Source organism: Phyllobates terribilis, unplaced genomic scaffold (assembly GCF_046119375.1).
Source record: "Phyllobates terribilis strain yellow unplaced genomic scaffold, ASM4611937v1 Scaffold_2__4_contigs__length_985480577, whole genome shotgun sequence".
Taxonomy (NCBI): Eukaryota; Metazoa; Chordata; class Amphibia; order Anura; family Dendrobatidae; genus Phyllobates; species Phyllobates terribilis.
The window spans coordinates 818,659,188-819,235,903 of NW_027362762.1; the positions used below are offsets into that span (position 1 = coordinate 818,659,188).

General features: G+C 45.1%; 4 protein-coding genes and 1 long non-coding RNA gene across 9 annotated transcripts; 2 read left to right on the forward strand and 3 right to left on the reverse strand.

Moving 5' to 3' along the window:
* The first annotated feature begins 112,231 nt into the window (after positions 1–112,231).
* TSR1 (TSR1 ribosome maturation factor) lies at positions 112,232–131,743 on the forward strand. The gene is made up of 15 exons (XM_073667670.1): positions 112,232–112,437; positions 122,123–122,226; positions 122,880–123,093; positions 123,177–123,311; positions 124,287–124,711; positions 125,722–125,878; positions 126,885–127,057; positions 127,383–127,582; positions 127,662–127,824; positions 128,102–128,212; positions 128,300–128,432; positions 128,753–128,869; positions 129,118–129,258; positions 129,369–129,443; positions 131,079–131,743. Exons 1-15 carry the CDS (start codon positions 112,323–112,325, stop codon positions 131,255–131,257), a joined length of 2,442 nt encoding a protein of 813 aa, XP_073523771.1. The 5' UTR covers positions 112,232–112,322; the 3' UTR covers positions 131,258–131,743.
* On the reverse strand, positions 130,883–149,433 carry SRR (serine racemase). 2 transcript variants are annotated; one of them, XM_073667672.1, is made up of 8 exons: positions 149,287–149,433; positions 147,312–147,483; positions 139,396–139,510; positions 138,632–138,735; positions 137,901–138,020; positions 137,731–137,805; positions 132,313–132,522; positions 130,883–131,594 (listed from the first exon to the last, which is right to left on the reverse strand). In XM_073667672.1, the coding sequence occupies exons 2-8, from the start codon at positions 147,477–147,479 to the stop codon at positions 131,397–131,399; spliced, it is 990 nt and encodes a 329-aa protein (XP_073523773.1). In that variant the 5' UTR covers positions 147,480–147,483; positions 149,287–149,433; the 3' UTR covers positions 130,883–131,396. The 2 variants fall into 2 exon arrangements, with proteins under 2 accessions (XP_073523773.1, XP_073523774.1); XM_073667673.1 differs by lacking the exons at positions 130,883–131,594; positions 132,313–132,522 and adding an exon at positions 135,413–136,323.
* Positions 149,416–438,912, forward strand: SMG6 (SMG6 nonsense mediated mRNA decay factor). Its single transcript, XM_073667669.1, has 19 exons — positions 149,416–149,610; positions 156,270–157,953; positions 158,429–158,618; positions 160,641–160,751; positions 160,825–160,931; positions 161,025–161,103; positions 170,194–170,304; positions 179,203–179,370; positions 186,538–186,599; positions 188,147–188,292; positions 237,075–237,215; positions 237,294–237,438; positions 298,623–298,824; positions 407,283–407,459; positions 418,014–418,157; positions 429,639–429,786; positions 435,775–435,986; positions 436,300–436,381; positions 436,849–438,912. The coding sequence occupies exons 1-19, from the start codon at positions 149,526–149,528 to the stop codon at positions 436,977–436,979; spliced, it is 4,125 nt and encodes a 1,374-aa protein (XP_073523770.1). The 5' UTR covers positions 149,416–149,525; the 3' UTR covers positions 436,980–438,912.
* Positions 218,275–347,171, reverse strand: LOC141231153 (uncharacterized). Its single transcript, XR_012297567.1, has 6 exons — positions 346,881–347,171; positions 308,760–308,827; positions 265,164–265,306; positions 264,478–264,645; positions 257,233–257,579; positions 218,275–219,135 (listed from the first exon to the last, which is right to left on the reverse strand). It is a non-coding gene; the product is annotated as an uncharacterized lncRNA (long non-coding RNA).
* Positions 438,913–475,070: 36,158 nt separating the features above from the next.
* HIC1 (HIC ZBTB transcriptional repressor 1) lies at positions 475,071–483,009 on the reverse strand. Of its 4 annotated transcripts, none has more exons than XM_073667676.1 (2): positions 482,750–483,009; positions 475,071–477,888 (listed from the first exon to the last, which is right to left on the reverse strand). In XM_073667676.1, the coding sequence occupies exons 1-2, from the start codon at positions 482,772–482,774 to the stop codon at positions 475,961–475,963; spliced, it is 1,953 nt and encodes a 650-aa protein (XP_073523777.1). In that variant the 5' UTR covers positions 482,775–483,009; the 3' UTR covers positions 475,071–475,960. The 4 variants fall into 4 exon arrangements, with proteins under 4 accessions (XP_073523777.1, XP_073523776.1, XP_073523778.1 ...); XM_073667675.1 differs by lacking the exon at positions 482,750–483,009 and adding an exon at positions 481,529–481,737; XM_073667677.1 differs by lacking the exon at positions 482,750–483,009 and adding an exon at positions 479,022–479,146.
* Positions 483,010–576,716: the final 93,707 nt, after the last annotated feature.

The window sequence follows — 576,716 nt, forward strand, 5'->3', positions numbered from 1 at the left end:
CAATGGACACTAGTATGCTTATATATAGGGAGAGACCTGTCACTCCAGGGGCGGGGATGGGGAGAAGTTGCTGGGGACCCACCAGTTTACCATGTGGCTCTGTCCCCGGTGGCTTTTAAAGTATGTTTGTCTCTGAAACGCTGCACCTTTTCAGAGTCAAACACGCCTAGCTACGATCATACAGCTACTGTCTGATACATGCTGCCCAAAGTATTGGTTGCACGAATCTGCTGTCGACAGGTAAAAGATTTTTGAGCAGCACATTATCTGGAGAACTCATCCTAGCAGTCGGGCTGTGATGGAGATGAAGTGGGGCAGCACGGTGACTCGGTAGTAAGAGGTGTAGCCTTACAGAGCTGGGATCTTCTGTTCAAATCCCACCAAGGAAAGCGTGCAAGGAATTTGTACAAGTGCTTCTCACAAAACTTAGAATATCATCAAAAAGTTAATATATTTCAGTTCTTCAGTACAAAAACTGAAACTCATATATTATATAGTCATTACAAACAGTGATCTTTTTCAAGTGTTTATTTCTGTTAATGTTGATGATTTTGACTTACAGCCAATGAAAACACAAGTCATTATCTCAGTAAATTAGAATACTTTATAACAGCTTGAATGATTTTAAAATCCAAAATGTTTGCCTACTGAAATGTATGTTCAGTAAATGCACTCAATACTTGGTCGGGGCTCCTTTTGCATCAATGCGGCGTGGCATGGAGGCGATCAGCCTGTGGCACTGCTGAGGTGTTATGGAAGCCCAGGTTGCTTTGATAGCAGCCTTCAGCTCGTCTGCATTGTTGGGTCTGGTGTCTCTCATCTTCCTCTTGACAATACCCCATAGATTCTCTATGGGGTTAAGGTCAGGTGAGTTTGCTGGCCAATCAAGCACAGTGATATTGTTGTTTTTAAACCAGGTATTGGTACTTTTGGCAGTGTGGACAGGTGCCAAGTCCTGCCGGTGTATGAAATTTCCATCTCCAAAAAGCTTGTTGGCAGAGGGAAGCATGAAATGCTCTAAAATTTCCCAGTAGACAGTTGCGCTGACTTTTGGTCTTGATAAAACACAGTGGACCTACACCAGCAGATGACATGGCTCCCCAAACCATCACTGATTGTGGAAACTTCACACTAGACCTCAAGCAGCTTCGATTGTTTGCCTCACCACTCTTCCTACAGACTCTGGGACCTTGATTTCCAAATGAAATGCGAAGCTTACTTTCAGCTGAAAACAACACCTTGGACCACTGAGGAACAGTCCAGGTCTTTTTCTCCTTGGCCCAGGTAAGACGCTTCTGGCGTTGTCTATTGGTCATGAGAGGCTTGACACAAGGAATGTGACACTTGTTGCCCATGTCCTGGATACGTCTGTGTGGTGGTTCTTGAAGCAATGACCCCAGCAGCAATCCACTCCTTGTGAGTCTCTCCCAAATTTTTTGAATGGCCTTTTCTTAATCTTTTCAAGGTCCATTAATATGCTTGGATACAGCACTCTGTGGACAGCCAGCTTCTTTAGCAATGACCTTTTGTAGCTTATCCTCCTTGTGGAGTATGTCAATTACTGCCTTCTGGACATCTGTCAAGTCAGCAGTCTTCCCCATGATTGTGGAGCCTACTGAAACAGACTAAGGGACCTTTTTAAACGTTTAGGAAGTCTTTGCAGGTGTTTTTTGTCAATTATTCTAATTTACTGAGATGATGACTTTTGTGTTTTCATTGGCTGTAATCCGTAATCATAAACATTAACAGAAATAAACACTTGAAATCACTCTTTGTAATGACTATATAATGAGTTTCACTTTTTGTATTGAAGAACTGAAATTAACTTTTTGATATTCTAATTTTGTGAGAAGCACCTTTATGTTGTCCCTGTGTTTGTGTGTGTGTTTTACTCCCACACTCCAAAGACCTGCTTGATGGGGAATGAAGAGTGTAAGTCTCAATGAGGACGATGGTGAGGTCTGTAAAGCCCGGTGGAATTGATGGTGCAATATAAAATAGTCACGTATGTACCCACACATGGTTGTAGCATAACCTATCTGAGATGGAAATACTGTTTCAATAGGTGCATATTACCTTTTCTTTATTTTTTTTGTATAGCGTGCTGATGCTGAACCTTACAAAGTGTATCTCATGCCTAAAAGAAACGTGCATATGAAATCTCTAACCTGCTCCTATTTTTTTATTTTTATTTTTTCTAGGCTGTTTAAGAGTCTCCATAATAAGGCGCCTGCTTTGTGTCAAGGACAATTTAATGGGCTCTGTAGCGAAGTGAATTGCCAGTGGTGAAAGGGTTAATACTTGGGCCCTGCATCAGTAATAGGCCTTTGTAGTAACAATGACAACTGTTATGAAGTCATACACATGTCAAAAAGAAGGGCACGCTGCCACGATCAGCGCCATTACTGATGCGCCTGAGGACCTTGACCATCCCACGTAATGTGCCGACCTTGGTGTAATTTGGAGGTTCTTGCAGGGAAAGGGGTTGTCTGCTTTAGATACGCCAAGGTATATGAAGGTAATAGAGGGGGATCCTCATCACAGGATCCCCTTCTGTTACTCAGAACGAAGAGACTTTCTACAAAGAGCAGCTCTCCTTTGGGAGTTCATGGACTGATCTCTGACTTTCATGGGTGCTGTGTTGGGAGAGGGGGTATTTATCCTATTAGGGGTTATCCATAACGAACAACCACTGTAACAGACTTTCCAGCTTCTTGGAACGGAGACCTGGATCTTTTAAGGAGAAATGGTACATCTACCTGAGCAATCAGATCAGCCAAATTCATTTGACTACAATGTGGTGACAGATATCGCAGTCAGATCTCTCCCACATCCAGTTTATCACATTTATAGTCTATTTGTTATGTTGTTCTCTATAAATCTGGTAAAATGTACAAAATCTAAAACTCTGCAGTTACATCTGTTATACATCGGCACTAACTCTCTAAGTCCAAGGGAAGGGCAGTCCTCCAGCCATGGTTCCCTAGAGGTTTCCTCCACAGGGGGTTTTCCTCTTCTGAGTGCTGTAGGGTGACTCTTTGAGTCGGGTGTTGTGCTATTTTCGGTGTTATGTAGATTTAAATAAAGTTGAGAATGTTTCACACCTAATTGCATTGCTTCATGTATTTATTTAGCATGTCTGTTTGATTCATTTTGTTTGGGAATCTGGGTCCATCACATATCACAAAGTCATATGAGTAAACGTTTGCCCGCCGCACAAGACCCTCATTTTGCCCCAGAGGTTGTCCCTGCTCTGGTGAATAGGATGGAGAAGAGGAAACCAGCATTATATTACAACTGTGCACTCATCCTTGGAATAAGGATGTATGTTAAAGTGCTATTGAAAGCAGCTTCCATGCCTTTTTATATAGAACCTTACACAGTAGATATTTTGGTCAGTATTTTACATTTGTACTGGTAAGCTAAAACCTGGAATAGAAGAAATGGAGAAAAAAAGCATAACTGAAACACTTTCACCTCCTTTGTATTGGACCCACTCCTGGTGCCTGTTCTGAATTACTAATGCAAAATATTGCCTTGAAAAAAGTGGCCTAATCCTTTCTAACTGCAGTAGAGGGGACGGTGCACAAGCAAGTTTATGGACATAACATCTACACAAAATCACCAAATATGGGTCACATGACTCCAGCTCTTCTGCCTATATGCTGTCCTTCTCTTCATGCTGTCCTCATTCAGTGTCTCCCACCACTAACCGTTCCTCTTCATACTGTGCTCTTTTTACACTCCTCAGGATCCCCTTAATTATGTGCTTCCTCCTCTTCATACTTTGCTTTCTCCTCACACTGCTTCCACAGCTGTCCCCCTCCATGATGCGCCCTCACACTATCCCTCCCTCTATATAGTGTAAACACACCCCCACCTGCCCCTATAGTAAAAGTCCCTTGAATGATCAGCTCCACTATGGAGCGCTTACCTTCTTAGTCATCTACCTCTGCGTTGATGTCAGCAGAGCGATGCAAATACAGTTGACTCGATCAGCATCCTACATTCTACTGGTTTGCCAATCAGGTGGTTAATTTAACAAGTGGTTTGGATAAATTAGTAAGAAACGTAATGTTGAGTCCTTACAGTTAATGACAGCTAGGGCACAGGCAGACGGCGGAGAGGCATCAGAGCCAATTCTAGCTTTTTTTTGCGAAAGTTAAAATGGCCCCCTCCCATCCAAAAAAAAAAAAAAAAGCATCCAATAATAAATAAACCATCCACACAAATATATTGGCAAGAAGAAACTCTGTATATATACATTAAGTATATAAAAGTATGCAACAGTGTATAAATTGTTAGCAAAAATATAAAAACAGCAACCAAAGAAACTGTATAAATAAGTACATACTAGCGTTCAAGAAATGAATAAACTGCACACACAATTACAACGTGTATAATGGCAATGAGGAAACCACGTGTAAGTATTTACAAGCATCTGGCAATTAAAAAAAAACATGCACATAAATATATATCAGAAGCAAAGAAACCATATAAGTAAATACTAGCATCAAGCAATGAAAAAAATGCAGACAGAAATATACAGTATATTAGCAGGTAATTATTGCAGTATTTCTCCATTTCCCCACCCTGGTTTATTAGGCTAGTAACAATAATTTGCAGTTATTATCCATTATACACCATTCACTAATACAATAATTGTGGCCCTAATACAGTAATATCCCCCATTTTGTTTCCCATATAGTAATAATGTTCCTAATTGTTCCAGTCAATACAGTCCAAATATACCCCATTGTGCCCCAATATGGTGATAATGTCCTACATTCTGGCCCCTATACAGTATGGCCCCAGTCTGAGACATAGCGAATGTCTTCTTCCCGCTGCCCAGTGTTACAGCTTCTCAGTCTGAGAGGGCAATAGCAACATTTTTCAAATTGTGCCCATCCCCTCATGAGGTGCCTCTACCTAACTTTCGGGCCTAGCCCTGAGTAGACCCATCTATTGTATAACTAGGATTCATAAAGCCTTGGCTGGGCCACACTTGGATGATACAACAAGGGATGTCGCTTTCAAGCTCCACTACGAGGAATCCCCGAGACCTGATCTTCACTGCAGCAACAGAGCACCCTTTACTATCAGTCTCCAGGTACTGTTCACCTTTATGCCAATATTTGTCCTGCGACACTTGCTACAAGGAGATAGTTGAAATCGATCACTGCAGCTGCTACATACAGCGGGTACGGAAAGTATTCAGACCCCCTTTAAATTTTTCACTCTTTGTTTCATTGCAGCCATTTGGTAAATTCTATAAAGTTCTTTTTTTTTCTCATTAAAAAAACGTTAACCACCAACCTGACGGAACTGGAGAGGATCTGCAAGTAAGAATGTCAGAGGATCCCCAAATCCAGGTGTGAAAAACTTGTTGCATCATTCCCAAGAAGACTCATGGCTGTACTAGCTCAAAAGAGTGTTCCTACTCAATACTGAGCAAAGGGTCTGAATTCTTATGACCATGTGATTTTTCTTTTTTAATAAATTGGCAAAAATTTCTACATTTCTGTTTTTTTTCAGTCAAGATGGGGTGCAGAGTGTACTTTAATGAGAAAAAAAAACTTTTTAGAATTTACTAAATGGCTGCAATGAAATAAAAGAGTGAAAATTTTTAAGGGGTCTGAATACTTTCCGTACCCACTGTATATAAGAGTAAAATATAGTATGGACTTCCACTTCTTGCTAATCTTCACCCACAATAATGCCAGTTATTTGGTGAGGTCAATAGGGGAAAGAAGGCTCTCGAAATAACATGGATCCCCTTGTTGAGCAATCTTCTCTTGCCTCTGAGATATAAAAGGTTGAATAGAGAATGACAAGGCTGAAAATCTATCCATAATCTACAAGGAATTAATGAATTTTAATTATACCAAGTTTTGCTAGTAAACACACAGTCAATAAACAATCCCTTACTAAGGTAATCACTCCATTGCCGTGGAATGGGGACACATGATTTCAACCTCCATTTGGCAAAGAACGCACCTATTCTATTCTTGTTCTGCCTTCAATATTGATATTTAAACAAGAGAGCTATTTTGCACAATTTTGATTGCTACATCATTTTGGAATAGAGACTACAGTATTCAGGTGCAATTAAAATTATTCAACCCTCGCTGTAAATTAGGTTTAATAGCAAAATTTGCAAACTTTCTGGTGTTTGCAATAAACCAATCCAACAGAAATCCTTTAAGTAGTTGAACACAAAAAATATAACAAAAAGTTTCTCCAAATCCAATGAAAAATGACACTTTTAATGACTACGGCAGTCTTACAGTTTTTCAACCCTTTATGCCCTTCTTTAGTAACTAGTATAACACCCTTTGGCTGTTATGACCTGTTGCAAATGTACAACAGCTTCTGCTAACATTCCTGAGGAACGTAGCCCATTTCACATTGACAATGTTTTCCAGATCACTAATATTCTTGAGTTTGCATACTGCAACCTTCATCTTCAAATCCCACCAAAGATTTTTTATGGGTTCAAGTCAGGCGACTGTGACGGCCAATCCAAAATCTTCAAGGACTTCTTCTGAAACTGACCCTTTGATAAAGTTCAAGCGAATCCAAAAACCAAGGGTCAACACACCTGTTAGTATAAGGGTAATGTGTAGGTGCACATACATACACCCTTGAGAAAGCTGACAATGTCTCCGCTTGGTGGGTAACTTACTTTGTTTCTTTGTACTATCTAATGCTCTACACTTGCACGTTACTTCTCTGCATACTAAACCTAAGATTGATCATTTTGTTTCTAATACCCCACTGTAAATAAGTAAAAAGTAACAGTATATATAAATATCATAGGCTACTTAGTAAAGACTGTTTTTGATCAAAAAAAAGAGTAAAAGCCATCCCACCACGGCAAGGTATACCCAAATTGGGACGATCCTATACTGTCTCTAGTATTAAAACCTTACCACGTGTCAAAAACTACCTCAATATGAATAAGGGCACAACAGGATTGTTTGGATACTATTGTGAATCGCTTCACTGCTATCTACTCATTATAATTACACATTACTTGTATCATTTTGTTGCACATTAAATTGATCTCGTATTGTATTGATCAATTTTCCCTATAATTTTGTACAATTTTTTTCTGTGACCACCGATCCTGTTTTGGCAATATTCCTTTTGGGCTTATGTTCTTCTGAAACAAGCCTTGGTTAACTTTGAGGTATGTTTGGGAATTGGGATCATTGCTATGTTAGAAGGTTCAAAGCTTCAGCTTCTTCACAGAAGTCATAACATTTTCTACTAGGATTTCCTGACATTTGATTGAATCTCATGCAGCTTTCCAGTGCCAGAAGAAACAAATCAGCCCCAGAGCATCACCGAGCCACCACCATGCTTCACTGTTGGCAGGGCTTTCTTTTCAGAGAATGCTTTATTATTTCTCCTTGCTGCAAGTCTTTTACAGTCACTGGATTGTAGCCAGTGTTCCTTTAACTTTGAACTTGCAAACTTAGCTTCCTACTGTATCTCTAGGAACATACAATGCTTTTGCAACCTTTTTGTATCCTTTTCCTTGTTCGTGCAAGGAAATTATCTTTTCTCTTACATTTTTGGACGACTTTCAAGACAGAACAAAAATATTAGTGAACTAAAGGCCATTAGCTATGAGGAGAAGGATAAGATTCCTCAGGAATGCTAACAGAAGCAGATGTCATGCTATGTATCATGTAGTAGGTCATAACAACTAAAGTCCTCTAATAAGTAGTAAAGGCGCTTGTCATGAATGGGGTAAATAATATTAAGACTGCGATAGTCAATTAAAAGTGAAATTTTTTGTTGAATTTGGAGAATCCACTTGTTATATTAGTTGTGTTGATCTATTTAAATTGTTCTTGTTTCAATGGATTATTGCAAACAGCAAAAAGTTTTTTTGCTAATAAACCTAATTTACAATGGGGGTTGAATAATTTTGATTGCAACTCTATGGCCACCATTCATCATTTGTGATTTATTGAAGTCACATTTTTATCTTGTGGTGTTTGCTGTTGCTTTTGCCCCAAATTCTTGAAAATGGCGGTTTATGAAATAGGTGTGAAATCAAAATTGCTCTTTATTTTCGTCTTTGTTTTTTTGCGACTTTTCAGCACCAAAAGTTACAAATCTTTTGAAAGGTCACACGTTTGTCTAAAAATGCGACAAAATTAAAACTTTTCCAAAACGTTAAAGTCCAAGCAAGGACTGGATAGATATGCGCTACAAAAAAGCAACATTTGGTAAGAGTCGCATTTCATGAATTTGTATAAAACATCTGGATAAGCAAAGTTGTCGCTCAATTGCTAGTGTTTTTCTGCCACATGTGTATTCTAAACAGAAACTGAACAGAAACTCTAGAAATGCTCCTTTAAATCTCAAAATTCCTCAAATACTTGGAGGTTCTGCTCAGTTTCTTCTCCAAAAACGTTGTAAAAAGACTCTGTATGCACAGGGCTGGTTTCAGGCAAAGTGTGGCCCTGGGCAAAAAGTGGGTCCCCAGATGCTAACATATTTGTACCGTCACACAGAAACATTTAGGGTGTGAGCTGATTTCATACCATTAAACAAGCGTTATTGATTTTATTTAAGTCATTCTGCACTTGTTTACCGCTGACAAAGAATGATGCGAGTAGATCGATCACTAATACTGTAGATTGCAAAGGCCTCATACATATCATGTTATCAGCAGCACATCTCCTGTTTACATGGTGCTGTCGAGAACAATGATTATTATTCCAACATAAATTATATACAAAACCCAAGATTATATTACTGCCATATGGTGGTCGTATACTGGTAGGTTAAGATTACAGTGCAGATTTAGATAGTGATTTACAGATATTGTTCATTCTAATGGAGATATTCACATTCCCTTCTTTTTTTATCTGGCTTAGACCAACATAACATTTCCAGCAACACCTCCTCTGCAGAGCTTACAATGAAGACGTCTCACATTTCCAGCATCGCCCCCATTTATTCTCAGCTTTCACAGACTCCCCCATCATGCTAATACCCCCATGCTGAGCCACTGGTGCAGTATTTGTCCTGTGGTAGATCGGCTCACTTAGCTGCTCAAAGAGGTATTCACAGGAACACTTTCCATTTAAGTTTTCAACTGGTTTATTAAAAAGTAATGCATAAACCAGTGCAAAGTTAAGTGAATAAACACGGCACTTCTGGCATAATGGGAAAAACAAAATAGCATACAGTGCAGTTTGTGTGGCCTCGGGGATCCACCCACTCAGGGAAAAAAAAAAACACATGGTTCTGAAGGGGTGCACAGGCCCGTTTGCTGTGGGCCGGAATGGAGTTCTCTTCACCCTGAAACCCCTCTTCTAAATAGGAATGAGAGTGGCGTGTACTGTGTGGTGGGATTAGTTTCTTACACACTGTTACTTCGGGAGCCCTCCTTACCTTCCCGTCTTTAAGACCGGAACCAACTGCAAACAAGACAGGAGTCCTTGGGTGCGGGTTAACAGGTTTGTCTTTACTGTGCAATTATTTTACACACAGCTTCAGCGTACAGATTAAGACAGAGTCTTTTTGTGGTGATGGTGTTCCCTGTGTTTTGTGTCCTAGCAGTCTTTGTCCACATCTTGACCTTAGATCCACTTTCCCTCCCGCTGCGACCCAGCTGGGCTGACATCTTCTTCATCAGGGGGGCAGAGGTCCTCTTCTCAGACCCTCTTCCGGGCTTCAAGCTCAAGACTGTCCTGGCGTCCAGATGCAGTGTTAAACGTGTCCCCATTCTATTCCGAAAACACACCGACAGAACACTTTCTTTTCCTGCTGTAGCTGCTTCTAGAAACCTGCTTTCCTGGCACCTCAGCCTTGCTTCTCCCACTCCACTCTCTTTACAGATCCTACAATGATCCTGTGACTACTAGACTACTTGTGTGAGTCAGAGATTCTAACTAACTGCAAACTGGGAAAAGCTTTTCTATAAACTGTCCTAACCCCTCCCATACTATGAGCTAATCTCAACTATCTAGTGTACTATGTGTGTAACTATGTCCCTATCTGCTTTATGGTTACTCTAGTGGACAGATCTCCTACATGCCCAGGGATGGCCTTAAGGCAAAGCCTATAGGAGAACCGACATACAACACCGGCCATAGGGATAAAATTCAACACACTTTATCGCACAACATAAATTACAACATAACATGTCATATCACACTTTATAAGATATAACTTGCAACAACACAATTAACCCCTTCCTTGCCATGACGTCTTCTTCAGCCCACCCTCCTTCAGTTCAGTTCTTTTTAACACAAGCACAGCTCTGGAGCGCTTGTCTCCAGACACACCGAATACTGAATGAATCCAAAGGCTCCACATTTAACTTCTGGACCACACCCTGGGGTGGAGATATGGTGAACAGCCTCCCACCCACTCTTCAGCTGTTCACAAAAACCCAGCCCTTAACATGGCCAATTAACCCCTCTCAGCACTTAGTATGCTGGAGCATTTTTGCAGGTTCATATCACTGAGGCTAACATCCTGCTATGGGGCATGGTAACAGCTCTCCTCTTACTGCCTCACATAGTAATGACCAACACTTTGCTCCCTTTGTGCTCTCTAGATGACAAAATTGCCCTCTTGAAAAATAAAAGCCCTCTGTGAGTGCCCCAGAAAATAATTCTGTTCACATTTTGTACCTAGAAAGTAATAATGCCTCCTACAATATGTGCCACTTTGACAGTTATAATACCCTGAGTGCCCCTATAAAACAATGATGCCTCTTAAATGCCCACTTAACATTGAATATTCTCCTGAGTACCCATAAAAAGTAATTATATCCACTAATGCCTCAACAGTACTCCTTTACCTAGTATCCTCCTTCACAGCCCCCCTGTATTCAGTAAGATGACCCCCACAGCTGCCCTATATGCACTGATTTCTCCCACATCTCCCTAGATACAGTATGATGCCCCCACAGCTCCATATTTACTGTATTGGGCCCCCAAAGCCCCCTATATAAGTACCACAACACTCAGCTAAAGTGTAAAGACTGAGCCACGAAGCGATCCATCAAATAAAATCAATACATTTTTATTGTCCATATAATTAAAAATAACATGATTAAAAAATCAGAATGCTGTATAAGGGGATGCTAGACCCTATATACATATAAATATCAATGGATTCACATAATATGATATTATATTTCTACTCAATACAGAATATAAATATCCAATTTACATAGCTGATGCAATAAAACCAATCCTCACAAGATGGTGCAGTATAATTATGTATAGAATAAGTATATGGCAATAATGTTATAAGGTGCACTTATACTCCAACTAAATAAATTCCTTAAGTTGCAGGTAGTATAATGGAATGACCTATGAGTATAATAAGCCTTGTGTACCATGCCATACCAAGCTGAAATACATTTTGTGTGACCGTAATTATGGTCCTGTGTTTAGACTGGTATCATAAGTCAAACACATCAGAAAAAACAAACACCTACTGGTGGAGGAATCCAACAATAAAGTAGTAGTCCTGAGGTCCGCGTCCCATCGCCCCGACGCGTGTTTTGCCATCAGCTTCTTCCGGGGGCTTCTTCGACGCCCAATTATATGTCGTCCCCTTATACGGTATTCTGCTTTTTTAAGCATGTTATTTTAAATTATATGGGCAATAAAAATGTATTGATTTTATTTGATGGATTGCTTCATGGCTCAGTCTTTACACTTTAGCTGAGTGTTCTGGTGATTGTGATTAGAAGTGCCTCTGGTATTTTGAGGACATTTTGTGGTTAATAAAAGCTCCTTATGTAAGGTATGATGGCCCCACAGCTACTTATGTACAGTATATTGCCCCCATAGCTCTGTATACACAGTATGAGCCCCCAAAAACTCACTATACACAGTATGATGTCCCCAGTGCTCCATATACACAGTATTGTGCCAACACAGCCAACTATATACAGTATGGTGTCACCCGCAGCTCCCTATATACAGTATTGGGCCCCTAAAGACCCCATATGCAGTATATTGCCCCACAGCTCCGCAATATAGGAACATCACAGCCCACTATATACAGTATGATTCCCCCCATAGCTCCCTATATGTAGTATGGGCCCGCTACAGCTCCCTATATTTAAAAAATGGCCCTCACAGCCCCCTATACACAGTATAATGGCCCCCACAGTTGCCTATATAGCTTATTTATGAATAATATATATATATATATATACAGTACAGACCAAAAGTTTGGACACACCTTCTCATTTAAATATTGTTCTGTATTTTCATGACTGTGAAAATTGTACATTCACACTGAAGGCATCAATACTATGAATTAACACATGTGGAATTATATAGTTAACAAAAAAGTGTGAAACAGCTGAAAATATGTCTTATATTCTAGGTTCTTCAAAGTAGCCACCTTTTGCTTTGATGACTGCTTTGCACACTCTTGCCATTCTCTTGATGAGCTTCAAGAGGTAGTCACCGGAAATGGGTTTCACTTCACAGGTGTGCCCTGTCAGGTTTAATAAGTGGGATTTCTTGCCTTATAAATGGGTTTGGGACCATCAGTTGTGTTGTGCAGAAGTCTGGTGGATACACAGCTGATGGTCCCAATGAATAGACTGTTAGAATTTGTATTATGGCAAGAAAAAAGCAGCTAAGTAAAGAAAAACGAGTGGCCATCATTACTTTAAGAAATGAAGGTCAGTCAGTCCGAAAAATTGGGCAAACTTTGAAAGTGTCCCCAAGTGCAGTTGCAAAAACCATCAAGCGCTACAAAGAAACTGGCTCACATGAGGACCGCCTCAGGAAAGGAAGACCAAGAGTCACCTCTGCTTCTGAGGATAAGTTTATCCGAGTCACCAGCCTCAGAAATCGCAGGTTAACAGCAGCTCAGATTAGAGACCAGGTCAATGCAGGCCTTCATGGTAAAATAGCTGCTAGGAAACCACAGCTAAGGACAGGCAACAAGCAGAAGAGACTTGTTTGGGCTAAAGAACACAAGGAATGGACATTAAACCAGTGGAAATCTGTGCTTTGGTCTGATGAGTCCAAATTTGAGATCTTTGGTTCCAACCACCGTGTCTTTGTGCGACGCAGAAAAGGTGAACGGATGGACTCTACATGCCTGGTTCCCACCGTGAAGCATGGAGGAGGAGGTGTGATGGTGTGGGGGTGCTTTGCTGGTGACACTGTTGGGGATTTATTCAAAATTGAAGGCATACTGAACCAGCATGGCTACCACAGCATCTTGCAGCGGCATGCTATTCCATCCGGTGTGCGTTTAGTTGGACCATCATTTATTTTTCAACAGGACAATGGCCCCAAACACACCTCCAGGCTGTGTAAGGGCTATTTGACCAAGAAGGAGAGTGATGGGGTGCTATGCCAGATGACCTGGCCTCCACAGTCACCAGACCTGAACCCAATTGAGATGGTTTGGGGTGAGCTGGACCACAGAGTGAAGGCAAATGGGCCAACAAGTGCTAAGCATCTCTGGGAACTCCTTCAAGATTGTTGGAAGACCATTTCCGGTGACTACCTCTTGAAGCTCATCAAGAGAATGCCAAGAGTGTGCAAAGCAGTCATCAAAGCAAAAGGTGGCTACTTTAAAGAACCTAGAATATAAGACATATTTTCAGTTGCTTCACACTTTTTTTGTTAAGTATATAATTCCACATGTGTTAATTCATAGTTTTGATGCCTTCAGTGTGAATGTACAATTTTCATAGTCATGAAAATACAGAAAAATCTTTAAATGAGAAGGTGTGTCCAAACTTTTGGTTTGTACTGTATATATTCATATTATTTGGGTGTCGGGGTCCATCACATGTCATGAAGTCATATGGCTGGACATCTGCCAGCCGCACAGGACCCTCACCTATTCATCAGCAAGGATGGAGAAGAGGAAACAAGCATTACAGTACAACTGTTCACTAATACTCAGAATAAGTACTTATATTACAATGGTATTACACAGGGGCTGACACTGACAGCTCAGGGTCCCTGAGCAAGAAGTGTGTTAGGGCTCCGCTACTTTTATCGGTCGACAAAGCCACAGATTATATATACTGTACTAGATGGTGGCCCGATTCTAACACATCGGGTATTCTAGAATAGGTATGCGGCCGACCGGGCGCAATCAGCAGAGCGGTGTTTAAATTTGGCGCCAAAATCGCTGATTGGTCGAGGCCGGCAACCGCGACCAATTAGCAAAGCGGTGTTGAAATTTGGCGCCTATATTGCAGATTGGTCACGGCCGGCGATCGCGACTAATCAGCAGAGCGGGGTTTAAATTTTGCGCCAATACTGCTGATTGTTCGCGGCCGGCGACCGCGACCAATCAGCAGAGCGTTGTTTAAATTTGGCACCAAAATCGCTGATTGGTCGCGGCCGACGGTCGCGACCAATCAGCAGAGCGGGGTTTAAATTTGCCGCCCATATCGCTGATTTGTCGCGGCTGGTAGCCGCGACCAATCTGCAGAGCGTTGTTTAAATTTGGCGCCAATCTCGCTGATTGGTCGCGTCTGCCGTCCGCGACCAATCAGCAGAGCGTTGTTTAAATTTGGTGCCAATCTCGCTGATTGGTCATGTCTGGCGTCCTTGACCAATCAGCAGAGCGTTGTTTAAATTTGGCGCCAATCTCGCTGATTGGTCACGGCTGGCATCCGCGACCAATCAGCAGAGCGTTGTTTAAATTTTGAGCCAAAATCGCTGATTGGTCGGGGCCGGCCACCGCGACCAATCAGCAGAGTGGGGTTTAAATTTTCCGCCTATATCGATGATTGGCCCGCGACCAATCATCGATCTGGGCGCCACATTTAAACACTGCTGTGCTGATTGGTCGCGGACGCTGCCCACGACCAATCACCGATCTTGGCGCCACATTTAAACACTGCTGTGCTGATTGGTCGCGGACGCTGCCCGCAACCAATCACCGATTTTGGCGCCACATTTAAATCGCATCCGCGACCAATCAGCACAGCGGTGTTTAAATGTGGCGCCAAGATCGGTGATTGGTCATGGGCGCTATTTAAATGTGGCGCCCAAATCGGTGATTGGTCGCGGGCAGCGTCCGCGACCAATCAGCACAGTGGTGTTTAACTGTTGCGGCAAGATTGGTGATTGGTCGCGGCCGAAGACCGCGACCAATCATCGAATCATATTGGTGAGGACCGGGGAGCGCCGCTGCCTGTGCGAGAACCTGGGACATGAGCGGGCGCTCGCAGCAGAAGTATCCCGACCTGCAGCGCCGCTCCCCGGTCCTCCCTTGACACCCTAGCCGCATGGATGTCAGCGGCGCTGCCTGTACGGCTACTTCCACTGTGAGAACCCGGGACATGAGCGGGCGCTCGCAGCAGAAGTATCCCGACCCGCAGCGCCTCTCCCCGGTCCTCCCTTCCGCATGGAGGTCAGCGGCGCCGGCGGTCGAGGTCCTTCTGCTGCTGCCTCGCGCTGGTCATCTCCCGGCTGCATCTCCGTCCCACAGATGAGCCGCTAACGGCCGCCATCTTTTTTCAGAAATCCCGTGGCGTTGAGTGGCCGCTGCCGGACCAATGAGCGACGCGGGATTTCCAGGACAGACAGACAGACAGACAGACAGACAGACGGGATAAGACGATTATATATATATAGATATGTACATGCTGTATATATATATATATACATACATACATACATACACACACACACACACACACACACACACACACACACACACACACACACACACACATACACACCGTGCTCAGCATAAATGTGTACATTTATATTGAGCATATGTACTGCTCTATATTGAAAGCTATAATTCTACTATCACTTCTATGAGGAATTCTGAAGAAATAAGTTGAGCATCACTCTCCATCCAGCATCCAGGATCTAAAAGAGGTCGTTCTTGAATGGAAAAATATGTTGTAATATGTCGCCCACCTGTTCATTCCATGCCTAAAAGACTTGGTGCTGTCCTTAAAAATCATGGAGGTCATACAAAATACTAGATATAGTAGTTTATGATGCGGGTGGTATTCATTTTTGCATCAAGTAATTTGAGAAAAACTGAAGATTTTGTAATGAAAGTTATATTACTAACCATATTTTCATGTTATGGGTTAGAAAAATGTTCTATCAAACTCAATCTTGTTAAACTTTCGGAAATTATTCTTGTCTAGTGAGATATCGATTAACATTTTACTTTTCAAAGGGGTGTACTTATTGATGCTGAGCACTGCATACAATATACAGTGCCTTAAAAAAGTATTTACTGTATACTCTGTGAAGTTTTCCCCATTCTTTCACGTTACACCCACAAACTTAAATGTATTTTATTGGGATTTTATGTGATATAACAACACAAAGTAACAAATATTTGTGAAGTGTAAAGGAAATGATACATGGTTTTCTTAATATTTAAAAAATATAAATCTCATAATGGTGATGTTTGCAGTTGTAAAGTGAAACAATTCTTGGGCTATGAATACATTTTCAAGGCAATGTATACATAGTTTCCTCACTTACTATGTATAGCACCGTGCCTCACCCTGATTGAGGGTGCCAGCGATCGCCGGCACACAAAGGGAAACCACTCCTGCTCAATGTGGTGAAGAACAATTTTAAAAAATAGGGGTTATCCAGATGTTGCAGGTGTATTTACCACCACAGATAAGAAAACTAATGCAGTTGATAAAGGTGGAGGCAACACAGATGCAAAATGCTGATCAAACAACCACTCACACACCTACCATTCATGAAGGGGGTGGTCGCCTAGTATTAGAATTGCACATGGATAAGGCTTGTATAGGGCACCAGTCACACAGATGTAATGCACAGTATCTAGCTTAGAGCTTATTAGGCTATGTTCACACGTTGCATTTTTTTCATGCTTTTTTAATGCAAATTTTCAGCTGTAAAGTACCAGCAAAACCTATGAGATTTCAGAAATCTCATGCACACACCTTGTTTTTAGAATCCTGACTGTTTTGTCAAAGAGCTGCGTTTTTGCAAAATGCAGCATGTCACTTCTTTCAACGTTTTTTCAGCATTTTTCACCCAATGGTTAGGGCAAAAATGCATCAAAAACGCAACTTGTGAACATAGCCTTAGTGATACCCATATTAGTAGGGCAAGGCCATTAATGGGGGTGTCTGTCGCGGTGGGGTGCACTTATTTAGTGCTGGCCAGCCCCAAAAATCTAATAGTATGGGCGTTTTTGGATTAAAAAATGTGCTAAGACTTTATTTGAATTCAAACAAAATGAAACGTTCCCGGTACTTCCAATATGAGGTTTTTCCTATGGGTTTCAGTCTACCACCTGGTCCTTACTCATGGATAACACAAACAGAATGAATCATTCATTTAAAACGACAAACAAAACACCTATTAGGGAAGGGGAAGTTTCTAATTAGCCACCACTAAACAGGTGAGATAAAATTAACCCTGAAATTTTCACATGGTAAAAATATATTAGAGAAAAACATAACTGAAAAAAGAAAAAAACACAAAAAAACAAACAAGTGTATACAGGCATGTGTAAGTAGAAAATGATTAAACAGGAACTGAACGTATTAATAGTGACAAATTATATCTCTTTTAGATTCATACCAGGAGGCACTCTGGTTTGAAGATTCAAAATCCAATAAGCTTCTCTCGTAAATAAGAGATGTTGTAAATCTTCTAGTGTTGCACAATTTCTCTATGCCAAAAAGTAACAGATTCCTTGTGCTGCCTGCATGGTGAGTAATAAAATGTTTAGCAGTATTCGAAGCTCGACGATCTGATGTGTAGCCCACGTCACTTTAAGCACCACTGCAGCAGGGGGGGGGTTCTTTAGCGCTGGAGTGACGCTTTAAACGTAAGCCCCCTGCCCCCGGTCATATACTCACCTTTTTTCGGCACCACTCCGGTCTCGCGATGCCATCTTGTGAGCGCAGCTTTTGATTGGCTGTAACTCAGAAGTTACATCATAAGCTCTCAATGCAAGTCTATGAGAGCCAGAACGAGGCCAGAACGAGGCTCTCATAGACTGACATTGATTAGTGACCTCCGGCTCTCTCCATAAAACACTGGAGCAGCCGGAAGGTCACAAACTGCAGGAGATGGACTGGTGAAAATAGATGAAAACGCCAGAAGGTTATCAGAAAGGGGTCAGGGGACTTGAATTTTAAGCACGACTCCAGCGGTGAAATAAAAAAAAAAACGCTGCAGTGGTGCTTTAAGAGCTTCAGAATGCGTTTTTATTAAAGGTCTTGTGGTACATCCCACATATATAATGCTGCACGCCAAACAGTCAACTACATGATCTGTGTTACAATTTATATAATCAACCCCTTTACCCCCGAAGGATGTTTGCACGTTAATGACCAGGCCAATTTTTACAATTATGACCACTGTCACTTTATGTGGTATTAACTCTGGAACGCTTCAATGGATCCCACTGATTCTGAGAATGTTTTTTTGTGACATTGTACTTCATCATAGTGGTAAAACTTATTTGATATGACTGGCGTTTGTTTGTGAAAAAATTGGAAATTTGGCAAAAATTTGAATTTTCATGCCCTTAAAACTGAGAGATATGTCACACAAAATAGTTAATAAATAACATTTCCCGCATGACTACTTTACATCAGCACAATTTTGGAACCAAAGTTTTTTTTGTTACGAAGTCCTAAGGGTTAAAAGTTGACCAGCGATTTATAATTTTTCCAAAAAATTTAACCAAGCCATTTTTTGGCGGACCACATCACATTTCAAGTGACTTTAAGGGGTCTATATGACAGAAAATACCCAAAAGTGACACCATTCTAAAAACTGCACCCCTCAAGGTGCTCTAAACCACATTCAAGAAGTTTATTAAACCTTCAGGTGCTTCACAGGAATTTTTGGAATGTGGAAGAAAACAATGAGCATTTAACTTTATTTCACAAAAATTTTACTTTAGACCCAAATATTTTTATTTTTGCAAGGGTAACAGGAAAAAATGGACCCCAAAATGTGTTGTGCAATTTCTCCTGAGCACGCCCATACCTCATATGTAGGGGAAAACCACTGTTTGGGCGCACGGCATTGCTCGGAAGGGAAGGTGCGCCATTTGACTTTTTGAATGTAAAATTTGCTTGAATAATTAGTGGACGCCATGTCGCATTTGGAGAGCCCCTGATGTGCCTAAACAGTGGAAACCTCGCCACTAGTGACACCATTTTGGAAACTAGACCCCTCAGGGAACTTATCTAGATGTGTGGTGATCACTTTTATCAGTGTATAACAGAGCGGTGAACATAAAAAAAAAACACTTCTTCCCACACAAATGATCCTTTAGCCTCAATTTTTTTATTTTCACAAGGGTAACAGGAGAAAATGGACCCCAAAAGTTGTTTTGCAATCCCTCCTGAGTATGATGATACCCCCCATATGTGGGAGGAAAACAGTTTTTTGGCGCATGGCAGGGCTCAGAACAGAAGGAGCACCGTTTGATTTTTACAACGCAAAACTCGCTGGAATTGAGAGCGGACGCCATGTCGTGTTTGGAGAGCCCCTGATGTGCCTAAACAGTGGAAACCCCTAACAAGAGACCCCATTTTGGAAACCAGACCCCTTAAGGAACTTATCTAGATGCGTGGTGAGCACTTTGAGCCCCCAAGTGTTTCACAAAAGTTTATAACATAGAGCCGTGAAAATAAAAAAAAAATCACTTTTTTTTCCACAAAAATGTTATTTTAACCAAAAAAAAATATTTTCACAAGGGTAACAGGAGAAAATGGACCCCATAATTTGTTGTGCAATTTCTTCTGAGTACGCAGACACCCCATAAGTGGGGGAAAACTATTGTTTGAGCTCACGGCAGGGCTCAGAAAGGAAGGAGTGACATTTTGGAACGCAGACTTTGATGGAATGATCTGCGGGTGTCATATCGCGTTTGGAGAGCCCCTGATGTGCCTAAACAGTGGCAACCCCCCACAAGGGACCCAATTTTGGAAACTACACCCCTAAAGGAATTTATTTAGATGTGTGGTGAGCACCTTGAACCCACAGGTGCTTCACAGAATTTTACAACGTGGATCTGTAAAAATGAAAAAATATATATTTTTCCCACAAAAATGTTGTTTTAGCCCCTAATATTTTCATTTTCACAAGGGTAACAGGAGAAAATTGACCCCAAAATTTGTTGTGCAATTTCCCCTGAGTACGCAGATACCCCATATGTGGGCGAAAACTACTTTTGAGACACAGTGCAAAGCTCAGAAGGGAAGAAGCGCCATATTGGAGTTCATATTTTGCTGGGCTGGTTTGACAGTGCCATGTCACATTGGCAGAGCCCCTAAGGTGCCAGAACAGCAGAACCCCCATAAGAGACCCCATTTTACAAACTATACCTCTCAATGAATACACCTAGTTGTGCAGTGAGCATGTGACACCACATGTGCTCCACAGAATTTTACATCATTTGGCGAAACTTTTGTTTTAGCCCCAGATTTTACATTTTCACACTGGGAAATGGGTAAGAATGGCACCAAAATTTGTCACACTATTTTTGCTGAATGTAGAAATACCCCATATGTGTCTGTACAGTACTGCTTAGCCACACAGCGAGACTCGGGAGGGACTGAGCGCTATTTCCCTCCTGGAGCGCAAATTTTCCTGGAATAGTATACAGACTCCATATACACAGCTCCTAAGTACTAGAAGAGCAGAATCCCCATCAAGTGACCCCATTTTGGAAATTATACCCCTTTGGGAATTTATCTACAGGTGTGGTGAAGATTTTAACTACATGGGTGTTTTCCAGAAACAAGCAGCAGTGGATGGTGCTGAGTGAAAATTGCAAACTGCCATTGTAGTGACCAGTACGTTATGCCCAGCTCGTGCTTCTGGAGACATGCACCCGTAAATTAGGCGGGCTCTCATCGCTTCAGAAATGCCAAACATGTGGATGCTAACTATGGTTTAGGAACATTGTTAAGCTCAAAAGGAAGGTGGGCATTTGTATTTGGGAGCACAGAATTTGCTGAATTTCTTTTGAGGGGCAAGGGCCATTTCGCTTTTCCAGTGCCTTTGTGCTGCTAGTAACGTGGAAGCCCCCTGTATTTCTGTTAACAGATGACGGACCTGAGTGGGGACTTGCTTTTTTTGTGGATTCAGTTGAAGCTTTTATTGTGATCCAAAATGTTATGTAAAATATTCCCATTTATCCTGTGCTCTACACTGAACACTGATATCGGGGTTTCCATTTAAGTCTCCGAGTGACTTAATTCAGATGAAACTCCCGAAAGATCCATTCACTATAATGAGGCAGCAGAGTTACTCTGGACTCCGTCTGGCCTCTGTTTCGTGGTGTCCTTTTTTCCCAGAGGTGCACAAAACTGTGGCCGATGGCACTTTTATGCACGACTAATAAAAAGACGGACACCGTGGGATTACAGGCCAGACGGCGTCCTCATTACAGGGAATCTTCCGCCAGGGGTTCCGTCTGAATCATGTATTTCAGAGATTTACACGGAAACCCCGGCGTCAGCGCTTAGCGCAGGATAAATGTGAGCCGAGACATACTGCAATCTTTAGGAGGTTGAATGAACAAATCAGCAGCAGGTGAAGAATAGGTTTTATTTACTTTTTACGCCGTTCCTCATGCGGTATAAGTGATTAGACAACTTTATTCTTCGGGTCGGTGCAGTTACAGCGATGCCAGATTCATATGGGGTTTTTATGATTGACAGCTGTCACACATGTAACAAAATCATGTAAGGGCTTGTTTTTTGTGGGACAAGTTGATGTTTTTGTTGGTACCACTTTCGGGCATCTAACATTTTTTGATCGCTTTCTATTCCGATTTGACCAAGAAGGAGAGTGATGGGGTGCTACGCCAGATGACCTGGCCTCCACAGTCACCAGACTTGAACCCAATCGAGATGGTTTGGGGTGAGCTGGACCGCAGAGTGAAGGCAAAAGGGCCAACAAGTGCTAAGCATCTCTGGGAACTCCTTCAAGATTGTTGGAAGACCATTTCCGGTGACTACCTCTTGAAGCTCATCAAGAGAATGCCAAGAGTGTGCAAAGCAGTCATCAAAGCAAAAGGTGGCTACTTTGAAGAACCTAGAATATAAGACATATTTTCAGTTGTTTCACACTTTTTTATAATTCCTCATAGTTTTGATGCCTTCAGTGTGAATGTACAATTTTCATAGTCATGAAAATACAGAAAAATCTTTAAATGAGGTGTGTCCAAACTTTTGGTCTGTACTGTACATACATACATACACACACACACACACACACACACAACGTGCTCAGCATAAATGTGTACATTTATATTGAGCATATGTACTGCTCTATATTGAAAGCTATAATTCTACTATCACTTCTATGAGGAATTCTGAAGAAATAAGTTGAGCATCACTCTCCATCCAGCATCCAGGATCTAAAAGAGGTCGTTCTTGAATGGAAAAATATGTTGTAATATGTCGCCCACCTGCTCATTCCATGCCTAAAAGACTTGGTGCTGTCCTTAAAAATCATGGAGGTCATACAAAATACTAGATATAGTAGTTTATGATGCGGGTGGTATTCATTTTTGCATCAAGTAATTTGAGAAAAACTGAAGATTTTGTAATGAAAGTTATATTACTAACCATATTTTCATTTTATGGGTTAGAAAAATGTTCTATCAAACTCAATCTTGTCAAACTTTTGGAAATTATTCTTGTCCATTGATGCTGAGCACTGCATACAATATACAGTGCCTTAAAAAAGTACTGTATACTCTGTGAAGTTTTCCCCATTCTTTCACGTTACACCCACAAACTTAAATGTATTTTATTGAGATTTTATGTGATATAACAACACAAAGTAACAAATATTTGTGAAGTGTAAAGGAAATGATACATGGTTTTCTTAATATTTAAAAAATATAAATCTCATAATGGTGATGTTTGCAGTTGTAAAGTGAAACAATTCTTGGGCTATGAATACATTTTCAAGGCAATGTATACATAGTTTCCTCACTTACTATGTATAGCACCGTGCCTCACCCTGATTGAGGGTGCCAGCGATCGCCGGCACACAAAGGGAAACCACTCCTGCTCAATGTGGTGAAGAACAAATTTAAAAAATAGGGGTTATCCAGATGTTGCAGGTGTATTTACCACCACAGATAAGAAAACTAATGCAGTTGATAAAGGTGGAGGCGACACAGATGCAAAATGCTGATCAAACAACCACTCACACACCTACCATTCATGAAGGGGGTGGTCGCCTAGTATTAGAATTGCACATGGATAAGGCTTGTATAGGGCACCAGTCACACAGATGTAATGCACAGTATCTGGCTTAGAGCCTATTAGGCTATGTTCACACGTTGCATTTTTTTCATGCTTTTTTAATGGAAATTTTCAGCTGTAAAGTACCAGCAAAACCTATGAGATTTCAGAAATCTCATGCACACACCTTGTTTTTAGAATCCTGACTGTTTTGTCAAAGAGCTGCGTTTTTGCAAAATGCAGCATGTCACTTCTTTCAACGTTTTTTTCAGCATTTTTCACCCAATGGTTAGGGCAAAAATGCATCAAAAACGCAACTTGTGAACATAGCCTTAGTGATACCCATATTAGTAGGGCAAGACCATTAATGGGGGTGTCTGTCCCGGTGGGGTGCACTTATTTTGTGCTGGCCAGCCCCAAAAATCTAATAGTATGGGCATTTTTGGATTAAAAATGTGCTAAGACTTTATTTGAATTCAAACAAAATGAAACGTTCCCGGTACTTCCAATATGAGGTTTTTCCTATGGGTTTCAGTCTACCACCTGGTCCTTACTCATGGATAACACAAACAGAATGAATCATTCATTTAAAACGACAAACAAAACACCTATTAGGGAAGGGGAAGTTTCTAATTAGCCACCACTAAACAGGTGAGATAAAATTAACCCTGAAATTTTCACATGGTAAAAATATATTAGAGAAAAACATAACTGAAAAAAGAAAAAAACACAAAAAAACAAACAAGTGTATACAGGCATGTGTAAGTAGAAAATGATTAAACAGGAACTCAGTGGCGTACCGCCAATGGGGCAGACAGGGGCGTACATAGGAATCATGGGGCCCCATAGCAGAAGCTCTAATTGGGCCCCCCCCCCCCCCAAAAAAAAAAATTAAAATAATTGTCTGGGTCACCAAAGATCAGATCTCACAACTTTTCATCCTTTACATAGTAATTTTCCTCCTGCTGACGTCCTAGATCTCTCTTTCATTGCCCCATAAAGTGTGATGCCAATAAAAGGGCCCCCCAAACACAGTATGAAACCCCCATGGTGAATTCCCCCACATGCACAGTATAATGACCCTACTGTACCCCACCTCAACTCCCAGGGTAAAGTATGCTGACCCCAACACAGTATGATCCCCCAACTGTGAGCCGCTAGAGAGGATGGTACATAATAAGGGAGGGTGTTATACATAATAAAAGAGGAAACTATATAACTAAGGATGGCGCTATACATAATAAGTGAGTACACTATATACTAAGGGACTGTGCTATACATAATAAGGCTACATTCCTGCATCTGTGTGCAGTGTCGGTGTGCTGCCCTGTTTTACTGACGCATTGAGCATGTCCTATTCTAATCCTCAAAATTGGATCAGAACAGGACATTCTCTGACCCTCTTAGATCTCATTCTCAGATACGTGATTTTCATGGATGTGTGAATGGATTTATAAAACTGTACGAGTCTGTGGACCATCCGATAAAAAAATCTGGCAGCACATGGACATTTCACACAAATGTGAGAATGTGGCCTAAGGGATTTTACAGATAACATTATCACTCCAAGTCACACAGTGCAGATACAGAATAATATTTACATCCAGGCACTTACCGCTGACGTCTCATCTGATCAGAGTCGGTTTCTGCTGCTTCTTCTCCATCTGGTCAGACCTTCATGTCGACATCTCCCAGCCACGACTCGTCTTGTCACGATGATCTCCAGCCTAGAAAAGAACAAGGTCACATATTGTATGTATACATGTGTCTCCCCCGCTCTACGTCCTCGAATACAGATATGTAAACACCCCCCCCCCCCCATTAATATACTATTGGCCACTTAGTAATCAAAATATAAAGTGATAAGCAGCATTGTGCCCCCCATTAACTATAATCTGCACCGGCCAATAATATAAATTATTCAGTCTCTGTGACTCTCCCCAATTAACTGTAAGGCTATGTGCACACGGAAAACATACAAGGCTTCACAGTACAAGCAAAGTGAAACCCCCATAATTGCTCTCTCCCAGCACCCCCATCATTGCTCTCTCTCAGCACCCTCTTCATTGCTCTCTCCCAGCACCCCGTCATTGCTCTCTCCCACCACCTCCATCATTGCTCTCTCTCAGCACCCTCATCGTTCCTCTCCCAGCACCCCCATCATTGCTCTCTCCCAGCAACCCCATCATTGCTCTCTTTCAGAACCCGCATCATTGCTCTGTCCCACCACCCCCATCATTGCTCTCTCCCAGCCCCCATCATTGCTCTGTCCCAGTACCCCCATCATTGCTCTGTCCCAGTACCTCCATCATTGCTTCTCCCAGCACTCAGATCATTGCTCTCTCCCAGCACCCCCATCATTGCGCTCTCCCAGCACCCCCATCATTTCCTCTCAGCACCCCCATCATTACTCTGTCCCAGCACCTCCATCATTGCTCTCTCCCAGCCCCACATCATTGCTCTCTCCCAGCCCATTATTCCTCTCCCCAGCCCCATCAGCCCTCTCTCCAGTCCCAATATTTCTCTCTCCAGCCCCAATATTTCTCTCCCCAGTCCCATCAGCCCCATTATTGCTCTTCCCAGCCCCATCATTCCTCTCCCCAGCCACACCATCCCACCATTTCTCTCTCCCCACCTCCCCTCCCCAGCATTTCAGTAAAAGCAAAACAAAAAAAAACCAACAACTTACCTCAGCTCGCTCTCCTGCTGCAGCATCCTCCTGGTTGCCAGCAGCTTTCTTCATGACCCAGGCGCGCGCTGCATGATGACGTCATCAAGCTGCGCGCGCCTGGGTCAGGGAGGAAGCAGAGAACGAACCCTCCAGCTCCGCTGCTATTCTCCTCCTGAGAGCAGCGGAGCTGCAGGGATCGCTCACTGACCGCCGCGTGCAGGGAGCAGCTGCACCTTGCGGGCCCCTTTGTGCAGCTGCATGGTGGGGACCCGGCGCAGCTGCACCGGCGGCGGTATGTCCACCCCTGGACTGCTATGGGGCCCACCCATCTCACGGGCCCCATAGCAGTCGCGTGGTCTGAACGTATTAATAGTAACAAATTATATCTCTTTTAGATTCATACCAGGAGGCACTCTGGTTTGAAGATTCAAAATCCAATAAGCTTCTCTCGTAAATAAAAGATGTTGTAAATCGCCTCCTCTTCTAGGCTCTAGGGGGTGGGGTTCTTCAGCGCTGGAGTGGTGCTTTAAACGTAAGCCCCCTGCCCTTGGTCATATACTCACCCTCCTGCATCTTCACCGTTTTTCGGCACCGCTCGGGTCCTGCAGCGCCATCTTATGAGCGCAGCTTCTAACTCACTGTAACTTAGAAGTTACATCATAAGCTCTCAATGCAAGTCTATGAGAGCCAGAGTGAGGCCAGAACGAGGCTCTCATAGACTGACATTGATTAGTGACCTCCGGCTCTTTCCATAAAACACTGGAGCAGCCGGAAAGTCACAAACTGCAGGAGATGGACTGGTGAAAATAGATGAAAACACCAGAAGGTTACCAGGGGTCAGAGGACTTGAATTTTAAGCACTACTCCAGCGGTGAAATAAAAAAAATGCTGGAGTGGTGCTTTAAGTGCTTCAGAATGCGTTTTTTTTAAAGATCTAGTGGTACATCCCACATATATAATGCTGCACGCCGAACAGTTAACTACATGATCTGTGTTACAATTTATATAATTAACCCCTCTACCACCGAAGGATGTTTGCACGTTAATGACCAGGCCAATTTTTACAATTCTGACCAGTTCCACTTTATGTGGTATTAACTCTGGAAAGCTTCAACGGATCCCACTGATTCTGAGACTGTTTTTTCGTGACATATTGTACTTCATGATAGTGTTAAAACTTATTTGATATGACTGGCTTTTATTTGTGAAAAAATCTGAAATTTGACAAAAAAATAAAAATTTCGCAATTTTCAAACTTTGAATTTTCATGCCCTTAAATCTGAGATATATGTCACACAAAATAGTTAATAAATAACATTTCCCACATGTCTACTTTACATCAGCACAATTTTGGAACCAAAACTTAGGAAGTCCTAAGGTTTAAAGGTTGACCAGCGATTTCTAATTTTTCCCAAAAAATTTACCAGACCATTTTTTTAGGGACCACATCACATTTCAAGTGACTTTACGACAGAAAAAAATCAAAAGTGACACAATTCTAAAAACTGCACCCCTCAAGGTGCTCAAAAAGTTTATTAACCCTTCAGGTGCTTCACAGGAATTTTTGGAATGTGGAAGAAAACAATGAACATTTAACTTTTTTTCACAACAATTTTATTTTAGACCCAATTTTTTTTATTTTTGCAAAGGTAACAGGAAAAAATGGACCCCAAAATGTGTTGTGCAATTTCTCCTGAGCACACTGATACCACCTATGGGGGGGGAACCACTGTTTGGGCGCACGGCATTGCTCGGAAGGGAAGGAGCGCTATTTGACTTTTTCAATGTAAAATTTGCTTGAATAATTAGTGGACCCCATGTCGCATTTAGGGAGCCCCTGATGTGCCTAAACAGTGGAACCCCCCACAAGTGACACCATTTTGGAAACTAGACCCCTTAAGGAACTTATCTAAAAGTGTATAACGTAGAGCCATGAACATAAAAAAAATCACTTTTTTCCCACACAAATGATCTTTTAGCCTCATTCTTTTTATTTTCACAAGGGTAACAGAAGAAAATGGACTCCAAAAGTTGTTTTGCAATTCATCCCGAGTATGAGGATACTCACCCCCCCCTCCATATGTGGGGGAAAACCATTTTTTGGGCGCACTACAGGGCTTGGAAGGGAAGGAGCACCGTTTGATTTTTTCAACGCAAAACTCACTGGAATTGAGAGTGGACGCCATGTCGCATTGAAGAGCCCCTGATGTGCCTAAACAGTAGAAACCTCTCACAAGTGACCCCATTTTGGAAACTAAACCTCTTAAGGAACTTATCTAGATGTGTGGTGAACCCCGAAGTGTTTCACAAAAGTTTATAACGCAGAGCCGTGAAAATAAAAAAGTAACTTTTTCCACAAAAAAATTATATTTTAGCCCCCATTTTTTTATTTTCATGAGGGTAACAGGAAAAGTTGGACACCAAAAGTTGTTGTGCAATTTCTCCTGAGTATGCTGATACCCTATATGTGTGAGAAAACTACTGTTTGCGTGCACGTCAGGGTTCGGAAGGGAAGGAGTGACGTTTTGGAATGCAAACTTTGATAGAATGGTCTGTGGGAGTCATGTTGCGTTTGAAGAGCCCCTGATGTGCCTACACAGTGGAAATGCCCAGCAAGTACCCCCTATTTGGAAACTAGACCCTCTCAATCAATTTATCTAGATGTGTGGTGAGCACGTTGAACCCCACGGTGCTTCACAGAAAATGATAATGTTGACTTGTGAAAATAAAAAAATTAAAAAAATCACATTTTTTTTCCACAAAAATGTCATTTTAGCCCCCAAAAAATATTTTCACAAGGGTAACAGGAGAAAATGGACCCCAGGATTTGTTCTGCAAATTTCTCCTGAGCACGCAGATACCCCATATGGGGGGAAAACTATTCTCACAGCAGGGCTCATAAACAGAAAGGAAGGAGTGACATTTTGGAATGCAAACTTTGATGGAATGGTCTGCGGGTGTCATATCATGTTTGGAGATCCCCTGATGTGCCTAAACAGTACCCCCCACAAGTGACCCCATTTCTGAAAACTAAACCTCTCAAGGAATTTATTTAGCTGTGTGGTGAGCACCTTGAAGCCATAGGTGTTTCACAGAATTTTACAAAGTGGATCTGTAATAATGAAAAAATATATTTTTTCCACAAAAATGTTGTTTTAGCCCCCAATATTTTCATTTTCACAAGGGTAACAGGAGAAAATGGACCCCAAAATTTGTTTTGCAATTTCTCCTGAGTACGCTGATACCCCATATGTCGGCGAAAACTACTTTTGAGACTTAGTGCAAATCTCAGAAGGGAAGAAGCGCCATATTGAAGTTCATATTTTGCTGGGCTGGCTTGACGGTGCCATGTCACATTGGCAGAGCCCCTAAGGTGCCAGAACAGCAGAACTCCCCATAAGAGACCCCATTTTACAAACTACTCCTCTCAATGAATTCATCTAGGAGTGCAGTGAGCATGTTGATGAGGTGACCAGGGGATGGGGATGCCTCGGTACCCGGGCCTTTGCCTTGGGGATGTCGCCGTGGTCGGCTCCCGGGCCCGTACCCTGGGGTCCCTCTTTAAAAGGGTGAATATTTGTTAATTTTAAGAAAGAGTTTGTGACGCCACCTGTGGCTTCTGGTGAGAATCACCAGTGCTGCGCGGTCCACTGAGGCCGATGATAAGGCAGCTCGATGGTATAGCTCCCCACAGGTGGAGCTAGGCCTCAGGGCAGTGTATGTCGGGGAATGCAGGACAGACGAGACCCAGCCGGGTCAGAGCAAGAACAGGGACAGACACGATAGTCATTTCAGTACATTTTACTGATGGAAATTCAGGCACGTCCCGGAGCACTGTAGGGTGAAGGGTGCATGTCAGGATCATCCCCAATGAGCGGGTTTTGGGCCTCCTGTTTCTTGCTTCTGCGTACTAAGTTTCTGACCTGCCTGGAGCTAGGCCTAACTTTGTCTCTGTCCTGCGCTGGCTGACCTTGTGGTAGGGCCTTTTCTTGGAGTACACGCTCATCTGCTTGCGGGGCTTATGTGTCTCCTGGCTCTGATACGTATCAGCACTTTAGCGATCCTGGGACTTGTAGTTCCCCAGGAATTCCGGTTATGCCTTACTGGGTTGTGGAGATCCCGGTAAGCTTCGGACCCGGTGTCCGGTAACTGCTTCGGGGTGAGCAAGTTACGCTCCTCTGCCCCCTATGAACTAACTCTCCACTCGCCTTCGGCCTACTCGGGCCCTCACTAGGCTACTCACACTAACGGCAGCTTGCCACGCTTCACCGATCTTATGGTGCCGGCAGGCCTAAAGATCACTACTCTGAGCTACACTGAGTCTTGGTCTGGATGAGCTCCACTGCAGGACAGCAATTGCAGGAGCGGGAACAGGCTTTTGTCCTCAGAGGTAACTCCTCTCATGCTGTACTGGACTCACTGCTAAACCAGACTGAACTAGACTCTGACTGACGCTGCCTGGCTCCACCTTCCCTATTTATCTATCCCTAACAGGCTCCCTCTGCTGGTCTGAGGTGGAAGGTGGAGATGTGTGAATGGTTATGGGGGCCTCTTGTGGAGGAATCCATCAATGCACTCTTCCAGGATCTGTGATACCAAGCGCAGCTGGGCGTCACATTCCCCCCTAGTTAAACTCAGCACTCCCGGGCTGAAGTACATTTTATAACATTAATAACATGAACAATGTAATAAAAATCTTCCCTTCATGGGAGGCACCAAGCTTAAATGTTACATAACAATAACAAATGCAGAGTGTCTTCAGAATTCAAGTCTCTTGTGGTGAGGTTCCCAGCAAGGGTGTCCATCTCACAGGGTAGAGTACTTGGTGGTTTGAGGGACCTGTCCTAAACCCTCAACGTAGGCCCTGGGGTGGCTGTAGGACACGAAGATCCTGAGTTGGACATCCAATAGAGCCACTCCAGACAGGTTTTCCTTTTGAGGTCACCTAAAAGAGGCACTCCAGGGAGCACAATTATATACAGACGCAGTTTTTGGGCTGCACACAGTCCTCAGCCACGAAGTTCTTAGGTAAATAGCAAAGAAATTAATAAGGTATAGCACAAATTAATACAGACAATACATATGCATTGAAAATACACAATTATACAATACATTTCAATTTAATACACAATACCCCAGGGGTAACTATCTACACTTGTCAGAAGTTTAACTATTTTATTCAGTGTACCTGACAGGGGTTTTACCTCTCGTGCTACGTGCTGATCTGCGTAGTACTGGTATGCGTGAAGTATTTGTAAGTGCACTACTTCCCAATGTGTCAGCACTAGGTGTGGAGGGGAAACATGACTGTATTGACCTCACTGCTGGACTAGCAAGCATACCATTGGCTGGGCCTTCTTGCTCTGTTCCTACCGGGGATCCTTCTTCCGGGGATTCTGCTCGAGCAGGCACTTCTGCAGCACTTATAGGTTCTTCTTGGTGTGGGTAGAAGGTAATTACAGGGTTGACTACTGCTCCTCCTAGTTGGGGCCAATCTGCCGGGAAATCTCCTAAATCAGTGTGGATCACTTCTTCTTTAGGCTCCTCCGGGATTGTGAGAGGCTCTTCTTCTTGGGGTTTCAGTAAGTCTGGACACAACTTTAGGTGGTCCCTGGACACGGTAGCAGACGTTTTTCTTCCATGTCGACTGATTATGCATGTCTTCTTATTGTCAAATCTTGACAGTAAAACAGTGTAGGGTTCTCTTTCCCACTGGTCATCAAGTTTGTGGTTACATCTTTTCCTTTTCAATACTGTTTCACCAGGTGTGAAAGGTTCTGCGGGAGCGTTTTTGTTGTAGTGCGCTTCCTGCTTTTCCCTCACCCGAGTAAGACTGTCCTTGACACAAGCTTGTACTCTTCTGTACTGCTCTTGTCTGGTCGTGTCCCAGTCCTCAGTGGTCATATCAGCTTCAGGTTCAACAACACCAAGCTCCAGGTCCATGGGCAGCTTTCCTGGCCTTGCCCGCATGAGGTATGCCGTAGTGCAATTGGTGGAACTTACTGGTATATGATTGTACAGATCTACTAGATCAGGCAGTAGGTCTGGCCACTGGTTTCTCTCCTCAAGTGGTATGGTCTTTAGCAGGTCGATGATGATGTTGTTCATCTTTTCGCAGAGACCGTTGGTTTGTGGGTGGTATTGAGTAGTTCTGATCTTTTTACAACCGTACAAATGGCAGAACTCCTTGAACAACTCAGCCTCAAAGGCCGGGCCTTGGTCCGTCAGCACCTGCTCAGGATAACCATGGGGTCTACAGAAATACGCTTGAAACGTCTTTGCTGCTGTCTCTGCCGTCAGGTCTTTGACAGGGGCGACCACCAGGAAACGTGAGTAGTGATCCACCATGGTCAAAGCATACGAGTATCCTGACCTGCTGGGGACAACTTGACATGGTCCAGGGCCACGATCTCCAGGGGTCGAGTCGTCTTGATGGGTTGCAGGGGTGCCTTTTGGCTGCTGAAGTCTTTTCTTCTTAGGCCACAGGGTCCACAGTCCCGGCACCACCTCTCAATGGAGCTGCGCATTCCTACCCAGTAGAATCGACACTTCAGCAGGGTCTCTAGCTTTTTCCAGCCAAAGTACCCTGCCTGATCGTGGTAAGCTTCTAATACCATCTGGATGTCTGTCTTAGGGACCACTATCTGCCATACCATCTCATGGGTTTTTGAATTGACGTACCTCCGGCACAGCTTCTCACGGTAGATAAACAGCCGGCTTCTCTCGTTCCACAGCTGTTTTGCTTGCAGAGACGCTTCCTTCTCCAGGGAGGCACCTTCTTGGGTTATCAGCTGTTTGATGCGGCTGACAACCGGGTCGCTGTCCTGGGTCTCCTTCCAGCTGTGGTGAGGCAGGGGGTTTAACGTCTTTCCACGCTGCCTCCTGGAGGCTCGTTGCTCGTGGATCATCCCATTCCAGTGAAAGGCAAGTAGCTCAATCTCTTCCAGGTCATCCACTTCTTCTTCTGTGTCTGACTGGTGAGGCATCCTAGACAGGGCATCGGCGTTGGTGTTCTTGCGGCCCGCCCAGTCTTTAACTGTAAATTGGTAGTTTGACAGCCGGGCTATCCATCGTTGTTCCAGTACCCCCAACTTAGCTGTTTCAAGATGGGTCAAGGGGTTGTTATCAGTAAAGGCAGTGAACTTACTGGAGGCCAGATAGTGCTTGAACCTTTCAGTGATGGCCCAGATCAATGACAATGTACCCCAGGTACTGTACCTTTCTCTTGAGCAGGTGGCACTTTGAGGGCTTCAACTTCATCCCGTACCGGGACAGTGATTCAAATACCTCCGCCAGGTGTTTCAAGTGGTCCTCGTACATCCTGGAGTACACTATTACATCGTCCAGGTAAAGTAACACAGTCTCGAAGTTGCGGTGTCTCAGGCAGCACTCCATCAATCTCTGGAACGTTCCAGGGGCATTGCAGAGTCCAAACGGCATACTGTTGAACTCGCAGAGTCCCATCGGGGTAGTAAAGGCCGTCTTCTCCCGATCCTCCTCAGCCACAGCTACTTGCCAGTAACCACTAGTGAGGTCAAGGGTGGAAAAGTAATTTGCAGACTTTAAGGCAGCTAGTGACTCCTCTATGCATGGTAAAGGGTATGCATCTTTATGTGTAATGCGATTTACTTGACGATAATCTACACACATTCTCATGCTCCCGTCCGTTTTCCTAACTAGCACTAGGGGAGCTGCCCAGGGACTACAATTATCCCTTATTACCCCCGCCTTTCTCATGTCATGCAGCATTTCCTTAGCCTTCTGGTAGTGAGCTGGTGGTATAGGCCTGTAACGTTCTTTGATTTGGGAATGGTCACCTGTGGGGATATGGTGTTGAACCCCCTTAACCCTCCCGAAGTCAAGTGGATGTTTACTGAACACCTGCGAGTATTCTTGAACCACCCGGTGTACACCCTGTTTTTGATGGGCAGGAGTGGTGTCTGTCCCAACATGGAGCTGTTGACACCAATCCTCCACCTGGGTTGCAGGGTCATTATCCTCTACTTCATCTGGTGAGGTTAAGGACTCCGCCTCATGGATACAGTTGTTATTGACAGCATGTAATTTGGCAACAGTGGCATAACGTGGCAGTCTGACCTCATCTTCCCCTAAGTTGAGAAGACGGACGGGCACCCTCCCATTACGTACATCCAGGGCCGGCATCAGCACCCGGTGCACCCGGGCAAATGCCGGGGCCCTGAGCAGGCAGAGGGGCCCACTGGCGGTCGCGCACCCCGCTGGGCTATGGGCGGAGGAGAGCGGTGTCAGCGCCCGCCCTTCTCCGCTGCTTGCTCAGGGCCCCGGCAGCTGGATAGTTACCTCTCCCCGTGCCTCCGCAGATCAGCTGTCTTCCTGCTCTGCGCTCCCTGTGACGTCTCAGGTCAGAGGGCGCGGTGACGTCTTTACACCGCGCCCTCCCCTGAGCCGTCACAGGGAGCGCTGAGCGGGAAGACGCCGACAACGCTGGAGTTCGGACCCGAGCAGCGGGCAGCGGGCAGCAGGTAGCAGGTGAGGAGAAGGGAGGTGAGTATTTGATTTTTTTTCTTTTAATGTATGGAGGCATGGGGCAGTATAAAGAGAAGGGCGGGGGGCATCCTGCATGGGGCATTATAAAGAGAGGGAGGGACATCCTGCATAGGGCATTATAAAGAGAGGGGGGGACATCCTGCATGGGGCATTATAAAGAGGAGGGGTGACAGCATGCATGGGGCATTATAAGGTGGGGAACAGCCTGCATGGGGCATTATAAAGAGGGGGGGGGCATCCTGCATGGGGCATTATAAAGAGGAGGGGTGACAGCCTGCATGGGGCATTATAAGGTGGGGAACAGCCTGCATGGGGCATTATAAAGAGGGGGGGGGACATCCTGCATGGGGCATTATAAAGAGGAGGGGTGACAGCATGCATGGGGCATTATAAGGTGGGGAACAGCCTGCATGGGGCATTATAAAGAGGAGGGGTGACAGCCTGCATGGAGCATTATAAGGTGGGGAACAGCCTGCATGGGGCATTATAAAGAGGGGGGGACATCCTGCATGGGGCATTATAAAGAGGAGGGGTGACAGCCTGCATGGGGCATTATAAGGTGGGGAACAGCCTGCATGGGGCATTATAAAGGGGGGGGCAGCCTGTATGGGGTATTATGTGGGGGGTAACAGCCTGCATGGAGCATTATAAGGGGGGGACAGCCTGTATGGGGCATTATGTGGGGGGTAACTGCCTGCATGCAGCATTATATGGGGGCCAGTATCCTGTATGGAGCGTTATAAGGAGACCGGTATCCTGTATGGAGCGTTATATGGGGGCCAGTATCCTGTATGGAGTTTTATAAGGGGACCAGTATCCTGTATGGAGCGTTATATGGGGGCCAGTATTCCGTATGGAGCCTTATATGGGGGCCAGTATTCCGTATGGAGCCTTATATGGGGGCCAGTATTCCGTATGGAGCCTTATATGGGGGCCAGTATTCCGCATGGAGCCTTATATGGGGGCCAGTATTCCGCATGGAGCCTTATATGGGGGCCAGTATTCCGTATGGGGCCTTATATGGGGGCCAGTATTCCTTATGGGGCCTTATATGGGGGCCAGTATTCCGTATGGAGCCTTATATGGGGGCCAGTATTCTGTATGGAGCCTTATATGGGGGCCACTATTCTGTGTGGAGCGATTCACCGGTTTCTGAGCTATTGTGGAATTTACAATAGATATCACTCATGTAATGTAAGAAGTGAAATCTTTGCATTGTACTATATATATATATATTTCTCCGCCGTATCTCTGCATCATGAATCGTGGTATGTGTTAAAGGGGCCCACTGAGACTCTTTCGCCCGGGGCCCAGAAAAACCTGGAGCCGGCCCTGCGTACATCTACCACTCCCCTGGTGGTTAAGAGCGTGGGTCTATGCTAGGAGCAAAGGGGTTCTACTACCGCCTGGTAGCTCTGTCCTCTAAGACAGATGAGCATTTCACTCATTGGGGGGATGACAATGGGTATGGGGTCTGTTACCCGCACGTTACCGATTTCACCATCTGTTAACCTTACATGCTGTTGATACATCAGGACTCAGATCTCCCTCTGCAGTGCCCTCCTCTGTCTCGGCCTGGCAGTGTCGGCGTTCTGTTGGAGCAAGAACACACCTTCTCACAAACAGCTACCAACAATGTTAGTGCCAAGTACCATATACGGATTGGTGTCCTCAGGATTAGTCTCTACTACAATTAGCCCCTGGTCCTTTAGCTCCACTCTCCCCACCTTTACAGTCACATTCTTAACCCCGAGTAGGTTAAGGGGGAGTCCATTTGAGGCATATACAGTCAAATTTGGAGCTGGCGGACGTAGGTCGTCCATGGACCAGAACCTCTTGTAGAGGACGTCAGGCATTATGGTTACCTAAGATCCTGTGTCCAGCAGGGCATGCGTCGGGATCCCGTCCAGTACAATGGACAGGAAAGGTCTTCCCCTGACGAACCTGTTGTACCAGTCTGATGGGCCTGGTGAGTTTACTCCTGGGTGTCGGCCCTCGGACCCAGGGTTTTCTCGTTTAAAGGACAATTCTGGGCGATGTGTCCGGACTTGCGGCAGCGGTAGCAGGTAGGGTCCTTCTGTGGACGGCGCTGGTCACTGGTCCTCGGTGAGGGTGGTGTTGGCCTCCTCCTCCTTCTCATCCAGGGGACATCCTCAGGGCTATCGGCTAACAGAATCTTCCCTCCTTCCACGGGCTCCGTCCGCAGCTGCAGAGCACTCAGCACTAGTTATTAATAGTGTTGAGTGAGCACTAAAATGCTCGGGTGCTCAAAGCTCGGGCCGAGCTCACCATGATACTCGGGTGCTCGACCCGAGCAACGAGCCCAATGTTAGTCTATGGGAGACCCGAGCATTTTTGCAGCGGCACCCCTGGCAGTCTGTAGAAAGCCTAAATAGTGCCCAAAACGTTAGTGACAGTGCTCAAATGACATGGGGAAAGCATGGGGATCGCCCCAGGAAGCATTTCTGACCCCCAGGTCACTGCTGTCAACAACGTGGTCAGAGGTATTAAGCCACTTTTACGGGCTCACAATAAAACGTTCAAAAACGAAACTAAAACTGTTTTCCTGTGAAATATGTTAAGGAACTTCGTTTCCAGGGTAAAGACTTGTGTATAAGGTAAAATAAATAACCAAAAACAAAAATACTCCTCCACACCTTGGGCTATGTTCACAAGTAGCATTTTTTATGCGTTTTTGCACTTTTGTATTGCTTTCAACCGTGACAAATGCATTCACCGGGAAATGTCATTTTAACATTTTACAACCTTATCTGGACATGAGAACAGCATGGGGAAGACCCCTGGAAGCATCTCTGACACCCAGGTCACTGCCTAAAAGTGTGCCCATCAGAAGTGATCCTTGCCGCATCAGAAGATGAGGACTTGCAACTATCCCAGTGCAAGTCCTTGTCTATCTGGGATGGATATTAGTCCTCAGAAGGACTGTTTGTTTGATTTTGCAGACTTTAGAGACCCTACACTACCTATTTTGCAGTATAAATCTCTCCCTAGCTCAGCAGCACTCTCCCTACACTGTCTGATCCGGAGCGACTGTGAACAAGATGGCAGCGCCCGGTTTTAAATACTCAAGGTGATACTGTGCGGCCAGCCAATCACTGTAATGCCCACAACCAACATGGCTGCGGCATTACAGTGACTGGCTGGCAATCCCTGCATTTTCATAGGCTCTGTGAAGAGAGCCAAACATGCAGGGCGGAGACCCGAGCTCCCACCCGAGTAACCCGAAAATGCTCGGTGCTCGCCGAACATCCCGAGTAGCGTGATGCTCGGGCGAGTACCGAGCAGTGTCGAGCATGCTCACTCAACACTAGTTATTAAATAAAGTTTATACCTTTTAGTAAATCTAAGTATAGTATGTGCACAGTAGATGTGCAGGAGCCGCCTGTGATTTACAGTCGATGCTCCACTATAACAGATATAACGGCTAACAGATATTAGCATATTGTTGTAGGTGGGCCCCTAGAGTCAATTCCCCCTGTGGGCCCCATACACCCCAGTCCGACCCTGACGGTAAGTAACTAGAGAAGATAAAGAGTTACTCAAGCAACAGTGGCAAATGAATCTGATGAAATGAATCTGAGAAGGCTATGGTATAAGTCCTCATTAAATACATAAGGAAACTTACTAACCCGGGTTCATGCTGGGGATGCTGCTGCCGCCGCCCCTCACTCGCTCAGCTTCCTCAGGGAGTGAACAACCCCCCATATACAGCCTGCACCCAAAGTACCCCTCATACAGCCTGCACCCCCTATATACAGCCTGCACACCATGTACCCCTCTTACAAACTGCACCCCCCCATATACAACCTATTAACATTTTATACCTCCATTAAGAAATAAAACTATATAGAACCATATAGTATCATTTGAATTATATTGCAAAATTTTATTATATCAAAAAGGTACACACACAACAAAATCCCCACATAAAAACACTTAAGATTAAGGCAGTGTGGCCTCTCTTAGATTATATATGACAACTGAGCATATAGTTATATTAGTTAATAGTCAAAGAATATAATTCAACTATTATCACATGATCAAGAGGAATCACTAAAAATATATCAATTTATCCCAATAATTCATATGTATAAAGACATAAATGGTCATATACCTGTACTGTTATAAACATGATTAGAGGTAGAAAAAAAAAGTCATTATTGTGATTCTAGTCATGTTACATGATTAAAGTTTCACAGCCCCAAAAGTGCCACAGTAAGGTTATAGTAAGGTTATAGAGATGCACAGAGTCCTTCAGTATACAGGGTGGGCCATTTATATGGATACACCTAAATTAAATGGGAATGATTAGTGATATCAACTTCCAGTTTGTGACACATTAGTATATGGGAGGGGGAAAACTTTTCTAGATGGGTGGTGACCATGGCGGCCATTTTGAAGTCAGTCATTTTGGATCCAACTTAATTTTTTTCAATGGGAAGAGGGTCATGTGACACATCAAACTTATTGAGAATTTCATAAGAAAAACAATGGTGTGCTTGGTTTTAATGTAACTTTATTCTTTCATGAGTTATTTACAAGTTTATGACCACTTATAAAATGTGTTCAAAGTGCTGCCCATTGTGTTGGATTGTCAATGCAACCCTCTTCTCCCACTCTTGACACACTGATAGCAACACGGCAGAAGAAATGCTAGCACAGGCTTCCAGTATCCGTTGCAGGAAGTTGATATCACCAACCATTCCCATTTAATTTAGGTGTATCCATATAAATGGCTCACCCTGTAGTGTCAATACTTCCATATATATGCTGAAATCCAAATCACCAATAGCTGATAGATACAACCATTACCAACCATGTGCCATCTCCAGAGACCACACTGCCTTGTACCCCTACGCATGTTTCGTGTTCTTGCTTCTTCGGGGGGTACTGAGGCAGTGCTATATCTGGGTATGAATATTGTTAAGTCACCTGTGATGATTCCGTGTAATTGGATGCATGTATTCCGCCCATCACGCATCGCTCCCCTCGGCCAGAGTCTTGGAAGTGCGACCGCGCATGTCTGTGCAGCCGGAATCCCGAATGGACGCCGGGAGGAGAGGCTGTGATGACACGGCACACACGCGCACCACATAAATAATCACAAGGCGGCATGTTTAGCTGGGGAAAATTTGCCCTTTTAGATATATATATTTTATATATATATATTTTTTACACACACTGCTCAAAAAAATAAAGGGAACACTTAAACAACAGAATATAACTCCAAGTAAGTCAAACTTCTGTGGAATCAAACTGTCTACTTAGGAAGCAACACTGATTGACAATTAATTTCACATGCTGTGCAAATGGAATAGACAATAGATGGAAATTATTGGCAATTATCAAGACACACTCAATAAAGGAGTGGTTCTGCATGTGGGGACCACAGACCACATCTCAGTACCAATGCTTTCTGGCTGATGTTTTGGTCACTTTTGAATGTTGGTTGTGCCAACCCACAGAAGTTGCTCAGGTAGTGCAACTCATCCAGGATGGCACATCAATGTAAGCTGTGGCAAGAAGGTTTGCTGTGTCTGTCAGCGTAGTGTCCAGAGGCTGGAGGTGCTACCAGGAGACAGGCCAGTACACCAGGAGACGTGGAGGGGGCCGTAGGAGGGCAACAACGCAGCAGCAGAACCGCTACCTCCGCCTTTGTGCAAGGAGGAACAGGAAGAGCACTGCCAGAGCCCTGCAAAATGACATCCAGCAGGCCACAAATGTGCATGTGTCTGCACAAACGGTTAGAAACCGACTCCATGAGGGTGGTATGAGGAGCCGACGTCCACAGATGGGGGTTGTGCTCACAGCCCAACACTGTGCAGGAGGCTTGGCATTTGCCACAGAACACCAGGATTGGCAAAGTCGCCACTGGTACCCTGTGCTCTTCACAGATGAAAGCAGGTTCACACTGAGCACATGTGACAGACGTGACAGAGTCTGGAGACGCTGTGGAGAGCGATCTGCTGCCTGCAACATCCTTCAGCATGACCGGTTTGGCAGTGGGTCAGTAATGGTGTGGTGTGGCATTTCTTTGGAGGGCCGTACAGCCCTCCATGTGCTCGCCAAAGGTAGCCTGACTGCCATTAGGTACCGAGATGATATCCTCAGACCCCTTGTGAGACCATATGCTGGTGCGGTTGGCCCTGGGTTCCTCCTAATACAGGACAATGCCAGACCTCATGTAGCTAGAGTGTGTCAGCAGTTCCTACAAGATGAAGGCATTGAAGCTATGGACTGGCCCGCCCGTTCCCCAGACCTGAATCCGATTGAGCACATCTGGGACATCATGTCTCGCTCCATCCACCACAGACTGTCCAGGAGTTGGCGGATGCTTTAGTCCAGGTCTGGGAGGAGATCCCACAGGAGACCATCCGCAAACTCATAAGGAGCATGCCCAGGTGTTGTAGGGAGGTCATACAGGCACGTGGAGGCCACACACAATATTGAGCCTCATTTTGACTTGTTTTAAGGACATTACATCAAAGTTGGATAAGCCTGTAGTGTGATTTTCCACTCTAATTTTGTGGGTGACTCCAAATCCAGGCCTCCATTGGTTAATAAATTTGATTTCCATTGATGATTTTTGTGTGATTTTGTTGTCAGCACATTCAACTTTGTACAGAACGTATTCAATGAGAAAATGTATTCATTCAGATCTAGGATGTGTTATTTGAGTGTTCCCTTTATTTTTTTGAGCAATATATATATATATATATATATATATATATATATACTAGATGGTGGCCCGATTCTAACGCATCGGGTATTCTAGCATATGTCTCCCGACCCTCCTTTATAATGCCCCATGCAGGAAGTCACATCCCCCGTATATAATACCCCATGCATAAAATACCCCATGCAGGATGTCACATCCCCCGTATATAATACCCCATGCAGGATGTCACATCCCCCCTATATAATGCCCATGCAGGAAGTCACATTCCACTATAGTGCCCCATGCAGGATGTCACATCCCCCCTATATAATACCCCATGCAGGATGTCACCTCTCCCCCATATAATGCCCCATGTAGGATGTCACCTCTCTCCCCATATAATGGCCCATGCAGGATGTCACCTCTCCCCCCATATAATGCCCCATACAGGCTGTCACATCCCCCCTATATAATACCCCATGCAGGATGTCCCATCCCCCCATAGTGCCCCATGCAGGTCCCCTATGGCCCCATACAAAAAAAAATAAAATCCAATACTCACGTCACTGCTTCTCTGGACTCCAGCGTAGCCGGCATCTTCATGCTGTGCGCTGTGACCGGTCAGGAGAGAGCGCGGTGTAAAGACGTCACCGCGCCCTCTGACCTGAAACGTCACAGAGCTGCAGCGGAAGAGACAGGAGCTGCTGCGGAGGCACGGGGAGGGGTAAGTATGATGCCAGGTGCCGGGGTCCTGATCGAGCGGGGGGAGGGACGGGAGGAGAGAAGAGGGGAGGGGAGGGGTAAGTATGACGCCGGGTGCCGGGGTCCTGATCGAGCGGGGGGAGGGACGGGAGGAGAGGGGAGGGGAGAGGAGAGGAGGGGAAAGGAGGGGAGAGGAGGGGAGAGGAGGGGAGAGGAGGGGAGAGGAGGGGAGGGGAGGGGCGTCACACTTGTCCTCGGGAGATAAGCGGCCGTAGCCGCTGATCTTCCGACGATAGCCGCATGTAGGTCAGCGGCGCCTGCGGTTGGGGGATTTATGCTGCGAGCAGCCGGCTGCATCTCCCTGCTGCATCGCCCCTGACCTCCGTGCCGCACATGAGCCGCTAATTGCCGCCATGTTTTTCTGAAATGCCGCGTCGCTGATTGGCCGCGGCCGGACCAATCAGCGACCCAAGATTTCCAGGACAGACAGACAGACAGAAAGACAGACAGACAAAAAAGGAATGTAGCTCTTATAATTTTACAAATATGACCCAATCAATATATATTTCTATGATCTCCATATCTATCATTGTTCTAAGCAAGTCTCAGTTTTCTTCTTGAATTACAGTTATTTACATATCCTGATCATAGTATTGGCATTAATAATAAAATAATATGGACATCTTCCCTTTTTCCCACAGCAGTGTCAGAGCTACATTAAAAATGGAGCAAAGCTCACAGTTTCATTCAAGCCCTTTGGTTTTACAGTATCAAGGACCGTAATCCATTTTGCCTCCCTCTGATGTAATAGCTTTTCAGCATTACCACCTCTCGCACCTAGGTGGACCTGATCTATTCCACGAAACCGCAAAAGGTGCCAATTACAGCCATGACAATCTTGAAAATGTTTAGGAATATTTTTCATTTTAGCTATTTTTTCCGGATCCGTAGTTTTAGCAGCATTTTTAATATCACGTACAGTACAGACCAAAAGTTTGGACGCACCTTCTCATTTAAAGATTTTTCTGTATTTTCATGACTATGAAAATTGTACATTCACACTGAAGGCATCAAAACTATGAATTAACACATGTGGAATTATATACTTAACAAAAAAAGTGTGAAACAACTGAAAATATGTCTTATATTTTAGGTTCTTCAAAGTAGCCACCTTTTGCTTTGATGACTGCTTTGCATACTCTTGGCATTCTCTTGATGAGCTTCAAGAGGTATTCACCGGAAATGGTCTTCCAACAATCTTGAAGGAGTTCCCAGAGATGCTTAGCACTTGTTGGCCCTTTTGCCTTCACTCTGCGGTCCAGCTCACCCCAAACCATCTCGATTGGGTTCAGGTCTAGTGACTGTGGAGGCCAGGTCATCTCAAATAACCCTTACACAGCCTGGAGGTGTGTTTGGAGTCATTGTCCTGTTGAAAAATAAATGATGGTCCAACTAAACGCAAACCGGATGGAATAGCATGCCGCTGCAAGATGCTGTGGTAGCCATGCTGGTTCAGTATGCCTTCAACTTTGAATAAATCCCCAACAGTGTCACCAGCAAAGCACCCCCACACCATCACACCTCCTCCTCCATGCTTCACGGTGGGAACTAGGCATGTAGAGTCCATCCGTTTACATTTTCTGCGTCACACAAAGACACGGTGGTTGGATCCAAAGATCTCAAATTTGGACTCATCAGACCAAAGCACAGATTTCCACTGGTCTAATGTCCATTCCTTGTGTTCTTTAGCCCAAACAAGTCTCTTCCGCTTGTTGCCTGTCCTTAGCAGTGGTTTCCTAGCAGCTATATTACCATGAAGGCCTGCTGCACAAAGTCTCCTCTTAACAGTTGTTGTAGAGAGGTATCTGCTGCTAGAACTCGGTGTGGCATTGACCTGGTCTCTAATCTAAGCTGCTGTTAACCTGCGATTTCTGAGGCTGGTGACTCGGATAAACGTATCCTCAGAAGCAGAGGTGACTCTTGGTCTTCCTTTCCTGGGGCGGTCCTCATGTGAGCCAGTTTCTTTGTAGCGCTTGATGGTTTTTGCAACTGCACATGGGGACACATTCAAAGTTTGCCCAATTTTTTTGGACTGACTGACCTTCATTTCTTAAAGTAATGATGGCCACTCGTTTTTCTTTACTTAGCTGCTTTTTTCTTGCCATAATACAAATTCTAACAGTCTATTCAGTAGGACTATCAGCTGTGTATCCACCTGACTTCTGCACAACACAACTGATGGTCTCAACCCCATTTATAAGGCAAGAAATCCCACTTATTAATCCTGACAGGGCACACCTATGAAGTGAAAACCATTTCCGGTGACTACCTCTTGAAGCTCATCAAGAGAATGCCAATAGTGTGCAAAGCAGTCATCAAAGCAAAAGGTGGCTACTTTGAAGAGCTTAGAATATAAGACATATTTTCAGTTGTTTCACACTTTTTTAAGTATATAATTCCACATGTGTTAATTCATAGTTTTGATGCCTTCAGTGTGAATGTACAATTTTCAAAGTCATGAAAATACAGAAAAATCTTTAAATGAGAAGGTGTGTCCAAACTTTTGGTCTGTACTGTACATGTTCCATTATTCTCACACGGAATTCTCTAGTGGTGAGGCCTATGTAGATTAATTTACATGGGCAAATTGCCCAATAGACCACGTCGGTTGACCGACAGCTTATTAGATGCAGGATTTTAAATGTTCGAGTATTTGAGGAATCAGAAAAATCAAATGCCCTGTCCACCTGAGGACACGTCCCACATGAGCCACACGAATAGCAGCCCCATTTTTGAGCCAAAGAACCCATAAATTATGCTTGTGAGGTAGGTGGTACATAATGGCTCCTCACAAGCATATCAATCAGAGTTGGGGATATTTTAGGGGTTATTAGAGGTCCTGGGGGTATCACCTTGCTTAAAATGGGATCTGAAAGTAATACTGGCCAGTATCTCTTTACAACATCAGACACTTCATTCCAATATGCATAGTAAGGGGCTATTAACAAAAGAAAAGGGATGATCAGGTGAAGTTTAGTTTTCAGAAGCTGATCCCTCGTAGTTTCCATCGCTCTATTATAGCCCAGTTGAATGATATTGTTATAATTCCGGGCTTTAAATCGTTTCTTAAGTTCACTTGCTTGGTTCTCAAATATAACATTAGAGGAACATATACGTCGAGCCCTAAGGAACTGACCCGTTGGAATTGATCTAAACTTGTGGAGGATGGGCAGATTTTTCACTCAAAGAATTTACTGCTGTCTTTTTTCTAAAGATATCAGTTGAGATTTGACCATCAATCTCTTTCTTAATCTTAAGATCTAAAAATTCAATTTCCACAGGGCTCGACGTATATGTCAGCCGAATGTTCCGCTGATTATCATTCAATACATCAAAGAAGTGATTCAGTCGGTGTGTTTCCCCCTGCCAAACTACAAAAAGATCATCAATGAAGCGGACCCACATGTGGACTACTCCATTCTCCCCATCTGGAAATTTTATCTCATGTTCCCAATACCCCAGGAAGAGGCACGCATATGAGGGCACACAAGACGCCTGCCGTGCCTCTCTCCTGGAGGTATAGCCTGTCTTTAAATAAGGAAAAATTATGCATAAGTATATATCGTAATAGATGAAGGAGTAATTTAATTAACTGCCGATCCATGCTAGTCTGACCCAGGAAAAATCTCACTGCTATTATCCCGTCCTCATGATTGATTGACGTATATAAGGACTCAACGTCCGCGGTAGCCATCATCACGTCATGTTCAAAGGTTATATCCTGGAGTCTCACTAGCAGGTCAGTTGAATCTCTAATGTATGATAGGAAGCCTTGCACTAAAGGTTTTAAATAGTGATCAAGGAATCTACATGTGGGCTCACATAGTCCGTTGATGCCGGACACGATGGGTCGTCCTGGGGGTTCAATGATGTTTTTATGTACTTTAAGTAAAAAGTATAACCTGGGCGTAGTGGGATTGTTCACAATTAGTCCCTCAAAGATATATTTTGGGATAATATTTTTCTCCATTGCTGTTCTCAAAATACTAATCAATTCTTCATTAAATTTTCTAGTAGGATTATTATCGAGTTTACGGTAGCATTGTGGATCTGACAATTGCCTTAAAGCTTCTTTTTCGTATTTCACTACGGGCCATACGACGACATTACCGCCTTTGTCCGCCCTTTTAAATACAACATCCCTCATTGATTTGAATTCCTTTAATGCAGTTCTTTGTTTAAAATTTCAATTATCATGAGATCTCTGACTAGGGAGTGGTCTTAGATCTTGTATTACCAATTTGTTGAATAATTCAATTGACGGGCAGGCGGACAAAGAAGGGAAGGTAGTCAAATGTTTTTTAAAGTACGAGGGAAAATTTGATTAAGATGGTTCATCCTGTTCCTCTAAAAGTGATTCAGGTATGGATAATGCTTCTCTCTCCTCAGATGTAGCTCCCTGAAGGAACTCATCCTCCGATCAAGAGAAATATCACTTTAGGAGTAATTTCCGACTGAATAATTGGACATCTTTGATTGCCGTGAAGCAGTCAAAGTTGGCCACAGGGGAGAATGTCAACCCCCTACCGAGTACCTCCAGTTGTTCTCTAGTTAATTTTTTATCAGAAAGATTTGTTACATTTAATTCATCTTGATCAACCGATCTTTGGAGGTCGAACCGGTCTTTTTTCTGATATTGTTGGAGGTAGTGTGGCGGGTTTCCATTCTTCACCATTGTTTTGGGCCTGGATCCTCCTCTGAAGTTTGGCGCTCGTCTAAAAAACGAACCGCAGAGAGGCTATCGCTTGAAGAAAATTAGTTTTTTCTTGACTGTGAATGAGGTCTCTGATGATATTGTTGGTTGTAATACCAATTATAAACTCGACCATTTTGGTAGTCGGAGATATCCGTTGATACTTTTTCAGTTTATATTGTTTGATCTCTGATTCCCATTTGTCTAGATTTTTCATGAGCTCCCTGTCTAGATTTTCAAGGGCCTCTTTAGACATAGATTTTTTAAGCTCTTTTTGTATTTAATCAATTTCTGCTTCTTGTGTTTCAAGTTGTTTTTTATCGAGGCCAATCAAGAGTTCAAGCATTACGCGAGAATAGTTTTTGTTTGCCTCCTCCCATCGCTGTTTAAAATTGGCGTCTTCTACTGGAAATGATGGGAAGACTGGAACACGAAGTCTCCTTGGGATAATGTCCTTACTCAGATACTGTTCTAGAGAGACCCTGTTCCACAAGGTTCGAGTTCGTCTATGCAAAAGTTTTTTAAGATTATTTTTAAGTTCATGACACTGCTTCGGCAGGGATTCAGATCCATCTCTAGTCTCATTGCAAAATAATTCTGTAAGTTGTGTAGTCCAGTTAGCATCTCGACTACGGAAGTCCATGGCTGAGCCTATATCCACCAAAAATATAACAATTAATATACAGAAAAGGATATTTAGATTCATTAAAGTCATTTTATATATATTTCATGGGGGTATCCAAGAAGATTCAATCTATTAACATTTTATACCTCCATTAAGAAATAAAACTACCGGATATTTCGGACTATAAGACGCACTTTTTTCCTCCAAAATTTTGGAGGAAAATGGGAGGGCGTCTTATAGTCCAAATGTTGGGGGGAGGAGAGGTATATATATATATATATATATATATATATATATATATATATATAATAATGTGTGGGTTGTGGGGGTAGTGGTGGAGGAGTGGAGCACAGGAGGCAGCAGCCGCTTGCTGCAGCCTACACTGTCCCCGCTGCTAAAGAAAATTAATATTCACTACTCCCCACGACCGTGGGACGTGGGGAGCACTAAATGTTCATGCTTCTTAATAGCGGCACACAGTGTAGCCGCAGCGCGGCTCCTGCTGCTGCCAGAGTCGCCTGTGCCCGCTGTTAAAGGGCATGAATATTCAACCTCTCTCCACGCGGTTAATATTCATGCTCTTTAATAGCCGGCAGCAGCAGAAGCCACGCTACGGCTACTGTGTGCCGCTATTAAAGAGCATGAAGTCACTGCTCCCCGCGCACAGAGTCCCGGCGTGGGGAGCAGTGACTTCCAGCAGCTGATCTCTCCTTGTGAGCCCCGCATGGTAGTGACGCCAGGTGCGGCTCACATGGCGAGATCAGTGCGGGCAGACAGGACACAGCGCTGGAGGAAAGAAGAAAGGTGAGTAGGAGTGTATATATTTTTTTATGTGCAGCATGATAGGGATTAGGGGGACCATGCATACCAGGACAGGGATGAGGGGTGCCATGCATACCAGGACTGGGATGAGTGGTGCCATGCATATCAGGACTGGGATGAGGGGTGTCATGCATACCAGGATAAGGATGAGGGGTTCCATGCATACCAGGATGGAGGGATGCGGGCCACGTATAAAAGGAAGGGGGGGGGGGCATATATACCAGGATGGGGGATATTGTCAGAAATGGGGGACATTACCCCTATACCAGTGTCAGCAGAAGACCTCCTCCTCCTTAAAAGTGCATCGTGAACACATTTTTTGCTTACATTTTTTTTCTATTTTCCTCCTCTAAAACAGAGGTACGTCTTATGGTCCGGTGCGTTTTATAGTCCGAAAAATACGGTATCTCCTCTCCTGAAATTAACCCTACACTTCTACAAAATACCAGTAATTGTCTTTCCGCTGTCTGTAACATTATGCCCTCCCTCTTTCTAAAATTGAATCCGTCAAAAACTGAACTCCTCCTGTTTCCTCCCTCCACTAACCTATCTAGGCCCGAAATTGCCATTTCCGTGTGTATCTCCAACACTAATCCCCAGCAACATGCCTGCTGTCATCTTTGATTCAGATCTTTCCTTCACTCCTCACATCCGATCACTCGCTCGCCGCTCATATCATCTACACCTCAAAAACATCTCTAGAATTAAACCTTTTCTTACTTTTGACTCTGCAAAAACTCTTACTTTAGCGCTTATTCAGTCTTATCTGGACTATTGCAACTCTTTACTAATCAGTCTCCCTCTTACTAAACTCTCTCCTCTCCAATCCGTCCTGAATGCAGCAGCCAGGATCATATTCCTCGCCAACCGATGTGTAGCGCCCCGATGGCTCGGCCGCTACAGGGGTATTGCACCTCTGCCAGAGGTGTGGTATTCCACTCCCGGGTAAGGATGGAGTATGGACCAGGGCTCAATTAGCTGCGTACAGCACACACACCCCATTTCCGAGGGACAGCTCAACGGTGCCCCCACTAGACAGAAGTGCAGGCACGACCGACTATGTCCCTGTCTGGAGTGGGGAGGGGGGTGGAACACCCAGTGCTGTAGGGGCAGATAGGGGTTGGTTCCTGAGCGTAGGAAGGAGCCCATTGGTTGCTGGTCACCTGGGCTCATGTTTCTAGAGGGAGGTATAAAAGGTGGGCACCATCTTAGTTCTAGTCAGTTCAAGCAGAAGGAGGAGAGAGAGGAGTTCGGCCAGAGAGGGCTGACAGGGAGCTGTGGTTCAGTCTGGGCCCAGCTCCATGAGACAGGCCTGAGGAGAGGGCCAGGAACAGAAAGGAACAAGAACAGAAAGGAACAGAAACAGAAAGGAACAGCAAAGAAAGGGAGGAAGAAACAGAAGGGCTCAGAAACAAGAAGGTGGAAGGGACCCTAAGAACCCACGAGAATCCAGGGTGAAGGGTCAGGCAGATTAAGGGTACCGGATCCCAAGTTGGTGGAGGAGAAACAACCCTCAGCTAAGGACCGGAGGCTGTGACCATTTATTAGTGCAGCACCTCATCAAACCTGCTAGGAAGGCACCATATAGGACAGCGGAGGACGGAGCCCACGTTTAACTGCACAAGTTCGCGGCAGCTGGACAAAAGTGGGTCACTGGTGAGGCAGGCCAGAGAAAGGACAAAAGGGGGTCTTGAGCCATACTCCTGAGCTGTCTGGGAGTTGACCGAGCCCCTCACCTGGTGGACGCAGCACGGCTCAGGCAGTCATTCCCTGCAGAAGTGACTTGGATATTAACCGTGAGTAAAGACCCTGGACTGTAGTACGTTGTCTGTGTGCTTTTTCGCTCCTCCGGCATTACCGGTACTGGGACTCTCACCACCATCACTCCCACCATCCACTACACTGCCCTGGGGCCGCACTCTTCCCGTGGGGAGTCACACCATCCCAGCTGCACACGTCATCAGCCCCAGCGGACTGCCTTGCAGCGGCGGTTCCTAATAACCGCAATCCACGGGTGGTGTAGTCGGACATTATCTAAAACATCTAAAAGACTGCCACTGGTCTGACCACCCTGAGCCATGGGACCGGGTCGCCACTACTACCCCCATCGTCTCCCTATCGCCCGGTTCCGAGTGCAACACGGCCCAGGGGGCGAGTCAGATGCACCAATGCCTCTTCCCTGTGCCAGTCATTACACTGGTTGCCAAGCCAATACAGAGTTCAATATAAACTTTTCACTCTCACCCACAAAGCGCTCCATGGTTCAGCACCGCCCTACATCTCCTCCCTCGTCTCAGTCTACCACCCTACTCGTGCCCTCTGTTCTGCTAATGATTTAAATCTAAAATCCTCCATAATCTCAACCTCCAATTCCAGTCTCCAAGACTTCTCGCAAGCTGCACCAATTCTTTGGAATGCACTACTCAGGACAATTTGATTAATTCCCAATATCCACAGTTTAGGGGTAGACTAAAATGGCATTTCCATAGACTGGCCTACCGCCTCAACATACAAATCTAACTGTCTCTGTTTGGCCCATACAACATTTTTTTCAAATTCATGTTCATACCCTCCATGCACTTAATAGCCTCTGTGTCTGTACACATACAGTCTGGCGACACGTTCATGCAGTGTTATGTGCATACCTTATTTAGTATATTATAGCTGTATTGTACAATATAAGCACATTTTACCATTTACCTTTTGTGTCTCCTCTATTTCCTCATAGATTGTAAGCTTCCGAGCAGGGCCCTCACTCCTTTTGATATCTGAGTTATGGTTATTCTGTAACGTCTTTATTGTCTGTACAAGTGCGCCCTAAAATTGTAAAGTGCTACACAATATGGTGGCGCTATAAAAATCATCATTATTATTAAGTGCAAGTGCACAGGAATATTTACTTAAGCACAAATATCACTTAAGTATAAAGAGGCCATAGTATAGACCTACGGTAAGTAACTAGAGAAGATAAAGAGTTACTCAAGCAACAGTGGCAAATGAATCTGAAGAGGCTATGGTATAAGTCCTCATTAAATCAATAGGGAAACTTACTAACCTGGAATCATGCTGTGGATGCTGCTGCCGCCGCCCCTCACTCACTCAGGGAATGATCAACCCCCCATATACAGCCTGCACCCCAAGTACCCCTCATACAGCCTGCACACCATATACAGCCTAGACCCCTCCATATACGGCCTGCACACCCTGATATGCAGCCTGCACACCATCCACCCCTATATACAGCCACCACACCCCCATATACAGCCTGCACCCCAAGTACCCCCCATATGCAGCCTGCATACCATGTACCCCATATACAACCTGCACACCATGTACCCCCATATACAGCCTGCATACCATGTACCCCATATACAGCCTATACCCCTCCATATACGGCCTGCACACCCCAATATGCAGCCTGCACACCATGCACCCCTATATACAGCCACCACACCCCCATATACAGCCTGCACCCCATGTACCCCCATATACAGCCTGCACCCCCATATACAGCCTGCACACCATGTACCCCATCTACAGCCTAGACCCCTCCATATACAGCCTGCACACCCTGATATGCAGCCTGCACACCATGCACCCTATACACCACACCCACATATACAGACTGCAACCCATGTACCCCCCCATAAACAGCCTGCACCCCATGTACCCCCCATATACAGCCTGCGTCACCATGCATGTACAGCCTGAACTCCGTGTGCCTCCAATATACAGCTAGCACCATATCTTCCTCCCCTATACAGCCTGCACCCCTATATAATGCCAGCACACTCCGATATGCAGCCTGCAAACCATGTATCCCTCATATTCAGCCAGCACTCCATGTACCCCTTATACAGCCTGCACCCCCACATATACAGCCAGGACTCCACGTGTCTCCAATATACAGGACTCCATGTACCTCCAATATACAACCTGCACCATGTGTGCCTCCCTAATAATCCTACTAGAAAATTTAATGAAGAATTGATTAGTATTTTGAGAACAGCAATGGAGAAAAATATTATCCCAAAATATATCTTTGAGGGACTAATTGTGAACAATCCCACTACGCCCAGGTTATACTTTTTACTTAAAGTACATAAAAACATCATTGAACCCCCAGGACGACCCATCGTGTCCGGCATCAACGGACTATGTGAGCCCACATGTAGATTCCTTGATCACTATTTAAAACCTTTAGTGCAAGGCTTCCTATCATACATTAGAGATTCAACTGACCTGCTAGTGAGACTCCAGGATATAACCTTTGAACATGACGTGATGATGGCTACCGCGGACGTTGAGTCCTTATATACGTCAATCAATCATGAGGACGGGATAATAGCAGTGAGATTTTTCCTGGGTCAGACTAGCATGGATCGGCAGTTAATTAAATTACTCCTTCATCTATTACGATATATACTTATGCATAATTTTTCCTTATTTAAAGACAGGCTATACCTCCAGGAGAGAGGCACGGCAGGCGTCTTGTGTGCCCTCATATGCGTGCCTCTTCCTGGGGTATTGGGAACATGAGATAAAATTTCCAGATGGGGAGAATGGAGTAGTCCACATGTGGGTCCGCTTCATTGATGATCTTTTTGTAGTTTGGCAGGGGGAAACACACCGACTGAATCACTTCTTTGATGTATTGAATGATAATCAGCGGAACATTCGGCTGACATATACGTCGAGCCCTGTGGAAATTGAATTTTTAGATCTTAAGATTAAGAAAGAGATTGATGGTCAAATCTCAACTGATATCTTTAGAAAAAAGACAGCAGTAAATTCTTTGAGTGAAAAATCTGCCCATCCTCCACAAGTTTAGATCAATTCCAACGGGTCAGTTCCTTAGGGCTCGACGTATATGTTCCTCTAATGTTATATTTGAGAACCAAGCAAGTGAACTTAAGAAACGATTTAAAGCCCGGAATTATAACAATATCATTCAACTGGGCTATAATAGAGCGATGGAAACTACGAGGGATCAGCTTCTGAAAACTAAACTTCACCTGATCGTCCCTTTTCTTTTGTTAATAGCCCCTTACTATGCATATTGGAATGAAGTGTCTGATGTTGTAAAGAGATACTGGCCAGTATTACTTTCAGATCCCATTTTAAGCAAGGTGATACCCCCAGGACCTCTAATAACCCCTAAAATATCCCCAACTCTGATTGATATGCTTGTGAGGAGCCATTATGTACCACCTACCTCACAAGCATAATTTATGGGTTCTTTGGCTCAAAAATGGGGCTGCTATTCGTGTGGCTCATGTGGGACGTGTCCTCAGGTGGACAGGGCATTTGATTTTTCTGATTCCTCAAATACTCGAACATTTAAAATCCTGCATCTAATAAGCTGTCGGTCAACCGACGTGGTCTATTGGGCAATTTGCCCATGTAAATTAATCTACATAGGCCTCACCACTAGAGAATTCCGTGTGAGAATAATGGAACATGTACAGTACAGACCAAAAGTTTGGACACACCTTCTCATTTAAAGATTTTTCTGTATTTTCATGACTTTGAAAATTGTACATTCACACTGAAGGCATCAAAACTATGAATTAACACATGTGGAATTATATACTTAACAAAAAAGTGTGAAACAACTGAAAATATGTCTTATATTCTAGGTTCTTCAAAGTAGCCACTGTAGCGTCGGCGTCCCTGCCTCCTGCTAGGCAGGGACGCTGTTCCCCTCACCTCTCCGCTCTGTGCCCAGCGTCTTCCTCCCGCTCTGCTGGCAGCGCGCGCTGCTTCCCGGCCACGGTGCTTAGGGCGCGCGCGCTCCCCCTCTCTTAAAGGGGCCGCGCGCGCCGTCCTAAGGAGTCCCCGGCCAATGGCCGGAGGACTTCACCATATATAAGGCACGTCCTCCAAAATGGAGGTGCTCGAGCAATGTTGTTGCAAAGCCTTCACTCTGCTTCAGCCCTCAGGTCCCGTTTCCAGTTACCTGCCAGTCACCTGCCAGATTCCTGCCTGTTACCTGCCAGTCACCTGCCAGATTCCTGCCTGTTACCTGCCAGTCACCTGCCAGTTTCCTGCTTGATACCTGCCAGATATCCGTTTACCTGCTTGCAAGCCTGCGGTCCGACGGTCTGCCTTCCGACACCTGTCAGTCTGTCTATGGACCAGCCTGCCCGCTCACCTGGGAGCGCTCGTCTGCTACCTGCCTGCTAGCCTACCTGGAGGCTCCGCCATCACTTGCCGTGACCACCTGCCTGTCCAGAGACTCTTGTCTGTTCACCTGGGAGCGCTCATCTGCTACCTGCCTGCTAGCCTACCTGGAGGCTCCGCCATCACTTGCCGTGACCACCTGCCTGTCCAGAGACTCTCGCCTGCTCACCTAGGAGCGCTCACCTGCTACCTGCCTGCTAGCCTACCTGGAGGCTCTGCCGACACTAGCCGTGACCACCTGCCTGTCCAGAGACTGTCCCTGTCACTTGCCGTGAGTACCCGTCCTTCTACCCAGAGACTGTCCCTGTCACTTGCCGTGACTACCTGCCCTTCTACCCAGAGACTGTCCCTGTCACTTGCCGTGACTACCTGCCCTTCTACTCAGAGACTGTCCCTATAACTTGCCGTGATTACCTGCCAGTCTTCCCTGGGAGCCACCCGCTTCCTTACAAGGACCGCCCCCTTGTATAGTTGCTCAGAGGTTCCGCCTCCCAGACCCGTTACAGTTTGCTCGGGCCATGGAATCCGGTGGCACCCAAGCTCCCTCGCTCTCGGACCTATGTCATGAACTGTCCCGTCAGAGGTCCCAACAGGAGTCCATCCTGAGTCACCTGCGGAGTGTCAACTCTCGCCTGGACACTCTGTCTGCTCCACCTGCAACCACCGCTAGTGTCATGACTCGCAACCTGGCAGCGCCGCTGCCCACCAATACCATGGTATCCTGTCCCGGACCCCGGTTTTCTGCACCTCCTCGTTTCGGAGGTGACTCCGCTCAAGCTCGGGGCTTCATAAAACAGTGCACCCTGCACTTTGAACTCTTGTCCCACCAGTTTATCTCCGACCGGTCCAAAGTAGCCTTTATCATGTCCCACCTCACGGGGGAGGCTCTGGCTTGGCTAAATCCTCTGTGGGAGAGAGGAGATCCCCTGGTGTCCGACCTGCCAGCCTTTCTCACGGCTTTCCGGAAAGTCTTCGACGAACCTGGACGGAAGACATCATCCGCATCGTCTCTGCTACGCCTCCGTCAAGGAGATCTCACCGTGGGCCAATATGCCATACGGTTCCGTACCCTTGCTTCGGAGCTGGCCTGGGATAACGACGCTCTGGTGTCTGTCTTCTGGGAGGGTCTGTCCGGCCGTATTAAAGATAAACTCGCCGGTCGGGACATTCCTACCACTCTCGACGACTTAATAACACTTGCCACCCGGATTGACATCCGATTCCAGGAGCGCGCCAAAGAGGTCACCCGTGAGAGGAGGTTTCCACGTCTAGCCCCCACCTTCCAGAAACCCGTCACTCCCTCCGTTTCTCCCCAGGCACACTCACCTGAGCCTATGCAGGTCGACCAGACCAAGATGGTCAAAACCCGTCAAGACTTACACCGTGCCGAGGGGAGCTGCTTCTACTGTGGCAGTAAGGAGCACCGGATCCGCTCCTGCCCAGAGAGGTCGGGAAACGCCTGTGTCTAGGATCGCTCAGAGAGGTCGCCCTAGACAAAAGTAAACCCTCTCCATCTCTGATGCTGTCAGTCTCTATCACCTGTGGAGAGAACCGCTATTTCGAACTGGCTCAACTTGACTCAGGAGCTGCTGGAAATCTCATTTCTCAGTCTCTGGTAGAGAAATACCGCATTCCCACCAAACCTCTGGCCGTACCTTTATCTGTCGCCGCCGTGGATGGGGGCCTCTTACCACATCCCATCCAACTCATCACCGAATCCATAAATCTGCAGGTGGGAATGCTGCATTCTGAGAGCATCTCCTTTCATGTTCTGCCTGGACTCTCTCACGCACTCTTGTTAGGCCTACCTTGGCTCCAGAAACATGCACCCGTGCTTGACTGGCAGACCGGAGAAGTCCTTCGCTGGGGACAGGACTGCCATAGGACTTGTCTAGTTCCCGTTCATCCTGCTCGTCCTTCTCCTACCCCAGTCAGTCTACCCGGTCTACCGGTTCCCTATTGGTCTTATGCGGATGTCTTCAATAAAAAAGAAGCAGAGACATTACCCCCTCATAGACCATACGATTGTCCAATCGACCTGATACCCGGCTCTACTCCTCCCCGTGGGCGTATCTACCCTTTGTCCGCAGCGGAGACCCGGTCCATGTCAGAATATATTGAGGAGAATCTGGCCCGGGGATTTATCCGGAAATCTACCTCCCCGGCGGGAGCAGGCTTCTTCTTCGTCAAAAAGAAGGACGGCTCACTCCGTCCAAGTATAGATTATAGAGGCCTTAACCAGATTACAGTGAAGAATAAATACCCCCTCCCGCTCATTCCTGAATTATTTGACCGCCTGAGGGGGGCTAGAATCTTCACCAAACTGGATCTCCGTGGGGCGTATAACCTGGTCCGTATCCGTCAGGGGGATGAGTGGAAGACGGCATTCAACACCCGGGACGGCCACTATGAGTACCTTGTAATGCCCTTCGGTCTCTGTAACGCTCCTGCCGTCTTTCAAGAGTTGGTCAATGACATCTTCCGTGACCTTCTCTACTCCTGCGTGGTGGTGTACCTGGACGACATCTTGGTCTTCTCTCCGGTCCTTCCTACTCACCGGAGGGATGTTCGTCAGGTCCTGCTCAGGCTCAGGCAGAACCACCTCTTCGCTAAATATGAGAAGTGCATCTTTGAGCAGACCTCTCTTCCATTTCTGGGCTACATAATCTCTCAGACCGGCCTACAAATGGATCCTGAGAAACTGTCTGCCATCCAGAAGTGGCCCCGACCAGAGGGGTTGAAGGCTATTCAGCGGTTCCTGGGCTTCGCCAACTATTACCGCCTCTTCATACCGCACTTCTCTTCCCGGACTGACCCTATCTCTGCGCTCACCCGTAAGGGTACTAATCCCAGAAGATGGTCGCCCGAAGCTGAGGAGGCCTTTCTTTCCTTAAAACAGGCCTTCTCCTCCGCCCCGGTGCTGCATCGTCCGGACGGCAACAAACAATTCTTCCTAGAAGTTGACGCTTCCTCCTCCGGAGCCGGGGCGGTACTTACCCAAAAGTCATCTTCCGGGAGAATGGTAACCTGCGGTTTTTTCTCCAAACTCTTCTCCTCTTCTGAGCGCAACTATTCTATTGGAGACCGTGAATTGTTAGCCATTAAGCTGGCACTGGAGGAGTGGCGTTACCTGCTCGAGGGGGCTCTTCACCCGGTAATAATTTACACGGACCACAAGAACTTGGCTTACCTTCAGAGCGCCCAGAGACTTAACCCGCGCCAAGCCCGGTGGTCCTTGTTTTCTGCCCGCTTTGATTTTGTTCTTCATTTTCGCCCGGCAGATAAAAACATCAAAGCTGATGCCTTGTCCCGGTCCTTCCTGGTGTCTGATCTAGAGGAGGAACCTAAGCACATCATTGATCCCGCCAGAGTAATGCAAGTGGCTCCCGTGAATCTAAATCGTCTCCCTCCCGGTAAGACGTTTGTAACTGTACCTGATCGGAAGAAGGTCCTACACTGGGGTCATTCGTCTAAGCTAGCTGTCCACGCCGGTCAGAAAAAGACCCTCCAGCTCATTACCCGGCATTACTGGTGGCCTACCCTGCACAAGGATGTAATAGACTTTGTTTCTGCCTGTGTGTCCTGCGCCCGCAACAAAGTTCCGAGACACCTGCCAGCCGGTCGCCTTCTTCCTCTTCCAGTACCTGCTGCCCCGTGGCAGCATATTGCTATGGACTTTATAACGGATGTTCCTGTCTCTGCCGGTTGTACGGTCATTTGGGTGGTCGCTGATCGCTTCTCCAAGATGGCGCACTTCATTCCCCTGCCGGGTCTCCCGTCTGCACCCGAACTGGCTAAAGACTTTATCCGCCACATCTTCCGTCTCCATGGCCTGCCCCTCCACATCGTGTCAGATCGTGGGGTTCAGTTCACCTCACGCTTCTGGAGAGCCACATGTAAGTTGCTTGACGTCACTCTGGACTTCTCCTCCGCTTACCATCCACAGTCCAATGGTCAAGTGGAGCGGATCAATCAGAACCTGACCAGTTACCTCCGGCACTTCGTTAATGCCCACCATTCGGACTGGGTGGATCTCCTACCATGGGCCAAGTTCTCTTACAATAATCACGAGAGCGAATCTTCCTCCAAATCCCCGTTTTTTGTAGTCTTCGGTCAGCATCCTCGGATCCCATTTCCCGTCTCCACCTCGGTGGACAATCCAGCTGCGGAATCTCTCGTTCGCGAATTCTCCTCCATTTGGGAGAGTACCCGATCCTTACTCCTTCAGTCGTCCGAACGGATGAAAAAACACGCTGACAAGAAACGCCTGGATCCTCCACAATTCCGTCCTGGAGATAAAGTCTGGCTCTCGTCCAAATATGTCCGGCTCAAGATTCCCTCCTACAAGTTAGGTGTAACATACCTGGCGGCGTCCTTGCATGGTGGTCCATCTCCCACTGTGCAAGAGGGCGCACTTGATCTCCTGTCCAGAATGTCTCTCTGGCTTCCCTCCATGCTGTCTGTTTGTGTCTGTTTCTGCTGCTTAAGGGCGGCGCCCGATCACTTCCTGCCTTTTGTACCTGCTGTGGGTCACACCCCTTGTGCGTCCTCAGCCTATTGCTGTCTGTCACTTGGTATATAGCTCAGCAGCTCCCTTCTATCCCTGCCTGAGCATAGTGTTTTCCTTCAGTGTGTGCTTGCACTCTGAAGGTGCCAGGTCCCGTCTTTGTTTCCTTGTCTGCCTTTCCTGGAGGCTGTATTTCCAGGCCTGTCTGAACTAAGTCCTGTATGTCTCCTGCTTTTCGGTATTAGTTCCCGTGTCTGAACTGAGTCCTGTATGTCTCCTGCTTTTTGTATCAGTTCCCGTGTCTGAACTGAGTCCTGTATGTCTCCTGCTTTTTGTATCAGTTCCCGTGTCTGAACTGAGTCCTGTATGTCTCCTGCTTTGCGGTATCAGCTCCCGTGTCTGAACTGTGTCCTGTATGTCTCCTGCTTTGCGGTATTAGTTCCCGTGTCTGAACTAAGTCCTGTATGTCTCCTGCTTTGCGGTATTAGTTCCCGTGTCTGAACTGAGTCCTTTCTGTGTTCTCTTGTCTGTCCTGTCTGAACACGCTCCTTGCCTGTTCGTTCCGCCTTCTAGTGGCCGATTTCCTAGACCCGCTCCTGCGTCTGGTCTGTCCTGTCTGAACACGCTCCTTGCCTGTTCGTTCCGCCTCTCTGGGGGCCGTATTCCCAGACCCGCTCCTGTATCCCTCTGCAGTGTCGGTCTCCTCCGTACACTCAGTTCCAGTCTGAACTCTCTCCTGTCCTTTACCTGTTTTGCCTCTATGTCCGTTCCCTTCCTTTTTCTGCAGAGTCTGAACTCGTACCTAACTCCTGCTTGTTGTCTCTGCAAGTACTGTGTGAGTATCTGGCTCTGTCTTTCCCTTCCTGTCTGTTCCGTGTGAACAGAGCCCTGTCCTCCCTGCTCAGCCTTGTCTGCACTCTAGCTGTGCTTGCCTGTAACCCTCTGCCTGTATTGTTCCTGAGTCCCGGTGTGTACTGGGTCCTATCCCGCCTGTGTTCCTACCTGCTAGTGCCTCCCTGTCTGCACTCTAGCTGTGCTTGCCTTTACCCCCCTGCCTGCATACCCGCCTGCCTGCATACCAGTCGTGCCTGCCTATACCCTCCAGTCTGTGTGCCAGCCTACCAGCCTGTTCCTGTATTCCCCTGTGTGGGTCAACAGCCGTGTCCGGGGTCTGTCCTGGAGTAGCACCTGGTCCCTCTGCTCGGTTCCTCCTTGGTGCACTGGCGTCGTATGCCGTCGTGCGACCCTGGTCGGATCGGGTGAATACTTAGTCACGCCCCTCCAGGCATTCACTCTCCGGCACGGTCCAGTGGAATTGTAGCACCCTGAGGATTCGGCTGCTACAGGAGTATTGCACCTCAACCCAGAGGTGTGATATTCCACTCCCGGGTAAGGAAGGAGTGTGGAACTGAGCTCAGATAGACTGCATGCACTACATACATCCCATTCCAGAGGAGCAGGCCGACGGCACTCCCACTTAGAAATGTGCAGGTGCGACCGAGCCTGTTCCTGGCTGGAGTGGGAGGGGGGAGGAACATCCCAAGTAGTGTAGGGGCAGATAGGGGGAGCAGTCTGGGTAGTGGTAGGAGCTCATTGGGTGCTGGTCACCTGAGCTCACACATAGAGGGCTATATAAGGTGGGCACCATCAAAGATCAGGGTCAGACGCAGAGAGTAAGTCTGCTGCAGAGGAAGTCAGCCTGCAGCAAGGGAGCAGAACAGACCTGAGCCTGAAGAGTGAGAGAGTGGAGTACAGAAAGACCCAGAGGGGGACAAAGAAGGGACCCAAGAACCCAAATAAGAACACCGGGTGAGGAGTCAGCAGAAGGGTACCGGAACCCAAGCTGGTGGGGGTAAAGACATTCCCCAGCCAGAGACCGGAGACCGTGGGCAGTGTCTGTCACGGTCACCCACTACATTCACCCTGAAGGCACACCACAGGAAGGGTCAGGGAACCTAAGGCCAAAGGTTGCCCAACAGAAGGCCCGAGGGAGCTGGACTTAGGTGAATCACTGGTGGGGACGGCTGAAGAAAGGACAGAGGGAGAGCTCAGGGCCACGCTCCGGACTTGTTTGGGGGTTGACCGGATCCAGGACCTGGTGGACGCAGCACGGCTCGGGAGGTCACTTGGAGCTAGAGTGACCAGGAACATCTGCAGTAAGTAAAGACCCTTAACTGCACAACCCGAGTCTGTCATCATTACCGGCTGCACCGCACCACCACAACCCCCATCCTCTGCGCCTGTCCCCTCTGAGGCCATACCTCTCCCGTTGGGGGTTATCCCACCAAGCTGCGCATCCACCATCAGCCTCAGCGGACCCTGCTGCAGCGGCGGCCACAGTGACCGCATCACAACGGGTGGCGTAGTCGACACAACGAACTTTAATAACATCAGTAAAGACTGCCACATAACCCTGAGCTTGACGCCCTGGGCACGGGACCGGGTCACAGCCGCTCGGAGACTACAACCCCCCATCTGATCCGGTGCCGGGTATTCCCCTCAAAAAGGAATATGTCCCAGGGGGCGCGTCAGAATCACTACCAATCACACGCACACGCCGCTTAGCCCGGGCGTGTGCATAACAGCATGCTCAGGCCATGGTTCCCGTTGAGCCCCACGGCCTTCGCTCTTTGAGAAGTTTTTCCAGCGAATACATGCATTAAAATAAAATAAATAAATTTTTTTTCCCCCTTTAGCTGAGTTCCAGGCGAATTACGCACCCGTCCAGATGGATCTATCAGCCCTCGTTCCTGCGGATCCGCCACGTTACTATGGGGATCCAAGACAGTGTCGTGCATTTGTGGAGCAATGCATGCTACACTTTAAGGCCTACCCTCTCTATTTTCCTTCCGATTGGGCTAAAGTGGCCTTTATGATTGACTACCTAGCGGGTGATGCCTTGAAATGGGTCACCCCCCTATGGGAAGCATGGGATCCTGTCATCCTTGACCTGCAGGCCTTCCTGGTGGCCTTTCGTATGGTCTTCGAGGACCCTAACTCTGAAGCCCCTGCTGAAGCTTCACTTCCCAATATCCCGGAGCAGCCCCGACGGGTAATGTGTGTGGGTAGCGCAATAGTCCTCCAGCCCAATGAGACTACTGCCCACCCAGAATCCTCACAGGGTGACTACGCTTTCCGGAATACTTCTCTCAATCTCAAGAGGCAGTCCAGACGTGCTAGACTTAGAGGCAAGCCGTCACGCCAGGGTCTGTCCTCCCTGAGACCTCCTGACCCCAACCTTGAAGTCCCTACTGAAGCTTCATCTCCCTGTATCCCGGAGAAACCCCAATGGGTAATGTGCGTGGGTAGTGCACCAGTTCTCCTGGCCGAAGAGACTTCTGCCCATCCAGACTCCACACAGGAGAACTTCCTGCACCCGGCATCAGATGCTTCTTTCTCTTTAACCGGTGTGCATGTCCAAGGATGCTCCAAAGCTGTGGTTACCTCAGAGTCTGTGCACCTCTACTACCTGGCGGAGGATCCCCTGTTGCCTCCTGAACCCTCCGGGATACCACTCGATGACAAATGGAGAGAGACTTCTCTACACCCGGTACTCAATACTTTGTCCGCTTCGTCCTGTGAGCCTGACAATGGGTACCCCAAAGTGGTAGTTACCTCCGAGTCTCTACACCCCTCCGACCAGGCGGAGGATCTCCAGTTGTCTCCTGAACCCTTCGGGGTCCTACCTGGTAGCGAAAGGACAGAGACTCTCCTATACTCTGTACCTGATACCTCGCTCGCTTCGTCCAGTGAGTCCAACTTAGTGTACTCCGAAGCAGAGGTTACTCCTGAGTCTCTACACCCCTCCGACCAGGCGGAGGACCTCCAGTTGTGTTCAGAATCCTTCGGGGTGCCACCTGGTGGTGAATGGACAGAGACTTTCCTATATCCTGGATCTGATACCTCGCTTGCTTCGTCCAGTGAGTCCGACCTAGTGTACTCTGAAGCAGAGGTTACCCGTGAGTCTCTACACCCCTCTGACCAGGCGGAGGACCGCCAGCTGTCTCCAGAACCCTTCGGGGTGCCACCTGGTGGTGAATGGACAGAGACTTTCCTATACTCGGTACCCGATACCTCGCCTGCTTCCTCCAGTGAGTCCGACCTAGTGTACTCTGAAGCAGTTGTTTTCTCTGAGCCTCTGCACTCTTCTGACCCGGCGGAGGACCTCCAGTTGTTTCCTGAATCCTCCGGGATACCACCAGATAACAAAGAGACAGTGACTTTTCCTCATTATGTACCTGATAACCCGTCTATTTCTTCCTGTGAGCTTGACAAGATGTACCTCGAAGCAGAGATTACCCTTAAGTCTCTGTCCCCCTCCAACCCAGTGAACGACTGGTCCTCGAATTCCCTGCGGAAGATTCTGGCAGGCCTGAAGAAGAGGGGGCGTAAGGGGGGAGGTACTGTAACATACCTGGCGGCGTCCTTGCATGGTGGTCCATCTCCCACTGTGCAAGAGGGCGCACTTGATCTCCTGTCCAGAATGTCTCTCTGGCTTCCCTCCATGCTGTCTGTTTGTGTCTGTTTCTGCTGCTTAAGGGCGGCGCCCGATCACTTCCTGCCTTTTGTACCTGCTGTGGGTCACACCCCTTGTGCGTCCTCAGCCTATTGCTGTCTGTCACCTGGTATATAGCTCAGCAGCTCCCTTCTATCCCTGCCTGAGCATAGTGTTTTCCTTCAGTGTGTGCTTGCACTCTGAAGGTGCCAGGTCCCGTCTTTGTTTCCTTGTCTGCCTTTCCTGGAGGCTGTATTTCCAGGCCTGTCTGAACTAAGTCCTGTATGTCTCCTGCTTTTCGGTATTAGTTCCCGTGTCTGAACTGAGTCCTGTATGTCTCCTGCTTTTTGTATCAGTTCCCGTGTCTGAACTGAGTCCTGTATGTCTCCTGCTTTTTGTATCAGTTCCCGTGTCTGAACTGAGTCCTGTATGTCTCCTGCTTTGCGGTATCAGCTCCCGTGTCTGAACTGTGTCCTGTATGTCTCCTGCTTTGCGGTATTAGTTCCCGTGTCTGAACTAAGTCCTGTATGTCTCCTGCTTTGCGGTATTAGTTCCCGTGTCTGAACTGAGTCCTTTCTGTGTTCTCTTGTCTGTCCTGTCTGAACACGCTCCTTGCCTGTTCGTTCCGCCTTCTAGTGGCCGATTTCCTAGACCCGCTCCTGCGTCTGGTCTGTCCTGTCTGAACACGCTCCTTGCCTGTTCGTTCCGCCTCTCTGGGGGCCGTATTCCCAGACCCGCTCCTGTATCCCTCTGCAGTGTCGGTCTCCTCCGTACACTCAGTTCCAGTCTGAACTCTCTCCTGTCCTTTACCTGTTTTGCCTCTATGTCCGTTCCCTTCCTTTTTCTGCAGAGTCTGAACTCGTACCTAACTCCTGCTTGTTGTCTCTGCAAGTACTGTGTGAGTATCTGGCTCTGTCTTTCCCTTCCTGTCTGTTCCGTGTGAACAGAGCCCTGTCCTCCCTGCTCAGCCTTGTCTGCACTCTAGCTGTGCTTGCCTGTAACCCTCTGCCTGTATTGTTCCTGAGTCCCGGTGTGTACTGGGTCCTATCCCGCCTGTGTTCCTACCTGCTAGTGCCTCCCTGTCTGCACTCTAGCTGTGCTTGCCTTTACCCCCCTGCCTGCATACCCGCCTGCCTGCATACCAGTCGTGCCTGCCTATACCCTCCAGTCTGTGTGCCAGCCTACCAGCCTGTTCCTGTATTCCCCTGTGTGGGTCAACAGCCGTGTCCGGGGTCTGTCCTGGAGTAGCACCTGGTCCCTCTGCTCGGTTCCTCCTTGGTGCACTGGCGTCGTATGCCGTCGTGCGACCCTGGTCGGATCGGGTGAATACTTAGTCACGCCCCTCCAGGCATTCACTCTCCGGCACGGTCCAGTGGAATCACTACCAATCACACGCACACGCCGCTTAGCCCGGGCGTGTGCATAACATTAGGGCCTCGGTTCATCGGCCCACTGGAAGTTATCAAACAGATCAACCCGGTAGCCTATAAATTAAAACTCCCGGCCAACTTACGGATCCCTAACTCCTTCCATGTATCTCTCCTCAAACCCGTGGTACTTAACTCTTTTTCCAAGTCTACAGGTACGCCTCCTGCTCCGGTTTCCGCTGAGAACGAGTTTGAGGTAGAGAACATTCTGGCCACCAAAAGGGTAAGAGGAAAAACCTTTTTTCTGGTAGATTGGAAGGGGTTTGGTCCTGAGGAGAGAACGTGGGAGCCCCGGGAGAACATCCATTCCCCTCTCATCCTTGATAAATTTCTCTCTGGCCTAAAAAAGGGGGGGCCTAAAGGGGGGGGTACTGTAGCGTCGGCGTCCCTGCCTCCTGCTAGGCAGGGACGCTGTTCCCCTCACCTCTCCGCTCTGTGCCCGGCGTCTTCCTCCCGCTCTGCTGGCAGCGCGCGCTGCTTCCCGGCCACGGTGCTTAGGGCGCGCGCGCTCCCCCTCTCTTAGAGGGGCCGTGCGCGCCGTCCTAAGGAGTCCCCGGCCAATGGCCAGAGGACTTCAACATATATAAGGCACCTCCTCCAAAATGGAGGTGCTCGAGCAATGTTGTTGCAAAGCCTTCACTCTGCTTCAGCCCTCAGGTCCCGTTTCCAGTTACCTGCCAGTCACCTGCCAGATTCCTGTCTGTTACCTGCCAGTCACCTGCCAGATTCCTGCCTGTTACCTGCCAGTCACCTGCCAGATTTCTGCTTGATACCTGCCAGATATCCGTTTACCTGCTTGCAAGCCTGCGGTCCGACGGTCTGCCTTCCGACACCTGTCAGTCTGTCTATGGACCAGCCTGCCCGCTCACCTGGGAGCGCTCGTCTGCTACCTGCCTGCTAGCCTACCTGGAGGCTCCGCCGTCACTTGCCGTGACCACCTGCCTGTCCAGAGACTCTTGTCTGCTCACCTGGGAGCGCTCATCTGCTACCTGCCTGCTAGCCTACCTGGAGGCTCCGCCGTCACTTTCCGTGACCACCTGCCTGTCCAGAGACTCTTGTCTGCTCACCTGGGAGCGCTCATCTGCTACCTGCCTGCTAGCCTACCTGGAGGCTCCGCCGTCACTTGCCGTGACCACCTGCCTGTCCAGAGACTCTCGCCTGCTCACCTAGGAGCGCTCACCTGCTACCTGCCTGCTAGCCTACCTGGAGGCTCTGCCGTCACTAGCCGTGACCACCTGCCTGTCCAGAGACTGTCCCTGTCACTTGCCGTGAGTACCCGTCCTTCTACCCAGAGACTGTCCCTGTCACTTGCCGTGACTACCTGCCCTTCTACCCAGAGACTGTCCCTGTCACTTGCCGTGACTACCTGCCCTTCTACCCAGAGACTGTCCCTGTCACTTGCCGTGATTACCTGCCCGTCTTCCCTGGGAGCCACCCGCTTCCTTACAAGGACCGCCCCCTTGTATAGTTGCTCAGAGGTTCCGCCTCCCAGACCCGTTACAGCCACCTTTTGCTTTGATGACTGCTTTGCACACTATTGGCATTCTCTTGATGAGCTTCAAGAGGTAGTCACCGGAAATGGTTTTCACTTCACAGGTGTGCCCTGTCAGGATTAATAAGTGGGATTTCTTGCCTTATAAATGGGGTTGAGACCATCAGTTGTGTTGTGCAGAAGTCAGGTGGATACACAGCTGATAGTCCTACTGAATAGACTGTTAGAAATGCTTCCTGGGTCGATCCCCATGCTTTCCCCATGTCATTTGAGCACTGTCACTATCGTTTTGGGCACTTTTTAGGCTTTCTACAGACTGCCGGGGGTGCCGCCGCAAAAATGCTCGGGTCTCCCATAGACTAACATTGAGCTCGTTGCTTCTATATATGCCTTTAAGAAACTATCAAAACATAAAAGAGGTACAAGCAAATTTAGTTATATAAAAAAATTCCCATTCTCCTTCATTGCCTACTTTTATCAATTGTCAATTAAGGATTAAGGACATGCATGACGGAACAAATTTCTTTCCACTTAAGGACTTAAAAAATAAATTCAACTTAACTACAATAAACTTTTTCCATTATATGATTGTAAAAGATCATGTTCACAGTTTTCTTTCAAGTAAACCTTTAATATCAGAAGTAGAGATGAGCGTTGTTCTACTCGAACTGTTCGCCAATCTCAAATTCGAGCTGTTTTGGGCGGTGTTCGAGCCGTTCGGCGAACACGAACAATTTGAGAAAAATTCGGCTGTTCGAGGTTATGTTCGATAACTGTTCGTGCACCAAAATCATAACTGGATTTTTTCTCAGTAATGATGAAAATTAATGTTAATACGCAGTTTGAGTGTACAGCGGGGTGGGGGGAGGGGCAGGGGATGGATCTCTGCAGGAACAATGAAGATCTCCATTTTTTTTTTCTCTTTCCCGCATTTACAGTGGGGAGGTGCAATCTGTCAGCCTATCAGCAGCGCACACACGGAGCGAAGTGCTTTTTTTCACACAAGCAAGGGCATGTGTCATTGGCAGTGTATGTCACATGTCTTTGCCCTATAAGACCAAGCCATTTTCCCCGTCGCCACCATTTTCTCACTGCTGCAGCTGCGTGTTAGACGGCACCGCTGTTGCTGTGTGCGCTATACCTTGTTAATTTCAAGCCAATTTTCGCACAAATCTACAGATAGCTTGGGAGTAGGGAATAGTTGTGATTGCAGTCCTTTTAAGGACTAGGTTACAGCATTTCCTACGACTTTTATCAGGCAGGTCTGTGCTCTTAAATAGATAGATTGTGGGAGTAAAGACTAATTGTAATTGGAGTCCTTTTCAGGACTAGGTTACATCAGTTCCTATCAGTTTTTGCCAGGCAGGTCTGTGCCAGTGCTGTGCAAGTTTTTTTCACAGCATTTGGCTGAATGTAGCAAAGCTAATCCTTTTTGGCCTATTGCAGAGTGTGTTAGTCAGTGGAGTAGCCTATCTGTGTTGCAAGATATACCACCTGTGTATAGAATACCAATTTTTTTACTGCACCTAGTGAAGTAAAATCTTTTGGGCATAGCATCATTCTATTAGTCCATCTATACTGACCTATATCAGGTTGCAAATTGAATATAATTTTTTTCTGCATCTAGCTCTGAAAAAATATTGGGCTTCTAGCTGCGTGTGGGACTTGTTGTATTAGTCCATCTATACTGACCTCCATCAGGTTGCAAACTGCATATATTTTTTTCTTCATCTACCTCTGAACAAATATTGGGCTTCTAGCTGTGTGTGGGACTTGTTCTATTAATCCATCTATACAGACCTCCATCAGGTTGCAAACTGAATATATTTTTTTCTGCATCTACCTCTGAAAAAATATTGGGCTTCTAGCTGTGTGTGGGACTTGTTGTATTAGTCCATCTATACTGACCTCCATCAGGTTGCAAACTGAATATATTTTTTTCTGCATCTACCTCTGAAAAAATATTGGGCTTCTAGCTGTGTGTGGGACTTGTTCTATTAATCCATCTATACAGACCTCCATCAGGTTGCAAACTGAATATATTTTTTTCGGCATCTACCTCTGAAAAAATATTGGGCTTCTAGCTGTGTGTGGGACTTGTTGTATTAGTCCATCTATACTGACCTCCATCAGGTTGCAAACTGAATATATTTTTTTCTGCATCTACCTCTGAAAAAATATTGGGCTTCTAGCTGTGTGTGGGACTTGTTCTATTAATCCATCTATACAGACCTCCATCAGGTTGCAAAGTGAATATATTTTTTTCTGCATCTAGCTCTGAAAAAATATTTGGCCTTCTAGCAGTGTGTGGGACTTTCTCTATTAGTCCATCTATACTGACCTCCATCAGGTTGCAAATTGAATATAATTTTTTTCTGCATCTAACCCAGCCAATAGTTTTGGCCTAATACCATAGTTTGGCCACTCATCTCTGCTCGGTTCCCATCCATTGTTTTTTTGTGCAAACAACTCCAGAGTTGTTAATTAGTTAACCACCAAAATGAGTGGAAAAAGGCATGCTGCTGGTGGAAAGGGGAATAGGCGTGTTGGGAAGGGGAAAAAAGGTTGTGTCCGTGGGGTAGGTGTTAAAGCAACAGTAACATCTGCAGAAGAAAGACCATCTTCCAGCCAAACTAAAATGTCTACTTCTTTTAGCGGACAATGTGATAAGATCCCTTTCTTACGGCCACGCCAATCGCTACAAATTCCAGATGAGGCACAAAAACAGCAGGTGCTTCAACGGATATCAAGTGCTCCTTTAAGTGGGCTCTCCTCCACATCAACTTCAACATCACAAATACTCCAGTCCTCAAAGGTGTCACCCCAATCGCACTTGCTTCCTCACAGCTCCCAAATCTCCAGCTGCCCGTCTGAGTATGAGGTAGAACAGATGGTTGAGTCTGCAGAGCTGTTTACTCATACTATAGCCTGGGAATCAGAGGTCGACTCCAGCGCTTCTGTGAATCCAGACGAGGAAATGATCTGCACTGATGCCCAGAATCTTTATGAGTCGGATCCAGGACCAGACGCAGAAGGTTCTGACCATAATGTAGACCCTCATTCCCAAACTGTAGCTCCTGTTGGTGGAGACAATGAGGAAGACGATGATAAGACTCAAATACCTGATTGGAGGGACAACTTTAGTTTTTTGTCAGGGCAGGAACAGGTTGGCTCTGAGGACGACGGGTGTGATAACGCACAGGGTGATGATGATGAGGTTGGAGATCCCACTTACTGTCAACCCACAGTCAGCCAAGAGATGAGGTCAGCAGAGGAGGTGGAGGAAGATGCTAGTGACGACGAGGTCAGGTTGCGCCTTCCTGGACAGAGACGTAGTACTGGAAGCACGTCAACAACTGCATCCTCAAACACAACTCTGCCTCTCACCACAAGTCGTGGTGGCTCTTCAGGTCGCATGAGTGCTAAGCCTTGCATAGCCTGGGCATTTTTTCAGATCGATAAAGATGACCCAACTCGTGTTATCTGTAACATTTGTCAGCAAAAGCTAAGTAGAGGCCAAAAAATACATAGTTTGAGTACTTCATGCATGAACCGGCACATGGACATGAAGCATAAGTTGCAGTGGGAAGCTCAGTGTGCTACAATGCGGCCTAGCGGGCCGGGCCAACCACCGTCTGCCATATCTTGTGCATCCGCGGCCTCTTCATCCTCTGTGACTGGGGGGACAGCAGTCACACCTGTTTTGGGGCGCAGACCTGCCACCTCTTTACCCGCAACAGCCAGCGTGATTGGCAGGTCATCATTTTCTTTGGAGGTGGTAACACCAGCTGGTGTTGAGCGCTGTCCGACATCGATAGCACCACCTTTGGATCAAGGCAACCTAACATGTCCGCCTGCATCTTCCTCACAGACCGGCAGTTTGCCGGGGACACCCTTATCAACCCCGTCTAAGCACAATAGCCAGCCCTCGGTCCCTCAGATGTGGACAAGTAAAAGACCATTTCCTCCTAGCCATGAGAAAGCTAAGAGGTTGAATTTCACCATCTGCAAGTTCTTGGCTACAGAAATGCTGCCTTTCCGCCTGGTGGACACAGAGGATTTTCGAGACCTTATGTCCGTCGCAGTGCCCCAGTACCAGATGCCCAGTCGGCACTACTTCTCAAAGAAAGGTGTGCCTGCGCTCCACCAGCATGTCACACACAACATCACCGCTTCTTTGAGAAACTCTGTGTGTGACAGGGTGCATTTCACCACAGACACTTGGACGAGTAGGCATGGACAGGGGCGTTACATGTCGCTGACTGGGCACTGGGTAACTATGGTGACAGCAGGACAAGGGGCTGCTGTCCAAGTCTTGCCGTCCCCACGAGTTGTGCGTCAATCCTCTTTATGTCAAAGTTCCTCCACTGCTTCTGCCTCCTCAACCTCCTCTCAAAGCCTGTCTGGTCATGCCACAAGCTTTCTAACTGCGCAGAAGGGATCCTGCACACCTCCTTACTATGCTGGCAGTAGGGCTCAACGTCATCAGGCGGTTTTTACATTGAAATGTCTGGGAAATGTGAGTCACACAGCTGAGGAGTTGTGGTCAGCTCTGGAGAACCAATTTCATGAATGGTTGTCTCCACTGGACCTGAAACCAGGGAAGGCCGTGTGCGACAATGCTGCAAACCTGGGTGCGGCCCTTCGCTGGGGCAATGTCACACACGTGCCTTGTATGGCTCACGTGTTGAACCTGGTTGTCCAGCAGTTTTTAGCCCACTATCCCAGACTAGATGGCCTTCTGCAGAGGGCACGGTCGCTGTGTGCTCACTTTCGCCGTTCGCATCCCGCAGCTCAGCGACTTACATCTCTACAGAAGTCGTTGGGCCTGCCACTTCACCGGCTAAAATGCGATGTGCCTACCCGGTGGAATTCAACTCTGCACATGTTGCAGCGACTGTGGCAGCACCGACAAGCCCTGGTGCAATACGTTCTGACGTATAGCCTGGGCCAACGAGATCCAGAGGTGGGGCAAATCACGCTGGAGGAGTGGTCTCAGATCAGGGACCTATGCACCCTTCTGCACAGTTTTGAAATGGCGACGAAGATGTTTAGTGCTGACGATGCCATTATCAGCATGACTATTCCGGTGATTTACATGCTGGAGCACATGTTAAACAGAATTCGGAGTCAGGTGGTGGCACAAGAGGAGGTGGAGGAAGTAGAGGAGGAGGAGTTGTATGCGGAAGGGCTAACATCTGCAACGTCCAGACGGTCGGCAGCACCAAGGCGGCAGGCATGTGAGGGTGGGGGAGATGGTTTTACCAGGGCGCATGGTAGCAGCCAAACTAGTGAGGAAGGTGCAGGAGCCCAGGAAGAAGTGGAGGACGAACTGATGAAAGACTCATCAGATGAGGGAGACCTTGATCACATTTCTGTTGTGCGAGGTTGGGGGGAGAGGACAGAGGAAGGAAGCATGATTGTTACCTCGCCACCAACACAACAGGGACTTGGTGCTCCTGGATGCGCAACACACATGAGTGCCTTCTTGCTGCACTACCTGCAACATGACCCTCGAATTGTGAGAATTAGAAATAATCCTGACTACTGGGTTGCCACACTGTTAGATCCCCGGTACAAAAGTAAATTTGCAGAAATTATTCCTGCCATAGAAAGGGATGCACGCATGCAGGAGTATCAGCAGAGACTGTTGCAGAATCTTACATGTGCTTTTCCACAAAATACCAGTGGTGCACGTAGTGAATCTCACAGTTCCAACTTGCCAACCGTGGGACCGTCAAGTGTTCAGCACTCAAACCGTAACAGAACCACAGTATCTGCTGGTAACATCAATTTTGCGGAATCATTTCACCACTTTTTTAGCCCATCCTTTGCAAGGCCACAGGAGACAAGAAGTCTGACACATAGTCAACGCCTAGAGACGATGGTACAGGAGTATCTCCAAGTAAACATTGAAGCCACGACTGTGTCACTGGACCCTTGCTCTTTTTGGGCTTCCAATCTGGATAAATGGCCGGAGCTAGCCACTTACGCCTTGGAGATCTTGTCATGCCCCGCAGCCAGCGTTCTGTCTGAACGTGTGTTCAGCGCTGCTGGTGGTGTGCTGACAGATAAGCGCACGCGGCTCTCCACTGATAATGTAGACAGACTCACGTTCATAAAGATGAACAAATCATGGATCCGAAAGGACTTTTCTACCCCTGTGTCATCCTGGGGAGAGTAAAAGCTTGATGATTGGTTAAAATCACCCTACCAACCGTTTTAAGCTTTCAAATTACTAATCATGTTTATCTGTATCTTGGCTGGAAAATAATTTGGGCTTTGTAGCAGTGTGCAGCACTGATTCTATTAGGCCATCTATAATAAGCTCCACCAGATTTAAAATTACTAATCATGTTTATCTGTATCTTGACTGGAAAATAATTTGGGCTTTGTAGCAGTGTGCAGCACTGATCCTATTAGGCCATCTATACTAAAGCTTCACCAGATTTAAAATTAATAATAATTTTTAGCTGCATCTAGCCCGGAAAATAATTTTGGGGCTCCGAGATGCGCAAGACACATAAGTGCCTTCTTGCTGCACTACCTGCAGCATGACCCTCATATTGTCAGAATTCGAAGTAATCATGACTACTGGGTTGCCACACTCTTAGATCCCCCAAACTTTTCGATCAACCTTTTCATTTTAATAAAGACCAAACAAATGGTCATTTTTGAAATTATAAGCATTAGCAGGTTGTTAGAAACTGAAATCAAACAGTTTTCAACTCAAAACTTTATTCTAGGTGATGTTACATTTTCACATAGGACCCCTTGTTCGAAAGGAGCTTCTGAACTCTCTCGTCCATTGAATTTGTCAGGTTTTGGATGGTTTCTGCTTCAATTGTTTTGCATGAGGACAGAATACCCTCCCAGAGCTGTTGCTTAGATGTGAACTGCCTCCCGCCATCATAGACACTCCTTTTAATGATGCTCCAAAGGTTCTGAATGGGGTAGAGGTCAGGGGAGCATGGGGGTCACACCATAAGTTTGTCCCCTTTTATGCCCATATCAGCCAGAGATGCAGATGTTTTATGTGCAGCATGAGATGGTGCATTTGTGACACCCCAGGGGTCTGGTTGCCACAGTGATAGAGATATTACGTCTGAGAGCAGGTGGGAGGTCCTTTGGTCAGGGATCCTGTGCATGCCACACCTCCTGCCCAGTCTTGGGAGGGGAAGAACTTCCCCTATATAAAAACCCGGGGCTGAAGCAGGGTGAGGAGTCAAGGAGAGTAGAGACAAGAAACAGTCATAGGAAGAAACAGCAGGAGCTCAGTGGGAGCAATACTACTACGAGTCAGGGGCTGGCAGCTGCAGAGCTCGCCCTGACTGAGAAGCTTTCTTACCGGACCCGGCGTCCGAGGCTGTGGGGACTAACTCTTACCCAGCAGCGGAAGCCGACCGGCAGGGGATTTCAGGTCCTCAGGCCCAGAAACCCGAAGGCACGGTCACACGTGTGGGACCAGCGCCGCCGTCGTGGAGCGGAGGCCGGTAGAGGGCCCCGAGTCGCCGGCCGTGCGGGTGAGCACCGCGCGGTGCACTCAGGGACGTGGGCTACTTATATCCGCTTCTAGCAAGGTAGCCAGAAGAGTACAGTCAGTTTGGGAGGCCTACAACTCCGCCTGGCCAGGGGAGATCCCATCTGCTCAAGGACTGACCAGGCCCCGTTCGCTAGCAAGTACTCCGGGAGGGTCTATCGTTGTTACCAGTAAAGACCCTGAATTACACCGCACCGTCTCTGAGTGGTTCCTGCTACCCCCATCTTCCACGTCGGCTGCCCTGAGGCCATACCCCTCCCGTTGGGGGTCATACTATCACGCTGCACAATTCTACACCGGCCTCAGCGGTCTGCCCTGCAGCGGCAGCTCCATAGCTGCAAATCAACGGGTGGCGTAGTCGACACTCAAATAACATCTATCAAGACTGCCACACACTGAGTCTGACTCCCTGGGCACGGACCGGGTCCCCGCCACTCGGAGACTACAACCCTCATCTGATCCGGTTCCGGGTAAGCCCCCGTGCGCGAGACGCTGCGCGACACAGCAGGCCCAGGGGCGCGTCAACTTTGGGGTAGTCGGCAGGATTTCGTGCCCGCAACCACCGGGTACTGCGTGCCTGAAAAGCAAAGACTGTTCAAACTTACCAGTGGTGAGGTTTCCCGCCATCCGGCGCCATCTTCTGCCTTCTTCCCGCCATCCGCGAAGTTTTCCCGCCATCCGGCGCCATCTTCGGCCTTCTTCCCGCCATCCGTGGAGTTTTCCCGCCATTGGACGCCATCTTGAGGACGCCGCGCGGGAAGAAGAGGTGCGTGGACTTCGAAAGCGCGCGAGAACTGAAGCCCCGCCTCACGTCCGGACGTTGCGTAAGGTCCTGGAAGGAGCCCAGCAGACGCCGACGTCACCGGAGCGCGACGGAAGGTCCTCAACCCTGACGATCTACTGCGGAGCCGCGGCCTACGGAACAGGATCATCGCAAGGTAGGCCACGGTCCACTAGGGGGGAGGAAGATGTCGGATACGGAGGAGAGCTTCACTGCCTCAACCCCCGCCCGCGCCACCGCTGCTGCAGTTATGCCCTTCACCATGCCCTATATCCCGGGAGCAGCTTGGCTACCCCAGTACTCAGGAGAGTCACATACCCTGCATGACTTTAGAGAAAAGCTGGATAGCCTCTTCCAGGTGTACCCCCTCACAGAAGAGCAAAAAGTGAGCATCCTGGTGGCCCAACTAACCGGGGCAGCTAAAAGGGAAGTAAAATCCTGGCCACCTGGGAGGAAGACTGTCGCAGGGATACTAACCCGGCTGAAGGATACCTTTGATACCCGCACCTCAGCCGAGATTAAGCTTAGATTCTACGGGTGCAAGCAGCGAGCGCATGAGAGTATAAGGGACTATGCACTAAACCTACAAGAGGCCCTGAGGGCCATTAAGCAGACCGACCCTGATGGAGTGGGAAACGAGGACAGGCTGTTGACTGAACAATTTATAGAGGGACTGTATTGTAATGCCCACCGAACCCAGTTGCGGGCGATGGCCTTACAGGATCCCCATCTGGGCTTTGCACAGTTCAAGGACAGAGCCATCCGGGTGCTCCGAGAACCGGCACCGGGTGGCGTTATGACCCACAGGCGCCCAGCTATTACTTACCACCAGGAGGCGGCGCCCTTGTCGGCAGGGCCTGTGGGAGCTGATGCGCAGGCTTTGGACAATGACCCGGCTCCAGACCTACACCATCAGGTCCAAGAGCTAGCTAAGAGCGTTGCTGCGCTAACCCGAACTGTGCAGTCTTTACAGGTTTCCACCCCAGGGAAGATCCAGCTGGCATCCGGACCGGAGGACATCCCGTGGCGTCGACCAAGGAGGACCCCACCGGCCAGAGGAAGACCCAGTGACCGATACAGCGAGGACGGACGACCCATCTGCCGCCGCTGCAATCAACCCGGACATATGGCAAGGTACTGTTCTTTAAACGGGCACAACCTGGGGTAGAGGGCCAACCCCCAGGAAAAAGATCACCAGGCCCATCGAACTGGCGCGACAGATATGTGGGAGGACGTCCAGTCTTGCCTGTGGTACTGGATGGCATTCCCATGAGTGCCCTACTGGACACCGGTTCACAGGTCACCACCATCCCGTACGTGCTCTTTAAGCAGTACTGGAATGACTCGGATATTACCCGCTACCCTGACGACGACTTGAGTATCATCGCCAGCAATGGTCAACCCGTGCCACAGATCGGATTCAAAGAGATGACCATTAAAGTCGGTAGAGTCGAACTGGCAGCACAGGGACTGATCATTGTAGACATTGACAAGCGCGAGAGTCACCCAAAGATAACTCTAGGAACTAATGTGATTGAAAATTGTCTTGCAGAGGTGATTTTCATTTTACAGCAGGTTGCCAAGAACGCCAGCTCCGGCCAACAGCGAGTGCTCCAAAAAGAGATCCGGGCACTGATCCGGGCACCCGTGCCACAGATCGGATTTAAAGAGGTGACCATCAAAATCGGTAGAGTCGAACTGGCAGCACAGGGACTGATCATTGTAGATATTGACAAACATGAGAGTCACCCAAAAATAACTCTAGGAACTAATGTAATTGAAAATTGTCTTGCAGAGGTGATTTTCCTTTTACAGCAGGTTGCCAAGAACGCCAGCTCCGGCGAGCAGCGGGTGCTCCAGAAAGAGATCCGGGCACTGATGCGACGGCAACAGGTGGAACTCTCCGGCGGTGAGATTGGTAGCGTAAGAATGTGTGACCCTTTTCCTATTGCCATGCCCCCAAAAAGTGAAATGATGATTTGGTGCCGGGCAGCTATTGGTCTGAGAGGTAGGGATTACCAGGCAATGGTAGAACCAGTTTACTCAGACAGTAGGCCCACCATTTTGACAGCACGGGGGGTGGTTGATGTACGCCATGGGAGGGTGCCCGTTCGCATAATAAATATCGGGGAGAGGGAAGTGTACCTGCCCCGGTATGCCACGCTAGCCAAATTATATACCATTAACCAAAATTCTATACAATCTGTGGAACCCTTGCCTCCATCTCACCCGGAGGAAGGTAACGGCTCTAAGAAAAACATGGAGGACTGGTGTCAGCAACTACATCTGGGTACTGACTCCACTCCCTCACACCAGAAACAAGGAGTCTATCGGGTGGTTCAGGAGTACGAGAGAGTGTTCAGTAAACACCCGTTAGACTTCGGGCGAGTCAAGGGGGTAGAACACCACATCCCCACGGGAGACCATCCTCCTATAAAAGAGAGGTATCGACCCGTACCCCCTGCCCACTACCAACACGCCAAGGGGATGCTTAGAGACATGAAGGAGGCTGGGGTGATCAGGGATAGCTGTAGCCCCTGGGCAGCTCCACTAGTCTTAGTCAGAAAAAAAGACAACACCATGAGGATGTGTGTAGATTACCGGAAAATCAACCGTATCACACACAAGGATGCGTACCCCTTACCAAGGATAGAGGAGTCATTGGCTGCTTTAAGATCTGCTAACTTCTTCTCTACCTTGGATCTCACTAGCGGGTACTGGCAGGTTCCTGTAGCAGAGGCGGACCGGGAGAAGACCGCATTCACCACCCCGATGGGACTTAGCGAGTTCACCTGCATGCCGTTCGGACTCTGCAACGCACCAGGAACCTTCCAACGACTAATGGAGTGTTGTCTGGGCCACAGAAACTTCGAGACGGTCTTGTTGTACCTGGACGATGTCATCGTATATTCCAAGACGTATGAGGACCACCTGAAACACCTGGCGGAAGTGTTCGAAGCTCTGGCGAGTTACGGCCTAAAGGTGAAACCCTCCAAGTGTCACCTCCTGAAACCGAAGGTGCAGTACCTGGGACACGTGGTGAGCGCTGACGGAGTGGCTCCCGACCCTGATAAGATCACCGCAATTAAGGAATGGCCAAGCCCCTCCAGCGTAAAAGAAGTGCGGCAGTTCCTCGGGTTGGTTGGCTACTACCGAAGGTATATTCCCGGTTTCACCAAAAAGGCAGCACCTATGCAGGACCTCCTGATAGGCCAGTCCCGGAAGGCCAAGAACCAGAAGCCGCCCTTCAAATGGGAGGAGCTGGAAGAAGAGTCCTTCCGCCAGCTGAAGATGGCCCTCACGGGGGACGAAATCCTGGCGTACCCGGATTATAGCCAGCCCTTTATCCTCTACACCGACGCCAGTAACATCGGGCTAGGAGCCGTACTGTCCCAGATCCAGCAGGGGAAGGAACGAGTAATCGCCTACGCCAGCCGAAAACTGCGACCCACCGAAAGGAACCCCGAGAATTACAGCTCATTTAAGCTAGAGTTCCTGGCCGTAGTATGGGCAGTCACCGAGCGCTTTAAGCATTACCTCGCTTCTTCCCGGTTCACCGTGTACACGGATAACAACCCGTTGACACACCTGGACACGGCAAGACTCGGTGCCCTGGAGCAGAGGTGGATGGCCCATCTGTCCGTCCAACTACGAGTTCACAATCAAATACCGGGCCGGACGCTCCAATACCAACGCGGATGCCCTGTCCAGGATGCCCAACCTGCCGGACGAAGGAGAAGATCCGGAGGGACTGGAAGAAGTTGTACTCCCTGCGTTCCACCGTCATGGGACTATCCAGTATTCCCACCGGGTAAGGAGTAAGCAGGCTGCTACGTTGAACCCCTTACCTCACTACAACTGGGCGGAAACGCAAGACAGCGACCCTGCCGTCCGACTGGTGAAGGAGATGCTGACTCGCCCGGAGGCTTGCCTTGAACCAGACGCTCCGGAGGAAGCCAAACAACTATGGGCAGAGAAGAGTCGACTGTTCCTTTACAAGGGGAAGTTGTGCCGCAGAATGGTTAACTCCCGGACGCATGAACTACTCTGGCAAGTAGTAGTGCCACGAAGAGACGCAGCCATGGTGATGGAGGCATACCACGACGGAGCTGGACACTTCGGGTGGAAGAAGCTGGAGTTCCTGCTGCGCGAGCGATTCCACTGGGTAGGCATGAGGGGAACCATTGAGAAGTGGTGCAGAGACTGTGGCCCGTGCAACCTGAGAAGGAAGGACCGTGCCAGCCAGAAGACTCCCCTGCAGTCCATCGTCACCCGGCAACCGTTGGAACTGGTAGCCTTGGATCATGTAAAACTGACCCCAAGCAGAAGTGGCTACGTCTACGCGTTAACCATCGTGGATCATTACTCCCGGTTCTTGGTTGTCGTCCCCGTCAAGGACTTAACGGCTCAAACAGCAGCTAGAGCCTTCCAGCAGCACTTTTGCCGTCCACACGGGTACCCGGACCAAGTGCTGACGGACCAGGGACCTGCCTTTGAAGCGGAGGTCTTCCAGGAATTCTGCAATCTGTATGGCTGCCGGAAGATAAGGACGACACCCTACCATCCGCAAACTAATGGACTTTGTGAGAAAATGAACCAGGTGGTAATGGATCTTTTAAAAACGTTGCCCCTGGAAGAACGCAGTCTGTGGCCTGAGAAGTTGCCCGATCTGGTGGACCTATACAACCACATCCCGGTAGGTTCCACCAACTGTACCCCGGCTTACCTAATGAGGGCAAGACCTGGTAAGTTACCTGTTGACCTGGAAATGGGAGTCCTGACACCCGAGGACACTTCACCAGAAACAGACTGGGACACAGAGAGGCAGCAGCAGTACCGGAGAATACAGGAGAGCGTGGAGCGAAGTCTCTGTCAGGCTAGGGAAAGACAAGAGAAAACTTACAACCAGTATGCTCCCACTGTTCCCCTGGTACCCGGAGAGCAGGTCTTGAAGAGGAAGAGACGGCTCCACAAGTTGGACGACCAGTGGGAAAAGGACCCGTACACCGTACTGCCCTCAAGCCACGAGAACCCGAAGGTTTGTACCATCAGTAAAGACGGACGGGAAACCACAGCTATTGTATCCCGGGACCACCTGAAGAAGTGTCCCGAACAACTGAGGAACCCTGAAGAGGAACAAGAAGACCATCGACCCGTAGAGGAAAGGGAAGATATGGTTAGTACTGTGCTCGGGGACTTCCCTCGGTCTTGGACTCAAGTCAATGGTGCAGTTGTGGTACCCGTACTCACCTTCCTCCAACCAGCATCCCAAGCACCTACGGAGCAACAGGTAGAGCTGGAAGAACAGCCGGTCCAGGAGGCAGAAGACCCCACACCCGCAGACCAGGAGGATCAACCCTCTGCTTGCAGTGAGCCTGCCATATCCCTAGTGAGCCAAAGAGCCGGTAGACAGCTGCCCAGTTTACCCTTGACAGCTCCTACACCCTGTAGTTCAGGGCTAGGCAGTCAGCTCCGTAGGTCCACTAGGGCCACTAGAGGCCAGTTACCCGCACGGTGGAGGATTTGAAGTGTATAAATTGTTGTATTTATGTTTACCTGTGTATTGTTGCTTGTTTATAATTTTGTGTTTCTAGTTATTTGTAGGAGTCCTTGGTGGATTTACCGGGAATCCTGTGTACATAGTTGGAGCGTAACCCAGGACGGACTAAAGACTGTTAAGGACTCGGGGTAGGACAGACCCCCTACCTGGTTACGTCTCCCTGTTTTGGTGAAATGGACACCTTGCTTTTCTTCAAAGACTGCACCCGGTTGCGGACACGCCGTAACCATCTTATGTGTTTTTCTTATTGTATTGTTATTGTTATACCTTGTTATGTTTTTCTAAAAATATGTTTAGTCCCGGAGTACTAAATTTCACTAGGGGGGAATGTGACACCCCAGGGGTCTGGTTGCCACAGTGATAGAGATATTACGTCTGAGAGCAGGTGGGAGGTCCTTTGGTCAGGGATCCTGTGCATGCCACACCTCCTGCCCAGTCTTGGGAGGAGAAGAACTTCCCCTATATAAAAACCCGGGGCTGAAGCAGGGTGAGGAGTCAAGGAGAGTAGAGACAAGAAACAGTCATAGGAAGAAACAGCAGGAGCTCAGTGGGAGCAATACTACTACGAGTCAGGGGCTGGCAGCTGCAGAGCTCGCCCTGACTGAGAAGCTTTCTTACCGGACCCGGCGTCCGAGGCTGTGGGGACTAACTCTTACCCAGCAGCGGAAGCCGACCGGCAGGGGATTTCAGGTCCTCAGGCCCAGAAACCCGAAGGCATGGTCACACGTGTGGGACCAGCGCCGCCGTCGTGGAGCGGAGGCCGGTAGAGGGCCCCGAGTCGCCGGCCGTGCGGGTGAGCACCGCGCGGTGCACTCAGGGACGTGGGCTACTTATATCCGCTTCTAGCAAGGTAGCCAGAAGAGTACAGTCAGTTTGGGAGGCCTACAACTCCGCCTGGCCAGGGGAGATCCCATCTGCTCAAGGACTGACCAGGCCCCGTTCGCTAGCAAGTACTCCGGGAGGGTCTATCGTTGTTACCAGTAAAGACCCTGAATTACACCGCACCGTCTCTGAGTGGTTCCTGCTACCCCCATCTTCCACGTCGGCTGCCCTGAGGCCATACCCCTCCCGTTGGGGGTCATACTATCACGCTGCACAATTCTACACCGGCCTCAGCGGTCTGCCCTGCAGCGGCAGCTCCATAGCTGCAAATCAACGGGTGGCGTAGTCGACACTCAAATAACATCTATCAAGACTGCCACACACTGAGTCTGACTCCCTGGGCACGGACCGGGTCCCCGCCACTCGGAGACTACAACCCTCATCTGATCCGGTTCTGGGTAAGCCCCCGTGCGCGAGACGCTGCGCGACACAGCAGGCCCAGGGGCGCGTCAACTTATCATGCAGAAAAATGATCTTGCTGTGAAATACACGGTTCTTCTTCTTGAACCATGGCAGGAAGTGCTGTTTGAGAAAATCCACATACATTATGGAGTTCATCTTTAGCGCCTTCAGGGATCCTAAAGGGGCCGACAATCTCTCTCCCCATGATTCCAGCCCAAAACATTACTCCACCTCCTCCTTGTTGGCGCTGTAGCCGTGTTTGCGTGGGGTGTCCATCAACCAGCCATCCTCCACTCCATCCATCTGGACCATCGAGCGCTGCACGGCACTCATCCGTGAACAAAACAGTTTTGAAATCAGTCTTCATGTAATGTTTGGCCCACTGGAGCCGTTTCTGCTTGTGTGAAGTGGATAGAGGAGGTCGACAGGATGGCGTATGCACAGCTGCAAACCTCTGAAGGACCCTGCATCTTGTTGTTCGGGGGACGTTGGAGGCACAAGCAGCTTCAAAAACTTGTCTGCTGCTATGACAAGGCTTTTTTGCCGCTGCTCTTTCAACCTGACGTAATTGCCTGTAGGAAAGAGTCCTCAATTTGCCCTTATCAGCACGCACACGTGTGTACTGTGAATCAGCTACATACTTCTTGATTGCCAAGACACTTCATCCTGATCATCGCACAATGTTGATTGTAGTCATGCCTTGACCTAAACACTCCACAATTTGTTGCTTCTCAGCAGCCGACACATCCTTTTTCTTTCCCATTTTGGCAGAAAATGTAGGCTGCTTAATAATGTGAGACAGCCTTCTTAAGTAGTCTAGCCTTTCATTGGACACACCTGCCAAACTAATTAGCACAGGTGTCTGCAATTGCTTACAGTGATATAAAGAGCCCTGACACACATCACCATCAATGAGTTTAACTGACAAACAAACAAATTCTTCCCTTATCACTCCTAAACACTTTTTGCATAATAATTTGGAACACAGTGTACATGTGCTTTTCCACAAAACACCAGTGGTTCACGTAGTGAATCTTACAGTTCTAACTTGCCAACCGTGGTCTGTATGGAGTTGTTCAATAAAGGGCCCAAAATTAAGATAACATAGATGGGAGAGGTCTCTATGAATAGGAATTCCTAAGTATTTGATACCCTGTGAGGGCCAGGCAAAGGGAAAGTTGGACTGGATGGAATCCTATATGGATTTGGGGAGGGAGACATCGAGGGCCTCAGACTTCACTGCATTGATTTTAAAATTTGACCATGTAACAAAGTGATCTATTTCAGCCATAACAGCATGGATGGATATATGTGATTGAGTGATATATACTAGGACATCATCAGCAAATAGAGAGCACTTGTACTCGGTGCCTCCCACCTCAATCCACCTAATATTGGGGTTATGGCGAATTGATGAGAGCAGGTGCTCCGTCACTAGGATGTATAAGAGAGGGGACAGAGAACATCCCTGCCTTGTCCCATTGGTGATTGTGAAAGGTGATGAAAATGTTCTGACGCGCCCCCTGGGCCTTGGGACACCCGGAGCCGGACCCTTTTTGGTGGATGCTGGTGGTTGTAGTCTCCGTGGCGGCAACCCGGTTCCGTGGCTCAGGGCGGTCAAACCAGTGGCGGAACTATTTATGTGGTTTTGATGTTTAAATGTCCGACTACGCCACCCGTGGATTGCGGTCAGAGTGAACCGCCGCTCCAGGGCAGACCGCTGAGGCTGGTGTTGTGGGTGCAGCAGAGCGTAGCATAACTCCCCACGGGAGGAGTATAGCCTCAGGGCAGTGTATGCGGAGGATGGGGGTGATGGTGCAGGGCAGCAGCAGTAATGACACGGAGTCAGTGATGCAGTCCAGGGCCTTTACTCACAGTTCTTATTATCCAGACCACGTCTGCAGGTAACGGCTGCCCACGTCGTACTGTGCTCACCAGGTGAGGGGCTCAGACAACTCCCAGATAACTTTGGAGTGATTCACAAGACCCCCTTTGTGTGTCCTTTGTCTGGCCTTTCTTACCAACCCTTCTGTCCGGCTGCCTCGGGCCTCCTCTTGGTAAACTTGGCGCCAGTTTCCCTGACCCTATGTGGTGCCTTCCTAGCGGGTGTAGCGAGGGGCTGCGCCACATAAAATGTCACAGCCTCCTGTTTCTAGCTGAGGGTCGTTTCCTGCCTCCACTAGTTTCGGGGACCGGTCTCCCCCTTTGGCCTGACCCCTCCAAGCAGGTGGATTCGGGCGTGCGGTGGCGACTCGCCCGTCCGCACCCCTGAGATCCCTTCGTTCCTCGTTCCTGGAGCCTTCTCCGCTCCTCTTCCTTCCTTCTCCCTCTTCCAGGCCTGGGCCTCTGTTACTAGGCCCACCTCCGGAGCAGAGCTCATGCAGAGCCCCTGCTCCCTGCCACTTCTGCTCAGACTTCTCTGCACTGAACTAAGATGGTGCCCACCTTTTATACTCCCTTCTCAATGCACCCAGGAACTGCTTCCTCCCTGCTCCTGCACTACAGGGTTCCCCTTCCTCAGTGTTCCCTCCCCCCACTCCAGCCAGGGACAGGGACTGTCGTGCCCATCTCAGGGGCATATTGGTCGCCCTGCCCCACGGCAATGTGGTGTAATGCATGCAGGTGTCGGGTCCTGATCCACACTACATCCTTACCTGAGAGTGAGATATCACACCTCTGGGTGAGGTGCAATACCTCTGTAGCAACCGAGCCCTCAGGGTGCTACAGTTCCATTTATCTTCAGCCTAGGTGACGTATTGCGATACAGGGCCGTGATTTTGGCTATAAAAGGGTCCCCTAGACCCCTACCCCAAGCTTTTTAAGAGAATCATATATGGAGTGCCAGGAGACTCTATGGAATGCTTTCTCAGCATCCAACGAGAGTATCTAATTACAAATTTTTAACTGCATCTAGCCCAGGAAATACTTTGTGCCTAGTAGCAGTGTCTGCTAGTCAGCGGATTATCCCGGCTGTTAAGCAAGCTACACCACCTGTAGTTTGGACACTTCATTTTTTCAAAGGAAATGCTTCGGGACCACGGGATACTCAGTGAAGAGCATCAGGAGGCACCCCAAGGCATAGGGGCTCGGACTGGCAGTAGGATGCCTTGCGGTGGACAGCCGAACTCGATCCTTATAAAAGCTTTTTAACTGCAGCAGCTTTAGTGGACGCTACTGGAGCTGGAATTACGCGGCTGCTGGCATGAGACTTGCCCTCCAATAGATCCTTGTAAATGGATTTAAAGTGTATTTATTCAAATTAGAGAGACAATTTAAATTAAAAAGCTTAGAGCTGCCTCCACCACAGGGGGGCTCGCTCGACCCACCAGCGGACAGGCACCAGTATTGGGAGAGGGGGGCTGGCCGTCAGGGTTCACCGCGGCTCTGGCACAAACCCGGCGACACGGAGGTGGCACGGGCAGGAGCGGACTGAACGTGTCGGCTTCTCACTTTTTGGATTTTAGAAGGGCATGACATGCCTATATCTGTGTCTCCCCCTCCTTTTACTCCTCCACCTCTTTTCTTTTCGCATGACTATATGTACTTGTCACTTTTCCATGTGTTAGTTGTGTCTTCTGAGCAGTTTGTCAGCTTTTGGACACCTTTGAAGGTGTTTTCTATGTGTTTCTATGTGTTTTTGTTTGCCTGCCATTGGTTTTAACGGTGTTCGAAGGTGTTCGACGAACAGTTCGACGAACAGTTCGGCGAACACACGGGTGTTCGACGAACCGAACCAAACTCGAACACTACGGGGGTGGCTCAACACTAATCAGAAGCAACAACAAACTTTATTTGAAATATTAATCATAAAGTGTTCTGGAGCTTTAAAAGTATATACAATTGGTTTAACAATGATTGTATGATGACAAAAAAATGCTTACATGTCTAGATGGGAAGTGGACTTAAAAACTTCTTTTCAACCAGAACTTTGGGAAAATGCCTTATCATATTCATACGCATCCAATATTTCCATGTCTCTCCACGAATCGTTTCATAAATTACTGTCCAGGTGGTTCTACACACCCACAAGACTCTCCCACATAAATCCAAATAACTCCCCACGGTGCTCGAGGAATTGCGACCTTCATGGAAATCTTCTCCATATTTTCTGGAGCTGCCCGAAAATTCAACATCTATGGGCCCAAACTTTTAATCTTACAAAAAAGCTAACCCGCAGTACAATTGTAATCACTCCACAGATGTCCCTACTTTCAATCGGAATGGAAGACTTAAGGCCATCAGAGAGACTAATGGTTATCCATATCTTCTTAGTCGTAAAAAATGCAATAGCATTTCATTGGAAAAAGTCAGATACACCTAAATTTTCAGACATACTGGAGAGCATTACCCTTCATAAGGCATATGAACAAAGGTTAGTCATCATAAATGACTGCTTTACCAAATTCTCTAAAAAATTGGACTGTTGGTCTGTTAAATTTCCTGAAAATTTCCTGAACTTTAATTATTCAATACTGGTTATGCTTTTTAACGTTTTACTCTAATCTTTAATGGGTAAATTTAATAATGGGAATCAGTTTATCCTTATTGTATCTCATTATATTTTATTATTTCTTGTTGTTGTATATTTCTTTCATTGTGTTACCATACAATGAAACATCTATACTCATCGTAGAGTTCTCCTTCCCTTCCCCCCTCTTCCCTTATTCCCTCCCATTTATTGTACCTTATCCCTGCTTCCTTATTTACCCCTCCTCTCCACCTCATAATTATAGAAAATGTTTTAATAAAAACCATTGTAAAAAGAACAAGTTATCACCGATCAATGGGTTCCACAGGATAGGTGATCACTTATTGATCGTTTGGGTCCGACCATTGGAAAACGCACCGATTGGAAGAATGGGGAAGTTTTATCCCTGACAGGATACTTTTATCCCCGTTTTAAAATGGAGCTGCAGGTGTGACGTCTGACCGCAGCTCCATTCATTCTCTTGGGGGCTTCCAAAAAAGAGCAGCGCTCACAGCCACTGAGGTAATGAATGGATCAGTGGTCGAGTCACACATGAGCTCCAGTCTAATGACGACACAAGCTCCACATTCTGCCGATTGGGTCCCAGCAGTCAGATCCCCACCATAAGTTATCATTGATCCTGTGGAGAGGTGATTACTTTATTTTCACCAGAGACCCTTGTAAGTGCATCTCTGCCGCTCTGGTCCAAGTATTTAATTTCTAAGGCCAGAGCCCCACTCTCAGTATTTTTCTCAGGAGTGGGAGCCAAAACCAGGTGAGGAACAATCAGAGAAAATGGTGAAATAGAAACAAGTCACCAGTTCTGCATTTATCACCCACTCCTGGCTTTGGCTCCCACTCCTGAGAAAAGATACTGATAGTGGGGCTGTGTCTTAATGGAAAAAAATATTTTCCTAGTTAATATCAGCGAGAACAAATGACCGCCATATACAATACAATCCACTATACCAACCCCAATAATACCACATACAAAAGGGACAAATATCACCACACCATGACCAGATCACATATTACCACCACATAGTGACCGAATAATACCAAATACAAGGAACAAATACATCCACACTATGACCAGACCACATATTACCACCACATAGTGACCAAATACTACAATACTGATCATGAATGCAAACCACAATACTAACAACACTGTTATTACCACCAGCGACATTATACACAGGAGCTCTGTATATAGTGTCAGTGTACAGGTAATACAGTGATTACCGGTGGCATTATAAACATTAGCTCTGTATATAGTGTCAGTGTACAGGTAATACAGTGATCACCAGTGACATTATACACAGGAGCTCTGTATATTGTGTACAGGTAATACAGTAATCACCAGTGGCATTATACACAGGAGCTGTGTATATAATATATAGTGTAAGTGTACATGTAATACACTAACTCACCAGTGACGTCTCTAGGTGAAGTCCTTCATCTTCGCTCTTCTTCTTCTTCATCTGACACAGACCGCCATCACTTCTTCCAGCCAGGACTCATGTCTGCAGAAAATAACACACAGTTATCAATAAGTGATCTCTTCGAGAGCACATTCCCCACTTTTCCCCCGACTTCTACACTACACTAGTTGAAAAACAAATCGACCTAGTGCTGTCCTGCACAGTAACAGGACCCCCCTTTTGTCTCCTCCCATTGAAAGCAGTTTCCTAAAAAGTAAATTATATTACAGAAGTTATAATGTCCCTAATTGGACTCTAAAGTAATAATGTTCCCCATTCGCCACCATAAACTAATAAGGAATGTTGCTCAATCTGACCCCCAAACAGTAATTAAGTCCCTTGTACAGCCTGGCCCTCCATATATCCATCCTGCCACCCACCCCCCATATATCCCTTCTGGCCCCCATATGTCCAGCCTGGCCCCTCCATATATTTCTCCTGGCCCACGTGATTCCAGCCTGCCCCCCCATATATCCATCCTGGCCCCCATGTGTCCAGCCCACCCCCTCCTTCATATATCCATCCTGTCCCCCCCCATATATATCCATCCCGGCCCCCATGTGTCCAGTCTGCCCTCCATATTTCCTTACTGGCCCCATGTGTACAGCCTGCCCCTTCCATGTGTCCAGCCAGGTCCCCCCTTCCATGTGTCCAGCCAGGTCCCCCCTTCCATGTGTCCAGCCAGGTCCCCCCTTCCATGTGTCCAGCCAGGTCCCCCCTTCCATGTGTCCAACCAGGTCCCCCCTTCCATGTGTCCAGCCTGCCCTCCCCATATATGCATACAGCCCCCATGTGTCCAGCCTGACCCCCTATATATCCATCCAGACCCCCATGTGTCCAGCCTGCCCCCCCATATTTCCTTACTGGCCCCATGTGTCCAGCCTGGCCTCCCATATACCCATTCCGTCCCCTCTTCCATGTGTCTAGCCATTCCTCCCCTTCCATGTGTCCATCCATTCCCCCCGTTGCATGTGTCCATCCACTCCCCCCCTTGCCTGTGTCCAGCCACTCCCCCCCTTGCATGTGTCCAGCCAGTCCCCCCTTGCATGTGTCCAGCCAGTCCCCCACTTGCATGTGTCCAGCCAGTCCCCCCTTGCATATGTTCATCCAGTCCCCCCTTGCGTGTGTCCAGCCAGTCCCCCCCTTGCGTGTGTCCAGCCAGTCCCCCCTTGCATATGTCCAGCCAGTCCCCCCATGCATGTGTCCAGTCAGTCCCCCCCTTGCATGTGTCCAGCCAGTCCCCCCTTGCATGTGTCCAGCCAGTCCCCCCCCTTGCATGTGTCCAGCCAGTCCCCCTTGCATATGTCCATCCAGTCCCCCCCTTGCATGTGTCCATCCAGCCCCCCCCTTGCATGTGTCCATCCAGACCCCCCCTTGCATGTGTCCAGCCAGCCCCCCCCTTGCATGTGTCCATCCAGATCCCCCCTTGCATTAGTCCAGCCAGCCCCCCCCTTGCATGTGTCCATCCAGCCCCCCCCTTGCATGTGTCCATCCAGATCCCCCCTTGCATGTGTCCAGCCAGTCCCCCCTTGCATGGGTCCAGCCAGTCCCCACCTTGCATGTGTCCGGCCAGTCCTCCCCTTGCATGTGTCCAGCCACCCCCCCCTTGCATGGGTCGAGCCATTCCCCCCCTTGCATGTGTCCAGCCATTCCCCCCGTTGCATGTGTCCAGCCACTCCCCCCCTTGCCTGTGTCTAGCCAGTCCCCCCCTTGCATGTGTCCAGCCAGTCCACCCTTGCATGTGTCCAGCCAGTCCCCCCTTGCATGTGTCCAGCCAGTCCCCCCCTTGCATGTGTCCAGCCATTCCCCCCCTTGCATGTGTCCAGCCTTTCCCCCTGTTGTATGTGTCCAGCCACTCCCCCCCTTGCCTGTGTCTAGCCAGTCCCCCCCTTGCATGTGTCCAGCCAGTCTACCCTTGCATGTGTCCAGCCAGTCCCCCCCTTGCCTGTGTCTAGCCAGTCCCCCCCTTGCATGTGTCCAGCCAGTCTACCCTTGCATGTGTCCAGCCAGTCCCCCCCTTGCATGTGTCCAGCCAGTCCCCCCCTTGCATGTGTCCAGCCAGTCCCCCCCTTGCATGTGTCCAGCCAGTCCCCCCTTGCATATGTCCAGCCATTCCCCCCCACATGCATATGTCCAGCCATTCCCCCCCACATGCATATGTCCAGCCATTCCCCCCCACTTGCATGTGTCCAGCCATTCCCCCCTCCTTGCATGTATCCAGCCACCCCCCCCACTTGCATGTGTACACAGCCAATTTTTAAAATGAACTTTTGTTTGTGAGAAAACCCCTTCAAGTGTTATTTGTGCTTAAGTAAATCTTACTGTGCATTTGCACTTAATAATAATGATAATTTTTATTTTATAGCACCAACATATTCTGCAGCACTTTACAATTTTAGGGGGCACTTGTACAGACAATAAAGACGTTACAGAATAAGCACAACTCAGATATCAAAAGGCGTGAGGGCCCTGCTCGCAAGCTTAAAATCTATGAGGAAATAGCAAAAGGTAAATGGTAAAATGTGCTTATATTGTACAGTACAGCCATAATATACAAAATAGGGTGTGCCCATAACACTGCATGAACGTGTCGCCACAGACACAGAGGCTATTAAGTGCATGGAGGGTATGAACATAATTTAAAAAAAATGTTGTATGGACCAAACAGTGACAGTTAGATTTGTATGTTGAGGCAATAGGCCAGTCTAAACAAATGCGTTTTTAGGCTGCGCCTAAACTGTGGGTATTGGGAATTAATCATCATTGTTCTGGGTAGTGCATTCCAAAGAATTGGCGCAGCTTGCTAGAAGTCTTGGTGACAGGAATGGGAGGTTCAGATTATGGAGGATTTTAGTTTTAAATCATTAGCAGAACGAAGGGCACGAGTAGGGTGGTAGACGGAGACGAGGGAGGAGATGTAGGGCGGTGCTGAAACATGCAGCGTTTTGTGAGTGAGAGTGATAAGTTTATATTGAACTCTGTATTGGCTGGGCAACCAGTGCAATGACTGGCACAGGGAAGAGGCATCGGTGTAGCGGTTGGCGAGGAATATGACCCTGGCTGCTGCATACAGGACGGATTGGAGAGGGGAGAGTTTAGTAAGAGGGAGACTGATTCGTAAAGAGTTGCAATAGTCCAGACAAGACTGAATAAGCGCTAAAGTAAGAGTTTTTGCAGAGTCAAAAGTAAGAAAAGGTTTAATTCTAGAGATGTTTTTGAGGTGAAGATGACATGAGCGGCGAGCGAGTGATCGGAAGTGAGGAATGAAGGAAAGATCTGAATCAAAGATGACCGCAAGACAGCAGGCATGTTGCTGGGGATTAATGTTGGAGGTACACATGGAAATGGCAATATCGGGCCTAGATAGGTTAGTGGAGGGAGGAGCAAACAGGAGGAGTTCGGTTTTTGACGGATTCAATTTTAGATAGAGGGAGGGCATAATGTTACAGACAGCGGAAAGACAATCACTGGTATTTTGTAGATATGCAGGGTTAATTTCAGGAGAAGAGGTACCGTATTTTTCGGACTATAAGACGTACCGGACCATAAGACGCACCCTAAATTTTTTTTTTATAGAAAAAAAAATATTTTTATAAGACGGGGGTCCGTCTTATAGTCTTAATAGGTACAGTATTTTACCTGGTGGGCGGTGGAGCGAGGGTCACAGGAGGCAGGATCCTTCAGGAATCCGGTGCTCCAGCAGCGGGAAGTTGCGGTGGCGGAGGATCGCAAGGCCCTCCGTTCCCTCCCTCAGCAACCTGGCGGCTGCAGCAGAAGAGATGGCTGAGGGCCTGGGGCCTGGCTGAGGCCCAGTGCATGGCTGGGGCCTGGCTTAGGCCCAGTGCATGGCTGGGGCCAGTGTTGGTCAGTGTTCTTCTCCTGCACGACATGCCCCCATTGAACTGTATTGGTGTCAGTTGACGCCGACATAGTTCAATGCAGCAGTCGCAGGAGATCCGGGGCTCTAAGCAAAACGTTCGTGCTGGAGCCCCGTATCTTAGACGCAAGCGATGCCCCTGATCAGCAGTCTGATAGGGGACATGGAAGATCCTCATCTACCTCCGCAATCATCTGTTAGGGGCCCCCATAAATATTAGGCTAAGTTAATATTATAATTGTACGGCTAATATTTTATTTGTGTTTTTTACCCATAGACTTGAATGAGATGAGGAAAATCTGCAGATAGTAAACACTTTTTTTTGTATTTTTATTGCATTTCTGCAGCTAAAACGTAATAAATGCGCATGTAACCTGCACATGACTGTATCAGTGAGGTCCAAGTAAAAGCAAACCTAAAAATACAGTGTGGATGTAGGAAAAAGTGTGTGCAGCGGAGAGACCACTTCGTGTCACGGGTTCCAGTTATGTATCACCACATATGAGAACTCTCAGGTAAGGTCGCTGCCTTGTAAATCATGTAATCGTATGGGCACATGGCAAGTACCTGGATCATGAGGTACGGTAATCCCCAAACAGATACCAGCGTCACTCCCGTGCTCTCCAAGCAAATGCCTGGATGACTACCTCAATCTCAGCTCTGCACACAATTATACAGGAAAACTTCAGCTCTATTTATGGGCCTGTAATGGAGAATTTTTTACCTTATGAAGACAAAAAAAAAAATAAAACTCGAAAGTAACCTGCTGACAAAATGACCTGCCCCTGCTGACAAATTGACCTGTCCCTGCTGACAAATTGACACGCCCCTGCTGAATATTTAGGAGAAATTAATTGAAAATTAATTGGCTGGTTGTTTCTTTTTGACACCAGCTCATTTGCATATATCGATGAGCGAGCGCTCTGATTGGCTGTAGAATGCTGTATCTGCAGCCAGTAGGCTTTGGAGGGCGGGTGCACTGAGTAGCTCCCTGCCCCAGCAGGAGACAATGAATCCTAGAGGACCGGTACAGTACCTGTGATGATGTCATGCCCATGTGACTCGTATGGGAGGAGCCATTCTCCTACACAAGTTTGCAGGAAGTGAAGTGTTTTCCTGGGCAAGAAGCAGCAGCAGCTAGAGAAGATGGGGCACTGGTGACAGGTAATCAGGTACAGGGGTACATGGGGTACAGGCTGTATATGTGGGGGTGCAGGTTGTATATGAGGGGTAAAGGTGGTAAATGGGGTGCAGCCTGTATATTGGAGGTACATGGGGTCCTGTCTGTATCTGGGGGGGGTGCAGGCTGTATATCGGGTACATGGTGTGCAGACTGTATATAGGGGTAAAGGCTGTATAGGGGAGGCACACATGGTGCAGGTTGTATATTGGAGGTACATGGAGTCCTGTATATTGGAGACACGTGGAGTCCTGGCTGTATATGTGGGGGTGCAGGCTGTATATGAGGGATACATGGTTTGCAGGCTGCATATTGGAGTGTGCTGGCATTATATAGGGGTGCAGGCTGTATAGGGGAGGCACATATGGTTCTAGCTGTATATTGGAGGTACATGATGTGCAGGCTGTATATGGGTGTAGCACCCTGAGGATTCGGCTGCTACAGGAGTATTGCACCTCAACCCAGAGGTGTGATATTCCACTCCCGGGTAAGGAAGGAGTGTGGAACTGAGCTCAGATAGACTGCATGCACTACATACATCCCATTCCAGAGGAGCAGGCCGACGGCACTCCCACTTAGAAATGTGCAGGTGCGACCGAGCCTGTTCCTGGCTGGAGTGGGAGGGGGGAGGAACATCCCATGTAGTGTAGGGGCAGATAGGGGGAGCAGTCTGGGTAGTGATAGGAGCTCATTGGGTGCTGGTCACCTGAGCTCACACATAGAGGGATATATAAGGAGGGCACCAACTAGGATCAGGGTCAGACGCAGAGAGTAAGTCAGATGCAGAGGACAAGCCTGCAGAAAGAAACAACAGCCCTGGAGAGAGAGTGGAGTGAAGAAAGACCCAGAGGGGGACAAAGAAGGGACCCAAGAACCCAAATAAGAACACCGGGTGAGGAGTCAGCAGAAGGGTACCGGAACCCAAGCTGGTGGGGGTAAAGACATTCCCCAGCCAGAGACCGGAGACCGTGGGCAGAGTCTGTCACGGTCACCCACTACATTCACCCTGAAGGCACACCACATGGAGGGTCAGGGAACCTGAGGCCAAAGGTTGCCCAACAGAAGGCCCGAGGGAGCTGGATTTAGGTGAATCACTGGTGGGGACGGCTGAAGGAAGGACAGAGGGAGAGCTCAGGGCCACGCTCCGGACTTGTTTGGGGGTTGGCCGGATCCAGGACCTGGTGGACGCAGCACGGCTCGGGAGGTCACTTGGAGCTAGAGTGACCAGGAACATCTGCAGTAAGTAAAGACCCTTAACTGCACTACCCGAGTCTGTCATCATTACCGGCTGCACCGCACCATCACAACCCCCATCCTCTGCGCCTGTCCCCTCTGAGGCTATACCCCTCCCGTTGGGGGTTATCCCACCAAGCTGCGCATCCACCATCAGCCTCAGCGGACCCTGCTGCAGCGGCGGGCACAGTGACCGCATCACAACGGGTGGCGTAGTCGACACAACGAACTTTAATAACATCAGTAAAGACTGCCACATAACCCTGAGCTTGACGCCCTGGGCACGGGACCGGGTCACAGCCGCTCGGAGACTACAACCCCCCCCATCTGATCCGGTGCCGGGTATTCCCCTCAAAAAGGAATATGTCCCAGGGGGCGCGTCAACTTTGGCGTAGTCGGCAGGATTACGTGCCCGCAACACCCGGGTACTGCGTGCCTGAAGAAAAGTGCAAGTTTACCTCAGAAAGAAGACTCCTGCCGGTTCCGGAGGGTCCACGCCATCGGACTCCATCACCAGTCGTTTCCCGCCGATTGTCCGCCATTTCCAGCTTGTTCCCGCCATCTGCAGAGTTTCCCGCCACTGGGAAGCGATTCCCGCCAAAACCGCAGATTTCCCGCCTTGGAAGAGCAGCGGACGCCATTATGGGCGTGCCAAAGGAGGGCAAGAGGCCACCTCCCATCGTGGGCCAGGACAGAAAATGGCGCCAAAAGTGGAAACCGCCCCCACCAACAGAGACTGTGATGCTGGAGGTGTCTGTCAGCGTGAAAGAACTACCCCTGGAGCTGACAGTCACCGAGTTGCCCCGGGACCGCCCTCGAAGTGGGAGGAGACGAAAGAGAAGAGAAAAGATGGGTGTCGCTTGGAGCAGTCTAGAACGAGCGCACCCGGAGGCGAGGTGTCCAGAGCAAGAGCACCCGGAGTCGAGGAGAGAAAGAGTAGACCCGGGAATGGAGCGGCAGCAGAGCAGCACCGGCCCGCTGGCCAGGAGCCTGCAGAAGGAAGAAGGAGGAGAGCAGAGCAGCACCGGCCCGCTGGCCAGGAGCCTGCCGGAAGCAGAGCAGAGCAGCACCGACCCGATGGTCAGGAGCCTGCTGGAGTCAACAACCCCGCTAGGCTTAGCGGAGATTCTGGCGCAGCTTCCCCGAGATCGGGAGTGCGCGCGGAGTGCCCTGGAGGGCCTCGCGGGAAGGATGGCCCGAGTGCAGAGGGAGATCCTGGCGGAGTGGGGCCGGGAGATGGCCCAGCAAGCTGGAATCCGCCCACGGAACCCGCTCCCTTGGAAGAAGACGTCGACTACCTCTGCGGATGACGCGGGAGGACCCAAGGCCGGAGACGGCGCAGAAGAGGGAGCGAGACGCATGGCAGCAGGTAAGGGGGATGCCTATACCCCATACCGGAAGACCACCCACCTGCCCCAGCTCCCCGTCGCAGAGCCCGAAAGTCCCCCTGCCGTACCCGAGACCGCCATGACACCGCCACCGACTAGGCCCCGACCGGAAGCCGCCGTCGCGACCCCAGTGACGTCACGCGTCGTGACCCGGAGCGTGGCGCAGGAAGAAGAGCCTCCGGCCTGGTCACAGGGCCTAGCGTTTCCGGGCGCCGCATCCAAAGCAGAGCCATCTACCTCCGCGGAGCCTCCGGCCTGGTCGCAAGGCCAGGTAACCCAGGGCGCCGCCGTCCTTACGGTGCCCTTCACCTTCCAGGTGCCCCAGGCCTGGCCGCAAGGCCTGGGCAACCCGGGCGCCATCACCACCGCGCCCGCGCCCGTAATACCAAGGGTGCCACACCTGGGGGAGGACCTCTTCGGCCAGCTCACATGGCCGGACGGGCGGCCCTTCATCTGGCCCGAAGGGTACCCTGAGCTAGAGCGGCAGCAAAGACTAGGGCCCTTGTGTGAGCCCCTGATCCCGGCTCCAAAGCCCGTGACTCGGGTCTCGCCTCCACTCGAGGAAGCCCAGTTCGTGTGGGACCCCACGGGAGAAGATTTGATGGGGTTCACCGGAGAGACTCGGGCAGCTGCAGCAGAGCGTACCGAGTGTTGCCGTCAACAGCTGGCAGAGTTCAAGAGAGAGCGGGAGGAGAGGCGGGCCAGAGAGCAATGGGCCCGGACCCGCAGCGCGGAGCAAAAGAGTCGGACCAGAAGGGACCCCCGTGCAGCAGATCGTCCCCGTACCATCGGGACGGTAATAAAGTTTAATGCGCAGCATGGGTGGGGCTTCATAAAGGACCAGAACACCATGGGTGACGTCTTCGTTACCCGACGGGATGTCGAGTCTCACCTGCCAGAGGGTCACAAAGGCCGTGACCTCTACGTCGGTGACGAGGTAACGTTCACCCGGCACAAGTGTGCCAAGGGACCTTACGCCCTCCACGTGCATCGCCTGACAGAGGAGGAGTTGCGGTGTAGGGAGGAAGAGCCAGAAGACCCGGACGGGTTCAAGGCTAGGAGGTACTACGATTAAGAACAGTAGTAAAGAAAAACTGTATATAGTTACCCGTCGGGGTACACAAGAAACCGTGGCTGCTTTAACGTTTAGTCCCCGTTGGGACCAGTGAACAGTTTAACCCGTGTGTCCCTTACCCAAACCAGGCTGAGGACTGTGAGCAGCCATCCCTTTCCCTTACCTGGCCGGGGACTGAGAACGGCCAAAACTTCCCTGTAAATAGTTGCGCTTCCTAAGGCGCCCCCTACTGGTTTTATAAGGAACTGCTTTTCAAAAGACTGTCGCACTTTACCTGGTCACGAGTTGCACGGTGACCAGAGGAGGAAGAAAGAAAGAGACGACGAGAATGTTATGATGATGTTTATATGAACAAGTTTATATATATATAATATTTTATATGTTTTATATGTTTATAAAAATTTGTATGTTTGGTGTTTTTGTCTTTGCAGCCCGAGGACGTGCTGTGATTTACCAGGGGGGAATGTAGCACCCTGAGGATTCGGCTGCTACAGGAGTATTGCACCTCAACCCAGAGGTGTGATATTCCACTCCCGGGTAAGGAAGGAGTGTGGAACTGAGCTCAGATAGACTGCATGCACTACATACATCCCATTCCAGAGGAGCAGGCCGACGGCACTCCCACTTAGAAATGTGCAGGTGCGACCGAGCCTGTTCCTGGCTGGAGTGGGAGGGGGGAGGAACATCCCATGTAGTGTAGGGGCAGATAGGGGGAGCAGTCTGGGTAGTGATAGGAGCTCATTGGGTGCTGGTCACCTGAGCTCACACATAGAGGGATATATAAGGAGGGCACCAACTAGGATCAGGGTCAGACGCAGAGAGTAAGTCAGATGCAGAGGACAAGCCTGCAGAAAGAAACAACAGCCCTGGAGAGAGAGTGGAGTGAAGAAAGACCCAGAGGGGGACAAAGAAGGGACCCAAGAACCCAAATAAGAACACCGGGTGAGGAGTCAGCAGAAGGGTACCGGAACCCAAGCTGGTGGGGGTAAAGACATTCCCCAGCCAGAGACCGGAGACCGTGGGCAGAGTCTGTCACGGTCACCCACTACATTCACCCTGAAGGCACACCACATGGAGGGTCAGGGAACCTGAGGCCAAAGGTTGCCCAACAGAAGGCCCGAGGGAGCTGGATTTAGGTGAATCACTGGTGGGGACGGCTGAAGGAAGGACAGAGGGAGAGCTCAGGGCCACGCTCCGGACTTGTTTGGGGGTTGGCCGGATCCAGGACCTGGTGGACGCAGCACGGCTCGGGAGGTCACTTGGAGCTAGAGTGACCAGGAACATCTGCAGTAAGTAAAGACCCTTAACTGCACTACCCGAGTCTGTCATCATTACCGGCTGCACCGCACCATCACAACCCCCATCCTCTGCGCCTGTCCCCTCTGAGGCTATACCCCTCCCGTTGGGGGTTATCCCACCAAGCTGCGCATCCACCATCAGCCTCAGCGGACCCTGCTGCAGCGGCGGGCACAGTGACCGCATCACAACGGGTGGCGTAGTCGACACAACGAACTTTAATAACATCAGTAAAGACTGCCACATAACCCTGAGCTTGACGCCCTGGGCACGGGACCGGGTCACAGCCGCTCGGAGACTACAACTTCCCCCCATCTGATCCGGTGCCGGGTATTCCCCTCAAAAAGGAATATGTCCCAGGGGGCGCGTCATGGGGGTGCAGGCTGTATATGGGGGGGTAGGCTCTATATGGTGTATATAGTGTGCAGGCTGTATATGGGGGGGGTTAGGCTCTATATTGTGTAGAAGGTGTGCAGGCTGTATATGGGGGGGGGTTAGGCTCTATATGGTGTACATGGTGTGCAGGCTGTATATGGGGGTTGTGCAGGCTGTGTATGGGGATACATGGAGTGCTGGTTGTATATGGGGGGTGCAGGCTGTATATAGGGGGACTAGACTGTATATGAGGGTACATGGTGTGCAGGCTGTATGAGGGGTACTTGGGGTGCCGGCTGTATATGGGGGATTGATCACTCCCTGAGGAAGCTGAGTAAGTGAGTGAGGGGCTGCGGCAGTAGCATCCACAGCATGAACCCAGGCTGTATATGGGGGTACATGGTGTACAGGCTGTATATGGGGGTGTGCAGGCTGTATATGGGGATACACGGAGTGCTGGCTGTATATGGGGGTGCAGGCTGTATATGGGGATACATGGTGTACAGGCTGTATATGGGGGTGTGCAGGCTGTATATGGGGATACACGGAGTGCTGGCTGTATATGGGGGTGCAGGCTGTATGTGGGGGTGCATGGTGTACAGGCTGTATATGGGGGTACAGTCTGTATATGGGGATACATGGTGTACAGGCTGAGTATGGGGGTGTGCAGGCTGTATATGGGGATACATGGAGTGCTGGCTGTATATGGGGGTGCAGGCTGTATGTGGGGGTGCATGGTGTACAGGCTGTATATGGGGGTGTTCAGGCTGTGTATGGGGATACATGGAGTGCTGGTTGTATATGGGGGGTGCAGGCTGTATATAGGGGGACTAGACTGTATATGAGGGTACATGGTGTGCAGGCTGTATGAGGGGTACTTGGGGTGCCGGCTGTATATGGGGGGTTGATCACTCCCTGAGGAAGCTGAGTAAGTGAGTGAGGGGCTGCGGCAGTAGCATCCACAGCATGAACCCAGGTTAGTAAGTTTCCCTATTTATTTAATGAGGACTTAGACTGCGGGGACCCCCCAACCAAACCCTGGCACATGCTTAGCCCTCCTACGGCACCCCTTCCCTTGCCAATAATGTATCAATTACAACTGGATGGGTGAGGATAGGTCACAGCTTTATTAACTATTTCCATTCATTTCATTAGAAAGGCATTTCATTTTTCCACAATCAGCTCGTTGCCCCATGCCCTGTGTCTCCACACAGGCAAGTCGGCCAACAATCAGAACTCTCCAACATGTCCTTTCTTTATTTCCAGGCCACTTTGACTTGTAAAGTCTCAAATTGTCCTTTTTGCCATGTTCTCACAAGGGAGGGAGGGTAGGACATCTTCTTTCACTTTATTGGTCCCTTTGGTGACTTCCTATTTTTTTCTGGTCAGTAACAATAAGGGGCAGCGAAGAGGGGACCACCAATCGCCACGGCCCGTGGAGGGACCACCACAGTCAGAGGCTCCCTCCTTAATCAGTGCAGCACCTGCCATACCATAGCCTCTTCAGATTCATTTGCCACTGTTGCTTGAGTAACTCTTTATCTTCTCTAGTTACTTACCGTAGGTCTATACTATGGCCTCTTTGTACATAAGTGATATTTGTGCTTAAGTAAATATTCCTGTGCACTTGCACTTAATAATAATGCTAATTTTATAGCGCCAACATATTGTGTAGCACTTTACAATTTTAGGGTGCACTTGTACAGACAATAAAGACGTTACAGAATAAGCATAACTCAGATATCAAAAGGAGTGAGGGCCCTGCTCGCAAGCTTACAATCTATGAGGAAATAGAGGAGACACAAAAGGTAAATGGTAAAATGTGCTTATATTGTACAATACAGCTATAATATACTAAATAAGGTATGCACATAACACTGCATGAACGTGTCGCCAGACTGTATGTGTACAGACACAGAGGCTATTAAGTGCATGGAGGGTATGAACATGAATTTGAAAAAATGTTGTATGGGCCAAACAGGGACAGTTAGATTTGTATGTTGAGGCGGTAGGCCAGTCTAGAGAAATGCGTTTTTAGGCTACACCTAAACTGTGGGTATTGGGAATTAATCAAATTGTCTTGAGTAGTGCATTCCAAAGAATTGGCGCAGCTTGCGAGAAGTCTTGGAGACGGGAATTGGAGGTTGAGATTATGGAGGATTTTAGCTTTAAATCATTAGCAGAACGGAGGGCACGAGTAGGGTGGTAGACTGAGACGAGGGAAGAGATGTAGGGCGGTGCTGAACCATGGAGCGCTTTGTGGGTGAGAGTGATAAGTTTATATTGAACTCTGTATTGGCTGGGCAACCAGTGCAATGACTGGCACAGGGAAGAGTCATCGGTGTAGCGATTGGCGAGGAATATGATCCTGGATGCTGCATTCAGGACGGATTGGAGAGTAGAGAGTTTAGTAAGAGGGAGAATGATTAGTAAAGAGTTGCAATAGTCCAGATAAGACTGAATAAGAGCTAAAGTAAGAGTCTTTGCCGAGTCAAAAGTAAGAAAAGGTTTAATTCTAGAGATGTTTTTGAGGTGTAGGTTACTTGAGCGGCGAGCGAGTGATCGGATGTGAGGAGTGAAGGAAAGATCTGAATCAAAGATGACCGCAAGACAGCAGGCATGTTGCTGGGGATTAATGTTGGAGGTACACACGGAAATGTCAATATCGAGCCTAGATAGGTTAGTGGAGGGAGGAAACAGGAGGAGTTCAGTTTTTGACAGATTCAATTTTAGATAGAGGGAGGGCATAATGTTACAGACAGCGGAAAGACAATCACTGGTATTTTGTAGATATGCAGGGTTAATTTCAGGAGAGGAGGTACCGTATTTTTCGGACTATAAGACGCACCGGACCATAAGACGCACCTTAAATTTTGGGGTGGAATATAGAAAAAATATTTTTATAAGATGGGGTCTGTCTTATAGTCTTAATAGGTACAGTATCTTACCTTGTGGACGGTGGAGCGAGGGTCACAGGAGGCAGGGTCCTTCAGGAATCCGGTGCTCCAGCAGTGTGGAGTTGCGGTGGAGGAGGATCGCAAGGCCCTCCGTTCCCTCCCTCAGGAACCTGCCGGCTGCAGCAGAAGAGATGGCTGGGGCCTGGCTTAGGCCCAGTGCATGGCTGGAGCCCTGGGGCCAGTGTTGGTAAGTGTTCTTCTCCTGCACGACATGCCCCCTTTGAACTGTATTGGTGTCAGTTGACGCCGACATTGTTCAATGCAGCAGTCGCAGGAGATCCGGGGCTCTAAGCAAAACGTTCATGCTAGAGGCCCGGATCTTAGACGCTAGTGTGGCGCCCCTGAGGGTTCGACCGCCACAGGGATGCTGCACTTCTTTAATGGAGTGTGGTGTTCCTCCTCTGAGGTAAGGCCAGTGTGATAGTCGTGACCCAACCTTTGCATCCATCACCACATTTCTCCACCAGAGGGAGCTAGTATGCACTAGGTGCTGCTCCCCTGGTTACAGGGAGACTGGGGAACCAAGAGTTAGGGGAACCAGTTAGTGGGTGAGGGTGGAGGACTTACAAGCTAGTTACACTTTAGATTTCATATTTAATAGAAAGCCATCTTTGTTCTTGGTCTTTGGCTAGTCTTTAGTCTGTCACGCGGTCTTTGTGCTGTCAAGTACCGTGTGTACTGTGATCTCCCACCCTGATAGTGGATCCTGTGTGGACCTGCAGGGGAGGGAGACACGGCCCTCGTACCTTAGCCTTGGGGTAGGTGGGCAGGTTGCAGATAAAGGATGTCTCAACCCGGTCAAGGACCATAATCAAGAAGGCCCGGAGCTTAAGAGTGTGGCTCCATAGCAAATGTATCCCAGGCAGGATGCAGACAGAGCGGGGTAAGCCACCTGTCCTCGCCAACCTGATATATTCAGAGGGACTCCGGCTGCAAGAGGGGTACCGGCCCCCGACACCCGACCTTGCTACTCTACGTCCTGGACGGGAAAGCCCGGTAGGCCCAGAGGATCCCACCGGGCATCGGACGGAGCGGAGCTGCCACCCGTGCCCTTGTACTGAGAGGAGCTCAGAGGGAGACCCGGCCTATTTGCACACACACGGACAGGAAAGGAATCGGTCTGTAGTTCAGGAACACTCTGCTGTAGGGTCCCGACTGAACGCTGGACTTACTTGGAGGTTGTCGGACCCCCATCTCTGGTGAGCGCAGGACTCCGCGGGTAGCAGGGAGTCGCCTTCCTTTGCCAGCTACGTGAGTAAATCCTTGGAAGTTCACCCCTATGGCCTCCGGACTGTTATTTCTGCACCACACCCCGGGACGCGGCATCCTTTCCCCTCTACTACTACCCCTATCCTCCTGTCCCTCTGCCCTGAGGCCTTGCTCCGCCTGTGGGGAGTAGTAAGAACTCTGGCTGCGATAACACCGTGCCTCAGCGGACTGCAGCGGCGCTGGTGACCCTTAACCAGGCACCACAGGTGGCGTAGTCGTTAATAAAGCCACTCAACCCGGATAAGCCCACACCATCTCCTTTTTTTTAATGTGACGGCCCTGAGCACGGGTCGGGTCCGGGCCACGGCTGCATCCCATCTCTCCATCACAGGGCCCGACACCGAGTCCCCCAACACCCAGGGTGAATTAACTAAAAGGGCTTACAACGGACGTACTGAGGCATCACAACCTGGCGTAGTCGGCAGGATCTTGTGCCCGCAGCAACGGAGAAGAGTGCCCATTGCTATCGGGTACTGCGCACCTTTCTAAACAGACTGTCGTTTTCCACTTAAAATGGCGCCCGCCCAAGAAGAACGGACGCCATAATGTGAAAGAAGGACAGCGTCTCAGCGCCTCCCATTGTGGGCCTGGCTCCCCAATGGCGCCAAAAGAGCAGACCGCGCCTTCCATTAGAGACTGTCCGCGGGATAGTGTCCATCACCCCGGAGGGGACGTCCGAGGGAGTGCCAGTCGGCCTGCAGCCCTGGAGCCGCCCCAAAAAGGAGGTGGAGACGAAGAGGTGCAGCCATTTTCTCGAGTTCCAGCATCGTCACCACGAGCAGCGACGATGGATGCCGGTGGAGACGGAGCCAGATCCCATCCCCACCTGGGAGCCCCTGCGGTCCCCAGCTACGGACCGGGCAACCTGGCCCGGAAGTTCATGGAGGCGGCTGCGTGGCAGCGAGAAGAGCAGCAGCGGAGGAGTGAGGCCCTTACACAAGGACCGGTGGCTCAGGAAGAAGAGTCCCTGGAGGGCGCCTGCGGCCTAGGACCGGGTGAGTCTAAAGCCCTTCCCCCAGCTGCGGAGCAGGCTGAACCCCTCCTGGACCTGTGGTCCGAGTGCCCGTTCCCAGGTGCGGTATCCTGGGAGGAAGTCTTCTCCGAAGAGCTCCAAACCGCCGCCATCTCCGGAGACCTCCGTGGTCTCTCACCTCCCATTCCAGAGGAACCCGGATCTGCATGGGGGTCCACGGGCCCCAACCCGGAATGGTCCGCGTACTCGGGCCTGCTACAGCAACCCCTAACCCCGCTTCTGGCCCCCACAGTTACCTGCCCGACGGCAGAAGAGTGGGCCTGGGATAACCAGGGGGACAACCTAATGGGCTTCCTCAGGGAGACCCGAGCTGAAGCTCAGAGGAGGGGCGAGTACTGCCTCCAACAAATTCAGCAGCTGAGTCGGGAGCAGCAGGAACGGGAGCTTCGCTGTGAGCAGCTTCAGGAGCGGGCCAAAGCTGCCAAGTCCAGGGCCCACCAGAGGGAGGCGTCCAACCCAAGCCCCCGTGAAGAAGGGCAGGTGGTCCGCTTCCACCGTGAGGCAGGATGGGGCTTCATAAGGAGTCCCGGTTTGGAGCGGGACGTCTTCTTTAATCGACGTGACGTTGAGCCCCTGCTCAAAAAGGGACACCCTGACTGGAGCCTCGCTGTGGGCGATATGGTCACGTATACCCGCCACAATGGAGTGCGAGGCTGGTACGCCCTGGATATCCATAAAGTGTCCAGGAGCGAGGCCCTCGCGCACTCATCTGTGGAGGACCGGCTAGCCAATGTCGGGAGGAATGAGCCCTTTCCCCGGCGGGAACACATGGACTGAGCAGCCCCCGGCTGCTGTTACAGTTGAGTTCAGTTGATTGTTTTACTACATTATGTTTACTTTGATTTTCTAGAGACATGTGTCCCTGCGGACTGGCAGCAGACAGACTCCTTCCATTGTAAATAGTTTGCATCTTTTTAGGTGCTCCATATTGGTTTTATGTGAAACCGTGCCTTTCTTCTACCTCAACACATCAGGAGAAAAACCTCTCAGGGTGGCTCTCTAGGAGGTCCAACTCGGGATCTTCATGCCCTGCAGCCACCCCAGGGCCCACGTGGGGGGTTTAGGACAGGTTCCTTGCACTTCTGAACTGACTCTGCGTCTTTGCACTTTAATCTGTCTGTTTGCACAAATGTCTCTGGAAAAATGCTAGCACTTTTATAATTTTATACTTTTGTACTTTTATACTGTATACCCAGTTATGCAAAGTTTAAGAAATGTGCCTCCCATAAAGGGAAGATAGTTCATGTTATTATTAAAAAGAAAATTTCCTGGGTGTTACTTCTTTTGCAGCCCGCGGACGTGCTGTGTTTTACCAGGGGGGAATGTGGCGCCCCTGAGGGTTCGACCGCCACAGGGATGCTGCACTTCTTTAATGGAGTGTGGTGTTCCTCCTCTCAGGTAAGGCCAGTGTGATAGTCGTGACCCAACCTTTGCATCCAACACCACATTTCTCCACCAGAGGGAGCTAGTATGCACTAGGTGCTGCTCCCCTGGTTACAGGGAGACTGGGGAACCAAGAGTTAGGGGAACCAGTTAGTGGGTGAGGGTGGAGGACTTTCAAGCTAGTTACACTTTAGATTTCATATTTAATAGAAAGCCATCTTTGGTCTTGGTCTTTGGCTAGTCTTTAGTCTGTCACGCGGTCTTTGTGCTGTCAAGTACCGTGTGTACTGTGATCTCCCACCCTGATAGTGGATCCTGTGTGGACCTGCAGGGGAGGGAGACACGGCCCTCGTACCTTAGCCTTGGGGTCGATGGGCAGGTTGCAGATAAAGGATGTCTCAACCCGGTCAAGGACCATAATCAAGAAGGCCCGGAGCTTAAGAGTGTGGCTCCATAGCAAATGGATCCCAAGCAGGATGCAGACGGAGCGGGGTACGCCACCTGTCCTCGGCAACCTGATATATTCAGAGGGACTCCGGCTGCAAGAGGGGTACCGGCCCCTGACCTTGCTACTCTACGTCCTGGACGGGAATGCCCGGTAGGCCCAGAGGATCCCACCGGGCATCGGACGGAGCGGAGCTGCCACCCGTGCCTTTGTACTGAGAGGAGCTCAGAGGGAGACCCGGCCTATTTGCACACACACAGACAGAAAAGGAATCGGTCTGTAGTTCAGGAACACTCTGCTGTAGGGTCCCGACTGAACGCTGGACTTACTCGGAGGTTGTCGGGCCCCCGCCTCAGGTGAGCGCAGGACTCCACGGGGAGCAGGGAGTCGCCTTCCTTTGCCCGCTACATGAGTAAAGCCTTGGAGGTTCACCCCTATGGCCTCCGGACTGTTATTTCTGCGCCACACCGCTGGACGCGGCATCCTTTCCCCTCTACTACTACCCCTATCCTCCTGTCCCTCTGCCCTGAGGCCTTGCTCCGCCTATGGGGAGTAAGAACTCTGGCCGCCATAACACCGTGCCTCAGCGAACTTCAGCGGCGCTGGTGACCCTTTACCAGGCACCACAGGTGGCGTAGTCGTTAATAAAGCCACTCAACCCGGATAAGCCCACACCATCTCCTTTTTTTTAATGTGACGGCCCTGAGCATGGGTCGGGTGCGGGCCACGGCTGCATCCCATCTCTCCATCACAGGGCCCGACACCGAGTCCCCCAACACCCAGGGTGAATTAACTAAAAGGGCTTACAACGGACGTACTTAGGCGTCACACTAGCGACGCCCCTGATCAGCAGTCTGATAGGGGACATGGAAGATCCTCATCTTCCTCCGCAATCATCTGTTAGGGGCCCCCATAAATATTAGGCTAAGTTAATATTATAATTGTACGGCTAATATTTTATTTGTGTTTTTTACCCATAGACTTGAATGAGATGAGGAAAATCTGCAGATAGCAAACACTTTTTTTTGTATTTTTATTGCATTTCTGCAGCTAAAATGTAATAAATGCGCATGTAACCTGCACATGACTGTATCAGTGAGGTCCAAGTAAAAGCAAACCTAAAAATACAGTGTGGATGTAGGAAAAAGTGTGTGCAGCGGAGAGACCACTTCGTGTCACGAGTTCCAGTTATGTATCACCACATATGAGAACTCTCAGGTAAGGTTGCTGCCTTGTAAATCATGTAATCGTATGGGCACATGGCAAGTACCTGGATCATGAAGTACGGTAATCCCCAAACAGATACCTGCGTCACTCCCGTGCTCTCCAAGCAAATGCCTGGATGACTACCTCAATCTCAGCTCTGCACACAATTATACAGGAAAACTTCAGCTCTATTTATGGGCCTGTAATGGAGAATTTTTTACCTTATGGAGACAAAAAAAATCAAACTCGAAAGTAACCTGCTGACAAATTGACCCGCCCCTGCTGACAAATTGACCCGCCCCTGCTGACAAATTGGCACGCCCCTGCTGAATATTTTGGATAAATTGATTGAAAATTAATTGGTTGGTTGTTTCTTTTTGACACCAGCTCATTTGCATATATCGATGAGCGAGCGCTCTGATTGGCTGTAGAATGCTGTATCTGCAGCCACTAGGCTTTGGAGGGCGGGTGCACTGAGTAGCTCCCTGCCCCAGCAGGAGACAATGAATCCTAGAGGACCAGTGCAGGACCTGTGATGATGTCATGCCCATGTGACTCGTATGGGAGGAGCCATTCTCCTACACAAGTTTGCAGGAAGTGAAGTGTTTTCCTGGGCAAGAAGCAGCAGCAGCTAGAGAAGATGGGGCACTGGTGACAGGTAATCAGGTACAGGGGTACATGGGGTGCAGGCTGTATATGTGGGGGTGCAGGTTGTATATGAGGGGTAAATGGGGTGCAGCCTGTATATTGGAGGTACATGGGGTCCTGTCTGTATCTGGGGGGGGGGGTGCAGGCTGTATATGGGGGTACATGGTGTGCAGACTGTATATAGGGGTGAAGGCTGTATAGGGGAGGCACACATGGTGCAGGTTGTATATTGGAGGTACATGGAGTCATGTATATTGGAGACACGTGGAGTCCTGGCTGTATATGTGGGGGTGCAGGCTGTATAAGGGGTACATGGAGTGCTGGCTGCATATCGGAGTGTGCTGGCATTATATAGGGGTGCAGGCTGTATAGGGGAGGCACATATGGTTCTAGCTGTATATTGGAGGTACATGATGTGCAGGCTGTATATGGGGGGTAGGCTCTATATGGTGTACATAGTGTGCAGGCTGTATATGGGGGTTGTGCAGGCTGTGTATGGGGATACATGGAGTGCTGGCGGTATATGGGGGTGCTGGCTGTATATGGGGGTACATGGTGTACAGGCTGTATATGGGGGTGTGTAGGCTGTATATGGGGATACACGGAGTGCTGGCTGTATATGGGGGTGCAAGCTGTATATGGGGATACACGGAGTGCTGGTTGTATATGGGGGTGCAGGCTGTATATGGGGGGTTAGGCTGTATATGGTGTACTTGGTGTGCAGGCTGTATATGGGGGTTGTGCAGGCTGTGTATGGGGATACATGGAGTGCTGGCGGTATATGGAGGTACATGGTGTACAGGCTGTATATGGGGGTGTTTAGGCTGTACATGGGGATACACGGAGTGCTGGCTGTATATGGGGGTGCAGGCTGTATATGGGGATACATGGTGTACAGGCTGTATATGGGGGTGTGCAGGCTGTATATGGGGATACATGGAGTGCTGGCTGTATATGGGGGTGCAGGCTGTATGTGGGGGTGCATGGTGTGTACAGGCTGTATATGGGGGTGTTCAGGCTGTGTATGGGGATACATGGAGTGCTGGTTGTATATGGGGGGTGCAGGCTGTATATAGGGGGTCTAGACTGTATATGAGGGTACATGGTGTGCAGGCTGTATGAGGGGTACTTGGCGTGCAGGCTGTATATGGGGGGTTGGTCACTCCCTGAGGAAGCTGAGTGAGTGAGGGGCTGCGGCAGTAGCATCCACAGCATGAACCCAGGTTAGTAAGTTTCCGTATTTATTTAATGAGGATTTAGACTGCGGGGACCCCCCAACCAAACCCCGACGCATGCGTAGCCCTCCTATGGCACCCCTTCCCTTGCCAATGTATCAATTACAACTGGATGGGTGAGGATAGGTCACAGCTTTATTAACTATTTCCATTCATTTCATTAGAAAGGCATTTCATTTTTCCACAATCAGCTCGTTGCCCCATGCCCTGTGTCTCCACACAGGCAAGTCGGCCAACAATCAGAACTCTCCAACATGTCCTTTCTTTATTTCCAGGCCACTTTGACTTGTAAAGTCTCAAATTGTCCTTTTTGCCATGTTCTCACAAGGAAGGGAGGGTAGGACATCTTCTTGTTTATATATCCGTGGGACGGCTGCCAGCCGTCCCTTTCACTTTATTGGTCCCTTCGGGGACTTCCTATTTTTTTCTGGTCAGTAACAATAAGGGGCAGCGAAGAGGGGACCACCAATCGCCACAGCCCGTGGAGGGACCACCACAGTCAGAGGCTCCCTCCTTAATCAGTGCAGCACCTGCCATACCATAGCCTCTTCAGATTCATTTGCCACTGTTGCTTGAGTAACTCTTTATCTTCTCTAGTTACTTACCGTAGGTCTATACTATGGCCTCTTTGTACATAAGTGTTATTTGTGCTTAAGTAAATATTCCTGTGCACTTGCACTTAATAATAATGATAATTTTTATAGCGCCAACATATTGTGTAGCACTTTACAATTTTAGGGTGCACTTGTACAGACAATAAAGACGTTACAGAATAAGCATAACTCAGATATCGAAAGGAGTGAGGGCCCTGCTCGCAAGCTTACAATCTATGAGGAAATAGGGGAGACACAAAAGGTAAATGGTAAAATGTGCTTATATTGTACAATACAGCTATAATATACTAAATAAGGTATGCACATAACACTGCATGAACGTGTCGCCAGACTGTATGTGTACAGACACAGAGGCTATTAAGTGCATGGAGGGTATGAACATGAATTTGAAAAAAATGTTGTATGGGCCAAACAGTGACAGTTAGATTTGTATGTTGAGGCGGTAGGCCAGTCTAAAGAAATGCGTTTTTAGGCTACACCTAAACTGTGGATATTGGGAATTAATCAAATTGTCCTGAGTAGTGCATTCCAAAGAATTGGCGCAGCTGGCGAGAAGTCTTGGAGACGGGAATTGGAGGTTGAGATTATGGAGGATTTTAGCTTTAGATCATTAGCAGAACGGAGGGCACGAGTAGGGTGGTAGACTGAGACGAGGGAGGAGATGTAGGGCGGTGCTGAACCATGGAGCGCTTTGTGGGTGAGAGTGATAAGTTTATATTGAACTCTGTATTGGCTTGGCAACCAGTGTAATGACTGGCACAGGGAAGAGGCATCGGTGTAGCGATTGGCGAGGAATATGATCCTGGATGCTGCATTCAGGACGGATTGGAGAGTAGAGAGTTTAGTAAGAGGGAGAATGATTAGTAAAGAGTTGCAATAGTCCAGATAAGACTGAATAAGAGCTAAAGTAAGAGTCTTTGCAGAGTCAAAAGTAAGAAAAGGTTTAATTCTAGAGATGTTTTTGAGGTGTAGGTGACATGAGCGGCGAGCGAGTGATCGGAAGTGAGGAGTGAAGGAAAGATCTGAATCAAAGATGACCGCAAGACAGCAGGCATGTTGCTGGGGATTAATGTTGGAGGTACACACGGAAATGGCAATATCGGGCCTAGATAGGTTAGTGGAGGGAGGAAACAGGAGGAGTTCAGTATTTGACGGATTCAATTTTAGATAGAGGGAGGGCATAATGTTACAGACAGCGGAAAGACAATTACTGGTATTTTGTAGATACGCAGGGTTAATTTCAGGAGAGGAGGTACGGTAACAAAAAAGTGTGAAACAGCTGAAAATATGTCTTATATTCTAGATTCTTCAAAGTAGCCGCCTTTTGCTTTGATGACTGCTTTGCACACTCTTGGCATTCTCTTGATGAGCTTCAAGAGGTAGTCACCGGAAATGGTCTTCCAACAATCTTGAAGGAGTTCCCAGAGATGCTTAGCACTTGTTGGCTCTTTTGCCTTCACTCTGCGGTCCAGCTCACCCCAAACCATCTCGATTGGGTTCAGGTCTGGTGACTGTGGAGGCCAGGTCATCTGGCGTAGCACCCCATCACTCTCCTTCTTGGTCAAACAGCCCTTACACAGCCTGGAGGTGTGTTTGGGGTCATTGTCCTGTTGAAAAATAAATGATGGTCCAACTAAACGCAAACCGGATGGAATAGCATGTCGCTGCAAGATGCTGGTTCAGTATGCCTTCAATTTTGAATAAATCCCCAACAGTGTCACCAGCAAAGTATCCCCACACCATCACACCTCCTCCTCCATGCTTCACGGTGGGAACCAGGCATTTAGGGTCCATCCGTTCACCTATTCTGCATCGCACAAAGACAAGGTGCTTGGAACCAAAGATATCAAATTTGGACTCATCAGACCAAAGCACAGATTTCCACTGGTCTAATGTCCATTCCTTGTGTTCTTTAGCCTAAACAAGTCTCTTCTGCTTGTTGCCTGTCCTTAGCAGTGGTTTCCTAGCAGCGATTTTACCATGAAGGCCTGCTGCACAAAGTCTCCTCTTAACAGTTGTTGTAGAGATGTGTCTGCTGCTAGAACTCTGTGTGGCATTGACCTGGTCTCTAATCTGAGCTGCTGGTGACTCGGATAAACTTATCCTCAGAAGCAGAGGTGACTTTTGGTCTTCCTTTCCTGGGACGGTCCTCATGTGAGCCAGTTTTTTTGGAGCGATTGATGGTTTTTGCTACTGCACTTGGGGACACTTTCAAAGTTTGCCCAATTTTTCAGACTGACTGACCTTCATTTCTTAAAGTAATGATGGCCACTCGTTTTTCTTTACTTAGCTGCTTTTTTCTTGCCATAATACAAATTCTGTCTATTCAGTAGGACTATCAGCTGTGTATCCACCTGACTTCTGCACAACACAACTGATGGCCCCAACCCCATTTATAAGGCAAGAAATCCCACTTATTAAACCTGACAGGGCACACCTGTGAAGTGAAAACCATTTCCGGTGACTACCTCTTGAAGCTCAGCAAGAGAATGCCAAGAGTGTGCAAAGCAGTCATCAAAGCAAAAGGTGGCTACTTTGAAGAACCTAGAATATAAGACATATTTTCAGTTGTTTCACACTTTTTTGTTAAGTATATAATTCCACATGTGTTAATTCATAGTTTTGATGCCTTCAGTGTGAATGTACAATTTTCAAAGTCATGAAAATACAGAAAAATCTTTAAATGAGAAGGTGTGTCCAAACTTTTGGTCTGTACTGTATATATTTTACCTTGACAGTATTATAGCACATTACATCAGCGGTAGTATGTCACATTACCTCTGCAGTAGTATGTCACATAACCTCTGCGGTAGTATGGCACATCATCTCTGCGGTAGTATGGCACATCACCTCTGCGGTAGTATGGCACATCACCTCTGCGGTAGTATGGCACATCACCTCAGCGGTAGTATGGCACATCACCTCTGCGGTAGTATGGCACATCACCTCTGCGGTAGTATGGCACATTATCTCTGCGGTAGTATGGCACATTATCTCTGCGGTAGTATGGCACATTATCTCTGCGGTAGTATGGCACATCACCTCAGCGGTAGTATGGCACATCACCTCAGCGGTAGTATGGCACATCACCTCAGCGGTAGTATGGCACTTCACCTCTGCGGTAGTATGGCACATCACCTCAGCGGTAGTATGGCACATCACCTCAGCGGTAGTATGGCACATCACCTCAGCGGTAGTATGGCACATCACCTCAGCGGTAGTATGGCACATCACCTCAGCGGTAGTATGGCACATCACCTCAGCGGTAGTATGGCACATCACCTCAGCGGTAGTATGGCACATCACCTCAGCGGTAGTATGGCACATCACCTCAGCGGTAGTATGGCACATCACCTCAGCGGTAGTATGGCACATCACCTCAGCGGTAGTATGGCACATCACCTCAGCGGTAGTATGGCACATCACCTCTGCGGTAGTATGGCACATCACCTCAGCGGTAGTATGGCACATCACCTCTGCGGTAGTATGGCACATTACCTCAGCGGTAGTATGGCACATTACCTCTGCGGTAGTATGGCACATTACCTCTGCGGTAGTATGGCACATTACCTCTGCGGTAGTATGGCACATTACCTCTGCGGTAGTATGGCACATCACCTCAGCGGTAGTATGGCACATTACCTCTGCGGTAGCATGGCAATGTCTTACAGGAAGCACGGGTGTACTTTCTTACTAATACATGTTATTAGTTGCTTCATGCAAAACTACTTCAGTCAAATATCTGTGAAGAGCTGAAGGCAGGAAACGACCTCAGACAAGCCGCGCATGCGTACACTGGAGCCGGCCACCTTCCGCTCGCAGTGGGGCGGGTTCTCCCATGCAGGGGTGTACCAGAGGGTAAGGCTGAGATCTGCGGTAATCATGGCGGCGGGCGAGCAGCAGGCTGCACACCGGCCCGGGGCTTTCAAGCAGCAGAATAAGTCGCACAAGACTGGACGGCACCGAGGCAGAGGAGCACTGGACCGGGAGAACAAGGGTGAGAGGAGCGTGCGGTGCTGCTGCCGGCCCGGCGCCTCCATGTGGTCTCCACGTGTGCTGCGTGTAGTCACTGCCCCATCCACAGCGCTGCCTATGCTGTACAGCGCCCATCATCCGGGTCTTCGCCACATTAAAGAGCTTCCTCTTTAATAAAAAAAAATAATTATAGATGTCAGTCAGCGTAAGACTCAGTGTACAAGTGCAAAGTCAGCTCTATTATACGTCATTGGTACCGGGTGTCACTGCCATCACTAATGTTCATAGATACTAGTATAAGGAGGGCAGTAGTGCCCAGCTAAGACAGCCCCTCATATAATAAGATGGGCCCCCCCGCACAACTGGGTGTTGTTCACCCCCCCCCCTGCCGCGCGCAACTGGGTGTTGTTCACCCCCCCTCCTGCCGCGCGCAACTGGGTGTTGTTCACCCCCCCCCCCTGCCGCGCGCAACTGGGTGTTGTTCACCCCCCCCCCCCTGCCGCGCGCAACTGGGTGTTGTTCACCCCCCCCCCTGCCGCGCGCAACTGGGTGTTGTTCACCCCCCCCCTGCCGCGCGCAACTGGGTGTTGTTCACCCCCCCCCCCTGCCGCGCGCAACTGGGTGTTGTTCACCCCCCCCCTGCCGCGCGCAACTGGGTGTTGTTCACCCCCCCCCCTGCCGCGCGCAACTGGGTGTTGTTCACCCCCCCCCCCCCCTGCCGCGCGCAACTGGGTGTTGTTCACCCCCCCCCCCTGCCGCGCGCAACTGGGTGTTGTTCACCCCCCCCCCTGCCGCGCGCAACTGGGTGTTGTTCACCCCCCCCCCTGCCGCGCGCAACTGGGTGTTGTTCACCCCCCCCTGCCGCGCGCAACTGGGTGTTGTTCACCCCCCCCCTGCCGCGCGCAACTGGGTGTTGTTCACCCCCCCCCTGCCGCGCGCAACTGGGTGTTGTTCACCCCCCCCCCTGCCGCGCGCAACAGGGTGTTGTTCACCCCCCCCCCCTGCCGCGCGCAACTGGGTGTTGTTCACCCCCCCCCCTGCCGTGCGCAACTGGGTGTTGTTCACCCCCCCCCCTGCCGCGCGCAACTGGGTGTCGTTCCCCCCTGCCGCGCGCAACTGGGTGTCGTTCCCCCCTGCCGCGCGCAGCTGGGTGTCGTTCCCCCCTGCCGCGCGCAGCTGGGTGTCGTTCCCCCCTGCCGCGCGCAGCTGGGTGTCGTTCCCCCCTGCCGCGCGCAGCTGGGTGTCGTTCCCCCCTGCCGCGCGCAGCTGGGTGTCGTTCCCCCCTGCCGCGCGCAGCTGGGTGTCGTTCCCCCCTGCCGCGCGCAGCTGGGTGTCGTTCCCCCCTGCCGCGCGCAACTGGGTGTCGTTCCCCCCTGCCGCGCGCAGCTGGGTGTCGTTCCCCCCTGCCGCGCGCAGCTGGGTGTCGTTCCCCCCTGCCGCGCGCAGCTGGGTGTCGTTCCCCCCTGCCGCGCGCAGCTGGGTGTCGTTCCCCCCTGCCGCGCGCAGCTGGGTGTCGTTCCCCCCTGCCGCGCGCAGCTGGGTGTCGTTCCCCCCTGCCGCGCGCAGCTGGGTGTCGTTCCCCCTGCCGCGCGCAGCTGGGTGTCGTTCCCCCCTGCCGCGCGCAGCTGGGTGTCGTTCCCCCCTGCCGCGCGCAGCTGGGTGTCGTTCCCCCCTGCCGCGCGCAGCTGGGTGTCGTTCCCCCCTGCCGCGCGCAGCTGGGTGTCGTTCCCCCCTGCCGCGCGCAGCTGGGTGTCGTTCCCCCCTGCCGCGCGCAGCTGGGTGTCGTTCCCCCCTGCCGCGCGCAGCTGGGTGTCGTTCCCCCCTGCCGCGCGCAGCTGGGTGTCGTTCCCCCCTGCCGCGCGCAGCTGGGTGTCGTTCCCCCCTGCCGCGCGCAGCTGGGTGTCGTTCCCCCCTGCCGCGCGCAGCTGGGTGTCGTTCCCCCCTGCCGCGCGCAGCTGGGTGTCGTTCCCCCCTGCCGCGCGCAGCTGGGTGTCGTTCCCCCCTGCCGCGCGCAGCTGGGTGTCGTTCCCCCCTGCCGCGCGCAGCTGGGTGTCGTTCCCCCCTGCCGCGCGCAGCTGGGTGTCGTTCCCCCCTGCCGCGCGCAGCTGGGTGTCGTTCCCCCCTGCCGCGCGCAGCTGGGTGTCGTTCCCCCCTGCCGCGCGCAGCTGGGTGTCGTTCCCCCCTGCCGCGCGCAGCTGGGTGTCGTTCCCCCCTGCCGCGCGCAGCTGGGTGTCGTTCCCCCCTGCCGCGCGCAGCTGGGTGTCGTTCCCCCCTGCCGCGCGCAGCTGGGTGTCGTTCCCCCCTGCCGCGCGCAGCTGGGTGTCGTTCCCCCCTGCCGCGCGCAGCTGGGTGTCGTTCCCCCCTGCCGCGCGCAGCTGGGTGTCGTTCCCCCCTGCCGCGCGCAGCTGGGTGTCGTTCCCCCCTGCCGCGCGCAGCTGGGTGTCGTTCCCCCCTGCCGCGCGCAGCTGGGTGTCGTTCCCCCCTGCCGCGCGCAGCTGGGTGTCGTTCCCCCCTGCCGCGCGCAGCTGGGTGTCGTTCCCCCCTGCCGCGCGCAGCTGGGTGTCGTTCCCCCCTGCCGCGCGCAGCTGGGTGTCGTTCCCCCCTGCCGCGCGCAGCTGGGTGTCGTTCCCCCCTGCCGCGCGCAGCTGGGTGTCGTTCCCCCCTGCCGCGCGCAGCTGGGTGTCGTTCCCCCCTGCCGCGCGCAGCTGGGTGTCGTTCCCCCCTGCCGCGCGCAGCTGGGTGTCGTTCCCCCCTGCCGCGCGCAGCTGGGTGTCGTTCCCCCCTGCCGCGCGCAGCTGGGTGTCGTTCCCCCCTGCCGCGCGCAGCTGGGTGTCGTTCCCCCCTGCCGCGCGCAGCTGGGTGTCGTTCCCCCCTGCCGCGCGCAGCTGGGTGTCGTTCCCCCCTGCCGCGCGCAGCTGGGTGTCGTTCCCCCCTGCCGCGCGCAGCTGGGTGTCGTTCCCCCCTGCCGCGCGCAGCTGGGTGTCGTTCCCCCCTGCCGCGCGCAGCTGGGTGTCGTTCCCCCCTGCCGCGCGCAGCTGGGTGTCGTTCCCCCCTGCCGCGCGCAGCTGGGTGTCGTTCCCCCCTGCCGCGCGCAGCTGGGTGTCGTTCCCCCCTGCCGCGCGCAGCTGGGTGTCGTTCCCCCCTGCCGCGCGCAGCTGGGTGTCGTTCCCCCCTGCCGCGCGCAGCTGGGTGTCGTTCCCCCCTGCCGCGCGCAGCTGGGTGTCGTTCCCCCCTGCCGCGCGCAGCTGGGTGTCGTTCCCCCCTGCCGCGCGCAGCTGGGTGTCGTTCCCCCCTGCCGCGCGCAGCTGGGTGTCGTTCCCCCCTGCCGCGCGCAGCTGGGTGTCGTTCCCCCCTGCCGCGCGCAGCTGGGTGTCGTTCCCCCCTGCCGCGCGCAGCTGGGTGTCGTTCCCCCCTGCCGCGCGCAGCTGGGTGTCGTTCCCCCCTGCCGCGCGCAGCTGGGTGTCGTTCCCCCCTGCCGCGCGCAGCTGGGTGTCGTTCCCCCCTGCCGCGCGCAGCTGGGTGTCGTTCCCCCCTGCCGCGCGCAGCTGGGTGTCGTTCCCCCCTGCCGCGCGCAGCTGGGTGTCGTTCCCCCCTGCCGCGCGCAGCTGGGTGTCGTTCCCCCCTGCCGCGCGCAGCTGGGTGTCGTTCCCCCCTGCCGCGCGCAGCTGGGTGTCGTTCCCCCCTGCCGCGCGCAGCTGGGTGTCGTTCCCCCCTGCCGCGCGCAGCTGGGTGTCGTTCCCCCCTGCCGCGCGCAGCTGGGTGTCGTTCCCCCCTGCCGCGCGCAGCTGGGTGTCGTTCCCCCCTGCCGCGCGCAGCTGGGTGTCGTTCCCCCCTGCCGCGCGCAGCTGGGTGTCGTTCCCCCCTGCCGCGCGCAGCTGGGTGTCGTTCCCCCCTGCCGCGCGCAGCTGGGTGTCGTTCCCCCCTGCCGCGCGCAGCTGGGTGTCGTTCCCCCCTGCCGCGCGCAGCTGGGTGTCGTTCCCCCCTGCCGCGCGCAGCTGGGTGTCGTTCCCCCCTGCCGCGCGCAGCTGGGTGTCGTTCCCCCCTGCCGCGCGCAGCTGGGTGTCGTTCCCCCCTGCCGCGCGCAGCTGGGTGTCGTTCCCCCCTGCCGCGCGCAGCTGGGTGTCGTTCCCCCCTGCCGCGCGCAGCTGGGTGTCGTTCCCCCCTGCCGCGCGCAGCTGGGTGTCGTTCCCCCCTGCCGCGCGCAGCTGGGTGTCGTTCCCCCCTGCCGCGCGCAGCTGGGTGTCGTTCCCCCCTGCCGCGCGCAGCTGGGTGTCGTTCCCCCCTGCCGCGCGCAGCTGGGTGTCGTTCCCCCCTGCCGCGCGCAGCTGGGTGTCGTTCCCCCCTGCCGCGCGCAGCTGGGTGTCGTTCCCCCCTGCCGCGCGCAGCTGGGTGTCGTTCCCCCCTGCCGCGCGCAGCTGGGTGTCGTCGTCCCGTCCCCCCCCCCCCTCCGGCGCGCGCAGCTGGGTGTCGTCCCCCCCCCCCCCCCCTCCGGCGCGCCCAGCTGGGTGTCGTCGTCCCCCCTCCGGCGCGCCCAGCTGGGTGTCGTCGTCCCCCCTCCGGCGCGCCCAGCTGGGTGTCGTCGTCCCCCCTCCGGCGCGCCCAGCTGGGTGTCGTCGTCCCCCCTCCGGCGCGCCCAGCTGGGTGTCGTCGTCCCCCCCCCTCCGGCGCGCCCAGCTGGGTGTCTTCCCCCCCCCCCCTCCGGCGCGCCCAGCTGGGTGTCTTCCCCCCCCCCCCTCCGGCGCGCCCAGCTGGGTGTCTTCCCCCCCCCCCCTCCGGCGCGCCCAGCTGGGTGTCTGTCCCCCCCCCCCCCCCCTCCGGCGCGCCCAGCTGGGTGTCTTTTCCCCCCTCCGGCGCGCCCAGCTGGGTGTCTTTTCCCCCCCCCCCCTCCGGCGCGCCCAGCTGGGTGTCTGTCCCCCCCCCCCCCTCCGGCGCGCCCAGCTGGGTGTCTTTTCCCCCCTCCGGCGCGCCCAGCTGGGTGTCTTTCCCCCCCCCCCCCTCCGGCGCGCCCAGCTGGGTGTCTTCCCCCCCCCCCCTCCGGCGCGCCCAGCTGGGTGTCTTCCCCCCCCCCCCTCCGGCGCGCCCAGCTGGGTGTCTTCCCCCCCCCCCCTCCGGCGCGCCCAGCTGGGTGTCTGTCCCCCCCCCCCCCCCCTCCGGCGCGCCCAGCTGGGTGTCTTTTCCCCCCTCCGGCGCGCCCAGCTGGGTGTCTTTTCCCCCCCCCCCCTCCGGCGCGCCCAGCTGGGTGTCTGTCCCCCCCCCCCCCCTCCGGCGCGCCCAGCTGGGTGTCTTTTCCCCCCTCCGGCGCGCCCAGCTGGGTGTCTTTTCCCCCCCCCCCCTCCGGCGCGCCCAGCTGGGTGTCTTTTCTCCCCCCCCCCCTCCGGCGCGCCCAGCTGGGTGTCTTTCCCCCCCCCCCCCCCCCTCCGGCGCGCCCAGCTGGGTGTCTTTCCCCCCCCCCCCCCCTCCGGCGCGCCCAGCTGGGTGTCTCCCCCCCCCCCCCCCCTCCGGCGCGCCCAGCTGGGTGTCTTCCCCCCCCCCCCCTCCGGCGCGCCCAGCTGGGTGTCTTCCCCCCCCCCCCCTCCGGCGCGCCCAGCTGGGTGTCTTCCCCCCCCCCCCCCCTCCGGCGCGCCCAGCTGGGTGTCTTCCCCCCCCCCCCCCCTCCGGCGCGCCCAGCTGGGTGTCTTCCTCCCCCCCCTCCGGCGCGCCCAGCTGGGTGTCCCCCCCCCCCCCCCCCTCCGGCGCGCCCAGCTGGGTGTCTTCCCCCCCCCCCCCCTCCGGCGCGCCCAGCTGGGTGTCTTCCCCCCCCCCCCCCCCCTCCGGCGCGCCCAGCTGGGTGTCTTCCTCCCCCCCCTCCGGCGCGCCCAGCTGGGTGTCCCCCCCCCCTCTGGCGCGCCCAGCTGGGTGTCTCCCCCCCCCCCCCCCCCCCCCGGCGCGCCCAGCTGGGTGTCTGTCCCCCCCCCCACCCCCTCCGGCGCGCCCAGCTGGGTGTCTGTCCCCCCCCCCTCCCTCCGGCGCGCCCAGCTGGGTGTCTGTCCCCCCCCCCCCCCCCCTCCGGCGCGCCCAGCTGGGTGTCTTCCCCCCCCCCCCCCCCCTCCGGCGCGCCCAGCTGGGTGTCTTTCCCCCCCCCCTCCGGCGCGCCCAGCTGGGTGTCTTCCCCCCCCCCCCCCTCCGGCGCGCCCAGCTGGGTGTCTTCCCCCCCCCCCCCCTCCGGCGCGCCCAGCTGGGTGTCTCCCCCCCCCCCCCCCCCCCTCCGGCGCGCCCAGCTGGGTGTCTTCCCCCCCCCCCCCCCTCCGGCGCGCCCAGCTGGGTGTCTCCCCCCCCCCCCCCCCCTCCGGCGCGCCCAGCTGGGTGTCTTCCCCCCCCCCCCCTCCGGCGCGCCCAGCTGGGTGTCGTGCCCCCCCCACAAATGTTTTTTGTCAGATGGGTTCCAGGATTAAGTAATTTTTTTTTTCCAAACCAGAAGGAAATGATATTAAAAAGAAACTGCTAAATCCTTAAACCTGCTGCTCTATAGCATTCTGCTTGGTCTGTTTACTTTTCAGTATATGCACGTGACCACTGCAGCCAGTCACTGGTCTCACTGCTTATTCTTGTATATTCAGCACAAAACTGCTAAGAGCACTCATTGGCTGCATCAGGTCGTGTGTGTGACTCAGAATAATAAACTGGGACCAGTGAAGCCGTAGCCCTGTAATTAAAGGGAATCTGTCAGCAGGTTTTACTGTGGAATCTGAGAGCAGCATAGTGTAGTGGCAGAGAGCCTGATTCCTGCGATGTCACCTACTGGGCTGCTTGCTACAATTTTGATAGAATCCCTATTTTCACTGCTACAACACCACTGATTGGCTGTATGCGGACTATCCACAGAGTACACAGGAATCAGCCAATCAGTGGTGGGGGCGGGGTTACACAAATTATTCTGACTCCTGCCCATAAGACCTAGTACTGAAGTGATAATCACTTGCAGATAATACACTGTACTGAAACTACAGCACACAGCCTAATAAGTGATACATTGCTGGAATCAGGCCCTCTGCCCCTACATCATGCTGTTATCAGATTAAATAGCAAAAACCTGCTGACAGATTCCTTTAAAGGGAGCATACTGGTTGTCTTTTTTTTACTTTTACTTGCTTTTAGAAAAACTTCTTAAATTCTGGACCGCTCCATTAAGTGTCCTAACATAGTCCAGCCTCTGCAGGATTGCTGTAATAGTGTAACAAATCCTGCAATCCATGAAATCTGAGCCTTAAAGGGAACCTGTCAGCAGGTTTTTGGACCCCAAACTATGCTATCTATGTAAAGTCCCTGTAATGTGGATGATGTCCATACCTTTGTTTTACTTGTCAACCCCACTGTTTTATAGTAATCCGTAGGTGAAATCTCATGCAAGTGCAGGGGCTTGGCCGTGCAGGGGCTTGGCCGTGCACTTGTAGCTTTCCGGCCTCCTTCCCCACCCTCCATTGCTTCCTGCCAGTGACGGACAGATCACTCTTCTGTGACCTGCCCAAGATCTGTCACAGGCGCCTTCATTCCCTGAGGGTGGTGCATGCGTAGATCGACAGTCTGGCACTCAGACATCATCTGGACCTTACTTTGCATGCGCCACCTACAGGAATGATGGTGGTTGGGTGGGGAAGCAGGTCATAGAGAAGAGTGACTTGTCGGTCACTGACAGGAGGGATCGGGGAGTGAGGGAGAGCGGCCGGAGAGCTGTAAGGGCAGACAAGCCCCCTATGCTTGCAGCTTATTTGCTCATGGATTTCTATTAAACGTAGTCAAAGGTATGGATGTCATCAGCATTACAGGGACTTTACATGGGTTCCTATTAAAGGGGTTGTCCGGCTTTAAGCTACAAGTCTGCAGTCACTCTACTTGTAAATCCTCCAGTGAGGAGGTGACTTGTGAATTCTCCGATGCTGGTGCCGTGGGCGAGCGACCGCAAGTATGTGAATTACATACATGCAATCATGTGCCGACTAGACATGCTTGGCCTCGCTCAGTATTAGTGTATTGAGCGAGGCCCAACACGTCTAGTCGGAATGTGGCTGGAATTATGCAGATCGCATACTTGCAGTCACATGACCGCCCGGGCCAGAGAATCCTGACAGTGCTCCTGCCAATCTCATGAAAAATGTGCAACATTTGGATGCTGAGCAGACTGGTACCGAGGTCTGATCTTACATACAGTAGCACTCATGCTAGTCATTAACTAAAGATAAGTGGCTAGGATTTTTTTTTTCTTTTCGTTCATCGATCCTTCTTAATCCACAAAACTTGTTAAGCACTGTTGTAAAAACTAGGGTCAAGTTCTTCCACTTCAATATGTTAGGAAAAGTGAAGAATGGGTGAATTGAAAAAAAATTAATTATCCAAAATCTTAGTATTTTTCTATTTCCCAGTAGTTTCTAGATTGCTTGGTTGAGTTGGAGCCTTTCCGAGTAAGACCACATAGATGTCTTAATATCACGGACTTCATGACTGGTCGTAAGTCGCCAGACTCGAGCTCACCGGACTCGTATATGCTTATGAGGCTGCTTATTCCGGTCAGGAGACACTAAGTCACTCCAGAAATGATGGTCTGTACTTGGGTTTTGTTTCATGAACATCTGAATTCATCCTAAGAATCACTCTGGCACTTGGTAAAGGTCCCAAGTGTGGAACACCATTCATGACATCAGTATGCTTTGACAGAGCCGATGAACAGGGGCCGTCTTGCGCAGACAGCTTCTTTTAAAGTCAACAAACACTTTTGCTTTCTAAATTTTAATTTGAATACATTTCTACCAATTTGTTGCAGCTCTACTTTTAACTTCACCTAACTTATTGTCCTGGTGTGCTTTCTGCTTTTAACCTACCTTTTTTCAAGAACAGGAAGAGGAAGAAGGTAGTACTTTGCAGATCACAATGTGGAGAGGGGGAAAGCATCCAAGTCTTCAGGGAGGGAAAATCAACAGGCTGTACTGCATTAAAGTATAGGTACCGGGAAAGAATACAAATGGTGCTGTGCAGGAAGAAGGGGTAAATAACATTCATGCACGCTATGTATCTACATATGGGGAAAGCACAGAATCCATGACGGACGGACTCTGCAAATGTAGGCAAATTGCACACTCCTCCGCGCAGACATCCGTCGTGGGCTGCAGATGTGAAGTCAGTTTACTCTGATACATAAGAGACTGTAAAGCCAGCATCATCCTGGATACACAGACTTCATGCCCAGCGTGTATTACTTAGGACGACACGACTGGATGAGAACAGTCTGAAACTTTGTGCACTTGGCAATATGTATATCGGGGGCTGTGAAAATAAAGAAACAAAGACTGCAGCATAAAACTTAGCAGTTACCTTGAGTTCCAAAAACAATTTGCACTAATGGATATCAAAATCATTTTTTCCCTTGTCTATCCATAGTGTTTGAGGCCTGAGCATCAATTCCACACATTACCCAAATATTTGGCATATCGTATAACACTTATGACAATGTTCCTTTGCTGCCACATGCCAGCCTTGGTCTCCATTCACTTCTGTGGAGTGTGATGGGACAGTCCTATGCCATTGCATGTTTGCTCCTTGACATATGACGTGGGCCATGTCCGATCACGTTCTACTGCCGAGTCCTAATTTACATCATGCAGCAGGATTTGCTTTCTTCAGCATTGCATATAGTGTCTGATATCAATGAAATTACTTTTTTCTTTGCTTTCATTTAGGACGAGTACCCGTCAAAGTTCTGAGCAAAAAAATAAAGAAGCATTTAAGCAAGCTGGACAGAAGACATAAAGCCAACCAGATCCGCAGAAACCGGAAAGATGCTGTGAGTAAACCAGGTTTATTACCAGTTTTAGAAACAATGTACATGGCTGTATCATGGCTCACTGTAATGGGGGAACTGCAATAGGGAAACCAGTAAAGTACACAGTTTCAACAATTTCTTAGTAGGCCGGCATCAGATGCGATGTGTATAGAGACATCGGGGAGGGCGGCTCGGTGCATAAAGCACCCAATGGAGCATTGTATGGTTGCTGTCAGATGTGGTGTGTATAGACACATCGGGGAGGGCGGCTTGGTGCATAAAGCACCCAATGGAGCATTGTACGTCGGCAGTCAGATGCGGTGTGTATAGACATCGGGGAGGGCGGCTCGGTGCATAAAGCACCCAATGGAGCATTGTATGGCAGCCGTCAGATGCGGTGTATAGAGACATCGGGGACGGTGGCTCGGTGTATAAAGCACCCAATGGAGCATTGTACGGCAGCACGTAGAGTCACGTCCAGAGCTGTACTGGGCTCTGATTGCTTCCATGATACATATTTTTATAGCCAGGCTTAATAACTGCTTTGATTGTGTGCTGTCATACATGTGAACACTAAGTACTGAAAAATGAAAAATTATAATATTATTTACTGGTGATTATTTTGTGAATATCATGACTGCATATCAGCTGTATGATCTGTTTTATCTGTACAGGTGATCTCAGAGAAGCGCAACTTGGGTAGCAAAGATGGCCCCCCGCACCTCGTAGCTGTGGTTTCCCTCCATGCTGATGTGGTTACAGATGGCCTCGTGGGTCTGGTGCAGGGCAGTGTGGGGGATGTAGTTCATCAGGAGGACTCTAACGGCAAGTTTGCTCTCGTGTGCCCGAAGCTGAAGCAGCGATGGCGGTTTGTTAAAGCGAACAGGGGTAAGAACAGACCCAAAAGTGTCTGATCACTAAGCACAAAGCATCCCGCCATTACACCGTGCGCTTCTCTCCTTGTTATACAGACGATCTGCATTCTTTGCTGGATCTGGCCAAAGTGGCGGATACCCTTCTGTTTGTCCTGGACCCCCAGGAGGGATGGGACGCTTATGGAGATTACTGCCTCTCATGCCTGTTTGCTCAGGGCCTGCCTAGCTTTGGTAAGAGATTGCATGCTGTATACAGCCTTTTATATACCGTGTCTGAAAATATCATATTCTTTCATTTCTGAAGACAAACTTGTAACCATAACAATGGACAGAATACACCGTTGCACCCGTACTGTAGCCCAGTCCAGTACACCTGATTGTCCATGGGTGTTACATCAGTAATATGGACCGTGCATATAATGGCTTGGAGCTGTGGCCCTGGAGAGCTCGGGTCAGGGGTTATATTTTCAAGACCTGTTATAATTCTAGCATTATTTGCTAAGACTTTAGAATAGGACCTGTCACCAGGTGGAGTGTCAAGTTTTTGCTCTAATTTTATTCCTGCTGCTCCCAAGAATGCTCTTTTATTTTTCATATAACTACACCATACTGTTCTGGAAATATGGGCCTTTTTATTCAGGGCTATTTTTTTTTATATTTTACAAGGGGGCGTGGCTTACATGATAATGAAGAGTAACCTAAAGACCGCTCCCAGAGAGCCCGTGAGTAACACCCCATTGGTAAATACCATGGAAAATGGCAAGTGAAAAGGCCCATAACCGAGGAAGCGTATGGCGGACTCAAGAACAACATAACGGCATAGTCAGGGGAGCGGGGGGGATAAAATAAGAGCAAAAACTAACCATTTTTTCTCTTTAAATTGTAGTACTGCTATACATAAAGCAGTCTATTGCTAATACGCCCCAAGAAGTATTGTTTTTTTTTTTACATTTATTATAATGATAGCTTAAAGGGGATGTTCCATCTGGGATACCAATGACATTGGGAGAATACGGGTCTGATTTTATGGAGCTTGCACCTATCCTGAGCCCCCGGCCCTGTAATGTGCTGTCCAGAGTGGCGAGGTGGCCTCTCGTGCATGGCGCTCTCCATTCAGTTCTGTAATAGCAGTGAATATTGCTGCCTGGTTGGTGTTTCCATTACACAGTATAGTCGTCCTCATGGCTTTCTCTCTTTCCGTTCTAGTGCTCGCTGTGCAGGGAATGAATGAGATCCCAATAAAGAGACGAAATGATACCAAGAAATATCTGAGTAAAATGATTGAAAAGAGATTCCCTGATGCCAAACTGTCTCACCTGGATTCAGCACAAGAAGCTGCTCTGCTCCTGAGGCAGATGTCCACCCAGAAACAAAGGCACTTGGCTTTCAGGGGCAGGCGTTGTTATATGCTGGCCCACCGAGCCGATTTTCAGCCATCCGATGAGAGCGGCCTGGTGGGATCATTGAAAGTGTCTGGCTATGTCCGGGGGCAGGAACTCAATGTTAACAGATTGATTCATATTGTTGGTCATGGCGACTTTCAGATGTCTCAGATTGATGCCTCTCCTGACCCTTACCCACTGAACCCACGGGTCCACAAATCCAAGAAAGGACAGGATGAGGAAATGGCGGTATGTCTGATTTGTAATAGTTTCTTTTTTTTCTGTTGAGAAGCACAATTGATTGTCAGAAGGGCTTAAAGGGGTGGTCCGAAACTAATACGGATTTTCATCCTAAATGTCTTTCTAATTATTTTAATGATAGTTTGTTTTTCTATATTTATTTAAAAAGTTCCTAACCTTCCCTCTCTAATCAAACTGCTTTATTTTTATTTTTTACCTATTTCCATTTTGATGGCTTTATTCTTTTGAGAATCTCCAGTGCATGCTTAATATTCTAAACGTGACGTTATCAGGGTGCTGGCTGCAGAGCGCACTGTCAGTGTGCATTGTAAGGAGAGAACACGGTGAGTAGAGCCCAGCCCCCCGAAAGGGACGTCAAAGAGTTATCAAGACGTAAATGGGTAAAAATAAAATAAAACAGTTAGAGGGAAGAATGGTAGGGACTTTTTAATTAAGTATTAAAAAAACTAATATCAAAATAGAGACATTTAGGATGAAAATCAATATTCATTTTGGACCACATCTTTAAAGATAATAGTGCAAACTATTTTATAATATACTGAAGCCACATGACAGCCCATATCCTTCGTTTGATGGATTCTAGCGGTGCCCAAAAAACCTGCTGGACTTAAAATGGAGTCCATATTGTCATTTTGTCAGGAAATATAACAGTACTATACTGAGGACCCATGAAATGTTATACACAATTGTGAACACTAGCCCTGAACCGTGCCACTGATGCCATTTTCGCCCATCAACAAGAGACCTTTCGTACGCTACCAAACTTTGATTTTCAGATTTTTTTTTTTTTTATGGCCTTTTCTAAAAAAAACAAGCAAAACAAAACCCCCAAAGTATCAGCTTAGTCTAACAAACTATTAAATAGAAGCCAGAGCTTCCGCTTTTCTTAAGTTGTTGTCTTTGAATGTAAAAGAGAAATGGTATTAAATAATAACTTTGTATTTAAGAACATGATCAATCCACGCAGGAAATGATCTGAGCTATTTGTGCTATAACAGGATGAACCTGGTAACTGTGCAGAGATGGACGAGGACGTGAAGGTCCTGATGAAGGCTGATCTGTCAGTACAAGAGTCCCTGCAGTCTGAGGTCGTTCCTGATCCCATGGAAGGCGAGCAGACCTGGCCTACTGAGGAGGAACTGAAGGAAGCCGAGGGTAAATGTTCTGTAGCATGTCGTCCTTGGCAAAGTCAGTCCTGAGTGCCATGCTATCCACTCTGGTATTCTGCCAGAACTATAGGTGCTGGATAGAGATGAGTAATTTGAATTTGGTCTAGCGTCCAGTCGTGTGGCAGCTTGTCCTCTCTTCACTTTATGGCCGCCTCTAGTGCTTTCTAGGCTACATGATGTCTTGAAGTTAGGTGAGACCCAGTCAGTAGTTGTCAAGTGATGTAGTGGGGTCTAGTAAGCACCAGAGGGTCCATGAGTGCCAGTCACAAGTGAGAACGGACTTCCACAAAGGATTGGACTGGATGCCAAACCAGGGCAGTGAGAATTGAATTGTTCATTTTTAGACCTCTCACAACCCAGCAAGGATTTTTTTAATGGCTTGTCAGCCTTGAACGGAGACCCCATCTCTGCTACTCCTGTATGTAGTGTGACCGACATTAGAGCAGAAGCGGAGATGCAATAAACCCGTTTTCCCCTTACTGTAACCAGTCTTATGGGGACTGATACACTTGACAGCAGGTTAGACAGAGACATGGCTAGTTAGCGTATTTTTGGTGGTAAGGTAACATAATATTTTTTAAAGTGCCTTTCATTTTGTCTGCTAATACATAATACATTACATCAGGTTGTCTGCGTATCGTCGCTATTTAAGTGAGTTGTCATTTTGGGAACCCCTCTAGTTATTGCATTATGTACTCTATATTTCCTGAATGTCTGCTGGCCAGAAATGGAAAATGCTTCAGTCAATGTGATCAAACTGCTGTAAACCCGGCTGTCTTGCTCCTCTGTTACAAAAAAAATAAATAAAAGATAAAAAATAGAGTCGGGGTTGGAAAATACTTATGTTGGCCCTCATCAGATTCACTAAGTGCCCGCTCATAGTTGGCATAGGTTATAGGTTTGACCTCCTAGGCAATCAGAAAGGTGAATTAGCCTCTTGGTTTCTGATTTTTAGGAAAGTTGAGTTTTGTTTCTAACTTTTCCTGTTTTAGATTCCTTAAAAATGAAAGTCCAAAAAAAGGTTCCCAAGGGTACATCCACTTACCAGGCTGCATGGATCTTGGATGATGAGGGAAGTGATGGAGAAGGAGATAGTGAAGAAGATGATGATGACATGGATGATGATGATGATCAGGAAGATGCTATGGATGAAGCAGTTTCTGAGGTAATCATTTATAATCCGTGGTCCGAAAAGTTGTGTGTTTTTAAATAGTTACCAACAATGATCTCCTCAAACTCCCAGTTTATCAGCAACCTATCACCTGTCCTGTAGATAGATAAGTTATGGTGGGCCAAGCCCTTTAGGTAGATCTTCAGTTCTCTTATGAGAAGAGGAATTGTCCTCATGTGTAGCTTGTATAATGCACATTTAATGACCACTTGGCTGACTTGTCCGCTCTTGTTATACTTGATGTTGAGTCCTCCATTATTGATATGAAATAATAACAGATTATATGGTTTATTTCAATGGTGCTCCATTGTGTTGTCAGGAAGAGGAAGGCAGCGCTGGAGAGCTGGAGGAGGAGAGCGAGACGGTCACTATTCCAGACAGCACTCGGGATGACAAATATGATGAAAACCTGGATGAAACTGAGGAAGAACAAATGTTGGAGAAATATAAACTACAACGACAGGATGAGATGTTCCCAGATGAGGTGGACACCCCACGAGATCAGCTAGCCAGAATCCGGTAAGAGGGGGCTATCAGTCCCTACACTGAGCTGTCCGTCAGAATACCACTTGTTTTTAATTCTTCGCTATCTCTGCAGGTTTCAGAAGTACCGGGGTCTGAAAAGTTTCCGCACATCACCATGGGATCCTAAGGAAAACCTACCCAGAGACTATGCCCGCATCTTCCAGTTTCATGACTTTTTCAGGACCAGAAAACGTATCTTTAGAGAATTACAGGAGGAGGAGAATGACGGTGCCATGGTAAGTGATCCCAACCTTTCTTACCTTCAGAGCCGCACTCTGCTCTGAGCGAGGGGTTGCAAGGGACATGTGAAGAGACCATAAAAGCCTTAAATGTGCCCCTTTTTGAGGGTTATAATTTCCTGAGTGCCCCCTTAAAAAGTACTTCTCCAATTGCCCCTTTACAACTTCTTATGCCCCTAGTGCCACCTCTGAAAATAAGCAGAACATGTCATCACTTCTGCATATACATTTGTGGGCACGAATACTGTACATTTTATTTCTTTTCGCCCTGTAGGTTGGCTGGTATGTCACAGTACACATCACTGGAGTACCAGTTTCTGTGATGGAACATTTCAAACAGGGGGCGCCACTTGTTCTCTATTCACTACTTCCTCATGAACACAAGGTAAGCACTGGTTCTACCACCCGAAAAAAAAAAATGTCTATTGAAATTAAAAAGCAGATTCTTTAGTTGTATATATTCTACTTGTAGATGTCTGTTGTGAATATGTTGGTGAGGAGACATGCTGGGAACACTGAACCAGTGCAGGCGAAAGAAGAAATTATTTTTCACTGTGGATTTCGACGTTTCCGAGCAGCACCACTGTACTCTCAGCACACGTCTGGTAAAAAAATCTGTTCATGTTTTAATGCTTATACTGTTGCTGCTGGGAATATGTTGTGTCGTATCACACAATTGTGACGCTATAGTACATGAACCAACCGATCCTAAGAATGAAGAGACTCCGCAGCAAGTGGCATGGAACACTGAGAAACAGTGAAGGGGACCTTGCTGTGGAGCAGCACTGCCGTTCTTCCATTCTTGGATTTGTTGGGGGGTCCTCTCGGCCCTCTGTGTTCTGCCATGACTTACTGGGATGGATCTACGCCTCAATAGCGTCTCTATAAATTGGTTTGTGACCAGTCTTTTGCTTTCTTCTTCCAGCGGATAAACACAAATCCGAGCGGTTTCTGCTTTCTGATGCAGCTGTGGTGGTCACAGCTTATGCCCCCATTACTTTCCCTACAGCCTCCATATTAATGTTTAAAGAGCGCAATAATGGTAAGTGTATTATTATTCGGTACAGCCATTCTTATATCTCATGCCTTGTTCTGCAGATCCAGTGGTTTTGGGTTTTTACCAATATAAAGATGTTGACTACGGCAATTACAAAATGAGCTGATAACCTAGACCCTGCACAATAATTAGTGTGAATGGATCAGTAAGGGATGTAAATCCCAAAAGCCAATAACACCTGTACGTTTTTTTTCTGTTTTACATGAAATATCTGCATGTTTCTATCTTTGTAGGGATGCATGATCTGATTGCCACTGGATCCCTCCTAAGTGTAGACCCTGACAGGATCATTATCAAGAGGGCGGTGTTGAGTGGTCACCCTTTTAAGATAATGAAGAAAACTGCAGTGGTGCGCTACATGTTCTTCAACAGAGGTATGTGACATGGTGGGGACGATGGGAATAGGCTGAACCTCAAGGGCGTCATCATAAATTGCTTTTAAGTTTGAGAAGTACAGTTTTCTTCTGTTTCATTGTCTTTTCAGAGGATGTGTTGTGGTTTAAACCAGTGGAGCTGTGCACTAAGTGGGGACGTAGAGGTCACATCAAGGAACCGCTAGGTGAGTGTTTCACTTACAGAATTGTCCCAGATGTTTTATGGTACCTACCTGCTTTGTCAAAAAACTCTTGTGTAGTAAAGTATCTAAAAGTTAATACATTTTGCAATTTTTGATGCCAATGGTGCTCAAATAGTGCATAAAAAGTGTTTTGTTTTTTAAACAAAAAGGAAAAACAAAAAACCTTGTTGGATAACATTTTAGTTTTAAAGGAGTTTTCATGTGAATGTTTTCCTCTATCCACTGGATAGGTGATAACTTAGAGATCGGTTAGGATCTGACTACTGCGGTCCACACTGATCACCAGAATGGGGGACTTTAACCCCCTTTTAGAATAGAGGGATAGTGCGTCTGCCTGATTGCTACTCTTTATTCTTTATGGAGCCGCCGTCATAAGCAGAGTAGATTGCACCATATTGAATGGATGCAGCAGCGCTCGAGCATGTGCACTACCGCTCTATTTTAACAGGGATAAAAGTGCCACTTAAATTCCAAGAATACAAGGCACCAGAATGCTTATCTTCATGAAAAACACTTAGCTTTCATAATGGGGATACAAGTGCCCTTTTTTGTTAATTGGTCCGGGTCCCAGTGGTCGGGCTCCCACCGATCTGTAAGTTATCGCCCATCTTCACCAGACAATCCCTTTAAATGAAATAAAAGAGGCACTGAAACCTGCCACATGCAGATATGTTCTCAGAGACCAGCTACAAGACAGGCTTTATTATGTGGGTGGGGGGGTCTAAGCAAAATATGTGCTAATAAGTTACAATTAAAGACTAATAGTCTTGTCTCCAAAATAGCGCTGTTTCTCCGCTGCTGTTAGTCATCATATCTTTATAAGGCAAATATGGATACGAACTCCAAAAATTGATTTTTTCAGGAACATGGCCATCAGTGCTTGGTTACAAAAAGACTGATCAGCTAGTTAGGGGTCTTTACTATGTTTTCTTTCCTTTTGCTAAACATATGCATCAGAATATTTTATTGAAGCCTGTGACAGATATGTTATAGTTGTATCCATCATATGTAGGGCCCCCATTGTACATTGTAATAGCTGCGCTATCTGGTGTACATTTTTGAATTTGAAGGCACAATTTATAGTTGATGCCCAATGGTGAAAAATGCAAAGTGCTTGTAAAACCAAACAACTTTGCAATTTATTTTTATTACAAATCCTTTGTTCTTAAGAACAGATGGATTTTTTTATTTTGTTTACTGCTCATTACCTAGGTCACCGGCCAACTTTGCAGTCTTATCAGCAGTGGCCAGCAAGGAGTGTAGCTCTGAAGTTCTTTCCAATAGGGCTGGCTAGATCCGGCCATCTCTGGGGCCCGTGTGCTCTTACGATGCAACGGAGAGCACACCGTTGGGGGGGGGGGGGGGTGGTAACGGCGCAAAGGTGCCGCTGGTCCAAAATGACAATCATCAGGAAGGGAAGAGAGCAAGCTGGGGGGCTAGAGAGTGCGCTCATGAAGATCACAGTTGAGAATAAAACCTTAAAATTATGAAAAACTACATTGTATCAATCTTTAAATAGTATGTAGAGCTAGTAGTAACTTTAGTATTTGACTTTATTTTAGAGATTAGTAGAAAACGTTTATAACTCTGCATAATACATTATCTTTCACATTTTAGGAACTCATGGGCATATGAAGTGCCATTTTGATGGACAGTTGAAGTCCCAGGACACTGTATTAATGAACCTATACAAGCGTGTTTATCCTAAATGGACTTATGACCCATATGTGCCCCCACCGGTTCCATGGGTGAAGAGTGAGGTTCAGATAGATCCTACAGAAGTGGAGATGGAATAAATCTTTGCTGTTTATTCCGCAAGCTGATCTGTTTCTTCTTCTGATTGGTGCCTTAAAGAGACTTATTTATTTTGTATGTATGAAATCTAATTTTAGTGTCATCCTTTAAATGAAATTCTCCAATGCTGAGTGCTGCATTTCAGCCGCTGTCTGGTGAGGACTCTCTTATCCAGTCTATGGTGCTCAGGTCCACGTTGCCTCCGCACAGCACCAGGCCAATGTTTTGTGCATCTCGCGTCTTCTCCTGGAATCTGCTGGAGAGAACGGCAGCCAGGCCCAGGCCGGCCGTAGGCTCGATCAGAAGCTTCATCCTCTCCCACACCAACCGAGTAGCATTCTGAAATGAACAAGAGAGACGGCAGCTTTTTAATAATCCTGGCGGAGGATAATAATGCAACCCATCCACATTTCCACTATAAATGGGAAGATTAAAAATCATCTACTCTGTGCCAGAAATTAAAGAGAAATTGTGTGATGTTTTATCAACATGTGTTGATGTCTGTTTTTTTTCACACCCCAGTAAGTTGTCTCATAGGCCACATTTCTGTCTACAGTTCACAGTTTTTTTTGAGGGGACTTTGATGGGACATCCTTAGGATAAGCTTTCAATGATAGGTGGGTGTATGTTGGGGACTCCCAAAACCGAGTGAAGTCTTTGAGGTGCAGTACCGGGTATAGATGACAACTCAATCTGTACCTGTTTTACAATGTTTGATTTATTTTTTTTTTACACTCCCTCTGTTATTCCTACTGGTAACTCCATAATATAGTGACAGCTGGGTGTTAACACTTGGATGGGTCTCTGCACACTGTCCAATCAGTGCTGACAGTATTAGACCCTGTACACACCTCTTTGATAAAAAGAATAGTGACGCCCAGTTTTCCTCATACATTTCCAGGTTTAACAGGAATGGTACAAGACAGATTTAAAAGAAAAACTGGTATCGGGCGTAAATAACGTTTTCAAAGCAGATCCCACCAAAGGTGACGCCTCCTATTCACAATTCTCAAATGAGTTTACTGGAAACTAAAGTAACTGCTCGGGTCACCGGTACCTTAATTTCATCTTCAGTGACCACAAACACCTCATCCACCAGGTCCCGTATGATTGGCCAGGTGTTGGGTCCAATGCTTGCTTTCACACCATCGGCTATGGTGATTGGAGGATGAAGATTAGGAGTCAAAATACCACTGGTCTTTGAGCGGTAGCAGTCGTCCGCATTAAGAGGTTCTGCCGCGTAGATTTTTACATTTGGTTTAATTGCCTGTTAACCAAAGACCATGGGAAAATAATCTAATCATGTATATAAAATCCAGTCTTAGTATGCAACTAAAGTGTTACGATTGATTGGTTTCAAAATTCGAACCATTTCCACATACTTTGACCCAGATGTACGCTTTCTTTTGATAATTTAAGAAAAATGTCAATTATTTATGTATAATAACCCAAACAATGACTAGTGAATACATTCTGGACAATCAGAGACATAATTTAAAGGAGGAAAGAAGAAAACCTCAAAACAAAATGTCATGAAAGTGTTAAATCTTTATTAATTAAATCAGATGTGGACATGAATCACAAACACAAGGGATTATTAAAATCAGTGCGGTAAGGGGGTGCCAAACAGGAGTATAGAATTTAGTTGGGATAAGGAAGCCGAGTCATTATTCTAGTACAGCATAATGTATCAACTCAGATTAAATTGCATATATTAAATAGGTATTCCATAATTCATATAATTTAATTGATTCAATAAAGTGCAAGTGCCTATATAATAGTTACAAAAAGGAGGAATAACTACTGTTACAACAGAATTGTTATCACCATTAGATGTGTATAAGGAGCAGCAACTCTAGTCACCAGAAACCAAGGTATATAAATAACATGCTATTGTACAGAGGTAATGTCGGAGTGGTATATATGTGCTGCATATGACGATCCCAAACCATCAACAACGAAAGCTGCCAAGCCGAAACGTGCGTCGGGTGTGCGTCATGGAGGAGTGGGTTTGCACTAGCTATGCTGTAAGTATAAATCACCCTCCCTATATAATTGATTTAATTGTTGATTGTTTGGGATCGTCATATGCAGCACAGTAAAGATCTATAGGTTTTGAATTTCTTTTAAAAACAAAACCCATGAAAGGTACCCAAATATTGGCACTTATCAAACGGTTACTGCATCTGTCCATTCATACCACAACCAACAACATGTTGGCATTTATTTTTATACATCCAATTATTTTTGGGGGGTATTAGGTGGCTTATAAGTTTATCAGCAATTTTTCAAGGAACTTTCAGAAACCTGTGCGTTTATGGGCCAAAACCGTTCAGGTGCCTTTGAGGGGGGCCGGTATACTAGAAGCCCCCCCCTACAAATTACACCATTTTAAAAAGTGCACCCCTTATAGTATTTAAAGTAGTGATAAGTAAGTTTAGCTCTTCAGATACTTTACATGATTTACAAAATGGAAAAATTTAATTTTTTTTTTAGAATATTTAGTTTTAGTTCCAAAATAAGAAAAAAACACCCCAAAAGTTTACAAAATTCGGCCAGAGTACGGCGATGCCCTATATGGAGTCGTGGACCGCTGGTTTACACAAAGTGGAGCTCAGAAAGGAAGGAGCTCCATTCCCCAAAATTTTGCTAATTATGGTGTTTTCAGGCCATTTTTTTCCAGTTCCAACAAAGGGGGCAGAGCTGGGGGTGTGGAGTTTCTTACTCTACAAATCTTACTCCAGCCATATTTGTGGGAAGCACACACCACTTCACATGATTCATTAAGGCTATGTGCCCACGATGCAGAAAATTTCTGCATATCCTTGCCAGTAAAAAAACGCATGCGGATTTTACACACGTTTAAGTGTTTTTACTTGTGGATTTGAATGTATTTACTTGTGGATTTTCGAATGTATTGGGAAGTCAAATCGGCATGCGGAAACGCATAAATAATGCGGAAAATTCGGCAGCATGTGCACAGCACATGCGGATTATCATTGGGGCACGGATTACCAAGCGTTTCCGCTGCGGAAATTCCGTATCAAAAACACTAGAAAAACGCATAGTGGGCACGCAGCCTTAGAGCCTTGCACCTCTTAATGAATCAAGCAACTCATTCTGCACCCCACGACTGATGTGAAAAACACCAGTCTTTATGTATCACGGGTGTAAAAAGGAGTGAAAAAGTAAAACCAGACTTGAATCAATTTTATAAATTGAACCTTGTAATTTCTGAAGCATAAAGCAACTACAAAAGTAGACAAGTTTTATGAGTTTGGAAACTGCTATCTTTGCCTTTGAAAATTCCTCTCTGGTAAAACAGCTTCTGGTCAGAAAGCATGCGAATGAGGTTACAATAATTATCCAACTTTTTAGAGAGCTGTTGCTCGGGAAGAAATGTTGAGTAGAAATCCCTGTCAGCAATAGTATTTGCTTGTAACATCCCTCTTGACATTCTGAGATTCTTGACACCGCTGCCTGTAGACGGGAAATCTACCTTCTAAGCATCATTTTTGTTTGTTAGGTCACCAGCTTCTAGAGATCCTTAAAGATTTAAATGAAGAAAATGGGGTTTCGCATTTGCTGCTTCCAAGAAGAAATCTGACTCTTGAAATTTTTCATCCTTTAAAAGGTTTCACAGGTTCCCATATCTTGAATGCTTGGGTTTAGAAAAATTGACCCCACAAAAGAAATACTTAATTCTACCTACGGGAAATGCATGCAGTCAAGCTAGCACTAGTTTTTACCATCAGCTGCATCAAAAACACAGGTTTTGCTATGTTTTTTTCACTGTCCTTCTGTCTCTATTTATGCATATACATAAAGTTCTGTGAAAAAAAAAACATTCTATTTTGCCATCAAAAACACTGATGCAAACTTTGATGCCTTTTTTCAGAATTTTTTTTCACCACCCATTGCTTCCTATGGGTGAAAAAATGCTGAAAGAAGTGACATGCTCTATTTTCTAAAAACCCAACCAAGGCACAAAATACGCAACAATAAAAAAAAACATGATGTGTGACCAGAAAATTCTGGTTTCTCATAGACTTTGCTGGTACTGCAAAACGCAGCTGAAGATTTGCATAAAAATCTGCAGCAAAAAAACCCTGAAAAACACAACATGTGTGGACATAGCCTAAATCCCAAAATGTTGTTCAACTGCAACAAAGCTTCGCTTATCATTAAGTGCATGTTTTTTGCCTCTAAAATAAATGCAACGTTTCACAGGTTTTATTTGCTGAATCGTTAGAATCACCCAGAAGTCCTAGACAGCCTCTTGGAAAAACTTCTGCAAATGCCTTCTCTCCAATCTCCTGTAGATTCACAGAACCTTAAGAAAGAGAGAGAGCCACAGTCAGCCTTCCTTTTTGGCAGGACATGGTTCTCTCTCACATTGCTTCTTTCGAAAAATAGGCACTGGAAGTTGCTAGTGAGAAAAGATCTTTTATCTCATAATGGTTTGTTGCATCTGAATCTGAACATGCTCCACTTGACAATGTGGAAAATGAACTGATGTCACTGTTAAAAGGTTTCTCAGTAGAAGTGTTGAAATGTAGTATCTAGCTGACCAAACACTAGAATAACTTACAATAGGCCCTTCTCATTATCCGCTTGTAAGATGCTTCTTCATAGCAGTTAAGAACATCAGACCCAGTAGTCATCCTCCAGTACCTTTGTAGGTTCTTCCTGTGGTTTTGGTTGCCTTGTCTAATTCACCATTTGAACCTCTTAGATGTGGATCTCAAGTTTCATTCATGGATGTAATTAGTGGCAATTTCTTCTGCCAGAAGAGTGAGTGAATCACAAGCTCCTTTTTTGCAGGGAGCCATACTAGAGGGATCTTGGTGATACTAAACCAGGTTTTCTCCATAACATTCCCACCTTTTCTAATCTGAATCAGGTACTTGTCTTGTCTGCTTTCTCTCAAGGAATTACAAGATGCTTCTTCAGCGCTCCTCTCGGTATGGGAAAGAAGAATAAATAATAATAATAATAATCTTTCACTGCAGCGAGTCATTCTCCCCTGCTCCTCAGCCTCTGCGTTCGCCTCAAGCCACCGCTCACGCTGATGAAAAAAAATGTCGGTCAGATGGATTACAGCGTGGGATACTGGATTATTTCATCTTCGGACAGGTGAGGGATATGGTTCTTTTTTATTTCTGGCTTGTTTACAGGGGACAATAGCTTCAGGGAATTAGGTGTAAAGGTGAGTATAATGTGTTTTTTATTTCTTATTTTTACACTTGTTGGAAACAGTGGGGGAGAATACAACTCTCAACATTGTCCCCAGCTGGCGCTGATCGCAGCGCAAGCAGGGGATATGATGAAAGATTCCTTCAGCACCGGGCGCTTCGGAACAGCGCGAACTGTACCGCTGATTCCAAGGCGCCGGTACATGTGATACTGATGAAACACAGATGTCATCCATGTGTCATCATTATGCACATGTGTGGGATGTTTTGCGGCCCGTGTGCGGCGTGCAAAAAACGGACACACTTTCCGTGGAAACACATTGACATGCGCGCAGAACCATTCATTTGAATGTGTCTAAGTGTGAATGTGTTTCCAGTATGTGTGAAAACTGGCACCACATGTACTGGAGACACTTGACATGTGAAAGAGCCCTTAGGCAGCCTCCATTACAGCCAACTTGAATGTTAGAAATCCCTACGCCACGATGCTCCCACTAGTGGTGGCTTCTAGTAGCCTTTGAAGAACTAGCTTGCTGCACCAATCTATATTCCCCCTTGCGAGATTTTTTTAAGATCGTAGCGTGTTGGTCTCTATCTCTGTATTGCCTGCCATTTTCCCCACTATGTCTGTAAAGTACTTTCAGGTTATCCTGATGTCATTTTTTAGTCTTAAGTGACAGTGATTGGTTGAGCTCCGCTCTACACAGACAGCAAAAATTACTAACATTTGCACCGTCTTTGCCAATCATTGCCACAAGCCTCCGCGTGGTATATGTAAGAGTGCTTTCACACTGTGTTCAGGCATCAGTTTGGTGGCCCCGTCGGGGCTTATGTCCGCAAAACTGCATTCGAATGCATGCACTGATGGGGCCATAAACTATAATGGTGCCGGCAGGGCGAACGTGCACTCTGCCGTGCATCATTTTCAGGCATATGCGCCTACTGGAGGTGGACACCCTGACGCATTCTACACTACATCGGAGTGTCCGCCTCTAGTAGGCGTACAAGCCCGAAAAAGCACATTCGCTCTGTCAACACTGTTATAGTCTATGGCCCTGTCCAAATCCCGTTTTGCAGGGTGTTCGAACATAAGCCCCAAAGGGGCCAACAAAAGGGTGCCTAAACGCAGTGTGAAAGCACTCTAACGCAATAGTACATCTTAGCAAGTCTTTTTAAAGTTATCAGACATCAGTCCCTGAACCCATTGCCTATGTCACCTGTCGGTAGATTGGTATATGATATGCATGATAAATGAGATGATACCAACGCTACATTCTTACCTTAACAGCAACAGCTATTCCAGCCAACATGCCACCACCACCCACGGGTATGACCAAGGCCTCCAGTCCTGGCACCTGCCATTTAGCACAACTTTCATTAACTATTACAATTAGGCATGGAAAAATACAAAAAGACAAAAAACAAACATGATTCTTGTGATGGGTATTACCTGTTGTAATATTTCAAATCCAATGGTCCCTTGACCTGCAATGACAGCAGGATCCTGATTTGGATGGATTAAAACACCTCCAGTCTTCTGTACTGTATTAGCTGCCACTTCTGCTCGAGACTTGGGCACAACATATGTTATAAGCAGCAGGACATGATGACAAATTCAAAAATCTATGTACGGTAGCAATGTGGCTTTTGGAAATGTAATAAGGTTCAACAGCTTGCACTGCATAATTAGTAAGTATATTGTCACTGGTGGGCAGTACGTGCCATTCTTAGACTTCAGATATCACTGACCCTAATAGACAATGTTACAATTAATTAGAACATTATGAATAAATTTTTTTACAAACAGCTGGAAATGTGTCAAAATTATACAATAGACATTACTTAAATGTTCAGCCCCCCTTCGCTCTAGCAATCTCCGCTAGTTCTGCAGCAGTCAGTCTCTCCATCATTTACATGACCACTGCAGCCAATCACTCAGCACAGAAGTGACCGTGGCATACAAAGCATATGACTAACTTTGAGGCCATTGATTGGCTGCAACGGTCATGTGAGTGATGGACATCTTGGATTTGAATCCCACCATGGATAAATAGGGAGCCTTTCTACTTTTACTCGGTTCACATACGTTTTGCTCCAGGGTCTCTAGTCTCCTCTCACTTTCAAAAAAATTATGGTTAGGCTGAAAGTGCTTATGTAATCAGATGATAACATATGTATTACCTTATCTGTTGGTTCACAGTCCACAACCAAAGCACCATATCCAAGAATTGCAGATTTCTTGCATGCTGCAGCCGTGCTTGGTACCACTACATGTGCAGGAATGCCTAGAAGATAAAGTGAGTAGCACTGATCAGAGGGTGTAATACCAGCAGAGCGCATGTACCGATCCTTGTATAGTGCCAACATAGAGTGTAGTGCATCTCATTACACAGAATGTGCTCACACCAGTCTCAGTCACCAGCGGTGCTCAAGAAGTACATTTCCCATTCCACATATCCAAGCCGTACCGTTTCTCCTTGCGGAGAGTGACATGTTAAGTATGTCAAGGTGAGGAGACTTTTAATCCACAATGTTCCTCTGGGAAATATGCAAATTGTCTCTTCAGAGAGGAAGAGAACTAGAACTCTAGTGCCACCTGTAGGAAGTAGCAATCCTAAAAGTCAATATTGACTCTTTAATGAGCCTCGTCACATGACTTAGGATAAAAGCCAGAACAAAAATCTCAATTTGTAGACCCTGTGTTTCAGGGTACTGCCCCCTCATCAGTGCAAAGTGTGAGATCTGGTTTGGCTGAGTGAGAGGTGTCTGACCGGGATTCAAGGGGTAACGTTTGAGTGACATGTTAAGCATGTCAAGGTGAGGAGACTTTTAAGCCACAATACACACACATACTAGGATAATACTAGTGAAACTGGCCTTAGGGACCCCAGATTTGCAAGGAAAGAGTAAATCACTGAGCCACAGAAGAATGCCTAAATAAGTACCCATGATTTGCGCTGCCAAAGCCAATGCCTGTCCATGGTTGCCACTGCTGTGAGTCACAACTGCAGTACATTTATCTGGCGGTAAACTCTTAACAGCATTTATTGCCCCCCGAATCTGCAAAATAAAAGAATAAAAGTTATATGGCGATACAATATTAAGTATAACATTATGGTGGCATATAAGCAGTACGTGGAATACAGACCACCATATGGCTTAGTATGGTTTCTCATATATGCCCCATTATATGCTGCCATATTCCCCATTATGCTCCGTTCACATCTGCATTGGTTATAACAAAAGCAGAAATGCAACAATAATGGTAGTGACGGAAACAGCAGTGTGAATTACTGAAATATACAGACAATCATACTCAGGCTGGTATTAAGACACATGGCGGCTCTGTCCCAAAATTCTCCCCTACAGGAATAGGGTGCAGGTCACTACATAGTTTTCCAAACAACCTGTGGATTTTGCATATTTTTCCTAAATGTTCCTCCTCTTGACTACTTCACCATACTTTTTACCCCACAATTGTGACATAAGGCCACATAGGCTTCAGAAATAGCCAGGCTCTGAACTGCACCCCCCTCAACAGTTCCGCTCAGTGGTTAGCACTGTTGCTTTGCAGAGCTGGTGTTCTGGGTACAAATCCCACCAAGGACAACATCTGCAAGGAGTTTGTATGTTCTCCCCGTGTTTGAGTGGGTTTCCTCCGGGTTCATAAATCATAAGGAAAGGGAAAAAGGGGAAACAGAGTGTGAATAGATATAAAATATAACTTTTAATATAAGTTCCATTAAAATACTGGTGTTTTAATTGTAAAATCAAATTGTAATAAAATCAAATTTTTACATACATCCAAATGGATGCATATGGGGTCGATATTAATTTATAAGTTCTGACCCTATAAGTCCTGTATTATATATCACAGCCAAATAAATTATACAGATCCACCACCTATGTCCCTCAAAGTTGGAGGTGGGGAGTTATATTATACTGTCCCTTTTACATGTATGTTTCCCTATTCCTCTGCATGAGTGACTAAGAGAAATCATAGTGGGTCACCGCTACATTTTAATTCAAAATCATTAATTGTACAGTGTTCTTGTTAAATGGTAATAAATGTGACAGATATAACTATTAGGTTTATTCTGTCACATGTTAATATAAGTCACCCTTAGCGTCTCACTGAACACCATACTGACCGCGTGCATACCACGTGCACGCGGCCAGCGTGTGAGACTGCTAGCCGGTTTTGGGAGTGAGCGTGCAGCTACAATTTTAGCTGCTGTTGACTCAACATTGCTCACTCCTAGCACCGTAAGGGAGATTGAGGAGTGACAGTGCAGCCTCGTACATAGCTGCATTGATGGTGCACTATTCGCTCCTCATATTGCTGCGGGGCTCAATTTTGGGGATGTAGTATATCATTGGTTACGGGGACTTAACAACACCCCCTTAACATACTGTGGGCTGAATCTTGTGGGGATCACGCTCCACTCATTTGTGGGATCACCTACAATATAAGGGTGACTTATATTAACATGTGACAGAATAAACCTAATAGTTATATCTGTCACATTTATTACCATTTAACAAGAACACTGTACAATTAATGATTTTGAATTAAAATGTAGCGGTGACCCACTATGATTTCTCTTAGTCACTCATGCAGAGGAATAGGGAAACATACATGTAAAAGGGACAGTATAATATAACTCCCCACCTCCAACTTTGAGGGACATAGGTGGTGGATCTGTATAATTTATTTGGCTGTGATATATAATACAGGACTTATAGGGTCAGAACTTATAAATTAATATCGACCCCATATGCATCCATTTGGATGTATGTAAAAATTTGATTTTATTACAATTTGATTTTACAATTAAAACACCAGTATTTTAATGGAACTTATATTAAAAGTTATATTTTATATCTATTCACACTCTGTTTCCCCTTTTTCCCTTTCCTTATGATTTATGATCTATTTTGGTGATGTTCACCAGTGTGAATATTGTCCAATAAATCGGACTTTATTTAGCTTTCCTCCGGGTTCTCCAGTTTCCTCCCACACTCCAAACACATACTGATAGGGAATGTAGATTGTGAGCCCCAATGGGAACAGTGATAATAATGTCTGTAAAGTGCTGTGGAATTAATGGCGCTATATAAGCAAGTAAAATAAATAAATAGGACAATAGTGTGTGAATTTTAACAGTTACACATAGCACCACCTTGTGGACATTCTTTGGGGAATGAAGCCTCAACCTATACGCTCTCTTCTGTTACCTATACTTTTTCACTGTCCTTTGACATTCCCTTCAAAAACATGACATTCCCTTCAAAAACAGGGATTGAAGCCTGAAGAGGACAATTTGCATATTCCAGGTGCCTTCTGGGAAAGCGAAGAGTCTCCTTCAGCTAGAAGATCGTTGGGTACAGCCGGGACCAGCTGCTTGGAAAGCATCGCCAAACCAGGGATTGAAGCCTGAAGAGGACAATTTGCATATTCCAGGTGCCTTCTGGGAAAGCGAAGAGTCTCCTTCAGCTAGAAGATCGTTGGGTACAGCCGGGACCAGCTGCTTGGAAAACATCGCCAAACCGCGCGTCTGACGGCGCGTGAATTTGTTTAATTTGTTTATCCTAGGGTATCACAAGATCACAAGAAAGAAGACAGACATCAAGTCAGCAGGGACAAGGAGCAGCATGGCAGATGTGACAACCTACATGGTGAGCTGCAACATGTGCTACATGTTCACAGATCGACCAGAAGCTGAAACCAACTTCACCTGCCAGAAGTGTAGACTACTGGCTCTTTTAGAAGAAAAGGTGCGGGGACTGGCAGAAAGAATTGCAACATTAAAACTTATCAAGGAAAATGAAGACTTCCTGGACAGAACAGAAGCGTCACTACTGGTCACGGAAAGTGAAGGAAGCGTCAGAGAACCTCCAGAGGCAGACAAGTGGAGACAAGTGACCAAAAGAAGCAAGAAGACCATGGAGACACCACCAACCACACAACTGAGAAACAGATTCCAAGGACTTGTGGTGGACGAAGATGGCACACCTAAGGATGAGGCACTGCCAGCAAGCAAAAAAGAAAAGAGCACCCAGAAACACCCAGAAGCGACAAGAAAAAGGACAGCCAAGAAGGGAAGAAGAGTGGTGGTGGTGGGAGACTCACTACTGAGAGGAACAGAAACAGCTATCCGCAGACCGGACATAACCGCAAGAGAAGTATGCTGCCTCCCAGGGGCGAAGATCAAGGATGTTACCGATAGGATACCGAAGCTCATCAGTTCCAAGGATGACCACCCATTTCTTCTGATACATGTTGGCACCAATGACACAGCAAAGAAGGACCTACCGACAATCTGCAAGGACTTTGAAGCATTGGGGACGAAAGTAAAAGAACTGGATGCGCAGGTTGTTTTTTCTTCTATCCTTCCAGTAGACGGGCATGGCGTCAGGAGATGGAACAGGATCCTTGATGTGAACAACTGGCTGAGACGATGGTGCAGACAACAAGGATTTGGATTCCTGGACCACGGTATGAATTACCTCTATGACGGACTCCTTGCCAGAGACGGACTACACCTCAACAAACCCGGGAAACACACATTCGCCAGGAGACTCGCAACACTCATCAGGAGGGCGTTAAACTAGAAGAAGAGGGGATGGGAAGAAAAACGGCAGACATGAACATGCAACCAGAGAACATACTAATGAAAGATATGAAGTGCGACAAAGAAGGTCCAAGACAAGATACTTGGAAGGGAGGTAAGAAAATTTCTAATGCAATCCACAGGGAGAAGACTGGAACAAAACAAAATCATGTAAACTGCGTGCTAGCAAATGCCAGGAGCCTGACAAACAAGATGGATGAACTGGAAGCAGAAATATCTACAGGTAACTATGACATAGTGGGAATAACCGAGACATGGTTAGATGAAAGCTATGACTGGGCAGTTAACTTACAGGGTTACAGTCTGTTTAGAAGGGATCGAATAAGTCGGAAAGGGGGTGGAGTCTGTCTATATGTAAAGACGTGTCTAAAGCCTACAATACGGGAGGATGTATGGGAGGGAAATGAGGAGGTCGAGTCCTTATGGGTGGAGATACATGGGGCAAAATACAATAATAAAATTATCATAGGAGTCTGTTATAAACCACCAAATATAGCAGAAGCCACGGAAAGTCTATTAATGAGACAAATAGACGAAGTAGCAAAAAATAACGAGGTGATTATTATGGGGGACTTCAAGTACCCCGATACAGACTGGGAAACCGAAAGCTGTAGATCTCAGAAAGGAAACAGGTTTCTGTCAATTATCAAAGACAATTATTTGTCACAACTTGTGCAGGAACCAACTAGAGGGACGGCCCTTTTAGACTTAATATTAACTAACAGGCCAGACAGAATAACTGAGGTGCAGGTCGGGGGGCACCTGGGAAATAGTGACCACAACATGATACAATTCCACATGTGCTTCAGTAGGGTGCCCAGCAAGGGAGTCACAAAAACACTGAACTTCAGGAGGGCAAAGTTTGATCAGCTAAGAGATGCCCTTCACCTTATAGACTGGGATAGTATTTTTAGTAATAGGAGCACGGATAGAAAATGGGAAATTTTCAAAACAGTCCTACATAGTCACTGTAGAAGGTACATACCTTATGGGAATAAAAGGGCTAGGAATAGGAGGAAGCCAATGTGGCTAAATAAGGAAGTCAAGAGGGCAATGAAAAACAAAAAAAAGGGCTTTCGGTAAACTTAAACAAGAATTCAGCGAGGAAGCGCTAATATCTTATAGGGAAAAAAACAAAATCTGTAAGAAACAAATAAGAATAGCAAAAGAGGAGACAGAGAGACTAATTGCCAAGGAAAGTAAAACGAATCCCAAACTGTTCTTTAACTATATAAACAGTAAAAGGATTAAAACTGATGGAGTTGGCCCATTGAAAAATAACCTGGGTAAAATCATAGAGGGCGATGAGGGTAAAGCAAACCTACTCAATAGCTTCTTCTCCACTGTTTTCACAAAAGAAAACAATTTATTGGAGGAAATGCAGAGTGATAAAGTAAACCCTCCGCTAAATATCACCCACCTAACCCAGGAGGAAGTTCAGAAACGCCTAAATAATATCAAAATAGACAAGTCACCAGGCCCAGATGGCATACACCCCCGGGTACTAAAAGAATTAAGTAATGTGATAGACAGGCCGCTGTATCTTATATTCAAGCACTCTTTATGGACAGGGACTGTCCCACTAGACTGGCGCCAAGCAAATGTGGTACCAATATTCAAAAAGGGGTCTAAAAGTGACCCTGGGAACTATAGACCAGTCAGCTTAACGTCTGTTGTGGGTAAATTGTTTGAAGGATTTCTTAGAGATGCTATTGTAGAATATCTTAATGATAATAACTGTCTAACTCCATATCAACATGGATTCATGAGGGATCGCTCCTGCCAAACAAACCTGATGGCCTTGTACGAGGAGGTGAGCTCACAGCTGGACCGGGGAGAGTCAGTGGATGTTGTATACCTTGACTTCTCCAAAGCGTTTGATACTGTGCCACACAAAAGGTTGGTATATAAAATGAGAATGCTTGGTCTGGGGGATAATGTGTGCAAGTGGGTAAAGAGCTGGCTGAGTGATAGAAAGCAGAGGGTGGTTATCAATGGAGTAAGCTCAGGGTGTGTCAGGGTTACTAGCGGGGTGCCTCAAGGGTCTGTCTTGGGCCCTATATTATTTAATATATTTATTAATGATCTAGTGGAAGGGTTGCATAGTAAAATAGCAATATTTGCAGATGATACTAAACTTTGTAAAGTAGTTAATACAGATGAGGATAGGGCACAGCTACAGGAGGATTTAGATAAATTGGGGAGTTGGACCAAAAAATGGCAAATGGGGTTCAATGCCGATAAATGTAAGGTCATTGGGGAAATCTGACATGGAGAAGGACCTGGGCGTCTTGGTTAATAGCAAATTAAATTGGAGTGCCCAGTGTCAGGCAGCAGCTGCAAAGACAAATAGAGTCATGGCATGCATCAGAAGAGGAATAGGGGCATATGATGAGAACATTGTTCTTCCTCTGTATAAAGCGCTGGTAAGGCCGCACTTAGAATATTGTGCACAGTTCTGGGCTCCGGTGCTCAGGAAAGACATATTGGAGCTAGAGAGGGTACAAAGGAGGGCGACTAAGGTAATAAAGGGAATGGAGGGACTAGAATACCCAGAGAGGTTGTTAAAATTAGGCCTATTTACGTTGGAAAAGAGAAGGCTTAGGGGAGACCTCATAAACATGTATAAATACATCAGGGGGCAGTACAGAGATCTCTCCCATGACCTGTTTATACCAAGGATGGTGACAAAGACGAGGGGGCACACTATGCGTCTGGAGGAAAGGAGGTTCCTGCACCAGCATAGAAGGGGATTCTTTACGGTCAGAGCCGTGAGACTCTGGAACTCTCTGGGAGAGGAAGTGGTGATGTCCAACTCACTTAATGAGTTCAAGAGAGGCCTGGACGCCTTTCTTGAGAACAATAAAATTACATCTTATGCTTAGTGATAGTTAATTAATCCAGGGATTTAATCTGACTGCCAGATTGGTGTCGGGAAGTGAATTTTATCTTAATGATGTAAATTGGCCTATACCGCATGTTTTTTTTTTTTTGCCTTCCCCTGGATCAACGCTGCAGAATAGCTGCAGTGCACAAGAAATAGGCTGAACTGGATAGACGCTTGTCTTTTTTTGGCCTTATAAACTATGTCCATGATACAGGTTTTTAGAAGCCATTCTGGCAAATGCACCTTCTCTTCTTACTTTGATTTAGTGTTCGTACAATCTATTTGGATTTTGACCTTATTCATGATTGTAACCGTGTATTAGAGCTTGTCCCACAAACACCGTGTATCACCCATTGATCCTGAGAATGGGGGGCCCAAAGTCCCCAATGTGAATGAAGTGTTAGTGAACATGCTGCACCATTAAATGGGTTGTCTCAACTTAGCAAGTTATCTCTTATCCACAGAATGTGATCTCTGGGGGTCGCCACCAATCCAAAAAAACAGGAATTGAAGTGTCCCATTTGAGTGGAATGAAGGGTTGCACAGTTGTGCCATAGCTCTATTTATTGTCTATGGGACTGCTGCAGATAGCCAAGAGCCTCAGCAATTGGACTCCCAGCAATTACCAAGCTATCATCCATCCTATGAATAGGCGATACTTGCTGAGCTGGGACAGTCCATTTACCTGTCTACAGTTATAATTAAATTGTTCTCCAAAAGCCCAGACAAGTAATTTCTAGGAAAGAGTGGACCCGTGGAAGTTCGGGTTCTGGTACCGGACTGAACTTTGGAGTCTCTCTCTCTCGCTGGAACTCTGAACATTGAAACGGACTTGAGGCAGAAGTCCATGTTCTGAGTTCAGCACCCGACACTAACTGCCCGGTACGAACACCAAACTTTAAAGTTGGGGTTCGCTCATCTCTAGTCATTTCCCTTCATGTATTCTCACCTCTTCTCTGCCCTTTGTGGCTCGGTCATGGTCGTGTAAGCCCAATTATGTGGTCACTACTGGTTTCTGGGGTTTTCTAATTGAGCCACGTACCCTATTCCAGCATATGAGATCATCATCGGGGGTCCTAGTCCTCCACTCTGTTGGACGGGTGCTAGCTTGGTATTACATGGATGGCCATTCTTATGAATAGCTGCATGTAATACTACATTTCACTAGTGCAATTGTATAGAACGATGGCTGCTTTCTCTGGTAGAATGCTGGAGGTGGTTTGCTGTGATGAGACAACCTCCTTAAGGAATCTGGAAGACTTTATAGTAAATAACTAGAAAAGAACTTTATTTTTCACAAGAGTTCCCCTTTAATATCATGAAAGGCAAATCAGATTACCTTGAAAGAGCCAGTCTTCTGCAGTAATTCACATTTAAAGAATAACTTGCGTACAGCGAGGGCATCCAGACTGGAACATGTCATTACCGGGGTTGTATGGACGAAGCCTTGGATCCTTCTCTGAGCTTCTTGCACATCTTTTAATGTCACACAATATGAGGGCGTCATCGTCCTGAAATAGAAAATAAAATGTCATTGTCAATCCCTGCAGTAAAACTGTTGTTCTACAATGACCATCTAATAGCGATACACAAGTTATAAAAGCCAGAGTGACTTTTAATATATCTAACACTTTATAGTATGGGGTGAAATTATTCCTCCTGATATATACCTTAGCTGTGGCAAAAACAAAAAAACATGGAAAACTGCAACAAATCTGCACTGCGCAGAGGCCCGCTGATGAAGCAGGGCGAAACACGCGTTGGGGTGCTGGGATGATGAGTCTAGTCAGCAGCTGAGTATGTTACTCTGCATTTTTGGTGGCTCTCCTTACAAACCTATGCACTGGTGCTATTAATTGAAAGTAGCTTCACTTTACTTTCATGTATTTTGTGACTACCATATATTACATTTCTATATACATATGTATATGTACTTGTCTTACTCGGTTTACGATATACTATATACTGTGTGTGGATACACTAGACTATATACTGTTGACACATACATATATATATTTCTATAGCCAGGTTCATTATGTAGTGGTCATTATATATTTTTATCCACTGTTACTTATAACTGTTGTCACTATTTTTCTTGATTTTCATTCATTCTCTTTTTGGCTACCTTGTCTCATTAAATCTGTTTTTTGGATTTTAATTATTCTCAATAAAATTCTTCTTTACTCGCGTGCGGATGATGATTTCACTCGTTATAGCCCGAGGTCGCTCTCAGAGCTTTGGTTGACACTTGGAATTCTACTTCAGATTTTTGGATAATTGACAGGTAAATCCTAGGGGTGTAAACAGCCGAATATTTCTACAGAGAGGAGAGGACTTTTTCCACAGAGAAGGCAATCGTGGCGCCTCATCTGATAGATCTGAAGTATAAGGCCGGGCCAATGTGGCAACTCTGGTAGGGACACGGGTGGCACACCTGAGGTTTGTGTGGTGTTGCCTCATTGCAGTGGAATAGAATTGAATGGGGGACATTGCTAATGAAATAAGTCTCAAAAAAATCCAACCCAGTTACTTTTTTTTTTTTTTTTTTTTGCAACTTGTGACTAGGGTGACATTGCCACAGCTCTACACACATGTATTGTGCTGCGGTGTAACAGTGACACGAACTTTGGAATTCTGGCAGTGCCGCCTGTCCAAGGTCACTAATTACTAATGACACTTATATAACTAATATGGATCCCACCGGCTCCATCAGGATGGTCAAGCTCTCCAGCGCTCTGCCCCGACATCCCCCCCAGCCCTCTGCGCCGACAGCCCCCCCAGCCCTCTGCACCGACAGCCCCTCCAGCCCTCTGCACCGACAGCCCCTCCAGCCCTCTGCACCGACAGCCCCTCCAGCCCTCTGCACCGACAGCCCCTCCAGCCCTCTGCACCGACAGCCCCTCCAGCCCTCTGCACCGACAGCCCCTCTGCACCGACAGCCCCTCCAGCCCTCTGCACCGACAGCCCCTCCAGCCCTCTGCACCGACAGCCCCTCCAGCTCTCTGCACCGACAGCCCCTCCAGCCCTCTGCACCGACAGCCCCTCTGCACCGACAGCCCCTCCAGCGATGCAATGTCAGGTCAGTCAGCGGTGTACACAGTACTGCTGCACAACTAAGTGCATTTATTCTAAAATCTGACATTATGTGACAACCAATGTAGAGACGAGATGCAGCCATATAATGGTTGTCACCCAGCTGCACATAGACTTATGTAAAGAAAGTAAACTTGTCAGAAGAGACCCCATTGCCTAACAACCAGTGATAACTGGGACCCTCTCAAAACAATAGCACTTGTCTACAATTCTAGTCTCACCTCACAACTCCAGCAGAACTAATGCATCAAGCAGCAACAACTGCACATGTCATTTTCTAGCGACCTTTGACGCTTTCCGTACAGAAAGATGGCCGCCACGTTCACGCCTGTATGACAGTCCGTACAGTGACGTCTGTTTTTAGTTCCGTACAGCGGAAGCCAGCTCTGGTTTGGCCCAGCGCGCTCGCCGTCGTTGTATTCTTCGTCTCTTGTTTTGATTCCTGGCGGTCGCTGGGAAGATGGCGGCGACGTTAGAGAGGGTCAGGATTTCTGCCTCCGAATTACGGGAGCTGCTTGCAGCCAACGACGGCCCTATAGCCCGAGGTACGTTAGGACCGATAGTGGTGGTTACTTTTCAGTTAGCGAGTGGTGGGTCCGCACGTGAGGCACACTGGGCAACACGCCCCCTCAGTCAGTGCAACTTCTCCAGTGTGTGCGTTGCTGTGTCCCAGGGAGGGAAACAGTCAGCAAGGTTCCTGTCTGGCACGGCAGCCTGTGGGCCTAGTACCCTGTACATCCCTGCAGAGGGCGCAGCCGTGCCCCGTGGCTCAGTGTGTGTGTGGGGGCGCCGCTGTGGCCCAGTGTGTGTGTGTGTGTGTGTGGGGGGCAGCGCTGTGGCCCAGTGTGTGTGGGGCCGCCCCTGTGCCCCGTGGCCCAGTGTGTGTGTGGGGGCGCCGCTGTGGCCCAGTGTGTGTGTGTGTGGGGGCGCCGCTGTGGCCCAGTGTGTGTGTGTGTGTGTGTGTGTGGGGGGGGGCGCCGCTGTGGCCCAGTGTGTGTGTGTGTGTGGGGGCGCCGCTGTGGCCCAGTGTGTGTGTGTGTGTGTGGGGGCGCCGCTGTGGCCCAGTGTGTGTGTGTGTGTGGGGGCGCCGCTGTGGCCCAGTGTGTGTGTGTGTGTGTGTGGGCGCCGCTGTGGCCCAGTGTGTGGGGGCGCCGCTGTGGCCCAGTGTGTGCGTGTGTGTGTGTGTGTGTGGGGGCGCCGCTGTGGCCCACTGTGTGTGTGTGTGGGGGCGCCGCTGTGGCCCACTGTGTGTGTGTGTGGGGGCGCCGCTGTGGCCCACTGTGTGTGTGTGTGTGGGGGCGCCGCTGTGACCCACTGTGTGTGTGTGTGTGGGGGCGCCGCTGTGACCCACTGTGTGTGTGTGTGTGGGGGCGCCACTGTGGCCCACTGTGTGTGTGTGTGTGAGGGCGCCGCTGTGGCCCACTGTGTGTGTGTGTGTGGGGGCGCCGCTGTGACCCACTGTGTGTGTGTGTGTGGGGGCGCCGCTGTGGCCCACTGTGTGTGTGTGTGTGAGGGCGCCGCTGTGGCCCACTGTGTGTGTGTGTGTGGGGGCGCCGCTGTGGCCCACTGTGTGTGTGTGTGTGTGGGGGCGCCGCTGTGGCCCACTGTGTGTGTGTGTGTGGGGGCGCCGCTGTGGCCCACTGTGTGTGTGTGTGTGAGGGCGCCGCTGTGGCCCACTGTGTGTGTGTGTGTGGGGGCGCCGCTGTGACCCACTGTGTGTGTGTGTGTGAGGGCGCCGCTGTGGCCCACTGTGTGTGTGTGTGTGTGTGAGGGCGCCGCTGTGGCCCACTGTGTGTGTGTGTGTGTGAGGGCGCCGCTGTGGCCCACTGTGTGTGTGTGTGTGTGTGGGGGCGCCGCTGTGGCCCACTGTGTGTGTGTGTGTGAGGGCGCCGCTGTGGCCCACTGTGTGTGTGTGTGTGGGGGCGCCGCTGTGACCCACTGTGTGTGTGTGTGTGAGGGCGCCGCTGTGGCCCACTGTGTGTGTGTGTGTGAGGGCGCCGCTGTGGCCCACTGTGTGTGTGTGTGTGAGGGCGCCGCTGTGGCCCACTGTGTGTGTGTGTGTGTGGGGGCGCCGCTGTGGCCCACTGTGTGTGTGTGTGTGGGGGCGCCGCTGTGGCCCACTGTGTGTGTGTGTGTGAGGGCGCCGCTGTGGCCCACTGTGTGTGTGTGTGTGGGGGCGCCGCTGTGGCCCACTGTGTGTGTGTGTGTGAGGGCGCCGCTGTGGCCCACTGTGTGTGTGTGTGTGAGGGCGCCGCTGTGGCCCACTGTGTGTGTGTGTGTGGGGGCGCCGCTGTGACCCACTGTGTGTGTGTGTGTGGGGGCGCCGCTGTGGCCCACTGTGTGTGTGTGTGTGAGGGCGCCGCTGTGGCCCACTGTGTGTGTGTGTGTGTGGGGGCGCCGCTGTGGCCCAGTGTGTGTGTGTGTGTGTGGGGGCGCCGCTGTGGCCCAGTGTGTGTGTGTGTGTGTGGGGGCGCCGCTGTGGCCCAGTGTGTGTGTGTGTGTGTGGGCGCCGCTGTGGCCCAGTGTGTGTGTGTGTGTGTGTGGGGGCGCCGCTGTGTGGCTCAGTGTGTGCGTGTGGGGGCGCCGCCGTGGCTCAATGTGGGGGGATAATTGTGTTTTTCATGGATAATGCTCATGACTGTAATAGTCTGTTCACATGTTCGTGATTTTTTTTGTGGACTGAGTGGTCCATGCAGAGACATGTCCGATATTTATCGATAGGAATCATTGAGGTGCAGTGCTAAAAATTGAAAGAGATATCCCGTTTGATTAGAACCTTGTTTAGATTTGCATATACTTCTATATTAGGAATAAGAGGAATTTATTTACCTACCCTATTTTCATATGGTGATTTATGTGTATTGATTCTTCCTGATATCCTTGGACCCAGAATTAGGGGCATATAGGGACACATGGACAGCTGTCGAGGAGCGGGGGCGCCAATTGTCATATCATTTAGGGTGCCAATCTCCGCGGCAGCGTAGTACCAGAGGATAGGGCTACCTAGGATATATTAGGGTGGGTAATCATCTATTATATATTTGTATCTTTGTTTTGTATTGTTTCTATATTTTAAAGTATCTTACTACATAAAGAGCTTAATGTTGAGGTGAGTCAGAGAAAACATCAGCTGACGTTGGAGCGATGACTGCTGTTGTAGATGACGACGATGAAAGGGAACATTTTCCTATTGAATTTTTAAATAGCTTACCCCCATCAGGCATGCCAAGTCATTGCCTTAGACTTAAGGTGGGCAGCATTATTATGTTGGTGAGAAATTTGAATACAAAACGAGGACTCTACAATGGTACACGATTAGTTGTAACATCATTGAATGGAAATATTCTTGAGGCAGAGATTTTAACAGGATCAGCTGAAGGTGATAAGGCATACAGAGAGATTTCCACGTGATCTGCCCTGGGCAATTCACTTTTTGAATTGGCGAATGTCTCTGTAATCTTCTAAATTTTATTTTTTTTCCTTAATGCCATTTACTCATTTATTAATTATGACAACTTTGTTGTTTATTGTGTAAAAAGGCTGAACGTGAATAGACATGGGTAATTTGAGTTAATTTTTATTATGTAGAGCACTTATTTGTTTCGGAACTTGGGCTGCTAGTATCTAATAAAATTGATGATTTTAAGTTTTTTTTATGGAATTTGACTTCTATCATAGAAGCAGAACAATTGAAATAACTGCAGATCTGGAGCTGTCTGGTGACAGGAGCGCGTTGTCCATCAATATGTCCAGCATTTAACCTGATAATAGTTGCTTTATATTATCTTCTACAGAGGCTACTGATGCTGACATGGACACATCCTATTTCAGATCTGTTTCCCCATCCATGGTGGTGTTCCTTGACAGACCCTACTGACTCATACAGAATATATGTTTGTTGAGGATTTTTGGTATTTTTTAACGGCATATTTAGAGTCTTAACATAACCAGGGCTGTGGAGTCGGTAAGCCAAACCTCCGACTCCAACTCCCTCATACATGGTTCATGTTTAAGTGATAAATTTACTGTAGCACAGATTCATCTCAGCTAAAAGTCTAGACCCTTAGATCATGAATAGGACAGACATTTATAGGACATTTCATAATTTTCCCAAATTCTTATGAATAAAATATTCCCCACAAACTGCATTGAACTACTGTTCCCAATTTATTATATATTTTAGGAGTCGGAGTTGGTCCATTTTAGGCTGTGTTCCCACGATGTGTTAATGCGTTTCTGCAGCTGCGGAAACACATTAAAAACACATGGTAGAAGGGCAGCAATGTTCCCCAATGATAATCCGCATGTGCTGTGCACATGCTGCGGAAATTTCCGCTGCGGATTATCATTGCGGAATTATTATGCGGAAGTGCTGCGTCTTCGCCGCCATTGACTTGCATTAGACCGCATGGATTATGCATCACTGTATATGTAGATGCGTAATCCAAGCGTTCTAATGTGCGGATGGTACCCGGGTGTAGATGAGAGGAGAGTCTCCTCCACACCCAGGTACCATTAAAAAATCTGTAAAAAAAGAATAAAATAAAAAATAAATGTATATTTACCTTCCGGCGGCCCGCGGTGCGCTCCTCCTTGCTTCCCGGCACTTTGCAGTGGATTGAAGGACCTGCGCTGACGTCAGAGTCATGTGACCGGTCACGCGACGCCGACGTCGGCAGGTCTTTCAATCCACTGCTGCCGGCAGCCAGGACCGAGCGAAACAAGCCAGCGCGGGCCATCGGAGGGTAAGTGTATATTTATTTTTAACACTCTCTCGGGTCACACTATATAAATCCATGCAGTTTGCATGGATTTATATAGTGTGACCTAGTTGTCACAAGCACTTTCCAAGTGATGCTACTCGCTTGGAAAGCGCTTGTCAATCCGCATGCGGAAATGTCAGTGGGTAACGCTCCATTTCCACATGTCCCTGGCAGGAAAACGCATGTACAATCCGCATGCGTTTTTTTCTGCCAGGGAGATGCAGAAACGCTCAGGAAAAAATCCTGAGCATTTCTGCATCGTGGGCACATAGCCTTATACTGACTGACTCCACGACTTCACAGCCCGGCGTAAAACAGTTACTAGTCCGGACATTGTTCTTCCATACTTGCAGTACATGATAAATGCATTGTGCGCTCAGTGATACTTTGTCTTTTAACGTCTGTCCATTAAGCAATTCAGGAAATACTTGACTTTCCCAGAACACAGAGGACAATAGCAATGACCCAGACGACATCTCAGCACTTATAGAGGCACATAGAATGGGACTGAGATGTAGAGGAGCAACGAGGGGAACAAATGGAAGGGGAAAAGTGTCTGGAAAGGGAAATTACCTATTGTTTAAATGTCTTTTTTTTCCTTCCCTCTGTACAGTATTCTTAAAAATCTGTCACTTTTCCCTCAGCTTATGTGGTGTACACTGAGAGTAGGGCGATCCCAGCTATGTCATTATGGTCACAAGTAAAATTATAGAGTTAACACCCTTATTATATATCTGTAGCGCCATAGCGCCACTGACAATAAGAGTTAGAGACGGAGGACATGCCCACCACACTTTTTATAGAAGTCACCAACTCATTTGCCATTTTCTTTCTTTTCATCTTGTAGTATTCATTGACTTTTTGCTTAAAATTCTTTAAAAAGGCACTATTGGTTTACAAACTTTGCGCAAAATCAAAAATAAAATGATCTTTATTTTTGTTTTCAGCTTGCTTTGTGCCTTTTTATAGCAAAAAGTTGTTATTTCCAGTAAAATGTAGCAACATTTTTGTTAAAATTTCAGGCCTAGAGAAAATCACTTCAGACTGGAACTGGAGTACATTTGTGCAAAAAATGTGCGACTGTTTAAAACAGGGGTGGGGAACCTCATGCCCCCGGCCATTTATTGCCCTCGATTACCTTTTATTCGGCCTCCGGGCAGATTCCCGGGGGCCGCAGTACTTGGGCTGGCAGCTGTATTTTGACGGCCGCTGGCCCAATAATTCCTCCTTGCTCTGTGGGCACGTGCACGCAGTATTCACTACTGAACGCCGAGGAGCATGCAATGAAAGATTACGTCCTGACACCAGTGCCAGCGTCAGGACGCACTCTGTGGGCGGAGTTGGCGCCAATTTGTACGGCCCCCAAAGGATGTTATAAATATCCAAATGGCCCTTGTCAGAAAAAAGTTTCCCCACCCCTGATTTAAAACATTGGTATTTATTGGATGAATTAGCCACAAATATCTGGAAAACAAAAAATACCTTGCTGACTCCAGTCTTGATGAGGGGGCATGCTGGAGTCAGACATTCCTGATTCGTGAAGGGGTACATGTGTCTTGATGAATCTGGAGTGTCTGACAAGTGCCGTTCTCTACGCCAGAAATGGCACTCTACTCAGGGACAGGGGTGAGATTTCTAGTGTACAGAAGAACGCCACATCTCGTCATAAATTAGACGAGCTGCGGTATCACCCCCCGCTGCACCCCTGTCCCTCCCCAGCTCTGCCAATTTCAGCAGAGCTGGGAGAAACACATAAAAACACCAAAAGTCGCAAAATTTTGGCATTGTCTTTTCCAAGCTTTTACGCCAGAATTCTAATTTAATCTAATCTAATATCGATGGCCTCTCCTCATCATTTTTTAATAGCTGAAAAACGCCTTTATAGACGACCTATCAGAACTTCAAAAGTGGCTACTTTCCCTCTTATTTTATTCACGCTGCTCACCTGAGTTTATTATTTTAATCTGCCATATAGTTTAGTCTTTACCAAGAGGGCATTGCACATGGGGTAGCAACGCACAGCCACCTAAAAGCACGTCCCTAGAGAAACCCAGGAGCCACTCCTCGTAAGGACCATACAAAGGAGCATTAAAAGGCGAATATCACTCGAACCGTGTGGCATACCGTACTCGATGGAGCAGTGGGAATAAAATAAGAGGAGAAGCTGGCCACTTTTGACCTTATTTTTTCAGATCTCTGCTGTCTTTGTGGAGGAGGGGTGGTTTCTTGTAATGAATGTTGTTTGAAGTTTATATGTAGTTTTGAAAAATGTTTCAGATTTTTGAGGCTTTTTTTCAATACAAAAATGAAATAACTTATAATTAAAAATATTTTGTAGGGCATAATGAATTCCGGGTTTATTTTTCCATCCATTCACACTTTTATATTTTGTGTTTTTTTTTTTTATTTTATTTTATTCATTTTTTTTTTTTTTTTTTTAGAAATCGTTAAGGAGATGAAGGAACCGAGACAGAGAAAAGATAATCGGCGACCAGACATTGAGATCTATAAGCCTGGGCTGTCAAGACTAAGAAATAAGCCCAAATTGGATACATCTGGCAATGGAGGCGATCACACCGAAGAATATCACAATGAGAAAGTTAAAGATTGTGAACCTCTGGTTAATGGGGCTATCTCAGTCTTATCTGGAGATCCAATCCAAGATGATGACGATCTGGATCATGGTGGCTCATTCGCTGTAAACCCTGAAAGTGAAGAGCGAAAATTTGTAAAAAGAACCAAGAAACCGGACCGACAAATTTACCAACCAGGAAGGAGATTGCATGTTTCTGTAAAAGAGTCATTGAGCGAAATTGTTGAAGATGATATTGTGAGAAAAACTGAAGATCTAAAACTGGAACGTGAAGAAGATCTGTCTGCCACAAATCATAAGATTCCTCTGGAAAATGGAAACAAGATTGCCAAAGTTGAGAAGTCAAAGAGATCAGAGCGAGAGAGACCTAAAAAGGGTGGAGAGGAGACGTCCTCACTGAGACCTGGTAAGGAAGAGAGAAAGCCTGGTCCAACCAAACGTTACTCCCACTCAGACAAACGGAGGACCCGCACTAGAAACTGCAGCACCAGTTCTGCGGGAAGCAACAACAGCAGCGAAGAAGCCATCCTGGCCGAGGGCAACAGGAGGTGTCAAGACAAAGGAAAGGTTGCTGGAGATCGAAAAGAAAAGGTGCGCGCAAAAAAACAGGTCTCGCTGTCTTCAACTGATTCTTTTGAAGAGGATTATAACGATCGGCGGGATGATTCGCTCCAAAGCAGAAACCAATGGAAGAAGAGGCAGAGCTCCAGTGACAAAAGCTGCTCAGAAAACACAGACAACGTCAAGCGATCAAGCAGCAAAGATAACCGTGAAGTGTTTTACAACCGAGAATCCCCCTATCAGCCGGTCATTGATGAAGAGAGGACCCGGAAACGAAGTGATAGACCCAATAGCAAGCGCAACAATTGCATAGAGAAGCAGGAATTTAGAGCGCGATCGAGTGAGCCCAGGGGCAGAGGGAGAGGGATCCTTATTCTTCCAGCCAACACGGATATATCCAGTGCTACTGGAGCTTTAGAGCCAAACAGCACAAAGCCCCTTTCTACCACTTGCAACAAATCTAGTCGTGGCAGGGGCCGTGGTGGAGCTAATCGGCGTCTCTGGGATCCCAATAACCCTGAGCAAAAGCCTGCTCTAAAAAACCAGAGCCCTCAGCTTCATTTTCTAGATACCGATGATGAGTCTACACCTACTTCACAAAGTGACGGCATCCCATCTGTCCCTCAGGCATCTTACTACAAATTCCAGAATTCTGATAACCCATATTACTTTGCCCATCCACCATATACATATGCTGGATACTCTATGCCTTACTCTGTAAGTCCCAGCAGTGGCATGTATCCTGGTGGGTATTATTCGGGCTATCCTGCTCAGTCTGCACAATATGGCTCTGGGTCGTACGCTGGGAGTCCAGTAATGTCTGAGGAAATTGAGCAACAAGTGAGGACGATGCAACAGCAGGAGCTGAGCCGTCTATTGAGAATGGCCGATAACCAGGAGCTCCAGCTCAGTAACCTTCTCTCCAGGGAGATGATCAGCACAGAAGGCCTGGATAAAATGGCGGTGCTCAGGTAAGGAAATATTGGGTGCATTCTGTTAAAATTCAACACGGATTCTAGAAACGAATGTACACAGGCAATAATGTTATCACCTCTGGTTATCTGCCTGCAAGATTCTGCATATTCTGAAAAAATAACACTGTCAGGATTGTTTTTTTTATTACCTTCCTATGGATGACTTCTGTTTTCCTCAGGGAGAAGCTGATGGAGTGAGGCTGAAGGGGATAATTTAGCTCCACTCACTTCCGTATCAGCTTTTGCACCATCGTCCGGTATTGGGCACCTGTCCAAATAGGTCAAGTGTGTGATACCTGATATACATATATAGATATCAGGCTCTGCAAATGCACTCCCAATTACCATATGTCAATTTATTCATACATTTCTCTGAGGAATAACAGAGGAATGACACAATGCAGAGTTTGTAGAACTAACAGGCAAAGTTAAGAAATATGACTGATCCTCTTTGACGCTCTCCACCATGCAGGTCGGAACTTCTCCAACTCTATGAGCACTTTCTCCTGACTGACATTGAATTCTGTGACCAGCACAACGTTGACCAGCTCTTATGGAAGAATGTGTTTTACCAAGTCATTGAGAAGTTTCGCCATTTCTTGAAAGAGTCATCTGGTGAAGGTGAAACCATCAGAAGACAGCTGCTCCAGGTGTTAGATGAGGTGAACATATATGACCAGAGTGCTTGTTGGAGTCACAAGTGTGTTCTGCACAATCACTTTATATATGGGAGTTATAAAGCTCCACTTTGCTGCTCGTAACACAACCTTAGAGGGGTTTTCCCACAAACAGTTAATTGTAATCAATAGATCTTTGAATAATAATAATTTCCTCAATTAGATGTGTTTTAAATAAAATGTTCCTGTGCTGAGATAATCTTATAAATGTGCCCCTGCTGTGTACGGTGTAATGGCTGTGTCTGACCGTACAGGAACATGGTCTGATCATACCACATCTCCTGGGCAGGGGAGGAAGAAAGAATATACAGACATTACTCCAGGGGTTTGCAGCTGATGCTTTCTGTGAGTTAAAACATTGCTTAAAAACAGGCAATGACATATTTTACCACACAAAAAGAATCCTCTGTGATCCCGTGCTGTCCTGTCTATAATCTCTTTTGCTTCCTCCCCTGCCCAGGAGATGTGGTATGGTCAGACCATGTCCCTGTACGGTCAGACATGGCCATTACACAATACACAGCAGGGCACATTTATGAGATTATCTCGGCACAGGAACATTTTTTTTTAACACTTCCAATTGTGAAAATTATTTTTATTGCATGATCTATTAAAATGTACATTGTTCGTGGGAAAACTCCTTTAAAACTTATGTAGGAAGAAGGATAAGGAGAGTTAACTTACCCCTGGTTCATGCATAGACCACAGTTAATTGCCTGCATGAAAATGACACTCCCTCTGCATTGAGACCGGCTGACAGTCAGGGCCGAGGGCACGTTTACAGCAGCCGCTCTGTATTCTCAGAGTGATGACTAAACCTCCTTCCCCATGACTGAAACCGAATGCTGGTGGGGAGAATAAAGTTAATTTTCTCCACTCTACATTTGGTTGCTTGCAGGCGCTGGGCAGCATAATAACGCTATTAACCTGCAGATTAACCAAATATCTGCAGGTTTATAGCGTTATTTCTGGTGACAGGTTCCCTTTAACATAGCACAAAAATGTACCAATAAAAATGCTCGCCACCCGGACGTAGAATGGGTTCAATAACTAGTCCTGGTATATGCCCCCCCATCCTGGCTGCCAGCGCTGCATAGGTCACACAAAAAAGCAAACAAACCACAAATACTCCTCCTCACCTTTCCACCTCTCTCCTGCAGTGCGTCGTCTGAGTTAAATATTTAAATAAAATGGTGCTGGAGTCAGCGCGTGCGCATACCGTTCTATCCGACGCCATTTTGTTTTAGACACTGTGTGTGCAAATTTGTCTTCAATAAAATGGCGCCGGAGATTTTGATGTGTGCATGCGCTGACTCCAGCACCACACTCCCCTTCCCGCTTCATTCGCCAGAGATCCGCCTCGTCCTTTTGGTTCTGAAGATCACGGTATGCGTAGGCGCTGACTGTAGCGCCACACTCCTCCAGCCTCTTCCTCTTCTCTGTCACCTTGAGGCACTGGCCGGTCTATTAACGCTGGATGCCTCCTTCTGACTCCAGCCACACTGCGTAGGTGCAGTGCGCAGTCTATAACTACTTCAGACAGAAGGACGCATCCAGCATTATATTATAGATATCACATCCTACTGAGTCCAAGAACACACTACTTGTTCGAAACCCATCCAGTTTTTTCCTTCTGCACCTCCACACTCCAACTTTTTTGTATTAATATGTCTCAATAGTCATTTCCTCTTATTTAAATGCCTATAATAAAGACTTTTACATTATTAGGTGTAACACCGAAACCCATAAGTTTACTTTTTGCTTGTTGTGACTCCCTTTTTTTGTACTATGATTTTAACTAAGGACTAATAAACCAGATTTTAATTCACAGTTTGCCCAGCTGGATTCTCTAAGTACTTGTACGTCTGTAGTTACTATGTGTTACAAAGTTTTTCAGTTAGCGGTATATATTTTGAGCATTTTATAAAATTTCATGTATTATAATATTTTTTTTTAAATTGTCCCTTTACAATATATTTATTTAAAGCACAATTTCTTTGTTTTTAGGGAACAGTATTTTTTGATAGCTTGCTTCAGAAACTGCAGGCAGCGTATCAGTTCAAGCTTGAGGACTACATGGATGGAATGGCGATCCGCAGCAAGCCACTCCGCAAAACGGTTTGTAGTGTTTCCTCATTATTAGGTTGATCTTATATTATGATATTTTACATTTATTTTATATTGTGTTTAGGTGAAGTTTGCGTTGATCAGTGCACAGCGCTGTATGATCTGTCACGGTGACATTGCCCGATACAGAGAGCAAGCAGCCGACACCTGCAACTATGGGAAAGCTCGCAGGTAATAATGTCAAGGAAAATGCGTTTAATATTTTAAAGGAACTGGTAAAAAATAGGATTTGTCCCCTGAATATGTTCATTGTTGTCTTTGCAGCTGGTATCTAAAGGCACAGCACATTGCACCCAAGAATGGCAGACCTTATAATCAACTGGCCCTCCTGGCCATATACACGGTAAGCTGTCTATCGTCATTATAGCATCGTTAAAAGTGTTGTATGGGTCATAGGAATTAATGACCTGCATACAGAATAGGTTACTCAATAAGGATTCGATGGGAGTCCGACACCTGGCAGTGTTGGATGGGGCACAATGCAGCAGTCCAACTTATCTAGTGGCTATTTCCGAGTATTGCAGTTTATCTCTTACCTCTTGAATGGGAGATAACATGCAGTGCTATTCTGCCGCCACTAAGTAATGTATGAGACTGCTGTGTTCTGCCATGTATAACGCCTATGTATTGCCACGGCAGAAGCAGATTTCACTGATTGTGGGGGTGCTTACCTGTTGGTCCACCACTGATCTTGTATTGAAGACCTAAGATATGGGCAACACCTTTAAAGCGCACCTGTCAGCAGGATTGTGCTCAGTACACTGCATATACTGTCAGGTGGGCAACATTACACTGGTTCTGGTGTCGTGGGCCAAATATAATCACCCTGCGAGCCAGATTTGGCCTAAAGGCCAAAGTTTGACATGTGTGGTTTATACCGTCATTATGACCCGACAGGCTCCCTTTCATTTATGCACCATTTTCACTGTTTGTAGATTTTTAATAAGGAGAAATGCTGCAGATATGGAAGAAAATTGAGGAACACCAAATAAATGAGCCAGAGCATATTTCGGTATAATCACAGTGTGCAGTTGCACGTTCACACTGTGGTCATTTAACAGACAAAACCTAAGAGAAAAACAAAATTAGTAAATACCCTGCAGTAAGTAAATAAGTTAATTAGCAATCTTACAAGTAAATAACATGGGGTACTTGGTTAATACTGTTTTGATCAAAAAATCACTGTCTAACGATTTCCCAGCCTTACCACGGAGGTTGGCACCCTAGGGGGAACAAAGTAAAGTGGCACCCCCTCTCAACGTCGGCTCAACCTCATTGACCCTGTTAAACCCTGCAAACGAATAGCACCACTGTGAATAAACAGCAAGCACACAAATAGACACATACAGTGGGGAAAAAAAAGTATTTAGTCAGCCACCAATTGTGCAAGTTCTCCCACTTAAAAAGATGAGGCCTGTAATTGACCTCATAGTTAGATCTCAACTATGAGAGACAAAATGAGAAAACAAATCCTGAAAATCACATTGTCTGATTTGGTAAGAATTTTTTTTCGACTTTTGATGGAAAATAAGTATTTGGTCAATTACAAACAAGCAAGATTTCTGGCTCTCACAGACCTGTAACTTCTTTGAGGCTCCTCTGTCCTCCACTCATTACCTGTAGTACTGGCACATGTTTGAACTTATCAGTATAAAAGACACCTGTCCACAACCTCAAACAGTCACTCCAAGCTCCACTATGGTGAAGACCAAAGAGCTGTCGAAGAACACCAGAAACAAAATTGTAGCCCTGCACCAGGCTGAGAAGACTGAATCTGCAATAGGCAAGCGGGCTTGGTGTGAAGAAATCAATTGTGGGAGCAATAATTAGAAAATGGAAGACATACAAGTCCACTGATAATCTCCCTCGATCTGGGACTCCACACAAGATCTCACCCCGTGGGGTCAAAATGATCTCAAGAATGGTGAGCAAAAATCCCAAAACCACATGGGGGGACCTAGTGAATGACCTGCAGAGAGCTGGGACCAACGTTACACAGGCTACTGTAATGCAAGTGCCCGGGCTGAGTGGCGTGTGCGTGTATATGTAGTGATTCCACTGGACCGTGCCGGAGAGTGAATGCCTGGAGGGGCGTAACTAAGTATCCACCCGATCCGACCAGGGTCGCATGACGGCATACGACGCCAGTGCACCAAGGAGGAACCGAGCAGAGGGTCCAGGTGCTACTCCAGGAGAGACCCCGGACACGGCTGTTGACCCACACAGGGGAATACAGGACAGGCAGGTTAGGCTGGCACACAGACTGCTGGGTATAGGCAGACACGGCTGGTATGCAGACTGGCGGATGCTGGTAAGCACGACTGGTATGCAGGCAGGGAGGTACTGGCAGGTGCGACAGGTTGGAGCACCGAGTGGATAGGACCCAGTACAGACTGGGACTCAGGAACAGAACCGCAGATGCGGTGGACAAACAGCAGAGTGAGGCCGCCCAGAGCGGCGAGCAAGAGCAGAACAAGACGAGACCGCCTGGAGCGGTGAGCGAGAGAAGAGCAGGACAAGGCCTCCTGGAGCGGTGAGCGAGAGAGGAGCAGGACGAGACTGCCGAAGCAGCGAGCAAAAGGTCAGAGCAGAGCGAGACTGCCGGAGCAGCGAGCAAAGGGTCAGAGCAGAGCGAGACTGCCGGAGCAGCGAGCAAAGGGTCAGAGCAGAGCGAGACTGCCGGAGCAGCGAGCAAAGGGTCAGAGCAGAGCGAGACTGCCGGAGCAGCGAGCAAAGGGTCAGAGCAGAGCGAGACTGCCGGAGCAGCGAGCAAAGGGTCAGAGCAGAGCGAGACTGCCGGAGCAGCGAGCAAAGGGTCAGAGCAGAGCGAGACTGCCGGAGCAGCGAGCAAAGGGTCAGAGCAGAGCGAGACTGCCGGAGCAGCGAGCAAAGGGTCAGAGCAGAGCGAGACTGCCGGAGCAGCGAGCAAAGGGTCAGAGCAGAGCGAGACTGCCGGAGCAGCGAGCAAAGGGTCAGAGCAGAGCGAGACTGCCGGAGCAGCGAGCAAAGGGTCAGAGCAGAGCGAGACTGCCGGAGCAGCGAGCAAAGGGTCAGAGCAGAGCGAGACTGCCGGAGCAGCGAGCAAAGGGTCAGAGCAGAGCGAGACTGCCGGAGCAGCGAGCAAAGGGTCAGAGCAGAGCGAGACTGCCGGAGCAGCGAGCAAAGGGTCAGAGCAGAGCGAGACTGCCGGAGCAGCGAGCAAAGGGTCAGAGCAGAGCGAGACTGCCGGAGCAGCGAGCAAAGGGTCAGAGCAGAGCGAGACTGCCGGAGCAGCGAGCAAAGGGTCAGAGCAGAGCGAGACTGCCGGAGCAGCGAGCAAAGGGTCAGAGCAGAGCGAGACTGCCGGAGCAGCGAGCAAAGGGTCAGAGCAGAGCGAGACTGCCGGAGCAGCGAGCAAAGGGTCAGAGCAGAGCGAGACTGCCGGAGCAGCGAGCAAAGGGTCAGAGCAGAGCGAGACTGCCGGAGCAGCGAGCAAAGGGTCAGAGCAGAGCGAGACTGCCGGAGCAGCGAGCAAAGGGTCAGAGCAGAGCGAGACTGCCGGAGCAGCGAGCAAAGGGTCAGAGCAGAGCGAGACTGCCGGAGCAGCGAGCAAAGGGTCAGAGCAGAGCGAGACTGCCGGAGCAGCGAGCAAAGGGTCAGAGCAGAGCGAGACTGCCGGAGCAGCGAGCAAAGGGTCAGAGCAGAGCGAGACTGCCGGAGCAGCGAGCAAAGGGTCAGAGCAGAGCGAGACTGCCGGAGCAGCGAGCAAAGGGTCAGAGCAGAGCGAGACTGCCGGAGCAGCGAGCAAAGGGTCAGAGCAGAGCGAGACCGCCGGAGCAGCGAGCAAAGGGTCAGAGCAGAGCGAGACCGCCGGAGCAGCGAGCAAAGGGTCAGAGCAGAGCGAGACCGCCGGAGCAGCGAGCAAAGGGTCAGAGCAGAGCGAGACCGCAGGCGCGGTGGACAGGGCTGAGCAGAGCGGAACCGCAGGCGCGGTGGACAGGGCTGAGCAGAGCGGAACCGCAGGCGCGGTGGACAGGGCTGAGCAGAGCGGAACCGCAGGCGCGGTGGACAGGGCTGAGCAGAGCGGAACCGCAGGCGCGGTGGACAGGGCTGAGCAGAGCGGAACCGCAGGCGCGGTGGACAGGGCTGAGCAGAGCGGAACCGCAGGCGCGGTGGACAGGGCTGAGCAGAGCGGAACCGCAGGCGCGGTGGACAGGGCTGAGCAGAGCAGAACCGCAGACGCGGTGGACAGGGCTGAGATAAATCGCCAAAGAGGTAAACAAAGACAAAGCAAAGGGGACAGGGCTCTGTTCACACGGAGCAGAAAGAAAGGCAGAACCAGATACACACTAGATACTTGCAAAGAAGTAGCGAGAGGACTCCAACTCACAAACGGAAGTACAGCGACAACGAGAAGAAGTTAGATGCAGGTTCAGACACTACAGAAAAAGGGAGCAAACGGACATAAAGGCAAAACAGGTAGGAAGCTAGGAGACAGTTCAGACAGGAACTGTACTGCAACAAATACAGGAACGAGTCTGGGTATGCGGCCCCCAGAGGGCGAGACGAACAGGCTAGGAGCGTGTGCAGACAGGCCTGGAAATACTGCCTCAGGAAGGCAGACAGACAGTTGGCTAGAGGGCACAGACAGGACACAGTTCAGACACGGGAACTGATACCGATAGGCAGGAAACATAGACGGTACCTGGCATGTCAGCGACCAGAAGCCAACTGACAGAACACAATGCTCAGGCATGGATTCCAGGGAGGAGCTGGGTTAAATACCAGGTGACAGACAGCTATAGGCTGAGGATGCACAAGGGGTGTGCCTGCAGCAGCTACAAGAAGCAGGAAGTGATCGGGCGCCGCCCTTAAGCAGCAGAAACAGAGGCAAGCAGACAGCATGGAGGGAAGCCAGGCTAGCAGACTGGACTGGAGATCAAGTGCGCGCTCTTGCACAGTGGGAGATGGACCACTATGCAAGGACGCCGCCAGGTATGTTACAGCTACCATCAGTAACACACTAGGCTGCCAGGGACTCAGATCCTACATTGCCAGATGTGTCCCCCTGCTTTAGCCATTACATGTCCAGGTCCGTTTGAAGTTTGCTAGAGAGCATTTGGATGATCCAGAAGAGTATTGGGAGAATGTCATTTGGTCAGATGAAACCAAAGTTGAACTGTTTGGTAGAAACACAACTCGTCGTGTTTGGAGGAGAAAGAATGCTGAGTTGCATCCAAAGAACACCATACCTACTGTGAAGCATGGGGGTGGCAACATCATTCTTTGGGGCTGTTTCTCTGCCAAGGGACCAGGACGACGGATCCATGTACATGAAAGAATGAATGGGGCCATGTATCGTGAGATTTTGAGTGCAAACCTCCTTCCATCAGCAAGGGCATTGAAGATGAAACGTGCCTGGGTCTTTCAGCATGACAATGATCCCAAGCACACCGTCAGGGCAATGAAAGAGTGGCTTTGTAAGAAGCATTTCAAGGTCCTGGAGTGGCCTAGCTAGTCTCCAGATCTAAACCCTATAGAAAACCTTTGAAGGGAGTTGAATGTCTGTGTTGTCCAGCAGCAGCCCCAAAACATCACTTCTCTAGAGGAGATCTGCATGGAGTAATGGGCCAACATACCAGCAACAGTGTGTGCCAACCTTGTGAAGACTTACAGAAAACGTTTGACCTCTGTCATTGCCAACAAAGGATATATAACAAAGTATTGAGATGAACTTTTGTAATTGACCAAATACTTATTTTCCACCAAAATTTGAAAAAAAAATTCTTTCCAAATCAGACAATGTCCGTTTCATGATTTGTTTTCTCATTTTGTCTGTCATAGGTCTACCTATGATGTCAATTACAGGCCTCTCATCTTTTTAAGTGGGAGAACTTGCACAATTGGTGGCTGACTAAATACTTTTTTCCCCACTGTATGAGGGCCATGAAATGAACTTCTTGGTAAGTAATGCATGTATACACTGTGTGCAGAATTATTAGGCAAGTTGTATTTTAGAGGATTATTTTTATTATTGATCAACAACTATGTTCTCAATCAACCGAAAAGACTCATATAAATATCAAAGCTTAATATTTTTGGAAGTTGGAGTGGTTTTTTTTTTAGATTTGGCTATCTTAGGAGGATATCTGTTTGTGCAGGTAACTATTACTGTGCAGAATTATTAGGCAACTTAATAAAAACCAAATATAATCCCATCTCACTTGTTTATTTTCACCAGGTAAACCAATATCAGTGCACAAAATTTAGAAATAAACATTTCTGCCATGCAAAACAAAAACCAAAAAAATTAGTGATCAATATAGCCACCTTTCTTTATGATGACACTCAGCAGCCTTCCATCCATAGATTCTGTCAGTTGCTTGATCTGTTTTCCATCAACATTGCGTGCAGCAGCCACCACAGCCTCCCAGACACTGTTCCGAGAGGTGTACTGTTTTCCCTCCCTGTAGATCTCACATTTTATGATGGACCACAGGTTCTCTATGGGGTTCAGATCAGGTGAACAAGGTCATTATTTTTTCTTCTTTTAGACCTTTACTGGCCAGCCACGCTGTGGAGTAGTTGGATGCATGTGATGGAGCATTGTCCTGCATGAAAATCATGTTTTTCTTGAACGATACCGACTTCTTCCTGTACCACTGCTTGAAGAAGTTGTCTTCCAGAAACTGGAAGTAGGTCTGGGAGTTGAGCTTCACTCCATTCTCAACCCGAAAAGGTCCCACAAGTTCATCTTTAATGATACCAGCCCATACTAGTACCCCACCTCCACCTTGCTGGCGTCGGAGTGGAGCTCTCTGTCCTTTATTGATCCAGCCTCTGGCCCATCCATCTGGCCCATCAAGAGTCACTCTCATTTCATCAGTCCATAAAACCTTTGAAAAATCAGTCTTAAGATATTTCTTGGCCCATTCTTGATGTTTTATCTTATGTTTCTTGTTCAAAGGTGGTCGTTTTTCAGCCTTCCTTACCTTGGCCATGTCCCTGAGTATCGCACACCTTGTGCTTTTTGATACTCCAGTAACATTGCAGCTCTGAAATATGGCAAAACTGGTGGCGAATGGCATCTTGGCAGTTTCATGCTTGATTTTCCTCAATTCATGGGCAGTTATTTTGCGCCTTTTTTGGCCAACACGCTTCTTGCGACCCTGTTGGCTATTTGCCATGAAACGCTTGATTGTTTGGTGATCACGCTTCAAAAGTTTGGAAATTTCAAGACTGCTGCATCCCTCTGCAAGACATCTCACAATTTTGGACTTTTCAGATCCCGTCAAATCTCTCTTCTGACCCATTTTGCCAAAGGAAAGGAAGTTGCCTAATAATTAAGCACACCTTATATAGGGTGTTGATGTCATTAGTCAACACCCCTCCTCATTACAGAGATGCACATCACCAGATTTACTTAATTGGTAGTTGGCTCTCAAGCCTATGCAGCTTGGAGTAGGACAACATGTATAGAAAGTATCATGTGATCAAAATACTCATTTGCCTAATAATTCTGCACGCGGTATATCTAATCAGATGGACAGAATCATAGCTGCTAGAAAGCCACCAAAAAGGGGAGATATTATAGACACAGATAAATAATGAGTACTAGGGATACTGACCCTAATTCAAAGCCTAGTGATTTCCCTACCTAGCCGCGGAGGTTGGCACCCTAAGAGTCAATATGGCGCCCCCACTCTACGTCGGTTAGCCCCCGGTGACCCTGGCAAGACCCTGCAAGGGAGCGGCCCCACAGACGTTCAAAAAGTAATACACAAATAGATGTGGCAAAAGATAGTTCAAATGAGAAATCAGAAACAGTCCCAATAGTACAAATGTGCAAATGTCAGAAGGCTCTCAATGTGTCCATTCAATTCACACATACCTCATAGTATAGCCATAAATAATAGGTATGGTGAAGGTTGTTTTGTGACCTGTTGGATCATATTTTTGTCTGACATCGTAGCCGTTTTTAAAGTTCTCATAATTTAAAAGCTGCAATTCTAGAACTATTTTAATGAGATGCCAGAATTATGACACTGCATGTAAAATCTCAGACCAGGGCTTTTTTTTTTTTAACCAAACATGAATTGTAAGGAATGAAAGTGATATTGAACATGTATATAGCAATGGTATGATATACAGTATATAATCGAGTATAAGCCAAGGCACCTAATTTTGCCACGAAAAATTGGAAAAACTTATGGACTCGAGTATAAGCCTAGGGTGGGAAATGCAGCAGCTACTGATAAATTTCAAAAATGAAAATGTATACCAATATAATGCTCCATACAGAGTAATGGGCCCCATATAATGCTCCATACAGATTAATGGGCCCCATATAATGCTCCATACAGATTAATGGGCCCCATATAATGCTCCATACAGAGTAATGGGCCCCATATAATGCTCCATACAGAGTAATGGGCCCCATATAATGCTCCATACAGAGTAATGGGCCCCATATAATGCTCCATACAGAGTAATGGGCCCCATATAATGCTCCATACAGAGTAATGGGCCCCATATAATGCTCCATACAGAGTAATGGGCCCCATATAATGCTCCATACAGAGTAATGGGCCCCATATAATGCTCCATACAGAGTAATGGGCCCCACATAATGCTCCATACAGAGTAATGGACCCCACATAATGCTCCATACGGAGTAATGGGCCCCACATAATGCTCCATACGGAGTAATGGGCCCCACATAATGCTCCATGCAGAGTAATGGGCCCCACATACGGCTCCATACAGAGTAATGGGCCCCACATACGGCTCCATACAGAGTAATGGGCCCCACATAAGGCTCCATGCAGAGTAATGGGCCCCACATAAGGCTCCACACAAAAAAAAGAAAGTACTCGCCTCTACTCCTACTGCTGATCTGCTCAGGACTCCTCAGCGTCGCCTGTGTCTTCCCGCTCTCTGTGCTGTGACTGCTCCTCAGAGGGTGCGCTGGAAAGAAGTCATTGCACCCTCTAACCTGAGACGTCAGAAGACGCGGAAGAGACAGGACCTGTGGAGGAACGGGGAGGGGTAATTAATGTGTCAGGGCCCTGAGCAAGGGGGGGGGTGGCACTCATGGGCGCTGGCACCGGGCTCCCCAGCTCATGGGCCCCATAGCGCGCCGGTGTCCCCGCATGCTCAGGGCCGTGGGACTTGCCCGAGTGGTGAAGCCGGCCCTGGTTAAGTGGGACCCTCGTTCGAGTATAAGCCGAGGGGGGCTTTTTCAGCATAAAAAATGTGCTGAAAAAGTCTGCTTATACACGAGTATATACGGTACATTACACTGAAGGTCTTCTCCTAGCGATACATGGTTACAAATTCCTAATGAATTCCTGTTCTCATTCTTAGTATTTGAAGTAAAGAGCCTCTCTAAGTAATCTAGGCTTTGTTGGGTCAGTGTAATATACTTTTTCTTTTACATCTTCCATTGCAATAGAGGAGAAAACTGGATGCTGTTTATTACTACATGCGTAGTCTGGCTGCCAGCAACCCAATACTCACTGCCAAGGAAAGCCTCATGAGTTTGTTTGAGGAGTCCAAGCGTAAGGTAAGCTACCACGTGTTCCTGAGATGTATGATCTGGTACAGTACACGATGCCCTATGGAAATACACATTGATTTTAAATAGTGATGTCAGATTCATGTCTTTTTGCTTTAGCACATGGCCGAAGATGGTGTTTACTGTAATATTAATGATAAGGATGGGCAGACCTGTGTATTTATAAAAAAGTTTGGTTTGGGTACCAGAACGGTACCCGAACTTGATTGCGAACCCCATTCAAGTGAATGAGGCGCCCGGACATCCGGCAGTTCCCACTCTGTCCTCTGTGTGACAGCGTGGGAAACACCGGCTCTGACCGACGGTAACCTTACTGAAGTCACAGCCGCTGGGTATCGCAGACCGCTGCGTGTTCCCACGCTGTCACACAGAGGACAACGTGTGAGCCAACGGCTGTGACTGGCGGTGAAAAGGTTACCGCATGTCAAGCATCGGCCAATGACTACTGCTGTCATCAGAAAAAAACAGTAGGTATGTACTGTCCTGGGAGGGATTCTACAGTACATACCAAAAGGGGAGAACCCCCCCACTAAATAATATGTGGGGGGGGGCATGAAGATTATCGTAGTTCATGGCCGATGAACTACAATAACCTTACTGGCGTCAGCGCTTGTCACAGCAGCCAGATTCACACTCTACTGTCAGTGTATTCCGACGGCTATGGTGAGCGGTCACATTATTGATGTCACCGCTCAGCACTGCATCCTGATGTAGCAGAGTCTGGGATCGTCGTGGGACGGATTCAGGGCTGACCTCTTTGGATTATTTTATGTTTTAAATGTAATAAATGGCTAAAAGAGGGTCGGGGAGTTCTTTTTACAATTTAAAAGACTTTTATTGCTTGTGTTTATTGCTTTTAACCACGGGGTTTGTACTGGGGGTGTCTTATAGTCACCTCTCCATTACTAACCCATGGGCTTGATGTAAGTGGACGTCACTCAGCTGATATCAACCCCAAAATATTACCCCACTTCCCAACGCACCAGGACAAGTGAGAAGAGCCTGGCAAAGCACCAGAATTGGCGCATCTAATGCATGCACCTTTTTTGGGGCGGCTGTGGGCTACTATTTTTAGGCTGGGGAGGGCCAAATTTCTGTAGGGGGGGACCCCACGCCATTTTTTTTTTTTTTAAATAATTTAAAAAAAAACAGCGTGGGTGCCCCTCTATTTTTGATAACCAGCCAAGATAAACCAGAAAGATGAGGTCTGCACCCCTCAGGTGTAATTGTTACCTGCACTTGTTATCAAAAATACAGGGGACCCCACGTTTTTTTTTTTAAATATTATACACGTATTGCGCCTGCCAACCATCCATACCAATACTTGACATGGCTGTGATGGAGCCGGAAAGTGCCCACACCAGAAAAGCTTGTTGATTGGCTGTGCTGCAGCCTTTCAACATGCATTGTTTGGGCTGACGAACCCGAACAGTAACACGGACTTCCGTGAGAAGTCCTTGCGGGGTCTTCAAAAAAAAAAAAAAATTCAAAAATGTTGCAAATTTTGCGCTGACCCCGAAGACTTATACTAGACTCGGGAGGGATGGGGTCATTTAAACAAGACTGATGTTTTATATGCCTGTCTTGATCCATGGTTCACTGTAGAAAGATGGCACTGTACATGGCCAGGTGCCTGCCTCTAACAGCCGCGAACAGATGTACAGTCATATGAAAAAGTTTGGGCACCCCTATTAATCTTAAGCTTATTGTTTTATAAAAATTGGTGTTTTTGCAACAGCTATTTCAGTTTGATATATGTAATAACTGTTGGACACAGTAATGTTTCTGCCTTGAAATGAGGTTTATTGTACTAACAGAAAATGTGCAATCTGCATTCAAACAAAATTTGACAGGTGCATAAGTATGGGCACCCTTATCATTTTCTTGTTTTAAATACTCCTACCTACTTTTTACTGACTTACTAAAGCACTTTTTTTGGTTTTGTAACCTCATTGAGCTTTGAACTTCATAGCCAGGTGTATGCAATCATGAGAAAAGCTACTTAAAGTGGCCACTTGCAAGTTGTTCTCCTGTTCGAATCTCCTCTGAAGAGTGGCATCATGGGCTCCTCAAAACAACTGTCAAATGATCTGAAAACAAAGATTATTCAACATAGTTGTTCAGGGGAAGGATACAAAAAGCTGTCTCAGAGATTTAACCTGTCAGTTTCCACTATGAGGAACATAGTAAGGAAATGGAAGAACACAGGGACAGTTCTTGTTAAGGCCAGAAGTGGCAGGCCAAGAAAATCTTCAGAAAGGCAGAGAAGAAGAATGGTGAGATCAGTCAAGGACAATCCTCAGACCACCTCCAGAGAGCTGCAGCATCAACTTGCTGCAGATGGTGTCACTGTGCATCGGTGAACTATACAACGCACTTTGCACAAGGAGAAGCTGTATGGGAGAGTGATGCGAAAGAAGCCGTTTCTGCAAGCACGCCACAAACAGAGTCGGCTGAGGTATGCAAAAGCACATTTGGAGAAGCCAATTTCTTTTTGGAAGAAGGTCCTATGGACTGATGAAACCAAGATTGAGTTGTTTGGTCATACAAAAAGGCGTTATGCATTATGGCAAAAAAACACAGCATTCCAAGAAAAACACTTGCTACCCACAGTAAAATTGGGTGGAGGTTCCATCATGCTTTGGGGCTGTGTGGCCAATGCCGGCACCGGGAATCTTGTTAAAGTTGAGGGACGCATGGATTCCACTCAGTATCAGCAGATTCTTGACAATAATTTTCAAGAATCAGTGATAAAGTTGAAGTTACGCAGGGGATGGATCTTTCAGCAAGACAATGATCCAAAACACCGCTCCAAATCTACTCAGGCATTCATGCAGAGGAACAATTACAATGTTCTGGAATGGCCATCCCAGTCCCCAGACCTGAATATCATTGAACATCTGTGGGATCATTTGAAGAGGGCTGTCCATGCTCGGCGACCATCAAACTTAACTGAACTGGAATTGTTTTGTAAAGAGGAATGGTCAAAAATACCTTCATCCAGGATCCAGGAAATCATTAAAAGCTACAGGAAGTGACTAGAGGCTGTTATTTTTGCAAAAGGAGGATCTACTAAATATTAATGTCACTTTTCTGGTGAGGTGCCCATACTTATGCACCTGTCAAATTTTGTTTGAATACAGATTGCACATTTTCTGTTAGTACAATAAACCTCACTTCAAGGCAGAAACATTACTGTGTCCAACAGTTATTACATATATCAAACTGAAATAGCTGTTGCAAAAACACCAATTTTTATAAAACATTAAGCTTAAGATTAATAGGGGTGCCCAAACTTTTTCATATGACTGTATCTCTGATCGCTTATGTTTACAGAGCACCTGTCACCAAGTCAAAAGTGGACAATTTTTAATCTTAGGGCGCAGTCAGACAGCTGAATCACATTGCATTCCTCTCACTGGCCGAAGCTCTCCTGACACAAGTGAGACAACTGCATAGAAAGACTGCACCTTTTATTGTATTTTGGCTGCTCCTCTGAGTATGATTTTTTATTTTTTTAAATCCATTATACACTTCCATAGATAGGGGGCCTTTTAATTTAGTGGTAATTTTTATGGTCTTTACCAAGGGGGCGGTACCCACAGGATTCCTTGGGGCATGTCTTTAGGTTGCTCTGTATAATTACTCTTTGAGCAACGCCTTCTTTGCAAAGGCCATAAAAATGAGTACTAAATAAAAAGGCCCATACCTTGAGAGCCATAGAGCGGATTTAAAAAAACAAACAAAAGAAAACAGACGTAACACTCTGGAAAGCAACGCAAATAATATAAGAGCAGAACTTCGCTGCTTTTGACCTGGTACAGTATGAGCCCCCTCCTACCCCCACATAGCCTCTTATGTACAGTGTGAACCCCCCCCCCACACACACATAGCCTCCTATGTACATACAAATATCCCATACACATGAAAAAATAACGACACATACTCACCTCGCTCCCGTTCCCCCGGTGCTCTGCTCCTGTCTCCTGTGTACTGAGTCTCAGCAGCGTGATGAAATGACGTCGTGGCGTCTGCTGTCTCACACTGTGATTGGTGGAAGATGGAGCCGGCGGCGGCATCCTCCACCAATGTATTCACTGCTGTCTGCATCCCGAGGATGCAGATAGTGGTGACAGCGGGCAGCGGTGGGCATGATGCGGCACATGGGCCACTTTTTGAACCCTTCATTTGTCTCGCTCCGCGGGCCGGACTAGAACAGCCAGAGGGCCGGATGTGGCCTGTGGGCCACAGTTTGCCCAGGTCTGCTCAATACCCTACTGACTGCCCACCTCATCGCCATGTTTGTACATCTATGAAGCCAAACCTGTGCTGAGCTTCATAGGAGATCATTGATTTCACTTATGCTGTTTTTTATACTTGTATGTAAAATCTTCCCTAAAACACATTGTGTGTGATAATAAGAGGACAGAGAACAAATTTTAAACTTCTAATAGGGATTTGTTATAAGTCTCCGGGTATAGTGACAGAAACAGAAAATCTAATCATAAAGCAAATATATGAAGCACTAAATCAGGGAGAAGTCATTATTATGGGGTACTTGAGCAAGCCTGATATGAATTTGAAGCAGGTCCAGCAAAGGAAACAGGTTTTTGGCAATAATATAAAGACCATTATTGGTTCAGGATCCAACCGTGGGGGGGGCTGGCTGCTCTAACAAATTTTAACCAATACGTAAGGCAGAATATCAAATGTACGGGGGTTGTGGGTCACCTGGAGAATAGCGATCACAAAATAATAATTCTTCACTTATCCTTTTAATAAGCTGTATAGTAGAGGGGCTACAAGGACACTAAACTTGAAGGAGGCGAATTTCTATTGGAAAAGAGATTATCTTAGTGCCATAAACTGGGAATGATGTCCTTGACATTAAAAGTACTCAAAGCAAATGGGACATTTTTTTTATATATAAACCTGTTCCCAACATATGCTCAATTGGAATAAACAGGATAGAAATAGAAGAAAAAGAATATGGCTGAACAGAGCTGTAAGGCTGTGTGCACATGTTGCAGATTTGATGCGGTTTTATCGCTTTTTTTTCTGTGCGGATTTGTGGCAAAACCTGATACCAGCAAAGTGAATGAGAAACCTGAAGTGTCATCCACACACTGAGTATTTTTGACTTGCAAATTTGGTGCAGAAAATAGTCTGCAGTATGTCATTTCTCTTTGCAATTTTCCTGTGTTTTTCACCATTGACTTCACTCAATTAGCCAAAAACGCAGGGCAAAAACAGGCGTATTTTCCAATGCTTTTTTGCTGCCAACAAATTCCTAGAGATGCAGAAACGTTACAGAAATTTCTGCAATCTAATACTCAATGTGTGCACATACCCTAAGGGGCACAATAAATGACAAAAAGAAAGCGTTTTAGAAGCAAGAGACAAATCAAGGCAGCACAATTGAGACAAAGTAATCTAAAAATAATCTTCAACTACTTAAAAAGTAAGAGACTCAAAAATGATAGTGTTGGCCGCCTTTAAAATAATCTGGGTGACATGATGGAAGTGGATGAAGGAAAAGCCAATCTACTAAACGCCTGCTTCTCTACATTATTTACACAAGAAAAGCCCAAGACAGGTGACATGAATTCTATAAATTCTCCATGAAATGTCACTTGCGTAACCCAGCAGATAGGATGGCTCTGCCAGAAAATCACTAAAGTAGACCAATCCCCAGACCAGGATGGCATACACCACGCCAGGATGGCATACCCCACAGGGCAAATATTCAGCCTCTAGATTTGGAAAGCTTTTACTCCAGAAGACTTGCAACAGTAATTACAGCCAAAGGTGACTACAAAGTATACACTGTGTTCCAAATTATTATGCAAATAATATTTTCTCAGATTTTCCCAAATTACCTATATGAATTGCAGTCATTGTAATTTTCCAGTCAAATAACTATTAGAGTACAATTGAAAGGTTTTTGTACAAACTGCCTATAACAGTATATTTAAAAAAAAATAAACTCAAACTGCGCTCAAAATGCATGTTCCAAATTATTATGCACAGCAGAGTTTTCAACCTTTTCATTTTAATAAAGAACAAAAAAATGGTCATTTTTGGAATTATAAGCATTAGCAGGTTATTACAAACTGAAATCAAACAGTTTTCAACTCAAAACTTTATTCTAGGTGATGTTACATTTGCACATAGGACCCCTTGTTCGAAAGGAGCTTCTGAACTCTCTCGTCCATTGAATTTGTCAGGTTTTAGATGGTTTCTGCTTCAATTGTTTTGCATGAGGACAGAATACCCTCCCAGAGCTGTTGCTTAGATGTGAACTGCCTCCCGCCATCATAGACACTCCTTTTGATGATGCTCCAGAGGTTCTCAATGGGGTTGAGGTCAGGGGAGCATGAGGGTCACACCATAAGTTTGTCCCCTTTTATGCCCATAGCAGCCAGAGATGCAGATGTGTTATGTGCAGCATGAGACGGGGCATTATCATGCATGAAATGATCTCGATGGTCCAGATGGATGGAGTGGAGGATGGCTGGTTGATGGACACCCCATGCAAACACGGCTACGGCGCTAACAAGGAGGAGGTGGAGTAATGTTTTGGGCTGGAATCATGGGGAGAGAGATTGTCGGCCCTTTTGGGATCCCTGAAGGGGTAAAGATGAACTCCATAATGTATGTTGAGTTTCTCAAACAGCACTTCCTTTCATGGTTCAAGAAGAAGAACCGTGCATTCCGCAGCAAGATCATTTTCATGCATGATAATGCCCCGTCTCATGCTGCACATAACACATCTGCATCTCTGGCTGCTATGGGCATAAAAGGGGACAAACTTATGGTGTGGCACCCATGCTCCCCTGACCTCAACCCCATTGAGAACCTCTGGAGCATCATCAAAAGGAGTGTCTATGATGGCGGGAGGCAGTTCACATCTAAGCAACAGCTCTGGGAGGGTATTCTGTCCTCATGCAAAACAATTAAAGCAGAAACCATCCAAAACCTGACAAATTCAATGGACGATAGAGTTCAGAAGCTCCTTTCGAACAAGGGGTCCTATGTGCAAATGTAACATCACCTAGAATAAAGTTTTGAGTTGAAAACTGTTTGATTTCAGTTTGTAATAACCTGCTAATGCTTATAATTCCAAAAATGACCATTTTTTTTGTTCTTTATTAAAATGAAAAGGTTGAAAACTCTGCTGTGCATAATAATTTGGAACATGCATTTTGAGTGCAGTTTGAGTTTTTTATTTTTTTAAAAATATACTTTTATCATAGGCAGTTTGTACAAAAACCTTTCAATTGTACTCTAATAGTTATTTGACTGGAAAATTACAGTGACTGCAATTCATATAGGTAATTTGGGAAAATCTGAGAAAATATTATTTTCATAATAATTTGGAACACCGTGTAGGCTCAGGGGGGGCTGAATACAAATGGACGTCACAATTTTCAGATACATGGTTTTGTAAATATTTAAAAAATCTGTATCATTTCCTTTACACTTCACAAATATTTGCTACTTTGTGTTGGTATATCACATTAAATCCCAATAAAATACATTTAAGTTTCTGGGTGTAATGTGGAAAAGTTCCCTTGGTATGAATACTTTTTCAAGACACTTTAAGTGACAAGGGATCATCTTTAAAAATAATCACAGACACAGATTCTTTACTGTAAGAGCAGTGAGACTATGGAAATATCTGCCACAAGGTGTTGTAATGGCTGATTCCAGTTAAAGCAGAGCCTGGATGCCTTTCTGAAGAATATAACAGTGCAGGCTATATGGGTTCTAGATTCTGGAGCATTAATCCAGGAAGCAAGCAAAAAATGTGCCTCAGCACTCACAGGCAGGTAGTTGCAACCTACCTGCCTGTTGTGCACGGCGCCATTCTTCCCTGGCACAGAGCAGTCACAGATCTCTCTTGACGGGGAGTCTGATGCCTCTGCTGATGTCACGTCAAGAGAACGGCGGATTCTTCCCTGCTCTGACAGGGCAGGACTTCCGAGGTCATTCTGATTGGCAACAGTGTTCCCGCTGCCTAACCTGGAGAGCTAACTGTCAATCAGAATGAAGTTGGAAGTCGCACCTCGTAGACCAAGCAGGGTGGACAAGAAGCTCAACAGAGGCAGCTGAATTCTTGGCAAGAGTGGTCTGTGACCGCTCTGTGCCAGGGAAGAATGGCGCCGAGCACAACTAACAGGTAGGTAGCAACTACTACATACCTGTTAGTGCTTAGGCGCATTTTTTGTTTTTCATAAAGTCCCGGATATACCGTTTTAGGGTACATGTTGAATTCGATGAACTTGTGCCTTTCAACCTAAAAACGAACTTTATACTGCAATACTGAAGTATTGTTGCATGTAGTAATAGGGACTAAAATTAAAAATAGTAATGAAAAATTTTTTAAAAAATATTTCAAAAACACAAGTTTGAATCACCCCTCCTCCAATAAAAAATAAATAAATGAACGTTTGCTATTACTAGTATTACCACATCTGTAAACATCCAATCTATCAAAATCTAAAATTAAAGAAAGTAATAAGTGACTGTGAAGTAAGCATTTTATGTACCACAAAAATACCAATGAAAACGACAGCTCACCACGCAAAAACAAGCCGTCACACAGCTCCATTGATGGAAAAATAATGGGTCTGAGTCTTAGAAAATGGCGGGCCAAACCCTTTTTTATACGAGGATCTTCATTTTGTTTTTTTTCCACCCACTCTTGGATTTTTTTTCCCTGCTCTTCCGTAAATTATATTGTAAAATTAATGGTGTCGTATGTAATAAGAAAAAGGTAAGACTCTTGAAAGAAGGGGAGGAAAAAATTTAAATTGGCTTCAGAAGGAAGAGGTTATTAATTGCAATAGTGTTGTATTATATCATATCTTTAATGCACTTTAGGCTGAGCAAATGGAACAGAAACCAAAAAAGGATGCGGATGCCAACTCTCATCGTAATCCCACTGAGGATACCACCCGAATGGAGATATGGATCCACCCAACACGGGGAGGGGGTCCCAGCAGCACTAGCCCTGGGAGTGATGGAGTTGAAAGTCTTAGCCCAAGTGATGTGAGTTATTATATTCTATTCGCTTACATGTAGTCTATATTTTTAGTTTTTGCATCTTTAAAGAGAGCCAGTTGCTGTAAGTCTGTGATACCAGTGCATGTAATTGCACCCACCATACAATGTCTCCCTTCCAAGGTGTCAAACCAGAAAAGATGAAATCAGATGTTGTCTTATGTCATTATATGATCCCTCTCAGCCAGTCAACGTCCTTGAGAACTAGAGTCACAGACTGCGTCACTTGATCTTTCCAGAGTTACTGGCGGCTCAGGAACATGTGCTGCACTGTGACTTTGAGAACCAGGATCGTTCTCTTAAGCCCCTATTTCACCATTAGCTGAGATGTTCAGTGAATGTTGTAGTTTCTGATACTAACTCTTAAGGCCATGTTCACACCTGGTATAAAGGCTGTGTAATTTTTTTTTTCCTATTGCTTTTCATCTGCATGTTTTCTGCAGGTGTCGACACATTAACAATCTTCTCTGGTTATTGCTGTTTTTCTGCATTTTTCCCCTTGTTTGATGCGTTTTTATTGCAGATTTGAATCTGTTTTGTTTATAGTGCAGAAAAGTTTTGATTCTGCACTTTTTTTATGTGTTTTTTTTCAGGCTCTTCATAGAAGCCTATAGATGAAAATGCACCAAAAACACACGGTTCACTAGCATCTTTAGATGCACACAGAGGAAGATTTTTCATGAAATCACATCCACTTTGTTGGACAGTGAAATGCAGCTGATATTCTGCACAAAAAAACACAGCAGAAAAAAACAGCACATTTTCAGTACATGTGAACACGGCAGTAGAGCATGGTACTAATTCTTAGTTTAATAGGTCTACCAGAGATTTGTTCTCTTTTAAATAGCACTCTGTGACCTCATTAATCTTACTGAATAAAAGTAGATTCTAATTTTTTTTATGCGGCTCTCACGGTACCATTTCAGTGTTTCATAGCTCTGATCTTCTTTAAAGGTTGAGCAGTTTGTATCTTTGGCCTCCAGGTGGCGCCATCTTCCTCTGTGCCTTATCTCTGCACTTCTGCTACTACAGTCAGGTCTTAAGATAATTATATACAATTATTGCTTAATATTGATTTACTGTGTGTCTGCTGGATCTTAAATCCTAAGCAAGGTAAGCTCGGGTCCTTGTAGGGGGGTACCACTCTAGGAGAAGACACCTTTTGTTTAAAACTCCACTGGATAGTTTTAAAGGAAAAACATGTTAATATGCAAATTAGGCGCTTGGAACTTTGTGGGTGTGGCTACGCTATCCATACCATCATTGCTTCCACAGTTTTGTCTGATAGCCCAGCGCTGTCAATCAATGCAGCGAGGGTGGAGCTAGCTGTAAAAAAGGAAAAGGCAGAACATCAGATTAGCTACTATTCTTTCTGTGCAGGTTATTCTTGGCAATAAGAGTAGTAGCAGCTCTATCCGGGGGGCTTTGCACGGCTGCTTCTCGCCTGTCTCTTTCTCTTCTCTTGTCAGATTTGCTTGCAGCGTTGGTACCCATATTTATTTACATGCTGCGGCCGTTGCCAGGCAGTCATAGCCCAATTGCGTGTGTGCTGGTTTGCTTTTAGAGGAACTATAGAGTAGAGGAAATAAGGTGCCCTGTTTCGTTGTAGCTGGTTATACACGAAAACCACTTTCCCAGCATCTGTGAGAGTGCGACGTGACTTCCACCATGCGCAGCGCTTGGTGTGACTCACCATAGCATACCCACTTCCTCTTCCATCCGCTGTGCCATGTCTGTCCCCCTACACTGACCTCGATGTGACTTATTACGTGAGCCTCAGACCTGACCATAGCCCAGCTGTTCAGCTGATGAAAGCACAGATACTCCAGGCTGCAAACAAGTTGTCACAAAATAAAGTCAGAAAGTTTTTTATGTTTTTTTTTAAGTTCTGCATTGAAGTTGGGGTTCAAAATAGCAGTCTGTAAAGGGTGCAAATAGGAATCACAAGTGTAACCAATAGGGCACAAACATGTATGGTAGATTCCTTGCAGAAATGTATGCTGAAAATATATTCCAAACCCAGTGCAGATAAATGGGACAGTAGCAGAAATGTCAGCATCAATCTGCCATGCGTGACCTTCTCATTTCAGCTGCTGAATTTTATGATTTTGCAGAGTCAAAACACAAGTCCCTTTTAGCTTAGTTGATCCATCATTTTAATCATAAACTATAATTGACTACCTTTTATCTTTTTGCTTTTTTTTTTTAACTACTGACATTAATTTAGTTAATACCACCCACTTTTCTATTGATGTTATCACAGATGCCAATTGGCAGGCCCTGCGCCACGTGGCAGATCCATGCACAGATTAGAACAGATACTTAGCACTTGTACCTGTAGAGGCCGGGCAGCCAAAAACCGCTTCACAGGGAAGTGCATTCACATGTTTTGGTTACATGGTTTGAAGACCTTCATTTACCTTTGTGGACTAGAAATGTAAGTACTTGTACTTAAGGGTATGTGCACAGGTTCAGCAATGTTCAAAAATCTGCTGCGAATACTCATGTGTTGGCAGAAATAACACTGCGTAAAATACTTGCGGTTTTGCTAATTTTTGATGCTTTTTTTAAATGCATTTTTTATCCCCCAGATTTCAATGGGTGCAAAACACTGCAAAAACACTGAAAGAATTGACATGCTGCTGATTTAAAACTGCTTCAAATGTTCATGAAATTTCAGCAATCTGATTTGTTTTTCTGGCACGGTAAAACAGTGCTTTTTTTTTCACAGCAAAAATGCTGTGTGTGAACATACGATTGGGCAGATCTACTTGACTTGACCCTCCACCATAGGACTGAAGAGTGACTATACATTTCTAATACTGTCTCCCTACTCGGTGTCCTCTGCCTCACGCTGCCTCCTCTGCTCAAATTGGTTTACTGTTCCTCCTGCATCCAAGATGGCAGCTGCTGGGACCTGTGCGTGCATGGGTCAGTCTAGACCTTAGCTCCCCTGCTTTTCCTGTTCTGTGAGATAGGAAATCACCAGAGGTGGGCTTCATTCATTTTCCATTGCTTCTGTGGTGACAGTCTTGCAAACCGGAGGGTACCAGGTAGGGCGACAAAACATGAGAAATGTATATACACGTTTCAGTCCTAGGCTATATGGTCGCTTTAAGACCTTTAAACATTTGCCATCCTACACAGCAAAAGGGCACCACCCTTTAGAGACCCCTTTAATTTTGCTTCACATGAGTGCCCACTGCATCTGGGGAGATTGTAGATTTTAGCTTTAGATGTAAGGTCAGATCCATTAATGACTTGATATATTTCAAGGCTTTCTCTTGTGATTTCCTCACATATGGTATTGGTGACCACGGTGTAATGTGTTGTCTATGTGGTGTGCACACATGAATTACACGTCGTTATTATTTAGGCATTCTTCCCCTACACTATGTTTACTGACTTTTTTACTAACGGAAGCCTTTGAGCAGCCTTTTTCCGGGTATCTTCTGTTTAGTTGTTTAGCTCTCCCCCCCCCCCCCCCCTGGATGTCCATTCTGTGTCCCTCTCTGCTGGATGTATCCTGGATTCCCAGGGATCCTTACATCTCGGCTGCCTCTCTTCCTCTCGCTCTTCGTGTTGGAGGCTTAAAGCAGACTCTGGCTTGAGAAAGAGCAGATACAGAAATTTACGTCCAAAACTCAAGTATTGAAATTTCATCTTAAGACACAATTTCTTCCTGGGGCCGCTGTGCACAATCCTTCCCTTATTTGGTGTCTTGCGCCTGCATGTAGGATTGTGCAGGTGTCAGACCGCAGGCGTGGCCCGAGGGGGTGGTTGTTTTTTAGCGTCTACAACACCCCTAGAATATGTCAGGGCATCAATTGATTTCTTTTAGTCCTTAGTAAAGTTCTGGCTTAATACTATTTACTTAATATATAAATCAGAAAGATTTTATGCTGATGATTAGCAGTTCACCTTCATCAATTAATAATGCAGTCATTAATAAATCCTGTGAAAATATTCATCTTATGAGCTTATGTCTTTCTGCATACAGGTGTACAATAGATTGCAGTGCCTTGTAGGGGGCGAATTTCTTACTTCTCGGGCAGCTGCAACCACAAAGTCATAAAATCCTACAGTTTTATTGGACATTAGAAACTACATTAGTTGTGAAAGCTGCTTGTCAGGCACTTCATCGAGCCAGAGAGTGCGGGGTTGGAGCCTTACTTGCTGATATGTAGCTTTAGTAACAAATTGTACAACTTGGAAATGGAGTCTACCCTTTGTCCAATCCTGCAGTCCTATTACTAATATTTTGTACATTAAGACATGTGGGGGTTGGAAGCTCTCCTGGGTTGCCGTCAATGTGCACCATCAATAGTACAATGATTGACTAGCCTTGTTTCTGAAAAATGATGTAGCTTCCTTTTTAACCCCTTCACGTCATCCACCGTATGGTGCCGCAAGAGGTGCCTTCCTGCAAACCGCTGTACATGTAAGGCAGAACAATAGTGTCGGCTCAGTGTAGAATCATGGAAATCAGCGGCGTCCGCTATGTGTTATAGCTGACACCCTGCAGAAACACCCACAATCAGTGCAATCGCGGGCGTTTAACCTTACTGATGCCACTGTGAATAGTGATAGTGACATCGATCAGCATAGCACAAGGAGGGAGCTTGCTCTATGCTGTGATCGGCACAACGTGATTGCGATCATGTTGTGCCGATGGTCTCCACCCAGTGGTATAAGGTTCTGTGACACTTCTGTGTTGTCAATATGATCACTGCACCCTTAAATGAATTCAATGAAGTTTGCAAAATGGGGTCACTTATGGGAGAGTTCTGCTTTTCCGAAACCTCATCTCACCAATGTGACATGGCACACGCAAATCATAACAGCAAAATCTGCACTATAATATGGTTCTCCTTCACTTCTGAGCTTTGTACTGTACCTCAAAAGTAGTTTTTGACCACCTAATGGGATATTGGCGTACTCAGGAGAAATTGTGCAACAAATTGTACCATTAGTTTTCTCCTCTTTACCCTTGTGAAAATGAAAAATTTTGTGAAGCACCTTCGGGTTCAAGGTGTTCACCACACCTCTAGATTCAATTCCTTGAGGGGTGTAGTTTGCAAAATGGGGTCACTCTTTGAGGGTTTTCACTGTTTAATCACATCATGGGCTCCCTAAAACGCAAAATGGAGCCTACAGGACCATTCCATAAAAGTCTGCACTTAAAAATGTTCTCCTTCCTTTCAGAGCTTGTCAGTGTGCCCAAGCAGTAGTTTCCCACCGCACATGGGGTATTGGTGTATTCAGGAGAAATTGCAGAGCAAATTTTGGGGTCAATTATCTCCTGTTACCCTCTTGAAAAAGAAAAATTTGGGGCTAAAGCAAAGTTTGGGGGAAATTTTTTTTTTCATTTTCACGGCTCAACGTTATCAAATTCTGTCAAGCACTTGTGGGTTCAAGATTCTCGCCACACCTCTAGATAAATTCCTTGAGGGGTGCAGTTTTAAAAATGGGGTCACTTGTGGGGGATTTTCACTATTTAGGCATTTCAAGGGCTCTCAAAACGCGACATTGCATCTGCTGACTGTTCGAACCAATTTTACGCTTCAAAAGTCAAATGGTGCACCCTCAATTCCGAGCCCTGCCGTGTGCCCAAACAGTAGTTTTCCCCCACATATGGTGTATCAATGTACTCAGAAGAAATTGCACAACAAATTTTGGTGTCCATTTTCTCCTGTTACCCTTGTGAAAGTGAAAAATTTGGGGCTAAAAAACATTTTTGTGGGAAAGTTTAATATTTTAATTTTTTCCTTCCACATTGCTTTAATTCCTGTGAAGCACCTGAAGGATTAATAAACTTCTTGAATGTGGTTTTGAGCACTTTTAGGGTTGCAGTTTTTAGAATGGTGTCGCTTTTGGGTATTTTCTGTCACATACTCCCCTCAAGTTCACTTCAAATAGGATGTGGTTCCTTAAAAAAAAAAAAAAAAAAAAAAAAAATGGTTTTGTAAATTTTGTTGGAAAAATTAGAAATTGCTGAAACTTTTAACCCTTCTAAATGAGGCTCCCATAGACTTACGTTGGGAGCTTGTGACTCTGACTTCCGGTCATTCAAAAGTTGCATCACAAGATGATGACATGGGACCAGAGCGGCGCCGGGAACAGCTGAAGACAGCAGCTGGTGCGTTTAATACTCGCCACTATATACTCACCAGTATAGTGGCACCACTCCAGTGCTGAAATAATAATAAAAAAGGCTGAAGTGGTGCTTTAGGACTCGGCCTATAGTTTTAAAGGGAATCTGTGAGCAAGTTTCTGCTATGTAATCTGAAGACAGCATGAGGTAGAGGTTAAAATACAGATTTCAGCAATTCTCAGTTGTTTTGTTTGCTTGCAATGATTGATTGTTTAGCACCAGTAGCTTATCATTGCTGTGACTAGCTGGTCAGTGAGCCCTGGACCCACACTCCCCCTCCTGTGATAAGCACCTCACTGTCTATGGACATTGTTTATATAGAAACTGGTGTGGGCGGGGTTAGCTTCCTCAGCTCTGCTTCATTCTAAATTTAAAAGCTCTGATTGTGTGAGAACGGCTGCACCCAGTAATCTAAGTGATACATCATTGGATTCAGCTTCTCTTTCCTTACATCAGGCTGCTCTCAGATGAGGTGGCAAAAACCTGCTGACAGATAATACCTTGCATTGATGATTGCTATGTTGTGTTGGCCATTTCCACAGCCTGAGGATAGAGGAGCAGCTAAATATATGTAGGCTGGCAGGTAGTTTATCGATTATAATGAGGAGTTTACACTTTTTGCTATAGGAAGTGTGCTTATATATCTGACTGATTTCCCTTCTATGTCTGCTAATGGTTATTTCATTATTATATGGTCTGTATATATTTTTTTCTGCTGGCTTCTTGTGTTTTCTTTGTCATTAGACACTGTTTTACCAGCCGGCAGAGGGTGTTGTTGTAAGGCAGGCTGCATATTCTGCTCCTTAGAATGGCATGTGCCCATCCCAGCATGTGTGTGAGATTTAGGGCATGTCATTCATTTCCCATCCACAGCCATTCGCCCCCACATCCCCAGGCCAGGTTATTTCACCACCCGGGACTCCACTCCTTTCCCAGAATGTCGAAGGTTTTATTGTTTTGTCTTTTTTTTTTTTTTCATTTTTTTTTTCTTTCCCATGCAGCTGAACAAACGCTTCCTGCTCAGCTTCCTGCATGCCCAGGGGAAGCTCTTCACCAGGATTGGGTAAGTGTGCTGGATCTGTGTCTCATTTTCCGACATTATGCATCTCTCTGGAATGTGAGCCTCTTTGCAGCCAAGCTGTGTTTATAGCTGAGGGCTCAATGGGTGAAGCGCCCTCACTACTCCCCTGACATCACTGCGGAGTGATGTTCTCAGCTGGATGTGGGGATGTTGTGCCGCAGACCCAAATATGACCAGCCATGAGTGTATCCGTCCCTAGACAAGTATCATTCATACTGCATATCTCTGCAGATCTCGCATCTCTGGGGTTTTGCTTATAGATAATATGACCAGGCCTTCCTCCTCTTACAGCTATTGGGTTTCCATGTGCGATATCATAGCAACCTCCATTAAATAGACATTAAAACAAAACATCTAGGTCTTTGTGATGCCCTAATATTAAGTTGCCTTTTATGGGTCCTTTAATCCCTTGCATGGCATCTGCCTAGAGCTTCATCAGGGGGTAGATACTATACGGTCTGCCCTCAGCATGTGTTTGCTTGCCTGACTATTTTTTTTTTTATAAGTTGCTGTTACAATGTAAGGAACCAGGTAAAACCTTTTTCCCCATTAGTGCGTATTGGTTTAGCTCAAAAAAGTGCATTAGACCATTTTAAAAAGGAACCTGACAGTATGTCCGCTGTGGCTTATAATTCTGTAAGTTCAGACCACTTCAAGCTACATTAACCACCATACACCAGTACTCTGCATATTAATAGATATCAAAGATGCCTTTGTGGGATCAGACTGTTGCATTGAGAACATATTTGTTTGCACTGTTTAACCCCTTAATGCCGGATCAGTCTTGACACTAGGCTGGATGAAAAGAAAAAATGTATGCCGCATTTCTCTGTTCAGTTATGGCCACTGAGCCAGTGCTCAAAGTGCATAACCTTTTCATCAGGAGTAAAAAACTGGCAGGACACTACTATAAGTAAGCCCTGCCGATGGCTAGGGAACCATCTGGAAGACCAGTAGTCAAGTATTAACAAGGAATCTGTTACTTGGTTTTTGCTATGTATCTGAGAGCAGCATGACCCTGAGCCCCTGATTCCAGCGATGTGTCACTAGCTGAGCTGCATGCTGGTATTTTGATAATTTTCTTCTGCAGATTTGTCAGTGCTCTGAATGCTGAGCCCTGTATAACCCCGCCCACACCGCTGATTGGCAGTTTTCTGTGTACACTGTACATAGGCATCGAACTGCTAATCATTGGTGGGATCGGGGTTATACAGAGCAGTTGACTAGGAGGCATGAGACACCTAGTCCTGTAGTGATAATCTCCTGCTGATAAAACACAGATTGTATTGAAACTGCAACAGACAGCCCAATAGGTGACCAATGGGGTCTCTCTTTTTACCTGCTGACAGATTCCCTTTAAATACATGTATAATAATCCTTTCTTTTAGTCAGATTGGTTTTCTATGCTCTGCCTTCTGTTTGTTATTGTGCGACAACTCATGTGAGACGTTTACTGATGGCCATGTTTGTAGGGAACCGCTATTCACTGCTTACCTTTTTTTTACTAAATTTATTTTTTTTTTTTTCAGGATGGAAACTTTCCACATGGTAGCAGAAAAACTTCTTAAGGAATTTAAAGCGCTTCTGCAGCACAGCCCATCTCCTATTGGCAGCACCAGGATGTTACAGCTTATGGCTATTAATATGTTTGCTGTGAACAATTCTCAGATCAAAGGTAAGAAAAAATGTTAAAATGTTTGTAAATATATATTATGGCACAAAACAGAAAATATACAAACTTAATATATTTTTTTAAACTCGTTTTATTGAACATTATACAACATAAGAATGTTAAATCATAGAATAAAAGAACAAACAGTATTTCTCATTGCTCATTATACCCATAACATACCATGGGTCTAATATCTTAACTAAAAGCATAAGAGAGCCATGTCATGCACTAAATTTCACATATTTTAATCATGAGAGAATACTCATCACCTGGAGACTAATTGACCCAGCGTGAAAGCCGTGGGGGTCTTCTACCCATCCATCTCAGGGTGATAGCCTTGCGAGCCAATAACAATGTATCCTTGAGAAGAGTGTGAGGGTAGTGAGGCCAGGTCTCCTAATAAACACACCTTAGGGCAGAGTGGTAACAGGGGGTTTTATGATCTCTATGAGGATAGCCATGACCTCTTCAAAAGTCTGCAATAGGAGGGCAATACCACATCAGGTGTATAAAATCTTCCCCACAGCTATGGCAATCTGTAGTAGTGTATCTACCCATTTTTTTATAACCTGCTAGGTGTCAGGTAGCATTGATGGACTATACAGTGGGGAAAAGAATTATTTGATACACTGCCGATTTTGCAAGTTTTCCCACCTACAAAGAATGGAGAGGTCTGTAATTTTTATTGTAGGTACACTGCAACTGTGAGACAGAATCTAAAAATAAAAAACAGAAAATCACATTGTATGATTTTTACATAATTAATTTGCTTTTTATTGCATGAAATATGTATTTGATACAGTAGAAAAACAGAATATTTGGTACTGAAGCCTTTGTTTGCAGTTAGAGCTCAGACGTTTCCTGTAGTTCTTGACCAAGTTTGCACACACTGCAGCAGGAATTTTGGCCCACTCCTCCATACAGATCTTCTCCGGATCTTTCTGGTTTTGGGGCTGTCGCTGGGCAACATTGAGTTTGTCCCCTCCAAAGATTTTCTATTGGGTTCAGGTCTGGAGACAGGCTAGTCCACTGCAGGACCTTGAAATGCTTCCTATTGAGCCACTCCTTAGTTGCCCTGGCTGTGTGTTTTGGGTCATTGTCGTGCTGGAAGACCCAGCCACGACCCATCTTCAATGCTTTCACTGAGGGCAGTAGGTTGTTGGCCAAAATCTCGCGATACATGACCCCATGCATCATCCCTTCAATACTGTGCAGTCGTCCTGTCCCCTTTGCAGAAAAGCACCCCAAAGTATGATGTTTCCCCCACCATGCTTCACGGTTGTGACGGTGTTTTTTGGGTTGTACTCCTTCTTCCTCCAAACACGGCAAGTGGAGTTGATACCAAAAATGTATTTTTTGGTCTCATCTGACCACATGACACCAAAAATGTATTTTTTGGTCTCATCTGACCACATGACCTTCTCCCATGTCTCCTCTTGATCATCCAGATGGTCATTGATGACTTCAAACAGGCCTGGACATGTGCTGGCGTGAGCAGGTGGTCCTTGCGTCCCCTGCAGGATTTTAATCCATAACAGCGTAGTGTGTTACTAATGGTAATGTTTGATACTCTGGTCCCAGCTCTCTTCAGGTCATTGACCAGGTCCTCCCGTGTAGTTCTGGGCTGATTCCTGACCTTTCTCAGAATCATCCTTAGCCCACGAGGTGATATCTTGCACGGAGCCCCAGTCTGAGGAAGATTAACAGTCATTTTGTGTTTCTTCCATTTTCTAATAATTGTGCCAACAGTTGTTGCCTTCTCACCAAGCTGCTTGCCTATTGTCCTGTAACTAGTGATGAGCAAGTATGTTCTGTTAACCCTTTCGGCGAGTATGCTCGGGCCGAGCAGCGAGTAGTTACAGCTGCTCGGTGTTGTGTTTGAATCACTCCCGTGTGCATGATTTGCGACTGTTAGACATTCTTTACATGTACTAAAGCTGTCAATTTCTTACACATTCCTCACATGTATTAAAGTTGTCAAACAGTCACAAATCATGCACATGGGAGTGATTCAAACAAAACACCGAGCAGCTGTAACTACTCGGTGCTCGGCCCGAGCATACTCGCCGAAAGGGTTAACAGAACATACCAACTCATCACTACCTGTAACCCATCCCAGCCTTGTGCAGGTCATAATTTTGTCCCTTGTGTCCTTAGACAGCTCTTTGGTCTTGGCCATGGTGGAGAGGTTGGAGTGTAATGGAGTGTGTGGACAGGTGTCTTTTATACAGGTAACGAGTTCAAACAGGTGCAATTAATACAGGTAACGAGTGCAGAGTAGGAGGGCTTCTTAAAGAAAAACTAACAGGTCTGTGAGAGGCCGAACTCTTGCTGGTTGGTAGGTGATCAAATACTTATTTCATGCAAATTAATTATGTAAAAATCATACAATGTGATTGTTCTAGATTTTTTTTTTTTTTTTTTTTTTTAAGATTCTGTCTCTCACAGTTGAAGTGTATCTACGATAAAAATTACAGCCCTCTCCATTCTTTGTAGGTGGGAAGACTTGCAAAATCAGCAGTGTATCAAATACTTATTTTCTCCACTGTATATATTTGGATTAGCCTGTTATTAATAGCGGGTGCAACATGTTGCGAAGAGGTTAAGGCCTCGCTCCAATCCACCTCTGATAGGCTGTGTGCCCACGATGCGTTTTTCAAGCGCTTATGCTGCGGAATTTGGGAAACGCTTGGTAAACCTTCCCCCATGGTCTCCAATGCAATTCCGCACTTTCAATGCCCATGCTGCGGATTTTTCCGCAGCTTTTATGCTGCGCTCAAAAATCCGCAGCATGTCCATTAATTTTGTGGAAGCGCTGCGTTTTCGCCACCATTGACTTGCATTAGAACGCACCAATTCCGCAAGACTGCATCTGTACTTGCGTAATTGGCGCGTTCTAATGTGCGGATGGTACCCGGGTGTGGAGGACAGGAGACTCTCATCCAGACCTGGGTACCATAGAATCTGTAAAAAAAAGAATAAAATAAACAATAAAGATTATATTCACCTTCTGACGGCCCCTGGACTCCTTCCCTGTACTTGCCGACAGATCGCGCAGGACTGAAGGACCTGCGCTGACGTCAGTCATGTGACGGCAGGTCTTTCAGTACAGCGTACCGCGATCTGCCGGCAGCCAGCACAGGAGCGCAGCAAGACTGCAGGGACCATTGGAAGGTAAGTATAGGTTTATTTTTTTATTTTTAACCATTCTCTTGGGTCACACTATATAAATCCATGCCGTTTGCATGGATTTATATAGTGTGACCTAGTTGTCAAGCACTTTCCAAGTGATGCTAAAATCGCTTGGAAAGCGCTTGACACCCGCATGTCCCTGGCAGGAAAAACGCATGTACAATCCGCATGGACAATCCGCATGCGTTTTTTTCTGCCAGGGAGATGCAGAAACGCTCAGGAAAAAATCCGGAGCATTTCTGCATCGTGGGCACATAGCCATAGGGAGGGTATTGCTGTCCTCTATTTGGTCAACAGTGACGGTGAGTAGCATCCCCTGTTTAGTAACTGAGTCTATAAAAAGGAGATCAACCCCTTGAGTCCATAGCTCCTTAGAATCCCAATTAGAGGGTGTGAGGATATGAGTGAATTTGCAATGCCTGAGAACTGGGTATTTAGGGCATGCCTCAGTTGCAGATAATTAAAGCGTGTCTGGGGACTTCATAGAGCTGTTGACGTTGATTAAAGGAAACAAGAACACGCTGGATATAGACCTGTGCCAGTGTGTTGATCCCTAAGTTTAACCAAAACTGAGCATCTTGGGAATGTAGCAATTCGGGAAGAGCACTGTTATGCCATAAGGGGGACTCAGCTACTGAGTTTTTTAATTGAAAAATCTCAAAGAAGATTCAAAACCGTGCGCAAGGTGGTGTTGAGAATTGGGCAAATAATTATCTGCTATTCAGTGTTGTAGAAAGCGAAGTTGGCCAGCTAAGTTGTATAAGAAGTCTGGGAGTGCTGCCCTGCCTCATCCCTGGGCCTCTGACATGTGGTCACTTTCAGTCTGTATCTGTTTGAGCCCCATATGAAGGATGATAAATGGGAGTTGACCATGGCAAAGACCTTTTTGTGGGACTATGGAGGCTGAATGTTCCAGAACATACAGGAATTTAGGGAGGAATATCATTTGAATAACATTGATTCTCCCAGCTACTGACAGAGGGAGTGCTCCCCATATTCTAATTTTCTCCTGCGGGTATGACAAAAGAGGGGATATATTTAAATCAAGGAGTTGCTTATGATTTCTTGCTATGTTGTCTATATCTAGATCTTTAAAGTTGGATAATATTTGTAGCCTGAAGGATTCATCCCCTACTTTCCATCCCATAGTGCTTAGATGTAACAACCTGGGTATCTGCCAGTTCCTCAAAATTCCTATTTATCATGAGTGATATCATGTTAGAAGACTTATTAGCATTTGAAGCCCTACGAGCCTTCTACGAAATGTGGAAATGATTCAGGCATTAAAGGGGTTATCCACAGTTATGCAGTGGGAGCTGGCTGTAAATCAGCATAACATTGGCAGCCATGCCCCGTCATTGAAGCAGAGCGAAAGAAAAGGAGCTGCTCTGTTGACGTAACATCACCCGAATCCGCAGAATCGTCAGCAGGAGTGGTCCATGACCTCTCTGAGCCGGCAAAGATCAGCTCCGGACATAACAGGCCATGTAATTAGAAACTTCCTGCCAGTAAGTTCTTATGCCCATAGTAAAAATAAAAAAATAAATAAAATAGTCACGAATCACCTTTAAAGGGGTTGTCGAATACTAAAAATGCTATCCCTAATATCTCACCCTTCTGCACTCATATTCAGTTTTCCAATGATGTTCAGTTTGAATCACCCATTATGCCTTGTGCCGGCTCAGATAGGATATCATTACAGATATCATGGTCAGGGCGGGTAGTCTGAGCTACATTTGTACTCTGCTTGCATCGGAATAGCCAATCAGCACATGCTCCGTACAACTGTGGCTCACCCCAACCCCTAAATGTGATGCCACTTTGGTGACCTCATATTCTATTTTAGCCACCGCAAGGCATGATGGGTGATTTTGAATGGTACGTCAAAAGAAGAAGAATGCATCTGATAGCAGGACGTCTCGTAGCCAAGAGCTGTATTGATGAGTTGTTGTTTTTTTCTTTAATATAAATTAGAAAAATGTTTATTCACTCACAATAGGTTAGCACTGCTGCCTTGCAGTGCTGGGGTCCTGGGTTCAAATCCCACCAAGGACAACATCTGCAAGGAGTTTGTATGTTCTCCCCGTGTTTGCGTGGGTTTCTTCCGGATTCTCCGGTTTCCTCCCACACTCCAAAGACATACTGATAGGGAATGTAGATTGTGAGCCCCAATGGGGACAGTGCCTATAATGTCTGTAAATTGTCTGAATTGTAAAGCGCTACGGAATATGTTGGCGCTATATAAATAAAAAGATTATGATTATTATTAAAGGGGTTGTCCGGTGTTAGAGTGACTGCAGACTTGTGAATCCTTACATCGCGCTGTGAGGATTCTCTTGTTCCGGCGCTGGGAACCGTGGTCATATAACCGCAAGAATATGATATACTCCCGGCCACAAATCTGACTAGATGGGCACGGCCTCACTCAATGCAAGTGTATTGAGCGAGGCTGGACCCATGTAGTTGGAATGTGGTTGACAGTACCGCTGCTCCCAGCGCCAGCACCGAAGAATCCTCACAGTGCACTCAGTGCGCGAGATTTGAGTATTCACAAGTCTGCAATCATATAGTGACTGGAGACATGTAGTTTAAGATGGGACAACCCCTTAGAGAGGTATAGAATTTTTAACCTGGGCTGTGCTGTAGGAAAGAAAGACATGTTAATGCAGCCGATAATGAAGATGATGTGAGCTGCCAATAAAGTAATAAAAAGCATACCATGGAGTAGTACAGAGCATAGTAACCTTCAAGCTCTCCAGTAGCTTATGGCTTATGTACCGAGAAAGCTTCTGACATTCACAGGTCATATGGCCAATGGCCCATCTTTATCCGAGAGAGGCTTTGGTTTTTTTGGTTTACGTTGGGGCACTGCGTTAGCCTAATTTTTTTAATTGTATGGAAAAGCAGGCTTCTATTACATACAGCAGTGTAGTATTGGGACCACAGCCTTACACCATAGCTCATCCTGTCTGTTTGAGAGGCCTTGAGGGAGAGCGGGATCAGGACACCCCGTGAGGACGGGCCACGGTGATCTGACCATACCAGTCCACCTCACAGCTGTGCAGCCGGGGACTTAACCTGGGACGGCCAGTTACAGTAAGTGTCCCATTGACTATTCCTTGGCAGATAACTTGTTACCTACATTGTTGTTCTTTTTTTGTTCTTGTGTTTTTTTTTTTTATAATACATGAATTTGAGAACGCAAGGAAAAACACTCATGGTCTTATAATATTTGCGGCTTTTAGGCAGGTCTTTTCTTCTTCAAGGAAAACAAAACAAGTAATCTCTTCACTACTGGAGTAGGTTTACACATCACTTACCGTATATACTCGAGTATAAGCCGAGTTTTTAAGCACATTTTTTGTGCTGAAAAAGCCTTACTCAGCTTATACTCTGGTATATACCAGAGTATATAGAAATTCCGTTGGCGGATTAGCGGGGCTCACTCAATAGCCGCTGCTGCAGTTACCACATGTGCCCACTGCTAAAGGGAAATTAATATTCCCTCTTTTCCACTCCCATGGGCGTGGAGAAGAATGAATATTCATTCTCTTTAGTAGTGGGCATAGAGAAGCGCTGAGCCACAGCTCCTTCAGACAGTGCCCGCTACTAAAGAGAATGCATATTTACTCTTCTCCACGCCCATAGTCCCGGCATGGAGTGGAGCGAATATGCCAGCAGCTCACATCAGCTTCTGAGAGCGCATGGCTGTGATGCCTTGCGATGCACAGATGCTGACATGATCTGCTGCAGCAGAACAGGACACAGCGCTGGAGCAGAGGGGAGGAAGGCAGGTGAGTATAAGTATTTATGTGTGCGGTGATGGGGGGGCCATGTATACCAGGATTGGGGGATGAGGGGGCCATGCGTACCAGGATTGGGGGATGAGGGGGCCATGCGTACCAGGATTGGGGGATGAGGGGGCCATGCGTACCAGGATTGGGGGATGAGGGGGCCGTGCATACCAGGATTGGGGGAGGAGGGGGGCCATGCATACCAGGATTGGGGGATGAGGGGGGCCATGCATACCAGGATTGGGGGATGAGGGGGAGGGGGCCATGCGTACCAGGATTGGGGGATGAGGGGGCCATGCGTACCAGGATTGGGGGATGAGGGGGCCATGCGTACCAGGATTGGGGGATGAGGGGGCCATGCGTACCAGGATTGGGGGATGAGGGGGCCGTGCATACCAGGATTGGGGGATGAGGGGGGCCATGCATACCAGGATTGGGGGATGAGGGGGGCCATGCATACCAGGATTGGGGGATGAGGGGGAGGGGGCCATTCATACCAGGATTGGGGGATGAGGGGGGAGGGGGCCATGCATACCAGGATTGGGGGATGAGGGGGGAGGGGGCCATGCATACCAGGATTGGGGGATGAGGGGGGAGGGGGCCATGCATACCAGGATGGGGAAATTTACCAGTAGCTGGCTGCTGCATTTCCCACCACACAATCATGGCCGAAAGTGTTGGCATCCTTGAAATTGTTACAGAAAATGAAGTATTTCTCCCAGAAAATTATTGCATTTACAAATGTTTTGTTATACACATGTTTATTTTCTTTGTGTATTTTAGTAACACAAAAAAAACAGAGGATAAAAAGGCAAATTAAACATAATTTCATACAAAACCGCAAAAATGGGACAAAGATGTGGGTAAACAACTTTGTTTCATATATGTGATGCTCGTTCAAACTTACCTGTGGCAAGTAACAGGTTTGGGCAATATGAAAATCACACCTGAAACCAGATAAAATGGGAGTAGTTGACTCAATCTTTGCATTGTGTGTCTGTGTACCACACCAAGCCCGAAGAACAGAAAGAGAAGAGAACTGTCTGAGGACTTGAGAACCAAAATTGTTGAACAATATCAACAATCTCAAGGTTGCAAGTCCATCTCCAGAGATCTTGATGTTCCTTTGTCCGTGCGCAACATAATCAAGAAGTTTACAACACATGGCACTGCAGCTAATGTCCCTGGACGTGAACATCAGAGAAACATTGATTCACCAGTTGAAGGCTGATCCAGCTGAAACGCGTTGTGTTTTATCATTGTATCTTGATAAACCGTATTGACGAATCCTGGAAGCAGAGTGAAAACCCCAATCTCTTGTATTTCTTCTACAAATAACATATGTAATGTTGGAACCTCCTGAAGGACCCTCCACGGTATATCAAGTGGCAACTGACTTCTAACAAGGATTAATACAGAATACACGTTATCCTAGAGTTGTGCCTAAATGCACAACTGCACAAGGTGAGCAAACCTTCTTATTTGCTACCAATCATGATATAATTTAATACTCTTAGATAGCGCTCCCTTGTCTCTCTTGTAATCTAGGTTACACCCTGCAGAGAAAAATTGATGAAAGGTTGCAATGCAGGATAGTCCTGATGGTGGATAAGCAGCCCCAATCAAGTTCTAAAGACATTCAAGCTGTCGTGCAGGCTCAGGGTGCATCGTCGGCTCAAACTATCCATCGACATTTGAATGAAATGAAACACTATGGCAGGAGACCCAGGAGGACCTCACTTCTGATACACAGACCTAAAAAGCTGTACTGCAGTTTGCCAAAATGTACGTGAGTAAGCCAAAATGCTTTTGGGACAGATGCAACCGAGAGAGCTTTTTTTTGTAAAGCACATCAGTCTACTGTTTACCAAAAACGGAATGAGGCCTACAAAGAAAAGAGCACAGTACCTACAGTCAAATATGGTGGAGGTTCAAAGTTGTTTGGGGGTTGTTTTGCTACCTCTGGCACTGCATGCCTTGAGTGTGTGCAAGGCATCATGAAATCTGAAGATTACCAAAGGATTTTAGGTCGCAATGTAGTGCCCAGTGTCAGAAAGCTGTTTTGCATCCTAGGTCATGGGTCTTCCAGCAGGACAATGATCCCAAATATACTTCAAGAAGCACCCAGAAATTTATGTAAACAAAGCGCTAAATCCCATTGAATACCTGTGGAAACATCGTAAAATTTCTGTTGGGAGAAGGCGTCCTTCAAATATGAGAGACCTGGAGCAGTTTACAAAAGAAGAGTGGTCCAAAATTCCAGTTGAGAGGTGTAAGAAGCTTGTTGATGGTTATAGGAAGCGATTGATTGCAATTATTTATTCCAAAGGGTGTGAAACCAAATATTAAGTTGAGGGTGCCAACAATTTTGTCTGGTCCATTTTTGAGGTTTTGTGTTAAATTGTCATATTTGCCTTTTTTTCTCAGTTTTTTTGTCTTTCAATACACACAAAGGAAATAAACATGTGTATAACAAAACATGTGTAATTGCACTAATATTCTGGGAGAAATACTTCATTTTTCGGTAACAATTTCACGGGTGCCAACACTTTCGACCGTGTGTGTGTGTGTGTGTGTGTGTGTGTGTGTGTATATATATATGTGTGTATATATATATATATATATATATATATATATATATATATATATATATATATATATATATATATCTCTATACACTTTTACATAGTTTGCAGGCCCCAGTCTAAATGGTGCTGCAGTACCTCAAATGACTGAAAGGTGGCAGTGCACAGTGACCATGTGTACCAGCTATGCAAAATTAAATGTGTGTATTTTATCACATTGTTAAAACGGATTTTAATTACATAGACCATTACATATTAGATTTTTTTTTTTAAACATATAATGTTAAGGTGACAGAGAAGAATAACTTTTTTCAGAAGCTGCCATCCCCATCACTATACACCAGTGATGAATGCTGTCTGTTACAGATTTAGTATATCCCTGCCAGCATTAGGCATAGTCCCTGGCAGGACACTGTGGAAAGTTCTGTTGGTGTGTGGCACCGGCGAGGAATTCCACTACTGCAGGCTCATTTTGCTTTGTTTGCACACACTGGAGGTTCCTGCTGTTAGCAAGACTGAAATGAGACCCTAATGCTGAGAGATTTCGGATTTCGGCATAATAGGCGTGTAATCCTCTACGCATGCACCCACACGTGTGTGAATGATAATGTTACCAGAGCAGCATTTCCCTGTAGCTCAGGCAGCTACCGAAGTGCAGACTGTGCTTAGATTTTACTTTACAGAACAGTCAGTCCTGATAATTAAAGAAATGATTTGACTTTTTTTTTTGCAGTGCCCTGTCTGGTAAAGAGATCTGAATGCCCTATTTGGGTTTTCTGAAGTAATCCATGTGGGTTTCCCTTTTGTGACGCTAATGTATTAAGACTAAGAATTTAGCTGAATTTGAGAAATCCGCAGCAAATCCACAATATGTTCTGGGCAGCTCCTAATGGATACATACAATGCACCAATGCACGTGCAACTTTTCTACCCAGTTGTGACAGGGGTTGGAACTTAGCACTTTATGCTCTGTACATTGATGATGAGCCAATATATTGAAGATGATGATCATGGATGCTGTGTGTGCTTTATTTCTTTTATTTTCCTAACAGAAAATTTGCAGCCAGAAGATCATTTGCATGTTGGGATTTGGGTTAAGGGAGTTCTAGGGAATTGAAGTTGTGATGTTTTGTCTTTGTTTTATAATATGGAATTATGTCATACATAATCGATAATGGAAAATTTGTGTTTGACGTGTTCAATAAAAATGATCTAATATTAAAAAAATAATAATATGCAGAGTATTACTGTAGCAACAAAGTGGATGAGACTTTAAAGGGAATCTGTTAGCAGGTTTTTGCTACGGAATCTGAGAGCAGCATGATGTGGGGGCAGAGAGTCTGATTCCAGTGACATGTCACTTACTGAACTACTTGTAGTTTGGATAGAATCTTTTCTTTGCTGTAGATCTACCAGTTCTCTGAATGTTGATCCCTGTTTAACCCCCTCCCCCACCCCCGATTGGCAGCTTCCTGTGTACACTGTGCAATCAGGGGGTTGGGTGGGGTTATACAGGGCTCAGCATTCAGAGAACTGGTAGATCTGCAGCAAAGAAAACAGGGGTAATATCCAAACTACACTAAGTAGTCCAGAAAGTGTCACACCGCTGGAATCGGGGTCTCTACCCCTATATCATTCTGCTCTCAGATTCCATAGCAAAAACCTGCTAACAAATTCCCTATAAAAAATCTCATCTACATCCTAAATCTACAGCATGTCCATTCTTTATGTGGATTTTCCCTGTGGGTTTCAGCTTTTGCCTATAGTGAAATACGGAGTAAACACGCAACAAAATTTTGCCGCAACTCTGTGACTAACCTGCTACAGACTCTGTAACAGATTGTGACATGTGGACGTAACCCACAGATCGTCTGAGCACATGGCACTTCCCTGCATTACTTAGCTTGTTATAGGGCCATTCCAGTGGGATGTTATCACCTGTCCTACTTTTATTCCTGTTAGAGTGGAGCACAGTGCCACCACCACTCCATTCATTCTCTTAGGGACCTGACGGAGATCTGTACTCTGACGACTTCAGCTGTTTCATAGGGAGTGAATGGAGCGGCGGTTGAGCATGCACACTTCCTTTTCATTTTAACAGGGATAAAAGTGCCCCTTTTCATGAATGGTGCTGGTTCTCGCTCTTGGACCCCCATTGATCTACAAGTTATCACCTATTTTTTTGAATAAGTGATAGATAACTTTTACCTTCCAGATTACCAACTCTAATTTCTAAGCATCTGTGGTGGAGCGACAGGGATATTGAGTACTTGCTCTCTGCCTCCCTTATAACTGATCAATATCGCTCCCAATAATGAGTAATTTTAACAAATAGCAATTTCAAAGATGCAAAACCCAATTAAATTGTCACATTATTTCTTGGTTACCAAATTAAACAGGTTCTATTATGTAGTTTTGAGTCATATAGCGGCTTTCATACCTTTTTGCTATCACTCCCACTGCCCTGTGTTAATCTGCATCGTACATCTGTAACGTTAGTTCATCTACAGATCGGATGGCTGCTGTCTAGTCACTTCCACTGTGGTAGCATTACAAGTATTTCCTCTGCACTTTCCATCAGAATAATCATTTTTACATTAACGTTCTTTTTTTGTGAGCCACTTATTAGGGCAGCACTTTGTGCTCCAGAGCGGCTTTTTTTTATTTCTGTAGCTGGAACAGGAAGCTACAACCATAGTCTGGTAATTTGTAGACTTACATGGTTGAGGAGCCATCACCTGTATAAGGGTGGCTTCTCAAAAAAAAGATTTTCAGAAAAACACAGCGTTTTTGTGCTGTTTGTCATGGTGTTTTTTTTTTTTTAACCTCAATCACATTTATTTATTTTTAGCCAGATTTTTCTTTTAAATCTGTAATAAAGTATTAAAGACTCTGCATTTTTTGGGGGGTGTGAAAAGGCTTTTTTTTATTATTTTATTTTAAAATGCACCATGTTCCAGGTGTGTTGTGTTTCCAACCCCTGCTTTTCTCTTTTTTTTTTTTTATGTTTTTCCAAGGTTTCTATATAAGTCATTGCAACAAATTGTACACATCCAACAAAATAAAATGTGAAAAAATTCTTATTGTTTTGTTACAAGCTAAAAGAATGAAAAAAGTGTGCGTGAAAGAGGCCTGAAAGTATACATCCTGCTTAAACCCCCTGTCCATAATCGTTATATTACTACCATAATCATATTACAAAGTTTGTTCTTCATATTTGCATTAGTATACGAAGGGGGACCAGCTTACTTAGAGGAAGGAATGTCCATAAATGCACTTTCTATTTGGAGTTTCCATGTATTTCAATGACTGATACAGTCCGGGAGAAGCTATCCATAGAATTAATTTCTGTTGATTAAAAAAAGAAAAATACTATAATCATATATATATATTTTTTGCTTGTACCTGTTTATGGTTTCAGTTCTTCCTTTTTTCAGAGCCTTTTGAAGATGGAACTTTTTATTTCATTTTAATAAGTGTTTCTTTGTTGTTCCCCATGAACTGAACTGACGGGGACTTCCCATAAGCTTGATGTATGTTGTTATATCACCATATCTGCTGATGCTTTCATTTTAAGTTTCCCTTAATTTGAAGTTTAATACAAAATGTTTCCAGTTTAGTCAACCTTTTACTTAGTTGTAAGATTTTCTAGACTTATATCCTCCTTTATTCCTTGTATTAGCTATTACGTAAATCTAGTACAGTAGTAGGGACCTTTTCAGCTTACAGCAGTCTGCACAATGCTTTATAGTATCCTAATTACAAGACTCATTCATAGTCACTTAATGACTTTCACTAATGGGCAAATCCGGCAATCTTTTTTTTTTTTCCACAGTGCAATTCGTGAAGTTAAATATATTCTCATCTCTGCTAAATAGTCAGTTGTGAGCATGGCATCAGAGCTTGCGCTTTATACTAGTTCTGTTCATGTTACATGTCTATGTAACATCTGTCCACAGATTCCACCCCCTACCAAATCATTATATAAATAATTAAAACACCAAGAAAGACGCAAAAACAATATAGGAAGATCCAAATATTTTTGTTAAAAAAAATTCTTTAAAAACTCACTAAATGACAAAGGACAAAATCTATACTTGGGGATAAAGGGATGACCTTGGATGGTAGCCAACACGTCATACAAATACATATTAGATCTACCAAAAAAAAACCTCATTGGCACACAGCAGCACAGAATAATTGAGGCCAAGTATAATAAAGTGCCAAAGGGGAGGCAGAGAATCAGTTACCAACAATAATGCTGCACACCACAGCAAGAGAGTAAGCTAGTGAGTTGGCTACCAAAACTCTGCCTAAATTCAAGAATCTACACCTCGAGTGCGCGTTTCGCTTCCATGCTGTGTGTGGGGATGGAGCGATGTCTTCCAGGCGTGTGACCGACCACATAACCTGAAAGTTCCTGGTGCTGGTCGGGAGGAAAGTGTCCTTCAGCTGCTCAGGACATGCAGCCTCTGTGCAGGTCCCAGTAGCTTCCTTTCCTGCTCTGCACCGATCACGTAGATCAGTGTGGGGCAGGAGGAGAGAGAGCAGTTCTCTTCGCGATTGGGAAGGACACGGTGTCTGCATTCTGCTCCATCACAGGAAGCTGCCTCCAGACTATAAGACGCACACATTTTGTGCAAGAAATTTTATTGCTAAAAAATGGGTCTTATAGTCCGAAAAATATGGTAATTATTGCTTTGGTCTGCCGGGAATTACTTAATATCCTGTGCCCCATGACTCATGCGGGTAAGGCAAATATCAGTATAATAGAAACCTACAACATAAGACACACAGGTGGCCACAGTGATCAGCTGATCAGATGCAGTCCCATGTACTCCTGTATCAGACCTGCTCAAAAAATGCTCTTGACTAATGACGATATAAGGATTAAAAAAAGACTGCATTGTGTATTGGCATAAGCTAAAATGGATAGGATTCATATCTAAACTGGATAGGTGCGAAACATAAGAATAAATATAAAGAAATACAAGGATGAATTTCTACAAAGGAAACATCTAGTGAAAAATAAGGTTGAGTGAACAAAAATGAAATGAAAAGGTGCACGACAAACTGATGAGTGAAGTGCATAAAAATAATGTTAGTGGATGAATAATATATAACAATGTATACATAATTCAATAATAATAAGTCAAATATAAAATGTGCCAGTAATAAAACCATGATGAGGAGCAAAAAAAAAAAGTACACATAAAATGGACAATAAAGTAGGTAAAATGATGAACATGAAAAGAAAAACAATGGCCAAAGATATCGAATTTAAGCAACCCGTACAGACGTGTCATCTACTTGGCTAATGAGGGAAGAGGGAAATAGACATGTGAATAAGTGCTATTAATATATAACTTTTATTGTAATAATTAAAAACTCTAAATAAATTATTTTTAGTTAAAGTTTTATCCCCGACCAAGATTTTTCTTTGAGATAGGGAGAGAATAAATCTGAGTCCCCTGACCTGAATTCTGGTTTAATATCAGGATACATTTCCTTGGTAGACAAGGACAGTATAATATATATACAGTTCCACCATATCCCCAATGGAAATCCTAAAAATATATAAGTTGGGCTGACAGTTTGTTGTAATTGTGATGCCATAATTGTAGTTCTTGATTATTAAATTGTGTCAATAGATATTAATGTGGCAAAATAGCACGCTTGATCTTATTATATTACATAATATATCCTCTGTAATGCTGCAAACTGGCATTCATACAGCATAAGATCAAGCAGAATATTATGCCACATTAATATCTATTGACACAATTTAATAATCTAGAACACGCGTGTCAAACTCCGGCCCGTGGGCCAAATCTGGCCTGCAGGGTGGTTATATGTGGCCCCCGACACCAGAACCGCCACCCCTATGTGGGGCCCATTATTCTGAATGGAGGACTATGTGGGGCCCATTATTCTGTATGGAGGACTATGTGGGGCCCATTATTCTGTATGGAGGACTATGTGGGGCCCATTATTCTGTATGGAGGACTATGTTGGGCCCATTATTCTGTATGGAGGACTATGTGGGGCCCATTATTCCGTATGGAGAACTATGTGGGGCCCATTATTCCGTGTGGAGAACTATGTGGGGCCCATTATTCGGTGTGGAGGACTATGTGGGGCCCATTATTCCATGTGGAGGACTATGGGGCCCATTATTCCGTGTGGAGAACTATGTGGGGCCCATTATTCCGTGTGGAGGACTATGTGGGGCCCATTATACTGGATCGAGGACATCGTCTGCCATTTGCCTCCAATAGTTAAAATTAGATATTGCTACAATCCATGGTATACAAAAATTTCATAAATGTCACAATATAGTATTTCATTATTTTAATAAAGTGACAAGTGCATTGTGCAAAAGTTGAGATAATAGGTTATTAGGTCCCAATAGGATTATACCTAAAAGGGGCGATATATAGAAAAGTATCATGAGGATATATTATATCATAATTTATGCCCCAGTCATTCATGGAACAGCTATGGAGGAAAACCTAAATATCAGCCACACACTTTCCCATTGCAAGCTAGTCTGGTTGTATCTATATCCACTAGGAGATGTTATCGATAACTACATACGTAAAATGGAAGGTGAAAGCAGAGCACATGTCCTCGCGCCCCTACGCGCCTTTCGCTCTCGCATCCTATTGTGACCTAATAACCTGTTATCTCAACTTTTGCACATTGCAGTTGTCACTTTATTAAAATAATGAAATACTATATTGTGACATTTATGAAAATTTTGTATACCATGGATTGTAGTGATATCTAATTGTAACTATTGGAGGCAAATGGCAGACAATGTCCTCGATTTGTGGCACCATGGTGTTTTAATTTTACCAATATATATGTTTAATAAAGATTAATAGTTGTTTGTAAAAAACTCTGGTCATCTGGGCTTTTTTTGCTTCTATGAGCCCCCCTTTTTGATGTTATATATGTATGTGAGAGAGAGACACAGACACTTGTCACCTACTTATAACTCCATATACTGGAGAGTTTCGTGACCGCTTCTTATTTGTACAAGTAATCTTCCTTCATCCACCTTAGACTAGGCTCTAACCAAGTCCCACATTACTTCTATCCTGAGATGTTGCTGCTGTTATTAATATAAGCTGCTAAGTTATGTCCATATTACAGCGGTCCTATCGTTGCATTATAAGTGGTCCCTAGTACTCCTATTTTCTGTTGCTGGCACACATATTGTAATGGTCGACCATTGTTTGGTCGAACAAAAGTTCTTAGGAAGCTTGTTGGTGATCTTTGCCTCAAATAGACATGCCCAGCTGTCAGCCGGTAAATGAGCCAACGCTTGGCTTAATGCAAAGCTATATTTTAAGTGTGCCTAAAAAATAGTGTAAATAGATTTGTAGACAATATTAAAAGAGGAGGACATTTGCTCACAAATGATTGTTCTTATGATCAGTGTTAAGTGAAAATGACATCTAATGAGTGCTGATCGCCTTCCTTCAATGATGATTCAACACTTATAGGCAGAAAATTTGCTTATGTGAAAGCACCCATAACTTTCAATTTTCCCTATCACATACCTGAAGGATAATGCACCTTAAAAATGAATCAACCTATTTCAAAGTGGGCAAAATCCTAAATACCTAGCTAAAACACAGCTGCTAACCACTGAGCCGCCTGTACTCTTTTGCTAATGGAAGCAATTCTGGGGATAAAGACGTGTAGAGGGGGGCTTTCAGAGACCCTATCACTGCTTTCCCATTGCATCGACAGAACACAAAATGTTCCTTGAAGAGTAAATATAGTAGTGAAAGACGAGCGAGACCATCGAGGTTATCCCAATGTGCTGATGTCAATTGTGACCATCACTTTCTAGGCTTCCATAAACAGAGCCTTTATGGCACCTTATGAGAGAGGTCGTTCGAAGCTGTCAACAACCTAATGTTATGGGGGCCCCCAGCCATCCCCCAATGGTGAATCTGGGAATGAAAAAACATTTTAACATGTTGGATTTTGAAAAGCCTGAACATTTGTTCCAATGGAAGATAAGATGCTGCCAAAGTTGTCTGACGATGGCATTCAAGTGAATGGGACCTGCTGCATTTCAGTGCACAACTGAGGAGTGGTGTGGTGCAGGGAAAGGAAGCCGTGATATTCCTGTGCTAAGTCCCCTTAATTTAATCCGTGTGGGTCTCAGAGGTAGGACCACCACTAATCATAAAATGATTGCGTATTCTAGCGAAATCCCCTTTAAGGACAGGCCAGTTGCTGATTGTCTGGCTTATCAAAACTTGTGATAGTCACTATCGTCTTCCTTGTTACCAAGCTTGTGACTACAGACAAGTCATGGTAATTTAATTTCTTCATAGCGGTAATAAACCCTACATTTCTGTCTAAAGATGAATGACTGTGAACTTTTCCTCTTCTGTTTCAAGGGGATGAGAAACTCAAGGGAGTGGGTTTGTCATTCTCATGTCATGATTAGGCAGAATCTTGAGTGGGCAACTCCTCTGTGGAATTATTTTTCCAGGTTTTAATCCTCAGACTGTCATGTGTGCAGTCTCTGGTTTACCTCTTTGTTAGCTTTGAGTAGTTGGTGTCGTTCCGGCTGCCTTGAGTTGAAGCATGATACAGAGCTGCTCTCGGTCACATGAATACCAGCGCTGGCATTCAGCTTCCTCTGTGGAGCGAGGGAAAGCAGCTGCTCTCAGCGAGCCTATATGTGGTCTCCTACAAGCTGTCCTGCTTTGGGGAATGGTCCTGAAGCGGCCCCAGACATTTTTCTCTTTTTACAAGAATTGAAAGTGGATGCATTCTACCTGTTTTTTTTATGCTCATCAGGGGCTAGTATGCAAGGCTGTGGAGTCGGGGTCCATTTTGGTGGAGTCTGAGTCTGTGTAAAATGGACACCGACTCCTAAAATATATAATAAATTGTGTACAGTAAGTAGTTCAGTTCAGGATGTGCTGTAAATGTTTTCACAAGAATTTTGTAAAGTTCTGAAATGTCCTATAAATGTCTGTCCTATTCCTGATCTAAGGGTCTAGACTTTTAGCTGAGATGAATCTGTGCTGCACTTTATGTACACGCTCAGTAGTCAGGCCGTGCTGTGGAGTCGGAGTCGATGGTTTGGCTTACCAACTCCACAGCCTGGCTAGTATGGCATGAACACATCCCATTGAGTACTTTATCACTTGGGACCTCTCTATTTGCCACTTTGTAATAGCGGCTCCATGTCTGTCAGATACGGTGTGACTATTCTTTTCTGATGTTATATGTGCAGTTTGTGACGGACAATGGAGGAAGGTCAATTTTTGTTTTTTCAAAGGCTCTTTTATTGATACAAACTACTGTAATTTAGGGTACGTTCACAAATTAAGTATTTCCTGGTCATTTTTTTGTGGGATTTTCTGCAACTGTCCCATTTATCTGAACCAAGCCCATTCAGATGGATGGAACCAATTTCCAGTTGCAGAAGTTTCTGCAACAACATTTGAGAGTATGTGATAAAATAAAGCTCTGGCTAAAACCTAAGTACATTTTGTTGTAGCATCAAAAGTCATAGTTTGATCATTTTTTCCACCATGTACATATTATAGTCTGTCAGACATTTTGTGTTTAAAAATAATCTGTCAGCAGGTTATTGCTATGTAATCTGACAACAGCGCGATGTCCAGGCAGAGACCCTGATTCCTGTGATGTTACATACATTGAATAAAGACCTAGGTCCATCAAGTTCAACCTTCCTCCACCAATTCTACATTTTGTCACTAATTTAACTGTAACCCACAATCTTATGTGTATCGAGGAAATCATCCAGCCCTTTTAAAAGCTGTTATAGTGTCTGCCATTACTACCTCTTGTGGTCGGCATTCTACATTCTGACTGCTCTAACTGTAAAGAACCCTTTCCTGTTTAGCTGCTGGAATCACCTTTTTTCCACCTGTAATGAGTGCTCCCTGGTCCTTAGTATGGTCTTAGGAATGAGTAAGTCATGTGCTAGTCCTTTGTACTGACCACACGTATATTTATACATATAATTGAGATCTCCCCTGAGGTGAGACTAAAAAAGGTCAGCTTTTTCAACCTCTCATCATATGAGAGGCCTTCGATCCCTTGTAATAATCTAGTTGCCCACTTTGAACTGACTCTAACTTCTGAAGATCCTTTTTAAAATGTGGAGCCCACAACTGGATCCCATATTCTAGATGTGGCCTCACCAGTGATATATAAAGGGGTAACAATACGTTGGGATTGCGGGATTTTATCTTTTTATGCATCCTAAAATCTTGTTTGCTTTTGCAGCTGCTGCTTGACATTGAGTACTGCTGCTCAGCTTACCTGTAACCTGAATACCCAAGTCCTTCTCATGTTCTGTAGTCCCGAGTACACTCCCATTTAATGTACGAGGGTCAGTCAATAAGTAAAGCCTCCTATTTTTTTTCTCCTTTTAATTGGCAAGAAATTCAAATACAATTACATAGGTTGAAAACCACAACATTAACGATTAATTTGTCACTTTTCAATATAATCTCCATCCATTTCCACAGTCTTGGTCCCCCGTTTAACAAGGGCATGTATTCCAGCATGGTAAAAAGCATTCTTGGGACCCACCGTGCACAAACTTTTCTGTATCCCAGTTGTCCAATAATTTTCATCACACTGCCTTTACTGAGGCAGATAATGCCACACAATTCATCTGCTGTCACCCGGCGCTCACCACCAATGATGTCATCGACTCGCTGAATGTTGCTTGGAGTCACTGCGGTTACTGGCCTGCCACTCTGCATTTTGTCAGCCAACGGTGATGGCCCTTCAGCTGTGTTAAAGCGACGAACCCATCGTCTAACAGTACTGACATCCACTGTTGCATCACCGTACACATTTTTCAGTCTCTCATGAATTCGAATGGGCGTTTCACCTTGTGCATGCAAGAATTCAATCACAGAACGTTGTCTAATGCGAACATCGATGTCAGCCATTTTGCAAACGGATACAGTCCTATCACCTGTTGGAGCAGGAAGTTGCAATTGCTGTGGATTGGAGAAGAAGGTTTGAGGAATTGTGCCAAATTCGAATATTTAACATAACCACCTTATTTAAGGAGAAAAAAAATAGGAGGCATTACTTATTGACTGACCCTCTTATATTTAGCAATAGGATTACTCCGTCCTAGGTGCTTTACTCTACATTTATCTACATTAAACCTCATGTGTCAAGTGTTTGTCCATTCAGACATCTTATCCAGATCGTTCTGCAATATTGTAATGTCAAGATCAGATTTTAATATCCTACATAGTTTGGTGTCGTCCACAAAGACTGACACTTTACTCACAATAACATCCACAAGGTCATTAATAAAGAGGTTAAAAAGAATCCATCCTAGCACAGATCCCTGCGGCCCCCACTGCTGACTATATCCCATTTAGAGAACGTGCCATTTATGACGACTTTGTTTCCTGTCATTTAGCCACTTCCTTACCCATCTACATATAGTTCCCCCTAGTCCTTGCTTCTGCAGCTTCAGTATAAGGCTGTTATGTGGTACAGTATCAAAGGCGTTACCACGTGAGCCGCATTACCAACATCCAGATTTGCACTTACCTCCTCAAAGAAACCCAACATGTTAGACACAACCTATTCTTCATGAATCTGTGCGGATTATCACTTATTATATTATTCTCTGAGATATAACTCTGCAGGTCATCTCTTATGATGCCCTCAAAAACTTTGCACACTACTCATGTCAGACTTATCAGACAGTAGTTGTCTGGAACAACCTTCTTGCCTTTCTTAAATATCGGTATCACATCAGCCATCCTCCAATCCTGTGGCATCACCCCTGTTACAAGATAGTCTAAGAATATGAGATGCATTGGTCTGTCAATTACTGAGCTCAATTCCTACTTTTTTTGTGTTAGACTAGTTATATCAGGTGGTGAACTTTGATTTTTGCCCTGTTAAAAGATCCCTGGAACAGACGAATTGTTGGTGAACATTGATGAAAAGTGCCTGTTTAATATCTCAGCCTTTTCTTTGTCCTCTATAATTATCTTATTATCTGTTAAGGGGCCGATACCATCTGCGTTTTTTTGGCATTGATGTATTTATAACATTTATTTATATTGACAGAAAGCTGCTAATCAGTGATGGGGCTTGGGTGAACCAGGAATCATGAGACATCTAGTCCTCTAGTGATAAAATCATGCTGATTAAACACTGATTTACACAGCCAAGTAGATGACACATTGCTGGAGTCAGGGTCTCTGCCCCTACATTGTGCTTCTCTCTGATTACTTAGCATAAAACTGCTGACAGATTTCCTTTAAAACATAGAGGACTAACCTGCTTTAAGGGAACCTGTCACGTTGAATAACGCTATTAACCTGCAGGTATGGAGTTAACCTGCAGGTTAATAGCGTCAGAAAGGTGGTGCCTAGCCACCGTACTGAAATGAAAAAAGAACTTTATTTCTTCCGGGAGCCAATGGCTGTCAGTCATACAGGTGGGCTGGTGCGGCTTCAGTCACTTCTCAGCACTGTGAGTGCCATTTGTCAGTGCCCAGGCACTTTGACTGACAGCCTGCTCTGCCCTGATGTACTGCATTTTAAATAAAAATAAAAACTCATATCTCTGAAACCGTATGTTAGATTTGTAAAAAGACAAAAAATGAGATCCGAAACAGAGTAAATTAAGAGCAAAAACTGGCCACTTTTGCCCTTGTGATAGGTCTTCTATGTATGATAAAGTTGTCTGCCTGAAACTGCCACTAGATGGAGTGGAAAGAGTTCATTCAACATCCCTATTAACAAAATATGTTAAAGAGGTTGTCCGATCTTCCCATGAAAGTCTGCAGTCACTCTATATGACTGCAGACTTATAAATTCTGGCAGCATGCGCAGCGCTCATTGTCATGATTCGCAAATGAATTGAGAGAAGCCAGGCACTTCTAGTCGGCACTCAATCGCATGTATGCAAATCGCATACGAGTGGACATGTGAGTGCACGCACTCTTCGGCAATACTAGTGATTCTTGACCATGCACGCTGCAAACTGTCAGTAAACAGAAGTCTGCAGCCATTTAGAGTGACTGCAGACTTTTTTCAGAAGCCCGAACAACCCCTTTAAAAGGTACCACACAGCTGATACATTCTGCACAATCCACGGGCAGCATGATTTCAGCCAGATATGTCTATCTATGATACTGAATCACTTCAACGTATAAAAACAAAACCCCATACTTTAGAAGCTGCCAAGGACTGCATGGGAGGCTAGTCTGACATGTGGGTCACCGGTGCCCTCTCCTCGCCCTATGCCCTTGAGTGACATGTCATAGTTACATAGTTATGTAGGTTGAATAAAGACCTAGCTCCATCAAGTTCAACCTTCCTCCTTTACATTTGTGTATAGAGAAAAACCTGTCACACCAAGAGAGCAGATGGGGAGAAGTCGCCAGGACTCATGTATCGTACTAGTCTCCCAGCTTTTAACCCCTTACCAGGTATGTCATATGCCCTCTTTTTGACTTTGATGCAGGCTCGCATCTTTCCAGGAAGATGATGGCTGTATTATTCAGCCATCATCTGCCTCTCTCAATAACACTTGTTTAAAATTAATGGTGTTATTCAAAAGTACAACTCGTCTCGCAGAAAAACAAGCGCTCATCCGGCTATGTCGACAAGAAAATATAAAATGTATAGCTCTTGGAAGAAGGGGAGGAAAAAATGAAAATGGAGAACAAAAAAATGAAGAGCCCTTTGAGGATGAGGTTATAGGCCTGATACATGCTGCCCTTTTTTCGGACCACACATTTCATCTGTCAGCTTCCCTTAAAGTTAGCTCCTACAGTGTTTTTGGATGTCATGGTTGAGAGATACACATCGATACTGTTTATTCACAATCTGAATGACATGAATGGGTTGGCTAACCTTGCAAGCTGTTGTGTTACACAATCAAAACCTGTATTGCTGGTACATATTATGAATGTGTTTCCTCCTCCAGATTGAGCAAAAAGAAGCTAGTGATATATTTAAATGTCTGGCATCTGATCATAAACCTGCTATATTTGGCTTGTATACACTGTACTTGCTGTACATTGTAGCATATCTATCGTCAGGTAGCTGCGATGTGTCTGTGCCAATGAGGGTTGTCACTAGTTTACCTCTAATAGCTCTTAATTATTTTATGATCCCTCTGCTTTGTATGATGCTGATGGCAACGTGTGTTGGCAGGATACACGCACGGCTTCTGCTTTGAAGTCTCTCATTCATAGTTGGTGTTTCCAGGAAAGGTAATCTAGACATCTGAAGGATGTAACAGCAAACATGGATGAGGCAATAGTTGTGCAAGAATTAGGTTATCCCAGCATTTAATTGGAAGGAGTTGCTGTTTAAATTAGAAAAAAATACATTACATTATTACTAGATCAGTAGAAGAAAAATGCAGACGACATGGAAAATGGAAATTGGTTCAGAATGAAATGGAAATTACCCATAAAAGTGAAGTACTGAAATTCGGGAACTTTAAGATTTTGCTAACGACAAAATGTAAACAGCAAAAGATGTATTTTAATTTAGCTTCTGTATACTAGTACAATAGACTGGAAACAAAGCCCTTAGAGGGGTTTTCCCACAAACTAAAGTACATTATAATCAATAGATCTTGGAATAAAAATAAGTTCCACAATTGGATATGTAATCTTATAAATGTGCCCCTGCTATGTACTGTGTAATGGCTGTGTCTCACCGCGCAGATGCAAAAGAGTATACAGACATTACAGCAGGGAATCACAGCTTATTCTTTCTGTAAGGTAAAACATTGTTTTTAAACAAGTAAGGAAATGTTTTACCTCACAGAAAGCAGCAGCTGTGATCCCGTGCTGTCCTGTCTGTATACTCTCTTGCGTCCTCCCCTGCCCAGGAGCTGTGGTATGATCAGACCATGTCACTGTACGGTCAGACACAGCCATTACACAGTACACAGCAGGGGCACATTTATGAGATTATCTCAGCACAGGAACATTTTATTTAAACACATCCAATTGTGGAACTTATTATTCTAAGATCTATTGATTAAAATGTACTTTGTGGGACAATCCCTTTAAGATCACTTTTAATTCAAGGGGTCTTACAAAAATATCACACTTCTAACCGTTAAGAAATCACAACTACAGTGATGATTGGACTGGCCGTGGGTCTCCTGGCCAGAATTCAGTAGCCACATAGGCACACATGGTGCTGTAATTTAGGAGACCCGCGGCAGGTCTGCACTTCACATTCTCTATTCGCACTGTTTCACGGACGTCTGAAAGAATCCCTATAAACAATCTAAGACTGCTGTTCTTTTATATTTTTGTTTTAAGAAAACAATGGGCACCACAGATTAGACAATTTTACTAAATAACACCTGTTAAATGTCTGGATGACTCCACTTTCTAGCAAAAGTCAGATCTCTGCATGCAGAGCAGGGTCCCACAATGCGTTGCGGCCCATTTTGCAGTAAAAGCGCAAGATCTAATGTGTTCTGGTGAGATATTGCACATTGACCTAAACCAGCTCTTCTACATTAGTAACCTCATTAGGGGGCTTTGGGGACCCTTATAGGCATTTTTTAGTTGCCAATTTAAATAGGACCTACCTGTAGCTGCCCATTATTTTCTTAAATAAAAAGGGCAGTCACAGATTTTTGATAAAGTAATGTTTAAGATATAATAATAAAAAGGGCAGCAGTTTATTTCCATATGTCCGATTAAGGCCTGCTGATGTAGAAGAGGGTCTCCAGGGTGAGATTCCTGCACCATGTGTCAGTCTGTACGGACGGCTTTTCCTGTAGTGGGTCCGATGCGTTACTTGGACTACTATAAATTTTTTTTTTTAAAAAAAGAAAAAGACTGAGTTATATTAGTGGGAGACCATTCACTACGGTGTTGTGGTAACGGTCTGCGTGTCTGCACAGTACGACCTCATATATGGGAAAGCCTCTGCTAGCATGTTACTTTAGTCCATTACCGTGGTATGGTTTTGGGGATGCAGCCATCTCTGACCATAGCGGAAGGTGTAATATAAGGAACTTGGGTCAATAAAACCAGCACTTAAAATAACAATGGGTTATCTGAATCTTACAGGCCATTGATTCATCTGCACAGGTTGTCACATACTTGTATCTACTGACCTCAGAAATATCCAGCGAATAACCAGATATATGGTAACGGACACTCATGCTGCATTGTAACCACAGTACAGTAGAAGTATATATGAATACATGAAACTGCTGCAATCTAAAATTGAAGCAAATCTGTGAGAACTTATTTCTAATGTGACAATAGATTTGCTGTAGTGAATAATGTACACCTGTACGGCAGAGTTCCCCTCACATTCTGGACCCCGCTCAACACTGCTTCGTTTTCATTTGAATACTGAAAAAACATTATTTGGACATACCCAACCATTCACTTTAGCCATTGTGTCCGTCTTTTTAGCTGGATGCTGAATGAAAGGGGGTTATATGGGCGTCCTAAAGTTTTATATTTTAAACTCCTTTTGTTTCATTTACAGGGAATCACTATTTACATGCAGATATAAAGATACTCTGTGAGGCGCCGGGGTGGTACATGGGGGTGATTACGTCGCCGCTCAGTACACAGCGCAGCTGTAATCACACTGCAGCACTTTGTGTGACAGCTCACTCTCACACACTACAGGCAGGCTGTCACTCAGTGTCGGGGCGTGAATACTGCCACGCTCTGTGTACTGAGCGTGATGATATCACTCCCCTGCACCCACTGGAGAGTCATTACACAGATTACGCTGTGATGATGTCATCCACAACTAAATTATTATTTTTTTTTAACTATGAAACACAACACTAAACAGACAGCTAGTTGTTAACTAGTTAGCAGCTACCTGCCTGTTCTTTCTGGCACCGACTCAGAGCGGGCATAGACTGCTCCTTCCAGCGATTTCTGCTGCTTTACGTCAACAGAACAGCTCTACTTCTTACAGGCTGCTCTATCGACGGTGTGAGGCTTCCGACACCATGACAACCGGCTTCCCTCAGCAAGTCAATCAGCATGACAATGGCAATCATGCCCCATCAACAGAGCAGGGCGGAAGAGAAGCCGCTTCTCTGTTGACGTCATGTCAGTGGAAGCCACAGGAGCGGTTAGTGACCACTTTGTGCCTGCAGAGATCTTCCTTGAGCAGAACAGGTAGGTAGTTAGCAACTACCTACCTGTTAATTTTTTACTGTCAGCCTAAGAACCAATAGTCTTGGACAACCCCTTTAGGGTATGTGCACATGTTGAGTATTTGATTGCAGAAATTTCTGCACCATTTCTGCATCTCTTGGCAGGAAAATACAGCCTTAAAAAACATTGCATTTTTGCCTGCTTTTTTTTTTCAGTTCAAGCAAAAACGCAGAGAATTGTCATGCTGCAAATTATTTTCTGCACCAAATCTGCAGGTCAAAAATGCTCAACGTGTGCATGACACTTCAGATTTCTCATTCACTTTGCTGGCATCCGATTTTGCTTCAGGCTTTATGACAAATCTGTGCAGAAAAAAAAACGCGACAAATCTGCAGTGTTGTGCACAGGCCCTTAAACTTCATTTTCATTGTGTAGTCGCATTTCAATAGTTCTATAGTTAAATAGTTTTCCCACTATTTACATACAGATTAACCCCATATCTGCGGTAAGTAGCATTTTTGGTGATGTCATGTTCCCTTTACGTGTCTTACTTTGTTGGGACAGCATCTGAATATCTTTTTTCTGACCTCTGATGGAAGTCCCCGACGTGTGAGGAGCGTGGCCCAGAACGTGATGTGCATGAGAGCGCTGTTACACATCATAGCTGCAGGGCCGCTGCTGTGACGTGCCATGTTGGTGATGCAGCGTTTGGCTGCGCAGCTCATACAATTAAAGCACAGTAACATAGTAACATCGTTTTTAAGGTTGAAGGAAGACTAAGTCCATCTAGTTCAACCCATAGCCTAACTTGTTGATCCAGAGGAAGGCAAAAAAAAACACGTGGCAAACACTAAGCTCCACACTGGGGAAAAAAATTCCTTCCCGACTCCATACGACAATCAGACTAGTTCCCTGGATCAACGCCCTATCAAGGAATCTAGTATATATAACCTGTAATATTATACTTTTCAAGAAAGGCATCCATGCCCTTCTTAAATTTTATTAGTGAATCACTCATTACAACATCATGCGGCAGAGAGTTCCATAGTCTCACTGCTCTTACAGTAAAGAATCCCCGTCTGTGATTATGATTAAACCTTCTTTCCTCCAGATGCCCCCTGGTCCCAGTCTCAGGCCTCAGAGTAAAAAGATCAGTAGACAGGTCTTTGTACTGTCCCCTCATATACTTGTACATAGTAATAAGATCACCCCTAAGTCTTCTTTTTTCCACAGTAAATAACCCCAAGTGTAATAACCTGTCTTGGTATTGCAGACCCCCCAGTCCTCTAATAACCTTGGTCGCTCTTCTCTGCACCCTCTCTAGTTCAGCTATGTCTTCCTTATACACCGGAAACCAGAACTGTACACAGTATTCTAAGTGTGGTCGCACTAGTGACTTGTATAGAGGTAAAATTATGTTCTCCTCATGAGCATCTATGCCTCTTTTAATGCATCCCATTATTTTATTTGCCTTTGCAGCAGCTGCCTGACACTGGCACAAAACGTGAGCTTGTCGTCCACCAATACACCCAGGTCTTTGTCAGTTACAGTTTTGCCCAGTGTTTTACAATTAAGCATATAATTATACATTTAATTAAGTGCATTACCTTACCATATGGTACCATGTGAACCATATGTCACATCTCTACACACGGCACAGCTTAAAACCATGTTACAAAATTGTGTTGGGGTATGTGCACACAGGCGGTGGTTTTCCTGACGTGTCAGCTTTGCCGTTTTCCTGTCAGTCTTTTGGCGGCTCAGCCACCGGCAGCTTTTTCTATTTTTTATTCTAACTTTAAATCGCGATTGACTAGCTGAATAGCTGAAGCCACCTAAACAACGAACATGCTATTTATGCTAACCACATTCTGGATTTTAAAGCCTGAAGGGTTAAAAGAAGTGCCAAAATACTGAATGTGCACAGCAAGTTGTTTTAACATTGCTGTGCATTATTTTCATTCTTAGTAGCGATTTTTTTGTTCTTTTTTGTGCTTGTTCAGATTGGTTCCAGGCAAAATCCTCTTGAAAAAGATGTTTTGTGCACCTTCCCTTAAGGCTATGTGTGCAGATGCTGCGTGATTCACAGACGCCCTGCACTCTACTTTCCCATGACCACTTTTTAGGATTACCCCCTAGGCCATAATGTGCTCTTCACTCAGGTGCAGGACATTTTCAGTGGCTTGTCCAGGATTAGAAAAACATGGATTCTTTCTTCCAGAAACCACGCCACAACTGTGCAGTTCAGCCCCATTCGCTTCAGTGGAGGTGAGATGCTGTACCACCCACGACCCACAGAGGGGGCACGTCATCATTTCTGGAGCAGAGTGGACATGGTTTTTCTATTCCTAGACAACCCCTTTAAGAGGTGACCCAATCCTGTCTTGTAAGGAGCACTTCAGGACACAATCAGGAGAGGTTCGCAGGTGCTACATATAAACTCTAAATGTTTCTGATCACTGACTGCAGAAATCTTTTAATGTTTGAATCTTTGGAACACAAAGGCTGAAATCTATCGGAGTATTGGTAAGATCGGATAGATCCCTGTAGTGCGCCTTTGGTACAGATTGCTTTGTCAATTCTGCTCATGTACTACTCTTCCTAGCAGGAATGGCGTGACATACTGAGAGTAGTACTTCCAAGCATCTACAGGTTGAGGATTCCCGCTCTATGATTAGGTGTGGGAATGGGCAGCCTATGCCTGTGGTGTCCTCAGGACTGAGAAGTGACACACAGCTCCGCTCCAGACCCCCATCAGCAGACCTCATGTCAGACGCTCTGGCTCTAAGCTTGCTCTGGAAGCTGTGGTGACAGCCCGTATTCATCATCCACTTCAGATGCAGTTTGTTGGCAGCCTGTGCATCCCCAGTCTGGGCCCCCGAACAAACGTGGTCCCGTCCAACACTCACCCCTCTTCCCACCTTCCATCTCATCCCCCTCCTGCCCAGATGTGCTGTGCCTTTAAACAAGAAAGAAAAAAAAGCGAGAAGGTGGAAGTGATGCTGTAAGAAACATCTGTATAGTAGAGTCAGACGTGGTGCAGCTGCTGCTTAGCCCTGGCAGGCTGTGAGCTGCTGTCTGCTGGGGTTTACTTCTGTCTGCATTGAAACATGTCTTAAAGAAGGGGGGGGTAGGAGAGGGGAAGAAGGGGGTGGCATGTGGCCAGCACCACTTACCCTGCCCTCTCCTCCCAGCCCCCCTCCTTCCCTCTGGGGCCAGACATGGAATTAATCTCCTCTTTCTGCTCTGGGTACTTCAGATCGCTGGCAGCACACGGCAGGATGTGGGATCTCTCTTTCTCTCTCTGCGCCTTGGCTGACTTTTTTACCTCTCGAAGAATTTGGAAGGCCGTGAGATTCCCCCCTCTCCCTCCTGCCCTCCTCCCTTCTCATCCCCGCCTCAGCGCAGTGAAGTTTTTCAGCCTGCTGATCTCCCTGCTGTGGCTTTGCCCTAATAGATTTCAGATGTTGACACTGTTGACTTCAGTACCAAACTATTTTACATGTGATCTGCTGTATTTCCTGAGGAAATCTGCAAGATATTTATTAAGAACTAATAAAATAAACCTCTCCCTGAGATTTGAGGTAGTATTCAATTCTCCGAGCTGTTCTGGTTTCCCCTCTCGCCCAGGCTGTTTGTAACCTCTCATGTTAGCAGGAAAACAAAATTGGTTTAGAAAAAAAAAAAATTGGCTATTATGTATGGATGCGGGTCATTCGGTCAGACTGTCGATGTATGTAATTATTTATTCTTCTGATATATGCACTCATATTAGTGCTGGCAGCTCACCTTGTCCCGCACTCAATACACCAGGAGTTCAGCACAATGAACCTTCCCCCTCTTCCTTTTCTTTATTTCGTCCATTTCAGCATAAATAATTCTTCTCTCAATGAATCAATATCCCTGTTCTTCTGCACCGATTGCAATGCTTTCTACACGCAGAAAGGTTACATGAGGTTTGTATGGACGACCATTGTCTAATGGGAAACTTTGCCTCATTTTAGAATATTTCCACCAAGAAAAAAGTCCTTAGTCACGGAGTTGAGTTGACCTTCATAACAAATTTGCATTTCTTCTTTTCTGTTAGTGTTTTCTAGGAAATCTGAAAGAAAACAAATGATGTTTTACATATACCACAAAGTTTATCATCCAACTTTTTCCAGGTTCCTGTACGCACAAACTGCCATACCATTGTATGTGCTCGTACATACTACCGTAAAAATCAGATGAGCGCTATCCGATGTGTTGACGGATAGCCCTCGTCCCCATGTTATTCAATGAGGCTGTGCACGTGTCTGAATTTTTTCCTCTGACCAATCACAGCATCCACTATTTGCCTCCGAATTGGATCTTTTTAAGTCTATGGGTCCGTCGAAAACATCAAACCACACTCGGATGACACCTGAGTCTGATCAGCATAGTTGGACCGATTTTTCTAGAGCAGAATGGTTTTGTGACCCCAGCGCCTAAAAATTGAAAGCTGGGTAACAACTTTTGTAGGAGCTGTAAACTAAGTTCCCGCAATGAGTATTTGATGGTTATTTTTATTTTCACATTTTCGTGTTCAAAATACACGTTCTAATTCCAGCAAGGTGGATGAGATTTGTATAAATCTTGTGCCCACTGTGTGTTTTTTACCACTTCAGAAATTGACTTTTGCTTTTTTCAGATTAGCAGCATGTCACTTTCTCCTGCAGGAAATATGCTTTTTGCTTGTTGGTTTTCTCCCCCAAGACTTGAATGAGGTACGGAAAATCTGCAGAGATATAAAATGCACTTGCATTTTTTTAATGCGTTTCCACAGCAGAATCGTCATCAAAAACATATTTAATCTACACATGACTTTATCACTAATGATTTATCAAAGCTAAGGTTCCAAACAAAGCAGTTGTTGAGCTACCAAACAGACAAAAACCCGAGCCAAAATAAAGGTGCTACAGGTGTATATGGGGAAAAAAAAATCAACAAAAGCGCAATAAAAACGTAGCTTTTTGGTGCAGAAAAACACACCAAATACTCACCATAGGAATTTAGCCTGGGGGCTCGTGCACACGACAGTATTTTCGGTCCAAGGGCTGTCCGTGAAAAAAAAATGGATAGCACTCGGACCAATGTTATTCAACGGGGCAGTGCAGATGAGCGTTTTTTTTTCACTGACCGATTGTGCGTGTGAAAAAAGAAAAAAATCTCAGCATGCACTAGTTTCTTCCTTAAATCAGAATAGACTCACCCATTCAAGTCTATGGGCGCATAAAGAAAATCAAATGCCACGCTATAACATTTGATTTTTACGGATACATTGCAATGTAACGTAGTGAACTGTAAATGGTCCTGTAAATGATTAATGGCTGCTGCTGTAAAAAAAAAACAGATTGCATACGGACTGCACATGGATCACAAGTGAGAATATAATTGTGCTACTTTTCTTCATGAAACCAATTTTTTTTTATTAATTCATGTGAACCTACCATAATGATGGGTATTTTAGCTACTAGGCTGTTTCCGGTACGAATGGTGACAGTTTCCACACATACCGGAGACACTGATACACGCAGACACATTCAAATCTATGGGTCTGCGCATGTCAGTGTGTTTCCATGGACTGTGTGTCCATGTGCTCCACACGCTGACATGTCTGTTTTTTGCTGATACACTGTTCGCAAAAGTGTCTCACGCTGAACACAAGCGAATGACATCTGTGTGTCATCAGTGTGACACGGACCGGTGCCTGGGAATTAGCGTTAGTTAGCGCTGTTCCCAAGCGCCAGTTGCTGAACACTGCCTTCATCATGGTTCCCTGCCGGCGCTGTGATGAGCACCAGCAGGGACAATGATGAGGGTAGTAGTGTCTGCTCCCGCAGTGGCCCTGTGTAAAATTAAGAATAAAATAATAAATCCATTTACGATACTCACCTGTCCTAAGTGTCCCCCACTGTAATCCTCTGACCGCTGACGCCGGGGAGAATGAGCCTCTCCAGTGAGTGGCCCCGGAGCTGAGCTCAGCAGCGGTGTCCTGTCACTCACTGGGCGCAGCTCTGGGGCCTGCTCGCTGGAGTTACTCATTCTTCCCGGCTCCTCTGCGTTAGAGGCTTACAGTAGTGGACACTTAGGACAGGTGAGTATATGGATTTTATTATTTTATTCTTATTTTTACAGGTGGACACTGCGGGAGCAGACACTACTACCCTAATCATTGTACCTGCTCGTGCTGATCGCAGTGCCGGCAGGGAACCATGATGAGGGCAGCGTTCAGCACCCGGTGCTTGGGAACAGCGCTAACTGTACCGCTGATTCCAGGCACCGGTACGTGTCACACTGATGCGGCACATGGTTGCCACACGTGTGATACACACGGGAGATGGATATCTGTGGTACAGTTTTTTCCAGTACCGGAAATATACGGACGTGTGAAACCGGCCTTACTTGGTCTTCCCAAGAATCAGGCACTTCAAGGAGTCAGATTTTCTAGCTAATAGAATTCATTCTAGAAGGGCTGGAATAACAGACTTGGTAGGTGGCTACCTATGACTATAACAATTTGTGGATTTAATTAAAAAAATTCTTTTAAATCTGTACAGCCAACTGGATACTATGTCTAAGCTGCTGCTAATTTTATAGGGTCCAATAAGTGCTTCCCACCAAAGGTAAGCTCTCGCTGATGGATTTTTTGTACAGGGTAGCAGGTGATTAAAGGGGGTCTTCATTGAATAATTTCTGTTAGCCCATAGACTTTTAAAGGTTAAAAAATAAGGGATGTTATTGGGCTAGAAGAATTATCCATGGAAAACCTCTCTATGGAAGGCAACCTTAGACAAATGGGCCTGTTATTTGTTAACATTATTTGGCTGAAGGATTGTCCTGCTGACTGCTATTATGATGAACTTCAGGGGCCTCAGGTAGTAACTTGTCCCGCCCCTGCTTGTAAGGGCTACCCTTTTTTTATTAGATCCAGCTTTTTTAAACTCTCAGCTGTCCCTTATGCCAGGGAAAGTCTCATGTGGCCATAGGCTCTGCAAGCAAAATGTGTTGGCCATTTAGATGAATCACACATGCCATGTAATACAATAATAAGCCAGCTCTTTCAGAACAATTCACTAAGGACATATGTGACCGGTTGTCTTCACGATCGCCCCCTTTAATAAGACGTCACATTATAGTTCCTTTAACCTCCTTTACATTCTTGTGCTTTTTCTATAATTGGTCTAATAATGTCCATTAAAAGATGTGTTGTCCCATATAGAATATCAGCATATAATCTAATTGATCTTTCAGCATAGTGGATCTTGTATGCAAGGAATATAGCGGTATTGCCACTTCCAGTGTGATTGATGAAGCTGCTGATCAGTACAGATCGTGTGCTTCGCAGGCCACCTCTGTGCTGGGACTTCCAGCTGGCAATTATCGTTACATCTTGTGTTTGTCTATCTGCTCTCTGGGTATGTTATGACTTGGCAATAGAAAAAAGATTTACTTAGTAAGCGCTACAAATAAAAAGCCTCATAATTTTAATTGGCAGGGAATAGTCATTCCTTAGCCGGTCCCAGCCTTGCCCTAGACATGTGCATGGCAGCCTTGTGCTTTAGGGAGGCTGGCACAAGTGTTATTCTGCTCAGTTCATCAAGGGAACAAGTGTTTGGATTTTCTTTGTGCCATATGTAACTGAAACACCATAAACATCAGGATTTACCAAACTCACGTATTAAACTACTGTATCATCAGGATTGAAGCTTATTTCTGGGCTGTGGCAATATCTACCTGTTAGAATCCGCTTGTATTGATTCATTAGTTTTGTTTTTCTTTTTCCCTATATTTTGAGTACCTATAAATGTGTAAATGTTCTATATTATCAGCTGTAGGTGATACAGGTATTGGGAGTCTCTAATTTAGGTTTCTTTATGCAGATCTACGACAATTTATACTAATAATTATCATTGTCTGTCACACTCCTATCTCTTTCTTTGTAAAGCTGATATATCTGTGAAATTAAAGCGTACATGTTATTTTTTCCTTCAATTTTTTTTTTTGCGGACCGATTGTCAAATCAAAATCACTTTAAGAGGTATTCCCATCCCAAAGATCCTATCCCAATATGTAGTATAATAATAATATTAGTAAATACCTACAAATAGAAATGTAGTATAGTTCTCCTGATTCGCTATGTCGCTTACCTCATGTGCAGGTCATTGCAGTAGCTTAGATATCCATGCTTCCAACCAGTAATATAGTGACAGTTAGTTGCTAGTGGTCGTAACCATGGATACCTAAGCTACTGCGATGCCCTGCATATGGGGTAAGCGACATAGTGAATCAGGAGAGCTATACTACATTTCTAATTGGAGGTATTTGCTAATATTATAATTTTTGCTCAGATGAAACTTTTTACACATTTCAATGCTTGTGAATGTTTGAGGAACCTTTTATGTTTGATTGTCAAGGCTACAGTATTGCATCAGAGACATAAGTCCAATTAGGGAGCGCTGTGCTCCTGCTGTCATGTGAATGTCTGAGTCTAGTATGGGGTTCTTCCCTTGTTTCAGTTCCTGGGGCAAAAGGAACTGAAAGAGATTGAAGGAAGATTAAAGAAACTTTCTTTCATTCACACGCTATATCCACTATTCACACCCTGCACATAGATCATCTATCAGTAACTGATGTGGGAGTCTGAGGCGACGTCTAGTTCTAATCATTGGAACCTTAAATGTATAGAAAAATATAACATTTTGGATGTTTGCAAAAAAATAAATAAAAACTGTGTGTGCTCCACACAGAGTTTCCAGAAGAGTTCAGATTACACCTGTATAATATTGTTCAGTCTGACAGTACGATCATTCCTACTCTGATGTGGTACAGGTTTCCATCAATTCAATTTTCCCTTCTGAGGACAACATAACATATTAAAGGTGGCTTCACACACGGCAGTTTTGTAACAAGAAATACTGTATTTTTCGGACTATAAGATGCACTGGACCATAAGATGCACTTAAGTTTTAGAGGAGGAAATTAGAAAAAAAAATTGAAGCAAAAAATGTGGTCATGATGCACTGTTACGGGAGAATGTCTGCATCTGACATTGTTATAGGGGTAATGTCCTGGTATATATGCCTTACCTATCCTGGTATACATGGCCCCCCACCCTGGTATTCATGGCGCGGCACCCCGTCATCCCACATCCCCATCCTGGTGTTTATGGCACCCCCATCCCATCCCCATCCTGGTATGCATGGCCCCCTCACGCAGCACATATAAAAATAATAAAGGATTCTACTCGCCTTCCCTCTGCTCCAGCTCTGCATCTTGTTCTGCTGACATCCGCATGTGAGCAGCGCATGACGTTACAGACATGCGCCCTCACACGCTCAGGTCAGCTGCCGGAAGATTCACTCCTCTCCACGCCGGGTACTATGGGCGTGGGGAGAACTGAATAGTCATACTCTTTAATAGCATGCACAGTGTCAGCTGCAGCCGCGGCTCCTGCAGCTGCTCAGCTATAGTGTGCCCGCAAACAGAGCATGAATATTCACTGCTCTCCATGATGACCATGAGAGTGGAGAACAGTGAATATTCATGCTCTTTAGTAGCGGGCACACTAGATCGCCAAGCAGCTGCAGGAGCTGCGGCTAAAAGTATACCTGGTATTAAAGAGCTTGAATATTCACTCCTTCACTGTGGGGAGTAGTGAACATTAATTTTCTTCAGCAGTGGACGCAGTGGAAGCTGCAGCAGACGTCTCCTGCCTCTGTGATCCGCTGCCAACCCCCTTCCTCACCATCCACAGCTGGACAACCATCCACAACCGTATATCCGGACTATAAGACGCAGATATTTTTTGGAGGAAAAAAGTTCGTCTTACAGTCCGAAAAAATTGTGTTTCTTTTATAAGAGGACCTGTCCCTTGCCAAAAATGAAATTTCTTACCTCTGTTCTTTTCAATATGACGTTTATTTTTTTCTTTTGCTCTTGCACTACTCCATTCATAAGCTATGACTACTGCCTCTTTGTATATAAATCTAGTCTTGTTAGCCAAGTGGGCGTGATTCTCAGAAAGAATCCCAACATAAGAGTTGAGGACCACTCATATTTGGCTATCAAGACTAGATTTGTATACAAATAAAAACAGGGCCATATCTCAAACATGGAGGAACAAAAAAAGTCAAATTCAGGAGAATAAAGGTATTTAGACTAGGTATTAAAAAATGATGGCAAGCACCAGTTCTTAAACTCCTTCTCAATGGAATTGACAAGTTTTAATTTTCGGTTTTCACATTTTTTTTTCCTTCCCCTTCCAAGAGTCATAACTTTTTTTTTATTTTTCTGTCCACATAGACATATGGAGGTTTTTTATTTTTGTTTTCTTTCCCGGACGAGTTGTACTATTGCATGACTCCACTCATCTTACCGCACAGCGTACTGGACAACAGGGAAAAAAAATCCTAGTGCAGTGAAATTGCCCAAAAAACACATTTCTGACATTGTATTTCTGGGAATTATTACGATGTTCATTGTGTGGTAAAAATGACTTGGCATCATGATTCCCTTGTCAGTATGATTACAGCAATACCAAACTTGTTAATTTTTTTTAGAATATTATTATAGTGGTGAAAAAAATCAGAAATTTGTATAAAAAAAATAAATAAATAAACCTTTGTCACGTAATTACATTTTTGGGGCAAGCCAAAGTTTTTATTGACGCCATTTTGAGATACTGTAGATATGACATTTTTTGATCACTTAATTTTTTTTTTGCGGCATCCAAAAAAACGCTATTTTACCTTTTTGAATTTTTTTCTGTTAACTGTGCTTACCATTCGGGTTGATTAATTTTATATCTTGATCGGACTCTTACGGTATCCTTGGAAGCCCGGCCGGCTGTGTTTTCAACGCTGACACTGGGTTCCTCAAAAGATTCCCGGCTGCCATAGCAAGCCAATGGCGCTGGATGGGCGTATAGAATTACACGCTCTCATGCCAACGTGCTGTTAATGCCACTGTTAGACGTTATTTAAGAGGTCAATAGTCAACACCACCGTGGCTGTTCGAGGCAAATCCTGGCTTTGTCACACAGACATTATCTGCCGGGTATGGGGGCATTCACCTGCTCCCAACGTGCGCCCTACTTGTACAGGCTGATGTTGGGGAGAGGTTTAAGGACCGTTCACCATATCAAAAGTGGCCAGTTTTTACTCTTATTTTATTCCTGCTGCTCCGCTGAATATTCTGGATTTTTTTCTGTCTTAAATTTTGCCGTACGGTTCCAGAGGTACGGGTACTTTTAGTGCAAATTTTTATGGTGTTTACAAAAGGGGCAGCGCTGACAGGGTAATAATGCAGAGCAGCATAAAGTCTTGCCATAAAAATGAGAACTAAATGATAAGGCCCATTTCACTGGAACCGTATGGTGAAACCAAACAACATTTGAATAATCAGGGGAGCATTGGGAATAAATAAAATAAAAAACTATTTACTTTTGTGCTGGTGACAGGTCCTCTCTAAATAGGAAGACTTCTGTTTACAGCCAAACCTGTGACATGAACATCCTGTGCAGTTAGTGTCAGTCTAGGGGATTGTCTAAAAACAGAAAAAAGACTGGTCATTTTATTTGCTCCATTAGCCTTATTGGCTTTAGTATGGCTAAACTACAATAGCATAAATAGCCCATGGATGGGGCTGTTTCAGGAAAAAGAAATAAGTTTCTCTGATTTCACAGACTATTATAATAATTTTTTTTAATCCCCAGCACCAACATAAATGAGATCTCTTCATTTTTGTTTTCCTGTTGGGCTGCTTTTTGAGAAATGTTAGTAATAATACAAGTGAATTATTTTCAATAACCAGCAAAGGCAAAGCAGACAGCTGTGGGCTGATATTAATAGCCTAGGAAGGGGCCATGGATATTGGCCACCTCCCAGACTAATAACATCACTCCAATGCGCCAATTCTGGTGCTTAGCCTCGGCTTTTCGTCTCTTCACACTTGCCTTGGTGCGGTGGCAAGTGGGGTAATGGTTTTGGGGTTGATGTCAGCTTTGTAATGTTAGCCGACATCAACCCTGGGGATAGTAATGCATGATGTGACCGCTCAGCACACCAGCCGGAGCACACTGACAGTAAAGTGAGAATGTGCCTGCACTCCACTAATTATATATCTCAATGACATCTTTCTATCTATTGTATTCTGACTGTTCACGCTGGGAATTTACTTTACTCGGCTGATTAAATGTTGGTTTCCTATGAGATGGTTGTGTAAAAATCGCATGGCACATGCGTGGTCTGTATGGCGATTTTTTTCTTCTTGCACCCATCGACTTGCAGTGTTGAGTCTCGGTCATTTTACAGGGGCCATACACAGCATGCTGCAAATTTTTCCTCACTTTCCAATTCCAGGTGAGGAAAAACTCACAGATGAATAACTAATTGAATAACATTGTAGTGAGTGCAATGCAATTTTTTTTTTACTCACATAGTGAAAACTGTACTTCATGTGTCCAGCCCTTTTACTTTACTTTCATGGGCCACCCTTACTAGGAGTGTGACTACTTTGTTGGTGCAGACATTGTGCCAAGGATTGTAGTCTGCACGGTTTTCCTCCTGGGTCTCTTTGGGCTTCGGAGTTGTTTGTTGGCCGCACCTTTACAATCCAGCTGTTGGTATAAAGTAGCCGTCTGCTCCTGTGTCAGACAGACGGGTGCCGGGCTGCCCACTTCCTCTGCGCTCTGGTGGGATTCTCTGCCAGGGCTTTGTCTGGAGATGGACTGATTCATACATGAAATCCTCCGTGTGTCTGGGAGATAAAATCCAGCTAATAACTTGCAGGCGCTGTTAGGTGAGCGCTGTCTGTCCTTTCCTGCTGGGTACTTGGCAGGGTCATTGCTCTATGGCTGCAGAGATGATAAACTGTAAAGCTTTGACTTTTACAGAACATGCATGTCAGCGGACAAGAACCAACTGTCTGCAGAAGATGCCCACCCCATTGTGCAAGGATCCTAATTCTACACTCACACACATATATTATATGTATCTTGTGTGTGTGTATAATATTTGAGTATTATATAATATACCTTTATATACATTTATAATGGATTTTCTAGTTAAATACAGCGTCCTCATCAATTCTAAGACGTGTATTTAATGTATGCAGTTTATATTGTGAAAGCTGCTTACAGATCCACTTTAAGACATGTACGTGATATTTCAGACCATGTGTCATACCCATATTTAAGTTGGTTGATGCAGGCTACATCTCAAGATACCAAACCGCCTGCATCAGCCACCATGATTAATGGTATGACTGATATCGCTTTCGCATTGGTTATATGGCTGCAAATAAAGTGGAAAAAAATGTGCTTTTAGGATATGTTTTTGGTATTCACTTTTGTGATATATGGATGGGTTAGAAAATATTGGATAAATGACTGGATCTAATATAATTTATTCTGCTCATATTATAGGCCTGTTTACATATCCCTAGATTACAGATTTTAAAATGGCCACACCATATATACATACATACACACAAACAATGATTACCTCAATGAGAGTCTTTAAAGCTGTGTTCACATTGTGCTTCCAGTGGATAGCGTTATCCCAAACTGCTAAATGGGTATCTTTTTGCCAAATGTTTTAACACACAATAACATTTTTAGAAAACTAGATTTTGTCCAAGTAGTGGTCGGCGTCCAGTGAATTTGCCCCCACAACATCACAACTCAGATTAGTTTGTTACTGATGAACATTTCACATAGATTTTTCTGATACCTGTTGACTCAAATGGATTCTACATAACAGTAAATTGCAGCAGTTTGTGGTATGTGTATGCACAGGCAATTCTGTTCACATTATTTTACCTAAAATCTCACTATTTTTAAATGTGAAAGGCTTCAATATGATGGCCAAATATTACAGGCTGCTGATGGGTGGTCTTGTCCTGAGGCCCACTGACGGCCACAAGTCCCCCAGTTAGAACACCATTGAAGCCAAGCCTCTGCCTGGACATCCTAGGAAATAGTCCGTTTCACAATACACTATGGTATTGCAGTGTAGGTAATCAAGCGATCACAGGCTCAAGTCCCCTAAGTGGAACCATAAAAACATAATTTAACTTTTTATTTTGTTTTTGTTATTTTTTTTTCAATAATTACACTCCTTCACCTTTTCACAAGTGTAAATGGTGGGAAAAAATTGTATAACTCGCATAATTGCCTGTACTCATAAAAAACTTCTAAACCTTTATCTCATAAGCTGAATGCTGGAAGGAAAAAAAAAAGTCAAAATGGCAGAATCACAAAAAAAAAATTTGCGTCACCTCTGGGGAAAAAAATGAAATCCAGAGATCAGAAAGTTATATGGACTCCAAAATTGTATCAATAAAAACTACAGCTCAACCTGCAAAAAAAAGTAGAACAAAACAAAAATACATAAATATTTGGTTATCCCCATTTGTACCACAAAGGGAATGGCTTAAAAATAACCCAAAAACCAACGGATAGCTTTTAAAAATCATGAACCGATTGAGGGCTGGATCCTAAATTGCCCCAAAAGTCTATTTAAAGACTTATGTCACAGGCAGATGAAATTTGTGTGGATTTCATCATAGTTATTCATGTTGTGATTCATTAGTGTATAGCCCTCACGTGCCTGTAAGCACTGCCCATAGTCTTCCTTATGAGACAGGAGCTGATGGCCTGGAGTATCTTCTCCGGAACCTGCATGAAGGCATTAGTGGGCTCCTGGACCATCTGTGGTGCTACTTGGTGGTGTCGGATGCACTTATAGATAATATCTTAGAAGTTCTTAATTTGGATTAAGGCTTAGGACATGTGAGGGGCAGTCAATATCATAATTGCCTTCATCATCCAGGAACTGCTTACACACTCTAACCTGATGTCATGGGCTTTGCCTTGTACCAGGAGAAATGCAGGGCAGCAAAGTTAACCCACATTTTTCCTGCTCCATTTTATATCTGTCACATGTTCTCAGTGTAAACCCACTCTCATCTGTGCAGAAAACAAGGCACCAAAGATGGACCTGCCAATTCTGGTGTTTTTTGGCATATGCCAATTGTACTGCATGGTCCTGGGCTCTGAACAGAGGTCCTACTGCAAGAAGTCAGACTTCCATGCCATCCACCATCATGGAGTCTTTTCTTTTTAAACATTTGTTTCAGAAAGTTGCACTCCAGTAGCCCACTGAAGTTCATTTTGTTGGACTTAGGCAGAGCTCCTCTAGTTCCTTTTGTACAAAGGTACAGATCCCATGCTGGCTTGATGCCTGTCTGCATCTCTGACCAGCTTTCCTCATGTAACGACCTACAGCATGTCCTGCTAACTGTGCGGGGAGATGCAGCAAACCTTACGACGGCACATATGGGTGGTTCGTCATGGAGAAGCTGGACTACCGATGCCACTTAAATGGGCTGCGGACATCGCCTTATGCTACTATAAGTGACAAGGGAGCTAGCAAAGCGCAAAACTATAGAAGTATCAGTAAGGACAAGGTAATAGTCTGTGGCCACCATCTTGTTGGAAGTTGCCTTGCTGTTGTTTCTCCACTACACTTGTTGACGCTTTTTCATTTGCAACGAAGTAAGGGAATTGACTCTCAATGGCTACTGTAATTTGCAAATGTTCCTTTAGTTTTTCAGCAGTGTATATTCATGTTTATCTACAGTTGCAGTCAAAATTATTTACCTTGGGCTTCATTCACACGTCCGTCTGACACGTCCTAGTGATGTCCGTTTTTTTCTCTCGGCCAGCACACTACCCATGTAATTTCATTGATCCATACACTCATGAGTTTTAACAACGGATCAGTGTCTCTGGTCCATGACACTCAGAGCATCTCCTAATCTCATCAGTTTTGCGGCTCAGACTCGGCTTTAAAGTCCGAGGATCTTTTTAAACCAGTGACACATTGACTTTGTACTTCAGACTTACATTTGATTTTTATTCCTTATTTATTTATTATTTTAAGAGTTAATGTATATAAAAAAGTTGCCTACCTGCTCCATAAAAAGCAAACCCCCCAAAAAATGGAAGCAACTATGATGACACCTGAGAAAAAAAATTGGCCTTTGTCTCTCAGATGGTAACACTGTTTTGGCATTAGCCTAAATGTGCAAACTTCCACCTTGGTGCCTACTGCCACCATATCTTGCTGCAGCTGTATTTCAGTCATCTGGGGCTTCTTATCCACCTGCATACTCGAGACTCTGGTGCAGTTGTGGTCGCCTCATCTTTCTGCCATGTCCTGGTAGTATAATGAGTGATCCATTGACTTTAAACTTGTGAGCTCTGCTTCCTACTGTATCTCCTGAAACTTTCAAAACCTTTGCTATCTCTTTGCATCCTGTTTCTTGTTTGTGCAATATAAATGTCCACTTAACTTTGGACCACTCTGAGGAATCTTAGTGAACTGGAGGCCATTGCCCATGATGAATGTGCGAAGATTCCTCAGAAATAGTGCCAGAAACTCATATCTGGCTAGTCCTCAAATTTTCAGCAGGTCGTAACAGCGAAAGGGTCTCTACGAAGTACTAAAGATGCCTATTGTGATAAGGCTGCAGTTGTCATTAAAAAGGACATTTTTTGTTGAACTTGGAGAAAATTTATTACCGTATATTCCGGCGTATAAGACGACCTGGTGTATAAGACGACCCCCCTACTTTCCTGTTAAAATATAGAGTTTAGGATATATTCACCGTATAAGACTACCCCTTTTCCAACGCATACCAAACACCGGTAAAAATTTTAAAAAAACAGATTTGAATTTAACATGGTCCTTTTTTAATTTAAATTCTTATGACATGCAGGTATATAGCAGGAAAACTGTCACTCATAAACATATTAAAATAGGGGGAACCCCACGTCATTTTTTGGGGGGGTCCCCCATTCTAATAGCTAGTAAAGGCTAGGTATTCAGCTGGGGGCTGATATTAGTAGCCTGGGAAGCTCCGTGGGTATTACCCCCTTCCCAGACTTCAAACATCTGCCCCAGCCGTCTGCTTAACCTCCGCTAGAGACTATAATGATGGTGGATCCCACGCCAATTTTCTTTTTAAAAAATCCTTTATTTTAACACTAAATGACAATTGAGGGGTTAATAAAGATGCAGTCCCTAAATTATTATTAATTTTGTAATTAATTTTTCCCAAAAATGTTGACGTGGGCTTCGCCATATTTTTGTGTCCAGCCAGGTACAGCAGGCAGGAACGGGCTGCCCCCAACCACCAGCTGCCTATTTGTACCTGGCCGGACACAACAATATAGGGAAGCCCTTTTTTTTTTTAAATTATTTCATGAAATAATTAAAAAAAAAAGACGTGGGGCTTCGCCCTATTTTTGTGTCCAGCCAGGTACAACTAGGCAGCTGGGGGCTGGAATCTGCAGCGCAGGGAGGCCCAAGCTTTCTGGGCCCCCCCCCCCGCTGCAAATTGCAGTCCGCAGCCGCCCCGGAAAATGGCGCGTTCATAGAAGCGCCATCTTCTGGCGCTGTACCCAACTCATCCAGGGCCCTGGTGCGGTGGCTCACTGGGTAATAAAGGGGTTAGGGCCAGCTTGGCATTATCAGCTGGCCCTAAGCCCGAAATTCATGGGGTCACGCCAATATTAGACATGACCGCCATGAATTTCTAGTAAAGTAATTAAAAAAAACACAAACACCCAGAATAAAGTCCTTTAATTGAAATAAAGACACAATCCTTTATTGTTCTAAATTAAACCATACTTACCATCACACCCATTCCAGCTGAAGCCAACGATCTCCTGCAATAAAAGTAAAATAATAAAGCAACCTCATCCTTACCTCTCCATGGTTCCCAGGACCGGTCCAGCTCTGCTACATTCACATGACAGGCTGCACCGCAGCAGAACGCTGCCGTTCAGCTTGCCATGCGGCAGACACTGAGAAGCGCAGGCATGCTTGTGCTCCTCAGTGTCTGACTGTGACGGCATCCAGATGAGCCGAGATCATGTCCAATGAACTCGGCTCACCTCATGCACGTCACTGACAGCGTGGGAAAATTCTCCTGCTCCCCGCATGCGCAGTAGAAGTTTCCCACGCTGTCAGTGACGGACGTCCAGGAGGTGAGCTGAGTTCATTGTCGGCTCATCTGGATGCCGTCACAGCGAGACACTGAGGAGCGCAAGCATGACAGGCTGGATGGCAGCGTTCTGCTGCGGTCCAGCCTGTCATCTCGATGTAGCAGAGCTGGAGCTGTCGTGGGAACCATGGAAAGGTAAGGATGAGGTTGCTTTATTATTTTTCTTTTATTGCAGGAGATCGTTGGCTTCAGCTGGAATGGGCGTGATGGTAAGTATGGTTTAATTTAGAACAATAAAGAATTGTGTCTTTATTTCAATTAAAGGACTTTATTCTGGGTGTTTGTGTTTTTTTTAACTTTGACTATGGGGTTAGTAATGGGGGTGTCTTATAGACGCCTCTCCATTACTAGCCTGGGCTTGATGTCAGCTGGCATTATAAGCTGACATCAACCCCAGCCCTATTACCCCCTGCCACCGCACCAAGGCAGCGTGGAAGAGCGAGGCTAAGTGCCAGAATTGGCGCATCCTATGAATGCGCCATTTCTGGGGCGGCTGACGGCTGGTGTTTCTAGCCTGGGAGGGGGCCAATATTCATGGCACCCTTCCTGGGCTATTAATATCAGCCCCCAGCTGTCTGCCTAGCCTTTGCTAGCTATTAAATTAGGGGGGACCCCACGTCATTTTTTTGGGGGGTCCCCCATTTTAATAGCTAGTAAAGGCTATGTATTCAGCTGGGGACTGATATTAGTAGCCTGGGAAGCTCCGTGGGTATTACCCCCTTCCCAGGCTTCAAACATCTGCCCCAGCCGTCTGCTTAACCTCCGCTAGAGCCTAAAATTAAGGGGAACCCCACGCCAATTTTTTTTTAAATAAATCCTTTATTTTAACACTAAATGACAAGTACAGTAAGCAACACTGTCACAGTACTTCATATATATGTGACTGACATGTTTCTATCTATCTAATCTATGTATGATTCTCTATTCCTTCTATTCTAAATTGTCGGGTACAGATGCTGAATTGCCGGTCGGCTTTCTTAAAGAGACGGTGCATGAAAACACTATTATTTGTTTTAATAAATCCTTTACACTAAATGACAAGTACAGTAAGCAACACTGTCACTGTACTTATTATAAATGTGACTGACATGTTTTTATCTATCTAATCTATGTGTGATGCTCTATTCTTTCTATTCTAAATTGTCGGGTGCCGGCTTATGCCGCTGCTGAATTGCCGGCTTTTCATATATTGTCACAGAAGCGATGCGAACTTCCCTGCTCCGGACAGAGCGCAGCGCTTCTGTGACAAGTGAAAGCTGTCGGCACAGAAGCCCTGCGCTGTGTCCGGAGCTGGGAATACGCAGCGATGTGTCAGTTTCAGCACAGAAGCGCTGACTGTCTGGACCTACCGCCGCCGTATTTTAACTCCCTCCACCTTATATTAACTCCGACATGGCAGGGATACGGCCACGGCAGCTTATTAACACCCCCAGAGTATCCCCGCATGTCAATTTCTGAAAGTTCAAAAGCATTACCGGCGTATAAGACGACCCCAGACTAGACAGAAGATTTTTCAGTCTTCAAAAGTCGTCTTATACGCCGGAATATACGGTAGTTTTGATGAGGGATGTTAAAGGGTCTCTGTCACCAGGTTTTTGCAATCAATCTGAGAGCAGTTTGATGCAGGGGCAGAGACCCTGATTCCAGAGATACCACTTTTTTTTTTATTACTGGGTACTTTGATTCAAACCTGTTGTATATGCTGCCGATTTGCCAGTTCTGCTCAGCTCTGTATAACCCTGCTCACATATCTGATTGGCAGCTTTCTGTGTATAGGCAGAAAGCAGCCAATCATTAGTAAGGGGTGTGGTTAGACTAACTGGCAGCAGGTTTACTAGTCCTCTAGTGATTTCCTGTTGATAAAACAGTAACTTTAGGAACTTAGGAAGCGGGGTCTCTGCCCCTAAATCATTCTTCTCTCAGATGGGGCAGCCAAAACTTGTTGACAGATTCCCTAAAAACACACCCACCCTTCTATGAAAACTAATAGTCCCTATTGCTGGCTGTAGGCCGGTGTTTTCTGCCTGGTTTGTGGAGCTTCTCAGCTCCCCTGCTGGATGTACAGTGTAATGCGGTACCTGTGAGCCCAGACCGTGTCGTTCTTTTCCTCCCATTGTCTGTTGTGTCATTTCCTTAGCTGAATGGTGACTGAGAGCAGCGCTGCCTTGTACCTTTAGCAGACTCGCTGGCAAGGGGACGTGTTTATCCCTTTTCCTGGAGATTATCTGTGCAAGCGCTCTCTGACAGTTACAATAACAAGGGCTGTGCGTTGTGTTTCCCAGAGAAAGGGCCCTCTCTGCTGAAAGATGTATAGCACTAATTAGAAATACATAGCATCCGGCCACATGGCAGCTTTCTCCTCACCGCCTGCTTCCTGCTTTCAGACAACTTTGACGACAGTTGGTTTATGTTTTCCATGAGTATAATGTTCTCTGAGAAGCAGGAGAATGTGTCTGAGATCAGTGGGAAGACCTGGTAATTTATGACTTTCCTCTGACCAGGTGGATTTATTACCTGTAGACAGAGAACTGTGCCATGTTTTGCCCCCTGTCGTGTGAACATCACAGGGGTCTAAGTTGCCCATCTGGTAGTCCCAGTCTTACTTTGTGCCACTAAGATAATTACAGTACTAGTTTTGTGCAACATATTTCTGTATGTCTTGTATAGCTGTAGGTTACTATGTACGTATCCTCAGTATGTACTGTATATGTACGGATAGTTTTCTTTTCTATCACCTGTAGATGATGATCCCTTTTTTATTAATCCGTTTACATGATATGATTCTCTTTATGAGCTTGGAAGACCTGGTAAAAGAGCTGAGAAACTAAAGGGCGTTCAAGCATCCACCTGTGTCCCGGCCGGTAGACCAATGTTCTCTTATGGAGTCCTGCATTTGGTGCATTGTAGTCAGAATACAGGCTACCTTGCAGAATGCAGCAATACATTGTATTTGCCTGCTTTGTATGAGCAGTGTCATACTCTTGACATGCCTCACTCTGTCCTATCAGCACTGCTGCAGTCTAAGAAATTGCTGCTCCCTCCTGCACACAGTTCTGCACTGTGCACAAAATCTGACTTTTAGGGGCGTTACCTTAGGGGATTGTTATTTAAGCACTAATTTCCAAATAAAAACTGCTACATTAAAAACCTAAAGTGAATGGTTTGTCAGGACCTCTCTTTTACCGAAATCAGCTGATGCCACATTAGTAATGGCCTTGGCCAGATGCCGGTTGAATTGTAGTGCTGCCTGCAGACTATATTGCCCAATAATGCTCTGATATTTATACCACTTCAAATTTCAAGGTAAGCTCTGCTTTATTGTGATCCATACTGGTTTTCCCACCATGGACTATCCCATTTTTTAAAAGGGTCCTTTCTTAAAAAAGCAAACAACTAATCACGGAGTTGGACAACTAATCATGAAGTTCTGCTGCTGAAACCCTAATGATTCGCTGTAATCTGCGGGGGGTCTCTACAGCAAGTTTACTTTTCCAAGTAGCTCCACTAGAGTGGAAACAAGGCATGAATATTATGTCAGAGGGAACTAAATATTGTAGATTAAATATTTGCCATTAAATAGTCTTAAAAAATCTCTTCACAGGTCTTATTTTTCTTTGTTTTTTTGACATACAGTTTAAAAATTAAAGGAACCTTTTTGGGGGTTTTCTAGGCTGTACAACCCCTTTTAAAATGCTGTTTGAGAGTTTGGGGCAAATTACAATTTGTTTGGAAAACCTCCATTAGTAAAATAAGAAACTGAACCAGAATTGTCAAGCTAGGCGTCCAAGACCAGACATACAGGAGTATTCTGCGATAACTAGATTTTAGAAGTGACCTCCTTAGTATTGGATGGACGGGTGTTAGTGCTAGAGGTTAATAAAACCCCCAAGAAATGTATCTTCCCCACACTGGCAAGTAGTTTATCTATCCCTTCTCTTTATCTTACAGATGGACATGTAGAGGGCTACCGTTCTGCAGTCCAGGAGCAGGCGACTTCCTTGGGCCTGGCAATGTTCTCCTTACTCGTAAATAGATGCATCCAGTTATTGAAAATCCTACTAACCAAGCAATATAGCTCTGATGAAAAAGGTGAGCGGATCCTTACAAGATTGTATTGTTCACTAAAACATTTGGTACAGTCTTAAATGGGTTTATTCTTTCATTCAGCTGAGGATGAAATGGATGTGAAAGTTTCTTCCTTTCCATCTGATCTGAGAGAGCTTCTGCCGAGTGTAAAGGTGTGGTCAGACTGGATGCTGGGCCACCCTGAAACATGGAATCCACCACCCAGTCCACTGACGAGCAGCCAAGAGTAAGTTTTGTGTTCTTGTGCCAGTATGGCCATTGGTGTGTGTGTTTTTTTTAAGTATTTTTTTATTTTATTTTTCTTTTCTTCTTTTTCAACCATATTTTTATTTCTTAGGCTAGGGCTATGGGTGGTGAAAGTGCACAATTATCACAAGAATTCTCTCTGAACGTTATTCTCAGAAGCATAGCAATTATATACAAGTTGAGACAATGCATTGATTTTTTTATAACTCACCGGTGAATCCATGTTGCTGTGGATCCTTTACCCAAGTCTAATTATTGGAAGTTTTTTTAGGAGAAAATACCTGTGATAAATAAGTCCGTTAACATTTTGATAAGAACATATGAATGTCAATGGGTAATGGTGATGCAACGCAGGATGGTGTCCTAAAGTGTTCAGTAACATTTTGGGAACATTAGGATATGAGTACATTTTCCTACTTTAACCGTGGCCACTCTGTTTAAAGGGTTTTTCCCCCAAAAAACAAGTTATCCATAGCATAGGGAAAAAGTTGCTGCTCCCTGGGGAATTAACCGCTGGGACCGCAGCAATACTGAGATCGAAACACTAGAACTTTGAGAACGGTGCTCTGCTACTGGAGTGGAGTGAAGTGAGCATGCTCAGTTTCAAGAAAGCATTCAGCTTTCTTACCATTAGCAATGAATTGAGCCAGGGGCGGACATATACTGCACATGCACCTGGTTCCACTGCATAAGGACACATGGGTGTAGGGAGGACCAGTTATATTGCATGCATCTCGGTCAGTACACTGTTGTGATAATTCTACTTTCTTTTCGAGAAGATTGTTCTCCTCTAACTCAGGATGTTGGGGGAGAAGGGAAGCCCCCTCCACTCCTAAGTATCCATCGCTCCTTCATATATAGTTGAAGCGAACCTGTCAGCAGGATTTTGCTCAGTAAACTACAGGCATTGTCATGTTGGGGTTACTGCACTGATTAATATGATACCTGAGGTGAAGAAATCCATCTTGTGGTTTTTGTGTAATCTTGATTTGCAGTTTTGTGGTAATGATATGCCCGCTCTCCGGGGCGGGACTGTAAGCAGGGTCTTTCCTTGGTGCTTGAGGCCAGATCAGCAAGATAAGACCTGCACACTGGCCGCCCCGAAGCACAAGTGTGTTCCTCATCATACAGACAGATGGGGGGGCCTGTGGTCCTAGAGCACCAGGGAAAGACCCTGCCTACAGTCCCGCCCCAGAACACGAGCATATCATTAACTCAAAACTGCAACCACTGATTACACAAGAACCACAAGGAGGATTTCTGCACCTCAGGTATCATATTAATCAGTGTAACTGCAGCAACATGTCACTGCCTGTACTTTACTTGGCACAATCCTGGTGACAGGTTCGCTTTAAACGGGTATTCCCATCTCCAAGATCCTATCCCAATATGTAGTCGCTCTAATAACATTAGCAAATCCCTCCAATTAGAAATGTAGTATGGTTTTTCTGATTCATTATGTCTCTTTCCTTATATGCAAGCATTGCAAAGCATTAAATATCCATGATTACGACCACCAGCAACTAGCTGTCGTTATATCTGTAGTCGTAACCATGGATACCTAAGGTCCTTCAATGCCTACACATGTGGAAATAGACATAGCGAATGAGAAAAACTATACTACATTTCTAATTGGAGATATTTGATGATATTATTATTATTATACCTATTTCATATTGGGATATTATCTTGGAAATGGGAATACCCTTTACTTAAATTATTTGCTATTCTTGAAGTGTGGTCTTTTATGAGATTCAAACTCGCAGCCTGTAGCATGGCAGAGAATGACCGGCTGCAGGCTGCTCTGCTAAGTAAGTCTAGGAGGATTTTCTCTGCCTAAATATGTAAATAGTATTCTTGTCATTATTGTACTGGTAAGTCCAGATACCAGTATATCTCCATATAACTGTATATTTGGCATAAAATAAGTCAGATTTTTTTTCCCTATAAAATTACCCCCCCCCCCAAAAAAAAAAAAAAAAAAATGAAAAACAATTTCAATAATTGCACTTTTTAAAAATGAAAATAAAAAGCCAGTAAATAACATAGACATATATAGAATCCCTGTGATTGTATTAAACCATACAATACAGTGAATAGATAATTTACAGTGATGGGTAAATGGTGGTATTTTCTTGCCAAGACTGTGCATCACAAAAGTTATGATGCAATTGTGTATCTGCAAGATATACATTATACATGCATATCTTCATATATGCTTGAGTGCATGCTTGTATGATATATATGCATGTATAATGTATTAGCATGTGCAGATTTTTTATATGTAATGTAAATATGCTCCTTTTTTATCTCTTCAATCCAAAACTTAAGAAATCCGTAAAATAAAAAAATGATTTCTCCCAGGAGATTAGTCTTATGTCCCTTCATCCCTCTCTTGCTCTCACTCCTGTATGTGGCTGTAATGCTACGGTCTGCAGCACAAACCTCCTTGCTGTACTGTCTGCAGCACAAACCTCCTTGCTGTACTGTCTGCAGCACAAACCTCCTTGCTGTACTGTCTGCAGCACAAACCTCCTTGCTGTACTGTCTGCAGCACAAACCTCCTTGCTGTACTGTCTGCAGCACAAACCTCCTTGCTGTACTGTCTGCAGCACAAACCTCCTTGCTGTACGGTCTGCAGCACAAACCTCCTTGCTGTACTGTCTGCAGCACAAACCTCCTTGCTGTACTGTCTGCAGCACAAACCTCCTTGCTGTACGGTCTGCAGCACAAACCTCCTTGCTGTACGGTCTGCAGCACAAACCTCCTTGCTGTACGGTCTGCAGCACAAACCTCCTTGCTGTACGGTCTGCAGCACAAACCTCCTTGCTGTACTGTCTGCAGCACAAACCTCCTTGCTGTACTGTCTGCAGCACAAACCTCCTTGCTGTACTGTCTGCAGCACAAACCTCCTTGCTGTACTGTCTGCAGCTGGTTAACAAGATCATTCAGCCTGTCCTTTTACGAAGTCCTTCCTCCTTTGCCAAAAATGCAACACATCAGCAGGAGATGAATCTAGTATTTCTAGAATATTTTTCCTACAAAATGAAAACAAAATCCTGAAAACTGAGAGTGAAGTTCTCATGATTTCTTTCTTCAGAGTTCCTTAGAAAGCGGTAATCACTACTTAACCATGAGCCGTATATGCACTGCCTGGCACCCTTGTAATAGAGCAGTTTCTGACTTGTGGTCTGTCCTTTGTAATGTCAGTGCTCGCCCTACGTTGGGTTCACACTAGGTCTAAAATAGAATGTGCTAATTTAGGGTTAGTGACTTCCATAAGTGATGAATTCTGTGTGCAGCTATGCTTTCCAGCCTTCATGGAGGACAATGAGAAAAAAATACCAGAACTGCTACTGTTACTAGGTATATTGTTTCTCAGTGGAGTGGAATGCATGTTGCTAAAATTGGGGCGTGCTAGTGTGAATTTGGCTTTATTCTGTTCATGGTCGTTTGCTACCACATTAATGGGCTGAGTTCAGAATTTACGTTGTGATGAAGAAGAAATAAGATTTGGCTTAACGTTTAGTTTTGTTATATTAAGACAAAAAAAAAAAATAGATTAAACCTAGTGGTGTAAACGTGGTCTTAAAGGGGTATTCTCAAACTTGAAAGTTATCCTCTATTTATGGGATAAGGTATAACTTTCTGATTGCTTATTGGCTGACTGCTAGGACCCCCACTGATCCCAAGAACCGGTACATTGAAGAGTCCCATGTGAATCATGCGCATTGCTGTTGCATTCATTCCTAATGGAGCCGTCAGAGATAGCCAAGCACTGCGATCGACTGCTCTTCGGCACCTCCATAAGAATGCATGGAACGGCAGTGTGCATGATTAACCACCGCTAGAACCCTCAATTCTCTGGTTCAGTGCGGCTCTCAGCAGTCGTGAGGGTTTCCATGGTGTAGGAGATGACTTCAGTGTGATAATATGCCCCTTTAAACTTAAGACATGATGCAGCAAAGCTTTCACGCCTGAATACTAGTGGAAAAGCTTTGAAAAGTCGCAAAATGTAGGCGCAACTTGGAGTTGCTCCTAAATTGTGCAACAGTTGCTGTTTTCATGCCAGTTTTTCCCAACTCTGCCATTATTGACAGAGCTTGGATGGAAACGCGGTTTTGACAGGACACCTACAGCTACTCTAATTCAGGACAAGCTCCTGGCCAGGGAAGGAAGCAAAAGAGAATATACAGACAGGACAGCAGAGGGTTTAACAGCTGATTCTTTCTGTGATGTAAAACATTTCCCTGCCTGTTTTTAAACAATGTTTTACTTCAAAGAATGAATCATTTGCGATCCCATGCTGTAATGTCTGTATACTTTTTTTTTTTTTTTTTTCCCTCTCCTCCCCTGCCCAGGAGCTGTGGTATGATCAGACCATGTTCCTGTACGGTCAGACACAGCCATTACACAGTACATAGCAGGGGCACATGTATAAGATTATCTCCGCACAGGAACATTTTATTTAAACACCTCCTATTATTAATCGCCGCTGGGTGTCAGCTGACTCTAAGGCGCTGTGGAATTAATAGCACTATATAAATGAGTAAAATAATAAAAGTAAAAAAAAAAGTTGTACAATTTTTTTAAAAAATAATAATAAAAAAAAAAATTATATACGCACATACGCACGCACGCACGCACGCACGCACGCACACACACACACACACACACACACACACACACACACACACACACACACACACACACACACACACACACACACACACACACAATAAAGGTACACACATTTGGTATCGCCCTGTCCGGAACGACCCGACCTATAAAACTGTCCCACTAGTTAACCCCTTTAGTGAACACCGTAAAAAATTAATAAAAAACAAAGCTAAAAACTGTGCTTTATCATACCACCGAACAAAAAGTGTAACAAAATGAAATCAAAAAGACGAAGGTAAATAAAAATGGCACCACTGAAATTGTCATCTTGTCCCGCAAAAAACAAACTAGCTCTCAGAATAAAGCAGAGCAAAAAAAATAATTTTTTTTTATAAAATAGTTTTTGTGTAAAAGCGCCAAAACACAAAAAAAGCTACAAATGTAGTAGCGCTGTAATCATACTGACTTGAAGAATAAAGCTGCCTTATCAATTTTACCACACTCGGAACGGTATAAAAAAAAAAAAATTCCTGAATTGTTGGTTTTTGTTTATACTGCCTCCCAAAAATTGGAGTAGAAAGCGATCAAAAAATTTCAATTTTCGGGACAGGTGCCCGAAAATGGTGCCAATAAAAACGTCAATTTGTCCCACAAAAAACAAGCCCTTACATGACTGTCGGCCGAAATACTGAAAAATTATAGCTCTCAAAATGTGGCGACGCAAAAAGTAGTCTTTGCAAAAACAAAAAAACAAAATGTTTTTTAGAGTGTGACAGCAGCCACACATAAAAAAACAGATATTAATCTAGTATCGCTGTAATCGCACCAACCCGAAGAATAAAGTCGTCTAATTACTTAAACCGCACAAGCAACAGCTTAAAATCTAAATAGAACCAATTCTTCACCTGCTGTTGATTTATTCATTCAGCCTAACAAAGATTGCAGTATTGCTCGGCTCACATTTATCCTGCTACGAGCGCTTACATCGGGGTTTCCGGTAAATCTTTGAAATAGGTGATTCAGACGGAACCCCCAACGCAAGATGCACTGTAATGAGGCAGATGGAGGCACTGTGGACACCATCTGGCCTTTGATCCCACGGTGTCAATCTTTTTATTAGGTTTGCATAAAAGTGCAGTCGGTCACAGTTTTGTAAATCTCTGAGAAAAAGGACACTGACTGCTAAGCAGAGGCCAGACAGAGTCCAAGGTAAGGCCGGTTTCACACATTCTGATATTTCCGGTACCGGAAAAACCAGTACCGGAGATTTGTGTACGTGTGGCAACCGTTTGCCGCATCAGGAGCACACGTACCTGCGCCTGGGAATCAGTGTACAGTTCTGAATTCTGGTGTAAAAATAAGAATAAAATAAAAAAATCCTTAGCCTGTCCAGAGATGTCCCCCACTGTAACCCATTTGACTGCTCACACCGAGGAGCTGGGGAGAATGACTCGCTCCAGCGAGCAGTGTCCTGTCACTCACTGAGCTCAGCGCAGCTCCGGGGCTCACTCGCTGGAGCGAGTCATTCTCCCTGGCTCCTCTGTGTGAGCGATGAGGTAGATTACAGCGGGGGACATCTTCGGACAGGTGAGTATAAGGATTTTCTTATTTTATTCTTATTTTTACACCAGGACACAGTGGGAGCAGAATACTACTCATCATTGTCCCTTGCTCGCGCTGATCGCAGCACAAACAGGGGGCAATGATAAAGGCAGCATTCAGCACCCGGCGCTTGGGAACAGCGCTAACTGTACACTGATTCCCAGGCACCGAAACGTGTCACAGTGATGACACACGGATGTCATCCTTGTATCATCAGTGTGGGACGTTTTGCGGCCCGTGCAGCGTGAAAAAAATGAACGTGTCAACAACATGTTTTGCCCACAGACACATGGTCTGTGGAATCACACTGACGTGCCTCCAGGAGGCAAGTAGCCTCGTTGTGTGGCTAAGCAGTACAGGACAGCCACATATGGGGTATTTCTACATTCAGCAAAATTGTGTGACAAATTTTGGTGACATTTTTTACCCATTTCTCAGTGTGAAAATTTCGGTGGTAAAAATGTAATTATTCTTTCTTCACCACCCAATGGGGTAAAATTCTGTAAGGCACATGTGGTGTCAACATTCTCACTGCACCCCTAGATGACTTCATTGAGATGTGTAGTTTGTAAAATGGGGTCTCTTATGGGGGTTTCTGCTGTTCTGGCATTAGGGGCTCTGCCAATGTGACATGGCACTGTCAAACCAGTCCAGCAAAATATGAACTCCAATATGGCGCTTCTTCCCTTCTGAGCTTTGCACTGTGCCTCAAAAGTAGTTTTCGCCCACATATGGGGTATCGGCGTACGCAGGAGAAATTACACAACAAATTTTGAGGTCCAATTTCTCCTGTTACCCTTGTGAAAATAAACCACACATCTAGATAAGTTCCCTAAGGGGTCTAGTTTACAAAATGGTGTCACTTGTGGGGGGTTTCCACTGTTTAGGCACATCAAGGGCTCTCCAAACACGACATGGCGTCCGCTAATTATTCAAGCTAATTTTACATTGAAAAAGTCAAATGGCGCTCCTTCCTTTCCGAGCCCAAACAGTGGTTTTCCCCCACATATGGGGTATCGGCGTGCTCAGGAGAAATTGCACAACAAATTTTGTGGTCCATTTTTACCTGATACCCTTGCGAAAATAAAAAACATTCTGGTCTAAAGTAAAAAATTTTGTGAAAAAAAGTAAAATCTTCATTGTTTTCTTCCACATTCCAAAAATTCCTGTGAAGCACCTGAAGGGTTAATAAACTTCTTGAATGTGGTTTTGAGCACCTTGAGGGGTGAAGTTTTTAGAATGGTGCCACTTTTGGGTATTTTCGGTTATAAAGGCCCCTCAAAGTCACTTCAAATGTGATGTGGCCCCTATAAAAATGGTTGGTTTTGTCAATTTTGTTGGAAAAATGAGAAATCACTGGACAACTTTTAACCCTTATAACTTCCTAACAAAAAAACAAAATTGGTTCCAAAATTGTGCTGATGTAAAGTGGACATGTGGGAATTGCTATTTATTAACTATTTTGTGTGACATCTCTCTGATTTAAGGGCATGAAAATTTCAAGTTTGGAAATTGCGAAATTTTCAACATTTTCGCCAAATTTCTTATTTTTTTCACAAATAAATGCCAGTCATTTCAAATATATTTTACCACCATCATCATGTACAATATGTCACGAAAGAACAGTCTCAGAATCAGTGGGATCCATTGAAGCTTTTCAGAGTTATTACCTCATAAAGTGACAATGGTCAGAATTGTAAAAATTGGCCTGGTCATTAACGTGCAAACCACCTTTGGGGGCAAAGGGTTTAATCACCCTCCAGGCATCACACAGTTATGCATTTTTGTAATCCATGTGATTACCTTATTTTGCTTCCTTCTTTTCCAAACACTGTGCTACAGTGATGTTTCAGTGCCTAATTCATTCTCCTTTCGACTGCTGCTCGACAAGATCTGGATCTATATTCATAGTCTGTTTATGCGACTTTCTGTGTCTGTGCCCCTATGCTTCCCACCCCGTAATCAGATGGGAGTTCCTGTGTACAGACTATTTGAATATAGTGTACAGATTTTTGCAGAGCAGCAGTTGAAAGGAGCTTCCAAAGGAGCAAGCATCAGCATATTTCTCTCCTGCAGGAAAGAAGCGACACTTGAACTAGAATATTATCTGTTTTCATTGGTAATCATGGGGTTCTGTAGACATCCAATGGTTTAATCAGGTCTATTTGCAAAGTCTTTTGTTTCTTCTATCATTGACAGCTTACTGGAGCAGCTCCAGTGTACACCAACCCCTTATTTATTTAATCTGTTGAAGGTATCTTATACTCACTTGTCCACTCGCCCATGCAATAGGCTAAAAATGAGCTAAATGCACCATGAAGTCAGTTCACACATTCACTCACCAGCGAGACGTGTACCCTGGATAAAACACAAGTATTCACACACACAGCTTTCTAGCACCAGTTACCCTGTGACACTGGAGTGCTAGAAGTGTAACACAGCTCAGCTATACTCTCCTTCTTCAAGGTTGTGGGTATGTTTAGAGCCGCAAAGTACAAACGTAGTTCATTTTATACTTAATTTACAAAAGGTACAGTGCTTAAAAAAAATGTTAAATCATGAAATAGAGATAACATACTCAAAAGCACAACAACAGAAAACAAAAGGGATGGATAAAATATAGACCTTTTACTAATTGGTCCGTGAGTGATCCTGAGGAGACGAACTGCTGAAATTTAGAAGCCTCTACAATTCTGGTTGTGTCTCCTGGGTCTGATACTTGGTGTCTCTGAATGAAAGATTTTAAAGGGTCCCATATAGACCCCTCATCGCTTCTCCTGAGGTCAGGATAGCTAATTATTTGCACTAGGAACCTTCCAATGGAATAATGTGACCGCCATGTTTCCAGCTATGACATATCCATAATTCAGGTTGATATTGCGTCTCTGGGGTTTCCCAAGGCTGAAAATCTTGGCGCTTCAAACCGCAGAAGCAGTTATGTTCCCTGATCACAAATATATCATTATACGGTTTAGAAAGCAAATTGTTACACAGATGTCAGTGAAATATTGCATTTTCATTGTGTCATTCAGATGTATCTGGTGTGGGCTGAGGATGGACAGCCTACATAGAGGAAGTGAACTTTACCTGCTCGTTAGCATCTCTTAGTTAATGAGAGAGCGCACAGAGAGGACATTTGGTCTTCCTGTAGACTCCTAACCACATTAGTAATTTCCATATTGATGATGATGCTTGCAGAGATATTGGATTTTTTGTTCACCTTAGGTTGCTTTCACACAGCATTTTCTACTATGTTCAGTGCCCCGTCGGGGCTTCTATCCCAATTCCCCCAAAATGGGATTAAGGCATATGTGCCGACGGGCCATTGACTATGATGGTGCTGATGGAGTCACCGTGTGCTCTATCGTACATCATTTTCGGCCATATACGCCTGTTAGAGGCGGACACCAATACTTAGTCTACTGTGTCTTCCTGTCCAGCTCCAATAGGCTTATACAGCCGAAATGGATGTACTGCAGAGCACACAGTGACTGTCTGCACCATTATAGTCAGTGGCCCTGTCAGCGAATACTCCCAAAATACTGTTTTGTATCGGCAGTTCGGATGTTGGCCTTGATGGGGCCACTGAATGTACAAGAAAACGCATAACAGACAGTCAAGACTGTGGCCTCCATCAGACATATACTGTATCTCATGAGTGTATACCCCTGACAGTAGTCACAAACATAATTTGATCATAATGTTTTGACATGTACTAGCGATGTGCCATGTCATTAGAAGATTGGAAACCCAATTTAAAGCTCCTTCATCATATCATTTGGTGAAAACATGGCTTATAGGAAATTAGTTGGCTGGGCAAATCCCGCGATCCCAACGTACTGTTACCCCTTTGTAAATCACTGGGGAGGAATATGGAATCCAGTTTTGGGCTCCACATTTTAAACAGGATATTCAGAAGTTAGAGTCAGTTCAAAGGCCGCAACTAGATTATTACAAGGGATGGAAGGTCTCTCATATGAGGAGGGGAGTTTGGAAAAGTTTGGCTAGTTTAGTTAGAAAAACGACACCTCAGAGGGGGATCTCATTTATATGTATGAATATATGTGTGGTCAGTACAAAGGTCTAGCCCATGATTTATTCCTTCTAAAGACTAGGGGGCACTCATTACGGGTGGAAGAAAGGCGATTCCGGCAGCTAAATAGGAAAGGGTTCTTTACAGTCAGAGCAGACAGATTGTGGAATGTCCGACCACAAGAGGTAGTGATGGCCAACACTGTAACGGCTTTTAAAAAGGGCTGGATGATTTCCTCGATACAGGTAATATTGTGGGTTACAGTTAAATTAGACAAAATGTTACAACTATAGTAGTACATTTGGTACGGTGATGGTGATTACAGGGTTCTAGGACTGATCGCCTTTCTCAGGGTCACAAAGGAGTTTTTCCCCTGTGACACAAATTGGCTGAATGTTTCCTGGGGTTTTTGCCTTCTTCTGGATGAACAGTGTAGGCATTGGGTAGTATTAGTAGTGATAGGAAAGTTACAATAATACTGTATTAGGATAGCAGGATGCTAATATTAGTAACAATATCAAATAGTTACATTTATAAAAATAAAAACAAATTAAATTAATAACTGCAGTAGTTCAATAAGTAGTGTAATATTAAATATACAACTAGTAATAACAGAATTAGGTTTGATCCAGGGTTCTTGGACTGATCGCCTTTTCTCGGGGTCAAGAAAGAATTTTTCCCCTTTCACACAAATGGGCTGAATGTGTCCTGGGGTTTTTGCCTTCTTCTGGATCAATAGATTTAGGTACAGTAATACCATTATTAGAATCACAAGATTAATACAAAATCTAATACTAATTTAAAAAATTATAAACGGGTTCATTTTTAATTGTGATTGTGCAGCGTTAATAAAAATGGTAATAATACATTTGTGAGGCCTAGTCCCAGTTGGTTAGTGAGTTAGTGTAGGGAGTACAATTGGGGGAGGAAAGGTTCAACTTGATGGACCTAGGTCTTTATTCAGCCTATATTACTATGAGCAAATTTTCACAGATTTGCTCTGGTGCAGAATAGATTACTTATTTATCTCGCTTATCTTCAGTTCTAAGAACACCCCAAAACATATATACTTATTTGCTAATGATATTATCTCTCTGTAAGTTGCACTTTTAGCAGTACCGTAGGTGTTGTGCTTTCATCTATCTGAAAAACACCAGCGAGTCCTTAAGATTCTCAAGTTGTTCAAAATGATTTGCTCTTACTCTTTTTAGTTACATTTGCATTTTGGGAAGAGACAAACAATATGGCTACCATTATAGCACCAATGAGAACATCACCCATCTTTCCTGTAGTCCTGGCAAGTGATTAGAGGCAGGACTAGTTGGGGAAGCTTTCCTGGCTCATTATCATATAACAAGCAGCAGAATAAAAGTTCATTATTGAAAAAAACAAAACAGACATCAGCAAATTAGTATTGCACATAAAATACCATTTGAGAATAAAGGCATGACCGCTATAGTAGTGTTTGGGGACACTCGGGGGGATGGGGCAGGTTCCCTTTAAGGTTGTGTGCCCATGATGAGCTTTTATTGCTTTTTTGACGCTGCGTGTTTTCGCTGCACAAAAAAACGCGGTGTCTCACAGTCCTAGCAAAGTGGATGGGATTAATAGAGATCTCATGCCCGCTGTGCTGTTTTTTTTATTTTGCGTAAACTCATCGGTGGTGCATTTTTCCAATCCTGATTTCTCTATTTCTTCCCTGCACTTTACTTTCAATGTTGCATAAATGTGTTTCATTTCAGATAACCCAACTGTGCTGTGGATTAGGTGGTCATTACTCCCACTTACTCCTCTCATGTAGTGATGGTACAGCGGTGGGCCTGCTGTGCAGATGAGAAGAAATATCTAGCGGATCAACAGTTGGGCCCATTTTTGCCCATTGCAACAATTTCTACTAATACAGTATTGCTTATTCCTCATCCTACAAAGGAGTCGCTGCTGCTTCTACTTAAACCGAACATTCTTTTCTGATTTGACACCAGATTTGTTCTCCCTAATTCATCTGCGTTGCCCCCTCCTTATTATGGAGCCCATCAAGTTTTCTTTACAGCCATGACTCGAGATGCTGGCTCGGCACATTGTTAAAGTTGACCTCACAGTTCATTGCAGTAAAGAAAAATGATGTGCCCAGGGACCCCGTGTTAAGGGAGATGTTTAGGTATGTTTTGTAAGTGTCTACATATATTTTCGTTAACACTGGTTCCAAATTCTGTTTCTGGTGATTACGACCAGTTTGGTTTTGCTTTTTTAATATAGTGGCTTTATTTTACATTTATTTACTGGCTGTAGATGGTTTATTATATTGCAAAACTTATCTTTTTTTTTTTCTTTAAAGAATTAGTTTACTAAATGGAGGGGGTGAGGTGCACTGATGAGAGTAAGCAAGGGTTGTTTCCTGCCATCATGTCTGCCAATATTTTAAAAATATATTTACAAGGGATCCTGAAGGGGGACAGTCACTAGTGGACATTTTTTGCTCCAATTTTTATGGCACTTACAAAGGGGCATTGCTCCCAGGAGCCTCTGGGGATGTGTCTTTAGACTGCTCTGCCCCCTCGATAAAAAATATTGAGTGCACTAAATTAAAAGGCTTATGTTTATAGAAGCATATGGCGGATATGTTGAAATAATCACACAAACTGGTCCTCTTTAAAAGAACACTGAACCTAAAGATCTACGGCCCGATTCATCTTGATGAAAAAGTTTTAATTTATGAAGAGGTGCATCTGGAGCGTCTGACGAGTGACATACGCCATACCAGAGATCTTACTCCGGTCAGGTACTGGAGTGAGATTTCTGGTGTGGGGAATGCCACCACTCATCATGAATTAGATGAGGTCTGGTGTCTCACCTCTGCCCTGCCCCAGCTCTGCCCATTTTGGTTGAGCTTGGAGAAACTGGCGTGAAAGCTCCTAAATTTGCAAAATTTTGTCACAACTTTGAATTGCACCTACATTTTGTGTCTGTTCAAAGCTTTTACACCAGAATTCTGGCATGAAAGCTTTGATCAATTGGGTCCTTAATTTTTTCCATTTTCTCTGCAATTAAGGAGCTGACGGTAGTGTTCAGTGGTATTTGCAGGACGTCTGGAACAACGTCTCCCATCACTACTTAATTCTGCATATGCTCCGTCATATACAGTTGTGCTCAAAAGTTTACATACCCCAGCAGAATTTTTGCCTTCTTGGCCTTGTTTCAGAGAATATGAATGATGACAAAAAAACTTTTTCTCCACTCATGGTTATTGGTTAGGTGAAGCCATTTATTGTCAAACTACTGTTTTCTATTTTTAAATCTTAATAACAACCAAAAACATTCAAATGACCCTGATCAAAAGTTCACATGCCCTGGTGATTTTGGCCTGATAACATGCACAGTATTTGTCACAAATGGATTTGAATGGCTACTAAAGGTAACATCCTCACCTGTGACTTGTTTGCTTGTAAGTGTGTGTGCATAAAAGCTGAGTGAGTTTCTGGGATCCAGACAGACTCTTGCATCTTTCATCCAGCCACTGACGTTTCTTGATTGTGATTCATGGGGAAAGCAAAAGAATTGTCAACGGATCTACGGGAAAAGGTAGTTGAATTGTATAACACAGGAAAGGAATATAAAAAGATATCCAAGGAATTGATAATGCCAGGCAGCAGCGTTCAAATTGTGATTAACAAATGGAAAATCAGGGGCTCTGTAAAAACCAAACCACGGTCAGGTAGACCAGCAAAAATTTCAGCCACAACTGCCAGGAAAATTGTTCGAGATTTAAAGAAAAACCCACAAATAACATCAGCTGAAATTCAGGGCTCTCTGAAAACTAGCGATGTGGCTGTTTCAAGATGTACAATAAGGAGGCACTTGAAGAAAAATGGGCTGCATGGTTGAGTCGCCAGAAAAAAGCCATTACTGCGCAAATGCCACAAATTAACTCGCCTACAATACGCCAAACAGCACAGAGACCAGCCTCAAAACTTCTGGAACAAGGTAATTTGGAGTGATGAGACCAAAATTGAACTTTTTGGCCACAACCATAAACGTTACATTTGGAGAGAGGTCAACAAGGCCTATGATGAAAGGAACACCATTCCTACTGTAAAGCACGGAGGGAAATCGTTTATGTTTTGGGGATGTGTGAGCTACAAAGGCACAGGAAACTTGGTGAAAGTTGAAGGACAGATGAATGCAGCACGTTGTCAGCAAATACTGGAGGCAAATTTGAACTCATCAGCCCGGAAGCTGCACATGGGGCGTACTTGGATGTTCCAACATGACGACGATCCAAAACACAAGGCCAAGTCGACCTGTCATTGGCTACAGCAGAACAAAGTGAAGGTTCTGGAGTGGCCATCTCAGTCTCCTGACCTCCATATCATTGAGCCACTCTGGGGAGATCTCAAGCGCGCAGTTCATGCTAGACAGCACAGGAATTTACAGGAACTGGAGGCTTTTTGCCAAGAAGAATGGGCAGCTTTACCATCTGAGAAAATAAAGAACCTCATTCACAACTACCACAAAAGACTTCAAGGTGTCATTGATGTTAGAGGGGGCAATACACAGTATTAAGAACTGGGGTATGTGAACTTTTGATCAGGGTCATTTGGATTTTTTTGGTTGTCATTAAGATTTAAAAAGAGAAAACACAGTAGTTTGACAATAAATGACTTCACCCAACCTATAACCATGAGTGGAGAAAAAGTTTTTTTGTCATCATTCATATTCTCTGAAACAAGCCCAAGAAAGGAAAAATTCTGCTGGGGTATGTAAACTTTTGAGCACAACTATACTTATATATGTGTATTAGTCTGTTCTAGAGGACGACAACCTTTGTTTTGGTTCTGCTTTAATGCTTCATCTACATCTCTCTGATTTGCGTTGCGTTCTAGTGGCTGGGTGGGCACAGTCTTTGCAGAAAAAAATAATCTATTGTTCTTGAGGAATCTGTAACAGTATAGCTGGAAGGAGCAGCACAAGGGGAAGAGATGAATTCTGACATCCAGCGAAGAGTGCAGGAGGGCTGCCAGCATCCCGCCCGCCTTATGCCGTGACGCTGTGTTCTCTGATTCCTTCATCCGTTGCTCTCAGAAACCGGAATAGTCGGGGGACTTTTGAGAACCATCAAGCTCTCTGCAGCTGCGGCGCTTGGTTTATTGCTCTCAGCTGGCACTTGAACCCCGGTCTCTGGCTTTGGAGCAATTCCCAGCTCCGATCCCTGGAGCTTTCTCTACAGCTGTGTGACACCGTGCTGACCCTGAGTGAGGATAGGAAAATAGAAGCCATGCCAAGCCAGAGTTTCTTTTTCATTTGGAGTCTGGCTGCCTGCCCATGACCAGGGTTACATAATGGGAAACACAGGCAGGGCTGCGGGGCCAGCGCTTCACCAGGCAGCCTGGGGCTCCATCCTGCCATGCCATACATCTTGCAGGCTGAGCCTCTGTATGGAGGTCTCCCGCTTCTGTTTGTTTTTATTCTAGATTTCCCTTTCCTGAGCCTCATCCTAATGTCCCGTGTAAGCATCAGGGGGGAAGGCGCAGGTACTTTGGGGCGGGAGGGTGGGGAATGGTAATGGGGCAGGGGTCAGGTAATTTCAGGACACCTGGGTGAATGTGTGGGTACCCACAACACGTCTCCGTTACCTTTCGTCTCTCACTATGGTGGTCCAGCGACAGCATTTAATAAGGAGACCAGAGACTTTGAGCCTTGTGGATGTAATGAAAACCATTTGTTCAGATTATTGGGAGAGGATAGAAATTGTATTTAGGCAGGGTCAACTTCTGTTACATCTTTCCACTGCTGCAGAAAAAAAATATTCCCAGAGATGGATAGACTGCACATGTGAACTCGCTTGCTCAATGATCATGTTTTTTGATATTCCACAGTCCTGCAGCTGCACTTTTCACTTTTTTTTTTTAAGAGTTTGAAAAGTCTGCTGGGGATTAAGGGTTAATAATTGCTGTAGCTGGGATTAACCCTTTCTGAGCCAATGATCTTCTACATCTGTAGAAGTCACAGAATGAAGCAATCTATGACATAACGGACATTGTTCTGGAACGACGGCGCTGTACGTGCATCCTACAACACCTTGGGGTAGGGTAATTAGTGGGAACATTTCCAAAAGGAGTGCTGCCCCGCAGACTTCTTCCCTACCCCTAGACATTCGCACGTTGACCTCGTCGTGTGCACTATTTGTGACACAGCCCTCTCCCTGGTAACGGCAGCGGGTGATGTCACAGAGAGGGGATTATGGAGGAAGGGTTTGGTTGTGGAAGGAAAAGCTGCTGCTTTAGAACAAAACATTTCCAGGGTACCGGGGGTCTAGGAGGAATTCTTTCCAAAGCTTCATTATCTTTGTAGTGCCCATAGGGGGATGCACTATTAATAGTAAGGTCACTGGTGCGGTGCTGCTGGACGGAGAGTTCCGGTATGTCGCCCCCAAGCTACGTGCATTTTTTTATTATTAGACTGGCATTCACAAACCCAGACAGCATTTATTTCTTTATTTTTACACCTTTTGAATTGCTTTCACATCTGTTTTTTTTGGGGGGGAAGGCATAGGTTTGCTATTGCGTTAATATATAGGAATTGTCATTTGCTATCTCTTGTGGTCTCTTCAGTAATATATCGGAGCCTTCTGGCCTACCGTTGTATGTCATAAATAAAAATCTCATTGTAGCAAAGCCTTGGAAAGTTATTGTCCATATAAGTAAAGCTGCCCATACATCCAAACTATAATATAGCCAAAATGATTGATGCAAGTGATCGTGTTCGCATTGGCAGGTGTTAGACTATTGTCTGCCAAAAATGTTATCCGTCAGGTTGGAAAATTTCAGCTGTGGTTTGCTAAAATTAATGTGTATGGCAGGATTGTCTAAATTCAGACAACCCTTTTCCACTACAAGCGCATCCTCCTGCTTATTACTTTATAGTTAATAAATAAGCATTTGATCCACCAGGTAAGTTTGGCATGGGGATGCTGGATCATTCACACAAATGCTTTGGCAGGTGATTGATCAGCCTTACTTTAGTCGATTAGAAAATTACATGCATGGCCAGCTTAAAGGGGTTTTCCATTATTTTTAGGCTAAGCTCACATGAGTGTATAAAAAAATCGTCCTATTTTCATTCAGAAAAAAGGCACAGTTTGCATCCAATTCTCTTCCGTATGTCATGTTAATTTTAATAACTGCTGATTAATAAAAACAAGACCAAATACACTTTCATATTTTAAAGAATTGCAATGTATCCATAAAAATCAGATGCTATGTGGTAGATACGTATGAGATTTAATTTTTTTTTCCACACCAATAGACTTGAATTGGCGAGTCTCATCTGACATATGGAACAAATTGGTGCATGTTGCAATTTTTTCCACTCGCAGATTTGGTTCATGAAAAAAACAAAAACTCATCTGAAAAGCCAATTGCATAACTTGGTACTAATGCTGTGTGCAATGTCAGTTTTTTCACATACACCTACCTCTAAGACTAAAAATACTTTCGTGTGAACTTGGCCTTACATTTATGACCTAGCCTTTGGCCAGGTGCAGACGACAGTGTATTCTCATCCGAGAGAATCTGGGCGATTATGCTAATCACACTCCGATCAGAGTATAATCATAGTGTGATCCCATTCTCTCAACTGAGGAGAACGTGGGAAGAAAAAATTCTTTTAGTCAGTGAAAATCTGTGTCAAATGTCATCCGAGTGCAGTCCGATCAAACTCTCATGTACGCAGCATTTTATTTTTACTCGCACCGACGCGATTCGAGGAAAAAGACTGACATGCATGGTCCCATGGACTAACATCATATTTGCACTTGGAGCGAAAATACAGCTATGTGCATGAGCCCTTAGGATAGGTCATCAGTAGGGATGGCGGACCGCTGGAAGTTCGGGTTCTGATACCTGACCCGAACTTTTGAGAAAGTTTGCTTTTGTAAGAAAAAAAAAAAATATCTGTCTCTCTCTTTCTGTCTCTCTCTTTCTGTCTCTCTCTTTCTGTCTCTCTCTTTCTGTCTCTCTCTTTCGGTCTCTCTCTTTCGGTCTCTCTCTTTCGGTCTCTCTCTTTCGGTCTCTCTCTTTCGGTCTCTCTCTTTCGGTCTCTCTCTTTCGGTCTCTCTCTTTCGGTCTCTCTCTTTCGGTCTCTCTCTGGGTGTCTCTCTCTGGGTGTCTCTCTCTGGGTGTCTCTCTCTGGGTGTCTCTCTCTGGGTGTCTCTCTCTGGGTGTCTCTCTCTGTGTCTGTCTCTCTGTGTCTGTCTCTCTGTGTCTGTCTCTCTGTGTGTGTCTCTCTGTGTGTGTCTCTCTCTGTGTCTCTCTCTTTGTGTCTCTCTCTCTCTGGCTGCCGGTGTGAACACCGAGCATTTCTGTTTGGATTCGCCCATCTCTAGTCATCAGTATAGGATTAGTGGGGACGCTTCATCCCAATCGATCAGCTGTTATCACCTCCTTAGGTGGTCAGATGTAAAAACAGTGTATGTAGTGGAACACCACAGCTCCAGCACACTGTTTATATATTCATTTGAACAGAAGTTTGCCCTCAGTACCCAGCAGTGGCCACTACACCGTGTACTGATCTGCGGTGATCCGCACTGTACACTGCTTATATCTTGCCATCGACGGAGGTGATAACAACTGATCTGTGTGGGTGGCAAGTTTCAGACCCCCCCCCCCCCCCCCCCCTTTTCATCAATTTTAAATTGATGACTTATCCAAAGAATAGATTGTCAATTTACAAGTATTGGACATTTCCATCCATGTAAGAACAAAAACAATCATCCACTGATCACAGATCTATGCTATTATTGGTTATTGGCCTACCCCAGGCGTGTGCTGTTTGGGAGTTTCAACTTGTTAGACCTTCACATGCTGTGAATTAATGTCCATGTGTCATAAAGAATGACACGAGCTACATATTTTATGCATTTGCACTTGTAACTTGTATGTTTTTATGTATTTTGTTAGGATGCAAAAACTCCGCTTGTCTTGGGCTCTCAATGCAAATTTCTCTTTTTTAGGGCAACATTGTAAATATACACAGAGGAGGAAATAAATGTCACATTCAGCTTTTTTTTTTTTTTTCACTTTTTTGAGATCCCCTGACTGCATCTTATCCATGGGGTAAAAAGAATTGGAGTTTACTTTGATCATAATAATATTCTTTATTTTTATATAGCGCTAACATATTCCGCAGCGCTTTACAGACATCATCGTCGCTGTCCCCATCGGGGCTCACAATCTACATTCCCTATCAGTATGTCTTTGGAGTGTGGGAGGAAACCAGAGAACCTGGAGGAAACCCACGCAAACACAGGGAGAACATACAAACTCCTTGCACATGTTGTTCTTGGTGGGATTTGAACCCACGACCCCAGCACTGCAAGGCTGCAGTGCTAACCACTGAGCCACTGTGCTGCCCATCATGCCCAATTCTTCTCCATAAACCTCCATGCCTGCTGAGATTCCTCAGTATACATCAGCTCATCAACCTATTCCACCCAAGTAAAGTTCACACTACTTTCAGAATTACCTTTTAGGTGTTGGCGCTTGTCATACTGTCCGCACTCTGGCTCGCTTTTCTGGGGTTGATGTTTCACATCCCTCAGTTCTCCTCCTCCCCAATTCTCTGTCTGGTAATCTGTGGCAGAAGGGACTTTTATTTCCTTTATCATTGTCATCTCTTTTTCCTCTCCTCTTTACGTCTCAGTATTTGCTGTTATTTATTCTTGGGAAGCGATCTTTCTTCTTTGAAGGGTGAGCAATAGTTTTATTGTTTTCAGTAGATCTCATTACAAAGTGAAGTATAATGCGCTGCTTGCTCAGTACGATGGTGTCCCGGTGGTGGGCTGTAGATCTGGACAAGCAAAGGGCAGTGTCCTAGAGGATGATAAAACATCTGTGGGAGATACGGGTGCTCAGGGTCTATGACATCACCAACATTAAGGGCTATTTGTTATGTTTTCATGACCAATTTAGCTGCCTAATTGGCATTTTAAATAATGACATGGTGCCATATCAGGCGATAGGATAGACCGTATTCTTGCGTTTAAAGGGGTTGTTTGCTTTCATTGCAAAATGTCCCAAAGGCTTGATCTGGGTTACAATAACAAAATCGGCTAGATTTGCTGACTGCTGTTTTAGCGCCACCGCTCTGCTGCTCACAGTCAGACTTTGTTGCAATGGCTGAAGCGGTTATGACATGTCTACAGTATGGGACCACTGCAGCCAATCACTGAATTCAGGGTTTATGGCTACTTACACAACACAATTCAACTGAGTCCTAAGATTATTAAAGCCTAATACCCCTTTATCTCCTTGGCAGTGGCTGCCATATATGTACTGTCACTGTATGGACAGACTCGACAGCTGAGCCTGCTACATGCAGCACGGGTACCGTTGTGTTACATAGAAGGCACCAGACTACGAATGCCACTGTTAAAGTACAATAGCATCTAAATGTCTTTAAAGATGGTGGCCATCACTTCTGATGCCCATTGGCACTCCCTGCTATGTGACCGCAGGGTGCAGATCAGTGGCCTTCTGGTGACCGCTTATTTTTGAGATCTCCTATCAAGCCCAGAGGAGATCCTTTACTTCACAGTGCACTGCTATGCTATTGTATCACATAGGTGACACAGAGATCGCACATTATAGCGAAATGTAAAAAATGATGTGTGCCTAATTGTCTGGTCTAATAAAATATAAAAATATTTATCCCATGTGGTGGACGCTGAAACAAGAAGAAAATCTAAGCACCAGAGTTGGTGGCTTTTGGTCATTGCAACCCCCCCCCCCACACACACACACACACCACCACCACCACCACCACCACCACCACCACCGCTAAAATGCAATAACAAGCAATCAAAACCTCCTGTGTACACCACAGTTGTATCAATAAAACTGTTATCTCTACGTGCAAAAAACCAAGCACAGGTCGAACCACACATATTGTTCTGGAAAATTATGTTGCCACGTCATTTTTACTGCAGAATAAACAGTGTAAAATGAATACCCCCCCCAAAAAATGCTTGAAAAGTGGGTGTTTTTTTTTTGTGTGTTTTTTTTCACCATTGCACATCACTTTCCTCCCCCATTTTTCAGTACACTCTATGGTAAAATAAATTGTGCCATTCAAAAGGCGTCACGCAGGAAAACAAGCCCTCATATGACTGCGAAAAAATAAAGTTATGGCTTCTGTAAAAAGAGGAGGTAAATGAGAGAAAGTCGAGTCCTTCAAGGGTTAAACAAATCCACTAATACCTGCTTATAGTTGGAGAGGACATTTCTAAATTAGTAATGTTAAAGGCAGTGCAGCTAACAGTGAAAGCTGAAAGGAAACCACAAATCCTATTATTTGCATTTATGTCATCTCCATTATAAAATCACTTCTGGTACCAAAGCGTTAATCTACATGGCCATAATATGGACTCATTTTAGCATTTGCATTTCATCTCCAGCCCGATGGCGGGTCTAATGACCTGCACTTGCTGCATCGTAGGCTTATACAGTGCTATAGGTTCTGTTTGAGACCCATGGCTCGGCCGCGAATTGCCATCATAGTAAAAAAGCTAAAATGCGGCCACGTTAGTCATCTGAATTAGCCATAACATATTTTCTAATGGCTTCCTTGTCAGTCTGTCAGCAGGGTATATAACAGGCACAGTCATTACCCACCAATCCAGTGCCTAGTTCTGTGATCTCTAACATTTCTTATCTATTATTCTCTTATTTTAGAGCCTCCTATCTTTCTTGCTCGTCGTTGCACTTGATAGATACGTTTTTATCTAATCCGATGCAATATAATACTGTATGATTTTTTCCTGGCTATTTTGACCTTAGCAGTTTTTCTATAGTCTCTCTGTTTTACTAGAAAATTAAGTGATCTTGCCTTTCTCTCTGCTTCATTCACTTTTAGGCCATGTGCACACGGTGCGTTTTTTATGTGGTAAATCCGCACAGAATTGGCCCCAAAAACTCATTGCAAACCTTATCCCAGCATTTTCCATGATATTGTGCAAGATCTGTGCACATGATCAGGATTTTTCCTTACAGAATTTCATGTGCGTTTAAGGAAGCAGCTTGTCCATTCTTTGTGCGTTTTTGCCTGCTTTTTTCCTATACAATACATTTGAAAAAACCACATGGCAAATCCGCAGGCAAAAACGCATAAAAAACACTGCGGATTTTCCGCTGCCAAGAGGTGCGGAGCCTTGCAGAAATGCTGCAGAAATTCCTACAAGCAAATCCTGATTGTGCGCACATAGCCTTAATCTTCTTTTTCTGAACATAAATAATGACCGCATGCCCGACCTGTTGGCTGTGCTACATATTGACTTTTATTGGAGAAAAAAAAGCTGTTAAATCAATTGACTCTGTTAAATTGTTTAGTACTTATTTCCAGTAAAATGTAACATTCCTGTTCAAATAATTGATCCTGTATTGGAGGTGTCATAAACAGGCTTCCAATTGCCTTTTTTTTTTTTTTTTTTGCCTGAGCAAAAACTTACAACTTTTTTTTGTCCAGTCAAAAAATATGCTTCGAGGTGTGCAAAACATTGTTTGGCATTTTTCTTGTTTTGTGTGTGTGTTCTTTTGTTTTTCTTTCTTTATAAAAAAAACGCAACTTGCTCAACAATTTAGGAACAATTCGAATGATAAATCCCTATGTTTTTATACATAAAGAGAAGATATACAGTACAGACCAAAAGTTTGGACACACCTCATTTAAAGATTTTTCTGTATTTTCATGACTATGAAAATTGTACATTCACACTGAAGGCATCAAAACTATGAATTAACACATGTGGAATTATATACTTAACAAAAAAGTGTGAAACAACTGAAAATATGTCAAGAGTATGCAAAGCAGTCATCAAAGCAAAAGGTGGCTACTTTGAAGAACCTAGAATATAAGACATATTTTCAGTTGCCGACTCTGTTCTAGCTTTGTCTGCACTCGCTTTCCCGGGGCTCACTTGACGTTGTTGCGCGACATGAGTCCTGCATTCAGTCAGCGCTGGCGTCACTGCCCCCGCCTTCAGATTTAGAAGGGGTTGTCATAGCAGTGATTTTGAAAAGACGGATACAGAAGGAAAAACTATGGTCTATGATGAAGAGAAGATGAAGGTGCCAAAGTATGAAAGAAAAGGTCAGGATATGTTTTTTCCCACTGGACTTATTTAGATAAGAGTGTAGTCTACTTGTGATGTGAACAGACCCTTAGAAAAAATATTTGTAACCTACACAGTCAGACCATTGGTTAAGTCTAGTATAGCCGTACCGTCTCTATTATGATAACCACCTTCTATCCGCGATGGTGAAAACGACTGCTGTGTCTAGAGTGTTTCAAAGTTTTACGAAGGAACTTGTATAATTACATCAGCAGCTGCACGAAAAGAAGCCAGATCAACTTCTTGGAAGCACAGCCTCCTAATACAAGCATTACAGCATTCACCCAAGAGCTAATTGTATTCATTTATCCTTGTCATTTCTTAGGATAATCACCAAATAGCAAAACTATTTTCACCTGGACTGCTCCGTAGTTTGTTTCCTAATATCTTGATTTCACATCATTGACTAGTTATTTTCAAAGTTTGGCATTTAGGCCCAGTTGACGTCATACTTGATACCAAAATTATCTGTCTTATCAGTTTTGGAATACATTTTCATTAGTTTATTGCTATGATCAACCGGCTATATGTGGTCTTTGTATCCTGCACAGATATAGTATATAATGAATCTGGAGATTGCAGCATCTCTACCATCATTGGATGCATTAGACTGGCCGTTTATGTAGGGTCCCACAGATATACAGTGCCTACAAGTAGTATTCAACCCCCTGCAGATTTAGCTGGTTGACACATGCGGAATTAACTTGGCATTGTGACATTTGTACTGTAGATCAGCCTGGAAGTGGGAAATGCACTGCAGCAAATTTTGGTTTTGTTTTTTTTTTGTTTGTTTTTTTAAAACGTTAAAAGTTAATTCAGAGTGTCATTTATTATTCAACCCCTCAAACCACAAGAATTCTGTTTGGTCCCCCTAAAGTATTAAGAAGTAGTTCAGGCACCAAGAATAATGAGCTTCACATGTGTGGATTAAAGAACTCTTTTGCCAGCCTTTTCTGACTATTTAAGACCCTCACCAAACTTGTGAACAGCACTCAGACATGGTCAACATGGGAAAGACAAAGGAGCATTCCAAGGCCATCAGAGACAAGATCGTGGAGGGTCACAAGGCTGGCAAGGGGTACAAAACCCTTTCCAAGGAGTTGGGCCTACCTGTCTCCACTGTTGGGAGCATCATCCGTAAGTGGAAGGCTTATGGAACTACTGTTAGCCTTCCACGGCCTGGACAGCCTTTGTAAGTGTCCTCCCGTGCCGAGGCCAGACTTGTCCGAAGAGTCAAGGCTAACCCAAGGACAACAAGGAAGGAGCTCCGGGAAGATCTCATGGCAGTGGGGACATTGGTTTCAGTCAATACCATAAGTAACGTACTCCACCGCAATGGTCTCCGTTCCAGACGAGCCAGTTTGCTCATGATCACTTGGAGGACTCTGAGACAGACTGGTTCAAGGTTCTATGGTCTGATGAGACCAAGATCGAGATCTTTGGTGCCAACCACACACGTGACGTTTGGAGACTGGATGGCACTGCATACGACCCCAAGAATACCATCCCTACAGTCAAGCATGGTGGTGGCAGCATCATGCTGTGGGGCTGTTTCTCAGCCAAGCGGCCTGGCCATCTGGTCCGCATCCATGGGAAGATGGATAGCACGGCCTACCTGGAGATTTTGGCCAAGAACCTCCGCTCCTCCATCAAGGATCTTAAGATGGGTCGTAATTTCATCTTCCAACAAGACAACGACCCAAAGCACACAGCCAAGAAAACCAATACCTGGTTCAAGAGGGAAAAAGTCAAGGTGTTGGAGTGGCCTAGTCAGTCTCCTGACCTTAACCCAATTGAAAACTTGTGGAAGGAGCTCAAGAATAAAGTCCACATGAGACACCCAAAGAACCTAGATAACTTGGAGAAGATCTGCATGGAGGAGTGGGCCAAGATAACTCCACAGACCTGTGCCGGCCTGATCAGGTCTTATAAAAGACGATTATTAGCTGTAATTGCAAACAAGGGTTATTCCACAAAATATTAAACATAGGGGTTGTATAATAATTGTCCCACACTTTTATGTTTAAAATTTAATAAAATTCAACTGAGCAACATAACTTTTTGGTTTGTAAGATTTATGCTTCTGTTCATAAAACCTACTCTCGTTTGCAGTTTGAAGGCTCTAACTTATTTGCATCTTATCAAACCAGCTAAATCTGCAGGGAGTTGAATACTACTTGTAGGCACTGTACATACTGGCCGGAGCCCCGTTATAGTGCTGATTGAGCCATACATGCACAACACCTTGGGTGCACTACTAACTTCTTCGGCTACTACTGTTTTTAACATGATCCCAAATGTTTGCCAGAGCCATGACTGCAATAACGAATGTTTTTGTTTTTTTTTTAAGCTGATCACAATAGATCGCATTGCCTTATATATGTCTTTACAATTTCTATTAGAGTATCTTACACTGAAACTTAAAAGCTCTTTTAAGGCATAACCATCTTTCAGCAACCCAGTTTTTCTTTTCTTGCAAACTTCCCGTATCCAAGGTCGTCCATTCACAATCTCGGTAGATTGTTCCAGGTTCACTTTGTGTTATTTGTCCTCCTTATGGACACATTCACACGCTAATATTTTGGTGAGTATTTGATATCAGTATTTGTAAGCCAAAACCAGGAGAGGAACAATATCAGAAAAAGTATAATAGAAACACGTCACCACTTCTGCATTTATCACCCTCTCCTGGTTTTGGCTTTCGAATAGTGATGTGAAATACTGACCAAATACTGAACGTGTGAACGTGGCCCAAGATGTGCTATCACTCAGAGCTCTCTGGATGGATGTGCCCAAAGCGCTGCATTTGGCTGGGTACCCCATAATTAAATCCTTTAATATTATAAGTAAATCATTGAATCATCCAGTACCCTCCTCTCCTTACAAAGGTCTCCCTGTACCATACTGACACGCACGCAATGCAACGTGGAGGACATTAGTAAACTGTATTTGGTTAGTAAACTATTCTGACCCTTTTATGTTGCACTGTTTTTGCTGGCCACATAATTACAATATGCTTTGGTCTCTCTTCATCTCATCTTTGCCTTTTTGATTTGCTCTGAAGCCAACTACACATGCCCACCATTTATGTTTGATCAGACTGATTAATTTTTTTTTTTGCCCTATTGATTTAGGGTGATATTGTTCTTTACCATAGTTAATGAACCACATGTAGAAAGTTTGCCACGTGGTCACAGTTTATATATTATTTTATTGCTTGCCAATGAAGTGTCGTCTGGACATCACATGTGAAATTTTATTTACCGTACATAAAATGTGCAATTCAGAATGGGAGTTTCTGGAAAAAAAGATCATGGTCACAAAGACCAATGTCTGTAAAAAAAAAAAAAAAAAAAAAAAAAAAGCCGTTTTGTGCTTGGCAGAACATGTATGAATTTGTAGTCACCCAGTGTACCACAGTGTGACTTCCACATATGACATGCCAACCCCTATGGCCTAGTATGAAACCATGCTTAATAGTAGTGACTAATAACTTCTACGAGGACTATTTTCTGGCTTTTGAGCATCTGTGTTGTGAAGCTGTAGTCGCCTGATGTAGCTCTATATGCCTTCTCCATATGACATTGTACGCCCATACAAACCTCTGAGGATCAGTTCATGACTTTGGGCAACTTGTATAGAATGCTGTGTCTTCCATTGTAACATCACATGCTTGATGATGTCTTGTGGCCCTCAATTCTCTTGTTGCAGGGGTGCACAACATTTTTTGGTCCAAGGGCCACATTGTCATATTGAACCAATCCGAAGGGCTGCAAAAAAAAATTAAAGGGATATTTACATGAATTTATTAGCAGAACCACCGTCAATACATTAATACATCATCAGCACCAAGTGTTGAGTATTTGAGAAAGATTTGGAATTTCTGCTCCAAAAAAATCAATGTGAACACACCCAAACTTACTGAGTTTTTGGAGCAGAAACTCAGCCATATCCTCCTCATAATTTCAAAACTAAGTTTTGAGGATTTTTCATCTTTAACATGAAGCAAGTTATGGATTACTACATGATCAGAACATGAATGCAGCGCCAGAACCACTGTCAGTACAGGAATACATCGCCAAGCTTAGTACAGAGATCAACTGCAGTTGCAGGTCAGCCCCATATACACTTTTATCACCTATACTGCAACTCCCAGTAAGTCCTTAACAATGGTAAAGAGATACTGGGAGTTGTTTTTACCAGCCATCATCAAACTGTGGACCATACTGGAACCACTACATTGATGAGGTGCAGGAAGGAATACAAAAAAACTTTTACATCCAGGTACCTTATAGGTGACATCTTCTCTGATCATTCCCATCCTTTTTGTTTCCATGTATTACAGACGCCATGAAGAGAATTCATGTCTAGTGCTCGTCTCTGCAGCCTTCCCTCTTCTCAGTCTTCAGCAGCATTTCCTAACATGGTGCCCTTAAAAATAAAAGTATGATTATACTGCCCCATAAATATAAATGTCTCCCATTCTGCTCCCCTGAACAAATAATTGCCCCTCAGTGTGCTTCCTGCACATGTTCCCCCCCACACAAAGCTCCACTCCGTTTATTCCCCCACACACACACACACACAGCTCCACGCCTTTTATTTCCCCCCACACACACAGCTCCACGCCTTTTATTTCCCCCCCCACACACAGCTCCACGCCGTTTATTTCCCCACACACACACAGCTCCTCTTTTTCATATCCCCCCCACACACATCTCCTCTTCGTCATATCCCCCCACACACAGCTCCTCTTTTTCATATCCCCCCCACACACAGCTCCTCTTCGTCATATCCCCCCACACACAGCTCCTCTTTTTCATATCCCCCCACACACAGCATATTCCCCCCACACACATCTCCCCTTCGTCATATCCCCCCACAAACACAGCTCCTCTCTGTTATATTCCCTCTCGGCATATTTTGGGTGGGATGGGTGTCAGATTAGACTTTTTGTAACAATTATTGTTCCTAGCTCCTAAGTGGCATTTCTTAGTTGCTTTTTGTGTATTTTTCTTTCAAAAGTGTAGAAAATTGCTATCGATTCCCACAAACTTTGCTGTGACTAAGACTGTGATATTTTGAAATGTCCCTATTTTCTTTGAGAAAATGGGTAAATTTGAATTGTTTTTATTAAAATAAAGTCAGGAAAAAAACGTCTTCTAAATCCAAATTGAGTTGAGTTCGCATGTCAAACTGGTGGCATTTTGGATGGGTCTCTGAGGCAGCTTTACCAAGTTTCCTTGCTAAATCTTTGTCTTTGCAAGGACACTAAGACACTAGCAAAGGTGGAATACATAAAATTCTGAATATAAGCTCCCCAGGCATCTTGTAAGGTTCAGGTGTCTCGTATCTGTGGGTGCAAGTCCTACTTGATGAACATCAAGAATGATTCAATGTAAAACAGATTTCCACAACATCCACAATTAAAATTCCAGTATTTTTTTAAGATTCTTTAAAAAGCTTTACTGCCACATGTAATCTTATCAGAAGTCCTGGGTTCAAATCCCACCAAGGACAACATCTGCAAGGAGTTTGTATGTTCTCCCCATGTTTGCGTGGGTTTTCTCAGAGTTCTCCGGTTTCCTCCCACACTCCAAAGACATACTGATAGGGAATGTAGATTGTGAGCCCCAAAGGGGACAGTGCCCATATTGGTTGTGAAGCGCTGTCAAATTAATGGCGCTATATTCTATGCAAATTGCCTCTTCAGAGAGAAGGAGGACTTGAACTCTATAGTGCCACCTATTGGTAGCAGCAATCCTAATTGAGTAAAACAAATAAATAAATTACAATAAAAGATGACACCTTTTGTTGTAAAATAGATAACACAGGAGTCATCATTCATTATCGAGCTGGTCACAGCTCACCTCCTTCCCCTCCATTCATAGTGACCTTTGCCCAGATCAGAGCATGCCTGGTAAACTCTCCTATACAAATCAATGAGTCGGAGCCAGTCTATTCCTGACTATTGCCATGTGGCTGCAGAAAAGAAAAGTATTAGCCTAGTATCAAAATTGCAAGATTTAACTTTTTTTTTTTTTTTTTTTGCTTTCTATATAATTTAAAAAATAATTCAATTAATATAAAAATGTGGTTTAAACAGGTCATCAGGTCATTTTCTGATGGCACAATCCCATTAAAGTAATTGTATACTTATTGCAGACAGCACTTATCATTGGGGTCTATACAACGTTGACTTTGTTTTTCTTTGACGTCCTGAATTATTTTGCGACCCTTTAACTCTCTCGTGGCCTTGCAGAAATTTTTGACATATTTTAGTGATAAATTCTAAAACTGCTGTAATTAACTGTACACGCTGAGCAATGACTTTACGACCAGCTCATCATATTCCGCTTTTTTTTTCTCCTTCATTCTAAAAACTTTCCTCGGCAAAAAGCTAAAAATAACGCCGGGTTCTGACAAAACACTCATGGAGGAAGTTGAGGTAACTCTACTTATGTTGGACCTCTTCTTTTTTTTTTTTTCCCTATGATTTCAGAAAAATGGCAGTTTTAAGAAAAGCCATAAAAAACTATTCTTACATCATTTGCCTTCAAAACTAAATAACTTCAGCTTTCAGAGAGGAATTCCCCAGTGAGAGATGATCACATTGAAAAAGTGCAGAGCTTTTTTTTTTCCTAACCTTTTTAGTGAAGGAAAAACTGTTCAACACTAATTGGAAGGAACTAGTTACACTGCTGGAAGAAAGATTTATTCTGCCGAATCTTGTGTAGAGGGTTTTCCGGGTGACTGTCATTCAGCCTCAGTAGCAGTGAGGGCTAATAGAGGATGATGGTGCGGAATATCGAAAGTTATCTGCTGCTATGAATGTACCTGACTGCTTCATGGAGCTGATATACTGGTGGCGATCACATTTTCAATGTTCAGGGGCTTTAAATTATTTGTCGATACAGTAAATTTAAAGACTGCTTACTATTGATGTTTTGTATTGCCCACAGAAATATACATGAATGCTTTTTATAGAGACTATATTCGGAACGCCTACAAATTCATTATGTGAAGACAGTCAGTACCGCTGTCGCACCAGTTATATCCCTGCTGAGACCTCCAATGTTAGCTGTAATCTGTAAGGACACCCTAAAGCACCACCACAGGGGAGATCCAAGGGCATTCTGGGACTGAGAAGTTATCACCTCTCCGGCCAAGTGGGGTACTCTTACCCCCTATTTGGTTGTAATGGCAGTGTGCATGCTCAACTGATGCTCATTTCATTCTCTATGCAACTGCTGAAAGTATCTGAGCCCTGTATCTACATCCGTCCCATAGAAAAGAAATGGAGATGCGGGCGAGCGTGTGCACGGCCATCCCATTCAAATAGGGGAACAGAAGTGTCCAGATCTGGCGGTCACTATGTGGACACCCCTTTGAATTCTAAAAAAAAAAAAAAAAAAAAAAAAAAATGCTTCCTTGATATCTTTTCACATAATATTGGGTCTTTGTATGTTTTTCCTAAAAGACTTCAGCCCCTTATTTCTGCCTGTGATAACGTTTGCGATGGGATTGTTACCGATCGCCTGCAGCATGTGTGTGCTGTCCCCATTACAGCAAGAACCATGCAGAGACTGGATTGAAGGGATAGAGTGGAGACCCCTTTTTCATAGTTTCTTCAGACAGTTATTCATGTTATGATGGAGTATTTTTATGGAATTCCAACAGTATGTTCCACCCAATGGATTTATTTTATTTTATTATTACTATTGTTATCTCAGATGCTGGCTAAAGGCAGCCAGAATTTTATCATCTGTCCATATCAGTATGTGGTGAATGTAGAGCTCTGTATCACTATGAAGATATTGAGGGAATAGAATATTTGACCTAAAATGACACCGTGCTAAAAAGCTTGTCCTGCATGATTAATCTGAGTAATATTCTGAGTTCCTTGGCATATGTATCCGTTTTTTTTTTATTTTTTTTAATTATTTCAAATAGTACAACTTTTTGGGCAATTAAAATAATAAATGAATGAGTTTAATTGTGTGCAGTGATAATATTCTGCCTTCGAGGGCTGGTAGAAGAGGGGACCTCATACGTCACTCTTTTCCTAGAAAAAGTTCAAATCCAGGAATTTCCCGTGTATTACACTTAGGTATATGTTTGGGGATTTCCTTAAAGGGCCACTAAACCTAAATTTGTTTTATGCAAAAAAGATGTTAAAATAATTCTTTTGTTTTTTAGTTCCAGCTGAATTTGATAGTGATCATGAAAGGAAATGACTTCAGTGAGGACATCACTTAATAAAACGTTTAGGTTTACTGGCTGCGAAAAATTATTCATGTATTATGTATGGCATAAACGTGTGTTAGTGAGCATATTAAATCTTATTGCCAAGTTCCTAATGTGTTTGGCTGTTAGCAAAAAAATACCAAAAATGTTAAGAGTTGAACTTGCCTAGTGGAGCAACAAACACTGATGAGCCCTGTAGGTCTACAAGGTAGAGCTAACTGCAATAAATTTGGTCGCTAGGGTCTATTTTTTGTTAACTTACAAAAAAACGATTTGATTTTGCTTATGTCATTAGAACGCAATAACAATAATCTACGGTACAATTTACAATGGATGTGCATATTGTGTAGGTAGAGACCAGGGATCCAAAGAACTCCAGGCCGACAATGGACAAAACAGGCAGTAGCTGTGCTGTTTTATTTCATTCAAGATCAGTATTTAAAAAAAATTGCATAATTAGGGGTAGCACATGTACAAAAGTTTTGTTAATTTTTCAGAAGTTATTTCTAAAATGTTAAGAAACTGCAACGTTTGCCCTCTTCACTCTGATTTGGCTCATGTAAATATCTCATTGCATATAGGAAAAAAGGATAGCTCTAGCATCCGAATAAAAGCCAAAAAGTTTATTTAAACATCCAATAAAATCTGGAAAATTGTCACAATCCACCAAACGCGTTTCAGACCTCGCATTATGCAATGAATAAAGGTGCAATGTCTGAAACGCGTTTGCAACGCTAGAGACCATTGGTGGATTGTGACCATTTTCCAGATTTTATTGGATGTTTAAAAATAAACTTTTTGGCTTTTATTCGGATGCTGGAACTATCCTTTTTTCCTATATATATTTTTGCTGTGGCACTGTTGCTTTTCCGGGCATCCATTCACAAGAGGGTGAGCTGATCATTTCTATTTTTGCATCTCAATGCATGTTACAAATCAGTACAGTAACTAAATGTTCTTGCATATTAAAGGACTCCCTTCTCGATTTTTTTTTTTTTTTTTTTAAAACACATACTCTTCCTGTACTGGCACTGCTCCTGCAATGGCGGTGCTGTAATATCCAGCGGTCACATGATTTTGTACTGTGATTATTAATTATTTAAGTGCTGTGTCGAAATCCTAAAAGGCCTAGAAAGTCCCATGATATTTATCGCTGGAGTGGTGTTAGTCCAAGATGTTTGTGTATTTTTGCATTATTTTTTTTTCCTAGGGGAAATCCGCTGTGCTGTGCACATGCTACGGAAATTTCCGCTGGGGATTATCATTGCGGAAAAATACGCAGCATGTCCATTAATTTTGCGGACACGCAGCATAATTTCCGCCATTGACTTGAATTGAAACGCATAATATCCGTGTCAGTACATTTGCACATACGGATATTATGCGATTCTATGTGCGTACGGTACCCGGGTTTGGAGACGAGGAGACTCTCATCCAGACCTGGGTACCATAGAACCTGGTAAAAAAGGAATTTAAAATAAAAAATAAAAATTATACTTAACTTCTGATGGCCCCCGGTATTTTCTCCGCTCCGTCTGGTCTGTTGTATGGGTCGCGGTAGTGTGAAGGACCTGCCATGACGTCATTGAGTCATGTGACAGGTCACGCGACCGCCGACGTCAACGGTCGCGTGACCTGTCACATGACTCAATGACGTCACTGCAGGTCCTCCACACCACCGCGACCCATACAACAGACCAGACGGAGCGGAGAAATTTTTTTTACCGTTCTTATTCTTTTTTTTTTTCTTTTTTTTTTTTTTTTTTAACTATTACTTGGTCACACTATATAAATCCATGCATCTACCTTTCCTCTTGTATTGGATTCTATGAGACAATCCCGGTAGCGCTGAACATTAAAGGGGTATTCCCATCTCCAATATGTAATAGGTGTAGTAATAATAATAATATTAGCAAATACCTCCAATTAGTTATGTAGTATACTTTTTCTGATTCGCTATGTCTCTTTCCTCCTGTGCAGAGCATTGCAGGACCTTAGGTATCTATGGTTATGACCACTAGCAATTAGCTAACTAACTGTGTCTATATCAGTGGTCTATATCAGTGGTCAAGAGAATGCCAAGAGTGTGCAAAGCAGTCATCAAAGCAAAAGGTGGCTACTTTGAAGAACCTAGAATATAAGACATATTTTCAGTTGTTTCACACTTTTTTGTTAAGTATATAATTCCACATGTGTTAATTCATAGTTTTGATGCCTTCAGTGTGAATGTACAATTTTCAAAGTCATGAAAATACAGAAAAATCTTTAAATGAGGTGTGTCCAAACTTTTGGTCTGTACTATATATATCTATCTATATATCTATCTATCTATCTCTCTCTCTCTCTATATATATATATATATATATAATATATATATATATATATAATTTATTATATATGGTCCAATTTTGTGCTTGAACTTACAGGGTCATTTTTTCTGTAGCTTGCATAGTATTTAACCATAGAAAATATAAGTGACTAATGTCAACCTCACATGTCAGGGTCTCTTTAACATTTGCATTATGTAACACATGTATTGAATCATTAGGATTTTTTTTTGTCTATTAACGACCATTTTATAGTTTGCACATATGTTACGGGTCCGGGTGGTGGAACCTCTGTGTTTCGGTGCAAGGAGGGACCAGAGGGGCGTGACTAAGTGCCTACTTGGCCCGACCCAGGTCACACGGCGGCTTAGTCGACTCCATGAACCAGGGAGGGACCGGGCAGGTGAACCAGGTGCCACTCTGGGACCGACCTTGTGTGAGAGCTGGCGACTCCCACGGGTCAGATGACAGGAGCTGAGCACTGCAGGCAGTCTGACGGGTGGTCCAGGTAGATAAGCAGGCAGGTACGGCTAATAGCCAGACAGGCGCTCTGGGTAGGCAAGCAAGCGGGCACGACAGGTTACTTGGCAGGTGCTCCGGGATGGCGGGCTGCCAGGCACGGCAGGTAACTGGCAGACTGGCGGGCAGAACTGTAGCCAGACTGGCGGTCTGGACTGACAGGCAGCGGGACCTGAGGGCTGAAGCAAGTGTAAGCACACGGAACAACAACCTTGCACAGGCACCTCCATTTTGGAGGAGGTGCGTTATATAGGAGAAGTCCTCTGGCCATTGGCCCGGGACTTTTTAGGACGGCGCGCGCAGCCCCTTTAAGAGGGAGCGCACGCGTCCTAAGCACAGTGCCCGGGAAGCTGCGCGCCACAGCAGCAGGGGAGCAGGAAGATGCCGGACCTGGACTGCGGTGGTGAGGGGAACGATGCTACAGTACCCCTCCTTTACGCCCCCTCTTCTTTTGGCCCGTGAGAAATTTTTTAAGATGAAGGGCATGAATGTTCTCCCTGGGTTCCCAAGACCTCTCCTCTAGGCCAATCCCCTTCCAATCCACAAGAAAGAAAGTCTTTCCTCTTACCCTCTTGGTGGCCAAAATGTTCTCTACCTCAAAGACGTCCTCAGCGGAGACTGGAGCTGGGGTGGTACCTGGATTGTCAGAGAAAGAATTAAGAACAACTGGTTTGAGGAGAGATACATGAAAGGAGTTGGGAATCCGTAAAGTGACCGGGAGTTTCAGCTTATAAGCCACCGGGTTAATTTGGTTCAGAACCTCGAACGGACCGATGAACCGTGGACCCAACTTATATGATGGTATCTTGAGACGGACATATTTGGAGGAGAGCCAAACTTTGTGTCCCCGGCGGAATTGAGGCGGATCCAGACGTCTCTTATCAGCATGCTTTTTCATCCTTTCGGCGGACTAAAGAAGCACAGATCTAGTGTTCTCCCAAATCACGGAAAATTCACTGACTAGAGACTCCGCGGCAGGATTGTCCACTGAAGCCGAGACGGGAAATGGAATCCGGGGGTGTTGACTGTAGACCACAAAAAACGGGGATTTAGAAGAAGACTCGCTCTCATAGTTGTTATAGGAGAACTCGGCCCAGGGCAGGAGCTCAACCCAATCGTTATGGTGAGCGTTGACAAAGTGCCGAAGAAAACTGGTAAGGATCTGGTTGATACGTTCCACTTGACCTTTGAACTGAGGATGATAAGCAGAAGAGCAGTCCAAAGAGACATCCAACAGCTTGCACTTAGCTCTCCAGAAGCGCGAAGTGAACTGAACCCCGCAATCAGACACAATGTGGAGGGGTAGGCCGTGAAGACGGAAGATGTGATGAATGAAGTCCTTAGCCAGCACAGGTGCAGATGGAAGACCAGGCAGAGGGATGAAGTGGGCCATTTTAGAAAAGCGGTCAGCGACCACCCAAATGACAGTACAACCAGCATAAACAGGGAGAACCGTGAAGAAGTCCATTGCATTGTGTTGCCACGGAGCCCAAGGCACGGGAAGAGGAATGAGGCGGCCGGCTGGAAGGTGCCTGGGAACCTTGTTAAGGGCACAAGAGGAACAAGCCGTGACAAAGTCCGCAGCATCCTTGCGCAGGGAAGGCCACCAGTAATGTCGGGCGATGAGCAGAAAGGTCTTCCTCTGGCCAGTATGACCGGCTAGTTTGGGTGAATGGCCCCAGAGTAGAATCTTCTTTCGATCCGGAACCGCTACAAAGGTCTTACCGGGTGGAAGATGAGACAGGTCCAACAGAGCAACAGTCATCACTTTGGAGGGGTCAGTGATATGTAGAGGCTCCTCCTCTTGGTCGGAAGACAGGAATGAGCGGGATAGAGCATCAGCTTTAATGTTCTTTCCGCCGGGCAGAGTGAAGCAGAATCGGGCAAAGAATAGAGACCACCTGCCTGACGCGGATTTAGTCTTTGGGCGTTCTGCAAATAAGTGAGGTTTTTGTGGTCAGTGTAGATGACCACCGAGTGCGGAGCCCCCTCCAGCAAGTAGCGCCATTCATCCAGTGCTAATTTGATGGCCAGCAGCTCACGATCTCCTATGGAGTAATTAAGCTCGGATGAGGAGAAGAGCTTGGAGAAGAAGCTGCAGGTTACCATTCTCCCGGACGAGGATTTCTGGGTGAGCACCGCTCCCGCTCCGGAGGAGGAAACATCAACCTCCAGGAAGAACTGCTTGTTGCAATCCGGACGGTGCAGCACTGGAGCGGAAGAGAAGGCTTGTTTAAGGGAGATGAAAGCCTTCTCCACTTCGGAAGGCCATTCCCTGGGATTTGCTCCTTTACGGGTAAGCGCGGAGATGGGAGCAGTCCGGGAGGAGAAATGAGGAATGAAGAGGCGGTAATAGTTTGCGAAGCCCAGGAATCGCTGAATCGACTTCAACTCCTCCGGTCGGGGCCACTTTAAGATGACAGACACCTTCTCGGGATCCATCCGCAGACCAGTCTCGGAGATAATATAGCCCCGGAACAGTAGGGAGGTATGCTCAAAGAGGCATTTCTCAAATTTAGCGTATAGGCTATTCATCCGGAGTCTTAGCAGAACCTGACGAACATCCCTCCGGTGTGAGGGCAGATCCGGAGAGAAAACCAAGATATCGTTCAGGTACACCACCATGCAAGAATACAGGAGATCATGGAAGATGTCGTTAACCAGCTCCTGGAAGACGGCTGGAGCATTAGAGACCAAAGGGCATCCCCCGGTATTCGTAGTGACCGTCCCGGGTGTTGAATGCCGGCTTCCACTCGTCCTCCTGGCGGATCCGGACCAAACTGTACTCCCCATGAAGATCGAGCTTAGATCTTCGCGCCTTTAAGGCGGTCAAACAGCTCCGAGATGAGAGGCAGGGGGTATTTTTATTATTTTATTATTTTTGATGGTAATCTGATTAAGACCCCTGTAATCAATACATGGACATAGAGAGCCGTCTTTCTTCTTGATGAAGAAGAATCCTGCTCCAGCCGGAGAGGTGGATTTCTGGATAAATCCCCTAGCAAGATTTTCTTCTATGTACTCAGACATGGCCCGGGTCTCAGCCAGCGACAAGGGGTAGATTCGCCCGCGGGGAGGCGAAGCACCAGGTACCAGGTCGATGGGGCAATCATACGGCCTATGAGGTGGTAGTGTATCCGCTTCCTTTTTGTCAAAGACGTCCGCATAGGACCAGTAGTGTGCCGGCAGACCAGGTAGATTAGCCGGAGTAGATGGGGGTTGAGCAGGACGAACCGGAAACAGGCAGGACTCATGGCATTCCTGACCCCAACGGAGCACTTCACCAGACCTCCAATTCAGGATGGGCTCATATCTTTGTAACCAGGGTAGACCAAGCAAGAGAGGGCGAGAGAGACCGGACAGCACATGAAAGGAGATCTTCTCCGAGTGCAGCATTCCCACCTGAAGGGTTGCAGGCTCAGTGACGAGCAAGATGGTCTCCGGAAGAAGCCTCCCATCCACGGAGGCAACTGCCAACGGTTCAGCCAGACGTACGGTAGGAATCTGATAACGCTCCACAACAGCCTGTTGAATGAGATTCCCAGCGGCTCCGGAATCCAGATGGGCAGTCTCGAAGAAGCGGGTCTCACCACTGGAAATAGAAACAGACAGAGTCAAGAACTGAGAGGATTTACTCTTGCCTAGGACGACCTCTCAGAGCGGTCCAAGACACTGGAGTTTCCCGGCCTCACCGGGCAGGAATGGATCAGATGTTTTATACTGCCACAGTAGAAGCAACTCCCCTGGGCTCGGCGTATCTCCAGGCGAGACTTGACCATCTTGATTTGGTCAATTTGCATTGGCTCAGGCGAACATGCCCGGGGAATTGCTGGTTGAGAGGCTGGCCTTTGGAATGTGGGAGCGAGACGAGGAAATTTTCTCTCCCGGGTAGTCTCCTTAGTACGTTCAAGAAAACGGATGTCAATTCGGGTAACTAATGACACCAGGTCGTCCAGGGTGGAAGGGATGTCACGACCGGCTAGCTCATCTTTGATCCGTCCGGAAAGACCCTCCCAAAAGGTGGACACCAGGGCCTCGTTGTTCCAAGCAAGTTTAGATGCGAGGGTACGGAAATGTATGGCGTACTGGTCCACAGTGAGACTCCCTTGGCGGAGACGGAGAAGTGAGGAGGCAGTAGAAGATTTTCGTCCGGGCTCATCGAAGACCTTCCGGAAGGCAGCGAGGAAAGCCAGAAGATCGGACACCAGGGCATCACCTCTTTCCCACAGAGGGTTTAGCCATGCCAATGCCTCCCCGGTAAGGTGAGACATGATGAACGCCACCTTGGCCCGGTCGGAGGTGAACGGGTGTGCCAGGAGTTCAAAGTGCAGCGTGCACTGTTTTATGAAGCTCCGACATAAGGCGGGGTCACCACCAAAACGTGGAGGCGCACAGAGCTGGGGTCCAAAGCCGGCTGCCACAGCGCCACTGGGTGGAGGTGCCGCTCAGCCGGGGTGGATAGCGTGTCCAGGCGGGAGTTGACAGTCCGCAGATAGGACAGGATAGTTTCCTGTTGGGATCTCTGACGTGAGAGCTCCTGGTACAGGTTAGAGAGCGAAGGAGCCTGGGGGCCACCGGGTTCCATGGCTTCTGCAAACTGTTACGGGTCCGGGTGGTGGAACCTCTGTGCTTCGGTGCAAGGAGGGACCAGAGGGGCGTGACTATGTACCTACTCGGCCTGACCCAGGTCACACGGTGGCTTAGTCGACTCCATGAACCAGGGAGGGACCGGGCAGGTGAACCAGGTGCCACTCTGGGACCGACCTTGTGAGAGAGCAGGCAACTCCCACGGATCAGATGACAGGAGCTGACCGGTACAGCGGATGAGCACGGCAGGCAGGCTGACGGGTGGTCCAGGTAGATAAGCAGGCAGGTACGGCTAATAGCCAGACAGGCGCTCTGGGTAGGCAAGCAGGCAGGCATGACAGGTTACTTGGCAGGTGCTCCGGGTTGGCGGGCTGACGGGTACGGCAGGTAACTGGCAGACTGGCGGGCTGGACTGTCAGACAGACTGGCGGGCTGGACTGTCAGACAGACTGGCGGGCTGGACTGTCAGACAGACTGGCGGGCTGGACTGTCAGACAGACTGGCGGGCTGGACTGTCAGACAGACTGGCGGGCTGGACTGTCAGACAGACTGGCGGGCTGGACTGTCAGACAGACTGGCGGGCTGGACTGTCAGACAGACTGGCGGGCTGGACTGTCAGACAGACTGGCGGGCTGGACTGTCAGACAGACTGGCGGGCTGGACTGTCAGACAGACTGGCGGGCTGGACTGTCAGACAGACTGGCGGGCTGGACTGTCAGACAGACTGGCGGGCTGGACTGTCAGACAGACTGGCGGGCTGGACTGTCAGACAGACTGGCGGGCTGGACTGTCAGACAGACTGGCGGGCTGGACTGTCAGACAGACTGGCGGGCTGGACTGTCAGACAGACTGGCGGGCTGGACTGTCAGACAGACTGGCGGGCTGGACTGTCAGACAGACTGGCGGGCTGGACTGTCAGACAGACTGGCGGGCTGGACTGTCAGACAGACTGGCGGGCTGGACTGTCAGACAGACTGGCGGGCTGGACTGTCAGACAGACTGGCGGGCTGGACTGTCAGACAGACTGGCGGGCTGGACTGTCAGACAGACTGGCGGGCTGGACTGTCAGACAGACTGGCGGGCTGGACTGTCAGACAGACTGGCGGGCTGGACTGTCAGACAGACTGGCGGGCTGGACTGTCAGACAGACTGGCGGGCTGGACTGTCAGACAGACTGGCGGGCTGGACTGTCAGACAGACTGGCGGGCTGGACTGTCAGACAGACTGGCGGGCTGGACTGTCAGACAGACTGGCGGGCTGGACTGTCAGACAGACTGGCGGGCTGGACTGTCAGACAGACTGGCGGGCTGGACTGTCAGACAGGAGGCAGAGACGCCGATGTTACAACATATACAGACTATTATATTTTTTTGCATAAGTATGACATTCATGTGAAGGTGGTATTGTTTTTATATCTTTGTAACATTTAATAAAGATTTATATTAGAGGCAATAAGCACCTTTTGTTTCTTTTTGGTGGACTTCACATACATAGTAGAGGTGTTCCTTATCCCCGTCGTGCTCTATTAAATACGAGCAGCAGCTTAGTGGACATTATACAACAGAGCTGAGCAGTGTTGCTGTGAATCTAACACTGGCGTGAGACAACAGAAGATGCAGCCACTCTACATCTCTGCAGCTGCTGCCTTTTCTCCTCTTTGTACAAATGTTAGTAAAGAAAGACTGCATATTTATAGGCTGGATTTTATATACCTGTGTCAATGGGACTTTTTTTTGTCTATGTAGACTAATTTTGTCTATATAATTTATGTATTTACTTGTATGAGAACTATATACATTCCTATATCAAAATAAAGCCCTTTTATTCCACACAGTAGGACTTCCCTTCGAACATCATTAGAGTGCTCTAGTTGCGTATAGGTTTACATATATCAGTAAGACCTCATTCAGACTTCTGGTTTTCTCACATACAAGTAAAACGGACCGATTATTTTGATCAGAGTGTGATCCGAGTGTCATCAGTTTCTCATATTTGGAATAAATAGAAAATAAAAGTTTCTTCACCGGATGTCATCCAAGTGCGGTCCAATTTTTTTTTTTTTTCATGAACACATTTTCTTGTATTGCTGATTTTGATCCAAATCATGGACATGTGAATGGCCCCACCCATAGACTATCACAGGTACAAGTGCTATCTGTGAAAACCACGGATAGGACTCGTATCCAAAGATCAGACATCTGAATGAGCCCTAATCGTGATTGAAAAATTATTCATGCAGGTTGAATTACTATATGTTATAAATTAGAATAGTAACACTTTGTACATAACTGAATTTAAAGTATCTGTGACCATCTCTTAAAACCATTCAAAGGATTTTCAGCATTGCACAACTTATTTTGGTGGTTATCTGCTCTAGCTAATTGATATAGGTTCTGAATGAGGGATTTTTTTTATAATCTCAAAAATCCACAATAGGATAATTAGATTAATTAAAAGTAGATTTATTGAATTAAATCCCTTTTAACTCATGAATGGAATGGAAAGATTGTGATCAGTGATGAATGTGGTGGAACCCATTCATTTCACTTTTGACGAGCTGACCTTTTAAAGTGTATGGAAGTGTCACTCGCTCCCCCAATGTTAGTGTATGGAAGTGTCACTCGCTCCCCAAATGTTAGTGTAAAGAAGAGTCATGCATATTGGATTTTGATATGCCTAATCTTTAATTTTCCTAGCAGATGAGCCATGTCCATTTCCCTTTCCTGACTGGGATGCCTGCGTGAGTATGTACAATTGGTAGGGAGAAAAAAAACTTACGTTTGAACGAATGTGCCAACTAACTTTTAAGTATCCTTTGCATAAGGAGAACAAGTACACTTATTACATGAACATCTCGTCAGGATGTGAGGTTGTAGAACATTTTGTCTTGAATATCCTTGTGCTTCGCTAGGACAGTAGCAGGTTTTCATGGTCTGGACAGCTGGCTGACATTAACACTATAAAATGCTTTAGTAATGGTTCGTTAAATTGTAAGCTGCTTTTGAAAAAAAAGTTTTCAATTGAGCATAACAAAAATATGGATTATCTTAATTACGCGCCATTAACAATTGTCTAATCTGTGAAAATCTGATGCTTGCTGTATATTAAAGGGTCAGCAGTCAAAGCGTGAATGGGAAATCATCAGGCCACGGTCTCCATGTAGACCCTCTGCTGTCTGTAATGTAGCGGCAGTTCTCGTATGTCTATAAAAGAAAATGGGAACTGCCAGAAATCATTTGCATGTCTCCTGTTTTTTGGTGTTGGTGGATGTCTGCTGTTTTATGCCTTTTTTTTTTTTTTACATATAATAAATGCATTTTTGGGTGAAAAAATAATCACATTTTCCTATTTCAGACAACCATAACCAGAATGGAAATACTTCTCCTCTGTACAGATCTGATTTATACTGGGTTTTTGTAAAATAGCTGAAATCAAGACAAATTTACAAAAAAGACACAAAAAAAACCCACAGAGGCCAAAATGATCTATTAAATTAACTTTCTCAAAAACTAAAATCGCAACAATATAATTAAGGGCAGGTGCAGACAATCGTATAACTCGGTCGAGTTCTATCCATGGTTTTGACGGATATCATTGGTCCCTATGTTATTCTATTGGGCTGTGCACATGTCCACATTTGTTCCTCAGACCCAACTTGGTTGGGGAAAAAAATCGCAACCTGAACTATTTGCCTCTGAGAATTGGATGGCGCTTGCCCAGTCAACTCTATGGGTCTGTGGAAAAAAATCAGACCACTCTCGGATGACATGCACTTTTGAGAAAAATTTGATCGCACTCTGACCAGAGTGTTGTTAGCATAATCTGACTGATTTTCTCAGTTGTGGAGTAAACTGTCGTCTGAACCTGCCCTATTGGTGTTTTCCACGTCTGTCAAGTAGTTGAACTTGACAGTTTTCTGGATAAGCTTTGTGACAACCAGTTTGCTCACACAACAGTTCCCAACAGGTCTCAGAGAATCGACAATGTTACAGTTGGGAGATTGTACAGGTGCAGTTGGATGGACGGCCACTTGTTCACCTACTGTTCATTCGCAGGTGCCTGCCTAGTATTCTACGTGCACATAGACACGCTTCTGAAAGGTGCTAGTCACACGCCTACTGTACATATAGTGCACTATGCTGGTGAACCTCCTATTGGTCATGCCCATATAATTGTCAGATGGGCTGCCCAGGACCTTCAAGGGGCACCTCACAAAGCACTAAGACCCCATTCTCCACCTACATCACAAGACTGCTGCATCTTTTAAAAACGATAACCAGGAACTATTCTATATGTGTATTCTACACAACTTTCACCTATTTTTCCCTGACACATGAATGGGTCACGAGTGCCGTGACTGGCATCTAGTTCTCTGTTAAGGATCCTAGGAAAGCTGTGTTCTACATAATAAGCCATGCTCTTCCCCAGCTGCCACCATTCCTCGCTATGTGAGAGTACTTGGAGTTGATGTGCAAAACCTGGAAGCCCGAATGTTTGACCGCTAAGTTATGTTAACATGGGGCAATTTTTTTTTTTTAAAACATCCAGACTATCCTTGTGTTTATATTGGTTTCCTCCATGTTCTCCAGTTTCTCTCTATGATCCAGAAATATACTTGACTTGTAGCTAAATTGGCTGTAGAATTTATAGACTATAATTGGGAAATAAGATGGGTTACATTGAAGCAGAGACAGGACAGTCTTCTCTCTGTAAATTGCTACAGTAAATGTTAGCTCTGTGTAAATTAAGAATAATAGCTCAGATTACTGTGAGAATATTCCTGAAATCCACAATGGCAACAAGGAAATCTATGTTGGAGTTATCATCTTTTGTGTAAATTAATAGGGTTCTCCAGGACTAAATTGTTGATGACCTGTAGGTACACCTGGTACTTCCTTAGACTACCTTTCCTTTAATGAGATGAGCATCGCAAAATCAGTCACAACACAATAAATTACCTATAAAGCACACTAGAAAACCAGCGTCCGGTGTAGCTGAAATGTATGCCAGCAAGCTGGAGCAGATTTCATGTCCTGGTGCAATGACAGCCCAAAAGATGCGACAAATTTATTACGACGCGTGTGCCTCCTGTTATATTTGGTGGCTGGACTCCGGCTGGCTTTGAGCTGAAGATTAATGTACAAAACACCAGACACGATAAATTCCTCTGTCATTTTTCTCAATCCAATATGGAGCAATTTTTTTTCAACAGTGTGTGGCACATTGCCCTGCCATTAGGAATACTGTTGCCATGAAAGGGTTTGCTTGGTCTACAACAACGGTTAGGAAAGTGGTACGTGTCAAAGTCACATCCACATCAATAACAGGACCTAAGATATCCCAGCAGAACTTTGCCCAAAGCTTCAGTGCCTTCATACAGGCACCAGGCTGTAAGAGAAAGTGATTCATCAGACTGGGCCACCTCCTTCCATTGTCCAGTTCTGATGCTCACAAGCCCAATTTCTGAGCTGCACAGGGGTCAGCATTCCATTCTGATGGGTCTGCGGCTACAAGCAAGCGGCTCTGTACTGTGTATCTGACATCTTTCTATCATAGCCAGCATTAACTTTCTCAACAATTTGTGCTAATGTAGCTCTTCTGTGCAGTGGAACCAAATGGCCTGGATGTCCATGATCCTGTTGCTGGTTCATCCATTATTCTTTGGGCCATTTTTGGTAGGTACAAACCACTAGAACTGGAACACCCAACAAAACCTGCTGGTGTGGAGGTGCTGTCACCCACTTCTCCAACAGTCATATTTTGTACCTTGTCAAAGTTGCTTAAGTATTTAAGCTTGTTAATTTTTCCTGCTTTCAACACATCAACTTCAAGAACTGACTGTCCATGTGTCTGGGTCACATTGATGATGTGTAATGTAGAAATGACACTGACGTGCTGCGTCAAATTTCTCTAAGAAGTGCTCAAATGCTGTTTTGATATGTCTGTTTCTGGAAGTTGCATCATAAGTATACAAGAACCACTTTCTACTAAATGGTAACGAGACAACAGATCAGACTGAAGGGATCTCATCAGAAGCCGGTGTCTGACTGACACCCTCCCAAGCGGAGGTTTTCAAAGGGCCTGGTGTCTGGGCAAGAGTTTGAACAGAAAGCATTGCAGCTAGGCAATACGCTCCTCGGGCAAAGATCCAGAAGAGAAACTTGCAAATGGTCCTCAGTGTCAAGCTTCAGAGTTTTTGAGTGATCAGCCATAGAACAGGAAGAAAAACTCATGGCTTATCTATCGCGGGTAGAAATGAAGGGTTCCCCAAAATGGGGAGAGATGAGAAAAAGGATGACTACATGCACCATGAAATCCCAATATGCTACGCACACAGGCAAGTGAGTGATAATTGTTTTGTTAGTGTAGTTCTACCAGTAATCTGAGCAGTGCCAAACAGCTTGTTGGATTTTATGGAGCCCCTACATTTTGGAAATCGGTGGCGATCAAAGGCCAGAGATCATCAGTCTACTCTGTCAGAGGATAATTTTGTCTGAATTCCCTTTAAGCCTTTCAGATTTGGCAATTGCTGATCATTCTAGGTAGCACCCGACTGCATAACAGGCCGCAGCACCATCGGGGGCCACACTGCGTCTTCAGGGCCTTTGGAGACCATTGTGTGTTCACCTTCCCTAGCAGCGCTTCTAGCTTCTACCCCTGTATCCTGCAGGAGGTGAGCAGGGAGTGTTTGACCAGTAGATAATCATTCACACTGGAACAGTTCATTTTTTTTTTTTTTTTTTGCTAAATGTATACCTTGGATGCGGCAGGAGCCATCTGACATCAAATCTCAAATAACACTAGTCTAATAATAACATGGGATAAAGGATTTGGATAGTTATTCTCATGATCAACATTTAAATACAATACCTATAGTTTGCATGTGACAGGCAGGTATAGCTGATCGCCCTATACTGTCTATATAGAGGCTTTACATTAGACCTTATGTCACCCCGAGCAGCTCCGAGCGCACTGATAGCTCTGTCAGTGCAGAAAATGCAAAAGATTATGTCCGTGTAATCCATCCATGTTTCTGCCTTGGCTGTCGATCTCTGAGGTAAGTTTTATAATAAAAAAAGGGGGTCTGCTCCCCATAACGCTCTTTAATTAATACCAGCAACCTCTGAGAGGGGACCACTGAAACACTCTGCAACCTATCAAACAGCAGCTGGCCTCCACTCAAACTGACAGTTATATTAAACCCTGGAATTTTAGGCAATAAAAAGTAAATGAACTGTTATTTTTGCCATCCTGCTGAAATAAACAGAGCTTAGGACTCCGTCCATATGTCAATGGGAGGAGGGAGCCAATTGTTATATGCGAGACCCACAGAGCAGGGGCTTGTATCCGAACTCCCATCCACACATGTATATGTGCTGTGACCTGGCCAATCCACTGGTTCTGTACGCCACTTACATATGTCCGTCTACTCACTGAATGTGGGGTGTTACATAAGAAGTCCCTTACATGCTTACTGCAGGGAGCAAGAGCTTAAAATAAGTCCATTGTACAGAAAAATTACTGCCAAGAGTCAAGATTTCCTCACATGTGCTAAAATATGGAGTTGCTAAAATATGTTAAGTAGCTTGGGCAGTTAAACACCTTAAAAGCGGATGTCCTATAATTACATAAACAGTGTTCCTCCGAGATGAAAATTCATCATTTCATCATTGTGCAATATTGCACATTATGGCGCTCTCTATGTTAAGCAAAGGACTAGTTCAGTATTTAGCGATCATCATGCCGAGCCGCTCTCTGAGAAATGGGGTGCATGCCCACAGTTGATACTGGGGTGGCATATGTTAATGCATAAGATTTTTGTCTGACTTTGCCACTTTAGGCACTACATTTTCTTGTATAGTTGAATCATGTTCTCCCTGTGTTTGTGTGGGTTTCCTCCGAGTTCTTTGGTTTCCTCTCACACTTCAAAGACCTACTGATAGGGAATCTAGATTGTGAACCCCAATGGGGACAGTGCCCATAATGTCTGTAAAGCGCTGTGGAATTAATGGCGCTATGTAAGTGAGTAAAATAAATAAACCAAGAGGATTATGCTGTTTTGGGGTTCTTTTTTTTCTACTCTGTTGAATTCTCAGAGTCCCTCCTTAAAATATAATTGTCCTAAGTGCCCGCTTTTTAAAGGAGTAAAGGCCTGAGTGATCCTTACATTATACTTTAATCCCGAGTTTCGACTTATAAAGTAATAGCCTCAGTGCCTCTTGAGAAGTAACAATGCACAGAGTGACCCCCAAAAATGAATGTCCCCAGAGTGCCTGCTAATAAGTAACTGTGCCCCAGGTAAGTGTATACTCTTCTAACCCCAAGTCTCCAATGCGTCGTCCTGCCAAGTTTCATTCTTCTTTGTAAGCACAGGCGGAGGGTTGCAATGATGTAATTGTGCTGACCCGCACGGGGATGTTGTCAGTGTATTCGTACTCCCTCCATAATGTAGGTCACAGGCCTAAAGCGATTGGCGGCCACAAGACTAAAGTGGCCATGGTTTGCTGCTTTATCACAGACTTGAACTACGAGTCGCACAGCTCTAAAGCCACAGGTTGGGGCCCCTTGACCTAAAGGTATTGGCTGCATCTTGGTACCTTTGGTGAGGTTAAGGTTAAGAATATACAATCTCAGGCTATACATTTTAAAATATTTACTATAAGTTACATGTTTTGTTGCTATTTTGGTTTGCACTTTGAATTCAGTGGGTGAACACCCACAAAACAAACACTACTCAATGCTCCAAGTATGCATAATCTGGTTTTGAAAACTGAAACATTGCCTTTGGAACATGCATTTATTTCATCATACTGTGTGGATGGAAATAAATAAAATCCCAAAGCTATACAGCATCTGGCCACTGAGATATTATATTGTGCCAATATAAAAATGGGTAGAAGCCCCCCGTGTGCATGCACCGTTAATACTAACTAAATAATGCTCAGGACTAGTACCAAAATAACTGGATCTACAGACTGTAAGTAATCAGAAGTTGTACTAAGGCTGTGTGCCCACGATGCGTTTTTTAAGCGTGTCCGCAACGGCAAAAACACTGCAGAAACGCTTAAAAAACCGCATGGTAGAAGGCCTGCCATGTTCCCCAATGATAATCCGCATGTGCTGTGCACATGCTGCAGAAATTTCCGCTGCGGATCATCATTGCGGAAAAAAACACAGCACTACCAATTATTTTGCGGAAGCGCTGCGTTTTCTCGGCCATTGACTTGCATTGGAATGCATGGATTACGGATTACTGCGTCTGTACATGCGCATTCCATGCATTTCAATGTGCAGATGGTACCCGGTTCTGGAGGAGAGGAGACTCTCCTCCGGACCCGGGTACCATAGAAACTGTAAAAAAAAAAAAAAAAGAATAAAATAAAAAATAAATATATTTACCTTCTGATGGCCTCCGGTCTCCTTGTCTTCGCTTGCCGGCAGATCGCGGTGGACTGAAGGAGCTGTGCTGACGTCATAGTCATGTGACGACAGGTTCTTCAGTGTAGTGTACCGCGAGCTGCCGGCAAGCCAGGACGGAGCGAATAAAGACTCTAGGGGCCATCGGAAGGTAAGTTTAGATTTCTTTTTTTATTTTTTACCATTCTTTAAGGTCACAGTATATAAATCCATGCCGTTTGCATGGATTCATATAGTGTGACCAAGTTGACAAGCACTTTCCAAGTGATGCTAAAATATCTTGGAAAGCGCTTGATAACCCGCATGCAGAAATGCAAGTGAAGAACGCTTCACATCCGCTTGTCCCTGGCAGGAAAAACGCATGTACAATCCGCATGCGTTTTTTCTGCCAGGGAGATGCAGAAACGCTCAGGAAAAAATCCGGAGCATTTCTGCATCGTGGGCACATAGTCTTACACTCAGTAAATGTTATGTGGCACTTTGATATTGATCCCTGGATTCATTCAGTAAGTCTACAGTCACTGCCAAACAATTTGATAAAGACACAAATTTGGGTTTTCACAGTTTGCTGGTTCAGTGTTTTTAGATCATCTGGTCGGCTGTTTTTTTGGTTACTGAAATACAATTATTATCATTTCAGAAGTTTCTAAACTTTTATTGACATGTCCATCAAGTTTATGCAAAGATTCACTATTTATACCGTTGACCTTTATTTTTCTAGACTTCTGTAATTCGCCTTGACGTGCTGGATATCCGCCAAATCCTGACTGATGAAGTATGATTCTCGTCTCATCAGTGCTTGGTGTCTGTCACAATTTCTGTCTGTCTTTGTCCACGCTCTTTTTGAGGATTGACCACAAGTTTTCAATGGGATTGAGACCTGGGGTGTTTCCTGGTCATGGACCCACAATTTCAATGTTGTATTCAACTAGCAATTTGGTTATCCCTTTTGCCTTGTGACATGGTCTCCATCAGGCTGGAAAAAGCATTATCATCACCAAATTACTCCTGGATCATTGAGAGAAGTTGATCTTGGAGGATGTTTAGATCCCATCCTCTATTCATAGCAGTGTTCTTAGACAAAATTGTGAGTGAGCCCACTGCCTTGGATAAAAATCTACCCCACACATGACTGGTCTCAGGATACTTTACTGTTTGCCTGACGCAGGATTCGAGGTAGGGCTCACCTTTTCTTCTCCGAACAATCATTCTTCCAGATATCCCACACAGTCTGAAGGGGGATTCATCAAAGAGAATGATAAAAAAAAAAAAAACTAAAGTGGCAAATTTTGTGAAAACCAAAATTTGTGTTAGTCTCTAATCATTTGGCCATGACTGTGCAATGCCACACTGTTAGTATAGATATGTAGAGCTAGCTACATGCACGTGGTTACAGACATACATTCATACGGTAACGCATGTGCAGTTGCAATTCCTGACTTAGTTAAAACTTCTGTGGCACCAAATTATGCAAGTGCCACAGAAGTTATATAAAATTAACCTTAAGGAAGTGGACACACACGTATTACGGACTCTGATGGGCATTCTGTTATCCCTACACACCTGCTGTAGGTTTTTCCCCTTTTGCTTATAATTTTTGCTAGTTTACAGCAGTAAATTGTGTTTTTCTCCTTGTTCCCCCAAAAATCCAGGAATAATAACCATGAGCACGATTAGATATGTGCTGGTGTCTGGGTTTTGTGTTGTGCCAGAGAATCCATGACAAATAGTAGAAATTGGCCCGATGTTTGACTACTTTATGCGCCTAATAAATCTTTGTTGGCACGCTTAAAGGACTTTGAATTTTTACTTTTTATCATAGGGACACTGTCTGATTAGAATGGGAGTATGCGTACTTTTGTCTGGCATTTATACATAGACATATTTTTATATTTGCTAAACTATCTACTGAAACGACGCAACGTTTTCCTAGTAGTCTAGTCACGAGGTGGCAATATTTTGTTGCCGTAGCACATTTTTGTAATAAGAAATATGAAATGTAGGTTATACTCATTCAGTTTTACATGTTTGTGATCCTGATGGAGTAACTTCATAGCCAACGCTCTACTCTAGGTTGTGCGTTGTATGGTTTTGTTTGTGGCAATGTTATCACTTTAATGGTGTAGAGGCTCCATTTACAATGGAAGAAAAGCACATCAAGCAAAACTTCTGTTCTAAATCCTTACAAATAACAAATCCTATTTGGATATGCAACGGATCCATTTTAAAAGGGAATCTGTCACTAGGTTTTTGCTATGTAATCTGGGTGCATTATGATGTAAGACCAGAGACCCTGATTCCAGCTTCTTTTTGTTATGACTGCCAAAGCACATTCACACCTGTAACGTACAAACCAGGAAGACAAATACCTGAACCAGACAGATCCCTGTTCAGACTATGAAAAAGCCCTTCTCTGACCCTCGTCTGTCCCTGCCTGACCACGGAGGTTGGCACCCTAAGATAACGCAATGGTGCCCCAGCTCGATGGCGGCATACCCTGAATGTCCTTAGCAGCTTCTAGGATCGCTAGAGTAGCAATTCCCTAAGGAATAAAGGAATCACACACACAGCAACTGCAACCAACACAAACTACAGCACAGTGAATGAATTCAAGAAAGACCATCACCAGCAGAAAATACCAGTTGGGGAAGCTATCCAAAGCTGCACCAGAAAGGTAATAGGACAGACAGAGTAAATGAAAGATACCTGTTACCCAAAACCGACAAACAAAGATAAAAGAACTAAAACACCCAAAGAAAAGGTGAATCTGCTGTGGTTCATCGAAAAGAGAAGCCGATCACAGAACCAAGGATCCGAATCCAGAAGCATTACACTTTTACTGGTCTACATGCTTTCATTTTGATAAAACACCTGTTTTTTGTTCTGCTGTAGGATCTATCCGTTGTCTGAATGCTAAGCTCTATGTGGATAGGGTTATGCAGAGCTCGTGAATATTGAGGACTGCCTGGCAGGAGATAGTCCGTGATAAAATTGTTGTTTTATTAGCAGGAGATTATCAAAACTACAGCAAGCAATCCAGCAAGTGCCACATTGCTGGAATTGGGCTCTCTGCCCATACATTACGTTGCTGTTAGATTAGGTGGCAAAAACCTGGTGACAGATTCCCTTTAAAGGGGTTTTCCCACGAACAAAAGTTGATTTTAATCAATAAATCTTGGAATAATAACTTTCACAATGGATATGTTTAAATAATAATGTTCCTGTGCTGAGATAATCTCATAAATGTGCCCCTGCTGTGTACTGTGTAATAGCTGTGTCTGACTGTACAGGAACATGATCTGATCATACCACAGCTCCTGGGCAGGGGAGGAAGCAAAAGAGTATACAGACATTACAGCATGGGATCACAGCTGATACTTTTGTGAGGTAAAACATTTGCTTGCCTGGTTTTAAGTAATGTTTTACTTCAAAGAATTAGCTGCGATCCTGTGCTGTAATGTCCGTATACTGATCCGTATGTCCGTATGATCTGACCATGTTCCTGTACGGTCAGACACGGCCATTACACAATACACAGCAGGGCACATTTATAAGATTATCTCAGCACAGGAGCATTTTATTTAAACACATCCGATTGTGAAAATTATTATTATTCAAAGATCTATTGATTAAAATTAACTTTTGTTCGTGGGAAAACCCCTTTGTGTGAATTCCACTTTGTCTGATCCTAAAACTGAATAGAGAAATGTAACTAACACATGTGTGAACGTGGACTTCTGTGTAATTCCCTCCCTCCCTTAAACGAAATCTGTCAGCAGGTTTTTGCTATGTCAGCTGAGGACAGCATGGGGTACGGGTTAAAACGGTGGACTGAAAGATGTCACATGTCCGGCTGTTGCTGTTCTTCACTGAGACTGAAGCTTTAATCACCTAGTGATTACTATTGCTAGGACTATACCATGTGAGCCCTAGTCCGACTCTGCGCTCTTCTATGATAAGCAATCCACTGTCTATACCCATTGTATATACAGAACCTGGTGTGGGTGGAGGCAGCTTTCTCAGCTCTGCTGCATTGCGAAGTCTAGAAACCCTGTGTCAGAACTGCTACACTCAGTAATCTAAGTGATACATCACTGGATTCATGGTCTCTTTCCCTACATCATCCTGCTCTCAGATGAGGTAGCAAAAACCTGCTGACAGATTCCCTTTTAAATGACGTGGGTTTTTCATATCACAAACCAACCAGTACATTGTCAGACTAGTTGCTATGTATACCCCGACTAAACTGTTCAGTTTTGTTGACCGGTTTGTCCTTCTCATCCACTTTGTCTGATTTTATTCTCTGCCAAATTGGCGCTTCGCTCAGAGCAGAAAATGGGGGGAGGTGCAGCAGTACATGACATGTACCTAGGGTATTGCCATGTTAATAGGATCTCTGAAGTAGACACATCATCTCAACCAATAGACTAAACCTTTGTTTACCTGTGGAGTGTTTGAAATCTTTCTCGTTAGGTGGCTGTAGTATAGTGAATCTGATAGTTGGCGCATGATTCGTTATTTGCCTTTCTACGGTAGATAATTGTGCACGTTAGACTTTTTATAACCCCATATGCCTGTGTTAATATACACAAGTCTGCGCTAAGGGGAGAGGTCAGGAGATCACCTGGGAACGTTCCTCATTGAAGATTATTGAGCTGAGCTTTGGGAGAGTGTAGCTCTGTTATCAAGGGTAATATACATTCTCTTTGGGCTATACTGTCAAACCTGATCAATGTTGGGCCCTTCTGTCACTATACAGTGCTCCTCATTACTTTCTTCTTGCCTGCCCTATTTCCATTCTGTCCCTATACAGTGCTTCTCATTACTTTCTTCTTGCATGCTCTTTCTATTCTGTCTCTATAGATTGCTCCTCATTACTTTCTTCTTGCATGCTCTCTTTCCATTCTGTCCCTATACAGTGCTCATTACTTTCTTTTTGCCTGCCCTCTTTCCATTCTGTCCCTATACAGTGCTTCTCATTACTTTCTTCTTGCATGCTCTTTCCATTCTGTCTCTATAGATTGCTCCTCATTACTTTCTTCTTGCCTGCCCTCTTTCCATTCTGTCCCTATACAGTGCTCCTCATTACTTTCTTCTTGCCTGCCCTCTTTCCATTTTGTCTCTATACAGTGCTCCTCATTACTTTCTTCTTGCCTGCCCTCTTTCCATTTTGTCTCTGTACAGTGCTCCTCATTACTTTCTTTTTGCCTGCCCTCTTTCCATTCTGTCCCTATACAGTGCTCCTCATTACTTTCTTCTTGCCTGCCCTCTTTCCATTCTGTCCCTATACAGTGCTCCTCATTACTTTCTTCTTGCATGCTCTTTCCATTCTGTCCCTATACAGTGCTCCTCATTACTTTCTTCTTGCATGCTCTTTCCATTCTGTCCCTATACAGTGCTCCTCATTACTTTCTTTTTGCCTGCCCTCTTTCCATTCTGTCCCTATACAGTGCTCCTCATTACTTTCTTCTTGCTTGCCCTTTTTCCATGCTGTCCCTATACAGTGCTCCTCATTACTTTCTTCTTGCCTGCTCTCTTTCAATTCTGTCCCTATACAGTGCTCATTACTTTCTTCTTGCATGCTCTCTTTCCATTCTGTCCCTATACAGTGCTCATTACTTTCTTTTTGCCTGCCCTCTTTCCATTCTGTCCCTATACAGTGCTTCTCATTACTTTCTTCTTGCATGCTCTTTCCATTCTGTCCCTATACAATGCTCCTCATTACTTTCTTCTTGCCTGCCCTCTTTCCATTCTGTCCCTATACTGTTCTCCTCATTACTTTCTTCTTGCATGCTCTTTCCATTCTGTCCCTATACAGTGCTCCTCATTACTTTCTTTTTGCCTGCCCTCTTTCCATTCTGTCCCTATACAGTGCTTCTCATTACTTTCTTCTTGCATGCTCTTTCCATTCTGTCCCTATACAATGCTCCTCATTACTTTCTTCTTGCCTGCCCTCTTTCCATTCTGTCCCTATACTGTTCTCCTCATTACTTTCTTCTTGCATGCTCTTTCCATTCTGTCCCTATACAGTGCTCCTCATTACTTTCTTCTTGCCTGCCCTCTTTCCATTTTGTCTCTGTACAGTGCTCCTCATTACTTTCTTCTTGCATGCTCTTTCCATTCTGTCCCTATACAGTGCTCCTCATTACTTTCTTCTTGCCTGCCCTCTTTCCATTCTGTCCCTATACAGTGCTCCTCATTACTTTCTTCTTGCCTGCCCTCTTTCCATTTTGTCTCTATACAGTGCTCCTCATTACTTTCTTCTTGCCTGCCCTCTTTCCATTTTGTCTCTGTACAGTGCTCCTCATTACTTTCTTTTTGCCTGCCCTCTTTCCATTCTGTCCCTATACAGTGCTCCTCATTACTTTCTTCTTGCCTGCCCTCTTTCCATTCTGTCCCTATACAGTGCTCCTCATTACTTTCTTCTTGCCTGCCCTCTTTCCATTTTGTCTCTATACAGTGCTCCTCATTACTTTCTTTTTGCCTGCCCTCTTTCCATTTTGTCTCTATACAGTGCTCCTCATTACTTTCTTCTTGCATGCTCTTTCCATTCTGTCCCTATACAGTGCTTCTCATTACTTTCTTCTTGCATGCTCTTTCCATTCTGTCCCTATACAGTGCTCCTCATTACTTTCTTCTTGCCTGCCCTCTTTCCATTCTGTCCCTATACAGTGCTCATTACTTTCTTCTTGCTTTTCTTTCCATTCTGTCCCTATACAGTGCTCCTCATTACTTTCTTCCTGCCTGCCCTCTTTCCATTCTGTCCCTATACAGTGCTTCTCATTACTTTCTTCTTGCCTGCCCTCTTTCCATTCTGTCCCTATACAGTGCTCCTCATTACTTTCTTTTTGCCTGCCCTCTTTCCATTCTGTCCCTATACAGTTCTCCTCATTACTTTCTTCTTGCCTGCCCTCTTTCCATTCTGTCCCTATACAGTGCTCCTCATTACTTTCTTCTTGCATGCTCTTTCCATTCTGTCCCTATACAGTGCTTCTCATTACTTTCTTCTTGCCTGCCCTCTTTCCATTCTGTCCCTATACAGTGCTCCTCATTACTTTCTTCTTGCATGCTCTTTCCATTCTGTCCCTATACAGTGCTCCTCATTACTTTCTTCCTGCCTGCCCTCTTTCCATTCTGTCCCTATACAGTGCTCCTCATTACTTTCTTCTTGCCTGCCCTCTTTCCATTCTGTCCCTATACAGTGCTCCTCATTACTTTCTTCTTGCCTGCCCTCTTTCCATTCTGTCCCTATACAGTTCTCCTCATTACTTTCTTCTTGCCTGCCCTCTTTCCATTCTGTCCCTATACAGTTCTCCTCATTACTTTCTTCTTGCATGCTCTTTCCATTCTGTCCCTATACAGTGCTTCTCATTACTTTCTTCTTGCCTGCCTTCTTTCCTTTCTTTCCCCCTCTTTGCCTCTCCTCTTCTGATTGTCTATTTCTCTGCCTCTCTTCTTGTCACAGTTGTGTTCGCCTTGTTTACTTTGCTAGCCTTTTCTGTGTGACTTGGCGCTGTTTTTTGGCACTGGATGTGTGTGAACCGGAAGTGCTCGGCCCAAAGCGGGCAGCAAGGGCATTCCGAGGGTTAAAGGCAAGGACGTGCAACTTTATCTCCCAGGAGGCCTGTGCCCCCCACTTCTCATGCATCCGCTCTGTTCTGATAGCTGTCAGACCTGAGGGGCAGAACAGGATCTCTCTTAGGGGTTATGTCAAGTTCAGTCCTTTTAACTATTAAAACACTATTTGGCTTTGCAGAGTCCACGCTGTTCCCATTACCTCACTGACCAGCTTTCCCACTGTTTATATCATCCCATGTTTTTTTTTCATCTGCACGTTTTTGACAGATTTTAGAGGGCTTGAAGATGAACCCTTCTGACAGGAAAAGATGTGAAGGGGGAACTTTTCATTCTACTGTGGGGAGAGGAATTACATGTCAGTGGTACACAGTGTTCTTAGGAGCTGCCATCACGTGCTCAGTGGCAAGATGTTTTTTGTCAGCGGGCGTTTCCTGGTGTAAAACCTCGGCCAAATTGAGGCAGTTTCAGAGATTTGGCACCTGGAGCCTCCTCACTTATTGCTCAGATCTTTCGTTACAATAAGTTTCCATCTTTTGTACGGTTCCCCCGGCTGATGCTTTCCCTGGGTCAGATGAACCAGTGTTTGTGTAACTGCTCCTCTCTTCCATTTTCCTCCAACTAAACGAGTTAATCTAATTTTATGTGTTTGTCATTAACTTGTGTATACTAAATATGTTTCTCTTTTATTTTGCTTTCATTTGAAAGACTTGTCTTGACCTTCGGAGTTTTTTATTGGAACCTTTTACTCTATTTTGGGGTTAGCGATAAGAGAACATTTATGAAATTTTTTGGTTTGGGAAATAAGAATTAAAATCTTGCTTCTTAAAGAACCCCTCCTATGAATATGTTTTTGTTTGGTGTGCAGGGCTGTATTTTGTGCTCATGCTGCCGTAGGCACTCAAAGTCCTGACGCCCCCTACTGATAAGTCAGACTAAAATTGCCCATACCCTTTAGATCAGGGTTCCCCAACTCCAGTCCTCAAGGCCCACCAACAGGTCATGTTTTCAGGATTTCCTTAGTATTGCACAGGTGATGGAATTATTGCCTGTGCAGGTGATGCAATTATCACCTGTGTAATACTAAGGAAATCCTGAAAACATGACCTGTTGGTGGGCCTTGAGGACTGGAGTTGGGGAACCCTGCTTTAGATAATAGTTAAAGCCCCCCCATACACACCAGACTGTCATCCAAACTCGCCGGTATCACCGGGTTCAGGTGACTGTCTAAGAGCACCTGCACAGACAGGTCATTAACGTAGAAATTCTAGACATCCTTTTTTATTTTAATAATATAAAATACCTTAGACATTCATTTTTCAAAATTCTGAGTGTAAAATTTCCTTATTAAAGTCGAGCTAGTAAATTCAATTAAAGTGGTCTTATAGGTGCTGTCAAAAGCTTGTTGGTTGCCTGCAGGTACCGAACACATGCATTAAGAAAACAATGTAAGTGCCGCTAATAGTGTTGTTGGAAATAAGTTTACTTGTCTTAATAGATTCAGCCCCTTCCTTTTCATGTAGATTTTTTTACTCTGTTGTTAAAAGGCGGAATTACTCTTTTTAAATGTTACACCACCAGTCATGTGAGCTTTCACTGAAAAACCTCTCATCAGGCATCAATTGGACCTAATTTACATTTTGGGTTATTGTATAGTAATATAGCCACAGATAAAATTACTTGTAATGGGGAAAAACCTTCCTGAAGGCTGAGAAGAGTTGTCCCACATATGAAAAAAAATCTCCAGAGTGATGCACACCATTATTTTAAATATATGAATGTAAAAAAAAAAAAACATATTCTAGTGTAGTTTTTATTTCTTTTAGTCTTAGCCCTTCCCTGTTCTACAGAGAAAATAGTTTCTCTGTAACTATTTTAAATAGTAATGTCTGTTTGTCTGCACATGCTTCTGATTACCGCACAGCATCGGCTTCGTCACTGCCCACTCACTATGCGGCATGAGCGGGGACGGAGCAATGAAGCTACTGAGCTACATACACATATATATAATGTATGTGTATCTATAATTATATAAATATTCCTCTTACTATTTTTAAGGAGTAAATGGTGACAAGACTGAAAAGTCTGTCATGTGAAAAGTTTCTGTTATCTTTGTGACCACATTGGAAAGATCTCCCGATATACACTGTGTGCAGAATTATTAGGCAAGTTGTATTTTAGAGGATAATTTTTATTATTGATCAACTGTGTTCTCAATCAACCCAAAAGATCCCAAAAATATTAAGCTTGGATATTTATGAAAGTTGGAGTGTTTTTTTTTAGATTTGGCTATCTTAGGGGGATATCTGTTTGTGCAGGTAACTATTACTGTGCAGAATTATTAGGCAACTTAATAAAAACCAAATATAATCCCATCTCACTTGTTTATTTTCACCAGGTAAACCAATATCAGTGCACAAAATTTAGAAATAAACATTTCTGACTTATGCAAAAGCAAAAACCAAAAAAATTTGTGATCAATATAGCCACCTTTCTTTATGATGACACTCAACAGCCTTCAATCCATAGATTCTGTCAGTTGCTTGATCTGTTTTCGATCAACATTGCGTGCAGCAGCCACCACAGCCTCCCAGACACTGTTCCGAGAGGTGTACTGTTTTCCCTCCCTGCAGATCTCACATTTTATGATGGACCACAGGTTCTCTGTGGGGTTCAGATCAGGTGAACAAGGGGGCCATGTCATTATTTTTTTTTCTTTTAGACCTTTACTTGCCAGCCACGCTGTGGAGTAGTTGGATGCGTGTGATGGAACATTGTCCTGCATGAAAATCATGTTTTTCTTGAACGATACCGACTTCTTCCTGTACCACTGCTTGAAGAAGTTGTCTTCCAGAAACTGGCAGTAGGTCTGGGAGTTGAGCTTCACTCCATCCTCAACCCGAAAAGGTCCCACAAGTTCATCTTTGATGATACCAGCCCATACCAGTACCCCACCTCCACCTTGCTGGCATCTGAGTCGGAGTGGAGCTCTCTGCCCTTTACTGATCCAGCCTCTGGCCCATCAAGAGTCACTCTCATTTCATCAGTCCATAAAACCTTTGAAAAATCAGTCTTAAGATATTTCTTGGCCCATTCTTGATGTTTTATCTTATGTTTCTTGTTCAAAGGTGGTGGTTTTTCAGCCTTCCTTACCTTGGCCATGTCCCTGAGTATCGCACACCTTGTTCTTTTTAATACTCCAGTAACGTTGCAGCTCTGAAATATGGCAAAACTGATGGCGAATGGCATCTTGGCAGCTTCATGCTTGATTTTCCTCAATTCAGGGCAGTTATTTTGCGCCTTTTTTGGCCAACACGCTTCTTGCGACCCTGTTGGCTATTTGCCATGAAACGCTTGATTGTTCGGTGATCGCTTCAAAAGTTTGGAAATTTCAAGACTGCTTCATCCCTCTGCAAGACATCTCACAATTTTGGACTTTTCAGATCCCGTCAAATCTCTCTTCTGACCCATTTTGCCAAAGGAAAGGAAGTTGCCTAATAATTAAGCACACCTTATATAGGGTGTTGATGTCATTAGTCAACACCCCTCCTCATTACAGAGATGCACATCACCAGATTTACTTAATTGGTAGTTGGCTCTCAAGCCTATGCAGCCTGGAGTAGGACAACATGTATACAAAGTATCATGTGATCAAAATACTCATTTGCCTAATAATTCTGCACGCGGTGTATACCTCCAATAGACTGTGGCTACTTAAATATGCAGTTGGCTACTTTGCTAATAGTCTCCCATTTATATGAATCCGTATAGTGCACAATGTCCGATTTTTTTGCCTTTCATTGGAATAATGAAAAAAAAAAAAAAGGATATAAGAATTTATACCAAGCTGACCAAAGACCAGACGATCATTCGTTGCACCAGATGAATTGAGCCCCATGGATATTGAATACGTTTCCTTTCTCATCTTATTTTCTGTCTGTAACATTTCTGATCAGTGGGGGCAGTTTGTTGCCTTCTTGCCCTGAGAATTTCCGTTGCCTGCTTTTGTCTTTTATAATAGTTGACTGATTATGAATCGTTAAAAAAAATCTGCATAAGTTGGAAACCCGTTGCCACATTTCTGACTTAATCTTAAGACTTGCCCTAAAAGTTAAAAAAACTCCTTTTAAACAGTTATTCCTAGCATTGCATGTCATCCCCTATCCATAACCTGTGCGACAACCAACGATCCCAAAAATCTGGCTTTAAAATGAAGTGGAGGCGCACATACTCAGTCACCACTCCATCCCTGCAGAGCATTTTAGAGGCCTGTTTCGTGGGATTAGTGGGGGGTCTTGGCAATCAAACCTTCTGTATAGGTGCTAACTTACAATGTTATGGGCAGCACTGCTCAGTGGTTAGCACTGCAGACTTGCAGCTCTGGGGTCCTGGACTTAAATACCACCAAGGAACAACATCTACAAGGAGTTTGTATGTTCTCCTCATGTTTGTGTGGATTTCCTCTTGGTTCTCCGGTTTCCTCCCACAGTCCAAAGACATACTGATAGGGAATGTAGATTGTGAACCCCAATGGGGATAGCGATGATAACGTCTGCAAATTGTCTGAATTGTAAAGCGCTGCGGAATATGTTGAAGCTATATAGTTAAATAGATTATTATTAACTGCACAAAAAGTATGAGTTTGGTGCAAAGGTCTGTAAAAAGTCATAATCTTCCCAGCCTCCATGAGTGCTGGCAGCAAAGTTTTCTTTTAAGTAAAATATCCTGAATCATTATAGCAAATCAGAAGGAAACTTGATCAAGCTCCATTTTTTTCTGAATTTTTTGCATTTCTTTACTAAAAATTAGTGCTGGATTTTAAGAGTTTCTAAATTATCAGGTTCTGAATTATCAGTGGGTTTCCTCCGGGTTCTCCGGTTTCCTCCCACACTCCAAAGACATACTGATAGTGGATTTAGATTGTGAGCCCCAATGGGGACAGTGCCGATAATGTATGTAATGCGTTGTAGAATTAATGGCGCTATATAAGTGAGTAAAATAAATTAATAAATCAGAATGTCACTGTATTGTATTTAGAATTAATAGTGTTTTTTTTTTGCTTGTGTCTTTCACAGGTCAGCTGTCGATGTGTGGATGGCGTTGGCGGACTTCTGTAACACACTGACAAACGTGAACCAGTCAGAAGTCCCACTTTATAAGGACCCTGATGACGACCTCTCTCTCCTGATCCTGGAAGAAGATAGACTTCTCTCTGGATTTGTTCCTCTCCTTGCCGCTCCTCAAGAGCCTTGTTATGTAGAGAAAACCTCGGACAAGGTCAGTGTAGAACAAATTGGCTGTCGTCTCTTTTCCCGTATAGCGTCCTTAAAGCTCATCTTAGCTTCTTGTGCCTCATCCCATTAAATCTCGGGAAGTCTACTCTGAGTAATGAATACGGTGAAGTCGTTGATTGAGAGCGCTAAGGGAAAATATTGACCTTTTCACTGCTGACTTCCAGCTCTATGTCATAAGTAAAAAGGTCAATGGTTTCCTTTGGGCACTGTATATGAGTTTGCTAGCACGTGTGCGCTGTTTATAGTGCATAGCTCTCTGACATGTATGTTGTGTTGTATGTATTTGGGGCTTAAGTGCTGCTATACAGTCTCAAGCTGTGTCCGCGCTCTGGCTCGCTGAACGTCCCATCACTTCCTCACGAGCAGCTTGTATTGGCAGCGTTCTCACTTAGCTCCAAATGGTTTGCATCATGCATACCCCCCTCCCCTCCGCTCACCCTTTTCATCCACCACAGAACTCTCATCCAGGATATCTGCCAGGGCTCTTTTTTTTGTCCTTTTTTATTTTTTTTTCGAAGAGGAAAGTGATAAATAGCTGACTAGAGAGAAGTAGAAACTGTGTGTGAACTCCTTTTTTTTTCCCTTTAAAAAAAATCAAGTTATTCCCTTATGTGTCGGCGCTGACTGAAACGGTTGCTTTGCTGGCGCGATCAGTGATTACTGGCCCAGGTTGGCTGGCATGGACTGTGTTCTGTTAAGATAAACACATTTTGGGGTGAGCGAACCCATAAGGGCTTTGTAGAAAATAGCGTCTCGCAACACATGCCAAGCCTTACTACATTTACACATGTAAACTCTCTCTGCACCTTCCAAGATGGCCTGACTGCATCTCATGGCTAGGAAATGAATATAAAGTTTCTTATCTGTAGTACAGTTTATGGTTTCTATCAGATCAGTAAGCCCAAAGCGGCTTTTACATGGGTGTATTAGGATCCCCATTTTGTGCAAAGCCACCATAGGGCTACCATAGAGGTGCATATCCAACGAAAAATCCTTCTGCTATATAGGTTTAATATTTGCTTACTTGGGAGAACATCTCATGACATAGGTCACCCTATGGAGCCTGTGGGGACACAGAGGATATTCAGTTGTATGGCCGCCATATACTGTGTATTCAGTGCTACACTGTGCATGAGCCCTATATCGCCTAATACATTAAAGACTCCCATACACATTAGTCTTCTTTCAGCTGAACCCCCCGATATTAACGGGTTTGACCAGCGGTCTAACGTGTATTGGGGTCTCCTGACTGACCCCAGTTTATGATGTTGGGGGACAGAAGGATCTGCCATGTCCTATTTCGGACTACCCATCCTTTTGTTCTCGAAGAGATAGGCCACCACCAGAGATGTATTTTGTATATAGAAAATTTGGGGAGATGACTGCCAGCCAAACAGCTATGTAAATTGTATTGGGGGGGATACATTTAGACATTTGTAAATACTTCTGGGGGTTCCTGGATATAGGTCAGATCACGTGAAAGATTTTTAGGAACTTCCTATAATTTTATAGAAGAACAGCAGTAGCCTAAAGTGAACAAAAAAGGGTTTTACCTGGGCAGGAAAAAACTGTAGGGTTTTATTTCCCATGAAAATAGTGCCAGACTTTTAAGAAGTTTAGTAATTCAGAGTAACATTAATTGCTATGAAACTTGGCAGACTAACTGGGAAGATGGAAGTATGGGAGGTGACGCTGTAATTATAAAGTTGAAAGATCGTGGGCAAGTTCCGACTTTATCTTGAGGCTCCCTGGTTGGTGTAGGACGGAAAATGAAGCAAATCAGCTGCTTCTTATTTTACAAGCACGGTAAAACTTTTCAAGAAGTCAATCAGTGTTATTTTACAGGTCAGATGATCTTTCACAGGCTGGGGTCACGCTGCCGTTGATTCTCTCATCCGAGAGAATCTGGCTGATTATGTAAATGACAGTCTGATCAGAGTGTGATCCGAATCTCTCAAATGAGGAGAAGATGGAGAAAAAAATGTCTCCATCTTCTCCATTGCTTCAGTGCGTGGAAATCGGACCGTACTCGGATGTCATCAGAGTGCAGTCTGATGATTTCCACAGACTCATTGACTTACAAGGACAAGTGCGATCCAAATATCTGATCAAACTCTGACATGCTGCAATTTTTTCCGTGGTCTGGAGAACCATAGACTAACACTGGTTCGAGGGTGATCTACTTGAACAGATAATACGGTGGAATGAGCGAGGCCGTATAAAGTTATCAGGACAACCATAATGTGTAAAATACTGATTTAAAGCCTTTATAGGTACATTGGAAAATTCAGTGACCTCGTCAGGATTATGGGCTGAAGACATCAATAGATCTGGTTTCATATCTCCGTTTTCTGTCACGGGGGTTAATGTGGAAGCATCACTAGGCTTGAACTATGCTGTATTCTTTTTTTCTTTTCCTCCGGAGCAGCGCTGCGTTGTATTGTAGCTGAGCCTAATACTCGCTTGTTAAAGTCAATATTTTGTTTTGAAAAAAAAAAGAAAAGGAGCAAAGCTGCAGAAGGATCTCCCCGAGGCAGCGTCTGACCGAGCAAACTGCTCAACTGCTGCTCCAATCTGTTTTTTTCATTTTCAACTTTTCTTGGCTGTGGAGTGAGATTAAGGGGAATACTCTTTCCCCAGATAACCATCCGTTCAGGACTGGGAGCGTGTGGATTAAAACCAGACGTTGTGTGATTAATACCTCAGCTTATGGGGTGAGACACTACTTCCTAAAAGCAAAAGGAGGGAAGAATCAGGGGGGGAAATGGCAGAGGGCAAAGTGCGCATTATTTTCCTCCATTGGTACTGTAGTATAGTTACATAGTTAGTAAAGCCGAATAAAGACTTGCGTCCATCAAGTTCGACCTGTTAGTTCTGTAATTGCTAAAGTTGATCCAGAGGAGGGCAAAAACCCCAAATGATTTAGCCAATCTTCACCTGAGGAAAAATTCCCTCCCGACTCTGAAACCAGCAGTCAGAATAAATCCCTGTATCAACCTACTATTTTATTTTATTTTTAAGTATATGCAGAAATCTGCCTGGTATCTAGAAATGCATCCAGTCCCCGCTTGAACTGGTGTAGTGAATCCGACATTACCGTCTCCTCACTCAGTGAATTCCATATTCTCACTGCTCTTACCGTAAAGAACCCCTTCCTGTGCTGGTGCTGAAACCTTTTCTCTTCTAGTCTTAGTGAATGCCCTCTTGTTACCGTAATATCCCTCCTTTTGAACAAATCCCGGGCAAGGTCTCTGAACTGTCCCCTAACATATTTGTACACATTTATTATGTCCCCCCTCAACCTTCTCTTTTCCAGGCTGAATAGTCCTAGTTTTGCCAACCTCTCTGGGTATTGCAGTCCCTCCATTCCCCTTATTAATTTTGTTGCCCTCCTTTGTACCTTTTCAAGCTCATTTATATCCTTTCTATATATTGGGGCCCATAACTGAGCACAGTATTCCAAGTGTGGTCTGACCAGTGCTTTGTACAGTGGAAGAACAATGTTCTCAGCCTTTGCAGCTATACCTCTTCTGATACATCCCATTACCCTGTTTGCCCTTACAGCAGCGGCCTGACTTTGGGCACTCCAATTTAGTTTGCTATCAATCAAGATGCCCAAGTCCTTCTCCATCTCTGAATTCCCCAATGGTTTCCCATTCAGTGAGTACTGGTGACTTCCATTTTTCCTTCCCATATGTATGACCTTACATTTCTCCTCGTTAAACCTCATTTGCCATTTAATGCTCCACCTACCCAGCTTATCCAAATCCCTCTGAAGGTCTTCACTATCCTCTTTTGTATTAATTGTTTTACATAACTTTGTGTCATCTGCAAATATTGATATTTTACTATTTATCCCGTTGACTATGTCGTTAATAAAGATATTAAATAACATTGGGCCTAGTACAGACCCCTGTGGTACCCCACTAGTGACGCTTACCCAATCTGAGTATATTCCATTTATAACCACCCTCTGCCTTCTATCCTTTAGCCAGTTAGCTACCCACTTGCAGACATTTTCCCCCAGCCCCATCATTCTCATTTTGTATACCAACCTATTATGTGGCACGCTATCGAACGCTTTTGAGAAGTCGAGATACACGACATCCACTGGTTCCCCCTGATCTACTCGAGAGCTAACCTCCTCGTAGAAGTCAATCAGGTTAGTTTGGCAGGAGCGATTCCTCATGAATCCATGTTGGTTCGGGGTTAATAGATTATTAGCATCAAGATGCTCCATGATTGCCTCATTAATAAAGAATTCAAAAATTTTGCCCACAACGGACGTCAGACTCACCGGCCGATAGTTTCCGGCGTCACTTTTCGCTCCCTTTTTGAATATTGGCACTACATTCGCCTGTCACCAATCAAGTGGCACAGACCCAGTCTCAACAGAGTCCTTCAATATAAGATATAACGGTCTGTCTATCACATTACTTAGTTCCCTTAGTACCCGTGGGTGTATGCCATCAGGTCCTGGTGATTTGTTTATTTTAATGTTACTGAGGCGTTTCTGTACCCCAGCTTGGGTTAGATTTGTCATACTTAGTGGAGGATTAAGTTTGTCACTTCTCATTTCTCCTGTTAGTTCTATTTCCTTTGTGAAAGTTGACGAAAAAAATGTATTTAATAGATTAGCTTTATCCTCATCTTTCTCTATGATTTTGCCTTCATCACTTTTTATCGGTCCAATATTATTCGATTTAATCCTTTTACTATTTATATACGTAAAGAACAGTTTGGGATTTGATCTACTTTCCCTAGCAATACGTCTCTCTGTTTCCTCCTTTGCTATTTTTATTTGTTTTTTGCAGGTTCTCGTTTTTTCCTTGTAACACATTAGTGCCTCCTTGCTGTTTTCCTGTTTTAATCTCTTGAATGCCTCTTTTTTGCTATTTAACGCCCCTTTTACGTTCTTATTCAACCATATTGGTTTCCTCTTATTTCTGGCCCTTTTATTCCCATACGGTATATACCTCTCGCACTGAGTATTCAGAATTCTTTTGAAGGTTTCCCATTTACTATTCGTATTTCCTTGATTAAGAACTTTGTCCCAGTCTATAAGTTGAAGGTTTTCTTTCAGCTGATCAAACTTCGCCCTCCTAAAGTTTAATGTTTTAGTTGTTCCCTTATTGATAACCCTACTGAAGGGCATTTTGAAATTGATAATATTATGATCGCTATTACCTAGGTGCCCCCCTATCTGTACCTCAGTTATTCTATCAGGCCTATTAGTCAATATTAAGTCCAACACGGCCTTCCCTCTCGTTGGTTCCTACACTAGTTGGGAGAGATAATTATCCTTGATATTTGTCAAGAACCTTTTTCCTTTCTGCGATCTACAGGTTTCTGTTTCCCAGTCAATATCCGGGTAGTTGAAGTCCCCCATTACAATCACCTCATTATGTTTTGCTACTTTGTTTATTTGTCCTAATAGCAGTTTCTCATTCTCCTCTGTTATATTGGGTGGCTTATAGCAGACCCCCAGTAATATTTTATTATTATTTTTTGCCCCCTCAATCTCTACCCACATGGACTCGACCCCCTCTTCTCCCTCTCCTATATCTTCCCTTAGTCTGGGCTTTAGACGTGACTTTACATATAAGCAGACTCCTCTGCCTTTCCCCTGTTTCCGGTCCCTTCTAAATAAACTATAATCTAATAAATTTACCGGCCCAGTCGTAGCTATCGTCTAGCCAAGTCTCTGTTATACCTACGATGTCATACCTCTCCTCCGATATAAGCGCCTGCAGCTCATCCGCCTTATTGGTCAGGCTTCTTGCGTTGGTCAGCATGCAAGATAAAACTTTGGGGTTATTTAGCATCCTATTCTTCTCTAACGATCTAACTGTACTATCCCCACCCCCTCTCCACCCTCATTATATTCACTTCTCCCCTTCCCCCTTGCTTGCCTCACATCCCACCTATTTCCTTTTTGTTCGGTTGTACTATACATCTTGGTACGAATTCATTGTTTTTCCTTCACCAATATAATCCCTTGGAATTCTTCTTTTATTTAACAAACCAAATTATAGTATACTGTATACACATTGGGGGTCCCCAACCTGTAGCTCGATAGCCACTTGTGGCTCATTGTCCCATGAATTGTGGCTCGCAGCTGTCTGCCAGCTCCAGGTCTAGCAAACAGGCATGAAGAGAAGGTCTCCCGATGGTGAATTTTGTGAGTAGCCCTGCACAGAAGAGCAGATCTGGATGCTCATATACTGGTCTTAGGGGTAATTTAACGGTGTTTTCCCACGAACAAAAGTTCATTTTAAACAATAGATCTGGGAATAATAATAACTTCCACAATTATTCCACAAATTTCACAATTCCACAAACACAATTAGATGTGTTTAAATAAAATGCTCCTGTGCTGAGATAATCTTATACATGTGCCCCTGCTGTGTACTGTGTAATGGCTGTGTCTGACCCCATGCTGTCCTGTCCGTATACTCTTTTGCTTCCTCCCCTGCCCAGGAGCTGTGGTATGATCAGACCATGTTCCTGTACGGTCAGACACAGCCATTACACAGTACACAGCAGGGCACATTTATAAGATTATCTCCGCACAGGAGTATTTTATTTAAACACATCCAATTGGGGAAATTTTTATTATTCCAAAATCTGTTGATTAAAATAAACGTTTTTTCTTGGGAAAACTGCTTTAAATCTGGTAAGCTGGAGACAGGATGACACCACCTGTCAGAGGAGGTGCTTGAAGCTGGATGTGACAGTGTGTTGGGAGTGCGTGATGGCAGAATACGGAATGGGGGTATTGTGGGAACCCCTAGATCTCTGTATACTGCTTCGGGGTGATTTCTGTGGAAAAGCTTTGGTTATTATGATTATACTCGTAACGAGGGCTTTGGTTGCCACTACTGTGAGGGGTTCAGGAGCTGGATGAGGCTCGTGACTTTCTCTCAGAGCAGAATGTGGCTCTCAAGGTCAGAAAGGTTGGGGACCATTGCTGTACATGATGAGCTAGAATCTTTAAATTGGGGTAGTTCTGCACAAGCAATAACTTTCTGCCCGTATGCTATGTGCATGAGCAGTGGGGACTGTTTGTAGAAGCAGCAGCCATAGCATCCGTTCGAGCTTTTATGCCCTTTGGCTCTAGTTTTCCCCCTTTCATCTTTGCAGCAGAAGTTTGATTACTTATGTAATTTGCTGTAGATTTGTTTTAAATGTGCATGGTGCAAAATCTGTTTTAATTGGAACAGAGATTGGGCAAATGTCTATAACCACTCTTCTCGCCAAATTCTAGTATCAGGTAAAGTTCAACCAAACAGAAGTAAAACGGGCAATCCCTGCATGTGTTGCAGGTGTCTAACAGCCGAGAGACCTGCAGTAGCAGCGACGCGAACATTTTTTGCAAGCACGCCGAAGATATTCTGTTAGGACTTAAGCAGGCTCGGATAACACCTTATCCAAGCATGTTGGTGCAACACTATTATGAAGGCTACCCCTTCTCCGACTGGGTCACCAACATCTCCAGTGACAGTCTTTAACTGGGTACCCACAGCCCTGGGGGGATAGCTCTGCCATAGTGACTCAGAGGATAAAGTGTGCTGATATTATTTTAGTTACAAAAAATCTTAATGGAGTTTAATAAGTCTAAAATTTAATTAAAAAAAAGTCTTCAAAAATGACAAAACTGCATTTAGTGAAAAAAAACAACATTGTTTTGTATACTAAAAAAGTAACCTTTGTTTTATTACTATAATTTTCTTTTTATTAATAGTATATATGAAAATAAGCAACTTTGTAATATATCTTTTCTGAGAAATCTGCTTTTTTATTTTTTATACTCCTGCTTTGATTTTTCATTCTTAGTTCATGGGTAAAATCTATAATGTGTGTATTCCGTAAAATAGATTTTCATATTACTGACAGAGATGACCGTGTTTTTAAAGGGGTATTCCCATCTCCCAGATCTTATCCCAATATGTAGTAGGTGTAATAATAATAATATTAGCAAATACCTCAAAGTAGAAATGTATAGTTCTTCTGATTCGCTATGTCTCTTTCCTCATGTGCAGGCATTACAGGACCTTAGGCATCCATAGTTATGACCACCCCCAACTAGCTAACTGTCACTATATCAGTGGTCGTAACCAATGCCTGCACATGAGGAAAGAGACATAGCGAATCAGAAAAACTATACTACATTTCTAGTTGGAGAGATTTGCTAATATTATTATTATTACACCTACTACATATTGAGATAGAATTTTGGAGATGGGAATACCCCTTTAAGGTTGTTTGGAGGAGGAAGCTGGAGGCCGACAGACATTCTGCTGCAAGGTCCATAGAGCGTTATAAGCACTAACTGCCATCTCCTATTTCGATAATGGGAAAATCTGTATTCACTTAGACAGATTTGACCTATTTTGAGTATGAATGATTAGTCCAGGGAGAGAAAGAAGCAGATTTCTCAAATTATATTTACAAAGTTTTTTTATTTTCACGTGTACTATTGATTTATGTAGCAATTAAAACAACTGTTACACTTTAAAGACCACATATGCCTATGTCTGTAATGAAGATTTAAATTATCAGGTAATCAAATGTAAAACTTGAACGGTATAAAAGATTTAAAAAAATTAAAAAAAAAATGAAAAATTATTATCTTTAGAGGAGTGACTTTTTATATGTATTCCCAAAAAGCATAAAAAAAATATTTGTACTATAAAACAAGATCTCATACAGAGCGTCAATGGAAAAAAATAATAATAAAAAAAAAGTTATGTCTGCGGAATATCAGAGAGGCTTGCTCTAGGTGAAAATAAGAAACTCCGCTGTTACTCTCCCTACCCTGATAGAGCAATGCATCCTCCCCCCGCTGCTACCATGTTTGACATTTTGCCGCATTGATGTCACGCCTGTTGCGCATGTGACCGCTGCAGTCAATCACAGTCTCTACTTCAGGATCACTGCTGAGCCTATCTTGGCATCACCACTGCAGGCTGTCAACAAAGACTGAAGCAACAGCGGAGTGGTGTCGCTGGAGCAGGGGAATGGGAGTAATGCTGAGTTTTTCCACCTAAAGCAAAGCCCATAGGCATGAAAATGTATTCCTAGAAAACCCTTTATAAATCCATACAATGTTAATGCATCCTAAATTAGTGGGGTCATTAATCTGTTGACATCGCGTTAGGTTAGATCTTTAGTGATGATACAATAGACCACTTTCTGTACAATACTCTGTTGTTAATTTTTTTTAGTAATATTTTTGGCCACAATAATTATTTCAATAAATATGAAGACCTTGAACGTGAAGGGCTGGTCTGCCCGACAGCGTATTTGAGCCGCAGCCAATATTGGTATGTGGTTTCCAGATGAGTTACTGTACGGTACATTTTGATGTCTGATTCCTTTATCGTACCCACTCTTCCCTTAGGAAATAAGGACCTGTCTGTGCAGGTGCGAGGCTGCTTGAAGCCACATGAGCCCTGCAGAACGCTGGAGGAGAAAGCCACAGATGACAGCGGAGGAGTGTTAGGTGGAATGTGTAGTGGGCCTGAGAGCACAGCACTATGCGCCTCTGTCACAACCGCCGGCTGGGGCTCGGCTCGTGCATCCATCAGATCCAGCGCTGTGGATTCTTCTTCAGCGTTCTTCTTCTGACAAGTCCCAACAGAGACCACTCTGCACCCACCTCCCTGCTTTCCTCCTTTCAACCTGCTGGAATCAGCACCTGTGGTAATCTCACCTTGCAAACAAATGCAGTCCTAAGGGGCCTCCGATAAACGCAGCATATTTTAGAGTGGTTGCTCATCACTCCTCTGTCAAATATATTCTACTTGGCAAAAAAAAAATAATAGGAGCTGTATGATACCTTTAATATTTATCCAAAACAATATTGTAAGAGGTCATTGTGCAGATGTTCTGTAATCACGGTAAATGGTTACAGACCTTATCTTGGTAGACGTGCAGCAGATTTCTCAGATATCCAATGCTCTGAAGACGTAATCTGTTTCAATCTGTAGTACAGGAAACAAGAGAAAAATGCTGTAATCGTTGTACTTTGTATACTAGTTCTCTTTTTTTTTTTTATTATTCAAGTTTTGATCTGGCCACACAAATAAGCTAAGCAACAGCCCGAATGCAACTGTCTATAGACCTGACCAACAACATGCCAGACTATACTGGTAGATGGCTAAAAGCAATAATGTAGTGGTGATCGGCCGGTCATGCCATACCAGTAGAGATTCAGCGGATGACCACCAAAGAAAATCACTCCAATGTGCAAGTAGATGTCTGTGTTCTCTCTAACTTGTCAAGTGTAACCCGTCTGTAATAGCAGAGATGCAGCGATGGATTATAGGATTTGTGGGAGAGGGTCCTTGTCTCATACAGGCAGAACAATGGTCGGAAGCAATGCATGCTGGGAAGAGGATGTCCCTTTACATATGGTGCTGGCAGGATGCTGATAAAGCTCCACCCACTTAACCAGAGTATATAACAAGTTACAGAGAATGGATATGTTAGACTGCTATGCACATCAAAAGCAGTATAACTTTTGGGATGTAAGGGAAGCCAGACCTTGCAGATTTTGTATAAAAGGACAGGTACGCTTTAAGTTTCACCCAAACTATTGATTGAGCGGAGTTGGTGAATGGGCACCGGATTTTTTTCCTTGAGCTTTGCATGTTGGCAGCTATCTTTGTAAGATCTTCGAGGAACAAGTTTTCCTTATCTGTATAGATGAGAAATCTGGAGGAGAGATGTTTCCAGGTGATTCCCTGCCTGGGGGCACGACAGAAGCCGTCTGATTGACAGCTTCCCTTATTAATGTCCGCTGTAGCTGGTGCACTGCCAGTTTGTGCTGGCAGCCTTCCAATGTACAGTCGCTTTCTCAGCCAGGTGCAAAGCGTCTTTGCCTCTTCTTGTAGGAAGCCTACAGGGCTGCCCTCAGCCATTACCAGGATGCTGTACTGTCTGCGCTGAAGAAGAGCCGATATATGGAAGCTCTGGCTGCCTTGTGCAGTACAATTATAAAGCTCTTTTTAAGTCTTACGTCCTGACAAAGATGATACTAAAAGGGTGCCATACTGTAGTTCTTCATTGTAGTCTTATGTCATCATTCATACGTTTGCTGGATGAGCAAAAAAAAATAGTTTAATTCTGGACCGAGCCCTCCTGTAATGCTGATGGGTGTTAGGATTCGGCATCGGCTCTTAGGTCAGCTCTTCTTACACTGGCAGAAGCCGTCCTCAATCTGTTACCGACCACAAACAGAGCGGCTTGCCAACACCAGGCCCTCTTCTCAGCACCCTCATTACCGGCCCAGACTCAAAGGCATCACTCCTTTATTAGGCAGGGAAACTCTAGAGGACTGACTTTAATGTTTGCTGATTAAACATTTTAGAATGAAGACGTTTAGTCAGCTCCAGTAATCGTATTCCTGCTCTCCTATGGTCTCCTGTCACTTTGTAGCCAATGCAAACCACTTCTGCTCCATGCTGTGACCAGCATTTTACCAGCCAGCTAATCCTGCACTTTTCAAGTATCTGTTTGGTCTGTGCCTCAGATTGATGCAAGTATCAGATCCATAAAATATAACCACATATTGGCATTTTAAGATATGGTGATGACTTGAATTAAGGGGTTTTCCGGTCTAAAATGAAAAGTCTGCAGTCACTCAACCACAGGCCGACTTATTTGTGAGTGATGGCTGTAAAATGCAGCTGACATCTGCACTCTATGGGTATTGACGTGTTTACGCCATACATGCACACCACAAATCACCAAGAGGTTAAATAGATCTTAGATTTACTAACCAGGGCTGTGGAGTCTGAGTCGATATAAAATGGACAGACTCAATGCAGTTTGTGGGGAATATTTTTGGGAAAGTTCTGAATTGTCCTATAAATGTCTGTCCTATTCATGATCTAAGGGTCTAGACTTTTAGCTGAGATGAATCTGTGCTACAGTAAATTCATCACTTAAACATGAACCATGAATGAGGGAGTCGTGGAGTTGGAGTCTGAGTCGAAGGTTTGCCTTACCGACTCCACAGCCCTGTTACTAACTAATGAGGCTGATGTACCGTATTTACTTTGAAAATCCATGTCAGAGTTGCTGGGTAAAGGTACGCTCACACTGGCATATAACACGGCCAAGCACTATCTGATATTTTATCGAATAGCACTCGGACCACTATTATACTGTGGGGCAGTGCTATTATTTTCTCCTGCCGATTCAGTATGAGAAAGCAGTCCCAGTATGCGCACAAGTCCAAGGGTGCGTGTGATACATTGAACTGCACTTGGATGTCATCCAAGTGCAGTCTGATGTATACACACAGAGACAGTGCAGAAGATGGAGAAATTACGTTCTCCATCTTCTCCGCACTTGTGCTGAGATTCTCTCATACTAATTTGACGGGTGAGCGTGACCACGCACTGGCTCCTCCACAGTCACACGATTGATAACTCCCATTAGTTACAATAATTTACTTTCATATATTTGATGTATGCTTCATGAAGCCAGAATGTTCAGCCATTAAAAATCATGTGTCCCCCATGACAAAGATTTATGTATTACTTTGCGATAGGCAGTGCTGTGGAGTTGGTAAGCCAAACCTCCGACTCCCCAATTTCCATGACACCGACTCCAACTTCGACTCCCTCATACATGGCTCATGTTTAAGTGATAAATTTACTGTAGCACGGATTCATCTCAGCTAAAAGTCTAGACCCTTAGATCAGGAATAGGACAGACATTTATAGGACATTTCAGAACTTTCCCAAATTCTTATGAATAAAATATTCCCCACAAACTGCATTGAACTACTGCACCCAATTTATTATATATTTTAGGAGTGGGAGTCGGTCCATTTTATACAGACTCCACCAAAATGGGCTCCGACTCCCGACGCCACAGCCCTGGCGGAAGAGAAGGTGAATGATCATGTTCACAGTATGGGGATTGCAGAATTTTGCTAGGGGTTGTATGGATGGGATGTAATATTATAGAGTAAAGCAGTGGCATTGCGATCACCGCTACCCTTTTTGGAGGCTGCGGGGTGCCAGCATAATTCCTCCTATTTATGGGAATCTTATATTATTTCTTTTACTGTTTAATGCATTCCCAATTTTCTTTTTCTCCTCTTCGACTGCACCTGTATTTCTTCATCAAAAAATTCATACTACATGCCCACTGCTGTAGAAAATCATCTTGGTCCAGCACTAAACAGTTCCGCCTTTAATCCACTGTAAAGTCAAGTGCTGTTCTACATAACCTACAGTTTTCTACTTGACCACAATTATATTTCTTGCAGTGAAAAACATACTTACCCAGCGTTCAGACAACCACATACATGCTGCTTGAAACTTGTGTTTGTAGATTTTTGTAAGTGTTTTTAGTGTCTTGTGTATGTTTTGTATCTCCTCGAATTTGGCTGGATTTGGCAATTTTCTGCAGATAAGTATCTCATTTGAATTGCCCACAGAAGATAAGCTGTGCCACAAGAGTTTTGTAGCAACTTCTTTCCCACTGACCATTGAGAACACATTTACGCTCAGCCAACTGTGCATGTATAAATAACCAAACTAGCATAAGTAAAACTGTGATTTTGTTTTTCCAGTTATCTTCCAGTCATGCACCTTCCTAGCTTTGCACTCATCATAATATATATAACACTTTTTCCTGTAGTGTATCATTAATTTGCATATGAAAGAGTAACTAACCTTTAATTCAACTATCCTTCAGACATTGCTAAGTGATGAATTTGCGATTATGAATATTTTTTATTAAACTTCTTTTTCTCCCAAACACTATGCTGCAGTGCTGTGTCAATGTCCAGTTTATGCTTCTTTAGAAGCTTCTTTGAACTGCTGCTTAGCAAGATCTGTACACTATTTTCAAACTTTCTGTGTATGGAACTTTCCCTGTTTTTATCCTCTCTTCTTCCCTTCCTTTACTAAGACAGGGGAATTTCAATAGTTTGATTGTTTGGATATAGTGTATGGATCTTGTTGAGCAGCAGTCCATAGGACTTACTATAGGAGCATAAGCTGGGCATTGAAAAAGAACTTCAGAATAGTGTTTGGGAGAGAGAGAATCAAAATAAGGTATTGAAGTATATTAAAAACAAAATCTTAGAGGTTGTCCACTACTTTAACATTGATGACCTATCTTTAGGTCATCATCCTATTCAAATCAATATGGGGCAGATGTGCGGCCACTATCAGAAGACTGAGCAGCTCCACAACTGAGCACTTCCGGCACCGTGAAAAGCTGTTGGTACGGGATGACTTGCAGCATGCACTATTCTTCTCCTTATTTCGAATGAGACTCACCTATTGAATTCTTTGGGTGCGGAAAAAATATTAGATTCCATTTGAACAGTCTGTATTGTATCCAGTAGCCACATTGCCACTATTGACCTAGGAAACTGCTATGATCATGTACATTTTAAACAGTTGATGAATAAATACAGATACAATAACGAACACTCTGACAACATGGATGAAAGTTGTCCAATTTTTCTGAATGAAAATTGGATGATTTGCCATGCGCTCTTCTGAATCCATCCTTAAAGTGAATCTGCCAGCAGGTTTGTGCTATGTAATCTTATAGCAGCATAAGGGGGCAGAAACCAGCGAAGTATCACTTACTTTAGTGGGTGTAGCAGTTAAGATGGAATCACTGTTCTCTGCTGCTGATGTAGCAGAGCTCAGATGTTGAGCCCTGTATAACCTGCCCACACCACTGATTGGCAGCTTTCTCTGTACATGGTGAGCAAGCTGCCAAAAAGTGCTGGAGGTGTGGTTGGACTAGGAGGCACGAGGAAGTTTCTCGCCTAGTGATAATCTTCTGCTGATAAAACACTGATTGTATTGAAACAGCAAAACACAGTCTAGTAAGTGACACTTCACTGTAATAAGACTCTCTTCCCTTACATCATGGTGCTCTCCGATTACCCAGCGTAAACCTAGTGACAGATTCCCTTTAAAGTAAGTATAAAGGGTAAGTATAAATAAAGGGTAAGTATAAATTATATTATTTTATAAGAATAAAATCAAGCACCTTATTTGGTACTCTGAGTTGTTCTTATATTCCTCTTGAAAAAGCATGAATAGACTTAAGTTTTGCCATTTTTTGTCAATCGCATGCTTCCTTGTATACTGTTACACTGTACACCCCCTCAGCATTTGTTGCAGCACACATATTAATAAGGAAAAGCTTTATTATTACTGCCACTTCCAGCATCGAGACTGTAACAGTCACAGCTCCCTATACAGTGAGCATGGCTATAATCACTCCCCAGCAGAAAGATTGACAGATTGATCTACACACACATTCTGCAAGGCAGGCTGTCAATCAAAGTTCTTGTGAGTGATTACATTGAGCAGTGACTGTAATCGCTCCCCACTCCGCCCATATGACTGTAAACAAGCAGCTGCAGGTAAGATAGAAGTTAACTTTCTCCCTCAAGCTACTCCTCGAGTGAGCTGGCTACAAAAGTTTTTACTTGCTCTAAATTTGCAGGTAAATAGAGATTCTTTAGGTAACTGCTTTCCTTTAAAGCATTCAATTCTTTTTTTCACTAAAGATACAATATAATATTTTACTTTAATAATTTTTCCATTTTCCATCAGTTCCTGTATTTAGTTTCCAATTGATTAAATAGTTTGGATAAAACTGGGAAAATCATTAGGAAAATAAAGATTCTCATCAGGAATTATAAATACATGTATATAAATATACGCATACACGTCTACAGTGTCCTTGATGCCAGGTTTGGATCATTTATGCGTGGTACATATTAGTTTCTAATAGTGCAAAACAGGAAAAGCAGGGTGTCCCAGGGCATTGTAGCGGATGCAGCGAGGAAACACAATGATGGCACAGAAAAATGTTCTATTTGGGGTGTGCCAAGAGGTCATGTGAAGGCTAATATAATAAGATGTCATGTCTATTGTCACATTTACCCTGAGAGGAAATGAGCTGGTCTGATATGGAAGGTATATGGAAGCAAATAAGGAAGCGGAGCGTGGTGAGGAGTGAAGATGAGGGATGCGAGCCGTGAGTTGGAGAATATCATACAGACGAGGCCAGAATATTTGTTCACCATCTGTATGATTGCAGTATGAAGCACGGTGATGGATGGCAGGACATTCCATTTTTACAGCTGGCCTTATACCAGTGTTGCTGAGATAAACTTCTCTAATGAAAAGAAGGGGTTCTCCAGGATTTATAAATGCTCTTTTCGTTTTGTACTCTTATTAGGATGCCTTATGTGCTGGAAATCTGCTGTTTTGATGGTGATTGACTAAAAGTGTTGTGACTCCCCCACATTCCTGTGTCAAGCTTAGGTGCCCATGTGTATTGAACAAAAGATGATCATTGTAGATGTCCAATATCACACTGACCTCTTCTAATTCAATAGCGCATGAACAATCGCTTACTGAAAGATCTCTCGCCCTTTCCATATCTGCAATACATCGTCCTGTGTAGTGGACATTTATGGCCAGTGTGTATGGCTGTGTCACAGCGATTATTTACTAGACGGACCTGCTGTGATGTGTGTCGCCTCCTTTAGGTGACAACTGCAGGTTGTGACTCTACTACAACCTGATGCCGTCTTATCAATCATTGCTAACAAAGAAATATGAAGTAGTATTACATAGAAACCTATCCGAAGTCTGCTCTCATTGTTATGTGCAAACTGAGAGAGGCCTATTAATCTCACCACAGCAGGTAGGAAGAAGTCAGGGGAAGACGCCCAGAGGACTCTTCTCTCATGCTTGGACTCTTTGCCCTGTACATGCCTTATTTTTCAAACCAACTTCCACCTTTCAGACTGTGTTCGGTGCTCCCTTGGCGTGGCCAAACAGTTCAATGCACTTTCCCACCTACTAGTTTTACATCTTTCTCTGCCCTTCCCTGGCTCTATAAATCCAAAGTTGGCTATTAGTCATGAGCAAACATGCTCAGATAAGGGGTTAGCCTAGCAGGCTCAAGTCCTAATTGAGTATCTTTGGTGTGCTCATAAAATATGTTCATGTCGCTGCAGCTGCATGTCTCGTGACCTTTCGCCAGCCACAACACATGCAGGGATTGCCTGTTTGTTAAGCAAACCCTGCATGTGTTGCAGCTGTCTAACAGCCGTGATACGTGCAGCCACGGTGACACAAGCATATTTTACAAGCATGCTGATGATACTCTATTAGGACTCTAGCGTGCTCAGATAACACCTTATCCAGGGGCAGCATGGTGGATCAGTGGTTAGCACTGCAGCCTTGCAACACTGGGGTCCTGGGTTCAAATCCCACCAAGGACAACATCTGCAAGGAGTTTGTATGTTCTCCCCGTGTTTGTGTGGGTTTCCTCCAGGTTTTCCGGTTTCCTCCCACACTCCAAAGACATACTGATAGGGAATGTAGATTGTGAGCCCCATTGGGGACAGTGATAATGTCTGTAAAGCGCTGTGGAATTAACGACGCTATATAAGTGAGTAAAATAAAAAGTAAATAAATCCAAGCATGTTCGCTGATCACTATTGACAATCAAATTAGAGAGGGATGTAGATAGATGGAAAAAAAAAAAGTAGATAGGAAGGTGCACTTAAAGGGATCCTGTCACCGGGTTTTTCCCCATATAAAGTAGGACCAGCACCTATACAGTCATGGCCAAAAGTATTGAGAATGAGACAAATAGTAATTTTTCCAAAGTTTACTGCTTCATTTTTTGTAATGGCAATTTGCATATACTCCTGAATGTCAAAGAGTGATCAGCTTAACAGCAATTACTGTACTTGCAAAGTCAATATTTGCCCAGAAAATGAACTTTAACCCCCAAAACACATTTCAACATCATTGCAGTCCTGCCTTAAAAGGAGCAGCTAACATCTTTTTAGTGATTGATCCATTAACACAGGTGTGGGTGTTGATGAGGACAGGGCTGGCGATCAACCAGTCATGATTAAGTAAGAATGACATCACTGGACACTTTAAAAGGAGGCTGGTTCTTGGTATCTTTGTTTCTCTTCAGTTAACCATGGTTATCTCTAAAGAAACACGTGCAGCCATCATTGCACTGCACAAAAATGGCCTAACAGGGAAGAGTATCGCAGCTACAAAGATTGCACCTCAGTCAACAATCTATCGCATCATCAAAAAGGCTCCAGGGCGCCCAAGAAAGACCAGCAAGCGCCAGGACCGTATCTTAAAACTGTTTCAGCTACGGGATCGGACTACCAGCAGTGCCGAGCTTGCTCAGGAATGGCAGCAGGATGGTGTTAGTGCTTCTGAACGCACTGTGAGGCGGAGACTCTTTGAGCAAGGGCTGGTTTCAAGGAGGGCAGCAAAGAAGCCACTTCTCTCCAGAAAAAACATCAGGGACCGACTGATATTCTGCAAAAGGTACAGGGAGTGGACTGCTGAGGACTGGGGCAAAGTCATTTTCTCTGATGAATCCCCTTTTCAATTGTTTGGGACATCTGGAAAACAGCTTATTCGGAGAAGAAGAGGTGAGCGCTACCACCAGTCTTGTCTCATGCCAACTGTAAAGCATCCTGAAACCATTCATGTGTGGGGTTGCTTCTCAGCCAAGGGAATCGGCTCACTCAGTCTTGCCTAAAAACACAGCCATGAATAAAGAATGGTACCAGAATGTCCTCCAAGCGCAACTTCTCCCAACCGTCCAAGAGCAGTTTGGCGCCCAACAATGCCTTTTCCAGCATGATGGAGCACCTTGCCATAAAGCAAAGGTGATAACTAAATGGCTCATGGAACAAAACATAGATATTTTGGGTCCATGGCCTGGAAACTCCCCAGATCTTAATCCCATTGAGAACTTATGGTCAATCATCAAGAGACGGGTGGACAAACAAAAATCAAAAAAATTCTGGCAAAATGCAAGCATTGATTATGCAAGAATGGACTGCTATCAGTCAGGATTTGGTCCAAAAGTTGATTGAGAGCATGCCAGGGAGAATTACAGAGGTCTTGAAGAAGAAGGGGCAACACTGCAAATATTGACTTGCTGCATTAACTCATTCTAACTGTCAATATAACCTATTGGTACTCATAATATGATTGCAATTATATTTCTGTATGTGATATAAACATCAGACAAACACTAATAAAAACCAGAGGCCAGCAGATCATGTGAAAATATAATTTTGGTGTAATTCTCAAAACTTTTGGCCTCATATACAGCATTCTAAAATGCTTTATAGAAGTCCCCAATGCGCTGGGCATAACACAAAATACTTTTTATTATTCTCACCTATGGTGCGGTCCGTTCCGATGGGCATCTCTGGTCTTCATCTAGTGCCTCCTTCCCTGCTTCATGTTGATGACGCGTCCTACGTTATCTAAACACTGTCCTCCATCCCGCTCCTGAGCAGGCGCACTTCTCTCTGCCCTGCCGAGGTCAGAGCACAGTACTGTAATGTGCATGCATCGGGAAAGGCCAAAGAGTGCCGGCGCATGCGCACTACAATACCTTGCTTTAACCTCGGCAGTGCCCCTGCACAGGAGCACGATGGAGGACAATGTGTGGATGACGCAGGACGTGTCATCCACACAAAGGAAGGAAGTAAGACCCCCGATCGCAAGAAGCGAGGCGGCATCGGATCAAGACCAGCGACGCCCATCAGATGGGACCGCGGCGTAGGTGAGTATAATAGTCTTTTTTGTGTTATACAGAGCACATTGGGGACATTCTGGTATGCTGTATAGAAGAGTGTACAGGTGCTGCCCCTACTTTATATGGGGAAAAACCTGGTGATGGGTTACGCTTAAATATTTGGCCACAGCAAGGGTGCACCAAGTGCCTGTACTTGTTTTGGGCAGTCATTCTGTGCAGACAGTTCCTTTTTAAAGGGGTTTTCCAGGCATATGATATTGATTACCTTTACTTCAGAACAGCTCCCATTCAACAGACTAGAAGTTGATCTCTCGGCAGCAGCTACTACAGAGTATACAGAACTGCCCTGTTCTTCTCTGTTAAATGTCACATCCGGCCGCTATCGGTGTTAATAAGAGTTGATCAGTGGTAGTGCTGAATGTCTGACCCCACACTGATTGATATTGATGACCTATCCAGGGATCACATATCGCAAGTCTGGACGACCCCTTATACATGGCCTCCATTATTACAAACAACGATCTGTATTTCATGAAGCCTATGGCTCAGGCAGCATAAATTCTCTTTGAATAAATGTTAAAACCTAAGTGGGCAGTAGCACCACCTTTTTGTCGAGTCTCCATTATGTTTTTTAACACACTGTTATTTGGAAAACTAATATATATTCCACAAATTATACAGGACGTGGGAGATTCAGGATACAGAAATCCAGAGACTAAATAAAAAAAACACCGAAAACGCACTCTGGAGTTGGCAGATACTAAGACAAGATGTGTGTTTTCTGTGGCCCTATTATTTGGTGCTGATTTGATTTGGGTATTTTTCGGGCTATGGGTGTATGAGGTACATGGTTACATCAGGTGAGGTACAGCTGTGCTACCTTCTGTCTTGTGGGGCGGTTGCTTAGTGGGTGCTTTTTATTTTGTCCTTTGTTCTGCATAGTGAAAAGCATTTCTTGATGTCTAACTAGGCCAAACTGACTTCAAAGACTGCGTCCTCAGCCATCGGGTAGGTTGTGTGATGAGATGTGGCTGGAATGTGTGGGAACGCTCGGGCTGGCAACTGCCAGTTTCCATCATAAACACTCAGGCACCATTTTTCGGATGCGTCGTCCAGTTTTGGTCTCTCTATAGTGTATTCATTTGGCATAAGTTTAACCTCATCTTTTTTTTTCCTACCAAGCGTCTTGTTTGTGTTGCTGGCACCCGTCCAGGTTTCAAAACTTCAGGCCAGTGCCACGCTGCACATCTGCGGCAATCTGCGAGACACTCTGATAAGATCAGCAGCTTTAGGTGATGGCATTGTTTCAAGTTAACCAAGCATGACCCGAAGCTTCCACTTCAGTGTGGAGCGAAGCTGCTTCAGCCCTGACAGTTCCCTGAAGAAGGAAATTTATCTTTCTGTAATTGCCTGCTCTGCAGAATCTCCCCACGGCCCCCTCCTCCTAATTCTAGAATATAATTATATCAAATGTAAAAAATGTGTGAATGTATGGATGAGCTTTCTGTATGGCGAGCACAGATACATGATCTTTACGAGACCCTGTGAGAATACTATGTAATCGTGTTAGTCTCGCTCTTCCTGCTGCCACTTTTGAGATGTAACATTCTTGTCTAGTTTGGGGGCTTGTTGAATAAATAAAGGGCTTGATGAGTTTAGCAATCACTTGAGATCCGCCAGCAGTGGGATTTACTTGGACGGCTTGTTTGCCAATCTGGTGCCTTAATCAATGAATTGGTTAAGGCTGCTGTTTTCTTTCCCTGGAATATTTTCTACTGCATTAATAATAATGCTTAAAATAAATATTATTTTATTTCTGTATATAATATTTATTCGTACTCCCATGACAGCACCACGAGAGAGAGGATCCGCCCATCAAGGACAGGAAACCTACAGGTTAAAAAGGGCAGCACCTCTCTCCCGCCTCAGTTTAGGTTTCCTGTCCATGATGGGAGACCTCTCAGGTTACCTGCAGGAAGAAGACGGTCTCTTGCCCCAGATGAAGTCGACAGCGTGTCTGGAATGCAGTCTCCCACCCTGGGTCGGTCCTGGATTTCTGGAGACGCCATGGCAGGGCTCATGGGGGCGCCTCCGTGTGCGTTGCGGCAGGCGCGACATCGCCTCACCGGCGGGGAACGTGATAGGCGCGGCCCTGTGACGTGTTTCCGGTGCGTCGGAGACTCCACCGGAAGTGGGCGGAGCTCGCGCACGCAACCCGGAAGTCGCGTGCGAGCATGAAGACGCCGGGAGTATAGGTGCTGGCAGCAGCGGTTAGCCCACCGGGGGGGGGGGAAGGGGAGATGACCTCGGGGGGGGTGACCTCCTTCCTGAACCTCCAAAAAAAACAAACAAACAAAAAAAAAACACACAGGTACCAGGTATGGCCAGTATAAAAGATACCTGGCATCATACAGAGGTGCTTCCCAGCCCATTGTTTTTTGCCTTGGTAAACATGGGAGATTCACAGGAGCAGCTATCACCTCAGCAAGAACAACTGCTGTAGGAGCAGCCCTCTGGGGAGCCCTCACAACTGGCGGTGCAACGACATTCCCGGTCTGGGTCCAATCTTTCGACTAGGAAGTTCACCGCAAAAAGCAGAAAAGAAGGTCCGGTTGTTCGGCGTGATTCTCCACCGGTTAAGATGGATTCTTCTGCTTCTACGGTACCAAATATTCCATGGGGTAAGTGGAATCTTCGTGAAAGTTCTACTAATTCTTCCTCCTTCTTCTCTGTCTATAACTTTCTTTCAGAGCAAGAAATGTTCTTTTAAAACTAAACATAAGGAATGTGCCTTATGCTGCAGCCCGCTCCCTGATGCATATGTTAAGAACTTATGCCAGCCTTGTATTGACAAGGTAGTAACGGAAGAGACTCCGGGGTTTTCCTTGGGCCTAAAGTCTTTAATTAGAGAAGAAATAGGCAAGGCTCTGCAGGGGAAATCTGAGTCCAGTCATGTTCCTAGGGACCCTCAGCCGGGCTCAGATTCTGATGTTTTAGATGTTTCTTCTTCTTCTTTATCTTCCTCTGATGGCGAGTCGGATAGACAGTGTTTTCCTCTGCAAGAGGTTGATGCCTTGGTGAAAGCTGTCCGGGCTACCATGGGCATTATGGACACGAGGCCAGAAAAATCTGCAGAGGATGTAATGTTTGGGGGATTAGGACAAAAGAAGAAAAGATGCTTCCCCGTGAATACAAGAGTCAAAGATCTCATTGACAGAGTGGCAAAAACCAGACAGGAAGGGCAGCGTTCATCCCTCTTTTAAAAGGAGGTATCCATTTGATGATGCCGCATGTTCCTCTTGGTCAAAGGCACCAAGGTTGGATGTCGCCATCGCTAAGGCATCAAAGAAGTCTTCTCTCCCATTTGACGACATGGGAGCATTGAGAGACCCCCTGGACAGACGAGCCGATACCTTCCTGAAAGGTGCATGGGAGACCGCTACAGGAGCTCTGAAACCAGCAGTAGCAGCCACCTGCACATCGAGAGCCCTAATGGTTTGGCTAGAACAGATAGACAATCAGCTAAAGGAGGGTGTCTTTAGGAAGGAGATTATTTCTTCCCTTCCCCGAATCCAGGGTGCTGCTGCCTTTCTTGCTGATGCGTCTGCGGATTCGGTTAGATTGGCATCTAAATCATCAGCTCTGTCAAATGCTGCTCGACGAGCCCTATGGATTAAATGCTGGCCTGGAGATATACAGACGAAGTCTAGACTTTGTAAAATCCCTTGCGAAGGAGAATATCTTTTCGGCCAAACCATGGACGAGCTGTTGGAAAAAGCCGGAGATCCTAAGAAGGGTTTTCCATCTGTACCTCTACCCGCTTTTAAGAAATCGTTTCGGAAAAAGAAATTTATCCGAAGGAGATTTTTCAAAGAAAAAGAAAAATTCAAAGAAAGAGGTCGCAAAGGTAGAGGCCTACTCTTTGGTGGTTCTTCCAAAAACGAACAGAAACCAGGGGAATCACAATCTGCCCAGGTGGGAGGGAGATTGTCGTTATTCCTCCCAGCTTGGGAGCGAATTTCACATAGTAATTGGATTTTGAGCCTAATTAAATTTGGTCTTAAATTTCAATTTCAAGCTCTTCCTTTCAGAAGATTCTTGATTGTTCCCTCTAGTTCCTCCCCAGAGTGGCAGACTTCCCTCGTATCGGAAGTTCAAGTCCTAATAAGGAAGAATGTCCTGATTGAGGTTCCGGATTCAGAAGAGGGTCACGGATTCTACTCCCCGCTCTTCCTGGTCCCCAAACCAGATGGGTGTTACAGGACAATCATAAATTTAAGATCTTTAAATAGCTTTCTTAAAATTGACATCTTTTAAATGGAATCCTTAAAAACGATAATAAAATTGCTTTCCCCCCCCTGTTATATGGTAGTTCTCGATCTTAAAGATGCTTATTACCATGTTCCCATTCATAAGGACTATCAAAAGTATCTAAGGGTGGCCATTAAAATAGGTGGAGTGGTTAAACACTTTCAGTATACTGCACTTCCCTTTGGTTTAGCCATAGCCCCGCAAATTTTTACCAAACTAGTGGCAGAGGTTATGGCCCATATAAGAGAAAAAGACATCTTAATAATCCCTTACCTTGATGATTTCCTGATACTGGGGAACTCCTTTGTTCAATGCGAGGCCCACCTTCAGGTAACTATTTCTGTCCTGGAAGGACTAGGTTGGTTTTTAAATCTGGAGAAATCTAGATTGACTCCATTAAAAGCTCAACAGTTTCTGGGGGTCATTTTAGATTCTGAAAGACAATTATGCTATTTATCAGAAGAAAAGATTGCAAAAATCCAGGGCTTGGTAAGATATTGTATGGATAAACCGTCTATGACACTCCGTAAGGCCATGTCATTATTAGGGACCTTGACCTCAAGTTTTTCCGCGGTGCGTTGGTCCCAACTTCACTCGAGCACTACAGTGGGACATATTATATAACGATTCGATCCTAGAGGGACATCTAGACCGGGAATTTACCTTGGCCCCTCGCTCCTTACAATCCCTTCGTTGGTGGTTAGTACACACTAATCTTTCTAGGGGGGTCCCTTGGGAATGTATGCCTACTGCAGTCTTGACTACGGATGCAAGTGCTACAGGTTGGGGAGCTCATTTTGAAGGTAACTTAGTTCAGGGGACCTGGTCAGAGAAGGAGGTGCAGTTTTCCTCAAATGTTAAGGAACTTTTGGCCGTGGATTATGCGTTCAACAAGTTCCTTGTATATTTACAGGGCCAGGATGTCCGTATACTCTCAGACAATCAAGTCTCAGTAGCCTATATAAATCACCAAGGGGGAACCCGTTCAAGAGACTTAATGAAAATAGCGGACAGACTTCTTCAGAATGCAGAGGATCATTGTCTCTCCCTTTCTGCTGTTCATCTAAGAGGGAAAGAAAACGTTACAGCAGACTTTCTCAGTCGTACTTCCATAAAAGGAGAATGGTCCTTGAACCTTCAGATATTCTCCAGGATTGTGGCATTGTGGGGTCTTCCAACAGTGGACTTATTTGCAACAAAATCCAATCGGAAGGTGACAACATTTTGTTCCCTAAACCCCAGGGAAAATCCCCTGGCAGTGGACGCCTTCATGATTCCCTGGGAATTCCCTTTGGCGTATGTGTGATGAAAGCCGGCCGGTGGGTGCAGCTCTCTGGCGCCCCCTTACCTCTCAGGTCAGTCAAGGTACTGCACCTAGAGAAAGTAGTGCCAGGTAGCTGCAACCAGCGCAGGGAACACGGTAGTGTGTTATCCCTTCAACGTCACTACACAGCACAACTCGCTAGCGCCCTCTTAGCCTCAGGTCAGTCAAGGAACTGCACCTAGGATAAGCGGTCGCCAGAGAGACTGTCCTGTAACCTACTGGGTATCGGGGCCCTCTGTAGTGAGGGCGGTATATATATCTTCCTTGGCCGCGCCAGGAATATATATATCTGAACCTCCGACCGTCACTACCAGCCTTCCCCAATCCCCAGTTGGTATGCTGCCACCAGTCCCTATTTTAGATATACGCCCAGTCCGTGAATGGGCCTATATCGGGTCAGGAACCAACCCTGGGTAGCGTTTTTGGCTTGAGCCGAGCTCACACGGACGTGCGTTCGTTATGCAGAATAAAAGGCAGGCCCACAATTACTTGAGGTAATTGATTATAATAATACACTAGATACACGATATACAACTAAATATACACAGGTATAAGGTCAGGCTAAACTATACAACAATGGAATACAACACACAGAATCACCACAGCATATCAGTTACCGGTTTCTTGATTTTCTTGTGACGCAGGGAGAGGATTCTGCGGTCGCAGGCACGGTTCTTTGTTACAGGCTGAGGCCTACCACCGCATGGTCAAACTGCTCCTCCCCTTGGTGGCCTCAGCTGGTGCTCAGATGTTCAGCACACCACTCTTGGGTCAAGACTGACTTATCTCTTGTCTGTCCTGCTATCTTACCTGCCCCGTCCCGCCCACTGCTGGTGAGGTCAGCTGGCTCAGTCTCCACCCTCAGGTCTAACTTCGATCAGAAGCCCAAATTCTATGGAACCCAATAACTTCTTCTGGGATGGTCTCATGATACCCCCAGGGGTTCCCATGGATTCGGGCCGCCGTAACCGACCTTTTGATATCAATTATGATACCATACGGTCCTCAGGAATGGCTCCGCGCTATATCTTGGCTTCCAGAGCACGTACAAACGTCTACCGCGGAGGCTTGTGTGCGCAATGGCTCCGGGACGCCGTGATATTTTTTTATTGGCCCATCCCATGCAACATGCGTGTACTTTTCATGTTTCTATATCTTATGCCTCCATGCTTGTGACAGACAAAGAAACTAGTCCTATGGGACAAATGGTCAGGTACAGATAGACGAAGCACCCCCCCCCTGCTGGCTGTGTTTCCTCTCGAAGTCTTTGAAGCTCCTAGCATTCAAGTGTTAAGTAGGCTTCTTATCTTACAGGAGCCTGGATGGGGGGAAACTATCTAGTTGACGTTTTAACAGAAGGTCCCAAGGGTGGGGGCTGCTGAAGTGTGGCCATCCCTGGATATGATTTATCATTACCAAGATGGCGGCTACAGGTTCATCACACCTCCCCCTATACGAGGGCGCGAGGGGGTAGCACATTCCTGTGTTCCCCCGTGCGTCCTTCTGCACCCTCCCCTTGCCGGGATAACCCGTCAGCGTTACCGTGGTCACGGCCTCTTCTGTGGCGAATGGAGAAGTGGTACTGCTGGAGAGCGAGGCTCCAGCGTAGCAACCTGCCATTCGACCCAGAGACCGTGTGTAACCAGCTGAGGGGGTTGTGGTCCGTCTCCACGGTGAAATGGCTCCCGTACAAGTAGGGCTGCAGACGCTGCAGGGCCCATACAATTGCCAGGCATTCTTTTTCCACCGTGGAGTAAGCCACCTCCCGGGGCAGTAGCTTCCTGCTCAGGTACAAGACAGGATGTTCCTGGCCTGTCGTGTTGACCTGACTTAGCACAGCACCGAGGCCAAAGTCACTGGCGTCGGTCTGTACCACAAACGGCCGGTCGAAGTCGGCAGCTTGCAGTACAGGGGAGCTACTTAGGGCGGCCTTGAGTGCCCCGAAAGCTGTCTCGCAGGCGACTGTCCAGTCGACTGCGACGGGCAGCTTCTTCTTGGTGAGGTCCGTCAGGGGCTTGGCCAGGGTGCTATAGTGTGGGACGAACCTCCTATAGTACCCGGCGGTCCCCAAGAAGGACATCACCTGCTTTTTGGTCCTAGGAGTGGGCCAGGATGCGATGGCATCCACTTTCCCCGGTTCTGGCTTCAGAACCCCCCCGCCTACCCGGTGACCCAGGTAGAGGACCTCACTCATGCCCAGCTGGCACTTTTCCGGCTTGATGGTCAAGCCTGCCCGGTGGATCCGACCGAGCACCTGCCGCAGGTGCTCTAGGTGATCCTCCCAAGTGGGACTGAAGACTGCAATATCGTCCAAGTACGCAGCCGCGTACCCTTCAAGTCCCTCAAGCAGCGTATTGACCATCCGCTGAAAAGTGGCAGGGGCATTCTTCATGCCGAATGGCATCACTGTGGACTCGTACAGTCCAAAAGGGGTGATAAAGGCAGAGCGTTCCCTTGCCGCGGGGGTCAGAGGAATCTGCCAGTACCCCCGGCTCAGATCCATGATGGTCAGGTACTTAGCCCCGGCCATCCGATCGAGCAGGTCATCGATGCGTGGTATGGGGAACGCATCGGTGGCCGTTACAGCGTTGAGCCCCCGGTAGTCCACGCAGAACCGTGTAGTTCGGTCCTTCTTTGGTACGAGGACTACAGGCGAGGCCCACGCGCTGCTGGATGCCTGGATCACCCCCAGCTTCAGCATCTCGTCTATCTCTTGGCGCATGTTTCCCTGCACCTCGAAAGAGACCCGATATGCTGAACGCCGGATCGGCGGGTGATAGCCAGTGTCCACGTCGTGGACAGCCATCTCAGTCCTTCCGGGCAGGCTGCTGAACAGCCCCCGGAAGGGGTGCAGGGTGGTCCCCAGCTGGGACCGTTGGTCCTCCGTGAGCTGGTGGCCAACCCCCACATCCTCGATGGACCCACCCGCCTTGGCTTGGGTGAGCAGATCCAGGAGGGTTTCTACCTCTCCTTCCTCGGGAAGGTTGCACACTGGGTGGGCAGTCGCTTCCCGCTCATGATGAGCCTTCATCATGTTCACGTGGAAGGCCTTCCTCCTTCCACGGGCGTGATCCAGGGTGACCAGATAGGTGACGGCATTGAGTTTCTGGTGCACGAAGTAGGGACCTTCCCAGGCTGCCTGAAGCTTGTTCTGTGGTACGGGGACCAGTACCCACACCTTTTGACCCACCTGGTAGGTCCTCTCACAAGCATTCTGGTCGTACCACCGCTTCTGGTCGGCCTGGGCCTGGGCCATATTGTCCTGCACCAGCTTTGCCAAGGCCATCATCCTGTCCCGGTGGCGCACGACATACTCGATGACCGACACCTCGGGGGTGGCCAAATCCCCTTCCCATGCTTCCTTCACCAGAGCCAGGGGGCCCCGTACCCGTCGCCCGTACAGGAGCTCAAAGGGGGAGAACCCCGTTGAGGCCTGCGGAACCTCCCGGTAAGCAAATAGGAGGTGTGGGAGGTAACGCTCCCAGTCTCTCCCGTGGGAGTCGACCAACATCTTAAGCATCTGCTTTAAGGTGCCATTGAACCGCTCACACAGGCCATTAGTCTGTGGGTGATACGGGCTGGCCACCAGATGTTGCACCTGCATTTGCTTACAGAGGGACTCCATCAGCCGCGACATGAACTGGGTCCCTCGGTCGGTGAGCATTTCTTGGGGGAAACCCACTCTGGAGAAGATCTCCAGTAAGGCGGTAGCCACCTTGTCGGCCCGAATGGACGACAAAGCTACCGCTTCCGGGTACCGGGTGGCATAGTCCACTACCGTGAGTATGAAGCATTTCCCGGAGTGGCTGGGAGTGGACAGAGGTCCAATAAGATCCACAGCAACCCTCGAGAAAGGCTCTTCGATGATTGGCAGAGTTACCAGTGGGGCTTTGGGGCGCGGCCCCGCCTTCCCCACCCTCTGACAGGTGTCACACGAACGGCAGTAGGCACCCACCGCGGCTCCCATCCCAGGCCAGTAGAAATGCTGAGCTATCCTGGCCTTGGTTTTAGCGATCCCTAGGTGTCCGGCCATCGGAATCTCGTGTGCGATCCGCAACAATTCCGCCCTGAACGGATAGGGTACCACTAACTGTCGGTCCCTGGGCCACGCCTCCGGTGAACCCTGCTGGACCGTTACCCGGTACAGCCGTCCCTGGTCCCAGACCACCCGCTCGCAGTCTGACTCCATGGGAGGCTGTGCCGCCTGTTCCTTGAGAGCTTTCAGGCTGTCGTCTGCTTCCAACGCAGCCTGAAATTCCTGACTTGATGTGGCCAGAATCGACGAAACTGCCACATCCTCTGTCAGCCCCTCCGGGCATGTCACCTGGCCGCTGTCTGACCCGGCAGACACTTGGTCAGAAGTGGGGAAGCCGTCGGACCTCTGCAAGGCTCCTTGGGCTCCGGCGCTCCCACTCCTGGTGACAGCGGCTATGACCGCTGTGACCGTGGGTAGTGCCTGCTTCCCCTCTGTTTCTGACCAAGCCGCCCGATCAGGCAGGCTTCCTAGGCCTTTGGACATCTCGGATGTGGGGAACTCCTGCCCTGGGGTCTTACCTGGCGGCTCCTCTCTTGGGACACCCCCACCTCCCATGGCCTGTTCCTCCCCCTGCAGTGGGCCTATACTCAGCAGCCTGGATACCCCTGGGAGCCCTACACTGCCGGTAGCTGCCCCCCTCTCCATCCCTGAGCTTCCCTCTACAGAATCCTGCCCACCCCCTCCCTCACCGGAGGACAAGAGGTCACGGCACGCCGGCTGAGCACCTCTGCGGGCATCCCCACACTCCCCACCTGCTTTCACTAACCCTGTTTGTGTTGTGTCTGTGCAGGTGTTACCCTCAGGTTTCACTCCCTCCTCCTCAGCAGGACGCACACTACATACAACATGGTTGGCATTAGCAGCAGACAAATCAATACACTCTTGGGGGGCCGAAGTTGGGGGTTCAGAGGGTACATACTGCGATACTAGACGCCCCAAGTCGGTCCCTAATAAAACATTTGCGGGAATATTTGGCGTTACTCCCACCTCCCGCATCCCCCTTCCGGCACCCCAGTCCAAATACACCATGGCAACGGGAAGTGCCGGCTCCACGCCTCCAACCCCGGAGACGGAAAGAGTCTTTCCTGGTACCAAGTCCTGGGGGGACACCACCTCAGGCCGTACCAGTGTTCGTTCAGCGCCCGTGTCCCGCAGTCCCATGACCGCAGAACGGCCTATGGTGACGGGTTGGATGTTGTCCAGGGACCTACCACCACCCCCTCCCACACACAAAACATTGGGCGCTCTCTGGGACTGGGATGGGGTCTTTTGGCGCTGGGGACACTCAGCCCTAAAGTGTCCTGGTTTGTTGCATAGATGACAACGTCTTACGTCTGGTCCTTGCCTGGAGAGGGCAACAGGGGGATACACCCCTTGTGTTCTAGGGGCCGGGGAAACAGGGGCATGACTGGGCTTACCCCCTCTCCAGGTGCTGCTGGCAGACTTCTTCAGCTCAGGCGCCCTGTTATTGGCATACTCGTCTGCCAGGGCGGCTGTAGCAGAAGCCCCTGTTGGTTTTCGGTCACGGAGGAACTGTCGGAGGTCCTCTGGGCAGTTCCACAAGAACTGCTCCGTGACGAACAGTTCCTGGACCTCCTGGCGGGTAGTAAGCGCTAGACCCGAGGTCCAGTGCTCTGCGGCTCTCAACAGCGCCCGCATATGATCGGTCCAGGTGTCCTTGGGGCCACGCAGCAGGCTCCGGAACTTCTGGCGGTACGACTCGGGAGTGAGGTTGTACTGCCGGATCAGGGCCCGCTTGATGCAGTCGTAGTTCTGTACCTCCCCGGCAGGTAAGTCCCCCAAGGCATCCAGGGACTTACCCCTCAAACGGGGGGTCAGGTATCTGGCCCACTGATCCCGGGCCAGATGGTGCTGAAGACAGGTCCGTTCAAATGCCACCAGAAAGGAGTCCAGGTCCCCATCCTTCTCCAGTAGAGGGAAGTCCTCAGCTCGGACTTTGGACGACTTGGTCTCCTGATGGGTTGGTTGCTCTAGCGGAAGCCCCCGCTGGGCCAGGTCCAGTTGGTGCTGGCGCTCCGCAGCTCGCTCTGCACGCTCCGCAACCTCCCGGCGCTCTGCAGCTTCCCGCTCCGCAGCCCGCTCCGCAGCCCGCTCTGCACGCTCCTCCTCCGCTGCCTTCTCTGATGCTGCCAGGAGGGTTTTGTAGACGGCATCGCCATGAGACTGGAGACTTGCCATAGCCGCTTGTAAAAGGGCTTGTGATCTGGACAGGCTGGGCTCGGTAGGTGGTGGGCAGCCCACTGCGGGACCGTATACTGGGGACTGGCTCCCTGAGGTGCCCGGGCTGGACTCCTCCTCGCCATGAGTAACAATGTCCTCCCCTCCTGCCACACGGACCGTAGCATTAGCCTCTTGCAGGGTCTTGCTCCTGGTGCCGTCTGCCATCTTGGTAACCGACACCGCTGCAACCCTGAGTTTGCACACACCTTGTTATACTTTTAGCCTGACCGTCTAACGTTGGGCTGACCTTAAGACTCCAGCAGTGGAAGTTACCACTGGCAGTCTTTAGTGCCTGGGAGTAGGGGTCCCACAACACTATTATTCTGCAATCCCACCGCTCTGCCACCAATGTGATGAAAGCCGGCCGGTGGGTGCAGCTCTCTGGCGCCCCCTTACCTCTCAGGTCAGTCAAGGTACTGCACCTAGAGAAAGTAGTGCCAGGTAGCTGCAACCAGCGCAGGGAACACGGTAGTGTGTTATCCCTTCAACGTCACTACACAGCACAACTCGCTAGCGCCCTCTTAGCCTCAGGTCAGTCAAGGAACTGCACCTAGGATAAGCGGTCGCCAGAGAGACTGTCCTGTAACCTACTGGGTATCGGGGCCCTCTGTAGTGAGGGCGGTATATATATCTTCCTTGGCCGCGCCAGGAATATATATATCTGAACCTCCGACCGTCACTACCAGCCTTCCCCAATCCCCAGTTGGTATGCTGCCACCAGTCCCTATTTTAGATATACGCCCAGTCCGTGAATGGGCCTATATCGGGTCAGGAACCAACCCTGGGTAGCGTTTTTGGCTTGAGCCGAGCTCACACGGACGTGCGTTCGTTATGCAGAATAAAAGGCAGGCCCACAATTACTTGAGGTAATTGATTATAATAATACACTAGATACACGATATACAACTAAATATACACAGGTATAAGGTCAGGCTAAACTATACAACAATGGAATACAACACACAGAATCACCACAGCATATCAGTTACCGGTTTCTTGATTTTCTTGTGACGCAGGGAGAGGATTCTGCGGTCGCAGGCACGGTTCTTTGTTACAGGCTGAGGCCTACCACCGCATGGTCAAACTGCTCCTCCCCTTGGTGGCCTCAGCTGGTGCTCAGATGTTCAGCACACCACTCTTGGGTCAAGACTGACTTATCTCTTGTCTGTCCTGCTATCTTACCTGCCCCGTCCCGCCCACTGCTGGTGAGGTCAGCTGGCTCAGTCTCCACCCTCAGGTCTAACTTCGATCAGAAGCCCAAATTCTATGGAACCCAATAACTTCTTCTGGGATGGTCTCATGATACCCCCAGGGGTTCCCATGGATTCGGGCCGCCGTAACCGACCTTTTGATATCAATTATGATACCATACGGTCCTCAGGAATGGCTCCGCGCTATATCTTGGCTTCCAGAGCACGTACAAACGTCTACCGCGGAGGCTTGTGTGCGCAATGGCTCCGGGACGCCGTGATATTTTTTTATTGGCCCATCCCATGCAACATGCGTGTACTTTTCATGTTTCTATATCTTATGCCTCCATGCTTGTGACAGACAAAGAAACTAGTCCTATGGGACAAATGGTCAGGTACAGATAGACGAAGCACCCCCCCCTGCTGGCTGTGTTTCCTCTCGAAGTCTTTGAAGCTCCTAGCATTCAAGTGTTAAGTAGGCTTCTTATCTTACAGGAGCCTGGATGGGGGGAAACTATCTAGTTGACGTTTTAACAGAAGGTCCCAAGGGTGGGGGCTGCTGAAGTGTGGCCATCCCTGGATATGATTTATCATTACCAAGATGGCGGCTACAGGTTCATCACAGTATGCATTTCCTCCCATGATCCTGCTTCCATCAGTCATAAGGAAGATCAGGGCAGACAAAGCCAGAATAATTCTCATATGCCCCTTTTGGCCCAAAAGACCGTGGTTCCCTTGTCTCCGGAGAATGTCCATAACCGACCCCTGGGTTCTTCCGGAGATTCCAGACCTTCTCACTCAGGGTCCAGTTTCCCATCCTCCAGCCTCAAATCTCCATTTAATGGCATGGAATTTGAAAGGGAGCTATTAACCAACAAAGGTTTCTCCTCAGATGTAGTGAATACTCTATGTAGCTGGAAACCCGTTACTACCCGTATCTATGCTAGGACCTGGAGAAAGTTTCTGTCCTTTTCAAATATTAAACCAGAGGAGGGGCCCCCTATTGGGAAAATACTAGTTTCTGCAGCGGGGTTTAGAACAGGGCTTTACCACGAGTACATTGAAGGTACAAGTTTCGGCCTTGGGAGCTTTGTTTTCTTCCGATATAGCGGCTAATTATTGGGTAGCACGATTTATAAAAGCTTCCTTTAGGTGTAGACCTTTTATAAAAACTAAATCCTCTGCCTGGGATTTAAACCAGTCCTAAATGCTTTGACTGACCCTCCCTTCGAGCCCCTGGATTTAGCCTCCAATAAGATTATTCTTCTCAAAACAGCCCTGTTAGTTGCCCTGACTTCAGCGAGGAGAGTAAGTGACATACAGGCTCTCTCTATATCCCCACCATTTATATTAAAACCTGACCCAGCCTTTCTTCCAAAGGTAGTCACTCGGTTCCATAGGACTCAGGAGATTAGTCTTCCAACCTTTTTGTTTTCCCCCTAAAAATCAAAAAGAGGAGAAACTACACACTTTGGATGTTAGGAGGTACGTACTTAAATACCTGGAGGTTTCACACGGTTTTAGGAAAGATAGTTCCCTATTCATATGCCATCAGGGGGCTAGTAAAGGTTATAAAGCCTCAAAATCTACAATTGCGAGATGGATTAGAGAGGCCATCGCCCTCGCCTACTCTTCAGGGGAGCAAGGAAGTACCAGAAGGGTTGAGAGCTCATTCCACCAGAGCAGTAGCAACCTCCTGGGCGGAGAAGACAGGGGTTTCCATTGAAGACATATGTAAGGCTGCCACCTGGTCTTCTCCCTCCACCTTCTATAGGCATTATAGATTGGATTTGGGTGACTCTTCTGATCTCACCTTTGGGAGAAGGGTGCTTCAAGCTGTGGTCCCTCCCTAGTCTCCTTTCGTCTCTGTAATTCTCTCGTGGTGCTGTCATGGGAGTACGAATAAAGCCTTAGTTACTTACCGGTAACGGGATTTTTTGGAGCCCATGACAGCACCCTTATATTCCCTCCTGGTGTTTTTCGCACTCCCGTAGAATTAATTTCCTTTTTTGCACCCTCAGGGAAAGTTACTTAAAGTAATTGGCTTAAAATGAATTTGTTTGTTGTAATTAACCTTGGCGGTCCTCTCATGCTCTGTTAACTAAACTGAGGCGGGAGAGAGGTGCCGCCCTTTTTAACCTGTAGGTTTCCTGTCCTTGATGGGCGGATCCTCTCTCTCGTGGTGCTGTCATGGGCTCCGAAAAATCCTGTTACCGGTAAGTAACTAAGGCTATTCCACAGCACTTTACATTTCAGAGGGAACGTGTTTCATAACAGAGTAATATATAATTCGACCGTTCAGACGAGGAACGAGAGCCCTGCTCCTAAAAGCTTACAATCTATAAGAACATAGGGTTGACCTAAAAGGTAAAAAGTGCTTGTAGCATATGATCCAGTCATCTGTATAATAAATAAGGTTCTTGTAAGGCTGCATGCGCCGATCATCAGCCAGTATCTGTATATGTCCAGATAGTAAAGTTCTCCTTGTGGAGAGGGCCTCATCACAGTAGGGAGACTGACAGGTCTCTCCCAAGTTGGCGTAATGAGATATATTGGTCATGCAGTGCTCCCCTGTGAATTTTGGCTTCTTTTCCCCAAGTCGTATAACAAGGCTCTTTTTGAGGGGTCGATAATGACTTAGAGCAGAGGTCCCCAACCTTTCTGACTTTGAGAGCCACATTCAGCTATAAACGAGGGTCGAGAGCTCATCCAGCTCCTGCCTCCCTCAGAGCCCCCCTTTTACCGGTATAATAACTGCTAAGCTCCAGGGTTTCCTATTATACCCCCATTCAGATCTGCTCTTCTGCGCAGGGCTACAGACAAGTCACCATCTACCGATCTTCTCTTAACTGTTTGCTGCACCTGGCACTAATTTACCAAGCTGGCAGACAGCCGTGAGTCACACATCACAGGCCCACAAGTCACATGTGGCTCTCGAGCTACACGTTGGGGAACCGATTTTTAGGATTCCCACCTCCAATAGGTGGCACTAGAGTTCCGATCCTCTTCCTTTCTGAAAGGACTATTTATACATGTTCAGATACAAAGTTGCTACTGAGTACATGTAGTGTGTGAGAACAATTGATGGAAAGGACCAGATTAGAAAAATGTAGGATGGGTGAATTGAGAAATTAGATTATTTAAGTGATGTGATACTTAAGAAATGGGATTTTAGGACACGCTTTAAACTCTGGACACTTGGAATTACTTAGTGTCTTGGGTATTTTATTCCAGAGAACTGGCAAGGCACGAGAAGTCTTGAAGACGGGAGTGGGAGGTTCAGATTATTGAGGATGCTAATTTTAAATCGTTAGCAAAATGAAGAGCACAGGTAGACAAAGGTGAGGAGGAAGGAAATATAGGATGGTGCAGCATTGTGGAGAGCTTTGAATGCGAGTGTGATTTATTTATTTTACTCACTTACAGGTGCATCTCACTAAATTAGAATATCATCAAAAAGTTATTTTATTTCAGTTCTTCAATACAAAAAGTGAAACTCATATATTATATAGAGTCATTGCAAACAGAGTGATCTATGTCAAGTGTTTATTTCTGTTAATGTTGATGATTATGGCTTACAGCCAATGAAAACACAAAAATCATTATCTCAGTAAATTAGAATAATTAACAAAAAACACCTGCAAAGGCTTCCTACACGTTTAAAAAGGTCCCTTAGTCTGTTTCAGTAGGCTCCACGGGGAAGACTGCTGACTTGACAGTTGTCTAGAAGGCAGTCATTGACACTAAGTAAATACGAAGTAAATTTTGCAGTTCATTTGGAAATCAAGGTCCCAGAGTCTGGAGGAAGAGTGGAGAGGCCACAATCCAAGCTGCTTGAGGTCTAATGTGACGTTTCCACAATCAGTGATGGTTTGGGGAGCCATGTCATCTGCTGGTGTAGGTCCACTGTATTTTATCAAAACCAAAGTCAGCACAGCCGTCTACCTGGAAACTTTAGAGCACTTCATGCTTCCCTCTGCCGACAAGCTTTTTGGAGATGGAAATTTCATTCTCCAGCAGGACTTGGCACCTGTCCACACTGCCAAAAGTACCAATACCTGGTTTACACACAACAGTATCACTGTGCTTGATTGGCCAGCAAACTCGCCTGACCTTAACTCCATAGAGAATCTATGGGGTATTGTCAAGAGGAAGATGAGACACCAGACCCAACAATGCAGACGAGCTGAAGGCTGCTATCAAAGCAACCTGGGGTTCCATAACACCTCAGCAGTGCCACAGACTGATCGCCTCCATGCCACACCGCATTGATGCAGTAATTGATGCAAAAGGAGCCCCGACCAAGTATTGAGCGCATTTACTGAACATACATTTCAGTAGGCCAACAGTTCGGATTTTAAAAACATTTTCAAGCTTTTGTTATAAAGTATTCTAATTTACTGAGATAATGACTTTTGTGTTTTCATGACATGTCGTCATGACAACATCGAGGTCACCAGGAGGTAGGACCAAAAAAATAAAAATATTGAACCCATAATTATTTTTCTTATGAAAAAAAATAAATAAATAAATAAACCAATAAAAGTACACATATTTGCTATCGCCGCGTCCGGAACGACCTGACCTATAAAACTGTCCCACTAGTTAACCCCTTTAGTGAACACAGTAAAAAAAAAAAAAAAAACTTAAGCAAAAAACAATGCTTTATCATCATACCGCCAAACGAAAAATGGAATACCACGCGATCAAAAAGACGAATGTAAATAAAAATGGTACCGCTGAAAACGTCATCTTGTCCTACAAAAAACAAGCCGCCATACAGCTCCATCAGTCGAAAAATAAAAAGTTATTACTCTCAGAATAAAGCGATACAAAAAATGATTTTTCCTAGAAAATAATTTTTATTGTGTAAAAGCGCCAAAACACAAAAAAACGATATCAATGCGGTAAATGTACTGACCCGAAGAATAAAGCTGCCTTATCAATTTTACCACACGCGGAGTGTCATTAATAAAAACAACACACAAACAATTCCAGAATTACAGGTTTTTGTTTATTCTGCCTCCCAAAAATCGGAATAGAAAGCGATGAAAACATGTAACCTGCCCGAAAACGGTACCAATAAAAACGTCAACTTGTCCTGCAAAAAACAGCCGTCACATGACTCTGTTGGCCAAAATATGGAAAAATTATAGCTCTCAGAATATGGCGATGCAAAAACTAGTCTTTGCAAAAAAAAAAAGTGTCTTTTAGTGTGTGACAGCTGTCAATCATAAAAACCTGATATGAATCTGGTATCGCTGTTATCGTACCAACCCAAAGAATAAAATCATCTAATCACTTATACCACACGAGGAACGGTGTAAAAAAAAATAAACTCTAGGGTTAGGGTTGTATTAGGGTTGTGGGTAGGGTTGGGGTTGGGCTAGGGTTGGAGATGTATTAGGGTTGGGGCTGGGTTAGGGTTGGGATTTTTTCAAAATAAAAAATGATGATCTGGCAACCAGTGTTGAGCGCAAGTGCTCGCTGTAGCGTCGGCGTCCCTGCCTCCTGCTAGGCAGGGACGCTGTTCCCCTCACCTCTCCGCTCCGTGCCCGGTGTCTTCCTCCCGCTCTGCTGGCAGCGCGCGCTGCTTCCCGGCCACGGTGCTTAGGGTGCGCGCGCGCGCTCCCCCTCTCTTAAAGGGGCCGCGCGCGCCGTCCTTAGGAGTCCCCGGCCAATGGCCGGAGGACTTCACCATATATAAGGCACCTCCTCCAAAATGGAGGTGCCCGAGCAATGTTGTTGCAAAGCCTTCACTCTGCTTCAGCCCTCAGGTCCCGTTACCAGTTACCTGCCAGATTCCTGCCTGTTACCTGCCAGATTCCTGCTTGATACCTGCCTGATACCCGCTTACCTGCTTGCAAGCCTGCGGTCCGACGGTCTGCCTTCCGACACCTGTCAGTCTGTCTATGGACCAGTCTGCCCGCTCACCTGGGAGCGCTCACCTGCTACCTGCCTGCTAGCCTACCTGGAGGCTCTGCCGTCACTTGCCGTGACCACCTGCCTGTCCAGAGACTCTTGCCCGCTCACCTGGGAGCGCTCACCTGCTACCTGCCTGCTAGCCTACCTGGAGGCTCTGCCGTCACTTGCCGTGACCACCTGCCTGTCCAGAGACTCTTGCCCGCTCACCTGGGAGCGTCCACCTGCTACCTGTCTGCTAGTCTACCTGGAGGTTCTGCCGTCACTTGCCGTGACCACCTGCCTGTCCAGAGACTCTCGCCCGCTCACCTGGGAGCGCTCACCAGCCACCTGCCTGCTGTCCTTCTTCCCAGAGACTGTCCCCGTCACTTGCCGTGACTACCTGCCCTTCTACCCAGAGACTGTCCCTGTCACTTGCCGTGACTACCTGCCCTTCTACCCAGAGACTGTCCCTGTCACTTGCCGTGACTACCTGCCCGTCTTCCCTGGGAGCCACCCGCTTCCTTACAAGGACCGCCCCCTTGTATAGTTGCTCAGAGGTTCCACCTCCCAGACCCGTTACAGTTTGCTCGGGCCATGGAACCCGGTGGCACCCAAGCTCCCTCGCTCTAGGACCTATGTCATGAACTTTCCCGTCAGAGGTCCCAACAGGAGTCCATCCTGAGTCACCTGCGTGGTGTTAACTCCCGCCTGGACACATTGACTAACTCTTTGGGAGCTGCCTCCACTCGCACACTTACTACCCCGGCACCGCCGCAGCCCATCAACACCATGGCATCTCTTCCCGGTCCCCGCCTCTCCGCCCCTCCTCGTTTTGGCGGAGATCCCAGCCAGGCACGGGGCTTCATTAACCAGTGCACTCTGCACTTCGAACTGTTGACACACCAGTTTTCCAGCGACCGAGCCAGAGTAGCCTTCATCATGTCCCATCTCACGGGAGAGGCACTGTTTTGGCTAAATCCTCTATGGGAGAGAGGAGACCCCCTGGTGTCCAACCTGCCAGCCTTTCTCACGGCCTTCCGGAAAGTCTTCGACGAACCAGGACGGAAGACCTCATCCGCATCATCTCTGCTACGCCTCCGTCAATGAAATCTCTCCGTGGGCCAATACGCCATACGGTTCCGTACCCTTGCTTCGGAGCTGGCCTGGGATAACGACGCCCTGGAGTCTGTCTTTTGGGAGGGTCTGTCCGGCCGTATTAAAGATGAACTCGCCGGTCGGGACATTCCTACCACTCTCGACGACTTAATAACACTTGCCACCCGGATTGACATCCGGTTCCAGGAGCGTGCCAAAGAGGTCACCCGTGAGAGGAGGTTTCCACGTCTAGCCCCTACCTTCCAGAAACCTGTCACTTCTCCCGTTACTACCCAGGCGCACTCACCTGAGCCTATGCAGGTCGACCAGACCAAGATGGTCAAAACCCGTCAAGAGTTACGCCGAGCCGAGGGGAGCTGCTTCTACTGTGGCAGTAAGGAGCACCGGATCCGTTCCTGCCCGGAGAGGTCGGGAAACGCCTGTGTCTAGGATCGGTCAGAGAGGTCGTCCTAGACAAGAGTGAACCCTCTCCATCTCTGTTGCTGTCGGTCTCTATCATCTGCGGGGAGAACCGTTATTTTGAACTAGCCCAACTTGACTCTGGAGCTGCCGGAAATCTCATTTCTCAGTCTCTGGTAGAGAAATACCGCATTCCCACCAAACCTCTAGCTGTACCCTTATCTGTCGCTGCCGTGGATGGGAGCCTCTTACCACATCCCATCCAACTCATCACCAAATCCATAACCCTGCAGGTGGGAATGCTGCACTCTGAGAGCATCTTCTTTCATGTTCTGCCTGGACTCTCTCACGCCCTCTTACTAGGCCTACCTTGGCTTCAGAGACATGCACCCGTGCTTGATTGGGAGACTGGAGAAGTCCTTCACTGGGGACAGGACTGCCATAAGACTTGTTTAGTTCCCGTCCATCCTGTCCGTCCTTCTCCTACACCAGCCAATCTACCTGGTCTTCCGGCTCCTTATTGGTCGTATGCGGACGTCTTTAATAAAAAGGAGGCAGAGACATTACCCCCTCATTGACCATACGACTGCCCAATCGACCTGATGCCCGGCGCTACTCCTCCCCGTGGGCGCATTTACCCTTTGTCCGCTGCTGAGACCCGATCCATGTCAGAATATATTGAGGAGAATCTGGCTCGGGGATTCATCCGGAAATCTACTTCCCCGGCGGGAGCCGGCTTCTTCTTCGTCAAAAAGGACTGCTCACTCCGTCCCTGTATAGACTATAGAGGCCTTAACCAGATCACGGTGAAGAATAAATACCCCCTTCCGCTCATTCCGGAATTATTTGACCGTCTGAGGGGGGCTAGAATCTTCACCAAACTGGACCTCCGTGGGGCGTATAACCTGGTCCGTATCCGTCAGGGGGATGAATGGAAGACGGCATTCAACACCCGGGACGGCCACTATGAATACCTGGTAATGCCCTTCGGTCTCTGTAACGCTCCCGCCGTCTTTCAAGAGTTGGTCAATGACATCTTCCGGGACCTTCTCTACTCCTGCGTAGTGGTGTACCTGGACGACATCTTGGTCTTCTCTCCGGATCTCCCCACAAACCGGAGGGATGTTCGTCAGGTTCTGCTCAGGCAGAACCACCTCTACGCTAAATATGAGAAGTGCCTCTTTGAGCAGACCTCGCTTCCGTTTCTGGGCTACATAATCTCTCAGACCGGCCTACGAATGGATCCTGAGAAACTGTCTGCCATCCAGAAGTGGCCCCGACCAGAGGGGTTGAAAGCTATTCAGCGGTTCCTGGGTTTCGCCAACTACTACCGCCTCTTCATACCGCACTTCTCTTCCCGGACTGCCCCAATCTCTGCGCTCACCCGTAAGGGCACTAATCCCAGAGAATGGCCGCCCGAAGCAGAGGAAGCCTTCCTTTCCTTAAAACAGGCTTTCTCTTCCGCCCCGGTGCTGCATCGTCCGGACGGCAACAAACAATTCTTCCTGGAAGTTGACGCCTCCTCCTCTGGAGCCGGAGCGGTACTTACCCAAAAGTCGCCTTTCGGAAGAATGGTAACTTGCGGCTTCTTCTCCAAACTCTTCTCCTCTTCTGAGCGCAATTATTCTATAGGAGATCGAGAGTTATTGGCCATTAAGCTGGCACTGGAGGAGTGGCGTTACCTGCTCGAGGGGGCTCTTCACCCGGTAATTATTTACACGGACCACAAGAACTTGGCTTACATCCAGAGCGCCCAGAGACTTAACCCGCGCCAAGCCCGGTGGTCCTTGTTTTTTGCCCGCTTTGATTTCGTTCTTAATTTTCGCCCGGCAGACAAAAACATCAAAGCTGACGCCTTGTCCCGATCCTTCCTGGTGTCTGATCTAGAGGAGGAACCGAAGCACATCATTGATCCCGCCAGAGTAATGCAGGTGGCTCCCGTGAATCTAAATCGTCTCCCTCCCGGTAAGACGTTCGTAACAGTACCTGATCGGAAGAAGGTCCTACTCTGGGGTCACTCGTCTAAGCTAGCTGGCCACGCCGGTCAGAAAAAGACCCTCCAGCTTATTTCCCGGCATTACTGGTGGCCTACCCTGCACAAGGATGTAATAGACTTTGTTTCAGCCTGTGTGTCCTGCGCCCGCAACAAAGTTCCGAGACACCTGCCAGCCGGTCGCCTCCTTCCTCTTCCAGTACCTGCTGCCCCGTGGCAGCATATAGCTATGGACTTTATAACGGATCTCCCTGTCTCTGCCGGTTGTACGGTCATTTGGGTGGTCGCTGACCGCTTTTCCAAGATGGCGCACTTCATTCCCCTGCCGGGTCTCCCGTCTGCACCCGAGCTGGCTAACGACTTTATCCGCCACATCTTCCGTCTCCATGGCCTGCCCCTCCACATCGTGTCGGATCGTGGAGTTCAGTTCACCTCACGCTTCTGGAGAGCCACATGCAAGCTGCTTGACGTCACCCTGGACTTCTCCTCCGCTTACCACCCACAGTCCAATGGTCAAGTGGAGCGGATCAATCAGATCCTGACCAGTTACCTCCGGCACTACGTTAATGCCCACCATTCGGACTGGCTGAATCTCCTACCATGGGCCGAATTCTCTTACAATAATCACGAGAGCGAATCTTCCTCCAAATCCCCGTTTTTTGTAGTCTTCGGTCAGCATCCTCGGATCCCATTTCCCGTGTCCACCTCGGTGGACAATCCGGCTGCGGAATCTCTCATTAGCGAATTCTCCATTTGGGAGAGTACCCGATCCGCACTCCTTCAGTCGTCCGAGCGGATGAAAAACACGCTGACAAAAAACGCCTGGATCCTCCACAATTCCGTCCTGGAGATACTTCGACGAGAGCCAGACTATGTCCGGCTCAAGATTCCCTCCTACAAGTTAGGGCCTTGGTTCATCGGCCCACTGGAAGTTATCAAACAAATCAATCCGGTGGCCTATAAATTGAAACTCCCGGCCAACTTACGGATCCCTAACTCCTTCCATGTATCTCTCCTCAAACCCGTGGTACTTAACTCTTTTTCCAAGTCTACAGGTACGCCCCCTGCTCCGGTTTCCGCTGAGAACGAGTTTGAGGTAGAGAACATTCTGGCCACCAAAAGGGTAAGAGGAAAAACCTTTTTTCTGGTAGATTGGAAGGGGTTTGGTCCTGAGGAGAGAACGTGGGAGCCCCGGGAGAACATCCATGCCCCTCTCATCCTTGATAAATTTCTCTCTGGCCTAAAAAAGGGGGGGCCTAAAGGGGGGGGTACTGTAGCGTCGGCGTCCCTGCCTCCTGCTAGGCAGGGACGCTATTCCCCTCACCTCTCCGCTCCGTGCCCGGCGTCTTCCTCCCGCTCTGCTGGCAGCGCGCGCTGCTTCCCGGCCACGGTGCTTAGGGCGCGCGCGCGCTCCCCCTCTCTTAAAGGGGCCGCGCGCGCCGTCCTAAGGAGTCCCCGGCCAATGGCTGGAGGACTTCACCATATATAAGGCACCTCCTCCAAAATGGAGGTGCTCGAGCAATGTTGTTGCAAAGCCTTCACTCTGCTTCAGCCCTCAGGTCCCGTTTCCAGTTACCTGCCAGTCACCTGCCAGATTCCTGCCTGTTACCTGCCAGATTCCTGACTGTTACCTGTCAGATTCCTGCCTGTTACCTGCCTGATACCCGCTTACCTGCTTGCAAGCCTGCGGTCCGACGGTCTGCCTTCCGACACCTGTCAGTCTGTCTATGGACCAGCCTGCCCGCTCACCTGGGAGCGCTCACCTGCTACCTGCCTGCTAGCCTACCTGGAGGCTCTGCCGTCACTTGCCTTGACCACCTGCCTGTCCAGAGACTCTTGCCCGCTCACCTGCTACCTGCCTGCTAGCCTACCTGGAGGCTCTGCCGTCACTTGCCGTGACCACTTGCCTGTCCAGAGACTCTTGCCCGCTCACCTGGGAGCGCTCACCTGCTACCTGCCTGCTAGCCTACCTGGAGGCTCTGCCGTCACTTGCCGTGACCACCTGCCTGTCCAGAGACTCTTGACCGCTCACCTGGGAGCGCTCACCTGCTACCTGCCTGCTAGCCTACCTGGAGGCTCTGCCGTCACTTGCCGTGAACACCTGCCTGTCCAGAGACTCTTGCCCGCTCACCTGGGAGCGTCCACCTGCTACCTGTCTGCTAGTCTACCTGGAGGCTCTGCCGTCACTTGCCGTGACCACCTGCCTGTCCAGAGACTCTTGCCCGCTCACCTGGGAGCGTCCACCTGCTACCTGTCTGCTAGTCTACCTGGAGGTTCTGCCGTCACTTGCCGTGACCACCTGCCTGTCCAGAGACTCTCGCCCGCTCACCTGGGAGCGCTTACCAGCCACCTGCCTGCTGTCCTTCTTCCCAGAGACTGTCCCCGTCACTTGCCGTGACTACCTGCCCTTCTACCCAGAGACTGTCCCTGTCACTTGCCGTGACTACCTGCCCGTCTTCCCTGGGAGCCACCCGCTTCCTTACAAGGACCGCCCCCTTGTATAGTTGCTCAGAGGTTCCACCTCCCAGACCCGTTACACTCGCTACTTGAGTTTGCATCGTGTGCTCGGGTATGCACTGAGTATCGTGGGTGTTCAAGTGACATGCTAGAGTCTCTGCCCTATATGCTTCGTGGCCAAAAAAAACGTTGCTGGGATCGCCTGCCATGCACGAGCGATCCCCGCATGTTTTTTTTTGGGGTGTCTAACAACTGTGAAACACGCGGGGCAGGGACTCGAGTACCCGTGATACATGGTTCATACCCGAGTACCCGATGCAAACTCAAGTAGCGAGCACTTGTGCTCAAGACTAATGACGACTTATTCAATTTGATGACCTAATGTTATCAAATTCTGTCGTACCTCTGGGTTCAAAATGTACACTATACCCCTTGATAAAATCCTTGAGTTGTGAAGCACCTGGGGGTTCAAGGTGCTCACCACACATCTAGATAAGTTCCCTGAGGGGTTCTAGTTTCCAAAATGGTGTCACTTGTGGGGGATTTCCACTGTTTAGGCACATCAGGGGCTCTCCAAACGCAACATGGTGTCCCTAATTATAAAAGCAAATTTTACATTCAAAAAGCTCTCCTTCCCTTCCGAACCCTGCCGTGCGCCCAACCAGTGGTTTCCCCCCACATATTGGGTATCTGCTTACTCAGGAGAAATTGCACAACAAGTTGCTTTGTGCAATTTCTCCTGTTACCCTTATGAAAATGCAAAACTGGGGGCTGAAAAACATTTTTGTGGGAAAAAAATGGGAAAATTTTATTTTCTTGGCTCCATGTTATAAACTTCTGTGAAGCACCTGGGGGTTCAAGGTGCTCACCACACATCTAGATAAGTTCCCCGAGGGGTCTAGTTTCCAAAATGGTATCACTTATGGGGGGTTTCCACTGTTTAGGCACATCAGGGGCTCTCCAAGCTCAACTTGGCGTCCGCTAATTATTCAAGTAAATTTTACATTCAAAAAGTCAAATGGCGCTCCTTCCCTTCCGAGCCCTGCCGTGCACCCAAACAGTGGTTTTTCCCCACATATGGGGTATCTGCGTGCTCAGGGGAAATTGCACAACAAATTTTGGGGTCCATTTTTTCCTGTTACCCCTGCAAAAATTAAAAAAATTGGGTCTAAAGTAACATTTTTTATGAAAAAAGTTAAATGTTCATTTTTTTTTCCCCCATTCCAAAAATTCCTGTGAAGCACCTGAAGGGTTAATAAACTTCTTGAATGTGGTTTTGAGCACCTTGAGGGGTGCAGTTTTTAGAATGGTGTTACTTTTGGGTTTTTTCTGTCATAAAGGCCCCTCAAAGTCACTTCAAATGTGATGTGGTCCCTAAAAAAATGGTTTTGCAAATTTTGTTGTAAAAATGAGAAATCGCTGGTCAACTTTTAACCCTTATAGCTCCCTAATTAAAAAAAAAAAAAAAATTGGTTCCAAAATTGTGCTGATGTAAAGTAGACATGTGGGAAAATGTTATTTATTAACTATTTTGTGTGAGGCTGTGTGCCCACTATGCGTTTTTTAAGCGTTTCCGCAGCGGCAATTCCGCTGCAGAAACGCTTAAAAAACGCTTGGTAGAAGGTCTGCAATGTTCCCCAATGATGATCCGCATGTGCTGTGCACATCCTGCGGAGATTCCCGCTGCGCATAATCATTGCGGAAAAATCCGCAGCACTACCAATTATTTTGTGTAATCGCGGCGTTTTTGCCGCCATTGACTTGCATTGAATCGCATAATATCCACATGACTACATGTGCACATGTGGATATTAAGCGATTCAATTTTTGGATGGTACCCGGGTCTGGAGAAGAGCAGACTCTCCTCTAGACCCAGGTACCATGGTACCTGTAAAATAAAGAATGAAAATAAAAAATATACATTATACTCACCTTCTGATGGCCTCCGGTCTCCATAGCGACGCGTCCTGGCTCCCCGGCAGCTCGCGATGGTCTAAAAGGATCTGCCATGACGTCATTTAGTCATGTGACGGGTCACGCGACCACTGGCGATGCTAAAATTGCTTGGAAAACGCTTGACAACCCGCATGCGAAATCGCATGATCAAAGCGCTTCACTTCCGCTTGTCCCTGGTAGGAAAAACGCATGTACAATCCGCATGTACAATCCGCATGCGTTTTTTTTCTGCCAGGGAGATACAGAAAAGCTCAGGAAAAATCTGGAGCACTTCTGCATTGTGGGCACATAGCCTGACATATCTCTCTGATTTAAGGGCATAAAAATTCAAATTTTGAAAATTGCAAAATTTTCGTCAAATTTTCGATTTTTTTTCACAAATAAACGCTAGTGTTATCGAAGAAATTTTACCACTATCATGAAGTACAATATGTCACGATAAAATACTCTCAGAATCAGGTGGATCCGTTGAAGCGTTCCAGAGTAATTACCTCATAAAGTGACAGTGGTCAGATTTGTAAAAATTGGCCTGGTCATTAACGTGCAAACAACCTTGGGTTGTAAAGGGGTTAAAGGCCGTGTTATCTGTACATGAAAATATAGTGATAATAGTGTAGACTTCAGAACAAGCACTGACATCACTAATATGTGTGAGTAGCAAATACTCAGTAGTAGGGTGAAGTTTCAGAGCCACAACTGTCACTCAAGGAGGAGTGCCGCCCCTCCAGCCATAAGAAAGTGAGGAGACCATAAAGCTTTGAACTGCTCAAGACACAACTTGAGAATAATTGTAACGGGAATCTATGCCCAGTTTTTTGCTACCTCCTCTGAGAGCAGCATAATGTTGAAAAAGAGACCCTGATTCCAACAATGCATTACTTAGATTACTGGTTTCAGCACTTGTGACATAACCAAGAGTTCTTAGATGTAGCATGAAGCAGAGCTCAGAAATCTACCCACGCCCACATCATGCTCCTTATGTACATGGTCTATAGACAGTGAGCTGCTTATCACAGTAGGGGGTGTGGTCAGCCTATCAGGCGCCCAAGACAGTCCAGGCCGTGATAATATACTGGTGATGAAACCTTCATTGTTAGTATACTGCACACTTCCTGATAAGTGACACATCCCTGAATTCAGTATTTTAACCCCTACCTCATGATGTCCTCAAAATATATAGCAATAACCTGCTGACAGATTTCCTTTAAGAGCCCTTGGATGACAGATGCTATCAATCAGAGGTTTACAATAGGAAATCCTCACACTGCAGCGTGAATAGATCCTTTTGAAATCCTCCTATAATTCATATCACGGTTGTGTAATGGCCGTATGAGTTTCTCTGTCATCCTCCAGGTGTGTGGTATTACTATCATGCACATGTGTTTTTCATATATTCCCCAGACACTGAATGCATTTCGGACAGTGCTCTGTATTTTTAGCCTGAACTTGAAGTGACATCTTATTTCATTGCGCGCCATGGTGTATAAGAGCTTTGTTTTCATACCAGTCTTTCTCAGGCACCGCAGCTTCATCCCAGGAGGATTCCTCCGCTTCCTACCTGCGGACGTGCTGTCGTTTCGCTCACACAGCTCCTGCAGTAAACTTCCTGTGTTGGACGCCCTCATAATTTCCCTCTGCCCTTCATAGCCCAAGCTATTTGTGTTTTCCAGACCATCTTCAAATCATCCCCCCCAAAATCCACTCCTCGCAGCATTTTTTCCTCATTACTAAACAAGATATATCTGTCTTCTGCGGAGAAGTTGTTTAGTTGCAGGCTGCACTCCCCAGCTGGGTGCTGTGTGTCTGGACTGCTGGTGGGAAGGGCAGTGCTCCCCCACACTGACCCCAGAGGAGTGTGTCCCATTGCCTGCAGCCTGACATGTACAAGGAACATTGACGTTAACCCGTTCACCCGTCTGGGTAGTCAGAAGACTGTGTTATGGAGCAGATTACTTTATTAACTTGTTGTTAATATAGGTGACGTATTTCATTTATTTGCTGTTGTGGCAGCGCTCTACAGAGACTGCCATTATTCACCCAAGTTCTTTCACAATTTTCCATTTACTTATCTAACTGTCCCTTTTAATTTCTTCTGACACACAAGCCGGGCAAACTAATATACTAGTACTAGCATCAAATCAGATTGCTGCAGCATAAATACATAATTACATTTTGTGTCCATATTTGGAATCACAATGTATCAAAATTATATTGTATCTACACAAGTTTCACCATATTTGGGTATATGAGGCAGTTATTTCAGGTCAGGAGATCTGCCGGTTGGGCCCGAAATTGAGATGTTGCCATGTTTTTGGAAAGTCGTAATGAGAATAACGCATAGTCTGAACATGGCCTAGCTCATTCTTTGCATTTAGCTTTACTATTATTATTATAGCGCTATTTATTCCATGGCGCTTTACATGTGAAAAAGGGGTATACGTAGCAAACAACAAGTACAATAGTTTGAACAAAAACAAGTCACCGACTGGTACAGGGGGAGAGAAGACCCTGCAATGTGCTCACCATTGGCTGCTCTATATCTCTTATTCTACAAAAAAACAAACCAATTTATGTCTTAAAATGTCCCTTTGTAGTCTCACCTCTTTATTTTTTATTGATATTAATAGTTAAGTAAAAAAACACCCTTTTTTATTTGCCCCATTTCCAAATATCAGCTTTCATCTAATGGCTGAATGTCTTTATGCATTACTGTGAACAGAAAAAAGCTGTTTCTTCATAATTTTGCCGTACAACAAAATGGAATAAAAGGCGATTGAAAAGTCGTATGTAAAGTTAAATGGTTTCACTGAAAACATCATCTCGTCTTGCAAAAAGACAAGCCTTCACTTGCCTCTTTATGGGAAAATAAGTTATAACCCCCAAAATATGGTAATGCCTAAACATTTTTTTTTTTCTACAAAATTCTTCTTACTATGCAAAAGTAGCAAAGCATAAAACAAACTACGGTATATTATTCTGTTACCACTATAATCATGACCGTAAGGATAACGTTTTCTTATCAATTTTAAGGCATGGTGAATGGCATTTCCAAAAAAGTGTAATAGCTATTTTTTTTTTCATTCTGCCAACCAACAATTGGAATAGAAAGCGATCAAAAATATTAAAATGGTATGAATAAAAACTTCAATTCGTCCCACAAAAAGCAAGCTCTTATAAGACTGTTGGCAGAAAAATGGAAAAGTTTTATAGTTCACCGAACATGGTGAACCAAAAAAATGTTTCATTTATTTTAATGCTTTAAAGAGGATTTTTCACAAAATTTTTCATGTTGAGCTAGAGACACAATGTAGTAGCTGCAGAGCGGAATAAAATGTTTGTTTTTTTCCCCCCCTCTTTTTCAATTTGCCTCTGTTGCCAAGTTACTTTTATATTTTGGCACCTAATGAGTTTGCTTCTTTTTTTTTTCTTTAAGTCCAAGTGGGTTTTAGCAGATAGTTTTCACTGGGGGAGTGTACTACTTCTGCCTGCATGATGCTGTCCAATCATGAACATCACAGTAGTAAAAGAACACACCCCACCATAGCTTAAAGCAGATTTCTCAGTAGGTGAAATGTATGACAGACAGCTATGATCTCCTGATCTAACCTCCTATATGTATAGAAAGCATATATGACTAACACCTTTCAGATTGGGTCCCTGTGGGGTTAAGTAGCTGCACAGCTGAGTTTAGCTGAGTCACATTACAAACCCTTCTGTTAGTTCTCCTCCTGTCTTAGTGCAGTCATTTCTGCTATACTACCCCTCCCCCAGACTACTTGTCTTGAGATGTTGTTGATCACATTTATGTCTGTTGTGATCAACTTGAACTCGCTCTGCAGTGAGAGCAGAACAGGGTGCCATTACATCTTACACAGGAGTAACCCAGAACAGACTGCTCCTGTGTGGGATGTATTGACACCTTTTTGTGATCTCACTACAGAGCGATTAGAAGTTACCTGAGTACAGTTGACATAAGTGTGATTACATCTCACACACCAATAAACCTGCTGTAAGCAATGGCAGTGTGGATACATGTTCTTTCCTTTCTGTTGATGCCTTTTTTGGTTGGTCAGCGTCATATAGAGGGAAGAAGTACATGACCCCAGTGAAAACTCTCTGATAACACCCACTTAAACAAAAAAAAAACAACATTTTATTCTACTCTGCTGCCACTGTAATGTCATGTGTCTAGTTCAACATGAAAAATTTGATGAAAGGTGCTCTTTAAGTGTATAAAAGTAGCAAAACATAAAATATGCAAATCTGGTATTCCTGTAGTTGTACTGACCCAAGGAATAAAGCTATCTTATTTATACTGCACGGTGAACAGCGTAAAAAAGTAAAATCAATTCTTGAACTGCAATAAAGCTATGTTAACATTTATCCTGTGCTCTACGCTGAGCACATACATCAGTTTCCATCTAGATCTCTAAAAAAAACAGGATTCTGACAAAACCCCCAGTGGATGTACTATAATGAGACAATTGGAATCACTTTCGACTCCATCTGTTTTAGACTCCATCTGTTATCTTTCCCAGGGATGTCCTATCTTTTTAGGCATGCAACAAAGTGCTGCCTACTACATTTTTGTTCATCTCTAAAAAGATGGTCAACACCAGAACAGAGGCCATACGGAGTCAGCAGTGACTCCACCTGTCTCATAGTGGATATTTCCAGCAGAGTTCAATCTGTCATTTCAGAGGTTTAGATGGAAACCCTGATATAAGTGCTCAGTGTGTTGAGCGATACCTTCCGATATCGGGAAATATCGGATCGGACCGATACCGAAAAAGTATCGGATATCGCCGATTCCGATACCGGAAACCAATGCAAGTCAATGGGACAGAAATATCGGAATGAAAATAAACCCTTTCTTTCCTTGTAGGTTAATTCTACATGAAGAAAAACAACAAAGAATAATGTAGAATGTATTGGGGGAGGTGGGGGAGACAATTAAGGCATAGAGGTTTAGCCCAATCAAATGGAATAGCAGGAATTAATATTTTTTTTAAGACGTTCTGAGTTACGGAAATATTGACTATGTTAAGTATTTTTATATTTTGTCAGATATTTATGTTTCACTACTTCCATGCTCTTCACCTTCTTTTTTACTTCTCCCACACTTTCTCCTTCATCATCCTCAGCATCAGCATCTTTTTCATCCACTTCTTCTTCATCATCTTCTTCTTCTTCACCTTCTTCGTATTATTCTTTTTTTTTACATTCTTCATATTCTACTTCTTCATCTTCTTCATCTTCTTCTTCTTCATCATATTCTTATTTGTGGCAGGCATTCCTGTAGTTGTTATCTCTAAAAGGTTGGACATTACACCTTTCGTTCTGCCCGTCACAAAAGATTTACAACAGGATTTGTCCGCGTTCAGTTTGGCCTGCAGCAGCAGGTCTTTTCCAGGGGCACCACGAGGAGGAACGGACTCACCCCCATACACTGCTTAGTCATCTTCTGCTTATAATTTAGATATTATCTTTTGCTCTGATTTTTAGTCTTATGCTTAATGTTTTTCCGCTTTTTGTTCTGCAGCTTCTTGTATTTCTGCTTCTTGGTTTTCTGTCTCTTGTTCTTCTGCATCTTGGTGCTTGTCTTCTCTTCTTTGTCCTCTTGGTCAACTTCTTCAGGGTCATCTTCTTGGTCTTCTTCGGGGTGGTCTTCAGGGTCGTCGTCTTTGGGGGTCCTCGTCTTCTTCGGGTTGGTCTTCTGGGTCCTCGTCTTCAGGGTCCTCGTCTTCGGGGTGGTCTTCAGGGTCCTCGTCTTCTTCAGGGTGGTCTTCAGGGTCCTCGTCTTCGGGGTGGTCTTCAGGGTCCTCGTCTTCAGGGTCGTTTTCTTCGGGGTCCTCGTCTTCTTAGGGTTGGTCTTCAGGGTCCTCGTCAGGGAGATCTAGAGTGATTACCAAGAACCATTTCAAAAAGCTTGAACTTGGAAATGTAGCAGAAGGTACAAGAAAGCTGAGGAACTACCGAGGACCAGCTGACGGTACTGGAACCCGGATGGGTAGCAGAAGGTACAAGAGCCAATGGAACTGCCGAAGACCAGCTGACGGTACTGGAACTCGGTTACTAAGCAGGAGGTACCTGTGCCAGAAAGCACTACCAAGGACCAGCAGACGTTGGTGGAACTTGGATACCGAGAAGGAGGCACCTAATCCAAAGGCACTGCCGAGAACCAGCTGATGGTACTGGAACCCGGATGGGTAGCAGAAGGTACCCATGTAAAAAAAAGTTCAAGGCCGCGAGCCGGCCGCAGTTACCAAAACCCACAGTCCTACAGGGGGTGCTTGTCCTATTGGCACTATGGAACCAGCCTTCATTGCCAGATCCCGCAGCCCACATAGGAGTCACCTAAACTGCAGGCACCATAGAGTCGGTTAACCCGACCGCAACACGACAGGACAACGCATTGGAGGCAAAGTGACGTTGACACTACCCGGAAACAGCTGGCGTGCTGGAACCAGGCTGGGCAGGAGGGAGTACCCGTGCCAAAGTCACTGCCGAGAACCAGCTGACGGTACTGGAACCCGGATGGGTAGTAGAAGGTACAAGAGCAAATGGAACTACCGAGGACCAGCTGACGGTACTGGAACCCGGATGGGTAGCAGAAGGTACAAGAGCCAATGGAACTGCCGAACACCAGCTGACGGTACTGGAACTCGGTTACTAAGCAGGAGGTACCTGTGCCAGAAAGCACTACCAAGGACCAGCAGACGTTGGTGGAACTTGGATACCGAGAAGGAGGCACCTAATCCAAAGGCACTGCCGAGAACCAGCTGACGGTACTGGAACCCGGATGGGTAGCAGAAGGTACCCATGTAAAAAAAAGTTCAAGGCCGCGAGCCGGCCGCAGTTACCAAAACCCACAGTCCTATAGGGGGTGCTTGTCCTATTGGCACAATGGAACCAGCCTTCATTGCCAGATCCCGCAGCCCACATAGGAGTCACCTAAACTGCAGGCACCATAGAGTCGGCTAACCCGACCGCAACACGACAGGACAACGCATTGGAGGCAAAGTGACGTTGACACTACCCGGAAACAGCTGGCGTGCTGGAACCAGGCTGGGCAGGAGGGAGTACCCGTGCCAAAGTCACTGCCGAGAACCAGCTGACGGTACTGGAACCCGGATGGGTAGTAGAAGGTACAAGAGCAAATGGAACTACCGAGGACCAGCTGACGGTACTGGAACCCAGATGGGTAGCAGAAGGTACAAGAGCCAATGGAACTGCCGAACACCAGCTGACGGTACTGGAACTCTGTTACTAAGCAGGAGGTACCTGTGCCAGAAAGCACTACCAAGGACCAGCAGACGTTGGTGGAACTTGGATACCGAGAAGGAGGCACCTAATCCAAAGGCACTGCCGAGAACCAGCTGACGGTACTGGAACCCGGATGGGTAGTAGAAGGTACAAGAGCAAATGGAACTGCCGAGAACCAGCTGGCGGTGCTGGAACCCAGGGTAAATACTAAAAACGGAGGAGCCAGAGGTGTAATTGGAGCAAGTTTTAAATCCGTAGTACAGTGGATGTGGACAAAGCAGGAGAATTTGCCGGACACACAGCTGGGGATCAGCTGACGTTACTGAACCCCAATAACACTGGAGCAAGCGTTGACTCTGCAGACGGCACTTCTGAGCAGCAACTAGCGGTATTGGAGCCCAGGGTAAATACTAAAAACGGAGGAGCCAGAGGTGTATTTGGAGGAGGTTTTAAATCCGTAGTACAGTGGATGTGGACAAAGCAGGAGAATTTGCCGGACACACAGCTGGGGATCAGCTGACGTTACTGAACCCCAATAACACTGGAGCAAGCGTTGACTGTGCAGACGGCACTTCTGAGCAGCAACTAGCGGTATTGGAGCCCAGGGTAAATACTAAAAACGGAGGAGCCAGAGGTGTATTTGGAGGAGGTTTTAAATCCGTAGTACAGTGGATGTGGACAAAGCAGGAGAATTTGCCGGACACACAGCTGGGGATCAGCTGACGTTACTGAACCCCAATAACACTGGAGCAAGCGTTGACTGTGCAGACGGCACTTCTGAGCAGCAACTAGCGGTATTGGAGCCCAGGGTAAATACTAAAAACGGAGGAGCCAGAGGTGTATTTGGAGGCGGTTTTAAATCCGTAGTACAGTGGATGTGGACAAAGCAGGAGAATTTGCCGGACACACAGCTGGGGATCAGCTGACGTTACTGAACCCCAATAACACTGGAGCAAGCGTTGACTGTGCAGACGGCACTTCTGAGCAGCAACTAGCGGTATTGGAGCCCTGGGTAAATACTAAAAACGGAGGAGCCAGAGGTGTATTTGGAGGAGGTTTTAAATCCGTAGTACAGTGGATGTGGACAAAGCAGGAGAATTTGCTGGGGATCAGCTGACGTTACTGAACCCCAATAACACGGCAGCAAGTGTTGACTGTGCAGACGGCACTTCCGAGCGCCAACTGGCGGTGTTGGAGCTCAGGGATAATACTGAAAACAGAGGAGCCAGAGGTGTAATTGGAGAAACTTTCAAATCTGTAGTAGTGAGAATGTGGACAAAGCAGGAGAATTTGCCGGACACACAGCTGGGGATCAGCTGACGTTACTGAACCCCAATGACACGGCAGCAAGTGTTGACTGTGCAGACGGCACTTCCGAGCGCCAACTGGCGGTGTTGGAGCTCAGGGATAATACTGAAAACAGAGGAGCCAGAAGTGTATTTGGAGGAGGTTTTAAATCAGTAGTACAGTGGATGTGGACAGAGCAGGAGAAATTGCCGTCCGCACAGCAGAGGAACAGCTGATGTTACTGAACCCCAATAACACGGCAGCAAGTGTTGACTGTGCAGACGGCACTTCCGAGCGTCAACTGGCAGTGTTGGAGCTCAGGGATAATACTGAAAACAGAGGAGCCAGAGGTGTAATTGGAGCAACTTTAAAATCTGTAGTAGTGAGAATGTGGACAGAGCAGGAGAAATTGCCGTCCGCACAGCAGGGGAACAGCTGATGTTACTGAACCCCAATGACACGGCAGCAAGTGTTGACTGTGCAGACGGCACTTCCGAGCGCCAACTGGCGGTGTTGGAGCTCAGGGATAATACTGAAAACAGAGGAGCCAGAGGTGTAATTGGAGCAACTTTAAAATCTGTAGTAGTGAGAATGTGGACAGAGCAGGAGAAATTGCCGTCCGCACAGCAGGGGAACAGCTGACGTTACTGAACCCCAATGACACGGCAGTAAGTGTTGACTGTACAGACGGCACTTCCGAGCGCCAACTGGCGGTGTTGGAGCTCAGGGATAATACTGAAAACAGAGGAGCCAGAGGTGTAATTGGAGCAACTTTAAAATCAGTAGTAGTGAGAATGTGGACAGAGCAGGAGAAATTGCCGTCCGCACAGCAGGGGAACAGCTGACGTTACTGAACCCCAATGACACGGCAGCAAGTGTTGACTGTGCAGACGGCACTTCCGAGCACCAACTGGCGGTGTTGGAGCTCAGGGATAATACTGAAAACAGAGGAGCCAGAGGTGTAATTGGAGCAACTTTAAAATCTGTAGTAGTGAGAATGTGGACAGAGCAGGAGAAATTGCCGTCCGCACAGCCGGGGAACAGCTGACGTTACTGAACCCCAATGACACGGCAGCAAGTGTTGACTGTGCAGACGGCACTTCCGAGCGCCAACTGGCGGTGTTGGAGCTCAGGGATTACAGTTCAGGTGGTAGAAACATGAACAGAACAGGAGACCTGGATACTTTTGCCAACAATTATTTATTCTGGAAGAGGACTGGCAAATTCATGAGAGATCCAGGCCTTGTTCATTTTGAGAAAAGTAAGCCGTTCAACGTTATCGGAGGATAGTCGCATGCGACGGTCTGTTAGTACACCACCTGCGGCACTAAAGACGCGTTCCGATAATACACTAGCAGCAGGGCAAGCTAGCACCTCCAATGCATACTGACTTAGCTCTGGCCATGTATCTAGCTTACAGACCCAAAACTTGAAGGGAGAAGAGCCGTCTGGGAGTACACTAAGAGGGCAAGACATGTAGTCTGTCACCATCTGACGGAAACGTTGCCTCCTGCTGACTGGAGCCGTCTGTGATGGTGTAGACATTTGTGGCGGCGGGGACACAAAACTTTGCCACATTTCGGCCATAACTGGTCTTGCCTTGTGCTGAGGCGCTGCTTCTGCTCCCTCTTTGTGCAGAGCTTCCTCCACTGCCTCGACGCACTGAGCTGCTTTGTAAAGCACTAGCAGCACTGCTCTCGGTTGGAATGGAGAACATGATGGAATGCACCAGTGCGTCTTGGTACTCCCGCATTTTACGCTCCCGGTTCAACGGTGTTATGAGGCTTTGTAAGTTGACCCGGTAGCGAGGATCTAGGAGGGTGGACACCCAATAATCAGCCGTGTTGAGAATGTGGGCGATGCGGCGGTCGTTTCTCAGGCACTGCAGCATGAAATCAACCATGTGCTGCAGACTGCCAACTGGCCAAGAAACGCTGTCCACTGCTTGAGGCGTGATCTCTGCCTGCTCTGCATCACCCCACCCTCGCTCTAGATACTGACTACTAGAGCATTGTGTACCTCCCTCCTCTGGACAGATGTCTTCCTCATCCATTGACTCCTCCTCATCCTCCTCACAAAGTGTCCCCTGCCTAGGCCTTTGTGAGGAACCACGTTGCGCAGACTGTAGAGAAGCAGATGGCATTTGTGACTCCTCATCCTCCACCTCTTCCAAAACCTCGTCCCTTAGTGCTTGCAGTGTTTTTTCAAGCAGGCAGATAAGGGGGATAGTCATGCTGACTAGTGCATCATCTGCACTCGCCATCCGCGTGGAATAATCGAAGGCACGCAAAACGTGGCAAATGTCCTTCATAGAGGCCCACTCAGTGGTGGTGAAGTGTGAACGGCGCGCACTGCGACTTCTTTGCGCCTGCTGCAGCTGGTACTCCATTACTGCTGCCTGCTGCTCACACAACCTCTCCAACATATGTAACGTTGAATTCCACCTGGTGGGTAGGTCACATATGATGCGATGTTCCGGAAGACGTAATCGGCGCTGCAGAGCTGCAATGCGTGATCTTGCATTGCTGGAACGCCGCAAGTGAGCGCACTCTATGCGGACCTTGTGAAGCAGTGCATCAAGATCCGGATAGTCCCTCAAAAAACTCTGCATGACCAAGTTGAGCACATGTGCCAGACATGGGATGTGAGTGAGGTTGCCTAGGCCCAGAGCTGCCACCAGATTTTGGCCATTGTCACACACTACCATGCCTGGCTGGAGATTCGCTGGCACAAACCACACGTCGCTCTGCTGCTTGATGGCATTCCAGAGCTCCTGCGCTGTGTGGCTTCGATTCCCCAAAGAAATTAATTTTAATACGGCCTGTTGACGTTTGGCCACGGCTGTGCTCATATTGGTCACCATAACAGGTAACCGTTCACGGGTCGATGTGGAGGTAGACCATGACGGCTCCTGCAGCGCTGATTCAGAGGAACTGGAGTATGAGGAGGAGTCAATGTGTACAGACTGGATTCCTGCAATCCTTGGAGTTGGCAGAACACGTACAGCGCCACTCTCAAGATCTGTACCCGGCTCCACAACATTTACCCAATGGGCAGTGAGGGAAAGGTATCGTCCCTGTCCATGCTTACTGGTCCACGCATCGGTGGTCAGGTGGACCTTGCTACTGACGGCGTTTTGTAGCGCATGTTTAATTTTTCCCTCCACATGATGTTGCAGGGCAGGGACGGCTTGCCTGCTGAAATAAAATCGGCTGGGCACGTTGTATTGTGGGACTGCCAATGCCATAAAGTTACGGAATGTGTCAGTCTCCACCAGCCTGAATGATAGCATTTCAAGGGCCAGTAGTTTAGCAATGCCAGCATTCAGAGCCTGTGCTCGGGGGTGGTTTTCCGAGTATGGGCGCTTTTTCTCCCATGCCTGTGCTAACGATGGCTGTAGACTGGCCTGGGAGTGTGAGGATGACTGGGAAAGTGGTGCTGTGGGTGGAATTACACTGTGTCTCTGTACAACAGTGCCAGAGATTCTTCCATGGCGTACCTGTGAGGAAGCCGAACCAGCTGTGTGTGAGCTGGAGGAAGAGGCTACAACACGAGCTGAAGAGGTGGTAGGTGGCGCTGTAGGTTGGCCTAGGTCTTCAGTGTGTTTTTGTAACTCCACCACGTGCTTGGTCTGCACATGTTTCCACATATTTGTGGTATTGAGGTTGCTAACACTTTTCCCTCTTTTCACCTTCTGATTACACAGCTTGCATTTGACAAAGCAAATGTCATCTGCAACTGTGTCAAAAAAGGACCAGGCACTGCAAGTCTTGGGAGCGCCCGCTTTGGATTTTGGAAGAGCCATGCTCCTAATGGGTGCCGAAGTGGAGGCTACAGGCAACCAAGTCTGCCCCCTCCCTCTCCCTCCTTTTTGGGCCGTTCGGGGAATCTCTTCCTCAGAGCTGCTCCCACCACCTTCCTGTCCCTCACGCCACGATGGGTCAAGGACCTCATCATCTACACCACCCTCTTCAAACAACTGCTTCTCCTGGGTAGTCTCGACAGCACAGTACGCACCAGAAAGTGGCACCTGAGTCTCATCATCAGATGCGTACTGAGGTGTGCTGCTGACCATAGGCACTGGCCCACCCGCCTCTTCAGATTCAGAGAGACAAAACGGTTGCGCATCACTGCATACTACCTCTTCTTCAAATTCTCGAATTCTGCTTGGCTGGCCCCCTCTTTCCAAGCCAAGAGATTCAGAGAACAGAAGTAGAGATGGCTCCTGTCCAGGGCTCTCTGACTGCCTGGGCAATTTGGCAGGTGGTGAAGAGACAGAAGGGTGCTCTTCAGTGCTCAGGACCTGAGAGGATCTGGAACTAATTGAAGTCGATGCTTTAGCTGCCATCCATCCGACAACGGCTTCAATTTGGTCCTCCCGCAGCAGTGGGGTACGGCTAGCTCCTACAAAGCTGCGCATAAAGGACTGTTCCCTGGTAAAACTGGGGGTTGCTGAGTCACTGGTGCCCGCAGCAGGCACAGAATCCTCACGTCCTCTCCCTGCAGAAACTCCACGCCCACGACCACATGCCTTACTCCCTGCCTTCTTCATCTTGGTAGACTGATAAAGATAGGCAGAAAAGTACTAAGGGCTTAGTGTGCTTATTCCTGAACAGCTGCTAACAGGTATAAGAAACACTAATTTTATAAAGTGTGGACTAGACTTTAATATGAGCTAATGTGGCCTACACAACTGTAAAGTGGAGTGTTTGGTGAACTTTATTTAGGTTTTTTTTTGTCACAAAAAGACACTGGATGTGCCTAAAGATGTAATAACGATAGTATCACAAACTTTTTGTAGCTATTACAATGTAGGAAGGTAACCTACATTGCAATAGATGAGGCTGCAAAAAATAGGCTAATACTAATCTGGCTGGGGCTGCAGGGCCCAATGCTGCAGAAAGGCTCCTCGAACTACTCCTATATAGTGTGTTTGGAACCAATTTAGCTGAATACGGATGGAACCACCACACTAATAGGAGATATCAGGAAAAATTATGAATTGGCAAAAAAGGTCAATGTATGAGGCAGTGACACACACTGAGTGCACTACAACCAGACGTGGCTGAAGCACACACTACAGGGTGAGCTGCACTCACACACAGAGACCTTGCAGACAGCGATGAACAGCATACCCGATATTTCAGTATCGGAATGCTCAACACTACTCGGTGTAGATCACTGGATAAATGTAAACCGTGCCTTAATAGTAATCCAAAATGTTATGTACCCAAAACTGATGCCAATAAAAATTTCAGCTCATCCTGCAAAAAAAAAAAAAAAAAGTCCCTTACTAGATTAGTTATTTGACATCGAAAAAGTAGAGAGTTTCAAAATTACTAGTAGCATATATGCTCTGGAAAAGCAACATGGCTCCCCTCCCCACCTCAAAAAGAAAAAACTATCTAGCAAATTTTACACTTCTCAAATCCCAGTGCCCCCATCCCTGTCTCCAAGAACACAAGCTAGGTACAATGTATTGGACAATGAAATGGCATGTTTTCAGATTACGCTATGCAACACCAAATGCGTGCTTATATCTGGAAAACACCTGTGGAGTCAAAATAGTTACTACTCTCATGATGAATTCCCAGGGGGAGTTTTAACAAAATGGTGTCACTCAAGGGGGGTTTCTGCTGTTCTGACTCCTCAGGATCTCTGCAACTGTTGCCTGCAAATTATTCCAGGAACATCTGCTCTCCAAAAGTCAAATAGCGCGCCTTCCCAGCGCTGCAATGCGCTCACACAGTAATTTTTTACCAGGTGTTTGCATGTTCAAAAGAAATTGCACAACAAATTAAGGTTCATTTTCCCCTGTTACTCTCTCACGGCCCAATGTTATAAAATTATGTGAAACACGTCTGGATACGAGATGCTCACCACACTCCATTCTTTGAGGGGTGTCTCTTCCAAAATGGGGTCACTTGTGGGTTTTTCACTGTTTTGTCACTTCAGGGGGTATACAAATGTGACATGGCATCCGCAGTCTATTCCAGCCACATTTGCACTCCAAAAGTCAAATAGCGCTCCTTCCTCTCCGAGCCTGGTCGCATAGCCAAACGGTAGTTTCCAAGTAAAGCATGGGGGGTATCAACATATTCAAGAGAAATTGCACAGCAAATTATGATATCCATTTTCTCCTGATACCTTTGTGAAAAATGAACATTTTTTAGTAAAAAAATAAATAAAATGTTTCCTTCCACTGTTCATTAATTCCTATGAAACAGCTGAAGAGTTAAAATCTTCCTTAATGGCATTTCAAATGCCATGAGGCATATAAGTTTTAAAATGGGTTGTTGGGGGGGGGGGGGGGGGGTTCAGTCAAAAGTGGCGTAGTATCTAAAAAAAAAAATAATTGGAAAAATTGCTGTAAATTTTTATGCCTTCAAACATCCTAACAAAATAATAATAATAATAAAAAGCTGATATAAAGTAGACATATGGTAAATATTGCGTGTTAACTTTTCTGGCGTGGTATGACTATCTTTATTAAAGGTATAAAAATTCATAGTTCCAAAATTGTTAAATTTTCATCACGTTTCATATGTTTTCATAAATATATGCAAATCATGTTGAGCTAATTTTACCACTGTAATAAAGTACAACATGTCATGAAAAAACAATCTCAGGATCACTGGGATGTGCAGAAGTATTTCAAACTTTCAAAAAAAGATACTGGACTCCTGCACACTGCTGACAGTGATTGGTTGCAGTATTTGAGATGTGACCTCCAGGGGACACATTCAATTTTGTATAGGAGCAGTAGAGGTCCGGTAGGTGAGTTTTTTTTTTTTCTGGTTGTGGTGTTTTGTTTTTTATTAGTAAGCTACTCTGGGCTGTATTTTAACATACAAGCTACCATTTTGTTGCGGTAGAGTTTGTGTAACTGTTTTATATAGCGGGCTGTGGTGTTGCTTCTTATTTTGTTGTAGGCCGCACAATGCTTCTGGCTGTAGTTGGCTTGGGGTTACTGTGATCTAATTGCTTTACTTGAAAACCTTTTCTCTATGATCTATCGCCTCCTCCCCACACACCTGGGTAGTGCAAGGTACCAGCAAAGAAGGGGTACAGTTGTACACTGTCGAGTAAGCTATCCTAGTACAAAGAGGGAGGAAAGCACCACTAAAAGAGCTTTGGGAAAGTGAAATCAAACAGGCTGTATTGGTGTAAAGAAGAGAACCCATGGCTGAATCTGCAGTTCTAGGTGAGAGCTCACATACAGAGACAGCATCGATGTCTTTGTGGGCACTTGGGAGAGGGAATTGCACAGGGGCAGAACTGGAGTGAAACTGAGAGCTAGTAAAGGCAGCAGAATTCTGGACACAGACCTCACATCTGCCATGAGTTTTGGTGTGCATGACACCAACTCATGAGAAGAGTCTGCAACAAAGAGTCAGCTGCAAAATGGAAACCAGTGGTTCTGAAAACAAATTAAGGAATGAAGATTGTAGCCTAAGGTTGCAGTCAGATGGCTGTATTACTCGAAGATTGTATCTCAATCTTCGGACTGGCCGTCACCTTTCCTTACCCGAGCGTGACAGCATGTATTTCTCTGCAGCTGTCACGCTCAGGTCAGGAGAGCCGAAGGCCAGTCCGAAGATTGCGATGTGATCCTCTCGTGAGTAATCCAGCAGACTTGACTGCACCTTTAAAAGTTAGTGGAACCTCTTATAACTTAAAGTGAACCCATCAGAAACGTGTCCCCAAAACCATTTATGTGACTATATAGCTCTTTAAAGCACCACTCCGCTGCTATAAAAAAAACGCTGGAGTGGTGCTTTATAAGATAAGCAAATTGATACTTTTTTGTGACCCCCAAAGCGATGGTCTGACAGTTTTACAATTGTGTTTACATGTCTGAAGTGCACTGAGGCATGAAGATACACATCCAGCCCCTCAACCTCATGCTGTATTCGCTGCCTAGCGCCACCCTTGATTGACAGGTCGTTTAGCTCTGTGCCAGAACCAGTGTGATCTATCTTTGGCATTAGAAGGTGAGAAGCGCCACTGACAAGACATTCCTCAGCTATTTGTCGAATATTGTAGACCGATATTAGGACAGGTACACAATATCTACCATCTGTGCACAAGATATAGCAAGCGTTAATGGACACCACATTGGTTGCTCCACTCCCCTTTTGATTCAGAATTGAGACTTGAAAATACACCCTAAACCTGAATGTGAAAACTCAGACTGCCACCTATGGGAGCCATACTCTACTCAGTGCATGAAGCCTGTACTCTCCGTGTTCCTATGGTTGCCTGTTGGGATCTATTGGTAGGTTGCCCTGGGGAAGTGGCACTTTGTATAAAGCACTGTAGACTATATTATCGTGCTCCATGCAATAATCCTTCTAAGAAGTCATCATAGCTTGTTTTCTTTCCATGAATGATAAGCGGGAACTGACCTTTCAGCTTCCTCTGCCTTAGCCCCAGTTACAGATGAGACCTTCATTGTTCACTATCTATTTTGCTGGCATAGCAACTGGTGCATATCTCTCTACATCCCCTATTTGTCAGCAAACCTGAGTTTGTGCCAAGAAAATATCTCGAGACTGAGTGTCCAGAGCCAATCCTATTCTTTTGTTAGATCTCTTGTCAGGTTATGTCTTCCGTGCGCCAAAATGCCACATTAACTGGACGCCTATGGATAAACATGCACAGGATTGTGTGAGAAAAGGAGACTTCATGGGAATGTGTGGCCATCATAGCCATGTCCTGCCAAGGAAGTAATCAACTGTTAAGACTCTACATGCATCATATTACAATTTTACACTTGACATGTACGAGTGGAGAAGCTGGCAGTGTGTTCATCATCATATCTTTAGGGCTCCCTTTAGCTGATGGAGGCCATCAACGTGCCCTTTAGACCTTTATTATTTATTATTTCTTGATATGAAAGTTAAGATTTGAAAGTCCTCAGTGGTTGATACCTTTTAATGGCTAACTAAAAAGATGGTAACAAATTGCAAGCTTTCGAGACTACTCAGGTCTCTTCATCAGGCATATTATCAGAATGAAGAGACCTGAGTAGTCTGGAAAGCTTGCAATTTGTTACCATCTTTTCAGTTAGCCATTAAAAGGTATCAACCACTGAGGACTCTCAAATATTAATATGCATCTCTGGAGCTCAGCCACAGTGCTCTTGGGGTTCTTCTTTACCTCTCTCACCAAGGCTCTTCTCCCACGATTGCTCAGTTTGGCTGGACGGCCGGGTCTAGGAAGACTTCTGGGGGTCCCATACTTCTTCCATTTAAGGATTATGGAGGCCACTGTGCTCTTAGGAACCTTGAGTAATGCACAAATTCTTTTATAACCTTGGCCAGATCTGTGCCTTGCTACAATTCTGTCTCTGAGCTCCTTGGGCAGTTCCTTTGAGCTCGTGATTCTTATTTGGTCTGACATGCACTGTGAGCTGTGAGGTCTTATATAGACAGGTGTGTGCCTTTCCTAATCAAGTCCTATATCAGTTTAATTAAACACAGCTGGACTCCAATGAAGGAGTAGAACCATGTCAAGGAGGATCACAAGGAAATGGACAGCATGTGACTTAAATATGAGTGTCTGAGCAAAGGGTCTGAATACTTATGATCATGTGATATTTCAGTTTTCTTTTTTAATAAATTTGCAAAAATGTCTACATTTCTGTTTTTTTTCAGTCAAGATGGGGTGCAGAGTGTACTTTTAATGAGAAAAAAATGAGCTTTTTAGAATTTACCAAATGGCTGCAATGAAGCAAACAGTGAAAAATTTAAAGGGGTCTGAATACTTTCCGTACCCACTGTAGCTTCATACAATTCTTTTGAACTGCGAGATATTAGATCTGTTAGTTTTAGGGCTCATGCAGACAAGCGTATAAATCGGACCTTTGCTGTCGGATAGCACACGGGACAGCACACTGACCCATGTCATTCAATGGGATTGTTCAGATAAACGTTTTTTTTCTGTCCGACTGCAGCTTGCAAAACTTTCAAGTCTGTGGGTGCGTAAAAAAAACCTGATCCCACAGAACATCCAAGTGGCATTAAATTTTTACAGATACATTTCTATTTGGTCATGTACATTTTGTAATGTAGTTGTATCAAAATGGATCACACATAAAACGTACACATGGATGGCACACAGATTAAAATCTGATGAAAATTGAGAACATCTGAGTTTCTAGATAAAAGACCCTGCTTGTCGCATACCCATAGCTGACTGACCCGAAGGCCATTATTTGGCCTTATGTTGGCATTACAACTACCGGCACACCATTGTGGGGTGCTGATAGGCTTAAAGAGGAAAGCCACTCCTTCTAAATACCACTGTCACTGTTGACTGTAGTACTTGTATGGTGGTTTGTGGGAAGTCGCATACTGCTGTGCCTACATGTACATCAGATGTTGGGAAAGGGATAAAAAAAAAATTCTCATCCATATTGACCTACCACCAGTCATCCAGCTGCGCGGGGAAGGGACGCCTTTGCTCTGACACACGATGCTCCAGCGTGACACCTGAAACACACTGCTTCTTTGTGTAGCATCATGGGAAAGTCTAAAGAAATCAGCCAAGATATTAGGAAGAGAATTGTGGACTTGCACAAGTCTGGCTCATTCTTGGGTACAATTTCAAGATACCTGAAGGTGCCTTGTTCACCTGTACAAACAATTATACGCAAGTACAAACAAGATGGGAATGTCCAGCCATCATACTGCTCAGGAAGGAGACAGCTTCTGTGTCCCAGAGATTAACGTGCTTTGATCCGACATGAGCATATCAACCCAAGGACAAAAGCAAAAGACCTTGTAAAGATGATGGCGGAAGCTGGTAAGATTGTGTCAATATCCACAGTGAAACGAGTGCTGTATCAACATGGGCAGAAAGGCCACTCTGTCACTTCACAAAATAGATGGTGGTATGAGAATAGAAGATTATGTGGCAATACTGAAGCAACATCTCAAGACATCAGCCAGGAAGTTAAAGCTTAGGTGGAAATGGGTCTTCCAAATGGACAATGAGACAATGACCCGAAGCATACTGCCAAAATGGTAACAAAGTGGCTTAAGGATAACAAGTCAATGTTTTGCAGTGGCCATCACAAAGCCCTGATCTCAATCCTATTGAAAAATTATGGGCAAAGCTGAAAAGGCAGGTGCGAGCAAGGCGACCTACAATCCTGGATCAGTTACACCAGTTTGCTCTAGAGAAAAGGGCCCAAATTCCAACCAACTATTGTGAGAAGCTTGTGGAAGGATATCCCAAACATTTGACCTAAGTCATTCACTTTAAGGGCAATGGTACCAAATACTAATGAAATGTATGTAAACTTAATAGACTTTGCAGTAAGTAAAAATGCCTTAAAACGTTCTTTCTCTCTCATTATTCTGGCATTTGTCAAATATTAAAAATTATGTTAATCTTAATTGACCTAAAACGGGAAAGGTTTATTCTGATTTCACGTCAGATATTGAGAAAAACATCATATGTGTCTTTTGTGATTACTGGAAGGCATAGTATATCTCGTGTTCCCCACTCTGCGGTCTCTTGTACACTAATTACAATGTACGAACTATTGCCGTGTAAGTATTAGTAATTAGTAAATGTTTTTTATTTTTCTATTCATGTAAATTAATTATCAAGTCACAAGTGTCATGTCATGCGATGCCATTTCTCAATAATGGGAATGATAAATGTTATTCTGCTTCTGCATGTAACAATGTGAATAAATATTGCTGTTCCTATTACTAAATGATCCATATTGAACATGATGAAAATGAATGTACAGTCTTGTAGATGTGCCCCATACTAGCGCTAAGTGGGTCGGATGGGCCTTACCCCCGTGTGAAACACCATGCAGTAATCCAGCCATTTATATGGCTGTCACCGAGCTCTCCCCATTGTCGCTGCAGGCGCTGCTTTCTGGTGACATAGGAAACACTGTTTTCATTCCACCGCTACAAGATTTCCTTCCAGGGTCGTCCATAACACTAACAAGCTGTACGGGCTGATTAAATGCTTTGCTGTCATGAAAAATAATATTATAGGCTGAGCTAAAAATAACAGGAGGTGAATGCACAGAATTATTTTGAGCATTTTGTCTTTCATTGAGTAAGTAAAAGGGAAAGCAAACGGACAGGAAAGTGAAAGATCTGGAGTTTTTAATGTTTGCTCTTGAGCGACCATGCCAATTGTACAGAAGAAAGTTTAATGACTCTTTACAATGGAAGGAGATTTGTAATTAATGTTCTGATCGCTGTAAACACCCGGCCGCGCTCCTGTCCGAGATTTCCTGACAAATTGTGTTTATTTTGGTACTGGAGCTTTTTTTATGAGCAGCTGCTCTTTTATACATGAGCTCTAGTGTGTAAAATGTGTGAATGTAGATTTCTAGATAAATCTTTGTTGTTAATTGTAGGTTTAAAAAAAAGTGTAGCCACTTTGGTTTTGCATGTTAGAAAGTTGATAAACTAAATTTCTCTTTGTATGATCAATATGGCTGCATTTCCTTTTTTGTCACTTTTGAAAAAATAAATAAAAAAATGTGTGTGTGTGTATATAATGTATATGTATATATGATATGGCCACGGCCCCACTATCATTATTCGGTCAGTATTTTTTCTCAGGAGTGGGAGCCAAAACACTTGAGTGGGTGATAAATGCAGAATTGGTGACTTGTTACTATTCTACCTTTTCTCTGATTGTTCCTCACCTGGTTTTGGCAAAAATACTGACCAAATTCTGCCGTGGCCTTAATGTGTGTGTGTGTACATATTTAAATGTGTATATGAAAATGTATCCTACAGATCAAAAGTTTGGACACACCTTCTCATTTAAAGATTTTTCTGTATTTTCAGGACTATGAAAAATGTACATTCACACTGAAGGCATCAAAACTATGAATTAACACATGTGGAATTATATACTTAACAAAAAAGTGTGAAACAACTGAAAATATGTCTTATATTCTAGGTTCTTCAAAGTAGCCACCTTTTGCTTTGATGACTGCTTTGCACACTCTTGGCATTCTCTTGATGAGCTTCAAGAGGTAGTCACCGGAAATGGTTTTCACTTCACAGGTGTGCCCTGTCAGGTTTAATAAGTGGGATTTCTTGCCTTATAAATGGGGTTGGGACCATCAGTTGTGTTGTGCAGAAGTCTGGTGGATACCCAGCTGATAGTCCTACTGAATAGACTGTTAGAATTTGTATTATGGCAAGAAAAAAGCAGCTAAGTAAAGAAATACGAGTGGCCATCATTACTTTAAGAAATGAAGGTCAGTCAGTCCGAAAAATTGGGCAAACTTTGAAAGTGTCCCCAAGTGCAGTTGCAAAAACAATCAATCGCTACAAAGAAACTGGCTCACATGAGGACCGCCCCAGCAAAGGAAGACCAAGAGTCACCTCGGCTTCTGAGGATAAGTTTATCCAAGTCACCAGCCTCAGAAATCGCAAGTTAACAGCAGCTCAGATTAGAGACGAGGTCAATGCCACACAGAGTTCTAGCAGCAGACACCTCTCTACAACAACTGTTAAGAGGAGACTTTGTGCAGCAGGCCTTCATGGTAAAATAGCTGCTAGGAAACCACTGCTAAGGACAGGCAACAAGCAGAAGAGACTTGTTTGAGCTAAAGAACACAAAAAATGGACATTAGACCAGTGGAAATCTGTGCTTTGGTCTGATGAGTCCAAATTTCAGATATTTGGTTCCAACCACCGTGTCTTTGTGCGACGCAGAAAAGGTGAACGGATGGACTCTACATGCCTGGTTTCCACCGTGAAGCATGGAGGAGGAGGTGTGGGGGTGCTTTGCTGGTGACACTGTTGGGGATTTATTTAAAATTGAAGGCATACTGAACCAGCATGGCTACCACAGCATCTTGCAGTACCATGCTATTCCATCCCGTTTGCGTTTAGTTGGACCATCATTTATTTTCAACAGGACAATGACCCCAAACACACCTCCAGGCTGTGTAAGGGCTATTTGACCAAGAGGGAGAGTGATGGGGTGCTACGCCAGACGACCTGGCCTCCACAGTCACCAGACCTGAACCCAATCGAGATGGTTTGGGGTGAGCTGGACCGCAGAGTGAAGGCAAAAGGGCCAACAAGTGCTAAGCATCTCTGGGAACTCCTTCAAGATTGTTGGAAGACCATTTCCGGTGACTACCTCTTGAAGCTCATCAAGAGAATGCCAAGCGTGTGCAAAGCAGTCATCAAAGCAAAAGGTGGCTACTTTGAAGAACCTAGAATATAAGACATATTTTCAGTTGTTTCACACTTTTTTGTTAACTATATAATTCCACATGTGTTAATTCATAGTTTTGATGATGCCTTCAGTGTGAATGTACAATTTTCATAGTCAAGAAAATACAGAAATTTCTTTAAATGAGGAGGTGTGTCCAAACTTTAGGTCTGTTCTGTATATATATAGTCTGTTTCAGTAGGCTCCACAATCATGGGGAAGACTGCTGACTTGACAGATGTCCAGAAGGTAGTCATTTACACACGCCACAAGGTCCCAGAGTTCCAATTTTCATTTGGAAATCAAGGTCCCAGAGTTCCAATTTTCATTTGGAAATCAAGGTCCCAGAGTCTGGAGGAAGAGTGGAGAGGCCACAATCCAAGCTGCTTGAGGTCTAGTGTGAAGTTTCCACAATCAGTGATGGTTTGGGGAGCCATGTCATCTGGTCGTGTAGGTCCACTGTGTTTTATCAAGACCAAAGTCAGCGCATCCGTCTACCAGGAAATTTTCGAGCACTTCATGCTTCCCTCTGCCGACAAGCTTCTTGGAGATGGAAATTTCATTCTCCAGCCGGACTTGGCACCTGTCCACACTGTCAAAAGTACCAATACCTGGTTTAAAAAGAACAGTATCACTGTGCTTTATTGGCCAGCAAACTCGCCTGACCTTAACCCCATAGAGAATATATGGGGTATTGTCAAGAGGAAGATGAGGGACACCAGACCCAACAATGTAGACGAGCTGAAGGCTGCTATCAAAGCAACCTGGGCTTCCATAACACCTCAGCAGTGCCACAGACTGATCGCCTCCATGCCACGCTGCATTGATGCAGTAATTGATGTAAAAGGAGCCCCGACCAAGTATTGAGGGCATTTACTGAGCATACATTTCAGTAGGCCAACAGTCCAGATTTTAAAAACATTTTTCAAGCTGTTATAAAGTATTCTAATTTACTGAGATAATGACTTTTGTGTTTTCATTGGCTGTAAGCCATAATCAAGAAATTAAATAACCTAACTTTTTGATATTCTAATTTAGTGAGATGCATATGTGTGTATGTATATATATATTACATTTATGCATTTTTATATAGATTTTTTTTAAGAGTTTGAAACTAAATAAAATAATTCTAATATCTACAAGTAAAATAAATATATAAATCCACATTATATTTTCACAATATTTAAATATAATTACAAACCTCATTTTTATGATTCTTTTTAATTTTTACATTTTTTTTGTTCCTTTTTTTATGCTTTTCAGCCTTTCCGAGCTCGTGCAGATTAGCGTATTTTCAGTTGAGTGCAATTCGACACATTAGATCACACTCAGACCAATGTTATGCTATGTGGCTGTGCACATGTCCAATTTGTTCCTCAGACAGAGACTGTCCTAGGAAAAAAATCGCTGCACACTGAAATTGATCCAATATTCGGATCGCTCCCTGCCATGCAAGTTAATGAGTGCGTTGAAAACATCGGACTGCACTCGGATGTCATCTGAGTGCAGTCCGATTTCTGTGCCCTGACAGTCCATCTTCTCCTCATAGGTCAGAATTAGATCACACTTTGATTGATTACATTTTTTCAAATGACAGAAAATAGGTTCATCTGCACCTGCCCTCAGTGTGTGTGTTTTTTGGCATAGAGAACCTGTTTTGGGGTTTTTTATATTCAGGACCTTCATCAATTTGCTCAAGCAAAAAGCAGTTAGACCACAGCCCCACTATCAGTATATGGTCAGTATTTTTTCTCAGGAGTGGGTGATAAATGCAGAATTGGTGACTTGTTTCTATTATACCTTTTCTCTGATTGTTCCTCACCTGGTTTTGTCTCCCACTCCTGAGAAAAAAATACTGACCGAATACTGATAGTGGGGCCGTGGCCTTACAGAAAGTGTCTCTCGCTCTAGATAAACCTGGCCCGTCCATACCTTGCATAGATGGCCCTTGTATTTAAAGGAAATTGCCTATATCATTTTATTAAATTCCGATAGAGAATCTTCGGAGTCAGTCATTTTTCCTGAGTTACAGTTAACAATAACATACTTACAGCAGTCACATAGGCAGCAGTATTCCGGAGCGGACTCATTGCCTTCTATAGGAGATATGTAGGCATGCTAGGTAAACATGATAGCGCAGGGGAGGTGAGCTGTGACCTCACCTATGAATGGTGGAACCTGTGTTCTCTACAGTGTTTTGTCATTATTATCCTGCCTCCAATGATGCCGACTACTGAAAAGAAAAGTGATCTGTACCTTACAGGAAGTAGGGGTCTACAGCTCCCCCTACATTTGCTGTCTGTGGACGATCATGTGGCCGGCTGCTTTCTCTTCTGACTCCCCCTGCAAGATTCCTCTGACAACTTATTTCGTGGGAGAACAAAAGTATCTGCTGTTGAATTTTTTGACACTTTAATTTTGATACATTTTTTTTTCAATTTTCAGATCACAATGTAGATTTAAAAAAGAAATCTGAAAATCCAGCCAATTTCCACATTGGCCACAATGGCTGATATTAAAGTCCATTTCGATCTGTTGATTTAGGCATGTTTAAACTGGCCGATAATGAGGAACAAGCTGGACATACACCTTAGATAGCTGTCTCTTCCAACTCCACTATAACCAGGAGCATGTGTGGGTAATCTCATGTTTTGTATGAGAGTCCCTGCCAGAATTACCTGCTGGCAGCCTCTCTCCACACCAAGCAAAAGAATCAGCCATTGAAATTAAACACGCCGTATCCTTCTCTTTCCCCATATCATCTCTCATAGAGAACATAGGAGAACAGAAACAAATCCCGGACCACTGTCTAATGTGTATGGCCAGCTCATTCCCAGTTATTGGCCAGATTTAAATAGCCCTTAATATTAGCCTTTGTGACCATTGTAAAAAATTGGCAAGATTTTCAGATTTTTATTTTTCCCCGAAATATGCAGGCAGTCCCCTGTTATAAACTAAACAGGTTCTGTAGGTTTGTAACCGGAATATGTAAGCAACTTGAAACAGGGCTGGCATAAAAACAAAATAATACTCTCCTCATCATTGACCTCTATGGTCGCCCTGCTGGTCCCCAGCTGCATTCCCGTTCCTTTTTTTTTCTGAGGTTGCGCTCCGCATTTCCAGCCTCTTCACTAAAAGTCAGGACTTCCAGCTGTATCCAAGCCTCGGAGGTCACTGTGCGTCATAAGGTCGCCGCGCTTGTCTTGATGTCTTGACTTTACAACATGCGGTGACCTCTGAGACGTGGATGAAAGTCCTGGCCTTTAATGAAGAGGTCAGAGATGCAGCACACGATGGCGTGCAGCAAGCAGCCCGAGAGGTGAGCGGTTGGGTATTAGTTTTTGGGTTTTTTTTTTTACAACTTTGAGTCAGGCAGTCCCCGAACTTATGAATAACTAAACATTGCGATATGGGAGTTAAAAAAAATAGTTTAACGTAAATTGATTCCCACAATAAGTCGTTTTCTTAGGAGACCTTCCTTTTAAAGAAAACTCTTCTTTTGAATTAAAAAAGACCATTTCAAAATTGTTTAAAATGAATAGCCCCTTATATAATGCCATAAAATCCATTCTAAACAAAATAATCACCGGACTGACGCTCATTTCTTGGTTAGCGTAGCCCATAAGATGAAATGTCGCACTTTATTATACAGTGGATATTGGATAAGCGATATGATGCCATCTAGTAAATATTATACAGTGAGGAGTATGAATAAATTATCATTACACAAAACCCCACATGTGCTAATAAGGAAGGATGTAATTTTATCCTTCATTTTCTATGTTGGTGGGTTTGTCGTTTATACATATATGTTTCTCACAGAAATCTGTTAGGATGACATGATGACATGCTCTCTGAAAACTATAAACCATGTCCATATGTTCACTGCTCACCAAATGCCTGGGTTGGACATTTCGGCCCACATACCCACACAGTTCCCACACTTGACAAACAAATCACAATGGTTGTATAATCGGGGAATTCTCCAATGTGCAGTGGAGGCACAAATTAATGAAACGTGGAAAAAGGAAAATGTTCACATTACACATAGAGAATCACAAAGGCTGAGGACCAATACAATATATCTTCTAAGTTATTCCACTAGTAATGAAAGTCTACTATAAAATGAAAAGTTCATGGAACAGGGTTGGCTTGTAAAGGGAACGCAGGACAGGTTTTCTACCTGCAAATTGTACATTTTGCAGATTTGCTTACATATTTTCCTTTAACATGCAATACAGATGGATTTTGCGGCACAATTGGGAAAAAATGCAACGTGTTGATCCTATTGGGTTTATGCACTAAATTTGGCTCCTCATGGATTATATTATGAGGCACCCAAAGCATTGGTTGTCAGTTTTAATCTGTTAACAACCTGTGACGTATATGGTATAACCGTATCCTGTCAGGTGCGGGTGTATGGGGCCTAAACACCGTTTTATGGTTCATTTCTCCCACACTGGTCACTGGTGAAGTGCTGCCAACCATATAGAAGAAGCCTTAGCTGTTATTACACCCCTAGCAATCAGGTTGTCTGATGGGATCGTAGCTGGGTTAGAGGGGATCGGTTACCTCATGTCATGTCTGTTTTCACAAATACTTGAAGTCCACATGAAATTATTCTTTAGCTCCTTCCCTTTAAGAAACCTGATGGCTTAATACAATCCCAATAATGGTGGGGAAGACCCTGGTGGATGGTATACCTATCTGAGCTTGCACAGATCTTCCTACAGACCGTTCATCCATCTGGACACCATGGCCCGAGATCGAGCCAAAGGCCTTTAAATAAATATTTAATGATAAGTAAAGACCACCAACTTTGTGATCACTGCACTTTCACAAGTTTGATGTATTAACGTAGTACTCAATGGACACACATTCTGCCATTTTTTTTCTACTTTTGAATATACACACATTTGTTGCTCAAAGGCTAGTTCTAGGTGACCATATAGTAGTGTACTTCAAAACAGCTGATGAATACCACAGGTTGGTATGACTGGAGACCTGGTCGTTGTGGTCTGCACAATATACAATAAAGTAAAGGGGACCGATCTGCACTCCCAAAATGTTTGCTTTACTAAATACTTAAAGAAGACATGTAAGTAGCATTCTCCATGGAATAATTCTGGAGCTGATGATAGAACATCAGTATCAGATCAGTGGTGGTCTTACACTTTTCACTGCTGATCAGCTATTCAAGGGGTCCATGTTACTTTGTTGAACTCTGTGGCCAATTAATTTTTCACACTGTTCAGTTTCCCTGTGCTCCGTAGACTTGATGGCGGCTATGATGAGTATTACAGTATCGTCCAATTCATTTAGATGATTGTTGTGCAATGTGAAGAGACCCTGACATTCCGATAGCCAGGAGAGTCGGCCCCTCCGATCTGAGGATTGGCTATCCGGACCATTCAGTTAGAGCTGGACTAGCCAAACGACGTAGAAGAAACCCTGGCCTTCAGGGTGTAAAAGATTGGTAGTAATAGACCTTAATAGTATGACCCACAAACTCCTCCAAATTCTGAAAGGGATCCTCCACCCCTAACATTAAAGGCAACTGCTGGTCATCTGATTCGGGCTGCTTAAACTACGGGCAGCGTGAATCAGACGCTGGCTGCACAATCGCAGACCTGTTTTACTCTGAAATGCTGCAGCGTTTCCTAGTAAGCATACTTTTGAAGAGTCGGCCGGGTCTATTCGGCTGATTAATCTGGGTCGGGTCCCCGGCATCTTCATATTGCCCAAATCCCTTTGACAGGTCCTCTCCCTATGTAAATACATTGGGTGACCCCATCGGTCAACTGGAGCAGGTCGGAGAAAACCTAGTCGGGCGCCCACCTCAGACTAATCAGCTGAGACGTAGTTCCCGGCCATCTATTCAAAGTTTCCTTACCCTGAAATGCTGCAGCATTTCATAATAAAACATACCTGGTTTCAATTGTGCTGCCTGTGTTTGGGGCATCATGCAGGCTGATCACAGGTTCCCTATAAATGTGACTACACACTTAATGTATAGTCATCATTCCTAAGGTCTTAATGCATCTTAGTGAATTTACCATACCGTTCAGCTGCTGGGCACCGCTGCAAGAAATGTGCTCCAGGGAGGGACTTTTATGGCTTAAATTATGTTGAATTTTTGGCCGCGCTCTGCCATTCCCCATTCAGGCCAACATTCGCCCTCTTTTCAAAAAGTCGACAGAGCTGGCTGGGACCAGGGCTAAAATACCAAGTCACCAAATTTTTGCACAACTTTGAAATTTCAAGCTATTTTATGACCGAATTCTGACTTAAGCTGTTTGATAAGAGTATAGCCTTGACACATGAAACTATATGCCATACAATATATATTCTTCTATCACCTAGTATCAGTTTGTGGCTGGACTTCACGTCGCGATGTGTCCATGTAAACAGCGGGGCAACAGAAGAATGGTAAGGAATGGGTATGGTTAGTAAACTGAGACGTTTTGAGCCCCACTTTCACCAATTTATTAAACCCCTAAATCTAATTCCCTACAATTTAAAAGGACCTGACCCAAACCTCTAAGTTTTCTATAATATATGTATATGATCTTGTTGCTGACCTTATCTGCTGTATGAGCAGGAAAGTGTATAGTCGTATTTCTTCTTGCTCTGCCATGATCCTCACTGACAGCTCAAACGTAAAAAAGGCTCAGGGTTAATGTATTTTCGTTGAAACAGCAGTGCTACTTGCTCTGTCCAAAAAACACATTGCCATTCCAAGAAACACTTCATTTATTTGTCTTCCTTGATGGATTACATACATCAAATTGGTGCTTTTAGTCTCATCCCTGGTGCTGCAGAAGAGGAAAAAGGAAGTGAGTGTGAGGGATACATGAGAAAGAGATAGTTGGCAGACTGGCTCAGGATCACAAGTGTGAAATGGAGCTACAACCAGAGAGTCTGATTGCACCTTTCCTCTTTTTGTATAGTGCTAGAATACTCTGGTAATGTATTTTGACAGTATTTTACCCCATGATCTGGTCATCCATTACCAGGTATTTTCTGTCTGGAAGATTAGCAGCTAGTCTAGACAAACATATTCCAGATTAATGGAGTTGTATATAAAGAATTAAAATACAATTTATAAAGGTGTTGCAAAAAAATCCTCTATTATAACTAAAACATTTAGCTTTTTAAAACCGTTGATTTTTCAATTTCATGAGGTTGATAGTTAAATGACCAACATCAGAAGTGATGGCTAGTGATGGGGTAAGCCACAGTTAATTATTGGTTGTGATCTGACCATCTGAATAAAGGGACTTAAGTAATTTTTTTAGCTTTAAGGCCAGGTTCACACAAACATATAAATTAAAAAATCGTCAGAGTTTACAGCCGATTTATTTCTCATTTGTCATTGGCGTGTGTTATCAGAGTGTGATCTTTATGCAATCTGTTTTTCTAGCTATTAATAATTTACAAGACCATTTACAGTTTCCTGTGTTAAAAAAATGCAATGTCAGTAATAATTGGATGCTATATGTATGGCGTTCATTTTTTTTTCTTGCGCACCCATAAAGTTGAATGGGCGAGTCTCATCCGTTTTATGGAAGAAATTAGTGCATGCTATTTTTTTTTTTCGCATGCAGATTTGGGTTGTGAAAAAAATCGCCCATCTGCACTGCCCCATTGAATAACATTGGCCCAAGTGTTGCTCGTTTTTTCCTTACAGCACACCGTCCGAAAATACGGTCGCTTGAATGAGCCCTAAGGCTAAGTTACCATGATGAGTATTTGGTGAGTTTTTGATGTTGCAGATTTTCTGCACTTATTAGGTAAATTAGGTTACTTATTTTTTGTTCATTGTGTTTTTTTTGTTTCTTTATGTTCACACTGGGCAGATGTAAGCAAAGTTGATGACCTTTAACTTATGCTATCTAAAATAAAAAATATGTACATGGATGTCAATGTATGCTTTCGATTTCACCCTTTGCAGTTCATATTCTTACATCAAATCCTCAATTAATCTTCAGCAAATAACTACTGTATGTAATTTATGTGGATTTTGCCCCAGATTTCTCTGCTCCATTTATATCCCATGTTGGTGTATCCATACAGTTTTGAACTTTAATATTGTGAGAACAGTAAACTGAGGTTTAAATTCTTTTAAAAGATACACTTGCTGGATGCTTGAACGTTTGTGAACCCTTCAGAATTTGACATGACTTGAAGTATGTGAACCTTTGATTTCAGTCTCTGGTGTAGACCCCTTGTGAAATTTTAGCCATTTCTCCCTGCAAAACAGCTTCAACTCTGTAATGTTTGTGGGCTTTCTCCTATGAATTGCTTGTTTCAGTTCCTTCTACAACATTTCTTTAGCATTAAGGTCAGGACTCTGACTTGGCTATTCCAAAACTTTAAAGGCTTATTCTAAAGTTGTCTTTTGAGCAGGCCACATCTCCTTACTTCTTGGTTTCTGGCAAGGGAGGCACTCTTACTTGAGTGACAGTTCTGGTGAGTAGCAAAGCTGTAGGATTATTAGAACTATAAAGCTCAGCACATGTTCTGCTGTAACACAGTCAGTTATCAGTGATTTGTTCTGAGTCTACACTGCCATCACTGTTTACATATAGATAAGACAGGGGATTTGAACTAGCACATAGCTAGGGACAGTAAGAGTTGTGATGCTAGATGCCTGGGGATAGTGATTCTACAGGACTGATAAGAGCAGCTTGTCAGGAGCTGAGAGGGAGGGTGGTAAACAGCTAATTGCTGTACAGAAATCAATCAGCTGCAGAGGACTGACTGGTTTTATAGGAGATAACTCATCGCCTGGAATGTAACTACTGTGCATACTCAGCCAGTATCTGGGCAGGCAGTAGTGGCCGAGTTACATGGAAACCAGCTGTGCACTATGTAAGATAAAAGCTCTCATTGCAGGAGAATGAAGGCAAATAGAAAGAGATAGTCAATTGCAAACTTGTTTATTTTCATGCTGTCTTAACTATTTAAAGCAAGTTAATAACTTGAGAATACCACTTTAATCTTATTCTTTTACCATTCTTTTGTAGAATGACTTGTGTGCTTTGGATGATTGTATTGCAGCATGGATCCATGTTCTCTTGCGATTCAGTGTATGGACATATGACCTGATATTTTCCTTTCAAATTTGCTGATATAATTCAGAATTCATTGGTCCATCAATGAAGGAAAGTAGGATAAAACCATGATACTACCACCACTGTTTCATAATTGATACGAGGTTTTTATTCTGTTATGCAGTGTTTTTCTTCTCCAAATGTGATGCTTCTCATTTTAACTAAAAAGCTTTATTTTGTTCTCATCCGTTCACAAAACATTGTTCCAATAGCCTTGTGGCTTTTCCAAGTTATCTTTAGCAAACTCAGGAGTGGGAACCAATATTATTTTTGGAGAGCAGTGGCATTCTCCTTGCAATCAATCATGCCATGCACATCATTATTGTTCAGTGTCCTCCTGATGTTGGACTCATGAACATTAACATGTGAGAGAGGGCCCGTAAGTGGCTTAGCGCTTACCTTAGGTTACTTTATGACCTCATGGACTATAACACACCTTGCTCTTTGTATGATCTTTGTTGGACAACCACTCCTACCTGGGAAGGGTAGTAAGGGTCTTTAATTTCCCCTATTGGTACACAATCTGTTTGACTGTAGATTGGTGGAATCCAGACTGTTTTGAGACGGTTTTGTAACTATTTCCTACCAGATGAGCATTAACAACAACTCCTCTTATGAGGTCTTCAGAAATCTTTTGTTCTTGCCATTATACACTTCCACAAACGTGTTGTGAAGATCAGACTCCCTGTTCTTTTAAACAAGTTGCTCGTTGACACTGATTGTCTGAAAATGATCTGCTAATCCTAAGGGTTTGCATTCTTCTGCCTCTCACTGACATGCGAGATTAGATGATTTACCTCATTTAAAAAAATATTGCAAAGTCCAATATTTTTTACTCATTTGTTTTATTTGGATCTCCTTATCTACTGTACTTTTAGGACTGATTTAGTGTTAGGTCAAATTTATGTAAAAAGATGGAAAATTCTGAAGGGTTAACAAGCTTTCAAACACCACTATAACCTGTCAATGCAAGAACTGATTGTGCTTTCACTATGGCAACATTGCAAGCCGCCAATGTTGCCCAGGGCCATACTACCATAGGAGCTGCATAATATTTTTCTGTATGCCTTTGCTCTTAATATATTGTGTTATGTAATGTGATACATATGAATGGAGCAGAGCTGCAATACCTGACTTGGTCTATTTACAGAAGTGGCACCGTTTCTGGAGAAAAGAAATCCAATCTGTATATCATTGGGTGAAAAAGCTCTAATAGCGTGTAAGCACCGAAAAATTATGGTGCTTTACCCCTGCACCATTGTAAATTTATGGGATGTGGTTAAAGGGGTTGATGCCATTCTGTAAATGAGTGTTTTTGCCTGCAGGTTAATATAAAGAAACAAACTGCTGTAATCACCTTCCCCAGGTCCACAGGCAAGTTAGACATTACGCTCTGTTTCTGGCATTGGCTGTGACACTGACAGCACATCAATAGCACGCCAGCCAATCAGTGAACTCTGTGGCTATGGGCACACTGATTGGCTGACGCGATGTCATGTCAGTGCCACGGCCAATGACACACGACACACAGAGAGTAGTAATAATAATCTTTATTTCTATAGCACCAACATATTCCACAGCACTTTACAATTCAGGGCAGACTTGCACAAAGAAAGACATTAGAGAGTAACACATAACTCAACACATAACAAGGGAGTGAGGGCACTGCTCGGAGGCTTACAATATAGATAATTACTGGCTAAAAATTATTTGTCCTTCAATTACACACCTTGATACTGTATTAAAGGGAATTTGTCAGCAGGTTTTTGCTATGCAGTCTGAGAGCTGCATAATGTAGGGGCAGAGAGCCCGATTCCAAGGATGTGTCACTTGCTTAACAGCTTGCTGTAGTTCCATTACAATTGTTTTATTAGCAGGAGATTATCATTGCAGGACTAGGTGTCATGTGCCAGGCAGTCCAGCTAATCTGTGTAACCCCACCCCCAGCACTGATTGGCAGCTTTCTGTGCAGTTTGTCAGGAAGCTGCCAATCAGGGGTGTGGGCAAGGTTATGCACAACTGCTAAGTCTACAGCAGAGAAAAAAGTGTTGTTGTTTTTTATCAAAAGTGCACCAAGTAGTCCAGTAAGTGACACATTGCTAGAATCAGGCTTTCTGCCCCCACATTATGCAGCTTTTAGATTTCATAGCAAAAACCTGGTGACAGATTCCGTTTAACAATTGAATTTAACTACTGGAAACTCTCCCAGTACCGATCGCTGCATCCCCTATTTGCACAAGGTGATGTGCTGCCGAAAAAGAGAAATTTTATGTACTCCTAAAAGATCCGCTAAACTGACAAACAAGTGTTTGATCTTTTGCCCTTTGATCTCTGACCTTACTTAGGGTCTGGTTACATTAAAGGATGTGCGCTATTATACATCTGATTAAAACTGGTTTGATCAGTGGTCATTTAGTTGCCCAGTTAGACAGGCAGACCCTACTTCCAATGTGCACTGAACGATCTGAAATACATAAAGTGCGCATCAGCTGCCATTGTTCTCAGCAGTGCGAGTCCTGCAATACCCGCTCCCTTCACTGCTCTGTCTACACGGGTGAACAAACACTGTGGAATATCTCTGTATAAAAGGTGCGGCATCAGGTTCGCTAGTTCTTCTCCAGTATTCACCGAGGGCCGGATCAAGAAACCAGAGCGTTTTGAATCTTAGGACTTTGTCTGGATGCAAAAGCAATAACACACCAATAAGAGCAAGGGGCAAAAGGAGAGGTCACTTTTTTATCAATTCTTTCCTGAAAATGCCTAGGACCTTTCACCAGTTTGAGCATATTAAGTTGGCCCCATTATGGAATAGCAGCTGTAGAGCATTAGCAAAACATAGTTTTATTTTTTTAATTTCTCATACACATTGCAGATGTATTGGCTTTTAAAGTTTACGTCATAGTTTAAGCCCAAGAAAGCATTGCCAGAGATTTTTCACTGGGGGCGTTTACAACTTCCCATGCTTAAGGTTCACCAATCATAGGTAGCAACATGCAGGGGAAAAAAACATGCCATCACAAAAGTTTTGCATAGGCTTTCTCCGGTGTGTGACTTGTAATGACAGACTGCTCTCCTCACTGTTCTCACTGCGTAGCTGTGTGTGATTACAAAGTGCCAGGAGTAGAGCAGAAATGAGTTTGATTTCTAACGCATTCATCTCAAAGCAGCTAGTGTAAAGGGAGGGACAGTTCAGCAAAGCTGACAGTATTGAAGGGGAGAGTTTCTGCTGCAGATGTGGCCCCATATGATATATAATGGCCCCATATATTGCTCCACAGTTTAATGGCCCCTCATAGTATATACTGGGCCCCATAAATTGATCCATACAGTATAATGGCCCTATATAATGCTACATAAAAAATTCAAATACTCACTTTCTCCGTTCCCCACAGATCCGGTATACTCAGCTCGTCTTCTAACTCTGCAATGCTCAGGTCAGAGGGCGCCCGATAGTGACGTCATCACGCCCTCTGCTCTGACATGTCGGCGTGAGGAGACGCTGAAGACACTGGAGCTGTGGGGAACGAGGAGCAGTAAGTATGTAAGATGGGGCGAGGGATCCTGGTGGCAGCGCGGGCCCATAGCATTCATTGTCGTCGTCCCCCTCCCTGGGCCACAATTCTCTCCTGCATGCACAGAGTGGTGACGCTGGCCATGGTCATCACGGCAGGTCAGGTCAGGTTGACCTCACAGCCCCCTACACAGTATATTGGACCTCACAGCCCCACACACAGTATACTGGACCTCACAGCCCCCACACACAGTATACTGGACCTCACAGCCCCCACACACAGTATACTAGACCTCACAGCCCCCACACACAGTATACTGGACCTCACAGCCCCCACACACAGTATACTGGACCTCACAGCCCCCACACACAGTATACTGGACCTCACAGCTCCCCCCAAACAGTATACTGGGCCACACAGCCCCCACACACAGTATACTGGACCTCACAGCCCCTACACACAGTATACTGGACCTCACAGCCCCCACACACAGTATACTGGACCTCACAGCCCCCACACACAGTATACTGGACCTCACAGCCCCCACACACAGTATACTGGACCTCACAGCCCCCCACACACAGTATACTGGACCTCACAGCCCCCACACACAGTATGATTCCCATATAGCCCCCAAACACAGTATGATATCCCCCCAAAAGTATGAGACTACAGTATGATGGCTTCCACCACTATATTCAACGGTATTTGTATCCTAAGAATGCAGATACCGCTGAAATCGAGACGGTGGGGTTGGGGGCGGTGGAGTGTGAGCCACTGCTTCCAGCCCTTTTGCTTTCCCAATCCGCGGGCCAGATAGGAACAGCCAAAGTGCCGGATGTGGCCGCGGGCCGTAGTTTGCCCAGGTCTGCTATAGTTGAATGGGATATTATAAAATTATAGGTTATAACTATTTTTTTTTATTATTATTTTTTACAGCTTCATTCTGCTTTTAAAATGCACTTGGGATTTGCAACCGTAACACAGAATGTATTGTTTTGGTATACACCATTTTATATTACCCTATATTTTGTTGTCAATGAGCATCTACTACAGATACTGATCTTTCTGTATTTTTGGTCCTTCGCCCTTTTTTTTTTACCCCGTACTATTACTATATCAGGTCATATTCGATACATACATACAGTACAGACCAAAAGTTTGGACACACCTTCTCATTTAAAGTTTTTTCTGTATTTTCATGACTATGAAAATTGTACATTCACACTGAAGGCATCAAAACTATGAATTAACACATGTGGAATTATATACTTAACAAAAAAGTGTGAAACAACTGAAAATATGTCTTATATTCTAGGTTCTTCAAAGTAGCCACCTTTTGCTTTGATGACTGCTTTGCACACTCTTGGCATTCTCTTGATGAGCTTCAAGAGGTAGTCACCGGAAATGGTCTTCCAACAATTTTGAAAGAGTTCCCAGAGATACTTAGCACTTGTTGGCCCTTTTGCCTTCACTCTGTGGTCCAGCTCACCCCAAACCATCTCGATTGGGTTCAGGTCTGGTGACTGTGGAGGCCAGGTCATCTGGCGTAGCACCCCATCACTCTCCTTTTTGGTCAAATAGCCCTTACACAGCCTAGAGGTGTGTTTGGGGTCATTGTCCTGTTGAAAAATAAATGATGGTCCAACTAAACGTAAAACGGATGGAATAGAATGCCGCTGCAAGATGCTGTGGTAGCCATGCTGGTTCAGTATGCCTTCAATTTTGAATAAATCCCCAACAGTGTCACCAGCAAAGCACCCCCACACCATCACGCCTCCTCCTCCATGCTTCACAGTGGGAACCAGGCATGTAGAGTCCATCCGTTCACCTTTTCTGCGTCGCACAAAGACACTGTGGTTGGAACCAAAGATCTCAAATTTGGACTCATCAGACCAAAGCACAGATTTCCACTGGTCTAATGTCCATTCCTTGTGTTCTTTAGCCCAAACAAGTCTCTTCTGCTTGTTGCCTGTCCTTAGCAGTGGTTTCCTAGCAGCGATTTTACCATGAAGGCCTGCTGCACAAAGTCTCCTCTTAACAGTTGTAGAGATGTGTCTGCTGCTAGAACTCTGTGTGGCATTGACCTGGTCTCTAATCTGAGCTGCTGTTAACCTGCGATTTCTGAGGCTGGTGACTTGGATAAATTTATCCTCAGAAGCAGAGGTGACTCTTGGTCTTCCTTTCCTGGGAAGGTCCTCATGTGAGCCAGTTTCTTTGGAGCGATTGATGGTTTTTGCAACTGCACTTGGGGACACTTTCAAAGTTTGCCCAATTTTTCAGACTGACTGACCTTCATTTCTTAAAGTAATGATGGCCACTCGTTTTTCTTTACTTAGCTGCTTTTTTCTTGCCATAATACAAATTCTGTCTATTCAGTAGGACTATCAGCTGTGTATCCACCTGACTTCTGCACAACACAACTGATGGTCCCAACCCCATTTATAAGGCAAGAAATCCCACTTATTAAACCTGACAGGGCACACCTGTGAAGTGAAAACCATTTCCGGTGACTACCTCTTGAAGCTCATCAAGAGAATGCCAAGAGTGTGCAAAGCAGTCATCAAAGCAAAAGGTGGCTACTTTGAAGAACCTAGAATATAAGACATATTTTCAGTTGTTTCACACTTTTTTGTTAAGTATATAATTCCACATGTGTTAATTCATAGTTTTGATGCCTTCAGTGTGAATGCACAATTTTCAAAGTCATGAAAATACAGAAAAAATCTTTAAATGAGAAGGTGTGTCCAAACTTTTGGTCTGTACTGTACATAATAAACAGTACAGCTTTTCACATTATCGTCCTCGATTATCCTATGCCACTAGGCCGCCATCTGTTCCTCAGTATGTTGCCTGCATGTTACCCTTTATTCACCTACACGTAAGCCAAGTACAGACATAGTTTCCATTAGAGAAACTGTTATCATGCATAAATAATAACCACAATACTAAGAAGCCGCAGTGACGGGTCACAAGGTCACCATGTTTCACTATTGTTCACTTGTGGTTGGCATATATGCTCTCAGGGCACGTTTACAGTTTATTCCTACCACACGCTACCTTCCTGTACCGAACAGCCGTGTTTTCACCTATGTCTATTAATTGTAGCCTTCAAGCAGTGTGACATGCTTGTGCGGTGACTTGTTGAGGTGGTCAGAAGATGTTCAGCTATGAAGATAGGGTCTTTTTCTGTATACTGTGGAGTTCAGCTTCAGTTTTAAAGAGCTGTACGCCAAGGACCTAAAATAAACTGAAGGGTAGCTCTGCTTATGAATGTTTTTTGTGGGTCATAATTATGTTTTGTAGCCATTACCGAATGATGACTCAGGCAGGCATCTAGTCTGCTTTCTGTGCCCATCTAGTGAAAACTTAAAGGGAACCTGTCACGTGAGAAAATGCTATTAAACTGCAGATATTTGGTTAACCTGCCTGGCGCTCACACTTAGAGCACCTCTGCTGGAAGGAAGTGAACTCTATTGCTCCCGGCAGTGTTCGATGTTCAGTCATCGCGGTGGCACTGACTGGTGCAGTTTCAGTCACTGCTCTGTGGATAAGGAGCGGCAGCTATAACTGCGCCTCCAGCACTGTCTGGCAGCCGGCCCTAATGCTGAGCCTGCTGTTAGTGCCAGAGCTCAGTTACGGCCACCACTCTCTACACACAGATCAGTGACTGAAACCATGCTGGCACCTCCCCTATGACAGAACGCTGCCAGGGAGATAAAGTACATTTCCTCCCAGCAGAGGGGCTCTAAGAGCGGGTGCTGGGCAGGTTAAGAACCCTATTAACTGGCACATTAACAAGATCACCCACCCACTGCTGTGAATCAAGTTAAAGAGACTGGTGCTTGGTGGGGAATAAACCTCAGGAGTAAGGCTTGGAAACTGCTATGTCAGGCCCAAAGCACTAAACACCTCATTTGCATATAAATTAAAATATTGATTTGTCGGGAATGCAACAACAAATAGAAGATATAAAGGTGTTGTTGGATTTATCTTTCAAAGACTTGCATATCCATACATGCAAAATTTTGGGTGTGATCTTACTGAAAGATTCTCTTTAGTCTGTCAGCACAAAATGACTGTTCAAACCAAACACTGGAGCTCAGTGCACCCTTGGTGTGGTCAAACAGTTCATTGCACATTCCCACCTGTTTGTTTTCCTTTTATCTCTGCCCCCCACTTATTTGATTGACACCTCTACCTCGGGCAGATATGGATGGAATACAAGTAGGTGGGAAGGTGTGCTGATTGGTTTATTCGTGCCAACGGTGCACCAAATTCCTGTGCTTGGTTTGAACAGTCATTTTAAGCTGACAGACTTCCTTTAACACATGAACCTTTCATTATACATCTGCTAATGCTAGGGTCTGGTTTATCAGGAGGTTTTCCTTGACTTGCGTTTTAGAACAGCAAGGACAAAAATTAAAGGGAATCTGTCTCACCCCCTGGGCGATATCAGACCTCTACTATGGCCATACAGGGTATAGAAAAGTAAATCTATACATACCTGTATGGCCCATAGCAGAGGTCTGATTGCAGAGAAAAGCACTTTAATCATTTCTATTTTCCACAGGCTTGGCGTTCGGGGGACGGGAAGAAAACCCCGCCTAACTTCTATTATTCCACTAAATCCCCACCTCTCTGCTTAATTACCATATTCCCCCCTTCCCTGACGTGCACTGTGCTCCCTGACTTCCGGGCATGCACAAAGCGCTGCTCACATAGAGCGCTCTTTGCTTCCTCCCAGACCGTCTCTCCGTGCAGTGCGCCACAGGGTTCTTTTGCGCAGGCGCCGGGGGGTCACTGTCACTCTCCGGCACCTGCACAATAGAGCCCTGCAGCGCAGTGCATAGAGAGACGGGGCCGGGATGAAGCAAAGAGCGCTCTATGTAAGCGGCGCTTTGCGCATGCCCGGAAGTTAGGGAGCACAGTGCACGTCAGGGAAGGGGGGAATATGGTAATTAAGCAGAGAGGTGGGGATTTCTTCCCGTCCTCTGGACGCCAAAACTGTGGAAAAAAGAATTGATAAAAGTGCTTTACTCTGCAATCAGACCTCTGCTATGGGCCATACAGGTATGTATAGATTTACTTTTCTATAACCTGTATGCCCATATTAGAGCTCTGATATCTCCCAGGGAGGTGACAGATTCCCTTTAAGAGTTGTCCTGAATTATTACAACCATAGCCAGCATCACACCTGTCCACAGTGTGTATGGTATAATTACCTCAATAACTTAGACCCAGCTTGCGGACAGGTAAGGCGCAAAGCAGCCATGTTTTTCTAGTCCTGAGCAATCTATATTAAACAGGTTGTCTCCCGATCAAAGTACATTTTAATAAATACATTTGAGAAGAATAGCAAGTTCCACATTTGGATGTGTTAAATATATATATACCTGTACTGAGATAATCTTATAAATGTGCCCCTGCTGTGTACTGTGTAATGGCTGTGTCTGACCGTACAGGAACATGGTCTGATCATACCACAGCTCCTGGGCAGGGGAGGAAGAAAGAGTATACAGACATTACAGCATGGGGTTAGACACCGCCATTACAAGGTACACTGCAGGGACACATTTATAAGATTATCTCCACACGGGGACATTTTTTAACACATCCATTTGTGGATCTTATTATTATTTCAAGATCTATTGACTAAAATGTACTTTGTGGGTCAGTCCCTTTAAGGCTGCAAAATATTTTCTGTGATATAAAGAAATTAAAACTTACTCTCCTCTATTGAGGACGCATTATATTTTTGCCATAAGTTCTCTTTAATGACCACTATTGACTTAAAGGAGGGAATTGTAATATCAGGAATTGCATTATTTTAGAATTCTTCACTGTTCTAGTTGCCGTTCAGGTTACTTGCCGCTCTTGGTATATACTCTTACATGATAATACATTATGTGACTGGCTCGGCCAGTTATAGCCCAACGCTGTCAAGAACGATATGCCTTCATGTAGGCATGTAAAACAGATCTGAGGCAACAATTACATCTTTATAATCTGTTCCAGGGATAAAATTTGCCTCCATCACAAAAAATCATTTTTTGTCCTGCGCACAGTTAGCCTAAGTTAACTGTCCATGTATAATGTCTCTGGTCCTCGGAATCACCAGCGCCTGGAAATAGGAAAGGTTTATGTGTAAAAATGTTTTCTGTATGGTAGAATGTGTCTAGTTGTTTTCTTCAGTTACTGCGTCATTGTCAGACAGATGTCGACAGGGCAGGTGCTGGGCCCCAGGATATATGGAATAATCTAATATAAAGGAATATCTATGTCTTGTAATAAATGCTCATATTCTACCTCATGTGTCTTGTTCGTGACTCACCTGAGCCCTCTGGCAGTCTCTGAAATAGCAGGCAGCAGAGGAGACTGGTCATTACAGATATTAAACTTTACTCGGAGCTTGTGTTTTGTGAAGCCTTTAATAGCATACGTCTGTCTATAATGTAATAGGAGTATAGCCCACTTACACCTTTCACTTTTAGTTAAATTTACCCTAAAATGTTTACTCAAAGGCTATAAAATGCTGCCCTGTATGTGTGATAGCTCAACCATCTTGAGACATGTCTGCTCTTTGTATTCTCCATGAAATGAGAGTGACTTATTCTTCTGTTCTCTGTATTGTGTTGCTCCTGAATAGGGATGAGCTGACCCGTGGAAGTTCGGGTTCTAGTTCCCAACCCGAACTTTATTCCGAAGTTTGGTTCGGATACCAGAACTGTACCCAAACTTGAACCAGAACCCAAGCCCCATTGAAAACAATGGCAACCCAAACTTTTGAGCTGGAAAATTCTCTTTCTCTCCCTCTCTCGGAATAAATTGTCAACTGGCTTCCACCATTGCCCATATTAATGATTAATACGGTGTGTCCATACGCCATCTGGCATTGGCAGCCCTGATAGGACAGTGTAGGGACACCGTATTGGCCCAGTGGCATGTGTTGCACAGTGGACACCATGGTCATCCTTCAGGTCTCATTAACTTACATTGATGTCCATTGGGATGCACCCAGGTGCCTTTTGTTTTAATTGCTATTTTCCTGTCATGTTTGACAGAATCCAATGCTGCTATTACAGACCAATAATTGGGAAATGAACCTTCCTAGGAATGCTCATTCCCAACCATCTAGCCGTCTAAAGAGGCCTGCATCCCTCAATGAACATAAATCATTGCTCAAGAGTGTTTTTATCATCTTTCTTGACTGCACATCTTCCTTCGCTGTCGAGGATGATGATATTCTATGCACACACAACAGTGGCATTAGAGATCGTTCTGTGTGCACAGAAGTGCAGTCGGCGAGTCTGAATAGGCACTTAAATGACATCTGACTAGTTTGCATGTTGCTGATGGGTAGTTGTTAAACAGCCGTCGAAATGTGTAAACTCAGGAGTTCTCCACTTTTAGAAAAGGAGACACTGAACATTTCCTGTAATGTAAAACAATACAATCAGATAGTACTCGCACTCCCTGGGTCCAGTGCCTGCTCTAACGCTGCTCTGGTCTCAGTTTTTTGGCTGAAGCAGTAACATCACATCAAAAGTTCACATCACTGCTGAAGCCAATCATTGAGCCCAGCGGCTTGTGCCGTCTACATCGGCCGGGCCCCTGAACTAAGTGATTGCCTATAGTAGTGATGTGCACTGTCGATATGGTGTTACCACTTCACCCAAAACATTGAGACTGGAGTAACGACGGAGAGCCAGCACTGGACCTTGGGAGGGTGAATACTGTCTGATTGTACTATAATACCGGAATTGTGTGGGGTGTTTTTTTGTAAAAGTGGAAAAACCCCCGTTGCTTACCGTTAATGAATCAGAAGCTCAGGATGCAGTGTGTAAATGTTGCCTAGATTGGGCAGTTTGTATTGTCTGCAGCATTTTTCTGTGTTGCAGAGATCTGTAATGCAGGTACACGCAGCCTTTCCTTGTGCCTCTGATTTTGTATAGGGGTATGTAGGTATTTTGTTTTTGGCCACAGTGTGTGACGCAGCCTTCTGGATCCCCAGCATCGCTTGCTTAGCGCCTGCAGGTGTGTACTGTACGTAAGGTGAATTAATTGTAGAATTATCAGTGTAAGATTTTCTTAATCCAGTGGAAAGTGCCTCCTGTGTCCTGTAGATGATTACTCTTCAGCAGTTTTGGGTTTTTTTTGTTCCCTTGCTGCTGTACTTGTATCGGGTGAGGCGACGGGAAGTGTGAACCCGTTTAGACCATGTTCATGTTCTGTCAGTGTGTACGGTGACATGTTAGAGTGCTGCGCACCGTATCGCTCTACTCTGTGCTCTCCTGCTGCCTGTGTTGGGTCTGTGCTTGTCTTAACATCATATCCTTCAGTAAAGGGGTCCCGTGCGTGAGTAGAACATTCTTGCAGCTGACTGCCCCCCTCCTCTCTTAACCTCAGGCAGTCATTTGGCAGGGCACCTATTTCCTGCCTAAAACCTTTGGGGAGGGGGTGTCCATGGCAGCAAACAGGTTGACTGTGTGGGTTTTCTTCACACGTGTTTTGTATTACACCGCAGCAAGTCCAAGCAGTGGAAAAGGAAAGTCCTGGTGCTTAGGAGTCGAAGTCGGTTTCAGGCAGAGGTCACGCGTAGGTCATAGAGCTGACACACTTAGAAACAACTGCATGTAAATTTAGACTGTAAAGAGGAAACTTGTTGCTTTGCCGCAGGCAAACTTCCTTTTTGACAGCACTCTCGTGTGAGCTGCGCGGCCTTGGCATCCAGAGTTCAGTGCCAGCCCACCAACTATGGCAGTGTTCCCATGTAACTGATAGTGTGCTGACAGCATCCAAGTCATTATTGATGGCTAATTCGCTCCTTCCTTTTATTGGAGCTGTGCCCGTGTTCGACAGCACGATGGAGATGATTTACACATGATAGACGAGGTCTGATGTGCCAACTGTTCACAGTGGGTTAATGTAGTATACAGTAGTAGCACTTTATAAATAAGGCTTACAGTTTTCTTTTAAGAATCACTAGTTATCTAGATATCACCTCTTCTAGAAAATCTACATGACCGCCAGTCTACACTCAGCCCTACTGGGCCCCGAATAGTAAACCTGCTTGATTATGGAGTGATGCTGGAGGCCTGGCATAGGTCTGACACCACTTCTGTACAGTACTACTTGTAGCCTTGTGTATTTCTATTTTTCTTGTTCTTTCTGCTGAATTTCCATCTTTGTTCCATTTTGTCAAGACGTTTTCCTTAACTGGGGAAAAATTGATGTATTTTTTTCTCTCTACGGATACCGCACCACTCTTATGTTTTGTCTAGCTTGACAGGCATTTAGGGTTGTGAGGTAGCGCTAATGATCATGTTGGGGGGCACTCACTTCACCGGGTCAATTAAAGCACACAAGCAACGGTTTGCAGTAAACTAAAGTCCAGCAGTTTATTACACATAATAAACTTCTTATAACATAGTCCATCTCAGTGGCTCGCAGGCATGTTACACCTGTAATATCCTAGAGCCTTCTCAGTGGCAGATATGCCCACTTGGCTCCAGATACGGTCTTCAGCAAGATAACAATATCAACGTCCATATCAAGCAGCGTTTTTACCTTTGCCGGGTCTAGCGGCTTCTATCAGCTCTGTTCTGCCACAGGTGTGGTTTAAGGCTCCCCAGACGTGGTCTCCAGGCCACGTGCCTTCCAGGGCCAACAGTGTCCCAGACACAGGGACCAGGCCTTTTGCCTTCCAAGGCTAACGGTGTCCCAGACACAGGGACCAGGCCTCTTGCCTTCCACGCTGTTTCAAAACCACCAGGATTTATATATCCTTCTGTGCGCGCAGGACCTGTGATGATGTCACAGTCATGTGATCAATCACCTGAAGGGGAGGTACGTGATCAGCCAGAACACACCCCCTGGACATTTTAGTAATGCAGCAAGCCGCTGCATTACATATTCCCCACCTCTGTTCAAGCCTGTGGGGTTGAATACATAATAACGCACAGTTCACACAGAGGCCATGTACTTGACATTTGCACTGCTCAGCCCCTGGAACATTAATCATCAACATTAGCCCATTCCTTAGGGACCTACCATCCGTCATTGTCCCCAACTTCGTCAAGTCACATTTCCGAGTCGTAATCTTGTCAGACCTCCCCCCTCTCCCAGCGGTCAATACAGCAGTGCGACTCACTTGCATCTAAGGTCCGGTCCGACTCCATACCGTCTCGTACTCTATTGAGTCTTTTGTATGGGCCTCTCAGACCTGAGTTACTGGAGGTCTCACTACCTCTAAACCAACGCCCACTACCCTGAGGACATCCTGAAAGGTCTCTAACTTTTGCTGTAGCTGTTCTATTATTTGGAGGGCCCTTTCTCTGTCTGGTCTCACAATTTATAGACGGCTGCCATCTTCTGCTGCTCAGGCGACGCTGTCTTTCTATTCGTAGTCTGGCGAGATTCAACTGTTCTACCTCTCGCAGGTAGGTCACTCGGTACTCCATCAGCATTCTATATATGCAAGATTTTCTTCTGTGCCTACAGCAGAGAATGACACCATGCCATCTTCATCCGGTATCCAGTCCTGATGATCACATGGACTGCTTATTTTTATCACACCAGACTTCTTTACCATCATTTGCATGGTTCGGCCTTTTCTCCCAATGAGCTTTTTTACCAGAACATTAGGCACCCCGATGACTTCTTCCCGCAGACTTTGAGCTTTTCTCATAAGCTCCAGTTGTCTAATGGCTTGTTCCATCTTAAACCGGACAATCCGCTTCATGCGAACACCTCGCCAGTGCATGTCACTTAGGATAGCCACCCTCTTCACTGTGACTTTGGCTGTGGACAGAACCACCAGCTTTTTAGCCTCAGAGGTCGAGTTGACCTTACAGGCTCCAACGGCCTTCTTAAACTCTTCATGCCCTGACTCTCTGGTGCATTCTTCTCTCAAATCTTCGGGTACATCTATGAGGCACTTGTACTGAGAAGTTTCTGTCTCACCAGTGGTCTCCAAACGATCATCTGGCTCAGGTTTCAGGGACAACTGACTTTCAGCTTCTTCACCCTGTATGCTTCCCCTGAGCTGACTCACAGCTATGAACTCCAGAATTCTCCTCTTATCATCTTCCATTCCATACTTATCTTCTTTTAACATTTTCTCAGCGCTCCTCGGGTCCCCCTTCTCATGGTATAAAGGATTAAGCGAAATTTGTTTGCCCTTCTTCTCCAAGGAGGCCTCGTTCATTGATTGGTACTTTGCCAGGCGACCTTTGAGCTCGAAAACTTCTTCCTCTAGCTCAGCTACTCGCCTCTCAGCAGCCCATCTCTGAAGCTCTTCCTGCTTCAACTGCTCCTTTATCAGCAGAATTCTCTCAGCCCTCTGTTTCCAATGCGCCCACTCGACTCTCGACAGCCAGTCTTTCAAGCTTCTCTTGCTTCAAATGGGCTTGTAGCATCTCCTTGAGCTCCTTGATCTCGGCTCTTACATCCACCGAATCATCCAAGCTCGCATTATTCAAGGAGGCATTTGCTTCATACCTCCCTTCTCCAGTGGCCAACTCCTGGCCCTGGTCTGTGGCTTCTCCGATAGACTCCTCCATCTTTTTCCACTCCGCTTCCATCCTGACAATTCTATCCTTAAGGCTCGTATCTGCCCTCTGGAGATCATCACAGAACATCTTCAGCTCCTTCACCTGAGCTTCCAGCCCTAGGATCTTTCTGTGAAGATCATCATTTTCTTCACGGGTGTCCTGCAGAGTGGTCTCAATCACTTGGCGCATGTGCTCTGCATCAGCCTTATCATCCTCTAGTTTTTTCTTAACCTTGCGGAGATCCTCATAGTCTCTCTTTGTTTGTTGCAGTTCCCTATTGAATTTTTCACGCATATTTCTGCCTCACGGTCGTGACCAGACACTTTATCTTTTAATGCCCCTTTCAGGGCGGATAGCTCCTGGTCTCGCTGGTACAGAGAGTCCTCCAGCCGCTCCTTCTCCTGCATTAGAGACTTTACCTGGTCCTGGAATTGCTGCAGCTCCCTCATGAGTTCACCATGCTCCTTCTTGGACAACTTTACCTGTAGGGGGGTACACTAAAAAAAAAAACCACAATAGTCCTAGGACCTAGTTCACAGCATCTCTTACTACCTCCCTGGGCGCTCTGGGATAGTACCGGCGCCACAAGAGAATTCAAGGAATGGTCCGCTGCCGCCATTCTATAAGGGGCCATAAGCTCCTGCCGTTCCTGTACCATGTCCTGCTGCTGCAATTTTAACAGGCGCTTTAATCGTTCAATAGCTTCAGTCTCACTTGCTGCTCCCTTCATAGCCAACCACGGAACTCTGCTCACACCTCTCTCTCCGGAAAATTTTTTGTGGCCACAGCAAACCAGGTTTGAGTGCGACGACAATTTTCATAACCCCGCCGAGTTACAGCTGGATGCTTTAATCTTCGTGGCCCCACCAAGCCACAGCAAACCAGGTTTGAGTGCGACGACAATTTTCATAACCCCGCCGAGTTACAGCCAGATGCTTGCATCCACGGTCGTCGTCCTGTGCCTTTACCCCTTGCAACCAGGCTGCAGTTGCCCACATTCTCTAACCAATTGTGAGGTAGCGCTAATGATCATGTTGGGGGGCACTCACTTCACCGGGTCAAAGCACACAAGCAATGGTTTCCAGTAAACTAAAGTCCAGCAGTTTTACACATCATAAACTGCTTATAATATAGTCCATCTCAGTGGTTCGCAGGCATGTTACACCTGTAATATCCTAGAGCCTTCTCAGTGGCAGATATGCCCACTTGGCTCCAGATACAGTCTTCAGCAAGGTAACGATATCAATGTCCATATCAAGCAGCGTTTTTACCTTTGCCGGGTCTAGCGGCTTCTATCAACTCTGTTCTGCCACAGCTGTGGTTTAAGGCTCCCCAGACGTGGTCTCCAGGCCACGTGCCTTCCAAGGCTAACGGTGTCCCAGACACAGGGACCAGGCCTCTTGCCTTCCAAGGCTAACGGTGTCCCAGACACAGGGACCAGGCCTCTTGCCTTCCAAGGCTAACGGTGTCCCAGACACAGGGACCAGGCCTCTTGCCTTCCAAGGCTAACGGTGTCCCAGACACAGGGACCAGGCCTCTTGCCTTCCAAGGCTAACGGTGTCCCAGACACAGGGACCAGGCCTCTTGCCTTCCACACTGTTTCAAAACCACCAGGATTTATATATCCTTCTGTGCACACAGGACCTGTGATGATGTCACAGTCATGTGATCTATCACCTGAAGGGGAGGTACGTGGTCAGCCAGAACACACCCTTGACATTTTAGTAATGCAGCAAGCCGCTGCATTACTGGGTGTATTGAATAGATTGAGTTGACCATACTGGGCAATCAAACACTGCCCATGGGGGATGACAGACTTTCTTTCTTTAAGGGGTTTTCCCACGAACAAAAGTTTTTTAATCAATAGATCTTGGAATAATAATAATTTCTACAATTAGATGTGTTTAAATAAAAATGTTCCTGTGTTGAGATAATCTTATAAATGTGCCCCTGCTGTGTACTGTGTAATGGCTGTGTCTGATCGTACAGGAACATGGTCTGATCATACCACAGCTCCTGGGCAGAGGAGGAAGCACAGGAGAGTATACAGACATTACAGCACGGGATCACAGCTGATACTTTCTTTGAAGTAAAAGATTGTTTAAAAACAGGCAGTAAAATGTTTTGTCTCACAAAAAGAATCCGCTGTGATCCAGTGCTGTCCTGTCTGTATACTCTTTTGCTTCCTCCCCTGCCCAGGAGATGTGGTATGATCAGACCGTGTTCCATACACGGTCAGACACAGGCATTACACAGGGGAACATTTATAAGATTATCTCGGCTCAGGAACATTTTATTTAAACACGTCCAATTGTGGAAATTATTATTCCAAGATTTGTTGATTAAAATTAACTTTTGTTTGTGGGAAAACCCCTTTATGTTCTGGACAACTTTGAAACTTGAGAACATCACTTTAAATGGGTTATCTTCTATTTAAAGGACAGGGGATAACTTTGTGATTACTGGGGGTGTTACCACCGTGACATCCATCAATATAGAGAACAGGGGCTAATTCTAATAGGAAAGTCGAAGAGCAGTTGAGTGCTGTGCTTGCAATCTCCGCTGATCCCGTTAGGAATAACTGATGAGGCAGTGCTCATGATCAACCTCCAGTAGTGTGTGTGTGGGGGGGGGGTGTGCGCATCATTCTATGCGGGATTGGCAGGGGCCACTGAGGTTGGCTCCCCAGTAATTGGAAAGTCATCCCATCGGGTAAACTTTTCAACTTGGAAACACCCCTTTAAGGCACATAACTTGTATACGGGCCATTAAAAAAATGTATGTAGCTGGTTTTAGTTGTGATGATGATGAATTTTGGGGTTCATAGGAAATAGCGTTCATATATGAGCGTGTTAGTTATGAGTCAACGGAGAGTCGCTCCCACGGTTATGCTGTGGGTAGGTTATATACCAGGAAATGATTACTGTACGGTTATGTCCAGCTGTGTGTCGGAGTTATGCAGAGTGAGTAACCTAATCCCGGGAATCCTGCAGTGTGTTAGGAGTGGTACGATGTCAGTGCTGGCAGCATACGTCCTGGGGATACTACCTCTATGAATAATTACAGCGCTAACATGGCCACTTTATGTAAAGAATGTGAATGAAGGAGTGTTACACTTTAAACTCATTCTCTACATTGCTCTATCTCCTAAACACACAGATTTGTCTTGTAGATTTGACAATAGATTTTTCTTGCAGATGTCTGTTAGCTTGATCTCCTATAGAATACGAACTTTCCTAAAACGCACGGGCATTAGCATGGCCCTCACAACTGTTGGCATTTTTTCTTTTTTAATCCAAATAGATCTAAAATTCTGATCACTACAGGAACTTCATTTTGTAGCGTGGTTACTCCAACTTGTAATGCCTGCAGTTATCTGTAAGAAAAAATCTATAATGTAATTTTCATGCAGTGATTATTAGATCTATTCTAATGTGGGCCTTATTCACACTTCAGCATTTTCAGACAGTGTTTCATCAGAATTTGGAAGCCAAAATCATGTGACCCGCCCCCACCAAAAACACTGGTTTGATCACAGCTCTGTTTACCTGAATTTACAGCCTTCTCGACATATTTGAGATTATAAATTTGTGTTTTGAGGCCCCCGGTCAGTTCGGGCAGTGCGGATAACTGTGAAATACAGCCAAATGAACCCGGCCTTTGGCTTTTAAATACTGATACAAAATACTGACATGTGAATAAGACCTTAAAATGGTATTCTCATCTTGTACCTTTATGGCATATCAACAGCAAGGCAGCCTCCTGTTGTTCATGTTTTTAGCACCACTCAATTTTAGGCCTCCTTTACGAGTTTTTGTCTTGTAAAAAGTGAATAAAAATATACATATACCATGAATGTATTATAGGTGAAGATCCCACCAGTGACATCCACATATCTCAAACAAGTAATGGGGATTCTGATTACAGCAGCAAAGGGGCTCTGTTCTCCAGATATGAGGGTCCCGCTGTTGGGATCCTCACCTACTATCTCTGTGTGAAGGAGGCCTAATTCTTCTACGGCTGGCTTCAGATAATGTTTGAATCCCTATTTGCGACTCCATTGGAGGCTTCAGTGTGAGGCCTCGAAAAACTATTTCCCGACATTCTCCCAATGGAGCCATAGACTTCATTTAGATAAAAGTCCAAAAAATGTAACTTTGGACTCAATTGACCTTTTTTGCATTGTCTGTGGAAATCTCATTATTTTGGGCTTCAGAAGGAAACCTGATGGAGTCACAAGTAGGCGTTCAGACAACTGTCCGAGTACGGAAAGCAATATACAGACTGGTCGCGGGTCTACTGACTGGAACTCAACAGCCTCTCTGCATAGACGTGTGAACTCAGCCTTACAGGATGCGTGTTCAGCCTGGTTCCAGTCTGGTTATTAAGCATGTTAGCACTTCACAGTCAAATCGCAATTATTAAGGATTTGATTGTGACAACTTGCCCTTAGATTCATTACAGGCATCTGACATTCACTCTCCAAATCCGGACCGCAATGTCTGAACCGACCATGGGTCTCCTATCCAGAATATGCCAGCCTCATATTCATCTATTAAGCTGACCCCAGAGGCGTAGCTAGTGTTTTGATTCAGGTGGTGCGTGAGACTTCTGAATACAACTATGGTGGCGCACCCAGATAGTTGATGTAGGAGAACCTCAGCAGATGACTGCGCTGTTACTGAAAATAATCTCTATACAAAGACCAACACTGATATTACTGCCATATGGTGACCATATGTTGATGGATGCCAGTCCTGCAGAACATATAAGGTATTACAGTACAGTGACTTGCAGATGATGATCTTTCTGATGAAATCATTCACTTTTCTCATCTTTTCCATCTGGCCCAGACCGGCACGACACCTTCTCCATCGAGGACTCATCTGCAGAGATTACAACAAAGACACATTTGACTCCTTACATTTCAGGCACCATCCCCATCTATTCCCAACTTGCACAAACGCCTCATCCTGCTGATACCCCAATACTGAGCCGCTGCTGCCGTATGTGTCCCTATTACTTCACCTACTGTGTGCCCTCTAGATGGTAAAACAAATCTCTAGAATATAGTAATGCTGTGTGCAAGTGCCCTAAAAAATAGTGCCCACATTTTGCCCCTAGAAAGTAATAATGCCCTCTGTCTGCCCCTTTGACAGTCACAATAACCTGAGTTCCCCTATAACGATATGTGGCCACTTAATATTTAATGTCCTGAGTCTCCACCCATGTACACCTCCCCTCTACACAGTATGATGCTCTCTTATACATAGTATGATGCCCCCTCACTGTATAGTACCCCCCACACAGTATACTGACCCTTAGTAGCCTCCAAACTAATGGCTCCAACACTGTATGATGGCCCCCACACTATACAAAGACTAAATAGCATACATATAGTATAATGCACCAGATAGTTCTCAATATAGTATAATGCATTCACCATAAGCCTCTTAGTATAATACACTTCCCATAGGCGGACTCTATATAGTATAATGCACCCCCTTAGGCAAACTCCATATAGTATAATGCCCCCCCCATAGACAGACTCTATATAGTATAATGCACACCCCATAGGCAGAATCTATAGTATAATGCACCCCCATAGGCTGACCCTATATTGTATAATACACCCCCATAGGCAGACTCTATATAGTATAATGCACTCCCCATAGGCAGAATATATAGTACACTGCTCAAAAAAATAAAGCGAACACTCAAATAACACATCCTAGATTTGAATGAATGAAATATTCTCATTGAACACTTTGTTCTGAACAAAGTTGAATGTGCTGACAACAAAATCACACACAAATCATCAATGGAAATCAAATTTATTAACCAATGGAGGCCTGGATTTGGAGTCACGCCCAAAATTAAAGTGGAAAAACACACTACAGGCTGATCCAGCTTTGATGTAATGTCCTTAAAACAAGTCAAAATGAGGCTCAGTATTGTGTGTGGCCTCCACGTGCCTGTATGACCTCCCTACAACGCCTGGGCATTCTCCTGATGAGGTTGCGGATGGCCTCCTGTGGGATCTCCTCCCAGACCTGGACTAAAGCATCCGCCAGCTCCTGGACAGTCTGTGGTGCAACGTGACGTTGGTGGATGGAGCGAGACATGATGTCCCAGATGTGCTCAATGGGATTCAGGTCTGGGGAAGGGGCGGGCCAGTCCATAGCTTCAATGCCTTCATCTTGCAGGAACTGCTGACACACTCCAGCCACATGAGGTCTGGCATTGTCCTGCATTAGGAGGAACCCAGGGCCAACCGCACCAGCATATGGTCTCACAATGGGTCTGAGGATCTCATCTCGGTACCTAATGGCAGTCAGGCTACCTCTGGCGAGCACATGAAGGGCTGTGCGGCCTTCCAAAGAAATGCCACACCATTACTGACCCACTGCCAAACTGGTCATCCTGAAGGATGTTGCAGGCAGCAGATCGCTCTCCACGGCGTCTCCAGACTCTGTCACGTCTGTCACATGTGCTCAGTGTGAACCTGCTTTTATCTGTGAAGAACACAGGGCGCCAGTGGCGACTTTGCCAATCCTGGTGTTCTGTGGCAAATGCCAAGCGTCCTGCACAGTGTTGGGCTGTGAGCACAACCCCCATCTGTGGACGTCGGGCCCTCATACCACCCTCATGGAGTCAGTTTCTAACCGTTTATGCGGACACATGCACATTTGTGGCCTGCTGGAGGTCATTTTGCAGGGCTCTGGCAGTGCTCCTCCTGTTCCTCCTTGCACAAAGGAGGAGGTAACAGTCCTGCTGCTGGGTTGTTGCCCTCCTATGGCTCCCTCCACATATCCTGGTAGCACCTCTAGCCTCTGGACACTACGCTGACAGACACAGCTTCCCTTCTTGCCACAGCTCGCACTGATGTGCCATCCTGGATGAACTGCACTACCTGAGCAACTTCTGTGGGTTGTACTGTAGACACCGCCTCATGCTACTGTACCTCTAGGGGTGAGAGCAATGGCAAAATGAAAAAGTGACCAAAACAACAGCCAAAAAGGATGAGAACAGAGAAATGGTCTGTGGTCACCACCTGCAGAACAACTTCTTTATAGGGGTATCTTGCTAATTGCCTATCATTTCTACCAGTTGTCTGTTCCATTTGCACAACAGCAGGAGGAATTGATTCACAATCAGTGTTGCTTCATAACTGGACAGGTAGATTTCACAGAAGTGTTATTGACTTGTTACATTGTGTTGTTTAAGTGTTCCCTTTATTTTTTTGAGCAGTGTATAATGCACACCCCATAGGCAGAATCTGTAGTATGATGCACCTCCATAGGCAGACTCTATATAGTATAATGCACCCCCCTTAGGCAGACTCTATATAGTATAATGCACCCCCCATAGACGCTATATAGTATAATGCACACCCTATAGATAAACTCTATATAGTATAATGCATTCTCATAGGCAGACTCTATATAGTATAATGCACCCCCATAGGTCTCCATATAGTGTATAATGCACCCCCATAGGCAGACTATATAGTATAATACACCCCTATGGGCACTCTATATAGTATGATGCACCCCCATAGGCAGAGTCTATAGTATAATGCAGACTCTATATAGTATAATGCACACCATAGACAGACTCTATAGTATAATGCACTCCCTTAGGCAGACTCTATTGTATAATGCACACCCCATGGGCAGACTCTATTGTATAATGCACCCCCATAGGCAGGCTCTATACAGTATAATGCACCCCCATAGGCAGGCTCTATATAATATAATGCACCCCCATAGACACTCTATATAGTATAATGCCCCCCATAGGCAGACTCTATGGTATAATGCAGACTCTATATAGTATAATTCACCCCCATACGCAGGCTCTATACAGTATAATGCATCCCCATAGGCAGGCTCTATACAGTATAATGCATCCCCATAGGCAGGCTCTATACAGTATAATGCATCCCTATAGGCAGGCTCTATATAATATAATGCACCCCCATAGGCAGGCTCTATACAGTATAATGCATCCCCATAGGCAGGCTCTATATAATATAATGCACCCCCATAGACCCACTATATAGTATAATGCACCCCTTAGGCAGACTCTGTATAGTATAATGCATCTCCATAGGCAGACTCTATATAGTACAGGTTGTGCCATTTATATGGATACACCTAAATAAAATGGGAATGGTTGGTGATATCAACTTCCTGTTTGTGGCACATTAGTATATGAGAGGGGGAAAACTTTTCCACATGGGTGGTGACCATGGCGGCCATTTTGAAGTCGGCCATTTTGGATCCAACTTTATTTTTTTCAATGGGAAGAGGGTCATGTGACATCAAACTTACTGAGAATTTCATAAGAAAAACAATGGTGTGCTTGGTTTTAACGTAACTTTATTCTTTCATGAGTTATTTACAAGTTTGACCACTTATAAAATGTGTTCAAAGTGCTGTCCATTGTGTTGGATTGTCAATGCAACCCTCTTCTCCCACTCTTGACACACTGATAGCAACACTGCAGAAGCAATGCTAGCACAGGCTTCCAGTATCCATTGTTTCAGATGTTGCACATCTCGTATCTTCACAGCATAGACAATTGCCTTCAGATGACCCCAAAGATAAAAGTCTAAGGGGGTCAGATCGGGAGACCTTGGTGGCCATTCTGCTGGCCCACGACGACCAATCCACTTTCCAGTAAACTGTTCATGTAGGAATACTCGGACCTGACACCCATAATGTGGTGGTGCACTATCTTGTTGGGAAAAACTCAGGGAACGTGCCATCTTCAGTGCATAAAGAGGGCAACACATCATCATGTAGCAATTTCAGATATCCAGTGGCATTGAGGTTTCCACTGATGCATTATGGCCCCACTATCTTTGTACCCCATATACCACACCATACCATCAATTTTTGTGTTCCAAGAGTCTTGGAGGGATCTATCCACTGTGGGTTAGTGTCAGACCAATAGCGGTGGTTTTGTTTGTTAACTTCACCATTCACAAAAAAGTTTGCCTAATCATTGAACATAATGTTCTGTGTAAACTAAGGGTCCTGTTCCAATTTTTGTTTTGCCCATTCTGCAAATTCAGTGCGCCGATCTGGGTCATCCTTGTTGAGATGCTTCAGCAGCTGGATTTTGTAAGGGTGCCATTTGTGAGTAGCTAATATCCGCTGAAGGGATGTTCGACTGATGCCACTCTCCAGTGACATGCGGCGAGGGCTACGCTGTGGGCTCTTGCTGAATGAAGCTAGGACAGCCACTGATGTTTCTTCATTAGTGACAGTTTTCTTGCATCCACATTTTGGCAAATCCAACACTGAACCTGTTTCACAAAATTTGGCAAGCAGTTTGATAACTGTAGCATGGGAGATGGGTGGTCTCGTAGAGTGTCTTGCATTGAAATCTGCTGCAATGACCCGGTTACTGCGTTCACCAGACATCAGCACAATTTCTATCTGCTCCTCACGTGTTAACCTCTGCGACATGTCAATGGCTGTAAACAAAGAGAAACTTGTAAATAATTCATGAAAGAATAAAGTAACGTTAAACCCAAGCACACCATTGTTTTTCTTATGAAATTCTCAATAAGTTTGATGTCACATGACCCTCTTCCCATTGAAAAAAATAAAGTTGGATCCAAAATGGCCACCATGCTCACCACACATCAGGAAAGTTTTCCCCCTCCCATATACTAATGTGCCACAAACAGGAAGTTGATATCACCAACCATTCCCATTTTATTTATGTGTATCCATATAAATGGCCCACCCTGTATAATGCACCCCCATAGGCAGACTCTGTATAGTATAATGCACCCCCATAAAATAAATACATACAATACTCACCTCTCCTCCTTGTTCCCCGTGCTTCTCCGAGCACCTGCACCTCTCAGGACAGCAAGCGCCAAGTGATGACGTCATCACGCCCGCTGTCAGTGATGTCAGACGCAGAGGGGAATTGATGGGAGAGGGAGCGTCGCGCTCCCTCTCTCATCATTGAACTTGCGGTGACAGGCAGGGGGCCCGATGCTGGCACCGGGGGGGCCCCCTCCTGCTCATGGGCCCCATAGCTGCCGCTTGACAGTGCAGGGACATCGAGTCTCCCTACTCTGCCCCAGAGTATAACTATATCGCTGTGCTGCGCATGTCCATACAGTTACACTAGCTTATCTCTGGGTGGGCCCCTCAGAGCGTGGGGCCCAGGGCCACTATCCCCTCTGCCTCCCCGGCAGCTATGCTGACCCACAGCTAGTCCAGTACTAAGTCCATGAATGTTGGACACGTGAAACCGGCATAAGACCTCATTCAGATGCCCATTTTTCACATACGTGTTCTATGCATGATTTTCACAGATAGAACACGTACCCATTATAGTCTGTGGGGCTGTTAACATGTCCGTGTATCCACAAAAAAATCACGGAGACATCCGTGCTTGATCCATATTTTGATCTAAATTACCCATACAAGTCTATGGATCTGTAAAAATCACAGACAGCACATGGATCATCATTGTGTGAGAATCCATGTGCCGTCTGTAATTTACATTCTAACGTGTAGGAGAAGATTTGTAATTTATCTATTTTGTTTATACATGAAAATCACTGATAAAACACTGATGATAAAATCTGACACCGACCAAACACTGATGAAACTTGGATCCAAAACTCTGAAGAACAGTCCATTTTTCCGTACAAGAAAAAGTGAGGACTAAGGCAGTATATATGTGAGGGCCAGATGTACCCAGCTGGATTACACTGTTACACCAGAGTAGTGTGAAGCAGCAGGTAGGCAGAGCCATCCAACACCTCTGGCCGCAGTGTTAGGGGTCCTTACTATGTATAATACATATGATTCTTAGTGTCATTTCTAGTAATATTACTAGGGATGGTAAGTGTCCTGCACTATCCAGTCTTCCTGATCTTGAGCTATCCGTGTACATGGCGCATTATGTATATTAGTCTATTGTTTGTCAAGTCTTTTACCAAAAGAATTACACTAACCACAAAAGTATAGAAAAGAAATGTACAGCTCCAATAAAAGTGGAACAGGAAGAGATTGCGTGTTCTATATGGCAATAAAATGTATAGTATTCTACCAGAAAGCCATATGATCTCTGGTTATTCACAAAGGACAGAAGTGGTGTTTGACAGGGTCATAAACACCCTCCCCCAAACTATTTTTTTATGTATTTTCACTGTAGTTCTTCTTGCCACATTTCCCACCATTAGGCTATGTTCACACGTTGTGTCATTCAGGAAAAAAAGTGTGTACATGAGATTTGTGAAATCTCTTAGCCTTTGATGGTACTGCAAAACGCAGCTTAAAATTTGCACACAAAAAAGCAACGTGTGAACATAGCCCAACTGTGCCACCATTGCTCGGGTTCATTTTGGATACTATTACTGTATTGTGTGTATGAAAAGTCCCAGTATCGGAATAGCATTATGTGGAACTGGTGACCATATAGATGGATATGTGACAAGTGCAGACCATTGCACACTTCAGGTGCTGTCCATGCCGCGGCTCCGCATTTACAGCCGTTCACACAGCTGCAGATTTACTTGCAATCGTACATAAAACTGCTGATGACACCTGACCTCACGATCACTTGTTGTATATGGCAAGCGCACCTCTGCTACATCTGTAAGTCACATACTTTTTGGCCTGTAATGGTTCCATTTTTTATGGAGATTTTTATTTTCTAGGATTGCTGAAATAACTCTCCAAGGAAACTGACCTTTATGTGTAATTTATAGCTTAATCAGCTGCTTCCTGCTTGGAGAAGGTCCTGTGTTGTAAATGAAGATTACTTTTAAATGCATTCTTCCACTAAATTTGATTTCACCATAACCAATGTTAGAGCAGACATGTTACCTGTTGGCCGCTATTAGGCTAACCTAGTATTTAAATTAGGTTTTGTCTCTTGTTGGTGTGCCATGCTTTAAATAAAGCTGCTTTGTTTTTGTTACTTTCTGGTATTTGGCTTTGATAAAACTTAGATATACTTAGGTGCAGATTATATGCGCTTTTGATGCGGAAACGCACGTGCTTTTTTTACCTGCGGAATGTTTGCACCTATTGCAAGTCTATGGGGAAATTCCTTCACAGAAAACTTGGCGTATCCTCAAGAAAATTTTAAATTCTGCGGATTTGAAATGAGCACCGCAGGTCAGTCTACGCTGCGTTAAATAGAAGCACAGTGGACATGAGATTTCCATAAATCCCATCCATTTTACTGCAACTTTAAGGCAGTGCCTTTTTGGCTGCGCCAAAATACACAACGACAAAAGCTCATTGTGTGGACGTAGCCTATCTCCTCATTTTGTGCAACCATCGACAGCCCTGCGACGTCATTGCGGGGTGCCAATGGGTTGATATGACAGCTTGGGGTCTGTTGAAGACCTCTGTGACTGAACTCCGTTAAAACCCATCCTGTGGTTGGCCTTTAAAGGAGACACTGATTTTTTTCTATATTCAACAATACTTTGGTATTGCTGTATATAGTGTAGGTGATCAGTTGATAGCAGGTTCAAGGCTCCTGAGGGGATTTAGAAATATAGTAAAAAAATGAAATAATAAAAAAAAAAAAAAAAGTATGAAAAAAATAAAAAACACCGTCAATCTGAATCAGTCCGCTTTTTCCATCATTAAAAAGATGTTAAAAAATGAGAAAAAAAAGACACACGTGGTATCACCGCATCCGTAAAAGTATGATCTATCAAAAATGCTGTGAACAAAACAAAATTCCAAATGCCAAAATTGCGGGTCTTTTTTTATTTAGCGCTGTAAAAAAATTCTGAAAGAAGTGATCAAAATGTTATATCGCCCTCAGTGGTATCATTAAAAAGAATATGTTTTCACACGTTAACTGAAAAATGAAAATATTACTAGCGACACACACGATCAGAATATTCTTTTTTTTTTTTTTATACAAATTTTACATTTTCTTTCCCACTGGTAAAATAATAATTAAACCGTTTAAGTTTGGTATCACTGTGATCTTAGTGGAGAATCATATTTCCAGGTCATTTTTATGATACAATATATGCTGTAAAAACAATTCCCCACTAAAATGTCAGAATTGCTGTTTTTTGTTTTTGCTTTGCAGTTTCATTGCACTTTGAAATTTTCTCATTTTCCAGTACACTTCGTTAAAATGAATGGCGTCATTCAAAAGTACAACTCATTCTGCAAAAAAAAAAAAACATGCTATCTTACATCTATGTGGACAGAAAATAAAAAAAGTTATGGCTCTTGGGAAAAGGGGAGGAGATAATAAAAATATAACGGAAATTAGATGTCAGAAGGGGTTAATTTATTTATTTTTTCAATTTTCCATATTACTATCTATTAAAAAAGCGTGCAATTTGCACAATAGCTACTAAGCCTTATAGCTGACTCACATTTCCTGTTCTGTACAGATGACTTATCGGCAGTCTCATTATAATTACCCATAGGGTTACAATGAAAGGTGAAAGCAGGTAACACAGGATCCATCACTCACAGTAGGTGATGGGCAAAGCTCACCTTCTCCCTTCTCTTCACAATGACCTTTACCAAGATTAGAGCATGCCCAGTATATACTTCTCTATAAACAAATCAGGTTGTAATTCTATTGCTGCGAATGTCCATGTGCCCAAAAGGAAGTAGGAGTCCAATAGTAAGGCCTAGTGGCCAATATGAACATTTTTAGATTTTTTTAAGACACAAATCATTTTTTTTTAAATACATTTAACATAAAAACCTAATTTAACAATAGGCCAATTTCTGATGACAGATTCCCCGGCATCTCCCTTTCTACATTCCTTGAGTCCTCCAGTACTTCCTGCTCCTTCTGGACGAACATGTGACTGGTGCAGCTAATCACTAGTCAGTGACCTACAGATTGGCTGCAGCAGTCGCATAACTGTCCAAACCAAACAAACAAGGAAGGAAGACCAGACTATGATGGTGGACCCAGGAAATTTTGGAACAGGATCTACATTATTATTTTACACCATTCTGAGCAATTTTTAAAAAACATTTTAAGTGGTCAGACACCCCCTTTAAAAATACAAAAAAAAGTTATCCGAAGTGGCCAATTTGTATGCTGGCCTTCTGACTTTTCATGGACAGATGATAAAGAGGGAGAGAATAATCCGGCATGCTGAATTGTAACACCTAATCCCTGTACATTCCCATGGCGCTAATCTGCCTCCCGAGGTGTCTCTGGTTTACATTGGGAAAACGTGCACACTGAGCCACACGTGTATGCTTGTGGTGGTGGGCCGTGAGAGATGGCTGTTTGGATGACAAGCCATCGCTTATTATAGGAGAGCCCTTTGTAATAAGTTCTGTGCTGATAAGAACTGATGGAGACTGGCAGCCATCACACCAGTTGATTCCCCATTTCAGGATTCGTTATTAATCAGATTTTTCTTAATATATATATATATTTGTGCATTAGGAAGTCCCATGGTCTTTTCGCTCTTGACCACAGTCGGTGCCCAGACTTCTGGAGCCCATGTTATGCCAATTGACCTGAGTGGAGGTTTTCTTTGTTCTGTAATTTTCCTGTAAAACGTCAGATGCAGTTTTGTGGTTTGGCGAAATAGAGAATACAATTGTTCATATACACAGAAGTGAAAACTTGTGGCTCAGCTGTGGTAGCAGAAGTAAATATGCCATTCATTTCCTGGCATGCTGAGACTTGTAGTTCTACAGCTCGTGGCACGTTGGTTTTCCATTCATGAATATATGGTGTGTTTTTAATTTGGTGTTGCGAGGTGGCGGTAATGCAGATTACCATGAAGTGAATTTGTAGCGGTGGCGTCTGGGGACGTTTTTCTGTTACAAGCTCCGTCTACAATGCAGATCAGACTCAGAGGGTTAATGGAACACTTGGCCCTTCTCTTCTGCCTCTGCTCAGTGTTTTCCTTTCTCATTATCTATTCTCCCTCCTTCTCCCCCTCTAGATTATTGCTGCGGATTGTAAGCGGGTCACAGTACTGAAATATTTCCTGGAAGCACTGTGCGGACAAGAAGAGCCTCTGCTGGCATTCAAGGGTGGAAAGTATGTGTCAGTGGCACCCGTCCCAGACGCCATAGGAAAGGAAACAGGAAGCCCGGAGGGAAACCAACTGGAAGATCAGGTATTGGTTAAAAGTGGGGGAGACTGGGGTTTACCCACTGAGCCAGTGGTAAGAACTACAAGCAACCCAGAAGAAACAATATCTGAGTTTTTTGTTATTTCTTAAAACAATTGATATCTGAGCGATGTGCCAAGTATGTGCTGGAGCCTGATTTTCCCGAGTGCCACATCCAGACATGCCACCCCCATTATACATATCCACATTCTTTCCTGTATCATCCTAATGCGTGTTTTACGGTCCCTGTCTCTCTACCACATCCATCATCTGCTGCTATTATTTCATGGCTTTTTTTTTTTTTTTTTTAATAATAATGTGTTGCAGCCGAGACGGGGGAATGAGGGGAGAGGGAGGGGGTGTTGAGTTCAGATTGGGGATAAAGTTTGTGGGCGTATATCTTTGTGCTGTGCTCAGGGTGAATTGAAGTCTATTTGACACGTACAGGAAGAGCTGACAGCACCCATCCCACTACCCCCTCCACTGAACCCTGTCTGTCCCTCACATCCTGATCTGATTAAGAAGTTTGAGGCAAGAGCTCTGCTCAACCTCCCATGTACTCGCTCACATCTAGCAATGCATTGGGGGCAGCCACATGGAATCACAGGGGTTTGGACTTAGACATTTTCAGGTCCCACCACTGTGGATTATGCTGTGTATAAAAATGTCTGGCCGGCAAATTACAATCAGAGATGCAATCTTCACACGTCGTTACATTTGAGCCCCAATCAAGGAACAACCCAAAGGCGACCAAAATAACTGTACTCTATGGAAAAGCTTCTGCCTGTTGGGCTTTAATGTAACCCTTAACGTAGAGGTCTTGGCTTTCCAACTGTTGCAATACTACAACTGTTTGCATGCTTGGAGTTGTAGTTACGCATCAGCCTCTGCCTTACATGTAACGTACTATGTCAGTGACCACCAAATAGTAGTCATCATCAAAGATGCCATATCTGAGATCTGATTGCCCTCCTTTGCTATCATCAGGCGACCTGTCGTATTTCTACACTTTAACAAAGTACAGTCCAACCGAAAGTGTTAGACCTTGGTCATAGTGCAAATGATCTGTCCGGTACCAAAGGTTTTCCAGCCGTAGGACCGTTATCACATGAACAGTGAACAGACCACAATCTATGAGGAATGGCAGAGGTGATTTTTTTTTTTTTTTGCCGTAATCGGAAACATTACAAAAACAAGAGATCCTGGTGGGTAAAAAGCTTTCTCTGGGTTGCACCAAGGTTATTCATGGGAAACTTTTGGAAAAGAATCCTATTTTATTTAAAGAATAAACAAATCGCAGTAGGCACAGTTAAAACATTTTAGGAGATTACCAAAAACTAGTGTAAATTAAAAGTAAAGCCATAGCCCATGGGAACCAATCGGGTCCCAGCTCTCATATTTCATAGGCCGGTTTGCTAATAGAAGAAGCAATCTGGTAGGTTACTATATATCGTCTCTGCATTTCTAGTCCTATTGTAAACATTAGGGCAGTGCAATATCTATGACAGGGCCTCCATCAGAGCATTAAGGCCACTACTGGTGTATGGGGCCCGGTGAGCAGAAGCAAAGATGTGGGGCCCGGACTAGGTGAGACACGGTGCACAGCCTGCGCTGAGGTAGTACAGCCGAGCCACTGTATAAACGGACTGGCAGACTGCATGGCACGCTGGGGCCCCAGCTAATTACTTTACTTTGCTTTACTAAGCCCGGGGCCCAAGTGACTCACAGCCGCAGCTACTTACATTGTATGGCTGCAGGAGAGGGGGCTGGACCCAGACGCTGCTGGTGTGCCCTTTCCTAACCTGCCGGAGCATCCCGGGCCCTTGTGGCACATTATATGCAGGAGTTGAGGGCCCGAAAGTGATGAGATGCACTCGCCTGTTCACTTGCCCGTCCGTCTTCCCATTCGCCCACCTGTTGGCCCGTCCACCCCTCTTATTGCCCCCCTCCCTGCTCATGGAGTGTGAAGTTTGAGGCCTGCCTGCAGACTACTATGTATTACTAAGTTCAACCCTACGGACTGCTGCCTGCCTGCAATAAAGTACAGTTGCCTGTCTTAAAGGGGATATTCTAGTAACCTAATACTTATCCCCTATACACAACATATGGGATAATTATTAGCGCCAATTCACAACTTCAAGCACAAGTTTGGTGTGGACTGCCATGCCGACATTCTGCTGAATATCCACGGCAGCCGCTTCCTTCATGCCTTCCATTCATCTCTATGAGAGACAACGATGAGGATTGTGCAACGGAGGGTTTTAGCCGCAGACGTGTAGAGAGAGGATCTGTCTGCACCAAAATTCAGATTAAAAATCTGCCGTGTGAGCTGGCCCTTACAATCAAGCAGCTGCACGCATGCCCAATCAGCTGCTCCGCTTATTTCGGGGCACGATGAGATTTACGGGGGGCCCATTCTTGTGATAAGTGGGGAAGTAGAACTCCCACTGATCCCGAAAATAGGGGCCCCGTAACGCTAATCGCCCCCTGAAATGTCCATATCTCCAAGAGAGCAGCTTCCATAGATATACAGAAAACAGAATACAATAAACTGCAATCAGAAATACAGATTATAAAAGATTATCACAATCTGGTCTCGATTAGTTTAAAAATGTATGTGACTCATTCCCTTAAAGAAAAATAAAAAAAAATATACCTAAAAAGAGTGTTGGATATTTTAAAGGGAATGTGTCACCCCCCTGGGTGATATCGGATCTCTACTATGGCCATGCTGGTGATAGAAAAGTAAATCTATACTTACCTGTATGGCCCATAGCAGAGGTCTGATTGCAGAGAAAAGCACTTTAATCAGTTCTACTTTGTACAGGCTTGGCGTCCGGGGGACGGGAAGAAATCTCCACCTATCTGCTTATTATTCCCATAAATCACGCCTCTCTGCTTAATTATCATATATTATCATAGGGGAATAATAAGCACATAGGCGAGGATTTCTTCCCGTCCCCAGGACTCTAAGCCTGTACAAAGTAGAATTGATAAAAGTGCTTTTCTCTGCTATCAGACCTCTGCTATGGGCCATACAGGTAAGTATAGATTTACTTTTCTATACCCTGTATGGCCGTAGTATAGCTCTGATATCTCCCAGGGGGTGACACATTCCCTTTACGAAATGTATAATAGGTTAGAGTAGAGTAGGGGCTGGCAAAAAGAGTCTACTGGCTATGTGTGTGATCTGGTGTTTGATGGGAACTGTTAATGTGAGATTGGTAAGGATGTGGTGCAGAAGTGGAATTTTTCCAAGCATGGGCGGTGGGACTGTGGCAGGTTCAAGGGGTGGAGGCAGAGCCTGAGTGGAGTCTCAAGGGGGCCTGAAAATTTTGTCTTTATGGGGCCCTGAAATTCCTGGTGGCAGCTCTGATCTATGAGCCTTTGTGGCCTACAGTATGTATACACATCAATCAGCCCTAGGATATTAAGTTAATTCAAAGACAGCAACTAGATTATTACAAGAGATGGAGGCCTCTCATATGAGGAGAGGGTGGAAAAGTTTGGCTTGTTTAGCTTAGAAAAAAGATGTCAGAGGAGATCTCATTTACATGTGTGATCAGTACAAAGTAGTAGCAAAAAAACACTGCACAGCTGTTTAAAGTGGTGCACGAGTAGGGGCCGAACCCATACTATACTGAAAATAACCTCTGCACTCAATGGATATGAAAGAATATGATATTTTATTATAATATGCAGTCCAAATTATAAGTAAACGTTTCGGTCCACATTGACCTTCATCAGCGGGGGATACCGCGTAGTCCAGGCCATACACAGGTCACCGCTCAGGTAGCCTTAGAGACTCTTTGTCCGGGCTGTTCAGCCACGCACACTTTCACTGGCAGTCTGCAATACTGATGAAGGTCAATGTGGACCGAAACGTTTACTTATAATTTGGACTGCATATTATAATAAAATATCATATTCTTTCATATCCATTGAGTGCCGAGGTTATTTTCAGTACAGTACAAAGTAGTGGCACATAACTTATTCCTTCCAAAGACCATACTAAGGTCCAGGGGGCACACATTACGGGTGGAAGAAAGGTGATTCCGGCAGCTAAACAGGAAAGGGTTCTTTACAGTCAGAGCAGTCAGATTGTGGAATGTCCGACCACAAGAGGTAGTGATGGCAGATAGTATAACAGATCTCAAAAAAGGGCTGAAAGATTTCCTCGATACTAAGAACATTGTGGGTTATAGATAATTTAGTGACAAAATGTACAATTGGTGGAGGAAGGTTGAACTTGATGGACCAAGGTCTTTTTACAACCTATGTAACTGTTCACGTTCTGCCTCCTATGTCCCCCCCCAGTTCCAGATGCCATTATGTATTCACCACACCTCTACATGGTTATACCATTATGGTTGATCTGTGTATTAAAGGGAACCGGGCACCAGAAAAAACACTATTAACCTGCAGATATGGGTATAATCTTCAGGATAATAGCGTTACTAATCTGCCTTTATTTTCCCCGGCAGCATTCAGTTTCAGTAACGGGGGCAGCGCTGGCGTCGGTTCAGTCACAGCTCGGAGTATACAGAGCAGCAGCTGTAACCGCGCCCCGGCCCTGACGGACACTGGCTCTACATTGGGACCGACTGTCAGTCAGGGCCGGGGCGCTGTTACAGCTGCAGCTCTGTATACTCCGAGCTGTGACTGAAACCAGAACGCTGCCGGGGAGAATAAAGTTACATTTTCTCCCCGCAGCGTTCGGCTACTTGCCGGCATCGGGCAGGTTGATAACGCTATTAACCTGCAGGTTAACAGTGTTTTATCTGGTGACAGGTTCCTTTTCACACTAGATATGCAGTGACTATGAATATAGATTCATTACTATCTCGCACACTTATCTTACAGAGTTGGTATTATTTGTCTTTGAATACAACCCATTTTCCATTACCAGACAGAGATTTGGTAAAGGTTGTACTTTTCCCTTCATAGCCATCTACTTCTCATGAAGCCCAGGCTGTGTAATGCACGAGTGTCACTGGAAGCAGCTCACTTTCTCACGTTCTTGTAGCGCTGACTACCAGACACAGTGAACTTGTGACCCTTAGCTGACATTGGGGTGTCCCCTCCTCCTTACTCACATATAGTCGTTGATGCCCTTAGTCATTTGGTAAGTGAGAAGTTCCCCTATGGTTAGTAGGTGGGACCCTAGCACCCAGATCTTATGAAAGCTGACCATACAATCTACATACCCTTTGACTAGCACTTGACCTCTCATAAGTTAACCAGGAGCCACATTTAACTCCTGATCTGAACAGACTTTTACCACATGCCGCTGAAACATACCTCTTTCTAAACTTCTACTGGAGATACGCTACCAAGAGACGGGGAAGTGAGACTGAGCTGTGTGTGAGCAGCCTGCCTTCCTCCTTCCCAGGATGGACCTGGGGAAGGGATAGCCATGGACAACCATTCAATACAGAAAACGTCTCTACATTCTTGGGGGGTTTTTTATGTTCAAAATATTATTATTATTTATTATTATAGTGCCATTTATTCCATGGCGCTTTACCTATGAAAAGAGGTATACATAATAAAAACAAGTACAATAATCTTAAACAATACAAGTCAGCGTCTGGCACAGGAGGAGAGAGGACCCTGCCCGTGAAGGCTCACAGTCTACAAGATATGAGCATTTAATTACCTTAGTATGACCTGGAGATGGCAAAGGAGATTAAAAAATCAATTTATAAATACAGACATATGACTTTAGCCTGATTTGGTGGGGGCGGGGGGATTCCCACTGTAGTGACATATTTTATTTTTTTTTATTTTATTCAAAGCTGGTCATCTCATGGCAGTCATCTCAATATTGGGATGATAGATAATAAATGCCTTAAAAACTCTCAAAAAAAAGTATAGAAAAATCACTTGGACACTAAGACTGTTCAAATGTTGCATTTTTGCTGCAGGTTTTTTTATGCAGATTAAAAGCGGCTTTTTAAAGTTTCAGCAAAAGCTGTGAGATTTCAGAAATCTTGCTTGTTTTTTCCTTACTGAGTTGGAAAGCTACTGCATTTTTGAAAACTGAAACATGTCAATTCTTTCAGCATTTTTTCACTCATAGAAAGCAATGAATAAGTGCAAAAATGCTGCTTTGCGTTTTTGCAGCATTTTCGGTGAAAAAAAAAAGCAAGTATAGCAGGATGTGAAACACATTTATTTCTGTGATTTTACCACGTTTAAACCATAATGTGTTGTGATCCTCACATGAGCTTGGATGTTAGTATTAGTACAGTTTTACACAAATCACTAATTTAATTAAAGTAAACCATGCCTGACCATCTCAGTGCCCTACCAATGTGTAAATTAAACAATGCCCTACAAACTCAGTACCCTACCAATGTGTAAAGTAAATAATGCCCTACTAAGTTGAAACCCTACTAACGTGTAAAGTAATTAATGTCCTACCACACTCAGTGCTCTACCAAAGTGTAAAGTAAACAGTGCCCTATCCATGTGTAAAGTGAACAATGCCCTACCAACTTTGTACCCTACTGAAGTATAAAGTAAACGGTGTCCTACTAATTCTGTACCCTACTAACGTGTAAAGTAATTAATGCCCTACCACACTCAGTGCCCTATCAATGTGTAAAGTAAACAATGCCCTACAAACTTGGTACCCTACTAATGTGTAAAGTAAACAATGCCCTACCAGCTCAGTGCCATACCAATGTGTTATGTAAACGATGCCCAACCTATTCAATTTCTTCCCGGTTGTTTTTACATTTGCAATTGTTTATTTTTTCATGAACTCATGCTGAAAGCAAAGCTAACATCCTGGTATCCTGAAAATGCAGAAAAAATAAGAAAAGAAGCAAAAATAAATTTTTGGCTGCAGAAAAAAATGCCGCAAGAAAGCAACGTGTGAACATAGACTAAAGCCTCGTAAAGAATTTGGCATTATTTGGATCAGTTGCTAATATCCCTGAAAACAAATTTCCTTACCTCAGACATGTAAATTCTTAAAGGGAAGCGATCATCAGAAAATGACCTATTTAAATAAGTTTTTTTTATTACATGTATGTAAAAAAAACATTGTCAATTTATATACATATATATATATATATTTATATTGCAATCTTTAACTTTTACAATCTTTGCAATTTTTACACTGGGCTTTAGACTTGTTAATCCTGTATTTTTAAGAAAGAGTTTGTAGCAAAGCTTCATATTGTCAATGACAGGATTATAATTACAGGTAACACTTCTTTACTCAGCTGATAACACACTGATCCACCAATCACAATAAGTGATGTCACCGATCCTCAGCTTCCTTCACAGTGAACTTTGCTTATGCGAATTAGACACTTCAATACAAAAAATATGGTCGGAATCGAATCATTCTTGCTATTGCTATGTACATGTGTTGTTTCCTGAAACAATAAGCGGTTACAATCTAAAATGCCCCAGTGGATAAAATGAAAATTGCAAGTTTTCTACTTTTTATTTTTAATACAGATTGTGAAATATAAAAAAGAATTGCCAAAAATTTGTAATGATTTTTTTTTAACACAAAAGTTTATCTAGCAGGATAACAAAGGATTGGGCCTTTAAATTTAAGCTGCCCAATTTTTATTTCAGCTGATATCTGTTGAGGGGATAGTTTAATGACCCCCATACACATTTTACACAGCTTATTGTACAGGTAAGTTATATGCACTTATTAAAGCGGTAGTTCCCCTTCAAAAATCTTTTTCCTGCAGGCACTGTTAGCTTCAGGAAAACAAACTGTCCTCTTACTCACCCTCCTGGTTCTGCACGGTCTCTCTGCGGCTGTCCCGATCTGTATTGTTTATATGCAGCAGTGACATCATGTTGACATTACTGCTGTCCATCACTGAACACAGTGGCTCTGCTGATTTATATGTCAGTGATTGGCTGCAGTGCTGTCAACGTGACGTCACCACAGCAGACAATCACAGTCCGAGGCATAGGTGGGACAAAATCCTGGACCAGGGAGGGGTGAGTATTGCTCAGTTTGTTGTTGTGTTTTTTTAAGCTAACTGTGCCTGCGGGGAATCGTTTTCTGATGGGGACAACCCCTAGAAGACTCTAGATTTTTGCTGAAATGTCCTAATAAGCCATATCCCTCCCTCCGTCTGTATCATGTGCCAGAAAGAGGTTGTGAGTAAATATTCCTGATCTCATGTGATCTTTGTTTGGAAATGACGTGGTCTCTTGGGGTCTGATAGTCTTGCTGGATGTTTCTAAATGTCACTCTTACCACAGGTATTCAGAAGTTTGCTAATATGTCGCAGGCATAAAAACTCAAATGTTTTCCAATACTTGATAATTACATTTTTAATATACTTTAATATATATTTTTCCTGTCGTATTGGATATATTGAACTTGAAAAGCATTTTATCTTAGATACATTTTATGATTGCTATAACCCTCCACAATTCTCTTTCTCAACGAAATTAGAGGAAATTAAAAAAATGACATTAAATACAAAACATCTTAGTCTGACAGTATTATTGTTTTTTGGGGAGAAAAAAAACACCAGTCCTAACTACTAAGGCCATGTTCAGACATGGCTCTGTTACCTTGGTAAACAGTACAGTGGATGTGGATGGGATTTTTAAACCCCCGTCATATGCGGCACTAAAAAAAATCAGCTTGTATATTCTGAAATGTTTATCTGTGACTTCACCCTTTGCAAAGCATAGGCTACAAACCCTACGTCCCGTCCTTAGCCTAAATGTCTTACAAAGCTGTCGACTCAACAAAGGTCTTCTAATGGTTTGGTCGCTTTAATTTAAGAAATCACAGCTTCAGATCATCTCTGTGACCATGAACCTGGGGCAGAGGCAGTGGGGTAATGCACCACAGCAGCATTTTAAATACACAGGATTTGTTTGTACTTTGTAACCATGGAGATGCATAAATTTGCAAAAGAGCTGTAGACACAAAGCGGCAAGACATCTTAAAGGGGCGCTAAATCTTGAAATGAGTGTTGTAATTAAAGAAGTCACCATTTTGCTTTTCTGAAACATTTTCTACTTTGATCCTGAAACCTTATTGTAGAAAACAATGTGGTTTTGTCACCTGTTAATCAGTTCCATCAGTGGCTTTAGGGTTACATAGTTACATAGTTTATAAGGCCGAAAAAAGACAAGCGTCCATCTAGTTCAGCCTATTTCTTGTGCACTGCAGCTATTCCACAGCGTTGATCCAGGGGAAGGCAAAATAAACCCATGCGGTATAGGCCAATTTACATCATTGAGGAAAAATTCACTTCCCGACACCAATCTGGCAGTCAGATTAAATCCCTGGATTAATTAACTATCACTAAGCATAAGATGTAATTTTATTGTTCTCAAGAAAGGCGTCCAGGCCTCTCTTGAACTTTTTAAGTGAGTTGGACATCACCACTTCCTCTCCCAGAGAGTTCCAGAGTCTCACGGCTCACGGTGGGGACCTGCATTTTTTTTTTATTACTGCACACAAGGCAATGGGGGAGCGGTTTCTGCTGAAGAATTCTTATAAACTTGCTATTCTATCGTTTACCTCTGGGATTAAAAAAAAGGAGGAGATTAATAGCGCAGTTGCGGGGATAGATCTAGATATCTATATTGTTATTTCTTTGTGTGCATTTTCTGTTTTTAGTGAGCCTTTTATTATGTTAGATTCATAGGATAAAAAGGTGGTTTCAATAGCTGAGAAAAAACAATAAAAATTTGTATGTGACAAAAAGTAATCATGCTAAACCGACCACTGTACAATCATTTCTGAAGATATGACCAGTAAGGAGAGTTACAATGCAATTTGGGCTTGTTAACGACTGCTGATTGACTATATATACAAGTTTATCTTTTTCATTCCGGCCAACAAATACTGATGGGAACAGAACGATCAGTAACACAATTATTCCCGTATAGCACATTTCCTTTTTACACATGGCAATGTGCTGCCGATAGCGATGATTTATATGCTGGCATAAACTAATCACCCATTGAATGAGTGATTGCCGGCGTGTTTATATGAGCTGATAATTGTCAGCTCGTATAAATATACAGTACCTTAATGATGTTGATTAATACCCCGTCTCTAATACCCCACAACTTCCCATAGAGAATATTTTTCCATTAGCTAGACCTTCATCAAGCCTATGGCTCTGTAAGACTACCAACATCCACTGAACATATCTGAATGGAGAAACTGACCGTCTAGTTCCTCTTGTGTTGGCTGCTGATTTCCTAGGTTATGGCTGCATGGATATTTGTCGAAACCAGACGGCCTGTAACCATGTTCAGTGCTGTCAGATCCTGTATGGTGGGCTAATGACAAGATTATGGTATATTCCTATTCAACCTTAATTCTATGAAATGTTTTTCGATTGAGTTCCCGTTTTCCCGTACTCTGTTCTGTGAAATGAATGTTTCATGGCATCATATGTCCATTTGTGGTGTGAATTACAGCATGCCAGGGTTTTGTTCTAAGACCAGCGGAAATATTGCCTGCAAAAGCTGTAAGTTAATCTTTCAGGTGATGCACTGTAAATCTTACACTAACTGCTCATAAACCTGTTTTTAAACCAGGATGATGTAGTGATTGAAGCGTTTGCAGAAGATTCTGAGCCAGAAAGCAGCGGGGCAGAGCATGATTTCCGAGAGTTGCGTGCCAAGAAGCAAGCCTTGGCGAGGAAAGTGGAGGAGCAGAAACGTCGGCAGCAGAAGATTCAGGTAAATTTATAACAAGTGCAGGCATGGAACTGATGGCTCTTTCCTATAGTTACAGAAGTTAAAGGGCACTTCTAGAAGTTCTGTTTAGTTTGCAAAATATCAAAGCACTAAAGAGAGAGCCTGACATGATGTCATTAGGTTGCATACTAATATTAAGCTTCATTCAGTTAGTGGATATGACTATAACATTTGAAAGGAGGTTTTCTAACCCGAGGAAATCAAAGTGCAGATTGGAAATTTGACCACCTATTTTTGTAATTTTACTCCAATCTAGGCCTTGCAGGGAGAGAAAGGGCTAAGCCAATAATAAGGTGTGGTTCAAAATACGACAATATGTATACAATGTAGGTGCAAAAATATAAACCAACCAAGAAATGGTTTAAAGTTAGACAAAAGTATTTAAAGATGCACCACATTTCTCATCTTGCATGAGCCATTGCTAAATTTAGCACCTTTTATTTTATTTCTGTAACGGTTTCCAAAAATAAAACCCTTTAATACAAGCAGATTATAATTCCCTGACCTCTTCATATCTCCCTTAATGCTCCCCCAACCCCCACTTTCTTAACCTCCCAGGTGGAGAAAAAAAAAATTTTTTTAGTCTTCTATTTAAATAATCTTGTGGCATTCCATGTTATTATACCTTCACCGTTTCCCCTTCATAGACCAAAAGAGGCTCTTTTATCTTCACCTCAAGCCTTGCTGGATCCAATTTTACTTCCCTTGTGACTTGCTGTATTAGGGCCCTTTTACTGGGAATGTTTTTTTTTTTGTTGCTTGTTTTTTTACATCCAAAAGTTTTTCCTTGCACAAAATAAGTTTTGTAAAATTTTCCATCCTACCTTATTTTGAAGATTAGATATACAAGGAAAACTAAGCACACATAACTCTACTGATAGACTTCGAGGACCTACCGCTAGTCTATGGCTGCTTTTTTTTAGTAAAGAAAACAGTCGGTAGCCACAGATTTTTTTAAATATCACCTATTGGAAAAAGTGGCCAGAAGGGTCCGCACTTTCTCGAAAATGTTGGGTCAAAAGTTTTGCACAGTGGAATCCCATAATCCTCCACAGACCTCCTCTCTGTGAAAGAGCGAGATCTTGCATGTGAGATCTGCTTCTTCGCTCTAACCCAGCACTGACGCATGCTTTATTAGAAGTCATTAGAGTTGTTACTCTATTCTTTAATCTCACCCCAAATATAGTATTCATGCAATCAATCACTTTCTCCTAGCATTGAAATAGTTTTGGACATCTCCACGATAAGTGGATCCAGTCAGCCCCGGGGCCTAAACACTTTGGGCATTGTGCTGTTCGTCTAATCCCCATATTTTTCAACAAGGAGGCGGTGTAACACTGTCCGTTTATAAACCTAGCATTTGGCACATTTTAACACTTGTCTAGTGTAAGTCTGCATTGTCTAACCATTCTACAGGATTAGCACATTTGCCCCAGTATGTTTTTGGTATGTGAGAGAAAATTGGAGAATTCAGGGAAGACCGAATGAAACATCGGGAGAACTTCCAAACTCCATGCAGATATTGCCATTGGTTGGAATTAAATGTAGGTCACAAAGCAGCAATGCCAACCACTACGACTTGGTTCACACCTGTGTTTGTGTCTGTTAGGAGGCTCTGTTCCACGTATGGTTTCCAGTAAAATGGAACGAAAACCCATTTGACCCCATGATAGTCAATAAGTCCATTGGGTTTCCTGCATAATTTCCATTTTTCTGTTTCTATAAGGGAGCAGAAAAGAAATGTTAACTTAGCCTGAGACAAATCTAATGTGTGTTTTAAAACCTATGCAAGTAAAGGATCGTCTCATTAGTGACAACCCCTTTAATCTGACAGCAGGCCAAAACCAGATGATTTTACAGGAGGAAGTTGCATTTAGCTACTCATTTTCCTGCATCGCCTACTACAGGGGAATTGTACTATTACATGTGTGTGGCCATTCAAATTGATGGAATAAACCAAGCCCTCTATTTTTTTTTTTTTATTTTACACTTACAATATAAATTCTACTCAATGGACAGGAAGATGAAGCGTAACTTTTTATGAAAATTGGACTGAAAATTATGATAAACTGCTCATATTTACATAGTTAATCAGGCATCACAAAGGACAGCTCCAAACATCCAGAACTCCTATATTGATATCATTAGGATAGGTCATCACTATCAGATTAGTGTAGGTCAATCAGCCGTTGGTAGGACCCGTGGCAGCCGGATGAACACTGTTGAGCTTGGACACCACGGCTCCATACGCCGTATAGGGCCGCCATCAGGGCATTTCTGCTCTTACTGCTGTATGGGGCCCAGTGAGCAGAGGGGTCCCGGGCCCAGTTAGGGCCCCTTCTCTTGTGCTTCTGCTCACCAGGCCTCAGGACGTAATAAGGCGCCGGGGCACCGCCTCTGGCGGCGCACACCTCAGGCTGGGAGCTTTACGGCAGCTCCGCGGCCATCAGAGTACCTGAACAGCTGCAAAGCTCCAACTACCTCTGCCTTTCCCGGACTTCTGGTCAGGTGATGACGCGTACGCGATGACGTCGTCACATACGCGCCCTCATGTACACGTGCCACTGGCCGTTGCCTGGACAACAAAAGCGGAGCTGCGCCTGCAGGGGATCGCAAGTGAGGCTAGAATGAAAACCTTTTTTTTTTTCTTTCTAATATGGATTGAATGGGTGAGGGAGGGAAACTACAATTGATGGAGAGAGGCAGGGGACTGCAAATGACTGAGGGGGAGGGGGACAGGGGACTGCAAATGGAGTGAGTGGGAGACAAGAGACTGCAGATGATGGAGTGAGGGGAGGAGGGGGGCTGCGAATGATGAAGTGAGGGGATAGAGGGGGACTGCAAATGATGGAAGAGGGGAGGAGGGGGGCTGTGAATGATGAAGTGAGGGGATAGAGGGGGACTGCAAATGATGAAGTGAGGAGAGGGGGGGACTGCAAATGATGAGGAGAGGAGGGGACTGCAAATGATGAGGAGAGGAGGGGACTGCAAATGATGAAGTGAGGAGAGGGGGGGACTGCAAATGATGAAGTGACGGGGGAGAGGGGGACTGCAAATAATGATGTGAGTGGGGGGGACTGCAAATGATGAAGTGAGAAGAGGGGGGGACTGCAAATGATGAGGAGAGGAGGGGACTGCAAATGATGAAGTGAGGAGAGGGGGGGGACTGCAAATGATGAAGTGAGGGGATAGAGGGGGACTGCAAATAATGATGTGAGTGGGGGGGACTGCAAATGATGAAGTGACGGGGGAGAGGGGGACTGCAAATAATGATGTGAGTGGGGGGGACTGCAAATGATGAAGTGAGAAGAGGGGGGGACTGCAAATGATGAGGAGAGGAGGGGACTGCAAATGATGAAGTGAGGAGAGGGGGGGGACTGCAAATGATGAAGTGAGGGGATAGAGGGGGACTGCAAATAATGATGTCAGTGGGGGGGACTGCAAATAATGATGTGAGTGGGGGGGACTGCAAATGATGAAGTGAGAAGAGGGGGGACTGCAAATGATGAGGAGAGGAGGGGACTGCAAATGATGAAGTGAGGAGAGGGGGGGGACTGCAAATGATGAAGTGAGGGGATAGAGGGGGACTGCAAATAATGATGTGAGTGGGGGGGACTGCAAATGATGAAGTGACGGGGGAGAGGGGGACTGCAAATAATGATGTGAGTGGGGGGGACTGCAAATGATGAAGTGAGAAGAGGGGGGGACTGCAAATGATGAGGAGAGGAGGGGACTGCAAATGATGAAGTGAGGAGAGGGGGGGACTGCAAATGATGAAGTGAGGGGGGAGAGGGGGACTGCAAATAATGATGTGAGTGGGGGGGACTGCAAATGATGAAGTGAGAGGGGGACCATCAAATGATGGTGAGGGGAGGACTGCAAATGATGAAGTGAGAGGGGGGGGGCTGCAAATGATGAAGTGAGAGGGGGGGTCTGCAAATGATGAAGTGAGAGGGGGGGTCTGCAAATGATGAAGTGAGAGGGGGGGTCTGCAAATGATGAAGTGAGAGGGGGGGTCTGCAAATGATGAAGTGAGAGGGGGGGTCTGCAAATGATGAAGTGAGAGGGGGGGTCTGCAAATGATGAAGTGAGAGGGGGGGTCTGCAAATGATGAAGTGAGAGGGGGGGTCTGCAAATGATGAAGTGAGAGGGGGGGTCTGCAAATGATGAAGTGAGAGGGGGGGTCTGCAAATGATGAAGTGAGAGGGGGGGGACTGCAAATGATGAAGTGAGAGGGGGGGACTGCAAATGATGAAGTGAGAGGGGGGGACTGCAAATGATGAAGTGAGGAGGGGGGGGGACTGCAAATGATGAAGTGAGGAGGGGGGGGGACTGCAAATGATGAAGTGACGGGTGAGAGGGGGGGGACTGCAAATGAAGAAGTGACGGGTGAGAGGGGGGGCGACGGAGGATTGCAAATGATGAAGTGAGGTTGGGGGATTAAATGATGATGTATTGAGCCTGGGATGGGGACCGTAAATGATGAATTGGGGATGGGGACCGTAAATGATGAATTGAGGGTGGGGGAGAGCAAATGATGATCGGGGGTGGAGAAGAGTAAATGATGTATTGAATGTGGGGAGAGAGCAGTTGATAATGAATAGAGGGAGGGGGTGGGAGAGAGGACATGACAATGAATTGGGGCGGAGGGGCTAATAAATCAGGGGAGCGGGAGGTACAGAGTGAAGGTGTTGGATGCAGTGACTGGTAATGAGTTGGGGGAAAGAGTACAGGTGCTAATTTTATATATTTATTAGGTGGGGAAAGTGGTTATTTATTGTTAGTGGGGGCACAGTAGTGGATTACAATTTATATTTGGAATGGTTGGTTGCTTAATAATGAATTATATATTAATGGTGGGTGCACAGCTGCATAGTGTAGAAGTTGGGGAATGTGCTCTGGAAGCGGTGCTCTAGATAACTGTGTGTTATTTTAGGGCTCTTTCACATGTCCTGATATTTCAGGTACCGGAAAAACCAGCAACGGAGATGTCTGTGTCCACGTATGCCGCCCCTGTGCCACATCAGGAGCACCCATACCGGCGCCTGGGAATCAGCGGTACAGTTAGCGCTGTTCCCAAACGACGGGTGCTGAACGCTGCCCTTATCATTGTTCCCCGCCGGCGCTGCGATCAGCACCAGTAGGAGCCCATAATGAGAGTAGTAGTCTGCTCCCACAGTGTCCACCTGTAAAAATAATAAATTTAAAAAATCTATATACTCACCTGTCTTAAGTGTCGCCGGGGAGAATGACTCACTCCAGCGAGTGGGCCCCGGAACTGCGCTGCGCTCAGTGAGTGACAGGGCTCGCTCGCTGCAGGAGTCATTCTCCCCGGCTCCTTGGCGTGATCTGTTCGGTCACTATGTGATGGTAAAATGTGGTCCTGCCATGGTGTGACTGTATTTATGTGATACATTCCCTTAAAGAAAAAAAAGAAAACTATATCTAAAAAGAGCGTTGGCTATTTTAAGAAATGTTTAATAGGTTAGAGTCTATGTTGTCGTGGTGGCAGCTTAAAAAATCTTTTGGCCAAAACAAAGCTGCTGGCTATGTATGTGATCTGGTGTTTGATGGGAACTGTTCATGTGTGATTGGTGAGGACGTGGTGCAGAAGTGGAGTTTTTCCAAGAGATGGAACTGTGGAAGGTTTGCGGGGTGGAGGCGGAACTGGGATGGAGCCTGGGCACAGTCTCAAGGTGCCCGAAAATTTTGCCAGTTTGGGGCCCTGAAATTCCTGGTGGCAGCCCTATATAGTGGTAACACAACTTGACTCCCATTTATCTGCTGAGTTGCAGTACTCTAATGACTGCTAGACTGTGTATGGAGGTGTTGTATTCTGATTCCCTACACTATTTGTTTTTGTCTGCCATAGGACCTGCATACTGCTGCGGAAGTGCTGGATATCTGATTCCCACGATTCTGATATTGATGACCCATCCTAAGGATAGGTGGCAATCCACATCAATCCATATAGTCCCGGACAACCCCTTTCATTCAGAAGTGTGTTTTGTGAATGTATGATCTTCTCCATAGATTTCCCTACAATGAATCTCTAAATTCTATAGTATAGGATCATCACAAAAAGGGTGGCCCTAATAGGAGTCACCCCCTTAGCATCCTTGTCTTATTTTGTCCTCATTTGCGTTAGTTCACGATTACTTGGAGGAGTTCTGGGATGAAGAGCTTGCGATACGATCCAGCTGGGGTGTAGAGTCATTGAAGGCTAGAGTAGTTAGCAGAACGTTAAGCCTCCTGGTTATTGCCAGGATTATACAGGAGCTTTAGGGATACCTTGAAGGGGACGTCAAGTGAGAAGATAAGACGTTCACAGAATACACTTCTAATTTGCGGTTGGATCAAATTATTCCCTGTATCTTGGCCAATATGTTTGTAGCTGTTCATTTGTAATAACTAAAGAGCGAGCATTTCATTTATGGCCATTGTAACACATGGACTGATTATGAGCGGCACCTTGAGAGTCACTGCCTGCTGCTAGCTAACTCTCTGCTATGGCTGATAGCGGGCCGCCCTCTTAAAATCTATAAGAACATGACATTATAACTCCTTGTATGTAATATGAGCATTATGGAGACAGGGCGCACCATGCCAAAATATCAAAATTATGTCTGTTTACGTGACGCAAATTTCTTTTGCTGTGGTAGTGATGTCCACTGCTTGTATGTGATGCGGAAAGGTAAACAGCATGGCGAGCCCATTGTCCCTTTTCTCAGACTGGCGTTTCTCAGTCTTTGAGTTGTTAGGAACATCGCTGTCCTGTAGGCTTCCAGGAATACATTATGTTTTACATTAAATACCAGTGACCGCATACACTCACCAGATATCAGGGATGATGACTTTTACAGATGTTCTCTGTTGCTTTCCAGAAGATATGTGTAAAAACCTTTTCCATTGCCTAGAAATATTCTCTTTGCTCATTACCTGTGAAAATAGGATGCCCTCATTCATAAGCTATAGTGTTTTGCTCACAGAAAATTACTGAGAAATTTCCCCTTTGTTGCACGACCTTTAAAAGAAAACTGTACTTTCAACAAATTTTGCATCAATCAGTAGTACAGGTGAATATATATGAAACGTTGTAATATATATGATCATAGAAGTCAGCTTTATTCTGTGTGAATAATCTGCCTCCTGAACTTATCTTTCACCACCTCAACTCAGTCTTGCTCAAGACCAGACAGACTGCCAGCACAGTGAGGTATCAGGTTACACCTCCTGTTACACTCAGTGGAGATGGTAGGAGGAGTGAGGAACAGAGCAAGACTCAGAAAGATTGTGCTGAGCTTTCTAACAAGTCTTTTACCTCAACCCAGAGCTGAAGTCACATTCACATAGCTCAGGATTGCTGTTTAATTTCTCTTTTGTCGTTGTCTCTTTTGCCTGTGTACTAACTAATAAATAAAAAGCAGGCATCCATTTCTGTGTTTAGAAATAAGATAGCAGCTAGCCTCCTCCCACCAATTAAGAGTCAATTGCAAATTGGTGGTAAAGCCTGCAGAGGGGAAACTGTTGAATACTAAGGATACAAGTGATCAAATGGCCAGAAATAGTGTTATTCCTCATGTACATACATAACCACTTACTCTGCAAAGTTAATCGAAAGTACAGTTAGGGTATGTACACACGTTTTGTTCGCAGGAAAAAATGCTGCATTAAATTAGCGCATTTTTGCCGCTTTTATGTGTGCATTTTTATGGGGTTTTTTCTCTTTCTTTTCCATTCATTGGAATCGGTAAAAAAACACTGCAAAACGCTAAAAGAATTGACATGCTGCAGATTTGAAACTGCTTCACATCTTTAAAGAAAAAAATAAGCAGTGTGTGCATGTGATTTCAGCTGTCTGTCACTTTGCTGGTACAGTAAACTGCTGCATTTTTTGCGGGAAAAAAAGAAATGTATGAACATACCCTTAGCCTGTTGGTGATTCTCCACCTCACAGCTCCATTTATTGAAGACTGCCTCATCAACGATTCTATTGTGTGTACTACTTATCGAGCTACCAGCAGAAATAAAATGCACATAATAGAGCAAGGAGACTTATTCTCTGCAGCTGCCTTCCTGGCATTCTAGGGGAAGCGCAGGCTCCTACCCGTAAAGGAATTCACTAAGCAAAAATGAAATTACAGCAAATTGCTATTAATTCAGTTGTGTAATAGCTGGTATAAAATTAAGTAAAACTCAAGTTTGAAGACAAAGTTTCTTTTTCTAATAATCTTTTCTGCTATTTGCTTTGCACCAATAATTAAATTAAGGTATTTACATACTATCTGGTATATTTGGAAATGTAAAAATGTTTTTTATAAAAACTTTACTCTTGCAGTCAGTGTGTAAACATTTTTAACCTTTTTTTTGACAACTCGCACCATACATGTACGATGCAAGTTGGAAGCGGTGTATGGAACGCCGCCCGCGAGTTTTAGTCTGTTAAATGCCCCTGTCAAACTCTGACAGCGGCATTAAGAACGCATCAGCGGTGGGAATGCATCATTCCATGCATTCATCGGGTCGTCGATGGGTTGCAATGACAGCTGGGGGTCTGTTGAAGACCTCTGTGCTTGTCATAACGGAGCTCCCATGAAACCCTGCCTGCAGCCAGGCGTCAAAGGAGACTGTGATTTTCACTATATGCAGCAATGCTGTGGTATTGCTGTTTATAGCACAAAGGATCAAACAATTGCATCTTCAAGTCCCCTAAGGGGATTAACAAATACAGTGAACAGTAAAAAAAAAAAGGTTTAAAAATTTGAAAGAAAAATAAAAACAAGTTCAAATCACCTGCCTTTTCCCCCATTAAAAATAAAGATAATAAGAAGATTTTAAAAGATACACATGGTATTGCCGTGTTCTGAAAAGTCTGATCTATCAAAATATAAAAATAATTAACCCGAATAATGAACACCGTAAATGGGAAAAAATTCAAGACTGCCAAAATTAAGGGTTTTTTGGTCGCTGCAAATACCACAAAAAAATGCTGTAATAAGCTATCAAAACGTCATATCTATCCAAAAATTCTATCAATAGAAATGTTGTCTCTCCCCACAAATAAGCCATCACAGCTCCATCAATCAAAAAATTAAAACGTTACGAGTCTCGGAAAATGGCGACACAACCGAAAAAATGTTTTTGTATGAACTTCTGATTTTTTTTTCACCACTTAAATAATAAAAAAAAAGCTGGACATGTTTGGTATCACCGTAATCATACTGATGAGCAGAGTCATGTTGCAAGGTAATTTTTACCACAAAATGTAAAAAACATGGCAGAATTGTTTCTTTGACACTTTCTCCCCACTTGGATTTTTTTTTTCCAGTACAATGTGCTAAATGAATGGTGTCATTCAAAAGTACAACTCGTCCCTCAAAAAATAAACCCTCATATGTCTGTGGACAGAAAAATAAAAAAGTTATGGCTCTGGAAAGAAGGTGATGAACTTAACATTTTTTTTAATCTTTCTGTAATTCTATTGTAAGAAACTTTTAATAAACAGGGAGGACGGGGATGCAGCTGCAGTTTCTTGCTTAGTTTTTTTAGAGCGAGAGCAGCAGCATGCGAGCGGACTTTGATTGGGTCAGGACACTTACATCACACCAGGTGTAGTCTGTCCATTGATCAAGAATGGAGAAGGAAAAATAACTAAACTTCCAGGTTCTGCACAACTTTTCTGGCTGGTTATGTAGAATGCTAAAGTCTAATATTCAGTGTACAATGGCGGTTATAATATCACTGTCCTAGATAAATAAGGAGATGCTGTAATTGAGTTTTCAATTTTTACAAAAGGCAATCAGTGATTGCTTTAAGTCTCATTTTATTAAAACAAGGTTCAAAATGTTACTTTCTCCACCAGTTTCACTAAATGTTATGATTAGAGCTTATACTTTACCATCAATGAGAAACTTAAAGGTAAAAAGTTTCCCACCATTGGACATGTTGATACATTGACAACAAATCCTTGTGATAAAGAGACTTCTTTTGCCTGAAGATGATTTCAGGCCTCTGTCAATGTTCATTGTTTGGTCGGGCTTAGAATGCGAAGTTTCACAGAGTAAGTTCCTTCCAGATGAGCTTAAGACTGATACCAAAGGGGAAAAGATATTTGTTCTTCATCTTCCTGCCCCCACCTTTGCTAGTGCCCAGGGCCCTTTGCATCCATAATTCTTCATTTTGTAGCCTTGAATCCTTGCCAGGAACATCTGTCTCACCATATGCCTGGACCCTGCAATCTGTGCCGAGCGACTTGTAATACAGCTCCGGTGAAAGCCCTTCTGGGACACAACACACATGTGTACCCTTTAGCAATTGGCGAGCTGCCATGACCAGCCTGGTTACTCACCTTTCATACACCTAATTGAAATCTAGTGAGATCTTTAAGATTCTGTCAATCCACCCTGATACGCCAGCCTCTGGCGAAAGAAAATTAGGGGTTGGACGTGTTTTGATGAGCCACAGAGAATGCCATTGGGCAAGGCTGGACAAGGTTATTCTAAAGAAGAAATATGAATCTATAAAAGTTTTCTGCTTTGACGCCATGGTTGTATGTGAACTAAAACCTGTCTAAAGGTATGAGATCAGCTATTTTGAAGAAATGTGGCTTTTGGGTGTTTATGAACGTTAAGTAGCTTCTTCCTTTACGCGAGCTTGTGATACTTGGAAGAGGCAGAGATGCAGTGCTGTCACTTACAGGGCAACGTAAGCAGACGGCCGTACAGGATACTGTATCCTTCTGAACCTGTGGAGTAGGAAGTCCTGGCCTATTTATAACACAATACCCTGCAGGAGGAGAAATGCCACAGACTTCCCGACTGCCCTGCTACCCTGTGACTGCTTTGCTTCCCTTTACCACCCGCCGTCCAGCTCCGTTTTTATTGCTCCCTGTTCTTGGCTCGGTATGATGTGACCTCGCTGTGGGTTAGTGCATCCTGCAGAGGGGACGTGCAGACAGTCACAGCCTGTTCAACGACGCCCCAGAGCCGTAACCTGCAGTAGTGGAAATGGTTGGGATATATGGTCACCCCCACCCTTGATTTTTAGATATTATATATTTTTTTTTACAAGTTATGTAGCAGCCACTAAAGCCAGATGTTTCGATTCGACCAGAAAATGTGCTAATAATCGCACAGAAGCAAATATAACACTGACCTTTTATTTCCGCAAATATTCCGTATATTTAAGAATTCCCAATTTTTGCGTGGACCATACCATAGACATGTATGAGGACAAGTGGTTTATTATATCTCCTCTGCTTGCCCTCAGAATTTCTTAATTAGTGCCGAGAGGCAAAATTAGGGAGTTGCTAGAATAAAAAGCAGCCTAGAGGCAGCAAACTGAAAATTGTTTAATGCACATTTCACTATTTACTTTATCCATCCTAGTTCTCTCTTAAGTTGCTAAAAACTTTATTAACTGTTTTGCTGAAGATGACTTTTCTGTCTTATTTTATCTTCCTAGGCTGTCCTAGATGGCAAGACACGGCCCCTGGAGCTGGAAATCTGTCCTTTATTCCTGGTTCCTGATACAAATGGATTTATCAATCACCTCCCTGGGCTGCAGCAGCTTTTGTCATGTCAGATCTATATACTAGTTATTCCTCTTATAGGTAAGATCTGCAATGTAGTAGGTACAGTATGCTCCATAAGGTACAATAAAGCTAAATACCAGGTGATCTAATATACAGCATATTAGTAGGAATCCATATATTTGTGATAACTGCATTGATCGTGTAGAGATGTCTTAATCCTATTGTTTGAGTTTGTCAGGACCTCTCTGGTTTATTATGAACAATGTAGATCTCTTGTCACAGTTTTTCATTATTTTCTTCTGGTACAAATCAGATACTATTATTATTTAACACATTCCTTTATAATTGGGGAGTTTGAGCTGATTATCCATTTTTTTATTTAAAGAAAACCTGTCATGTAAAAAAAAAAGCGCTATTAATCTGCAGGTTAATAGCGTTCTAAAACTGCCTGGCCTCCACACTGAAAGCTCAGCTATCAGGAGGAAATTAACTGTATTCCTCCGACTTTCAGTCATAGAGGCGCAGTCGGCGCAGCTTCAGTCACCACTCAGCACATAGTGAGTGGCAGCTGTAACCGCGCCCGCGTCTCTGACTGACAGCCGGCTCAGGACTGATGCAATGCAGGGCCGGCTGTCAGTTATTGCCGGGGTGTGGTCACATCCACTGCTCACTGTATACTAGAGGTGACTGAAACTGCTCCGGCCGTGCCTCTATAACTGAAAGCTGGAGGCTGCCAGGCGGAAGAAAGTTAGTTTCCTCCAGGTAGCTGGGCTTTCAGTGCGGCGCTCCAGGCAGTATTAGAATGCTATTTACCTGCAGATTAACACTATATCTGCAGGTTAATAGCATTTTTTTAAATGATGGGTTCCCTTTAAATTGGAATTAATAATCATAATTCTAGAATTTGGAATTTGAGAAGTCATTGTGTTATAGCAGATATCCGATCATGGTTTTAGAAGAGAAGTCTCTACCAGTTGCTGAGCATACCTATTTTTGTATTTCTTTTTCTTTTAACTACGTCATGAAAGGCTACATCACCCGTTTCTTCAGGGGCAAAGGCAGCTATTCTGTCTCTCCCTCATGACATATAGTGTAAAACTGCTTTTTCAGATTGACTGTTTTTTAGAATTGCAATCTCTCCAAAAATATCAACTCACAGAGTTAAAACCCGTTTTCATTTTATTAAGGTTTCAATATTCATTAGGAACAAGCAGCTAAACCATCAGTGATGAGATATACTGTTATGTGCCTTCTGAGCAAAATGTCCTTAACCCTGGAGCCCACCTCTAATTTACTATATGGCACAGTGAATATGCCGGTTATGGATATGCATATTGCTCTTTTCATTTTGTGGGGCATTTTAGAAAATCATGTACTGATGGGAAAGTATGACAATTGCAGTTGGCCTTCACTTGTGTTAGTATGATGCTTGCTTTCCCCAACTCTGCAGCATGTTGTTGTGTAATGTAGGATGAGTATTGATTCTTGCCACTAACCCTCATCTGCCTTGTGCTTGACTGCACTCTGGCTATGGCTGCTGCACTGTGCAGCTCTCTGGCTGGGCTTGGGACAGAGTCACACAGCTAAGAGAGCAGCTGCTGGAACACACGTCCCCGTCACGGCGTTTTCTCCATATAAAGCCAGCGGTGCAATCTCTGACTGGTTCCAGTTATTGCTAAACACTCGCCCCTGGCACAAGTACTGGTGTTACTGGGTGGTCTGGCCAGCTCCCTGGATTTGGGAGTTCTTTCCCTGACCGAGAGAAGGAGCCCTGTGGCGTATCTGGTTTATTTGGGTGGGTTTAATAAGAAGTCGAGCACGCTTTCTTCCCTGTGGGGGAACGAGCATGCATTATAATCTCCTTCCTGTCACACACATACTACTGTGTCCATCTGTTTATGAGCCGCCTACTAAAAACGTCTGTCTGTCTAGCCTAGCATCGCTAGTACTGCAAAAATGTGCGGTGAATTACAAATTCTATTTTTTGACGATTATTGCTTCTCTTTTTCAATTAAATAATCTTGTGAATGTAAAAATGTGACTTGTAGTTTCTGAGCAGCTAATGATACCATACGTGCTTTATGCTAATTTGACCAAAGCATTAAAGAGAATCTGTCAGCAGGCTTTTGCTTTATAATCCGAAGACCGGATGAGATAGAGGCTGAAACACAGAATTCAGGGATTTGTCACTTGTCAAAGTGTGTGCTGTTTACTAACTGTGAATGATTTATAGCTAAGAGATTAAAATTGCCGGACTACACTAGTCCGGCAACGCCCCCTCCTCCTGTGATTAGCACCTCACTGTCTATGGATTTTGTACATAAAAGAGCCTGGTGTAGGTGGGGTTAGATGTGGTGTGGGCAGGATTAGCTTCCTCAGCTCTGCTTCATTCTAAATCTAAAAACTCTGTGTCAGAACCTCTGCACCCAGTAATCTAAGTGACACATCAATGGATTCAGGGTCTCTTTTCCTACATCATGCTGCTCTCAGATGAGGTAGCAAAAACCTGCTGACAGATTCCCTTAAAGCGGATTTACAATTTTACTAATCGACCTTTCCCCTGATGTAGCTGAAGGTGGAGCATGGCCTTGGTTAACTTTTTTGGTAAGCTTTTTTAGTACTATAGCGATCATACCTGGTTTCTAAGGAAATATTACCTAATCACTAAAGTCTCTTTATTTGGTTTGTCAAAACCTCCCCCTAAAAATAGTATTTCAGAATACTTATTTAATTATTTTTATTCCCCACTGATCTCTGTGCCACCTGCCACTATGTGTAGTTTATGCTGTGTGATGACCTGTTGTCCATCATGGCTATCGCCATGCTATGAAGTAGAGCTATGGGTGATACTGAGAACAAGCGGACAGGGTTGGGGGAGGAGACACAAATGACCAGTGGGTAACTGAGAAGTGAAAAAGTTAGTGGAATGAAAGACTTAATATTTCACTAGTTTAGGCTCAACCACAGTTTATTTAAATTTACAGAAAATTTGGGGTCACTGTTAATTTAAAAAATGGAGGCTCGTCAGATGCGGAGTGCAATGCCGAACAAAATTGCAAACTGCTTTATTTATTTTCCAGCCTGAAAAATCACTCTTTTCTGTCTAACTTGCTGTCTACTGCCTGTTGTCGAGTATAATCCGTCTCTAGCTGCTGAGGCACAAAGACAGATAACGGGATATGGGGACAGAACTTTTTCTTCTCACTTGTCGGTCACACTGCATAAAGACATAACCAAGAGGAGGCAAGCCATTGGACAGTGGCAGGAGCAGGGCATGCTGGGAAGTGAGGGAAAGAAAGATTCGACTGATGAGGGGGAACCCATAACTGTGGATGGCAAATTACAGCATAGTTCCTGGACACAACAGATTCTTCTGGGCATCAGAAGCATTCTTAATTAGTTTTGGGGTGTAAAGGCAGCAAGACTGTGCATTCACTCTGGGTCTTTTTTGTGAAATTTGCTCTTAGATCTCTGGTTTTCCAAATACAGTTGTAAGAATAAAAACACAATACAATTTATCCAGCCCTGTGTGAACAGGCTCTAAACATAGCATTGGAATTTTATCCCTTTTTTCACTTTATTGTGTAATGGTTGTTTTTCACTAGACAGATACTGACCAGTGCACGCTTTCTTAATTGCATACTACAATGGCAAAGTGCTATGGATGCCGCTACATGTTCCCGGTCGGCCAAATAATAATATAAAATGTACTTGAAGAGTGCATTACAAATGAGTATGGGCAGCCACTCAGCTGGTCGGTGCTCTCTTGTATCCTTGGAGCTTTTGATGGATGCACTAGTTTAAAGGGGTTTGTACAGGCTACCTTTTAATTAAGTGATGTGTATAGAATATTTAATATATAGTATGGGTTTAGGGCAAGCATGCTCACCAGCTGTGTATTGCTATTTGCCCTGTAAGACACAATGTTAAATTTGTCTGTTTTAAGCTCACTGTCAGCAAATCAGAATGACCTATACTTACTCTGAATGCTTTATTGGTCTGATTCCTGAGATAAAGGCTTGATTTGGAGCACTAGTATCATGTAGGCTTACCCGAACGTCTGACTTCTGCACAATAGGTACCTTCTCACATCCTGCTTGTTGAGTTTGGTATTGCCTGAAAGTGTCCCATCATTTCAAATAGCATTTCATAATACAGACGGTTGTCATGTAATGCCTTGGCTAAGTTCTGGAATATGATGTCACATGGGAAAATCGTATCCTTAGTAAAGAAGTTAGAATTGCATCCACATAGGTATATTGTGATGAAGCTAAATAAAAAAAGTAACCAATGTGACCCCCTCCCCTCACACACACACACACTCAAGATCCCCCGCAGGCTTTTATGGTATATTACGTGGACATGCCTTAAAGGGGTTGTCCGGCCTTAGGCTAGAAATCTGCAGTCTCTCTATGTGACCGCAGACTTGTGAATTCACACTGCACACTGTGAGGATTCTCCGGTGCTGGCAGCAGCGGGCACGTGACTGCAAATACCTAAAATGGATTTGCCACCTTAATCCAGTAAATGAACATATCTCTCCTTTCAATTTAAGGAACGCTGTAAATAAATGCTCCTGGGTTGATTTTTAATGGTGGGGATGTTTTCTTTTTTTCTTTGCACAGCAACATGGCCTTGGGGCATGTTACATGAGCATCTAAAAATTCACGCTGAAGCTGATTTACTTTTACTAAAACAGTAAGCAGCAGTGTCTTGCACACAATCAAGCCCCAAATACCTGGTAGTTCATAAAGCAATACGGTCAACATATTTCACAACACAAATGGAAAATAGAGACTGGTGTACTCTGAAAATCAGAATAACGGTTTAATCCTAATAATACAATTAGAATTTAAGGAGTCCAGCAAAATAGTAAGAGAGCTTATTAGTCCGAGTACAGTCAGCCTGTCTGACAGCTGCAGCTTGTACTGAGCAGTGTGAGATCCCATCAGCAAAAGGGACAGTGAGGAGCTTGTCAATCGGGCTAGGTGATCGGAGATTAAACTTGGGTCTCAATACTACCTCTTTAACCAAACCTCTCCTATTCTAGAAAAGATATTTTCTATGACCAATTTTCAGTTCCCCTAAGCATTTTTTTTTCAATATTTGTAAGCCAAAACCAGGAGCGGGTCCAAAATTATAAAGCGTTGCAAACCTTTCCAATATATTTTTTTTCTATTTGATTTGCTGAGTTTTGGCATAAACATAGTGATGCAAAGTACTGACTAAGCTACTGCTGTGTGAAAGTGGGCTTAAAGGGTTGTTTCTTTTCAGTTATTTTTAATCCGCAAGAGCTGTGATGAATAAAAGAAGAAAGTAATCTTTGCTTGCCTTCCTCGGGTCTAGTGCTGACTTTCTGACGCTGCTTCACTTTTGATGATTAGTTGCAGGGGTGACATCACATCGACAGTGAGGCAGCCAATCACTTGTCTCAGCCAATGTAAGTTGTGAGCTCAGGGATTGGCTGCAGTGTTGTCAACATAACGTCACCACTGTACCAAATGATCAAAGACCATAGCAGTGGTTCAAAGGCACTGCTGGACCCAGGGAGGGTAAGTAAAGATTAGTTTCTTATTTTTATCCATCAGTGAGCCTTTAGGCTCAAATAGTTGAAAGGGGGCAATCGCTGTAATTTTTTGGTATGTTGCATAGAGACATTCCTATAAACATGATTTTTCGCTGCAGCTTTTTAGAAGATCATTTAAAGAGATTTCACTTTTTTCCCTAATTTCATCAGCATGTTTCTAGTTTTGCTCACGTGTGTTTGCCGTATTTTGTGCAATTTGGGCCTTAGACACCGAGATAATTTAACCAATTAAGTGTTCATGTTGGTTTTCCAGATCAGTAGAATTCTCTTCTGTACTTTAGACTTTTCTCAGACCAATTTTTTAATAGGTCTGCATTATTTTCTTCATTAAAGGTAGAGGTTTATATCTATTCTTGTGGGAACATCTTTCAATCCATGGAAATATTTCGGTAATGACAATATAGTAGTAGAATCGGAGAGAAATCTTTGTTTTTGTGCCATAGTTTCTCAAAAACTGTGTGTCTTTTCCCATTCTGTAGTTATCCATGAATTGGATGGCCTTGCAAAAGGACAAGATGTTGATCAGCGCAGCGCTGTGCAGGCTCGGTCTCTTCAGGAGAAGGCCAGGAAGGCCATTCAGTTTCTAGAGCATGGATTTGAAGCCCGAGATCCCTTTCTGAGAGCACTTACAAGTCGCGGTAATGAGCTGGAATCTATTGCCTTTCGAAGCGAAGATATTTCTGGACAGAAGGTACCTATGTTCTTCCTGCTTTTTCAGGGCTGTGTGGCTGATCTTTACATAAAGTGTAGTAATTGACCCTTATGACCGGTCAGGTTTTTGCTACCATGTACTATATAGGCACTGGGAGGAGATAGAGGTCACTAATTATAGGTGGCTTAGGGTAGAAGCTAGAGTTGAGCAAAACGATTGGCGCTGCCCTGATTCGCCATCCAGTCTGTCGTACCTGGACCAGGGCAGCGCAAATTATTTTTTTCTCATCTCTAGTAGAAGCATCTAGTGATCGTGAAGATCAGCACATTGATATTGCTTTTTGGTTTCTTAGGGAAACAACGATGACTTGATCCTTTCGTGCTGTCTTCATTACTGCAAGGACAATGCTAAGGACTTCATGCCGTCAAATAAAGGTAAAGCTTCATCTTTGGCCCTGGCTCGCTAGCCTCACAAATGCTTTCTTCATTTTTGGACTCCCGCAATATACTAGTGTAAACACCTTAAGTCATGCCACTTCCTCCCATTCCTCCATCCCTATCCTGTTGTGGCAGATTAAAGTGACATCATGAGCTGCCCAAACCCATCTGTCATTGGATTAACCTGCCACAGCTGTCTATGTTGTTTACAAAGACAGATCCTGGCCTAGTCCTGACAATTGCTGGCCTCTGGTTTGTAACACGGAGGATGGTTACCAGTGTCGCAGTGACAAGCTTCCCCCTCCTCCTTACATCTCTCCTCCGCTCCCACGTTCTTCCTCCTGTGAGAACTTACTCCTAAGCTGTTGCACATTTCCTTTTGGCTTTCAATTTTTTTTTTCTCTCTTCTCATCACCTTCCGTTTTTTGTACCTCATCTCACTTTACTCTCTGCCCTTATTTCAGATGATCCAATACGCCTGAGAAGAGAAGTTGTTCTGCTGACTGATGACCGGAACCTCCGAGTGAAGGCCCTGACCCGACATGTCCCTGTGCGAGACATTCCTGCCTTTCTTACGTGGGCCAAAGTGGGGTGAAGCAGACAAGAATCAGAAGGGAAGAATCCTTGCGTGCAAGAAAAAAAACAAAAAAAAGAGAAGAATATCCAGTGTGTGACCCGCCGGGGCGAGAAGTCGTTACAGTCGGTCTTGATACATCAGTTCAACTGCCCCATGTTAAACCACACACACAAACGCACCCCAGACTCAACCCATCGTCTGAAATCTAGAACAAAAGCTGAAAATGTTCCCTTCATGCACCCTCATCATGAACCTGCTGTAACTTGTCTGTTAGTTCAGGTGGATGGGAGTGCGGAAAGAAGGGGCTAGTTACTGTATGTTGGGTCTGGCTGGTCAGTGAAGGTGCAGAATTTAGTAAGACGACGATCCAGAGCAGGCTTTCACCAGCAGGTTTCCTTCCATGGGCACATCTCCTCCTTACGTTTTCCCTTTTTTTCTTTGTGCCCTAGTAATACCTGCATCACGAGGCTCCATTGACACGAACCAATGGTCTCCATTCCCAAAGTATCTTTTCTTGCCATCCTATTTCTTTAACTACAACAGTGCATTTTAGCTTATTGTTTTTATTTTCTGTTTTATTTTTATTTTCCTTTATTTTGGATGACAGTTTGTCTTTACCGGCTGAGGATTCACCGATTGTACTTTGAAGCACTGAACATACTTCAATGCAGTTATTCGCTGATACATGTTTTTTGCCCATCTTTTGTATCCTGTACATTGCTACTTTGTTTTCTTCTTATTTTCCCCACTCTTATTGATTGCAGAAGCCCGCCTCACCCCTCTGCTGTATAGGGAGATGCGTAGGTGTGGCTATTAAATTCAGACTGGAAGGATAATGTTGCTCTGTAGATGTACAACAATGCTTTTCCGTTACTTGACCGATCCTCATCGCTACTCACACCGGGTTACACAGATGTTCTCGGCAGGTTTCCCTGGCAGGGAGCACTCTCAGCATTTTCTGTCATTCCAAGCCAAGACCTGACATCTGAAAATCCTAAAAGTCTTCTGTAGGTCCTGATGTCATCCTTTTCCCTAATACTTTATAAGATCAGTCTGTAGGGATAAAGGCAGAAATCAACCACATGGTCCTGGCTACATACTAGTTGGCTTGGACATTGGCTCTTTCTAACTCCTTTGTGTTGCTGAAAGTGTCCGGCCTCATGCTGTGCCGTGCGGTGGACAGCTAGGACAGTGTGCATAACTCCTGCAGGACAAGGCTGTCAAAGGGTTACTGTGCTACATGTAGCGACCAGCCTGGTTATTGGACACCAGAGAGGCTATAGATAGATGAAGCTGGCTCTGATTATGTGCTAGGACAGAGGCTAGTGCAGTGGTCATATTCTATACAGATAACAAGTGGGACAGCGGAGGCTCTAGATAATAGCGGTGATCTGTTTCATTTCTATGTTGTGAACTTTTCCCGATTCGCGTGTGTAAAATAGTTTGTTAGCGGTGAGAAGTGATGACGTTATGTTGGTTTGTGTTGGCCGAGTGCAACGAATCTGCTTGTAGTGAAGCAAACCTTAGTCTGTATTTTTGTATTTAGTTACATCTCCTGTCTATGGCTTTAGTGAAGTAATGTAACTTGGCATGGCTATATATTAGTGGTGTTGGTGTTTAACCCTTTGTGTATTTTTCAGAATGATCTTGCCATCACGGTGATCCTGAACCGTACTGGTGCTTGCCTACTAACGCTATCATCTGAATCCCACTATAGGCACTTCCCATTATTTAGCAGCAAAGGCAGTAACATCACCTATACCGTGACGCAAGCACAGCGTTGATAGTCCAGCATTGTTGCGAATTAATAGTTTTGGAAATAATCCTATTTTTCTGTGACTTTTTTTTTTATTATTTTTTGTTGCTTGAAAGCCATTTTTTGTTGTATGCTATTTTTAGATTCAGTGTTAATCTAAAAAAAAAAATCTTAATAAATGTCGTTTTACCGTAATCTGTGTATCTAGTTTTTCTTGAATTTTAACCCCTTATTCACTATGAGTTGTTATTCTATATTTGATTTTTTTATCTGCTGAAATTTTTTTAGCACTTATACCGGGTGCAATGACATTCAGTGGCTATTGGCGTTGTTGCTGGGCTTTCCCCAAAGTCCTGATTGATGCCCAAACCTGCAGGATTGCGTCCAATATTCCCTCTGTGTAGATTTTTCTCATTACATTCTGAATTAAAAGTCAAATAAAAAGTGGTATGGTGAATATACGCTAGATGCTATTAGTCCATCAGTAGCCAGTGCTACATCTGCCATTTGAAGAGTAAACACAGTTTTCATTTTTTTTTAGTACATGTGAAAATAAGAAACTTTGTAATATATCTTATAAGAGAAATCTGGTTCTTTCTCCTCCTGGACTCTTTCATTTTCTAAAGTCTCAATTTATGGGTAAAATCAGTGTTCAGTGAATACAGATTTTAACATTAATGAAATAGATGACAGTTGGTGCTCATAAAGTTCCATGGAGAACTGAAACTGATACCTTTAGCTCCTCCCTCCTCTTCCACACTCCTTCTTCATAGAATTCTAAGAGCACCAACTGTCATCTATCTCAATAATTTAAAAATTTGTCTTCACTGAACATAAATTTTACCCATGAATTGAAAGTTGAAAGATCAGTCTAGGAGAAGTAATCAGATTTTTCATGTGCACTATTGATTTATGAAAAGAATGAAAATGAGTGTTACTCTTTAAATCAGTATTTCCTGGAATCTTTTTCATGAGATTTTTCTTTCCTTTATTAGATCTGATAAGTCTATATTGAAATTTGATATACAGGTAAGTTTTAGTAATACGTATTATCCATAAAGTCAAATATTTAAAATCTGTATTTTAACGCATTCATATTACAGACAGTTCTCCACTGACTGTTCTCCTAAGACAGTTACATAAAGTATGTGATCTTTACAGTATATTGCATCTTCGGTCTCCTTTACACGCTGAACCCGGAGAGTATTGTACCAGTGCCATAGTGTCTCTGCTGTGGAATATTCTCTAGTATCTTAAATCACAGAAATGAGCAGTCTTACAATATCCCACCACATTATGTTACATCCCCATTGTGACTGGGGATTTTGCCTTCTGCACTACTACTCTTTGTTACCTCTTGTTTCATTATGTGAGAGAATTATGAGAAACATCTCCAGCTTTACTGGGTCACTGGAAGAAATGTAAAATGTCCATACCGTATTGTAGACTATTGCATAAAACTCCACAAAGGTTTTACTGTTGGTAATGATTATTATGTGCAAATATAAAGTCTTTCTACCCTGGTTTTCAGTGCACAGTTACTTGTTCGTGATCCTGTGGCATATTTTTAACAATTTTTATGGGTATCCACGTGCCCTGCCCTTTCCAGACACAGTCAATTAGAAGTGCTGCAGACTCGAGATGACCACCTATTACATGGCCCTCAACTGATTTCAGTGGTCATCGTATAGTAATGTCACACTTTGCCCGTAATATGTCTTGATATACTGTAGGTTTCTTCCAGCTCTGACGAAATGTGAACAACTGCAGCCAATCTGTGGTCGCTGATTAGTAGCAGAGCTCATGCGATGCCCCCGATGGTGGTTGTTGCACCAGCAGGGAATGCTGCACGGAGTATGGGGGAACAGTGCTGATCCTTGAAGTATAATTTTTTTTTCACCTCCCTGATCCCATTAGTAAGGAGTTTTCCATTAGTGGAAAATTAAGAAGATTCTGATACAATGAAAAATTTCACCTATTAACATACAAATATCCATAAATGTATTTAAGTATATTTCATTGGATATATATATATATATATATATATATATATATATATATATATATATATATATATACACAGTACACACCTCATTTAAAGATTTTTCTGTATTTTCATGACAAAGCAGTCATCAAAGCAAAAGGTGGCTACTTTGACGAACCTAGAATATAAGACATATTTTCAGTTGTTTCACACTTTTTTGTTAAGTATATAATTCCACATGTGTTAATTCATAGTTTTGATGCCTTCAGTGTGAATGTACAATTTTCATAGTCATTATGAATATAATATATATTATTTTGTGATTTTTAAAAAAAATATTTTTAAAACGTTTTTATATATATATATATATATGTGTGTGTGTATATATATATCACCCTGCACACTGTGTTGGGCTGTAAGCACAACACCCACTTGTGGACATCGGGCCCTCATACCACCGTCATGGAGTCTGTTTCTGACAGTTTGAGCAGGCACATGGATGTTAGTGGCCTGCTGGAGGTCATTTTGCAGGGCTCTCGCACTGTTCCTCCTTGCACAAAGGAGGAGGTAATGGTCCTGCTGCTGGGTTGTTGCCATCCTATGACCCCCTCCACATCTCTTGGTGTACTGGCCTGTCTCCTGGTACAATATCTGCTCTGTGCTCTGGACACTGTGCTGACAGACACAGCTACCCTTCTTGCCACAGCTCGCATTGATGTGCCATCCTGGATGAGCTGCACTACCTGAGCAACTTCTGTGGGTTGCACTGTAGATACTACCTCATGCTACTGTACCTCTAGGGGTGAGAGCAATGACAAAATGCAAAAGTGACCAAAAACAGATAAAAAGGATGAGAACAGATAAATGTTGTGTGGTCCCCACCTGCAGAACCACTCCTTTATAATGAGTGTCTTGCTAATTGCCTATTATTTCTACATGTTGTCTGTTCCATTTGCACAACATCAGGAGAAATTGATTGTCAATCAGTGTTGCTTCATAACTGGAGAGGTTGATTTCACAGAAGTGTTATTTGACTTGGAGTGAAATTGTGTTTAAGTGTTCCCTTTATTTTTTTGAGCAGTATATATATGTATGAACTTGTTTTCTGAAATACAATGTTACCTGTTAAGCTCACATCTTCTATTTCCATTAGTATTAAACATTTATTCTTCATTTATATAAATATGTAGAATAAATCATAAACACATTTTGAATGGAATATGAGTAAGATCATAGCCTTTCATTGGTAATAAAACTGAAAATGTCCTCATTAAATACAAGGGGGTACCAATAAAAAACAGGAATGGTCTACTGGAAGGTGGGGCACTTGTAGTCTGGAACAAAGCTTCATAGACGCACATTGTTTGTATGTATCAGCCATCATGCCATAAGCGAAACATTGAACAACTCATTAAAAAATATATAACTAGAGCCAAAGAAAACCGTTCCCAACAATGTCGGCTGGCATACTGACTTAATAAGAAGTGTTCTGCGAACATGCACCTAGCAGCGGAAGCTGGTAATACAATCACCCCACCTGCCCCACCACCCCCAGAAGATCATTCCTATTTCTTTTAGTTACTCCTTCATATTATTGCAATAATGTGTTGGTTTATTTGCATTAATTTAAAAAAACTCAAAAGTGTCTCTGTAAGAAACTAGCTTGTAAAGGGGACTTCATCTCCACTGACATGTCTGTTTTATTCTTTTTATTACCCATAAAATAACAACTCTCTTTTCTTAGAACTGTCACTTGTGCTATTTCTCTGTTATCCCTCCTAAAAATTTATGAATAAATCTATAACTAGACATTTTAGCGTTGAAAGCGTATCAGTTGTTTCAAGTAACTTTTCAGAATAAGCCGTAATGTGTATGTACATGGGGAATAACACTAATTTTCACCATTGTATGACTTGTATCCTGCATTTTCAACAGTTTCAACAGTTTTCTCCTCTGCGTACTATCTTTTATTTTCAGTTTTCTCTGAGCTGGTGGGTGGAGATTAGATGCTGTAATATTTCACACAGAGCAAGAATCCTTTTTATGCACTATCTTGGAAGACATTATTGAGCACTACTGAGCAGTGTAGCTATGAATCCAGAACAGAAGGAAAATACAATTTGCTAGAAGCTGCAGCATGATCTGTCATTGTCTGCCTGATCTTTCACTGTTCTAAGGGCTCCTCACTCGTCGTCCATGTCTCCATAAAGTATAGAGGTGTAACCTGATACTTCAGTAAGCTGGCATTCTACCTTGCAATGACCAAAGACAGATTTGAGTTGCTTATTTTATTTTCAGAGTAAATGACGAATTCAAGAGGCATGGAGTTGGGGAGAAATGTCTCATAAATGGAGAAAGCTTATTTCTCTGCTAAGGTATAAACTCTTATGTTTACCTATGTTATTGATTTATGCAAAGTTTATTAAAACGACAGTGAACATTTAATTGTCTCCCTACACAATTTGACACTAACGACGCTGATTTGAAGACGACAGACGGTATAGGCGACATATTTGACAAGAGGAAGAGCAAGTATCGATTTATTTATACATTTCCAAGAGAAATGACAGAGGAACTGCACATCCCCAAGTTGTAAGAAAAGATGCTCCAGTGTTATGTTAGGGGGGACCACATATTTTCTAAATTGAGGAGTCTGGAAGTCCCTATCTATACTGTTTTAAAATGGTTTCTAGGGATATAATGGTTAAAACTTCTGTATTAGGTATCATATAATTTTCCGGTTTAAAGAAAATAAAAACTTTCAGAAGAAATTTAGAAGAAAATTCACTGTGCAGTTTGTCATTGCCAGGAGCTTCATCACTGTCCTGGCCAGCATCATTTATGATAAAGGTGTCCACAAGGACTGCAGCGCTAGGCAATGCAAATATACCATTTATCTTTCCCCTTCTCCTTGGAGCGTGCTGGACTCCAGATGTGTTTTGCTAAGCACCCCATTATTAGCTGTGCTGTGCTGAGCTGGAACTATTGCAATGTATTTCCAGATCTGGACAATAAGTGTTACTTCCAGCAAATGAGACAGGAGAAAGCCACATGCAGTATTGTGTACTGTAGTCAGCAATAAGACATTGCAGAACTAGAGTGAAATGCCATTGAATCTCATGTGCACGTGCAGCATCGGCAAACACTTTTATACCACCGATACCACGTTGATCGTAGCAACTCACCCAAACTTAATGGGCACTGTAAAAACAAACTCTACCAAAATCTTGATATATTCTTAGGTTTAAAGTTAAATACACATTTACAGTGTATCATTGTCTGCTAAAACAGATTTTTCAAACCAAAAATTGTAACAGTTTAACCCTTTCACCCCCGAGCCTGTTTTCACCTTCCCGACCAGGCCAATTTGTTCACTTCTCACCACTGTCACTTTATGAGGTAATAACTCTGAAACGCTTCAACTGATCCCACCCACTCGGAGATTTTCTCATGACATGTTGTGCTTCATGATAGTGGTATGATTTTTTCGATATGACTTGCGTTTATTTGTGGGGAAAAAAAATCTGAAATTTTGCGAAAATGTAGCAGTTTTCAAACTTTTAATTTTTATACCTTTAAATCAGAGAGTTGTGTCGCACAAAATAGTTAATAAATAACATTTCCCACATGTCTACTTTACATCAGCACAATTGTTTAAACATTTTTTTTTGTTAGGAAGTTAGAAGGATTAAAAGTTGACCAGCAATTTCTAATTTTTACAATAAAATTTACAAAACCATTTTTTTATAGACCACTTCACATTTAAAGTGACTTTGAGGATCTATATAACAGAAAATAAACAAAGTGACACCATTCTAAAGACTGAACCCCTCAAAATGCTCAAAATGACATACAAGAAGTTTATTAACCCTTCAGATGCTACACAGGAATTAATGGAACGTAGAAAGAAAAAAATGAACATTTAACTTTTTTTCACAAAAATTTTACTTTAGCCCCAATTTTTTTTTATTTTCACAAGGTTAACCAGAGAAAATACACCATACAATTTGTTGAGCAATTTCTCCTGAGTACGCCGATACCCAATATGTGGAGGAAAACTACTGTTTGGGCGCATGGCAGAGCTTGGAAGGGAAGGAGCGCCATTTGACTTTTTGAATGCAAAATTTGCTGGAATCATTAACTGACGCCAAGTTGCGTTTGGAGAGCCTCCCGTGTGTCTAAAGAGTGGAAACCCCCCACAAGTGACCTCATTTTGGAAACTGGGCCCCTCGAGGAACTTATCTAAATGTGTGGTGAGCACCTTGAACCCCCAGGTGCTTCACAGAAGTTTATAACATTGAGCCATGAAAATAAAAAAAAAAACATTTTTCCCACAATGTTCGATCGTGGCCGTTGCTACAGGCTGTCAGCTGTCCTATAAAGCTGACACCCGAGTTTGATTGCGGAGGCGCTCAGCTTGAGCCCGCGCAATCATGGCACCGTATATATACTACGCTATGCGGGAACACATCTCCCACAGTGCAGTATATATGAGGCATGTTAGGAAGGGGTTAAAGAAATCCTGTCACCAGGTAAAAAATGGCCAGGTTTTGCTATTTTATTTCTGCTGCTCACCTCAGTATTCCGTTTTTTGTTTTTCTTAAATCTGCCATATGGATCCAGAGATATTACCCTGTGCGCAATGTACCTTAATAAAGACCATAAAAATTGGCACGAAAGGGAATCTGTCAGTAGGATTAACCCTCCTAAGCAGTCTATATGGGCATGTAGGTCCTAGGAAGCTGAATAAAATGATACCTTGATGTCTGTAATCCAATGTGTTCTAGAGAAATCCACGGTTAAGATCTATGGGCGGAACACGGGATCTGCCCCCAGACGTTATTTTTATTGAAAGGGGCATTACCAGTGAAAATGGTACCAATAAAAACGTCAACTCATCCCTCAAATATAAGCCGTCAAATGACTCTGTTGGCCGAAATATGGAAAAATTCTAGCTCTCAAAATATGGCGATGCAAAAACTAGTTTTTGCAATAAAAAGCATCTTTTAGTGTGCGACAGCTGCCAATCATAAAAACCCAATATAAATCTGGTATCTCTGTAGTCACACCGAAGATGTCACCTAATCACTTATACTGCACGAGGAACAGCGTAAAAAATAAATAAAACCAATTCTTCATCTGCTGTTGATTTGTCCATTCAGCCTCCCAAAGATCGCAGTAAGGATCGGCGCACATTTATCCTGCACTGAGCGCTTACACCGGGGTTTTCATGTGAATCCCTGAAATATGTGAGTCAAACAGAACCCTGGCAGAAGATTCCCTGTAATGAGGCAGATGAAGGCACTGTGGACTCCATCTGACCTGTGATCCGCCGTTGTTCATCTTTTTAGGCGTGCATGAAAGTGCCGTCAGCCACAGTTTTGTGCAGTTCTGAAAAGGACAATGCTGAACAGAGGCCAGACGGAGTCCTGAGTAACTCTGCTGCCACAAAAATAATCAAGTCCCCACTCAGGTCTGTCATCGGAAATATATATCCACGTTACTGGTAGCACGAAGGCTCTGATAAAGTGCCATGGCTCCTCGTCCCCCAAAAGAAATTCAGCAAATTCAGCACTCCCAAATCCAAATGCCCCCCTCCTATCTGTGCCTAAACCACAGTTAGCATCCACATGTTTGGCATTTCAGTAGCAATGAGAGCCCACCTAATTTACATGTGTACGTCTCCAGAAGCAAGAGCTGGGCATAACGTAGTAGTCACTACAACGGCAGTTTGCAATTTTCACTCAGCAACATCCGCTGCTGCTTGTTTCTGGATGGGGTCACTTGGGGGGGATTCTGCTATTCTAGCCCTTAGGGGCTCTGTATATGGAGTCCTCATACTATTCTAGAAAAATCTGCACTCCAGGAGGCAAATAGCTCTCCATCCCTCCCGAGTCTCGCCATGCACAACAAATTTTGGGGTCCATTTTCTCCTGCAATCTTTGTGAAAATGAAAAAAATGTGGGGCTAAAACATTTTTGTGGGAAAAATATTTTTTTTTTCATTTTTACAGATCCACATTGTAAAATTCTGTGAAGCACCTGTGGGTTCAAAGTGCTCAACACACATCTAAATAAATTCCTTGAGGGGTCTAGTTTCCAAAATGGGGTCACTTGTGAGTGTTTTCCACTGTTTAGGCCCACCAGGGGCTCTCGAAATGCGATATGACACCCGCAGACCATTCCATCAAAGTCTGTGTTCAAAAACGTAACTCCTTCCTTTCTGAGCCCTGCCTTGCACCCAAACAATAGTTTTCCCCCACATATGGCGTATTTGCATGCACAAGAGAAATTTTACAACAAATTTTGGGGTCTACTTTCTCCTGTTACCCCTTTGAAAATAAAAATTTGGGGCTAAAATAATTTTTTGTGTGAAAAATTGGATTTTTTTACTTTCACGTCTTTGTTATAAACTTCTATGAAGCACTTGGGGATTCAAGGTGCTCACCACACATCTAAATAAGTTCCCTGAGGGGTCTAGTTTCCAAAATGGAGTCACTTGTGGGTGGTTTCCACTGTTTAGGCACATCAGGAGCTCTCCAAACTCAACATGGCATCCGCTAATTATTCTAGCAAATTTTGTGTTCAAAAGTCAAATGGCGCTCCTCCCCTTCTGAGCCCTGCTATGCGCCCAAACAGTAAGTTTCCTTCACATATTGGGTATCTGCATGCTCAAGAGAAATTGCACAACAAATTTTATGGTGCAATTTCTCCTGTTACCTTTATGAAAATGTAAAATTTAGGACTGAAAAACATTTTTGTTGGAAAAATGTGAAAATTTTATTTTTATGGCTCAATGTTATAAACTTCTGTGAAGCACCTGGGGGTTCAAGATGCTCACCACACATCTAGATAAGTTTCTTGAGGGGTCTCGTTTCCAAAATGGTATCACTTGTGGGGGGTTTCCACTGTTTAGGCACATCAGGGGCTCCCCAAATGCAACATGGCATCCGCTAATTATTCCAGCAAATTTTGCATTCAAAAAGTCAAATGGTGCTCCTTCCAAGCCCTGTTGTGCGCCCAGACAGTGGTTTTCCTCCACATATGAAGTATCAGCATGCTCAGGAGAAATTGCACAACAAATGTTGGGGTCCATTTTTCCTGCTCCCCTTGTGAAAATAAAAAAAAAAATTGGGTCTAAAGTAACATTTTTGTGAAAAAAAGTTAATGTTTATTTTTTCCTTCCACATTGCCAAAATTCCTGTGAAGCATGTGAAGGTTTAATAAACTATTTATATGTGGATCTGAGCATCTTGAGGGGTTCAGTTTTTAGAATGGTGTTACTTTTGAGTATTTTCTGTCATATAGACGCCTCAAAGTCACTTTAAATGTCATGTGGTCCCTAAAAAAAAAATGTTTTTGTAAATTCTTGCTAAAGTAAAAAAAAATTTTGTGAACAAAAGTTAAATGTTCCTTTTATTTCTTCCACATTCCAAAAATTCCTGTGAAACACCTGAAGGGTTAATAAACTTCTTGAGTGTGGTTCTGAGCACCCTGAGTGGTGCAGTTTTTAGAATGGTGTCACTTTTGGGTGACTTCAAATGTGATGTGGTCCCTAAAAAAATGGTTTTATAAATTGTTGGAAAAATGAGAAATCGCTGGTCAACTTTTAACCCTTACAACTTCCTAACAAAAAAAAATAGTTTCTAAAATTGTGCTGATGTAAAGTAGACATGTGGGAAATGTTATTTATTAACTATTTTGTGTGACATGTGGGAAATGTTATTTATTAACTATTTTGTGTGACATAACTCTTTGATTTAAGGGCATAAAAATTTAAAGTTTGAAAATTGCAAAATTCTCCAAATTTTCGCCAAATGTCCTATTTTTAAACAATTAAAGGCCAGTCATATCGAAGAAATTTTACCACCACCATGAAGTACAATATGTCACACACAAAAAAATCTCTGAATCAGTTGGATCCGTTGAAGCATTCCAGCGTTATTAACTCATAAAGTTACAGTAGTTAGAATTGTAAAATTTGGCCTGGTCATGAAGGAGAAAACAGGCTCGGGGATGAAGGGGTTAAATAAATTGGCCTCTCTCTCTGGAACCATATGGCAGATTTTAAAAAAAATTAGAGTACTCACTTTGGAGCAACAAGAATAAAATAGCAAAAACTGGACATTATTGACCTGGTGAAAGGTCCTCTTTAATCACCTTTAAAGAAGCTTCAGCAAGACTCTGTGTTCAAGACTGGAACCGTGGATGCAGTGCAAAGACTGTGCGTAGATTACTGTACAGGGATGTAGCTATTGCTGGTGCAGAGATAACCATTGCCCTTGGGTCCTGTTGTCGGACAGTGCCCACATACTGTAAGACTCCAGTCTTATAAATAGCATATGGTAGGTAAGCGGTTCTGTTACAGATCTTGAATTTTACCCAAGTGCTGCAAGGTACTTTTTCTCTTCTACAGTATCTTTTGACAGAATGAGAAATAAAACTATGAAGGATTTCTTATTTATTGTACATTTTCTTAGATTTATTTTTCATTTATTATTAATGAGACGTGAACTTAAAATAATAAAACAAAAAAAAACATCTCAACTCTTCTGGAATGTTACAAATAGTTGATCTGCTTATTCTTAATGGATAGCACATTGATACATAATTTTCTACCTATATCTATAAGTATTATAGGACAAGAACAACACACCTGTTATATGACTGGGTGACTATAAAATAGTTTGGTTCAGTATCAGCTGGATTTCATAATGCCACAATAGTTATTTTTTACGCAACTTTAGTTATTTCTTACAAGCGTGAATTGACTTGGAGTTCACAAAGATAAAGCTGTATATTTCAAGTGCTCAAAAGCACTTTAAGATGCTATGTGCTATAGCTACTTAGATGGGTTGTCGACTATTAAGGCTCGCTCACACTGGCGTATTAAAATATTAAAACCTTACCATTTAACAAGTGACGTGCATGTGGATCAGGGCTGACACGCAGCTAGTGGACACTCAGCCATGGGGAACTACATGAATGTAATGTCCAGCTCAAGGAAAAGGCAGGCCACACCTTTATCTGCACTGGGTGCAAACAGTGGGCTGCCTTTTTCTTGAGCTGGACATTACATTCATGTAGTTCCACATGGCTGTGTGTCCACTAGCCGGGTCTCAACCCTTATCCACATGCAGGTCACTTGTGAAATGGTAAGGTTTTAATAATAGAGGTTAGGACCGTCCCGAATAGGGTCACCGTGACGTGGTGGGATGGCTTTTACATTTTATTTTTATCAAAATTTTGTTAACGAAGCATCCTATCTTATTTTCATGCACTATTGCTATTTATATTCTGCAGGGTATTTGCTTATATTAATAATAGTGGTACAGTTTGAGTTGTTCGGTTATTATTCTCACTTTAACAGATGAAAATAAAAAATTGAGAGTAACATTTACGTTTTTCATTTAGTTGCCCAATAATTCTGAACACACAGATATTCTCCTAAGAAAGACAAAGCTTCTCTTTTAGTTAAATATTCAGCTTTATTAACTGTGTGGCTTGAACGACAGCACTGTAGTTAAATAATAAAATGAATCATCAAAAATATAAATTGCCTAATTGCACACAAAGTAATTGGCTCCTTAAGAAAACAGTACTTTGCAATGAATTACACCAAAATGTGGTGTAAATTATGAATTTGTTGGGCTGTGCAGGGCCATAACTTTTTTTTTTTTTTTTTTTTATGTAAGCTTCACTATATGAGGTCTTGTTAGTTTGTCAGATGAGCTATAGTTTTGGGGTTTTTTAAGTGCCATTTTCCAAACACATCTGTAAGCGTTACATTTTTGTTGACTTTCCTTATGGATTTTATAGAGGAAAAAAATAATCACATAATTTTTTATTCCGTTTACTGATCACCATGAATACATGTTTACTTTTATTACAGGGCTATGAAATGTGGCCATGTTGTTTACTAGTTTGTGATGTTTAATTTTAAAAAGTCTATTAAAATATGATTATTGTAATAGTTTTTCAAAATTATTTAGTAACTTTATAGAGGAAAATGAACCCTAATATAATATACAGCTGGGTAGAGTTGTACTTCTACACTATGTACCGGTACAATATCCCTGTAAAAAGATACCATTTAGCTCTTTAGGCAGAGAAAATTCTCCTACACTTAGGAGCCCAGTCTGTGACTCACTGCTAAAGCTCCTGCCTGGTATACTAGAGGTTGTGAATTTGAATTCTAGGGAGGGCCCAGTAATAAAACAAGAGCACAATAATTAGCCATAAATTAAAAAATGTGAAAACCTCAGCACCATGCCTACAGTATGTATACTGCACAGGCATTCAAAACTGTGGTGGCATATTGCAATAAAAAAAAGTAATCAAAATTAAAAAGTCCCCTCGTGGGACTAAAAAATATAAAATAAATAAATTATTACATAAACATTTCATTCACAAAATTGTATTAAAAAACTTTATACAAAAACATATTCACAAATTTGGAAAGTAACATTCACTCATCAAAATGGTGGGAAACAAGTACCACAACCTGTCCATAAAAAAAGAAAAACTAAAATATTGTTGAAAAGGATGTGTGTGCATTTCTAATATTTTGTTGCAGTGTAAATAAAGAAACATAAAAAATAAAATGTATTTCCCATTGCATGTGCACACCTTACTAATGTCAGTAATGCATGATTGTGGGATCAGGCTGCAGGTTATCTGCAGTCTGTGACCATGGAGATGCAGAAGTCTGCAATTCTGCTCTATGTGCAAAATGTATTTTTTAGCAATACTTAGCAAAGTAATTTATTTTTATTACATTTGAGCAATAAAATAAATTGTTTGCTGAAGTGTACATATACTTTAAGGCCAATATTTTATATGGTTGTTTAAGGGTAAAAAATGGATTGAAGCATTTGCTTTTGGATACAAAGAGCCAGAAGATGATGCAGTATAGATATTATGCTATATTTTTTGGGCTAGTTTTATTGTAATGTGTTCTCCAACCCAACCAATAAATGATCATGGTTGTCACTTTATTTTTGAGGCATGAAAAAGGCATGAAAAAAAAATCCTTCAAACACGTCTGTGAATTAATCCTTTTGATGCACTCTTCAACATTGAAATTGCAACACCAAGAAGTGAAAGTTGTGGAATTATGGAAATCACTCGATCAGTAGACATGTTCATGCTGTAGAAATGATTTTAAAAAAATGAAATCCAAATTTCCAGAACATCTCAATTTATTCAGTATCGAGCATGAGCGCTATTTACGTGCCTTGGCTGCTATCAATGAAGTTATTAATGGTTGTCTGAGGAATATTCGGCCACTGTGAATGTACTTGGTCAAATCATCAAGATCCACTTCTGGCCGCTTCCTTTACAATTGCCAACCTATGGCATCCCAGATGTGTTTGATGGGAGTCCGGAGACACTGCAAGTTGTGGTAGCAGGTAGCTACTAAGGCTGCTCACAGTAGTATGTGCGCCACTTAATGAATTGCACCACCGCAATAAATGTACTCCAGTAGGAGTACATTTCTATAATAATTTACGCCTTATTTGTGGTGTAAATTTTGATGAATTTGTCGGCCATGCCCCATCCAGCTAATATTCGTCCACTTTTCAAAAATTTGCCAGAGCTTACAGGAAATGCCATAAAAACACCAGAAATAATAACATTTTCACACTACTAGAAGTTAAGCCAAAAAAAAAAAAAAAAAATCGCCATTTTGAACAGTTTTAGGCCTAAATTCTAGCAAAAACTAAGGAAACACCCCTTAGTCTTCAGCTATAAGGAGGCTACTTTAACCCCGTCCTGACAAAAGGCAGCAAATGTACATACTAGTGATCGTGGGGACACGAGCTGTGCCCGCTATTATTTCTGCGGGAGCTCGACTTAACTGACAGCCGAGCTCCTGAGGTAACAGCCAGGGCTGATGCCATTACAGTCTGTGACTGTTCACACCTCTAGATGCCACGGTCAATAGCAACCACAGCATTTAGAGGCTTGTGAGAAGGGCGCTCCCCTCATGCCAGTGGCCCCACCCCTGTGCTATCGCCTGATGCTGATGATTATCATGGAAAACGGAAATCTTAAAATGACCTCCAGGTCTGACAGGTACGGTGGCCTGCTGGGCCCTGCTGTAAGCAGGACCTCACAGGCTTCTTGTCAATGTAAGGCAGGGTTCACATGAGCGTATTTCACAGTCTGCAATGCCCAGTATGGCAGTGAGTCTCCCTACTCGAGCGTATGGTCTCATAGACACATATAAGTCTGCAAGTTTGGGTCAAGAGACCCGTCATCAGAACGAGCACATGTGAGCCAGGATAACATTGAAAGGTCTAATACTCTACAATACATAGGTATTGCAGGGTATTTGACCACTTATCAGACAAGAGAAAGTTGAAGTCCAATAGTGAGATTAAGTAAAATAGTAAAAACAAAATGTAAACATCGAAAGAAAATAGAAAAAAAAAACAAAAAAAAAAAATACAGAAAAATTTCTAACCAATACAAAAAAGCTTTTTTTTCCCCCCAGTTATATACACTGCTCAAAAAAACAAAGGGAACACTTAAACAACAGAATATAACTCCAAGTAAATCAAACTTCTGTGAAATCAAACTGTCCACTTAGGAAGCAACACTGATTGACAATCAATTTCACATGCTGTTGTGCAAATGGAATAGACAAAAGATGGAAATTATTGGCAATTATCAAGACACACTCAATAAAGGAGTGGTTCTGCCGGTGGGGACCACAGACCACATCTCAGTACCAATGCTTTCTGGCTGATGTTTTGGTCACTTTTGAATGTTGGCTGTGCTTTCACACTCGTGGTAGCATGAGACGGACTCTACAATCCACAGAAGTTGCTCAGGTAGTGCAGCTCATCCAGGATGACACATCAATGCGAGCTGTGGCAAGAAGGTTTGCTGTGTCTGTTAGCGTAGTGTCCAGAGGCTGGAGATGCTACCAGGAGATAGGCCAGTACACCAGGAGATGTGGAGGGGGCCGTAGGAGGGCAACAACCCAGCAGCAGGACCGCTACCTCTGCCTTTGTGCTAGGAGGAACAGGAGGAGCACTGCCAGAGCCCTGCAAAATGACCTCCAGCAGGCCACAAATGTGCATGTGTCTGCACAAACAGTTAGAAACCGACTCAACGAGGGTGGTATGAGGGCCTGACGTCCACAGATGGGGATTGTGCTCACAGCCCAACACCGTGCAGGACGCTTGTCATTTGCCACAGAGCACCAGGAATGGCAAAGTCGCCACTGGCACCCTGTGCTCTTCACAGATGAGAGCAGGTTCACACTGAGTAGACGTGACAGAGTTTGGAAACGCCGTGGAGAGCGATCTGCTGCCTGCAACATCCTTCAGCATGACCGGTTTGGCAGTGGGTCAGTAATGGTGTGGGGTGGCATTTATTTGGAGGGCCGCACAGCCCTCCATGTGCTCGCCAGAGGTAGCCTGACTGCCATTAGGTACCGAGATGAGATCCTTAGACCCTTTGTGAGACCATATGCTGGTGCGGTTGGCCCTAGGTTCCTCCTAATGAAGGACAATGCCAGACCTCATGTGGCTGGAGTGTGTCAGCAGTTCCTGCAAGATGAAGGCATTGAAGTTATGGACTGGTCCGCCCATTCCCCAGACCTGAATCCGATTGAACACATCTGGGACATCATGTCTCGCTCCATCCACCAACATCACATTGCACCACAGACTGTCCAGGAGTTGGCGGATGCTTTAGTCCAGGTCTGGGAGGAGATCCCACAGGAGACCATCCGCAATCTCATCAGGAGCATGCCCAGGCATTGTAGGGAGGTCATACAGGCACATGGAGGCCACACACAATACTGAGCCTCATTTTGACTTGTTTTAAGGACATTACATCAAAGTTGGATCAGCCTGTAGTGTGTTTTTCCACTTTAATTTTGGGGGTGACTCCAAATCTCCATTGGTTAATAAATTTGATGTCCATTGATGATTTGTGTGTGATTCTGTTGTCAGCACATTCAACTTTGTACAGAACGAAGTATTAAGGCTATGTGCCCACGATGCAGAAATGAAGCAGAAAATTTCTGCAGCATTTCTGCATCTCCCTGGCAGAAAAAACGCATGCAGATTGCCAAGCGCTTTCCAGGCGATAGCATCACTTGGAAAGTGCTTGACAACTAGGTTAGACTGTATAAATCCATACAAACAGCATGGATTTATACAGTGTGAACCGTAAAAGTTAAAACAAATAAAGCTATACTCACCCCCGAGGCCCCGGCGTGGCTGCAGCGCTCGTTCCTGTCTGCTTTCTGGATGCCGGCATATCGCGAGACAGAGCGGTGAAGGGCCTGCGGTCACATGACTGTGACGTCACCGCAGGTCCTCAAGCGATGCCGGCATTCAGAGAAAAGCCTTCGGAAAGGTGAGTATAAACTTTATTTGTTATTTTATTCTTTTTTTACAGGTACAATGGTACCCAGGTCTGGATGAGAGTCTTCTCTCCTCCAGAACTGGGTACCATCCGCATATAGAGACGCATAGAAGCCGCTTGTACAAATGTACAGTCGCGGTTTCTATGCGTCTCAATGCAAGTCAATGGCGGGAGTTCCGCTGCGCTTCCGCAAAATTAAATGACATGCTGCGGATTTTTGTACACAGCATAAACGCTGCGGAAAAATCCGCAGCATGTGCATAGAACATGCGGAATCCCCTTGGGGACCATGGGGTGCGGATTACCTAGCGTTTCACAAGCGTTTATGCTGCGGAAATTCCGCAGCATAAACGCTTGAAAAACACTGCGGAAATTCCGCAGCATAAACGCTTGAAAAACGCTACGTGGGCACCCAGCCTCAATGAGAATATTTCATTCATTCAGATCTAGGATGTGTTATTTCAGTGTTTCCTTTATTTTTTTGTGCAGTGTAAAACCCTCACATGACTCATGTTGTTGGAAAAAATAAAAAAGTTATAGCTCTCAGCATACGGCAATGCAAAAACAAATTGTTTATAGTGTGCAAAAGTAGCAAAACATAAAATAGAAAATTATATAAACGTGGTATTGTTATAATTGAGTTGACCCAAAGAATATGGCTGCTTTATAACTGCATTGTGAACGGCGTCCAAAAAAAGAGAAATTTGAGCTGCTGTCTTTTGTTCATTCTGCCTCCTAAATATCTGAATTCAAAGCTTCAAAGCGGTCAAATAATATTATGTTCACAAAGTGGTACCAATAAAAACTTGAACTCGTCCTGCAAAAAAAAAAAACATCATACAGCTCTCTTGTTGGAAAAATATAAAAAATCATAGCGTTCAATACATGGCAATGCAAACAAATTATTTTTTGTTAAATAAAAACTTTTTATGATAATGCCACACCGTACAGAGCGTTAACCCCTGCCTGATATGGCTAATTTTAATTTTTTCATTTTCGCTTTTACCTCCCATTATTCCAAGAGACATACCTTTTTTAATTTTTTTGTCCACATAAACGCATGAGAGCTTGTTTTTTTGTGTAACGAGTTGTACTTTTAAAATACCATTCATTTTACCACATATTGTACTTGACAATGGGAAAAAAAATTCCAAAGGCGATAAAATTGCAGAAGCCCCCCCCCCCCTCAAAATATGCAATTCGGACATTGTATTTTGGGAATTGTTTTTACAAAGTACATTATATGGTAAAAATGACCTGGTACTATGATTCTTCTCATCAGTACAATTACGGTGATACCAAATCAGAAATTTGAAAACAATACATTCTCGAAACCTGTAACGCTTTCATTTTTCAGTTGATAGTCCTGTGAGGGATTATTTTTTGCAGGGCAAGACAACATTTTTATTGAGACCATTTTGAGATAGATATGACAGTTTGATTGCTTCTTACAGCATTTTTTGCATTATTGCGGTAACCAAAAAAAACACAATTTTAGCATTTTTAATCTTTTTTTTCTTTTCATGGTGTTTACCGATTGGGTAAATAGTTTTTATTTTTTGATCGAACGTTTCTGGACGCTGCAGTACCACATAAGTGTATTTTTAACATTTTTATATTATCTTAATTTTTAATGGGGGAGAAGTGGAGCTCCGTGGTGACAGGTACGGAGGTCTTCACCTGAACCCCGGCAGTCATAGCATCCATTGGCACCCCGTTACGACATCACAGGAGCACCAATGGGCGCATAGAATGATGCGCTTCCATGGCGGTGTGCTGTTAATGCCACTGTCAGAGTTTGATAGCGGTATATAACAGGTTAACAGTTGCGGATGGAACTCCGCTCCACCCACGGCTCCTACAGGCAGGTCCGGCAGTAAGGCTCAGCCGTTACCTGCCGGGTAAGGGGCAAGCTCACCCCGTGAGCCTGCTCCATACACTCACTACCGACTTGCGCCGTACATGTAAGGAGTTAAAAAAAAATACAATTCCTGAACTGCTGTTTTGTTTATTATGCTTCCCAAAAATCAGAAAAAGGCTCTGTTCACATTTATCTGTTCTACGCTTAGCAATTACTTACGGGTTTCTGTCTAAATCTCAGAAAAACCTGATTGAGGAAAACCCAACGGATTCATTCACTGTAATGAAGCAGATGGAGACATTTTAGACTCCATCTGGTTTCTTTCCCGGCGGGGTCCTATCTTGTCAGGCATACACAAAGGCGCAGTCGAACACAGTTTTGTGCCCCTCTAAAAAGATGGACACCCCTAGAACAGAGGCCATATGTAATCCAAAATGTCTCCATGTGCCTTTTTTATTGAATGCTTCTGTCTGAATCATGTGTTTTGCAGTTTTAGACGGTCTCAGGATAAAGGTGAACCTCTTCTTAAAACCGTTCCAAAATGTTACATACACTAAAATGCTACCAATAAAAGCCCCGCTCAGCTCATTTTCTGCTGTTACCCTTGTGAAAATGAAAAATTTTTTGGCTAAATCAATATTTCTGTGGAAAGAACTTAATTTTTCATTCCACTTTGCTTTAATTCCTGTGAAGTACCTGACGGGATAACAAACTTCCTAAAAGATATTTTGGCCAATTCAGGAAGGTGAAACTGGCTTTGGCGAGAAGGGGTTAATATATGAGCAGCGTGAGCAGCGCAGCTTTGGGATAGCTACTGTAGGATGTGGTCTTCGAAAAAACAGCAGTTTGTCCAATAAAAATTTGCAAAAAACAAGATCAAATGTATAATGGGTTAACGAAAAGGCCTAAAATACTTAGTTGTGTAGTTGATACAAACTGATCTGTCTGGTCACTGCAAGAGATCAGGAAGAAGTTTACCTTTTTTAAGAATTTTTAGGGTTGTTTTTTTTTTTTCTTACCATTACTTTGGTTCATCCAGACACCCAGAGTTTACTTTTCCCCTTTAACATTTTTTTTTTTTTTTTCCTGGTTGAACATCTGTCTTTTTTTTGTAGAGTAGATAGGATGATGCATATGTGAGGCTGTGTGCCCACTATGTTTTTTTTTAAGCGTTTCCGTAGCGGCAATTCTGCTGCAGAAACGCTTAAAAAACGCTTGGTAGAAGGTCTGCCATGGCAATGATGTTAAGGAGCTGAAACTCATAAACCCTTCATCCAATTTTAATGTGGATACCCTCAAATGAAAGCTGAAAGTCTGAACTTCAACTGCATCTGAATTGTTTTGTTTAAAATTCATTGTGGTAATGTCTAGAACCAAAATTAGGGGTTTTTTTTACCATTTTTATTCTTTTTTTTTAACTAAGTTGGTCTCACTATATAAAATCTAAAATCCATGCCAGTTGCATGGATTTATATAGTGGGACCAAGTTGTCAAGCACTTTCCAAGTGATAATAAAATCGCTTGGAAAGCACTTGATAACCCGCATACGAAATCGCATGATCAAAACGCTTCACTTACGCTTGTCCCAGGCAGGAGAAATGCATGTACAATCCGCATGTACAATCCGCATGCGTTTTTTCTGCCAGGGAGATGCATAAACGCTCAGGAAAAATCCGGAGCATTTCTGCATCGTGGGCACTTAGCTTTATATTTGAATGGATCTTTGATTTTCTACATTGAACTTTAAGATCCTTTTGTTCTGGGAAAGGCAATATTTCCTCTAGGAACCACCTCCAAACAGGTGGCCATGGCTCTGAAACCTGGCATCTCTACTTGCTTTCCCTAGAGCTTCCGCGCAGTATTCAGCATGCAATAAAACATTACAGGTCTTCATCAAGGTTCTTTTTTTCATGTAGATCTCCGGCTCTCATAATTCATCTCTTATTCACCTCAATAGCTAAACAGCCCTCCCATGAAGGTTTTTTTTTTCACTATATGTGTGTATATAGTGTAGTGTGTATATTAATATACTCACCTACCGCTTCTTCTACAGTGCCATTCCACTCCTTTCCTCCGTGACGTCACCGCTCTGCACATTCTCCAGGTAACGCTGCGCTCTCTATGACCTGGAAGTGGCTTTTACAATGTAAGTCTATGGAGTGTCATAATGAGGCTCCATAGACTTACATTGTAAAAAAGACTTCCAGCTCAGGCATAGAACATAGAGTGACCCAGAGAGAGTCTGAAAAGTGCTGACGTCACTCAGAAGAGGAGCGGAGAAGATATTTTGTACTTTAGAACCATCTGTGAGGTGGATACTCACCGATCAGAAGGATAAAAGGGGCAATGCTCATTACTCAAGATTTAGACATCCATATTGCCAAATCTAGAACTGCTGTGAAAGGGGTTGTCCAGGACAGTTCCTTCTCTGTGTTACCCCCAGTAAAATAATAACACCTACACTCACCTCCGGTTGCTCTTTCACCTCCTATGGATGTCAATTTTGTCCGAAGGAGGGGTCAGTGAAGCGGCCACAGGTGTTATTATTTTACTGGGATGAAATTAAATGACTTAGAATAAGTTGTACGAGTAGTGGACAACCCCTTTAATAAGATAGCTGTCCTATATGGATCATTGCTGTATTTTCATTTTTCTAATCACTGATGTTCAAGGACCAAGTATTTTTGCCAAATTTTCTGATGCAATCTAGCACAGAATGATTTTTTTTTTTTTTTTTAAGGATGCTTTCTTTTTTTCTACTGACAAATTTGTTTTTGTCAGTATTTACAGAATTTGCCTTTATCCCCACTTAATTGGAGCTCTAATCATTTCATAACTTTCTATAAAGTTTTATACATATCTTTAGTTCAAACAAAGCAGCCAAATGAAGCGTTTCATCTATAGGTAGTCTCAAAACCACAGTGTTATACCATGAAGGTGATATTCTTTTAACAAACAGGATATTGAAAATATAAGTTTTGCTTCTTCCCAGGCCTTAGTGAAAAAAAAAGAGAATACCTGTATATCTTGATTGCTTTAAGCTTCCAAGGTCTATAACTAATTTTTATATCAGCATACAGTAACAATATCCTCCAAATACTGAGACTGGAAAGACGGAATAAGACCCTGAAGAGCTAACATTCAATATATACACTCCATGTAAAGGTTTTAATCTAGTCTTTTCTCTATCAAGTAATATAAAGAACTGTTAGAGATTCAAAATCTTTCAAACTCAAGCGAAATGAAGATATTGGTAAAAAAATAATCTGTGCAAACATAATCTCGTTGAACAAACATATCCTGTCTACACTTGACTGTGGTTGCATTTTCCAAATACTGACTCTAGATGTAAAATTTTAAACAAGGGCCTAACATTAGAAGGACAGCCCCTTCTCATTCCTAATGTTTAGTCCCGTTAAAATAAAAACACCTATTCTCAACTCTCGTACCGATGCCCTTTCAACAGTGTCGGCACCCGCGTTCCCCTGGCGGGGTGAACTTGTTACGTCATGCGAGCCCAAACTCAATCAGCGGTGGCTTCACTGTCACCTCCTTTGGAAGTATTGAACATCAACATGATGTTGCGGCTGTTCTCTGACTTCCTCTTGATGTTTGATTTACAGTTATATGAAAAAGTTTGGGCACCCCTATTAATCTTAAGCTTAATGTTTTATAAAAATTGGTGTTTTTGCAACAGCTATTTCAGTTTGATATATGTAATAACTGTTGGACACAGTAATGTTTCTGCCTTGAAATGAGGTTTATTGTACTAACAGAAAATGTGCAATCTGCATTCAAACAAAATTTGACAGGTGCATAAGTATGGGCACTCTTATCATTTTCTTGTTTTAAATACTCCTACCTACTTTTTACTGACTTACTAAAGCACTTTTTTTGGTTTTGTAACCTCATTGAGCTTTGAAATTCATAGCCAGGTGTATGCAATCATGAGAAAAGCTACTTAAAGTGGCCACTTGCAAGTTGTTCTCCTGTTTGAATCTCCTCTGAAGAGTGGCATCATGGGCTCCTCAAAACAGCTGTCAAATGATCTGAAAACAAAGATTATTCAACATAGTTGTTCAGGGGAAGGATACAAAAAGCTGTCTCAGAGATTTAACCTGTCAGTTTCCACTGTGAGGAACATAGTAAGGAAATGGAAGAACACAGGGACAGTTCTTGTTAAGGCCAGAAGTGGCAGGCCAAGAAAAACATCAGAAAGGCAGAGAAGAAGAATGGTGAGATCAGTCAAGGACAATCCTCAGACCACCTCCAGAGAGCTGCAGCATCAACTTGCTGCAGATGGTGTCACTGTGCATCGGTCAACTATACAACGCACTTTGCACAAGGAGAAGCTGTATGGGAAAGTGATGCGAAAGAAGCCGGTTCTGCAAGCACGCCACAAACAGAGTCGGCTGAGGTATGCAAAAGCACATTTGGAGAAGCCAATTTCTTTTTGGAAGAAGGTCCTGTGGACTGATGAAACCAAGATTGAGTTGTTTGGTCATACAAAAAGGCGTTATGCATGGCGGCAAAAAAACACAGCATTCCATGAAAAACACTTGCTACCCACAGTAAAATTTGGTGGAGGTTCCATCATGCTTTGGGGCTGTGTGGCCAATGCCAGCACCGGGAATCTTGTTAAAGTTGAGGGACGCATGGATTCCACTCAGTATCAGCAGATTCTTGACAATAATGTTCAAGAATCAGTGATAAAGTTGAAGTTACACAGGGGATGGATCTTTCAGCAAGACAATGATCCAAAACATTGCTCCAAATCTACTCAGGCATTCATGCAGAGGAACAATTACAATGTTCTGGAATGGCCATCCCAGTCCCCAGACCTGAATATCATTGAACATCTGTGGGATCATTTGAAGAGGGCTGTCCATGCTCGGCGACCATCAAACTTAACTGAACTGGAATTGTTTTGTAAAGAGGAATGGTCAAAAATACCTTCATCCAGGATCCAGGAACTAATTAAAAGCTACAGGAAGTGACTAGAGGCTGTTATTTTTGCAAAAGGAGGATCTAATAAATATTAATGTCACTTTTCTGGTGGGGTGCCCATACTTATGCACCTGTCAAATTTTGTTTGAATGCAGATTGCACATTTTCTGTTAGTACAATAAACCTCATTTCAAGGCAGAAACATTACTGTGTCCAACAGTTATTACATATATCAAACTGAAATAGCTGTTGCAAAAACACCAATTTTTATAAAACAATAAGCTTAAGATTAATAGGGGTGCCCAAACTTTTTCATACAACTGTATCTGAAGTCGGGGACTGTGACGCTAGTGCTAATTGGGTGCAGGGCTCATGTGGTACAATTACACTTGAGCCTTGGGAATGTGAGTGCTGACACCAATGGAACGTCGCCGGCACGGCAGGTGAGTATAGGTGTTTTTATTTTAACGGGGCCAAACATGAGAAATGAGTAGGGTCTGTCCTAGTAGTGGACAACCATTTTAAGGTCAATATAGTTTCTACCCTATTTGAAAAAAAAATTTCTAAATATTTCAAAGAGGTGTCAGACTGGACACAATCTACATTCCCTATCAATATGTCTTTGGAGTGTGGGAGGAAACCGGAGAACCCGGAGGAAACCCACACAAACACAGGGAGAACATACAAACTCCTTGCCGATGTTGTCTTTGGTGGGATTTGAACCCTGAACCCCAGCACTGCAAGACTGCAGTGCTAAACACTGAGCCACCGTGCTGCCCAGATCTCACGCTATTACTAAAGAATCAATAGGAGGAAAAGTAACTAATATTGTTACGCCATCCGAAAATATTATTCCAACTTGTCTTCGAGTTGCTGTTGCTCAGTTGTTTAATATCTGTGATTTTGCTATAAAAAAGGCCAAAGAACAGACAAGTTGCAATTCACCGTTGCATTGAAGTCTATGGCATCTTGCAACCAGCGACAGAAAATCAAACACATTTGGAAAACTTTGCGACTGTTTTTCACAGTTGCAGCAACTTGCGGGCCACAATGTCTGACCTTAACAAATCATTAAATGTAATGTTGAGCAGCACATCTCAAAAAGGAAGTTTAGCCTTAATAGAGAGGACAGAAAAAGGGACATATAGTCACAGTATTAGGCAGAAAAATAAACTATTATCATTTAGAAGAGTTTGGGGGCTATTATTCTGCAGGTCAGTTTTATCCAGTGAATATAATTATATCCCAAATGAAATTTAACTATTGACACCCCAAAGAAGAGTCACTCAACACTTTTGAATCCTTTTGTATTTTTCCTTTGAGATCCACCTTTGGTTTTGAAAAACTAAACTTCATCAAACACTGCTTATGTGAACCCATCTTTGTTGCATTTAGTATTTTGCAGAAATACATGCACCTTTTGCAAAAGAAATTACACTCAGATGTATGGGACACATTTTAGGTCACAGAAAATTCTGCAACAATTGTGCCAGTTCAGAACATACCTAATAGAAAAGATGGAACATTTCATTCATGTGCTGATCAATTATCATTTTTTGGAGTGCTAACAGATTTCATAGCTATTTACACATTTCCACCAAAAATATGTTGTGCTGTAAATAATGCACCAAACGTTGTGACCACGAAGTGAGAACAGATCTATTGGTTTTCCTGTTTGCTTTTTTGCATTATTGTGTTCAAGTATCAAACATCCTTTATCGACATTTCATATAATCCCCAGGTGCCAGGAGTAAAAAAAAAAAAAGAAGAATTACAATTCGTTTTCAGCATTTTTATTTTTTCTCGTTTAATTTTGCTTGTACAAAAACTGTTTGGACACTTGTAAACTTTACCATAAAAATATAAAAATCCAATGAAAGCATTTTATACAGATATGTGAAAGTAAAAAAAAAAAAACATCACCATGCAATAAATACATCCACATTACATAAGGTATTATAGGAAGTGTGAAAAATACTACTAGGTTCTTGGTCATTTTTCATGCAGGGGTTGTAGTGATTGCTCCTCTTCCTGTAAAGACATGAGATGTGTGTGCTTCACACCTGCTGGCGAGTATTGCACTCAGTATCTCAGGGGATTTTAACATTTTGCTGACATAAATATACATATATATATATAAATATGCATATATATATATTTATATCTATATTTATATATAACATGGCACCTGCAACATACATGAGGACCATTATTTTGTTGTATGTAAATCAGAGCCCAAACTGGAGGAAGTTTCTGTTGTATCCAATCAGAATTTATCTTTCATTATTTTAGCACGTATTAGAATTAGAGCAGAGATCTGATTGGTGTCCGTGGGTAATTGCTGTAGGACATATGTAGTTAATAGGGGAGTTCTCAGTCCTCCCACCCTTCTGTTGGCCAGAGTGATCGATGCATTTAGTATTTGAGGCAGGGGCGGACATATCATTGGTGCAACCTGTGCAGCTGCACAGGTGCCCGAGAGGTAAGGGGGTCCATGTCCACCGCCGGTGGAATTACGCATTATGATGAGATATTGGACTACAAAGGGCCCATATATTGTTCTTGCACAGGGGCCCTTTTCTGTCGAGGTTTGAGGCCATAAAGCCGTGAACATGAGATGTGTAGCCAGCTATCTCTGCGTGTATGATTTTACAGAGTTTGAGGTTTTGCAGTGGCAGCGCAGGGTTAACGTACAGCTCTTTGCAAAAGTCTTCACTCAGCATATTTCTTATATCCCAACGAACATGAATTAGAAAGTGTATTATGTGTCTGCTCAGTTTCTTCTCTACAGGTCTGGACACAGGAGGTGAGACTGAACGCCTTTTTTTTTTTAGTATTCCTGTTGGATGCCTCCCCCCACAAACCAGTGCGCAGTTCCCTGAAGCCATAAAACTGGTCTGCACCTGGCAATCTGTGACTGCAATTAGCTGTGAAATGTGAGCCTTGTGATTGCTTCAAGAGCTCTCACATTGGAGCAATGCGGGCATCCTCCGAGCCCCAGAAATGGTCTACACCTGCACATCTCCTCCCTGCTCTGCTCCCCTGGGATACCACTCACCACCACTAGAGGCGCTGGCGAGCAGTGCAGAGGTGAGAACCTCCAGTGTTAGGGGTTACATTGGACTAATCCTGGTGCACAGCACTAATCACACGACCTTTTGGCTTACACCCCATGTGTTAATTAGGTCTCACTTTCTGCATGTTCACGGCGGTTTAACCCCATAAATGCTGGGGAGGAGAACAGAGTGGTGGCGGGGGGCGCACAGTCCTCCTGACTGGGAGTGGAAGCAGCTGGTATTTTTGTTTGGTGACATATATGGCTTTATTTACATGAATTTTAAGTCAACACTAGAAATTCTTGACTCCGCTCCGGCAATGGGTGGGAGGGGTGGGTGTAAAGGGCCAACTCTTGGGCTCTATTCTGTCGTCCATTTCCTGGGAAGACTTGGATGTGCTCCAGGTACAGATTCCTACCAACACTCCGTCAGGAGGTGGGAGGTTGGGGGGTTATTTTATCATTCCAATGATTTCCCACTTACTATTTTTGGGGTGCGGCTTCCTGTGGCCATAACCTTTTCTATCCCACACATGTAAGAGTTATATTATAAGAAAAAGTAAAAAAAAATGTAATCTCATTTCGGACACTAAGAAAACCACAAGAGTTTTCTGTATTTTCTACCTGAACTCCTTCACCCTTCATTTGCAGCGTGAAATAATGACCTAATTGAGGTTACGAGAACTATTTCCCTCCATTTAGTATAAGTTCCTGCTCAGATACCTCATAGTATTAATATATTTCTAAACCGCAAACATCCAAGGGGATAATGAGTGGTTTAACCCCAACTGGCACCTCTTGAAGGGATGCCCAGCACTCACATAACGTGCGGGTTCACACAAGGCTGTGATTTATATTTGCATTTTTTTTCCTATTGAACTTAACCGGGAAAAATATCCACACAAACTGAGGGATTGAGCCTATAAAAAAATTTCAGCAGGGGCTCAAAAGTCCACAGTGCATTGTTACCATATGTGCATGGAAATGTAAAATCCCCCATTGTTTTATATAAAACACATGGCTGGGGCAACGGCTTATGTGCAAAATACGACACCCAAGGCCTCACAAACGTCCAGTGTGAACCCGACCTTAATCACAACTCTACTTATGCAAGAATATACAAAATCACAATGTTAGCAATATTCCACAAGGATGAATACATAAGCAAAAATGAAAAATCGGGCAGTGGCCAGAAGTAGGGACGATGGGCAGAGCCAATCAATACGACAATATTTTATACCGATCTAAGAGGTAATTATTTTATTTTGGGGGGGGGGGAATAAAAATTGATCTGTAGGATTTTTTCATCATCTCATTATTAAACCATGTAATAAATATAAATGGGTCTCCAGATATATATCAATCACAAAATACAGGTCCTTAAAGGGTTTGTCTCAGTACATAGGTCTATGAGCCAACCATGCAGAGCTTTGGAAAAGGAACAGAGCTGACCAGACAAAGAGCAGTATGTAGTTTCCTAGTAGTCGGACCCCCTCACATCAGACATTTATGACATGCAGGCTTGGACTGGCCCACAGGGGAACAGGAGGATCCTCTGGTGGGCTCCTGTGCAACAGTGGCCACCACCCTCTTATATGAGCAGTACTTGGCACAATATACTTGACTCACTATGTACAGACAAAGGCAGCATCTTATTCATCTAACAATCTACCCAGTCCATTGTTATATACATTTGTGATTGATGATAATGTCACATTTGCATGAAGCTGAAAAGTGGGGCCCTGGAGTTGGTTACTGGTGGGCCCTTGGCATCCCAGTCCGACATTGATGACATGTACTAAAGATTTGCAATCAAAGTCTATTGAAACAACTCCTTTAAAGGAGGATCTATAGTCTGACACTGGCAGCAATGATTGGACAGTGTAGGGACTCACACCTAACTGGCAACATTTGTTATCAATTCACTTTCTATTCTATAAATTTCTACTAGAAATAGCAAAGAAACGGCACAGCATAGAATTAACTGCTCCAAAATTCTCATTTTATGGAGACTACAATTTTTTTTTCCCAAAACCAGACATGTCAGGAGAGCAGTCAGATCAATGTTTAAGAGACAAATCACATCTCTTCATCAGGCCCTATTCTGTCATGAGTAAACTTTATTGAGCGTGTTAATCCTTATTGTAGCCAGACTACTCACAATCAATGACTAAACATGAATAATGACTATTTATTGTTATGGAAGCTCATAATTCGATATTTCGAGGGGAAAACACAGCTTTTTTACTAATAAATTTCCAAGTATGTTGGTATTCACAATACATGTTACAATATTCCCTTCTTCATACACAGTGCTATAGCAAGGGTTGTCTGGTGCAAGAAAAGTATTTTACGCCTCCTAACCCGTGAACCGTTCGCACTCCCTGAACCCCTTCCACCAATCCAGTATTGAATCCCTTATTCCCTAAGCATATGTGTTGTATTTTAAGAAAATGCTGAATTAATTATAGTTTGTCCTTTAACCCTCACCTTTTTTTCTGCTTTTTGCTGAAAACCGACATAACATTTTAAAAACAATAAAATCTTTAACGTTTTATTCTTTTATTACATTTTTTAATACACTAGCCCTATCTCTAAACCTAGCCTTATCCATAGCGATATCCTAGCCCCATTTCTACACCAAAACCTAATCCTAAGCACCTTAGTAATTAATGCAGACAAAATTGAATCATGTTCACATGATTCAACACTGCCTTCATTCATTAGTTGCTCAGCTTGTCAACTCTATTTCTGCCTATACAGAGTGCAGCAGTCGAGAAGTTATTGGCTGCTGCGCTCTGCATAGGCTGCCACCGAGATGACAAAGCTCATTTATTTATACTGAACTTTGTCATCTCAGTCGCTACCTGTGCAGAGCACAGCACCTCATAACAAGTTCATCTCAGCTGGACATTCTGGAGGATGAAGATGGTTTAATGATTAACATATCTAAGTATAGAAAAGAATTTCAGGATATTTGTAAACTGCATGAACACACAGAATGGCTGACGGAGCTGTGGCTTTCAAAGTGCTTGAAGTACTTTGTTAATTAATTGCGAATTGTTAATGGCTGTTCCATTTTTGCGTGGTTACATATTAATTACAAGAAACCATAATCAATTTTCAATAATCGGGTTGATAGCAGGGACTACCTACATCTCTGCGGTTTATGGTCACATCATGCCAGCGTTGCCTCTGTTTCATACGTGTACGCCTTGAATTCGGATACTTACTGCAAATTTTTTAAAGATCAGTCTATGCAGGGCATTAGATCATAAATGTCACATTGTGGTAGCCTCACAAATTGTGTCAAGTGACAGTATGGCCATAATTGTGCCTATCAGTCTGATCTAGGTCTTGTTAAATATTATAGACACATTATGTAGCAGAGATCTGGAAAAGTGTTGGTTAAATCTCACTTTCTGTGTCTTCCTGTAAGCCCTGAGCCCCCTCTCCTCCTCCCTGGGATGGGAAGTACCAGTACTGCCTGCACGTCCCCATCCCTCTCAGTGACTCCAGCTGAACATCCTCACTTTGGTAGAATCTGCTCTTTTTCAAAGATTCTGTTTCCATTGTTTGTCACACACAATGCAGGACGTCCTGCTGATGCCAAGTTCTGGCCCACAGCTCTTCCTCCCTCCGTCCTGCCTGACACATGATGGGGAGAGGTGACACTGAGCAGCCGCTGCTCTCATCTCTGTGTTCTCACTACTTCTAGATAAGAAGGCTGCATTGTACTCCAGAGCAGATTGTAATTGTACTGTGTGTATTGACAATCAATCCATTCCAATCTAATGGAAATGTCTAAAAAATGGGTATTGACCTGCTTAAAATATTTTATCATTACCACAGTAGTATCTAAAAAATGTAGTTATTAACCTCTTGGCTCAAAATTCAGTACACCGCTATGGAGCGAGTGCCAGATGTCATACATTTACCATGTGGGATGGTATGGACCCGTGAGGTGTACCCCCTTACCATCCATAGTAGGTATCAGTCGCATATAGCAGCTGACACTTCTTCTACCACAACTAGATTTAGATGCTGTGGTCATTAGCGAGTGCAGCATCTAAGTGGTTAAACCAAGGGAGGGGGCTCCTTCTGTTACCCTATTAGTGGAGGTGGCGTCAAGAAATGGAGACGCGTTACCATGAAAGCCGGGACTTAGATTTATTTCATAAATCAGTAGTACACATGAACATAATCAACCTTGTAATATATCTTATCAGAAAAATCAGCTTCTTTCTCCACCAGGACTGATCATTTATTTTCAAAGTTTTCACTTTCCGGGTAAAATCTGTATTCAGTGAAGGCAGATTGTTACATTACCGAGATAGGAGATGACAGGAGTTATTTATAAAGTTCTATGGAGAGAGGAGGGGCAGAAGGAGGGAGGAGCTCTGCCTCTAACTCCTCCCCATCTACATAGAATCTTATCAGCACCAACTGTCATCTCCTATCTCAGTAATGTAATAATCTGTCTTCACTGAATACAGATTTTATCCATGAATTCAGAATTTTGAAGATGAGTGATCAATCCCGGAGGAGAAAGATGCCGATTTCTCTGATATGATAATAAGCAACTTTGTAATATATCTTATGGATTTAGGAAATAAAAATTAAAATGACTCTTTAAAGAAGGTCTGTTGTGCATATGTCTATTAGTTTTACACTAACCGGTATCAAGCACAAAAAAATTTCATATGTATAAAAAATTCTGTATGGTAAACAAGTAAAAATAAATAGGAACAGCATCCGATGTATCAATGAAGACTACAGCTCATCCTGCAAAAGCTAGCCCTCATAAAGTTCAAGTTGATGGGAAAAAATTATTGCTCTCACCATATAGCAACATGGGAATAAATAATTTTATTGTATTTTTGTTGTGCAGAAGTTGTAAAACATATAAAATGCAGCATTTCCATGATCAGATAGACCAAAAGAATAAACTTAATATGTCATTTATTGCACAGAGTGAACTCTTTTTTTTTTTTTTTCATTTTCAAAATCCTCATACAGCTTTATCAAAGGAATTATTAAAAATGTATGTCTCAGTATGCAGTAAAAAAAAAAAAATTTAAGAGAGCTGTGTCTTCAAAGCCCCCAAAACTGCATCGTTATAGGGTTAAATTTGTGCTTTATTTGGTCTAAAATAAACAATACTAAAAGCTCAAAATGTGGAATTTAAGTTTAAAGGGATTAAAGTAAAAAATATTTTTTTTTTAAATATACTGTATATACACTTATAACATTCTTTCTTTTTTTGTTTAAATTAAGAGTTAAACAACTGTAGAAAAAAAATATCGATAGCTATTAAAATACCTCATACTGCGAGGTTATTGTGGTGGGTAATATTAACTCCATATGTTTTTGATGTTGATAGTGTAACAAGGTGTTTTTCCCTTTTTAACTCAATAGAATAGATCCTAATTATGATCAAATTCTTGCTACTTTTAGCCACCAATAGGAGGCGCTCACTGCACATTGAGCTCAATAATAAATCTGTGTTTAGCCAGCTGCCGCTAATGGTGGCTGCAGGCAGTCCAAGTATTATGTGTGAAAAGAAGCTGGGAATTAGCAGGGAGAATATTATATCTTATAATACCTCTTCTTTTATCAAAGTTTGATTTTCTTTTCTACCAAATCTTCATCAAATTTGCACGGTGTGAATAAGGTCTAACAGAAACCATTATAAGGCTGGAATCACTTGTGCAGTTTTGTGGGAACTTTTTAAGCCTTGTTTTATAAGCCGTGAGATTTAACAGGAGTATAAAATATAAAGTTTTGACTTGTACTTCTCCATTCTGGATCCACTTCTGGCATTGCAATTAAAAAAAAAATGGATTAAAAAAAATCAAACTATATCTACATGGGCGATCCCAGTTTACTGAGGTATTTTGACATTAATCAGGACTTTGGACTTCGATAAATAAAAAAAAAAAACTGCTGCACAAGTGTGACCATGACAGTTTAGCCTCTGTTCACACCTGTGTTTATTATTTCCATTTTTCTGTTCTGATCTAGGAGCTAAGAAATTAAATTCATGTCCAAAACAGAGAAGGGACATAGCTTATACAGTTGAAGCATAAGAGAAGCCAACTCTATTGAATACAATGGGGTCCATGATGTTTCTGTTACTTGTGATCGTTTTCATAACAGAACAAAAAGTGCTGCAAATTCTGTAGTAAAGGGTTGAACGTACAAAAGCCTATATCTTAAAATTCAGCTGTACCTGGAATTAGTGTTCACAGCATTAAAATATTAAAAAGACTAAAACTGAATTTGTCCAAGTCCCTGGTATCATTTTTGGTTGACTTAGCATAGTGATTATAGTTACCTAATAGAATTATTATTAGTCACCTCTGGTAATATAATCTTGAAGTACATTATATAGAAAAAAAATTGGTAGATTGTAAGCTCTTTATACAAGAACTGTACTTCTATTATTTATCCTATAAGGCACTATAGTGCAGACCTCTTCATATATTGCAGCATTAAAATGCCCCTTAAGTCTAAGAGAATTGACTTTGTTGGTAGAAAGGAGGTGTAACAGGTGTATGGAGGGATAGGACTTCTTAGGTCAGGTTTCCACATATTCGGGCCATCCAGATCAGTTTTCTTATACCTCAACTGATGACGACTGATGTCAAAATGGCATCAGTTGCCTTTAGTCTCTTTTACCAGTTGAGTCGGAAAGGAAAATTCAACATGTGGCATTTCCGATCGGATTCCTTAAAGGGTCAGGTAAAACAAAAGATGAGCCACAGGAGTGTGAACAATCCCATAAAAAATTATGGGTCAGGGCTTGCGTAATTTGTTTCATGGCCATGTCCGAGACCAGCCTGCCCTACATTATGTGTATTATGCCACATGTAGGCTGAGAAGTTTCAGGCTAAGGCTATGTTCACACATTGCGTTTTTGCTGGGTTTTTTAATGCAAATTAAAAGCTGTGTTTTACAGTACCAGCAAAAGCTATAAGATTTCAGAAATCTCATGCACATACATTGGTTGTTTTTTTCCTGGCTGAATTGGAAAACTGCGTGAAAAAGCAGCAAAGACACAGGTATCAGGTTTTGGTGCAGAAAACTCAGGAACTACAGGCACTAAACTGTATCAGCATAAAAAAACGCAGCAAAAAAAAAAAAAAAAGCAGCAGCAAAACCTGCTTTTTTTAAGCAGCTTCTTTACTGCCAAGAGAGCAGGTTTTGCCTGCAATGTGTGACTATAGCCTTAGGGTTTATTCACATGTCAGTATTTTGCATCACTGAGTGTATGCAAAATCCAGTAGTGGAACTTACATAGAAAAACTATAAGGCCACACTATCAGTATTCAGTCAGTATTTTTTCTCTGGAGTTGGAGTCAAAACCAGGAGTGGGGGAGAAATGCAGAATTGGTGACTTGTTTCTATTATCCCTTTTCTCTTATTGTTCCTCACCTCGTTTTGGCTCCCACTCCTGAGAAAAAATACTGACCGAATACTGACCAAATACTGATAGCGGAGCTGCGGCCTTAGTGAAAGATTGACACTTTTTCTGTGTTTTGGAGACACTCCTGGTTTTGGCATACAAATATTGATGTGTGAATAAACCTAAGGCTCAGTGATTATAAGACGCTCAGATGTAGTTACAGGAAACCTGCAGATAAAGCATTTACAACTGAATGACACCATTTACAAAGTGATGTAAACTCATGCCAGCAAGTGCCACCGATGTGATAGCACAATATATTGGAGTATTCATGTAAATGAAGGCAGATCATTAAGATAATGGAAAACTTATTGCTATGGCGGCCTGGGCAGGATACTGTTTTCCGTTATACAGAGGAGCTGGTGAAGTAGTAAATTACCCAAAGACTTCTGTTTCATATTTTAGCAATGTCGTATTACTTCTAAATAACTACATCAGATTTTTACTTCACTTTACATGAACAATGCCTCATCTATATGAAACATGATCATTTTGGTTAAGGCCTCGTTCAGACGTCTGTTTTTCACGTACTTATTCTAAGTTTTTCACGGATAGAACGCGTAGCGATTATACTCTATGAGGCTGTTCACATGTCATGTTTTTTCGCGGTTTGTGTGCCCACAAAATAATCACTGGGACATGTCCACTTTTGTGATCTGAGAAATGGATCAAAATCGTCCATACTAGTCTATGGGTCCATGAAAATGACAAACAGCACATGGATTAGAATTTGTTGTTTGTTTTTTTTTGCCTACAAGAAAAATCATTGATGTCTGAATAGGGCTTTAGTGATCTTTAAATTTACACAATCTTCTGAAGGGTTTATTGTCAACGTCACCATTTCAGTAAATGGCAGTATAATAATCCTTAGATACCACATATGGCAAAGATAAGACAATGGATAGAATGCCAGAAATGTGTCAATATATATATATATATATATATATATATATATATATATATGTGTACTTTATCAATAATAAATAGGAAAGCTTGTTTTATGCAAATAAAAAGGTAAAAAAATAAAATAAAAACATATTAAACTGGTTGTCTAAATATATTGTATACATATATACGTAGTGTATATTTTGTATTAGCACCAGTAAATAATGGCAATATTCCTATATGTTGTTTGTATGTAAAAGTTTCCAAAGGTATCGGAAAAAATGACTTGGAAACCCTGGTTGTAAGTGAAACTGCTACTCCTATCTGGTAAAAACTCTGATCTCTGACAGGTCATGCAGCAGTTATGGAGATGGTGGCTTTGGAGCTATTCTCCATGAAATGATGACAATACTATTAGGAAGCACAGTCTGTTTAATTGTTTTTCCTTAAATGAGGCAACTTGATAAAATAAGTTAGATAAGTACAAGACGTCCATGTGAGTGAGCCCTCAGAAAACACGTGGACTGATGAGATCAAGGATGATCTGCTCTGGCTTCTCCCAGCTGCAGCAAGTAAGTAACATACAACCATTTACATGTTCCAGCAATTGGTTACAGGTGAAGCAGGAGCAGAACAATGGGTAATGCTAACAGTCCTGGAACTTTATTAACTCTTATATTGACCTCTGTCTTTGAGAAGAAGGTAATGTCTGAGGTATCTACAGGAGGTGACACCTAAGGAGATATTATACATAAGCATAGCTGACACAGTATGGTATTCATATGTTTATTTCAGGTTGTGATCTCATTTTGTGGTCTCTGTTCATCACCAGTTTAACATTCATCAATATGTGACACAGTGACTGACTGTATAATACAAAGTATAGTCCTCAATCCTAGTAGGATTCACACTGTGATCTGTGAGAACAAGACACCAAAGGCAGAAAACCAATGTCAGCTCAGCAGCTGTGGGAGCACTTCTGTGTAATGCCATGGATTGTGAACCTCTGGTTATTATAGACATATGCAGGTACCCACATCTTCACAGTTGGCACATAATATAATACATTGGATGATTGCCTATCTACAGTCAGCACATTAACTTGCACATAAACAGTCTTTGCCCCCCTCCCATTAGTGGTTATTGTGTTGGCTCTTACAGGAGAGCAGGCTTTGGTCTCAGCATAAGGCACTGTACCAAGAAGGTTGGGGTTGATTTGGTTTTGATACTGCTCCAATGTAATAATGTCTTTGGTGTGGGGTTAGGGTTGTGGAGGCAATGGGGGATTGCACATGTAATAAAGCATAGACGCTCAGCTCCTGATTCTGGAAACCTGAGCTTATTGCTGTAAAGCCCTGCAGAAGCAGTTAACTCCTGCTCAACTGGAGGATTGCTGGTCTTACAAAATACTAGGCATCAAGTGGTATAATGGTTAAGGCACAATAGTCTCCAGGAGACCTCATTACAATACAAAAATATTCATATACTACACTGTGCAGACAGCACAAATCAGTATTCCCGCATCACACACGCACCCAGAGACTAGTTGCTTTGGTCCCCCAATAATGTGGGGGTGAGGAAGAGTTGGGAAATAATGACTGGGAAAGGTGTCATTTCTGGGAAGTAAACACCCTTACTTGACATCTATAGTGGGTGTGAGTGGACCTATGCGGCAATTCACAGTGCCCCAACCTGGCAGGCAACATCCCTCTCTGCTCTGCTTCAGGTGGCCATTATGGCTATGGTATATCATGAATTGCCACATCCCATGTCACAGGATCATAGTGCTCCCCCTGTCACTTGGCAGACATGAGCTACTTGTCTCCTGGCTTCTAGGGACAGTAGGCTGGGGATGGTTGGCTCAGGATCTGAACCGCATTGTTGTGGCTCAGTGAAGGCGTTGTGATTGCTCAACAGGCAGACAGTTGAGTCATGCTTATTCTTCTGAAATGGACACATGAAGACTAGAGTCATCTGTGGACGCTCAGGACTCATAGGAAGTCAGTGTCAGGGTCTTCTACCAACATATTTCATAGAGTAATTACTAGCATTGCAGATGAAGCACAGCTTGTTCCAATCATCCCCAATCCATTGTCACTAATGCAAGTCAAGGGCAACTTATACGCACATTGCTAGTTATCGCTATTAGTCTGTCTAGTGATCCTGGGAAAGCCTCTTCACATCTTTACAGGGCATTCAATATTGCATAGCTGCTGTACACTTGGGAAATACTGATTTATGCATCTGATTGTCCTTACAATACAAAAAAATACAATATTACTTCTATATAAATGTCCACCATTCATAGGTCAATAAGCAGCAACTCTCACCACTACCTTGGGCAGAGGAAAAGGTTGTCTACATGGTGGAGGGATTTTCTTTTCTGGCTCTTGCGGGATAGTGCACCAAAGCCTTTGCACAAGTCCCTCTGAAAGTGCTTCCCCAATGTGACAACTCTGCTTGGTCACTCAGTGATTCACATGATCAAGCTACCACTTTAGTCTTTGGAAATCATTGTTTGGAAGCCCAGAATCTGCAGCCAAGCAATGGGCATTGCAGGTTGATCACTGGGAAAATAAATTGTCTGTATGGTCCACCTTGGTGCACGTTTTTGATTTTGAGTCACTTTTGATTTGTAGACCCAAAAATAAAGGAGTTAAGGAGAAGAGAACCTTTCAATGATCCTATCAGTGCCCAGGAGCTGACTTTGGGTTAAGACCTCAGCAGCCTTTTCTTGGGTTAGTCCAAACTGTTCTGCTGTGAATTTAGCCAAAGGGTATAGGCTCTCTATAGTTTTTGGATCATTGAGAAAGTGTGAGGTCTGGGACAAGATTTCAGCTGCTTTCTCTTGTTTAAGGCCTAGATGATCTGCAGTAAACTTGGCCATAGCATAGACACTGTCAGAAAAGTCCAGCTTGGGCTTTCCATCTGGTCCAGTGGTGTGCATTTTCATGTGGCTAATGAGGTTTCTCTGCTGAGCAAACTTTCCCCCACATACTTGACATTCATATGGTTTTTCCCCAGAATGGATCCTCATGTGCTCTGTCAGGCGATATTGTCTGGTGAAACGCATCCCACAAGCATCACAGGCAAATGGTTTGAGCCCAAGGTGGCTTCTCATGTGACGGGTCATTGTGCCTCTTTGGGTGAACTTCTTTCCACAAATACTACATGGGTAAGGACGAGTGAGCCAATGAGTCTTCTCATGCTGACGTAAGGTGGCTGGGTCTTTGTAGGACTTCTCACAGGAGGAGCACCTGTAGGGTCTGATTATGTCCCCCAAACTTTGACTGGTCTTTTCTAGAAAAGGCACTGGAGGCTCCATGATATCTTTATGGTACAGTTCTTCTTCATTATGAGCTTCCACATGGGCATTGAGTTGCTCACTGCTAGGGAAGCCTTTCCCACAGGGAATACAGACATACAGGTTGTCTCCATAGCTCTCTGGATCATACAGGTGGTTACAATGGTATCTCTCAAGGTTGGATGAAGGAGAGGGATCCCCACTGCTGCCAGTCTCCTCACTGGTACTTTTATCATCATCTGGCTCATTACTCTCAATGCTGGGATATCTAGGCTGCTGAGATAAAGGGGAACTCTCCCCTTTCTCCTCTCTGTCCAAGTCTTTCTCTCGATCACTTTCATCCACATAATTTCCAATTGGCTCAGGCTTCATCCAGTCAAACATCAGATCACGACTCTCATTCCTAAGGTGACTGTTAGAAATGCTGTTTCTAAAGGGTTCAGGGTGTGGGACTGGTGGGGTGCTAGCCAGCTTTGGATAGCCATGGATTTGATCTTTGTAAGAGTTGCTGTTGGTCAGAACACTGGCGCTAATTGGGGGGCTGTCTGGTCTGCCTGATATGGGGGGATCCCTGGTTTCAGGTCCATCTGAATGGAGCTGATTAGATGGTCGGCTTGGGCTTTTCTTGGAAAGGTCTAGTCCACACAAGGGAGAGCAATGCCTTTCTGGTGGGCACAGCCCATGCTGGTGTAGCTGGTTCCCCTGAGATATAGAGGCATAAAGCTCTCCACAGTGTGTGTTAAGGGGGTTCACTGGTTCTCCAGGTGGTATGTCTACTGGTCTTGGAGTTGAATTAAAACATGATTGGATGACAGGAGTTGTGGCTCTCAGTCCCCTTCCAAGACTCCCATAACCCGGGTAACCTGCTGTCCTTACATGGCAGTATTTTCCATTTCTCTTCAGCTTCTTCTTGCAAAGAGATACCAGGTCAGCAATCTGAAGGTAGCTGGCAGCTGCCAGGACAGCCCCAAAGAGCTGCTCACTAGTTGGCTCACCATCTCCCAATCTTCCTGTGTAAATGAAGTCTAGAATTATTCTGAAGATGCTGGGGCTGACCATTTCGTGGTCGAGGTTGATCAAGTTATCGTGGACAACCAGTGATTTCAAGTAGACACTGCTAGCAGCTAAAATGTTCTTATGTGCCCTGAACAGGGCGTTCTGTACCACTATGATCACATCGCACAGGAAGCCTTTAGTCCTCTGGCTGTTGAGCTGCAGGAGAAGCTGTCTGGAATGACTTGGTACCTCCATGGCATCCAGCATCGTGTTCAGTTGTCCACCTTCAGAAACACAGACAAGTCATCATTAGTCACTCAGCTGTGGGTATTACCTACTTACTAAGCATGAGACAGATGAACAACTCCGGAAAAGGAAGACCAGTATTTATTAAAGGTGGGCACCGGGCACAATTCTCATTAGGTTGGTGCACTGATCCTAATATCTGTGGTTAAATCAGTTCTCTAGGTTCTATAAAGAACCAATGCTAGAACACCAGGACTCAGACGCTAAGGGAGGATGTGCTGAAACTTATTGTCCCACAGGTTCCAGACAGTGTAAAAATCTGGAGTAGCTATAGGTTATATAATATATGTAACCATCGTGATTAATATACTTATTTTACTCTATACGATGTACCCCCGACACTTACATTGTAGTTCCGAATATTTATCCCCAGTATTATCTGCTCATTAATTTCCTGAATAATTAGGTAATAAAGCGTGATCTTGTGCCCAGCAAAGCCAAGTGCCCAAACTAATACCCTGTCCATATTTTACCTACACCTCCAGACACAATGTAACGGGCACAGCTATCTGGCATTCGTTGTAAATTCAGATCCTCCTGATACAAGACAGCACAACACTGCAATCCATCATGACACAAGTACAGCTGCTATGTACCCTCCTGTCATACAGTGGATATATGTATGTAAGGTATATGTGTGTGCAGCTATATGCGTAGATCTTCCTTCATCCCTATCTGCGCTATTCCCTCTAAGCTGTGCCCTCTGGAAATGACAGAGTTAAAAAAAAACAACAACCCAACATACTGCAGACAGGTATATCTGTATCTGCGACCCCTGACTTCATTAGTGTGGTATATTAACACTTTTCTTCCTGGATTGCTTTGATTAGAAGGAGCACTGCCTGTGAGTATACCCGAAATAACACAGCTGAGCAGCAAGTGCAAAATGCTGGGGAACAAGAGGCAAGCAGAAGAAAATGAGTGTTGAACGGGGCTTCATAGGCGTGAGTGTATGGGGGGCAATGCTGCTGAAAAGTATTAACGTGTGAGGAGAGGGGCTGCTGAGGAGTAAGTGGGAGAAGCAGTGGAGTACCTGTCTGAGAGGATGCAGCATGCAGAATGACAGAGACTCTGCGGTCAGTGGTAGAAAGTAAGTGCGGAGCTTCCCAACCTTTCCTCCTCATCATGGTGTCCGATGCCTTGTGCCACCTGATCTCCTATACATACTGCTTTTATCCCCTGCACATGTGGGGCTGGGGGTGGCTACAATCCCTCGTAGGCATTAATACAATGACATCATCAGCACAGATGAGGAACCAGCAGCTTCACATCACTCCACCTTCCTGTACTCTGACAGGTGATCCCCTCACAGAAATATCTCAGTATCCCCATTTATATCACCTCCCCACCTTATGCATGAATCTGTCTGTGCCCTAGCCCTATCTAAAAAGAAAAGCTGGCAGCACTCCAATAAGCTGCGCAAAAATGTGGACTTTTATTAGCCCATGTGGCAGCGACGTTTCGGTCCTCACACAGGACCTTCCTCAAGCCTATCTGTCTACCTATGTTGCAGCCGCACTGGTGCTGCTTTAGATGTTTTAATTATCTATCTATGATAGAAGATTCATGTCACTTCCTATTTTACATAATTTTGGCCCCTAAATTTTGGCTCCAGTTTCGGACAATTTGCTACTAGAATCTAATAATTTGCATCCCCATGTTGTCACTCGCACAGCTCCTGTCACATTATAATTAGGTGCTAAGAAGTTTTAGCTGGGGTATAATCCTAGTTCTGTTATTATTACACATAGGGAGGGATTCCCAACGTTGGAAATAGAAGTTGGGTGTGATCCCCACCGCTTCTCCTGCCGTGTACAGGTGGATTTATGGCTGGGATCACTATCAGTAATCTGCTCTGATTTATTGATCTGATAAGGAAGAGCAAAGCAGGAAAATTGAGAACGCAGGGAAACCATGCACGATTAATAATCTCTATTGGAAGGCAAATCACCTTCTAGTCTCATACATCACATAATTGTACGTTTTACGCATCATACTGAATATACAAAACATGGAGAGTGAGAGGAAAAGGTCAAGTGTAGGTGTATTCTTCATGACATTATTAATAACCATGATCTGACCCCGGGATTACATTTTATAATTTTTAATTTATTACGTAGAATTTTCTAAAACAATATTTTTTATGACTTTAGTATAAAAAAAATTGTACTTCTACATAAAGAGGAAAATTGCAATACTCATAATCTAATTTTATAGCTATCAACTTAATAAATACAATTATTAGTTCATATAACGAGATAAGTTTTAATGGTCTAATTACATAAAGGGAGGACAGATTTAATCCTGTATCATACACTAAGGAATTTAAAGATGTGAATAATTTAACAAGACAAAATATTAATTTTGTATTTTTTTTCTTCCTTTTCTGATTATTATTATTATTTTTGTAATCGACGTTTGACCAGTTCTACACCGGAGGTGACTTTTCACCAGCGATAACTTTGTTGCTATTTTTATTGTTACATTCATTGTTTAGAAAATTGTATGAGATTATTTGTAAACACAAATTTATTTGTATCTTCTTTTTGTGTTCCGTTTGTCTGACATTTACAAAGATCTATATTTGTAGGTGTTGCATTTTTTTGTTATTACTTGTTTTACATGGGTATGCTTTTTATTTGTCCTGAATCCACAAATCAATGTGATCAAGATAAATTAATTATTAATATAATTATTAGTAGTAGTAGTAAAAATAATAATTAACAATTACTTGAACTAGATGAACTTTTTTATCTATTGTATTAATTATGTAATTAATTAATATAAGAATAAATAACATTTATATCACTCATTATTACATATTTTTTTTCTCCATTTTCTTAGTTTCTGCTCAGATTTTTGCATCACTAATAACTGATATTTAAACAAAAATGATAACATTTTCACTTTTCCCACTATATTTCTATTTATTTACACGCAGTACAATAGAGTCGATCTAATAATAGTAGTCAGATAGGGGGTGACATGGGAATGGTCCTCATCATTAGTGCTAGTAATACTATTATTATATTCTGCCTGTATATACAGAGACCGCCGGCATTAACTCCTTCCATGCTGTAGCCGGGCTGCCTTATGAGAAGCAGCTGCTCTATACTGGGGCGGTGACTGCCCTTATTGTGCCCGGTGGTGGCATCGGTCTGCGTCTTACAGAATGGCACTTCTGCAGCCATGATATATCGCTACGACAATGGGCACAGAGGGGTGATCGGTTGGTGGCACCATCAGATTCTGTGCCCTGCATAGGTGGCACTGGCACATCGGTGGCATTCACGTACACCCTGCCAATGATGATCGTCATGTTCCCTGTCGCCTGCTCAGGTTCAGTAACAAGCGATGATATTGATGCTGTCTTGACAAGAGTCATGGCTCCCCCCAGGTGTTGGCACCAACGAATGATCTGATATAACTGGCAGTGATTTATATTCATTCACCCTGAGCTTCGCACAGACTTGAGTTATTCTGACTTTTCTAGAGGCTTTGATGCCATCCTGTGCCCCATGCCACACCGTGCCACCAAACCCCAGCAGGATCTTACCCCTGATCCCCCCAGATCTGTGCACTGGTCCCACCCTGCCCCAGCCCCGTGTGCCCCATTACCTGGCCGCCCAGTGGTGTCCACACAGCTGATCTGTGAGTGAGTGACCATCCCCGGCTGTGGCAGCTGCCAGCCTCCCCGGCAGTGCCCTCCGGCAGTGCCCTCCGCCGCGCTGGGATGTTGGGGAGATAATGGAGCCTCTGTGCGGAGCTGTTAGCGCCCCATGTGATGTGTAGCTATATTAAACTACAAGGTAAAATCCAGGGCAGGAACTTCAAGTGACCCCAAAGTGAACTTCACACACAGCGAAACTGCTTCTTAAAGAGACAGTGCGCTGTTTCCTACTGGTGTCATAGGATGGAGGAGTCCCCCAGGACCAGAACCCACAGATTATTAACCCACTCATCGATGTACTGGGGATCCCCTCCTCTACCACCAAATACACCAGAGCGATCACTACAGATCCCAGAGATCCATCATCCACATCTGCCCGACTTCGCTCCCTTAGAAACCAGACAAGGACCAGGACACAGGAAACCGCATCCACCCTACTGTGAGGACGATTCAGTCTCATGCATGCGTTTTTCCTGCCAGGGAGAAGCATAACAAATATGCAGCATTTCTGCATCGTGGGCACATGGCCTCAGTTCGATCTGTTATTTACAATCTCGTCCATACAATCTGTGAGTATATTTTGGCACATCCCTTTTTACGTACAATCTCACGCATTCGGTCTGTACGATCTGTTGTATCCAATCCTCATTCATTCATTCATTCATTCATTCATTCATTCAATCTCATTCATCCGATCTCAGGACCCCTCCATCAGATGTGATGCAGATAGAAGGGGGTCTGGAGCGATCAGGACTTCCTCTCCCAGTGACATTAACCTCTGACTTGCTGAGGACTGATTGGACAGAAGTATTTGATATACTAATGAAGAATGATATAGGGTAAAATAATCTAATAATGACCGCAAAGGGATGTAAAGCACTGAGCACTGGCCCCCTCCATGCCATGTCCTGGCAGTGCCCGCAGATGGGCATCAGCTCTGGCGTCACAGACACTTCAGCAAAGTGACAGATAAAACAACTTGGAGATAGAAAACTTATAAGACCCCCCCCTCAGGATCGCACAAGGCGACGCTGCACTGTGGGCACCTGAAGTAGAGGACTGGACCTACTGGCACATTACCCAGGGCTTAGAGGGGCACAGCCGTGATGACAGCGGCTGCGATAACATGACATTAGGTGGTACAGGCTGGCATAGACGGTAGAGCATACCTTGGGGGTCCTCTCTGAAACCCATTCCCCGCTGGAGAGGTTCCCAGGAAGGTGTCGTCCTGGCCAGTTGTGCCCGGCTCCTCTCCTCCCGGGTCTCTGGTCCTGCTGCTGTGCTGCTCCTTCCTCTGCTCTCACACTGCCACCTTGTGCTCAGCAGCCGGGCTCTGCCCTATTATCACACTCCGCACAGACTCTGCCCTGTGTGAGGGGCCGGGGAGGACCCTGTGCGAGGTCTGTGCGGCGCCTCCTCTGGTCACTGCCCGGTGTGTGCCCTGCAGACGGCCGGTCAGTGCGCGGCCCCCCAGGCCAGTCCGCCCTCCTCCCGGCAGGTCCGGGGGTCCCGACAGCCGCACTGCCCAGGTGACCCCTCTGTGGGAGACCCTCATCATCACCTGACAAGTAGTAATCTCTAGGTGTCCTCCACTACAGTCATAATTAATATCATTATCCATGTGGTGTCACTAACGTCCATCTATCGCGCTCTACAGATATCTGCAGTGTGCACAGCCTCCAAAATATGCTCCAAACCTCTTCAATAAATCCGCAAAAAAATGGAAGCAGCACTCCAGCGATACTATGTAAAAAGTACCAGTCCTGTTTATTCTGAGACCCACAACAAGCCCTGGTTTAAGACAAAGGTTCAGGGACCTGGACCAATAACTGCCACATGGGCCAGTAAAAGTCCCCTACTGCTTTGCATTATATCGCTGGAGTGCTGCTTCCATTTTGTGGATGTAACAGGAAAAAATGACAGCACTCCCATCTCAAAAAGGTACAACAAATATATTTATTACAATCTCCATGGACACAACCTTTCCGCTCTGGCAATGAGTCTTTTTCATTGTAATAGCCAAAATGTTGTGCTGATCAGTTTGGAATAAATAATATTTTTTTCACCTTTTTTTAAACGTGAGTGCTATTTTTTATTTTATATATGCAGTAGTCCAGTGGTCCCGACCTTGTGGCTTGTACCCTCCCTTTATTTGATTGGTGATGCTTTATTATTTTTTGGAATTATCTATCTATCATTCATTTATGTCCTATCACATATCTATCTATCTATCTATCTATCTATCTATCTATCTATCTATCTATCTATCTATCTATCGTATCTGGGTTTGTTCACATGACCGTATTTTCGGTTCCAGTGCTATCCATTAAAAAAACTGACTGCACTCAGACCAATGTTATTCAATGGGGCAGTGCAGATGAATGATTTTTTTCAGTGACTGAATCTACTGTTAAAAAAGTTGCAGGATGCACTAGTTTCTTTCTTAAATCAGACGAGACTCACCAATTTAAGTCTATGGGTCTGAGAAAAATATCCAATGCCATAGGGAGACAGTATAGCATCTGATTTTTATGGATATATTGCAATTCTGTAACAAACTGTAAATGGTCCTGTAAATGATTAATAGCTTCTGCTATAAAAAACGGATTGTATACAGACTGCACATGGATGACAAGTGAGAATACATTTTTTTTTTTTTTAAATACTGTGGTGCGACCCTAGCCTCTGTGTCTATAAACCAAAAGAATGCAGCATTTCAGAACAATATGAAATTCAAAAACAATGATTTTATAGTTCCATAGCAATGGGCCAATAAAATCCTAATTTTTGTGTTTCAAATACTTCAAATTTCTTTTTTGTTTTTGGATATTTATACAAGTAAAGATTCTGGAACCAGGACCCCGAGTCTTAGGGCAGAGACAGACTGCTGTACTTCTCGTGTGAGGATCGCATCATAAACCTTGTACTGACCGGCAACCCTCCTGACCTGAGCTTGACAGCTGCATAAAAATACATCACGCTGTCATGTTCAGGTCAGGAGCGGTGCTGGGCAGTCCGTGCAGTGCAATGCGATCCTCACACAAGAAATACCGCCGTGTGTCTCTGCGCTTACTCTCACATCTTGGATACACAGCGCTGCTCTACTTTTTTTTTTTTTAAATAAAATGTACACCAAATATCTAGGTTTATGTTAATATGCACATACAGTATATGTCAATCTTTATCAGGTGTGCGAAAGTTTTTCTCATCTGAGGGCCACATTATCAAGTTGAATCACTCCCATGGGCGCAATAAAAGGGGTATTACTCCATAGTGAGACATTTCTGGCATATCAGAAGTGAATGCCATAAATACCTGATAGTAATCCAGAGAGTGGAACCTGCACATATGGGAAGAATGGGGGTCCATTTCACCTTCAGCAGTTGAGAGAGGAAGGCCATATGCAGTGACGTACCACCAATGGTGGCAGGCCACGCAGCTGCTGTGTGACCCGTAACCCAGGGGACCCGGTGCAAGCGCCGCCTGTCATCACACATTCAACTGTATCTGCATCCTGGTATCACACACAGTGTAGGAAAGAAAGTGCGACACAAAGGGATGAGGGGAAGGGAGTCTATGCACTAGGGAAAGGGGGAAGTGGAGACGTCCTAGGCTGATCTGCAGTCAACCTGTCTCCCCTAACGTCCTTATATTGGTTCCTTACCAATCACCACACAGAAACCTATCCCTGTATTTACCTAGCGCTTGGCCCTGGATAGGGAAGGGGGGGGTGAGCGCTAGTCGATCCCCACTGACAACTAAAGACAGCAAGTGGAGACAGACACGGGGGGGGGGGGGGGGGAGTAGCTTAGCTTGAGTCGATTTCAGAGATGGCACACACGACCTCTTAGCACCAGAGAGGAAGTAATAACTGCACTTGCTCCAAGCCTTCACAAGGGGTTATGTGAATATCACCGGCACCTCCCTCAAGCAAAAGCCAGTATTTAAACACCCAGCCTGGGTGTCAATTAGCCGGAGGGAGATAGCCGCTGAGTCCTAGAGGGAGACAGCTAAGAAGGTGTCTGTAATGCCAAATGAAGAGATTTCTGCAACCAACTGCAGGGCGACTGTCTGTCACTTCTGGACACACCCATCACACCTGGATATGGATACAGTTGAAAGTAATGATGAAAGAGGGATCATCAGCTGATGCTGCCTCCTCCATCATTCTTCCTCAGCATCTGACGTCTCAAGGCAGCGGGCGTGACGATGTCACTGCATGGTATCCGCTGAGCCGACATGTACGGCGCTTCAGATCGCTCGCTGCAGCAACCGGAGCAACCGGAGCAGCCGTTGAACGAGGAGAAGAGGTGAGTATTGTTATTATCTTTTTTGTTTAATCAGTGAGTACATTGTTGTGGCCATAATACTTAATGGAGGACTATGGGGAGTGCATTCTACTATATGGATGACTATGGGGAGTGCATTTTACTGTACGGAGGACTATGGGGAGTGCATTATACTATTTGGAGGACTATGGGGTGCTGTAAAATAAATGTAGGCCTATGTGGCCCATTATACTATATGAAGGGTTATGTGGGGGCTATTATAATATTTGGAGGGCTATATCTAAGCCTTTCTACTTTTTTGAGGGCTATGTGGGGGCCATTAAACTGTATGCAAGCAATTATACAGTATGAAGGTTTGTGTGGGGTCCATCAGACTGTGTGGAGGGCTGTGTGGGGGTCATTATACTGTTTGAAGGGATAGTGGGGGCCATGATACAGTGTGGAGAGGTGTGGGGCCATTATACTGCATGGAAGGCTGTCTGGAGGTCACAGTTGGGGGATCATACTGTGATAGACTCACCATACTTTGTCAGGGGAGTTGAGGAGGGGTATAGTAGGGTCATCATACTGTGCATGTGGAGGTAGTCACGGTGAGGGTATCATACAGTGTTTGTGTGGCACTTTTGATGGCATCATACTTTATGGGTGCAATGAAAGGGAATCTAGGGGTTTCAATAGGAGGAAAATTACTTATTTTTAATGGCTGCAAAGGTGTGAGCTATGGTCTTCTATGACACCGCCGAATATTGATTTTTTTTGTTGTTGGGGGGACCCAATTAGAACTTTTGCTATGTGGTTCCACAATTTCTATGTATGCCCCTGGCCAAATTCAAATGCCATAAACTACAATGTGAAGCACCTCAAGCATACATAAATAGAGTGGTAAAGGGAAGCTTTTCTCCTAAAATTTATGGGAGACATAGATGACTGTGTGTCACCCTTCGTTTCTTTAATACACTGCTCAACAAAATAAAGGGAACTCTCAAATAACACATCCTAGATCTGAATGAATGAAATATTCTCATTGAATACTTTGTTCTGTACAAAGTTGAATGTGCTGACAACAGAATCAGATGAAAATCATCAATGGAAATCAAATTTATTAACCAATGGAGGCCTGGATTTGGAGTCCCCTCCAAAATTAAAGTGAAAAAACACACTACAGGCTGATCCAACTTTGATGTAATGTCCTTAAAACAAGTCAAAATGAGGCTCAGTATTGTGTGTGGCCTCCACGTGCCTGTATGACCTCCCTACAACGCCTGGGCATGCTCCTGATGAGGTTGCAGATGGTCTCCTGTGGGATCTCCTCCCAGACTTGGACTAAAGCATCCGCCAACTCCTGGACAGTCTGTGGTGCAACCAGGGGTGGATTAAGAGTAGCAAGGGCCCCGGGCAGTATATCTGCACATGCGGATATCATGCGGTTCAATGTGCGGATGGTACCCGGGTCTGGAGAAGAGGAGACTCTCCTCCGGACCCGGGTACCATAGTACCTGTAAAAAAAAAAAAGAATAAAATAATAAAAAAAAATATTATACTTACCTTCTGATGGCCCCTGCTCTCTTTATATGATGCGTTCTGGCTTGCCGGCAGCTCACGGTAGACTAAAGGACCTGTTGTGACGTCATTTAGACATGTGACGGGTCACGCGACCGCTGATTTCGGCAGGCCATAAGAAGTATATATTTATTTTTTACCATTATTTTACGGTCACGCTATATAAATGCATGCCGGTTGCATGGATTTATATATAGTGTGACCAAGTTGTCAAGCACTTTCCAAGTGATGCTAAAATCGCTTGGAAAGCGCTTGACAACCCGCATGCGGAAATGCAAGTGAAGAGCGCTTCACATCCGCTTGTCCCTGGCAGGAAAAACGAATGTACAATCCGCATGCGTTTTTTCTGCCAGGGAGATGCAGAAATGCTGAAAAAAAATCTGGAGCATTTCTGCATTGTGGGCACATAGCCTTACATTAATTGTATGACTTAATATTGAGCACACGTAGCCATCTATACACAGCAGGAGGCCGCACGTAGCCATCTATACACAGGAGGAGGCCGCACGTAGCCATCTATACACAAGAGGAGGCTGCACGTAGCCATCTATACACAGGAGGAGGCTGCACGTAGCCATCTATACACAGGAGGAGGCTGCACGTAGTCATCTATACACGGCGCCCCCCCCCCAGAGACAGCGGGAGGCCGCACGCAGTCACACACACACACAAACATATACATACACGCATAAACACATTTGAAACACAAAAATAAATATAAACAGACATCACACAATGATATCTGCCTGCACAAACACACTCAATTACACACACACACACACACACACACACACACACACACACACACCATCCCCCCGACTCCCATCGTCCAGCTCCTCTCCGGTGGTAAGTAGCAGTGCAGGGCGCACACTGCATGACGTCAAGCTAGCAGACACGGCCGCGCACAGGGCAGTGTCTCCTAGCTGTGACACAGGGAAATTAACAGGTGCAGTGCTGGCCCAGCCGAAGAAGAAGCAGCGGCCGTGCGCCGCTGCTGGGGGAGCGATCCGGGGGCCCCCCCGCCTCTGACTGCCGGTATGTGCCGCACATATTATAATGAGGGCAATCTGGCCATGGACCCCCCGGAGCCCCGAGCCCCCTGGAGACCCGGGGCCCCGGGCGGTAGCCCAGATTGCCCTCATTATAATCCGCCTATGGGTGCAACGTGACGTTGGTGGATGGAGCGAGACATGATGTCCCAGATGTGCTCAATCGGATTCAGGTCTGGGGAACGGGCGGGCCAGTCCATAGCTTCAATGCCTTCATCTTGCAGGAACTGCTGACACACTCCAGCCACATGAGGTCTGGCATTGTCCTGCATTAGGAGGAACTCAGGGCCAACCGTACCAGCATATGGTCTCACAAGGGGTCCGAGGATCTCATCTTGGTACCTAATGGCAGTCAGGTTACCTCTGGCGAGCACATGGAGGGATGTGCGGCCCTCCAAAGAAATGCCACCCCACACCATTACTGACCCACTGCCAAACTGGTCATGCTGAAGTATGTTGCAGGCAGCAGATCGCTCTCAACGGCGTCTCCAGACTGTCAAGTCTGTCACATGTGCTCAGTGTGAACCTGCTTTCATCTGTGAAGAGCACAGGGCGCCAGTGGCGACTTTGCCAATCCTGGTGTTCTGTGGCAAATGCCAAGCTTCCTGCACGGTGTTGGGCTGTGAGCACAACCCCCATCTGTGGACGTCGGGCCCTCATACCACCCTCATGGAGTCTGTTTCTAACCATTTGTGCAGACACATGCACATTTGTGGCCTGCTGGAGGTCATTTTGCAGGGCTCTGGCAGTGCTCCTCCTTGCACAAAGGCGGAGGTAGCGGTCCTGCTGCTGGGTTGTTGCCCTCCTACGGCCCCCCTCCACATCTCCTGGTGTACTGGCCTGTTTCCTGGTAGCGCCTCCAGCCTCTGGACACTACACTGACAGACACAGCAAACCTTCTTGCCACAGCTCGCATTGATGTGCCATCCTGGATGAGCTGCACTACCTGAGCAACTTCTGTGGGTTGTAAAATCCGTCTCATGCTACCACGAGTGTGAAAGCACAACCAACATTCAAAAGTGACCAAAACATCAGCCAGAAAGCTTTGGTACGGAGATGTGGGATGTGGTCCCCACCTGCAGAACCACTCCTTTATTGAGTGTGTCTTGATAATTGGCAATAATTTCCATCTATTGTCTATTCCATTTGCACAACAGCATGTGAAATTGATTGTCAATCAGTGTTGCTTCTTAAGTGGACAGTTTGATTTCACAGAAGTTTGATATACTTGGAGTTATACTCTGTTGTTTAAGTGTTCCCTTTATTTTTTTGAGCAGTGTATATACAAGCAGTCACAGATAGTCAAGAATTCCTGTAAGCAGATGTTTGGAGGCCGGACATAAAGGCCTAACATACTGAATGTGGTCCCTGGGCCACAAGTTGTGCTCCCCTGATCTATATTCATGTATTCATAAATGCCGTGCATAAAATATCCATATAACTGCAGTATTTTTATTTTACCATCTAGTAGCTATCCAATTATCTAAAATTGATAATCATCAATTTTTTCACCCATCCTTATTTTTCTATACTATAAATTGCACACATCCTGTTTCAGGTCTGATATTGGTGCAGATCTATTTCTCCATCTGGCAATCATCTTTCTCAGATGCATATCAGTTAGGGTACAGTAGTAATGCCCAATTATCAGCTACATCCAGGTTCTCCCCTGATGGATCTGGACTTGTAAGGCTTGTATTCTGCATGTAGAGAGACAAACCCACTGAAGTCATCAGCAAGATGTTCTTTAATGATGTTGTTGTTTCAAATACTTTCTAACTAAACAGCAGGGAAATGGGTTTGTGAACAGGATGACTTCAGACTGACTAGAAGAGGGGGAGAGGGGCCAGGAGATAGAGGCGGCCTTTGGATAGATTCTCGAGTTGAATTCCAGCTGTTCATCTTTCCATTTTCCAAACCACAAGATGATGTGCCAACTTCATTTGTCAGATTATCCCAGCTCTGAATTACAGGGAGAAGATCAGGGGATCCAGCTTTCTGCAATTTAGCTGCCTGACTTTTAATTAATTCAAAATTTGTATTCAATTAGGAGCCCTCGGAGGTGGATATACAACCCAAGCTGAACTGTATACCATCCCCACTCCAGAGACCCCTTAATTAAATGCAAGTTTTTAAATAAAACATCTTTTCATGGATGGGCGGAATACCAGAGCCAGTCAGGAAATGGATGATGGTGCCAGATCCCTGAATTAGCCAGGGGAAATTCCAAACAAAGTCTATGTTCATAGGAGGCCTGCCACATAGACACACTCAGGATAAGAAGTTCTGGGGTACAACAGATGCGATCATTCACTATGCAATTAAGAAGGTTTTGCCATGTAGCCCATATGTGCGTCATATGTGTCTGATCATCCAATGTCATTCCTTCCACTTACTGGCCAAGGACATAACGATAACTGATGCATCTACAAGTCTAGAAAACATCATGAGATGTAAATCAAATGAAACAATGTATTGTTCGGAAGCTTGTTAACATGCTGATTGATAATAAATATAAAGCGTTTTATCAATAAAGAATCCCTCCAATTCTTTATAAAAAGTAACCTGCGGAATGGATAGTTAGAGGGTCTGTCTGGCTGATCAGTTTTTGTTTTAAAAGGATGCCATAAAAAAGAAGCAACACTGACACTTATCCCTCATCACACCCACTCCAATGTTTCAATGATCTCCACTTCTTGATCTCATCTTGACACACAGTAAAACTTGCCCAGTCAGTCAATTACTGGCTTCAGCAGTGACCTAACCAGTCCAGGATTGGGACCAGTGATGTCCATCAGGTTAATTTTTTGTTTTAAAAGGCTCCTACTAGCATAAAAAAACAGGATACTTGTGTGCGCCAAAACCTTTTTCAGTGTTTCTTGTCATAGTTGGTCTTTGCTTTTTGATTGCATCTTGACAAACTGGAGTGACAGAAAAAGCCAATCAGTGGTTGCAGAAATGACTTTGTCCAAAGTCCAGGAACTGAGACCATGGAGTAACTAAGTGGCAGATGATCAGCTGAGATGATCCCGTTGGACTGCTTCTTTAAAGTACCAGGTTCTGTCCGTACTAGCTAGAATTACAAGCGGCTGGCAATGCTAATGTAGCAGGGAATCAGGCCTAGTAATAATTGTATCACACCTCAAGGGGCTTCAGAATGATCAGACTTTAGTTACAATTGTAACTTTTTTTTTCCATTTACTAAAGAAAATGATAGTGATATTATTTGTTTTGGTTTGGCTACTGTGTTAGCGATATACAAGAATGCATCTAAGCCAATCATAAAAAAAAATAAATATTTTTTTGCGCTGTATGAATGCATTTTATATATAAAACCTATTAATCTATACTTGTTATTATCACAGACATTTGACAAGTTTGTAGTCAGGAGCCACAAATCTGACTTCAAAACATGAGACTGGCTATTGTTCATACAACTAAGTCAGAAATCCATTATACAACATTCGTAATAAAAATACAAGATCGGCCAGGGGCGGACCTACCGCCCGTGCAGCCGGTTCATTGAACGGGGGCCCCCAAGGGAGAGGGGGCCCATCCAGCAGGGCCGCCATCAGGGCATGACTGCCCTGACTCCAGCATGGGGCCCCCCCTCTTGTGCGTCTCCTCATGGGGCCCCCCCGCAGGACCCCCCGCCGTCACATGACCGGAGATGTCCCTGCGCTGTGACATCCTGCATGGGGCTTTATAAGAGGGGAAGGGGGGAAGTGACATCCTGCATGGGGCATTATAAGGGAGGGGGTGTGACATCCTGCATGGGGCATTATAAGGGAGGGGGTGTGACATCCTGCATGGGGCATTATAAGGAGGGTGGGTGTGTGACCTCCTGCATGGGGCATTATAAGGGAGGGGGTGGTCTGACATACTGCATGGGGCATTGAAAAGGGGGGAAGTGACATCCTGCAAGGGGCATTATATGGGGGAGGGGGGGGGTGACATCCTGCCTGGGGCATTTTATGGGGGGGGGGGTAGAGGTGAAATCCTACATAGGGCATTAAAAGGGGGGCGTCATCCTGCATGGGGCATTAAAAGGGGGGGGGGGGAACAGCCTGCATGGAGCATTACATGGGGGCCAATATTCTGTATGGAGTGTTATATGGGGGACAGTATCCTGTATGGAGCATTATAAGGGGGTCAGTATCCTGTATGGAGCATTATATGGTGCCCATAATACTGTATGGTGGACTATACTGTCCGGTCTGCACTGTGCGCTGTGAGGATTCGTCGGTTTCTGAGCTATTGTAGAATTTACAATAGATATCGCTTGTGAAATGGGGCATTATAAAGGGGGGGGGGGGACAGCCTGCATGGAGCGTTATATGGGGTCAGTATCCTGTATGGAGCATTATAAGGGGGTCAGTATCCTGTATGGAGCATTATATGGTGCCCATAATACTGTATGGAGGACTATACTGTCCGGTCTGCACTGTGTGCTGTGAGGATACGCTGGTTTCTGAGCTATTGTAGAATTTACAATAGATATCGCTCATGTAATGTAGTAAGTGAAATCCTTGGCCTTGTACTAATTATATATATATATATATATATATATATATATATGTGTATATATTTATTTTTTCTCTGTGGTATCTGTGCATCATGAATCGTGGTATGTGTTAAAGGGGCCCACTGAAACTCTGTCGCCCAGGGCCCACAAAAACCTGGAGCCGGCCGGGGGTAAGTATAACAAGTTTTATTTTTTTTTAAAATACAAATTAATTAACTAGGAGTGGGGGGAATCAGAGATGCACAGGGGGGGATGAGCCTTCATGCCCCCTATGAAGGGCAGGGGGGGGGGGGCAAAAAAATTCTTACACAGGGGCCCACTACAGTCTGTGTCCGCCCCTGCAAGGTCCAAATACCTAAAACTGTTTGAAGAACGGGAAAAAGACAATACAGTGAAGAGGTTTTAGGCAGGTATAAAAAAAAAATGCTGTAAAGTGAGAATGCTTTCAAAATTAGACATTTTAGTAGTTTATTATTGCCTAACAAAATGCATAATGAATAAAACAAGAGAAATCTAAGTCAAATCAATATTTGGTGTGGCCACTCTTTGCCTTCAGCATCAATTCTTGTAGATATACTTGCACATAAAACATAGTGCAGCAGATGACAGACATATCATGCTTATTACCCTTGCAAATCAGAAGATGCCTAGCAGTGCCATCAGCTCAGAACTGCAACAACCAGTGGGACACTGTATATTTATCTACTGTTCAGAGAAGTCTGGCTAGAAATAGTATTCCTGGAATAATTGCATCAAAAAATCATACTATGGACCAAACATAGGACAGGGGTGCAGAAAAATGACAGCAGGTGCTGTGGACTACAGATTCAAAATGTAGCAAAAGGCAGTTTTCTTCTCCATAGTACTGGATAAATAATAATAAGCGTCTGCAGAGATTAGTGAAGTATGGTGGAGGTTCCTTACAAGTTTCAGCAGAGTTGGGGGATTTGGTCAGAATTAATGGGGTCCTCCGTGCTGACAAATACAGGCAAATATTTCTTCATTATGCAATACCATTGTAATAGTGGGGAAGGACATAGCCTTCCCTAGGCACTGAAGTAGTTAAGGAAAGTGTTCCCTTAATTAATCCTCTCTGAACTGTGGTAGGCCAAGCTAAGGGGTTAGCTCTGGCATAGTTCCTTGTGGGCTGCAGTACCTGTAATCAGCCACAAGATGCCACTGTCCTGGGTGCAGATGTCAGGCTGAGTCTGCTAGCAGGGTTATAGGCAGTGATGGGTTAAAGTTCTGTGATGACAGCTCACAGAGGGTGGGCACATTAGCAAAAAGCCTCTGTTTTAGTGCCCAGAGGGGAGTAAGAGATTGGACAGTGAATTGTTCAGGCAGCCTGACTATAGTGGCCACTAGGGTAGACGGGAGCTCCATACCCTCAGACAGTGGGATCACTAGTGTTAACGTCTCCCTACGCAAGAGCAAGAGTCCTGTTAGCTGGCCGGAGAAGCTCATCAGAGGTAGTGAGAACCCGGGGCACTTCTAGTCTGCAGGAAGCAGAAGAAGACAAATAGGACTCCAGGCTAAGACATGGGGGAGAGATATTGGATCCAGAAGGGTCTCTCTTGGGCTAGAGATTAGAGCCACAGAGATGCTTCACTTAAAGAGGGAACCAGGGCTGAAGGAGTTACCAGCGCCTGTGAGAGAGATGATAACCTGTCGGGCCTTATCCATTATATCTGCCTGTAAATATTGTACATATTCCTCTTCCCCAAGTAAAGTCCAAGTTCTGGTTAAGAACCTCGTGTCCTCTGAATTTATTGCTGCCCTGGTCCCAGAAGAGAAATGCCTGGAGACAGCCGCGATCGGATGGCTTGAAGTAAGTGAAGAGCACCACATATCCAGCCACACTTCAGAGGGAGGACACGTATTGTCTGTAGGGTGCCAGAGCGAGAGGGGGCTACAGCTCGCCCACGACTACCTCGCTGGGGCACCTTACACCATCATGGAGGTGACTTATTGGCTCCAAATTTATTCTGCAGCAGGAAAACACCAGACAGCCAATTTCATTAAGAATAAGGTGTCCTGGAAGTGAAGATATCAATATTAAGTCTTTCTAGTATTACATGAAGAGACAAAGATTTGTGCAAGCCTACATCCACAGAAAATTTGTGGTTAGTTCTCCAAGATAGAAATGAAGCAGATATACATGCGCTATATAGCACTGTGCGCCCAATGCAATGTGAACATAGCGTGTATAAAGGAAAAGGTTGATATAAGCGGAAGTCACGGTTGACACTGTGCCTACCTGTGTAGATTGGATGAAACACGTAGAGGCTGTGTGTCAAGCCGCCGGGATGGGGGGGATTTTTCTATTGCTGGTAAAAGGAGAGGTTCGTGAAGATCAGAGGTAGATATATGAATACTGCTGCATGTAATGCTGTACAGTCCGGGATAGATCGTGTAGGTCAGAAGATTGTAGCGCAGTGTTTTCAGCTTTCCGGCCTATAGTGCTGGTATAAAACACTTCAGGAAAAAAAGGAACTGCCACTTGCAGTAAATGAGAGGTCACTACTACGGGATTACCGTTAAGAGTTAACGACAAGCACTACATGATGTTTTAAAGGTAAGTATGGATGACCTGATATACTAATCGAATTCCCGCCACAGTAGTTAACTAATCATCAAATGCAAACAGTTAGATTTCACGGTTTAAGCCCATTGGTTTGAGAGAATTTAATTGGAAAATGACTTTCCGCTCTACATAATTGATGTACGTAGTTACCCCCTCTCCAGTGTTTATTAATGATCTCTATGCCCCAAACAGGGCTGCCATTTAAACTGCCATTATGTGCGTCTTTGTAATGTTTTGACAAAGGATGTCCCACAAACTTTTTTTTTTTTTTTTTTTTAATATTGTAGGGGTGTTCTTTCATTCTGATTTTGAATTCTTGTTTAGTACGCCCTACATATGTTTTTCTGACACAAACATCTAATACAGTAAATTACTCTGGCATGTTATGTGATTCTTTATAGTGTTCTTTCATGGTGGGTAAAAGTATATGTTGGATTTTGGTTTCCAAAAACTGGGGTAATTGGGGATGAGCTCACATATATGCACACAAATTAGCAATATGGCTAATAGTTATGTGAGTGTTAATAGGACAGTGTAGAGGAAAATCATAAATCAACAAATGGTTATATATACACTAGCCCAATATCCAGAATTCAAAATAACAATCATTTGGGACCTGTTGCCTTTGAAGGTTCTTACATGGGTTTTGCCCACTAGCTTTTTGCTGGCTCCTGATTCTCAGCTTAATTGGTTTATGTATTAGGGGACAAGTTTTGTAGGTGTAATAAACACTAGTGGCAGTACTGTCCACAGTGAGCTGAATTCTTGGGGTCCTGCTGAGACCACCTAAAATCAGCTGTTATATCTGTGGGCAGCCATCTAATACTGTATTGTAGCATTGTCAGTGCCAATAAAGTAAGAGACACTACAATGCAATGGATCTTCTCAGTGGTTAAGAAGACTATAACATCATATTGTGTCCCCATGAGGAGGAACATTACTTCTAGGTATGGTAGCTATGAAATACAGCATGTGACGGAGACTATTTCCACGCTTTTTTAATTCACGGTTTCACATAGCTTCTACCTTCGAGATGCAGCTAAATGCTGTCATTCATTGACTGTAAGCAGCTCCTGACCTTCCAAACATTCATGTAGCACTTTTAGAATCTGCTGACTTCAGACCCAGTGCAAGTTCAAAGGGGCTATTCATTTGCACATATATGCTCTGCAAAATGTCTGAACCCATCCATAGCTCTCGAAAGATCTTGATCACTCTTGAATGTGGCAAATCTGCAAAACCTAGTACTGTGTTGATAAAAAAAAAAAAAAAAACACAACAACAACTACAGCAGTCTAAACCATGGAAAGTGTAAAACCTGGTGCAAAAACGGAAAAGGCTGCACACCTTGTCCAAATGACCCTCAAACAGCCGAATGATAGGGGTGCTGAGAGTCTGACCTCCCATCAGTCTATCAATAAAAAAGTTTTCACATTAAAGATACAGTATAAGTACAAAAGTTCTCAAGATAGATAATTTACAATTTCCCAAAATATAATTCTTAGATCTAATAAATGGCGCTTTGTTTGCAATTTGAAAAGGGTCTCTCTCCAAAGAGGAAAGACATATTACTTGAGACTCAGATTCTGCAATACTGAATGACTATATCAATTAAATGTCATTTAGGAAGAAGATTGTTTGTAAGATCAGCATAATATTTCAACAACTGTTCGAGACAATCATACCATATCTAGGATAGGATTTCGCTTCCACCTTTTGTATTATTTTTTTTTTTTTTTTTTTTTTTTAAAGTCAGGAGAAAGTTTATGAATTGAAGATACATTACAGTGTAAAAAGTGACATACAAAAGATCAGATATAAAAAGGAAAACTTTAGGGTTTTAGAAATTCAATCCAGAATTACTGTACTGTATACTGCCATGGAATTCTAGAATCTGTAACAGAAATCCTTAGCAGTGTCTGATGAATATGGTCAGAAAGAGGTTATCCAGCATTTTTTTTTTTTGCCAGAAATGCGTTGAGATGTATTCCCAACCTGTATGATCTTTTAATTATTTTGTAATTAATTGAGGATTTAAATTATTTTTGGGACTCACCAAAATTATTTTCTGATCGGTGAATGTCTGACGCATGGCACCCACCCCCAATCGATAAAGATTACCTATACCAAAGAAAGGTCATCAATATGAGGGCTCGTTCACACGAGCGTATACATCAAACGAGCGCTATCCGATGTTTTATCAGATAACATTCGGACCAATGATATCCTATGGGGCAGTGCTGATCAGCATTTTTTTTTCTCATATCGAATCAGCAAGAGAAAAAATAAGAAAAGGTGGCTCCGCAAATCGAATCGCACTCATCCAGTCAAGTCTATAGGTGTGTGGAAAACATCAGACTGCACTCAGATTTCCATGATCTCACAGATTGGAGAAGATAGAGAAATTTTGTTCTCAGTCTTGTCCTCACCTGTGATATGATTCTGTCATTCGAGAGAATTGGATCACACCAAGCTGACTTTCTGAGCAAAGTCTAAATCAGAGTATGATCGGAGTGTCATTTACATAATCTGATCTGGGAGCCGCGCATGCGCTGTGATGAGCGGCTCCCCGCACGTGTGCAGTGAAGCTGTGTGTAGTTCCCAGCTTCACTGTGTGGGGCCAGAGCCGCTTGTCACAGCGCATGCGCGGCTCCCAGATCAACAAGCGCGGCTGGCCATGACATACTGCGCAAGCGCGGCATAGTGACGTCAGCGCAGGCTAGGAGAAGAATTCAAATGCTTGCATTTTGCCAGAATTTGTTGGTTTTTGTTTGTCCACCCGTCTCTTGATGATTGACCACAAGTTCTCAATGGGATTAAGATCTGGGGAGTTTCCAGGCCATGGACCCAAAATCTCTATGTTTTGTTCCATGAGCCATTTAGTTATCACCTTTGCTTTATGGCAAGGTGCTTCATCATGCTGGAAAAGGCATTGTTGGGCGCCAAACTGCTCTTGGACAGTTGGGAGAAGTTGCTCTTGGAGGACATTCTGGTACCATTCTTTATTCATGGCTGTGTTTTTAGGCAAGACTGTGAGTGAGCCGATTCCCTTGGCTGAGAAGCAACCCCACACATGAATGGTTTCAGGATGCTTTACAGTTGGCACGAGACAAGACTGGTGGTAGCGCTCACCTCTTCTTCTCCGAATAAGCTGTTTTCCAGATGTCCCAGACAATCGAAAAGGGGATTCATCAGAGAAAATGACTTTGCCCCAGTCCTCCGCAGTCCACTCCCTGTACCTTTTGCAGAATATCAGTCGGTCCCTGATGTTTTTTCTGGAGAGAAGTGGCTTCTTTGCTGCCCTCCTTGAAACCAGCCCTTGCTCAAAGAGTCTCCGCCTCACAGTGCGTGCAGAAGCACTCACACCAGCCTGCTGCCATTCCTGAGCAAGCTCGGCACTGCTGGTAGTCCGATCCCGCAGCTGAAACAGTTTTAAGATACGGTCCTGGCGCTTGCTGGTCTTTCTTGTGCGCCCTGGAGCCTTTTTGACAACAATGGAAGCTCTCTCCTTGAAGTTCTTGATGATGCGATAGATTGTTGACTGAGGTGCAATCTTTGTAGCTGCGATACTCTTCCCTGTTAGGCCATTTTTGTGCAGTGCAATGATGGCTGCACGTGTTTCTTTAGAGATAACCATGGTTAACTGAAGAGAAACAATGATACCAAGAACCAGCCTCCTTTTAAAGTGTCCAGTGATGTCATTCTTACTTAATCATGACTGATTGATCCATTAACACAGGTGTGGGTGTTGATGAGGACAGGGCTGGCGATCAATCACTAAAACGATGTTAGCTGCTCCTTTTAAGGCAGGACTGCAATGATTTTGAAATGTGTTTTGGGGGTTAAAGTTCATTTTCTGGGCAAATATTGACTTTGCAAGTACAGTAATTGCTGTTAAGCTGATCACTCTTTGACATTCAGGAGTATATGCAAATTGCCATTACAAAAAATGAAGCAGTAAACTTTGGAAAAATTACTATTTGTCTCATTCTCAATGCTTTTGGCCATGACTGTAGAGGCAGAAGAGAAGTTTGATGCTGGGTTAGTCCAGAAGAAGTTCTTGAGATCATTGGGAATGGGGTTAATCAGCAAAGATATCAAACTGCAGCTGAAACAGTACCTAGAAGACCCTGGCATTCAGAACGAAGTCTTAATTGAAAAAATGAATGAGGCAGCTAGTTTGGAGTCAGAGAACGAACAGAAGTTAAAGAAAGGCTCTGCTCCTAAAACCAACAAAATGAGTCAGCTGAAGTTGGAGACCTCCAGTTACCAGTCCAAAGATCATCATAGAGACCCTCCAGTACCACAACCGAGAGTGAACCTTAAACCACCAAAAGGGAAGACAGCCAGCGCTGACTGGGAAGAAGTGACAGAAGAACTGCGAGCAGAGTTGATGGAGGTGAAAAAGTTGATTCGTTCCAGGCCAGAATCTGTATCTCTCAGACCCTGGAGTGGGTTTCAAAACAGAAGATACCCGGCTTGTGAAGCGTGCCGTTCATCAAATCAGAGTGAGTGTGGTATGTGTCTACTGTTTAAGATATGGTGAGGAAGGACATTTTGCCAAGGAATGCCAAATGGTCACGGTCATTTGGGTTAAAAGACAGGAGGTTGCCAGTGCGGGGCGAAATGGAGGCAGCCCCAGAAGCAAATCCAAATCTCACCAAACCCCAGAATGATGCATGAGGTAAAACGGCTGCGTCAGCACTATCCCCAAGTGTGTTCACGCCTACAACAGCTGTGAGAGAGATAGGGGCATCAGTTACTTAATGCCCAGCGCGGAGGTCAAACAATGTACTCCTGTAAGGAGGATTCCTCGGTCAATAAAGATAGCCTCATCAGCCTAATCAATGAAAGGTGCTTTATACAGTGCAAGCTAGATGGACTCCTGGTAAAAGCACTGTGGAACACAGGAGCCCAAGCAAGCCTTTTAAATGAAGAATGGAGAAGGTGCTACCTGCCACATACCTGCCTCCCGTCGCTAAAAGAACTCTTAGGACCAGTGGAACTCCATGGCAAAGCCATCAACCAGACCGAAATTCCTTTCATAGGCTGGGTAGAAGTGACTTTCCAACTCAGGGCCACGAAGAACGGCAACACCATCGAGCTTTTGGTACCTTTTCTCGTGACCAGAACGTGGCAGAGGATCCTATCCTGGGTTATAATCAGTGAGGTCATCACGGAACACAAGCCAGCGACGCTCTTGGTGGATGCAATCGTCACATCGCTCGCCTTACCCAACGCCGTGGCGGAAAACGTGATTCATAGAAATAAAGAAAGCACAGAATACAATGGACCTAAAAGAAGTCAAGGTAGGCTGGCGCCCAACCACCATTCCTGCAAACCAAATGGTGGGGGTTAGGTGTGGAGTCCGGGTAGAACTGGGAAGAAAAGTCTAGAAGAGACTGTTCGTGCCAAAAGACTCCTCAGAACTTCCAGAAGGCATAGTTTAATGTGAGATGGTGCTTATGATTCCTACTAGTGGTTTTGCTTGAGTGACAGTACCAGTGATGAATATCACGAAACACAAAATTAGACTGGATCCAAAGACTGTTAGGCGACGGTCAGATCAAAACCGTTAAAGCAGTATATCCAGCCAGTGTGAGACCAGCCCAGGAATCTACCGTGAATTCAGTCTCCCCACCAAGGAACAGGAGTTGCCCAGGGGAGGAAATTGCGTGACCCACCTTGGGGTCCTGGGATCCCCCAGTATCCCTGGAACACTTGTGTGCTGAAGATCTAGCGGTAGCAAAGCAGATGCTGGGAGAAGAGTGTCACGCATTCACTAAAGATGACTCTGATATAGGCTGTATCCCGTCGTTGCATTTGAAAATCAATTTGAAAGACACAACCCCAATAACCAGAAGATACATGTCTGTGCTGAAATCATTACACCGTGAAGTGAAAGAGTATTTACAAGATCTAATCAACAGAGGTTGGGTCCAAAAGTCGAAGTCATCTTATTCCTCTCCTATTGTCTGTGTTAGGAAGAAGGAAGGTATGTTGAGACTCTTGTGATTGCCGGCAACTAAACGGAAAGTCAGTACCTGATCGAAACCCAATACCAAAGATCCAAGATATGCTGGATAGCCTATCAGGAAGTACATGGTTCTCCGTGTCCTTGATCAGGATAAGGCATACCACCAAGGCGTTGTCGAAGAGTCCAGTAGACGCTTGACAGCATTCATCACACCGTGGAGATTATGAGTGGATCCGCATACCGTTTCGGCTCAGTTCAGCTCCAGCAGAATTTCAAAGGAGCATGGAGACCTGTTTGGAAGGATTGAGGGACGATATCTGCAATTCGTACTTGGATGACAATGTGGTACACAGCAAAAACTTCCAGGAGCATGTTAAACACGTGAGGACCGTACTCCAGCGGTATCAACAACACAGAGTTAAGTTGACCCCAAAGAAGTGTGAACTGTTCAATAGGCAAGTCCGATTTCTAGGGAAAATGGTGTCCGGAGAAGGATATACCATGGACCAAGCAGAAATCGCTCCAGTACTGGCCTTAAAAGACAAGCGGCCCTGTACTGTCAGTGAGTTAAGGCAGATCTTAGGATTCCTCTCCTACTATTGTACTTACAGTACAGACCATTCCTCTTTGGGAACTCCTTCAAGATTGTTGGAAGACCATTTCCGGTGACTACCTCTTGAAGCTCATCAAGAGAATGCCAAGAGTGTGCAAAGCAGTCATCAAAGCAAAAAGGTGGCTACTTTGAAGAACCTAGAATATAAGACATATTTTCAGTTGTTTCACACTTTTTTGTTAAGTATATAATTCCACATGTGTTAATTCATAGTTTTGATGCCTTCAGTGTGAATGTACAATTTTCATAGTCATGAAAATATAGAAAAATCTTTAAATGAGAAGGTGTATCCAAACTTTTGGTCTGTACTGTATGTCCGGAATTTCTCCAGGATTGCCACCCCACTGTACCTCCTCGTGTGTGTGTGTGTGTGTGTGTGTGTGTGTGTGTGTGTGTGTGTGTGTGTGTGTGTGTGTGTGTGTGTGTGTGTGTGTGTGTGTGTGTGTGTGTGTGTGTGTGTGTGTGTGGGGGGGGGGCTCACAGAGTCAACAACACCCATGAAGAAAAAGAAGATCTCGGACAGGACCGGGCTTAAAAGAAACAACACCATTTCCTCCCAGCAGCTCATTCTCTGGACATCAGACGACCAGGAGGTATTGGAAGAACTAGTGGATTACCTGGTAAAGCCACCCATACTGAGATATCCTGATTTCAACTTACCATTTGTTCTTCATTGTGACACTTCTCAAGTTGGACTGGGAGCTGCCTTGTATCAGCATCAAGACAGGAAACAGAGTCATCGCTTACGGTTCCAGAACGTTGACAGACGCCGAGAAGAATTACCATCTACTTTCTGGAAAATTGAAATGGGCTCTCTCTACTACAGCAAAGAGTTTGAGATATACACAGGTCAAACCGTTGTTGTCAATGTCCTCACTACAGCCAAACTGAATGCAACGGGTCAGAGATGGGTCGCTGAACTAGCAGACTTCAATTTCAGCATCAAGTACAGGCCAGGAAAATACAATGCAGATGCTGACGGATTGTCAAGAATGGCACTAGAGCCTGAGGAGTTCATGCAAGAATGCTCGGAGGAAGTCAGTCTGGAATCTATTGAGAGCACTACTCAAGCAGTACAAGCTCATCAAGAGGAAGACACACCATTGTGGTGTCCGTTGATAGTGAAAACCACTGTAAGAGCGAAAGAACAAGATCACCCTGTCTATTCAACAACTACCAAAAGGAACAATCTGTAGAGCACAACGGGAAGACCAGATGATTGGCAGAACACTACCTTATGTGGACCAAAATCGGTTTCCAAGTAAACGGGAGAGAGATAATGAGTCACCAGCAGTATCTGTTTTAGTTAAAGAATGGACGAAGCTCTACCTCAGTGAAGACAGTATCCTGTATTGTAAAGGAGGACAAAAACAGCAGTTGGTACTGCCCAGAGTATTCCGTAGATTGGTCTTCAAAGAACTCCATGAAAACATGGGACACCTGGGAGTGAATAGGACAACAAACTTGATCCGTGAACGTTTCTTCTGGCCGTACATGCAGAGAGATATTGAGAGGTACGTAACCAGAGTGTGGGTGTCTGAAAGATAAAACATCCCAACACATCAACCCGGGCACCTATGGGAACATCCAAACTACATACCCGTTTGAGATGGTCTCAATAGACTTTCTACATCTCGAGATGTGCAAGGGTAGTTACAAATACATCTTGATGGTGACGGACCATTTCACTTGATTCGCCCAAACATATGCCACCACCAATAAATCAGGTCGAACAGCGGCAGAGAAGATCTTCAATTATTTTGCTTTGAGGTTTGGGTTTCCTACGAGGTTACGCCACGACCAAGGAGTACTGGAGAATTCAGAGATCCCACACAACATTCTATCATCCAGAGCGTAATGGACAAGTGGAATATTTTAACCGGACATTGTCGATGTTGCAAACTTTAACAGCTGACGAGAAGAAAGGCTGGAAGAGTTCTCTGTCAAAAGTGGTACATGCCTACAACTGTACAAGGAGTGAGGCAATGGGTTACTCACCTTTCTTCCTATTGTATGGATGATCGCCAAGAGTGCCAATCGACATCATGTTCGATTCACCGGTGTGAGAGACTTACAGAACGTATCCGGAGTACGTTTGGAAATGGAAGGAACGAATGACAGAGGCATACAACATAGCGTCCTAAGTGGTTAAGCAAGGGCAGATCAAGAGTAAGGAGTACTATGATTGAAAATGTTATGGAGCAGAATTGACACCGGGAAGTCGGGTGCTAGTCAAAAACGTACGTGAAAAAGGTGGTCCAGGAAAACTTCGTTCGTACTGGGAAGACAAGGTGTATGTGGTCGTAAGGAGGAAAGCCAATGACAGCCTAGTGTATGAAATCCGATTGCAAACGGGAGACAAGAAAACCAGAATAGTCCATCGGAATTTACTACTACACTGTGATTATTTCCCACCACAACAAGACTTCGCAGAAGCCGACTGACATCGTCCAAGATTGACTAAGGGACCACCACAGACTGAAGCTCCAGAGGTGGATAGTGACCTTGAAAGTTCCGATGAAGAAGAGAATACTGTTGTATTTCCCGGACTGGCAGAGAGAGGGATGTACCATCCTCAGGAGAGTGAACCAAGTCTCGAGGCTCCAGTGTTTGTACCAGAGAGTACAGATGGAAGTCCAATTCATCTGATGATCGAACACCGGTCACTGAAGAGACCGATTGACACTCAGAAGGAGTGGAATTACCAGACTGTGCGGAAACAGACGATTCAGAAGTACAGGAACTTACAGTGGCAGTGCCAAGAGCCTCTGAGGAAGTACAAGAAATGAGGGTGGTGGAAGAAACTCCTGCAACTGAAGAACCCGTGGTATCTGAGGAACAACCCACCAGGAGGATGTCGACTCGGGAAGTGAGGAGGCCCGTGATGCTGACGTATGAGACACTTGGTGAACCGAGTCAAGTGCCAAGGACTGTCGATTGGAAACAGGTATCTCTGCCTACGGACCAGGTAAGCCGACTTGAGTGGTATTTACCACCGAGAGGCAGTATGGAAGATGTTGCCTGCTTGAAAGACTTGTTTTCATGCTTTGATTTTTCTTAAAAGACTTTGTAGAAACAAAGAACTGTAAAAGCATACAGAAAGAGAGCTGTTTGAAGACATACTAAAATCTCTAGCAGAAGAGATGCTGATTGTGTTAATGGTTTATTTCTTACAGGAGTCATACAAGCAAAAGGTCATAAGAATATGTTATTAATGTTTATAAAGGTTATGCTAATTTGATAATGCCAATTTGTATATAAAAGTTACTCAGCTTTCACCACTGTCTCAGAATTGGTCAGATCGACCAATTAAGGCAAATGTCGAGGACGACATTCAAAAAGAAGGGAAGAGTGTGACATGGAGAAGTAGTGCTGTTGCTTCAAGAGGATCCAGCAACTAGAGGGGTTAACACAGTCACAGGAGACAGTGGTGGTTAGCAGAGCCCCAGGGGGATTGTGGGGAACTTGTTTACTATTCTGGTAGCAACTGAAGGGATGAGTGGTGTGTGTGATCTGTCTCTCACAGACGTTCAGGCAAGTGAAACATTCCAGGAAAGAGTGAAGCTGAGCAAAGGTCAGAACCCCCCTTGTACTGCTAGTTGAGAAAGTCTATCATCGGGCAGGAAGATAAGGTCTGGAAGGAATGGTATCACAGCGATCATCACTGTTCATGAGGACTATCAATTGTGTCTGTGCAAGCAAGTAAATCCATCGTGTGCCCGAGAGAGCTGCAGTATATGGTTGCCCTGAGTAATGGTTCCCTCAGGAGTCCAAAGAATTCATGAAACCTATCTCGCCCCTATCTAAACCTAGCGGCTTGCACGTAACAATATAAACATATAACGTGCTTTTTACACATATTAGCACTAGTGTTGAGCGAGCACTAAAATGCTTGGGTGCTCGAAGCTCGGGCCGAGCTTGCCGTGATACTCGGGGGCTCGACCCGAGCAACGAGCCCAATGTTAGTCTATGGGAGACCCGAGCATTTTTGTGGCGGCACCCCCGGCAGTCTGTAGAAAGCCTAAAAAGTGCCCAAAATGATAGTGACAGTGCTCAAAAGACATGGGGACAGCATGGTCATTGCCCCAGGAAGCATTTCTGCCCCCCAGGTCACTGCTGTCAACAACGTGGTCAGAGGTATTAAGCCACTTTTACGGGCTCACAATAAAACGTTCAAAAACTAAACTGAAACGTTTTTCCTGTGAAATATGTTAAGGAACTTCCTTTCCAGGGTAAAGACTTGTGTATAAGGTAAAATAAATAACCAAAAATAGTCCTCCACACCTTGGGCTATGTTCACAAGTAGCATTTTTTATGCGTTTTTGCACTTTTGTATTGCTTTCAACCGTGACAAATGCATTCACCGGGAAATGTCATTTTAACATTTTACAATCTTATCTGGCCATGTGCTGTGTGACACATGCATACAGTGCTGAAAAGACACGGGAACAGCATGGGGAAGACCCCTGGAAGCATCTCTGACACCCAGGTCACTGCCTAAAAAAGTGTGCCCATCAGAAGTGATCCTTGCCGCATCAGAAGATGCAGACTTGCAACTATCCCCGTGCAAGTCCTTGTCCCAGGGCAGTGTTCAATTGTACCTCCTCCATTCCTTACAATGCAAGCGCAAGTATGCAGCTTGCCACCCACCCAACCCCAGGCTGCAATACCATACTGCTAGCTTGCTTGCACTTGAAATGGGGCCTTTTAGTTTGGAGGAGGCCGAAGCTTGCCACTACCTCATGGCTGCTTCGGCAGCGAGGTATCCATACAGAGTCCCCAGCCGCCCAGCGGCCGGGTGTCCACGCTCGGTCCCCAGCCGCCCCCCCATTTCTCCTTGGAACACCCCCCCCCCCCCACACACACACACACTTTTCTTAGCCAGGCCTACTTTAGGGCAGCATTGGACGAGACCACCAGAGAACCAGACTCCGGTGGGCCCTGGCTTCTCCATCAGGGGAGTTGAGAGTGCCAAGATGAGGAGCATGATGATGATGATGAAAGTTAGCATCTGCTTCGTTTTCTTGGAATGCAAGCGCATGTATGTAGTAGCGGCTAGGCCGGAGGTGGTCAGCGTTTTGGCGCATATCCTACCTCCTCCGAGGATTGCTGGATGTTTTCCTGCTACTATCCCAGTTCTATGACTCCCGTTAAAACAAAGCTTCAGGTGATGAATGATGGATGAGGTGGTGGCAAAGGAGAAAGAGCAGGAGGAACAGAGACCATTCACATCAATATCAGGCCAGTCAACCACACATGTCTTGTAGGATATGTTTCTGTACCAAAAGGAGCAGTTCGGCTACACAGTTATAGGGCATACAGTGAGTGCAATGCCTACAAAAAATTTCGAAGCACTCCAATGCCCCTTGGAAATGACATGGAGGTCAGAGGGCCTTAACTAAACCGTTTTTTTCCATTTATAGCAACTGGATCTCCTGTGCACTGTTGGCCTAAGCAGTGAATGGAAGGCTTTCCAAAAATTATGAGGAACTGCAATGCCCCTTGAAACAGACGTGGATTACAGCATGCTAAAAACCTTCAACCCATTATTGGGGAGTAGGTCTCCCTTAGTGTTCGCCTATGCATTGAAAAGCAAAATCTGACTAAAATTAGGAGGAAGTGCAATGTCCCTTGGAAAAGTGGTGGAGGTCGCAGTAGCTTAACAAGACGGTTTTAATGCCCTTTGGAAAAGTGGTGGAGGTCGCAGTAGCTTAAAAAGACCGTTTTAATGCCCCTTGGAAGAGCCATGCAGTACAGCATCTTAAAAACATTATTCCCATTATTGGGGAGTGGGTCTCCCATAGTCTTTGCCTATGCCTTCCAAGCAAAAAGCTGCCAAAAATTAGGAGGGAGGAACTTGCAATGCTGGCAACACGGACCAAGGTCACCCTGGTGGTATAGTGGTGGTGGAGGCTGAGGATAAGGAGAAGAGCAAAATACAGCCGAAATGAGGAAGCGTATACCCATGTGTGGGTGTGAAGCGGTGCATGGAAATACACCTCCCGAAATAACACAGTGGATTTGACTTTATGTTACTCTGCTGTTATTTGGTGGTGATGAGAAGTCTGGCCCAATCCAGCCCTTGTTCATTTTGATAAAGGTCAGCTTGTCAGCATTTTAGGTTGACAGTCGAGTGCGCTTATCAGTTATAATTCCCCCAGCGGCACTAAAAACACGCTCCGATAACACGCTAGTGGCAGGGCAGGCCAGGACCTCCAAGGCATACAGAACGAGTTCATTCCAAGTGTCCAGCTTGGATACCCAATAATTAAAAGGCACAGAGGAATCACGGAGGACGCTGGTACGGTCGGCAAGGTACTCCCTCACCATCTTTTGAAACTTTCCACTCCTTGTGAGAGTACCCCACGCCTTAGGGCCTGTAAGCTGGGCAGGTCTCAGAAAACTGGCCCAGAACGTTGACAGTGTTCCCCTGCCTCTGCTGGATTGGAGTTGCGTCTCTCTCGCCTGTACGCCTTGGTTGGTCAACGAACTGTTACCTCTGCCCGCTAGCGTGTTCAGATGGGAATTTTTTTTTAACAGTTCTGCAGCAAGGGCCTTCTGGTACTGCCCCATTTTTTGTAGACCTCTCCACCTCAGGAATAAGAGAGTGAAAGTTCTCCCTGTAGCGGGGGTCTAAAAGTGTCACCAACCAGTAATGACTGTCACCCAACATTTTGACAACGCGAGGGTCACGGTTAAGGCAGCATAACAAAGTCAGCCATGCGTGCCAGACTGGTAACGGGCAAGACTTCCGTGTCCTCACCAAGATGACGACTGACAATGCGCTCCTCCTCCTCCTCCTCTCCCCTGTTCTCAGGCCACCCACGCTTAACCGACGGTATGACAGTTGTACAGGTACTACCGTCTACAGCGCATGATACCAGCTCCTGTTCTTCCTTCTCCTCCTCCTCTCCTTCATTATCCCCCAATGCAGGTTGGGATGAGATGAGGCTGGGCTGTGTATAATCGCCCGCTACAGCTTCTTGATCCATCTCATCATACTCTGGCTGCAATGCCTCCTCTTTAATTCTCTGCAGAGAGCGTTGCAAAAGACAGACAAGTGGGATGCTGACACTAATGATGGCGTCATCGCCACTCACCATCTTGGTGGACTCCTCAAAGTTTGTCAAGATGGCACATATGTCAGACATCCAGGTCCACTCCTGAGGTCTTATGTGTGGAGTCTGACCTGAATATCGACGGCCTTGCTGCAGCTGGTACTCCATAACTGCTCTCTTCTGCTCACAAATCCTTTGCAACATGTGGAGGGTAGAGTTCCAACGTGTGGGGACATCACACACCAGTCGGTGTGCCGGAAGCTGCAAACGCTGCTGCAACACCGCAAGAGCGGCGGAAGCTGTAGCCGACTTGCGAAAAAGAGCTGACAGGCGGTGTACTTTGACGAGCAGATCTGGCAACTCGGGGGGTACGATTTAAGAAACCGCTGAACCACGAGGTTAAGCACATGAGCCATGCACAACCATGCCTGGATGTACAGTACAAACCAAAAGTTTGGACACACCTCATTTAAAGATTTTTTTGTATTTTCATGACTATGAATATTGTACATTCACACTGAAGGCATCAAAACTATGAATTAACACATGTGGAATTATATACTTAACAAAAAAGTGTGAAACAACTGAAAATACGTCTTATATTCTAGGTTCTTCAAAGTAGCCACCATTTTGCTTTGATGACTGCTTTGCACACTCTTGGCATTCTCTTGATGAGCTTCAAGAGGTAGTCACCGGAAATGGTTTTCACTTCACAGGTGTGCCCTGTCAGGTTTAACAAGTGGGATTTCTTGCCTTATAAAAGGGGTTGGGACCATCAGTTGTGTTGTGCTGAAGTCTGGTGGATACACAGCTGATAGTCCTACTGAATAGACAGTTAAAATTTCTATTATGGCAAGAAAAAAGCAGTTAAGTAAAGAAAAACAAGTGGCCATCATTAATTTAAGAAATGAAGGTCAGTCAGTCCGAAAAATTGGGCAAACTTTGAAAGTGTCCCCAAGTACAGTTGCAAAAACCATCAAGCGCTGAAAAGAAACTGGCTCACATAAGGACCGCCCCAGGAAAGGAGGACCGCCCCAGAAAAGGAAGACCAAGAGTCACCTCTGCTTCTGAGGATAAGTTTATCCAAGTCACCAGCCTCAGAAATCGCAGGTTAACAGCAGCTCAGATTAGAGACCAGGTCAATACCACACAGAGTTCTAGCAGCAGACACATCTCTACAACAACTGTTAAGAGGAGACTTTGTGCAGCAGGCCTTCATGGTAAAACAGCTGCTAGGAAACCAGTGCTAAGGACAGGCAACAAGCAGAAGAGACTTGTTTGGGCTAAAGCACACAAGGAATGGACATTAGACCAGTGGAAATCTGTGCTTTGGTCTGACGAGTCCAAATTTGAGATCTTTGGTTCCAACCACCGTGTCTTTGTGCGACGCAGAAAAGGTGAACGGATGGACTCTACATGCCTGGTTCCCACCGTGAAGCATGGAGGAGGAGGTGTGATGGTGTGGGGGTGCTTTGCTGGTGACACTGTTGGGGATTTATTCAAAATTGAAGGCATACTGAACCAGCATGGCTACCACAGCATCTTGCAGCGGCATGCTATTCCATCCGGTTTGCGTTTAGTTGGACCATCATTTATTTTTCAACAGGACAATGACCCCAAACACACCTCCAGGCTGTGTAAGGGCTATTTGACCAAGAGGAAGAGTGATGGGGTGCTACGCTAGATGACCTGGCCTCCACAGTCACCAGACCTGAACCCAATCGAGATGGTTTAGGGTGAGCTGGACCGCAAAGTGAAGGCAAAAGGGCCAACAAGTGCTAAGCATCTCTGGGAACTCCTTCAAGATTGTTGGAAGACCATTTCCGGTGACTACCTCTTGAAGCTCATCAAGAGAATGCCAAGAGTGTGCAAAGCAGTCATCAAAGCAAAAAGGTGGCTACTTTGAAGAACCTAGAATATAAGACATATTTTCAGTTGTTTCACACTTTTTTGTTAAGTATATAATTCCACATGTGTTAATTCATAGTTTTGATGCCTTCAGTGTGAATGTACAATTTTCATAGTCATGAAAATACAGAAAAATCTTTAAATGAGAAGGTGTGTCCAAACTTTTGGTCTGTACTGTAGGTTCAGCGGTCTCAGCCATAGATCTGCCTGCTCTTTCACAGCTGTCCACAACACACAAGCAGTGTGAGGTTTATCACCTAAGCTTATGAGTTTCAGCGCAGCCTGTTGCCGCTTGGCTGAGGCAGTACTGCAGTGCTTTCAGCTTTTAACTGATGTGGTTGATATCGGAGATGGAGGCTGAACATGAGGAGGAGGAGGAGGAGGATGATGCGCAGGAGCTGTACACTGTGGGGGCAACTCTGACTGACATAGGGCCCGCAATCCTCTGTGTGGGGAGGATGTGTTCCGTCCCAAGGTCCGACTGGGTCCCGGCTTTCACTATGTTTACCCAATGTGGCGTCAGGGAGATGTACCGTCCCTGGCCACAAGCACTTGTCCACGAGTCCGTTGTCAGGTGGACTCTCCCAGTAACTGCGTTGTTGAGGGCACGGCAGATGTTTTGGGACACGTGCTTGTGTAGTGCGGGGATGGCACACCGGGCAAAATAGTGTCGGCTGGGGACCGAGTACCGAGGGACGGCCACCGCCATAAGGTTGCGGAAGGCTTCCGTCTCCACCAGCCTAAAAGACAGCATTTCCAATGCAAGCAATCGTGAAATGTGCGAATTTAGGACTGTGGCCTGTGGGGCGTTGGCTGCGAATTTGCGCTTTCGTTCAAAGCTCTGGGATATGGACAATTGAACGCTGTGACGGGATGTGGACGGTGATGCTGTTTCTTGAGAAACTGCCATAACAAGTGAAGACTGAGAGGAGGGGGCATCTTTGCATGCAGTATGGACAGGGGATTGCCTTGCACGCACAACAGGGGGTTCTATTACACACACAACAGTGGAAGAAGCAGTGGTGACACCCGCTGACACTGGTCGTGGACCCTGGGGTTTGCCCCACAAAGTCGGGTGCTTTTCTGCCATGTGCTTGATCATGCTGGTGGTGGTCAGGCTGGTAGTTTTGTCACCCCTGCTGATGCTGGCATGGCAGGTGGTACACATGGCCTTTTTGGGGTTATCAGCAGAGTCTTTAAAAAAATTCCAGACTCTGGAAGACCTACCAGTTGTACTGGCAACGTCCCTCGTGTTGGTGTTACAGGGAACGGTTGCCTGCCTTCTGTGTGTGGCCACCACACTGCTTCTTCCTGCCTGTTGGGGTACTCGGCCTCCCTCCCCCTGTGTGCTGCTGGCTTGGCTCTGCTTGTCCTCCTGCCACGTTGGGTCAGTTACTAGATCATCCACCACCTCCTCCTCTTCCACTTGAGCACCACGCTCCTCCTCCTCCTCTTCACTTCGCGGCAATTGTGTCTCGTCATCATCCACCTCGTGACAAATTGCCAGCGTCGACTTCCTGTGGCCGTGGCTGTTCAAATATTTGGGCATCGCTACATGGGATCTGCTCTTCCACCACTTCAAGCGGAGCAGGCGAGGGGCACAAATATGGAAATGGACCAGTGAACAGCTCTTCAGAGTGTCCAAGTGTGGGATCAGTTGCTGTCTGATGACACTCGGCATGGTGGGAGGAAGGAGCATCAGGGTGAGGAGGAGTATGCGGTCGAGACTCACGGCTACTAATACATGACCGTGTGGAAGACAGACCGGAGGTGGTGGTACCCAGCTGGAAGTATTATCTGCTATCCAATTAATAACCTAGTAATTCGGTCAAGAACTGGGAGCGAGAAGATGTGGCTGTTGGTTGTAGCACATTTTCACCTTGGCCACGGCCCCGTCCTCTACACGCACCATCACCAGAACGTCCAGTTCCACATCCCTTGCCTCGCGCCTTGCCCATTGTAACTGAAGTAAAATAGCTTACACTCGCACCATCAATGGCAAAAGGGTAATATAAAGGAGATTAGAACCGTGGAAGAGGAAAACTACAATTCTATTTCTCTTGCCTACACCAGAATCTTTTAAACAGATATATTTGTGACTGAACAGACAGGGAGACTTTTTTTTTTTTTTTTTTTTTACGTAAAACAGGCCAGAAGCTGGATAATACAGAGATTTGAACCGTGGAAATGCAAAACCACAGTTCTATTTTTCTGGCCTGCACCAGACTTTTTTAAAACAGATAGATATATCGGTGTCTGAACAGTCACAGACACACTCAATTTTTTTGGGGGAGGGGTGGGGGTGGGGTGAATACCAAAAGGTTAATAAGACGCGTATTTGGACAGTCTGACTGAGGAAAAATAAATACAGGATTTAGATGAAAAAAACATTTTTTTTTTCCTGGCCCCTGAGACCGGGGTGATAAGTCTGGCAATTTGACCAACAGGAGCACACAGGACTGTAATGCAGCGTTTGCTGGTATAACCACTGCACCTCCTATACAGCCTGCCTGCCTGCCTGATATCTGGGATGGATATTAGTCCTGAGAAGGACTGTTTGTTTGATTTGACAGGCTTTAGAGACCCTGCACTAACTATTTCGGAGTATAAATCTCTCCCTAGCTCAGCAGCACTGACCCTACACTGGTTGATCCGGAGCGACTGTGTCCAAGATGGTGACGCGCCCCCTGGGCCGCGTGTGTGTGGGGATACCCTGAACCGGACCCGTTGTGGATGCTGGGGGTTGTAGTTCTTGCGTGGCGGGGACCCGTTCCCGTGGCTCAGGGTGGTCAACCCAAATGGCGTTCTATTTATAGGGTTTTGTGATTAAATGTCCGACTACGCCACCCGTGGATTGCGGTCAGAGTGAACCGCCGCTGCAGGGCAGACCGCTGAGCCTGGTGTTGTGAGTGCAGCAGACAATAGTATAACTCCCCACGGGAGGAGTACAGCCTCAGGGCAGCAAGTGTGGATGTTGGGGGTGATTGTGTTGTTACTGCTGCTCCCGAGCACCGAGTCCTGTAATGCAGTCCAGGGTATTTACTCACAGTTCTTTATCCACGTTACTATAGCTGGTCATAACGTCCCACGTCGCACTGTGTTCACCAGGTGAGGGGCTCGGCCTACTCCCAGATAACTTTGGAGCGTTTCACAGGACTCCCTTTGTGTGTCCTTTCTCTGGCCTGTCATACCCCGCCAGTGACCACGCTTCTGTTCGGCTGCCTCGGGCCTTCTCTGGTAAACCTTGGCGCCGTTTCCCTGACCCTATGTGGCGCCTTCCTAGCGGGTGTAGCGAGGGGCTGCGCCACATGAAATGTCACAGCCTCCGGTTTCTAGCTGAGGGTAGTTCCCCACCTCCACTAGTTTCGAGGACCGGTCTCCCCCTTTGGCCTGACCCCCCTACGCAGGTAGATTCGGGCGTGTGGTGGCGACTCACCGGTCGACACCCCTGGGGTCCCTTCGTTCCTTGTTCTTGGAGCCTCCTCCGCTCCTCTTCCTTCCTTCTCCTTCCTCCAGGCTCTGGCCGCTCTCCCCGGCCTGCCTGTGGAGCAGAGCCCATGCAGAGCCTCTGCTCCCAGCCTCCTTCTCTCCCAACTACTGAACTGACTGACTCCTCTCAACTAAGATGGTGCCCACCTTTTATACCTCCCTCCAAGTGCACCCAGGAACTGCTCTCTCCCTCCTATGTACTACAGGGTCCCCCCTTCCTCGGTGTTCCCTCCCCCCACTCCAGCCAGGGACAGGCACTGTCGTGCTCTACTTGGAGCATATCAGTCGCCCTGACCCCCGGAAATGTGGTGTAATGCATGCAGGTGTCGGGGTCCTGATTCACACTCCATCCTTACCTGGAAGTGAGATATCGCACATCTGGATGAGATGCAATACCTCTGTAGCGCCCCGAGGGTTCGACCGCTACAATGGCAGCTCCCGGTTTTAAATACTCGAGGTGACGCTGTGCGGCCAGAAAATCACTGTAATGCCCACAACCAACATGGCTGCGGCATTACAGTGACTGGATGGCAATCCCTGCATGTTCATTGGCTCTGTAAAGCGCGCCAAACGTGCAGGGCGGAGACCCGAGCTCCCGCCCGAGTAACACGGAAATGCTCGGTGCTCGTCGAACATCCCGAGTAGTGAGATGCTCTGGCGAGTACCGAGCAGTGTCGAGCATGCTCGCACAACACTAATTAGCACCGATTTTAATGAAAAAAGCGTGTTAGTGATGCACATTGCATCACTAAACGCACTGGGGGCAGTTTAGATACTACACGGGACATGACAGGTTGATTTTAACTGCTGTCCGACAGGTACTATAATTGAATATGTGGCACCCCAGGGGTCTGGTCTCCACAGTAATAGCAATATTATGTCTGAGAGCAGGTGGGAGGTCTCTTGGTCAGGAATCCTATGCATGCCACACCTCCTGCCCAGTCCTGGGAGGGGAAGAACTTCCCCTATATAAAGCTGGGGCTGAGGCAGGGTTAGTGAGTAGAGTAGAGTTAAGAAGAGGAGAAGCAGCTATAGGAAAGAAGAGATCAGGAGCTCAGGGGAAGTCGTGCTAAAAGGAATCAGTGGCTGGCAGCTGTAGAGCTCGCCCTGATTGAAGAGTTACCACCGGACCCGGAGTCCGAGGCTGTGGGGACTAATCCTTACCCAGCAGCAGAAACCGACCGGCAGGGGATTTCAGGTCCTCTGGCCAAGAAACCCGAAGGCACGGTCACACGCGTGGGACCAGCACCGCCGTCGTGGAGCGGAAGCCACTAGAAGGCCCCGAGTCACCGGCCATACAGGTGAGCACCACACGGTACACTCAGGGACGTGGGCTACTTTTACCCGCCTCTAGCAAGGTAGCCGGAAGAGTACAATTAGTTGGGGAGGCCTACAACTCCGCCTGGCCAGGGGAAATCCCATCTGCTCAAAGACTGACCAGGCCCCGATCGCTAGCCAGTACTCCGGGAGGGTCTATCTTTATCACCAGTAAAGACCCTGAACTACACCGCATCGTCTCTGAGTGGTTCCTGCTACCCCCATCATCCACGTCGGCTGCCCTGAGGCCATACCCCTCCCGTTGGGGGTTATACCATCTACGCTGCACAATCGTATCACCGGCCTCAGCGGTCTGCCCTGCAGCGGCAGCTCCATAGCTGCATTCAACGGGTGGCGTAGTCGTCCAACATCTACTGCTAATAGTAAGCCACACAGTTCGACTCCCTGGGCACGGACCGGGTCACCGCCACGAGACTACTACCCCCAACAGGCCCGGCTCCGGGTAGTCCCCGCGTGCGCAACGCTACACCAAGTAGGCCCAGGGGCACGTCAACTTTGGCGTAGTCGGCAGGATCTCGTGCCCGCAACCACCGGGTACTGCGTGCCTGAAAAAGACTGTTCAAACTTACCAGTGGTGAAGATTCCCGCCATCCATGGAGGTTTCCCGCCATCCGGCGCCATCTTCTACCTTCTTCCCGCCATCCGCGAAGTTTTCCCGCCATCCGGCGCCATCTTCTGCCTTCTTCCCGCCATCCGTGGAGTTTTCCCGCCGTTGGACGCCATCTTGAAGACGCCGTGCGGGAAGAAGAGGGGCGTGGACTCCGAAAGCGCGCGAGAACTGAAGCCCCGCCTCACGTCCGGACGTTGCGTAAGGTCCTGGAATGAGCCCAGCAGACGCCGACGTCACAGGAGCGCGACGGAAGGTCCTCGACCCTGACGATCCACTGCGGAGCCGCGGCCTACGGAAGAGGATCATCGCAAGGTAGGCCACGGTCCACTAGGGGGGGGGGAGAAAGATGTCGGATACGGAGGAGAGCTTCACTGCCTCAACCCCCGCCAGCGCCACCGCTGCTGCAGTCATGCCTTTCACCATGCCCTATATCCCGGGAGCAGCCTGGCTACCCCAATACTCAGGGGAGTCACATACCCTGAATGACTTTAGAGAAAAGCTGGATAGCCTCTTCCAGGTGTACCCCCTCACAGAAGAGCAAAAAGTGAGCATCCTGGTGGCCCAACTAACCGGGGCAGCCCAAAGGGAGGTAAAGTCCTGGCCACCTGGGAGGAGGACTGTCGCGGGGATACTAACCCGGCTGAGGGACACCTTTGATACCCGCACCTCAGCCGAGATTAAGCTTAAATTCTATGGGTGCAAGCAGCGAGCACATGAGAGTATAAGGGACTATGCACTAAACCTACAAGAGGCCCTGAGAGCCATTAAGCAGACCGACCCTGACGGCGTGGGAAACGAGGACAGGCTGTTGACCGAACAATTTATAGAGGGACTATATTGCAATGCCCACCGAACCCAGTTGCGGGCAATGGCCTTACAGGATCCTCATCTGGACTTTGCACAGTTCAAGGACAGAGCCATCCGGGTGCTCCGAGAACCGGCACCGGGTGGCGTGGTGACCCACAGGCGCCCTACTACCGCTTACCACCAGGAGGCGGCGCCCTTGTCGACAGGGCCTGTGGGAGCTGACGCGCAGGCTTTGAACAATGACCCGGCTCCGGACCTGCACCATCAGGTCCAAGAGCTAGCTAAAAGCGTTGCTGCGCTAACCCGAACTGTGCAGTCTTTACAGGTTTCCACTCCAGGGAAGATCCAGCTGGCATCCGGACCGGAGGACATCCCGTGGCGTCGACCAAGGAGGACCCCACCGGCCAGAGGAAGACCCAGCGACCGATATAACGAGGACGGACAACCCATCTGCCGCCGCTGCAATCAACCCGGACATATGGCAAGGTACTGTCCTTTAAACTGGCACAACCTGGGGTAGAGGGCCAACCCCCAGGAAAAAGATCACCAGGCCCATCGAACTGGCGCGACAAATATGTGGGAGGACGTCCAGTCTTGCCTGTGGTACTGGATGGCATTCCTATGAGTGCCCTACTTGACACCGGGTCACAGGTCACCACCATCCCGTACGTGCTCTTTAAGCAGTACTGGAATGACTCGGATATAACCCGCTACCCTGACGACGACTTGAGTATCATCGCCAGCAATGGTCAACCCGTGCCACAGATCGGATTCAAAGAGGTGACCATTAAAATCGGTAGAGTCGAACTGGCAGCACAGGGACTGATCATTGTAGACATTGACAAGCGCGAGAGTAACCCAAAGATAACGCTAGGAACTAATGTGATTGAAAATTGTCTTGCAGAGGTGATTTTCATTTTACAGCAGGTTGCCAAGAACGCCAGCTCCGGCCAGCAGCGAGTGCTCCAAAAAGAGATCCGGGCACTGATGCGACGGCAACAGGTGGAACTCTCCGGTGGTGAGATTGGAAGCGTGAGAATGTGTGACCCTTTCCCTATTGCCATGCCCCCAAAAAGTGAAATGATGATTTGGTGCCGGGCAGCTATTGGTCTGAGAGGTAGAGACTACCAAGCAATGGTAGAACCCGTCTACTCAGACAGTAGGCCCACCATTTTGACAGCACGGGGGGTGGTTGATGTACGCCATGGGAGGGTGCCCGTTCGCATAATAAACATCGGGAAGAGAGAAGTACACCTGCCCCGGTATGCCACGCTAGCTAAATTGTTCACCATAAACCAGAATGCTGTACAGGCCGTGGAACCCTTGCCTCCATCTCAACCAGAGGAAGGTAACGGCTCTAAGAAAACAATAGAGGACTGGTGTCAGCAACTACATTTGGGTACTGACTACACTCCCTCACACCAGAAACAGGGAGTCTATCGGGTGGTTCAAGAGTACGAGAGAGAGTGTTTAGTAAACACCCGTTAGACTTCGGGCGAGTAAAGGGGGTAGAACACCACATCCCCACGGGAGACCATCCTCCCATAAAGCAGAGATACCGACCCGTACCCCCTGCACACTACCAACACGCCAAGGGGATGCTTAGAGACATGAAGGAGGCTGGGGTAATCAGGGAGAGCTGTAGCCCCTGGGCAGCTCCACTAGTCTTAGTTAAAAAGAAAGACAACACCATGAGAATGTGTGTAGATTACCGGAAAATCAACCGTATCACACACAAAGATGCGTACCCCTTACCAAGGATAGAGGAGTCTTTGGCTGCTTTAAAATCTGCTAACTTCTTCTCTACCTTGGATCTCACTAGCGGGTACTGGCAGGTTCCTGTAGCAGAGGCGGACCGGGAGAAGACCGCATTCACCACCCCGATGGGACTTAGCGAGTTTACCTGCATGCCGTTCGGACTCTGCAACGCACCAGGAACCTTCCAGCGATTGATGGAATGCTGTCTGGGACACCGAAACTTTGAGACGGTCCTGTTATACCTGGACGATGTCATAGTCTATTCCAAGACCTACGAGGACCACCTGAAACACCTGGCGGAAGTGTTCGAAGCTCTGGCAAGTTACGGCCTAAAGGTGAAACCCTCCAACTGTCACCTCCTGAAGCCAAAGGTGCAGTACCTGGGACACGTGGTGAGTGCTGACGGAGTGGCTCCCGACCCTGATAAGATCACCGCAATTAAGGAATGGCCAAGCCCCTCCAGCGTAAAGGAAGTGAGGCAGTTCCTCGGGTTGGTAGGCTACTACCGAAGGTTCATTCCCGGTTTCACCAAAAAGGCAGCTCCTATGCAGGACCTCCTGATAGGCCAGTCCAGGAAGGCCAAGAACCAGAAGCCACCCTTCAGATGGGAGAATCTGGAAGAAGAGTCCTTCCGCCAGCTGAAGATGGCCCTCACGGGGGATGAAATCCTGGCGTACCCTGATTATAGCCAGCCCTTTATCCTCTACACCGACGCCAGTAACATCGGGCTAGGAGCCGTACTATCCCAGATCCAGCAGGGGAAAGAACGGGTAATTGCTTACGCCAGCCGAAAACTGCGACCCACCGAAAGAAACCCTGAGAATTACAGCTCATTTAAGCTAGAGTTCCTGGCAGTGGTGTGGGCAGTCACCGAACGCTTTAAGCACTACCTCGCTTCTTCCCGGTTCACAGTGTACACGGATAACAACCCGTTGACACACCTGGACACTGCAAGACTCGGTGCCCTAGAGCAGAGATGGATGGCCCGCTTGTCCAACTATGAGTTTACAATCAAATACCGGGCAGGACGCTCCAATACCAACGCAGACGCCCTGTCCAGGATGCCAAACCTACCGGACGTAGGGGAAGATTCAGAGGAACTGGAAGAAGTTGAGCTCCCCGCGTTCCACCGTCATGGGACTATCCAGTATTCCCACCGTGTAAGAAGTAAGCAAACCGCTACGTTCAACCCCTTACCTCATTACAACTGGGTGGAGACGCAAGACAGTGACCCTGCCGTCCGTCTGGTAAAGGAGATGCTGACTCGGCCAGATGCACGCCTTGACCCAGACGCTCCGGAGGAAGCCAAGCAACTGTGGGCTGAGAAGAGTCGACTGTTCCTTTACAAGGGGAAGTTGTGCCGCAGAATGGTTAACTCCCGGACGCATGAACTAATCTGGCAAGTAGTGGTGCCAAGAAGAGACGCAGCTATGGTGATGGAGGCATACCACGACGGAGCTGGGCACTTCGGATGGAAGAAGCTGGAGTTCCTGCTGCGCGGGCGGTTCCATTGGGTAGGCATGAGAGGAACCATCAAGAGGTGGTGCAGAGACTGTGGCCCATGCAACCTAAGAAGGAGGGACCGTGCCAGCCAGAAGACTCCCCTGGGGTCCATCATCACCAGACAGCCGTTGGAACTGGTAGCCTTGGATCATGTAAAACTGACCCCAAGCAGAAGTGGCTACGTCTACGCGTTAACCATCGTGGATCACTACTCCCGGTTCTTGGTTGTCGTCCCCGTCAAGGACTTAACGGCTCACACAGCAGCTAGAGCCTTCCAGCAGCACTTCTGCCGTCCGCATGGATACCCGGAGCAGGTGCTGACGGACCAGGGGCCTGCCTTTGAAGCGGAGGTCTTCCAGGAGTTCTGCACCCTGTATGGATGCCGGAAGATTAGAACAACACCCTATCACCCGCAAACTAATGGACTTTGTGAGAAAATGAACCAGGTGGTGATAGATCTTCTGAAAACATTGCCCCTGGAAGAACGTAGTCTGTGGCCTGAAAAGCTGCCCGACCTGGTGGACCTATACAACCACATCCCGGTAGGTTCCACCAACTGTACCCCGGCTTACCTAATGAGGGCAAGACCTGGTAAGCTTCCTGTTGATCTGGAGATGGGAGTCCTGACACCCGAGGACACTTCACCAGAAGCCAACTGGGACACAGAGAGGCAGCAGCAGTACCGGAAAGTACAGGAGAGCGTGGAGCGTAGTCTCTGTCAAGCTAGGGAAAGACAAGAGAAAACTTACAACCAGTATGCTCCCGCTGTTCCCCTGGTGCCCGGAGAGCAGGTCTTGAAGAGGAAAAGACGGCTCCACAAGTTGGACGACCAATGGGAGAAGGACCCGTACACCGTACTGCCCTCAAGCCACGACAACCCAAAGATCTGTACAATCAGTAAAGACGGAGGGGAAACCACAGCCATTGTATCCCGGGATCACCTAAAGAAGTGTCCCGAACAGCTACGGAACCCTGAAGAGGAACAAGAGGACCCTCGACCCGTAGAGGAAAGGGAAGATATGGTTAGTACTGTGCTCGGAGACTTCCCTCGGTCTTGGACTCAGGTCAATGGTGCTGTTGTGGTACCCGTCCTCACGTTCCTCCAACCAGCATCCCAAGTGCCTACGGAGACACAGGTAGAACTGGAAGAACAGCCGGTCCAGGAGGCAGAAGGCCCCACACAAGCAGACCAGGAAAATCAACCCTCTGCTTATAGTGAGCCTGCCATACCCCTAGTGAGCCAAAGAGTCCGTAGACGTCTGCCCAGTTTACCCTCGACAGCTCCTATACCCTGTAGCTCAGGTCCAGTCAGCCAGCTCCGTAGGTCCACTAGGGTCACTAGAGGCCAGTTGCCCATACGGTGGAGGATCTAAATATTCAAGCTATTTTATTAATGTTTATCTGTTTATTGTTGCTTGTGTATAATTATGTGTTTCTAGTTAATTGTAGGAGTCTTTGGTGGATTTACCGGGAATCCTTTGTGCATATAGTTGGAGCGTAACCCAGGACGGACTGAAAGACTGTTAAGGACTCGGGGCAGGACAGACCCCTACCTGGTTACGTCTCCCTGTGTTGGTGAAATGGACACCCTTGTTTTCCTCAAAAGTTACACCCGGTTGCGGACACGCCGTGACCACCTTATGTGTTGTCTCTATTAGAATGTTATTGTTTGCACCTTGTTAGGTTTACAAAAAATATGTTTAGTTCCGGAGTACTAAATTTTACTAGGGGGGAATGTGGCACCCCAGGGGTCTGGTCTCCACAGTAATAGCAATGTTATGTCTGAGAGCAGGTGGGAGGTCTCTTGGTCAGGAATCCTATGCATGCCACACCTCCTGCCCAGTCCTGGAAGGGGAAGAACTTCCCCTATATAAAGCTGGGGCTGAGGCAGGGTTAGTGAGTAGAGTAGAGTTAAGAAGAGGAGAAGCAGCTATAGGAAAGAAGAGATCAGGAGCTCAGGGGAAGTCATGCTAAAAAGAATCAGGGGCTGGCAGCTGTAGAGCTCGCCCTGATTGAAGAGTTACCACCGGACCCGGAGTCCGAGGCTGTGGGGACTAATCCTTACCCAGCAGCAGAAACCGACCGGCAGGGGATTTCAGGTCCTCTGGCCAAGAAACCCGAAGGCACGGTCACACGCGTGGGACCAGCACCGCCGTCGTGGAGCGGAAGCCACTAGAAGGCCCCGAGTCACCGGCCATACGGGTGAGCACCACACGGTACACTCAGGGACGTGGGCTACTTTTACCCGCCTCTAGCAAGGTAGCCGGAAGAGTACAATTAGTTGGGGAGGCCTACAACTCCGCCTGGCCAGGGGAAATCCCATCTGCTCAAAGACTGACCAGGCCCCGATCGCTAGCCAGTACTCCGGGAGGGTCTATCTTTATCACCAGTAAAGACCCTGAACTACACCGCATCGTCTCTGAGTGGTTCCTGCTACCCCCATCATCCACGTCGGCTGCCCTGAGGCCATACCCCTCCCGTTGGGGGTTATACCATCTACGCTGCACAATCGTATCACCGGCCTCCGCGGTCTGCCCTGCAGCGGCAGCTCCATAGCTGCATTCAACGGGTGGCGTAGTCGTCCAACATCTACTGCTAATAGTAAGCCACACAGTTCGACTCCCTGGGCACGGACCGGGTCACCGCCACGAGACTACTACCCCCAACAGGCCCGGCTCCGGGTAGTCCCCGCGTGCGCAACGCTACACCAAGTAGGCTCAGGGGCGCGTCAACTTCATCAGTAATGGTTAATTCATTATTTTAACACATTCTGTGCTTAGGCGTTTATTTTTAATTCTCTGACAACCCCTTTAAACACCTTAATTTTTTCTGACGACATATCTGTATAAGGGCTTGTTTTTCGTGGGACAAGTAGTAGTTTTTCATGATGTGGCGCCCCTGAGGGTTCGACCGCCACAGGAATGCTGCACTTCTTTAATGGAGTGTGGTGGTCCTCCTCTGAGGTAAGTCCGGTGCGATGGTAGTTACCTAGTTTTGCATCCAACACCACAATTCCACCAGAGGGAGCTAGTATGCACTAGTGCGGCTCCCCTGGTTACAGGGAGACCGGGGAACACAAAGTAGTAGGAACCAGTTAGTGGGTGTGGGTGGAGGAACAGTTAGTTAGTGACACTTCTAATTTCATATTTATTAGAATGCCATCTTTGATCTTGGTTGCTGTAAAACTACTGTGTGTTATGTGACCTCCCTCCGGGAGCGCAGATCCTGTGTGGGCCTGCACTGAGAAGGGACACAGCCCTCGTACCTTGGCCTTGGGACGAGAGGTAGGTTGCAGACAAGGAATGTCTCAACCCGGCCAAGGACCAGGATCAAGAAGGCCCGGGAGCTTTAGAGTGTGGCTCCCTAGCAAATGGGTCCCGGGGAGGATGCAGACGGAGCGGAGTACGCCACCTGTCCTCGCCTACCTGATCTATTCAGAGGGATTCCGGCTGCAAGAGGGGTACCGGCCCCCGACACATGACCTCGTACTCTATGTCCAGGACGGGAAAGCCCGGTTAGGCCCTGAGGATCCTGCCGGGCTTGGGATGGAGAGGTATTTGCCACCCGAGCCCTACATCTGAGAGGAGCTCAGAATGAGACCCGGCCTATCCACACACGCACAGACGGGAAAGGGTAAAGTCTGTAGTGCAGGAACACTCTGGTGTAGGGATGCTACCTCACACTAGACTTCCTCGGAGGTAGTCGGACCCCCGTCCCTGGTGGCCGCAGGACTCCGAAGGAGCAGGGAGAAGCCTTGCGCTGCTTATGAGAACTGTGAGTAAAGCCTTGGAAATTCATCCCTATGGCCTCCGGACTGCTCATTACGCACCATACCTAGCGACGCCGTGTCCCTTCTCCCACACTACTACCCCCTTCATCCCGCCTTGCCTGCCCTGAGGCCACGCTCCGCCTGTGGGGAGCAGCGAGAACTTTAGCCGCCATGACATCGGGCCTCAGCGGACTGTAGCGGTGCTGGTGGCGCATCACCAGACACCACAGGTGGCGTAGTCGACAATTACCACTCAACCAGGAAAGCCCTAACATCATTTTCAATGTGACGGCCCTGGGCACGAAACGGGTCCGGGCCACGACTGCATCCCCCTTCTCAACATCTGACCCGGCTCCGAGTACCCCATCTTCCCAGGGCAGGGCTTGCGAGCGTCACTATGACACCACTATACAAAAAATACAGGTGGGGTGAAATGATGAAAAAATAAATTAAAAAAAATTCTTTGGTAAAAATGACCTGATAACATGACTTTTCAGGACAGTAGAATTACATCAATACCTTATATAGGTTTAAGCAAACTTTTTTTAGTGGTTAAAAAATAATTAATTCAGAACTTGAATATATATATATTTTTTTGTGTCACCATTTTCTGAGACCCATCATTTTTTTCTATTGATGGAGCTGAGTGTGGGCTTGTTTTATTAATGGTGGCTGTAGTTTTTATAAATACTATTTACAGATATGACAATACCAATATGCTTACTTTTAAAATTCCTTTATTTTTGAATAAATTGCTTCTTTTTTACTCAGCGTGAATTCATCGGCGGTGTATGTATCAAATTCGCAGTGACATGCGTGCTGACGTCAGCTGCCGGCCTGTGATTGGGCGGCGGCTGTTAACTATTGCCGTGCGGGAAGCTTCCCGCATTGCAAGAGATTTAAAGTGAACCTGCGTCCTCGTACGTTCACAGATAACGGAACCGGCAGAATGCTACCGTTGGGGCCCTGTGAGCAGAAGAACTCTGCTCACCAGGCCCCATACGCCAATAAGGGCAGTAATGCCCTTATTACGTCCCTGCCCTTAATAAACTGATGAAACAACCACTCTCACCAGTTCATGGAGGGGGTGATTGTCCAGTATTAGAATTGCACATAGATAAAGCTTGCATTAGGGCGCAATTCACACACATGTAGCACAGTGCCTAGCCAGGAGCCTATTACACGCCCCTACTATTTGATTAGGGGAGCTGCCCATCACTCTCTCAGTGCGCCACAGAGGGACAGGCCCCTAGCATACAAGGTCACCATTGATGGGTATGGCTGCACCCTGTAAAAAATAGAATGTGCAGAAAAATATATAATATATAGGAGGTATTGGTTAAAATTTTGGCCATAATACGCAAACTCACAACACACGTCCAGGATCCTCACTGGCTTGCGTACCCCTACATTACAATGAAATAAAAAGCACAGCCAAAGAAATAAAAGGAACTTTTAAAAAATTCTCCTTTAGTAAGGGGATCCTGTTTGTGCATTTTTCATCTGTGACCTTGGCTGGTAAATATCATTGCCTTTTTGCTATGTTTATAATTGAATTATTTTTGGAATTTTTTAAAGTTCCTTTTATTTGTTTGGTTGTGCTTTTTATTTTATTAAAAATAATTTGGTTTAATTAAGAATGTTGCACCATTTTGCTTTTACATGCTATATTTTTTCCACTTTAATATAGTCTGTGGCCAAAAGACAGATAAAAAAAGTTTCAAATGCTCCTCTTAGACCATCAGAACGATCTCACTGATCTATTCTCAGTTAACTCCTTCTACAGCCAGCGATAGACTGAAACACAGAAGTTGTAGAAGGCAAACAGTACAACATATTCAATGAAAACCCAATAGCAAAAAATGATTTTTAGCTCAAAATACATGTGACGCGCCCCCTGGGCCATATTCTTTAGGGGGAATATCCGGAGCCGGATCAGATGGGAGTTGTAGTCTTCCGAGTGGCTGTGACCCGGTCCGTGCCCAGGGTGTCAAACTGAGTTGTATGTGGCAGTCCTACAGATGTTGCTAAGTTCTTAATGTCGACTACGCCACCCGTTGTGTTGCGGTCACTGTGGCCGCCGCTGCAGCAGGGTCCGCTGAGGCTGATGGTGTAGGTGCAGCTTTGATGATATAACCCCCAACGGGTTGGGTATAGCCTCAGGGGGATCAGGTGCAGAGGATGGGGGTTGTGGTGATGCAGTGTAGACGGCAATCAGAGACAGAGTCGGGTTACGCAGTTTAGGATGTTTACTCACTGCTGATGTTCTGGTCACTCCAGATTCGAGTGACCTCCCGAGCCGTGCTGCGTCCACCAGGTTCTGGATCCAGCCAACCCCCAAATAAGTCCGGAGCGTGACCCTGAGCTCTCCTTCTGTCCGTTCTCTGGCCGTCCCCACTATTGATCCACCCAGGTCCAGCTCCCTCGGGCCTTCTGTTGGGAGACCCTTGGCCTCGGGTTCCCTGACCCTCCACGTGGTATGCCTTCGTGGTGGATGTGGTGGGTGACCGTGACAAACGCTGCCCACGGTCTCCGGTCTCTGGCTGGGGTGTGTTTTTGCCCCCACCAGCTTGGGTTCCGGTACCCTGTGCCGACTCTTCACCCGGGGATTTAAGTTGGGTTCTTGGAGTCCTTTTCTGCTGTTTCCCCCTCTGGGTCTCTCTCTCTCTTCTCCTCTCTCACTCTGGGTCTTTCTTCTCCTCTGCTCGCTGACTTCCTCTCTGCAACTGACCCTGTTCTTAGTTGGTGCCCACCTTATATACACCCTCTATGTGTGAGCTCAGGTGACCAGCACCCAATGAGCTCCTATCTTTACCCAGGCTGCTCCCCCTATCTGCCCCTACACTACTTGGGATGTACCACCCCCCTCCCACTCCAGCCAGGAACAGACTCGGTCGTACCTGCACATTTCTAAGTGGGAGTACCGTCGGTCTGCTCCTCGGAAATGGGATGTATGTAGTGCATGCAGCCTACCGAGCTCAGTTCCACACTCCTTCCTTACTCGGGAGTGGAATATCACACCTCTGGGTTGAGGTGCAATACCCCTGTAGCAGCCGAATCCTCAGGGTGCTACACATGCATTAAAAGAAAGAAAAAGAATTGTCCCCAAAAATGATGACAGTTCCTATGTGTACAATAATACTGTTTGTGTCGCTTGGTATATGACATATAGAACAAGTCTCTCACCTTAGTGGCTTGCGCTATGTTGGCACAACTCCGTGTAGACATTGGCATTGTTGGTCCGCATCGTCAACTTCTCAAGCTACTAGATTGTACACTTATAACACAGAAATTACTTGGGCATCAAAACGTTTAAAGTAATATATTTTACTGTCAATGGGTGGCTTATCTTGGAAGTTCTTCTAAACATAGTTCGTATAGTCCCAACAACATGACGCTGTCTGCGGGCATGAAATGTTTCTGAATACTAATAAGTCCCTCTAGGTAGGATGTTTCATTTTTCTTTTTAACCCTCATGTTTATATTCTTGCAAAAAAACATTAAACGCTCTTCATCTAAATGCAAACCCCAGGCTTGTTTTGTGTGTAAATGCCTGCAGTCCATAAACTCATCAGGAGATAGGAAAGAACTTGTGATTGCCTTTTCACCCCAAATAAGTATGCATCTGTAGGTTCACTGCCAGTGCAACGCCGGCATTTTCACATTGATCAGAACCATTTACATTTATTCGGAGGACTTATGTAATGAAATACTTTTCTATGTCAACACCTGAAATAGCCTTATGGAGAAAAATGCTAACTGTGGGGTCATACAGACGTTCCCGTAGAGCAGCAGACCTAGTGCTTCAACTTGAGGACAGATGTTTGGGTCTTGTTAGCAGCTCTGGCTTCTGCTGAGTAAGGCTTGGAGTGCAGTGTTTTATGCCTCGACTCCATGGAGTTGTACAGATTTGCTCTTCTGTCCTCTCACACCCTGTCCAATCCCACTTCAAACGCCTGAAAGCTCAACTTGGGATTTAAAGAATCAATAGGACATGTATTGAGGAAGAGGGATATCCCCCGGAAATATTTATAATATCCTCAGCTAGAATTCCTATCTAATAAGTTACAGGCGGACAACTGCAGTGATATCAGAGAATGTCGTCTTTTTGTGGACCTCTTAACTGGTGGGAATGAGTGGGCTTAGCTAACCTCATGCCCACCTGTGTAAATACTGTACCTCACCACGATCACTTGTAATTTGGTTAATAATAACCATTTCTCTGAGAGATATATTCCCTCAGGAACAATCTCCGAGGAAAGAATCCAAAATAATTATTATCCAGTGTGATACGTTATAAGAAGGGTCAGCTACTTCCGTTACATTTTGCACACATGACAAGTTACCCTAAAAAATGAAGTTTTTTTTTAAACATTACAAATATAATTACGTAATATTAAATATATAAAGGCATTGCATTTGTCCTGTGGCTCATGACTGGATTAAATTCACTAATAGGACATTGCATTTAGAAGCTGAATGAAATATAAATGACAGCATTTTATTGTCTTCTGACCAAAATGAAAAAGAGATATATGTGCATTTTTGTTAAACTTTAACCCGAAAGGTCTTGTTCACACGTATCATTTTTAAAGTGTTTTGTTTAATGGAAAAAATGCAGCATTTTACAGTAGCAGCAAAATAAATGGTTTCTAAAGCCTCATTCACACGGGGCTTTTTATTCTTTGTGTTTTTTTGAGTTGTGTTGTGCTTTTTTTTTTAAATCGCTGCAAATCATTTCTGTCAGCCACATTTTTTACCCCTTCAATCGAATGCATAAAAAAGCATCATTACACAGCATTTTTCCTGCTAAGCCATTTATCATGTCTAAAAAAAAATTGCGAAAAAAACACTGTGTGAACAGAACATACCCCAAATGTCCCATGACCAATATTTGTGTCATGTAGCGGGTTGAGGAGTGTAGAGTTGGATGTTAATCCCTTGAAAGCAGCATTGAACTCACTTGATCCGGCTTGGGCATCCATCGCCCCACCTGCGACATGACCACAGAGTGCCAATCGGTTGCCATCGCAGCTAGGCATCATTGTCATCTTGCTACTCCTGTGAAGACCTTTAGGCCACAGCCAAAACCAGGAGTGGGTGATAAATGCAGAATTGGTGACTTGTTTCTATTATCCCTTTTCTCTGATTTTTCCTCACCTGGTTTTGGCTCACTCCTGAGAAAAAATACTGACAGAATACTGACCACATACTGATAGTGGGGCCATGGTCTTATTAGGACTGTATACTGCAATAGTGAAGTATTGCAGACAGTATATTGTACAGCCGATCAATCAATTACAGGTTTAAATCTCCTATGTTGACTTTTTTTTTTAAGCGTTTAAAAACATAAAAATTGAAACCAAACCCCCTTTTTAAGTTAGAAATGTGAAAAGATAAAAAGGCATAGTCAGTATTTCTGCATCCATAAAAGTCCAGTCTGTCAAAATGTATAATTGTTTAACGCATATGGTAAACATCAGAGAAACCCTCCCCAGCAAAATTACTGTTTTTTTTCAGTTGTCACACCACCCACAAAAAAATGCAATATAATGTGATTAAGACATCGTACGTACCCCGAATTGTTACCAATAAAGAATACACAAATAAGTGCACAAATAAGCCCTCACACATCCCCATCTTTGTAAAAATAGAAAAGGTATGGGTCTCAGAAAAAGGCGACACAGATCAATTTTTTTATAAAGTTCAGAATTTTTTTTAGGCCACTAAAATAATGAAATAAAAAAACAAGACAAAACAAAAACAACAACAACAAAAAAAATCACTGCACATGTTTGCCATCAACATACTGACCTGGTGGCTTTAACGAAGACACATTGCTAGATTTTCATGAAAAAACTGCTGATTCAAGATTCAGTTTCAAAATGATCAGACTTTTTTCTCCTGGTTTGATACATGTTCACACAACCTTATTTTTGGTCTGAGGACAGACTGTGAAAAAATAAGTGACCTGACACAGACAGCACAAGTACCAATGTTATTGGGCAGCTCAGGTGACACAGACCGAATGTCTTTGTGGACAAAATTGCAGCATATACTTATTACTGTTGGATAAGAACTGTTGAAAATGTTTGCCCAACCAAGTTCACATGTAAGGCCACACCCCACTATCAGTATTTGGTCAGTATTTTTTCTCAGGAGTGGGAGCCAAAACCAGGAGTGGGTGATAAATGCAGAATTGGTGACTTGTTTCTATTATCCCTTTTCTCTGATTGTTCCTCGCCTGGTTTTGGCTCCCACTCCTGAAAAAAAAAATACTGACCAAATATTGATAGTGGGGCTGTGACCAAATAGAAATTTTACATTGCAGATTTTGCCATAAATAAAATTCAGGATAAATCATCAGCAAAATCTGCAGTTGTTGACCGCTTCCCAACCTCCGCCATACAAGTACGGTGCAAGTTGGAAGTGGGTGTATGGAGCGGGCTCATAGACCAGGATCTGCCCTTAAGGCCACATGCACACGTTGAGTATTTGGTGAGTTTTTTACCTCAGTACTTGTAAGCCAAAACCAGGAGTGGAACAGTCAGAGGAAAAGTATAATAGAAACACATCACCACTTCTGTATTTATCACCCACCTTACAAATACTGAGGTAAAAAAACTCAGTGTGTGCATGTGGCCTAACAGTTGCAAGTGGAGAGGAGCTCTGTCCAAGACTATTAACCTGCTAAATGACGCTGTCAGTGGCATTAACAGCTTGTCAGCATGGGGGGGGTGCGTTATTAAAGTGATCGCGGGGCATTGATAGGTTACTTTGGCAGCCAGGAGTCTGTTTAAGACCTCTGGGCATGCCATCACAGAGTTCCAGCTTGTGGCCGGGCTTCAAAAGGAGACCGTTTTTTTTACTATATACAGCAATATAAATATATTATGTTATATATATTTTTTAAACACACAGGACATCGTGTCTAGAAAAATCTGATCTATGAAAATATAAAATTAACCCAAATTGGTAAACTCCAGAAACAAAAAAAAAAACAAAAACACACACACACACACAATGCCAAAAGTTTCATTTTCTTGGTTGCCACAAAAAATGCACTAACAAATGATCAAAACGTTGTATTTTTACCTCAAAATTATATCAATTAAAACATTGGCTCAACCAGCAAAAAAGCCCCCAGAGCTCCATCCACCAAAAAATGTAAAATGTTTACGGGTCTCGGAAAATGGCGACATTATCAAACTTTTTTTTTTTACTAGTTTCTGATTCTTTACACCATTAAAAAAAACTGGACAAGTTTGTTATCGCCGTAATTGTACTGAAGAGGTGAATTATATTGCAAGGTCATTTTCACCACACAATGTACGCCGTAAAAACAATTACCAAAAAACAAATGTCAGAAATGCATTTTTTTTTTTGCAATTTAACCTCACTTGGAGTTTTTTTCCCCTTTTTAATGAGTACAGTATATGGTAAAATGAATGCTGTCATTCAAATGTAAAACTCGCTCTGAAGAAAAACAAGGACTACATACATCTATATGGACGGAAAAAATAAAAAAAAGTTATGGCTCTTTGAAGAAGGGGAGTAAAAAATTAAAACAAAAAAAATAATTAAAAGTGGCCATTTCAGGGAAGGGTTAAATGTGGATTCTGCAGCAGAATTGAGGTGGATTTCACACTCTGAATTGTGAAGGATCAAATTTGGACTGAAAAATTGCTGAAAACGAAAAAAAAAAATTGGAAATTTAAAATACATACGGCAGGTCAATTTCTGCATGGAAAGCTTTCTTCAGTGCGTAGTTGAAATTTGTTCATCTCATCCAGTTTGCTGCTATTGTATAGATTATGTGAGGGGAAATAAGGATCAGGTGGTTGGAAGTCAATCACCTGATTAGTTTCTTCAGCAAGGAAATAAATTGCTGCCAGATGATTTTTAGCATTGGTCTTGGGCCATGTGCACACTTTGAGAATTTAGTGAGGTTTTTTTTTACCTCAGTATATGTAAAGTAGACAACCTAAGCCCGTGGTAAGCTACATATACTGTACCCTATATTTCATATGCAACTTTGCTTTACATTTATATATAATGATGGTAGGGTATGTGATATATTTTTTGTCTTTTGCAGGTTTTGTATCTTTTTGCTAGTGTGAACATGCTCTTATTTCTTGCATGTGTACCATCTTAGACCTCAGTTCACATTGCTTGTTTTTTTGTCTTGTTTGCATTCTGTGCAAATTAGGGGTGTGGCATCCCCCTTGTTGAGCTGGTAAGTATGTATGTGTGTCACCCTGGCCTGGATGCCACAAGTATAATAAAGCTGTGTCTGAGAGCAAGGGGGAGGTTCTCTAGTCAGGGGAACATTAGCATGCAATACCTCCTGTCTCAGGCCAGTAGGGGGAGCAGGCTGCCCCTATAAAAGCTGGAACTGGGGGCAGGGTTAGAGAGAACTGGACGACCTGTCTCAGGACTGAGACTTGTCGCAGAGCAGAGCAGAGCAGAGCAGAGCAGAGCAGAGCAGAGCAGAGCAGAGCAGGGACAGAAAGTTGTATTGCACCTAAGAGGAAGTGTGGCAGGAGGAGAGCCACAAGCCAGAGACAAGAGGCGAAGTGAGCCTGTCTTGGCAGATAAAGGACTTAATTTTCCAGACTTTGGTGTCTGAGGCTGGGAGGATTCCACATCCTACAGCAGATAACCAGTCCGCAGGGGACTATATGTTTCTTGGCCTAAGAAGCCTGGAGGCTCTGCCACAACAGAAGGGACCAGCAAAGCCGTACCAGGCGGGGAGCAGAAAGGAACCCATGTCGCAGGCCATACAGGCGAGAGTACACGGAAAGCTCGGAAACGTGGGCTGTTACCCTATAAGGAGGAGATAGCCAGAAGGAGCGCAGAGAGCACGGTAGGCCTACACCCTCAACCTGACCAGGGCCAATTTCCCCATTGCTGTCAGACATCCAGGTCCCCTCCTAGCCGGGACTGTTTGTGGGTCAGTTTACCTGTTCTAGTAAAGACCCTGGACTGCAACCTGTCATCTGTGTGCTCCTTGCTCCTCCAGCACTATCAGCACTGGGACTCTCACCACCATCACCCCCACCATCCACTACACTGCCCTGGGGCCGCACTCTTCCCGTGGGGAGTCACACCATCCCAGCTGCATACATCATCAGCCCCAGCGGTCTGCCTTGCAGCGGTGGTTCCTAATGACCGCAAATCCACGGGTGGTGTAGTCGGACATAATCAACAGCACATAACGGACTACCACTGGCCTGACCACCCTGAGCCACGGAACCGGGTTGCCACTACTACTGCCCGGATCCGAGTGCCCCACGGCCCAGGGGGCGAGTCATATGTAGCTTACCACAAGCTTAGGTGGTCTGATTTTGGGACCCGGTTCTATTTGTCTACCCTTTTATATGCATTACTTCAACTTTGATATACAGTAAGGTTTTTAATATAGACAGTGTAGGACCGTCCCAATTAGGGTCACCTTGTCGCTGGTTGGACGGCTTGTATACTTTTTTTGATCAAAAATAGTTCACTAAGTACCCTATATTTCATATGCAACTTTGCTTTAGATTTATATATAATGATGGTAGGGTATGTGATATATTTTTTGTCTTTTGTAGGTGTTGTATCTTTTTGCTAGTGTGAACATGCTCTTATTTCTTGCATGTGTACCATCTTAGACCTCAGTTCACATTGCTTGGTTCTCAGTATTTGTAAGTCAAAACCAGGAGTTGGTGATAAATACAGATAAATTCAGCTCACTCTGTGGTAAGAAATGCATGTACGTTATTTTTGATTGTGGCATCAATTTGAACCACATGGGGAATACAGGGGAATCGTGACAGTGTGAGCCTGTCACAATTCAGCAATCTGAAGTCACATAAAGTGACTGCAGACTTTTTTTCTTTGACCAGAAAACCCCTTGAAACCCTTTATCCCCCCAAGGCTGTTTGTACGTTAATGACCGGGCCAATTTTTACAATTCTGACAACTGTCACTTTATATCTCTGGAACGCTTCAACGGATCCCACTGATTCTGAGAGAGGGTTTTTTTTTTTTTTTTTTTTTTTCTTTTTTCATGATGGTTCTAAAATTTCTTTGATATGACTTGCGTTTATTTGTGAAAAAAACTGAAATTTGCTGAAAAATTTGAACATTTTTACATTTTCAAACTTTGGATTCTTACGCCCTTAAATTAGAGAGATATGTCACACAAAATAGTTAATGAACGACATTTACAACATGTCTATGTTACATCGGCACAATTTTTGTTTAAACATTTATTTTTTTTTAGGAAGTTATAAGGGTTAAAAGTTGACCAGCGATTTCTAATTTTTCCAACAAAATTTACAAACCCATTTTTTTAGGGACCACATCACATTTGAAGTCACCTAAAAGTGACACCATTCTAAAAACTGCACCACTTGGGGTGCTCAGAACCACACTCAAGAAGTTTATTAACCCTTCAGGTGCTTGACAGGAATTTTTGGAATATGGAAGAAAAAAATGAACATTTAACTTTTTTTCACAAAATTTTTACTTTAGACCCAATTTTTTTTTACTTTTGCAAGGGTACCAGGAAAAAAGGGACCCAAAAATTTGTTGTGCAATTTCTCCTGAGTAGGCCGATATCCAATATCTGGAGGAAAACTACTGTTTGGGCACACAGCAGGACTCGGAAGGGAAAGAGCGCCATTTGACTTTTTGAATGTAAAATTTGCTGGAATAATTAGCGGATGCCATGTCTCATCTGGAGAGCCCCTGATGTGCCTAAACAGTGGAAACCCCCCACAAGTGACGCCATTTTGGAAAACTAGACCCTTCAAGCAAGGTGCTTCACAGAATTGTATAACGTTGATCTGTGAAAATGAAAAAATACTTTTTTCCCACAAAAATGTTCTTTTGGCCCCCAAATTTTTATTTTTCATAAGGTTAGCAGGAGAAAATGGACCTCAAAATTTGTTGTGCAATTTCTCCTGAGTACACTGATGCCCCATATGTGGTCGAAAACTATTTTTGAGGCACAGTGCAAAGCTCAGAAGGGAAGAAGTGCCATATTGTAGTTTATATTTTGCTGGACTGGTTTGACGATACCATGTCACATTGGCAGAGCCCCTAAGGTGCTAGAACAGCAGAACTCTCCATAAGAGACCCCATTTTACAAACTAAACCTCTCAATGAAGTCATCTAGGGGTGCAGTGAGCATGTTGACACCACATGTGCCTCACAGAATTTTACACCATTGGGCGGTGAAGAAAGAACAATTGCATTTTTACCACTAAAGTTTTGTTTGAGCCCCAGATTTTACATTTTCACACTGAAAAATGGGTAAAAATTACACCAAAATTTGTAACACAATTTCTGCTGACTGTAGAAATACCCCATAGATGGCTGTACAGTACTGCTTAGCCACACGGCGAGACTCTGGAGGGAAGGAGCGCTATTTGCCTCATGGAGCGCAGATTTTCCTAGAATAGTATGCGTACTCCATATACAGAGACCCTAAGTGCTAGAAAAGCAGAATCCCCCCTCAAGTGACCCCGTTTAGGATATTATAGCCCTTTGGGAATTTATCTACAGTTGTGGTGAGGATTTTAACTACATGGGTGTTTTCCACAAACAAGCACCAGTGGATGTTGGTGAGTCAAAATTCCAAACTACCATTGTAGTGACCAATACGTTGTGCCCAGCTCGTGCTTCTGGAGACATGCACCCGTAAATTAGGCGGGCTCTCATCGCTACAAAAATGGCAAATATGTGGAAGCTAACTGCGGTTTAGACACACTGGAGCTCAGAAGGGAGGTGGGCATTTGGATTTAGGAGCACAGAATTTGCTGAATTTCTTTTGGGGTCAAGGGCCATTTCGCTTTTCCCCTATATTTACATTAACAGATGATGGACCTGAGTGGGGACTTGCTTTTATTGTGATCCAAAATGTTATGTAAAATGTTCCCATTTATCCTGTGATCTACGTTGAGCACTGATATCGAGGTTTTCATTTAAATCTCAGTGGCGTAATTCAGATGAAACCCCCTCATTCACTATAATGAGGCAGCAGAGTTACTATGGACTCCATCTGGCCTCTGTTCAGCGGTTTCCTTTTTTTCAGAGGTTCATAAAACTGTGTCTGACGGCACTTTTATGCACACCTAATAAAAAGACGGACACCGTAGGATCACAGGCCACACAGCGTCCATGGTGCCTCCATCTGCTACATTACAGAGAATCTTCCACCAGGGGTTCCATCTAAAACACATATTTCACAGATATACACGGAAACCCCGGCCTAAGCACTCAGCGCAGAGCGCAGAATAAATGCCTTACTGCGATCTTTGGGAGGCAAAATGAACAAATCAGCAGCAGGTGAAGAATTGGTTTTATTTATTTTTTACGCTGTTCCTCATGTGGTATAAGTGATTAGGCAACTTTATTCTTTGGGTCGGTGCGATTACAGCGACACCAGATTTATATCGGATTTTTATGTTTGGCTGCTGTCACACACTTAAAGACCACTTTTTTGAGAGCTATAATTTTTCCATATTTCGGCCGACAAAATCACATAAGGGCTTGTGTTTTGCGGGATGAGTTGACGTTTTTATTGATATTTTTGGGCTTGTGACTTTTTTATCACTTTCTATTATGATTTTTGGGAGGCAGAATAAACAAAACCAACAATTCAGGATTTTTTTTATGCCATTCTGCGTGTGGTAAAATTAATAAGGCAGCTTTATTTTTCTGGTCAGTAGGATTACAGCGATACCATATTTATATAGTTTTTTTTTTATGGTGCTTTTACACAATAAAAAATATTTTATAGAAAAAACTATTTTTGCATCGCTTTATTCTGAGAGCTATAACTTTTTTATTTTTCAAGTGATGGAGCTGTATGGTGGCTTGTTTTTTTTCAGGGAGAGGATGACATTTTCAGGTGAACCATTTTTTTCTTTTTTTACATTTGTCTTTTTGATCGCGCTTTATTCCACTTTGTGTTCGGCGGTATGATGATAAAGCATCGTTTTTTGCCCATTTTTTTTTTTACCGTGTTCATTAAAGGGGTTAACTAGTGGGATAGTTTTATAGGTCAGATCGTTCTGGACACAACGATGCCAAATATGTATACTGTTTTTGTTTATTTTTTTTTTTTGTCATAATAATATTTATTTATGGGTTCAAAATACACTGCTCAAAAAAATAAAGGGAACACTTAAACACCAGAATATAACTCCTAGTAAATCAAACTTCTGTGAAATCAAACTGTCCACTTAGGAAGCAACACTGATTGACAATTAATTTCACATGCTGTTGTGCAAATGGAATAGACAATAGATGGAAATTATTGGCAATTATCAAGACATCCTCAATAAAGGAGTCGTTCTGCAGGTGGAGACCACAGACCACATCTCAGTACCAATGCTTTCTGGCTGATGTTTTGGTCACTTTTGAATGTTGGTTGTGCTTTCACACTCGTGGTAGCATGAGATGGACTCTAAAATCCACAGAAGTTGCTCAGGTAGTGCAGCTCATCCAGGACGGCACATCAATGCGAACTGTGGCAAGAAGGCTTGCTGTGTCTGTCAGCGTAGTGTCCAGAGGCTAGAGGCGCTACCAGGAGAAAGGCCAGTACACCAGGAGACATGGAGGGGGCCGTAGGAGGGCAACAACCCAGCACCAGGACCGCTACCTCCGCCTTTGTGCAAGGAGGAACAGGAGGAGCACTGCCAGAGCCCTGCAAAATGACCTCCAGCAGGCCATAAATGTGCATGTGTCTGCACAAACGGTTAGAAACCGACTCCATGAGGGTGGTATGAGGGCCTGACATCCACAGATGGGGGTTGTGCTCACAGCCCAACACCGTGCAGGACGCTTGGCATTTGTCACAGACCACCAGGCTAGGCAAAATCGCCACTGGCGCCCTGTGCTCTTCACAGATGAAAGCAGGTTCACACTGAGGACATGTGACAGACGTGACAGAGTCTGGAGACGCCGTGGAGAGCGATCTGCTGCCTGCAACATCCTTCAGCATGACCGATTTGGCAGTGGGTCAGTAATGGTGTGGGGTGGCATTTCTTTGGAGGGCCACACAGCCCTCCATGTGCTTGTCAGAGGAAGCCTGACTGCCATTAGGTACCAAGATGAGATCCTCAGACCCCTTGTGAGACCATACGCTGGTGCGGTTGGCCCTGGGTTCCTCCTAATGCAGGACAATGCCAAACCTCATGTGGCTGGAGTGTGTCAGCAGTTCCTGCAAGATGAAGTCATTGAAGCTATGGACTGCCCCCCCCCCCCCCCCCCTGTTCCCCAGACCTGAATCCGATTGAGCACATCTGGGACATCATGTCTCGCTCCATCTACCAACGTCACGTTGCACCACAGACTGTCCAGGAGTTGGGGGATGCTTTAGTCCAGGTCTGGGAGGAGATTGCACAGGAGACCATCCGCAACCTCATCAGGAGCATGCCCAGGCGTTGTAGGAAGGTCATACAGGCACATGGAGGCCACACACAATACTGAGCCTCATTTTGACTTGTTTTAAGGACATTGCATCAAATTGGATCAGCCTGTAGTGTGCTTTTCCACTTTAATTTTGGGAGTGACTCCAAATCTAGGCCTCCATTGGTTAATAAATTTGATTTCCATTGATGATTTTTGTGTGATTTTGTTGTCAGCACATTCAATTTTGTACAGAAAGTATTCAATGAGAATATTTCATTCATTCAGATCTAGGATGTGTTATTTGAGTGTTCCCTTTATTTTTTTGAGCAGTGTACAGTACAGACCAAAAGTTTGGATACACCTTCTCATTTAAAGATTTTTTTTTGTATTTTCATGACGATGAAAATTGTACATTCACACTGAAGGCATCAAAACTATGAATTAACACATGTGGAATTATATACTTAACAAAAAAGTGTGAAACAACTGAAAATATGTCTTATATTCTAGGTTCTTCAAAGTAGCCACCTTTTGCTTTGATGACTGCTTTGCACACTCTTGGCATGCTCTTGATGAGCTTCAAGAGGTAGTCACCGGAAATGGTTTTCACTTCACAGGTGTGATGTTGACGCGCCTGACCCAGTGCCACCCAAAGCCTTTCCTGAATTACCTGACCCCAATCCTGAACTTGGTGCAGATGCTAATGACGCGCCCCCTGGGCCCTGGGGTACTCGGTAGCCGGGCCGGTCGATGCTGAGGGATGTCACGGTGGCAGTGACCCGTCCGTGACCCAGGGCAGTCAATAAAAGGGGAATGAAGTTTTTAGAGATAATGTTCGTGACGCCACCTGTGGTATGCGGCTATATGTGGCCGCCGTTGCGGTGCAGATCCCCTGGAGCTGATGGTGACACAGCAGAGTTGGTTCAGCTCTCCACAGGCAGAGCTTAGCTCCAGGGTAGGATATAGAGATTTTATGAGGTAGATGTTGTTGGTGCGGTGTAGTGCAGGTGATGGCGCAGATAATGACCAGTCCACAGCTTAATGGCGGTTTCCTCTTATCTTTACTTGCGGTTGTTAAACAGACCTGGGCACGGGTACTAGCTGGTAGTGGTCCTGGCGGCCTGGAAGCAAGTTGGGGATCTGTGTCACCCTGGCCTGGATGCCACAAGTGTAATTAAAGCTGTGTCTGAGAGCAAGGGGGAGGTTCTCTGGTCAGGGGAACATTAGCATGCAATGCCTCCTGTCTCAGGCCAGTAGGGGGAGCTGGCTGCCCCTATAAAAGCTGGTACTGGGTGCAGGGTTAGAGAGAACTTGATGGCCTGTCTCAGGACTGAGACTTGTCCCAGAGCAGAGCAGGGACAGACAGTTGCACTGCACCTAAGAGGAAGTGCGGTAGGAGGAGAGCCACAAGCCAGAGACAAGAGGCGAAGAGAGCCTGTCTTGGCAGATAAAAGACTTACTTTACCAGACTTTGGTGTCTGAGGCTGGGAGGATTCCACATCCCCCAGCAGATAACCAGTCCGCAGGGGATTGTATATTCCTTGGCCTAAGAAGCCTGGAGGCCCTGCCACAACCAGTAAAGCCGTACAAGGACCAGTAAAGCCGTACAAGGCTGGGAGCAGAAAGGAACCCACGTCGCAGGCCATACAGGCGAGAATACACGGAAAGCTTGGAAACGTGGGCTATTACCCTATAACGAGGAGATGCACGGTAGGCCTACACCCTCACCCTGACCAGGGCCAATTTCCCCCTTGCTCTCAGACATCCAGGTCCCCTCCTAGCTGGGACTGTTTGTGGGTCAATTTACCTGTTCTAGTAAAGACCCTGGACTGCAACCTGTTGTCTGCGTGCTCCTTGCTCCTCCAGCACTATCAGCACTGGGACTCTCACTACCATCACTCCCAACATCCATTATACTGCCCTGGGGCCGCACTCTTCCCGTGGGGAGTCACACTATCCTAGCTGCACACCTCATCAGCCCCAGCGGTCTGCATGCAGCGGCGGTTCCTAATAACCGCAATCCACGGGTGGCGTAGTCGGACATAATCAACAACACATAACGGACTACCACTGGCCTGACCACCCTGAGCCACGGAACCGGGTTGCCACTACTATTCCCATCGTTCCCCCTATTGCCCGGATCCGAGTGCCCCACGGCCCAGGGGGCGAGTCAGCTTCACCTCGCCAGGTGGGGTTGTAGGCCTTCCCTCTGCGCTATTCTCTTTGGCCTTGCTGCTTGAAGCTATGCTGTGGCCCTCGTCCCTGAGTAAAACGTCTTTTTCCTCACCCGTATGGCAGGCAGCTCGGGCCTTCCTTAAGTGTCGCTCCCACGTGGCGGTGCTGGGCCCTATGGTGCTGCTGTGTCGCCGGGCGTCTGCTGGGCCTTCAGTGCCCCACAACCTCGGACTCCGGTGTCCAGTTCTTCTGCGCTTCTCTCCTCTGGGGTGAGCTGACTCACAGCTCCCTTCCCCAGGTCCTTCCTATTCACTGTCCTGTCTTCATCTCCGCTCCTCTCACTCTTACTAACCCCGCCTCCAGATTCCAGTTGCTAAGGGGAGGAGCTCCCCTTTCTGGTCTGGAGCCAGGGAAGTGTTGTATGCTGGTAAACCTGATTAGGGGACCCCTCCTTGCTTCCAGACATGGCATCACCCCTTGTGAGGGAGGCAATGCCACTGTGGCAATCGGACCCATGGGGTGCCACACTAACACCCTCAAGCCTGTGCCCCCTAAAGCTGAACTATAAGTCCTTGGTCCCCCACTTAAACCTAAACCTGGAACGCCTACCCATGCTGTTGAAGGTGAAGCAACACTATTAATCCCCCCAGGTACAAGTACCGCCGCCAATTCTTTTAGCCACTGTAATATCATGTTAACACCCCCACCAATGCCACCCTGGACAACCCCTGACCCAAATCCCCCATACATATCCCTTAACCCACTATTTCTAGGTAGCGGAGGACTATTGAAAAAATTTTGTGTGGCTTTTCTCTGTAATCAGACCTCTGCTATGGGCCATACAGGTATGTATAGATTTACTTTTCTATCACCTGCATGCCCATAGTAGAGGTCTGATATTGCCCAGTGGGGTGACAGATTCCCTTTAAGGACAATTATTGATTGCTGCACTAAGCCATGTGAATTATAATGTACTAATGATGGTTCTGGTAATGCATTCATGTGCTGATGGTGGTTCTGTGTTACACGCACGCCGCTAGGTTCAGATAGGGCAAGATAGGTTTCATGAATTCTTTGGAATCCTGGGGGGACCGTTACTCAGGACCACCACAGGCTGCAGCTTTTCTCAGGCACACAATAGATTCAATTGCTGACCAGACACATCTGACAAGAGTCTTTTTTTAACAGTGGAATTTAATCTAAGCATGGCCAGTAAAATTCAAGAATATTACAGCAACAATCTTCATTATGTAGCACCCTGAGGATTCGGCTGCTACAGGGGTATTGCACCTCAACCCAGAGGTGTGATATTCCACTCCCGGGTAAGGATGGAGTGTGGGACTGAGCCCAGAGAGCTGCATGCACTACACACATCCCATTTCCGAGGAACAGACCAACGGTACTTCCACTTAGAAATGTGCAGGTACGACCGAGTCTGTTCCTGGCTGGAGTGGGAGGGGGGTGGTACATCCCAGTAGTGTAGGGGCAGATAGGGGGAGCAGCCTGAGTAAAGATAGGAGCTCATTGGGTGCTGGTCACCTGAGCTCACACATAGAGGGAGTATTTAAGGTGGGCACCATCTAAGATCAGGGTCAGTCTGTGAGAGGTCAGTCAGCCAGTCTTTGCAGAGAAGCCAGAGGAGGAGAGCAGAGGAGCAGAGCAGCCCCAGAGCAAGAGAGAGAGAGGAGAAAGAGAGACCCAGAGGGGGAAACGAAAAGGAACTCTAAGAACCCACATACAAACACAGGGTGACGAGTTGGCAAAAGGGTACCGGATCCCAAACTGGTGGGGGCTAAAGCACACCTCAGCCAGAGACCGGAGGCCGTGGGCAGGATCTGCCACGGCCACCCACCACATCCACCCTGAAGGCAAACCACGTGTAGGGTCAGGGAACCCAAGGCCAAGGGTTTCCCAACAGAAGGCCCGAGGGAGCTGGACCTAGGTGGATCCCTGGTGGGGACGGCCAGAAGACAGGACAGGAAGGAGGGCTCAGGGTCACGCTCCGGACTTGCTTGGGGGTTGGCTGAATCCAGGACCTGGTGGACGCAGCACGGCTCGGGTGGTCACTTGAAGCTGGAGTGACCGGGACATCAGCAGTAAGTAAATACCCTAAACTGCACAACCCGACTCTGTCTTTAATTACCATCTATGCTGCACCACCACAACCCCCATCCTCTGCACCTGACCCCCTGAGGCTATACCCCACCCGTTGGGGGTTATACTATCAAAAGCTGCACCAACACCATCAGCCTCAACGGACCCTGCTGCAGCGGCGGCCGTAGTGACCGCAATACAACGGGTGGCGTAGTCGACACAAAGAACTTTATAACATCTGTAGGACTGCCACATACTCTGAGCTTGACACCCTGGGCACGGACCGGGTCACAACCACTCGGAAGACTACAACCCCCATCTGATCCGGCTCCGGGTATTCCCCTAAAGAATATGGCCCAGGGGGTGCGTCAATTACAGTACAGTCTGAGTTTCTTGAGCAACCGGCTCCAGTAACATTACAGTAGTTTCTTCACAAGGCACAGTATTACAGTCTCTTCAGTAGCATAATTCAGCATAGATTAGATCTCTTAGCAGCACACTTCTATGCATACGCAACCACAGGTTTTTCCTTCACAAGGACACAATAGTACACAGCATTCTTTATCCTGCATGGAGATGGAGAGGAGGAGGGTTTGATGAGGGAGATGATCCCTGTGACACAATTCCTTCCAGTCCTTATCTTCCTGCTCAATAATACTCTGCACTGTTAGTTCAGGGAGTTTATCTGACCTGTGTTTAGTTTCTCTCCTGATCTGAATCCTGTTCAGTTGCCTTCTGTCAGATCCAGATAACACACCACCTTTCTCTTCGGCTTCATCCAGACTACAATAACAAGTTCCCCACAATCCCCCTGGGGCTCTGCTAAAACACTCCCTGTCTCCTATGTCTGTTATAACCCCTCTAGTTGCTGGATGCTTCTGAAGCACAACACTTCCTGTCTCCTGTGCTTGTGTTATTTGTAACAGTTGCTGGATGCTTTGGAAGCAACAGCACTACTTCTGCATGTCACATATGGTAATGTATTCCTATACTGAAGGTGTTTGTGATGCTGTATTTCTGTAGTGTTGGTGGTTCTGGTGATATACACTGAAGAGCACAAGGATGACAAGGTTTTGAACTTTTGAGTTTCAGGCTCCATATCTCACCATCCACTACTGCTTCAAACGTGAGACTACCATTCTGTTATAGGCAATCATCTTGGATATCTCATACATAAATTTGACTTGCAACTATTTTGTATATGATTAGTTATGCAGATTCTTGTCATGTCACTGCATTGTTAACGCATACATACTCTCCGGCCCGGGTCTTTGAGCATTTGAGCGGTGTGCGCATGCCCTCTTCTCTGCCCCGTGTGCATGCTGTGCCCCGGCGTCTTTATGCTGATCTGCGCAATTCTGGGAGTCATAACGACTCTCTGGCTTGCTAGTGCCGTCTTGACAGCTGGGGGCGGGCGTTTCGTGGCGGTGGGCATGCGCCAATGTCCCGCTCTTATTGGTGAGTTACAAACCATGTGATCAGATCACATGTGCAAAAGGTCCTGCGGATCACTCCACTTCACTTCCCTTTAAGAAAGCATGAGGTTGATATGCGAAACGCGCGTTGGGGACCTGCACTGCCTGTTTGCACAAGTTCGGGGGGCTCTCCTCTGCAGCATGGGTAAGGTTTTGGCATGAATGAATGTATTTAGGGTAGGACTTCTGGCAAAGATCTTTTGTAATATGACGTTAAAATTCACTGATACTATCTATGCCTTTTCCTAACTACCCTGAACATCAGACTATGTGACCCTTTCATGTCTGCACAGGTTCTTTGTCCTCCGAATTTTGTTTTGTTGCCATCCTGTTTTTGTGCTACTGTGACTTTGTTTGAAGGTTTTTAAATTGGTTTTAATAAAGTTTATTCTTTTATCAAACACTCCCCCTTTTTCTCCGTTCATATAAATATACATTCAGGAGTGTCTATTTACATGCACATGCAATTAATGATCTACAATGATCTAATTAAAGATAATTAATGATGCTAGCGGGATTTTTTCTAATATTTTGTATATGATTAGTTATGCAGATTCTTGTCATATCACTGCATTGTTACTGTTTTGCTCTGGTGGTGGAAAAATCTTTTTATTCCTGTATACTACAAATTACAATCAGTTCTCACATTCCCTAGTAGCTCAATGTGTTATTAGGTTGACTCCCAAAAGAAAGTTCACTGGTTCAAATCGAGGAGCAGCCATGAAGAAGATTTTGCAAGAAGAGAGAAATACCATCATCCAGCTCAGCGAACTCTCGGTTCTGGTGATTTAGTCATATACTGTTGATGGTTCTTATGATATATTTCTGTAATGTTGGTGGTGTATTCATGTACAGATGGTGGATCTGGTAAGGTAATCCTGTGGTAATGGTGGTTTTGGTGATGTGTTTCTGTCCAGACAGGGTTTCTGGTGATGTATTTCTTTACTGTTTGTAGTTCTGGTGATGTATTCATGTACTGACACTGGTTCCGGTGATGTATTCATGTACACTTACTGGTTCTAATCCTGTACACATATAGCAATCTATAACTAGTCAGATAACATGATACATGGCTGTGTTAACAAAGCATTGTGTCATCTGACAAGTTAAAGATTAATACTTCTGTATTTTTGTTAAGAGCATTGATTATTAAATTAAGCACTGTAGCATGCCAAATCCTAACAGTGTGTATTATACTCACTGTCAGGATTTGGCTCTGCTTGCTGGTTTAAGCAGTCATCACATAATCACTCATATGCCTTTTTTATACTTACGGTCATGTGCCAACTAGCTTCTCTTCCTGCTTCTCTTAATGAAGCAGGGGCTCTTAATGAAACAGAGGTGTAGTTTTTCACTGAATATTGAACTAGGAAGACCAGCTAGACAGCACGTGACTGTAAGAATGCGAATTGTACATGACCGGTCGCGTGATGACTACTGAAAACATTTATGCTGTGTATAAGAGGGGGTGCCAAACTGAATTTTTTTCTGGGGTGCAAGAAAACATAGATTTGCCTCTCCTATCTATTTATCTAATTATCAGGACAGAGCCACCAGAGCTGCTATATCCACTTCTGTGGAGCGACTGCTGGGGGAAACCTATTCCAGACATGACCACTATGGAATAGGATAAGTCTGGCAGACAAATGGAATTTCACAATATTTCTTCTTCTTGTATCTTCAAAAACATTCATGAAATAATCATATACATGAATTATATCACCAAAACAAAAGATGAAAACAAAGATGAAAGCTTGTGTTTATGTACTTAATTTAGCCTTTCATTAATATGAATTAACATAAAGGATGGCTGTGTCCAATACATACAAGACGCAGATGACACAATATGCTGCCAGATTCACAATGACTCCATCTCTAACCCGTCTGTCATCGCAATGTCTCACCCTCTCCATTTATAATAATCTCTCTGGCTCTTTTCATTGCTCCTTGCAGTAGAGATCATAGTCTCTCCTTCCTGTCTATGAACGTGTCCCGCTCTCTTCCTGCGAATATGGTTTTTATATTCTCAGGATTGGAATGTCATACAATTATCTTGGGGGGCGCGTGGTTGCACGATATGGGTACCCTGGTGCCACCCAGGCTGGTTGAAGATCATGGGATGTGTGCTGTGAGCCAAACCCCAGCTGTACACATCTGCTGCACATCAAGAACAGACACAAAGCAGAGCCACAATGCTTTCAGCATGAGATGTGCCGGGTCCCTCCCAGCTGCCTCGACCTGTGGATGACACCCGCTGGCCCAGTGATCCAGCGATGACTGGACATGGAAACACTTATCTTGGAATCAATTCACTGCAATATTTAGGAAAATAAATATATATTTTTTGAATTATTGTTTAGTATTTACTCATCAACAAACGTGCAGAGATGCTGCGGAGTAATACGCTGTCGATTATTCTGTATCCGTGAAAGCTGCAAGGCAGATGAGCATCTTCACAGAACTACTTTTTGTCGTCCTGTTTATTCATTGACATCTGGTCATAAAGGTCAATAAAGATATTGACAACTTAGCCTAAAAATAGGTCACCGATATCATATCTGTGGTGGTCCAACACCTGGCACCCCCACAGCTCAGCTATTACCTGGACCTACAGCCATTGGAAGTACACAGTATATAGAGCCAAAATACCACAGATCCATACAATGTGTAGTCTCCGTTCTTGGAACTACAGCTGAGAACACATTCACCTTAATTGGATCTCAGCTGCAGTACCCTAGAATGACCATTACACAGTCTGAGGCGCTGTGGTGTTCCAACATTATACACTGTGTACTTTAGGAGGTTACGTTTTCCGGTATTAGAGGATCAGTGGTCATACCAGGTATCAGACTCCCACAGATCTGATACTGATTACCGATCCTAAAGGGCTCGTACACACGACAGTAATAATAATCAGACGAGTGCTAGCCATCTATTAGCACTCATCCCCCGTGTTATTCAATGAGGCCTTGCACATGTCCATTTTTTTCCTTGGACCGATGTGGTCTGATGAAAAAATCACAGCATACATGAGTTACCGCTGATCGGATGACACTCGGCCATTCATGTCTATGAGTCCATGGAAAACACTGGACCGCACTCAGATGGCATCTTAGTGCGGTCCAATTTTCGCGGACACACTGCATGTAGAATATGGAGATTTTTTTCTCCACATCCAATAAAATATGATAACATTGTGATCATACTATGATCCGAGTGTGATTAGCATATTTGGACCTATTTGAGAAAAAACTAGTCGTGTGACCCTAGCCTCAAGCAGGATAATCCATATCTTTCTCCTGGACAACCCTTTTTATTACTTGTTATTATTTTTTTTGCTTTGACATATCCTGAGACCCATAACTTTTTTATTTTTCAGTTGACTTGAGGGCTTGTTTTTTTGCTCAATGTATTCCACTGGTACCATTTTGGGTTACATGCTACTTTTTGAAAGCTTTTCTAAATAATAAGTGGCCTTAACACTGAAAGACATATTACACTGTCATATATCATCATTTTTATGCAGATTGTCTAATGCCAAGCTGTATAAACCTGAATTCTTATTGGATGAAGCAGATCCGGTGATGTGTATTTGTGTAATGAGGGGTGTGTGGCCTAAGGACATGTAAGGTGCGCAGGGCTCTGGTCATGGACAAGGGGCTGCTTCTCCACATCCTGGCACTCCACAAGTAAATCATGACCTGTTTCCCTTATGCTATGGGTGTACTGTGTAACACTCATGTTTTGGCACCACGATCCCGGATCCAGGAACAGCCACACATTCAACCAGGGACACTTTGTTCTTTTCAAACAGATTAAGTGACCAGTCCAAGTTCAATAGTTGTTACAGCACAGTACATTGTCATAGTTACTGTTTCTTCAGCCTGAGCTATCCCTTTTCTCTCTGGCACCTCTGGCTCCTGGGATACTTTGTCTGGCTCCACAGCTCTCATGAGTCCTGACCCGACTTCCTGAAATGATTCCCCGTCCGGCTTTCCCTTGTGGAAAGAGAGTAAGGCACACTGCTCTGTGCCTAGTTCGGGTATAGGCCCCGGATGTTCTGGGAAGGTTGGCTGAAGTTTGTGGCGGCCGTCTTCATGCTGCCAAACAGCCCGTATTCTCTTGTGCTTTCAAGACCTCTGGCCTTGAATTTCTCTTATCACTCCTTCCATTTAATCACCTGCTAATCAGGAAGTAACCACTTTTTTATGTAACCCTTCCACCTCCCATGTTGGGGCTGTACTCAAACACTTAACTGTTCCTAGCCTTCACATATCTACTTCCTGAATCTATTGCCCCCACAACTGCACTTTTCACAATCCTAATACATCAATACATTATACATTCATCAAAAGACATTAGGAGATCCACATCACTAAGTACTTATAACACTATGAAATTTCACATATCATAACAATCACATTACAATACATTAAATATGCACTTTAGTGCCTGTAAGATTGTATGTACAATAAAACCAAATTTTTCAATACACAAGTCATAACCGTTTTCTTAAAGGAAAACTGTCATCGGGATTTAGCCCTATAAAATAAAGGCATGGCTATAATGGCGCTATGATGCTGATTAATATGAAACCTGATGTGAAGGGATCCGTTGAGTGCTTGTTTAATACTCACCTTATGAAGTTTTCAGAAAATCACATCTTGTGTGCTTCGGGGTGGGACGTGGGAGCAGGGTCCTCTTCTTCTCTGCCCCACAACCAGTCTCCTCTGTTTCTTCTGCAGGTCACTGATTATTCAGTGGCCTGTCTCCTTTTTAAAATTCAGCACCACTGCCACCATCATTGTGTGGGCGGCTTGTGCACAGTGGGAGCTGGTGTCCTGTTGTGAGAGGGAGATGTGTGGACATTGCTGCGGTATCAGCCTCCTGCCACAAGAGGTCTCTGTTGCCTCTAAAAGTGACTTTATGGTGAACTTGATGGTGTGTGAGTGTGCAAAAGCAAGTAGTGAGGAGAGGAAGGAGATTGTGGTGCTGCATCCTAAGAGCTCGGTGTGTGCAGCATGCTGGGAGCATAAGAGAGCTTTGAGTGAAGGTGAAGCCTTGCCTGTGTCTCTGGCCCAAGAGAAAGAATCACTTTGGGGGACGACTGCGGTTGGATTCCCCCCATGGCATCTGAGTGACGTGAAGGGCCTTCTGCTAGTCTGACAGACTGAAAACTGTGCTCCTGTGACAAGGTCAGGACCTTCTCCTCAGTCTCCCAGCTACGTGACCGGTTGGATGATCATACAGCTTCTTCAGAGAACAGCTACCGGCCGGTAAGTCCTGAGCTAAGGCCCCACCACAGGGATCCCGGTGGATGCGTGCACGCAAATAGCAGGAAGAGTTTGGCGCCAAACACAGGTTATCAATTAGAGACATTGGTTGTAGGCAGGTTTGGATGAACCTTAGCTAGAGACTCCCCCCAGTGGTGAGCTTGTGTATAATTAGAATAACAGTATTGTAAAAGTAGAGAGTTGTTAAGTTTGTGAACTTTTGCGCTGCACCACTGCACGGGCCACCTTGTGCACCCATCAGATTGCATCATTGCTTTGGGTAACACTCAGATACCGCATTAGGCAGAACCACTGGGTAGGCAAATTATAGTTCTTCTGTTAGTACATCCTGGTCCTGTCAGTTGTGCAGCGCAGGGGTCCTAGCTGTCCTGAGCTAGGTGTGTGTGAAGTTTATAAATCATAAGGAAGGGGAAAAAGGGGAAAAGAGTGTGAATAAATATAAAATATAACTTTTAATATTAATTCAATTAAAATACTAATATTTTTATATGGTATAAAATCAAATTCTTACATACATCCAAATGGATGCATATGGGATCGATATTAAATTGTAAGGTCAGACCCTATATGTCCTGTATTATGTGTCACAGCCAATACATTTATACAGATCCACCACCCATGTCCCTCAAAGTTAGAGGTGGGGAATTATATTGTGTTGTCCCTATTTAGGTGTATATTTCCCTATAAACTCCACATAAATAATTGTAAGAAATAATTGTGGGTCACCGCTAAATTCTAATTAAGATGAATATAAATAAATATACAGTTTGGACATTGTGGATTACCGTGGATGTGACAGCTGTAACTGTTATAAGAATATCTACTGTCACATATTAATAAGGGTCACTCTTATATTACAAGTGACTCCACAGATAAATGAAGCGGGATCCCCGCAAAAATCAACCCAAAAGATATTACAGGGGTGTATTGTCCCCGTTAATAACCGTGTACAGCACCCTTATTATCAAACCCCGCAGCGGTGTGAGGAGCGGACAGAGATCTGTCAAGGCAGCTATGTGCAAGGCTGCACTGTCACTCCTCAATCTCCGCAACGATGTTAGGAGCGAGCAATGATCCATCAGCAGCAGCTATGATCGTAGCTGCATTCTCACCCCTAACACCGGCAAGCAGTCTCGCACGCTGACCGCGTACACGTGGTATGCACGCGGTCAGTGTAATCATCTGACTCAATGAGACGCTATGCTATGTTACCAAACGAGGACATAGTGGGTGGATAGGGAAGGGAACAAAGGATTTCAGGCTGGCATGTCAATACGCAGGACATAGACGTCCCTGACGTGCGTTTCGCCGGGGGTACCGGCTTTTTCTAAGGGCGGGATCGGCCGCCTTCTCAAGTTATTTATACATCCTGCCATGACTGACAGGTATAGCAGCCAATTGAATCAAAGATACGGATTTGTTAAGACCAATTGATACAAGGTGCAACAAACAAAATTATAAACCAAATGAACATTTCATTATAGATTCTAAGCATCAAGGACCTAGAAAAATGATTAATCAATTTAGTAGATATATAAAAATAGTTCATTTGATTGTTTGTATAGGGAAAGAATAAATAATCTCAGGATAGATTATGTATGAGGAAGAGATGTAAAAAGGGATATGTAATAGCTGTTAAATATATATCGAAGGAAAGGACAAATTGTAGCAAAATCATGAAGTAGGCTATAAATTCTACAAGGATTCAAATGGAATTATCAGCAAATAGATTCCTAATTCAAGGAGAATATTCTGCAAAGGACATGCAATACATATCATACATATATCGTTTGATTATACTCTCAAAGTGAACCGGCCAAAATAATCACATATCAAAGAGATGGCGAGTAATCTAAAGATATGTCATAAAAGAATATATCATAAAGAGATATGTGATGTATATTAATATATATTTATATAGTGGACAGATAAAATCAAAACCAGTCATATCCACAAAATACCCTGATCTCATGAACGAGATCAGAGAAAGCAACCAAAATTAAAATTCTCATTGAGTCCGTGGGGTCGGACCGTATTCAATTTGAAAATCCATTCACTTTCCTTCTTTAGAAGGATTGAATCGAAATTGCCCCCTCTGATATCCATTTTCTGTTGGAAAATATCCCACCCTTTCAGTTCTTTCCACCTTAGGGCATGTACATCCTTGAAATGTCTGGCAATAGGGGTGGGTGCAAAAACTTTCCGTTGTTCTTGATTTGTGTGTTCATCCTTATCATAATTGACGATGCTTCTAATATGTTCTCTCACCCGGGTTTTCAAATCTCTCGTGGTTTTCCCCACATATTGTAGTCCACATGTACATTCTAAACAATAAACCACTCCAGCAGAGGAACAGTTAAGATGTTGACGCAAGGTAAAGGTTTTTCCAAAGGCATCTTTAAGAGACCTCTTGGGAACTAAAATTTGGCAAGCCTTGCATGTCTTACAAGGAAAAAAGCCCGGATCTCGAACTGTCACGGGTTTATTATTCCGTTTGAAATGACTGCTCACCAACAGACTCGAGATAGAGGTAGTTTTGCGATAACCTGCAGATGCCTGTGGTGTAAGGCAACAGTTGAGATCTCGATCCGATTTCAGGATACCCCAATGTCTATTGAGGATATTCATCATCTCGGACCAGTCCTCGTGATATTCAGTAATGAATCTCACATTGTCAGTACCCAGTTCTTTCCGTTTCTTCGGGGTCAAAAGGTCTCTCCTTTCGGTTCTCAAGGCAATATTGTACGCTCTTTTAATATTGCTCTTAGAGTAATTCCTTTCCAACAGTCTTTCTTTGAGGTCATCAGCTCTTACTTTAAATCCCTCAAATGTGGAACAGTTGCGGCGTAACCGCAAAAGTTCCCCCTTGGGAATGGCTCTGATGGTTGTTGTGGAATGGGCACTTCTGGCGTCCAAAATGCTATTGGTAGCAGTATCTTTCCTATAGAGATCAGTTTGAATCATGTTATCTGCATCTCTCTTGATCATGATATCCAAAAAAGGGATATTATCTTGATGATATAGAAGTGTAAGCTTCAAATTGTACTGATTATCATTAAGGACGTCAATAAAATTTTGTAAAGTTTCTCCTGTGCCTTTCCAGATGATAAGGACATCATCTATATAGCGTTTCCATGTTACGATCTGATCCACATAAATAGACATGTCCTCCGCAAACACAATTTCCTCTTCCCACCATCCCAGGTAGAGGTTGGCAAATGTCGGTGTCACAGCCGCCCCCATCGCGGCGCCCCGCGTCTGGGGGTAAAATCGACCATCAAACACAAAATAACTCCTCTTCAAAATGAACCTAAGAAGGCCAAGAAGGAATTTTTTTCTAGTTGGATTGTAATTTTGATCCTTGGAGAGGAAAAAATCTACCGCCTTACATCCCATGTCTTGGTCTATACTGGTATATAGACTTTCGACATCACCTGTCGCTAAAAGTTCGTGCTCATCCAGTCTGCTACCTTGTAATTCTTGAAGAACCTGCATAGTGTCCCTGGTATAGGAGGGAAGATCGTATACATATCCCCTTAATTCCTGGTCAATCCACTAGTTGGCCTTTTCAGTTACATTTCCTATACCAGAGACAATGGGTCTCCCTGGTGGATTATTGATGTCTTTATGAACTTTGGGTAGCATATAAAATGTGGCTATCCTGGGATTCTTCACCTCAAGAAAGTCTCTCTCATTTTTAGTGATTGCCCCGTTTTCCCAACCCTGGAATACAATATCTTTATACTCATTCAGGAATTGGTCTGTGGGATCACTCCAAAGGGGCTTGTAACAATCCTTGTTATTGAGTAGCCTCTTAGCTTCCTGAATATATTTATCTTGTGGCCAAACAACGATGTTACCACCTTTGTCACTGGGCTTGAAAACGACATCATCTAGTCGTTTCAGTTCATTTATTGCCCGTCTATCTTCAAAATCCAAATGTGGTCCTGAGGTTTTATCAGGTAAAGCTAATATATCCCTTGTAACCATATCTATGAAGACTTTAACAGCTGGACAAGTTTGTAATGACGGCATGTTAGTAGACTTAGGCTTCAAAAGTTTTTTATGCCAAGTCGACCCTGTTCCTTCCTTAGATTCAGTCTTCTCCATTCCATTATCCATGTCATGTTCCTCAAGTATTTTCAAAATCTGCAGATCTTGGCTAGAGAAGTTAGGAATTATGTCCATTCCTGAAGATAAGATTTCGTTTGTAGACTCCTTTGAAAACATCTTTTTAAATATCAATTTTCTCCCAAAAAGATGTAAATCTTTAACAATGTTGAATTTATTGAGATGGGTTGGGAGACAGAAATTCAAACCCTTCTTTAAGACATTTGCTTGGGACCCAGTAATAGTGTGTTTAGATAAGTTAATAATTCTGAAAGAATTAGATTTAACACCTAATGACTCCATCAATTTCTTTTGTTCCTGCTCTTGGTAGAGCCCCTGAACCCCCATCTGTCTCTGTCCCTTAAAAAGGCCCAGTGGGGTTATGATTATTATCCATGTCCTTCCTTCTAGTACTATGGGAAGGTTGTTCGGAGTCAGACTCTGACAGATTGCTACTTTCTGCGTCAGTCCCAGAAAATTCACGTTTTTGGTAGTCTTGTCTACTCGAGGTTTGATTCCTAACACGTTGGGATAATTTTTTTCCCCAATTATAAACCTCACCTTTGGAATGATCCATTTTATCCCTTAAATATTTCTTTCTCTTGCGCATCTTAATTTTAGTTTCAACCTTGTCAATATATTGCAACGTCTGCTTAAAGCCTTCTTCAAATTCAGGTTTGCCCTCCAATTTGTCCATATTGGGGGAAATTTCCTCCAATTCCTTCTCCAACTTCTCTAAAATATATACCTCATCCTCAACAAGAAGTTTCATTAATTGACGAGAGCATTCAGTGAGGGTTGCTTCCCATCTGTCCTTCAAGTTTGGTTTAGTAAGGTCATAAGAGGGAAATATAGATACCCGCAGCCCTCTAGAAATTAATCCTTGTTCCAAGTACTGTTCTAGGCTCATCTTAGTCCATGTTGCCTGCATATGCTTAATTTGGATATCCCTAAATCTTTTTAAGAGATCATCCACTTCTAAGCTCTCTGTGAATACTTCTCTCTCATTTGGAGATTTTTCATTAAAAATGGTTCTCATATCATCTTTTTGACGTGCTAATCTAGACTGCAATTGGCTGGAAATTTTTGATGTAGCCATATCGGAGGGTTAATGCACAAATCCCTATACAGACTGTCGTGAATCGTAGAATCATAGAATCATAGATTCTATGATTCTATGAAGGTTAATTACACCCAAATTAGGGTCCAAAAAGCGGACACAGAAATGTCCTAGCAGGACACAAAGTCAGTTAAACTCAATAAAGTCCGATTTATTGGACAATATCCACACTGGTGAACCAAAATAGATCATAAATCATAAGGAAGGGGAAAAAGGGGAAAAGAGAGTGAATAGATATAAAATATAACTTTTAATATTAATTCAATTAAAATACTAATATTTTTATATGGTATAAAATCAAATTCTTACATGCATCCAAATGGATGCATATGGGGTCGATATTAAATTGTAAGGTCAGACCCTATAAGTCCTGTATTATGTGTCACAGCCAATAAATTTATACAGATCCACCACCCATGTCCCTCAAAGTTAGAGGTGGGGAATTATATTGTGTTGTCCCTATTTAGGTGTATATTTCCCTATAAACTCCACATAAATAATTGTAAGAAATAATTGTGGGTCACCGCTAAATTCTAATTAAGATGAATATAAATAAATATACAGTTTGGACACTGTGGATTACCGTGGATGTGACAGCTGTAACTGTTATAAGAATATCTACTGTCACATATTAATAAGGGTCACTCTTATATTACAAGTGACTCCACAGATAAATGAAGCGGGATCCCCGCAAAAATCAACCCAAAAGATATTACGGGGGTGTATTGTTCCCGGTTAATAACCGTGTACAGCACCCTTATTATCAAACCCCGCAGCGGTGTGAGGAGCGGACAGAGATCTGTCAAGGCAGCTATGTGCAAGGCTGCATTGTCACTCCTCAATCTCCGCAACGATGTTAGGAGTGAGCAATGATCCATCAGCAGCAGCTATGATCGTAGCTGCATTCTCGCCCCTAACAACGGCAAGCAGTCTCGCACGCTGACCGCGTACACGTGGTATGCACGCGGTCAGTGTAATCATCTGACTCAATGAGACGCTATGCTATGTTACCAAACGGGGACATAGTGGGTGGATAGGGAAGGGAACAAAGGATTTCAGGCTGGCATGTCAATACGCAGGACATAGACGTCCCTGACGTGCGTTTCGCCGGGGGTACCGGCTTTTTCTAAGGGCGGGATCGGCCGCCTTCTCAAGTTATTTATACATCCTGCCATTACTGACTGGTATAACAGCCAATTGAATCAAAGATACGGATTTGTTAAGACCAATTGATACAAGGTCCAACAAACAAAATTATAAACCGAATGAACATTTCATTATAGATTCTAAGCATCAAGGACCTAGAAAAATGATTAATCAATTTAGTAGATATATAAAAATAGTTCATTTGATTGTTTGGCCTTCTTAGGTTCATTTTGAAGAGGAATTATTTTGTGTTTGATGGTCGATTTTACCTCCAGACGCGGGGCGCCGCGATGGGGGCGGCAGTGGCACCGACATTTGCCAACCTCTACCTGGGATGGTGGGAAGAGGAAATTGTGTTTGCGGAGGACATGTCTATTTATGTGGATCAGATCGTAACATGGAAACGCTATATAGATGATGTCCTTATCATCTGGAAAGGCACAGGAGAAACTTTACAAAATTTTATTGACGTCCTTAATGATAATCAGTACAATTTGAAGCTTACACTTCTATATCATCAAGATAATATCCCTTTTTTGGATATCATGATCAAGAGAGATGCAGATAACATGATTCAAACTGATCTCTATAGGAAAGATACTGCTACCAATAGCATTTTGGACGCCAGAAGTGCCCATTCCACAACAACCATCAGAGCCATTCCCAAGAGGGAACTTTTGCGGTTACGCCGCAACTGTTCCACATTTGAGGGATTTAAAGTAAGAGCTGATGACCTCAAAGAAAGACTGTTGGAAAGGAATTACTCTAAGAGCAATATTAAAAGAGCGTACAATATTGCCTTGAGAACCGAAAGGAGAGACCTTTTGACCCCGAAGAAACGGAAAGAACTGGGTACTGACAATGTGAGATTCATTACTGAATATCACGAGGACTGGTCCGAGATGAATATCCTCAATAGACATTGGGGTATCCTGAAATCGGATCGAGATCTCAACTGTTGCCTTACACCACAGGCATCTGCAGGTTATCGCAAAACTACCTCTATCTCGAGTCTGTTGGTGAGCAGTCATTTCAAACGGAATAATAAACCCGTGACAGTTCAAGATCCGGGCTTTTTTCCTTGTAAGACATGCAAGGCTTGCCAAATTTTAGTTCCCAAGAGGTCTCTTAAAGATGCCTTTGGAAAAACCTTTACCTTGCGTCAACATCTTAACTGTTCCTCTGCTGGAGTGGTTTATTGTTTAGAATGTACATGTGGACTACAATATGTGGGGAAAACCACGAGAGATTTGAAAACCCGGGTGAGAGAACATATTAGAAGCATCGTCAATTATGATAAGGATGAACACACAAATCAAGAACAACGGAAAGTTTTTGCACCCACCCCTATTGCCAGACATTTCAAGGATGTACATGCCCTAAGGTGGAAAGAACTGAAAGGGTGGGATATTTTCCAACAGAAAATGGATATCAGAGGGGGCAATTTGGATTCAATCCTTCTAAAGAAGGAAAGTGAATGGATTTTCAAATTGAATACGGTCCGACCCCACGGACTCAATGAGAATTTTAATTTTGGTTGCTTTCTCTGATCTCGTTCATGAGATCAGGGTATTTTGTGGATATGACTGGTTTTGATTTTATCTGTCCACTATATAAATATATATTAATATACATCACATATCTCTTTATGATATATTCTTTTATGACATATCTTTAGATTACTCGCCATCTCTTTGATATGTGATTATTTTGGCAGTTTCACTTTGAGAGTATAATCAAACGATATATGTATGATATGTATTGCATGTGACGCGCCCCCTGGGCCTGTGCTGTGCTGCTGTGCAGGGGGAATACCCGGAGCCGGATCGCTGGGGGTTGTAGTCTCCGTGTGGCGGTGACCCGGTCCGTGCCCAGGGTGGTCAAACCAGTGGCAGTCTAAATGTTGTAATAAGTGTCCGACTACGCCACCCGTGGATTGCGGTCAGTGGGGACCGCCGCTGCGCTGCCGACCGCTGAGGCTGATGTTGGTTGCGCAGCTGAGTATGGGATAACTCCCCACGGGAGGAGTATTGCCTCAGGGCAGCTAATGTGGATGATGGTGGTAGTGATGGTGAGAGGGTCCCAGTGCTAATGGTGCAGGTGCGGCAAGGAATCACAGAGACTTGTAATTGCAGTTTCCAAATCTTTACTCACGGTTGTTATTCAGGTCAATGCTGCAGGCGATGACTGCCCAAGCCGTGCTGCGTCCATCAGGTGAGGGACTCGGTCAACTCCCAGGCAATTCCAGAGCGTGGTTCAGAGCTCCCCTCTCTTCCTTTCTACTGGCCGTCCCCACCAGTGACCCACCTTTGTCCAGCTTCCTCGGGCCTTCTGTTGGCGAAACCTCTCTCCGGTTTCCCTGACCCTATGCGGTATGCCTTTCTGGTGGATGTAGTGAGGGGTCGCACCAAGATGTGGTCACAACCTCCGGTTTTGGCTGAGGATTAGTCGCCTCCACCAATTTGGGTTCCGGTACCCTATTCTGCCAACCCTTCACCCAGTATCTCCTCTGGGCATATGGGGTTCCTTCTGCCTTCGTGTCTCTGGGCCTTTCTTTGTGTTCCTTGCTTCCTTTCTCCTCTGTTCCAGTTCCTTTCTTACTTTCCTTTCTGTTCCTCCTCCTCTCTCTCTCTGCTGCTTCTGGCCTCCACTCCAGGCCTGCCTCTGGAGCTGGGCCCAGACTGAGCCACAGCTCCCTGTCAGCCCTCTCCGGCTGAGCTCCTCTCCTTTTCTCCTCCTGACTGAACTGGCTGAACTTGACCCTGTTCTAAGATGGTGCCCACCTTTTATACCTTCTTCTGACACCCGAGCCCAGGTGACTAGCAACCAATGGGCTCCTACCTATGCCCAGAAACCCACCCCTATCTGCTCCTACACCACTGGGTTTTCCACCCCCCTCCCCACTCCAGCCAGGAACAGAAGCTGTCGTGCCTGCACTCTGTCTAGTGGGAGCACCGTTGGTCTGTTCCTCGGAAATGGGGTGTGTGTGGTGCATGCAGCTTACTGAGTCCTGGTCCACACTCCATCCTTACCCGGGAGTGGAATATCACACCTCTGGACTGAGGTGCAATACCCCTGTAGCAGCCGAGCCCTCGGGGTGCTACATTCCCCCCTGGTAAATCACAGCATGTCCTCGGGCTGGAAAAGAGCAAAGACAATTTAAACATACAAGTTTTTAGAATGCATTCGTATATAAGACAATAACTTTTCACTCATCCCTTTATGGGAGGTATTCTTCTCTTTTTTAACGTTACTGGTACTCCTTTTCATAAAACATCTTGCTAATGCCACTGGAACTCTTTTAGCATATAAAACATCACATAGAACATTTGTATTATTATTCTAGCAGCATATAAAACTTTTCAATATAAAACTTTTTCAAGTAGAACATTCTTGAGCTCTGGCCGCTCTGCAACTTGCGACCAAGTAAAGGTGCAACAGTCCATTTAATTCCTGAGGTAGACGTTGCGGTTTTTGTATAAAACCAGTAGGGGGCGCTTTAAGAAGCGCAACTATATACAAGGGGTGGCCGCTCTCAGTCCTCGGCCAGTTTTGGGAAGGGAATGGCTGCCAGTCCTCAGCCTGGTAAAGGATATTGGGGTAACACGCACACAGGAAACTTTTTATCAAGAAACAGTTCCACACTAGTCCCAAAGGGGACCACACTTCAATTCGCAACAGTTCTTGTACCCTGACGGGTAACTATATACAGTTCCATTTTACCGTTTACTGGTAACGGTGTCCTTCTCGCTCTTCCGGGTAATCTTCTGGTCCATCCGGATCCTCAGTGTAGTCCATGTCTGGGCGGTACTGCAGTTCCTCCTCTGTGAGCCGGTGAACGTGGAGGGCGTACAGTCCCTTTGCGTCCTTGTGCCGGGTGTAGGTGACCACGTCGCCGGGGTACAGGTCACGTCCGTGATGTCCCTCTGGCAGGTGGCTTTCAACGTCCCTTCTAGTGACGAAAACGTCGGTGTCAGCCTCCGGGTCTCTGATGAAGCCCCAGCCATGCTCCAGCTGGAACTTGACTACGGTCCCGGTGGCTCTGGGTCCGCGGATGGCGTGGGTGTCTTGTCGGGCCCTCCTCTTTTGCTCCGCGCTCCTGGCCTGGAGTCGCTGCTCCCTGATGCGCCTCTGCTGACGCTCTCTTTCATAGGTGGCTAGCTGCTGACGGCAACACTCCAGGCGCTGGGCTTCTTCCGCCCGGGTCTCCTGGGTGAAGCCCATGAGGTTCTCGCCAGTGGGGTCCCATGCAAACTGGGCATCCTCCGGCAGGGGTGGAGCGATGTTGGCGGTCTCCGGGGCCGGGATCAAAGGTTCACTCAGGGGTCGCTCTTTCCGGAGACGGGGGTTGGCGAACTCCGGCGGCCATTCAAAGGGTAGCCCGTCCGGGCTGGTATATTGGGCATACAGGTCCGCGCCCAAGGGTGGCACTGTGGGCTTCGGACGGGTGGCAGCGCCCGGGGGCACTCGGCCTTGCGACCAGGCCGGTGGTCGCTTGTTGGTCGCGCCCGGGGGTGGCACCGCCAAGGAAGGGGGCGCTGGTGAGGCAGCGGCGCCCGGGTGTGCTGGGCCTTGCATCCTGGCCTGTGTTATGTCTCACGCTGTACGGCGCCAGGGTTCAGAGGGCACAGCGCGGGGCGGGGCGTGACGACGGTGCTTGCTGCCTGAGGCCTAGCTGGTGGCGGTGGAGGAGTGGTGTCAGGTACGGTCCCCGGGGCTTCGGGTCCCGCAACGGAGGGTGAGGGCAGGCTGGTGTTCCCCGGGCTTGGGGTGGTGGCGTCCCCATTACCTGCCTCGGTCTCCGTGGCCTCCTCCGCGGCGTCATCTGCAGCTGCCGGTCTCTCTTCTCCGCGCCCAGTGGTAAGCGCGCTGCCCGGTTCCGGCGGGGTCCTCTGCTGGTCACCTCCGTGCTGCCGGGCCATCTCCTCTCTCCACCCGGCAAACACATCCCGCTGCGCCCGGACCATTCTTTTATTCAGATCTTCCTGCGCTGCGCGCGCACGGTCCGGGTCTCTAGGCAGTTGGGCCAGCAGTTCTGTCAGGCTGCAGGGTGGCTCCGCTTGCAGCAGGCTGCGGGCCAGGGTGCTGGTGGATTTTTCTGCTCCCTCCATCTCCGGGTGGAGCAGGTCCAGACTGATCCAGGCCACACCCAGCCCCTCAGTTTTCTTTCCTATCCGCCCCCATGGGGGTTGGTCTTGGGGGCATCTGCTGACAATCACCTTCAGGGGCAGCCCCCCCACGTTGATGGACATCTCCATTGCTGCATTCATGGCTGGTGGGGGCGGGCTCATTCTTTGGCGCCACTCTGGGACCTGGCCCACGATGGGAGGTGGCTTCCTGCTGTCCTTTGGTGCGCACATAATGGCGTCCGCTCTGCCAGGGCGGGAAAAACGGATGAAGATGGCGGGAAACGGTCCAAGATGGCGTCCGATGGCGGGAATCGCCTCCGGATGGCGGGAAACGACTCCGGACGGCGGGAAACTTCTGGAAATAGCGGGAGACTTCTTTTTAAGGTACATGTGCAGTTTTCTCCAGGCACGCAATACCCGCTTGTGGCGGGTTGGTAATGATCCTGCCGACTACGCCAAAGTTGACGCGCCCCCTGGGCCTGTGCTGTGCTGCTGTGCAGGGGGAATACCCGGAGCCGGATCGCTGGGGGTTGTAGTCTCCGTGTGGCGGTGACCCGGTCCGTGCCCAGGGTGGTCAAACCAGTGGCAGTCTAAATGTTGCAATAAGTGTCCGACTACGCCACCCGTGGATTGCGGTCAGTGGGGACCGCCGCTGCGCTGCCGACCGCTGAGGCTGATGTTGGTTGCGCAGCTGAGTATGGGATAACTCCCCACGGGAGGAGTATTGCCTCAGGGCAGCTAATGTGGATGATGGTGGTAGTGATGGTGAGAGGGTCCCAGTGCTAATGGTGCAGGTGCGGCAAGGAATCACAGAGACTTGTAATTGCAGTTTCCAAAGCTTTACTCACGGTTGTTATTCAGGTCAATGCTGCAGGCGATGACTGCCCAAGCCGTGCTGCGTCCACCAGGTGAGGGACTTGGTCAACTCCCAGGCAATTCCAGAGCGTGGTTCAGAGCTCCCCTCTCTTCCTTTCTACTGGCCGTCCCCACCAGTGACCCACCTTTGTCCAGCTTCCTCGGGCCTTCTGTTGGCGAAACCTCTCTCCGGTTTCCCTGACCCTATGCGGTATGCCTTTCTGGTGGATGTAGTGAGGGGTCGCACCAAGATGTGGTCACAACCTCCGGTTTTGGCTGAGGATTAGTCGCCTCCACCAATTTGGGTTCCGGTACCCTATTCTGCCAACCCTTCACCCAGTATCTCCTCTGGGCATATGGGGTTCCTTCTGCCTTCGTGTCTCTGGGCCTTTCTTTGTGTTCCTTGCTTCCTTTCTCCTCTGTTCCAGTTCCTTTCTTACTTTCCTTTCTGTTCCTCCTCCTCTCTCTCTCTGCTGCTTCTGGCCTCCACTCCAGGCCTGCCTCTGGAGCTGGGCCCAGACTGAGCCACAGCTCCCTGTCAGCCCTCTCCGGCTGAGCTCCTCTCCTTTTCTCCTCCTGACTGAACTGGCTGAACTCGACCCTGTTCTAAGATGGTGCCCACCTTTTATACCTTCTTCTGACACCCGAGCCCAGGTGACTAGCAACCAATGGGCTCCTACCTATGCCCAGAAACCCACCCCTATCTGCTCCTACACCACTGGGTTTTCCACCCCCCTCCCCACTCCAGCCAGGAACAGAAGCTGTCGTGCCTGCACTCTGTCTAGTGGGAGCACCGTTGGTCTGTTCCTCGGAAATGGGGTGTGTGTGGTGCATGCAGCTTACTGAGTCCTGGTCCACACTCCATCCTTACCCGGGAGTGGAATATCACACCTCTGGACTGAGGTGCAATACCCCTGTAGCAGCCGAGCCCTCGGGGTGCTACACATGTCCTTTGGAGAATATTCTCCTTGAATTAGGAATCTATTTGCTGATAATTCCATTTGAATCCTTGTAGAATTTATAGCCTACTTCATGATTTTGCTACAATTTGTCCTTTCCTTCGATATATATTTAACAGCTATTACATATCCCTTTTTACATCTCTTCCTCATACATAATCTATCCTGAGATTATTTATTCTTTCCCTATACAAACAATCAAATGAACTTGATGTTGAGGAAGTAACAAATATGCTGTTAGATGATGCAGACTCCACACTGAGGATTTAGGAGAGGAAAGTGAGATTGATTCTTATAATGAGGTGGAAGTATGTGAAGTGGATTCTGAAACAGAGCAAGATGGTGACAGTGATGAGGATGAAGATGTAGAATCTTATTATATGGGAAAAGATAAAAAAACCAATGGAACAAGAAGCCACTCCAGAAAAAACGTAGGGAACCTCAAAACATTATTACTCACCTTCCTGCAGTTATAGGAACTGCAAGTAATGCAAAAACTGCAGTTGAATGCTGGAATAGTTTATTCACAGATGACATTCTGGACTCTATTGTCACATATACCAACCAATATATAGACATTATAAAGGACAAGTTCATCTGCAACAGAACCATCAAGGCCACAGATGAAATAGAACTGCGTGTTTTTTTTGGATTATTATACCTTGCAGGAGCTTATAGGGCAATTAGACAAAGTTTGGAGGAACTTTGGAGTAAAGATGGGGATGGAGTTGAAAAATTTGGCCTTGTTATGTCCATAAACAGATTCAAGCTTCTAATTCGTTGCCTTCGGTTTGACGACAGAACTGCCCGAACCGAACGTAAAACACATGACCGACTTGCTCCAATTCGTGATATATTCCAAAAATTTGTTGAAAACTGTAAAAAAAAGCTATTGCCCTGGGGAGAATCTCACTATTGACGAAATGCTCCCTGGTTTTCGTGGTAGATGTGCCTTTCGTCAATATATTCCATCAAAGCCTAACAAATATGGAATAAAAATGTATGCCCTTGTTAATGCCAGTAAGACCTACACTTACAACCTGGAAGTTTATGCAGGAAAACAACCAGAAGGTCCTTACTGTGTCAGCAACAAACCCAGTGATGTTGTAAAAAGACTGGCTGAGCCCTTATTTGGATCGGGTCGCAATATAACAGCTGACAATTGATTTTCAAATTGTGATCTGATTGATTATCTGAAAATGCAGAAGCTTTCATATGTCGGAACTGTAAGAAAAAATAAAAAAGAATTGCCTACACAGTTTGTAAGTGTGAAAGGGAGACAACAGTACAGCAGTATGTTTGTGACGCGCCCCCTGGGCCATGTTGTTAGGGATACCCGGAGCCGGATCAGATGGGGGTTGTAGTCTCCGAGTGGCTTTGACCCGGTCCGTGCCCAGGGTGTCAAGCTCAGTGTGTGGCAGTCCTTATGATGTTACTAGATGTTCTTTTGTGTCGACTACGCCACCCGTTGAATTGCGGTCAGTACGGCCGCCGCTGCAACAGGGTCCGCTGAGGCTGGTGATGTATGTGCAGCTCAGGTAGTATAACCCCCAACGGGAGGGGTATAGCCTCAGGGGGTCAGTTGCAGAGGATGGGGGTTGTGGTGGTGCAGCGAGGATGGAAATGAGACTCGGAGTCGGGCTGTGCAGTTCAGGGTTTGTTTACTTACTGCAGTTGTTCTGGTCACTCCGGCCTTAAGTGACCACCCGAGCCGCGCTGCGTCCACCAGGTCCTGGACTCAGCCAACCCCCAGGTGATTCTGGAGCGTGGTCCTGAGCTCCCTTTCTGTCTTGTCCTCTTCTCTGGCCTTCCCCACCAGGGATCCACCTATGTCCGGCTCCCTCGGGCCTCTTGGTGGTAAACCCTTGTCTCTGGGTTCCCTGACCCTATTCCTGGTCTGCCTTCCGGGTGGATTTAGTGGGTGATCGTGGCAGATCCTGCCCACGACCTCCGGTTCCTGGCTAAGGTGTGCTGTAGCCTCTGCCAGCTTGGGATCCGGTACCCTGTTGCCAACTCTTCACCCTCTGGTCTAATTTGGGCTCTTGGAGTTCCTTCTTTCTCCCCCTCTGGGTCTTTCTTTCTCCTCTCTCTCTCTCTTGGCCTTGGAGCTGCTCTTCTCCTCTGCTCAACTCTGACAGACTGACCTCACTCTGCAAAAGACCCTGTCCTAAGATGGTGCCCACCTTATATACTCCCTCTATGTGTGAGCTCAGGTGACCAGCACCCAATGAGCTCCTAGCACTACCCAGACTGCTCCCCCTATCTGCCCCTACACTACTGGGATGTTCCACCCCCCTCCCACTCCAGCCAGGAACAGACACTGTCGTACCTGCACATTTCTCTAGTGGGAGTACCATCGGTCTGTTCCCCGGAAATGGGATGTGTGTAGTGCATGCAGCCTACTGAGCTCAGTTCCACACTCCATCCTTACCCGGGAGTGGAATATCACACCTCTGGGTTGAGGTGTAATACCCCTGTAGCAGCCGAATCCTCAGGGTGCTACATTTGCATTCCATAATGGAAAGGTTTTGGTTTCCTATGTACCACAAGCAAAAAAAATTGTACTTCTTCTATCAACACTTCATGATGATGATGCCATCGATCCTAGGACTGAGGCACAAAAAAACCTGGAGATAATTACATTTTATAATGCAACCAAAGGGGGTGTTGATACAGCTGATCAGATGTGCTCAACTTTCAACGTCAGTAGAAACACCAAACGCTCGCCAATGGTCATATTTTTTGCTATGTTGAATTTGGGTGGTATAAATTCACAAGTCATTTACCTTGAAAACAAGCTTGAACCACTCCGTAGACGATTCTATCTGAAAAAAATTGGCCCATGAACTAGTGCTTGGAGAGCTACGCAGGAGAAGTATGAAAACAATCGGTATCCCCTCTCGCCTTCAAGTTCAGCTCAAAAGATTCCGCCCAGAAGATGATAGTGAAAATTCACCACCTGCACCACCTCCCAAAAGAAGGAGATGCACCACGGAAAGCGGAATCAGAAGGCTTTCTAATTATGAATGTCACAAATGTCATAATGCAATCTGCCTGACACATGCAAAAATGATGTGTAATTCTTGCTCTTTGCTCTGCAAGTGTAATTTTTCTGGGGAAACTTCAGGATCTAATTCTGATTGAATATGTGTTTAATAGTACTTAAGGTACCTTAAAATTAAGTTTGTTTCCATAAATTTTCTTTGTAGAGTTTTTGGACAGAGTCGAACTGGGGACTATTTGGCGGGAGTTTTGAAATGTTTGTATTTCAGAGTTATTAGTTTTATGTTAAGTAAATGTTTTTTTTTTGCACCTGATTATGTGTAGTCTCTTTTATTACATCCCTATGAAGGTCACTGATCACTTTTAGAGCACTAAAATTGCAAACATTAGATATTATAGGTATTTTTCTAGCCTGCGCCAGACAGTCACATTGTATGTGAACTCGTTAGAACCGATATTGTATGTGACGGAGGGTTAAGAAATGAAGGTCAGTCATTGCGAAAAATTGGGAAAACTTTGAAAGTGTCCCCAAGTGCAGTTGCAAAAACCATCAAGCGCTACAAAGAAACTGGCTCACATGAGGACCGCCCCAGGAAAGGAAGACCAAGAGTCACTGCTGCTTCTGAGGATAAGTTTATCTGAGTCACCAGCCTCAGAAATCGCAGGTTAACAGCAGCTCAGATTAGAGACCAGGTCAATGCCACACAGAGTTCTAGCAGCAGACACATCTCTTCAACAACTGTTAAGAGGAGACTTTGTGCAGCAGGCCTTCATGGTAAAATAGCTGGTAGGAAACCACTGCTAAGGACAGGCAACAAGCAGAAGAGACTTGTTTGGGCTAAAGAACACAAGGAATGGATATTAGACAAGTGGAAATCTGTGCTTTGGTCTGATGAGTCCAAATTTGAGACCTTTGGTTCCAACCACCGTGTCTTTGTGCGACGCAGAAAGGGTGAACGGATGGACTCTACATGCCTGGTTCCTACCGTGAAGCATGGAGGAGGAGGTGTGATGGTGTGGGGGTGCTTTGCTGGTGACACTGTTGGGGATTTATTCAAAATTGAAGGCATACTGAACCAGCATGGCTACCACAGCATCTTGCAGCGGCATGCTATTCCATACAGTTTGCGTTTAGTTGGACCATAATTTATTTTTCAACAGGACAATGACCCCAAACACGCCTCCAGGCTGTGTAAGGGCTATTAGACCAAGAAGGAGAGTGATGAACTGGCCTCCACAGTCACCAGACCTGAACCTAATCGAGATGGTTTGGGGTGAGCTGGACCGCAGAGTGAAGGCAAAAGGGTCAACAAGTGCTAAGCATCTCTGGGAACTCCTTCAAGATTGTTGGAAGACCATTTCAGGTGACTACCTCTTGAAGCTAATCAAGAGAATGCCAAGAGTGTGTAAAGCAGTCATCAAAGCAAAAGGTGGCTACTTTGAAGAACCTAGAATATAAGACATATTTTCAGTTGTTTCACACTTTTTTGTTAAGTATATAATTCCACATGTGTTAATTTATAGTTTTGATGCCTTCAGTGTGAATGTACAATTTTCATTGTCATGAAAATACAGAAAATTTTTAAATGAGAAGGTGTGTCCAAACTTTTGGTCTGTACTGTATATGACAACAGTATATAGACATACAATATATTAGGATGTAATACAATCTATATATTGTTCAGCCAGATTATCCATCATATGGAAAACATATCTGGCACACAATGGTTCTGTGTAAGGTGACAATATAAATTGATGTACATATCATGATTGATACCTAAACACCGGCCTGCTACTGTCTAGGGCTTCCAAAATGGGTCCTGCTCCCACCCCAAAGTGTGTTTCGGTGCTGCCTTCCTCAGGGGGCGTGGATCATACTGGGAAGTGTGCATCTTTAAATAAAGCTCTGGCCAATCACTGTGTAGGGGAGGGCCAATAGACGCATGTCGCGTCACGGTTACCAGGGCGATCAGTGACGTCGGCGTCAAACAAGAACCACGTGATGGTCACATGGGCCCATGTGACCACGCAGGTCCTTGTATGGAGACGCAGAAAGCCAGAGAACGCATACTGGGGCCGTACTGCGCATATGTTCAGGTCCTGTTTGTTGCTAATTGTACTGTGCTGCACAGAGAGGTACATCCATAATTACTAACAAACATATTTTGTCCTTAAAACATATTTCGTGCAGTGGCATGGAGGGCTCCAAACCATTTGTTATTCGCGCAACTTGCTTGATAAAACATGGTTTAACAGAGGCAGTCCTATACATCACAATGGTAATGGATGTCATTTAAGCTGTTTGACCATGTGATAACCTGAGCAACCATCAATCACAAACTGTCCCATATTTATGTTGCATAATGCTGTTACATACAGCCTAACATAACATTTTAATTTAAATCTTGTCTCATAGAGTTAGTATATCATAAGGGACCTTCATAGATCACATGGATTGCACAGCTCATCCATATGTTACATAAAAGATGTAGAAGACGGTCTCAAAATCCATTGCGCATAATCAATGATCAGGTGATCCATGTGAATGCATGTCCACACACGGGTAGGCAATGTCGACCCCCCCACAACCCACAACCCCGAACCCCGCCCGCGGTCACCCATGGCTAAAATCCGTGCAGAAAAAATCCTGACCATGTGCACAGAGCTTGCAAAATGTCATAGGAAGTCATGGGATAAGATGTGCAATGTGTTTCTGCTGCATTGCCGCACAGAGAAAAACGCACAAAAAACGCACCAAATCTGCATCGTTTTACACATACAACACCCTTTTTCAAGATGTGCAGAATTATTAGGCAGCTTGTTTTCCTCAGGCAAAATGATACAAAAAAAATTGACTGACTCTGAAAAGTCAAAAATGATTACAGAGGGGTGCAGCAGTCTTGAAATTGTTAAGATATTGGGGCGTGATCACAGCACAATCAAACGTTTTGTTGCAAATAGTCAACAGGGTCGCAATAAACATGTTGAGAAAAAAAGATGCACATTAACTGCCAATGATTTGAGAAGAATAAAATGTGGAGCGAGCAGGAGTCAATTAACCTCCAGTTCTGCCATATTCCAGAACTGCAACTTTCGAGGAGTACCCAGAAGTACAAGGTGTTCAGTGCTCAGAGACATGGCCAAGGTAAGGAAGGCAGAAACCGACCACCACTGAACAAGACACAGAAGTAGAAATGTCAAGACTAAGCCAAGAAATATCTGAAGATAGATTTTTCAAAGGTTTTATGGACAGATGAGATCAGAGTGACTCTTGATGGACCAGATAGATTGTCTTGTGGCTGGAACAGGAATAGTAAAATGCACAGACCTCCACTTCGACTCAGACGCTACCAAGGTGTAGGTGGGGTGCTGCTATAGGCTGGTATTATAGAAGATGAGCCAATTGGACTTTTTCAGGTTGAAGATGATGTACTCAAAATCAGCTCCCAAACCTACTGAGAGTTTTCAGAAGATGCTTTCTTCAAGCAGTGGAGCAGGAAAAAGTCTGTATCTTTCCAGAAACCATGACTTTTATGCAGGAGAATGATCCATGGAAGCATGGAAGTTTCCACTGCTTGGCTGCCGGTAAAGACCTTAAAGGGAAGGTGCCATCAAAAAATTATTTTTTTTAACAATTGAAAAAATGTAAACTATTAATATTTTAATTTAAAAAAAAAATATTATAATTTGTTTTTAATGAAGTAAAATATGAAAAATAATTTAAAAATGTTTGGTATTTCCACTTTTAAACACTAGGGGGAGCAGCTGCTGAAATTTGCCATGAAAACCTAGTGTACAACTAGCTCACATTACGACTGCAGCAAATGTGGGCTGGATCTGCTCACGTGTGTGATGTCACTCCTCTCCTCCCCTTCTGGGTGTTTGTAACAGGATAAGAAACAATTAAGTTTAGGATCACAGTGCGGAGCCATTTTGTTGGTGACTGCCAGTGATACTGACAAGTACAATGTCAGTGAGGACGGCCGGCAGCACAGATTTTGTTAGTTGGTGCCACTCACTGTATCATAAGCTGGGGTTAGATACGCGGAGTATATCACGTGTGTCATTAGATACGCTTAGAGTAGCATGCTGGGATTAGATACAGGGCTCAATGTACAGTAGTATTTCACATGATGGGATTAGATATTGAGCTTAGCATAGTGTATCACACAGGATGGGATTAGATACGCAATATCTAACGTATGTAAAATTTGACCCACTCCGTTCACTTCTATGGGAGCAGTGGTGTAATGTGTGACACCCAGTAGGGGGGGTAGAGTGGGAGGTTGCTTCGGGCCTCACGCTCTGAGGGGCTCACCCGGAGCTACGCTACTGTAAACTGTATCGACTTGCGCCCATGCAGTTAAACTCTGCAGCAGAGCAGGGAAACATGATCTCCCTGCAATGCCATGCAGCCGATGTAGGGCCTGTGAGCCGCGTGGGGGGAGGGGCCCAGTTCCGGGCCCCCCACCCATCCTCCCAAATTCAACTGTATCGACTGGTTGCCGATATAGTTGAAAATAATGTTGAGTGAGGGAGCAGGACACTCCCATCAATCCCCCTCTGCGTCTGACGTCACTGATACAGTCACTACATGGAGCCCACTGTGCAGAGATGTGCGGGCGCTCGCTACAGAGACCGGATCAGCGGGAGAACAAGGAGTGCATTATACTGTATGGAGGCCTATGGGTAGTGCATTATAATGTATGGAGGCCGGTGGGGAGTGCATTATACTGTATGGAGGCCGATGGAGAGTGCATTATATTATATGGAGGCCTATACTACAGAGACCGGAGCAGCGGGAGAACAAGGAGGAGTGCATTCTACTGTATGGAGGCAGATGAGGAGTGCATTCTACTGTTTGGAGGCCGATGGGGAGTGCATTCTACTGTATGGAAGCCAATGGGGAGTGCATTCTACTGTATGGAGGCCAATGGGGAGTGCATTCTAGTGTATGGAGGCCGATGGGGAGTGCATTCTACTGTATGGAGGCCGATGGGGTATTTTATATTTTTAGTAGCAGTGCGGTCATCTGCTGAGGTTCTCCTACATGTACTATTGGCTGCTTGTGTGGCACCCCAGGAGTCCGGTTGCCTCAGTGGCATTGCCTCCCTCATAAGGGAGGTGATGCCATGCCTGGAAGCAAGGAGGGGTCCCCTAATCAGGTTTTGCTATCATGCAACACTTTCCTGGCTCCAGACCAGCAAGGGGAGCTCCTCCCCTTAGCAACAGGGATCTGGAGGCGGGGTTAGTTAGTGTGAGGAGAGCAGAGAGGAGTTGAAGTCGACGAGGAAAGACCTAGGGAGTGGAGCTGCACAGCAGTTCACCCCAGAGGAAGAGCAGAAGAACCGGACACCGGAGTCCGAGGTTGTGGGGCACTGAAAGCCCAGCAGCAGAAACCGGAGGGCAGGAGACTGCAAGTCTCCTGGCCCCATCAGACGTCCGGAGTCTCAGCAGCACGATAGGGCCCAGCACCGCCATGCGGGAGCGACCCCCCCCTTGGAAGGGCCGAGCTGCCTGCCATACGGGTGAGCACAAAGACGTTTTACTCAGGGACGAGGGCCACAGCATAGCTATACGCAGCAGGGCCAAAGAGGTAGCGCAAAGGGAAGGCCTACAACTCCACCTGGCTAGGTGGATCCCCCAACTTGCTTCCAAGCCGCCCGGACCTCTACTACCAGCTAGTACCCGTGCCCCGGTCTGCCTAACCACCGCAAGTAAAGATAAGAGGAAACCGCCATTAAGTTGTGGACTGATTATTAACTGCGCCATCCTCTGCACTACACTGCACAGCAACATCTATAAAATCACTACTTCCTGCCCTGGAGCTGAGCTCTGCCTGTGGAGAGCTGAACCAACTCTGCTGCACTAACAACGGCTCCAGGGGTTCTGCACCGCAGCGGTGGCTCCATATAGCCGCATACCACAGGTGGCGTCACGAACTGTATATAAAAACTATAAATCCCCTGTAAATATCTCCTTTTATTGGGTCATGGACCGGGTCACCACCACTGTGACATCTCCAGTAGCAACGACCGGCCCGGCACCGAGTACCCCACGGCCCAGGGGGCACGTCAACTTTGGCGTCACGAACAGGATTCACGAAGCCCGGTATAACCGGGTCCTGTGTGCCATAGACTGTACTGAACTGTGTTATCACGTCATTTGCCGTCAGCCGAGGGGACGCAGGAGGCCCTGATCCGGAACCTGCCGGGTAAGAGATCCTTCCGCCTGCAGAGCAGCATACTGGCACGTCAGCAGATGCCCAGGACCTGGCTGAGGTTCACTAGGGGGGAGGAAGATGCCCAACCTGGGAGAGGATTCAGCCTCAGGCGCGGCCGCCGCCACTGTAATGCCGTTATCAATGCCGTATATACCAGGGGCGGCGTGGTTGCCCCAGTACTCAGGGGAGTCGCACACCCTGAATGACTTTGAGGAGAGACTGCGAAGTTTGTTTAAAGTGTACCCCCTGTCTGAGGAGCAAAAAGTCAGCATCCTCATAGGCCAGCTAATCGGTGCAGCCCAGAGAGAGGTGAAGTCCTGGCCGGGCAGGGACAAAGGCACTGTCAAGGAAATACTGGCCCAGTTGAAGGATACCTTTGACACCCGCACCACAGCAGAAATTAAAATGAAGTTCTACGGGTGCAAACAAAGGGTGCAGGACAGTGTACGGGACTATGCTCTAAACCTGCAGGAGGCGCTGCGGGCCATAAAACAGGTAGACCCCGACAGTGTGCGAGACGAGGACAGATTGCTAACTGAGCAGTTTATTGAGGGGCTCCTGTCTAATGCTCACCGGACACAGCTGCGCATTATGGCTCTGCAAAACCCTGATCTGGACTTTGCGTAATTTAAAGATCGAGCCATCCGGGTGCTGCGAGAACCAACCCCAGGCGGCACTGCATCCTTCCGGCGTCCAGCTATCACATACCACCAGGAGGTGGCGTCCTTTCCCCCAGCACCTGTGGAGGCTGACGCGCAGACTCTAGACAATGACCCGTCTGCAGTCCTACGCCTTCAGGTCCAGGAGCTGACCAAAAGGGTGGCTACACTAACTAAAACCGTGCAGGCCATGCAAGTGCCTCCAACGGAAAAGATCCAGCTGGCTTCCAGTCCAGATGACATCCCGTGGCGACGACAGAGAAGAATTCCAATGACCAGAGGTAGGAACAGCGATCGCTACGACCAGGATGGACAACCTATCTGCTGCCGCTGTCAAAAGGCGGGGCACTACGCAAGATTATGTAATTTAAACGAGCAACCCCTGGGGCTGAGGGCCAACCCCCAGGAGTAAGACGACCAGGCCCACAAAGCTGGCGAGACAAGTACGTGGGAGGACGACCGGTCCTGCCTGTCGTGCTTGATGGCATCCCGATGAACGCACTGCTGGACACTGGGTCCCAGGTGACAACGATGCCATATATCCTTTATAAACAATACTGGACTGATTCGACATTACCCGCCGTCCAGATGAACATCTTAGCATTTATACCAGCAATGGACAGCCCTAGCCTCAGGTGGGGGGGGTGTAAAGAGGTGACCATAAAAGTTGGCCGAGTAGAATTGACATTACAAGGAATCATTATTGTTGATATTGATCACCGAGAAAGTCATCCTATGATAACTATAGGCACCAATGTGATAGAGAATTGTCTTGGGGAAATTATTCTTTTGCTGCAACAGGCCGCAGAGACTGCCAGTTCCAGTCAGCAGCGAGTTCTGCAGAAGGAAATCAGAGCCCTGATGAAAAGACAACAGGTAGAGCTGTCTGGTGGAGAAGTTGGCAGTGTCAGGATGAGTGATCCATTCCCCATTGCAATGCCCCCTAGGAGTGAAATGTTAATATGGTGTCGGGCAGCAATAGGTCTCAGGGGTCAAGATTATCAGGCCATGATAGAACCCGTGTACTCTGATAGTAGGCCCACCATCTTGACAGCCAGGGGGGTAGTCGTTGTCCGCAAGGGGAGAGTACCGATGCGCATCCTGAATTGTGGGAAGAAAGAGGTCCATTTATCCCGGTATGCTTACATTGCTAAGCTATTCACTGTCAGTAACAACGCAATAAAGACAGTGGAACCCTTGCCTCCATCCAAACCGGCGGAGGATAATGGCTCCAAGGGGCAGATGGAGGATTGGTGTCAGAAGCTACAATGGACACTGACTCCACCCCTTTGCACCAAAAGCATAGAGTATACCGGGTGGTCCAAGAATATGAGCGAGTATTCAGCAAACACCCACTAGACTTTGGGCAGGTAAAAGGGGTCCAATATCATATCCCCACGGGAGATCATTTAAGAGAGGTACCGGCCTGTACCCCCAGCTCACTATCACTAGGAATGTTACGGGAGATGGAGGACGCTGGGGTGATCAGAGATAGTTGTAGCCCCTGGGCAGCTCCATTAGTTCTCAATAGAAAGAAAATGGTACAATGAGGATGTGTGTTGATTACAGGCAGATTAACCGCATTACACATAAGGACGCCTACCCATTACCCAGAATTGAGGAATCCTTAGCAGCATTGAGATCAGCTAACTATTTCTCCACTTTGGATCTCACCAGTGGGTACTGGCAGGTTCTTATGGCAGAGGCGGACAGAGAAAAGACCGCGTTTACAACACCAATAGGCCTCAGCGAGTTCAACTGCATGCCATTCGGGCTCTGCAACGCCCCAGGAGCCTTTCAGAGGTTAATGGAGTGTTGCCTAGGACACAAAAACTTTGAAACCATCCTGCTGTACCTAGATGATGTAATTGTCTACTCAAAGACATATGAAGACCACCTGGAGCACCTGGCCGAGGTGTTCGAAGCCCTATCTGGTTATGGCCTGAAAGTAAAGCCGTCCAAGTGCCACCTGTTGAAGCCCAAGGTGCAGTACCTAGGTCATGTGGTAAGCGCCGAAGGTGTAGCACCAGACCCTGAAAAAGTCACTGTGATCAAGGACTGGCCAAGACCCTCCACTATCAAGGAAGTGCGGCAGTTCCTCGGGCTGGTAGGCTACTACAGGAGATTCATTAAGGGTTTCACCAAGATAGCGGCACCCATGCAGGACCTCTTAGTGGGCCAGTCCAAGAAGGCCAAGAACCCTAAACCTCAGTTCAAATGGGGTAAACCAGAAGGTGAATCTTTCACTCGACTGAAAATGGCTCTTACTGGAGACGAAGTCCTGGACTACCCCGACTATGGCCAACCATTTGTACTCCACACGGATGCCACAACGTGGGATTGGGAGCAGTGCTGTCCCAGGTACAGCAGGGCAGAGAGAGAGTGATTGCCTACGCCAGCAGGACGCTCCGGCCCACGGAGAGGAACCCCGACAACTATAGTTCCTTCAAGTTGGAGTTTTTAGCCATAGTCTGGGCTGTAACAGAGCGCTTCAAACACTACCTCGCCTCCTCCAGATTTACAGTCTTCACGGATAACAACCCGCTGACTCACCTAGAGACTGCGAAGCTTGGTGCCATAGAACAACGATGGATGGCCCGACTGTCTAACTACGAGTTTACCATCAAGTATCGGGTGGGGTATAAAAGCACAAATGCTGATGCGCTGTCCAGGATGCCCAACTTGCCAGATGGGGGAGAAGACCCGGAAGATCTGGAGGAGATAGAACTACCTGCTTTCCATCGTCACGGCGTGACCCAGTGCTCCCACTGTGTGAGGGACAAGTGCTCCGCCAGCAGAGAGGCCAAGTTCAACCCATTGCCCCATCATGGATGGGCAGAGACGCAGGATAGCGACCCAGCTGTCCGCCTGGTAAAGGAGTTGCTGACACAAGCTGACTCGCACCCTGATTCAGATGCTCCACAGGAGACCCAACAGTTGTGGAAGGAGCAGGGCAAACAGTTCATCTACGAGGGAAAGCTGTGTCAAAGAAGCATCAACTCCCGGACACACGAACTGGTCTGGCAGGTGGTAGTCCTGAGGCGGGATGCGCCAATGGTCTTAGAAGCGTACCACGATGGAGCAGGACACGTCGGGTGGAAGAAGTTGGAAGTCCTGCTACGTGAGCGATTCTACTGGGTTGGCATGAGGAAAGCAATCGAGAGATGGTGTCAAGAATGTGGTCCATGCAACCTGAGACGGAAACAGCCGTGACAGCCAGAGGGCTCCCCTGCAGCCCATAATCACCAACCACTTGAGCTGGTAGCCTTGGACCATGTGAAGCTAGCCCCAAGCCGGTCAGGCTATGTCTACGCTCTCACCATAGTAGACCACTACTCCAGGTTCTTGGTAGTAGTGCCAGTGAAAGATGAGACAGCAGCCAAAGCATTCAACAACACTTTTGTCGTGCGCACTGTTACCCTGAACAAGTGCTGACTGACCAAGGTCCAGCCTTTGAAGCAGAAGTGTTCCAGGAATTCTGTAACTTGTACGGCTGCAAGAAAATAAGGACAGCGCCGTATCATCCCCAAACCAACAGGTTGTGTGAGAAAATGAACCAGGTGGTAATAGACCTGTTGAAGACGTTGCCCCTTGAAGAACGTAGCCTGTGGCCAGAACAGTTATCAGATTTGGTGGACCTATGTGGCGCCC

Coding starts and splice junctions, on each gene's coding strand:
- HIC1 (XM_073667674.1), bottom strand. CDS start 479,037: ATGATGAGGAGGAAAGGTTGGGAAGCTCCGCACTTACTTTCTACCACT. Junction 477,889..478,943: donor TGCTGCATCCTCTCAGACAG/GTACTCCACTGC, acceptor GTGTTTCTGAAG/GTGGACAACTGAACACGATG.
- SMG6 (XM_073667669.1), top strand. CDS start 149,526: ATGGCGGCGACGTTAGAGAGGGTCAGGATTTCTGCCTCCGAATTACGG. Junction 149,611..156,269: donor CGACGGCCCTATAGCCCGAG/GTACGTTAGGAC, acceptor TTTTTTTTTTAG/AAATCGTTAAGGAGATGAAG. Junction 158,619..160,640: donor TGCTCCAGGTGTTAGATGAG/GTGAACATATAT, acceptor CTTTGTTTTTAG/GGAACAGTATTTTTTGATAG.
- TSR1 (XM_073667670.1), top strand. CDS start 112,323: ATGGCGGCGGGCGAGCAGCAGGCTGCACACCGGCCCGGGGCTTTCAAG. Junction 125,879..126,884: donor GGAACTGAAGGAAGCCGAGG/GTAAATGTTCTG, acceptor TTCCTGTTTTAG/ATTCCTTAAAAATGAAAGTC. Junction 127,058..127,382: donor TGGATGAAGCAGTTTCTGAG/GTAATCATTTAT, acceptor TTGTGTTGTCAG/GAAGAGGAAGGCAGCGCTGG.
- SRR (XM_073667672.1), bottom strand. CDS start 147,479: ATGACGCCCTCATATTGTGTGACATTAAAAGATGTGCAAGAAGCTCAG. Junction 137,806..137,900: donor GATTTGAAATATTACAACAG/GTAATACCCATC, acceptor GCTAAATGGCAG/GTGCCAGGACTGGAGGCCTT. Junction 132,523..137,730: donor GAATAGCTGTTGCTGTTAAG/GTAAGAATGTAG, acceptor TTTGGTTAACAG/GCAATTAAACCAAATGTAAA.